Source organism: Phalacrocorax aristotelis, chromosome 8 (genome assembly GCF_949628215.1).
Source record: "Phalacrocorax aristotelis chromosome 8, bGulAri2.1, whole genome shotgun sequence".
Classification (NCBI taxonomy): domain Eukaryota; kingdom Metazoa; phylum Chordata; class Aves; order Suliformes; family Phalacrocoracidae; genus Phalacrocorax; species Phalacrocorax aristotelis.
The window spans coordinates 43,413,933-43,946,941 of record NC_134283.1 but is presented as its reverse complement, the minus strand read 5'-3'; the positions used below and the strand labels follow the sequence as shown (position 1 = coordinate 43,946,941).

Genomic DNA, 533,009 nt, shown 5'->3' with positions numbered 1-533,009 from the left:
TGGACTCACCAACCACTGGGGAATGGACGTGGGAGGTGGGACCAGTTTCCACCGTGGTGCCATACCCAGTCACCGTGCCTGTCCGCAGTCCTGCCTCAAACAGCAGGAGGAAGGGTGCAAAGCCATTTCTAACAAAATTAGGGGGATTCTGATCTTCCTTCTTTTTTTGGCATCAGTTTGCATCTTCTTGAAACAAAGCAGCCTCTCCTGGATGCTGTGCGGGGAGCTTTGCTCCAGATACATTCCATGTTAAGCAAGAGCGAGTAAGGTGCAGATATGTCAAGGTTTCCCTGATTTAGCTCTGCTTTGGGAGGGACAGGGAGGGACAGCTGAATTGCACCGGTTTCTTGCGAGACAGTAACATGCTTAGTTAAGTTGTCAAGGAGAATTAGTGCAATTTGGCATCACGGAGCACTAGCCTTAAATCCTGTTTCTGCTTCTCACAAAAATCAAATGTTTCAACGATGAAGTGAAATCTGTCTTGACGCGCTTCAGAGTTAGGGGTTGTGTCCAACCCCCCCCCGTTTGATTTCGTTGTCTCAATTTCACGCATCAGCCACGGAGGGTGGTAAGACATCAAGCGGCACAACAAAAGGAGAAAGCCCTTCCCGGTGCTTGTGCTGTGCTGTGGTTTGGGGGGGATTTTGGAACCAGGAGCAGTAACACTAAACCGACGTTGCCTTGGTGTCGGAGCTGGCCAGCCTCCTGGGAGGCACGAGGCTGATCGTTAAGGCTCGGGTGTTGGAGGATTTCCCCAAGGCACCAACTAACTTGGGTTTCTCCATGGTGTTTGAGTCAATGTAGGTTCCCAAAGTCCCCGGAGTCAAATCAAGGCAAACGCCTGCCAGGTCTTTTGGGGCACGCGGTGGATTTCCAAAATGTACTTGCTCTTGGTAGGTGCCAGTGTTAGATTTCGGTCAGAGGATGGTGGTTTCTGCATCCCTATTGTTGCTTATCTGCATCCAAAGGCACTTCTGGTCTGGAAGACTAAGTCACGTCTGAAGATGGGAACTGAGGTTCCTAAAGCCACTTTGCGATGTGATCCTATTCTTAAAATTTCTATTTATAAGCAGGACTTTTTGAAAAGACAACCAGAGCATAACGCAAGAGCCTGATTGCTCGGCAGCTCAGCAACGAGGGTGTGTGCAGCAGCTCCTGCTGCCTGCAAGGAGGCTTCCTGCGCTGAAGAGCCGGAGAGCCACAGCGAACCGGTGCTGGGCTAGAACGACGTGACTGCTCGTTCCCTGCTGCTAGTTTTCAGTGGTCGTGTGGGTCAGAGCTGTGAATGCGAGATTGAAAGTGGCGGAGGACCTCAGCAGCTGTGAAGAGTTTCTTTTCTATTCCTAGAGAAATAAGCCCTGGATAGAGAAGGCAATCCTTTTACATTGCAAAATCTTCTGTGAGCTGCAGGGAATTTGCTTGCCTTATGGACAGGATCCACAGTAAGCTCCTTTTCCACTTAGGCTGATGATATTTGCCATGCATCAGAACAATATTTGATCTCTATCTGGGGTTTTTTCACCCCCCAGAAGACACACCTCTTGCATTCTTGTTCATGAAATTCGAATGAGCAGGTAGTCGTGCAAAAAGATCCTATGGCACAAAGTTTGCGTAGAGCTTACAAGGGAGTTTATGATTCTATTCCAGATCGTGCATTTAAGCCATAAAGCCATCAGTGTAGCTGGTTTTTAAATGCTGCCTCTTTTAAAGGTATTTAAAAAAAAACCATCACGGACTCGTTCTAGCCAAAGAACAAATAAAAAGTGCAATACCTGAAAAGGTTAAATGATTGATGCAACTTGGGCTTCCTCTTGCTCTTTATTTTTCCTGATTTCTGTTCTTTTAAAAGCTACCGGCATTTTTGAAACTCCAAATTGTTGTCTTTGGGAAGTAAATGCCTGGGGAGGAATTTTAATATTGCTTTTTTCTAATTGCTGGGAAGTGAAGGTTAAGCAAGGTAACCAGGCTGGGTAGCGCTAGCAGATGACGGTCATTACAGATATAAAAGGCTGGTGTCAGTTGTGATACGGTTTAGCGTTGTAGAAGTAGTAAAATGGGCACAATGTCATTAGAGTCTTTATAGGACAAACATTTCAGAAGCCGGCTCTATACCGCAGCGATGTCTGCGCAAACACTCCTGCTCACTTTTTAAAGCTTGAATAAAATCCGGGATGATTGCTAAGCTAGTTGTAATGTCTCCAAGGTCAGAGGAAACTCGCCGTAAGAGCTTATCTGTGTAAAAGGAAAAAGAAAACACTCCACCAAAAAGCCAAACTAACCCTGATGCTTAAAGAAACAACGTAATAAAAGCCTGCATAAAAAGGGAAGGTTTGGATAGCTAAACCGTGAAGGGATGTGTCTTCCCCCGCCGGCCCCCCCCATGGAGTATGAACACCTCTACCAAGCTCAGCAGTTGAAATGACTCTATTAAATACGTGTTGACTTTTGTCCTGCAATTGTTTTGTCTTTAAGCTATATCTATATGTACATCTATATCTATATAATTCAATACATATTTATTCGTTTGGGTTCTTGCGGCCTTTTAATAGATGTCGGCTGCCTTTGAACAGCAATTTTCCTTGGTGATGACTCTCCATCACCGCCCTTAGCAGCTTTTGCTGACTGATCAAGACGTAGCTTTGTCCCGTTCTTGTAGCTGGAGGGTATTTTCGCAGCTCTGTAGGGTTTCGTCATTCATTTGGATGCTTTGCCAGTATGTTGTGCACCTGTACAATGTCAAATACATATTGCCCTCAGCAGCATTTAATAGACTTCCTGATGTCAGTGTAAAGTCAATAACTCAAGATCTTAATTGCAGGACGTGGCTGGATGCTGGCTCACCTACGATTTTTTCTGTGTCAAATAACTCCCGATCTTTGGAACCAAAACTAGAGTATTGTTTTCTCTATGACCCTAGGAAACAAAAATAACATTGTGAAATGCATTGCTGTAGAGTAATGTTCATTGGTCTGGAGAAAGAGCTCCAAAATGTGTCCCTTTCTTGGTCCAATAAACATTTATCAAGTTGTTCCAATAAGTCAGCTTTATAGAATAAAAAGGAAAGTGTTTGAAGATTCTCATTTGTGAGACCAGAAAGGAAAAAGGTGATGTGTAGTCAAAAACGCTGATTAAAAGCTGCACTTATCCTTATGAGAGGAATGCAAAATACCTCGCTATCGCGTGCTGCGCTTTCGGAGTGTAACCTTTTTATGTAGTTGATTATCGAAATACCACGACCCAGTCGGCAACTGAATGTAGAGCTGAGGCTCAAACTCTCTCCCCTGATTTTCAGAGTCCTGCACTGGCATTAATCCTGGAAGTTTGTCAAACTGGACTTGAAAATCAGCAGTTTTAAATCCCCCGAAGCTGGTTTCTTGGTGCGGAGGGAGCGACTCGGCAGGGGGCTGCACAGCTAAATGTCCTCTGCTGGCAAAATACTCAGTTGCTGCTGCTGTTGAAAAGATGTCAGAGCACCTGGCTGGACTGATGGAGATATAGATGATAAATAGAGTGAAGGAGAGGAAAAAAACCTTCGGACCGTATTTAATATAAGTGGGTTTTGCTGAAAACACTTGCAAAATAGGTGCTAATCTTTCCGTGCTGCTCAGGAACTCGTGGTATTTGCCTTTTTGGTTTACAGCTGGAATCTCAGGTGAGTGGGATCCCAAGGAAACGGTTTGATACCCTGTTGTTGCAGTGCTTTTCAAGCACACAAACACGTACATGTATAAGGTGTAAGTCTGGCTGCAGCTGGGCAAGGCACGGATAGTGAAGAGCAGGGCCCTGACCTCCAGGATGAATGTTCTTTCCTTTGCATAGATACTGAATCCTGAAGTTATTGTGGTTTTAGGAAAAAGAAGACCTTTTGAGACAGCGATAAGGCAGACCTAAATCTGGCAGTTGAGGTGGCAAGCGGTTCTGGGCACCTCGACGCTGAGCCAGGGTGCTGGCAGAGCTGCATAGTCCAAAAGATGGCACTATTTTTCTATCTCACTGTAAAGCAAATTCCCTCTCCAAACTAGATTCATTCACTATTGAGCCGCTCTCAAAAACATTATTTTTCCAAGGCTTTACATACAGTAAAGTCCATTATTGTGAAGGCCAAATTGCTGCCAAAAAAGCCTTCAGCTAAAAAATATATATCTATAAACTAATAACACATCATTCTGATGAAAAATAACGTGCAGGGAAGGAGTTTTTCTCAATTATTAATGGCCAATGTTTGCTATATTGTTGTGTTTAGTCCAAGAAGCCTTGATGGAGAGAGGCAGCTTTTCAACATGAATGGCACTTCAACTGGCATTTTATAAATTTTACAAAGAAAAGCCCTGGAATATTTAAACCCCCTGCTAATATTAAAGAAAGGAAGCTGCACGCCATGAGAGTGGGAGCAGACGCAGGTGCTGCCATCCCAGGGGAGGTAAGAGGGCAAAGCACGGGGTGTATTTGGGGTCCTCCCTGGGCAGGAGCATCCCCAGCATAGCCCTGTGAGCCCTTCCCTGAAGAAATTCAGATATTGGCTAGGGTAGGCACCAGGTCGTGCTGCAGGCAGAAGGCTACCGACCCTCCGGTCGCTGTAAAAGGTTTCTTCCTTTCTGCAAAGGGCAAATGTCTTCCCGGAGCTGGGGACTGGTCCCGCAGCGCCTCACCTCTGGTTATCCAGCTCCGAGCCTGATGAATTACTTAGGGTCAGAACATGATCTAGACGCTTGATCACAGCGTGTCACAGGTGTTGTCGATGCTACGCTGCGGCTGCCCTTTTCCTTCCCACGGAAACAGCCAAGATGCGGTGTCTGCGCACAGCGGGACCCCTGTGGGCGTCTGTGTGGGGTGAATCCCCAGAACGGAGATCCCTTTTGAAGGTCATTTTAAAAATTAGTTGTAAAATGCCTTTCTTTTCTCTTTTTTTTTTCTTTTTTTTTTTTTTTGTGTAAGTCCCCCAGACTGCCGTTCACTGGAATCTTGCGTTTTCTGCCTGCTTGTTCCCAGCTCTGACCCTGAAGCCCTCTCCCACTACAGAGGGGTCAGCAGTTGCCCTGTCTGGTGGCTGGAGACCTTTGGAGACCAACAATGGTTTTCTAAAAGCTTTGCGTTTCCCCATCACAGTGCATCCCATCCTGCTGCTCCTGCTTGGCTTAACGTTTCACTCCAAGCTCAGTGCCGTGCATACAAAACTCTGCAGCTTCGGGTATTCATGCATCGGGGGAGGACTGGGAGAGCCTGGCTGTGTGGGGTTTTTTGGAGCAGAAGCTGGGACACACCGTGGGTTTCCTCCACACTAGCTGGGCTGGCCTTGCAGGGCTGTGAAATCCCCCTGCCCTGGCAGCTGGCTGGGAGAACCGGCGGCAGTATTTCTGTCCAGTCTAATTTCCCTATAACTGCCTGTGGCAACTCAAGAAATGAAAATTTAAAGCCGAGGGGAGCAGAGACACCGGCTTGAGCGATCTAAAGACACTCCTATTCCCTGGTGAGCTCGCTTAGCCTGATTGCTTAATTGGAGGCGATAATGCAGCATTTTTTGATCTGGCAACATCTATATTGCAGCTTATGAAATGGGCTGAAAAGCTCAAGAATAGCTGAACAGCAGATGAAAGACCCCAGCAAAGACGGCAGGATGAGAACAAACTTTCTTTCATTAGGAAAATGCAGGAATAAAGGAATAGAGCTTTTCAGACCGGCCTTGTTAGAAACCTAGGCAAATTAGTGACATTATGGTTTATTAAATATCATTATGCCAAGGAGAAAAACCCTTCCTGCAGAATGCTTACAATAATGGCAAAAAGTAAATGCTAAGAGAAAGTGTTTTCTCTCCTAAATCTTACCCTTTAATGTAACTCTGAGATCTCTTGGTTTAGCTTTTAAAAAAATTTATTTAAACCTAAATCTGGAATTGAACTGTCCATGTTTAGCACCCAAATTCGAACATTTCAGCCAAAGGTCTTGGGTGGTCTCAAAGCTTCAGAAAAATGCAACCAGTGAAAATATTTTCCAAGAGTCCATTTGAGGGGAAGAGACTCAGACAGAGACTTTTTTTTTTTTCTTCTTTTTAAAGCTAACTTGCGGTGGTACGTGTGCAAGCGCGTACATATAGATTTTATTAATGAAAATTAAGCATGTACAAATTTGCCTCGGTGGAGGCTGCAGGGTAGGGAAAGGAAGGTTAATCACACTTAGCATTTCTATAGTTTTCATGTTCGGGATTCTCCACACATAGCTGCTGCGTGCCAGACCCCTGATTGGGATGCAGGGCTCCTCGCTGCCCGTCTCCTGCCTCTGGACTCTGGCACACATCGTGAAGAAGATAAAACAGAAATAAAGATTTCTCGGCCAGCTGATTGTAATGCAAACTCAGAGCCATTTGGCACAGGCCCTGGACGTAGGCACAGACCTGTTGTCAACAATCAGAAAAGGGAGAAGGGATTTAGGCTGCGGGTGCGGATGTTTTCTAAGAGCGAACCAGATAATGCAAGGCTGTTCTTGGGCACGGAGAGCAGGGGACAAACCCGGTGTGAAATAAATGAGGCGCCGCTTGGTCTGTTCTCAGTGCCTGGGCTGAGCAGAAAGTGAGCCGGCATCCTCGAGGGTGAAATGTAAATTAGACTGGGGGGGGGGAAAGGGCCAGTTTTCTTAGGATGAGCCTGCACTGAGTGCCAAATGGGTGTCCCGAACTAACAGGGAACGTGCCCCCTGGCTGGGGTAGCACAGCACCGACCGGTGCCCGTGCGCTATCCCTGACCCATGCCTCGCCTTTTCCTAAGCTGAATTTGCATTCCTAATGCAAGTGAAGCGTTTCATTATTTTAAGCTTATTTGGATTGACAAAGCCCCCCTGATGTGCTGGAGTAGAAAGGCAGCGGAGGCCTTACAGCTCGTTTCTACATAAACTCCAACCGAAGCCTCTAATGGGACCCTGAGTCAGCAGTGAGCATCTTTAGGATTACCAAATGCATAATTCCCGCCAAAGGCTTGGACAGCCTTTCCTCAGCGCTGACTCGTGCGCTAAGCTGCAGTGGGATTTTCAGGTCTTGTGCCCCACTGAAGTCACCTTCTGTATTAGCTGATGCGCGAGAGGGAGCCCGTGCTGGCAGGAGTGCTTTGAAGGTGGGGTGAGTTAGCAGGCCAAGGATGATGGGAAACAAAGCCAATGTCCTGGTCCATCTTGACTTGTTAAAATCTACCTACATGTCTGTGGATGAAGCAAAATGAGTCCCAGTCATCAATCGTAACATGCTATCAGCCCACAGAACCCATTAACGAAGTACCCACTGAAGATGATGACCCACGTATGCAACGCGCATCTTCAAGGGTTTCCATTTTGCCATGGCAGTGGCCTCTCAGGGCATCTCCTGTAGGGAAGCAGGAGCTCCAGGACTCTACTGGATATATGCTACGCTCGTGTTTTTCCTTTGTCCCCAAGCCACAGCGCCGAAGGACCAGCTCTGAGGCATCGACCGTGCTGAACACGAGGTGCGCAGCCACGAGCGGGTGTTGGACTCTCAGTGCTGGAACGTGATGGAAATGTCAGTTGTGCTGCTGGCTGTTACAGAGCCCAAATGAATTCTTACAGAGGCTGACAAAAATAGCCTAGTTCCCGTTCAGTTCAAATCCCATGAGGTGCCTATCTTCATTTTTTGGCACTTAAATACTTCTGCAAATCTCCCACTTAGTGCTTCGTGAGCTGGGGCCAGATCTGGCACATCAAACTTCAGATAAAACAGATGTTTCTAGATCTGAGCAGTTTCTAAAATGGGAACCAGAACTTCTCACGCCTGTGATGAGGTCAAAATTGCTCATGCCAGCGAGAAAGTAATTTCTGGAGATTTGCAGATTTATTTTTTTTTTTAATGTATTTTGAAGAGCTTTTGTTGTAGTTGTTTTTTCATTTATGCTAAAGTGAGAGGCAGGAGAGATTTCTAGCAAAAGTAACGCATAAAGCTTATTGGGAATTGTTTGGGTCAAACAATTTTGCCCTTTTGTAAAATGATGCTTTAGGAATATTATCACATATATTGGTTACATTAGCAATCTGTTTATCCAGGTAACTGAGAGGCGAATGTAGCCTGCCGATTTCTCAGGAAGACAAAGACAAAGTGGAGAGTGTTTATACGATCCTGCATATAAATGACCTATTTATTTTGATGAGATTTTACTGAAATCCAAAAGAGAGATTGGACATATAGCTGTAAAGTACTTATCAGCATGAAATAATTCCCGCTTTTTGTGCCTTATGTGCTGCACAGTTGGTGATACCTGTCTAGACGGGTGGCTTTGGTAGATAGATAACCTATATCGTAGCTGCACTGCGGCCAAATCCTGAGACCCTCCAACTCTGGATGTGGGGTCGTGGGGATGCCTGGGGGGAGGTGGGCTCTCGGGTGCTACAGCCTTGGTCCGGCATTGGTGGCAACAGTAATTTGGGCCTTGATTTTCACCAGCAGTGACGAGGGGGGTGCTTCTGCGCCGTGCCCCCCCCCAGTTTCTGGGGCTCTGTACTCCATGGGAATCAGCAAAGCAGCACAGGCAGGTCTGCATCCAAGGGCTTTCTGCAAGAGAGGGCTTGGACAGATCACAGATATGACAGATGAGCGTGCCAGCGTGCAGAAGGGGAGAAAAGGTGTCAGGAGAGAGGGCTGCAGTGTCGAGCTGCGGTGGCCTTGGCCGGCAGGCTCCCGGGGCGGCGCTGCCCCCGCAGCCTGGCAGCCCTGGCTTTGGGGGGCAAGGATGCCTCGCGGTGCTTGGCCACCTCCTTATTTCTGGGTGTTTGCTTTTGCCTTGGTCAGCGCTGCCGTTGCTTTGCCCTTGAGGTGAAGTGTGCTGGGCTGCAGGGCTGGCTGTCGCTAAGCCGGGTCGATCCTGCGCCGGCGGCAGCGCTCGGCTTCGCTCAGTGCCGCAGCGATGCGGGGAGAGCGCGTCCCTTTCACTGTGGCTGAGTGTTTTGAATGTTGCTAGAAGCAATGCATAACGAGTTATTAGGTTTGTCTTACTTTATTAAAAAAAAAAAAGAAAAAAGAGAAAGAAAAAAGATCTCCCTGAGAATGAAAAATCACTTAGAATATGCTGTCAAAACAGCAATGCTACCGTGCCACTTCTGCAATTACAGGATCGTGCATGCGTGAGTGATGAGACTTTTACATATAGGAGAAATGAGAGAAAGGTCTTTTAAAATACACTTTAGTTTTACTTCATAATCATGTGGATCCAGGATGATGCATCACAGAGATATCACTATGCTGAAGTATGAAATTGTTTGAACATTTATTTTCATCCAGAAGTGGTGCCATGAGCAAGGTTTCAGAATATTCTGAATTGACTAGAGTTATATTAGTCATATCTTTATTATAAAGGCAGTAATTTATTCAGTAGATTTAGAAGGTTTTGATTTTCACCTCTGAAGAGCTGAGGGGTCAAAACATAAATTAGAGTAGAACATAGCAGTACTGAAAATCCAGGCTCTGCAAGTACTGAAGGTGCTAATATGTTTTAGTGTACTTTTAAAAGGTCTTGTATGAAATGGAGAATTTGTACACCTGGAAAAAGTGATCATGAAATAAATGAGTAGCGTGGAGGAATTAAGTAATGGAATGATAGTGATAAGTGAACGATATGCATTATTTTAGAAGTAGGCCTGGGAGCTCGAGCCGTGATTTGACTTCTCATCACAGCAGAGGCACCATCACAGCCTCAGCTTTTGCCTCACTTATCCGTAAAGAGAAGGTAAAATGTCCCACACGAGGGATTTTTAAGAGTTACTGTTTGCATAGAACTTCACATTCTTCATGTGAAAGGTACTGAATAGCGTAAACAGTATCATTATTCTGCATACCACTCTGTAAGAGCTGCAGATTGCCTTTTGTCTGGAGTGTAACAGGCTGTACTTACCATTCACACCCGCTGACTGCTGAGAGTGAACTTGGAGATCACTGTCCATAATAAAAATAATTAATCCCAGGGAAGAGGTATTCCAGGTAAGCCTGGATTTCTTTCATTGTATGCATAAAGACTTGAGAGCCTTTAGTGCTATTTTTCTGTAGCTACAGAAAGGAGCCAGCTTGAAGATCTCAGATGTTTGACGCTGAATGTTTGGGCTCTTTAAAGCAGCCAAGGCAGTCGGTCCTGGGCTGCGTAATCAGCAGCCGATGCACCATGTGCAGAATAGCAATGCCACACAGGCGCAATAAATCGCTTCTTTTCTTTTCAGGGACCGTGTTTTGGCGGTTCAGTGTGCTTGGGGTAAGCACGGCGCGTTTGGGCTCTCGCTAAAAGGTACCAGTTTGTTGTTATTTTTAGCTTGTGCAACCGCTATAAAATGTTAAAACAAAAAATTTCAGGCTAACAAGAGGTAGGTGGCGTGCAGAGGAGAATCACAGCACTGCTTTTTCAGTTATTACCAGGGAATCTGGTATTTTGAGAAGTATGTATGTACACTGGAAGCTTTCCAGGTTGTTTTGGAAAATTCAGCTCTTGCTCATGCCGAAGGATGCGAAGCACGTCTCTCCAGGTACCACCTCTTCCCATTCTCCTCCTCGTTGGCCTTCCTGGAGATGCCCTCTTGCAAATGCCCATTTTAGACCTGCTTCCCAAGGGCACAGTCTTTACCCTCTTGCCCACGGACTTCACAGCTCTTGTCCACAGGTTTGTTCGCTTGTCCGAAGGCACCAGGTGCCGGTTTGGGGCTGGAGGACAACCCAGCACCTCCTGGCAGGCAGCATGGGGCGATGGCGCCTCTGCCTCCTCCATGGCCCCGGCAGCGCCCAGCACAGAGCACGGCGGAGCTGGGCAGCCCCATCCCTCACCCCAGCCCTCCTGCCCCCATTTCCTCCGGTGCCACCTATGCCAAAAGATGTAGGCATTGGTGTAAATCCTCCTGGTAATTGCCTCCATGGAGCGTGAGAGCAGTGCGGTAGCTGCTCATATTGGCTGTCCTCTGCTGGGCTCCGCTGACACAAACATGTGAAGACAAGGGCATCTCAAAAGCACAAATTGCTTACTGACAGTATTGGATTGCTTGGTAACCATTTGCTTAGGGCAATTACCACTAATTATTTAACAGAATTGGAAATGCAGAAAAATAATCTATAAAGGGTACTAGGGACACATTACTGTGTGATAATGGGATTTTAGAAGATAGACAAAAACTACCCAGCTCTAAACGTGTCTGTGTAGAGGTGCAAAAAGAAATATGCTTTTTTGCTACTTGTGATATTTCATGAGAAAATCTAAATACTGAAACGCGTTGTACAGAGCATAAAATTAGGTTTTGGCTGATATTTATTTATGGAGTAAGTTCTTGATAATTTAGAAAGTACATAAAGTGCATGTCATCTTATTCCCCCAGATACAAACATGAGGTTCTGCCTAAGCTAAAATTAGCTGTGTTTTTTTTTTTTTGTCTAGACCATCTGTAGATGTAATTTTATCTAGCAGAGTACATGCACACCCAGTTGTAGCGCGGAATGACTTGAGTCTCCCGTCCCCTCCGAGGGGGCAGGAAGATGAAATGCTCCCATCTCTGAGCTGTGGATCGGATTTTTTTCTCCCCCTCAGGGTTTCTGCTTTCTACCCCGGCTACCCTTCTGCCGAACGACCTCACCCGGAGTCAGGCTTTGGGGGATTGTGTCTTTATTTTATTGTCCCTGCACTTTCATCTGTAAAAGGAGTGTATGAAACCCATTTAGATCTCACGGCTGTTGTGAAGGTTACTAAATTAAAAGTGTTTCTGGATTGTCTGTTGAAAGAACATCCAAGTATTGACTAGTATTAGTTCTGGGCTTTACTCAATTTCTGTAATTAATTAAGATGGCGACTTTATCCGGGACAGTGTTTGATTATGTGAAGCTGCAAGAACAAAAATGGATGCGTTGGCCGGAACAGAGGTATCGCATACCGTGTGGCCCTGCACTGCCCCTGCGGGCCAGCACGAGCGGCTGCATGGTGGGCGAGACGTGTTTCCCCCACGAAGCAGAGCCCCTTCGAGTCCCTGCTTGGGCTTTGGCCGGGGCTTTCTCCGGGGAGGGCTGCCGGAGCCGTAGGGTCGCTGCTGGGCTGGGATGTTCCCCGTCCCTGCTCCCGGAGGGGAGGTCCGATCTCCCTCTGCTGCCCTCCTCTCACCCACGGATATGGTGAGACCCACTTTGTGCTTTTTGACAGCTTTTCTCTGCCCGGGCGATGCAGTTGCAGTGCCAGGCAAAGTGGTAACGTGGTATTTTGCCATTAGAGCAAACCATAGCTTAGTCATCGACACGCATTGTTTTCCTGGGTGTCGTCCTAGATAGGAGGAACTAAAAAAAGACTACTGTAAAAGGATTGATTTTGCTTCTTTTATTTTCAAAGAATGCCGTATTCTAGCTTCTGCCAGCATGCTATTAGCACCAAACCACTATCTATGCATTTGAATAAACAATTACTTGGATTTGATTTAGACTTGATTAATTCCTGCATCTTCTTTTGTGTGTTGTTACTTTGATTTCTTTAGTTGCTGGTGTTAAAATAGCAATCCCTGGGCTGTAATGTGGCCTTGGAAGTACCGTGTGTGTTTACTAAAAATCTGGCCCATTGGATATTCTTCTGTGCGGCAGGACCCAGAGAAGCAGGAGGGTCTAGAGATGATCACATTTAATAATAACGGCAACAACAACAGATCAAGATGTAAAGTTTTCTGCTGCGAGGGAGTCTAATTACTTCCACAAGTTTGCTAACAAGCATTAATTACAGCTTTTCTCTTATTTGTTATAATTAGAATTCTCATTCCAACAATTCACATTTGTTGGAGTCCATTAGGAGAGCAAGTAAAATCTGGTTTAGTCCTGTTGACAGTGAATGGAATGAGGCCAGTGGGTTGTAAAGCGTGATGGAAACAGATCCTTCATGGGGCTGTTTGATTTTTGCCAAGGTAGAAAGTCCTTTCAGCCGAGGGGTCTGTGGGCAACGCTCCCATTTACAGCAGTCGTTTCGCATGATGCTGGCCAAGCTTTGTTTACTGAGTGCTGCTTTTAATGCAGTTATAGATCACGACTGCAGTGCCATCAGTGCTGGAAAAAACCCTCTAACAATGACGATGCCCTCGTATTTACTTACCTACAAGTCTACCATTCAAGTGGATCCCCATTGCATTGGTTCAACGTATCAACTCTTCCGTACGGTTTAATCTAAGGAATCGCTCACAGATAACAAGATCTTGTGTAGTTGCATTTAAGTCATAGTCTTGTCCCGTTAATCACCTTTGCTTGTTGCGCTTTGGATGCTAGGGCGGGCTGTGTGCCCCGTGCAGGAGCACAGCTTAAGCTGGAGGGCAGAGCTGGTGAAGGCACGCGGCTTGGCTGGAGCAGGACAGCGGCACTGCTTCTGGTTTGATGGAGAAGCCCTTTGTAGAGGGATTGAACAAGGTGAATTTGATTTCTTGGTTTGAAAAATCCTGTAATTGAAGATTTAATTCCATCAGTTGGTGATATCAGATAGTGCTGTCAGATGCTATCGCCAGCCAGCATGTTGTCAGAAGGCTGCTACTTCCTTCAGAAAGTTATGCAAAACAACTGCATTACCAAAAATAAGAAAACTGAAATGTTAAAATACTGGGATTGGTCTCAGCTTCCTGAGAATGAGACTCTGAAATGATTTTTATAACCTCCTGCTTCACTGTCTTCGTATTGACTCACATCATTATACAAATGCCATAAATCGCAGTAAAATCAATTAAAGTGCTATCAAGTCTCATAAAAATATGTACCCATTAGTCTGCTGCTGAGACAGTATTTCTGCTCTACTTGCTTATGGCCCAGGCAGAGGGGGAACGTGCAGCACGGGGGCCGCTCACCTCCTGGAGTAGCAGGGTACCTTCTTCCCGTAGTGCAAGAGCCCAGGTGGCCGATGTCCTTCTCACATCCTTCGAGCTGGGCACCGATCAGCCGAGCCGGGGTTTTGTGCCAGATGCCAGGGAGTCCAAGGACAGGAGGGCAACGGTGATTTCCAACGGTGCTCCAAAATCCAACCATGCAATCTAGCCTCTTCTAACCATGCAACTGTGCCCCACAGAAAGGATCCCAAACACCTGCCTGCAGCGCTGCGAGACAAGCCGTTACCAGCTGAAATTGGATAGAAATGTAGGCTAAGAAGTAAGTCTTTAATATTAGTGTTTCCTGGAGAATTGTAGCCTGACTGTGCTTAAGGGTTTGTTCTGATTCCTTTTCTGTAGTACCTTTGTCATAGAGACCCCCCATTAATTTGCCAGGCTATTAGGTTTTGCTTTTTCTTCCGGCCTGGCTAAAGCAAACTCTCCCCACAAAAAAAAGAGGTCTCCGCTGGGTGCTGAGAGGTGTCTGGGTTCTGCATCAGTTAGGGGAGATATCTCCTACCTGAAAAACATCATGGCCTGCCTAGGAAGGCTAATGCCTTTTCCTGCAGACCATAAGGTCTACATTCAACAGCATACAAGCGATGCAGCAAATCACTGCAGTGCTCTGCAGTGCAGAACTGGTGCCATTTTTCTGTGCAAATTAGATTTTCATGGACCTGGCTGGTACCTGAGCTCAAAGAGGTCCCTTGGCTAACCCTTATATTCAATGTTGCTGGGGAAAGAAAGGGGGTCTGGTTTCGTCCCAACATTTTGAGAACATAGCTATCATGGTGCATTAGGAGATCCCACCCTAAAAAGGGGAAATAATTAGATGAAGGGAGGTTTATGTAAAAACCTGTGTCCGCCCCTAACCCAAGAGCTGAGTAATGTCATTCTCAGAGTGCTACTTTGAACGAATTTTACTTGAATACAATTTAGTGTAAAACTGGGGTATCTGCATTGCTGGATACAGCCTTGGCTTCTTTGGCTTTAACAAGATCTTAATGTGAATGTCCGAGGCCTGACCCATCTGAAGGGTAGTTCAGGAGAAAGTGCAATTGCACTATAAATAATTCACTTCGGTGCCTTGGCTACCATTCGCTGTAGCCCTTTTAATACCCCATAAACTCAAATGTAGCATGCTATTTCTTTCCGTTTCAAACTGCTCTCCCAGGGACAGCAAATGGAATAGCACTATCAGACCATATGCTGTGGAGACCAGAGAGCGGATGAAATTGCAGCGGTACCGACACGTGCTTGATTTTTCTGGTTGTAAAGTTCACGTGATGAAATACAGCTCATTCCTTTGTCTCTATGTAATATGCACTGAGAAAGTTTTAATGTCAGAACTCCTACGTGGGGTGCAATGTCATCTGCGCTGAGCAAGGAGAGCTTTCCCCGGGTGCTTTGGTGAGCAAAGAGCGTGCTAGAGCTTATCCGCCCTCAGCAGCTGCTGAAATGGGGAGAAAAGGAGCCACTTCCCCCATGATGGGCATCTGTCCTTGGCTGAATAACTTATGCACGATTATTTCTGAAGTGCTGGTGTCACAGATCTGGCGGAAGTTTGTGGGAACGGTGAGTGCCGAGTGATTCAGACAAAGGTGCAGCCCTGGTTAACATATTTCCAGTGTCCTCACCCACCCCAAGTAGTCCTGTGGGGTGACAAAATTCTGGGGATGTTAATTAAACCCAGCTCAGCAAGTGTATGGAAAGGGAAGGCAGAGCTCAAGCTTGAGCTGGTGTTTCCATAAACATCCTTTGCCCATCTACATTTGTGCTTGGTTAAAAAACAAAGTGGGGTTCACCCCAGCTCCTCTCTGCAGACCCCCACAGTTCTCACTGTGACCTTGTCTCTCCTCACTTCTCCTTTCCCTCCCTCCACATGGGTTAGTGAACGTATTTTGGGCTTATGCCAGTAGAAGTGAGAGGACTATCTGGCTCATGGGCACCTTGAATTTACTGATAAGGAATCCCAAATGAGTTTTTCCCAAGTTAGGAAATGCACGGTGCCTCTAAGGCTTTTGTCCCAGCTGGCAGGAGACCTGGAATCCCCACTCTGCCTTGTACAAGCCTCCATTAAGCAGTGCAAAACTGGTCCATTTATAATTCATTTTAGGGTCTAAATCTCAGGATGATGTTGAAATGACTGGAGCTTCCTGGAAGGCAGCCAGGATTTGTCCTGCCCTTTCTTGTTCCTCCGGAAGAAATGTATTTTCAGCACAAAAACTCAATTAGGACAGCAAAAGTAAGCTAGAGCCAGGGGGAAGGAACACTGCTCCTGGGCCATGACCTCTTTACAAGAGCTTTGCAGACAAGAGGTTGGCCTTCGGGGTTTGGCATAGAGGGAATGTCTTGAAGGATGAATTTGTTAATGAGTCCCAACTCCTTTCTAGTCTGGCCTGGTATTCCTACTCCAATTGTACAGTGGCCTCTCTTCTCTTACTGTTTAATTTGTTCTTGTTTTCCCAATTTTTCAAGTTATTTATTATTGCTAAAATGGGGTGTGAGAGCATAGCTCCACACGTGTTGTCTAATGGCAAATTCCAGGTTAAGCTGAAGAGCAGTTTCCCATCCCAAGGAGTTTCCAAGTACACCAGTGACTCAGTTTCTTGAGTTTGGAATAATTTCAGTTTAAAGCTTCCCACTGCAGACTCTCTTCCTCAGCCGATTTTCTAACCAGCCTGCAGGCTCTGCCCCCCAAACCCTGAAAATCACATATTACACCCCCGGGTCCCCTCCTCCCTCCATTGCAGAACTTGCATTTAGCACAATTCTCTCTGGAGTTATTCATTTGCCTTGGTTATTACTGAATAAAACCCTCTTCTCTTCACCACCAGCTCCTTCTGCTTCGTTCTGCCAATAACGGCAATCCAATGTTTGTAACGTAATTGAAACTTCTGTGACCTGTGATGTGAAAAAGGCGAGACGGCAGCACTATTGAATGAAACTAAGAGGATGAATTGGGCACTTAGAAGGGAAAATGCATCTGTTTACAGACAGCCAGGTAATCAGAAAAGATGGTAATGAAAAAGTTGGGATTTTAATAGTCTTGCAGTGGGGGAGGATGGAAAAGTAAGTCTCTGGGCTCGGCTCCTGGGCTGTGCTGCAGGTTGAGGCTCGGTTCCACCCGTTGAGCTGGTGCCTGGCAGACCTCTGGCCGGTGCTGTGTCCAGGGCCATTGCGGACAAGACTGTCACCTCCAAGCAGTTGACTGCATTGGTGTCTCCACCAGATTTGTTAACTAATCTCTGGAGACTGATGCTTTTTAAAGGAAAGCAAATCCTGGGATGGCTGGCATCCCTATAAGGGACATCTGAATTTTGCAAAACGCTGTCCTGCTTCTGACAGCAGTATCACTTTTTATCACTTCGCTTGCTTTACTGTAGCTTTCCTTTGTGTTTTGGGGTCAAACAGGCCCCAGATGTCCCCTAACCCAGTGTGCTTTCCTTCACTTCTGTGTCAGAAGCCGTGAATGTCACATCCTTTTGCTGCAAAGTGATAAATCACCGCTGCCTTCTGACTGTGGGGATGGTGGAAGGCACGATTAATATCCTGTTGTTGCTGGCTGGCAGCAGGTTTTTGGCATGTTGAAGGAAGGGAGCTTTGTAATGGCTTAATGCCCCCTTGCTCATAAGTTTAACATTAACCACATGCTTAATAAATTTGCTTTCTCTAAGCGGGGCCTGGAGCGAGTGACTGAGAGCTGGACTTTTCTAGGCTCTGTGCCTTCACCGACTCATTTTGTAATGCTGTGGAAAGTCATTTAAATGTCTCCAGTATGTAAGTTTACCCAACTGTAAAATTGGGTATAATAAGCCTTTCTTACTTTACAGCTAAGGTTTAATTCAGTAATGTTTGTTGTGCGGTGTCAGACATTGTCTAGCAGGTATAATAGGAAAGGTGTTATAAATGGGTAGCACGGAGGACTGTCCATTGGCGAAGACGTTGTTATAAGAAAAATCTCACTGGAATGGAATACAGAAACCAAACGGCAGTTGACAGAATCAGATGATTATCTTTCCTGTAAAAAGTAACCTTCCAGGTAATGAGCTGAAGGTGTTAGGAACGGAGTCTGCGGAACAGAAGGACAAGTGTCGCTAACCGCCTGGAATAAGGTTTGCGGAGCCCGCTTGGGCGGCGAGCTTGCGTGCCGAGCAGAGCAGCCCCGTCCCGCCGCCCGTCGCCCTGCGCAGAGCACCTGCCTGCCCGCTGGGTCTCCGCATTTATTCAGGCCAGCGTGGTGGGGAGATCTTGCAGGGTAAAGCAGAAACCGAGCAGTGGGTTGGGAAACCCTGCTGCTGTGCACTCATCTAGACCACAAAAAAAATGCCAATAAGAGCAATACACTTATTTTAGCTTAGCTGCCCTCAGGCAGCTTTGTTATGCTGAACAGCCCCGTTGAGCAGAGCATGTATTTTGTTTTAAGTGCACACATTTATCACCTTCATGGGTGATTTATAATACGAAGCAGATTCAAAGAATATGGGACATGGTTTATCCTGCCATAAAGCTTTCTGTTTGTGTTTCTGTTTTGACTGCTTGTACGCCGAGGTGCGAGTCACTGGGGTATTTGTGGGCAACGGTGTTTCACTGAAGGTTGTTGATTTTTATTAAACTCCCCTGTAGTAGGTTAAAGGCCGAAGGGACAGCCAAGTTGGGCCCCATCCTGGTCGGTGCATGGAAAAAGTCATTGCTTCAAGGTGCCAGGAGCCCAAAAAGTGGTAGCAATGGGGTGACAAAGGTTATATTGCTACAAATATAGGTGAGAAGAGAGAAACACTAGATGTGGACAGTGTGCACCGGCTGAAATTTGGCTGTGCCGTTCCCAAACAGAATAACCTTATACTCTCATTTCTGGCTTCCAGCACAGACAAGCAAATGCACTGGGAGAGGTTGGGGTAGCTAGTGACCAGCCATCCTTTGTTTTCTGCATCACTGAGGTGGAATCATTCATCTGACTGATGAGGAAGCTGATATGAAAACCCAGTTTTGATTGCACCTGGAATGGCATGGAGCAAACGCTGCGCAAGCCACAGTGTCCCCCCATGACTGCTGCCTGCAAAAGAAACAGTGTTGTCGAAGTGTTTTAACCATCTCTGATCGGGCCAACAATTACTTTGTGATATGGAAGCCCTGAGGTCAGGTAGATCTTTCTTATCCCTGTACAATTCTGTGGTTTTCCTGCCCTAAGCATTTTATTTGTTTGCCTGGCTTCCCAAACAAAAATGCCTTGGTCCAACTGAATATTTTATATTTGTTTGTGAACAATGTGGTGTTTGAATCGCTTGGTGTGAGACGTAGTAACATCCAGAAACTGCAGCTGTTTAAATCACAAGTATCAGATCAATCAGGCAGTCTGGAGGAGGCGCTCACAGAGGAGCACCAGCATCCTGGTTTGGCTTTTCCAAGGAATTAAATAGCTGCTTGCACTTACTGTATATTATAGTCCTTCTTTTGAGTGTTAAATTTCATGCTTCCACTACATAGATCTTGTTTGCAGTGTTAGGAAAATGTGGGCCCACTTCTCCAAAATGAAGAGCTTCCAAGGGTTTCAATTAGATCTGACTTTTTAAAGAGTCTCCTCTGCTAAGGGTCACGTCCTACGCTTTGCTTCCTCAGCCTTCATCAGTGGAGAGTTTTGCTGTGTAAGAACTGCAACGCTGACCGTGATAGCTCTTATTTTACCCCTAAAAGTGCCTCCTCCATATATTAATCTTCCCATTGCACGTCGATATAAGCCGACGACTGACCGCTGGGGTTGGAAGGGGAAGAGCCCCCAGCACCCAGTTTTGCACAGCGCTGTGGTGGGGACCTTGCAGAGTCTCCTGAAAGCTGCTGTGGGGCTGGGTTTGGACAAGCTCAACAGCTCTTGTGTAAATGACCTTCAGTCAAACCTCCCTCTCACATGCACGGCCGGTTAGGAAAAAAGATGGTAAATGGATAGGAAAATGACAGACTAAATAAGCAGACTAAAACAACAAGTTTAAATTCAGCCAGGGCTCAGATCTCAATCTGTGAGCACAATGCATTTCACTGAATAGAGAAAGGGCAAGGAAAAGAACAGGTCTCCCTTTTCACAAGCGTAGCGTGCTGGATGCTGAAATTAGTCAGCAGCCCCTCCGAGCACGAGAGCAGGGCTGGGCGAGCAGAGACGCTCCCTTCGATAAAACAGAGCAAGACCTCTTTGCTCATGAAACCCACTCTGTGCCAGCTGCCCCGTGGGGATCCTGCTGGCGGTGCAGTGCACGAGGAGCTCCAGCCGTGCCCACAGGCAGGGCTGCCCAGCTGTGCCAATGCAGGTCCGAGGAGATGGCTTAAAATCGAAGATAATTCAAAGGTTACGGGCCTTGGGAATAGGCTTGAATACTATTACTGCCAAAGGGAACAACCACAGAGCTCTGACCGATGCTTCCTTGCACCGTTTCTCCCAACACATTATTTCTACCATGGCAATCTGTTTAAAGGCGCTGCTGCTTCCCATGGTTTCTCCCTCCTTATTTATTTCGTACACTGCTTAATGTTTCCCTTACTGTCCCGCTGGCCTTCTGCTTTTACTCTTCCTCTTAATACAGTCTCTGAACTTTGTCCTTCACGAGTGGTGTTCAAAAGCCCACACGTGCATCCCGGTCTGTCCGTGCTGCTCCTCACGTGTCCCGGGAGCACCGCGGAGCCTTCAGCCGGACTCGCCAGCGTGCCGCAGCCCGGCTGTTCCCTCCTCCCAGCCCGGCGGGGACCGGCAATGCCCCTGAACAGGTTGTCAGAGGTGAAACCCAAACTTTTATGCACACTCTGTAAGTGTTAATGAACCTTGTAAAGCAAATGCTCACCGAAGTATATCGAGTCCCAGCTGTTCTCCCCAGGGAAGAGAACCTGGCAGAAATTGCACAGTATTTGCTGAAAGATCCTTTAGTTTCTGGAGCCGGTGCAGATGTACAGGCGATGGTTGCAGAGGGAGATGCTTGCAAGGGGGTTGCTGCCCCTGGAGAACTAGGCTTCTTCCACTGCAGTGGCGTTTCCTTCTGAAAATTATTTGGGTTCCCCCCCCACCCCCCCTTTTTCTTTTGCACCACCATGCCTGGTCACTGTCCCTGGTCCCCCTGTAGTATTCTTTTTGATTTTCAGAAGGGGAGCACAGTTTCACCCAGAGCATCCGCTGAGGATGTGTTCTCCCCATAGTCAGGTCTGTGAACCGGTTGGTGAGTCGTTACCGAGGCAGGATCAGGTTTCCAGTAGTGAGTCTCGGGTGCACTTCTGGAGAAATTCAGAATTTTTTTTCTCTCCCTTGATTCACTAGTGCTGACATAAACACCATAGCTGACATTTTTGAAGTGATCATAGAGGGCACTTGGAGCTGAGCTGAAGGACAAGGATAATATCTATTGCAGCAGAAGGTGCATTCACCCGCTGCCAGGTGCAGATGGCAAGTCCTAGGACAAAGGCAAAACCAAAGATAGGGAAACGGGTGAAACCAAAAGGAAAAAGGCTCAGCAGCTCCTCTGTGTCAGTTATTAATGATCTACAAATGACATTAAAATCCACATTTCTAGCCTGACTGCTTGCAGCTGTCTTGGTGAGTGTCTGTTGTGTACGTTAAGACGGACGTCTTTATTTGGGGTTGTGTGGGAAAGAGGTAGGGCTCTGCTCTTACAAGGCACCCATTAGTTTCACCCTTCAAACAAATAATTTTCATGATTCACTGCAATACTTAAGACAACAGGAAGCCCTTTAGTGCTCAGAGGAAAAAAATGTTACAGCTTTATATAACAATTTTTTGGCATTACAAAAGATCTACTATCGTCAGTTACTTATTACTAGTTATGAATTGCCATTGTTGTCATTTTTACATTGGATATTGCTGTAAAATGAGAAGATGCAGCATGTCTTTCAGTTTTTGTTTTGTTTTAGTAAATTGCAAGTCCTGATTTGAGTTTCTGCATTCAGGTGTATTTCTGTCTCCCGGTGGGATAATATTATCAATAATAGTTACTACCACTTTCATTCTTAAGAGAGGATGGATGAACCAGCTCTCCTGTATGTCCCGTATGAAGTTAAACTAAATACATGTTTTGATAATTCCTCTTTTTTTTTCTTTAGCAGCAAATGGATATTATTTAGTAGCAGAATCAAAAAGATAAGAAATCCCAAAGGCGAGTTAGTTACTGTTCACGTTCCCAGACAATAAATTAATGAATACCCTTTAAATGAGGTGAATTCTAATCTTTCTCCTGTGGATGCAGTGCCCCTGGACTATTTGTGAGACTGAAAAGGGCACCCAGCTCCTTAGTCTTATGAAATCTTATGTAATAACTGACTGGGGATCACCGAATGGGCTTTAACACATCTTGAATGCGTTTGATAGCCCATATGTTTAAAATTTGCTCATGTAGCCATATGTTGAAAACTTCCCCAAATGCTACTTTTTCTTATTTTTGGGCTGTTTTGAAATTCTAAGAAAATGACAGCCTAATGGTGTGACCCCAGCTACTCCAGACTGTGCCAGATGTATTGTAGCCAGTTACTCCGTGGTGACTCTAAACACATGGGAAGTGTGGGAGTGAACTTTAATAGCAGAGAGAAGCTTTGCAAGTGACTGCAGGGAGAAAAATGATGAAAAGTGTTTGGGAGATGCTGTGACTATTACCTTTTAAGTGAATCAAAGCTTCCTGCTTCTTTTCCTGTTTCCTCGCGTTTTCTGAGCTGCTCCCTTTGCTGGGTGTTCGGAGAGGATAAGCTTAGCCTAGTGAGCCTGGTTTTGCCTGCCCGCCTCTATGGTCAGTGGGGACAGAGAGGCTCTTGATGTGGATGCTGCATTGAGTATGGAGGTTGGCTGAAAAGCTTGGGTTACGGGGCTAACACTGGCCTGAATGACTACCTGCCTTAATCGTCTTGCCCTTCAGCTTGCTCGTGTGTTTGGTTGTATCAACGGCCTTGCAAGAAAGCAGAGATATTAAGGTGTGAGAGTAGCCTGCAAACGTAGCCGTGTTTTTCTTTCCGCTGTCTCAAGGATGCGAGGAGAGTGGCAGTGCAATTTGGTATGAAACAGCGAGCCCACAAACGGGCTTTTATGTCCTTTTATGGCGACAGTTCCATATCAAGCCACAGCTCTGTAAAAAAGCCTTACATGGTTGATAAAGATGCTGATGCAATGTAGCTCCAACTCCCAGTACCGTCAGCTCCTGGCAATGGGAATGTCTTCAAATAGTGGCTTGGGCGGTCCCTGTCATGCCCGGGCTGTTGTCACCTCAAGGTCTTCTTGCTTGTGTGTTGGCTTATCTGCTTCCCACCGTGGGGCTTATCAGTGGAGAGATGCACTGCTGTTTCAGCTAACTTCTCATCAATCATGGCTCAGCACCAGAAGAAACAGAGTGGAGAGAAGGACTCTCGACTTCCCTTTGGTTTCTGGGTTAGCAGAACAGTGAAAATGTTCCCATAGCCGGAGCAGAACTGTGTGTCAGCTCTATGTGTTCCAATTAATTTGGTTTGTTCATTTTTTTCAAACTTCTATTTCTTGATAATGGCTTTTAACAAATCCTCCTTTAAATTTGCTCTCAACTCAAAAAGCAGGAAGGGTTTTTTTTTGCAGGATGTAGTTACTTTTCTCCAGAAAAATCAGGTCCTTTTAACTTTAAAATCACAAAATTTGAGGAGCTTAATGATTAAATGAAGGAAAATGAAAAGTTGTGTTTAGATTTGAGTCCCTAAAGCACGCACATATTTTGTATCAGCCTATTCTGAAGTCAGGATGGCCCCTTGTAGGAGGATTCATGGTTTTCATTTTCACATTATGAAACCACTCAACCCTACCCGGAGCAGGCTGGGGCCTGACTCTGCACCACCAGCAGACTCCATAGGGCAGACCTGGGACCAGCTTTGTGGTTATTCACTTTCCCACAGAGAAGTTAATGCTCATATTTTGCATTCTCTATCACTGACGTGCTTGGAACAACCTCAAAACTTGCTGAGCATGCTGAGCTCACGTCCCTCAAATGTTGGAAAGGTTCCCTTCCCCATCCATTTGAAGACACGAAACCAAGATAGTTTCCCCTTATTCCTAGTTTTTTGTTTGTTTTAGTTTTTTGGGGTTTTTTTGTTTCTCCAAACAGTCTCATGCCACAAAAGAAATGTGTTTGTGCTCTCAGTGTCGTGCCAACACTGCGTTGGGTATTAGACTTTGTTTGCAAATGTCCTGAAAAGGCTTTTTACCCAAAATAAAATCATTAAAGTGAAACAGGTTACAACGCAGTACTGTAGCCCCTCCAACCAAAGAGGTTCCTTTCTCTTCTCTTGGTAATAATTTTAATTCAGAAAAAAACCTATATTGCCAGAGGGATATTATAATTGGTAACCAAACTGTAATCTCGCTGGGCAAAATGTTGCAGATCATCACCATACAACCCTTTTCACAGGCACACCACTATAATTTTATATTTTCTTCTTTAGGGCTCACTCATGCCCTTGCATGTATCAAGTCTCTTTCTGTAGAAATGATTAGATTATGGACTTCTTTTAAGGTTATCACCTTCCTTCCGAACAAAGGAAATTTGATGTGAAGCTCATGAATTATCAGTGGTCGCTTCCGAAGTGGTGTTCACTGCTGAGCTGTGCTGGGCCAACTGTGGCACAATCAGATAAATAAGCAGTAGGAGCTCCCTCCCGCACCTGCACGTGTTCACCGTGGGTATCAAGAGCTGAATGAATAATGGAAAATGGAAAGCATGTGTTTTCTTCTCCATTTTCTGCTCAAGAGTAAATTATATGCTCACATCGGCCGGGAAATGCCATTTTCCTGATCTCTTTGTGCACGTACTAAGCAACTTTCACTGAAACTGAAAGGCAGCAATCCAAAAGTGCGCAGAGGAAATCGTTTTCCGACCTCAAATATATTAGAATATGGAACGCGGCAATATAAAACATCTAATCCCCCTATCAGCGCTGAGCCCTCAGTCTAAATGCTAAGTGGGAACGCCATGGCGTAGCATTTAGACGGAGGGCTCGACCCTGATAGAGGGATTAACCATCTGATATGACAACGAGAAATAACCGGTGTTGTTAGAGTTAACAGTAACAAAAACTTTCCGGAGGGAGATGGAAAGCTCGTGCGTCTCAATTTAAACCAGCATTTCCCCAGGTCTGGGGCAAGCAGGGAGGTGTCCCGGCAGGGCCGTCCTGGCCGCTGGCACGGCTGCCCCGGGGATCGCTGTGGGGGGATGAGCTGCGTTTGGGCTGTGATGCACACGAGGAGCCGCGGGAAGTGGTACTGAACCAGCCTCCTGCTGCTGGAGATTGGAGGAAGGTTTTCTAGGGGAGAAAAGTATCTTGTATTTATCTTCCGATGTCTTGCTCTGAAATGGATGGTAGTGGCTGCTCTAGGTGCTTCCAATAAACGCCTGGCCTGCTTTGGTGTTGCTCTGGTTTTCCCGGCTGCGTTGGTTTGGATGGGAATCCAGAGCCCACACAAATGACATCTCTGTCGTCTCACTCCCAGTCCTTCCCACAACCTCATGGGCTGGGCTGACACACGGTGAGTGGACCCTGCTCGCCGTCTCTTCCCCGGCTACCTGAATCGCTCAGCGTGGGCTGCGATGCTGTGTGGTGGGAAAGGAGGGGCTCCCTGACGCTGGCTGTGAATTCCAGGTGTGTTTCCATCCACACTCGCACGCGAGTGCAAGGGAGGATCCTGAGGCTCATAGGAAATGAGCGTAACGGGGTCATGAACAGAGACAAAGCTCCTTCATTCAAAAATTAAAATATCATTATTTTGTCTAGCTCTAAAGTATGTAAAGCAGGATAAAAATAAAACAAGACTTCAACATCAGACATATTCCAAATCACGTAACAAGATCTTTATTTCTTTAATATAGTTAAAGACGTAGTACGTAGCAGGCGAACGGCTTTGACTTAAGCAGGGCATCACCTGCAGGTTTAACACAGCGGTCAGGAAACGCTGGAGCGTGCTGTGCTCCGCGTGCCCTCTGCACTGATGCTGGCGGCAAACCCTCTGCTTGTTTTCGCACCTTCAGGCGGGCCGAAGGTAATTTTTTAGGAGTGATTTAGAGCTAGCACAGCATAGTTATCACACTGACTTGACACGTCAAGGCCTCCAATGTGTTGAATGTTTTGCGTTTTTTTCTGCCAGAAACAAAGTTAATGTCAAAATACATTTTCTGATGCTTAGGCACGTTCCAAACACTCACCAGCAGCTGACTGATACATCTGAACAAACAGAGAAAATTCATTTATAGAGCCATTAGCAGAAATGTTTGGAAAACATGTTTTATCTGCTATTTCCTATGGCAGAGAGAAGCTTTGCATGCTCTCCGCTGCACTGCTCTGTCCCAGCTGCCCCCGTGGCACCCCGGGGCCAGCTGCCCAGGACCCGACTGCCCAATTCTGACAAAATTGAAAAGAAATTTACTTTTTAATTCAAATCTTTATTTATAATACCCTTCTAGGAGGCTTTGGGGGCTCTTCTGGGGTTGGAGGCTTCAAAGATCCCAGCATCAACCTCCATTTAGCTCCATTAACATTAGTCAAACTACATGAAGGACAGGTTTTATTGTCAGTTTGGACTTTTATGCTGTAAAGATGCAACCCAGAAGTCTCTAGGGAAGAAAAAGTTGTTTCACCCCTGCTGCAGGGCTGCCAGGTGAAGGCCTGTCGTTTGAAGGTCCGCCCCGTGCTGAAGCTCTGCCCGGCGACGGAGGAGGTCCCACTCGCTGAAGGGTCGCTGCTCAACACGTCCCACAGCCTAAATATCCTGCACCTAAAATCGGTGCTGTTCACCTTCCTAAGAGCCGGCTATAGGTTTGCGTATGCCTTTGGAAATCAGAGCCCTGACCATAAGGGAAGAGCAAAACCAGCAGGGACTTGGATGGGCCGAGAGGGGAAGGCGAGGCAGGAAGCCGGGCCCGGGAGACACTCTGCAGCGTGTGCCCACCGTGGGGGTACCTCGCGCGGGCGACAGCTCTGCAGGTACCCTCCGCCGATGTGCTGGGAGGTTTATTTGGGCATCTGGGAGCCCCCCCGTTATGCACAACCCTGCTTCATCCCTGGAAAGCCTGGAGTAAAGTCCTTTAATGCCTCAGGCTCCGTTTACTCAGCCACAGGAGGTATCTAATACAACTTTGAGGAGGTTAACACGCAGCATCAGGAGTAACTTCTGCAGCGCTCTGTGATGAGAGGTGCCATGCAAGTGCCAAGTATTTTTATTATAAAGCACTTAGCAATAAAGTGTGCCTCTCAGAGGGGAGAATCCACGAATAACTCTTTGCAGTAGAGAGGGCACTCGGTTTTGTATTGCAATCACCGCTCAGTGAATACCCTGGAGAAATGTTTGAAATGAGTGTGATATCTTCCAGGGAGATCAGTGTACTTCCAGAGGGATTTTGCTCAGAAACCTATGAAGCTTCTGTTCCTGTATCTTTTAACGGCTTATAGCCTTCTCTATTTCTGTCATAATCCTTCATTAGTTTTGCCGAACTGTTCCAATTGCTATAGCAACTCTAATGAAATCTTGCTCCCTAAATAGCCACGCCAATTTTATCAGGTCAAAATCTGCCCTTTACAGCTAATTCCCTACCTTTTGACTGTACTTTTTTTTCCCTCTGAGTAGAGAGTTTGCTTGAGAAGGAGCCCAAAATTATTAACCCACATATATTTTTTTTTTTTCCTTTTCAGCTTAAACCAAAGGGTTTCCTTTAAAATCACGTGTGTATTCAACTAATGTGTGCATGAAAGACAAGCCCTCTGGAGATGCAAGCTGCCTGCCTCTTGTTCCCTCGGACGCTCTTGCCTGCTGACCTGTGTATTTAGAGCAAGATAATGAAAGTTCATCATCGTTACAAAACAGCATGCGTGAGGTTTCTAACAAATCCCCTATAAATCCGAGGAGAGGGTGCGGTGAGTATTTTATGATAAATTTTCTGCTATTTCACTGCAGTGAGATCTGCTCTGGCTTGAATTCAAGCCCCTGACAAAGCATCCCATGTTATATTTGCAGTACATCGAAGCACCCAGTCTCTCCTTTTACATGGAAATCCAAGACTGCATTTTGCAGTACCTTTCTTGGCATGGGAGCAGGGCTGTAATTGAATAGTAAATGTCTCTTTTGCCACTTCCCTTCCGGAATAATATCTGCCGTGCAAGCAGGAAATTTTCTTCCACCTGCTGCCAGTGAATGAGCTCTTTAGGCCGGTTATTTTAAAATAATTTGTTTAACTTTCTGAGTTGGGAAGAATAAGATGAAAATCAAAGATGGGGTGGCACGCTCTGCCCCGAGTTTTGGCTGCGGCCAAACAGCACCATTAGATATTCCCCAACTGGACAGTGATGAAATTATTCTTTTTGGCTGGACAATGATTTTTTTGCTGAATGCATGACCGAAGTCAAACCTATAAATGACAGTGCTCTAATCACAAAACCACCATATTTCACAAGTTTCGAACAGAAAGTAGGGAAATGTTGAATGAATTCAGCAGCTGAAATAGCCTGCTTAATGTGTATTAAGGTATTTTGAAAGGGTATTGTGAAACTTCCATTATATCTTCCTACATTTTACATGAACTGAGGCCTTCCTCTTGCCTAACTTGTATATATTTCTCCACAAAAGGAAATGAAAAAACTTTTTTCTCGCTATTGGAGAAAAATAGTTAAAATAACCCCTGAGGTAGTGCATATTTCCCCAAATCAGAGAATTGCCTAATAAGCACAATGCAATGGAGTCTGGGCAAAATTGATCTTTTCCTTTTGCTTGCAGACCTTCGTCAATTCCAGCACCTGAATTTCATTAGGGATGGGATTTTTAAAGCCATTCGAGGAGGGGAAAGGAGGTGGTTTCCCAGCATTTGCTAAAACTCAGTGCAAGAGGCGCGGTTGATGCTCCTGTCTGTTGGTTCACGTGCCATGCCGTACCTCCTGTAAGTCTTGCGCCAACACCTTTGGTGGTACGTTGTGTTCATCGTGGCTCCTCTGACCCCTAGGCCGGGAGACGACTCTCAGCGTGATGGTTTGGAGAGTATCAGTAAGCGCAGCGCTTGCAAGTAGGATCCAAGTCTCTTGGGATGATGCTGCCTGAGTTAACTGCTAAAAGGGAGCCGAGCTCTTGCAACCCTCATTTGCACCACCATTTACAGTATCTTTTGCTCCTTCACCTACTAGGCGATGGCATAACCCAAAGGTTACTGCCATCCGCTGTAGAGGCTCGCCCTGTGCTCCCAGATAACTATGAGGAGTCGGGGAGGTAGGAGGAACACACGCTTTGTCATTGTAAAGCACAATCACAGAGCGGCAGGGACATTTCTGGGCTGGACTCGATAGCAGAAGTACTGTGGGGTTTGAGAAGCAAAGGGGTGTTGGTAACCTGATGGAAATGGGGTCTCTTGCCTGACTGCAAGAAACCCCCCCCAAACTGACAACCTTGATAAAGCTGCTCTTGGCAGTGCTCTCACTCGCCTACAGCTGTTTCCCATTTCTTACATTTTCTGATGAGATTCACATCACCTGCCCACATATCCAGTACTTGAACAGCACACTGGAACCCCACTTTCTGGAGATCAGGATTTGCGTCTCTTTGGGGACATACCGTGTAAATACCATACGAACAAAGCCTAACTTCACTGGAAGCAGTGCGTTTGTAGGAAGGTGATGCAGGTAAGCTGTGTGTGTTTTGCATAAATCAACAGTTTAAGAATTGCTGAAAACATTATGCAACCACATCAAATGGAACGGGAAGGCTGGAGGCAGGCGTGCTGCGATCTCTTTGAGAGGCAGCAGCTGCAGAGAGAAAGGTCTGCAAGGCAAAGTCAGGAGGATAGTGTCTGAAATCAAAGCAGGGTCTGATTAAAGTGGGAATGTTATGATGCCGGGGGAATTTAAATATAGTAGATGACAGAAAGCCAAAAAAGACCTCCAGAAGCAATGTACAGATTCAAGCGCTGATACTTCTGTGGCTGGAAATAATGGTTTGTGATGAGAGAAGAGAGGCTGGTTCCTACCTCAGCAGCATTGCGGTGCAACAGTTATTGGCTTGGTTAAACTAAACTTGCAAATTCTTCACAGAAAACCACCCTGCCCTAAATTCCTGTTCCTATGCTCATGTGTTCAATTAAATGACTGTTCACTAAATACTTTATAATAATCTCACGTCACCTCAGAGTCTTACAGGAATATGCTGGTACTTAGGAACTTTGCTTCCCTGTGTTACAGAAGTTTCATTCCTTTTATAAGTTGCCTGAGCTCATTATACATTTAATAAGTCGCTGCAGCCAGCCACGTCGTGTCAATTCTCTGCAGTTAGCAAATGCCGCTTTGCTTTAGCTTCTGCTAATCATGACAACCAACCTACTCACATTACTTAAATCACTAATCCCATGAAATAACTTAGTGTCACTCTCCACAGCAGATAAAAAAACCAAAACAAAACTCTCATCTGAAATGTAGTGTCGATCACAGAGAACAGATATTCATTAAATGTTAGCTACAGGGAAAGAAAAAGCCCAAACCCCGCAATTCCTCTCATAAAATCTCTTCAGATGTGAGTTTTCGCAAAATACTGTTTAATTCAATACATTCACTAGGTTAAATTACCATTTACTCTAACTATTCTATCACCCCCAGTAATTAAAGCTTCCTCATCCTATGCCCACCTCAGCTGGAAAGAGGGAGATAGCATTTCTTGATCTCTGAGCCAGAAAACAGTAAATTCTTCCTCCTAGTATTTTTTCCGAGGAAGGTACTATAGAGCAATCAAGACATCTCCAGTATTGAAGATTACTTAAAAATAACGTGTTGCCAGCTAAAAGAATTCCCTTGATATTTTCCCTTTGCCAAATCCCATTTGCATTTCTAGTCTTATTTACCTAGAAGTTTTCCTACTGTTCTGGGAGATCAGAGGTTCATATTCTGGAAACTGTGTTTCTGGAAATAACTTCTGAAACTAGGAAAATCCCGCCAGCCGAGAGGGTTCTCCCCTGTGCACCCTCTTCCTCTCCTTCACTCCTTTGGGATGTAAAAGATGTTTGGGGACAAGTTTCTCATCGGCAACACTTCAAGGAACTTGTGTTTAGCTGCTTCTTACTTCTTCAGTGGCAGCGGCTGAGCACAGATGTCTGGACTGGCAACGATTATGAACCCAATTAACCCAGTTAATGGCACCACAGCCCTTTGCGAAGTGACAGATTATTGCAAGCAGACATGGTACGGCCACTCACCCCTGTCGCGTGCCCTCGTGTCACTGAGAAAATGAGTGGAGGTAGGAACCACCAAGCGATTAGCCGTTATAATGGTGTTAATTAAGCACTGGTAGGAAGTTTGCCATAAAAATAGAACTGCTCTTCTTCAGCTATTTTGTCTAACCCACTGTGTTATTAGATCAGATAAAATAATCTTAGTCCGGTATCTGGGTAGCAACTTTAGAAGATGTGAACGTGAGGCAAGGTGAGAGATTCAGAAGGAGTAATCCTCCCACGGGGTATTCACCGAAGGGAACAAGTGAAGCAAATTCAGATCAAACAACTCCTGAATTTCCCCGGGGTCGCCCATTCGTGCAGCCCTGCGTCGGCGGGTAGCGCGCATCTTTGACCGGGGCAGCAAGCTGGGGCAGGCAGGAGCTGTGACCCACCTGGACTGCGCAACTTGAGGTAGGCTAATTTGCGAGATTGCAAATACAACCTGTTATTGCAAAACAGTGAGTGGTTTCTCAGCTTTACAGGCTGCACAAAGTAGGTGAATGCCAATAGCTGAATTTTTGGGTAGGTCTTCCTGCAATCCCTTCTACCTCTTCTTCTCTGGTTAACAACAGCAGCTTACGTTTGTTACTGGGGGACCCCATGCTGTTTAACACAAGTGGTTCATATAATTTTCCCCAGATTAACCAGCTCGGGACTCCTGCCACCCTATTCCCTGGTCAGTTTCTCCCTTGAATTAAACTACTTTTCTCTGTGCTGTCGCAAGGCCCATTTTGCAGAGGGCTAGAGTGAACAGTGATGGTAAATGGCACAGGGGGGAGCAAAGCTACTGTTGCAGAAGAAAATGCTAAAGCCATGTTTCAGAGGAGATTTTAACAAAACTACAGATAATATCCTGGGCTGTGTTATCCGTTCAGATTAAATAGGGTGTAATCCCTACCCCTATCGCTACACCACTAAATGCATTTAAAAGAAGAGATTTATTTCCCCTCCTATTATCCTTCCTTTCTCCTTTCCTCTTGCACTCCATGGTACTTGGGAGTTCAGAAATAAATAGTTTAGCATGAAACTTCTGCAGTCTCCGTTGTCTCTGGGAAATTTCTGGACTAGTGTTCATTTATTTCAAGGCTCTCTTCCTCCCCTCTGCTGTTATGGTTCAGGACTTCAGGGATCCATTTCGTAGGCAGGCTTTAAAGGTTACTCCCTTTAGTACCTTCATACCTCTTACTCTAAGGTTATTCTGCCATTTTTTCCCTTAGAAGCCTTCATTTTTTGTTTTAAATGACAAATGTCTCTTCCAACCCTTTTGAAGAGAGCTCCTCATTTTGCACTGCTTTTCCAGCTCTTTGTCTTAGCACATCCCATTTTTGATTGCAAGTAACTGCAGCAATTCTTACAAATTCTTTAGGCGCTCTGGTCGTTTACAGCCAGCAATGAAGTGGTGGCCACGGACAGGTAGGTCTTTCTGCATCATCATCTGAATTAAAGAACAAATCTCGGCTTGACCCCATTCTTGGTATTTTGAATTAATTTTGGGGAATAACTGGGAAATTGAGCCTTGCCAAGACAATAAAGCTCATTATGTGAATTCTAACCCAGAATAGGCAGCATCATTTGGATCTCGAGATGACATTTTCCTCTGATTCCTCACTTTAGGACAGCACGACCCACCTCCTGCTGAGATGAGATCTCTATATCACTTATCACTGCGAAAAGGGCAGAATGTAATAAATTTAATATTTAAATTCGTGATTTGTTGCTTAGTTACATATGTCATGAAGGAAAAGCAATAATGCTACATGATTTATGTAACTAACTGACAGTCCAAATTTTAAGTCCTGAACATTGAATATTCATACCATGTTTATGCAAGCTCCTATCTACAGGGAGGAAATGTCAAGAATAAATTCAACATCTTCTGCTGAACATTTTTAAGACAAATAAATGAAACTTGACAAATAAATTACTGGTTAGTCTGAATACTTGGCTGAATTTTACAATTATATCTGTAAGTATGGTTGTGCACAGGGTAACTTTTCTTTTTGCATGAAATTTTATCGCCACAATGAGGAGGACCAGATTCTGCTCTCTAAATTCAGCTATAATGCACCGCGATTTTGAGTGAAGGTCTGTACAGGCACAAGGTGTGCTTCAGGAAGGGAAGGAATTAACTGTTGAAGCATAATGTCTTCAGTTCCTCAGGGAACAGTGAAAATGCATTTCCCCTTGTCTGTACCCTGCACAAAATATCCCTAGGACAATAGGAGAGCCTTTTTTCCCAAAGAGCGTTTACTTGGGAATCTGAAAAAGAAATTACTTTGCCGTGACAAATGTAGTGCAGCATTTAAAAAGTGCTGTCTACTGAAATAAGCAGATTTGTGGAGCAAAGAGTAAGTGCATTTCCTCATTACTTCGGATGAAAAGGTACTAAGATTTTCATTTTCAATTGAATGTGATAAATTCCTCTTTTTAAGAAATAATCTATAAATTTAAGAGATTTATAAATTCCTCTAAAATGCACACTTTCCCATAATACGCCAGGCTCTCTGTTCTGAGTAGTGATCAGAGATAGAAGGCGAGCTGCCCTTTTGTGTTCATTTCTGTACACATGCGCTTGCAGTAGTCCCAGAGTACGATTCAGCATCTAATGAAGTTAATAGGAACATTCCAGTAGAGTCTGTATCGGGCCTTTAAGCACCAAATTTAGTCTATATAACTTTGGGCAATCTCCCATTTCTTTTTATTCATTTTAAGCTTGTTCTGTCGTGCATGTTAGGAAGGGATCTACGCTAATCTGACAAGTACTGAATGATCTGGTTTAAATTGCTGGCTACTGCTGTAACGTCTGGAAGGAAGGCAAGCCGTGTCAGCTTTGTTATGTGATGGAATTAAAAGACTGGAATTTAAGTGAAGTCCCAAGGCTTTTGTTTTGATTCTTCTAAGTTTACAAAGAAAACTACCCAATTGTCCGTCTGCATATGTATGTGGAAATGGTGCAAAAGCCTTCCTTTCTCAGGTCTGCCTTTCTGAGCGGGTCATTGTTAAGAACTACTTTGTTCAGATTATTGCAGGATGCTGCCTTGAGCATTTTTGTGCATGAGCTGGAATATATTTTTTCAGCCAAATTTCATTCAAACTAAGAGTCCTGCAACACAAGCCAGACCAGGGATAGATAAAGCTATGGCATTTAGGGAATCGTACATGGGCCTGAACAGGCACAGCCTACAAGCCCCATGGGAGCAGCTCTGGTCATTCATCTTGAGTTCACGTAGAGGCCTGAAGTCACGTAGCATCAGGGTTTTTCAGAGATCAATGGCTGACTTGCCTGGAAAGTTAAGAGCCATTTGACCATAATAATCGGACCTCATATTGACTTCATGATGAACAGGACACTGTCACGGGAGTGTAAACAATTTGCGAGCTGATTTGAACAAATGAGCTCCACCACGGCTCAGCAACAAGAAAATACACTTCACCTGACAAAATGTGCCTTTGTACAACTTACGAGCTGAAAGCGTTCAGTACGATGGAAGATAAACTTGTAACGGGAGCAATGATCTGCCCTCTGTGAACAAAAGGACCTGGGGCTCATCTGCACCGCTCAGTCAAGTGGACCTTGAGCATGATCCACAGCTGGGTTGGAAGGGAACTGGGGAAAGGAGATGGACTCCTCCGATTGGCCTTGTGGGACAGGGAGAGAAGGAGAAGAGGGGTTGCCTTTCAGCAGCAGGAGGTAGGGAGGGCAAGCACCTTTTGGGCACTATAACCTATGGTAGAGAGATATGTTTGGCAAAGAGAGTCTGTCCCAAGAGACCCATTGACTCCCTGTCCATCTAAAGGATATCGCTTAAGCTTTGAATGAACAGAGTCTCCTCTGAAGTTTCATTACACGCAACAGATTGGAGCCAGCCAGCCTTGAGCTTAGAGTGAAGACATGAAGAAAATGCAAGTTTACCCCATATTTCCAGCCCATCCCTAAACCAGCTGAAGTGACTCTCATGCAGCAGAGTGTTCTGGGCACTGTTTTTCAAATTTTTTTAGCCTTTCCAGAGCACCCTTTTCTGTCCTCTTCCCAAAATGTTTGCTCGTAATGTGGAAAAAAACTCATGAATTCTTCCTGTTGTGTGGCTGCCTGTGTACTCTGGACACAACAGGCTGCTTGGTGCCGCTGTGCTGGTGGGGGAAGGATATCACTGTCTTAGTCATAATGCATCCTGTTGAATATTTCTTCTTCATTTGGATGTGGAAGACCAGACTGCCTTTGCTATACATTTATTAGATGTTGTTTTCTATTTGTTATAGGAAAGTTCACTGTCAGTCATGGGAGGTGGAAATTGGCCTTTCTCTGTGGGGAATTCCTCAGGCACCTCAGTAAGTGTTTTAATTCTGTGAACGCAAAAGCCGAGGCCCAGCTCCACAAAGGAGGTTCTCCATCACAAGGGGCCAAGAATGCTCCTTCACCCCCTGAGCTAAAGGTAATGATGAGCTCTGTCTTCTCAATATTCAATTCCATCTAGTCAGAGCTATCTCAGGGCCACTGTAAACTTATGGGAAAGAAATCATGTGTCTGCCTGTAGAAATGATGTAATCTGGATCCCAAGAATCTTGGGCTAAGTCTATGTGTTAGTTGCAGTGCGTGCTTGTTGAAGCAACAGAAATCCCTTTAAAGGCAGAATATTTGGAGCAGAAGCAAAGCAGAAATTCTTCAGGAGGGAAAATCAGAGAAAAGGTCCTTGATTTCAGCTGTGTCCTGCCATACCAAAGGTGCACCTGAAGAGGAATTGATATTTAAACCACAGTTCTGTATTGCCAATACAGCCTCTCCACCTTGGGAAGAAGTCTAACCATCTGCCTCCCCAGTACACAACAAGAAAACAGAAGACAAAGCGTTTTAGTGTGTAAGTTCTGGAAGACAGATTGTCAATAGTCATTGATGCATCCAAAATGAGAAGTTCAGATGGGAGCTGGTAATGGATTTAGTACGTACTTAAAAGGTTTCTTCTGTGGCCCATTGACATTCCAGGAGAGAACTGTTCATTTTCACACGTTAGATGGCTAAAATGGCTCTTGCTCCACTCTTCCATAAACCATAGACATATTCAAAACACTAATTTCATTAGGCTTTTCTCAGAAATATCTCACCCATCACAAGAGTCTCTGTGATCAAGGTAGTTAAATGTCTCAATTCAGACCATTAATCTCAAGTCCTTTTAAGGTGACTTGGATTCTCTACAATGAGTGTCTCCAAAAAAAGTACCTATTATTCTATATTTATATTGTGGCTATAGCAGGGCAAGGTGGACTAATGGGCTGAACAGACAGTTATAATAAACGGTGAATTTTCAAAGCCAGTTTGTATGTTGTCTTTTCTTGGCCCGTGTGTTTTCGCTTGGGTGTTTGCAGTCTAGGAATGCAGTGCAGCATCATGGTTTTTGGAGAAACGGTGCAGCTATTTTTGCAGCATAACCTATGGAATCCATTTGTGAGCGACTTTGGCTTGTAGCTTCGGTGTCCTCAGAAGCTGTGAATTATGACCATTTTTATTGTGCTTGCAGGGTCGGTACTCTTCGTGTTAGTCTCTGTCTTCTTGTTAAGAAAAAAACGAACCTTTCCTACATCTCAGCAGCTATGTTTTCCATTCCTGATGCTGTATTTCTTCATTCTTTTTGGGCTTGTAATGAATGTCCGTTCTTTTGTCTCATTTTCCCCTCCTTGCTGCTCTCCCTGTTCCAGTGCTTGTTTACCAGGGACTAAATTTGTGAAGTATATTTAAATGCTTAAACCTTCTTTCAGCACCTGACTGACTTTTTTTTTTTCCCTACTGTGATTAGGATATAGGCCTAAGTGATTAATCTGTCTTCTTGAATAATGACAGAAATGTTGCATCAGCATGAGAGGATCTAACCTTTGAAAAATTCCCCTGGGAGCATCCGTTTCTGCTGGGGATTTCACTGCCAGTCAGAGAAGTTAATAAAAAAGGGAAAGCCAATAACACTGCCAGAAGTTTTTGCCATATAAAAGTCAGAGAATCAGTTAGAGGCTGTCAAATGTAATGTATGGCATTATTAATATGAAGAATTTCAGATCAAAACGGGGCTTACTGTCCCAACGACTGGGTCATGTGGAAGTGGCTGAGGAAACAGGGAGTCTTCAAGTGGAACATCCAGAGGAGAGCGCTTGGGCAGACTTTGCAAAGTCATTAATCTTAGCATTCCAGGAGGATGAGAAAATGAAAGAAAACAGAGGAGAGATTCCAGCTGTAGTGTTGGGCACCCCTGGGGAATGTTTCAGCCTTTGGTCTTTGAGGTCTTCAAGGTGTGGGAAGCCTTTCCTTCCTCGTGGGCAGCATGGGCTGTGGATGCCCAGACAATGCCGAGGAATGGGGTAGGAGCCCACCCAATTGCCCACCAAGTCTTTCTTGGCTGGTGGCAGTGCTGAGGCACCAGCACCACAAAAGGCAATCTTCTCAGACTTGCCCCAGTGCTTTTTCTCCTCTTTTTTAAAATGTCAGACGCTGAAAACACTGGTTCAAACCATGCAGGAATTTGCAGTGCCTGGGAAGAATTAATTATGCAGTCATCGTGTTTTCATAAAACCATAGACTGTTTATTTGTTTAAATATTTGTCTTGTTTGTTTCATGTAGATGATCATAACTCTGATTATCTGAACATGCTGTGTAAATTCAACTCGTATCTAGTGGGATGATGTGCCGGTACAGCTGGTTGGAAACCAGGCAGCTTAGAGAAATATTCATAAGGCATCCTGAGCCTAAAAATGGCTCGGTAACCCACAGAAGCTTTTTAGCAGCTTCTGTCGAGTGCACAATTTGTTTGACAAATCCCATTTTCCTTATTGCGTGTGAATTATCCACACACACAAAAAAGTGCTGTTTTTAAGCATCAGTTGGTTTTAAATAATTCCTCAAAGCTGCATAGACTTCCTCATGGGTGTCTCATTACAAGGTATTTCTTTGAGTGCCGAATGGATATGCTGGGCTCCTGGTAAACCCCCGTTCCTCGACTAAGCATAACCCTTGGAAATGAACTTCTGCTGCTCGTATTTGGCTTCAGAAAATCCTTTGCATGAATGTTTTTGGGTTTCTTGGGGAGGTCTGTGGGGGTACCTGGTACCCTGGGCACCCCAGGCAGCCCGTGGCCCTGGCACCATCGCCCTGGCCCGACGGCAAGACTGAGGCCGGGTGGGGAGTTTCTGCACGGAGCCACAAGACCTCACAGGGAGTGAAGGCAGTCGAGGAAAAGTGCAAAACCTGGAAATATTTTTGCTTATATAAGCTCGGCACCAGGTATGAGTAATCATTTTAAAGCAAAATTGATCCTCGTCCTGCTGCGTTAGTGGTTTGTGTTTATTTTTATTTAATTTAATTTTCTTACACTAAAGGCAGCTAAAACACAGAGAAGGCTGGTTCAGGCGAAGTTTGCCGCTTTGTTGTGTCTCCTGCAAGGAGCGGTATTGCTGCACCACTGCAGAGGAAGGAAAGGCAGTAACGAAAGACATCGCCAACAGAAGCCTCCATTCCTTATTACCCCTAATAGCCATTTTGGGCAGCAATAGCAGTAGGTTTTAGGTTATATGTGGCCATCGGTTCTTTCGGTGGACTGGATTTTATCCCTGTGATCGTCTCATACAGCATGCCCTGGTGAATGCTGACTTTAGTCTCCCTCATTATGGGTAGGCAGGAATGTCTTGTGACAAAATACCCGACTGGAAAACCCCTTTGGTACTAAGGCATGGATTCATCCCATGGACACGGCGCTCTTTTCTCCACTCCTCACTTGTGCGGTTCTCCCCCCGGCAGATCTCCCGCTCTCCTTCTCACCTGTCTGTCTCTGACCACTCTCTGCGACTGAGCTATGAAATAAGGGAAGATGTATCTTTCCAAAGAAACCGAGACGAAGGCTTCCCCTCTAGAGCCCAGGGAACAGTTACTTTAATACTTGGCATTTTATACAGATAATCTATTGGCAACAGAAGGGTATTGCTATGGCTGCAGGTGTGTCTTGGGCCGTTTTTCTTAACCCCCTCATTGCAAGGGATCTTTCATGATATAAACGGGAAAACTCCCTTCTCCTGTCGGAAGGTTTCCCAGCTCTCTAATTGACAAAGTTTTTCCCTCATTACCCATCAGGAGCTGTTCATCAGCTCCTGCCTGAACTGCAAAGTGATCTTGAAATGTCTCAGTGCCTCGCAGGCAGCATGCCCTTGTACCAGGGGAAATCACGGAGTATTTACTTGCTCAGATACTTTCCTTCATAATGTAATTGTGGAGCTTTTTCAACGAGGATTTAAAATACTTGTTGTCATGACTGGGAAGGGCTACTCCGCTCCCCATCCTGGTGGTGCTTGGTGTCTTTAGGGACTGCTGCATTCCTCAAGAAGCTGAACTTTCAAGTAGTGTGATTTTTAAAGCTCTTTGCATTAATATTTGTCTTATAACGCTGTGTTAAAAAAGGTAAGGGTGAAACGTCGTGCAGCTGGGAAAGGTTGTACCTGGAAGATTGGCTCTGCTCTGCAGCCAAACTGCCTACTGCTCTTCCTGGTGTAAGGACAGATAACCGAAAATCGAAGCGGCGTATTGCATTAAAATTCCTTGAGATAAAAATCGTACTGTCCTCTTTTTGTAACATCTTTATTTCAGTAGCATTAGAGCACCAAAATATGACCACATGCTGATAAACTGATAGGCAATATCCAACTTGCCTTAAGTGCATAAAAATGTTCCTATTTCCAGCAAACCATGCCAATGATGGAAACACCGATTTGGTTACTTTAACTTGCCTTGCACTTTTTGATTACAGAAAGGTTTTGACAGAAGATCTGCCAAGGACTAATGCAATACCTGCTCACAGTATTTTTAATTAAAAACCGGTGGGATCAAGACGCTGCTTCAGAGCGTGCCGCACCATATAATATCTGTATTATCTTCTCCAATGAAAACATGTGATAAGTATGATCCATATTTCAGACAGCCTCATTCTGGGGAAAAATTTAAAACCTAATTACTGATAGCATTAAAAAAATATTTAACTTTTTCAGCTTGCCCAGTTTAAAAGCACTTTTTTTTTTTTCCTTTAGTTTCTGCTGTTTTGTGTTGTGTTTTGCGCATCGCTGTTGGCCTCAGCTCCACCCGAAGTACGATTGCCCTCTGCAAGAGGCGATTCTCACGGTGTGAGTCCGGGCTCTCCGAGATCTCCATCTCAGCCTCTGGCCCCGGTGTGGGACTCAACAACGTCTGGGTGATCCTGGTCTGCAGTGGGATGAAGTCCTATTCGGTGAGGTGCACTGAGCTCTTCTAGAACTGAAAGGAAGGGATGAGAAGAGAGGGAAAAAGTAGTATTAAAACCTAAAAATGTTAACTTTGTCAGTATAGGAGTTCCTAAAGTCCTGCTTCAGTATGGGGTGGGACAGAAAGAAAATCATGGAATCACAGAATCATTAAGGGATGGTGCACAAACACATTGGGGCAGCTCAGAGCTCCACGTCAGCCCTGGTCGGGGAGAAATGAGCCTGCCCCAGAACCTCAGCACCGTGCCAAGAACCACAGCTACATGTTTTCTGAGAATAAAGGATTGCCTGGAGTACATGGACTGGGGTCAAGATAAAATATGTGTATTTTCTCAGCTTATAGGCCGCAAAATGTGGCTAAAGAGCCGAGGAGATCCCTGTCTGAAATTTGTGTCCCCCGTCACTGCTCTGGAGGGTTTATAATGAAGCATTTGCCCGGTAACAACCAAGCAGCAATGAGACATCCAGCCACTGCGAGAATCCCAGATGGAGAGCGCTGCCCTGTCTGATCACATCTTCCCGCAGTGATGCACAGTGTGAGATGTCAGGCCATATACATTCGCCCTGTGACTGGTAAGAGCTGCGTTTGAAAAAGCGGGGTTAAAACAGGGATTGTGTGAACATTAAGTAAATATTGGAGACGTGGCTGGAGCCATGTCTGAAAATAACTATAGTATATCTTCATGTAGGTAGAGGATAATGCTCAGAAAGAACAGGAATGCATTTGTTTTTTCATTAATTGCTATTCTTCAAGGTATTCCGGAAATCAGAACCAAGCAGCCCAATGTGCAGCATTTAAGGCTTTTTCCCAATTGTGCTCTACAGCAAGGAATGGAGATGAGGTGTTTTCTCTCCAAAGGTAAAATACCTCACTGGGGTAAATGTGCCCTCTGAGCCCGGTGCTGACGTCTGGATCCATGCTGTTATAGTCACAGCACTACCCGCCGCTGGGAGCGGTCATGAGCATCCTGTGTTTGTCAGAAGAAGAGAGAAATTGCACGATTTTTTTCAAATCCTTACAATATGTCTGTGAGCGTGAATGACACTGCCTTTATCTTGCTGGTGTTAAAAGCACTACCTTTTTTGTATCTTTATGTTTTCAGCTGTAGCTCTTCATGTGAGCAGAGAAATATTTGCAATACACAGTTATGCAGAGATAAACCCTCTGTTTCTCAGGTGTGCGTGGGTCTTGGAGGTGCTGGTGTTGCTGGGAGTCTTCCCTTGCAATATGCAATCTCTATTTTTCTCTGAAGGGATGCCTATTTTAAAACTTGAATTAGCACATGCCGTGCAGGCAATGAGAGGAGGAGAGAATAGACTGGAAGCTCCTGCTTGGAGGCAATGCTTCAAGTTTTGGGAAGGAGAAGACATTACACCTGTAGCAGTGGGATCCCCAACTCAGCGTGGCTTGGGGAAGGGGAGAGATGCTGGGGCTGACACGAGTGGGCAGGGGACTGGGCAACCTCCACCGTGGGCAGCTCCAATGCACAGGCTTGCTTATAAGCTGGCCCGGTGCTAACCCCCCGATGACAAAATGGTAGGATTAAAAGAGGGAGCAGACTTAACACCAGATCAAAATATCAGGCAGAAAATTAATCAAGGAAGGAAACTATCTGGATTGATTACACTGAACATAAATTCCACCTGGCTGGCATTACTGAAACCAGATGAGGAGACGGGTATGACTGGAATGTTAAAGTCATTTTTTATGATTTATTTAGCAAGTTCTGAATGGGCGCGACACTGTCAAAGATATCATTGCATGTTGGAGTTAGCGACAGCTTGGAAGCAAGTGACCTTCTGGGATTAGGGGTTAAAATATGAGCAGATAAAGTACAGCATCTGGTACTTGTTATAGCTGCTGCTGGCCTCAGAGCGTACTCTCGGAACAACCATAAGCACTCAGCTTCCCAGCCTCCTGTAGCACAACCTCACCCCATGCTGAGAATCATATACAGAACTGTAAAAATTAGGTGAGAGTCTTCTAGTTCCGTATTGAATCGTAAGCAAATGACATGTTTAGATGTCGTTTTAACAGACCTGGAGCATTTGATCGCCAAACTGAAATGTAGCACTGGCTCCTTTATTGGTTTCATCAAACGTTATCGTGGTTTTGCCATTTCAAAGCTGGGTTTCGTGTATTGCACGAGCACAATACCAGCAGCACACGCACGTGTGCATGTATCTTCAGAGCACACACACCTGCACACATGCAAGCACACACAGACATGCACTGACACACGCATGAAGTCTCACACACGCACACAGAGCGCATTGGCAGAGCCAGAGTCAAGGAGCTGGAAACTACTGAACCAAATCAATAAGAAGGAATTTAAACAGTTCTGATTATCATTCGCTTTCCTCTGATTTCAAATCTATTAGCAGATACCAGGGAAGTAACAATTAGGTGTAAAGAGACTGAAGGCCAGGTTAATTTAAGAAGAAACAGGTTGATTTTCCAGGAAAAGATATCAACAGAATCTCATTTAATTCAATTCAGACATTTCACTTTATTAGAGGTATATTTGCTATGGTACATATCTTCAATTATCCCTATAAAAGCGACATTAGGGGCATTTTGCTGTTAAGTCTGTAAGGGAGGATGAAATTGAAAATTCAACGCAGGAATGCCCTCCTGGCATTTTCTTATAAATCTGAAATGTTAGATTTACAGATTCCAGGAAGATTAGCTATTCATATGTCTGCGAGGGATGCCCACAATTACACCTGATGGAGACAAACACTTGGGAAAGCTTTCAAGCCGGGTGGTTTGGTTTTAAGTTAAATACTGGGAGATCAAGTGGGGAGAATACAGGGCGATACCCGGGGCTGTGTGTCCTCCCGTGAGACACGTAGGTGTCACTATGGCACGCTCAGATACTGTATAGAGAAGAGCGATCTTGGATGTGGCCTGATATAAACGTTTCTCAGTGCCACGGCCAGTGGCAGTGGGTGTGCAAGTGCTGCTGGAAGCAGTAGTGAGGTAGGTGTTGAAGTTGTTTCACAGGAGAGAGGAACACTTAGCAAAGGGTGCAAAATCAGTCTTTCCGTGATGCTGGAGGAGAGCCCCAGCCTCGATGCACGTTGCCCACACCCAGGACAGAGCAAACCCGGCTGCTCCGATATATTGCTGGGTCTCGGGCAGGGTCTGGGCTTTGGGGCTGGTTGCTGGAAGGGGCTGCAGGTCCTGGCAGTACCACCGGGCCGCAGTTTGACTGGAGGCACCGTGCAAAGCAGATGGAAAAGGGAAAGAGGCCGGTTCGTTTGACTGCAGCCGGTGTCAGTTCTGGGTTCTTTCTGCACAGCCAGGACTAGATCTGGAGGGGGAAAGAAGCCACAGGGCAAATGGCAAAGGATGGTGTTGAGCCTTAGAGTTTCCTATAGGTTTTGGGTTTTTTTTTCTTCTCAATTAAAATATTTTCATCTCCTGTGGCCGTCACCGCTCGGGCAGCGTTACCTTCGCGTTGCTGTTTTGGCCTGAACGGGTTTGTGTCGATTCTGCCTGCCTGGCCTGACGGCTGAATTGAATTTCTTACGTCTGTATCCACTGCCAATACGCGGATGAAGATCACTTATTCCTCAAAGTGGGATGTTGTGAGGGAAAACTAAGCGCAGCAGCCACAGCCTGCGGAAAGTGCTATGGGAAGGGAGAAGGAGGAAGAGGCTGAAGATGAGGAGGGTTGAGATTCTTCTGGTAAAGCGTTCCTGCTAATATCAGTTCGCTGGCAATGAGTCTGTAAAAGCGGTGTGGCCGGAGCCGGTGAGGAGCGAGGTTCCCAGCTGCTCTGGCCCTTCGCCTGGGCTGGGTAAAACTTGGTTTCTCAGCATCTTTTCTGACTCTGGCAGCTCTTGTGTCCAAGAAAAGTGTTCTAAGAGCTCTCCTTCCCTCCCATCGCTGTCGCTGGAGTCCTCTTTACTAGAGACTTCCAGCAGACAGACCCCTCTGCATCTCTCTGCAGGGAAGGAGCCTCTGGGGTGAGCAGGAGGTGCAGGATCAGACCTTGCCCAAATCAGTCAGTGCAAGGGCTTGACGCTGGCTCTTCCCCTTCCAGAAGAAAGGCTGACAGTATCAGTTATTTCAAGGGTAGTTTCATCCAGGAAAAAGTTAGTGAGTTGTCAAATCGGAATGGAACCGAAGTTGGTGAGTTCATAATTTGTTGCAATACATATATATATATATAAAGTTATATAGATAAACTTAATATATAAAAAGTATATCTAGATGTCTATATAAAATATATGTAAATACACATACAAATACATATATGTATATAATTATGTTTATATATGTGTGTGTATGTATATATGTTTATATATTTTTAATCTATATCTATTTTTTATATATATATATTTTATATATATTAAAAAGGTTTGGTGGTGGTGTGGTTTTCTGGCCAGTGCCACTCCCCCAGCTCCCAGCAGTCCCCAGGCAAGCAGGGGGGTCACCGCAGTCCTCGCGGTCAGCTCAGCCCTTCTTGCCGCTCGCAGCCCTCCCAGGGCTCAGCAACGGGGAATGTTCTCGTTCACTAAAAATTGCATTATCAAGTGACATTTATTTCAGTTGTTTGTTCTTGTTGTCCTTATTTTCATTAATGAGAATACGCATACGGGCCCGTGCACAATTACTTAGCGTGCTGAATCAAATGTGAAACGGTAACTTGGAAAGATAAAAAGCTTTATCAATTTCTTGAGCTAGCTATTCCTGTTTCTATCTTAAGCTTTACATATTTGGATTAAGATCCCGACTGCAAGTAACCGGTCTCAGAATAGCATATGAAACAGGAATTTTAAATGGAAACGTGGAATGGAAAATGTGGCATTCTGGAGCCGGGCTTATCAGAGTGTGCAGCAAAAATGCGGCAGCCTGCTAAAGCAGCTCCTACTGCTCAAAAGGACATTCAGCAGGGCAAACCGAGCACTTTTTTTTTCCTGTCTTGAAAATGCAGGCTGCCTTCCTGACATCTTTCTTTCATAATGCATTTTAATCAAGTCACAGGATGGAGAATTTGCAGTCAATCCAAGCCGGGAATCTATAATCTCATCCAGAATTACTTTATAAATAGAAACAATTTAATACTTTTGTATAAATTTCTGTCCACTGTGCGGTTTGGATTTAACATGAAATGTGTTTTCCATGTACCTGGATGGAAAGTGTGTAAATGGAAGCTGTGGGAGTGATTCAATTTGTGTTTTCCTGGTCGTGTGGGGTGTGTTAGTCCCGTCGATTGCTGTTCGCAGCCAAGCCACTTAATGAAGCGCTTTTTCTCACATTCTCCATAGCAAATCACGTCAGTTAAAACAGCTCGCACACAAGTGGTGTAGTATCATAAATAATGAGGAAATAATTAAAGAACCAGCCATTCTGATTGAAATACGTCGCTGTGAAAGAGGAGGCAAAGCTGTCGCGGTCTCTGCCCTTCGTTTCCATCGCTGGGTGCGTTCAGGAAGGGGCGAGCACTGGCATTTCTGGGTGCCAAGCAGGTCCCCAAACCCGGGTACATTGGGGCTAACGGTGTGTCACCTCATAACCATGAAGTACTGACGGCATCACGGAGCACAGGCAAGATGGGAACTGACACTCTGTGTGTTCGATAAACTCATGAAAATAGCAACGTCAAGATGTGGGTTGACTTGCAGCGAACGTGGCGTTGCCAGATGTGCCCGGTTGCCCAGCAGCCCCTTACACCCACCGAGAGAGGATGCCCTGGGGGACAAGGACTGGACCAAGCTGCTGAGCTCCCTGGCTTGTGTTTGCCATCGTAAAGACTTTAATTTTGCCAGTGTGATGTGCATGTTTATGAGACAAGCTGTGAAGTTTTGTGCGTGTCCGTATTTCCAGTCCCTCCTGTGTGCCTTGGGGGTATTTTTCTGCAGCCCTGCCAGGGATGATCGGTTGCTCCTGTGTATCAGCGCTTCTGATGGCTGCAGACATGCGAAAACCAGACCTGTTATAAAGCACCTCTGCCCAGGAGCTGGGGGGTGAGAGGAGTGGTACCTGCTGTCCCACAGCATCTTCCACTGCTGCACCTCGGAGTAAAAGAAATTTATGGTGGCTGCGGAAAGTGTAACACATAACTGAAGAGTTAAAGGTCAAAATTAGAGCTGGGGATAAAGGACAGAAAAATCATGGTAAATAAAAAGACTGCTGACAAGCAATGGGCAATGAATAATTTCATACAGCAGCTATTGCTTAAAGCTCTGCAAAGGACTCGAGGAATTACTCACTTCATGCTAATTCAAAGTTACCGTCCCAGGCCCTGGCAACTGCTGATAAGAGTAAGATCAACACAACTCACTTCTACATGAATGCGTTCAAAAGAGGCACAGAATAGCAGAGAGACGTAGGGCGCTGGCTGGGGCGACCGCTGTCCTCCGCGCCGACGGCGGCACGGGGATGAGGGTCGGCGGTTTGGTTTTACGGCGCGATCCAGGCTGAGGGGAGACGGGGCGCGGGGGAACGCACAGCCTTCGCTGGCAGCCGGCGGGGAGTTTTGCTAAGGAAATTTTCAGAAAAACCAATTTATGGACAATAGTGACAAAACAGCCTTTTTTATTTCCACCCACTAAGTGTTTTCCTTCTTTAAAGGAGCTGCTAATTGCTGCTGTGATTAGTTCATGCTCTATGCTTTTGAAAGCACACAGTAAATCTGAGGGAATGAGGGGTGACTTTGTTTTGGCAGATATTTACAATCATGCATTTCTGTGAAATGCCAGCGAAACAAATTTACTCATAATGCATTTTCTGCAGGTCCCTTGGTTAGTGCTTCAGTGCATTAAGTCGCCGGGCTGGGAACTTTTGTGCTGGTTTTGGTAGCGCAGTTCTCCGGAGGAAACCACCAGTGTGTCATTAGAAACGGCTCCGTGGTATCACGGGAGGTAATATCTCGAGGTTTAATTTAACTGCTTTGCTTATTACATTTTGGAAAGTCTTCCACTAAAGGGTTCATAGTTGGGATACACTATTCTTTATGGATAGATGGGTAAACTTGTTATATGTACGTAGGCATATATGTGGTGTGCGCACACACTTACACACACACATATGGGAGTTGTACTGAAGGTAGTACAAAATGCGTATGTTTTTCTAGTATGCATTTTTTTAACAACACAGCTCAGATTAGTGCTTGCATTAAGGGGCTTCATCCTACACTCTGGTTCACACTATGAATTACTACATATTTTAGTCAATTGGGTTTGTGCTTGCAAAGACTGAGGCTACCAGAACATTTTCAAGTTAAACATCCAGGAAGCCCGGTATAAAAAGGCAGGGCTGTGTGCAGAGCTGCTCCTTCCCTTTCTTTTTGTGCATACATACAGATTTATATAATACAGTTAAAGAATGAAAAATACCGTAGTATGTAGGCAAAGATGTATTTTTTCTTTGAAGCAAATACAGTAAGAAAAAGAGCTGTATTCAGATGAAAAGGAAAGGGAGAAGGGACACTGCTTTTCATCGGAAATACTATAGAAGTCTGAGGAAATTTTTCTGAGGTTATGTCACCCTCTCCACATTTAATCAAGGATTTATGAAACGGAGCAGGATTGGGGGCAGAGCTTTTGTTGCATGTCGTCTTCTTGGCTCTCTTCATCCTTGTTCATGCTTCAGCAACCTATTTTTTGTTTAGTATTCCCAGAGCAATCAAAGACAGAACACAGATTAGAGCCCTGAGAGCGACTTTAAATGCAGCTGAAACCTGCACTGGGGTACCTGCACTGAGAGTAAAAGTATCCTAATTGAGGAGATTACCTGAAGTTTAACTAGACACCTGTGAAAAATATACCTCTAGAGGTGATAAATCAATATTATTACCGCTGGTTATTTTTAATTTAGGTTGTTGACCTTTGAAGAGGACTTTGCTACCTGAAGTTGGAAGTTAGAAGGTTGTGCTAAACTGAGGTGGTGTGATTTTTTGAATGGTGTTTTATCACATGTGAGTTGTTATACGGGAAATTTTCAAAAACGTATATGAGGTACACTGATTTTTCTTCTTCTAACCAAAAATCTATATGCTTGGCTAGACCCTTTCATTACTAGACTGATCTACATTTCCCTCCACTTGCTGTGACCTTGTTAAGGGTTTTGCAATGATAACAAAATTGTAGATACTTTCAGAGATAGCATTAATTCCCTGCTCAGTTAAAAAACAGAAAGGCAAATAAAGCAGAGGCGCAGCTCTCCGTAGCGTGGTGCAGTCCTGGCTGGGGGCTTTGGTTTTTACTGCGGAGACACTGCGTGGCCTCTCCAGACCCTGCCCAAATTGCATGTGCCCGGGGCCGATACTGAGCTTTCTTGTTTAGAAAATCAGTATTGCAAGTTCATAACCTTTGTTTATTTAAGTCATTTCCGTGTATTGAGTACGGAGCCATCAGACCAACCACATTTGCATTTTGACCTAGGAATAAAAACTCTACAGTTATTTTCATTCAGAGGGTTATATTGTTCTTGTCTGAAACCATGTGGCAAAGCATCGCAGTTACTCCAAGCAATCATTGCGAGTGTAGCCAATAATTAGTGACTGATTTGGGGGATAAAAAAAATCCCACTTGGGAAGCATGATAATTACCCACATATTTCTTTGGGTCAGGCAGCCATGTTACATCAAACGCTAGATTTATTATTCCATTTAAATAATTTTTGAAATAATTAAGAATTGTGTTGTGCGTCTGACTGAGCAGATCCAAAGTACCAAATCATACATCTAAATTATGAACTGAATGGAGCGTCGCCAGCAAATACGAGAAGCGAAATACTTTTCTCACTTCTGAGGCAAAATGGAGGGAATATGTATTTTCTACATCGCCGTATTTCAAAAGAATTACCATTTTGTTTCCATTTGCTTTCCTGTGTTTGAAGATGTGCTAAAAGTAATAAAAAAATTGCTAAAATACAGGTCCAAAATATATTGGGAAAATTTCAGCGTCTCTGCAGTGTTGGCTAGCTGCACCTACGCGCAGAGGTAATAACCGTGCCGTATCGGCCTCGACTGACTGCAGCACTGCATGAGGTTTTCTTTATTAATATCAATATATATTACTTGGTATTAATATCAAAGCAAGGCTGGGTAACTATTGAGAGCTACGGAATTTGTTCAGTCTCATACAGGTATCACGTTGTACCAGAGAGCATCCAGCCCCTCCTGTGTCACCTCCACGAGCACTAATTCTTAGGAATAACATGCTATGTGATCTTATTTCTGTATTTCCAAGGGAAGAGCAAAAGATGCCGGGGTAAAACTCAACAGAAAAAAAACCATTTTGGCTCACTTCACCATTTGGCTCACTGCTTTAATTTCACATCAGTATAATCACAATAATTTGGAATCTGTCCCATATTTTCTTCTGTACTTTTCCCTTCCTCCTCAATATACAGTGAATCATCAGATGTTTCTATAAAATACGTGTATTTTTTTCTGGGTTAAGTCCAATGAGCTGGAAGCAGTGATTTTTATTCCTGCATTAGCTTCAGTGGAATTGGTATCAGTAAGGTTTGCAGCAGGGAGAATGTATAGGGCTTAGGATGTTTTATTATTTAATTGCTGTTTAATGATGGTTAAAATAATTGCAGTCGAAGAATTAGGGATTTGCAAGTAAAAATATTACTTCTGGAATAAAAGAAATGTTGAGAGGAATGTGGTTACTTAAAAACTGGTAGTTTTGCAGGGAATTTGGTAATTTCTTTAAGTTTTTTTCCTTTAAATGAAAACCTTAATGATTTCATAAGATGCCTTGATAACGATAGGAGTCTCAAAAGGTGGTTTAGGAACTGGAGTGCTTTACAAAGGAGGACGCTGAGACCCAAGCTGGGAGGAACGGGGATGGCAGTGTGATTTATTGTTATTTATTGTCATGGAGGCGGTACCCTTTCCCTTGGGCCAGGCACGGTGCCACCCCCAGGGGGCTGATCCCTGCTCCAAGCACCTTGCAGAACAGCTCTGGCTGACTGCTAACAGCCCGAAGTGCTGATTTCCCAGCTGTGTGCTGGAGGCACCCTTAGCTTCGTGCTCATTCACCGATCTGAAGGCCAAATTTCTTCCCGCTTCTGTTGCTGGCTGTAACGGGGCTTCCACCGTAGCATCAAATACTGAAATCCCACATGGGGAATTTTTTGCAGCCTCTTCTTGCAAAGTCTGGGGACTCGTGCTGCGAGGACTACATGAAAAAGGAGTATAATGTTCCCTATTCCAACAAGGTCAGCGGTGCTGCGCAGAGTATATAGCCTTTTAAAGGGTATTGCATTTAGCAGCAACATTAAACGTCCCTATTTGGTAGGCTTGGAGTAAACAGTGCGCTTCAGAAAAACAAGAAGTAAATCTTTTTCTTGGTGAAGTTCAACTGTATTAGGATGGCCAACTTCCATTTATTTTTCGCACTGCTTGCCCTTATCAGATGCTCATAAAAGGATTCATGTACTGCTGGGATATGACATGATGTGGGCGCAAAGAGCAGCATCTCCTGGATAAATGCACAAACCTCTGCCCCGGGATCCCCGCTCCCCCAGGCAGAGAATGTTTATTCCCCAAATAACAGAAACGTTTAATGGTCGAGTCAATGGAGCAAAGTGCCGAGACAGGGCTGCTTTCCCCGGTGTTGCAAATGAGCGCTGGCTCTGCTGGAGTCATCGTGTGAAGGGCTGTCAGGAATCAGGAACAAAGCGTTCTAGGATGGAGCTGTAATGTGGCATGCATGATGGCTTTTGAAACCACTTTTATCCAGCTGCAGGCTTCAGGGGCTCGTTTCTAACGGCAAACAGACGTTTTTGACGGACAGCCTGCCCCCAAACATCGTGCAAGGAGTTTCCATTTCTGAAAGGTTCAGTAACCGCCATAATCCCCATCGAGTGCCAAGGTCAAATATCAATATCAGAGCAGAAATGAAAGGGAGGGTTTGTTCCAAGTGGTTTGGGCAGCGGCGGATGCCCCCGTCGCTCTGTCGCCCTGAAACGTCACGCGGCGCGTTGGACTCGAGGAGCTGCCGGCCCTGACGGGGCGAGCGGCTTGTGAGCGTGCCCGGCAGCCTCTCCTGGCGGTGTGCGATGCCATCATAAATCCTCCCCAGTAAGGGATTCGGGAAGGAATATACCCATAAAATGAATCAAGCTGCATGTGTCAAAGAGTGGTGCTGCTGTTTGCCAGGCCAGGTAGCGGGGTAAGCCTCTGCAGGGGGTAAATCCGCTGGGTCAGGCTGTGCTAATGCTACCTGCAATGATATAGAACAGGAGAGAAAAATGTGCTTGCTTTATGTTAGGCTAAAAAGCACATCCCTGTCTGATCTGTCTGTGTTCTTGGTCCAGGCTTTCCCAGAGACCTGTTGGCATCCAGTCCCGTGTTCTCCAGAAACACCTGGGGTGAGAATGCCTCCAGCCCTGTGAAGTCTTCAACGTGAAAGCTTGTAACGCTCAGAAGGACAGAACTTCTTCTGACGACAGTTCTTTGCTCGAGTTTTGATTTCTGAAAAACCCAAGGGGCATGACGTGCTTAGTCACACTGGAAACCGACCAGATGCAATGATTTTTTTTTTTTTTTAAAAGTTTGCATAATGTGTATCTAGTCATAGGTTTTAAAACATGGTGATTTTTTTTTGTTTGCTTGTGGCCCTGGCAGAAGGACAATGTCTCCCTTGGGAAGATGCAGAGTGACTGGAGCAGCAGCCGGGAGGTCTCCAGGGATAACAAGTACCAAGGACATGTGGGACTGAGCTGAGCAGCCCCAGCAGCCCCCACCTGGGGAGCCTCTGCAGGACTTTGCTTTGTGATATCTAAGCTCTCTATTTCTGCTTTCCCAGCCTGCGTGGCAGAGGCACCTCTTTTCTGCAGGGCATCAGGTCTGTTTGTATGCAAAACGCTGGGGGGGACTTGCTCTGTAACAGACAAACCTTCCTGCTGTTTTATTACAGATTTTCCTTTTGTTCTTGAGCGGACTGCATTAACTGCTTGCAGAGAAGACACTGGTTCAAGTCACAAAACCTCAGCATCTAGGGAAATGCATAATATTTGCGGAGGAGGCGATGGGAGGGGGCTGTGTCGGCCAAAGCCATCGGAGCAGCGGGCCGCTTGCAGCTGTTGTACCCACCCTGCCTTCGGTGGCACCAAAATCAAACCTGCTTTCAGAATACAAGCAAGAATATGGGCAGAGGGGAGGCGCGATGAGATGCAAAAGCCAACACAACATCCCACGAGCCAGCTAGCGCGTGTCCCCCCAGCAATGACTCCCTGCGCTCCCCGGGTCTACCCAGGGAAAGCCACAGCAGCATCATCCTGCTTCAAGTTTCAGTATTCTGAATATTTTTTCCCCAATTTCTATCAATTCCACTTTTCTGCCACCCTGCCTCTCCAGAGTTTTTGCTGACAGGACAGAGCTGCCGGTAGCAAACACATTAGTCATTGTGATTGAGTACCTAGTAATTACTTTATATATTTTTTCAATTCTCAAATTAAAACCATTTACTAGTAGGAACAGATGTTAAATTCAGGACTCTTGTTGATTGTTAGTGTGACACACACATGAAATGTTTTAAACAAGAAGGCTGATTGAATTTTAAATATGCTGATCACACTGGTGGAATTGAAAATAATTGAAACTGGGAATAACTATAATGTTTCCAAGAAGAGAAGACAGAGGTGGGGTTTGTTTTCAAACTCCCGATTGCATTAATCATGTTAAATTCTGCCAACTAAATAGAATAACTTACTGTATGTTAGAGTAACAAACGTGAGACTTGCATGGCTGTTGCTTCAAAATGGCAGGAGAAAAGAATTTTTAAAATCAGGCAAAATCTGTTTTCAAATTAATACTTCAGATATTATCCACCTGCTTGTAGGAGCTTGATTTTTTTTTCTTTGCTTATTCAGTAAAATTACATTTTCCAGGAAATATGACATAATGGTGTACCAAGGGATAAATGCCCTTCGCAAAGGGTGAGCAGATCTCTTGCAGTCCCTTTGCCTGTAGACAGCCCCAGCTCACTTTCCCAAACTGGAGAAGGCGATGGTTTCACGCTGCAAAGGCTGTTAGTGAAAAGAAGTGAGCAAAGTATTCCAAAGCACCCACCAGAGGATGCAAATCTCTAGGCTGGAGGTTCAGCCCATACGGGCAACTTACCACTGTTAAAATAAGAAATTTTTTTCACTTCTGTGGACAATATGAGCCAGCAGTGCCCAGGTGGCCAAGGAGGCCACCAGCCCCCGGGCTTGTGTCAGCCCTGGTGTGGCCAGCAGGAGCCGGGCAGGGATGGGGCCCCTGTGCTCGGCCCTGGGGAGGCCCCACCTCGAATGCTGGGCTCAGGTTTGGGCCCCTCGGGACAAGAAGGGCCTGGAGGGGCTGGAGCGTGTCCAGAGAAGGGCAGCGGGGCTGGGGCAGGGTCTGGAGCACAAGTGTGCTGGGGGGCGGCTGAGGGGGCTGGGGGGGTTTAGCCTGGAGAAGAGGGGGCTGAGGGGAGCCCTTCTCGCTCTCTGCAGCTGCCTGAGAGGGGCTGGAGTGAGGGGGGGTCGGTCTCTGCTCCCAAGTCACCAGTGACAGGACGAGAGGGAACGGCCTCAAGCTGTGTCAGGGGAGGTTTAGGTTGGGTGTGAGGGAAACGTCTTCCCTGCCAGAGCGGTCAGGCCCTGGCACAGGCTGCCCAGAGAGGTGGGGGAGTCACCGTCCCTGGGGGGGGTTCAACCACCGTGTAGACGTGGCCCTTGGGGCCATGGTTTAGGAGGCCTGGGGGTGTTGGGTTGGGGGTTGGACTTGATGATCCCAGAGGTCTTTTCCAACCTTAATGATTCTGTGATTCTATGACAAATTTGTCTGTGCAGCCATTTTGCAGAAGAAAATAAAACCCCTGTCAACATATTTATGAGAAAAATATCTATTTTAATCACAAAGGAAGATTTTGCAGCGTTACATTTTCTAGTGACCCTATTGCTTTGAAGCCCCTCTGCTGGACAGGTGGCATCTCTGGGACGCTCTCAGGAGCGAGATGTGTGTTCTGCTCCTGCATTTGCCCTGACGCCACCAGGGTCTGGCATGAAGTCTGCAGTGTCAGTGCCACCAACCTATGAAGTGGGTTATTTTCCAGCTGTGCAAAGGTATTGAAAGGCTTAATTACTGTCTGCAGAACACTTTCCTATATTTGAATTAGAGATGATGCACGTCTTATATGTAGAACTTTTTTTTTTTCCCCTGTAACTTGCCTTTGCAGTATTTATTGCATACAAGGAATGAAAATTTGAGTTTGGAAAGTAATACAGTACCAATTGCAATTAACCTCCACACCCCCCACGTAACCCCTGGGTGTCGGGTTTAAATCACATTGCTTTTAATTAAGTTTAGTGGCTGAGTACTGCTTGTCCTAAAACATTTTACTGGCCCTTTTCTTCTGCAACAAAATGCTTTGAAGCCTGAGGCTGTGCCAGCTTGACCCCGTGTGAACCGATGCCAAAAAAGTAACCATGTAAGGAGAGGTAATACGGTCTGAAAAAGCAGTTTCTGAGCAGGTACAACTCTTATTTGTTACAAAACACTTTGGTATATATCTATTTTCCTCTTATGTCTGATATAATTTGCAGACTTATAACACTTGCTGAACTTCTCAAGATGAGAACGCTCCCACTGAGACAGTAAATTGTTGTTGCATTGAATGATCCTTGACGATCTATTGTCACAATACGTGCCGCATTAAAGCAGCCTGGCACTGATACTGGAGCAAGTCTTCTGACACGCGGCGTCTTCTGGGGCTGTCATGCTTTATTATGCTCATGATCCATGGAGGAAAGGTTGCTAATAGCAGACATTGACTCACTGGTGGTAATTGCTGTGAAAACATTATTCAAGCTTATTATGTTAATGACAGAAGGATGAGGCGCTTCCTAAAAAGTTAGTACGACATCACCAGAGATGCTTTATTTATTTAACTGATTGATCATTTAAAGGTTTATAAAATGCCTTCTCTGTATAATAACACTGCATAATCATGTACATACAAATTAAACAATCCACAAAGCTAAAGGCAGAATTTTCATGTAAAAACTCAAGACTTTTATGGGCTTATTTACATAACAAGTCATGGTCTAGTCTCCTTTACCATCATCAGCCCGCCACGGAGTCGGCTTCAGCTGTAAATTTTTACGGTTTGGACCTAGTGGAATATGAGAGAATGGTTCGCATATTTTAGTGATTTGAAATACTTTTTTTATTGAAGAAAACAGTGTAATTTTCTTCCAGCAGAATGATCTCTTCCCTAAACATGTGATGTTTGCATTCTTTCCCAGGGCAAACTTATGACTTTTCTCTTTCCAGTTAATGCCTGCAGACTGCCTCCTCCGTATGTACTCTCCTCCCTACCAGAAACAAATCTAGTGCAAGCTCTGGGTCTGAGCATCCCTGATCCCCTGGAGCTGGGGGGAAGTACAGCTCACACTGCTTTCTGACTGGTTGAACCAGAGTAGATAAAAGGTTCTTTACATAGACAAGACATAGGATATGTGTGTCCTCCAGCTGGAAAAGTGCGGCAGAAATAGGCAAAGTATTTCTCAGTATAAATGGGCTGGCCAAGAGATCTTGAGGATCGCTACCAAAATTGATGACACTGGTTTCTAACGCAGACATTTCTGAGCCAGGGAGGAAATTGCTGAGTGAAAGCTATGAGCAAAGCCAGGAGACTGATGCAGTTGTGTCGGCAGAGCAGGAGAGGTGACTCAGAGCAAAACCATGGCCAAGGCTACTCTGCTTCTGGATTAGCTCTCCATATTTCCTCTAGGCTCAGCCTTCAGGCTCTCAGCGCTCCTCGTTTCACAATGGCTGGACTTGCAATCAAAGGACAGTTATAGCAATCTCACTTGCATCATCTTAACCTCATTCAACTATGACCAGGGAGCTCTAGAAATGGATTAATAGATTTTTCATGTTCAGAAGAGGACATTCCCCATTTAACCTACCTGTTGCTACCAAATTTCACATTTTTTGAACCCATTAATGTGTTTGATGTGACAAATGTGACAAAATGGCTAAAGCCAACCAGACCTGAACCATTTCTCTTTCCTACCCTCCTGCCCCATCTAGTGCAGAAGCACGCCACCTCCTTTTGCTTTGCAATTTAAGGCAGTTTTTGCATTTGTAATCTATAGCGAGCTGCACCATTTGACAAGTTTTTGAATAGGGTGGCCAAAACTTACATTTATGTCAGCCTGATTTAAATCAGTCCTGCACCTTTTGTAACAGTTATGACTGAACTACATGGAACAGAAACACTGACCCTTTAAAGATAAAGCACATAAATAAACCTCTGCTTAAACAGCCTTTAGAAAAATCAGTGCTTTATTGCAAAAGTCCCTAGTCACAATCTTCTCTCCTATATTAGAAAAGAGACAAAACCAGATGTTTGCTGTATATTCAGTGGCTGGAAGAGAAAGGAGGTTTACTATGTTACTTTCCATCTTATTTTTTACTGGGTAATTCAAATCAGAATGAAAAAACAAACCAGAAGTTAATGTTTTGACATACCTCAGTTCTCGCCACCTTTACAGCATCTGTGTTACTTAATAAAAAAGCAGTCAGGTGGCTGGATGAGTTTTCATGGCTCTTTTTGTTCTACAGACCACAGGGGGCAACATCTGCTTCTCCTCAGCCTTTTCCCCCCTTGAACAGGAAATTAAATACAAATTACTAAATTAGAGTAACATAAGGAATTAACATAATTAAAAATAAGAAAGTTTAGGTTTGAGCCTCTTTGCTTCTGTCCTTTCGAAGGTTATGCCGCTGGAGCTGAGCCGGCAGGAGCGCGGTCGGTCCCCTTTGCGACCGTGCTGGGATCCCCCACGCTGACTGGGCGTGTGGTTGGGTGCGCGGCTGCAGCTCCAAAGCCATTCCAGCGCTGCCGGCTGCTATTGATTAAAGTGTATTTGATATTGCTATTGGTGGCTGATCGGTGCCAATCAACTTCCTTCCCAGCTTTGAAAAGTCAGCGGCGTGGTTGCAGCTTCCCCGACCGGTCCATTGCATGAATACTGATAAAGTACCCTCAGCTTAGGCAAGAGTCATTAAAAGACATGCTGAAATGTTGGTAATTCAAGTATTCCTGGGGAGAGTTCACTGTCCTGGACATCCCTGTGTGAACATCAGATTCTGATATTCTGAGCACAGAAATAATCTTTCCAGATAGAAATTCAATAGCTCTCCCCAGAACTACCTGTTAAAACTCAGTAGATTAAATATTTACTTGTTCCTTCTCAGGTACCTCTGGTTTGCCAGGAGAATTTAAAGTGGTACTAAGCACTGAAGAGCAGCTGGGCTGCAGCAGGAGAGCGCCCGCGGCCGGGGCGATGGGCACAGCCGGGGTGATGGTCCTCAGCTGAGCCCCGTGGGATCCAGGCACCCAAGCCCAGGAAGCCGCCGGGGCATCGCCTCGTGCGCTCTTTGCACTTAGAAATTGTAGCTATTCCATAAACCCTTTCCTGGGGTTTGACGCTACAGACTGTGCAAGTCTGGAAGATCTGCTAAGAGCTGATTCAGCAAAGTGATGAAGCCTGTGCCTAAGTTCCCCTCAAATCACTGCAACGTGAACAAGTGCTTCGTGTTTAGGAGCTTATGTGGTTTGGGGCATGTGTGAGTTTAGGTTTGAGCCTGGAGTTATACCTTGGGCTGAAGTGCTTTGAATCAGAGCCTATCTAAGGTCTCCTACAGTTTAATTTTGTAGACATGAGATATGAGCAGCGTGCTGACAACTGAACTAGTAATTTTGCTATTTAAAAATCACGTGAACTAGGATTCCAGTCCTTCATGCTCCCCCCCCCCCATTCTGAAGTAATATCTGGGCAACCATTGAATATATTTTTCTATTTCATTATAAACTGATGTTTCTGTTTTTACTCTTAGTGCCCAGCTAATGTTTCCTTTTAGTTCATTATTCATCTCAGTCACTTGGCCTGAAATTGATGCTTGATTATCATGTAAACTACTTCTCAAATGCACTTCTGAACTGCAAAAATATAGTAGCGGTCGGTAGAATATATTCCAGTAACGTTAGCCCAACTGACAAGATACAGTGGATATTAATAAGGTCACATTTGCAATGGTAACGCACCCGAGTGATGCTTCTTTGTGTGAGTTGTAAAGGTGGATTATAAACACATCCAGCAAGAGTTAAAAAAGGAATTTAGACACAATGATCTTATTTCACTCAACCATATGGACTTTATATCTCTCACATCTTTATTCCATGTACAGATTTTTCCTCTCTAGAATAGCTGCTTGCTCTAACAGCTGTGCAGTGTACAGAAATGCCTGAAATCTGAGCTAGACAGCTCACTGATCTTGTATTTGCAAATAGATATGAATTTATTGCAGGAGCTGGGCAGAACTGTTGCGAGTTTTGCAGGCTTCTCTCTGCTTTGGAAATGACTGGCAGAAGGTCAGTGAATATGTGGAGAGGAAATACAAGTATTTTGGCAGAGTTGCTTTGCAACTCATACTTTTTATGTATTCTATTTCATAAAAGACAGAAAAAGCAACTGCAGTGCAATTTACTTTGGAAGTTAATTGGAGCAGACATTCAAGTCTTAAGTAAATCAGCTCTATATCATTTGACACACAACATTACTTCAATTAGTATGACTTTCACCATTATCGAGACAGAGGAAAAGATGTACCATGCTAATCAGAATATTAAAGCGACACTAGCATTTATATATTATGAATATTTACTTAACAAATGAATGCATGATAAATGAGATTGTTCTAGAAATCTTTCTCAGTAGAGAAAATGTGGATTCCTACACACACACGCCCCCCCGCCCCGTTTCCTCAAGAAAGGAAATTCTTTCTTGTGCCTAATCCAGGTATCAAATTTTCAGTGTATCTTAAGCTGATACCGCCTCCTCCCCTCAGAGCAGCTCGTGGCACAGCTCGTACCAGGTTTTCTGCACACCAAGGAATCGTAGGGAGTGTGCCATTTTCTGCATGGCCCACAAGGCTGAAAGCTATTTTGAGGCAGCTCTTATACACGTGTTTCCATGCCAGTTGACCCAACCACAGATAATGGGTCAAAATCTGGAGCGTGAAGCCCCATATTCATCCCAATTTTCACAGTCAGTAGACTGTGATCAAAGGGTCCTTAGGTTAATGTGTGGACTACCTAAAGCTGAACGAGCTCCGGGTCCAATGCCAGGAGAGATGTGCCTGTGCTTAGGGCTGTGGACATAGATCTCTAACATTCTCCCAGTAAAAGTCATGTATCTTTCTGCCTGGTTATTTCTGCATCATGCAGGCAAAGCACAGCTTGACATCCATACGTAAGCCTCAGTACTCAGCAACAGAGGTATCCGCCACCCTCCGGAGTGTGTGCAGTGGTAGGCTTGTCTGTGAATTTTGTTTGCTTGAGTTTTTTTTGGGAAGAGGCAAATTTTCAGGACCAGAAGAACAATGAGATCAAAAATAGCCTGTTTCCTATATAAAGCACGTTGAGAAACGCTGACCTCGCGCTCCATGTTGAGACGAGCATTGAACCCACTGAAATCCATGGTCGGAGTCAAAATGAAGTTTGCCCATTTCCTCCATCTGCTTCCATGGGTAACTGCCTGAAGAAGGACACAGGACACACAGGCTCTTCCCATGCACTGGGCAAAGGGGAGGGAATATGCAAGGATTGGCTCCTCAGTGCTGAAACCTCTAGGAATTTTTAATAACTTCTAGTCTAGGATGGGATAATCTTCAGGAGGTAAAAGAAGCGTCTTTTTAGCAGCTCGTTGCTGAGTATAGCAAAGTATAAGCAGGGGCTCCTGTCCATAACGGTACATCAGGGCTACAACTTCCAAGCTTTCGGCTCTTTGTTTCCTGCGCTCTTGGACATTGCAGGGCCTTGTGCTCCATGTTAGCTCCAACGGCGGTGTACAGCAATTCATGCAGTAACCTCGTACTAGCGTTGTCATGACCATTTCTTGGCCATCCATCATGCCGGTAGCTCTACGGCCTTACGTAGAGCAAGTGACACCTTCCAGCAGCAAAGGAACTTTGACTGCATCTTATCCAGTCCTCAGCACGACGGGCGGCTCTCCAATAGCTCTGGCTGGAAGGGTGAATCAGCTGTCTTTGCTGGATTTTTCCACCACATACAAAATCTTGGGAGGGGATTTTGTTGCATAGGTGCCTGTGATGTGGCTCCTGTGTTGATTTATTTTGTTTTATTTCATGCTGTTCAAGTTCAGTCTCCCCAAAGCCGTTAATCTTCCCGGAAGGAAGATATTGACACAGAGTTGAAAGTGTTGACACAAACCATCCATACACCCTCACCAGGACGTGCTCCAGACTCTACAAAGAAGAAGAGAGGGATTATAAGAGCCCATGATTGTTAGTGAAAGCACAGATACAACAGTCTCTCTCCCCAGCTAACCTGCCATGGCTCTCCCAGCAGCTTCACCCACAGCAAGCTCATGGGCGACGCGGCGCCACGCTTGTGCCGGGGGCTGGCTCTCCTTCCTACCAAGACAGATAAACTGTGCTTATCCTTAGACTCCTGCCCACTAATACCACCTTGTTGACTTCGCCTTAAACAGAGGAAGTCAGCAGCTGCAAGGCTCGTTTTCGTGGAGCGTGTGGTGACCACTGACAGGGTTTGTATGTGTGACTGACACGGTAGAGTAATTTACAGTCAAAATGCAACGTTCACATAAATGACATCAGAAGATGTCTTTAGTGCTAGGCTCAGCTGCCTGAAGGGACGCTGTGGTTTTCTATTTCTGCTAAGATGCACAATAGCATTGCTCGGCTGATTTGGTTTTATTTTTATAGTGTGCTGCCAGTTCAATTACAAATATAGACACACTGCACCAATGGCAATAAAGCATCCACCCTCTGAAAAACAGGATCCTCTACCATTCAAACAGCGAGGGCACCAAAGAAATCACTGGTCACTTTTGAAAATGCAGTATCATTGTAACTTTGAAAAAGGTCGGTGTTTAGATTGACATGGTCTCTTATATACATTGTTTTGCCTAAGCGAAAATGTATTTGTTGCTCTTTTATAGCACCCTTCAGGTCTGGAATAGGCGTGTCGTGTCCATCGCAAGAGTAAATATCCCTTTCTGTCATTGTGTTTGCCTAATTTGTTGATTTAAAAAACCTTTGGGAAAAAAATGCATTTTGCACGTGCTCAGCTAAGATATTTAAGAATTTTTTGGAAGTAATTTAATCCAGGGTTTTGCCCACACTGGGCGGGCTGTGGCCTGGGACACGCCCTGCAACTGCACCTCTGACAGCCATGTCCATGCAAGGAAGGCTGTGTGATGAAGATGCTTGATTTTACTTTTTTTTTAGGGCTTGATATTTTGACCTTAACGATGCCCTTTTAGCACAGCTTCTGCCATGCCTTTGGCAGGGTGGGGGGCACAGAAAATTGTATTTCCTTTGCCATGCCTAGAAATGCCCTAACTCCTACTCTCTATCTTACCCTTTTTATTAACGTTATCTTGCGTGGGACAGGGAGGGAATGCAAGAAGAGTTGAGCGCGAGTTGATTCTCCTGCTATCTTATTGTCTGCAGTACATAAATCTTGAAAAGTGTGCTTTGAATGGGAAAGGATACCAACTTAATGATACATTTACTCTAACTATGGCCGGGTGTGCACGGAATCCTAATGTGTGCTGCAGACTCTTGGCTGTAACAGATGTTGCTCTCTGCTTATAAAGTAAGTTTATTGCATTAGCTGCCTGTAAGCAGTTTACTCTCTAGAAGATTCATAAAGTAAATTTAAATTATCTAATTATTTGTTATCTAATTTAATAGAGAGATGATCTTGATCTTCAGATATTACACATATATTATTATATTACGAGCCAATATGGCAGAGGTCCCTGTCTGAGCTCTGAACAGCTACTGAACGTGAAGAGAAACCTCTACTTATACAGACACGTCTAGAGACAGGCTGCAACAGCCTTACCAGGGAGAACTCGCTGGACTATAACTTTTATTTATAGATATTTTTCTGTGGATGCCCGTCCCTCTGCCTGCCCACCTGTCACCTACCAGACCCTGCTGCTCCTGGCAGCTCGCTCTGCAGCCGCGAGCCCAGCTCCGCGGCGGCGTCTCTGATCCGCCCCTCTCACAAGGGTCACCTTCCGCCCGGTCCCTGCAGAGACCTCGTGGCACAGAGCGAACAGGAGCTCCAAGCAGACCACAGCGGTTTGCAGGCTTACCTGAAGGCCAAAACAGTGTTCATTTACTTATCCTTAATTAATTCTCATCTCCACACCTAACTGACCGTTCTGCTGCCGCCGAACCTGATAAAGTGCCACCTCCCCTCCTGCTCCCTGAGCTCACGGCTTTTTTGCTTACATCTTTGACCTCGGTCTCACAGGCTCTTGAGTTGGGGTGGAAGAGGCTGTGTCCAACATCTGGGAGTGCTCTGCAAACCGTGGCGTGGCCCGTTGCCTTCTGCTGCACGGTCAGCACGGGGTGAGAGGGGTCTTGCTTTGGAGCAGAGAGTCCCACGCACTTGGGGAGAAGAAGCGAGCCCTCCTTTTATTGTAATGCTGATATGTATGTTTTATCCTGTAATTTTCTGAGTCATTATAACAAATTGCTCATGCTGGTGTCACTCATTTCCCCACAGATCTCTTAACTCCCAAGTCAGCATGTAGCAAGCTGCAAATAGTATTTCAAAATGAAAAATCACAGGTGTTTTCTGGATCGCATCCAAAGACAGGAGCGCAGATTTCAGGCAGAAAACAAATCAGACCACATGGAAAGATCCCCCTGAACATCTCAGACAGACAACAGATGGTAGTTGTGACATTAAGCATCAACCTTCTCACCTGGGAGACTCGTGGCCATGAGCAGCAAAAGTGTACCTGTAAATTAAGTCTTCTGTAAAAAGCCTTTAATAAGGAAGGGCTGAACCAGCAGTAATGCCACATCACAGACTTGGGTGCTGTGGGAGAAATAGGGGAAAGAACATCCTTTGCTGCACGCCGTGTGCTGTCTGCTAAATGCAGTGAAAATCCACATCATCTCCAGAGAACCACTTGATTTTATATATATCTCTATATACACACACACAGACACAGAGAAATATATAAAAAAACACATTTTTTTCATCTTTGCACGTGTTCTTTGTGCCGTTTTCCAGTGCAGGGCGCACGTGTATGTGTAATAGAGGACAATCCTGGAAAGGATCTTTTGAGACCATGTTAGTGCAGCCCAGATTAGCTATTTACGGAGGAAATTGCTTGGTGATAATGTTAGTTTTTGTTGCAGTTTAGAGTTTTTTGGCTCTGTCTTCTGCAGGAAGCTCTGTATTAAGGCAGTAACATCACCTTCATGTGGTTAATATTTGTATTGTCTTTATTAGTTTATTCCATTCTGTCCCTGATTCGCTCAAGATATTGGGGAAGCCCTCTATCTTTTCCTTATCCCTCTCCCCACCTGACAACCACATTAGTATGTGTAATTTAAAAAGAAGATACCAAACCCTTAGCAGGATTCCGTATGTCTTTGCTTAAGCCCGCTGAATAAATATAATGTACATAGCCATCACCGACACCATCAATTTCTGACGATGGAGACGTGAATAACACAGTTACGAGAGCACCTTACTTTTGTGTTACCTGTAACTCTTAATTAAGAGTTATATTAATTCAATTAAAACCTGTAACTCCCTCAACACCGGAGTGCATAAATGTTACTCTGCGTTGGCCCTGTCAGAGCTTGCCCGGGGCTGACGTAAATACAAATTCATTTCTGAAATTGAAGATATGCACGTTTTGGGTAGATGCTTGTGGATTATCCAGCTTCTCCTTTCTGACGATATTCGAATGTACAAAATTGTAAATAGCGCTTATCATCACCACGGGGTAGCTACGCGCAAAAGCACACAAAATTCCAAAATTTATACAAAATGGCAGAGACGGTAGGTTTTCATTTATTAGAAAAAAATTTAAAATATTTGAATAAGGATTAGTTATGTCGAGGTGCAGGATTTCCCCGTTTCTTGTTCTTTTTCTCTGCAGTGACTACTCTTGAATTCCTGAGATACATGTGTTAGTTGTGAAACCGCTGTCACAAGGTGTCTCGGCTTCAGTACAGCAAGAAATACAGGTCCTACATCTGTAGGAGAATGCTTCGTGTTTGGCTTGGCAAAAACAGCTGTAGGGAAGCTATGGTGCTGGGTTTTAATGTACCATGTTGTTAACGATAACTACTTAATATTTTACTCGTATATTCCTTTGGGTTCATTTAAACAGCAGCTCTCCTAAGCACTGCAGAAAGACATAAAATGATAAATTAAGCTAGGTCAAAGAGGAGAAATTATTTTAAATGAATACAAACATCTAATTTGTCTGGACTTTTAATGAATTGAACCGCCAAAGTTGCGGGAGATGACAGCACCGTAAATCCTATTTATCTCTACTAAAATTTCCTTATTTTTTCCCACTCCTTCGTGCACTCATCCATCAAGTCAATGTAGTGAGACTTGCTCTACTAAAGTGGAAACAGAAGTCAAGGTTTCCAGTGCCGGGGTACCCATGAGGCCACCCTTGGGTAACAACGCCTGCCTGGTCCACACTGGGACTGTGCGGACCAAACCTGCCAGGGCGCGGGCGGGTGCGATGTAATCGGCACACGTGTCACTTCCAGTTGCCATAGGAATTGCTGGATTTATTTGTATTTATATATGGCTGTTTTTAACTAGAGATCTGCCCCTCAAAGGTTATGGCTACATAACCTTTGGGCTACATGTAACCCCAAGCTACGCCACGCAATCACAATCCAGCCTTTGCCTCTGGAGTAAAGGTACAAGAAGAATAATTTCTTGATGTTTTTGTCATCGCAGGATGTTTTTCACACAGTCCTAATAGGAAAAATTGATGAATATGACATATATGACTTCTGTGGTCTACTGCTATGGTAGAGGCTGCTGCCTTGCCCTGTCATTAAACAATTAAACCATGTGATGGCACAACCAAAAATGTAGTAAATAAAATGGGAGAAATTATTAAATAACTTAAAATTCTCCTGCTAAGACATTAAAAATATTATTAGTTTGTGACTATTTATTATGGGAAAGATGAGTTTAATGGATATTTAAGCATCATCTTCAGTGAACTGATGCTACTTGGCTTAAGGCTCAGCAGCACAGGCCATGAGCCGAGTCACCCTGGGCCAGCTCCGGAGGCACAGGGCACACTGACGCCGTCCCGGAGCAGGACGTTTGCTTCACATCTGAGCAGGGATTTACCCACCCGGCAGTACCTTACCTCTTCAAAGGGAATTAAGGACCGAAATCCCTGCGTGCTGGACTGAAGCCATTAGAGATCAGGTTATTAATACTGCTAACAGCCATCTTAAGGATTGCGGGTAGAAATGGTTCTTCTTTTTAGTTTCTTTTTGAAAATGGTTTTACCTTTGCCAATACCTGAAATATTGGCAAATCCAGTACTCCTATCGATTGCTCCGTATTCAGAAGACCGTTGCGCCTTCAATTTATTTTCTATGCCAGTACCCAGTCAGGGCTCTGATCCTTGTTGTTCTGGACACTGCACAGAGAAGGCAGAGCAGCTGGCTGCCAGAGAGGCAGAAGGTGGAAGGACGTCTCCGCCTCGCACACGGAGCAGTCGGCATGGCAGATGCAAACCCTGCTATGAGCGCCATGGCCGGTGCTTGTTTTCCACTTCAGTTTTTCATGTGCCTGTAGGAGGGATTAACATCTCCCAGGCAGCTCCCACGCACGTTTTGCAGCAGGGGTGGGTCCCTGTCCCTCCTCCCACCCCACCAAAGTCACTCCACGAGGCGGTATTACTCACATCACCCCACCATCCATCTCATTATGGGATCCGGTCCTGAAGCCAAGCAGCGACGGGCTGTCGCAGACGTTCCTCATGTCTAGTGGTGGTGGGGGGACACCTGCAGTGCTTTGGCACCTGTGGGAACTTCTCTGCTGCAAGGTTGAAACCTCCTGCATCTGCTGAGTTTCATCCTGCAAAGCTTTGGTATCTTCCACGAACTACCTGACGGTTTGACTGAATCTCACCTCAAGAGCAAAAGTAAGTAAATAAGAAAAAAAAATTAAAAGGTTTGTTGCTTTAGAAGCTTGCTGGGAACCATGAAGTATGTCCTGATTTGTTAAAGGATTATAGTAAAGTCGTATTAGATCTCTTACAGTTCTTGGCTTTCTTCTTTTGTTCAGCACAGCCCTAGTAATCAGCTGGTGTCCTGTCCCTCTGTCCCTGTCACCTGGGAACGTCCCCCCCCCCCGAGGTGAGCGGCGCTGAGGCTCCTGTGCACCCGCAGCCTCCAACACCAGACACAGCAGACAGCTCGCTACGGCCAGTCATAAAGTTTGTCTAATGACTATTTTCCTTCTGACAGGGGGAGAGGACAGCAAAGCCTTGAAGAGGCCATACTCACTTCATTGAAGGGCTGGAAACCGGCAGCCTGCACCCGGGGCTGGGTGACCCGGCACGTTTTTTGGCACTGAGTTTTCAGCCATCTCATGGCACGCTCCGGACCGTCCCAGCTTGCCCAAGGAGGCGTGAAAGGGAGCGTAAATCTTCCCAGCTATCACTTGCCCATCGATCGCGAGGCGCTTGGCAGCAGTCTGAACGGTTTAGTGAACAATGTCTGCTACACAACCGGGATCCATTAGCTGCCTCGCTCGTCTCTCCTGCAACACCGCAAATACATTATTTGCCCCTAGTGAGCATCTCCTTCCAGGCTTGCATTAACACCGTTGCCACCACAGCCCCTAATTTATTGGTCAGGGTGTGCTTTTCAACGCTATTTACAGCCCAGCTTAATAGCGTGTCTGCATTTTGTTTGCTGCAGATGATAATTCAGGGTTTTTTTTGGCTGCCTTAAAGAAACACTTTGAAACAACTGCCAGTGGGTTTGATTTTACTGCTGGAAGGATTTAAATAAACACAAATTTAACATATTCTGTATCATCTCTATCATGTTTTGTGAAGCTTCTATCAGCCTCCATCGTGCTTTGGTGATGTTTTGAAGGGATGTTTCACACAAACCTGATTACAGCTCATCAAGCCTGTGCTTTATCCAGAGTCCATTTTACGTGAGACCGTGGCCATCGGCCTCTGCGGCGGCAGAGCCGCTGCTCGTGTGCTCACTCATAAGGCGTCAGTAGAAGTTGCTCATCAGTGCAAGCCTGGTTCCAAAGTCTGGCTCGCAGCAGCCAGGAGCCTCTTGGCTTATCGGCGGGACAGAGGCCAGTTTTGCTTCGACGCGTGCTGCATTCTTACTTTCAATAGGATGCCAGGTAAGTGCATCTGCTAATTCTCCTTTTCTCCCCCCTGTAATGCGAACACGGACCAGCGCATTTTCCTGGTCTTGCCCGGGCGAGGCAGGCCCTGCAAAGCGGCTGGCCTCCCGCTGCTGCCATCCCATCCAGGGAAACCGCGAGGGACCAGCAAGAGCTGGGAGTCGGCCTGTAGTCGAAATCGCAGTAATGAAAAATAGCACCTTCTCTGCTGCCCTTATTCCGCCCACTCTTGCCAAAACCATCCTGCCCGACTGAAATGCCCCCTCGTGGGTCGGGAAAACTAGCGGCTGACCCGCTCGTGGCTGAAGCGTTGCGCCGCACGTGTGATGGCTATCACCGCACAGCTTTTTTCTCTGCTAACTTCCAAGTGTTGTCACAGACCGATGCGAAGGTGGTAGCTTTAGGGTGTTTATTAGAGCATCCCGAGTATCCCAGGCCCCTGAGCCCCCAGGCCTCTAACAGGGGAAAACAAATGAAGCTGCGGTCATTGACCGTAACACAAATTGACTGCTACTTGTGCTGATGTTTTCAGCATAATTCATTTCGCCTTGAACATGTTGACTATCTGCATAATTTCTCCTTGAATAGTTTTACTGCCATATGGGATCCTGCGGACCCGGAGCTGCCGGCTCCGCGCATAACCCCTGCGAGCGTTAGCGCGTCTCACTCGCCGAGCGATGCGCAGCAACCTCCGCGTCCCTGGGACGCCCACGGTTTCTGCTGAGGCGCGGGTGCAATGTTGTCCTGCCGATGCGGTGGCACGAGGGGTGGTTTGCCGACACACATCCTGGTACGAGCAGCGCTCGTGGATGGTGACGGCCCTGCAGAGGCAGCCCCTGAGCTCCGGGATGCACTCGGGGATGTCAGGGCTCTGCAGAGGCTGGGGAAGGGCATGAGTTTTTAGGGTACGAAGAGGATTTTAGCCTCCAAAACTGTCAAACTGGGTGTTTTCATCAGCACTGTTTTGAGCTTCTGAAGTAAAACAGCGTTCAAGAAAAATGACCAGCTTAGCCTTGCTTCAAAGGAAAACTTAAGAAATTCTTCAAAAAGCTCCTGTCCTTTACCATTTAGCCTTAATGCAAAGCATAACCTCTAGCAGTATATGCTGCAGTTAATATTGTTGACAAGTTAGGATGTCTTTCAGCGCAGGCTTCATGTCTTAATTAAATGGAATTTGTTTCAGCAAATAATGCTTGTCAAAAGTGGGTTTTCTGTGCCTTAGGACTAGTACAAAGATGCTATTAGACATTTCGATAATCAGCCATCTGTGTCTCAGCGTTACAAAAGCTCCATGTGAAGACAGCCTAATTTTTCCCAGGCCAAAATTACAATTATAAATTAAATACACAGACGTGGCAGGCTAATCTTAAATATAAAAACACAGAGCTGTAGCACACGGTGCATGAGAAACCCGGGAGCTCACCTATTCCAACCTTATCGCTTTTAGGACAAGGTCTGCCGCCAGATCAAGCCGCGGCGGGGCCGGGGCCGGTGTTGGCTGCTCATCGCATCGCCGAGGGCAAAGGCTCCCGGAGAAGTCTGTGGTAAGTGGCACAGCTAACCCAGGAAGGCTGATTGACGTCTCTGTCTCAGTCAGCGAGGGCCAAAGGTTGCCCTGGTTTACACCCTGCACAATCCCATAAGCTGCCGTAGGACTGCAGAGGGCTGGGGCTGAGTCTTGCAGTGTGACGACACGAGAAGAAGGTGCGCTGGGTTGCAGCCCTGCCTGCGCTGGGCTGGGGAACCTGCCCGCAGGAGGAAGGTCATCCCTGCCAGTGACAGGTGACGATCCCCTGCGTGCCTCGAGCCCTTCCTCCTCCTTCCCTTGCGTTGGTTGTCCAGTCTGGATCTGCAGGCTCCCAGCCGCAAATATGCCGTTATAAACTTGTGCATATAAACAACACGTGCCTACACATGGAAATTGCACTCAGCTGCTTTTTTTAGGGCCCTGCTCGTCGCTTCGACTGTATTTCAGCTGAATGAACACACCCACGGTTTAAAAATGCCATTGACTGCAGACTTATATCCAGGGCGAAAGGGAGCCAGTGTCCTGTCATCAATAATCCTACCACCCAAAGGATAAAACAGACACTGTCAGCATCAGCTTTTGTCAAGTTTTATTGTAAAATTTGAAGAAAAAGAGTTTTTACAGTATGTATAGAGAGCACTTTGTGTGATTCCCTTTTGCCCCTCCCCTTCTATCCCAGGTTACCGCAAACAGACTGCGAGCGGTGCTGTGTAACACATCAAAGCAAATACAAATGCATTTCAGATGTTGCACGCTAATACTGCCTTGGTGCAAATCTCAACTAAAGTTGATGTATTAAAAATAGTTTAATATATTTTATAAATTGGGGGGGGGGGGGGGAATCACATGTACTACTGTTACAAGAAGAGACTTTTTCAGGCAAAGCTGATTTTTTTACTTTTCCAGTGCACGGTCTCCAGTGGATGTGTTCGGTGCTGAAACATATTAGTCTGTCTTGAGACAAATGAACCTGACTTTTAGCAAGTCTTAAAGGGCAGAGATATGCTGTTGACACGCTGTAGCTCTGTACATACAGGACGGTGCCCCACTGACGCCAGTGTCTGAATTAGCCCATCTATGGAGAGGCTCTTCTGTCAAGGGGACAAGGAAAAAACCAGCCCAAGGCCACCTACTAAGGTTCCCGAGGCTTTTTGAGCAGGTCTTGTGGGGTTGTTTTGCTTCACCTGCTGACTAAGCTTTGGTCTGCGGGCTGAGTGCAGGATCCTGGTTTTGGTGAGAGCTGGGCACACACAGAGATTGATGAAGTCAGTGGTGGGGGAACAAGCGGCTGCAAACGCAGGTCAGAGACAAGGGGAGACAGAAAAAAGGTGAAAAACCCCTCAGTTTGGGAAAACAGCCCCCGATCAATGAGCAGCAGGCCACTTCACACATTTAACTTAAGGCTTTGCTGTATTATTTTGCTGGCGCTGCGCTACATCTGCTCTTGGGCTGCCCTGCCAGGCTCCCCGAGCTGCCCCACACAGAGCGGTGGGCGGGAGGAAGGCTTCCCGGCACCTTCACCTCGGCGGCAGCGGCTCGGTGCCGTGGTGGGGAGGGAGGTTCCCGGTGCTATTCCTAGACCTGTGCTTCACGGCACACTCAGACACATTGAAGTCCAGGATGAATAAGGAACCCACACAGGCAAATCACAGCCCTGTGTGTCCAAAATAGCACGCTGTAGCAACAGCAGCAGATATTTGTCTATTAAAATGCAAATGAATATTAAAATGTTGCTCTCTGCTCTTCATGATTTTGGTATTGATGGAAGTGGTTGAATTTTGTTTTTTTCAGCCATCGCTTTCACATTTAACCAGGAATTTTCGTTAGTTTTCAGCATCCTCAATGAAGTTTGGGGAAAGAAATGAAAAAAGCTCGTGGCATGCAGTCCCCTCACCTTTTATTTGGAGAAAAACCGTAATTTGTTGGGTTGTTATTTTTACCCTTATATTTGCCCATGAAGAAGGACGTTTGGGCCACCCCGCGCTTGGGAAAGCTTTGTGCCTTCAGAAGCGAGAACCTCATGGAGTTAGTCCCCTTTAGGGATGCTATTGATTTTCCCACGCGCGCGCAGAGCTGCCAGCAGTCTGTTTTAAACCACACAAATATAAAGTGTTCAGCGAAGTGATGCCATCAGGGCCCTGTTTCAGCGGCCTCACCGGGGCGGCCGCTGGTGCCCGGCTCGGTGCTCCGGCACGTGGGGCTGAACGAAGCCTGCATGTTTAACACAGCAACCGCTGCTTTCCATCCTAAACCTAGAGAAATTTCCCAAACCTTTCTATTTATGTCAATTCTCTTATTCCCCCCTTTCCCATATAGTATTCTGCTATACATTAAGTATCTGATGGAGTCGGTTTTTAGCTTAATGCGGGACACGTTAGCTAACTCGGCAGTGGGCTCTGGCACGCTTTCCGGTCTCACTGAACTACACAAGTGTGTATTTCTTTGGGGGTGTAGCAATGCAGGGCACTACTCTGCTACTATGCTTTCTGCTCCAGCATTTTTTCTGCCCTATTGGCTTTAGAAATCATCAGTACCCACCGTGATTCGTGCTGATGTGGTCCACATGTGGAGGGAGAAAGGGCAATGCCACACCAGGATGTCGTCTACAAGCATGCCCCCTTCCGCCATTAAAAAATAAAGGCTATTGAAGGTATGAAAATTAAAAAGAAAAAAAATCACATAAAGAGTTTTCAGGCTTGAGAAAATGCCTTGCCTTGAGAGAAGAAAAATCTGCTTAAGAAATCATAAAGAAGCTGATGTAGCTACCAGAGTGAAATAATTTTACAGAGAGAAAACACTGAGTCGTTTTGGCTATGGGATAAAGATGGCATCCTGCGTGCCAACGGCTGGATGCCAAAGCCAGTCAGCTTCAGAGCTGGAGTTGTGTTTAATACAGCGCCGACTTCGTGCTGAGCAAGCTCGGGGAGTGGAAACCTGCCGGGAGAGCGGGGCTCGCTGGCGCTCGCTGGCTGTGTCGGTGTGGGGTATCTTCCTGGAGGAGTGCAGCTGCGCCCGACGCAGCAGGGCGTTTTATTTGCACGAGGACTAGATGTGCTGATGAGCTGGATGAAGAGAACAACCTGAAGCCTAGCTACGAGGTGGGATACAGCCCATTTCAGATCAGCTGCTTGAAAGAAAGCGATGCTAGAGAGGGAAATTAATAAGCCAGTGGTTAGCCTCTCTTTGTGGTCCACCAATATTTTTGCCACTGTATTTTAAAGTAATTGTCTTAGATTCCATGTAAAAATAAGACTGAAGCCCAATGTGACGCTCCAAATACAGATTAATATAAAATAGCTGCTCATATTGAATTGTCTGCACAACAGGGTGTTCAGGGCTGATGTCAGGAAAATTCTGCATTCTTAATGCTCAGAAACAGCGTACGGTAGGTACAGAGGTACCGACCTGCGGGTGCTGCCGCGCAGAAACAGCTGAGGGTTGACAGTAGAAAATAATGCAGTTGTTTGAAAAAATAAGAACGAGTAGCAGATGCCTTATTACTCTTTTCTAGCTTGCTCGGACCCGCCTGAAGAAAATAGAGGTGGGAGTCCAAGATGCCAGCCCGGTCTCCCTGCCTGACCCCACTGAGAGCAGGCTCTGCAAACCCCCGAAGCAAAGTCTCTGCAGAGATTATGCGCTTTCCTATGGAGAAACTTCTCTACACTTTCTGGAAGTCAATTAACATGGAGTTTATTGCGGCTTTAAACAGAACATTAAAAACTCTCCCTCTGCAATACTCCCTGCAGTAAAAAAAGAGAAACCTCCCCGTCAGGTAGCGCCGCGCTCCCTGCATACAGGGCGGCTGGAGCGCCAGCCGTCGGCGCACCCCCTTGCTGTAAGCTAGGGAGCCACTGGCAAGCACACGGCTCTTGGGCTGGGCGTCCGATGGCGCGGAGCGCGCTGTGCCCATCGAGCCGTGCATGGCATCACGCGCCTGCAGCTGCGGGGAGAGCCCTTTGCTAACCCGGGAATTTGAGTTTTACTTCTGGAAATGCCAGTGCTCTGACCTTTGCAAATTGGGATGGGCTTCTTGTTTGATTTAGTGCTTGTCTTGTTTACTAGACGCAGCTGGCTTGCTGCGCTTACTGCCTTTATCTGATGGCTTTGGACAAGTGTCAAAGACACTACAGACTGCCAAGGGTTAGATGCTGAAGTGCTTAATTAAACAAGCCTCTAGGCAGTGGCAATTTGCATGGTGGAAGCACCACAGCAGGGCTCGCCCTTTTTCTCTGTTTTGTGGGTGTTTTTTGTGTTGTTGGTTTAAGTTAGTATTGGGAACCGGTTAAAAAAATAAAAAAACCCATTTCTTTTAGGTCTTGCTTTTATCTTGCAGCCGCAAGCATTTCGAAATTATGACCCACAAGGTTTCCCAAACTTAAGCTGAGGCACGCAAAAGCCTCGCTTGAATTTTGCGCCACCAGCATCGGTTTTCATCCCTCTTTCAGGCATTTTCTCTTTTTCTTACAATGATGGACAAATAAAATTACAAGAAGGAAAAGAAAACCAAGGGAAAACAGAGCTCCTTTAGTAGCCAGCCCTGTCTGTGAGGACTGTAAGTCACCCAAGCACCCTGTGGCGAGGCGCCGAGGGTCATTAACAGCACTGCATGAAGGCACCCGTAAATCTTCCCACCGGGCTCGGCGGGGCCACCCTTTCGTGCTGTACACACCACGGGACTGAGTTATGGGCATCAATTTGGCTGGTGCAGAGAGTAGATTGGGCCAAGAACATAACAACTCGCACTGGTCATGCTCAAACCATCCTGCTCCGCCTGGACGGGCTGTAAATCCCACCTCACCACCCTGGGCAGCCGTAGGATTTCAGCATCTAGGGTGTTTTGGCAAATATATGAGGTTGGGCTGTAACAGCCAGCTCCTATTGCATGCAATAATAATAATAATATAAAGAATAGTGGCAGCTCTGTATTTCAGCCCCCGTCATCCCACAGGCCCAGCCTGGGCTCAGTCCCGCCGCTCGGGCACGAGCCCTGAATCAGCACCTTTGCATTTTGGGGGCATCCTGATTTTTACCAGATGTGAGCAGAGCTTGAAGCCTGCCCATCTCTTTTTTCTCTGTTTTTAGGGTCATTTAAAAAATCCTCACAGCCTTGCTATTTCATTCTTTATTTTTAGAGCTCAATGCTAAAAAAGAAGCGACCCTCTTGCTGGAGGCAGGCTAAAAAGAACGGGTGACATTTCAGGTGTCTTTTTTCTTCCTCCAGCAGATCGGGGCACTGCATTCCCGGGCTCGCTGTGCTTGGCTGGGAATTGGTCCCATCCTCAACACCTAATATCACTGAACCATCTCTTTTTTAAAAGAAACACCCAGGTTTTCCTGGCCTCAAGATGGAGAGAGCTCCCTGTGTTTTATTTCAGACTGCTTCAAAAAGCAACGAGGGAATAAACCAGATAAAACTCTCTTGCTCCGGGGGGACTGGGCGAAGCCGGCGGCGGCTGGCCGGGAGCGCGGCACGGCGACGCGGCAGGAGCTGTGCCCGCGCTGCGGCGCCTCGTGCCCCAGCACCAGGGTAGAGATGCACGAAGGGGGAAGGAGGGGTGAAAGCCAGAAAGGATTTCAAAGCGTTTGAGGAACGGCAGCTGGTGGTACCTGCCGCGAGAGCGCACAGCTGGCAGCCGAGATGCACGCGAGGGAGGGCGGGGGGGAGGCTTGCCGGGACGGGCTGCCAGCAGCAGCACTAGAAAAGCTCAATATAACCTTGAGCACGGCTTGCTTTGCCATAACCTAACCGTACTGGAGGGTTTTTTGGGGTTATTTTTGGTTAGTCCAAGAGAAAACGTGCAAAGCAGTGAGCCAAGCAACAAATGCGGGTTTCAGCTGGGAGGCAGAGCCGGGGTTGTAATCCGGCATGGAAGCGGGGCGCCGGCTGCTCGCCTTGCGGGATGCAACTCGCTAAAACAAGCAGGATTTACCCCGAGGTTTTCTAAGGGAGAAATTACCCGAGGATGAGGTGGCGAGTCATAGGATATGCAGCAGGCAGGGAAATCCCTGAAGTTAAGTGGCCTAGTCCCAGTCCCAGGGGTTTGAGGAAGAAAGGCATCAGCTGTGCATGCAACCCTAGGGATGTTCACTTAGAATAAAGCCCTGAATGGGGTCTTAGGGAAAAAAAAAATATACAGGCCTTATGGCATGCCCGTATCTTTGATGAATAACCAGGTTATTGCACTTAGGTCAGCTCTTGCGTCTCCCCCAGCCTCAGTTCCCGCTTTCCTGTTAATTCTGTTGACCGGCTGTAGGGTCATACAGGGAATTAGCTCTTACCTCCTTACAGGACTGAGACCTCGGCCTTTTTATCTGTTTTACTCGGTACCTAGCATGCTAGCGGGCGCTCTATTAATTAAGACCTAATCATGGTATAAATCAAGCAGATAAGCACTTGTCGACAGGTCATCAGGACTCGTGTGTCTCTCGGGCAAAGCCATGTTCACGGAGGTCAACCCAGCCCGACGGCCAAACTCCTTCGGCGGGTGTTTGTCGATAGCCCCCCCCTTGCCAAGCCCCTTTTTGGGGGTGTCCGAGCAGCCCTGCGAGTTTCCCGTCTCCCACCCCTCCTGCGGGCGTGCCCACCGCCGCCCACTGAAACCTTTTGGGACTTCTGCTGATTTTTTTTTTGTAGCGGTAAAAAAAATAAGCAAAGTATTAAATGATAAGAACAGTTTAATTATTGTCACAGATGCCAAACTAAGGCACTCGTGACTTTTCGCTCCGATTTAAAAGAGAAGTGGGTGGTTTCTAAATAGTCACTGAACTGCACAGTTAAAGGTGGTCAGTAAAAACTCTCGCCCACTCAGAAAGTGAAAATATTGAGGGAGATAATTGACAAAACAGTATTTCCATTATACTGCCGTTCAACCTCAACAGCGAATGGAAAACAGGAAAATACAGCTCATCTGGGGACCAGAAGTCAACCAGGAACTGTCTTTTTCCCCGTGATTCTAGTGTCAGAATACCCACCTGATATATGAGTGCCATACGATGCCTAAATGGTCATTAATTCCATTTAAATTTATTTCAATTAATCACTGTGATTAATTTATTAGTTAGGAATTAATAGTGAATTGGTGGAGAACACGAAGAGGGTGGGAAAGAAAGTGCAAACAAGGAAACGTAGTCTCTTTTTGACAGAGTTGAAAGGCAAAAATGAGTTGAAACATTTTTTGGGTATATATAAAATTTCTGTGTCATAAAAAAAATAAAATCAGAGTAAGAAATGTGCAGCACTTTAATGGCAGGTTTGACTGTCATTGGAACTGTTCACAAGTAGTGTGGACAATCTAAGTTGTACTTCATTTTCTAAGTATGATATATAACCATTAGGATAATTTAGAAAACACATCACCAGGACTTGGGCTGAGGAGGGAAGAAAGGGAACATCTTTGGAAGGTCCAAGTGGGATTTTTCAAGTGAACGCTATTCCAACATTTTGCGACAAACAGGAAGAAGTGAGGTCTGTTACACATCTTTCACAGCCTATATATAAACCAGCCTCAAGAATATTTACCTGAACAGATATATACAGGTTTTTAATATTCTTAAAAAAGTACTATTTGCTTGATCTATGACACAATGAACGTCTCTACGGGGAAACTTACCATAGGCATCGTAAAATATTCAAGAAGTCATAAAAGAGAACACGAGAGCAGTGTTTGGCCTCGGTAAAACACATTTAGGATGACTGCAATGTATGGGTACAGCTTCGTTCAAGAAAGGAGTTGTGCATATTTAAAGGTACTTACAAAGCTGGTCGTCTCCTTTCCTTGACATGGGTGTGTTTCCTAACCAGATGAGTAGAAAATCATGGACACCATGCATTGCTAAAGGAAGGCTACGCCAATCTGTTTGCTATGTCTGCGTCGCAATGATGGGACAGTCTCTTCTAACCCCTATGGCTCGTAAGTGAAGAGATGTAGGTTTCAGCCTATGGGTGTTGAAGGGCGATTTCAAGGACTCCATGTTTAGTGAATTCATAGGATTCAGCTCCCCTTCTTTGTCTGTCTGAACAGATTTTTATATGTTCTCTATAGAACCGAAATGGTTTAAATTACTTCAGGTCTACAGCCATGCTAAAATGCTACTCTTTTGGTAAAGTTTAACATTTAAAGCAAATATTACCAGTGTTTGTTAGCCTGCAACCTTCTCCTTTAAAAATCCCTCTGCGTGCATTGTGAAATGGGTGCCTTCAAGCATCTGCGTCGGAAAATAATCACTGCGCCACTACCTATCGCCGGATGCGTTCAGCAGCTGCTTTCGTACAAACCCTGGGCAACAAGGTCGCTCGCAAAACGAAAGGCCGGCGGGTGGCTCCGCTGCAACAGATGGTTACTGCCAGAGAGGGTTTTCACCCCCGCGTTTTCAAGCCAGCTCGCGGGGTACAAGCGCTCGGGTGCGCCCGTTCGTGGCGGCAGCGGCGCTCGCCTGGTCTGCAGCCCTTTGCGAGCCACAGCTGCTCTTGCCCTGATTAACTTCACGGTGACGGATACAGAAAGTTAGAAAAACGCAGCTAGAAAAGTTGTTACACCTTCCAAACGTGCACATGGATCTAGATTTTTTTATGGGAACTCTACTGAAATTTCTCAATGCCAGCTGTTGCATTCTGGGGTGATTCAGCCGGTTTTACATGAATCTTTTTGCTCGTGCCTAAAAGATAATTGACTATAAACAAGCGTACTATAAATGGGAAGGGAAAAAAAACCACAAAGAAAAATTGTTTCCCAGAATGTCTGAAAAGAAATAGGCAAATTGAGGCTATGACTGGAAAATGAGTGAGTTTTCTATTAAAAATACCCTCTGTCACTGGAGCTATTATTTTACAAAGAACCAAGTGACTTCAGTACTACTAAATATTTAATGAGAGAAACCAACAATTTCTGGAAGTGTTGCCGCCTCCTACGGGAATAACCATAACTAATTCTCTCCCCCTGAAGAGCAGATTTTGCATATTGTGCCCAAGCTGACGGCGCTCACAAGCTGCTGAAAGACTAATGCCCCCTTCTGAACACGATTTCTTACAAACTCTGACCGCCCCCCTCAGTGTTTCCTGGCTTTTACCCGCTCTAATGGCCCGGATATTTCATGCCGAATGTCTCAAATACGATCACACAAATACGCCCTAGGAGAGGTGGGGGGGACGACTCATAACATTGCCTTCAGTAGTACCAAGGGCAAAATTAAGCGCAGAAGAAAGTGAGCTGACAGTTACTATTTCTGTTGTGCCTCCTCCTGAAATCACGTCCGTGAATCCTCCCAAAGCCACCCTGCAGAGAAAACTGATCAGTTTTCATTAAATCGCTCTCCTATGTTTCTGTGGGTTGAAAACTGCTCTCTGATGCTTAGTTTCCCTCATCATCCAAAGGTGAATTTTAACTGCAGTCATTGCTTCTGTAGTCTCTCGGGGTTGGGGTGGGGGGGTCAGCACAGCTAACGGGCGAGGTATACAGGAAAGAAAACCGATGGCTTGAACGTAACATAAAAGCTCCTCAGTATGGAAACTCAAGATCTGTTTTGTTCTACAGAATCACTAGGTTTCGTGGCTTATACAATATCTCAGTGGAGATACTAGTCGCTTCCCAGCATTTTTCTCATAACCGCAAATCATACCCCCAAATAAAAAATATCCCTTCAAAACCACTTCCTATTAGCAGAGCATACCTTATATCATAAAACTTGCAAGTAGACCAGTGTTGTACCATGAAGCCTATACAGGGTTTTTTTTTCTTTTTTTTTTTTTCTTTTTTTTTTTTTTCCCCAGTGTAAAAATATACAATGCTACTGCTCATTTGTTGCAGCGTAAAGGTCCAACCGGTACTTGCCTGCCGAAGGCTCTACTGCTATTGCCCCTTCATACCTCTCCCACCCAGACCACTGTGTTACCCCTCCTTATACCTGAAACCTCACAGCGTAACGTATTTTGCCTCCCATTTATAACAAACAATGAATCTTTAGCTGGTGTAATGAGATACTGTCCAAATAATCCACTGTCTTTCATAATTCTGTTGTACTTGCTCCAGGGCCAGTCTTTGGATGTGATAGGGTCCTTTAAATTCTTCAGTACATTCATTTTCCCCGTTGACAGCTCTACAAAAAGCACATCTGTTTGCAAATGTGAAGTAGCATATACATAGTACTGATTGCCTTCAGTGAAAGAGGGTTGAAATGTCAGATCAGATACGTGTATGTTTGTTTGTAAGTCGTAAATCAACTTGATTTCCCCTTGGACAGTTAGAGCCTGGACTTTGATCCTGCCACTGTCTTCATCCGCACTGACCAAATAGCGCCCGTCCGGTGAGATATAAGGTGTGCCCGACACGTCGCTGTTGGGGCCGATGACGGCATCGGTAACACTGTCAATAACGAGCTGCGGCGACGCGGCCACCGACCTATTCCTCCTACACTGGACAAAGAAGTAACCGCCCAGGTGGGTGTAAGCCATGGTCTGCGGTACGCAGCTATAGTTTTGGAAGTTGATGGTCTTGATGTGGGTCACAGTTTCCAGGTCAATTTTATGAACTGCGGATTTCGATTTGTTAAAGATGAAGCCGAACCTGAAATAGAAAACACGACACTGACGTCACCTCTGGAGACGCGGTGATATGCTTGAGAAATGACGCAAGTCAGCGCAACTGGGAAACTCTGTCCCGTTGGCTTCGGAAGCGTGTGCGATAATGCTGTCTCTTTTCTGTAAGAAATCGCTCTCGCTTTAGTGCTTCTGAAATATGCTAAAAGGAGGTATATATTTCGGTTAAAATTAGCAACCTGAGTCAGGAAGCCTGAGCATGTGCTTGGGTATTTGAATAACACCTTCAAGAGCTGAAGCCTTTTATTGGGAAGGGCAGTTTACAATAGGACTGATATCAAGGCTTGGGTGTTCTGTAGGCTAGTGTTGACCAGTTTTGTATTTAATCTGTTTCAGGTCTAGAGAGATGTAATTCAATTTATACTCAAGGCTTCAATCTCAAAATAGAAAACTCTTCAAAATAAAGCATATCCCTGCCAGGCTGGGGCCAGAGCGCAGCTTCGAGCTACATGTATAACCATGGAGCGAAGACCGCGTCCAACCCCATCTCTGCAATTAGAGCATCAGAGGGGAGCTACGACGTGTGTTTGCTACCCGTGGTGCCTGGGGACGACTGCGGGAGCTGGCAAGGCTGAGGTGTAGAGCAGACTTTGTTAAGCGCCGTCCCGCCAGCCCAGGGAAGGTGTAAAACGGTTCTCGAGGAACGTAACCAGCCAGGGTGTGCTGAAGAAAAGGGGTCTTTGTCTTCTGTCTCAAGAGAGAGCAGACAACAGTGAGCAGAGAATAGATGTTCTGTAAAAGATATATGTTGCAGCACATCTGACCTTTGCTTGAAGACAAGAAAAGGTCAAGAATAGCCAAGAAAGGTTTCTGCTTAATTTGAGAGGGAACCCGTAGAAATAGCCTGTTTGTGTTCCCCTGGATTCAGAGGTCACTGATACTGACTTCTGAAAACTAATTTTACATCGAGTATCTTTTTATCCATTCAGGGCAGACAGAAGGAAATGAAGTGAGTGCTTAGTTTTGTATCTCTTCCTCAAAAGATGTAGAATTGCTTTGTGAAATGTGGACAAGGTGCTTGCATGCAGATAACATATATTTTGCTTAAAACACTGGTTTTATTTCTTTATTCTTAATCCATCTGTCAATGAGACACTCGGCAATGATTTCACTTCCGAAGAATCAGCCAATGTAGTGTATGATTCCATGAAAACCACTGGGCTAAGCCTTTCATTTTCCCATTATACTCACATCCATTAGAGACTTCAGAAAATATCTGCAGTGGAGCTTCGTAGCGCACTGTGTGTGGGGAAATTGGATATGACACTTGCATTTCTCCTGGATGAATGCATTTTAAGTACACTTTTAAAAAAATGCTTTCCCTTACAGCATTTTTTTTTTCCCCAAGACTTCCTTAATACTTGGCCGAATGCCCAAAGAAGTTAAAAAATGGTTCTTATCATAAGCTTTAATTTAAAAAAGTGGGTCAGAATGCGTTTCGTGTGCACACAGCTGCAGAAGAGAGGCAGCGCTCGCATGACACCTGTGATCTGAGATCTCAAAGAAAACCTTGCACTTAGAGAGTTTTTAATAGACAACAATCTACCCTGGGAACTAATAAAAATGGATACATTCCTAGATATCCATCTGAAATAACAGGCAGTTGAAATACATATGCAGGAACATTTGCATACAAATATTTTCTTGGCTCGCGGAAGAGATTGCTTAAATATTCACCTTCCCGGGAAATGCTGGTGTTGGCTTTTATTGTTTCTGAGTGGAGGATTTAGAACATGATCTCAGTAAGTCTCATTAGACTGTGAGCAATTATTTTTCTGTGCTGAGGGTGAGAGAGAACGGACAAAGATCTGGCCCTGAACAAATGAAATAGGAAATTAGGCACGGCGTTCTCTGCTTTGCACATGGAAAACTACAGACAATTATCTACATTTACTATTTCTTATGGAAGATCATCTGTACCCAGCCGGTTAACCACACTGAAGCCAAAAGACAATAAAACAACAACAAAAAAAGTGTTTTTTTGGAACAAAATCGTTCCACCTTCCTGTCTTTGAAACCTGACCATACCTTCTCATCTCAGGCTTTAACATTCAGCAGAGCCACCTACCTCCTGGCACTACTATTAGTCACAACGGTATTTTGAAAGCAAACTGGAAAAATGAGGTAGGGAAGAATTAAGAATGACAGCCATGAAGTATGTCTCATTATTTTGTGTTTCAGAAAGCAAAGTTATTTATTTTGGATCAGATTCAACACGTAATCATTTAAGTGCAACCCCCCACCCCCCCCGTCCTCAGAGTTCACTGCAGGGAACCTAAGATTAATGTAAGGAGTTACAATATGATTTTTTGAGTGCTTAACTATACTGAGGACAGAAGATGGTTAAACAGTTATGTAAGAACATGGTAAGAACACTATAAATTGCTGTGCAGTTATCATCAGTTTTGATAACGTTAATGGGAGGCTTCCTGTTCCTGCTGGGAAGCAGCCAGTGTCACTCCAAGTTATTAGTATGTTAGTTATACAATCTCATTAACCACTACATCACATTAACATTCAAAACTGCTGGTTCAGAGAGGTGTTTTTTTTTTTTAATATGCAGTGCATAACATTTGTCTGTTCAAACCATACACCTCACATAGAGATCCAATATTTGAACAAGCAAATAGCTGGAAGCACGTGGAAGAACTACGCTTTGTGCTTCAGGCAGAATCAACTTTTAACACTTCAGGCAATAAATCCGTGACATAGGTTTCCGCCCAGATCCATAGAGCGGTTTTGAGGAGGGAAGGCAGCTTTCTGGCCATGAAACTCCCGGCACAAGCAAGCCAGGGCAGTGTGTCCTGCTTTGCTGCAAGGAGGCACCCCCGACCAAGCTGAGGTTAGGACACCGGTGTGTGCTCCAAGGGAAGCCCGGGGTTTGTTCTTGCCATTTCATTGATTCACTGAATAACTATAGGTTATTTGCTCAACTATTTCTCCATTTCACATGTGAAACTGGGGGTAAGAGATGACAAAATCATTCACTAACATTCATAAAGCGCTGTAAGGTTATCAGAAGGATGCCCGCTAGAAGAGAGCAGTGCGGTCACTGTTGCTCTTCATTAAGATCATTTCTTACCTAACGTGATTAATAATAAGATTTGTAGGCGGTATAAAAAAATCATCCACTCCTTCAAATGGCGTGCGGATGACATGCTGATCCTCCCCGGCACTCGCCTCTGGTATTACCTACAATAAATACACACAAGGTTGAGTACAGGAAGAGCAGCAAGTAAGGCAGAAAGGTAAATACAGATTACATCGCCATACACAGTACCGAGCGGCTCTTCCCAGGGATGTAGTAGACTTAAATTGATGAATGACTTCAAAATATTGTTTGGTGTAGCTGTCTGGAAAGAGGTGTGCTAATAAATAGTATCTGAAGCTTGACATTTGTAAGGTAAGTACGCAACTCTGCTTTCATAGGATGTTTATATCTCGAGCAAGAGCAGTCATGCAGGAGCTGAAGTAGCATGACAACACTCAGACCATAATAATTTATTTCTCCCTGTCTAAAATAAACATGCATTTCATGGTCATATTTATTAATCTCACTTAAATGCACAGCGATAATTTACCAGCTTGAAGGATCAAACACTAATGCACAGTGGTTAATTATCCCTCTGAAGGAGAACTGTTCGTCCATCCACCGCACCATATAAAATTCAGGGCAGAGCAGAGGACGGCCCTTTGGCTGCCCTCCCTCCTTGTGCTGCCCTCCAGCACAGCGCACACCTCCACGGCCACGGGAACTCAGCGCCTCCACCGCTCCGGCAAAGGAGAGGTAGCAGTTTTCAATAATTAAAATGTTAAATACTCAAATTGTTTGCTCAGTTCCAGATTACTTTAGTCCATCCATTAGGAACTTCTGCTGCTCAGACGTGCAACAGTAGTTGCTTTGAATTTATAGCTACATAATTCATTAAGGAAATTCTAAAACCCTACAAGGTTTAGTTCAGGCAGCTGTTCCGGTCATGCCATTTAGATGTCTTCCAATTAGATTGCTCAAGAAAGATGCCCACTCTCACACAGGGCTTCCACGAGGCCAGACGTTTGCTTCCCACAAGCCGGTAATGGCTAAACAACAGCATCCCATCAGCCGGCTGCACGGGCTGTTTGATAAATCCCCGACTTCCAAAGAACAAGAAGAAATTTAGATCAACCTCTGCCGCAGCAGCTTTGTTAAAAAGATGTTGTACTGCACGTCTGCAACTAACCACTGCAGGTTTTAAGAATGAACTTCGCCAAATTAGTCACTGCCCACCTTTCAGGAAAGAAGGTCGGAAAAAAAGAAGAGATTTGGTGATGCTGATGCTTATCTCATTCTCCACGTGTGTAAGTGCACTTCATAAAGATAACAGAAAGGACTAACTGAGAGCTGGAGCCTTATAACAAGTTTCCAACTGTGCAGACGGTGTGTTCTTCTTAATAATCACATGCTTGTGCCATCTCTCCTTTAATTACAGAAACCTCTCACAGCTGGATGGAAGAAATTAAGTCAGAAAGGGTAAAGAGAGCCCATTTTGTCTCCTCACACCCTGCACAGGAAACTGCTCACCCCCAGGTGAGACAAGCTGGTGGCATTGCCTCAGAAACCTTCATTTATTTGTCTTTTCCTGAAAATGCCCATGTTGAGTTGCTGGTCCATTCTTTACTGCTGGAAGTCTGCAGGCTGCGGCCGTTATCTTGCATGTGGCTGGTGGGGATGGCCCGTCCCACCTTCATGGGGCAGCATCTCCAGCGAAGCCTCGGGCAGCCCCACAACTAACGTAGAGTCCAGATTTGTACATTTTTGGGTTAGGAAGCACAGCCACCCTTCTTCTCTGCCTGTTGGGGAATGCTTTAACGTAGCCTTAGAAGCATACCTTGCTGGAAGAAGCAGTATGCACGTGACACCTATGTTTCCAGAAAGGTTAGGCAGCAAGTGCCAGAAAAGAACTACTAGAGAAGGGTATATCTGGATGGATCAAATCAGCTCTGGTGTCAGCTCTGTCGTATGACATACAGCAGCAGCAAAACGCCCAATTAGGTGCCTGCACTTAGTGTTCCTGTACCGCCAACAGAAGGACGAATCCTCCAGGGCAATCCAGAAACGGAAGCTAATTTAGTCATCCAAGCCTACGTGCACTGCTGGGCCCCAATATCAGTGTGGGTCTGACAGTGCTGAGCGCGGAGGGGCTCCAGGGACCTCACTGGCACCCCTCCAGTGGAGTCACTGACACCCAGTAACAGAACATGTCCCTGAGGTTTTACATTTGCTGTTTATGGGTTTCTTTCTCATGCCCTGGAGAGCTGCTTTTTGCATTTTATTGTGAGAGGAACAATTCTGCCACATTGTGCTCCATCATCATCCGAAAGGAGGCTGAGAGACAAATGACAAAATGAGTACAAAGGAAATGAGTAGTGATTTAGTGCACTGGCAGAAAACCTGGCCTTCTCCTATGTGGAAGATAAGAAGAGGTAAATGCTTTTACCAAACTGGAGAATAGGGTGGTTTTAACCAATCCATAACGAGGGTGATAGGCTAGTAATCCTGAGAGAGGTATGAATTTTGAGGCACTGTACAATGCATTCACCTTTTAATGCTTCTTTTTACATGGCATGCCCCCAAACACTGCAGACAGAAAGACTGGCAGGTCATCATAATGTCTGAGAAGGGCGTGCTGCAGCTCTGCACTGAACACACACTTAGCCCCTGCCTTATGCTTATCCTTGAATGTGCTGCTCAGCCTGACTCACTACCAACAGCCTAAAGAGTAACAGATTTCTATGCAGAAAGTACGTTCTTTGTGGCTTCTTGGTACCCACTGCTTTTAGACCCCAATCGAGTTAAAAAGAAGCTGCCCTCACGCAGGCTGCACAAATGACTTGGAGCGTCGCAGGCTCATACTGCTCGCAGTCAGCTGCCAGCCCTTGCTGGATGACTTTATGGCACTTGGCTCTGTCATCAGCCTTAAAACAAAACAGACCTTGGCAACAAAGCAGCCCTGCTGCCAGCCTACGGCACAGTCATTGCTCAAAAACAAATTAAACAGCAGGAAAAATATGTGAGGATGGACGGAGGAGAGATGAATAAAACACACTAGATATGCAAATTAAAGAGCGGCTTTATATCCAGACCATTAAATGCTGTTAATTACCTGCAACCAACCAGTCACCACCTTCCTACCGACGATGCCAAGGGCAAAGGCTCAGACGCGTAAGGACTTACCTGCAGCGTTGGTGAGGACTTCCGCATGTCGCCCCAGCTAAGCACCCACACTTGGTCGTGGGACTTGTCATAATGTAATTTGGTTGGTAAGGGGTCAACATCCAAGGACTTAAAAGAAACCAGAGATAGGATTTTACACAGTGACCCCAATGCACGTGACAAGTATTATATTCTCTACTGCAGACATTCCCACGCACCGCTGTTACACTCGTTCGTGCAGCTTTGCCTTCAGATCAATTGGGGGATCAGCAGCAGCACCAGCCGTAGAAAAACTGGGCTGCTCGGTGCCGCTTTCCAGCTGGGCATCGCTCCATCTTATGCTGTGACTTACGGCCAGTAAATCAGGGGCCAATTTCTGCTTGAATTATACCCACAGCAGTTCATTCTTCCCAACCTGCTTATAACCGAGGTCAGGCAGTGGCTCAGTAAGCACAAGCCAGAAATTCATCCTAGCATTATTTTCCCACACTAGCTGCAAGCCTGGCTGCAGATGCAGCCCTGAGACTGTGATATCCAACCCGTAAAGGAGTTTTTTTTTCCTGCTAGCGAGGTTACAGAACAGCGAACGACACAGGGTGACCCCTTGGGTGAAAGCAACACAGGCCCAACTTCTCAGTGATGTCAGCAGATCTAATGGGTAAAGATCTACCTTTTTTGTCCCATATCAAGTTTTTTTGCCATCGGTGAATAAATAATTCCCCTTGCAAGTACCTGTATGGCTTTCTGACTCTGGATATCAATTATCACGACTCTGTTCTGCTTAGGCTGTGTCACATAAATGTACTTGTCTCTGACATTGACCGCTGAAGCCCAGAGGCAGGACTGAGTGCCTTCACCTTCCACTCCAGGGCAGATCTCTTCCTGAAGGGGAAAAAGGAAAAAAGAAGAGGAGAAAAGGTTTAATTCCTACAGCTTCAGGGGCTGGAGCAGCAAGAAGCTTAGCCTTAAAAACCATAGGTAAAAAATTCCTGGGGGATTCCATTAGGATGATATTTTTCTCCTTTCTCTTCTGGAAAACACGAAATAATTATTTTATCAGGGACCACACTGCAGCCTGGCTCTACCCAGTGACATTAAACAGCTGGGCCTCCTGCAAACTCACATTGAATTTAAATAACCGCACAGCCTATGGATCTATCTTTTGAAGTACGCCGTGGTTCATCAAGACTGTCAGCATTTATTAGCAACAGAAATATCAGTCTGTGCTTTGAAAAAACAGTGATTTACATTCGTTGAATCATAGCTTTATATTTTTCATAAAGTCTTCATTTTCGGTTCAGGAGCGCGTGCGCTACGACGCTTGTGCTCAGGCAAACGGTAGCAGAACAAGAAGGGTCCTACGGTTTATTGCTCCAATACAGAAACTCCCCCTGTGGAAAAGGAAGCAAATCCAGTTCACAGCTGCCTGGTGCCATATTTTGTCTCTTATCCTCCACTCACTGACTCCTGGGCAAAACTGGTATTAGCTTTAGTGGGAGCTCACTGGTACTCTGAGTTTGAAGTGTCTCACCAACAAGCTTCTGCACGTTGGCTACTCTTCATCGCTCTTCCGTCTGTTGAGTTGTTTTACTTGAAAGGGTGTTTGTGTGGGACCAGGCTGTGGTGTGGAAACAAGGGTGAAACTAAATGAACACATATATATTTCAGTGAGCACAACTGTTGGTTTTAAATCTTGTCAATAAAACAGCTGGGTCACTTTAAATAATGGCACAGCCTCCCTAAGGGGAAAGCGATTAGAGCAGCAGAGCTTTTCAGGGAAAGAGGAGGTGCAAGAAAAAACAATGCTGAGATGGGGTCTGTACCAGAGCGATGGTTATGGATAAAAAGATTTCACCTCTAAGCACACAGCTCTGTTGGCTAGGTACCTTGGTGGAGATCACGTGTAAGGGTTGAAGATACAGGACTCAACAGTCTGGCTGCATTTTCCTTTCTGGCCCTCCAGCCAGGCTGGGGATCTACTCTACTACAAGGTAAAAGATGCTATAAAACCCGAGCCTTGGCCTTCCAGCAGCGGTTCACACAGCCAAGCACCTGACAGCTTCCAAACTGCCCTCCTCATCCTCGGCTGTGTACTGGGCTTGGGCTCTCACAACACAGCATCCACCCCAACCAACGAGAGCAGGGAAAGGTCACCGGCCTTTCTGCTCCAGTGCTCAAGCTGCAGCTGCTCTATCTGCTTCTATGCCCTCTCACGGCAAACGAAGAAACCTTTGTTGTAGAAACCCTCCTAAAGTTGCAGGCTGGTGTCAGTGACTATGCAGCAAACACTCAAGATACTAAAAGGGAAAAGGGAGGAGAAAAAAAGTCAATCCTCCCTATACCAAGGCAAAAGGCCCCATGATGTCTGTAGGAAACCCTTAGAGGTCTCTCTGAAAGGCAGCCAAATAATGACGTTAAAGATCCCTTTCGTGCCCACCACTGTGCTGACATTATTTTGTTAAGTGCCCTCTCTCCTTTGTTCTTTTCAAGCTGTTTCTCCAGAACCACCTCTTCAATATTTACAGCTCTTTGGAAAAGAAACACAAGATTTCTGACTTTGAGTAGCAACAGCTCAAGTGTGGCTTAGTAATTTCAAGCCCATGCTAAGGACCAGCCTTGGGATGAGCATCAGTCTGGATTCCTATTAAGGTATATTAAAACCCAGTGGGAAAAAAAAAAACCCAATATCAATGGCAAATTTATGGAAATTTAAAAAATACCGAATACAGACTCACAAGAAGATCTTGACAAGAAGATCTCGCAGCAGAGCCCGACCCAGCCTGCAGGGCTCGCGGTAGTGATTCTCCCCTTTTACTCCTCCCAGAATTGAAAGCAAGGCTGAGTCCTTTTCTTCAGAAGGGAGTCACATTCTCAGCTTCCCCTATAAATTGAGCCTTTAAGAAAAACCTAAATAAAGGAGTGACTTACAAACCATTTCTAGACGTATTTCAGCACCTGTATTTTATGAGATTTGATAGCTTTATGAGCATATATATGTGTGTTATCACACAAGAGTACACAACACAGGTTGCTGAAAACATTGGCCTCGCAGGGCCTCCAGGCATGCGTTATCCCACGTGCCACGTTGAGCTCCACAGTGTGGGAGCCAGTGCTTGACATTCACTGACAGTCCAACAAATTTACCTTGTGATTTCCTAAAGCAAGGCTCAGGTAAACTCAGCGCTGGCAGAAAATGCCAGGCAGCAAACAAGGATGGCGCCGGTCCCCGGTTCAGCGGCAGAAGATGCAGAGGACCAGCATGGTCCGACCATCCTCCGTGCACCCTTATCCACCTCCCTGCTCTGGTTTAACCTGGGAAACTAGTCATAAAGAGCTGAAAGTGGCCCACTCCTTTGCCTACGGAGCCACCAGTAAAAGGGGCCAGCTAGCACCAGTCAGCGATGCCTGCATCTCTCCGCTATTTACTTTTGTACTTTCCCTACAGTCCCGTTACAACTTTTGGGTGTAGATATGTAAAGAGGTCAAACAGGACAAGTGAAAATCTTTTCCTACATTTTGACAAGATAACTGTAGTCCAATTCTCTGCGGCATGTCAGTAATCCTCCACGTCAGTCTCAGAGCATACATGGTTCCCTTAATTTTCAAGGGGAGAAGATGATACACCGCAGGGATGCCACATGAAGCCCACCAAACTCCAACATCACTGTGTCAAATGCATCCTTTAGCAATAACAACCTTTGAAGAGATTAAAGGAAAGTTTCCCAGCTGTCGGCTGCAGCTACCGGGTTTAGGACTTACATAACTTGTGAAAATCCTCTCTTCGGGCCTGATGTGTCTCCGGATTTCACATTCGTTTGGCTGAAGGACTGTGATCCCATCATCAGAAAAGACATAGAACATATTCCCAACACTCAGGCCTTGAAGGGGGATAAAGCAAAAGGAGTAGGATTGGGGTTTTTTGTATGTATCATTGCTGTTAGGGCTTTTTTTAAGAACTCTCCCTCCTCCCCCAACACACAGAATCTGCCTTACATAAAAGTTGGTCATTTGGATGCAGTCGGTGCATTCACAAAATCAAATTTCATGTCACAACGAGGGCTTCAAGGAGTGAAGAGGAACAGACACATTCAAAAATGCATTGCCTTGGTGGCCGCGGCCATACGCAAATGCCTACGTTCAGGTCTTGTGCCTATGTACCACATCGGCATGTGATTCCAAGCAGCCCCTGTATCGCACTGATAACCCCCCCAGATTCTGACTTTTTCTATGATTTCATTAAAAATAGCTTGCTAGTAATTTGAGAACTGAGAGAGAAGCTGTAGTTAAAATGAATCCGAAGGCTGTCCCATTACAGGTAGTTTGACTTCTTGTAACTGTGATGCAAAACCAAAGTGCTTAACATCTGGTCCATGAATGAAAAAATATATATTTCCCTATTTTCTTAAACCATCTGGAAGAACTAACTACAGCCACCAAAACAAATACATTTTTGAAATCTTGCAAACTGTATTTCACAAATGTGGAGTAGTTCGGCATCGCAATAGCGCTCATTTATCCAACTGGGGCATTCCAGCAGATTTGGAAAACTGGCTGGCTGTCATTGCTTTGCTGCTAGGAGATCGTGTTTTATCATTTCTGCCACGCAGAAATGCCTTAAACCACTGATAATTTAGTTGTTCCTCAGCTACATAAAATTGCAGTAACGAGCATCTTTAAGAAATGGTCAGGATCTTTCCAAACACTCCAGTTGGAAAGATCCAAGCATCATTTCTTCTTTTTCATACCACCACCAATAAGTGTTTGCAATGACCACTGTCACCCCCGGTAATGCTGATAGTGTACTTATCTGCCAAGGATACGGTGATGTGATAATTTGTAATTTCTAATTAATTACATTTTACCCATGGAGAAATACAGTCCTGGTTCTACAGATCTGAACAACGTTCAGCGTTACAGTTCCCTCGGCTGCCCCTGTGGTGGCAGCTCTGAACACTGCTCACGTCTACGGAGTTTCTCACAGCTCTTAAGTGTTTGCAGGATTGCGGTCTAGATCATCGCAGGAAAACTTCACAAGAAAAACATGTATAATTTGGATAAATGCATTTTTGGAAAATTTTGTAATAAGGTTAGAAGGGGGTTTTTTTGGTGCTAAAACCCCCTCTTTTTGTGCCAAATAAGTGGCTTCAGAGTACAACGTCTCAGCATGTGCTGCTTGCTGTATTGGCAATGTTCAAGGTGAGCCTCTCTAAACCCTACCACAGAAATACCCCAGTTAGGGCATCAGGCGGGTACAGGAGCCGTGATCCTTAAATGTGATGCCACAGTGAGGGATCATGCACGTAGGGAAAAAAAGCTACCGAACCTCCATCGAGAACTAAGTGATCTTTATGGACTAAGGGCTAATTTTTTCCTAGTATATTGTTAAAACATTTCATTCGGGCACTTTGGACCAAAATCCGCGCTCACAGCACGCACACAACTCCCACCTGCTTCGGTGGGATTTGAGTGAATACGTCAGAGGGCAGAATTTGACCCTGGCTGGAATGAGTGCACATATTTTCATGAGCAAAGGATTTTAATCCTAAGAAGTGGAAACAGGCAGGCAACAAATTATGACCATTGTGAAGATGCTTATTATTATTTTCATGCACGATAGTAGTGTGATTTAGTCTGATGAGCCTATTATAATGAGGGTGTATTTCAGAACTAAGGCCTTAATTAGTCACGAAAATACTTGAACAATAATTTCACTCCAGTAGGTTTAGAGTTAGTGACTTGGCAAGTCCCACCACTTAATTTACAGTAAAACAAGTGCAAGTTTTTCTGCTGACTGGTTAAAATATGATACAAACTGCTAACAGCATTCAGGTACTCTCTTTTTAAAAAAGTTTACCAATTTAAATTAAAATATGTTACTTCAGAGAGTGATCTTCACACTGAGTTTTAGACAAAGCAGGTTTTTTTACTAGACAAGCTACGTGTTTTATTGTGACCTACAAAGTATTTGCCGAGTCTTGACCTGGGTACACCTGTAAACAATCTCATGGGCATCGGTAAGGCAGACTCCACGCCCGATTATACCGCTGCGACGCCCTGGCCTGGGGAATGACTTCATTACCGAGGTGGGCAACGGAGAATTCTGCTCAGTTGTGTTAGTTATACTAGCGAGGCAGGTGCTAGATTGGGAACTGGGGGACTAACGAGGAGGGCTTCTCTTTCTTCCCCTTTTTAATTCAAGACATTTCAGGCTGGATTGCACAACTAGTTAAAAAACTAAAGGCTTTATAAAAGGCAACATACCTCATCTCTATAACAAAAAACTTAACAAAAACCCCATGAAGAATGGGAAGGGCCTCCTAAACATAACTTCTTATTTGAACCATTCCAGATGAAGTTGACTCTAACACCTTTATTTTTAAAAAACTTCAGGAGGACACCTGATGACCACAGGTTTTCTTTATTTGAGGCTTACAGTCTCCATCTGAGCGTACAGCTGTACTTCCCTCCTTTGAGATCAAAGGGCAAATTTGTCACTGTGGAACACTGATCTGATACTTGAATAAATTTCCTCCATTTAATCTAAATGCCTGGAAGTATTTTAGAACTTAAATTTGGTACAAAAAGGCTTTCAGCTTTTTAAGTACATACATTCATATAGCTGATGATTGCCTGCTGGCACGATATGCTCCCTTTATCCGGGTAGAAAGAAAGTGACACTCACTGCCAAAATGAACGCTGGCATGAAAACAAGTCTCTACCTTACATTTGGGCTACTCATAGTTTTCTCTACTTAAAAACTAGTTTGTACATAGAGGAAACATTGTGCGTGCTTCCAGTTCCACGCCTAACTGGCTGGCCATGCTACGTGCACTCATTTCTTGAGGTTTTACTTGTGAAAGGTTTTGAGAACAGACCGATAGACTGACTTTTAAAATGACCAAGTACTTGTGTTAAAACTTTGATTCGCAGCAAAAGCTTGTTCTACACAATGTTCTGTCTGGGCATTTTCCCAATAGCTTGTTACCAGAGACCTTGTGGGCGTGGGGATGTGATCATTTTAAAGGAGCTCAAGTCTACCAATCCGTTTGTTAATATTGCTGCTTGCACATAAGTTTTCATTTTAATGGAATCGAAAGGATACATTAAAGCATAAAAACAAAAATACCATGCCTATCTTCCAGCTTTCTCTGTGCCAAGATTTCACATGCTAAAGTATGTTCGATGGATTCTTTGTCTAGAATGAATGTGCCAATCAAATACTATAGAACAAACAGGTGGGGGAATAAACCTGCTTGAAAGATACTGAATTGTTCAGGAACATCAATAGTAAATCTGCTTCTACTGCCCATGTTTTCCCTGTACATTGCTCATAGTTTTATTTAAAATGTGCACGGTTGATAAGCAGCAAGTCCATATAGTTTAGCAGAATTATAATAAGACTTTCTGCAACCAACTTCTTATTTGTTCTTTAGGTATTACGATACTTCTACATCTGGTAGGGTTATCCAGCTACTTCCTTTAAAAAGGAGCATAAGGGATGCAGTATGTAAACAGCCACGTAGCATCAAGCAGATGATGCCGGACTGATTAGATGCACTAGAGATCTCACTTCCAAGGAGAAGGGAAATGGCAATTCTTAGTGCCTGTAATGCCATTTACAGGGACATCTGCAGTAAATAGACACTCCTCATTGTCGTGCGCCAGGCACCTGCAGGTGGCATATTTGGCAATCAGTGCTGGAGACCTGTCTCAGGTGGCTGTGCCACATCTCATGACCTCCAGTCGGCTGCGTTTGCTACGTGTACACGCCTGCAGCCAACAGCGGGACGGCAGGTATGCATCGGGCGCTTGCTTACCTGCCCGAGGTAGCACTAAGGGCTGGCACTTTCCTTCTGCCCCTAAAACCCTTTGGGCCAAGCCACAGCACACCAGAAAGCTCCAGGTCAAGGGCATGAAGCACAACTGTCATTTTGGGCACCTGGAGGCGCTACTTATGAAAGGGTCTTTGCACCCTGCAAAGGCAGGGTGAGCGTGCGGCCCTCCCTGGAGGAACAGCAGGGGGCAGGGGGACGCGGTCAGGAGCAGTTTGGATGCACACAGAGACCTTCCCCACGAGGCTGGAAGGACACCAGGGTCCCGGCTTCCTCATACGCAACTGGCAGATGTATGAACTGGCTTAAGCCTGGACTTTGATCCAAGAACCTGCTCGCACGCCCAGGAGGCGGAAGCCGGGAGGCTCCTCATCCACGCACCTGGGCACCGTACCTAGAGAGGCAGGTGGGCGAGCTGCTTGAGAGCTCCTTGCCTCTTTGCATGATGCATCTTACTGGGCGTTTTGGAAATTATGACAGCACAAAATCAAATAAATTTTCCTTTCAAGTGCCTCTGTAATATTTTTGAGTCAATTAGCAGTTTAGGATGGGCTTTTTTCTAATTTGGCTTCCAAGATACACAGGTGTTGACCTTGTGCAGGGCACGCTATAAATTTGATCAGACTAGAGATCTTAACTGCCAATTAAAACAAGGAGAAATGGGGCAACCTTTACCCTGCATCGATTTAAAGGATAGAGGGAAGCAAAACCTGTTGTGGGTTTTTTTTCCCCTAACAGTCAAGAACACAATTTTTGTTGCTTACCTAGTAAACATCAATATGTGCTACTGAGGAGGAAGAGCTTGAATTACTTGCTTAAAAATGCAGTGTATTGAATTTATGTCTTACTTGTTCAATTATGGTAATTTGGGAGCACTTCTGACACTCGTGCAATTGTTAATGTGGCTTGAGAATCCCAGGCTCCTCACGCTGGTGGCGGTTTATATAAAATTCACATTTTAATATATTTTATGGTCATCTATTATTTCATAGTGGGAAAATGTAATAAGTTACAGGTATGATTTATATTACAAGGGTGACATCTCTTATTTGAATAGTTTAGGTTTTAAATGTCTGGTCTGTACTTAGTCTGGTAACTGTGAAAGTTGATAGAGTTAGTGGCAAGTCAGTGGAGAATGGCCCATCATGGAATTATTAAAGCAGACAAGCACATTATCACTACGACAAAAGAACTTTACTGCAGTACCTTCCTCTCGCCACAGTATGTTTGCAACTGCAGCATCAGAAAATTGGGAAAGCCAGAAAATAATCAGGAGAAGAAAAAAAACAACAAAGCAATGTCAAAATTTTCATTGTAGCAAGTAACTGAATTAATACTTATGGTTACATGAACTGTTTAATTGGTGAAAACTCTGTAACATTCGTTCAAATAAAATATCAGGAAAGATAGATATTTCTAAATACATTTGCTCCTTCTAGAGACAATTCTGAAACTCTGACATGAGAAAAATCCTCACTGAACTGAAGCCGACTTTAGCCTGTGCAAAGATCAAAGTCTTACTAAAGAGAAGATGTTACCTTCAAATGTAATTGGAGGTAGGGTGCAGGCTGTGATTTTCTGTACAGGCTCAAGAAGCAAACACGACATCTTTCAGAAGCCTGAGACTGGCAGTTACAGCAGCTACACACTTTGCTGCATTTCTTCTTGGAATTTCATGAAACTACATTCTCTTTTAGGATTCAAATACTCTTTGAAAGTACATCTGCATTTGAATTTCTGTTTAAGATACATGCAATTATTTCTCAACATAGTGTAATTTCCCTTGCTCGAGTATTCAAGGGAAAACGACCCATATTAACAAGAGTACATAAATCTATTTAATGAGGAATAGAATATATTTTCCAAAGAATCACCATGAGAGTGCGTATTTATGGCTAAATTCGTTTCCAATTCTTGCTCTGTATTAACAGCCAGGAAAGCAGCAAAAACCCCGTTTGCACCTAGCCTTTTAGTATCGCCAGGAACCCAGGCGATCTCCCAAGTAGTTAAGACAGCAGAATTAGGAAGGATCAGGCCTCTGGGAGCTTTTCCATGGGAGCAACTAATCACCTCCTTCATTAATTGTGTTTCGGGGACAGTGCGGTCAAGATAACACTGCCGCATCCCTACGGGAGACATGCAGCTAAGAGTGGCTGGGAGATATTTGTCTTTGAAGGGGAAGACAATTTCACGTGAAGGGAAACCTATTTTGCCAGTTAGCGATGTAAACACAGGTAAAATAAATAATTCAATCAGAACATTTTTCAAGCATCTAAATATTTGAGAAGTTCGACCTGTAACTGGGTTTAAAAGAAGCCTTGTACAGAAATCGGTAAAAGCTGTTTTCTGAAGACGCGTATAATTCAACAAACCATTAGCTTTTGGATTCTTTCATACCTAAAACTATCGCCAATTTGTTACGTCAGTAAAGACGTTACCCATACCACACCCAGTACACTTCTGGGACATGAAAGGCATCACCATTCTGGACGAGGCGATTTTACCTTCCTCGTGCGGCTCCTTCCCAAAACAGTATCCAATCCTCTGATGAAAGCGCAGACAAAACTGTCATTACCTTACGAGTAAGAGTCCAACATACCGCATGCAATGGACTGAACTATTAAGCTGCATGTATATCACCACATTTAAATACGCTTTAAAGAAATAAATACATGGAAAATTAAGCTTACGGGTCTTTCTTGCTGAATCTTCTATGAAAAGTGAAGATATGTCCTCGTCCACTCCCACCTCATTTTTAGCAATGCAGGTATAGGCACCAGTGTCTTCGTATCGAACGCTACTGATGTGAAGTTCACTTCCGTTTGCTGTAAGAAAGACACCCGCAAACATTTTTCACAGTGAGGACGGTCACCACTTGAATAATCTCCCCAGGGAAGGGGTTGGCTCGGCCACATTGGACACCTTCAGGAGTCGGCTGGACAGGGTGCTGGGCCATCTTGTCCAGACTGGGCTCTTCCCAGAAAGGTTGGACCAGATGGTCCCTGAGGTCCCTTCCAACCTGGGATCCTGGGATTCCATGTGATTCTGTGAAACAGTGTTCCTCACTGCTGCTAATTGCTTTTCCTGCCCTTAATTGCCTTCCATTGCCGCGGCCGCCCGCCAACGGCTCCACAGGGCGGCTTCACCGCTCAACGCTTCCCCATATGTAAGTAGAGGCATACGGGGGATTCTCATCAGAGCTGATGCTTTGCTTCTTTCCATTAGCACGTACACACTCTGTGCCAGAAACAAAGAACGATCCCAAGAGCAAACATAAACTAATTTCATTTATTTCTTCTTGTTAAAAAAAATAAAAAGCACTTTGGGTTTAGTGGAGAAAAGATCACTTCAATTTTGCAATCTGTTTTTCATCAGATCACCAAAAACTTGGGTTTGGGAGGATCTTTCTACAGTTCCTCTTACAGTTTTGCTTTCTGGAGTGGGACTGTTGCCTAAATCCTTTGGAAGACCCTGAGATATCACACCCAGCCATGCAGGGATATCTGTGTGGCCAACGCTGGTTGAGGGCTGCAATACCCCACAGCCAGACCCGTGTGGGAAGGTTTTTAACATTTCCACACAGAAAATCAAAAAAATAAATATTTTTGCCTTTCATTGTGTCTGTTGCACCCTCATTTGAACAAGGACCAACAGGAGTCAAGAGCCTGACGCCCTCTGCAGAGGTGGGTGTGAGAAGATAGGTGACCCGCAGCCAGATTCTCAGCAGACCTGCATCCGATGTAGTCCTTATACCTGAACACATAATTTAATGCATTTCTCTTCTGATTTGCACAGCTGTTCGCAAGAGGCGAGGCAGTGGAGAACCAGGCACACTGTCTTTTAACAGAATGCCGTTACCACTTATATCAATCAATACTGTATTTCCTGTGAAATCCGCAGGAGAAAAAGATAAACAGAAAGAACAGGGGTTTTGTAACACGATTTCCAACAACCGTGGCTTAGCAAAAGTACAAGAACTTCTAGTTTAAAGTGTAAAGTAATCCTCCTTAATCCCCAACTACAATACTTTAATTAATCAAAATTCTGTTCTTACCTAGGAGCGTTAGTTGTTTGGATAGTTTTGGCATGATATCAATGCCGTTCTTTAGCCAGGTAATTCGGGGATTAGGGATGCCTTCAGCGTGACATCTGAGGCTCGCCGACACGCCAGGCTCCTGCGCCTGCGTTTCAGGGTAGACGCGAATCACTGGCGGCACTGCGGGAAACAAGGAGTCGGTGACTTTCAACTCCCCCCCCCCACCAAGGTGCCACCCCTTGTCGGTGGCTTCAGAGCCGCTGCCTTCAAACGGTGCTGCAGAAGAGGTCTGATCCGAGAACCGGGGAAATAAGCACCGTCCTGGCTTTCGGGGCAAGGTACAGTAATGATTTTTCTACAGCTCAAGTTTGGGGTCGGAAAGTAGAAAATAACGATAGAAAAGAGTAAACTAACAAGGCAACACCAGGGAGCAACCTCGATGCCTGATTTCGTATTCAGACCATTCTTGCTTGTTCTTGCTTTCTTTCATCAGGTGTCTGACTGAACTTAAGCAAATTTGGATTAACACCTAAGGCGGGTACTCACGTTTAAAAATTCAAGTATAAACTCAAACCTTCTCTGAATCTAGTAAGGAAGGAATTGGAGTTCTTGCCCATTAGAAGTACCATATTATTCAACGTTTTAATTAAACATCCATCAGGCAATAGCCTGTACATTCACTACCTGTTATTCTGAACAAATAAAGTGTCTATAAATTACTTCTTTTTTTTCTGAGAGGCTTTCAAAACATGACTTACCTTGTTTCAGGAGGGCCTCTCTGAACTATTTAATATACTCAACTGGCAGAACTACTAATTATATTACAATTTCAGACAAGTTCATTGATTTTCAATCATGTTGCCTTCATTGCTCAAATCAACAAGGCTTAATGTCACCCATTAACTGTTTCTTAACAGTTTACTCATACTTTAAAGAGGATTTGCAATATTGCAATATCAGTGAAAAATACCAGTGAGACTCTCCTTCCCTTCACCTCACGGGACATAATAAAAGGAAACGTGAGGATGTGCCGTATCACGGCTGATGGTATTTGAAGTGTGGTCGGGGACTGCTGTCTTTCATAACCAAGAGGTCAACTTTTCTACCAGATTAGGAGATTTTGGGACTCAGGATGTACAGCTGTGTAAAACCGCGGTCAGAGGCAAACGTGGACGCGATACGTGGGGGCCCAGCTTCTTCCTCAAGGAAAATGGGTAACCTCTGCTAGACTGATGGGGGACTGAGGAAAATTTGTGCGGTGGTTTGGTTTATTCTTGAAACCTGAATGACTCAATAACAAATTTCCACTGGAAATCACTGGCTTAAGGTACCTAACTCACTGCTGTGCTTTTATATAGGCCATCATTAGGCTCCAGGACTGGCAAAATTAAACTGACTTAACAGTTGCTTTAGAATAAAATGAAACCTGTGTTTGCAGCTTGCCATGTGTCTGTATATCCATATGGGGATAGTTTAAATAATTACATTCACTAGCATATACTTTCCATCTTTCTATTTTTATGGGCCTTACCAGAGAGACATATTTTACTTCTGTCTTACCAACCAGCTGCCAAGTGTTAACCAGCGCTGAGTCATCAGCTCGGAAGGAAATCAGGCACGACAGAAAGCCCTCAAGTCTGCTTGTTTTTTATAGCTTTAAAAGCGAGAGATTGTTCAAGTGTAATCTGAGAGGAAATGCCATGGGGCAACTGGAGAGACAAAAAATGGGGACTTCTAGCAAAGGACTGGCTTTAAGCTTCACCTCTGCACAGGACGCGTGGATTTACTGCCTCATCTTCTATTTCCTTTACTTGAGAAGAAAAGAGAATGTATTGTATGGTGCAGGGCAGTGAGTAAAACACCACGTAAGAGCTTTTTAATCACGAGGTTACCAAAAAGACAAGGTTTGCTTTATTAAATTGAATTACTAAATTATAAATAAAAGAATTTCCTAGCATTTTATCTTCTCTCCCTCCCATCGCTGCCAGGGTTACAGCTCCCCTGACTTCAGGAGGTGCCAGATGAACAGAAGGAGAGCAAAGGAAGCGATCTGCCACTGGAAATGGCTGGGGGCTGTCAGAGCCATCCCTGCGTTTATTTAAGGGACAGTGCCCAAGCAATTCAGGGGAATAATAGTGAGAGTTGGGAGCTTCTGATTCTGTCTGTACCTTGGAAAATTAAATTAAATTTCTCTGAGTCAGTGTCTCCAGGCATGACAGGATAAAGATAGTAATTTTTGTCCACTTTGACAGAATTTTATGAAGGTCCTGCACTCAATGCTTGTCTCACCTATGATTTGCTTGCTACTAGTAACATTTTTAGAACAAAATGGTTTAGGAACTGAGGTCCGTTGAAAGCCTACATCCACTGAAATTCAGACTCATAGGTGAGAGGTGGTTTGTATCCTACAAACGCAAAGGGAAAAATTTACAATACCCAAGCCGGTTAGATGCCCAAATCCCGGTGGAGTCAACGGGCAGTTAGTACCTAATGTCCCCAGGTACCTTCCTAATTCTCCAGATGGCACAAACTTGCCTCTTCTCGTCCACGAGCAATGCTGACCCTCTCTGCCTGGGGGTTTGCCTGCCCCAGCCTCTTGCAGGCAGACGTGTGTGCCCATGCCTGCAGCTAGCTACACGAGAACCAGCTCTGGAGCAAAGCCACCGAGGCCCCATGCCCTGTGCCGGGCCTGCCTACACCCGCCCGGCTCCCGGCGAGATGGAGATCCCCCAGCTGGGCTCAAGCCCTTCTCTGACATATCCCAAATGGCCAGAGGCACCAGAGCAATTTCACTCCAAGCTTAGTGGTGTTTTCTCACCCGCCAGCCCTTAACAGAGACAGAGCCCGTCCCAGACACCACCTATTTAATGCTCTCAAACCCAGCGTGGCTTGACCAGGTTCTCTTATAATGGTTTGCTTTAGGCTTCCCTCGTCATCTGGCCGCTCACGTCAGCACTCCCAACGACTGCCGCAAGGATCACGCTCCCTAGAAACAGGGCACTCCTTCCCAAAGCAGTTTACTTGCGTCTCAGTTTTTTGCCTCGTACCATGTTAGTCTGCATGTGAGCAATCCACACATTTTACCTGCGGAGCTGAGAACACAACAGGTTTATGTTGCAGAAAGAAGCTCAGGGGTCCTAGACACTGAATCAATGTTCTGCATGAAAATTAGCTTAACTTGAAATTATAGCATGGTGTCTTTTCAAGACTCATTAATAAGGAAACTGCTCATTTTCACCTACAAAAATATGTGTTGCACCTCCATTCCTGCTCTCTTACCATTTTCCTGCTCCTTCCACTTTTAAACTTTTTATTTCTTCTCCCTTGCCTTACATAATTCATTGCACAGGTAAGTTATTGCATGCAACAGCCTTGTGATAACAGCAAACTGCAGAATGCATTTTTATTGTCCTTGCTACAAATTAATACATTGCAAGTAAGCACATTTTACTTTAAACTTGCAAAGATTTCAGCTCCGGACTTTGGAATATATGGATTATCTTTTGCTATTTCCCTCGGCGAATATATATCATTGCTAACCATTACTGTGCCTGCAGCCAAAGGCAATGTAAAAATGCTATTATCTTAAGCAAAGTAGGAAAAAAGCGGTATTCAAACAAGTAAGAGATCGGGTAGATTGCCTACTACTGCATACTGAGCAGTACCTTACCTGTGAGCAGACTAATACATTACAATAAAGCAGCCCAGGTGATAAAGCACATGATGAGCACAGATGGTGGTATCAAGCCCCAAAGACATACATTGCTGCTATAGGACCTGCATACCCCAAGGCTTAATAATAATAATTAATATATTAATCATTTACTTGAGATGTTTTAATCTTTCCACTCAGGATTTGAAAGGAGCTTGCAGCATTATGTGTTTTCTCTTGAAAAGCCACATGTACAAAACATCTGTGTTTAAAACATCTCTGTCACTAGAAATTTTGTCCTATTGGACCCTTATAATTGGGCTGAGGATCAAGTAGCTTTTTAAAACTGTTTTCAAGGAATACAATATTCTGATTTATGCTGATGTTTTCCAGAGTGTAAGGACCAAGGAAAATGATGCCCTACACTCAGCAGTCTCTTGATTTGCAAACTATCAATTTTCATAGTTGATTACAATTTTATGAGATTCTTTATCCTCAGCAACTCTTTTTCTTCTTGAAAGTGACAAATTGCTTTTCCTCCCTACAGTCAGTGTACGCTGTACACGTCTCCCAAGCAATATCCATACAGAGGAGAGAACATCGTCTCCCTGCTGTTCTTGGCTTCTCCTGATCAAAGACACCAGCACGCAAAATGAATTTTTTTCATTCTTAAACCCTGCGCTGCCTTTCAGCGCGTTTTCTTCCAAAGACATTAAGGGCCAGGTGTATAAATACACTGGCTTAAATTTTACCACCGCTGTGAATCCTAAGATTGATGAGTTCAACCCAAACCTACCCCATCAGCTGCGTTTCACACGCGTGCTTTACGCTTCTTGCCCAGATGTGAGCCAGAGGTGTGGGGCGCTCGTCTGGTGGCCTTCCCATTTTCTGCCCAACAGGCTTCTCATCCCTGCTTGTCAAAATGAGCACCTGCATCTGCCCGTGTTAGTTCTGATATCATGAACCGGCTGATACAAAGGGAAGCACTGCACGGCATCCAGCAGTCGAGCAAAACAAACCTTTTCCCCTGCAGAAAGGCCGCTTCGGAGGTGATCTTTAGGCAAGTCTAGACCGTGCGATGCCTGACGTCGAGTCAGGCAACGTGGAGCTGCTTTTGGCACTGCCTTGTAGCCTGGTTGAACCGCCCAAGCGCAGCGCTGGGCGCACGTGGCTGGGTTGCGCGGCACGGGCACGGCAGCAAGAGCCAGTAAGGACACGGCTTGCCTGCCGCCGCCATGCACGGGCCCGTCCTCCAGCAGGATTTGACTGTGATGAAGTGAATTTACTTTCCTTGGGCAAGAAAAGAAAAAACTGTGACAATAGACTGGGACGAAAGCAAGGCTTTCTATGGGTAAACTTTTGATACATATGATTAGTTTGTAATACATTCAGCCAGAGCTCTGAATGCCAGAAACTTTTATTTTTTGTCAAAATTGGGCTCTAAGCTTTCGATTTAAGCTTGTATTTCCTAATTTCCTGCATCGCCTAATCAATGAGCTGTTACAAGGCTGTGTTATGCTCTACAAACAGACAAAGGACGAAGTAAGATGAAAGAGAATATGCTGGATAAAAGCATATGAAGAGGGTGCATACAACTGGGATCAGATTCTTTTAAGGAGAAAAAGGCAGTAAAAAGAAAATATTTTGAAAGCTGGACTGATGGGCCTCAGTGGGAACAGTAAACCAGGGCTCAGGTGGTACAAAAAGGATCAAGGGGCACTGGAAGGGTTACTGCAGCTTCGAAAAACACTGAATTAACTGAAATGCACTCTAAAAGTTGGGGCCTGCCTGCGCAGACACAGCGAGCTTGGGAAGGGTTGGGGATAAACCCTTTTACTTCCAGTTGGTTCTTCTTTCTCTACTCTTTCCTCATAGAGGAACTTGGAATTTTCTCTATTAAAAAAGAGAGAGAAAAAATCTGATCGTTTTCACAGAATAGAAACCCCCTGTGTTTTTGATGTTAGAAGTGTATCAGTCCCTCCCTGGAGGAGACAGGCGAGCAGATACACCCGAGTTCTGGCTGACTTGGTTCTGTCACATTCTTTTACAGTTTTAGTCCAATACAGAAAAGCAACAAAAAACCTCCCGTGTTGAAGATGGAGTTTTTAGTTTGATACAGACAGACAGAGACAATCCCCAGCGCTGAACAGAGCCCATCAACTATACTTAGATTCTCGGCATCTTCACTCAATTCAGCTCGGCTCAGTTTCTTCCCTCTACTCCTGTCAGGAGAAATTCCTCAATTTTTCCTTTAAGTTACTAAAAACCGAGCAGGGTTTCCTGAGCAGGGCTCTGCCTTGGGAACCCCACCATGCATCTGAAGGTAAGTAACGCTGCCCTGTCATCGGTGCTGTTGCCCCAGCATCAGTTGCTGGAGGAATTGGCAGAAAAGGAGAGCATTTAGTGATGTGGGCAGCCAGCCAGCCACATCAAAACCTGCAAAAACCTGGCTTTGCAAAGCCTAATGGTTCACATGGAATTATCAGATGCTGTAAGACAAAGATTTCTAGATCCTGCAGTGTTTTCTAGCAAGCCTGGGTTGATGCCAGAATGCACGGCATTTTTTTTGCAGTATTTAGTGACTATATAGCTACATCAAAAAGCCAACATGGATAGTGGGGTTTTTTGCATAACAGTGTCCTTGTATTAATAGGAAACACCACATGCAGCTGTGGTGTGAAACTTCCATTTAAAAAGAAAATGTGGTTTTCAACAACAAGTTAAATCTAAGTGGCAGGCATGAGTATGAAACGAATCAACCCCTCCCCACGCTCCATCTAGCTTTGTTCTCATTCTGGTTCTAGTTTCAAAGCCTTTGGGCCTCATATTCTCAGTAATGATAAAGTCTATGCTGCTGTCTGCCAACTAAACTCCATTCAGGCCTCATAATATATCACATAATATACACGGGATTAAGTTGTTAGCGCGTGTTTCTTTCAACTGCCATTCATCAAACAAATAGCACTTTGAGGAAGGAAACCTGTTTTCCCAGCTGCAGCATGCACGATCTAGTTATCCACATTGCTGAGACTTTACAGTTTACTATCTCAAAAGATGACAAATTATTATGTAGAAACATCGCGTCGGTTTTCATTCAAATCAACTGGATGCTTTGCGCTCTCCTCCAGGTCCTTGCTGTGGGCGGGGAGCACTTACACACATCCAGAGGACCTGAGCTGCAGTCAAACCTAAACCCCACGTCCACCATGGTGCTTTTTAAAGCGCATAAATGCCCCTTTTTACTGTTTCTCTTTGTGTCAGCCTCTCTCTGTTAACCTGTTTGTAGCTATCTGCCCTTACCAATCGACAGCCCTCCTTTGTAGAGGTCTGCACGTGTCTAGATAAAGAATTAAGTATTAAGTTTCTTTATAATATAGCTGCTGTAATAAAGTTACTGAATTTTCCTGTCAAACGAAATACCTTCATACCAGAGTACATCAAAATCTACCCATAGTGAGCCACGGATTACCCTGTCTCCTATTCTGGAGATACTGCTGGGCATATCAGCACATGTAAATATGGGATCGAAGTTGGATAACAATTTTGCTGCTGGGGAGGTGGATATTCCACAGGCTGGTCCCTCGATGAGATGCCGGTTTAAGCTAATGTAATTTTAAACTAAATCCGACTGACTGAGTCTGAGGTCAGAAGGAAGACAGCAAACGCCTCAATATAAGTTCCACCAGGCGCAAATGTGGTCCGGGGGACGGAGGTGAATGAGAACGCTGGAACACGGCCCCTGTGACTCCCTCACCTGTAAAATGGTTTGCCCTCATTTTGCAACCCAGTGGGCCATATCTGTAGCCAATGTAAATAGCCCTCAGTGAACCAAGCTGACTACAACCAGGTAATAATCTGATATATAGCTGTGAGTTAGAGAGCTAGTTCTGGAAACACTGTGCTGCGTTTATTTAAATATCCTGGGCTGTTTCACGAAACAGAAATGATTTTCTGGAAGAAGAAATTATTGAAGCTACGCTTCTGTTGATGAAAGTAGTCATTAGTGTAAGACATGCTTTGAAACACGGCTCTTAACTCTATGGAAATGTTATCGACAGCTTGTTTTACAGTTAGGATCCCTGATGAAGCCAGGTAATTATACACGTCCCCCCTTGGTACCTTTCTTTTTGATTGCCCGTGTGATAGCACGAGTGAGCAAACCCGCAGCTGCGTTCGCTCTCGCACAAAGACGATTTGGTGCGTGGCTTTTCACATCTCTGTTGCAAACGAGATTAACACGCAACTTTGCTTACAGGACTGTTTTCATGGATTGTCATGTATGCCATTTACTAACCATTCACCTGAAGGACGTGGGTCTGATACAGCTCTTCATAGCCGTAGGCATGACAGGTGAAATTGCCCATGTGAATAGTTGTTACCTTGGTGATGTAGAGGGAATCATCTTCTCCAAAATCCTGTATGTAACAAAAGACAGGAAAGGTGCCTCGTTATTTAGTAAAAATATTTTAAACACCACATGAAGGAAGACTACCTGTTCAGCGGTTTTGAGAGCATCGCAACGTGGGAACACAGCTTGAATTTTGAACAGTAAGTTTTAAAGTTCATAAATCAACACGCAGGGAGAAAATGAGCAGCAATTTAAGAGTAAGGCAGAGTAACTCATCTGAGAACATGAACTTTTGTGCTGGTTGCTAACAAGGTGCTCTTTGCACATAAAAAAAGACGGCAATCTCCAGCTGTTTAATTTATGGGGGAATTTAATATCTACCTGTTAACCTCAGATGCATAAAATGCTAACTTCTGGGTGGGTGAAGGTTTCCGTTATCTCTGCCAGGTCTTAGAAAATGCATTGTAACCTTGAGACTTGATGAGAAAGAACAGAAACTGTTTGTCACTTATCTCAGACAATATCCTAGGCAGGAGACAACGAAGATGACAAAAAGTATTTCCTCAAAGAAACTTGTTTTGATCTGTAACTGCTTGACAAGTATCATTCCCCTTCATCTTCCTAGATCTGCTCTCGCATTACTTCAATTTTTGATTGTAGATGGGCAAAATACGAATTAGGAGAAAGGATTTGGCCCTTGAATATGTTGAAAAAGTATGGTAGAATTCACCTTGGATTCAGGGTGGCACAAACCTGGTACAATAGGGTGAGTGTTGAAAAGTGGTTTTGCTCATGAAAACCAAAGGACTTCTTTTCAAATTTCCATTGTGTAGGTAGGAAGCCAGCCTGCAGCCAAGGGGTGTACCGGGAAGGCCCCTGCACAAAGTCGTGCCTGCTGCCACCCTTGTCCAGCATGGCCACGAGGAGTGAAATGGAAGCGCAGCACTGCAGTGCAGTGAGGAGATGAAAACTCACAGCCAGCGTCTTCCAGTACAACTTCACTGAACCTGCCAGGGTGGATGGCATAAAACAGGAATGCAAATTTGCTCTGCTGGTTGGGAGTCAAGAACTTGGGGCTTTGTGATGGAGAAAGTGAATCCATGCATAGAGGTGCTGATGCCGCTCCCTTTCCCTGCTGCGCCCATGGCAGGTCCAATGCTACAAGGAATCATCCTCATCCGTGCTGTTACCGCCAAACCCCCTGCCAGGTGCTCAGAAATTACAGAATCACAGAATCATTAAGGTTGGAAAAGACCTCTAGGATCATCAAGTCCAACCCCCAACCCAACACCCCCAGGCCTCCTAAACCGTGCCCTGAAGTGCCACATCTACATGTTGTTTGAACCCGCCCCAGGGACGGTGACTCCCCCACCTCTCTGGGCAGCCTGTGCCAGGGCCTGACCGCTCTGGAAATGAAGACATTTTCCCTCATCTCCAACCTAAACCTCCCCTGACGCAGCTCGAGGCCGGTTCCTCTCGTCCTGTCCCTGGTGACTTGGGAGAAGAGACGACCCCCCCTCACTCCAGCCCCTCTCAGGCAGCTGCAGAGAGCGAGAAGGGCTCCCCTCAGCCCCCTCTTCTCCAGGCTAAACCCCCCCAGCCCCCTCAGCCGCCCCCCAGCACACTTGTGCTCCAGACCCTGCCCCAGCCCCGTTGCCCTTCTCTGGACACGCTCCAGCCCCTCAAGGCCCTTCTTGTCCCGAGGGGCCCAAACCTGAGCCCGGCATTCGAGGTGGGGCCTCACCAGTGCTGAGTTATAAGCAAGAGTTGTTTGATCATCAACGGGCTACTCTCTAAACCAAAACCATTTGGGGCTCCTTATATCCTACGTTTCCTGCCTCTTCAGGGTGCATCTGCTCTACAGTTTGAAGCTTTCCTTTCCAGCCAGGTTACTATGAACATTTTTCAAAGGAAGCTGTGATTCTGAGGCACGCTTCCAATGCCAGCTGGCACCCTTAAAGAAAAGTACGAAGTAGCCCATCTCTTACAGTATGGGATCAATCTGGCACTACTGCTGGCTCTTGAACCTTCTCCAGTAACTTCTGTCTGGTAGCAGAGCAATGTCTTCGTGCCTCTCCTCTCAGGGGCAGGCCAGCGTTGGCAGGGGGGAAGGGAAGTTTGGGAACTTGCCTAGTTTTTAGCCATGTTACAAGGCAGACTGCGAGCGAGCACCGAGAAGTACAGAGATCACAGGCAGGACAACAACCCTTCCCAAGCACGGGCCTTGACCTGAGGGGCACAGACGAAACCACCCTGGTTCTGCTATCCACTACCCTAAGGCATGCGCTGCCCCAGCGTGCAAATGCATGAACAGCTATAAAGAATAAGAGTCAATCCAAGATGATCCTGCAATTCATTATCTAGCATCAAAAGCTTCTCAGATATTACTGCCACCTTGGGTGTCAGGCAGATTTGCCATCTACACTACGGGATAAGCTGGTTAATTTACCCAGCACTACGTTATTACAAATATCTACTCAAAAATGCCCATTTCAAGCATTTGCCTGTTTTCTGGTCAGCTGGATCCTTCCTGCCAGAAAGCAAAGATGCATGAGGAACTGCAAATAGAAAAGATATCAACCCTGTTTAAATAATATTTGCATGAGATAGAGAAAATGCTTGCAGTGGAGAGGACTTAATAACAGTTTTTAAAGTTAATCCCAAAGCAACTCAAATTGAGTTTAGATCAATAAAAGCAGGATGGCTACTTTTATGGAATGATTTATAAGGAGTTGTGGAAATACAGGACAATAAAATCTCCTCTGTTTTAAGTATGTTGCTTCTTTTAAGACAGCTCAGAAAAATATTATGAATGCTTGGTTTGTGCCCTGTAATTGTCTTTTTATGGACGATCTGTTTTTTTCCAATGCATACGAATGTTTTAATATAAGTAAAGACCCCTGCAAAAACAAACTGATGCAAGATTATAGTATTACTCTCTTCCTCTCCAAATGCGTTTCTCCTGTAAAGAGAAGCGTATATTAGTAAAAGCATGGTTTATGACTCTTAAAAACTATTTTCTGACTTCCAGCACTTAAAGAAGGTTATCAAACACAATTCAGGTGAACACCGCGTCATTTATGTCAGGCACAGAAGGAAATTACCCGCCCTCTATTAGAAATTGCACACACAGAGTAAATTCATGTAAAAGTACAACTTCAGTTAGAATGACCAGTATTAGATGTGGGAAGATAAAAAGTGATTATGGAATTTCGATTCCATACTGAACCTTTTGTTGCTACAGAAAGAATAGCGAATCCTCTACAAACTAATGACCCTTTCAGTGGGTTTATTTATTGCAGCTCACGGTTTCTCCTTATGTTTCCCTGTAGATATAATCAGCACGTTAGGATTTCACAGGTACATTTTGTCTATATGCATGCATCCTTACGCACAAGCGCTTTCTGTGTAGATTTTATAGAGGTGCATTTGGAAGTGCTGTAAAAACCCAAGCCCTAGAGCGTTAGGAAACGGTGAGTCTTTGATTCCTTAAGAGCCTCTAACTCTACCTCTTACACCCATCTCAGGAGCCCTGCAGCGCAGCGGGAACCGTCCCAGGCAGGCGGTGGGCAGCCCCGGCATCCCGGCTATTTCCCACACCCCTCCATGCTGCGCTGCCTCTGGGAGCTCTCGGGAGCGGCTCCGGTGCCTCTCTCGCCACTGCCGCTGTATTAACCAGGGTGTAAGTTAGCGCTGGCAGTGCCTGGCTGCTCTTTGGGTTTGCAGGGAAGCAGTCCTTGAGAGGGTTTAACACCGTTTTATCAAGCCGAGAATGGAGGCACTCAGTAAGGAATCTTTTTTTGCCTCTCAAAAACGTGTATCAGGCAAGTGGGAGCTCTTTGAACTAAACTTCTCAGAAACTGTTTAGCACCACACATTTTCAAAGACTCCTGTTCTGAGCTCCATCCCTCCATCCAAACACACACACGTCAGCTTGCCGGGAGAACTGGCAGGGGAGAGGGTGGGGTGGGCAGAGGCAATGGGAAGAATTCACGCTGGGAGAAAGCAGAGGAAACATTTCATGTGTTTCGACTCTTTTTCGGAGAGCTTTTGCTTGCAAAGCCAGGTTTCCAAGTCACCACGAGCCTGAAAGCAGCCACAAGGAACCATAAACAAGTATAAAACCAATGCGGTGTAATTTTTCTCTCCCTAAAAGTACCCCAGCTCTAAAGCAGAGCATCTCGGGGCTGTCCAGGAGTCCCAGCGAGCGCTGCACACCCCCGGGAGCGGGGCTGCCCCGCTCCCACCCCCAGCGATGCCCAACGGTCAACTGAAAAGACATTTTTATGTAACATCCCGTGAAAAAGGACAGGCAGCCGGGAGAAAGGCAAAAAAGGAACTTCTGAGACATGGTTTTCCTCATTTACCACTGAAGGTGAATTTTCTTGTGAAGAGGTAGAAACAGAAGTGATGAAAATGGAGGCAGAAGCCACCCTAAACTGATGCGCCTTGCATCAAAGCGGCCAGATAAGGACAGACTGTGCATCGCCTCCACTTCATGGATTTCATTACAAAATAATGTTACGTGTTCTGGTAAAGAAAAAAATCAGCAAGCCAGGCCTATAATTTCTCATAATTGATAAGGTCGACTCATGGCAGATGATAAATTGACTTCTCCAGCCGCTTGTCTCATGTTTCCTCTCCCTTTTTCGGATAAAAATTTGTCTGCCCTTCACGAGCTTCCTTTATGTCTTGTGGTTACTCTTCAAATAAAGGGCTGACTAAGTGACCTCAGAATATGTTTTAACTTTTCATGATTAAAAATATGCACCACCCTGCATTTTAAATTGAGAACAGCTCGGTAATCTAAAGAAGTGATTAAAAAAAAAGTTGCTACTGCACGCAGCCAGTTTGAAAAATAACAAAGCAGGTCCCAGAAAATGGATATGTACTTTTTTTTGTATTGGATTTCCTTTCCATCAGTACTGATTATGCAAGGCATCAGTCTCTCCAAACAGAAAATTTTTCTTATTTATTTATCCCATTTCTCCCTTCTAATGCGTTCCCTGGTCATGCAATCTGCGGCAGCTCGGAGACACCGCGCTTAGAAATGTGTAAAACATCGCATATTGCCTGTAAATCTCGTTCCCATTCTGTCTCAAGTGAAATCCAATACGTGATTGTAACGCCACAAATCTCCTGCTCTGACACGCAGGAACGCGGCCGGCAGAGGGGGAGCCCCCGTTAGCTCGGGGCAGCCGAGCCGGGGCGATGCCGGAGGGTGCCGGGCATCAGCCGCCCGCCCTTTTTGCCCATTTCAGGTGCTTTTTCATGAAGCTTTCTAACACGCTTTGGGGTGGTTCCAAAAAGGAAACATATTTAAAATCCTTTAAATTTTTGGCGAAGAGGATCACTTGTTTTCTAGGAAGTCTTAGAGGAATTAGCATAGAGTAGATTCAGGCTTATTATTTTTTAGGATAACTTCCAGTTATTTGAGAAAAAAAGACTTGCTGTATAGCTATAAATGGGAAGAAGGAACAGAAAAACAAGTCCCAGCGGCACAAAACCAGACGGGCTCTCCACCTCCCCGGTTCTGGGCACCCGTCGCACACTCCATACGTGCAGGAGTGCTCCAAACACGCCTTGGGGGCGAGTCCCAGAGACGGCCGATACCCCCTCACCGCGCTGACTTAAACGTGTCCGTAGCCGAAATAACGACAGAGGGAATGGAGCTCCCCGAGAGGTTTCTTCTCTTAGGAGAAACCCACTGGTTGCTGGGATTTCTTCCTTAATAATAATAATGATAACAACACTGATAATAATACTACTACTAACAACAACAATAATATTAATAATAACAATGATGACGATAATTCGCTTCACGTTTAGCCCCTTCCCTTTCAGCCCCTCCGGCCAAGCCCAGGGAAGCTGGGAGCCTTCCCCATGTGGTTTCAGCGCCTACCGACAAAACCAGTCCCAGCACCGGGGCTGGCTGGTGTCACTGGTTTTCCGCAAGGCGAAGAGAAACGCCATCACGATTTCATAGCAACCGGCACAGCAACGGAAATGTATTAACTAGTTCATGTTAAAAAAGCTTGCGTGATCCTCAGAGTCCTAGAAGTCTCTCTCTGATAATGTTTACAGGATTTTAAAACAAAATGTACCCAAGCGTTTAATGAGATTATTATTATGCAAAATCTACAACAACGGCTATCACTTTGAAAATGATTTCTCCTCACTAATCAAATGTCTCTGATCTTTTTTACAATAGATTCGTGAGTGATTCATATAAAAATAATAAAACCTAAATTAGTCATGGGCTCTTAAATCACTTTCTTTGGTGCTTTTAATAATTCATTTCCAGAGACAAGCTGAGAACTTACGCTTCATTAATATTATTTGTTCTTGGTTTTACACATGCTATCACTTTAGTAATTTACATGGAGAAAAATTCAGCCTTAAGCAAATGCCAGAAGACTACTGCAAACACAGCCTGATGGGGTATTAATTTATCTTTTCTTGTTTTTCTGCTCAAAGAATTTTGCACAACGTAAGACTTCGCCGGTGAGCCCAAAATAGTTTTTGGCTGGAGCATGTGGAAAAAAACTTTTTAGATAGCTGTGCAATTATAATAGAGATCAAAATGGATGGCTTTTGCATCCTGTGAAGCTCAGAGACACTACAACGAGGAAAATCGATGGTAGGTCATCCTGCCAGAGCTGCTGGAAGGGAGGAATTAGCATACCAGGGATTTAGGGAAATGTTCCTATTAATTGGCTCTACTGGACATTTCGGAGAAATGCAAAGATCATGGCTGAACAGGTACGTACCAATCTTGGGAGGAAATTATATTCACAAACGGCAACTTTCTCGCTACAGTACAGAGGTAGGTAACTGGGATTCATGGATTTTGGCCTGTAATTCGATTATCAGTTCCATCAGCCAGAGCAGGAACGGGACAGCACAACTCATTTCAGAGAGGCCTAATTCACCTCATTCTCAATTTTTTTTCTAATGCATTTTTTTACGCGAGCCAGTCTAGTTACCTTAACAATTCACAGCAGACGGGCTCACTCCTTTCTTCTTGCTCATTTTTGGAAGAGTCACACTATATTCTTCATTCTGCTTCTCTGTTACAACACTCAGACAGAGTGTGTGCAACTCACCTCTAGAGGGTTGCAGCTAACATCTCAGGTTTCTCAAAAATTTCACCAGGTACGTGCCCTATACCTCTCTCAAAAACACAAGCAAAACCAAACCACCCCCGGCTGCTACGAGTAACGTCTTCCTCCACAAAAACGGGATGTTTAGGAAGGTGAAGCCTTGAACTCCACTGGTTATTTAGGACCAGGTGAACAATTCTATCGTCTCCATGAAGGTATTTCTGCACTTGCAATAATCACCTACAAACTTTGGTCTGTGACTCAAAAATGAGCCGTTCCACTGAAGGCACAAGTGGATACAAGTTCTGTGATCTTTGTTACAGCAAAGTGAGAGATTATATATTCTAAGAATATTATAAGTATTAATTTTCCACTTAACCTCTACTTTAGAGCCTGCAAAGACCTAAGATACTGTAAGCACTGTGCAATTTCTTAAACTTTGATTTGAAAGAGAAAAAACTTGGCTTTAAACACGCAACTTCCTGTAATTTACTCCCATCACTATATTACTGCAGCACCTCGGATGACACAGGGTTTGATCATTTTAATGGCCCGATTTCTATTAGCAGGGTATTAAGTCGGGTTATTCACACATGATCTTTTTATTATTTAACAGTGAAACTACATTAAAAACACCAACAGGAATATATCACCTTCATACTGCCTGTTTTAATGAGAAATCTAATCCAAGTGACTTGCACTTTAAAGGTTGGCCATTTGCTTTGGGTTCCAAATATTATGGAAAAATGGACACTTAAATGAACACGCATGGAAGGTGTATCAAGGCAGGCAGGCACAGATCTCGTTACAGCCATGAGATACCCAGGTAGATGTGGAATGTGAGCAATCAACGATTCAGGAGGTGGTCTGTGGTCCCCCCAGCTTCATTTCTGCCACCTCCCCTTGTGCCGTGGACCTGGCAGAGGTTTGGTGGGCAGAGATGGAGGCAGGCTGGGGTTCAGCCAGAGTAAGGCACACAGATTTGTACGGGGAGGAGGAAAACCTATTTGGAAATGAGCATCACTTCTCCTCCTCCAAGCAGGGACTTACATCTCCAAGCTCAGCCTATGTATCTCAGGTGCCTCCAGGGACCTGGGTGATGACAGGAAACCCAGCAGCAAAACCCAGACTTTCTTCATATGGCCTTAACAAAGGCAAGAATGGCTGAAGGCAGGAGCAGAGACCTCCCCAGCCGAGCCTCCTTCCCCGGAGAGGAGGCAATAGAAGAGGAGATGCATGGGAACTGGGCGAGCCTTAGCAGGGCACGCTGCTGCGCTCCCATCAGCTGCTGCTCAGCCGTTTCCCAAAGCGGGGACTTTGTCCTTGCGATGAACAACTTCTCCTCCTGACCCTGGACTTAGAACCATAAGAATCGTTAAGGTTGGAAAAGACCCTTAAGATCATCGAGTCCAACCGCTAACCTATCACTGCCAAGTCCTCAACCATATCCTCAAGCACCACATCTGCCCTTCTTTTAAACACCCCCAGGGATGGTGACTCCCCCACCTCTCTGGGCAGCCTGTGCCAGTGCCTGACCACCCTTGTGGTGAAGAAGTTTTTCCTAATATCCAACCTAAACTTCCCCTGGCGCAGCTTGAGGCCATTTCATCTCATCCTGTCGCTTGTTACTAGGGAGAAGAGGCCGACCCCCGCCTCGCTACAGCCTCCTTTCAGGCAGCTGCAGAGAGCGAGAAGGGCTCCCCTCAGCCCCCTCTTCTCCAGGCCAAACCCCCCCCAGCCCCCTCAGCTGCTGCTCATAAGACTTGTTCTCCAGACCCTTCACTTGTTTCATCACAGCTTCAACCCACCTGCCCCTCAGCCTGTGTGACGTCCCGACACTATGATACCAAACTGAATCTGCAGGAAATCGCTGCGGGGGGGTCTTTCGGACAGGAAGGCCCAAGATTTCTTTGAGAATTTGGCACATGGACTTCTCACTGGACGTTCCTCCATGTACTTTGTGCAAGACGAGCTGACTGAGACACACGACAGCAATACACAAATGATGCGCTGCATTTTGTTACCTCGTTGGAGCTTGCTTTTTAAGGGCAATTTTTGACCTTTCATCAAACAAGGAGAAGGCTGTAAGGACATAACGGAGCTGCAAAGCACTCGCACAGCCCTGCCTTTAACCCCCTTGGGCATCAGCAGAAATGAAGAAACCTGTATTTCAATGATCTGTCACAAAAAGCTTATTTTTGAACTAACGATCTAATGCAGATTTGCGTTCAAGTGTAGGGATCAATATGAAATGAGTAACGGAAGATACTCATGAATTTATGTTATAGCTTCCTGCATTACACTTGGTAATTCACCAAACTCTTATCTACCTGTATTCCGCAACATTTGTTTTCTTATGGTAATATTCTCTTCTCCGTTGTTTGCATATGCTTCTGGAGGATAAACTTCTGTTTATAAATTTTGTTTATAAATGTACGTACATTTCTCTGGAGATAACGTCAAATCATGTGAAACAATATCCTATAAATACTGTATAAACACATTTGACTCCATGAGGAGTTTATTATATTTTCAAATTGAGGAATGCTTTCATAATCACATATTTGGGAGAACAGACTGCTTGTCTAGGGGACAAAAGTACATTATTTTGAAAGATGACACATTTTAACCACTTCACAATTTGTAGTCAGAAATCAATTTATAGCCATCACGATCTTATCAGTTTCAGCTACATTATAGTTATTTTCTGCATGAGAAAAGCTGATGTGACTTTTTTGAAGTATAGCTGCAAAGGCACTTCTAATGGATAAATAATATGGATGGGTGATTTATGGATAAATAGTATTTTTATGCTAAAAGCAACCTTAAATGTTTGCAAGAAAAATAGTTTAAGTACACGTACCATTAAGATGGCTCTTTTGCAGTAGCTATGTGACAACTCATTAACGGAGCTCTTCACAGACAGGACAAGACAAATTATTAATGTGATGCTTATGAAAGCTTCTGATTAAGAGAGCAATGAAAAGTTATTAATATTTTGTTGCCAATCAAGATATCATATAAAAATGATTTAAGTAACGCACTTAAACAGGCTTTATAATAATCTTCAACCTTTCAGTTCTGCGTAGATTTAGGGTAATCTAGGTTTTTGCTGACCATCTTTGTCGCTTCCAGTATTAATCCGGAACACAGTCAACCTTCTCGTATCACATTTGTCAAGAACCTGGCGAGAATAAAGCCATGAAGGACTTCTCAGCTGTGCCTCTCCTGTGCTGCTCTCACAGCTTGTTGGAAGGATTCTGGTTTCTTTTCCAGAACAGGGCTTCTATTTTCATCTGATTTCCTGAATTAGCATTTAGAAGAGAAAGGATTTAATTGAAATATAATACGAGGATTTTTCCAAGTGTGCGAATATCCTGTAGGTTTGTATGTGATTACCACTGCGCCAGGAGCAGGGAGGATTTTCTTGAAGTTAAAAAGGTACAATTAATCTCCTGTTGCACTTCCAATTAGCCAAATTGCTAACCTTATTGTGAAAAGCAGAAATGCAATCGAGTTTCTGCTTCGGGCACACTAAAAGAAAACTGAAGTAATTTAATTAACTGACTTCGAGTATATTAAGGAGCACAGTGCCTTTACTTTCCTGCTGTCAATGCCTTTAAATAGATCATTGGTTAACGTGAGTTTCCGTACCCACGAGGGGCTGAAGCTTCGAGCCACCTGCTGCCACCCACCCCGACCCACGCCGTCGAGAGCGCGTGGCTGCACGGATTTTCACGCGGCGAACCTCCAAGAGAACGCTGACGCTGCTCCCACCCTACAGGCAAGTATCAACCCCAAACACAAGTGTGTTCACGCTGCAGATGAACGTGGCTTGTGCCCCACGACTACCGGACTTTCTAAACTTGCGATCAATCTAGATAAAAAGACTGGATTTACCAGCTGAAGGATCAACTCTCCCTCCCCGCTACGAACAAGTGCTTCAGACACGCAGGTGCCCGTCCTCGGTAGCCAGAGAAGGGACAGGCCCGAGCTCAGGAGTCCCACAGACTGCCCGCAGTGGGAGGGGGGAACTAGACGGTGGTAAACTCGAAATTGTGTCACCTCAAGTAACCAGACCAGAATACAGAAGGCACTGATATATGCAGAGCATCAAAAACTTTACAGTTTAATAAAAGATGGAAAAGGTGCGGAGGTGTTTATTAGACAAAAAAAATGGCTGGTGCCCACTTGATGCAGGTGTTACGTGACAAGGCGATCGAGGTCATAAACTGACACGTGAAACTTTAAAATTGAGGCCTAAATCCTGTTTTTCCTCCTTTGAGGAAATTTTCCTCCTTGGGAAATCTTTTTTTTCCCTCCTCGTGAGAATCTCAGGGTGCTCCTTTGATATAGTTTCTTGGTGATACACAAGTTCAAACAGATCAAAAAATGACTTTTTTATTTTTCTGCTGTATTGCATGGTACTGTCCTAGGGCGTGTTGAATCATTCAGGAACCAGTCAGTTTACGTGCAAGGCCATAACTCTTCCTCTTAATATTTAATATCCAGTGAGAAAGAGAATTACGTATAAGTAAACCAGAAATCCACTTGGGCCAGCGCTAAACTGGGGAAGAATTGGCATTACAGCCTGAAAATTTACTCTTCAAAATTCTATTGAAAATAGTAGGAGCTGCAAACAAAGCCTCAGAGCTGTGTCATCTATCATTCGTGGATGTGCTTGCACCCCAGTTCCTGGACTATCACTTTGTGTGCAGTTTACACATAAACTTCTAACCTTTTTCAGATCGATGTGATCATAACCAAAATTTCATAAAGGTAAGACAAATAACTGGAATTTTCATTATATTTGGCCAAAAAAATTCTAAGGCGGCTCTTGAGCCTCCAGAGTGCGTGGAAAGAAGTTTCCAGAACAGCTGAACCTCACTTTAACCCAGCAACAAAAGCGAGTCTAGAAGCACAGTGTCTCAGATCTATCTAGTGAATAGAACTGCCAAAAGAAAAGGCTCTTTCTAGACTCCGATTACACGAAGCTGGGGAATTTACTCACTCCGGATTAAATCAGTGCGTTGGCAGCGCATGTAATCTTTACAAAGCTTAATCTGTGTCAAGGAATGGACCTGTTTCGAGGCATACCTGCGCAAGGCGGTACAGGCAATAACCTGCCAGGTCAAGCACCTGTTGCTTCACTACGCCACGCTCCGACTACGGCAGCGGACGCCTGACTTTGCACTTGGCAGGTTTCCACACATTTTTAGTGCCAGTGACCCAAAGGTCGCTATTTTAACCCTGGCGCTGACGGGTGTTTGTAAGAAACCTGGTCGGGTGCGCCAGCTTTGGGCTGGCTGCGCAATCGCGCGCGTCCTCGTGACGGCTCCGGGGGAGCCCTGGGCCAGTCCTGCGGCGGGGCGTTTGCTGGTTTCGTGTTGCCTTTCGACGGCATGCTCCAAACGGCAACGAGAAATGCATTTTAAAAGGGTAATTCTTGCTTTGATGAAAAGAAAAGGATGTTTAGATGGTTATAATTACTGAGTTTGTGCACACAGTAATCACCTATACCTAGTGCACACAATTTTCCTGCTAAAGTAGGGTCAACAAGTAATGCACCGAGCTGCAGTGCGTTTTTCTGTCCTGTATGGTGTCATTTTTTTGTATTAATGCAGAAGAGTAAAACAAAGATTTTCACATTTCAGCAATCCTGGATACACAACAATTTAGGGAGCTGCAGTATTGACTGTAACAACTCCGAACTGAGCGGTTATCAAATTAACAAGAGCTGAACAAAAATATAAATCAACTCTTGCTGTAGTGTAATTAAAATAAAACCTGATTTATCGTGTACTTTAATGCAAAGAGAAATGAAATACAGACCATATTTTTTGCACGCTACTTCCCACTCTCTCCATAATTAAATGTTATTAAATAAACGAGTAAGTTTATACCATTATTCAGGTGTTGTCTTTACTACAAACTGTGACTCACCCATCAGACCTGTGCTGTGAACTAAAAGACTCATCTTCTTTCCTGCGGGGGTATTGCCACACCCTGCCGAATAACCCCGTATTTTAAAATGCTTATCAGAAACAGCAGCAGAGGGATGAGATACGAGAATTGGCTGAAAGGCAAGTGAAACAGGAGGAACGGAGGATATTATTTGGTTGAGATAGAGGAGAGATTTCATTGCCAACCATAAATGTGTTGCTTCATGCTCTCGATGAACCTGTTTCTTTGTACTGGGAGAGAGAACCTGCGGAGTTAATGGTCTGTAGAGCTACCTTCCCCCTGGGCTTCCAGGGCTGCTGCCTGTGGACCACAGGCTGCACCAAACTGAATGAGCAACAAGGGATGAAGTACCAGTGCTAACTAAGTGCTGAATTATCACAGTACTGAGTTTTAGCTTCATCATAACATATTCCAAGTACCCCTGCTCTCAGCTGCTCTCAGTTGTTTCACTTTTATACCTGAGACATATTCACATAAAACCAAAACATCGCGCCAGCTTCCAGTTTTCCGTAATAATAACAAGATAAAACTTGTTTCCTTAAAACTATCGCCTGTTGAATGAAGTCATATTCAATGCCCTAAAAAGAAAACAACAAGAGTAATTCAGGACTTACATTGATGTCCTCTAAGTCGAGGAAGTTGAGGATGACGCCGTTGCGCTTCCAGATGATGGGGGGCCGCAGCGCCCCGCGGATGCTGCACGTCAGAACCGTGCTCAGGCCAACCGTGATAGTGGTAACGCTGATCTTCTGGTCCTCTGGCAGGCTCAGCTGGACCACCTCTGCAAAAGGCACCAGAGCAGGAATAATATTGCATACTACAGAGGGATGCTGTTCCCCTTCTCCCCACTCTGCCCTTCTCCCTCGTTCCAGGAATAACTTTGAAGGATTCCGGCAAGGAGGTGGATAGCTATGTTGTAAAAAAAAACCCGAAACAGCAAAGACAAGCAAGAGACAAAAATTGCATCTGCAACAACCAAACTCCCCACACCATTCTCCTGAGACGACTAGCAGCGGTTGTGGCGTTAGGGCACTAAGAGGGGTCCTCCGGCAAACCTGGCTGCAATATTTAATCGACAAAGCAGTCGGCAACAGGAGGACAAGCAAAGGCTCTCCTGCTTGAGACCATCTGGGTTTGTTTCTCTAGAGGACTCCTGCCAAGAGCCTTTGAAAAGGCACAAGAATGAATCAGGTTCTTTCCTTGAAGAAGCAGATTGGACGACTGCTGTCACCAAAATAGAAATAAACGCAGTTTTAAATTGCCCAAATACTGGGAAGTCTCCACGCAGGAAAACTCCTTTACCAAATGCAGCAACCTACGGCACCTGAGATACAGGTGACCTTCTAACTGAGGAGGTCGTCCTCCATTTTCTCATGTTTTATATAAATTTCAAAAATCAGTTATTTTGACCTACATGTACCACACAAAAGAAACACCCGAGGCAGCAGGCCTTACTGAAAACCACTCCAGCATCTCTCTAAAACCGCACCAACAACCCATCATTTCCTTCTGGCCAACGCTCACAGGCTGCGGCTGCGCATTTTGCCACGCGTGGCCACGCAGGCAGGTACGACGTTTGGTACCAGAACTACCGTGGGCGCAGATTGCCATTATTAAGCAATTCGGCAGCAGTGAGGCAGCAACGGGGCAATCAGGGCACATTGTCAAAGCTGCTGCATTCACAGTTTTATCATTCACATGACGGTTTTTGCTTACTCTCATTCACAGGCTTGCCGATAAGAAAGCCTTCAAACTGTATTGCATATAAATGCTGAAAACCAGTCTTTCAAGGTAATGAGTGGGGAATGTTCACAGCCCTTTGGGGTTATGTTGTTTCAGTCAACTCAGAAACTTGGAGTGGGGGATGGAACACCCTCTCCTGGACCCAAGGCATCTCCTTCCTCACGTCCGCTGGCATTTACTGCAGCAAACCAGGGATCACACAGACCCGTGCTGCCTCACCCGAGGCCATGCACTTTGGGAAAACCTGCTTCAAGCAGTGACGACATGGTAAAAATGGCATACGGGGTCAGGCTACGCCCTCCCATCAGCTGGCAAAATTGCTCTTCATCCTGCTTGGTTGCTTCTCCCCTCTCGTTACGACCCGCACAAGACCCGCGTATCACTTACAGAGTATTTGCGTTGGTGAGGGCTAAATGCTTCGTGCACTTCCTTCCAGCCCTCTGAAGAAGCGCTGACTTTCAGTGGATCCAAACACTCATTTTTATCATGTCAGTTCACAGCTTAAGGTGCAGTTTTGCCTTAAAAGTTAACAGCTTTGGTGGGAAATTCTTGCGCTCTTTTATGGGGCTTTACGCTACGGAAAGGCGTGGAATAAAAATAAAAACCTCCAGCACCTACTCTCACAAGCCTCGTTTTCCATCTCTTCATAACCTCTAATGGAAAAATTGTTCTATCATCTCTAGAGTAGTAAATCTGTTAAATCTGTTCACTAAAATATTCAGTCCATATCAGCAGCCTTGGGAAGCCTGGAAGGACTCACTTCCGAGCACTGGTCTACCAACGGACTGCGAACCCTTAGTGCAAAACCTGCTCGTGCAGCAGGACCCTGACAGCTCTGCATCCCTTCCCTTCCTGCTTCTTCCACACTTAATTAAATGTGCCACAAATCGTATTCACCACCGTAGATCCGAGGCCGACTCAGGGCTGCGGGGATCAATACTGCATTGCGCGTCAGCCGTTCTCCCACCTAATATTCCTAGCGCTACGTTAGGACGAGCACCAGCTGTTGAAAAGAACCGGTAGCTATAATTCTGAGATATGGTTGATCAAAAATAGGAACGTTTGACCAATGCACTGCTATTATTTGGCTCGTGGTGGCTCCCACAGGCATTGTGTGAGAAGAGGGCCTGACACAGTCGGACCATCAAGCAGTTTCTATGCCTGAAACTTTAAAATCCAAATGGGGAGACGGAGGAGGAGTGGGGAAGGAAGGAAAACGTTACGCACCCAAGGCCACAGAGCAGGTTAGTGCCAAAGGCAGGGACAGATAAAAACTCATCAAATCACGTCACCCTCGGTACCTGCTGGAGGAGATCAGAGACGCGGCCACGCGGGCCCACAGGAGCGGTGACGTCCCACCCCACCGCCCTCAGGCAGCTGCACGAAGCATGGAAACGGGGGCTAATAATGTAGTTATCTGCCTAAAAGAGAGCTCCTTTTTCTGAATAAAATATTTGGAGTGCACTTGACAGGATAAAGAACTGATAATTACAATAATTTGTAGCATGGAGTAGGGCTAATGAGGACATCTTTTCTTGAGGAGAAATGAAATAGAGGGTCATTCATTTATGAGAGAATTGGTTTTTTCATCTTACTGCTGTTTTCCTTAATTCCCTCTGCTGTTTCTCACACTGCCTTGAGTTCCCCGGCTCACGCTGGGCTCCCATCAGCTCCCTCTTCAACAGGAGAATTTAAGACTCCCCGCCCATCTTCCAAATGATAGCTAAAGAGGCTTTGGTTTTAGAAGCACACTAATGAAAAAGACATTAACTTTTAATTAGGAAGACACCTTGCATAGCCGCCATTCTTGGATGAACCGTATCAGGCCGAGAGACGAGCACGTAATTAGTACAGACAATACAAACACGCTCCTTTTCTGAGTAGTTCTATGGAGTATGTTTGAGGGCATATTATCACCAGTACCTCTGAGGGCACCTTATTAACATCTAAAAGCCTTTCAGGCTTATTTTGTGTGGCTGTAGTCATTGCTTTATTGTTATCTGTAGAAAAGATTTCCTCACATAATCGGGTGTATTGGGGAGGAGACAGAGATTCCCTAAGAGGATGCGAGGGCTGGACTTCTAAAAAATCTTTTAAAAAACTCAGAATCTTGTCCTTAAGTTACAGAGCTTAGACACACTTGATGCTAGTTGGATTATGTGTATAAACTGTTCAAGTCACCATAACGATTCTTGTGTAGAACCTCTAGATTAAGTAGGGAACACTGTTTATTTTTAAAAACCTTCAGGAGATCAGAGGATTTTTACCACACGTATAAAACTCACCAGAAAAAATGGGTACTATACAAAGTGAGCTCACTTGCAGAACACGGGCTGGAATGGAATTTGGTCCTAAAATCCAGCAATTTTATGTTCATTTGGGGATTCTGCAGGATGATGCATGCAAAACAGCTTTCTATATTCAACAGATTCAAGCACTATCGGTCCCAGCTGATCGTATATATCAAGTCATGTCAAACCTGGTACTCTTGTCTGGGATTTCAGCTGAAGCAACTCCCCAGCCTACTCCAGCTGGAAATAAGAAGAAGGTTCCTGCCAAGTACTCTGCCGTCGGGGAGAGATGCTATCATCGGGGAATGGGATGCTATCATTTTTGACTCAGCTGTTAAAAGTTGAGTCAGGGGTAAAGCCCTCATAATAACCACCTTTAAGAAGGAATGGGGGGTAGCCACGTCTCTGTGGATCAGAGGTCTGGGGGTGATCTTTCATCAGGTACTGCACCAAGTGGAGAACAAAACCAAGGTCAGTAGAAGGCAGCCAGAACGCCGCAACCTCTCTGTGCTGATGGCAGCAGCTCGGCACCTGAAAACTGTGCAGCTCCAGGAATTAGGGCAGTGCCGTCTTCGAACCTTTCTGCCCCTTTCAGGAGGGCGAGGGATCACTCCCTGCGTGCCAGCGGTCGGCACCAAGAGGTTATCGAGGGGAGGGATCGCTCTGTCCTGTCTCTCGCTCCTTTGCTCTCCGCTATTATATTCGATCCGAGAGAAGCTGCGACGCACCGTGGACCTTTGGTGACCCAGGTGCAGCCAGTCTGATGTCCTTCCGTGAAATTTCTTGCAACGCCGGGTCCCACGGCGACCCATTTGAGAACGCGAAGTCTTACTAATTCCTTTTCTTGTTAAAAACGTCAAGATACTGTCGAACATTTTCCTCGGCCCCTCCTCCGCTCCAATTTTATTTCTTAAGGTGCTAAGCTGGAGTTGCATGGCACCTTCGCAAGCTCTGCATACTAATGTAGGCAGGTATTACTTGTGGTGCTGTTTTATCACGGAAACCTTTTTCTTTACTGTCATTTGCAGCCCGCCAAAGGCAATCATAATTTCACAACGAAGACATGTATAATTGAGGTCATTACAGGGAGCAACCTGGAATGAGCATCTACGGAGAAAAACTCATTGATTTAGCATTGCGTGGAGATAATTTACATAGTAAATGTGGGTTGCCTGCCTGCCTCTGCTCATGCTACACTACATGCAGAAACAGATTTCACACTTTAAAAAGTGCTTAATATCATTAATTAGATCTTTTCCCTTAAATCTGAAGAAAATATACTTTTTAATACATTGTTGCCACCTTTAATCATTGTTACATTTGTTCACGGATATCTTGCCTTGCTCAAACAGAATACGGAGCAACCGACCCTGTTGCTTAGATCCTGTTTAGGGGACAAGGCACTACTTTTTTAATCCTGTAACGTGCTCTCAGTGGGGAGACAATGCACCAAAATGTAGCCCTGCTTGAAGCCATGGGAGGATGACTTTCAAAGAAAGCCTCAGGCACAGAATCTTGCCCCCAAATTAATGCTCCTGAGCAAAGAGACCGTTTGTTTGTGAACTGAAGCACAGATAACGCAGCCCTAAATACACCATGTTTCTCCAGCGACGGTTCAAGTCAGGATTGATTTAACGGGATGAGCCTCCACTCAATTCCCCGAGTCCTGCAGCTCTGTTTAGGCACCGCGTTGCATTAGTAAGATCTGTTTATTGCCTTGTGGCCCAATACTGGAGCACAAAGGTCAATGGTGATTTCAGCATTTGTTTCAACTGATAAAAGAGTCTTCTCTAGCCGAATACGTTCTCAGGTGAGGAGCTAACTGAATCAAGAAAATCAAAACAATTAACGGATCAGAGGAAAAAAAAAGGATATAACTTTTGTAATTATCTTTTCCCCCAATAATTTTGATGAGATGTATTTGGCTTTGCGTAGAGAGGGGGCAGCAATTTTAGACCCCCTTAAATCTGAGCCGACTGCAGCTAACAGATTTTAAAATGACCGTGTTACATGTGAGATGTATTTATAAACACTCAATTGAACATGAGATTTGAGCCAAAGAGTGACTCCAGCAATACTGGTTGGGAGACCCTGGGATGAGATGTGGTCACCTAATTAGTCACCGCAGAGAGAGACTAAAAGAAACGAAGGGCAGTTCACAGTGGGTCCGGATCTGTACGGCACTGTATAATGTGCTTATAAATTACTTGTATTAGCATGTGATTTAGTTTCTACCCTGCTCTATAGACCAAATAAATGAATTAATAAAAACCTTAGTACACAGATCACCCTGGGTTTGCATGCCTTTGCAAACCTGTCACACCGGCTGTTTTTAGGACTATCTCCAGAAGAAATGCTGCCATGCTATCACATTTTGCTGGTTATTACAGTTCAACGAGTCCCTCTTACCTGGAGATATTTGCTGTCTTCTCACCTGTCCGGAGCCAGGTGACAGGACTATCCATCACCAGCCCCAAAAGAAAACTCCATTTTCTGAACACCAGCTTAGAATTACAGGAGAGCCAGTCATGCTCCTAAAAATGTTTATGTTATTAATTAACACCATTAGAGTTGTTAATGAACATGATTAAAGCTGTTCACAATTAATTAACCCAGAGAATTCCTACAGCTCCTGCATCAGTTCAGAGCAGGTGATCGGGACGAGTCTTCTGGCTTTATATCCCGTGAAAAACACCATCAAGAGCTGCCTCGGCCTCTGGCCACCCCTGGTGTCACTCCCCACTGCCCAGCTGGTCTCTGTGGGATGTTTTAGGAGTTTGGTTTCTCTCAAAAAGAGGTACCACAATGCAGCATTCCTCTAAGGCCTGTAAGCTTAATTAATGTGAATAATAAAACGCTTTCTAAAGCTAAGTAGAAATATTCACATCTCAGCTTTATTTTGTAACCGCAATAATTCAGGTCCTGAATGTAATTTATAAATCCTCAGGACCTTAGGCGTGCTACTTCAGAAAGTATTTTATTGTAAATTCTCTATTAAATTCGTAATGCTGTTTTCTAAGTCATGAAAAGGCATAATCATATTTCTAGCATTATGAAAGAATTTAGTAGCTCGAGCCCTCTCCTGTCATTACTCTTGAAGGCCACAGGCTATGACTCCCTGAGGTAGGTCCCAACCTTGCACCGAAAACTAAAACCTGTCTTGTGAAATGCAGAATAATGTGTGCAAATCACCAGCGACATTCAGCTCTGGTGTGGTGCTAGAGGACAAGACCCCGTCTTCTCATCCCTGTCAAGTCTCTTCTCGTCTGTGTGACCATGACCTCTAGATCAAATGTAAGAGAAAAGCAGCTACTAAAACACTTAAATATTACAATGCCTTTTACTTCTTTTCAGCAACTGAGACATTTTGTGTGTCCATAACGCACTATCACCCGCATATCACAGAATGGTTTGGGTTGGAAGGCACCTTCAAAGATGATCTGGTCCAAGCCCCAGGCATGGGCAGGGGTGTCTTTCACTAGATCAGGTTGCTCGAAGTAGTTGGTCATTTAGATAATGAGAATATGCAGAATAAAACAAAGCTTAACTTGAAGAGGGGACAACAAAAAACGTCTCATCTCAGCCTGGTCCAGCTTCTACGAGGGATCGGGACTTCGCATGCAGACCAAGCTGCCCTTGCTCCTGTGCAATACGTGCATTCTCCTGAACCCTCTGGAAGGTGAAGAAATGCCCCCAGGGGAGGATGAGCGCCATTTCCAGCTGTGGACTTGAGAGCAGCCGAGGATGTTTCTTGCACAGCCCTGCAAGGATGGATTCAGATATCTTGAACTTCAGGGATCTGGAGGCTGGTATCAGCTCCAAGCCGGCATCTCAATCCCCTCCAGAGCCCACGCGGGGCCCTGGGTCACCGCGCCTGGCTTGGACATGTCGCAGGATGATGTGATTTGCACCCAAGGAAAGCCAATTTCTCACATTGACTATAGAGAAACTTCAGGGGAGTAACTCCAATAGAGCCACCTGCACTGGAAACGTCTACATCTGGAGAGGGAAACTCTGCTCAAACAGCTGCTTAGAAATGTCTCTAAATTATACACAAATTCCTTCCAAAAAAACATATTTTCAAGAAAAGAAGCACAGCTTTCCCATATAAATTTGTATCAAGAACATGCACATAGCTAATAAATTTGATAAAAATCGCTTATATTGACTTTTAACCAAACACAACTTCTTTATGGACTGGATTCTAACGACCAATTTCTTTTTCTTTTTTTTAAAGAAAACAAGCAACACACTTTCCGTCATAAAATCCCATCACTGCCTGCCTGTTAATAATCAGAAGGGGAACATTTAGTTTGTGCAGAAAGGGATAATTCATTCATTCTTGAAAGTACATGAATAAATATAAGTTGTTCAGTGCTTAATTATCTAATCTCCTGAGGGTGATAAGTGATGGATTCATTATGTAAATAGGCGTAAGTAGTCTATTTTAGACAATAGTTTACATAAATGCATTTGTTTTTTACTTTAAATTCCTATTTCCCACAGATTGAGAGCAACACTGATATGATTAATTTTTGATAAAATATTCCCATGTTGCGTCAACAGTGTGCTGCCTAGGCTGGAACAGCCACGCACTTCCCCAGTCGATTTATTAATTTGAAAAGTAAAATTGCTAATGGTCCGGCAGGCTCTCCTAATCGCTTCTGGCAGTCAAGCCAGTTAAACGCTCGACTCAAAACATTTGTCTTTTTTTCCTCAGAAGAGTCAAAACTGTACTATAATATACTGCATATCTACTATGCGCTATAGCATACATACTCTGCGAATAGCTATGGGAGAGCGATTTTAAAATCTGTCACTGAACCCACAGAAAAAAAGACTATTATGGATTTTTGGGACAGATGAGCGGTGTTACAGCTGCTCTCTCTGTTTCGCACTCTCTACTCGAACCTATTGAATTGACAGAAATAATTAGCATCAGTTTTTACTCTGCCACAAAAGCAACAGTTGTCTCTTGAAAAAGGTTTATTTCAGCATTTCTAGGACTTCCCAGTCCTTCAGAAATACCTTAGCTTTGAAATGGAGAACTCTTCAGCATGGGTAGGTTCTTTTCAAAGCAATGAAACTTTTCAGAACAGCCACTATCTGTATTTAAACTACGGAATTTCAGAGTTTCAGAGGACCAAAGACCGTATGAAACCACTAAACCCACTAAACACTTTTTGTTTGTAACTTCTCCAAGTTACAGCAGCTGAACTGATTTATACCTGATTTAAGGCAGAAAAAGATAGCTTCTGGTGGAGGATGTGGCATGCCAAGTTTCTCCCTGGAGTGAATTTTTATGGCTGCTCTATAAACCCCTGGGGTTTATCATGGAAATACTGTCAGACCATTAAGTCCAGCCTGACTTGTGAGAACCGCTGTAACGTGTACGTAAATTACTTCGAAAATAGAGACAAGTCAGGCCACAGGGTATTTGGGGTTCAAGAAGCATTCACATATAGTTTAAAACCACTGAGACATCAAAAATGGCTGCACTGAACTGCTCCAATCCCTCACTCTCTGTTCATTTTACTCCCAGTTCTTGGCCAGCATTATACAATGAATGCGATACACTGAAAAATGCATGAACCAGGAAACCAGGAGCCTAGAAAATAGCCTCACGCTGCTTCTAAACCCTACATCAAGGGTTTCTAAAAAAAAAAATCCCAAGCATTCAAAATCAGGTGTATTTATTTCTTTCATATTCCCACATTTACTGCGTTCATAAACAACCGTATCAGCGATGGCATACCTTTCCAGTTGTAAATAAGCATTAGTAATATTTTTCACGGCGCTTTCATTGCTCTCTCTGTGGATGACTGAAAATTTAGCTGTGGTGATTATACGGATTTTGCATCTTTTCTGACTCTGATACTTGACAAACGCAAGGACTCTGCTTTCCTGCGCTCACGCCGTCCCGAGCCAGAACCGCAGCGATTTCATCCCCCGCCTTCGCCTTCCACTCCAACCATCGCCCGTTCGGGTTTTGCCTCATTAAAGTGAGAGTTCAGCCTCTCTCCGAGGCTTTTGGTGATTTTCCTTACAGCTGCCCTGGTCCCAGGCCGGCAGCATAAAATCAGAGCACATTTCATTTGTAAATTATAGTTACATAAGCAGGGGAAAAAAAACAAGGCAATAAAAAGCGAGTGGCTATAGGGCATACCCGGATATTTATGTCATGCACCCCTGGCTGGATGTGGGACTTGCATAATATCGTTCCGAAATGCTGCCTCCCGGGCCGCAAAGCGGGATTACGGACATAAAGACTCCAGCTACGCCGGGGCTCAGCTGAACGCGCATCTTGAGGATGCATTTCTCCTCGTCCCCATGGTGCTGCCGGTCCTGCCTTGGAGGGTGAGGCTTTGGACCGATTTAATGCGTGCTGCAGTGATATACGGCTCTGGAGCTGGCCCAAACAGTGCCGATTCGGCTGCGGGGACCGTGCAAGGTTACAGCAAGGTTGCTCGGCAGCAACATTTATCCAGATAACATCTTGTATTTTAAAAATACATCAGTTGATAAAAACGTCTGCCTCAGCACTCTCGCCTGTGTCCTTCCCATACTCAAAACCCCCTAGCTGAGGTTGAGGAGCAAGTCAGAAATGTGCAGATGAACAGCAGCGATTTGCAAAGGAACAGGTAATTAAATAACATTTCCTTCTGGAGAGGAGGGTGAAGGGAGACCAAAGAGCAAAGAACAGTACCTAAAGAAAATCCCCTGGTTCGTGCTATCAGCACATCTATTGTTGTGGGCAGGTTTTCTCCCGGATAAAGCTTTCCAAGCCCAATCCCCTGCAGTTAAGAGCCTTTTAACAACCGCACAGAAAGGGCCGGGTAATTCATCAGCGCTCCTGCACGATGCCTGGCAGGCGGCTGGGACTTTTTAACAAAATTTTGAATCAGCATTTCAAAGCCGGCACAGCTCGGCCTTTCGCTGGGTTTAGTCTCCAGGGGGAATTGCAGGATGGACAACAAAAGGTTTGGAAGGGACCAGCAGGGAAGGGGTAAGTACAGGTTTCACGCCGCCGCCGCAACGGCTTCTCCCGTGGAGTGGAAACCTCTGCAGAGAGCTCCAGAGCTGGGGATGAGGGGTGGTGATGGCAGGAGAAGCAGATTTAAGTCCTCGCCTGGAGGGACAGTGAGCCCCACTCTGCCTCGGTTTCCCCCTTGGGAAAGACCTCTCTGGGCCATTCTAGGAATAACACGTTTGAAAAAACTGCTCAGCAACCACGGCAAGAGGAGCCACACAAATACCCACAGGCGTGTCCTGTCCATGGATTTCTCATTAAAAGATCCTTAGAGGTTCACAGATAAAATCCACATATAAAACTGAAATTTAATTACACCAAAAGACTTTGAAGCAGAGATTTGCGGCTACTGCTGTGAAAAACTTAAATTCCAGTAATACAAGAATGATAAATGCTGCATCCTTGAAAGTAACAGGAAAAACAAATCATCCAGACTATCATATTAAAAGGCATATTGAAAAACAAGATATGCTGGCAAAATCAAATGCGGCCAGTCATACTTTGTGTACCAACTGACACTAGCTTCGTGAAACTTGGAGATCTGCAGAGCAAAATGATTTATAGATGCTGTTCTTTATCGTTCAGGCTTATAAGTCTTGTGTCACATAAACCCCCCTGGCATCAGAAGAACGTTCAGGTTGCAAAGGGAAGCAGCCGCAGGAAAGGAGAGCGGAGACAGCCCGCATCACTTGGGTCGCACGCACGCTCTTCTGAATTCCGCCAGCGTACGCTACTTTTGCACAGAACAGACAGGGCTTATTTGGACAGCACCTACTCAATATTTTGTTTTTCTTATCTTATATCCCCAACCTTACTTCCAACTATTCAAATGTAGCCCTGAAGGCAGAAATGATTCACTTCTCCCTGGCTTTTTCTGTAACGCCCTCCACCGTTAAATCCACTTCAGAAACGCTCGTGAGGGGCTTTGACGTGTTTGCTTTAAGTGAGTTGTGCGGCCTCAGAGAGGGATTATTTAGCACAAAGTACTTTTTAGCCCCTCTGCCTCATTCCTGCTCAGCTCCAGCCTGCTCCCACCCCGACCTGGCCGAGACCTCCCGTCCCAGTCTCCCCTCCCCGTTATCACAGGCAGAGCTCTTCCCGCCGCCTCTAGAGTTGACATTTGTCCTCTTCACACATCCCAGGTCTGGCGAAGGCTGATGGGGACAAAACGTGGCGTGGACGGCCTCCACCGCTTCTCACCCGAGGCATTTCTCTGCCAAAACCCTAGAAGTGCTTCACCTGCGTGGGTCTGTGCAAACCACGCCTAAGTTTGCCCCTTAAAGCTCGGCCCCGCTTGGGCCGCCTCTCCCCCCGCAGCCCACCTCTGCTCTCCTGCCACACCATCCTGCAGCAACACGTTTGTCGCCATCCCTTCCAACTGAAGGTATTTAAAATAATGAGCACATTTCCATTCCTTCTCTTTGTGAAAATGGTCTCCCCCGCCGCCCCGTATTTTAGCATTCCCTTCCCAATTTCCACTAACTGTGTCTCATTATCTCTTTGTATGCGACACTAAATGGCACGGCGCTAGCCACCACCTCCTCCCTATACAGGTGATTATAGACCACAACACGGAGATTTCTCCTGTACTAACAGAATACAATCTTAGATAGCACCATTTTGGTAATGGCTGTTAAACATCGACTTTTTAGGCTGACTGCAGTAGGTACATGCCTTGTTTACATTTAATGATCACAAATTAAAACCCGCTCAATAAACTGAACATTTGAGGAATGCACATTGCGCTGTATATAACGAACTATTGCTGGTTAAGTCTATAACTTAAATACAAACACAATCTTTCAATATATATTTAATTTACACCAGCCCAGAAATCGAGTGGGCCAAGTGAAAGCTTGTTTAATGCTAAATTATTTGCCAGCACCGCCACCATACGCCAAGTGCCACAAGTAACAATAGTCATCACATCAAGAGTCAGGGGATAGTTTCTTTTTAAGATCTTTAGCACGGTGCTCATGGCAAATATTATCAACCAGATGCTCTGTTTTTCCATGAAACAATTCACTCTTAATGTGAAGAAAAAACCAGAAATTCTCTCAGGCTACAGGTCCACGTGCACATCACAACAGCGCCGCAATCAAGAAGTGATTGAAGCGGTGTCCCTCCTCATAGCCGGTGCCTCCCTGACAAGAGCCTTCCTCGCCTGTTCCAGCCAGACCTTCCTCCCCCTGTATTTCATGTAGCTATGCAGAGACACAGAAACAACATCCAGAATATATTCATTTACTCACTGAAGGTCAGATACAAATTAGTACATCATAAAAAGCCACTGTCTGGCGCAGAACATCAGCACTGATGGCTCAATTGCTTTTGCAAATATCTTCCCTAAATAGCATCTCTGTGATGGGAAAACTGCAGAAAACAGTACTAAAGTGTAGCTACTGCTCATGATGGTAACGTCAAAGCTAAAAATTTCCAAGATAAAACCTGCAGCCAATCCAAGTATTAATAAGATCAGTGCTTGGTTTGTACACGCCAGTATATATTATCCATTGTGTAAATCATGGCTTTGATAATGAAATGATTTTCACAAACGTAACATGACATCCATTCACTGAGATATAACGCAACCTGCAGGGCATTCAGTGAAAAGCCTCCTGCAGTACTTTAATTGATGTATAGTCCTTTGTGGCTTATATCCATTCAAAGCAATCTCAAATCGTACATTTTTAATTGGCTCAACTGTATTGTTATTAATTTGGGTAAACAATTAATGGTAATTTATGGAGCTACTATTTAGTTAGTCCCAACTCTGTTGCAGTGCCAGACGTGATGCCTGACAAGGTTTGGTTTGGATGTGATGCATGGCTAGTGAGAGACAGCACGCCAAAAGGGCCCAACCACCACCAGGGATTCACGGGGCAAAGGTTTGTTCAAACATATACTACAAAAATCAGTTCACGCCCTAGAGAGCTGCAAAAGAAACATGCAATAATGCCAGAAGACGGCAATAGGAAACCAAGGCACGGTGAGATAAAATGACTTGTGTTGAGCAGAGGAAACCTTGCGTCCCCGCTCATGAGCGGTGCTGCCAAATCCCCCAAAAATGTCATAAATTATGGTGGGAAGAATCCCTGAATTCTGCTTTCAGATGTTTTTACTATGGTGGCCAACTCAGCCACAAGTATTTGGGATTTCTCTGTCTCTGGCAAGACCCCAGGTGCCTGAGTAAGTGTTTCTGGCAGTGGTCAACCTAGTGGAAGGGATTTAATAAGCATTAGCTAACTTATGCGATTCGAACAGGCACCATGAATACTCTTTCATTTCTTTTACAGTTAATCTTTTGCCAAACCTCTAATTTCTCTATCTTTTCTACTACTTTCTCCCATCCTTTTACTAAGGCTACACTGAGCAAGACAGAAAAATGCCGACGTGTGGAATTGAGAAGATTGCCTCTTATCCTATAAAAGGGCATCCCACAAAAGAAAACGCCTCCAACTAGCGCCAGAAGCTGAGAGACACCTCCCTTTCAGCCCTGGCCAGATCAAGGACTGTAATTTTCCACCCCCGCTTCATTAAGAGCAGAGGACTGCAGTGCTCAGCGCTGCCATGAGCAAAGCAAACCTCACCTCCAACCTCGGGCAACATGAACTTTTCAGGAAAGTTCCTTCAGACCCTCTGCGAAGCGGTCGTCGGTTGGCTCACTGCACCGGCTCACAGCACAGCAAGGGCTGTGGGCAATGCTTGATAAACCTCGCCAAATAAGTCGAGCAGAACTATAGGATCAGGTCCTGTAGCTATCAAAGCACGCTCCAAAATGATCCCTGCTCCTCTGCGCTGTGGCTGTCCCCCTGCAGCAAGCCGCTGACTGCACCTGGAAACGAAGAACATCAGTGGCGTCTCAAGGCGTGCACCGAGCACTGACTTGCACAGGCACTCCTGTTCTTTGCCCCAAGTTAAAGCTATGCCTGTAATTTTAAACCCCCTCTCCGAAGCCATGGCTATCTCATTATACTTCCTGCACTGCAAATCATTAACTCTCGGTATAAATCAAGAGCGATGCTTATATAGGAAACATCAAGGATGAAGTACTGAAGTCAGGGTCAGGGACGTATTGTGAAAAAAGGCTCTTAATGATCCAGAGTAACATATTTCAGCTGTTTGAGCAAACAAAGCATTCATAAACCACGGCAGAACTGCTCCTTTCAGACCGAGAGGAGCCTTTATTCCCAAGTCACCGATAATAGTGATTGAAGGAAGAAGAAAAGCCTAGGACACTAAAGCAAGTAAAGCAGTGCTCCCCAGTATTTTCAAGCAGGGAGGCATAGAAATATTTCACAATGATCTTCTGTAATGCTGCCTACTGCGGCGTGGAAACTTGCTTAAACTATTTTCTCCCAGCTTCTTCACTTAACAATACCCGAGGGTATTAACTGGTCATCAAAATTTATGCTCCATATTTAAGGTAAAAGCATGCTTATCTCCTGAAGGGTTACACAGGTTGGAAGGTAAAAGCCAGGAAAACCCTCCTTCCTAGTCTTCCGTCAATATATGGCACCGGGGTCTGCGTGCGACCTTGAGCACCACCCCGAGGAGAAGCCGGGCTGTCGCGCCTGGCAGAGCACTGCTGGTGCACTAGAGGGCAAATCCGCATGGAATGGTCTCCTGGGAACAGGGTCTGGGGAAGACTTGAGATGTGAAGTGGCCTCGCTCCAGGACTATGCGGGCCGTATCACCGACGCTTACGGTTTGCTGCAATGGCAGTGGGAGACGCAAACCTGCGCTTGCTCCTCAGGCGTGAAATGCAGCAAAAGTCCAAGAACTCAAAAGGGTATTTTATGACAGAAGAGGATGTGACTAGTTTATGTTCGATGACTAATATACAGTGGGAGACGTTGGCGTTTGTCCAGGATGTCAAGGTTAACAACAACCCCTCTATTACAAAAAATGTTATGGGTGAATCTTAAATGACTACAGATGGTCAGGTGTTGATTTTGCATGTCCTTTGAAAGACAGTACTGTCAGCAAAACAGTGCCTTCTAACCAAATTTTGAAGTTCAATACTCTGTCAGCAGGAAGAGTGTTGGCTCTCCAACTGACTCATCAAAATACTGTTCTTTTAGTTTCCTCTAGTGACTTTCCACTCGAGTACTGCTCTGTTGCTGGTTCTCCAGAACGAGAATATCTGCACAACTCACAGTTGGGTTTTTTTTTCTCTCCCCAGTAATATTCCTTTATGGAAAGAACGTAAAAATCCTTGCTTTACAGATGGTGAACTGAAGCAGAGACAGACGTTATTTAGCTGCACTACACAGTGTATCTGAACCAGAACCAGACACATGCCTTATTTCTCAAGGTTACTCTTCCAGCCTCTCCAAGTTTACTTTATAATCCCATTATGGGTGCAATAGCTACGTACACACAGCTGCCTTCTTGGACCGCTCGTCTTAAAATGTGAGCAAGGTTTGAGTTTTCAGCGGTTGCCATGCCTTGTTTTGACCTTGGCTTCAGCAAGGGCTTGCAGAAGGGCAGAGTGGAGACAGTTACCATCGAACCTGAAAAACCAGTCGGAGAGGAGACCGGGGGCTGGGTTAAAATACACGACCACCGAACTAACAGCCTAACACCACAAGAAATGTCATCACAAGACTTTGTGCACTGTCATGCTGTTACATTACTCTATAAGTCATCTGAGACGGTATTGCTGGAGTCTCTCGATCCTTGCTTGGCTTTCGCATGGGCTCTGGAGACCTGCACCAGCTACCCCTCCCAAGAGCAAGACAGGGTGTGCTTCCCCGTGGCAATGGGGCTGATGGGAGCAGGACAACAAGGCGCCTCCTTGGCTGTGCTGGCACCTTCCTTGCCTCTTTTCTACTTCAGCTAGATGCTCTTCTTCATCCCCTATTTCTGATGGAGAAGACGGCCCCGTGTCCTAGGCCGGGTGCCCCCCATGCATCTCAGGGCTGGCGTCCCGGCAGCACTGCTGCAGGGTGCTCCGCTCCTCCCGGGCGCCCTCCCAGCCTCATCACCCTGACATCGTTGTCACATTCATCATCGGGCGATGCACGCAAACAGAAAATACAATAGGCTAACTCATTTATTTCCACTTGTTATTGATGACCTTTCATGACTTTCATAACTCCGCCTCGCTCTACCACTCATGAGTTATGAGGTCATCCGTAACTCAGGGAAATAAATGAAGGTTCCCATCAGCCTATTGTATATCCCCATTTATTACCTTTTTATTACCAACCTTTAAAGTTTTATCCCCTAGTATCTTGTTTTACAGTGGCATAACATTCAGATGCGGGCATGTATATGAATCATGCCAAAATGGGTCAGTTCAGTTGGGTTTCACTGGAGGAGGAGCAGCTGTGCTGATCCGCAGACACCAGTGCCATTTTTTCCAAGCCATCAGACCACGCCAGAGCCTCGACAACCAAATTATGACAGTGCTCAGGATCTTGTGTTTGACTAAACGAGGTACAACGTATTCTTCTGACTAATTCATGCTAAGATCATTTGTGGAACAAGGTTTGCTGTAGAAATGACAAAACATATCACTGGTTCAAAGGTTTAAAGATGTTTGAGGGCTAGCTGCTAGAGGGTGTGATGGCTATACAGTGTTGCATACAACATGTTGAATAATGATCCTTTAAAAAGCTTCAGCTGCAGCATTTCTGATCAAGTGCAGCGTCTCTTAACAGAATCACTTTTGTCTTTGACCTGTCAGTAAAATGCCAGAAGAATTAAATCAGACAGTACGGCAATCCTCAAGGTAATACTTAAATTCTTGGGCTGTATTTATCGCGGGAGCGCCTGTGCTCCAGACGCTTTAACGACCGCTTTTGCAGGACACGGTAGCCTGTGCGTACGCCTTCGTGGCCGCGCTGCTTCCCCCAGAGGTGCTGCAGTTCCCTCAGGGTCCTCGGCTTCACGAACCATAAAACGATCCATGGCCAGTGCTGGCCTGGGGAGAGCCCTCCCTGGGGGGAGAAGGGAGGGAGGAGGGAATGAATTTGCCAGCTAAGGGCAAACTCCTTTGAAAATTTAGGGCTACATACTCCACGCTGGAGTTGGGCAAGCGTGGTCCCTTCTCCGTGCAACAGAAAACCACGAAGGTCAAGAGGCTTCCTGAAGTCTAGAAGCAGACTGAACCACGTGGAAGGCTAGAGCTGTCTTCCAGAAGTTTTGCATGACACGAGGAACTGCAGCTGCAGAAATCAGCTGCTGATCAGCATAGACAAATGTGAAATAATTAGCCCACGAGCAGAGAACCTATCGAGGGAGCTGCTGCTAATTGCTGCAGTCATGTGCAACACTCAACAGGACTTGAGCATTAATTTATTTATTTTTAACAGAAACCTTTGAGACCATCATTTAGTGTTCAGTAAGAAACTCAAAACAAAGCTATTAAGGCACGAGCAAACAAACAACACATTATGACTTCGTTTCTTGCTTTCTGTACCTAGGTGGCCACGGCGAGGAGCGTCACTGCCCTGTGAAACCGATACTGCGGCCCCAGACAAAGTCCAAGACCTGAAAGGTTGAGCGTAGGGCATAAATAAAGTCCTCACTACTTTAAGAGGAAATGTTGGGATTACCCACTGAAGCTTTCAAAATGTGAAAGGATTGAAGACCTGATAATACTGATATATTGCCGCACTTGCAAAGAGTAAGAGAGTGCTATAACAAGGAAATATGGGCAGAGTGGAGAACTCTGAGCAGCTTCATAAAATAAACCAAATAGATCTTCAAAAATATTTTTTTGCAGGCAATTAAGTGAAGTCAAGAACATGGAGGGAGCGCTGGCTTGTTTCCAAAGGGAAGGCTAGAAAATAAATTGAAAGGACAAGAAAATTGTCTCTGAATCAGGACCAAAGTCCATAGCTCGTGGGACCATTTCTACTGACTTTGTAGAAAGTCAGTTTGCTCTAAAAATACAAACGTCAGTGTCCTTCCCTGGACCCAAATGAAGGTTCCCCTTACGTGGAGCGCAGGGAGCTCCCCAACCCCAGTTCATGCTGAAGGATTTATTCCCTACAGCTTGGGGCTGGGGGGAGAGGGGAGAAGGGGACTTGTGCCAACCTCAAACCACATCTGGGAGCTGATCCTAGAAAAAGAACAGCAGACCCATGGTCCCCTTCTGGAAAGGATGCTGAAACCCATGGAAATCTGTCCTGGAGAAGGAACATCATGTGCTTAAACACCCGCTGCTCCTGGGAACAGAAATAAGGAATATGACCCTCTGCTTTCCACGTAACAGTTTCCCACTGCAGATCACACTTGTTTGGTTTGTAATGGGAAAAAAACTTCACTTAGGTATCCTTTCTTTCCCTAACTCTTCCTTGTTTTGTGAGCAAGCACCTTTGCAAATAACATTTCCCTGCAAGCCTTGGTAAGAAGGTGGGTCTAGAGGAGCTGAGCAACAGATTATATGGCCTGCAGAAGACTTTATTGGCAGTAGGGTAGAAGTCTTTTACAATCCTTTACAGGTGAACGGGGAAAACTCAATAATGTTCACTATCATTATTGAGTATAGTTATTAGCTTTGAACGTTTTCTAAAATAAGCCTGTCATTAAGACAAACGTCTTGTTAATGGTAGGAATTTCCCAACTGAAGCATTAAAAAACCTGCAGTGCCTGCATCATTAGCTGCCTTGGAAAGTTCCCCTGCTCTCCCCAGCTCCATGTCAAAACAGCCACTGCCACCTTCTGCTCCACTCGTCTGCACCACTTCCACCCCGGAGCCTCTCCCATAGTGATTCCTACTCCTTGCAAAGCCTCTCATGGCTCTGTCATGTGCTGATCCTTTCTGCCTGCATTGTGGACAAAGAGGACATCTCCACTAACTTGGAGTGGAGGACAACAACATTAGAAGACTAGAAGAAAGGCCACCATGTCATGGCCCGCAGCACATTCAGCTGCTTGATGTGTGCGATGAAAATGATAAGATCGTGGCAACTGCAGCTCTCTGTAAGGACAAACCAACAGGAGAAAACTGGGCAAACTACAAATTTTTCTCCTGAAAGCATGGCTTGATTATATGCCAGATCTTGTCCCAGTCCCGCTCCCATCCTCTGGGACAGCCTTCCCTTAGGCCCTCCCCCAGCACCCTCTTCTCAGCTCTCTCCTCTTCTCCAGCCCTGCCCCATAACAACATCCTCCAAACTCTCTATTTCCACACCACAGCTCCTTCTGCCTTCACGTGCTATCGCTTAGAACACGCCACAATGACACTACCCAAACCAACGGAGTAGGTGACTCCTGACACATGCGGTCTACAAGTCTGGGCTTTGAAACTGGAGATATCCCCTCCATCCTTAACAGAGAGAAAGCCAGAGGTAGCTGCCTCTGACTAGTGAAGGGAGTGAAAACCCAAAGTAACCGAGGCATTCGTTTAAGCCCCTCCGTTAGATGTCCTGGATCAGGTGGGATGAAGAACGGGTGCTTCGGGACATACTTGCATCGCCTTTCTGAAAAGGAAAGTCATCCGTTCCATTACAAAACGCAATAAAACACATAAATATTTTATAAGCCTGAGGGTACCTGACATTTTTTCCTCTCCCTTCCAGAGTGAAGGTAGCTTTAGCCAGCGTTGTGCTTCCCGTCTCAGTACAACAGAAGTTAATATTTTCAGGATTAGTATATGCTACCCATAGAGTCAGGTTCATCCCAAGTGGTTACCAGCACGTATTGTGGGAAGGGGCAGCTGAGGGATAGACTACAATGATCTATTTAAATATTTAACACCTTATGTTCGCAAGTCCTGATTCTTGTCTTCCAAAGTCTGATTTTCAACCTTACCCTGATAATCAAAATTTCAGTCGTGACAGGTGTCACGGAGCCTCTGCACTGCTAATAGCATCTGGAGCCAGCGAAAATCACCTTGCACTTGAAATGACCTTGGCAAAGTGACTTCTATTGAACTACCTGAGCTTCCCAGGTTCTTCTCAAAATCACAGAAATACATCTTCTGTAATGTAATTTAAGAACTAGGTACCAGGCTAAGGGCAGTTTTGATTTTATTGATATTAGTTTAGTGAACACTGTATATTGTAAAACTGATAGAGTGGGAAAATGACTTCACTAGATATCAAATTTGATGGAGCTGGTAGCTGACTGCAAATATAAGTACGGGAACTATCACCTAAGGAGGTACTCAGTATTTCATTGTGGATTTTTTAATGTTTCATATTCAGAATAACCTAAAACGGTGGCCCTGAAAACAATAAAATATGCTTGTGTAATACCACCATTTATGTGCAGTTACACTTCATTATCCCTGTAATCTAACATGGTGGCTCAAAAAGGAGAACATGAACATTTTCTGAGTGATTTAGCAAGATGCTTTAATGATGTATTGAAAATGAACATTGACCCTATGTAATAGGTGCTAAACTGACACTCTTAAAGCACTCCATCCGTTTCACTCAGACTGACTATCCTTCTTAAATCATCAATGTGTCATTTTTATGATGCAGATCCATCTATTGAGACTATGGGACTGTGAAATGTCATAAAAAAAAGGCAATAAGAAAAAAAATAAAATTAAGTTGCAGGTGGCAAGTATTAGCATTTCAAAACTGTTCTGTTGCATTACACTGTTATTCCGTCTCTGTCAAGGGGCAACAAGATGCAATTCTCACCTTAAAAAGCCTGTGCTGTTGAATGCAGTAGCTCAGGGCGCAACGAGCTCTTGTGCCAGCTGAAGGGCATTTTACAATAAAGGTAAAATATATTTAGGGCTAAATTTGATAGGACACAAGGGTCAGCCTCCCCCTCAGGTGAGAAAGCCACGCTTGCTTCTTTTCTTCCCCGCGGTGTTCCTTAGCTCCCAGACTTTTCACAAATTAAAGCGTTGAAACTTTTTGCCCACCGGAAAAGCTGGAATAAAAGGCAGGGTGGCAAGGGAGTTAACTGTAACCCTGAAAGGTCATGCTCTCTAGCTGGCAGCGCTCCTCCCAGTGTTTGTGCAATGCAGACCGAGGGCATTTTGTTATGGAAAACAGCACGAAAGTGGTTCCCTTCACCTTATTTCTAACTCTCGAGTTTTAAGCTGAAGTGAGATTATAAACTGCGTTAAATCCCCTGAAATCACCACCAGGCAGAGAAACATCCCGTGCAGGATGTCAAGGATCTTTAGTACCGTTTAAGGGCATATGTGAGGCTCTGAGTGGAGCTATAATTAAAAAGTGTAATTATTCATAATGATTTCCTAGAGGGGAGCGGGCTGGCGCTTCAGTGGTAGGATGCCATCAGCCGTCCCCGTTGGCGGCGACAGGATTCGTTCTGGCTCTCACAGAAACCTGCCACCACCAGCAGAGACACTTGGGAGACCAAAGACACTGACTCAAATATGTAGCGAAGTAATTCAGTAAATCTGACTATTTCTATATAGCAGTACCTAGAAAATTCCTTGTACTGTAATATGCGAGCACCTCAAGAACTGTAGCATCTATTTGTTATGCCCTGGGAGGAAGGAGAAAGGACATCTTAGCAGCAAGCCGGACCTGCTTGGCTTTGCAGAGGCACAGCAATTCCCACACAGTACCCCAAAACTCCAACACCCTTGTCTTAACAAGTGCCGTGACCCAAACGTTTTCAAAGATGTCCAACAGATTTTGATTCGCGACTCCTAGAAAAAATAAACGAAACCTTTTGAAGCCTTTGCAGGTGGTGTAGAAATAATCTGTATCATTCCTAGGCTGCAGTTTTAAACCCCAGCCTCTTGGTACAAACAGAGGTTGCAAGCATTGTATTTCTCCAAATTGAGATGATTATCTTCCGTGTTCATGGAAGTTACACCACGCTAATGAGTCATAAATTATTATACTTGGTGCCTGCTGCTCTGCCAGGTGGGAATTTACTATCAATGCAATTCTGGGTGGAAAATAAGAAAATTTGGGAGGGGAAGAAGGAAACATTACTGTTGAGTGACTGTTTAATAAAATTCAGCGACGTGAAGCTTCCCCAAAGCCTGTACGATTGTAGGAATTACGGGTTAATGGTTGGTCAGGACACATCCCCACCAGGTTCTCTCTACTGACCACCCTCCTCTGCACACACAAAGTACTGTTATCAAAGACTCATAATTTTCTCAAATTTCGGTTAATTTTTTATATGTATGGCAAATTCAGAAAAAAAAAATTCCCGACTCCAAGTGCAGCCCAACTGCCGGGTTTAAATCCAATACTGCAAAACATCCAATCTTAGAGCTTCCCACTGTAGTGGTAATAATAAGATTTTTTTTTTTTTCTGTAGCATGGACTAAACACTGGACGTTTCTCTAATCTTGTTAGTAAAAGCTGCTGAGCAATTCTCACTGCGGTTTCCAGCAAGCAAATAAAAAAGACAAATTCATTTTCAGCAGGTTCCTGGCATGGAGCATTTCAGCTCAAACAGATTCGGTTTGGCAAAGGCGTAAGAACGGGAAATAAAACCTCTCTCTGGGAAGCGTCGAGCAGAGGCTGCTCCCAGGCAGGCAGCCCCACACCACCGTGCTGCGTGGGGCACGCCGGCACCCGCAGCCCCGCCGAGGGTGGGCAGGAGTGGAAAGCTCCATCTTTTTTCCTAAACTCCCCTCTTTTCTTGCCTTGTTTACCCTTTCTTGGCTCCTTCTGAAACCATGCTTTTATTTCAAAGTCTTGCCACATAACCCTCCTCCTACGAAATCCTCTCCTCCATCTCCCGCCCGCATCCCTTCCCCTCTCCATGAGCAACCCTCTCTCCGTCCCACCAAACCCACCGAGGCGGCAGCCGGAACACGCGCCCCACCGCCCTCCCCACGGCACAACCAGCCTCCCGCTGCCCCCGCAGCTTCCAGTCATCGGCGACGAAACCGAGGGTTTAAAGCCCGCTGATGACCAGGGGTTTGGGGTTATTACCACCACCCACAATCCAATTTCTTTTAATTCTTCCTAACTGTAAATCTGGCATACGATGATTTTCAAGGTCTTGAATCGGCAGCCTCGGCGGCAGCCTTTCAGATGCAGTATGTGAACGCGTGAGCTCCTGTAGATACAGATGCACACGCAGTCACAGCCCCCCAAAGCACGCTTCAGTATATGCGCTTCCCCCTAAACCCATTTAATTCCAGAACGGAAATGCACAGGAAATACTTTGACAATCCTGATACTTGTGCAGTAAGTGAATTGGGAGTGACTCACCCCTACGGTAAGGAATTTGCAAAACATATTCTAACTGTTTACTATATCAAAGAGTTTAAATTATGACTGCATTTTATCTTTCCGTTCACAGAAGGTTGGCTTTTTCTTTACAGGCATTCATCTAATGGGATTCTGTCTCTGCTATTTTCCCCTGTGCCTGGTAGTGGGAGTCTTCAGTCAGCAGTTTCATTCCTGGAATAGGTTTTATTTCAATGGGTTCTGGAGTACGTGTTACTCAGTAATAAATAAGCGCTAACCAAGCCGGGGCGATTAAAGATCAATTAAGGCACAATAAATTTTATAATAGACTGTAGCAACAGAAGGTTGTTGTGCTTCTCAGCCCAAGAACTGAACCTCATGGCACTGGAAAAGCTCAACGATGGACATTTTTCCTGGATTACACAAAGGAGGATGGTCTGTTTGGATACAGAACGGAGGGGGGAAAGGAAAGGACAGTGGAGGGTGGGAAGAGGCTGGGATCCACCATGCCGTGCTACCAGCAGGACGCTGTATATTGTCCTTGAGTTTCCTAAGGGATGCAGTTAACAAAGTTGTGCCCTTTATTCCTATTCAAGCCAAGCAGGAAAGTCCAGTTCAGGACTTATATCAATATACAATATATTTATATATAATATTATACAATTTATATGCATTTGACTTTGCAGGCTGTTGCATTTCTGCTAACAGGGAGTAACCTGACAAGGTAACTAACACAAACTGGTGCTATTGGGCCACTGCGATATTTTTCCTACCTGCAGCTCTCACAGCAAATGCTTTACCTGCCAGTAATTAACGTGATGGGTGATGGAATTGCGTGAGTTCTACAGAAGCGTAGGATGGGTCTAAGCGATTCATCAAATCTCCAGGGCAAGCAAAAGACATTTCCATCACACTGGAATCAACTATGCATCCCATGCTGGCTTTGTGCTATTTAGGCAAGTCACCCAGGAAGAGTCACCAACCCGAAATGCACGTAAACAGGTTTGACTAATTCACCAACACCGGCAGAAGCCCTCTCACTCGCTCCAGAGGATTTTGGCTCTGGTGCAGAGTACCCAGCCCTCTCCCAGAGGAAACGGGGAAGGAGCTAAGGTTGTCCCATGCGATCAGTTTTCCACTAGACGTATGCAAAATATATTATAGCTTATGCTTGCACTCAGGGTAGCCCCCAGTACTGCTGTTGTTGGGAAGAAACGTTTAAAACTGACAACAAACAGACTTCAAGCGCACACCGGAGAGGAACTTTATGACATTGCAGAGCCAAACACCACCAAATTACCTGCCCATCTTTGAGCATCAGTGAGACATGTATATATACATATATCATGTGCCTTTTACCCAGCACCAGATCCTAGCGTTTCAGTTGGCTCAGGTTTTAAATATATTTTAATCATCCTAATATTCTTATTATTGTAATATATTACTGGGATATTAGATTGCAATTCAATTAAAAAATGTCATCTGCAGATAATTAATTAATGGAATAGTCTAGCCTTGTACTACTCCAGAAAAATATAAATTATATTTCACTCCTTAACAGCCATCAGAAGAGCTGCGTAGGTCTTGCTTTGCCTTTTCTCCACCATCTGCCCGGGGTACGTTTAAAAAAGGTTTTGCCCATTACTGTGAAACCCCTATCGCCCATCGGCATCGCCACGTTGGGTAATGGACCCGGGACCAGCTCCAGGGTGGAAGCAGAGTGGTTTGCTGTTGGGCCCTCCTCAGTCAAGCTGCATCCATAAAGATCCCAGGGAACTGCAGTATGTGTAGGCGACAATAAGAATATTAGGATTATTAAAAGGTCTTTAAATATTAAATGCTTAAAAGCAGTGCTGGATAAAAAGCCTTCAGCAAGTTATTCCAAGATTTTTGAGTCTTCTGGGTATACAGCGGGCTGAAGGACAAAGTCTAAATTGAAGATAGGTGCCTGCTAGGAAAAGTCTGCTGATAGTGGTCCAGCAACGATAAGCTACACCAGCAAATCTGCCTTGTCCACATGCCATTTATAGGGGCATAAAATGAGCTTTGCTGCTACAGCTTATACCAGCCCTCAATGAAATTCCTATTCCGGCAAAACACTAATGTGCTGAGTCTGACACATCCATGCTGGGGTTATTCCAGGTATAAAAATATTACAGAAAACCTTCCACCCCGGCCGGTATTATTCCACTAACAACCTTCTCCAGAGCAGCCCCGGTCTCGGCAGCGATCGCGTTCTGCTGCGCAGAGCTGCAAAACAATGTTCAGCGAACGTCCCAGCAGAGCAGACGCAGTTCCAGGGTGTTTTATAAAGATGAAGCAGAGCAAAGCAGTGGGGAGGCCATGGCTGGTGCTTCCCAGGCTCTGCTCCCTGCTCCTCCCTGCCGCTGCGGCTGCCTCCGTGGGGCGGCTCAGTGGGGCTGGCCATGCCCCCCATACGGCCATGCCCCTATGGTCATGTGCAGCCCACAGAGCTCATCTCCCAGCAGGACCTACCAGCTCAGGCTGCGCTTGCACTGATGCAACTCCCGACAGCCTGGAGCGAGAGCCCTCTGCAGAGAGATCTAGACAGATTAGAGAGCTGGGCAATCAGCAACCCTCTGAAGTTTAACAGGGGGCAAGTGCTGGATTTTGCACCTGGGGCACAACAACCCTGGGGCACAACAGACAGCCTGGGGAATGAGAGGCTGGAGAGCAGCCCCGTGGAGGTGGATCTGGGGGATCTGGTCGATGGCAAGCTGAATGTGAGCCCCCAGCGTGCCCTGGCAGCCACGAGGGCCAGCCGTGCCCTGGGGGGCATCGAGCCCCGCATTGCAGCCGGGTGAGGGAGCGGACTGTCCTGCTCTGCTCTGCGCTGGGGCGGCCTCACCTCGAGGGCTGCGGGCAGTGTTGGGCGGCACAGGACATTAGGGTATAAAGCTACTGGAGAGTGTCCAGAAAAGGACCACTAAGTTGGTGAAGGGTTTAGAGGGGAAACGGTACGAGTGGCGGCTGAAGTCCCTTGGTGTGTTCAGCCTGGAGGAGGCCGAGGGCAGCCCTCAGGGCGCTCTGCAGCTCCCTCCCAAGGGGAGGAGGGGGGGCAGGGCTGGTCTCTGCTTTCTGGTGACCAACGCCAGGGCCCGAGGGGATGGCAGGGAGATGTGCCAGGGGAGGGTTAGGCTGGGCGTTAGGAGAAGGCTCTTCCCCCAGAGGGTGGTGGAGCCCTGGCACAGGCTCCCCAGGGAGGCATCACGGCACCAGCCTGGCGATGTTCCAGAAGCACTTGGACAAGGCCCTCAGAGACCTGGTGTGAATTTGGGGTGTCCTGTGCAGGGACAGGAGCTGGGCTCGGTGAGCCTTGTGGGTCCCTTCCAGCTCAGGACATTTTATGATTCTATGAGAACTGAGCAAGCCAAAGCACCCCTTGGTATGACAGGTGGCTCTTGAAGGGGAGATGAAAGTGGTGTTTGCAAAGCCTGAAGTCCTCGCTGGCGTGCGTGAGGCTCTCTGTCCTCATCACGCACTGGGACAATGATGAGCAGCACCTTAGTGTGCAAGCAATCCTGGATCTTCCCCGCCCCACACCACTCCCAGGGTAGGACGCCTGCCAGAGCAATCTCCTGCCTCTCCTCAAACAGCGAGCAGTATCAAAACAAAGTGCGAGCCTGGCTCACTTCCCACCCCACCGATCGTTTCAGTGCAGTTGAGATTCAATTTGTTAAAGCACAGTCTTGGGTATTTTTTTTGCTTGTGGTTATGCAGACTGAAATAAATCAACAAACAAATCAAATCCTGTTCCATCAATCTCTGGAAATATTTAAAACCACACTAGTTCCTGTGCCTCTTTCCCATCTGAGCATCACTCAAGCCTGCTCTGCTCCCGCCTGCTCCTGCGCTCTCCCTCCAGACCCGGACAGACACAGGAGTGCCATTTCAGGAGCTTGGGTTTTGATCCCAGGTAAATGCTCAGCTGGCTGCTGAATATGGAAGGATTTAGGGCATGCATTTTAATGTCTCTCCAAATTGAAGCCAAAAGCTTTTTCCCTCTGTGGTCTCCAGAATAACATCTATTTTAAACAGCTGTTCAAACTCCTGCTTTGACATTATGCAAGACTCTCCAGCAGCATTGCTGCTTTTCTCTAAAGAGAAAGCTTCATGCTTCCCTCTATGCAGGGACACCACTGCTGCCATGGCTTCGACCAGCGAAACGAAAGGGTCTGGTAGTGAGCCAAACAACGCCGCGGAGAGCCTCCCTCTGCACACATGAGGCCATGGAAGCAAAGGGCATGCCTGCGTCGCAGGACGCCATGAGATGGTCCTGGGGTGAGACGCTGCATTAAGCCACAGGCCACGCTCGCAGCGAGGCACCTGCCCTTATTAGTATTCTCCCTCACTGCAACGAAAAATAATCAGAAATAGTTCCTGTGCCTAAATAACTGTACATAAATTACAGGTAGAAAGAAGCAAAGGGCTGTTTCTCATCCTACTTAGTAAATCAGTGGCATTACACTGCGTCGTTCGATGCTGGCTGGACCTCCACAGACACGCCGACGTTGGGCAGAGGGCGACAGCAATGTCTTTTGCCCCCGGAGGATTTTGAGAACGCAATCACCCAAAATTTCCACTTATGCACCAGCAACAAACGCCGCCTCCTCATCCTCAGGACAACCGTCTCGTGCAACGCGCCGGCATCAAACCCTCGGGAGGATCAGACAGCCCAGAGCGTCCCACAGCACGCGCGGGAGCGCACCTCGCTCTGCGGGGTGGGGATGGTTGCACAGCCTGAGCACCAAGATGCACGCATTTACCGTTTTGAACTGATGAAGCACACTTCACAGTAATTTGCATCAGAAATTTTAGGAATGCATTTTAATGATTGTCTGTTAGCTGGCATCTTGCAGGTGTCAGGAGAGAGCCACGTGGATTGAGCAGAAAAGGGTTCCTTCCACCGGTTGGGTGTAGATGTGAGGTTAACCAGCCCCCCCCGACCGCTGTGGTGACTGAGGGCTGATAGGTTCCTCTGCTCTTTCCTAATTAGAGGCAGATAATCACCGTGACAGTGATAAATGTTATTGCACACAGTAAATTTAATATTACAAATATTATAGTGTGTTTTTTTACTGCTGTGTCAAAGCTCTCTGAAGCAAATTCAACACTTAGATTATGAAGGAAGGTTTTAAAGATATTCCTTGTAAAAAACTACAAAAAACCCAGACAAGGTTACTTCAAGGCTCAGAGATCCAATTAGCAGACTGCTGCTTAAGCAGAGCATGCCTCTAACTTTCTGGTTATGAATCTTGCACAGTGTTTAAATTCCAGCGATATATGTAAAGCAGCAATTCAGCACTAATGACCTGCTGGATATTACAGCTTTATTTTCATTTAGTTTGCTTGAGTATGAAAAAGCCCCAAATCCAGGAATGAATATTGCACATTACTTGGTAGGTAAATTACAGATTTTGGACCCTTTTTTTTTTTTTCTAATTGCACAGCCCTGAATAAAATGCTTTTATAACAAAAAGCGATCCAAGATCCCATAGCATTTGAGAGCAATACCGATGTGGCCGACACGACGCACCGGTGTTTCACATCCCACGGGAAGGATGCAGATGCTTCCTATAGAGAGACTCAACCCACATCAGAGAAAGAAAAACCCTCTCCAGCTCCCAGGACACGAAAAAGCCAGGCATGGGCTTGCACACCCCAAGAAAAACACACTGGGGCAAAATGGGGCAAACCTCTGAATTAACAGCTGGAAAATACCAGCCAGGCGCGGCGCAGCGTGCGTGGGAAAGGTAAGTGCAGGCAACGGCCAAGCAAGGAAAACATCTCAAATTCCTCTCCGGCGTATGGAGAACAGGACAAAGCATGGCATTGCTTTTACAGCAGTATATCAAGACGCAAACTTATACACCAAGGATCAGTCATATTTTGTTAACTGCGTAGTGCTTGAACTCCAAAATTATTACAGTTAGGGTTTGCCTTTAAATCTGGGCAAGGTCATCCTGCAGGAGTACAATACCTCTCACCATTTGCTGTTCCCAAGTCAGACACTCACTCTTAATAGTCCTAAATGTCCACTTTTCCAGCAAAATCATTGACTCATACCTGAGTATCGGTTAAGGGACCGGTTCACCCCTTTCTCTACATCACAGTGCCATGTATTAGACCGCTGGGAACAGAGAGGTAAGTTTGCTCAGAACCTCTTTAGGCTTTGCTAATGCTAAATGCAATTCTGATTTCCCCGACCCTGAGCAGCTCATTTCCTCCGTCCGGGACTTCCACCTGGGTCAGCAGCAGACCCTTGAAAACGCCTAATGAGGGATCAATAGAAAAACCATATCAAATCTTAGTGATAATTTCCTTTCTCACTGTAGCTACATTATTAGCGTCACACTCCTTGGAAAGGGCCATACATGCTACTTGGATGGACAAGTAATAAGGTAATGAAATTAAATTAACAGCTCCGCGTGTGGCTCTAATAGTTTAGAATAGCCTAATTTTATATTATGATAATTTAATCTAGCTGTCAAGCAAGCAAGCAAACTTCACATTTTATAGGTGTCCCTTCACCTGAAATTACTGCAAGGTAACACCGGCAGATGTTACGTAGATGCTACGCAGAACACGACCTTTGGACAAAACCTCTTGTAGCAACTGTACGCGCCAGAAGTCGGGGCAACTGAGAAAATAAATCAACGGATTGATTCTGCGCTAGGCCGAGTCGATACCGGGTGTACCTTTCTCTATGGTTTTGTATTTCTAATTGTGGTACAGCATCATCCCCCCGTCACTGAACTTCCGCTTCTACGACAGCAGTCGAGGTGACCTTCCTAGTACATTCATTTTGAAGTCCTATTTGCTTATTTTCATAGGAAAATAGAAGTTTCCTGGCCGGTACAGCACTCCATGTGAAATCTGCAGCACAGCGTGAACTGAGCAATGCAATCAGCACCAGCGAAAGCAACCTCAACTCGGCGAAGAACACACATGGCTATTAGAATTATGGTTTGCATTTAAAGATCTAACAAATGCCCCAGTTAAGTTATGCACATATAAAACACACCAAAAAGTACTGTTACACTTTCGGAATGGAAGAAAGCAGTGCAAACAAATCTACGCATCTTTTACTAGGAATACATTTGCAGAGTAATTTTGTGGCAGGAAAGAAAATGTAATTAAAAATAATGCAATATAAATTGTCATGGAAATTCAATATTCTATGCATGCCTTATTTCTTACTCCACTGGAAGTGGTTTGTGGGGTTTTTTGGACTCAGATCCAGTTGGCAGGAGGTTTGCAAATAAGCCAAAACACCCAGCACTGCTATTTCATTAAATAGCGTGATACAAAAAATACTACCTTGGGACTATTAATAGCGTTGAAACAATCATGTTAGCATTAGTATTCCATTAAAATTCTCTAGAATGCATCAACAGTTTCAAGGTTGTCTGTGATTTTACCTGGGTTTTTTTTGCTAACCACAGCTCTGCCACAAGGCAGGTAACACGCGCGTGACTCTCCACCACCAGTGCCGGCAGAGCCACCGCCCAGCACAGAGAGATGCTGCAGAGTTCATTTAGGATTGAATTTTCCTTATGCTGTGAAAGCAGCAGGATGGCATAGGACCATCCTCAGACCAGCCTGGACTGCCTCAGTTCAGAGTGCAATTCTTTATCCCATCACCTACACTGGCAAAAGCTCTCTCAGGTTTATACCACCTATATTGGTATAAAGATGACTGATACTGTTCCAGCTTACTTTTTCTCCAATTTTGCAACTCACATCAATAATTCTTCTAAGCCAGTGTAACTACATCCTTTACTTCGAATACGCCCATATAAATAAAGCAGCAAAACCTTCTAGCAAAGCAAATGAGGTGCAAATGATACCGGTTCTGCCTGTAGGCAAAATTCAGAACCATATTCTGTGTTTGGGGTCAGAAGAGTAAGACAGAAGTCTTTGGTGCACATTCCCCTTCACTGACCTGTCGGAGGAGAACGGTTTTTCCCTCCTGGAGAAGCGCTGCCCTGGAGCACCCGCACAGACTGATGAGGAGAGCACTCGGCTTCACCACCCGCACCGTATTTTTGGCCCAGGCACCTCGTCCCACTATTTGCAAAAGCAGTCTTGCGGTAGTGGCCGCTCCTCTCCTCGGTGCAGTGAAGAAATGTTGGAAGGGCCACCTTGCCTGTCTCCGTAATAATCCTGCCATGTCCTCCAGATGTGTATGTCCCTCCCAGCCTGACCCCCTCTTGTCCTTCCCCCCGCAAGAGGCATACACCCATACGTTACCATACACCTATGTGCTAGAGTAAACCTCCAAGGCGAAATTTCAAAGCCAGGTGCCAACATGTCTATATTTAAATTGCACAAGGAACAGGAGCTTGCAGAGCCATGCTGAAATGAATACTATGCAACCATCCCCATTTCCAAAGATATTTATGCTTGCTTTCCTTTCTTTTGTATAATTCTCTGGCAATTAATGGCACATATTGGAGGAAAATCTGGATGTCAGCACTGAAGCTACGCCGGCGCAGGAACGGCGCTCAGCAGCAGCTGCAGGGCTGAGCTGCGCCTGCTCAGCCCTGGGGAGCTGCGCGGGGCCATGGCAGGCTGGCTTCGCTGCCCAGAAGCACACCGGGCGAAAGCACAACACGACAGGACAGGCTTGTGAACTACAGGAATGATTTTCATCCCAAAGATACATCAGGGCATGATAACGTAAATAGCAAGAGAAAAAATTAAAGTGTCATAATATAATTTGAAAAAGTTCAATTACTACAAGCCGGATTTTACCCAGTGATGCAAGGGATGGGGTTAGAAGAGATTTTATGAACTGTACAGCGGGACCTCGACCCACTGGAGAAACAGGCCAACAGGAACTCCATGAAGTTGGGCAAAGAGAAATGCCAAAGATGGGCAAATGGAAAGGTCTGACTTCCCCAAACCATGGACTATGCCCTCTTTAGATAGCTTCAGGAAGACACAGCTTAGGTATGGACTCATGGCAGCTGCTGACCAGCTCTGAGACCTTGTGTTCCACCTCTGCCCACGTACGACCCGTTGCTTCATCAAAAGAGAACAATGCTTTTGTCCAAGCTTCTAGCAAGCCGACCTGGTTAAAAAAAAAAAGAGGATGCATATCTGAATGTCTCCGCATGCGTTTCAGATATGCATTAAATTTCCCATCAGTGACTCCATCCATCTCTCACTTGCCACGGAGCTGTGTGGATTGTTTACAGATAACCAAGAATGAAATGTAAACTCCTTTCAGATAAGTAAGATATACAGGCCGTGTCACTGGGGCTCTGCAACACACATTTATATAAAACAATAGCCTACGTATGCATGGAAGAGCCGCTACTTCTATTTTGTGGTGACACTCATCCCTGTCTGATATAGAAGTATCATTACAGCAGGTCCCAGCTGGAATTGTTCATAAAGCGCAGGGTTTTATTTCAAGTGCTCCAGTCTAATTTCAGAGATGTACACACGACTATATGAATTTCTGCAGAGATACAATGTTAGTCTGATAATAGGGTATTTTATTAAAGAGAGGCTCTAAAATAGCAATTTCATTATTTCCATTTCTGCAGGAACGGTAACAAATTTTATTCACATGGCTTGAATCAGACAGGTGATCTGGAGCTTTTTGCCAACAGAAGAATTGCGGAAGAAAATGAAAATGTGCATCCTCACCTCATCTGCCGGGCACTGGGCCTTGGATGCTCAGCACCTACCACCGGCTGCACGGACCGGGATGTGGGTAGCTACCGACACTCCTGGTTTTGGGGAGGTAGCACTGGAAAGTCCTATGGTAGGAGAGCCGAGGCCGGGGAGGTCCCCATCAGAAACCTGCAAGCTGGGAGGGTGTCCAAAGAGAAGGAGATGGCAGGATGGCTCGAGGGTATTTCATGGTTGAGCTAAAGAGGATACTCCGAATTCACAGAGTATCCATCAGGGATGAAGACAAGACTGCTCCTGCGTTCCCACAATATTTAGTTAGTTCTATTGCATGCTAACTTTCCTGTACGGTGACTGCTGCAGAAGCAACCGCTGGCAGAGGGACTCTTCTGCCTTGGATGGGGAACATTGAGGATGTCAGAAAAATTTTCCTCTTACGCGTTCTGATCAAATTATTCAGTTCAGCAAAATAGGTGTGAGTGGCTCAAATAAGCAGAGCTTTCATGGCACGTTTTCTCTGGTCATGGGGGAAAAATAACAAAATCTAATGATGGGGCACTGCTTTACGGGACTACCCAATTCCTCCAAGCTCTCTCCTCTTCCATCCAAAGCTTCTGAAAGCTTTTGCCAGTGCTGACTCTCCATTCAGGTGACAGTTTTTTAGGCTTTCCAGTAGAGGTCAATACTCCTGAGCGCAACATAAATAATCCGCAGCCATGTTCTCCTCAGAACTTCAGAAGACGGACAGGCAGGGTGCTAAATAACCAAACCGCCATCTTCCCACTCTTACTGTTGCAAATTGAGAGCTTTCCAAGACAGCCTCATTATTAATGCTATAAATCTGTTACACATTTTATTCAAACATGCAGACAGGGATCCACAACCCTTGTGACAGGTAATTTACTTTAAGGGGCTTCCAGGAGAAACCTTGTAAATCAGTTTGGCGCTTTTTAAAAGGTAAAACTCTCAGCCTGAGATCAAATAAATTATCTATCTTTCTCTGGATCTTAGATTGGGGAAGAACCACGGGTTTAAGAATTGTGTTAAGATTTTTATTAGTGCCCGGAACAGCGAGATAGTTAGCTGCTGGGTCTCACATGGCTGCTTCCTACGCTTTGCGAAAAAGATATCCGAAATAATTTATCATCTCTAAGGTTTGCACCAAGCATTTGTTCTCATTGATCCTTTCCATGCACAAATGAAAAATAAAGATGTGAATGCATTTTTCTGACGTGCACATTTTTTTTTTTCTCATCACTGAACAAAGAACTCTAATTCCTCTTTTCAGTCTTCAGAATAAACTCCCCGAAGGCTGGGATTTCACAGTTGAAGATGGCACGGCTTTTTGTCGGGGCCAAACGCATCACCTCTGCCAGTCCCCAGGTTTGTACTCCCAGGACGCTCACTCCATTTGCAAATTTAATCAGCGAATGGCATTCACACAACTACACCTGCAGGTCTGTCTCCAAGTGTAACACAGCAGCAGATCTGTGTATTAAGGCCCTAAATAGGATTTTATGAACTTGCCACAATTCATCAACACCTAAAAAATGGGCAGGATTTTGTGGCTTCACTCAATGCAGAACTGTACATCAGGATGGTTTAATCTTTCTTTTGGTCTAGAGTTGTTTATTTATTCTCATTCGGTTATTTATTATAATTTATTTTCATTTTTTAACATCGTTTGGATTTTCAAAGGTTTGGACAAACACCTTCTATGAACTTCAGGGACGTCCAAGCAGATCCTCAGCTCCCACTGAGAAGCCACTGAAAATCTGCTCTCGTGCTTATGAACCCCCACCATGTATTTATGTCCCTTCTGGATGTTTAAATGCACTTGACAATGTGGCCCATATCACCTGGTGTTCTCCTCCAACGCTCCCTGGAGCAAAGAGCGAGGACCAGCAAGACGTTCTGTTTTTCAAAACTATATAAAAGATTAATTCAATAATTACACTACAGTAAGGACCAGCTTGGCAGGCAGAGCCAGGCACGTTACAAGAAAAAAATAGACATAAACCCATGAACTTGAGAGGGACACACAGAGAAAAGAGACCCCAAACCGAAACCCAGACATCCTGGAAAGTACGGGTAGAGGACAAAGTAGGTTAGAAAAACACAGCAGGTATTTTTGTACTGAGCACAAATCCACCCACTCTGCAATAACTCTCAGTAACCCTCCATAACCCTTTTTCTTTAACTGAATCGCATGGCACGAGCAGCAGCACCGCATCTAATATAAAAGTAACAACGTAAGCTAATTGGTGAAAAGCTTGTTTTAATGTCACAGGTTTAACATATGTATTACGGTATAAACTGTAGGAGTCTATAAACCGCCTCGGGCTTTGTTGAGCTCCATATGCTCCATCAGTAATTATTTCAGTCCTAAAACACTTATTGGGCCAAACTTACGCTGGCCGAACAGAAAGCACGGGTTAGCAAAGGCAGCTTCTCCTCCTCCGCTTTGCACGGGGTTATTCCTGACGGTGGCCATTATCACCGAAGCCACCTGCACACGGCAGCTGGCAGAGGCCGAGGCTGTGCCGCTCCCCTCCCGACGTACGAGGAGCATTTTAATAGCTTGTGGCAGTAAAACGGTGAGCTGCAGCGCACGACAGGTGCCATTTACAGAGAGGTTTATTGAATCACATTTTGCAAAAGGTGAGAGCATATTCAACTGCAGATGGGCAATCTTTGGTCTGCACCAAATGTGCAGGAGCAAGAGGAGAGGCGAGCTAAATTATGCCAAGGAAGGTCATAACGTATCAGACTGTCTTTTTAATCTGACTTATATGAAAACCATGCTGCAGATTGCGTTGTAGAGGAAGCCAAAGCCCTCAATAACTAGAAATGCACCATTTGCTTCTTCACCTCACCCTGCTTCAAGCCTCCAACCACCACGTAGCCTACAGGGAGTGGAGACTCCACCCCTGATTACCAGAGAGGCTCCAGATGGGTGCTTAATATTTAATGGCAGAGAGGAAGCAAGGGCTGGGGTGATCTCTCAGTGCTTCATTGACATTCAGAGCAATTGCTGAAGGCGGAAAGAAAAACCTCCCCGTGAACTACGAGAGGGGATGCTGAAGTACTAGGTACAGGAGAAAGGCAGCTCTCGCTGGACATCACGCAGATCCAGAGGTGCCGCGGGGAACGGCTCCCCACCCAGCACAGGGTGGCAGAGGGCCCACGCTGAGCGAGCGAGCCATCTGTGGTGCCTAAACAGTTTCTCAAAGGGGTTGCAATACTTGCAAGGCTTGTCCTTGGCTCTGCTTGCAATTAAAACACGGTCTTGTTCAACACTGGCGTGGTTGCACCAGCCAGAGACGTCGTCTGCTGGGAAGTTTGTGAGGGTGGAGCAGGCTGAGGGTGCCGCCAGAGTGCTTTCTGGGGCTTTCCAAGCACTATCTGTGGCTATTCCCATTAGCAAAAGCCATACCTAGCATGAGACAAATAACTAATAGAATGTACTTTGCTGTCACAGGTTGCTCATTGCAAAGTATTCCTGTCCCCAGAGCAACTCCCAACCACACCACCAGCCATCACCTAAGGTCACAGAATCATAGAATCGTTGAGGTTGGAAGAGTCCCTTAAGATCATTGAGTCCAGCCGCTAACCCAGCACTGCCAAGCCCACCACTAAACCATATCCTCAAGCACCACATCTACCCTTCTTTTAAATACCCCCAGGGATGGAGACTCCCCCACCTCCCTGGGCAGCCTGTGCCAGTGCCTGACCACCCTTTTGGTGAAGAAGTTTTTCCTAATATCCAACGAAAACTTCCCCTGGCGCAGCTTGAGGCCGTTTCCTCTCGTCCTGTCGCTTGTTACTAGGGAGCAGAGACCAACACCCACCTCGCTACAGCCCCTCTCAGGCAGCTGCAGAGAGCGAGAAGGGCTCCCCTCAGCCCCCTCTTCTCCAGGCTAAACCCCCCCAGCCCCCTCAGCCACCCCCCAGCACACTTGTGCTCCAGACCCTGCCCCAGCCCCGCTGCCCTTCTCTGGACACGCTCCAGCCCCTCAAGGCCCTTCTTGTCCCGAGGGGCCCAAACCTGAGCCCAGCATTCGAGGTGGGGCCTCCCCAGGGCCGAGCACAGGGGCCACATCCCTGCCCGGCTCCTGCTGGCCACACCAGTGCTGACACAAGCCCGGGGGCTGGTGGCCTCCTTGGCCCCCTGGGCACTGCTGGCTCATGCCCAGCCGCTGTCAGCCAGCACCCCCAAAGGTTGGCTCAGCACATCTTAGATTAGGCCATAAGAGACCATCTTTTTTTTTTTCCCCTGCTACATGAAACACGAGGGGTAGGAACACATCAGGATCTTAGCCAGAGAAATGCAAGGCATCTCACAGTAAACGCAAGCAACTTTCATTTCATTAATTAATTTTGCATGTTTAAATACAAAATGCAGAAGCAAAACCTTTACTAACTCGGTGCGTTAACAGCTTTGCTCTCCGCAGCGCCATTTCACATTCATGAAATAAATGAAATACATAATTGGAAAACTTGAAATGACTTTTAAGCCCATTAGAAACAGCATAATATTTACCCCAAATGGCAATGTTTCTCATGAGATAAGGAAAATACACAGGGTGCTACGGCAGCTGTACTGTCCTAGAACGGAAGAGCAGTGAGAAAGTAGCGGTGGGTAATATTGCAGGCTCTCACCATCAGGGCTTGGGTGAGGAGGAGAAAACAGCTTGCAATCCACACCTGGCAAAGAATTCTTACCAAATAAACCAACAACTTTGGCTACAAGTTTTACAGCGCTTAATTTATGAAATGACAGTGCCGGAGAGTGCTTTGGGGCGGCTGCTTTACGTGCACAGCTCTTGCTTCTACAGCACCGCGGAGTTTTAATGGAGTTTTACATGTGACGTGGACACCTGCAAAATAACCACATCCACATTTGTGTAGAAGGTTTAAACAGAATGCCTTGGAAAAACATGGAAGAACGCTATATTAACATTATGAATTTTTAAAATCTCAAATATATATATATACACACACACATATATGAGGCTTAGCTAATTCTTTAGCAACAGCTGGCTATAGAGCATCCTAAGTGTTAATTCAGGCATCCGGGAACCCAGCACTTACCACCTCCATTATAGAGCACTCAACACAATGCAATCAATCAGTTTGCTGATTCAACAGAGAAGAGGCTTAAACTGAGGTTTTTTTTTCCATCACAGGAACTATTTTTGGTGTCCAGAGGAGGCTAGGAAGAAAAACAAGGTTGGGAGACAGAAAAAGAAATCTCAGAAGAGCTGAGCACTTACTGGTCACCTCAGAGTCGGAGTCTTTGGACTCCTGCCCTGGCAGGTTTTGGATATCTTCATGTCTCAGGTGTTATGGGCTTTTATGCCACTGATGGGACACAGGGGCTGCCTCCCGGCTGTCACACGCACGCACACCCGCTCTGCTGAAGCGCGTCCCTATCGCTTCGCACAAGCAGAAAGGTCAAACTGCACAAAGGCATTTTTAAACTCCACCACCAAGTCGGCCTTGCCAATATATGAGCCAGTTCCGCAGTCCTCAGCTGACTGTTTCTCTGTAGTCACAGGGACGTTACATTCATAAACAGACCCGATGAGGCCGATTGCTCGCACTAAGACTATTGCAGCCTGGGTGTTTTGCACCCGTGGATGGCCAAGGTCTCTGCTCCCGTGCTGCGGCACCTCCTCCCTCTGGACCAGCAGCACGGAGGGTTGCTGCTTATCCTGCCGGCACCAGGAGAGTTTCTATGCAATGCAAAGATGCTGAAACATCACTGAGAATTGGAGATTTATAAGCAGCAGGAAAACCTGTACATTTCTGAGAGCAAGCTGCGTTATTCACCTCTGGGCAAGGACCAGCTTTCCGTGGGAACACTCGCTGCGAAACGCGGGAGCCGGCAGCGTTGGCATCGGGCTTTGCCTCCAGCCGCTGCCCTGTGCCAGTGGGGAATACAGTGCAGTGCAATTCAGCTCACACCAATAAACCAAACAACATTATCTGAAAAAACCCAAGGGGAGCGTTAGTCTCCGAATACTCTGTCCAACACCTGCCACTACCATTTAACTTAATCTCTTTAGGATTATATTTTCTTTATCTCCTGCTCAGCATTGTATTAGATATTACTGCGTAACATGCACAAAACCCCAACACTGGCATTTATGTGAAGGTGTGAAATAGCTCCTGACTCCACTTGCGTGTGATTGCTCACCAGCTACAAGCTGCTTACAGCACCACGTACAAAATCTCATGATGCTTCTCTCCAAAGGAGAGGATCTCTGCTCGCTGCCTATTATAAGATGTCAGAAAACATCTTTTCTATAACCCCAATCCCGTGTTCAATCTCCTACTGAAACCACAGGCTGGAGGTCTCCAAAAGCACTGAAAGCATCACTGTATAAATATCCTCTTTTTCCAACAAAGAGTTCCTCTGCAGACGTCCCACGAGACACCCCCCGCTCCCTTCGCGGGCCCCAGCAACACACGCAGAGGTACTGCCGAGTCCTTCAGCTGATGCCCAGAGCATCCATCCTTGCTCCTTCCCCTCATCCTCGTAAATTCCTCTGCAATTTGTGAAGAATATGTTCCTGCTGGGACTTCCACTAACCGCTTTTTCTTATTCTTACAAGATTTCTCGCACTACGCAAGCTACTGCCAGAGCATTTATCTTCCACAATCATTAAAGAGTAAAAAAGGATTGTGTCGTGTTGAATGAGCTCGAATTTGAATCTTTATCTGGTTTTCAGGCCTGATGTATGGATCCTCCTAAGTTTCCCTTCCTGTAGCTTCACGGTCATATTCTTTCATGTAAAAATCTGCAAAAGAACCCCACATGCTGCTTACTAAATACTATCTTCCACTGAACCGAGGCATTACAATAAGCCTAGTGCTGTGTGTTGTACGGCGTGTGTCATCACCCAGCTCTGAAACGGTTTCCACCGATGTCATCCGCAGAAGGAACTAACAATCCCACCGCGAATCAGGTAATTTGTTTTAAAATACTCGCAGTTAAGCACTGTGGTGTTTTCCTTCGTTGTGCTGGAGGCTGACCTGAGCGGGAAAAAAAGAGCATCTTTGCACCTACTGCGAAAACTGGCATCACCTAACTGGTGCTGAGAACGACGCAGTGTCTGCCGCGTGATCTGCCCCTGAGAATATCCCATCGCACACCAGCTCACGCAGCGAAGGGGGCAGTCCTCACACAAGGCTCCAAGAGGTGTGTGAAAGGATGAGCCGGGATCCAGAGACGCCCAAGTACATGCGAATTATGCTGCACATCAGAAATAACCCCGCGCTGCCCCTTATAGCCCCCAGGCGTGGAGCTGAAGGAACCCCTAGCTCTGCCGAGGAGAAGTAAGCGGTGGACAGGTCTTTACGTGGGTATTAAGTCATGTAAAAATTGAATCTCTCGCTTCTGAAAAGATCGTTGGGGACTATGGTTGTCTGGAATGAACGTAGAAATTAGGAGACATGAACTGTATGTTCGGAGTAAGAGGTGCGGGCGTCAGGAGAGAAAAAGGCCAAGGTTAAGGCAAGCCATCTTCATAAACAGGAAGGGTTCTTTCCATTAAAAATGCATTTTCATCTTTTAAATCAAATCCGGTTTATGGGTGATGGGCAGTCAGTGCCGTACACATATTAAAACATTTTCTACGATGACGTTAAAAGGAAAGGAGGAATACGCGTGCTGTAGGGCTACATCTGGATATCTGAAATTTGAGACTAAATCAGTTATATGTTTACAGCAATCAGCTCTTTCCTGGAGAGACAGAAGTGTTCTGGCAAACTACAGCTGACACATAATAATGAACAATTCAATTTCTTGAAGATTCAATAAACGATAATCTGAAGGGTAAGGCTCCCTGTTGCTGACAGCTGCCAGGTGAGAAAGGGGATTTGGTTTTATTAAAGACAGAGAAAGAACCAATAGGTTTCTATTCGCTGGGATCTAAGTAAATCTATGCTGACAGGTTTAACATTTTGGGGTTTTATTTTTGTTAGTCTTTGAGTATTATCTTGTTTAATTTCTTTCTGCGTGGTTATAAAATGACTGTGCTGCTGAGGGTAACGAGTCGCTGTGCGCAACGGATCTCACGGCTTTGACTCCAGGCGCGTGACTTGCACCCGTCATATTTAATGTTGTCTTAAAATCAAACTATGGGCATTTCCGCACAGGTAATCCCATCCCAGGCCCACACGAAGGACCGCTTTCATACAGTCAGAAAACACGGGTAAAGCATTGGAGTTTTCAAGAATTTTCCTCTCTCCATTGCCACGATGGACCAGCCAATCCACAGCGAAGAAATAAAATACCATGACGATGGGCACCTTGGAGCTGTATTATGCTGTTATTAATGTTAAGTCCGTGATGAATCTATTAAGTCCTGTAAACACCCATAAATGTCTTGCCATGCTATAAGAGCAGACCATGCTGCAACTACCTTGTGCGCTAATTTATACTCCTTTATAATAGATTTGGTAGGTTTAAGAGTTAAGCCTGCAACTAGAACGATTTAAAACTACCTTTGAAAACACGCTACGTCCTTCGCAGTTCATAACTACTAAAAATCACGTTTATAAAGCTATTTATCTCTAAAAAAGACGGCTGTTGTCTCGAGAGTTCTCCAGCAAGGGCTGCTTTTGCACCAATGTAAGAAAAAACCCACAACCAACCAACCAAGACCAAAGTGCCACTTTGAAACTCAGAATATATAATGCTTAGAAACTGGCACTTCACCCTTTTACTTCAAATATTGCTGGGCACCTGGAAGTTATTAGGTACAGTAATTATTTTTACTTTGCCTCCAGTCTACATTTTTCCTCTGGGTCACTCACGAAACATTTTTAATCCTATAAAATAAAAACCTAATTCAAAAAGTATCGATTCCAGATATCTTTTTATCTTTCTGACTTCAAGCTCGCCCTCAGCTGGGCCGGCTGCCTGCGTAGCGCCGGCGCGCACGCAGGTGCGCAGCACCATCTCTCACGCGCAAAACATCGCCGTTACCTTTTTATCTTTACCACGCCAAAAAATTAGCTTGGCTGAAAAAAACCCTTAAACAAATACCGAGGTGATGTTTCACGGCCACAGGAATATTTGAAAGAAGGTAAACTTTAAAGGTAGGAGTCACAAAGAAGTCCCAAGTCTGTTCTACTGTATTAACTGTGAATGAAAGGCAAAATACTGTCTTCTGGATGAATGGAAAACTCAGGTAGTTCTCAATCAACTGTAAATATTAATATTCTCACATATCTCTTCACAGTCCAGGTATAAATTATGGCTACTTGGCCAAATTCCAGCTTAGTTAATTACAATCTCACATAAAATAATATCTTGTCTAATTTAATTGGAGTGTGACATAATAGGGGATTTCTATTAATCAGAAGTTTCCTGAATAAGAATTCATTTAAGGAGCAATTTTATTTTAGGCTTCTATCTATTAGTGGAAGTTTTCACTAAAAATGTAAGCTGTAACCACCACCTTATTATAGTTTTGCAGTGATCTGTCTCAGGGTTTTATATAATTCGCATCGCTGTAGTATCCAAGGATCTTCTATGTGGAATCAATAGCAATATCAAAGCCCATAACTGGATAATGAAGTTTCTGAAATGACAATAGACCTGAAATCCCCTTCTCTTACACCTTTATTCTCCTACGCTGTCATTTTAATTTCAGGTTTTGCTTGTATGGGGTTTTTGATGTTGGTTTTGGGTTTTTTCTTGTTTTGGGGTTTGTGTTTTTTTTTTTTTTTACAGCCACTCAAATACTTGTACGAGAACTTGCAGAATCTGACATCAGATCTGACGCCTGGAATGCGTTAGGATTTTTTGTCACGGAGCTTTTCACGAGTAGATCAAATCCTTAAACAGCGACTGAATCACTGCGGAAGCCACCGAGCCTGAGAACAGAAGCTGATGGAGAAAGAGTTTAATGGAAGGAGGAGAACAAATATTGATAACAAAATACCAGAAATTAGTTTCCCAACAGCAAAAACGATCGTGGAAGAGGCTACCTGGCATCGCTGCCCGTGCCGGCGGCTTGGCAGCCGTGGGTGCTTTCCCATCTATTCGCAAAGGCGAGCACAGCAGCCCTGAGTTTCGCTTTAGCCGTACGCTGGCTGTACATTAGAAAAGCTCCACTAACTCCGACAGCGTTACCAGCTCCACTGACGTTACACGTCCCTTTGCATTTAAACGCCTCAAAACAGTATCACCGCCATTAGCGGCAACTGATGCTCTTCGGGCTCGAAGCCACAGGGATGGATGCCAGCCTCGCCGCAGGGGCAGAGCCTGCCCAGAGCATGCGAGCCCCTGACGTCCACTCTGCGCATCTAACACACAAAAATGGGGCTCCAGGCTAAAATCCTCGCACGCATAAGGTTATTATAATTGAATATACCTGTTTAGGAGGCACCCAGCGCTCTTGGGCGGTTTGGCTCCCCGCTGTGCTCGGCCCTGCGCAGGGCATTCAGCCTGAACTGTGCCTAAGTCGCAAGCTGGGTAATCAAACCCCAGGATTTGCGTGGCTCATAAATAAATGCGACCCAGAAGTTGCTGCCCCAGACAGTCATGTAACTGCTAAGGCAAGTTTAGGGCTGAAACAAAAGCTCAGTGACAGCAGGTAGCAGCACCGAAGTGCTGGGAGCGGCACGTCTCCCGCCCGAGGCACACGTCCTCCCCTTTTATTTAATGCTGGGAAAATAAATTTTATTTTAGCAAAAAGCTTAGATAATTTCTTCACCGAGGTTAGATGCATCTTTGACTACGCCAACTGCTACCTCCAGCAATAATGCCTTAAATCTCCCTGGGCAGGGTTTGATGGCACAGTAATAAAAATGTCCGTGCCCTGTTTATACCTCAGCTTCTCCTCCTGCAACAGCGGTGACGAACAACGCTTTTGATTTCTCCTAGAACGGAAACACCCGTGCCTGTCAGCCCTGTTTGCTCTCGGTTTCTCTCCTGTTTATGGCCGGAAAAGGAGAGTCCAAGTTTTCCAGGTACGGCTGGCAGCTCCCAGAGGGTTTGCACCACCAGCTTCCAGCACTTCAGGTCACCGAGACACCTCTCAAATACTTTTTTTTGCGCTTTTGCCCACCCCGAGGGCGTGCAGAACACAGCTCTCCAGAGAAGAACCCTGAACGTCGTGTCTCCGTCTCGATTACGCGGCTCAAATGCCCATCTCATTTACATCAAGTGAGACAAGGGGATTCTGGCCCGCAGGAGCACAGAACCCTAATTTCATTTCATTTAGCCTGCAGTCACAAGACATCTTTTTCTGTTGAATTATTACTGGATAGCATTAAGATGTATGGCCTGCCAAATATGTTTAAATGACTTTTTGGTCCCCATCATCACCAGGAGAAAGCTAACGAGATCAGTCCAATCTATCTAAATAGAGATGGGAGGGAGCTGGGAGGAGACGGTAGTATTTAATGAAGCAGTAAAGAACGGAGGCTTTCAAAAGAGATGAGAGACCCTGAATAAGTAAATATAAAATGGGAACAATGGCATGATTACATAATTATATTTTCACTGTATGCCTGTTCAAAACAGCTGTATGTATTTATTGTCTCCGGTTTCTAGGCAGACACAAGCAAGCCCTAAGTGACGCAGTCCTCTGAAGCAACGGCAACGATTTTTAAAACTATAAAAATCCCCAACCAAAGGTGCGCAGGGCCACAGGCCGCGTGTTAGCTGCCGTCAGGGCAGAACGGTTCCTCTAGGACGTGCGACGGAGGATCTGGCAAAAGAAATCCCACCTCAGCCTTGGGACACGTCACGTCGCAACACAGCCTGCAGGTTTTCACCGACCCCTTAGCTCGGATGCCCAAGCACAACCAAGAAGTATTTATTTTATTTTTGGTAAAATATAAAACCTATGTAACAAGTAAGGGCCACAAAACCTAGTGGGAAAGCTGCTATGTTTTTTGAAGGGATAACGGACAAAGGGAAACAAAAGACAGGGGAAATGCTTCAAGTCTAATGTTGTTGGAATTCCTAGAAGTAATGTAACTAAGAAGGAATAGGAAAAACGTTCTTTTATTTCAGTATTAGACGTTGCTTCAGACAGTCTACACGCCCACTGTATATATTCTTTACCAAAACATGGGCAGAGACCCAACCTTCAGTAAAGGTAAGCACGCGTAAAATGGATACCTGAAAAGGGAAACCACCGAGAGGTATTTTATCTGAAATCACTCAAAATTACTGGTTTTAGGGGGGAAATAGCTCGACTTCAAGCTGCCGGAATATCCCACACTCTTATTCAAGTGTCATATTAACAAAAAAAACCCCAAACCCCAAAAAGGCCTCAAAAAAGAACTGTATTATAGTGATTTCAACTAGTTATGACAGCCAGACTAAACCGATCCGAAAAGTTCAGGGAACCACATTTGCGACTTTCAGTCTTTTCTTTCTTTTCTGCACGAGACGCCGCTGAAATTGTGACCGTATTGTCACAAAGCACAAGGAGTCAAGAAATTAAGATTACCGAAAAATTTCTGTTGACTTCTGAGAACACAGGACAGCAACTGATGGCGATGTACAGTTTATCTTAATACAGCAATACCCAAAGTCCACTGCTTTTCCCAAGCCCAAGTATTCTGTACCCTGTAAGAACATATCAGGACACAGCTCTTGCCCCCCGGATCCTACGGTGTGAAAGATCTTGCCGTGTTATGACACACACAGCAATTTAACATAACTCTGTTTGTTTTGATCTTTCTGCTGCTATCTTTGAGGAGAGAAAATTATGGAAAACAGCTCTGGAAAAAGAAAATAGTTAGAATTGTATTTTTATGCAAATGAAGTAAAGATAAACTCTACATCCTCTCTTAACATATTTCTGCAATAAAAAGCAGCCTACTGAAATCTTTTCACCCCTCCAAGAAAAGAATAGTCTAAAAGAAAAATGAGTACTCTAAACAATTCTAAGCAGTCAATTTGTTAAGCAACCATGCAAGTTACCTCTGCTTGGAGCAACAGAGCAACGCCAACACGAGCTGCAAACTGCCGCGTGAGCTGCATCGGGATTAATTATTTTATATTACCATCTCTGGGTGTAAGGATGAAAAGAATGAAATGGAATTTAATCTCGTTTTGGCCAGCAAGGAAGCTGTTTAGGCTACTGGCTTCTGTAAGCGAACAGACAGCTTAAAGGCAGATCAGTCAAGCCGCTTCCTCTCTTGCCATACGCTGATTTAACCCCAGAACCTGAATGCTCAGTGATGACCAAAGCAGAGGCGAATGGTTTGACACGCAGTTGTGGTGAGAGATGTTTAAACTGCGTTGCCTGAACTATTATTTTTGAAAGTCTTTCATGAAATAAGAACAGATATCTCATGATTAACCAGCACGTCCTACCACGGAAAGTAAAACATGGGTCATCGCTAAGTCACTCTGACGCTACTGCTATTATAAATGAATACAGTAAGAAGGTAACTTAACAACGAACATCTGACTATCTGCTTATGCTCACAAAGGAGCAGCTCCATCAGCACTGGAACTGAAGCAGCTTTGCTTTATCCAGCACCAGCCCAAGGTGGGCTGACTTGGGCTACGACTTGGCCTTGGGCTGCGTCAGGAGAGGTTTAGGTTGGATATCAGGGAAAATGTCTTCACTGCCCAGAGAGGTGGGGGAGTCACCATCCCTGGGGGTATTTAAAAGACATGTAGACGTGGCCCTTCAGGGCATGGTTTAGGAGGCCTGGGGGTGTTGGGCTGGGGGTTGGACTTGACGATCCTGGGGGTCTTTTCCAACCTTAATGATTCTGTGATTCTATGACTTTGGTACCTAAGATGACACGAGCTCCCTGGGATGCTCTCTGCCTGTGGGAGGTTTAGCAGGGCTTTTTCATTGCTCTGTTCCCCGGTGTGTCCCCAGGCAGTGAGCTCGTTCCCCAGAGTTTCCCTCAGTTGGGAAAAAAAGACAATTTCTGTTTCCTTTTCAGTTGTTTTTTTTCAATGAGATTTGGCATATTTAAAACTTTTGCCTCACATAAAACATGACTGAAACTAGCAGATAGGCCCAACAATTTTGGGGGAGGTGAGGAGGGGAGACAAAGCAGAGAGATACCTGCCAAATGCATGAAAACAATCATTATTGAAATACTGCCATCAGGTCCCAGACTGAGCCTTTCCAGACAGCCCAGCAAGTTTGAGACACGGGCTCCTCCCTGCCCTCCTGCAGGAGAGCTTGCTCAGAAAAAAAAAAGTAATCGTTTCATATGTTCATATTTGCTGTTTCTAGCCAGGTAATATGATGAAAAACAGACCCGTTGTTTGCACGGCCCTGACAAGGCCGGCGATGTAAAGGAACACTGCTGCTTTTTTAAAAAAAATCCGTCCAAGGGAACTGACAGGTGGGTCACGTCTATAAATTCAGGTTCATTGATTTAAGGACATAGCCTTGGAGCACACACAGTACCGCGTTCCCTTTCTTACTGTTTTCTACAAGAGATGTTATTTTTCCGGGAGGTCGTCAGGCTGGACGGTCCCATGTTCTCCAGGGCAGAGTTACTCAGTTCAGCCTTGGAGGCTTTTTTCACGAATCCTTTCTTCATCTTCACCTGCCACTGTCAGAGCCCGTTTAGCTGCTTAAGAGGCTAACACAGCTGTTCCCAGACAGCCACAAATATCACCCTGCGACAGCCTGGGGGGAGCCTGTTAACCCTTTAGTGGCTGCAGTCAGCCGCCAGAAGCGCCCAGAGCAGGTCTCGCGCTCAGGTCTCACCGGTGCGGTGTAGCCCTGGTCCCACACAGTCTTGGTCAGTTGTGGCAACCGGGACCTGCCTCTCTGCCTTCCCCCACGTGGCCGCCCTCTCACCGCTCCCTCCCTGTCCTGCGCCGCCCCCCTGCCCGTGCCCGCGGTGGGTGTCCGGAGGCAGCAGCCCCCGTGTCCCCCTCACCTCCCCTAATCAGAGACGTGCCCTAACTCTTGGTGTCCACCAAACACTCCTCATCTTCCTGCACGCTCAGGAAGGGGGTAATAAACTTCTGCCTCCGCCAGCATCAGAGCTGCTGCGTACCCGATACACGGTGAACAGCTTATTCTTTTCTGTAAAAATGAACAATAACTCCTCTTGGAAAAACTTTCTTTCATGGTCCAGAGTTTTCTAACTTCTATGACCACAATTAGGCTCTGTTTATATATTGCAATGGCAATTAAATCATAGGAAAATCTGGCACCTCTGTCCTGTGGTTTCTTTCTTGGTCCAGCAAAAGGGGGGCTCGGAGAGAAACCACCTACAGCAAACGCATTGCTTTTAAAAACCCAGAGCATGATCCTTTACCCGCTTTGTAAATCACTCCGCAACATTACAGTCATCTCGGCTTTAAAGTTACTCCAGCCCTCGTGTGTGATCCGCGAGGGTGCCTGTTTCAGGCTGAGCTTGTTACACTTCAGAGAAAGATAAATAGCGGCTGGTGGCAGCGATTCCCCTGGACCCCCGGCTCACACAACGAGCTCATCGGGTGGTGACGAGCAACCCGCGACGGCAAGGTCACATTCCGGGGAAAAGTCACTCTGAGCCACGTTGAAAAGGAAGTAAAGTTTTCTTCAAAAGTTTCCATTTGAACTAGAAGGCAGCTGGGCTTTTTCCAAGAGGGGAAAAAAAATTGCAGTGCTCAGCATGAAAAGCCTTCGCGGCAGCGAGCAGCAATGTCACTGTAATGGGATTTGTGTTTGCCAGGGCCACGGCCGGCACCGAGGACGTCCCACTGCAAAAGGAGCACCCTGAGCGAGGCAGGCAAAGCTCTGCCACGCTTGGCATGAAGCCGCGGGCACCTTCAGGCGCTGGCCCTGCTGTCGCTCCAACAGGAGAGTCCCAACAGGCGTCCGTTTGGTGCGGGCTGCGGGAAAAGGGTGTTAAAAGCCACAAAGGATATAGAAAAGTGCAGCTCTGGACGGTGGAAAAAGCAAAAAGCTGAATGCTATTAAAAAAAGAGCCCACGCAACAAACACTCTTCCGAAAACTGACAGCTTCAGTGGGACCGACAGGGACCCAGCCCCTTCCCATCGGGCGGCGCCTGCTCTGCGTCCGGCGGCACGAACAGAAGCGCGGGGGGAAGCCTGAACCCCCCTCAGCTGAGACGACAGTTACTCGTGACTTTAGGCAAGGATTAGGCTCGCTTGAAACGCAAACCTCGCCTAAGTAGCTGTGACATGAGTGCCTTTGCTGCACGTAGTAAAAAGAAAAAAAAAAAAATTGAAAAATGTTCACAAAAAGAGGAAGGCCAACATATTTCTCGGGTAGTGTAATAAAAGATCCCCAGTTGTAATATGCAGGCAATTTTAAAAATTAAATCTTAATAATAGAAAGAAACTGCAGGCAAGTTACCTATGTAGGTCTTGCTATTTCCAGCAGTTCTTCAAACTCATTTTGATGTGTTTGCTCTACAAACTCAGGCTCTAACCAATTTCTTCAGATGATGGGCAAAACCCAAGGAAATTTCCTGTCATTTTTATTTAACTAAAACCCTGCGATCTGAGGAGATTGTGATGTTGACATTGCAACATTGTTCAAGCATACAAAATTGTGAACACTTTTTCTAATATATGGATGATTCTCTCCTCCTTGCAGAGGACACGCACTCTGCCAAGGAAACACCACTCCCGTAGCTACAGCTGATGCAAATTAATACCCTGATATAAAACCCACCACGTTACTGGCAGGGGTATTTCCACCAGCTACCACCCGTCTCCAGCCAGCACCGGGCCCACTACCGATGTCATGAGCAGTTATAAGAAGATTACATCACGTGAAATCTGGGTGTAGTTCTTGATTTACTGCCCGCCAAATTGAGAGAAATGAAACTCCTGCAGCGTTATCATGGCAGGGAGGTGTCGTCCATCCGCCGGAGCACGGACACCCCCCGGCAGCATCCCTTTTTAGAGACACCTAATTCACTCTCACAGAGCCGCACTGTTACTTCCACATATCCACCTGCTATAGCATAAGGAACTAATGCTGATGTGGACACCTCTAACAAGTCTGTAGCACAGGAATGAGTAAAAGTGCAACCTTTTTCACATACAGTACCAACGCTTTTCTTTCTGCTCTGGAGAGGACAGGGACGTTGGAGACTGCCCACGGCCAGAGGAGGACATGGCAAGACCTGCGATAGATTTGGTTAAGAAGGGTTTAAACGGTGAAGAAATGGTTTCCTTTTGACTCTGGTTAGAAAGAGATCTGTGAGATAAGAGACATAAATTACCCCTGAACATTCCAGATTTTCAGTGCCTGTGAGTTGAAGAAATGCTACAGCCCCTGACAGCTGAGATCCATCTGCTATTGACATAGATAAATAAGTTCTAAGCATCAAAAAAAGTCTTTGAAACACCTCTTAGACACCGATAGTCAAATTTTTCAGGAGGTGCGCAAGGAGGCTTAGAAATCTCTTAATTTGCCAAAATGGGAAGTGTTCGTGTTCCTCTCGTGCCTTCATTCGAAAACCTTTCCCTTCATTTCCACCAGAGTAGAAAGAGGCAGGTACGGGAAAAAAAAACTGAGTTAATTGAGAAGAGAAAGCCGGCCAAGCAAAGCGGTGGGGTGGAGCGGTGGGTCGCAGCCGCCCGCGTGGGCAGCCCCGGGCAGCGGCAAGCGGGGCGCCACGAAACGGCATGCGGCCTCCTCCTCACTGCACTTTGTTAGCCTGCTGAAGGCAGGGAGGGAATGAAAAAAGAAAATTAGCAGTTCCTCTTACTCCTGGCGCTGTTTTCCCTCCAGGGCTGTCACTGGTTTATTTATTTATTTAGAAGGCGGGCTGCCCCAACAGGAGATTTCTTGGCAATTTTATGGAGTGGGCAGAAGAAACGGATGGAAGAGAGGTTCCTCCTGAGATTGCAAATATTTATAGATAGGTGTGCTGTGACACAGGAGCAATTCCACCGAAAGTAAATGAGCTTTTCAAAAATCATTGAAGTTACAGGCGTATGCGAGGGGAATTAGATAGCCACAGGTCGCACCAGCGTAAACCCGGAAGAGGCAAATACCATCAGAGCGCGCAGAATTTGCATTTCGTATACAAACTTGATACAAAACATTACAGATTTACAGGAAATAACATACTTCGAAGTCAGCCACCGCTGGGTTTGCTGGAGGCAGAGCTACCTCGATACTGCTGCGCCGACACCTGTAATGTTTATTCGGCCACTTGCCGGGCCCAGCACCTGGTATTTCAAGGGACTTAAAATGGTTTTCATCGGACAGCTTTTGAAGCCAATTTCAAATTAGCTGGGCCTCTCAATCCAGCTCCTATGGGACATCGTCCACAAAAACTAATAAAGGCAGCAACGGCAATAATAACGAGAGGAAACCAAACACCCCCACAAAAAGTAGAACTGCTTCATCAGATATTTCAACCCCTTCTATGAACACCTTGTACCTGATCCTCCAAGTCAATTATCCAGCGCACTGACAACAGACGTGTGATGAAATTGCTTCGCCACTGGCCCTGTTGGCTTCTTCGAAGTTTCTTCTATTATAGGAAATGAGTGGATCAATTAACAGTTATTGAAGCTCTTCTTGTTTCACGGGCAGAAGAATGCTCGCAAAGCCTGATGGAAGATCTGCCACTTAGAGCCACCACATGGGAGGATTAAAGCGATGGCTCAGTGCAATGCGGTACCAAGTCCCCCGGCCTTCCTTTTCCCTTTGCTCTTGCTTTCTCCTTAAAGGGAATTACACCCGCCAAGTCTTCCCTTCCCTAATATTTAACAAAAGGAAAGCTGATCAATGACTGCTCGGAGCTGCTCTTCTTCTCCCCGAAGCCAGAAGAATAAAGCTAACCTGCTGCTCTTTTTTTTTTTTATTATTATTATTTTTTAAAACGTGGACACATGATGCCTATTGCAGGGAAAATCTTTTATTCCCCAACGTCCTCTGTTAACGAGCTCTTACAGAAAAGGAATCCAACAGTTCATTACTTCTATCTGCTCAACATTCTTTTGACATAATTGTGTTAGTGCCTCCTTGCAGGGCTTGAAAAGTGAAATCTGAAAAGCGGCTTTTTGCCATCGGTTTATTTATTTGCTGAAGCCCTGTTTATGCACTAGAATACAAACTGTATTACTTGCACTTCATATAATTTGTTTAATGCATTATGTTCAAGAGGCCACCTGTGCTAATGCATTGAAGGAGTAAGTGGGTTACTCTTGCTCTGTTTAAGAAAGGAGAAAATGCTTTTCTGAGCCAAATCCCTCCAGTCAATGCGCTTGCTTTCACCAAATTCAAGTCAGCGAGGGTGTAGGGTAAGGGATAGGTGGAAGGAGAGAGCAGAAGGAGACACCAGCGCCGCTCACCCGGACGGCAGCAGCCGGGTTTGTTCTTTTACATCCTAAGCATCCGCCGCCTCCGCAGGAGCCCAGTAACGCTGGAGGGATGCGCTGCTCTCCGGAGGAGCCTGTGCATTAGCAGCACCCCCAGCGCCCCCAGGTTTGTATTTCTGCCGTGTCAGAGCCGGTGCCACGCTATTTCGCTATTTCGCTACTGCCACAAAGCTCCTGTCTGGCAAAGAAAATGCATTTCCATTCTCTTTGAAAGCTATTTGACTTGGTGGGTGTCCATGTAGCACTGCAAGATGAATGCATGCTATGGCCACTATAAATTGCTTTCCTCTTCCATTCGGCTACAGTCGTTGGATGTCAATGTATTAATTACAATCCACGGTGCCTGTTCATCACATTACTCTGAAGTATTCGATAAACAGCAATTAACACACTGGAGTCTTTCCATGAATGTATCTTGCCTGACTTGGAGTGAACGAGTTCATAAAAATACATCTTAAAACAAAATAAGGAGGATAATAGCAATTCTGTAAGAAATTTAGACTCCTATACATCTCATATTTTAGCAGATGATTGCTTAGTAAATTGCATTAAAAGCAAACCCACTCTATTAGCCCTGCCAGAAGATGCATTACACCTCACAGAAGACTCCAAACCAGTCTACTTAGGAGAAACACGTATATTTTTCATGGTTTATATTGCACTGAATACAGACTAATGGTGAAAATAAACCAATAACAATTAGCGTTAAAATAAGCGGAGATGTGCTCTCTGAAACAGAACACACACGCATTTTATACCTCCGTAAGCCCATAAATTACCAAATGGGCTTGTCTCAGGGGCTGGAGATGACTTCGGTGGCTACCACAGTGTTACATGAACTGAAGACGGACAGTGCAGTTGTTTATGCTGTTCCCTGCAGGAAAATCTGGCACACGGTGCTCTGTTGTAAACTGCAGTCCCCTGAAGAGAAAAGATTGAAGCCAACAGCCCCTGATATCAGTAATGACCAAATGCAACCAGATGTTATCACTATTTCTGAAACAACTCTGCCTCCAGGTCCTAAAGGAATATAAACCCTATCTAGTGACGCTTGCATATCAGCTACAGATGCCAAGACCGCCATGCTCTCAGTTGGGGTTTTAGGACAGAAAAATGAGTTTCGGTTCCTTCTGGTTTGCTCTGCCCATGAATCTGGGTTGCCCTGCTGCAGAAGGTTGTGCAGGACGGGAAGGTCCACACCTCCCACCCCAGCCAAGGGGTCCCCAACAGGCAACCCCAGCCTCTTGCTGCCAGACTAGCATATTAAAGAAAAACACATTAGGATTCCTAAGAATAGAATCACAGAATCATTAAGGTTGGAAAAGACCTCTGGGGTCACCAAGTCCAGCCCCCAACCCAACACCCCCAGGCCTCCTAAACCATGCCCAAAAGTGCCACATCTACACATTTTTTTAACCCCTCCAGGGATGGTGAATACCTAAGAAACAAGATTTGCTATCTCTGACGCAGCTCCCAGTGTAATTTAGGAGGGGATGGAGAAGTCGGCAGGGGTCAGCCTGGCACTGCCCATCAGGCCCTGCTGGATGCTTCATTTTTAACGTCATTGCTGTGAACTGCAGGAAATTATAACTTTACATGTGCCTTATACCCACAAATGAATAAACATCCCCTAGAGGAACCCTCTCCCCGGCACGTAAGACACCAGGGTTTGGGGAAGGTGCTGAGTAGCAGGTGACACAGCAAGTCATTCTCCAGTTTCATCAAACAAGCCTTAGCAAATCTTTTTCCTCCAGCCCCCAATTTTATTAAGGGCATTCAAGCGGGCTGTGCTAATGGAGGTGGATTAGATACCCAGAGCAATATTAAGCCTGGACGGGCAGTAGCAGTGCTGCGTTTCCTCTCACCACATTGCTGGGGGCTCCGTACACAGCTCCTGAATTTTCATTTAAATCAGAAATGATTTCCGCCCCCCCCCCCCCCCCTCCAGGAATGGGTTCCTTTGATCAAGAGCCTTTCAGAGGCGAGCGGTATACAAGAGGGAGACATTTGTGCAGCAAAATTTTTAGGATTCCAACTGCAAGACCTATCAATTAATAGTTGTGAGGCTGTATATTAAAAATATGCACAAAGTGCCTTTGCTGTAAAAACAAACAGGGCAGCGGCGCTGCCTGAATTTGGCCGATACAGGGCCAGGACTGGCAACGGCTCTTGCGTTTTCAGAGACCGGGGGCAAACGAACATGGCTTTTTTCTTTTTTTTTTTTTTGGCTTCCACGCGTGAACAACAGGACGGCAAACCAGGCTGCAGGTACAACTCCACTTCGTGGTAGCACTGAACACTGGGCAACACTGTATTTTGTCCACAATTAAAATGAAGCGTGAATGACGTGGAGAATCAGGTCACAGAGCCAGACAGGAGAACAAAACCACAGGGCGAGGCGGTCTGGGCAGCATCTTTCAGGAAAACCTTCAAAATCGGTCTCTACCTGAAAGCAATTTTGGCAGCAGCTCCATCAGACCGGAGCCCTGCGCTGAAACTACATGAAATCAGGTGGTGGGAAAACCCTGTGAAACACAGTTCATGTCAAAATACAGCCTGAAAGTGTATTTTGAATGTTACCCTGGTCTTTCAAGCTCTTAACTCTCCCATTTAATTTCATATTTAAAAGGCGTGCATACCTTGTGAAATCATGAAATGATATTTTTATTCTCTCTTCTCACCCTGCTCTATTTTTTGGTGCTTTCCTTTGAAATTACTGTCATTCCCACTCCCTTTTCTGTCCCCCCCCTCTGCACTCCACCACCACCACTCCGGCGGTTTTGGGGGCTGCGATGCACAGCGCCGCAAACTGATGCCGGGTTTCAGCTGGCCACAGCGCAGGACACTGCTCCAAACGCCCTTCAGTGTCCGGGGGGCGCCCGTTACCTTTTTTAACACATTATTCGGGATTGCACGATGAACAGAACGACAAATAAAAAGAAAAAAGCCACATCCACTTAGCAGATTTCTTTTGGTAAATCACAGTCTCAAATTACTTCTCTAAGCAGCAAGTTTCTAATAATACTGCTGGGATGTCAGTGCATGGACCGTGGTGAAAGGTATAGGCTCTAAGCGTGGCTTAAAGCACGAGTTCAGTGGGACCAGTACTTATTGGTTTGCAGAAAGAGAAACAAAAATTCTGCAGATGTGTTTTATGTACTTCAGAGGGAAAATCCGATAGCAGAAGTGCTGCTTAGGAGGCACAGCAGGCCTGAGCTCCGAGTTATTTATTTCCATTGAATGGCCCTTGATGTTCTTTCTGAAGTTTTGATCATCAAGAAACTTGAGAATGAGCTTTTTATGACGGTGCTAAAGACAGACATTGGCGCAGCTGAGTTTCACCTCAAATCCTGATGCCGCTGAAGCACCTCCGAAGCTTTTTTACTTTTCTCTATAGGCTAGCACCTTTTTTTATTCTTTTTAGAAGTATTAAACCAGAACCAACCTTTGAGTTCAGCTTATTCAATTTCCTACTGCTATTTTTTTCAGTTTCTATCTGGACATCCTGGATTTGTCAAGGAGATTTTCTCCTGTGAAGAACATGAAATAAAAACATCTCAGCTGTGGCTCTATATAAATCGTATCATTGCATTGGGGATATGTGCTGTACTTGGTAATTTTCTGATGGCTGCTCTGGCATTTTGATTAAAAAATTAGCACTGCAGCTCTGTAGTGCTATACAATATCAATAAAGTATGTGCTAAATGAACTAAGAACTGGCTGATGGACAGATCTCAAAGCATTTCTCAGAGGCGACCACTCAAACGGGGCTGTTTCTAGCGGCGCCGCATGAAGAGTCATCGAAAGCCCAAATCTGTTCAACAACTCCATCGAGATCTGGAACGAGCACAGAAATCCCAGCTGACACTACGGACACCAGAGAGCGACGGAGTGGAAGGCAGGACTGAGGCACCGAGCTTTTTGGGTTGGCTAGCAACCCACGCCCACGCACAATAAAAATATTTTAATAGAACCATGTATGCGGTTACATACACCACATCGACCACGTGTCCAGGAATAAGAAATGCAGGACGGAACCATAAAATGAAAACCAGAGGAGGTAACTAATCCTGCCCCCCCTTTAGCAGGGTCAGTGAGTGACAAAACACACGACAGTGGCCAATACCAGTGCGATCCCTGCCTGGATGGTGGGAAGGGTAGCACAGGCACGTGGGAGATCCTACCCTCTGCACTGAGGCTGGTGGTACCGAGCCTAAAAAGCACCACGAGCTACGGAAGACAAACACAACGTGAATCACAAGCGGTGGTAGCAACAGACGCATCCGAGAGAGACTGTAGATTTCTTTTTTTTCCTGATACATTAAGGAACGTTTTTGGCCTTAAAAGCTATGAATCTGCTGAACTGGTGGCAGAAAAGACAAAGAGCACGTAGGTGGAGAAGCCGTTCAAAGCATCCATGAGATGCCTGAAAGGGCAAAGAGAGAACATCCACAGCAGCTCTCCTTAGATGAAGGCAGATTTCAAAAGAAAAATATAGCTCTAGCAATTACTCGCTAGGAAAAACAGGCAGAGGAAACAAGCAATAAGGAAAACAGCAGCTAAGATGTTCTAGTCCCTACCTAATAAAACGAGATCTAGGAAAGCCGGCCCAGGGTGCCATACCACACCTTTGACTTCACGTAAAGTCTTACGCATTTCAACTGTTATTTTCCTCATTTTTAGGGACAAGGCATTTTTGCTTCATCACTACTCTGCATTTGCCTCACGAATTCCTCAGAAAGACAGACTTTGACTGGAAAAAATAAAAGTACAGGCAACGCAGAAAGTTTGGATGCCATTTTCAGAAAGGGCGCCTGCTTTTGCAAGACCAGAACGAAGCCCGAGGAAAGCCTGCAATTCCACACTCCCAGCTCATTGAAAAGGCAAATTATACCTTTTATATCTCCACTTATGTGATCAGAAGGGGCACGCGTACGTCTAGGACCGTCAGCCATTTTATGACCTCGCCAAAATTTGTATTTGCTGTTCGCTGACGTCATTTTCTGTCTGCAAGCAACCAAAAACACTATTATTTGTGTCTGTGAAATTGCTTCAGTGAACATTGCCGGTATGGATCAAACAATTTTTTGAAAAATGGTATTTGCCTGGTTTTATGCACCAGTGAGTCACTCATAAGTACTTATAAATATTTAAATATTCTACTCCTGCAAGAGTGTGTAGACATTTGATAGGGTTTGTACGACATCACCTCTGAAGCACTACTCCACATGGCAAATTCTTGCATTTAAAACCAAGATTAACAAATCAATGCACCCTGAAAAACATTTTAAAATCACCAGTACATTGTATTCTAGTGAGTTTTCTTTGCAATTTGTAGACAATGGATTTCCAATAACAACTTGTAATTAGTTAATTTTCTCTTATTCAGGCATTCCGTATTAGGCCCCAACTTGACATTTTGCAGATGGTATCTTTTGCAACGAGGGGCATTTGAAATACAACTAGACTTTGGCAATTCACACTCGAGTGCGCTGGTTCCGGCAGGCAACTGATACATCCGCGCAAAAAGAAAAAGCAAAACCAGTGTCAGATACTCTGCCTTTTCCTGACAAACAATCTGGACAGCGATTCTTGACCAAAATGCACGAAATCACAATAATTTCAACCGTGTCTACATTTGCCATTAATTCTGCCAAAATTCTATTTCAGTAGACTCTGTTAATTCAAATCGTAACGCCAACAAGTATAAGCAGAGTACACTACTGAACAGCAAACCCGGTTAGATGACTTAATCTCTGATCTCAACATGGCAACATTCCCTTTTTGGCCTAAGGCAAACCCACGTCCCTCTTTCCACCGTTAAAGATGGATCCACACGCAACGTATTTATTCCTCATCTTAGTTTTTTCTCTGTAACCATATTTTAGCATTTCAAGCATTTTTGCTTAAAATAAATTTGTCTTTCTTGCTACAAATTAATTGGCTTTTTTTTTTCCTCTGAGAAAATGCCTTTTACTTTGCTGAAAAAGTAGCAAAACAACTGAGGATACACACCAAAACCTGACACTGGCAGCTGCTGTGTGGAACTGCACACAACACAGGGCACTTTGCTGGAGCCCAGAGATAGATTTTAGTCTTGAAGCTCAGAACTGAAGATTTGCACAATACGAAGAGCTTTAAGAGAGAGCGAAAAAGAAACCACCTTCTTTGCAGAATGTGTTTCTTTGATAGCAAGGGAGGGGGAAAAAAAAAAAGAAAATCAAAGCAAGAACATTTTCCACATTCAAATATTCCCTGCCCATTAAAATGGAGTAAGGACGGACTCACTCAGATATCCCCAGCTGAGGCTTCCTACCAGTCAACAATTACATTTCCAAGTGCAACAGGATCATTCCTAGTGCTCAAGCCAGGCGTCTTACACTCCATTTATGAGCGAGGCAAGGAGTTAGGTGCTTCTGAAGATCATCTAAGAAGTCAGGACTTGCTGAGCAAGGAGGCCACACCTGGAGTCCTGTGTGCAGTTCTGGTCCCCGCTGTACAAAAAGGATGTGGCCAGGCTGGAAGGGGTCCAGAGAAGGGCCACCAAGGTGATCCAAGGACTGGGAAGCTGCCATACGAGGATGGGCTGGGAGAACTGAGTGTGTTCAGCCTTGAGAAACGGAGGCTCAGAGGGGATCTCATCCCCACGTACCAGTACGTAAGGGGAGCTACAAGGAAGGTGGAGACTCCTTTTTTACACGGAGTCCCATGGAGTGGACAAGGGGGGATGGACACAAGTTGCTCTTGGGGAGATTCCGATGGGACACAAGAGGGAGATTTTTCACAGTGAGGACAGTCACTGTTGGAATAATCTCCCCAGGGAAGGGGTTGGCTCGGCCATGTTGGACACCTTCAAGAGTCGGCTGGACAGGGTGCTGGGCCATCTTGTCTAGGCTGTGCTCTTCCCAGAAAGGTTGGACCAGATGATCCCTGAGGTCCCTGAGATGATTCCAACCTGGGATTCTGTGATTCTGTGAGATCCCAAGAGATGATCGAAGGCAACCCTGACCTCAGGCGTGTGCCTGGCGCTCAGCCCTGCGCCGGAGCACGGGCATCAGCCCACACACGGAGAGCCCCTGAGCACTGCTTGCTGTATCTCCACTTTGCTAAGCCGCTGCGTCCACCTACGAGGCAACGCTGCCAGCTCGGTCCTAATAAAGCCTAAAAACCCAGTGCAGGATCATGGCTCAGCTGCGGAAACGCTGGTTACTAAATGGTGTTGCAGTGACTTGAATGCTTGTTGTTTCTCCTGTCAGCTCGGCTCAGCCGGTTTGCACCTGCTACAGAAATCAGCTGAATAGCTTTAAATTTCTGCTTTTTGCTGGATTTTTAACTTTTAGTTTTGTTTTTGCTATAAGATTGCACTGTTAAATTCATTATTCCAGAAAATGCCCAGTAACTTGCCTTTGTCCTCAGGAACACGGCTGTGCATCATTCCTCGAGGCAGGCAGGAATCAGTTGCTTTTGCCAACCAAAGGAAACCTCATTTTTTTTCCCCCGAGGAGTTCACATCACCTCTAACACTGCCTCAGACCGAAAGGAGAGGCCGGCGCTCCCCTGCTTGCTAAGACGTGTTTGAAGTGGAGGTATCACATAGCTCACAGGAGAAGCAAATCAATGTTGGTAAGCTAATGAATTATTTCCAAGTTTGTACCAATATCTCCAGCAACATGAAAGAAAAATCACATCCCAGGGAGATTACAGCTGAAGAGGCAGAGCATGGTGCACAAACTGTCAATATTTTAGGACTATGATTTGATCCCTTAGATAACTGTTGCTACAACATTGCTTAAGAGAACACCCCGAGCAAAACATTTTATCTCACAATATAGTTGTCCAATATAATTAACCGGGCTTGACCAATCTAGCTGGAAGGTAGCAGTAACAAATACCCAACCCTACGTGCCGTGCCATCGAGGAGAATGGCTTTGTAAAGATGCGAGTAAACACTTCATCTGAACTCGGAATTTACAGATGCAATTTCTGCTGGAGCAGCTGGCTCTCCAGGTGCACGTGAAGTACGTATATTACGGACATATTTTTCTAAATACAAGTATTCATTTTTGTCACACATAAGTCATTTATCACCTTCCTTAAGATGAGATGTCTTTCAAGAATCGTTACACTTCTGAAAGCTTCCCTCCTCGCTCAACAACTCCCTCTCCTATTTGACGCAACAGCCCCTTTTTAGGTTTTATTCCCTCTTCCTCAAGGTTGAGCTTGGCTTTTCCCTGGCAAGTATCAATCTCCACACCTTTGGGGCAATTACAAAGCCCTGCCCTAAAGTAGTTTCCAGTGAATCTGAAATACGCACACCTCGCAGATAAATCCATTTTATACCCCGCACTTCTAAGGAGCCTCTGGAGGATGCTCGGAGGGGCCAGGGATGGACGGCTCGCTGCTCTACACCGCGCGGTTGCGTTGACCAGGGGCAGCACAGCTACCGGAGATTTTAGGAGCACTGGAGTAAATCTGGAGCCAGTCCAATGTTGCTTGTCTGCACTGGCAGTGATTTATCCGACACCCACGCCCAGCCCAGGCTCCCGATTCATTTTTTCATGCAGTTCATTCAAATTCATCCTTCTCTCTGGTTTCCCTGTCGCCAGCAGCAGCGCTGGGAAAGCCCCAGGACATGCATCCATGCCGTGGGCTGGTACCATCCGCCTTCCCCCGCTGTTATCCAGCATTTCCCTGACCTCCCACTGCAAGTGTATATAGTCCACTTTCATATTTCTCCATCGTGCTTTTTTCAGAAATATTCAGGACAGGTAAAAAAGGGAAATCTGAACTAAAACAGAATCAGGGAAGAAAGCAAACTCCTTATAAAGAGTATAAAGAGCCTTGTAAAAGGAAGTTTAACAGAAGAACACACTGATCCTGCAGCCTCTTTCTGCATTAATTCCTGCACAAAATACACTCCTCCTAAACAATATTTGTGCTCTTTAGATAATAACATATCCATAGATGATAATGCATCTTTCATCCTAGAGAACAGCAATTTTCTGTCTACGTGTAACGTATATGCATAAAAACATGGGAAATAACAAGTTGACTGAAAAGTAACAATTCAATATTTTTCTTTCAAATGGGCTTTGTGGGTTTCTTTTGCTCCAGGTACGACATCAAGGACTTCAAAATGTCACTGCAGACCCACTAGAAACCTTGTGATAGCGCAGCCTTCAAGACCTGCGCTGGGAAGCGCAAGGTGACCTCGGTGAGCCATGGCGGCGGCGAGGTGGGGAAATTATCTTGGGGGTAATTTCTAACCTGACCTGGTGAAATAATCCGGGTCTTTTAGGCAACCTCAGTTGTTTTCTAAACCCAGCATGACCTACTGGGAAGAGCTGCTGCGGGGTAGCAAAGATGCTTGCAAAAGGCCTTTCATGTGCTTACAAAAAGGTAAAGAAATGCAAAGGCAAGCTGTGAGAGGTGGAGGTTGGTTAGGAGAGCGCTCTAATTGGCAACGAGCTAGAATTTAAGGGGATTTAATCGTAGGGCTAATAACTTATTAGCTAAACAATGTTGACAAGATAAAGCCATTTTGATGGAATGCATGTTTTCCCTCCCTTCGACATATTTGTATTACAAATTGACCTGTCCACATTGATGATGATAGCGATCTAGAAGATTACACTGATTTTTTGCTTCAGCCAGGCTTTCACATCTGCCAACCTGCTACTTTCCCATTAGAGAAGACAACGGGAATGCAAAAAGTGACATGCCTAATTCTAACGTCCTCCAGTCAGATACGGTTCCAGAAGTTATATCCAAAAAATCACTCGTCTGAGCATATTTAGAGTATGACTCAGCTGGACGATGCGCTTGCCAATTCACCAGACTATCTTGATGCTGATTAATTAGACGCATGCTCTGCTTTAGCTCTTATGACAACTAAGCCTTTCATCTATTACTCATTTATTGAACCTTTGTGACAACATAAAGAAAAGACAACAGACAAATATACTTGCTAGTACTTCCTCTATTTTTGGAATGTGAAAATCTCAAGATCACCATATTAAAAATGATTTTTTTAACTATAGTCCTGAGCCTGCTTATCTAATAAAATTTATTAATGAGAAATTGAAAGATTCCTACAAGTTGTTCTTGCCAGAGCTGCCAGGAGAGCATTTAATCCGTCTCATACATTACTTACGTATGATTAAGGTGATTTGAAAAGTGATACTTTAATCCTGTGTTAGCAGAGCTTTCTAATCATCCCCATACACAGAAGCAAAGTCCTAGAAGGTATATTCTTGGGATTCAGGAACAAAAGAACTTTCAGAACATCAGAAGACAGATGCTGCATTAGATGGGGTTAGTAGGAGGGCCACGATTTCTGCTCATAATCCAAAATTGTGCATTAGATCTACATGCAAATGATTAGCATGATCAGAAATGATTATTAAAACCAGCACTTATTAGATGTGGCACTTGCAATGGTGAAACCACGTTTCAAAAAAGGTAGGAGATTGGATTCTTCTCATCCATTCACTTCTCGTTCATTTACAGCTGATCAACATGGACGGGGATCAAAAATGCCTTTTGAATCTCTGTGGGTCTTGAAGACAGACGATGGATCAAGGGAAAGCAAGACACACGTACATGGAGTGAAAGAAAGAGAGCATTTTGTGGGTCCGTAAGTTACAGAAAGGCCATGAGACTCTTTAAAATGAAACGCAACTTCTAAAGCAGCACAAGAATAACAAATTGGAAAGCTCTTCACATTATCAAGGTCATCTTCAAATCTTTCCAACACTGCGACACTATACGAGAGCACGGTGCACCGAAACAGATGTAACAGAGTTTTTGAGAGGATAAATTAGATTCAGACTTTCTGATGTCACTGAACTCTGGTAATTATCTTCCCCGGCTTGCTGAGCAGCCGTCCCCGCAACCTGCTGCCAGCATGCAGAAATGAGTGGCTTGGGTGAATTTCAAGCAACAAAAGGATCACCCTAATGGGCCACAAATATGAAAAATGTCCGGGATGTTGTACCTTTAAAGTCCTGTTGCGAGCCAAATTCTGGCTCATAACGAAGCACAAATTTCATAAACACTTAAAGGACTGTGAACCAAAGTGTGTGCTTAAGACAAGTACTTGGAGTATTTTTCAGCTGTTTTTCCTACATTGCGTTAGAAAGTAAAGGAAAAAGATATACTTTCCCCAAGCACTAAAGTTCACTTACAGAGTCCCCAAAACCTCTAAAGTCGCAAGCAATAAACTTTGGTTTTAAATTAAAAACTGATGAACCGTTATAAGTGGAGATTCTGGGAAAATTGAAAATGGAGAATAGGTCCGATTTTCAGCTTCAGATGGAGAACAATTCTCTTCAGATCCAAAATCCTTCTGACAGACACTCATTGTTATGCCTTGGGTTTTGTTACAATATTTTTGCAGTTTATCGATCACTATCTCTGTTCATTGGCTAATATTTTGTACTTGTCTTATTTTCATTGCCTACTCAAAATTCACTGAACCAAAAACTCATACAAATGACTCTCTGAATTTAGCTTTGAGTTGCTGTGACTTTGAGAACCCATTGATCCAAATACTCTCCCAAATAACTGTGTGTCAAGCCTTTATAGCTGGGTTAATTCACTTTATGGCCTTCTTAATGTATGAGGTTTTATGCTTTACTGTATATCTGCTGGTTTGAGTGTGCTCTGTTGAATTAAATGCATATGTGGTTCAAACAGGTCCAAGGTGACAACTGGGGCTAATTTTAAAGCACTTTAAACATTATTATGCAAAGTTGGTTTTTTTTTTTTTTTTTTAATGAAAAGCCAGAAGTCAAGAGAACAGAAACCACTCTCTTTAGAAAACAGGTTATTTGGAAAAAAATAGACGTTCTGCATTAGCATAGTGGCTCCTCCAAGAGCATCAACTAGGAATGTGCTGCTGCGGGGCACACGGTGCCTCTCATGCCCACCAAGCTTCTCCGGCTGACCAGGCACTGGAGCAGGGTGCCTTGATTTAGAAAGTGAAACCAAGAGGTACTGAAATTCCCTTGTCTTTAAAATGCCATATGCCAAGATTCGAGAAGCCAGCTTAAGCCGTAAGCAGCCTGTTATCAGCCTTTTGCCCGCACTCAACAGTTCAATGGCTGAATCCTAGTTTTCTTTAAAGACCACCAACAAAGTCTTTAACGAACCCATACAAGTACCCTGTAGCTCGGATTGTTGCAACCCCTCCCTCCCCAATTTTCTGTCTGTCTGCCTTTTTTGCTATCCCAAAGGGACAGGCATCAATAAAACCTTTTATCATCCAGGTGAAGGAGACAATGTGGGCCTTTTCCAGGGAAGGACTTCGATGAATGCTTAACTTAAAGCATGAACATAAAGTTATGAAGATAAATGTGATAACACAAGTACTTATCTCTTCACACTGTTTAAGCAGCTCAGGGATCAAGAGATCCTTGCAAATGGTGCCAAGATATGTACTGAGATCGCACACCATAATCCACTTACTAACACGGAAACAAACTGCAAAAAACATCATTTCCAAGCAGAATATTCAGCAAAGGAACTTCCCCACGGCAAACTAACTCACATTACCGCAAGACGTTTGGACAGGTTTCAACCCTGTTTCCTCAGGGTTACTCAGAAACCACATACTCAGGCCTACAGACCTGGCCGGTTCACCAACATCTCTCCGTTGCCACCAACAAGAAGCACAAAATACACAAGAAAATAATAGACCCCGCCCACTTTTACCAACCTCCTAGTTCATGCTCATCCTTTGGAGCTCAGTAACCCTTAGAAACAAGCCTTCCATAGTATTTTCACGGCATTAAATACAAACAGGGATTATCTTCGCTGACCGTGTCTGGGAGGACAACGTTGCCATCACAGATATTCACATGCTTTTAACCCCCCAGGACAGACAAAAGCATCAGGACTCACGGAAGGCTGTATAGAGCTCCTGCAGGGTTAAGCGGCCGTCATTGTTGTAATCATCAAACCGGAGAAGGTCTTCCAGTGTACAATCCAATAAATCGTCTTCCAGGTCCTCCTTCTTCATTAGCTGTAGCAAAGAGAACAGGGAATCTTACATATAATGTAAAGCTACAGACTGTTGTCCTGGCTCACCCAGCAGATTTCCCACTAAATGACCTTTGGGGAGATATACATAGATATATCTTATCTGTCGTTACCTATTTGCTTTGTATCAAGATACAGCTGATATTCGTAGTCCTGCAGCAATTCACAGGCCGTGGACTGGCGAGGGTGAGGACCCCCTTCCTTCAGCAGCAGCACAGAAATGCATTTTCACTTTGCAAAGGTATTGAAAAATACGCACTCAACAGGGAAAAGGAAAGTCTGTTCTTCCTCTCTCCTCTGTAGGTAAGGACAAAATTGTATTCCTCGCTTTTAGGATGAGAATGCTCAAGAGTGGATGGTGTATTCAACACTAATATGTTTTTCCAGCCCCTGACAGTTTGTTTCTTATGTACTGTACACATTTCACACATTCTACATTAAAAATGAGGAGAGCTTTAGAAGTCGTACATCCAAGTACGCAAACAGCCACAATCAGATCTAAGCATAATGGAAACGTTAGGTTCCCTGAATTTATTGTAGAACATGAAGAAAACTGCTGAAATGTTGCATCTTCCACGCAGGAAGGCTTTTTGCTGTAGTCCAGGGACTCTTTTATTTACTATTCTAGTCTTGGCCCATTATACTGAGGCAATTTAAAGTAATAATGCTAAAAAAATGACCCTTCACCTGGCAAGAAAAAATGTTCAATAAAAGTGAGATCAACCATAACTTCCAAGATCAATCTTCTAAAGATGGAAATTTCCCTTTGTCTACCTTTGTATTGAAAATTGATTAACTTTTCATAAGACTGACAAGTTTTTACTAGTCCTTTTGATTTAACGTCAGGGATAAAAAAAAATCCAACACAAAACACTTCAGCGGCAACAAATTCAAGCAGACTTATGAATCTGACTTTAAAATACATTAATGTTTTAAATGGAAATAACATTCCAATTACCACCGTTGTTAATAGCCCTGCACACCCACGGCTGCAAAACTACACGGGCATTTCACACTGCTGGGTGCGGAGGGAAACTATTCAATAGGGTCTGCCAGGAGGCAAAGCAGCTCTAAACAGAGGGGGATGGGCCAGATGCTGCCATCTTTTTGCTCAAAGCAAGTCTGTTGTGGAGAACAAACAAGCGGGCAAAGAGCCGCGCCACCTCCCAGTGCTAGGGGCTGTCCTCTCTGGAGGGACTCTGCTTCCACTTTTCCTTTGGGGTGAACCCCTCTGCAATGAGCCTCCTAAAGATCCCCCTTCAGGTCTTACAAATGGCTTCTTTCTGCAGCAGTGCACATTACCTGCCTCGAATTTTTCCTTGCAGACAAGGTTATAGTGCTCGAGAGACTATTTTTCTTTTAAATAAAACAAAGAAAAAGCACAGCAGCAGCTCACCCAGCAGCCAGAGAGAAGGAGATCCCACTGCACCACGTTCAGTTTGGCTGCCTCTGCCCATGGGCAATGAAACCCCCGTCTTTGGGGGAATTTGAAAGTTGCAGAGAGCTTCAAATTAAAAAAGCCAGCATAAATCAATCACAAATCTACCTAACAAGGCAAGACAACTTCTGTTAAGACTGCAGCACAGAAAATTGCTCATTACCTAATAAAAAAAAAAAAACAAAACCTTGAAAACTGGGTGAATAAACCAGTCATGAAGGAGCACGTGAAAAATCACCTTCTTGTTAGAGCTAACAAGAACTGCCATACTACACGTAAAGCGTGCAGCCCCAGAGCCGCCCTGCAGTCGCGTCCTGAGCCCGGTCGGGACTCGAGCCACGCTCCCACCACGGGGCCCAAGATCAGTGTCACCCAGCTCAGGATTAAAAGCATCCATGGCTTCTCTATGTTCTGCATTAACTGGCGTTATTCTGCCTTTCGAGAGGTGAGCACGCTGTCAACTCAGCAATGCTGGTGACAGCCCTTGCAGCGGCTGTTTGGGTGGGAGGGCTCCTAGCTGAGGGCTGAACTTATCCTGGCCCATCAAACTGAAGCGGGCTCCAGGCGTGCGAGCACATTTACCGATTTTAACAATGAGAAGAATTAAAAGAGTAGCCAAGGTCTGTGCTTGCTCTCGTGAGAGAGACCTGGGCTCCGAGCACATCTGCAAATGAAGCCCGTAGTAACTTTGCGGCAGACCTTAAAGCGCTGAATCCTGCTCCTTTAAAATGCAGGTCATTGTTTCTTCCTAATGGTAATGGCTTGCAGGCTGCCAAAGCTTGATTTCCATGAGTTGGGTTTTAATATCCTGACAGAATAAATTTCATGTAAAAAGGGGAAAAAAATTGCAGAGCAGAACAGACGCTTAGGCGTCACTGTGCAAAAGCTGCCTTTGAATTCAGATAAAAGTGTTTTCTTATACCTACCATGTCTTTATAAAAAAAAATCATCACATTTAGATGAAGTATTGTATATATTCATAGCTCTGAGATCTAAGGGAATTTATGCCGATACTTTGCATTGTGCAGAAAGGATCGTGCATCGTGTCAACAGCCTGAGGATTAAAATTCAGTGCAAACTGTCCTACGCAGGAGCAAGCTTGGGGAGGAGCGAGCTCGCGTCTGTCCTCCTGCCTGCTCACAGCTTACGTTTACACGCTGGAACCGCAACACGCTTCATGTTCGCTGGGAAGTGTGAGCACAGATGAGACGCTCCTGCACAGCAAAGGGTGAAGGACCAGCTTTGGAAACTGGAACAGGTCCCAGGCAGGTACTGGCTTCCAGAATGCTCTTAAAAGGCGTTTGCTTCTAAGTCTTCTCATGGATGACACAACGAAATGGAAAAGCAAAGATCTTCCCACATCTGACATAACGCGTTTTCCCATATTTACAGGACTGTTTTCTCAGGTCTGTGCGTGCAAAGAGCAAATTCAGGGGACAGAGTAATCGGCTCGAGCGCCTGGGCTGCGAGTTCAGTTCATCTTACCAATTAGATGAATTCCAACAGCACAGCATGCCATAACTAGAAATAACAGGTTTTTTTTTCAAGCCCTCACCTTTTCTGTTGTTATTAGGCTCTGCTAATCATCAATTCAGCATCTGCCTAGGGATCTGGGGGAAATAAACCTGTTAAAAAATATTCCAACTTTGCTGTCATGTTACTACGTGCTAATGCACGGTCCAGAAGGCAGGGAAGAAGAATGAGGAGATTTCTGCCTAACTTACATGCAACTAAAAACTCCAAGTTAATTTTCCCCAAGCCGACCAGCTGGAAAAGCTTCAGAAGATGACGGTTAGCAGCGAAGATTAGTATCTATTTTCAGGAGCACGGAGGGGGCTGGAAAGCTGCCGTATTTTTTGTTTGTAGAGGAGCTTCAAATGTTTGAGACAACCCCGTCTCCCCAGAGATGCAGGGAGAGACTCGCACGCTGCAGTAGATTTTCCTCCTTTACCTGCTGCCGGCCGGACAGTTACAAACGACTGTTCTCACAAGAGTGCTGCTGCGTTACATTCAATTCACACTTTGAATGAAAAATGCAATCCACTTCATAATTCCATTTTCATTGCACAATAAACCCACCTGAGCCAGTTCAGAGCTGCTGAGATGCCCATCACTGTTTATATCCAAGTGCTTAAACATTTCTTCAACTAAGAAGCGCTTCTGGGATACTCTGTCCTCGGCCGGGCTGCGCCGCGGGCTCTGCCGATGAGCCTGCAGGTCCAGGAGGATGCTTTTGAGCCGGCTGTAGTCTGCCATTGTACAGGTGTCACCTAAAAGATAAGACCGCGTTACCAGACGACGTACGTTCGCCTTGATCTTTTTAAAGGACTGAGCTACTAAAGAGAAAAATAAGGCACGGTCGAAGACATGGCTCTCTGCAATACAGCACTGCTCAGCTCGGTGCTTGAGGAGCTCCTGCAGACATTAACTTTTGTAATACCCAGCAGTTTTTCTAAATCCTGCTTCTCAAGGATGCTCTCCAGCATGTTACTTTCCAGATTATAGGGCTTTGGTTACAGACTTCCACACTCAGCTTTGTAATCCCCACCCATGTTAAACTGGCTCTACATTTTTGTAAAGATAAAGTAAATTCAACTGTCCTATGATCATAAAGTAAAAAATAAACCTAGGGAAGCTGATGTTTAGAAAGTGCCACAAGCATAAATAAATGGCACCCCTAACTGTCACCCTGTGCTATCTATACAGACATGGGGCTATCTTAAGGAATCCTTAAAAGCAGCCCAAGGTACGCTGGTAAGAGGGCCAGAGGGAGGGCAGCAAGGGGCGTGGGGCTGCGGGGAGCCCCTGCGGCTGGGGTGCTGCTGGTGCCTGCGCACATCGCCCCGCTGCAGACTGACATAAACGCTCTCCTCAGCCCCTGATCAGGGAAAAAGGTTATCATCACGGAAAAGCCCTCAAGCCACTCGCTCTGAAGTGACACCGGCTTGGCTGGAGGAATCAGGTTGGACCTTCATGACCCTGAAACCCCCGCTGTGCTCGCAGCGGCCAGCTCTCCTGCGGTTCTTCTCCAGGGAACGCCTTGCTCTGATTTAAGGGCATCCTCTTAGAGGAGAAACATCTCCACACACCCATAGCGGTACAAGATGTTACGGCCCTTTTCTGCTCAACTGCTGTCTGGCAAAGCTCGGCAGAATGAAGAATGGCAACTGTCTTTTTTTGTGCAACTCTGTTTTTCTTCAGCGTAAACCACAGGGGCTGGTGCCTTGCAGGAACCTCGCTGACTGCCTTGGAGCAGACCCTGAGGCACCCTCATGCTCCGGCTCTCCCACACCATCACCCACCAACAGTACCGACACATTCAGCTCTTCCCGTTAGACGCCCTTTTCTCTATAATGTACTTTCTCCATAATGTTGATACCTTTAATCTCTATAATGATGGTTTTAAAACAACTTCTTTTTATTTTAAGTCCTATCACTGACCCTGCTGCGTTAAATCTGAGGGAACCTGGTCTTGCCTCAGTTTAAGGGACAATGCCCTTGTAGATCAGCTCCCCAGACTCCGAACATTATTCCTCTGAAAAACAGAAGCCTCTGGCATACTGACAACTAGTGCTCCTGTCCTTTTCTTGCTGAGCTGCACCATTTTTGGTCCTCTGGTCCCACTCCAACCGAAACCCAATTAAAATTCCAGGTGGGAGGCATTTCTCTGATAACAAACCCATCTACTGTCAAGATTTTTTTTTCACCTTTCATAGTTTGTGCTGAGCTTCAAAAGCACCACGACTTGAGAAGGTGAGAGAGGACACAGGGGCTGGACATGCATTCACCAGTCAGGTCAGTGCCCTACTGCTACGCGAGCAATAACTGCAAGACAAGGCTTATTTTCCACCCTGAACTCAGACCCTTCTAGTTTTGAGAGTTTCTCACTGCTCAGGGATACTAAGCAGCTGCAAATTTTTTCCTTTTCTCTAAACAACCTCCAAAGAGCTCTTGGTCCCGCATGGGATCAGTCTCATTTTATGGAAAAATGAGGTTACTCAGCTACTATTGGTCTTGTTTATTATCCCTGCTTTTTTTTTCTCCCCATGTCATTCAATGGCTGTTGTGAAGGCAGAGGGAAGAAATTTCTTTCTTCCAGTCATGTGCTTATTTAGAGAGAAACTGATTGCTGTATCCAGTGCAATCAAGCAATTTTACAATCCTGTTGTAAATACCATTTTAGCTATTGCAATAATAGGGTTTTTTTGAGCTGGAGTTTTCATTTCTCTTCAGTCAAATCTTAATCCCAGGGATGTATCTAAGGCTAATGAAGACGGGGAAATCTATTTAATTTGCTTCCATCTCTGTTTCTGCTTTGTGGTTTCCATTCGTGAGCGCAAGCATGGCTACAGGCAAGCCACATGGCGACACCAGGGTGGGCTGACACACCTACATGGTCCTCCCCGTGCTGGAGACCACTCCGTGCTCAGGTTCCCTGTGCATTGCAGCCACCAGATTTGCTCACCCTGACAGCTCCCTTTAAGCCCTTTTTATTTCTCACTTCTCCCTCCTATCAACTTTTGCCAGTAACATACCAAAGCTCTTCCTTTACATCCTCCAGACCTTTTATTTTCTGCAGTTGGGTCTATTTTTCAGACACTCCCTAGCTGCTGCCTGGGGCAGCGCTTTCCCAGCCTTCCTCCCTTGCTGGCCTTCTGGCTCACCTCCACATTAACCTTCTTTCTGACCACGAAAGGCGGGGTGGGACAAGGATCTAAGCACTTCTGAAGCCCCCTCGTCTCTTCTAACAGTCCTTCTCACTTTATTAAGCACACATTGACAACTCCTCTGGCTAACAGCTATTCCTGGCACCAGCCTGAGTCCACGCACCTGCCTGGCGAATTAACCAGGTGTGATAGTGCTTTGAACACTGGAGCCTCAGCCAAAACCCAGCACAACTGCAGTTTAAACAGAATTCCCGGTATGACTTGTGCGTTAATGTGATGGCAAAATATAAGCAATACGTGCAAGGAGCGGATATTTGAATCCAAACATTGCATCGCTATTCCTGCTCCTGCGGGACCTGACCAGGTCACCCACTGGAGACGCACCCAGGCTCTCGACTGCGTTGCGTGGTACGAGCCAGGAGACGGCGGATCTCCTTTCACCGCATTACAACCCTCCTCGATTTTTCCATGCTGTGAAAACAAAGCCACCACAAAACCGCTTGTCTTGAAAAAGTACATCTTGAAAAAGTACGTCCCCACTTATGTGGGTAAGTGTGTCCGTCCTGGGACTTCCAGAGGGTCACAGCCACGCTGCAGCCTCCAGGAAAATGTGATGGGCACAAAGAGTGAAATAAAGGAAACCACAGAAGGACAGAGCTGGTGAAAGCCTCTAGCAGCAAGTCCCAAATCCTGCTATAAACGCACTTACAATACTTCTCCCTCCCACCACGCTACTGCTGCGCCCAGGGTCGGGGACCACCCGCCCAGCCGAGCCCCATCCCGCGTGGCAGGACGGCGCCGTTCCACTGCAAAGAAAACTGACATTAAGACAATTATGTCTCCTCTTGAAAAATAAATAAGTGCAGTTTCACATGTTGTTAACACATGCCACAGTCAGAAGGTGCTCTTGGCCCCCTGTTAAAACTGCTCCAAAACCTCATTACCTTCACTTGTCTCTGGAGAAAACTACACTCTTCTGCTCTGCTGGAAGCGGATCCCTCGGCATCTCTCCGCGGTGTTAACATGACAGACTCCACGGGTCTCGCACCTTTGAACATTTTCCCCTGACATGAGACATCTGAGGCTTGCAGTGACGCACAAGCGGCCGCTTCAGAGCATGGCACTGCAAAACTGCTCAGCAGCGTTTGATGCGCAAAGTGATGAGTAAAAGCAATAAAGTTCTGTCCCAGGGGTGTGAGATTAATAATTTGTGCTTCTTTGGCTGAACTAAAAGATTGATAGGAAAATGCACTGAAACTGTAATACGTATATGCATACCTGCATATAAATATATATGTGTAATTTATATATTTAATCTCACTGTAGTGGAAAAACAGGGGAAAACCACTCCAGGCCAAAGGAAATACTCTGACCTGGAACTATGACTTTATAGTAAGCCTGGCCACAGTGTTAGGTCCAAAACCATCCCTGCTTGGGATGCTTGAGCTGATGTTTTGCTGCGTAACCTGGACCTAATGCTATTTCATACACAACTTAAAGGCACTGCTGCGTCCAGATGTGGATGCAGGAGCCACCCCATAAAAGACCCTGCCTGCTCCTCCACCGTGGAAGCGAGGAGACACATTCAGGCAACTTGAACCCTTTGGCAAGTCAACGCAAGGATGGCCAGGCTCTCCTGTAGCAAAGACCCTGCCCCTCCTTTACCAGGCATTATTCTTTTGTCTTTTAGCCTGTCTTCCCTACGGAGACTGCTCACAGTTGTTCTTTGTAGCTGTTGCACAGGTCTTGCAAAGGACAGCTCTGTATTTTCTCTCCTTCCCATCCCCTGCTGTCGATGATACTTGTAATCTTCTTACATTGCGCCTGGGATTCACCAGCTTTACCTACTAAATGCTGCCTCTGAGTTTCCAGCAGCAATGCTGCCTTTTGCATGTTCGCTGTTCTTCCAGGTATTACAACCATAGCTGTTAAACAAGAAGAATCACAGAGAAACCATCTGTAAGTCCTCTCGCTTATCCCCATTCTTGTCTCCGCTTCGCTAAATGGCCCCAGCAGTTTCCTTTGCAACACAAGCTCATCATTAGCAGTTTATCTCATCTCAGACGGCTCTCATTGGTAGGTCTCATTAACGGATGTGTCTCAGCTTGGGTTCCTTGTTAGTGCTTCCCGGGGACTTGGATTCTGTTCGCAGTTGCAACCAGCTCAGACAAGTTTTGAATTTCCAGAGGTGGTTTGCTTGGAGGTGGGTCTCCCAGCCTGTGCGCTGGGAGGTGACCACCACCGCTCTTCTGACATGGGTTTCAAAGGACTGCTTCTCTTCCCTTCCCTGTTTTTGAACACTAGAAATGCCACCATGCGTGCTTTAAGCACCTGTGTTGTACTACTGCCAGCTGAGCCCCTGCCCGTACCGCCTGCTGGTGGGCTCAGGGCACCATTCCCCCCACACGGCTGGAGAGCTGAAGACAGATTTGGGGTGAGCTAAAACCGCTATGCTGTCCTCCATGCCCTAAACTAGTTCTCCATTTATGTCATCATCATTCTCCACTACTTTATACGAGGGCTGGTTAGAAAAAATAAGTCACACATGTTACTTTTCCACCCTTAACCATGACCGCAGTGTGATTCATTACGCTGACTCCAAGAGAAGAGGAGACCTAAGGGCACACCAGAGGCATCTGATATCAAAACTAAAATAATCTGATCATCTAACTCATCAGATCATCAGCTGATCATCTAAGATGGGGTTTTTGTTTACAAGAACTTTAATAACCACACATAATATCACTCTTTGGATTCCAGCTTCAGACTTAAGGAAAAGAAATAATAAAAGGCCACCTTCACCGTTTCAAGCGACTGTGTCGCTTCTACTGATGGCCACTCTACTCTTTGAACACAGACCTAATTTGATAGCAATGCTTTGTACAACACACACAAGCCTTCCCCAGGAAAAGCTGCGTGGGTTTTGTTCTGCGGCGGGATGCTCTGGGCAGAGATGTCTTTGTTCCCATTTCACGGCTGGAGGTCGGCCTGTATCCCTCCTGTGAGCTCTACATCCCACTTTGTAGCCCTAAGAAGAAAACGCTGGCGACTTTCAAACAAACCTCACACAAGGCGCAGCTCCCTCCTGTGCTCTTTGGAAAAAAAACTTCAATATACTTGCCACGCTCAAAAGACAGGGATTCCTGGTGATGCTTTTTTGTAGAAACGGACCATTAAATACTGCCTCCAGCAGCAGCTCTCCATCCCCAAGCCCTGCTCCTGCAGCGGCCATGGGAGCGTGATGTAGGATGGAGCTGAAAGCAAGGACCCGCACTGCAACAGCCCCGGCCAGGGAAGCCCGTAATTCCCCCCCCCGTCAAGGGGAAACACGCCTTTTTTATCTGTTTAGAGCACTTTCAAAACCAGAGAGGCCTGGCACTGTTTGAATTGGGGGAAAAAAACCCAAAAGGACAGATGGGCAAAGAAAAACAGTAAGACAGAAGAAAAGGAAAAGAAAAATCCAGCATATTAAGGTCTCATTGCTAAAGTGTGGCCAATAACTGTCACATTTACATGCTCCGATCACTCTGAGCAATGCTGTTTCTTGCTCTGCTTTGCAGCGGCTACGTAATTCATCCTGTTTAGCACGTCTGCATGCTTTGGCAGATAAAATATTGATCAGCCTGCCAAGAAACACAGGGTGCCATTCTGTTTTCATGTCAGAACTTGGTAATGAACTACATTTATCAAGAGCATCTTCTCTGTGAAAGGTCAGTGGTGAATGTGGCTAAATTGTGATGACGGATCATTAATCCAGTTCCCTCAATAATTGCCCTCTTTAAGAATTTTACTCTTGGTTTCTATGAATTGCAGCAGGTGTTTCCAGTGGGTTCCCTGAGCAATCTTCAACCCACTTCTGAGTCAAAGCAGATAAGAGAGAAACCGCAAGTCTGGGGATTAAGTGTCCTTCAAAGGAGTGCGGTTAACACAAAATAAAAATAAAGCGAGGAAGCGCAGAGCTTGCTTTGATGGGTAAACTAATCTCCCTGTAAAATATTATCGTGCAAGGTGCCTCACAATGCAACGGCTTCTAGAAATGTCAGTACTTATCAGATCATTTTTGATAGTTAGAGAACACCTATAGAGCACCAACCTCCAAGTCCTCAGCGTACAGCTAACCTGACGGTAGGCGTGAACCTAAACATGTACATAAGTCTTTAAAGGATTGGAGCGCCGCTGGTTACTGAGCTGTTTTTCAGCACAACTACAGGGGCTGCACGAATGGCAGGTGGCACCAGCAGCTCCTCATAAAATCCGTGACAAAAGCTGTGCAGTCGTTGTCATTCAGGCTAAGTATAAAAGTATGTGATTATCTGCACAAGAACGTATATACAGAGACTTAAAACTTCTTGTGACCCTCCAAAAACTCTGCAGGAGGTTCCCCTGGGCACCGCTACCCGCAGCAGCCCACGTGCTCTCAGGTCGGGGCTCCAGCCCTTGAAAACTCTGCAGTCACGCTGCTAATCCCAGCAACCCCAACCCCGGATTAGACTCGGTGTGTTCGAGTTGGGACGTCACCACTGGGCACCCGCACGCAGCTGCCAGCCCCGTCTGCCTCCCCGGATCCCACAGCATCGCCTGCCAGAAAGCCGCCGGCGGGACGGCGCTCCTGCTCGCTGCCGCCGCGGGGGAGCGGAACACCCACCTGGGACAAATAAACCACCACCGACGGTGAACTCCAGTGGCGCCAGTTTTCAAGGCAACCCTTGACCACCACCAAATGTGGCAATAAAGAGCTGTTTGGAGCAGGCTGAAAGGTGTCATTTCTAAGTCGGGAGGCACCGGGGGTGTCATTTTATTTGACAGTTCCTCTCAGACCGTGCTGGCTATTTTTGGCTGTTCCTATGGCAGACTTCTAGCTCCAGGAAGAAATTCAGTGCAAGAGATGAGAGCACTAAGCTTTGTTTTCTCAACCGTACCCATGGGGCAAAAAACACATGGTTACTGAAAATAACATTTCTAGACAAAATTAAAGGGATTTGAGAAAGGTTTTGTTTTCAAACGGTCCATCCTTTCATATGCTTTACTCGAGCTTTATCTGGTACTGTTAAGAGTATCAGAAAAGGACTAAAGTGTTTTGGGATACAAATTTATTTAGGAGTGTAGCTCCTTAATTCTTGTGCCGTTCACGGCCAAATTACACACCAGCCACAGCCCATTTCCATGCATGTGGAGTGAAAGTGTTGGCGTGCCCGAACTGCGAAAATGGGGTCCTAAAACATCACACTCCTGAATCCAAGTGGGACGATTATGTGAACTCCTCACACCAATAATCCGCGGCCTGTTTGACTTGACAGAGCGGGTTTACAAAGGGACAGGAAAATTAAAGATGACTTGAGTTCTTCAGGGGTCTCTTTGCAAGTCCCCATTCCTCCACGCAAATTTTCTATCTGTCTCTTTCTATCTTCCTCTTTTTTGCACGTGCGTGGAGAGATTGGAAGGACTTTCCTCCTACTTTTCCTGGGTGGTTGGAGAGAAGAAGGAGGAAAAAACCCACTTTTCTCAATCAGCTGCATGAACAGACTCCTCTGAGTAAGCGTAGCAGCTCGCTGCAGTGAGAGAGAGGAGAATATCGAGAAAATTTGAGAAATTCAGAGATGTCTTGCAATGTGAGTTTTAAACCTTCCCCTCCTCTGATCTTTTAGGCTGTATGTACTAGTTCTGGACAAATCGATTTAGGATGAAGAAAACCTAACCCAAATCTTAATCTATAAGAAGTGAGGTTATCAACCGTTTGGTTTTTGATCGCTCAGAGAAAGCTCGCTATAAATACCAGGCAGCGCTTTGCAGCAATTGCGCTGCAACGTTTCTGTAAGGTCCGATGACAAAGCAAGGAGCGTCCTGCTGCCTCCAATGACCACCAAAGACCACGATCGTTGCCGTCACCGTGCACAGAGGACGCCACGCGCCGCAGACGCGCCATTTAGGCAAAGCTGGCTGATTGCATGGCGCTCCCGTTGCAGCGCTACCTGCCCGCCTACTTTACACAGGGCTAAACCCCTCAAAGGCCGAGTACCTATTTTATTCCGGATCTGAATTTACAAGTTAAGTGAAACTCTGCTAAAGCTCCCGCTAAGAGGAGCAGATGTTTAACATCATGCAAATTCACGAACATTAGCAATCCTTCAGCTGCTACTGCCGAAAAAATTCAATTAACAATAAAAGCCCAAACTAACTTGCTTATCTTAGGGATATGTTTCAGTTAATAAGATGTACATTTATCAGATATCCATATATAATTTAGCAGCAACTGGGAGCTCACCAAATACATCACAGAAATGGAATGGAATATATGCTATGAAGTAGATACTATTAAACAATAGACATTTACAACCTGGAAGAGTTAAAACTTGCCTCTGCATATTTATTTCAATATTTCATTTTATTACAAGAAAAAGCACCCACCTATTACTCTGCAAGCTTTTAAAATATATTAAAAACTTACAGCATCGGAATATAAATTCCCCATTCTACAAACACAAACTCTATTCCTACCTTACACAATTACCCTCCAAACTGCATAAACCTAAATGAATCGCACGCCTGAGCCTCAAATGCCCAGGCAAAGAGACAGATGGATTTGCAGCCCTTCTCGGGAAGCCCAAGAATTACAGCTTCGTTTACCAAGTCCAAAAGCAAGTTCTAGAATTGTGTCCTTCCCGGGAGGGAGCAGGCAGCGGTACAGGCAGGAGGCGTTAGCAGCAGCCCCAGGGGAGGGCGGCAGGAAGAAGCTTGCAGGTGGGAAAGCGTGCGATAAATGTAATTTATCAAGTGCCTATCAGCGCCTAGGCAGCGTGCCACGGATTTATAGTGTCTTTTGTTTGTTTTTTTTTAAAGCCAGAAGGGATCATGTGCACACTCTGACCTCCTCCATTACACAAGCACCAAATTCAATGAGGTTTTCCCTGCAGCAGCTCCATAATTTGTTTGCTCTATAGCACACCTCCTAGGATGGCTTCCAGCCCTGATTTAAGCACATAAGAGTAATTTTTCAAATGATTACTTAGTCTCAGCAGGCAAACATATTTTATTTTTAATTTGTTTGGCTTCAATTTCCATCTACTGAATTTTGTTACGCATTTATCTGGTACATCAAACCGTAAGTCTTCTATCCCATACATCATCTTCCTGGGTTTGCAGTGATGTTGGGCTTAGCTCACGCCTTACCTGCCCTCTCCGATGAGCTGTGGGATACAGGTGCCCTCCCTAAGGCTGCTCGTGTTCTCAACGACTGTTTTTTTTCCTCTTTTTGGGGAATTTGATCATCCCACGGTGGGCACCAAAATGACCATGGCCACGTTCGCAAGAACCTTCGGCTTCTAGTCAGCAACGGACGGCTCTACCACACCTCGGTGCCCACCACCGGTGCTGGCCCGTGCCCTTCGTGGTGCTCTGAGGTGATGCTCCACCACCTGCAGAGAGCCCAAGCCCCCTCCCAAGCCAGGGATTTCTAGAAGATGATGGTGAACAATTGCTCTCACCCCACAGGGATGTCACTCCCAAAGATGCACTCGGCCAACATTCCCAAACACTATTTAGCACAAAAAAGATGTAACTAACGGCAGTGTCTGGGCTGGGGAAGTTTTTTTATGTGATAGCATAAGCAAACAAGGCTATTCCTACTGCTGTTTTTATTATTCCCCGCCGAGTATTAGCTGTTATTTTCATGTTAAAAAATTAAAATTGTTTGTCAAACCAAAGAGGATAAACCATGCCGTGAAGAGCAAAGCACACGAAGAAGGCACGCCACGCAGCCAAGGCAAACAACTCATAAGTAACCCCTACACCGCTCATCCAAACTGCTCCGTGAGCGCAAATACAGTAATAGAAATCATGAGTGAATTATGCATGATTCATAAACAGAAAACGGGCTATGTCTAATGATTAATTTATTCACAAGGCAGCCCGCTCTGCTATAAATCTATCACTCTGTCCAGACACACGGTCTTACGCGCGCTCACACGCCCAAGTCTATGCGCCTGTTGCGTGCGCTCTCCAAATTGCATTTTGTCTTCAAATTGTATTGTTTGTCTTTGTAAAAAATGATTAAGCTAAATTAGTGATGCTGCATCCTACGTTGCAGACCGGGGGGCGGGGAGCGGCAGGGGAAAATACGCCGTACACAGCTGTTTTTAACAGCAACAGCAAAATGAGCTTAAAGAATGTCTAATTACTTAAGATCCCAACTCAAAACAAATTCACAGCGTAATGAATTGATTCAATTATCGAGAAACACTGCATTGAAACAGCCTGGGAAGACAGCAAGGCTTTTGTAAAGGTTAAGAAAAAGAAGAAAAGTCTAGAGGGGTGTCTGGGCAGGTGCCAGGTGGGTGCTGGGGATGGCACCCCCAGGAGGGACCTACACGCTCACGGGGAGGGAGCTGCACGTCAGGTCTGAGGGGCTGGATTTGGCACGGGAGCGGAGCCGGGAAGGCGAGGGCTGGCGTCGATGGGGAGCAGAGCAGTGAGCACTTCTGAGGATAATTAAGCAGGTATGTCGTACACGCCTTTGAAGAGTCCGGACGTAAGAGGACCAAACTGCGCATGGCTGCCAGCTGCCTTGGGGAATGTGAAATGCAGGGAGGTGACAACGGGAATCAAACAGCAAATTCCCTGAGATACTGCGGGCGGATCCGTCAGTGGCACTTTCAGAGGGAGTGCAGCAAGGGGCTTCGCTCGGCTCGCACAGGTCCAGACACAACGGCGGTGCCAACATGCTCCTTTTTCCTGCTCCTCTCTCGGGGCTGCTCGCCCCCCATGAAGGGGCTGAAGAGCAGGCAAATATCCAAGCAATGTGAAAAAAAGCAGCTCCACAAACTCGTCATGGGATATTGAGGTAGGTGTTTGCTTCCTGAACGTGAGTGATTTCTCAGAGAGGCACCATCATCTAGACCATGTCCTCAGGAAAGACACCACTGCTTTTTCTCCCACGGGAGCCTGCGACTTTGTTGTGCTCAGTCTGGCCCAGAAGGGATCTTTCATATTATTACACTTTCCAATATGAAAAAAACCACACGCAAAGAAACTGCAAAAAGGTAAAAAGACCTTTCTATGAGAAGCCATGCTCCTGGACGGGAAAGGTTGAGCAGAGCTCCTGAACACAGAGTGGGCTGTTCTGCATGAATCCAGACTGAGTTCTGTTTCATTGCTCCAACAAATCAAAGGTAATTCGTCTCAGACAATCCTACTGCACAGGACAGATACCACTTGTGTGATCTGTGCTGTCTGGGGTCGAATCGTCCATCCCAACGGCCCAACACTCCCCTGCGTGGTGCCTCTCCGAGCTGCACACAGGCACAGCGAGGCACGGCACTGCCGGGACCCGCACGGACAAGCTCCATATTCAGTTGTACAAGTAAAACCCCTGCTTTTAGAATCATAAAATTGAATCATAGAATCATAAAATTGAATAAACAGAATCATTAAGGATGGAAAAGACCCCCTGGATCATCAAGTCCAACCCCCAACCCAACACCACCAGGTCTCCTAAACCATGCCCTGAAGTGCCACGTCTACACGTTGTTTGAAACCCCCCCAGGGCTGGTGACTCCCCCACCTCTCTGGGCAGCCTGTGCCAGGGCCTGACCGCTCTTTCTTTTAGAAAGAATTATCTAGATGATACTTATTCTACACATTTCCTCATGCTTTTGCTGTAAGGATGGCTGGGTGAGAGTGGTTTCTTTCCATCAGGTGAATCCTTTGGACGACCAGCGATGTCAGGAAGGCTCTCACTGGCATGGTTTCGCTGTGATGGGCAAAAGGAGTACTTGGGGCGGGGGGGGGGGGGGGGGGGGAGCCACGGGACCGTGGGGGAATTTTAGTGGGGGTGGGGAGCTGTCTGCACTAATCCAGCCTTCTCCCTGTCCAGTGTCTGTCCAGTCCATTTAGAGGCTCTGAGATGAGGCTCTCGCCATGCGCTCAGAGAGCTCCTGGCACAGAGTTAGAGTCTCCAAGCGCTGCCAAAACACAAACAATAAGAATAAATATGGCTCAACAGATCTGTTGGGACCGTCTATCTGCAAACACAGTAGCATCAAATGTGGCTGTCAGCAAGGGATTACAGCTTCAAGTACAGAATCAGCAAACACATCAACAGGTAAACAAGAGGAAGATTTGTTTTAAAGCCAATAATATCCTTTGCAATGCATCTGCTGTAAACGTCAGTTTACGCCCGGTGCTGCGCTTTATTTTTCATTTTTGCACCTGAGATTGTTATTTTGAAGCGAAGGGAATAGACCTGGCAGACCGTTAATGTTTGGGGAGCGCTGCTTCATTAACGTTGAAGCCAAATCTTCATGAGCAATCTGCAGGACAAAAGAAAAAAAAAAATTCTCTCTGGCTATTTGAAGCACCTGAAGACATCTACGGCACATCCACTTGTCATCATGAACTGGAAGAGATAATTTTCATACAGCGATGATCAGCTTAGCTCACGCTTCACTTCAGTAGTTACGTGAGGAAGAGTCTTGGTCTATTGATCTGAGCGACCGGAAAGCCTTGGCTCCCTTTTCACCATAGCCAACCCATGATCCTCACCTCTATACGGAAAACCTCATCACGACTTTAACCCAGACATCCTGTAATTTAAATTAACCAAACCAAACAGGCTTTTGTTAGATAAATGGTATGTTTGCTCCTTATACCTGCTTCAGTTGATGATGCTATGCACTCTACTGTTTGACATTTTACAGTCCTCTACCTTATTCCTCTTAGAGGAAGCAAAATTATCTGGATTCCTCCACAAAGTAACCAATGCTCACTTTTTAATGGCTGACTGGCACATCTATCAAATACTTATAGATAGCAAATGTATTATTTGAAAGCTTTAATAACCGTTAAAGCCTGCTGGCACTAACGTAAATTTTACCAAAGCTGTTGTGCTCTGAAACACCTACTTTTCCAGACAACGCACTGGCTTCTGCTGTCAGAAGGAGCACTTCCCCATCACTCTCCGCTTGCAGTCCCATGAATCCGACTCCCTGGTAAAGGTTCTTCTCACTGGCTGGTTTCCTACCTGTAGCATGAAGTCCGCATGGGGAAAGTGACGAGCAATATGAATGATAAAGGCTAGCGCATGCCATCCTTGGTGATGGATGGAGTCGTAGAAGCATTAAGGTTGGAAGAGACCTCTAGGATCATCAAGTCCAACTGCCAACCCAACACCCCCAGGCCTCCTGAACCATGTCCCCAAATGCCGTGTCTACATGTTTTTTGAGCACTTCCAGGGCTGGTGAGTCCCCCACCTCTCTGGGCAGCCTCTGCCAATGCCTGACCGCTTTCAGTGAAGAAATTTTTCCTAATAACGAATCTAAACCTCCCCTGGTGCAGCTTGACGCTATTTTCTCCAGTCCTATCACTTGTTCCTTGGGAGAAGAGACCAACCCCCACCTCACTACAACCTCCTTTCAGGTAGTTGTAGAGAGTGAGTCAAGAACATTACATTTTTTTCCTGGGTATTTGCATAAACAGGTTTTCCCTGCTGCCTTCTTGGAGACACTCTTGCTTCTACGAGACAGAATGATCTGCCCTGGGACAGCTTCATCCTCTATCGCAGTAAGTTTTTAAGCAATTCTGAGCCAGCCATTGCCTACGGTTACCCTGCTTCTCTCAGTAATATCTCCACTCAGAAGGCGTGTGATGTTTACGACTGCCCCTGCAGACAAGGAGAGCAGAGGGTACGCGCACATGCTGACAGCAAGTTCTCGTGACATTTTCAATTGAACTGCAACAAGAAAACACCATAATTCTCCCCGGACTGTATGTCCTTCCACATCCTTGTAATCAAAGACATTCAGAGAAACCCGCCACAAGCCGACTACTGATTTTAGGCACTTCACCACCTCCACCTGAACCATGAAGTCTCCGAGATCCTCTTGCAAAGTACTAAAGGACAATACAGTAAGCAGGAGTCTATATTATTTTTAAGGATATGTGTAATGGTCTAATAACAATGTGCTGTGACTGCTGTTTGGATGGCATTAGGAGACTTCTCAGGCATCTCATTAGTAGATCACAATGTACACCCTTAAAGGGCATTACTGTACTTATAAAATGTTAGCTTCTAAAGAGGAAAACATGCACAAGGAGGGAGAAACTACTTCTAATGTAAAAAAAAAAAAGTAATTAAAAAGGAGTAAGAAACTTCACACAGAAAACTCTTAAATTGGTCCAGCAACAGCAGATTAAAGGGAGACATTTACAGTATGCACATATATGCACGAGAGTCCACTTCTCCAGAATTTCATGAGGTCAAAACTACTCCACTGTAGTAGTTTCAAGGGTTTCCAACACTTCTGTTGGATTTTTGTTATTATAACCATCCTGCACGATATATGCCACCCCAGAGATCAATAGAGCCTCCCATGACAGATAGTCAAAATTTGCCACTTCACGATAGAACATCCCGACTCCCTGAAGCGTTAAACCAGATCTTTCTGTGTGACGAATGGTGCAAACGAGGGCTCTGATTCCTACCCCACCAACTCGGCCGATCGACCACAACATTCAGCCCAGCTACGCCTTCAAATACGCCTTGACCTGCCCGTACCAAGGCAGCTGCAGCATCACAGCTCTCAGGGCTCCAACACAGAGAGAAAAATACAAATACATCTACTCTAACTTCCCATTTACAACACAAACCCGTGCCGCTCCTCCTTCCCTCTCCCATCAGAGCCCAGACAACAGAAACAATTAGATTTGTATTTCTACTTCAAAGCCACGCATGCGGAGCAAATGCAGCACATCAAGAAAGCGAATTAATAAATAAAAGCTCACCGATGCAACAGGCTGAATTTTAGGGATGAGTTCCTCTCCTATTTCTTCATGGGATTTTTTTTTTTGTTTTCTCTTAAGCGCTATAATGATAGATGATGAATGGGACACTCATCTAAGCACTGGAAGTGCTTTGCTGCTGACAACGCAAATAACCTTTCTGCGGTTCAGGGTACCAATTCTGGAGTAGATCTGCTGGAGGCCTGTCAAGATAACAATATCCCCACACCGAAGCATTGGCAGTGGGATTTTTCATTATATACATCAAAGTACAGAGGGAAGCTTCTTACTGCAGAAATAAGGGGATGAAAACATGTTTTTCCTGAAGATTTTCAGCAGCAAGAGTGACAGATATTCCAGGGTAAAGCACGAATGACAAATCACTACGTTTTGATCTGCGAGAGCACTACACTGAGCCTCCGTTGAGAGGGAATTAGCACAATTTAAAAGCTGGGACACAGGGAGCGATGGCCCCGAGGGAGCTGCCCGCCCAGGCACAGCACAGTTGGTGCCAGCACTTCTGTCCCCATCCTGACATGCTTCAGCTTATGCTGTGCCTAAACAGGCTCATTGTAGACCTCCGTAAAGCAAGGTGCTCCCCCAAATTTCCATCTCTCATTTGGACAAGGATTGCCTCTCCCATGGCAAACCCACACAGCCTTAGCTGCGGCTGAAGTCCCCAAATTACGGCCATGCTGAAGAGGATGGAAGCAGCACAGGGCATCGTCCTCGGTGCCCTGCTGCATCCTGACAGCCACCCCCAGCATCGCAGAGTGTTTTGGGTCTGGAAAGGAAAGAGGGAAGAAAAGGAAACCACATCCCTAGACTCTTTTAAAAGGAGTTTAAGCCATTTACAGGATAGCCTTCAAAACATACTATCTTAACACCTTCCTGCCCAACCGCACTACAACAGACACCCCAACTATGGTGGTGACTTTGTTTCACATATCAGGAAATCCTTTCATTTCATTCTCTGCTCCATATTCATAACGCTCAGTATTTATTTCAAGTGCATTAGCTATAATACAAGTGACAGATACAAGTGATGTACCCCTTGGCTCCCAGGGCTCTGCCGCCTGATGAACTGACATGACTCCGCGCCCTTATGCTCGCAGTAACTGTAAAGTGTCACAAGGGCTTGGGTTTATTCACGATTTACAGCCAGCCTTCATTCCCACTGAGATCACTGAAATCCCACCTAGCTGCGTCTAAACAGCACAGGACACAAATGAAACTCAAACCACTGAAGAGGATAAAACTCTGAGGGTTATTACAGCTGGGAGATTAAAATTCAATATTGCAGTAGAGAAGGATGTTAAAATGCTGCACAGATTTAGCTCCTCTTCGCTCAGAGAGGTGGTTTGATAATGGTAAGTCTGGTTTAACATACTTTTATTGACATAAATTCTATTTGTCGAGGGCTCTGAAGGAAGAAGCGATGCTCATGCCTTGCGCTCCCACCCACTGGGTACCCAAAGTGATTTTCTTTCTTTGTCAGGAGACAGATGCGGGTTCACCTGCAGCGCAAGGCATGCGTAACCCACCGCACTGCACCGCACGCGGTGGGCCTCGCAGCGCGGGTGTGCTGGCAGGGCGAGAGCAAAGGTCTGGATAGCGGGTGCTCCGAGGAAGCGCTGTAATTCAGTTTTACACAAGGAAGTCCTTCTAACACGGCAGGTTCTGTAAGATAATAAGGTGTGTTGATAACATGCCCGTTTCCCCAGTGAAAACCTTTTCTGATCGTCTCAGTATCTTGCTAAAGCCCCCTGCAAGCGTACAAAGACTCTACGTTAATGAGAGTCAGATCAGTTTATATGTGGTCTCGCACAAATGCTTTTCTCCTTGTCTTCAGCACCAGATAAAATACAACAGCCATGGAAAATGAGTGAAAGCTCCTGCTCCAGACGGTAACCCAAGGAATTTAATGCCATTTATTAGAAGCAGGGTCAGGCCCTCAGTCATGTCAGGTCTTTCTCATACGCTGGGTGGTTTTGTGACGTACTAACTAAAATGTATCGCTGCAGGTTTCTGTGAAACCGTTTGAAACGTGACGAAAAGTGAAAAGGGGTTTCAGTGTTCAAGCTTTAACTAAAAATTTAGCCAAACCACAACTTGTGCACCACAACCTCCCGCCATCCTCCTACAGCCACTACCTATCTTCCAAAGATCTCACAACCGCAGCCAGGCAAATTAAAACAGCACTGAAAGTCTGCCACGTCTTTGCTTTTACAGTAAATTAAAGGTAACTTATTAATGCTGCAATTACAGGTGACCGCGTTTTTCTCCCACGGACTGCCCTTTTTGCAGAGGATTGCTCCCACTCAGCTCACCCCAGTTTTACGATGGGGGAGTATTAGTGAGTTGGCAGGACCTAGCCTTCGTTTGCAGCACAGACGACTGGAATCAAGATCTGTGCTTATTTATTTCAGTACCTTTTCCCTGCAGTCAGTAAATAAATATATAAATGCATTTGCTGTGTTTAATTTTCCATCCGTGTAAGATACAAGTTTGGTAATTTCTTCAGCCTAGGCTGGAATGACCTCTCTAAGAAAAATATCAGAAGATTCGGAGCATCATTTGACAGCTTTGTCTGCATCCAAATCAACAGAATAAAAATAAACTAACCACTCCTTCTGTTGGCTGATGCACTCTGATAAGGAGTGGCCGGTCACGTTAATGGGACTAAGCTCCCAGCTCAAGCTTATCCAAACAAGTGAAGTCACCTCTTGAGTTTGGGTCTTTTTTTTTTTTTTTTTTAATATAGTAGCAGCCAAACATCTGAAAACTTTTAAAACTAATATGCTAAAATCTTATACTTTAGATGCTAAGATTTATAATATCACTAAATGTTTTGAGTTGCAGTCAGTCAAGCAGAAAATCTATCTATGGCTGTCAGATAAATTTATTCTGAGCTGTGGAAAAAAATTATACTGCTATCTAAGATAAGGTAGCATCTTGTCATCCCAAAGCCACCAGCCCCCGTCGGCCTAACTCGCATTTCGGAGGTACTGCCGAGTGACCCATCTACAGAACGCGACGGCCGTACTCGCGAGCGGATTTGTAGCAAGAATGTAACCCTGTCACGCTTTTTAAAAAAAGAAATCTAGAAAGATTGCCTATCTGGATCCCTGTTAAGGGGTGCAGCAGGTCAGCAGCGACTCAGCCTATGCAGCCCGAGAAGTCTGTATTACACAGACATATGGAGAGACTATGGAAATGCGTTTTACCGCAGCTGTTTCTTTGCAAGTCACGGTGCCCACCACTTCCTACCTCCTGTATCTGCATGGAAAACACCGCAGATGCCAAGGCCCTGAGCAAACCAGCAAACCTCAGCAGAGCAACATTTTTGATGATGCTCGTTACATTTCGATCATTGTTTCCTCTGACACGCGAAGAACCGAGACTCTTCTCTCCCCAACGGTGCCACTCCCGAGGTGAGCTTTTCGCCATGTTTTTTAAAATCTTATATAGTGTTTTTGGCTTCCAGTTCATTCAGTCCCTTCCAACAGACTCTCTTGCGGTTCCCTCCATACGTTCAGGCTCGAGGGAGCCATTGTAGGAAACCTCGAGCATTTAAAGCTCCCCGAGAAGCCAACCCCAGAGGTTTACAAACCACGCGCTCACCCAGGAAAGCCACGCGCGGGCTCATCCTGCTAATGGACAGCCTTGCTCCGCCACGCCTTGTCAGGATCTCTTGTCGTGGGAGCTTTGTGGCGTACTACGGCATAACTGCTTTCTTAGAGATATTCAAATGTCAAAACAGTTCTTTTGCTTCTAACTCATTAATTCTTACAGAAAAAAATCTAATTTTCACATCGTGTAGAAGATCTCCACAGTGGTTTAGGTTAAAAGACATTTTAAGAAAGGTAAATCTGATCTTTAAAAAAAAAAACATTCTTAGAAGCCAGAGAGACCCTGAAATCAATTTATTTTCCCAGTTTTAATCTATTAACTCCTCAAAAGACATTTAGAAAAGCTTTATCTGAGTAAGGGGTATGCTCCAAGAGCATGCTTTTTCCATGGGTACATATTTGTGAAGCAAGAGAGGCGAAGAAAGGAAAATGTTAATAGGCATTTGGCTAATGCCATGCTCCCTAGTACTTCACTTCCCACGTGCTCACTTAGATGCTACCCTGCGAGGGAGGGATGCAACGAAGACCAGAGAAGAACCTGAGATAAAACACGAATAGCGCAGTTCAAGACTGTGATAATGGCACATTTAAAACACCACCTGGCAGAAGAATCTGCAGATGGGACTTCTTCAAGTCATGAAAGGAAAGGCTGCAGCTACAGTACTTCCTTCGAGGAGCGAAATGCTGAACAACTACAATTGCAGAAGCCTTGGAGATAAGGAGGTTGACAGATTACAATCATTTCTAAAGAAGGATGCCACCAGCAACATCCTCCATCATTCCACCACGATGGTACTGCTGTAAGACAGCGTCAAACCTTGTAGAGGTTGCACTAGTGAATAAAAAATGGGAGCAGACCACAACATCGAGGCAAACTTCCTAACACCGCTATCCTTTTCATGTTTTTGTTACAATATCAGGAGACGTTATTAATGAAACTAATCGCTCGGCTTCAAAGTCAACAGCTATTGCTCATCTGCAGCTCCGCTTTTCTAATCCACTTTGAGCTTGAAAATATCTCAAATTCACATCAAGGGCTTGCGGGAGGGAAGGGGAGAGGAGGAGGAGGAGTCGAGGCCACCTTTTAACAGTACTTTTTACAAGCTGCTGCTAAAGGCTCTTCCTAATTTCACAATCACAGCCACGAGCATCACTGCTCACAAAGCTCCACCGCCTGCGTCTGTAGGAAAGGAAAGCTGCTCTTCCCCCCAGGGGAGCGACACTACCAGCACGGCCTCCTCTGCACACATAATCCTCCCAGCTCGCCTCAGACTACAGGGGTTGGAAAACACCATGAGAAGCGCCTTTACGAGGCTGCGGTTGAAGGTTTTGATGACTACTGAACTTAGGAAAATGAAATGATCAGCGGCATCTGTTGGACGGAACCTAGAAAACACACTGATCTGCATGGGTAGGATTATTTTTTACTTCTTAAGAGTTTAAATACAGAGCTTAATTAAAAGGCAGTCAAACACATATCGTGATTCAGACTATGAGGACATTAAATTACATAATTCCTCCTGTCCGTTACAGCCAGAAATGGGTTTGGGAAGCATCGTGACCTACAAACTCAGGAATTCTTTAATTTAAACTCTCCTGACCTTGGTGGCAGTGCATTGTCCAAGATTCAGCCAGCTCAGCAGGGCACGCATATCATGTTAATACCTTTATATACATTTAGGCACATGATTGCACACACAAAGATACGGTGCAGCAATAATATGGGCCAGACTCTCAGCGGGCATGAGATAGGACACCAAGGAGCTGCTTGCTGGCTGACTCAGTGCTGGCATCCTTATCACCATAAATTGTGCCCTAAACTGTATTAGCTGGCTGCCGCATCCCTAATAGGTGTGAAGCTTCAGATGTACATTTGCTTTCGCAGTGAACATCCCCTGCATGTGAAAGTTTAAACTCTCAGAAAAATACATTCTGAATTAAAACATAAAAATCCTACGAATGGAACTGTTCTGCGAGTTTATGAATTTCTCTCCCCTTAATGCTGGATGTCCGGCTGCGAAGGAAATATTGGTATTTTCTACAGCAAAAAAGGCATCTAATGAGTCAAAGCCAACAGCTTTCAAAGTATCCCCGGCACCTGTTTTGGACTTGCTTAACTGTTTTCTTTTCCTTTGCAATCTATATATGGTGTTCTTCAGCAGGGATCCATCTCTTTTCAGCTCATCCGAGCATGCTGCTGCGTTCACGTTACGGAGAGCTGGTCACACCGTCACCCTTCTAGCTTTAAAGTCGTCACAACCCGAGCGCTTGCATACCTGGCAATGAATGTATCTTGGCAGAAGAACCGTTTACGTTTGACACTCAGTATTTCAAGGCAGAGCCGAAAAAAGTTTCCTTTCATTAAAACAGGGGTTCTTTTTAAATATTCGGAAAAAAACCCCATCTTGTTTTAGATGAAGAGTTTTTGCTTCATTGACTTGAATAAAAAAGCATCTCTTTTGGCAATATCCCACCATACATACATCAGCTGTTAAAAACATCTTGAAAGGCACAAAATGAAATGAATGACACCTGGAGCCAATTTGGACACGTATTCGTTTTCTAAAGAGTATTAAATTCAAATCAGTATCTTGAAATGATAATATAAACACATTAAATCAGATAGAAATAATGAGACATGGCCTTATTCCTACCATGCTTACTGTCAATATATCCTTACCAAAATAACTGATCATAATTCCTAAATAACTTCACGGAGCTAATAGATCACAAAATCAGACCTAAATTCAAACTAGATATAAAGGCAAGTACTTCAGTGACTAGCTACCCAGCCTGCCAGACAACAATGCCTGTAAGAGGTACAATACTCGAACGTCCACCCAAGTCATGCTGCTTGGACCGGACCCGAAACACGCTGTATTACTGTAAAATCTATAGGTTATTGATTCCTCTTTAGTGCAATTATTCGGACACAGCAAACACAGTAGCCTGTAAAATCTACCCCGTGCATGCAGTTTGTAGAGCAGCGCTTGTTATCGCAGGCTATGCTCTATTCACACAGTCCTCAAACTTCACACATAAAATAGTTTATTTGATGCTGAGGGCAGCACAAAGGCAACGGCTCAGCGGGCGATGCCTGGCGGCGTTACCGTTCCCATCTCTGATGCTCAGGTAGGCAGGAACGTACATTGCTCCAGCACAACTCAGCTCACCACCACCACAGGCACAACAGGCTCCTGTGCTGAGGAGGAAGAGGAGGATGCCATCGGCGCCACGACATGGTACTGGGACCCACCACCATGTTCCTGCCTGCGTACACAGCCCACTGCCTCCCCCAGCTTCAGCCCTGGGGCACCTTCAAATCACCAGGATTTTCTCAGAGAGCTGCCTTTGGTGTGAGACGATCTAGATTTGATTTTTTGGGGTGGCAAAACCACCACTCGTCGGTTGAGCCAATCCTCCTGGTGGAAGGTGTTCTGATGTGAGGTGAATCTCTGGTGGTTCAGGAGAAAGGTGCAATGCTGTCAAATGTCCTTTCAAGGTGCTGGAGATGTGGGAAGCACAAAACAAGTCAAAACACCTCCCAGAAAAAAAAAAAACCCAACCCTCTCTGTGGTGATGGCTTGTGATGAGCTTCAGAGCCAACTCGGGTGCCAACCACCTTAGAGTCAAACCTTCTCCCTCACAGTCCCCCGACCACACTAGGCTGACTGAGAAGTAAACAGAGGTGACTCAAATTCACAATTTGGTCTGCAGAGAACAGGATAGCTAAAACAACCGTACCCTCAAGAAGGGTAAAACTGCAGGTAAGATAGCAAGGTTTTGGAAAAGATGGCTGAGATTATAGGAAGAAACACGACGGAAGCAGCCAATATCGCCAGCAGCACTCGCTGAGTCGGCTGGACATCGCCCTCGGTGCTTTTGCCCATGGCTCACAAATAAAACACTAAAATAACAAGAAAAAGACACAGCTCAATTACATAGCCATTCACATAAACCCAGGTAGTTATGACTTACATGGATTCAGACGATCTGCGTGGACCAAGCCCGACATTTCCCAGCACAGTAGCTGGAATAAAATTTACAGAGAAAATGCTCCAGTCTTTCAGGGTAACAAACTTCCGACAGCTTTCCTATACACACCTTTTCCCCCCAGTTATCCCCGGAGGCGTTAGGCCTTCCCTGGCACAACCAGCCACAGTCAGAAACCAGAGCATCCCCTGATCTGGCCCAGCATCTGCCCACCTCTGTTGGTGGCACGTTCCCACTAGAGCCGATGGTTTTACAGATGCCAGAAATAGCAGGAAGGTTTTACTGAAACAAAGCAAGATCAGGAGGATCCAGTCCACATACAAAAAAAAACATCTTCAGGAAATTCTGCTGTTCTTCCACCATTATTTCAAAATCAAGAGTATCCCTTTTATCTGGACAATGAATAAGGAGCTATATAGCAATTTACAGCTGCCCTTTCTGACCTCTGAAACAAATCTGCTATTAGAGGAAATCAGATGCTGCCTTCCAGGGCGCTCACTGGCAGGTGGAGCACAGAAAGCAAGACCCTGTTAGAGGATAAGTACAGAGGACCCAGAACCCGGCAAGATTTGAGACGATCCCGTCTCGCTGCGAGGAGGGTGGCGGCACAGGCAGCGAACACCACAGCAGGAGCAGCGCGAGGAGGAACATCTCTTCCCGGTACCCCCATGGCAGCCTTCGAGAAACACGCTCCGTGCAGTGCTCGGAGGACCTGGCTTCTCTTTCCTCCCTGGCCAGAAAAAGCATTAGAAGTATGGAAACTAAACAGATTTTTTTTCTATTTCTATTTTCTAAATAAATAACAAATACGTGATGAAAGGAACGTTTCTCTGGGGCCCACGTTTTTCAAACATGAATCAAGCAGATGATATCTCCCTTACAAGCAGATGATGTCCTCATCAAAAAAACCTCAAAGATGGTATCTTCATTTTCAGAGGACACAAAGCAACATCCTCAATGTCATGAAGAACCAGGAATTACAGCTCAGCTGAAGGGAAGGAAATATATATGCTACTTCTAATGCCTACTCATTCTGCAGAATAACTTTAAAAATCCCACTTTCATCCCTCTCTCCCTCCACGTTTCGGGAGGGGTCTCTTCACGCCCTAGTTCTCACTCCTCTTTTGCTCTTTTCCACGACCTAGAGGGTGTTGGTAGGATCGAGAACATCACGAGGGCAATTTTTTGAAATCCTGCTGGTGATCGTTACAGAAAAGTGCTCGAGTTCTCTGGCCCTGCAGAAATAAGTGAGGTGCCTATGACCGGGGAGTGGGCACCAGCTCCGGGACTCAGAGCAGGTCTTTGACTCCTGGCAGTGCTCGCTGTGGTAGGTAATAAATGCTCATAAACATAATCCACTAAAAAATGGAAAACAATTAAATGACAGAGGAAACTTCATAGCTGGAAGAGAGGCCATACGCAATTACCCATGTTAATAACTACTGACAATCTTTCCCAGGGCATTTCAGCAGTGCAACTATGTTTTCCACCCTTCAGAAAGAGCCACAGACTCTTCTTTCGGCAATGTGATTAATTGGAAAACAAATACTACTGTCAAACAGTAAAAGCCATTGGGTCTACCTTCCCAGTTGAAAGTGATGCCTTGTTCATGCATCGTGATACACGTTCCCGGGTGATGGGAGCCAAAGGTGGCAGCACATCAGCGCTATACGGCCAAGCAGCCCTCTCGCTACCTACAGTAAGACTTATATGTACAAACATGGAAGCACATTCAACATATAGCTGGATAACGCAGTAGGAGAGAAAAGACGCATATGAAGGGAGGTCAAACACAGCTTTCCATTTGACTTCAGATGGCAAGAACATCACAGCACTTCCGCAACCTTCCTTCAATTGCCCCAAGGTCCCACCTGGGCCAAGAGCTTCGCCTCCGCGGCACTCGGAGACGTGCCCTTGTCACAGGCTGACGAAGCTCTGTGCACCGAGGACGGAGGTCTTAAGAGTACAAAAAAATTACATAGCTGCTGGACAAAAGAAGGTGCTAAAAGGAACAATAAAATGCAGAAGGGAAACATGAAAGACATTCTCTAATATCTTAATTAATAGGAAAAGCTTAAGGACTGAGACACACCATAAATCCAAGCTGTATAGATCTCTGATTAAGGTTTGCCGCATCGTATCCTGCAGAAAAATGAAAATGGTTATAGCCTGCAAATACACTCAGAAGATAACAGTTTTGCTTTCAAAGATAAAGCAGAAAAGAATTCAATTTAACAATCAAATGGGAGGTGGGGGCCCATGCTGGGTGTGCTGCGGGGGATGGAGGCGCCTGGCTCAGGGTCCCCAGCAGTCGCTGCCTTCAGGTGTGCAACAGAAGGGCTGAACCCCTAAATGCTGGTCAAGCGGGGCCATCACCTGCCTTCTCCTTCTTTGTATTTATGAAATGATTTTTTTCCTTTAACAAGGGATGAGACAGCCCTGCAGGGACATTCTGTCGTCCCCTTCAGAGCCTTCCCATGGCAGAGAAAAGGTCAGAAAGGGCAAACCCCCAAACCAACTCCCCAGCCCTGAGAAAGCTTAGGAAGCTCAAGACAAGGGCAAGACTTGAATGGCCAGAAGGCAACATCCACTCGAGGACACCAAGCCTGCTCCAGGACTTTGGGCACTGATGTCTTGGAAAAGAGATAAAATAAAATAATCAAAAAGGAATATTCTGTCTAAAAACTGAGAATGATGTGCCCGTATTTCCTCAGCTATTGCTACTGATGTACCAAATCTCCTCTGCAAGGTGTGCCCATCAGATCCAGAGTAAAATTATATGGATCTGAGAGGGAATGAGCAGCAAAACATCCATACATAGGTCAGGAGCAGGAGGGGCTGGACTTGGCGTCCACCCATCCTTCAAACTTCTCCTGCCTCAACATCTATCACTCCTTGCTGTCCGCAGGGCTGGAAAACCAAACCTAACCCAACCAAGCAGCTGTGCAGTGGCAGCTACAGCAGAAACTGGATGCGGGGACAGCACACCCCAAGTGCTGCCTTTCCCTGGGGACTTTCAAGAGGAGCAGAGCCCCCTCCGTCCCTCTCCTTCCAAGCCCTGGCATGGAAGTGAGGTGGCTCCTCCTGCGCAATTGCACAGACAAGAAGTTGTTCCCAGAGCACTGAGCTAATTTCCAAGTATTTTAATACATAATGGCTCCCTCTTGTGTCAATTCTCGATGTCTCTCACCAAGTTCAGCTTCAGCCCCGGCCTCCTGTGGACAACTACCACGGGTTCTCAAATTTCATCAAACCCATCGTCTGGGTTTCTGTGCCTCTGCTGTTAAATTTGGTTGAAACTAGTCAGAAAGTTCAAAACACATTAGAGGGAACAGGTAACTAGCACAGAACATGCTACATTGGTGTCTAGTTTTTGCAAACCGTGTTTAAATGGCTCACAACATTAAGACGAGATTGAGGACTACCCTACATTGAGAAACTCCACCCCAAGGTCACGCCACTGAGTCCCACCTAAGTGCACAGAGCAGAGCAGGTGTTATTATGGGACTACTGCTTCAAAGGCATTGCTTGCGCTGATATCTCCCCCTGGCAAGCCAGCGAGATGAGAAACCCACAAGAATATGCTTATTGGTTTCCATATCAGCACATGCATTACCTCGTGTCTGCAAGGAGCCAGCTATTGCTTTGTTTTTCACTTAATCCAGAGATATCATCAATAGCTTAATCTATTTGCGGCACCAGAAAACAACAGAGGGTCACCCGGGGCTAACACCAAGTCTCTTCCTTCAATTATCTATTCATAGGATTGGAAAGAGAGAGTCATGCGGAAGAAAAAGCTCTTCTCTGGTTTTGATTAGAAAGATGCTGTTTTCAAAATGGCTATGAACCCGAACAGCAAGAGCAGACCTTGATCAAAGAAATAAAAGAAACGCTACCGTGGCCATTAGTTCTGTGTTTCAGACCTCATTTTATTCCCGAGAGCCCGTGGTTCCCCCAGGGATTATGTAAGGCAGGCTTCAGGCTGGCCCAATTCAGATAATTTGGAAAGATCTTTCTTAAAAATACATCTAACCAAAGCTTTTCCCAAAGTTTCACTGAAAGCAGCCACAGGTTGGCTCCATACGAAGCACCGAAAAAGCTGCCGTCTGTCCCACACCAGAAGCGCGCGCGCCGCCACAGGCAAAGTCGCGTTAAAAACTGTGTTTCTTGAAAGATGCATCGATGTACCCTTATTTTCGCCCAGCTTTAGCATTCACATTCAATGAACTGAAGCGCCCAAATCTCTTCAATAAAACTAGCTTTGTGCAAAACGGGTGGTATTTACCTGAGGGGTAGTTTTCCTTTTTCTGACTGCTAATTTTTGTTTCTTTAAAACAGTAAGACAGCTCTAAGGCAGAGCACAGCTAGAGACAAGGAGTCATTCAGAGCATGTGCTGAATTTTCAGTGAAGGACTTTAATTAATCCACAGGCAGTAATTCTCTTCCATTTTAAAGAAATAACGATAGCTTTTTATGAGCAAGGTTACTGTTTAAAAAACAAAAATATTATCAGACTTCTGACATACGTATGCATTTCACCAAATAAAAACATCTCCAAATTAAAAAAAATATAGTCAAATTCTCAAGCTATCACAAAACGTTGTACAAGGTCAAAGTAACTTCAAGAGCTCTGGCATGAAAACCCTTTCAAAACTTTACTTTGTTTCGCAAACAAAGGCAACGCGCTGAAACCATCTCTATTCAGGGGCAAAGTTCTACAATCAAGACAGCATTCTTTTCTCCTCTTAAAAGATATTAAACCCCCCCCCCCCCCCCCCGAGTTACCTTTACTGTCCAGATGCACATCACAAACCACAGCAATCCAAGCTTCCCCATGTTAAAAAGTACCAAAAAAATGTATTAACAGTTTGGATGGTCATTAAAAAAAAAATAAATGTGAGACAAACAATGCAGAGCATCCTGTTTACAGAAGTCCGTGTGTCTGCTGCCAGCACGCCCGCGTGCGCTACAGGTGCCTCGATGCCGGCTGGGAAGACCAGCACTACGTGTATACACGGACGGAGCGGGTGAGACACTTCCCTTCCTGATCAATTCCTGATCGAGCTTTCTAATTCTTTCACTTTTGGGTTATTATACTTCAAAGACAAATGACAAAACTCTGAAGTAAAACAGCCCGCACGCACTGCTCACAAATATAAATGCATTTAACTTAAAGACGTATCAGTATTGATCCTGCAAATAACTCCCCCTCTGACATTACCGGGAGCATCGTGCGCCCGCCTCGCAGGGACCAGAGCATCACCAATGCCCTTTTCATCTGGATAGGCCTTTATTCAATTAGACCTAAGAGCCAGGGAACAACCTTTTTTGCTTTGTAATATGCTGAAAAAAGAGAGTATTTGCTCTGACGCCGATTTTGAACGTTTCCCCAAGCGGAGCAGCGGGTAGGGATTACGTACTAATTGCAGCCGCTCTCCTAGACGCGCCGCGAGACGAATCTTTGTTACTAAAAGGTTTATTTTTGTCGGCAGTCTTGAGAGGGCTCATTATAAGTGATCACCAGATGTCACCAATTCTTCATAAAATACAACAGGAAGAATGTTTTTCCCAGCAAAAAAAAACACACAACTGTCAAAGTGTAACAAGAGCCATTAAATACACCATTCTGCAGTATTTTTAGGCACCTTATAGCTTCTCTTTCTCTATTATATATCCAGAATACCCTACTGAAATAGGAATGAGGCATTCTAATAACGTCAGCACTAACGCCAAGCTCTCATTAACAGACACCGTACTTCGCCCCAGCCTCCGAGACGATGATCAACAGACCTACAGCAGAAAACAGAGCCGGTTTTCAGCTCAAGCCCCCAGCACCCAAGAACAAACCCCCATCCATGCAAACAACATGACACTGCAACCCAGCAAAGCAGAACAGCAGCTGGGACCAGGCCCTGCACCTTCCTCTCTCTTTAAAGGAAACTTGTAAGACTAGGATCAAAAAAATAAAAGATGGAAACCAAGTATGTCACACAGAGCTGCGTGTTTTACCAGGGGAATTCCCCAAGGTAAGTCACAGCGGTGCAACTTAAAGGCTAACGCCCTGCAAATTCTCGTGTGCGCGCTCAGCTCGGCAGCCCCAGTGAAATCCCTGGATCTCTCGCACCAGGGGAGCTAAGCGGAAGGCTGGGGGGTTGTTTGCTATTGCTAACTTTCCCGTGGAAATCCAACCGAGGAGACTTCCGAAGGTAAATGACAGGCTTCAGCTGCCATATCACCTTCCCCGTTTTCAGATCTCAAATCAAATTTGGTCACTTTTTTTCATTATCAGCACACAGAAGCGTCTGAGCCACTGCCATCCAAAATGCATCAGGACACGTGTCACTCATCCTTTGCACACAGTGACACCGTGGGTACGCAGTCTGGGGCTCGGAGCATTTCGTCTATTCTTACCGCTGGGTTGCTTTGAATGCAAAATATTCTGTGCACAAACTGTGCGGTGCTGCTTGCAGATCTGTCAGTGATATTTATTTCACAAGCAGTTTAAGACATGATGCCAACTGAGCTGCCGGTAAGATTTTATGACAAGCTATCAAAGTCTTAAGCCGACACCATCTATAACTATTCACTTTCATCCTCACACCCACCGACTCTCGCTCCCAGTGCCAACGGTGAGCACAGCCACGGCTTCGAGACACCCTGACTGTCTGCAGAGTCGTGATCTGGGCACTGAGAGAAGCTCAAACTCATCAGGAGAAACTCATCATGTTCAATGGTCAAACCCAGACGGGACCCTCCGCTCTTGCTCCACCATGGGAGCGCACAGGGGACGCTCAGACCTAAACCGCTGCCCTTCCTCCACGTGGCAACCTGCCTCTTGGGCTTAACTACGCTTGGCTATTGGAAGGGTAAGGGATATGCCAGCCCGGGCTGAGAAAGCATTAACGCATCCACAAGAATTTGGGAATAGCTACTAGGACCCATAGGTGTATTTGAAAGCCGACAGCTCGCCGGACCGCCCCCATTCTTCCACTAAGCTCCCGCTGGGACAACTTACTCCTGCCAGCTGATTCCATTTTAAGAGGCTGATTTGGGATAAGGCTACAGAATTGGGGTGCAAAACACGGGGGCTCCCGTGAGCACCAGACCTGCCCCGCATGCAGCCTCAGCGTTAGCCCGCAGCCCCGGCGGGCAGCTTGTTTTGCTGCAAACCTCAGCGGCTGTAGTCCTACTCCAAACACGGGGAAAATGCTCGGCAAATTGTTTTAGCTTAGGCTACGACCCCCAGCCAATATTTTAGGGTAGCACCAAGGGCTCAGAAGAATGAGGAAAAACTGCTTTCAGCTGGTGGGATATGAGCAATTAAACCAGAATCCATTAAAATGACAAGGCATTAGATAGAGTGCACGACCCTGTGAAGTTACTTTGTATTAAGAATATATTTGGCTATTTCTACATTTGAATCTGGTCTGAAGATAAAGATTTATCTAGTTAATATTAAGGGATTTCTGCAGAAAGTGTTTAAAAGCAGCTACTTAAAAATGTAAATTTGACTACAAGAAACGTGCACGCGTCTTGCACGAATACACATATTTGCATTTCATTCTCTAAGCTATAGTTACATTCACTTTTTCAGATATTTATTGCAGTGCAATTGTTGAAAGCCTCAACAATTAAGGCTTAATCCAGCCATAATAAAATGCAAAAGCAAAAAATCAAAACCCGACTTCAGCAGAAGTTGTACGAGGCCCCAAAAGCCCAAGCCCAATGAAAAGCCCACAGCATTACAGTACATAAAAATACATTTCTTTATACTGCCTCACTCCCCTCTTACATGATGGTGTCTTTAAAACACATGCTCAAAAGCAGCACCTGAGAGTCCTACAAGGGAAATCTGTATGTGTATATATGTAAAATTTGGGGGCGCGATCAGTTTGTGTGTGCAACAGATGATGGGCGTAGAAAAAAAATACTTCTCCTGAAGAAGTATGAAAGCACCATCTTCTGTAACAGCCGGGTCTTGCCCTGCACATCTCCTCACCGAACAGCCGCTGGCTATGGGAAAATCCTCACCCGCTGCTCCCCTGGTACAGATCTGGCCAGCTCCCTGAGGCTTACCCAGCCAAGACGCTGCCCTTCAGCAGACAGCATCTCCCATAACGCTGAGATTAAAGAGACAAACATGGTGAGACGCAAGGCAGCAGCAGTCTCCCCTTCAGTATTTTGAAGCCCTGAGTCTAAGCAAAGCCACTGCGCTATCGCCAGCACCAGATTCACCCCTCCCGCAGCTCCTGTAGGAGAGCCAGGGCACGCACCAGCTTCCTCCCTCCCTGAACACATGCCTTTTGCAAGACAGAGCCAGACTTTGGTGTCTGAGCTCGAGAGCCAGCACACACGATTCCCCAGCACCCTGCAGATGAGCCCTGGGTTTTTCTCCGTACGCCGCTGCGGCTGCCACCGCCCGCCTCTCCCGAGGCTCCGCGCAGCCCTGCTCGGCTGCTTTCAACAGCAGTTGAACATCTTCTGTTGCTTGCTGAGCACTGACAAGTTTTGCTGTGGTGAGCCTGGCAAGGAGCTTTGCTTCCAGCTGAGAAGTCTTTAACTCTTCCTCACATCACAGATCAGATTTGCTGTTGCTCAAGAGTCAGCACAGCTCTATTGTTAAGCTTCCCTGGGAAAAAAACCAAGCAGCAACTTGAGTTTAAAAAAAAAAGGGGGGGGGTGGGACAGGACTTATTCTTAGACTTCCCCAAAGCATCCTGCTGGTTGCACGCTGTCCTCTCCAACCAGCAGTTGTACCGGAGAGCCTCTGCTTCTCCACTTCAGCCTCGGTGCAGTTTCTCATGGTTTTGTGATACAAAGTCGCCTGAATTCAGTGAGACTTCACACGCGCCCTCCTGTTTGCAGAGCTACGCACACAAATAGGTACAGCGAGGTACTCACGCTGCCCTCCCATCTCTGCGTGCCCTGACCACAAGGAAAACAAGTTCCCTCTTGCACTAATGAGAAAGAACTTGAGGCCACGTTAATTACACCAGGGTGGGACGACTGCTTTTTGGATAACAGCCTCACCAGCAAAAGCCTGGGCCAACACAAAAATGACGCTCCACGTTGGCTCCTCTTCCTTCTCTACTCCAAGTAGCTTGGATGCATCTTCTGGTAAATGAAGTGATTTCTATAAACTGTTTCTAAAAATCATCAGGACGTACCGGTAATCCCTGAAGGACCCAAAGTGGCCTGAGACACTTGGTACATGGTCCGGGGGGGCTCTGCCCAAACCAGGGGTGGGTTTGAACCAACTGGAAGTCGTCTCTTCCGAAAAAGTAGTTGCGTATTAGTGCAACAGGTATACGGCGTTACTCTGCACACCTTCTCTATATTACCATGATTTCCCACCTGGAAATTTTTCACAGAGTAGGTACACAAGTTTGTACGTTTTAAGGCTGTCCTCAACAGATGGCAGAAATTTGGGAAAACCACCAGGATTTTCAAAAGCTGGCTACTAAAGCTTTGGAAGATAGCTATTAGCGTCTTTGTTTGCAACCGTCGCATAAAGAAATCACACAAAAGGTACACAGAGGTGGTTATTCAAGTGTGCAAGCTTTCTAACTCATCAAGGAAAAAGTGCTTGCTTTCTACCACAACAAATAGGACACATTTTGAGCAGCAAAATTTACAGGGTTGCTTTGCAACACTCATCTGCAGCTTTTAGAAGTTTTTTTCCCTGGCATAAAAGGAGACTGTGGCTCCTTCCCCTCCCCGCCACCCCCCCACTCAAAAAACAATGACATTTCAATTTTTGCCCCAAAAGCAGCAATAATGCCTTGAAGCCCCCGCTGGGCTGGGGACACCGGAGCTCCTCCACCAAAGCACAGGGTGCTGGGAAATAAACAGTGGGGAAAAAGAGATGAAAAAATGTGGAGATAGGGGCAAGAGGTTGATGAGATGGCAGGAAAGTGCGGGTTTTGCCATCGTGAGCAGCACGCGCAGCATCCCACCTGCCCGCCAAGCTGCTGAATACTTGCCACCTGTCTGCTTATATAAAGCTTCTTCTAGTTTACAACTAACAGCTTGAAAACTGGTAGATAATATCAAACTCTAAATCAGCGCTTCACGCTGACATACCATATGCCGTCATGTACTTAGGTAGTCATCAAAAGTGTTAACAGCGATTATTTAAAAATTATTACAGTTTATTCATGCAGAGAATCCCTTCTTGCATCGACTCAAACCCTCCAAGACAAGAATTTTTAATAAACTGCGGGTTTTTTTCCACAATTTTTCAATCTTATTTTACGCTCTTTAACTATTTTATTCTGTTTTAAAATGACAGACTTGATTACTGAACTATTAATTTACAGTGGTGTTTTGAGGGGAAATAACTTCACAGAACTCAAATTTAAAGGTATGAGTTACTCTCCTTCATAAGCTTTTTTTTTTTTTTATGGCTTAAAAGGGATTTAATACTTGATTGAAATTCTGAATGTCAGTACCTCACCTGAACACAGTCTCCCAGCAGTAAATTCTCCTACATGTTCCCTGTTTAGTTAAGGATTAAACCCCTTGTCTAACAGTGACAGCTAACTACCACATGCCTACGACCACCCCGTACCAGTTAGTATTGAGCACTGCCAGGCTACTTCAATAATTTCTATGCTAATGCACAAAATTCAAAGAGTTTCGCCTTTTTGTTACAAAAAGTATTAAAATCGTGGAATATCATCTGAAAAGATGGACTGAACAGCTCCAAGGAAAACGGAAATGCGCTCTCCAGTAGTGCGTGGAAACAGAGGAGGTGTATGGAGGTGACTGAGGACCTGAAAGAGGGATGGGGAACATTGTCTAGACTGCCCTGGGATGCACAGAGAGACACGGGAGGAAATAAGAGAGATGAAGGTCTTGGGCACATTAACGGAGAAAACACGGCCTTCTCAGAGTGAATTTTGTCACACGACTGTGCAACAGACTGCAAATGAGCTGGCAGAGGGTTCCAGCAAGGGGGAGCATCCCCTGGGGTAAGGCACTGCCGCGGCAGGGATGAGGATGACCCCGCTGCACAAGACAGGAGCGCTGGCCACAGGGCACCCCGTGGTCTGGGACACAGCCCAGCCAACACTCCCTCACCTGGCTCACCCTTGTGCCCTGTAGGACGACAGCAATGCAGGGGACAGTGGGTGAAAAGTAAGTTTTAGAGGGAAGCTGAAGCTTGCTCGTTGTTATTGCAGATTTCATCACACACCGCTGAACTTTGCAATATATAAAACCATAAAACATACTGAAGAGAATTCAGCTGAAGGACTCTAAGTATCTAAATTAATTTTTCATACTCAAAAGATATCCAGACAAGCTTTATAAACCCAGCCTTTCCCACCTGAGAGCTCTCCACAGACTTTTTTCCTCCTCTGCATGGCAATACTAACAACTAGAGGTGAGGAGCTGAAGTGCTTTGCACTGCGGGAGCCTGCAGGTGCAACCAAAGCTTCTCCAAGATCGCGCCCGGTCAGGAACACCGCTTTCTCTTCCACGCCTGCCGTCTCCGCCCAGCATCATCCACTGGAGGATGGGACACGGCCTGTTTTGAGGAGGCTGCAGGAAAGGGTAGGGTGACACGGTGCTCCTGGGACCACAGGGTTCAGGGATGGTTTGCTGGAAGACCTTAGGCTCACAGATCACCTCTGCAGCATCCTTCGTCCCACTCCCCAAAACCAACCCCCATTTCACATGGGCTGATTTCTCCTGGATCAGCCATTCAATCTCCTCCTATAAGCAGCTCGAGGCCTTTTTAAAACCAAGAGTAACTGAAGATTTCTCTCTAAGGGGTGATTTTGTAGGAGCACAAGGTGCAGATCTTCAAATGCTATTCAAGCTGCTTCTCCTGCCCCAGCCTCCAACTGATTTTCCACCCAAGCACGGCATCTTCTCAGCATTTCCTTGGTCAGCAGAAGCAAGAGGACTCTGGCCTGTCTCCTGGCGACCATTTAAAGCATTTGACCACCACACCTGGGAACAGCACCCACAGAAAACCAGTCACAGTACACAAGTCCCCGGGTGCCCCCAGCCCTTTCGTCACGGGGCAAAGAAGAAAAAAACCTGCACAGAAGAGGTTTTTTTTTAGCTTGCTGGTAGGCTTAAACATGGCAGCGTGCAAAAGGCCAGCATCACTCACCTCTCGGAAACTTTTTTCAAGTTGATGCATAGAAGCAGATTCGCAAAGAAAAAAATTATAGTGCATAAACCCACAGCAAGAATTGAAAACAAAAATAAGGGAGAAGGGAGAGCCCATTCCCATGGATCTTCTCCAGAGACACAGGCAGACCCAGGAGGCAGCAATCAGCACTGACACAGGCTCTCCCTCGGATGAAGAAAGCAGAAATAAGAAGTAATTAGATTAATCAAGTAGGGAACTATTTAGCAGCTAATTAAAATGCCCAATTAATCATAACCTCTTCAAAACACTCTGTTAAAAATGGGTCAATAATGCCCAGGTAGAAAATAAACAGCCCATTTTGTTTCTATTTTGTGCTTTCCATTGCATGCCCGATGCCACCTGCCTGCCAGGCCGCCTGTCTCACAGCCCGATCCCTGGCGGGACCTGGATCCCTTGGACTGAAACCGCTGTGCTGACCCTTGTTGCATGAACAGGACGTACAGAAGAGTATAAATCAGCCTTAAAAAAAAGGGAATGTCAATTCCTCTCCCTGTTTTATGCTCACAAAAATCTGTTTTTCCATTCATCTGTACCTTTTGCTGTATCAATCAGCAGCACGAAGCGAAGACTGTGGCAAAGTGACTTTACAGAGTCAGCGCGAGCAGGGAGCTGCGACGCAAGTATCACCGGCTTGACAAAACCCTGCTCAGGTCGTCCGTCATCCTCACGGCTCCCCAATGCTATTAAAATCTGGGGACAATTCATGGTACTAAGACACAGAGGGAAAAATAAAAGCGTCCAGTTTCTACCTGTTACAGGTGCTAAATTCCTACTAACAGCCTTTACTGACAGTAGGTGATTTTCATCACTGAGCTCATGCTTTCCTCAAAGATAACTGTAAACTGCCAGTGGAAATATAGCAGCAATAAACTGATAGCTAATATTTTACTTATTCTGTGGGTTTTTTTGTTATGAAATGTGCAGGGGTCTGGTTTTCTCCTACTGTAACAAGTACCAAGCCAAATGCAATAGCAAAAGAAAAATTAAGGCCAACATCTTCCGAAGTGCTCAGGAGTCTCCTCACTCCACATTATTTGCCATTGATCTCAGTGCAGAAGACACTTATCAATGCTTAGTCTGGGGTTTGGGGTTTTTTTGTGGGTTTGGGTTTTTTGTTTGTTTTTTTTTTTGGGGGGTGTGGGTGGGGTGGGTTTAAACCTTAAAAAACGACTAGTTCAGGTGCTAACACGTACCTCAGAAACACACATAACTTCATACGGCATATAAAGGCAGGACTTACCATATAAACCATTTCGTAGATAAATCTCCTGCTTATTCAGTATTTGAAATGTCTCAATAGGGATAAACCTCAGTTGGCTCAGCTTTACACAACACCTACTCACTCAAAAGCTCATTCAGCCCAAGACTAAGTTAGAACATGATTTCTACAACAGTTTAAAGTATTTTCTTCAGCACAGTAAGCTTGGGGGGGGGGTGGGGTGGTTAACCTTCCTTAGAACAGGCGTTTTCAGGTTTTCCAACTCTTATCATTCAAAGGCCACAGCAGTCTACAAAGATTATCTCTTCTACTGCCAAAAGACAAGTTACAGCCATCTACAGGGTTTGAATATAATTTTCAATGCCCCACAAAATGCTCTTCCTGCATTTCAACTAAATATTGATACTCCTTTCTAAAAAACCAAACATCCACAATCCTATTCACATTTCCTTTTAACTTATCGATTGCAGATATACGTTGCCATCAGGTACGCTTCTGAACTTGGGTAAAACCACTGCGGGTGTTTTTTTACACTGCGGGATACAGCCGCGGAGAAGCCTGAGCATCCCGATGCTCTCCCCTTACCCTGCACTGACTGTTTTCTCCCGACTTACATTTGCGGTTTCTCATTCCTGCCCGGTAGCGACGGCTCCAGCAGCCATTCTGAGCTCTGTGGCCTGACCCACAAGACCCTCCACAAAGCCACACGTTTGCGATATGGCTCAAAAAACCTCCCAAGTCAGGATCTCTGCGGTTCTGATGGGCTGACTCCAGTCTATGCTTGGTTAAGAAAATCCTCTCAAAGAGCATGGCAGTCCGTGGCCCAGCACCAAGAGCACGTAAATGTTTGCTGGGTCACCAAAAGGATAAGAAAATTAGAAGTTTCAAATAAAAAATCCCTCAGAACCCAGATATGTGATACTCCATAGGAACATACAAAGATTTTGTGTTCCCAGATCAAAACACTTCACAAAGCATTTTGCAGACATGGCTCTAGGCTGTGTTCTCATCCAATGGATGTTACGAGAGGACGTGAACGAAATGACAGTAAACAGGCTAAAGATACCTAGAGATGCAGTAATTCTACCTGATTACTTCGAAATGTCAGAGTTCTCCAGTTCCTTGTTGGGGACGATGGCTTTTTCTGAAGCCTTTCTGAGGAGCAACGAGGCAAGATTTGGGGATTAAAGCCAGCTCCTTTCTTAAGTCAGGCTCTTTTCACAGAATCATGAAGGTTGGAAAAGACCTCTAGGACCATCAAGTCCAACATCCAACCCAACACCCCCAGGCCTCCTAAACCATGTCCCCAAGTGCCACGTCTACATGTCTTTTAAATACACCCAGGGATGGTGACGCCCCCACCTCTCTGGGTAAACTTTGGGATAACTATTAGTGTTTTATGGACATTAGAGTCAGGAAAAATGTTATATTCCTACATTCCCAGAGCTTAGGTTACCAAAGACTTTCAGTTGTGTAGATAAGACAGTACAGATCAGATGCCATTACAAACTAGATCCACTCTCATGGCCATAACAGTATCAAACAGGGTAATGATGCATTTCTTAAACCCTTCTCCAGTTCTTCATCTTTTTTTGAAGCCTCCAAAACTTTGCAAGCCTTAAAACAAAGGCGAGTGCAAGGAAGCGTTAAGCAGATCAATGTGGTGCCCTCTGCTCCAGAGCACCTGCTCTGCAACCAGCCTGAAAGAGATAAACAAAATAGCTGAGCCCAACGTCTGCTGATCATATAACACAGTGAAAAACACTTTAGCCCAACGCAGAAAAAAAGACAGCGGTATTACTGAAAACACAAAAAAAGCTCATGCTCAGCATACAGAGCTGGGGGAAGAAGAAGGAAGTGGGGGGGGGACGTTTGGAGGGATGGCATTTGCCTTCCCAACAACCGTTACATGTGATGGAGCCCTGCTCTCCTGGGGATGGCTGAGCACCCGCCTGCCCATAGGAAGGAGGGAAGGGATTCCTTGGTTTCCTTTGCTTGCACCGGTGGCTTTCGCTTTACCTGTTAAACTGTCTTTATCTCAACCCACGAGTTTTTTCCCTTTTCCTCTTCCCATTCTCTCCCCATCCCAGCGAGGGGGAGCGAGCGAGCAGCTGCGCAGTGCTTAGTTGTCAGCTGGGGTTAAACCACAACACAAGCCTTTTAAATAATTTCTACCCATTAGGAAATTGCCATCAATTTAAGAAAGCGGTGAAATCTAACTTAAAAAAAAAAATCTGCCAAAAATCCCACCAGGCCAGAAAGGGAATACATCTGGGAGGCGGCTGCTCGGGAGGAGCAGGGCTGCGACGGCTCCCCTGAGCTCGCTGCAGCAGGGGCAGCCCCACGCGCTGCCCGTGCCCACACCGCCTCTGGCAGAGGAAAATGAAGTTTTCAGTTTTAAGAGAGCCAAAGGAATTAGCTATAACTGATGAGCTCCAAACTGCAGCCTGCAACCTGTTCACGTTTTTAAAGTGAACCCAAAGTAACTGTACTCTGGTTTTCACCGACTCATTATGTAAAATAAAACCCAGCTGAAAGACAGTGTGGGACCACAAAATGCCTTCAATTATCTTTCAGTTCTGTTCCAGCAAAAACGCAGCCAAAATTCTCATGGGTTCAGAGGGGCTGAGGTTTTTGTCTTAACAGCCTTTTACTTCCCCGACACCGTACAGCTTCAGCAAGATTTTCTGCCAGTTTGTTTGGACCTAACAAGCTATTTTACCATTAAAACAAAACACAATGTGTCCAGGATTATTAAACGTTTTCCGCAAGGCCCTGTTTTACAGTGACTCCAAGAATGACAATGTCAAATTACGAGTGCAAGACAGATGTTTTCCAGATGTGCTGGGCATCTCACATACATGTTGGATACGAGCTCTTCCAAAATACTATCCAAGTCGTACCTGCTGTGTTTAGATACGTTGACCCCATAGTTTCTGCTTCTGGGAAATAATCCTTATGAATAATTTTCTCCAGAAAGTGGCCCCATATATTCTTCGCCCTGCTGTAGGCACTTAAGAAAGTCTGATGATAACCATTGTATGGAACAAATGGGAAAGCAATGGGAAGCCATGGATGGAGAGGTGCAGCACTGAGTACGACTTGTCCACTGCACACCCGTGCTCCAGGTCCCAGCCAGCTGACTAAACTGCACGAAAAGCATCCAGCATCAGAAACCTGCAGATGATCAAGGGTTTTGGCAGGCTGACTTTTTGTTAACGCAGATTGCTCTGTTCTTGGGACAGAAAGGACAAACTCAGGAGGCAGGAGGGCGACGCCAGCCCAGCAGAGCAGGAGCAGCCATGTGGTGCCGGCACAAACCTCCCTGCAAACAAGGGCTGTGTTTGTCAGAGGGCACAAACGGAGCAAAACCACTTGGCTCTAGCCAAGAGCACGGATTTTATGTTCTAAATACTAAGTGTTCCTTACTCCAACCTCTTTTCCCCCGTGCAGGCATCCCAAGTGCCGACTCACCAACAGCATCAAGCCCACGGGAAGAGCAGCTCCCTCGCCATGTGCGATGCCTCCGCACCGCTGCAACCACGGAGTCCTTTGGGATGGGGACGATCCTCCACGCTGAGTGAACAGAGATCTCTATCCCCCGTGCAGGAGCATGCCTGAAGCCCCTGTCCAGAAGGGTCTTGAGCAAAGGGCTGGGACACAAATCCCCCCACCACCACAGCACCCATCCCTACACAGACACTCCAACAGCTGCGCTTCTAATTAACTTTGTGTTTTATGATTTAAATTCCTGAGCGTGCGATGCCGGTCCCACAACTGCAACAAGCCTTTTGCACAGCTCACTGTGAGTTGCCAGCACTTGAAGTCCTTGAGCTGAGTAGGTATTCATGGCATTTGATTCCCAGGATCCCCCCATTATTCTAGAATTGAAGTATAAATACTTGAACATTGGCCATATGATAATAGCGCTAAGGCAATTTTCTTTCAGACTCTTTTACAACTCAAGCCAGAAGAACGCAGCAGAACCCAGAATCCAGTTACACTTCAGAAACCTTCACGTTACATGGGACACCCCAAACGAAAACATTTATTTCTAAATCTTTCCCTCAGAAGAGCCTGAGCAAGGCTCTGCTCCAAAAAAAAGACCAAATCTCAGAGGTTCCTGCAAGCCTGCAAGAGATTTTGCTATTGCTACCAGTTTACCTGCAAGGCACCCAGGTGCTGCACCGAGGGGTAGCTAGCACAGCTGGCCTGGCTGTCTGTCAGTCTTTGATTAAGTTTATTCATGGACAAGTTCCGAGAATCACATTTCCAAACAAGATTTGCTTTAATTGGCTATGCTGGTCCTCCCAGAGGAGCACTAAGATGGGGCTTCCACAGCAAGTAACTGCAAGTACAAAGTTAAATCTGGTTTTCTACAAATACTCAGGAACATTTGCTTCCTGGCAACATTCCTGTTAGTAAACCAATTTGCTAAAATATTCATGAACAGCAAACTAAAGGGCCATGGACACAGCCAAAGCGCTTACATACTAAAATACAACTAAATATTCACTGCAAATATTTTCACGCTACTTGGCTTGCTCTAGGTTTAATGGGGAAAAAAATCCTATAATAATGCCTGGCATTCGGCATCGTGGCTTCCATGATGGGAAGACCATGGCAGGGTCTTTGCACATGCCCTAATCCCATGGAGAGGAACCATGGCAGTGCTGGGGCACCAACACCTCCTCCAAACCCCATCACAAAACCTCCCTTGTGAGCTGCTGAGCCACAACAGGCAAAAGCCCCGTGTATTTTTTAGACGCACTCAAATTCTTTCAATTGAGCTTTTCTACAACTTGATCACAACCCTCTGAGCAGGATAAATAAAGCCCCACTAAAATTTCAGATAATACTCTGAAATAATTAAAAGAAGTAAAATTCCTTGCAATATTCCTGTTAGACATCTGTAGTCACTAAACTCTCAACTAAATTGCCAGTGGGGCAGAGAAAAAGAGACAAGCCCCACGCATTTTACATAGGAACCTCTTACAGGTGAACCTTTGTTTAGCCCATCAGGCTGTTTTCAGTGAAAACAACCCTCTCTCAAACGGAAAAGAAATGTCTTCCTTTGGACTTGTCACACCAATGGGCTTCATTACGAAGGTTACATTTAATTATAATTGTAAGCGAGCAAGTTTCTCACTCGCATCGTGCGGTTCTTTCCTCCTCTGAATTTTTAACTGGAAGAGCGGAAGAGGAATGAGCCGTGGTTTTCTCCATCACATGCTTTCATTACCATGGGGATTTTCTCGTTCAGCGAGATCATTACAAGATAAGGAGGCTGCAATTGCATTGGCAAAACTGCAATATTTCCTTTCCCTTCCAAAGCACCAAACACGGGGCAGCTCCTTACGCAAGTACAGCGGCTGGATGGGTTTCAAACCCTGCTGTCCCACGTGCCAGGGACAGCACAAGTCCACGCTTACAGGCGTTACACACCACAATCACACCTCTGCTGACCACCACTACCTGCTGCATCCCTGCTCGGGCATGGGGATTCTGTGTTCAGCAGCCCCAGCCCGTCTGCACCCCTCCTTCACCCTGAAAAACCTACTGGAAAACTGGCACGTCTGGGGATTTTACAGGGACAGGAAGCCTAGAACTGGGATGATTTAACAGCAGCTCTGAGAGTCATTTTTATGACCTTGAGAAAGCCACTGGCTCCCTTCCGGACTGCAATTCCTCCTCTGTAATGGGAGAATTACGGTTTTCCTGGCAGGCAGGGGTGTCGCAGGGTCTCATTCATTAATCTGTGTAAAGCATTCTAGGACACTTTGATGAAAAGTGCAAAATATTATCAGTAAAAGCTTCCCATTTAAATCTCACCTGGAAATCTTTCTCTTACTTCTTAATTTGCAATTGATCCCCACTCAATTAGGGATAATGGGATTTACACGTCCACTGCAGCAGTGGAGCAGACCCCACAGGAAGGGGCCGGCGGCGATGCTAATTCACATCAAGTAGCCAGGCGATCATGCCCTCAACTCGGTGAGCCACGGTTGGATGCTGCATCCCCGTACTGCCCAGTGACCTCCCTCAGCAGCGCAGGGCAAGGGGATGGGGCACGAATCCCCCCCGCCACCGCAGCACCCATCCCTGCACAGACCCTCCAACGGTTGCATTTCTAATTAACTATGTGTTTTATGACCAAAATTCTTCTCCATGACTCAGCTTTTTACCAAAAAACCCAAAAAGTTTCTACTCAAAAAGCCTTCGAGTCACTGGCAGACAGAGCAAATCTGCACACCACTCGTTAGTTCACTACGTCAAGTTTCAGCGTTCAGGGGAACAGTATCATTTCACGTGGGTGAGGGACGGCAGACCACCTCCCTGCCGGCACTTCGTGCGCCTCCAGTGAGAATATGGCTTCAATACAATACGCAGAAAAGCAACCGGGGAATTACACAGGGCTTTATCAGTACCTCGTGCTGTGAAGCTCTGGCTGAGTGCTTATTTTAAACAGTATTCCTCTGATTTCACGACATCTCTGGTAGGATTCAGCCCTCTCGAGTGTATTAGCAAAAAGTACCTGTTAACTCCTAGAGCGGAGGGGGAGGAAGGGAGCGAAGGCTGGTGGGAGCTGCACAGGCTTTTTGCCTCGCAGCCACTTCACTGAATCCACAGCATCCAGCTTGCTGGTATTCCCCGGCACCCAGCATTTCAGTTTGCTCCATGGATTTTTATACTGAGCACCCAGAAAAATTAGCATTTGTGCTGAATAGCTTTGAATCAACTATTCTCTGGTGTCAATCCTTTTTACCTTTAAAGCACTTTAAATCTCCTCACCCGAGTCTCCCTTAGCCCTAAAATTTATTCTATACATTTGTTTTCCCCCCATTTAGTTTCCAGCATCCTTTATCATGACCTAATCATCTTGATCTTTAATGCTTATCTCGACCTTTTAACCTTTTCAGTTTTATTTTTCAAAAAGCAATCTCCTGGTCTCGCTCAGGGTTTCTTGTTTGGTTGGGTTTGGGTTGGTGGTTTTTTTGAGGTTTTATTTGTTTATTTTTTTATTTTTGTCTTGCTTTGTGTAGTTTTTTTTTTGGTTGGTTGGGTTTTTTTGTGGGTTTTTGTTGTTTGGTTTTTTTTTTAAATTAAGGTTTTTCCTGGCCTCTGTCTCAGCACAGAGCTGGAGGTGCCCCACGGAGGGTCGCGTGGCACCAAACAGCAGATTACCTCTCAAAAGGTGACTTGTGAGGCACTTAATTAAATCCGTAATTTTTCTCTGAACACAATTTACGTAGTTTTAGAGAAATTAAGGCAACTTCACAAGTGTCACAAAAGCGCTGAAGAGCTCAGCTCCTGATTCCTGTGGTCACCCACAAGCCAACATACCTAATTCCGAAAGAACCCAAATGTTTAGGGAATATTCCCAGCATGTTTTACCAGGGGAAAAGAAAACATTCATGGTTTTACTTTTCAGCCTAACAATGGCTCACAGGAAACCTCTTCAAATTACTTGGCCTTTTTCGCAGTAGCCATTTCATGCCAAACCAGGACCTGGTTTCTCACAGAATTGCAGTGGCTGCCAGGAAGGGCAACCAGCCCCGGGGAGAAACCCCGACCGAGGAGAAAAGTCACAACACTGATATCCTTTAGGTGCAACTGAATGAACCGTGCTGCGCACCTGGAGTGACCTGCGCGCCATTTCCACGCGCGCCCCCGCGCTCTGAGGTCCGGACTTGGGCACCTGCTCCCAACCAAGCCAAATCCAGGCTCCCTCCTCCTCCCACGGAGAAATAATTTGCTCTTTGTGGCCACAAGGAAATGAAGCTTTAAGATACATTGTCTGTAGGCGACACTTTGCACGTACATAAATTCCCCCTCTCTTGAGCCAGCATCCTGAGTTTCTACCTGATGCTCTTCTAGGCGGAAGCACTTAAGGAGCACTCCAATAATGCTGAATTACTGCTGTTCAGCACTGAAATCTGAAGGTTTTCCAACACAGAAAACACTTGAATTAAACAGCAACAGCCATTCTTGATCTCTGCCAGTGAAGAAAGTATTAAAAAAAAAAAACCCTATTCCTTCTCTATTTTTATGCAGTATTTGTTCTACTTCACTTGAAATTACTTGGGTAACACATGGCATGTGCTACCCTTCCCTTCAACTGGGAAAAACCATGGATGTAGACACTTATAAAATCATTTCGGTTAGAAAAGACCTTTAAGATCATCAAGTCCAACTGTAAGATTGTTTGATTCCATTCATTTTTTGTACAATCCCAAGAAACTCAACGGAATCAAACTTTAATCTAAGCCCCCCTTCATTAGGAAACCGAGTGCGAGTCCATGTGCAGAGCTGGGTGCAGCCAGAGAGCATCCAGAATCACGTTCGATCCTTCCCAATACTCAGGTACACTCAGGTCACCCATTTTACCCTGAGCTCCAGCCAGAGCCAAGGGGAAGCAGCAGGCAGCAGAGAGTGCTTTGCCAGCAGCTTGGTTAGCCTGGCATTTTGCTATGCAAACACTGCCCATGCCTATACCCCGAGTGACACCCAGGTGAGAGACAGTCCTCCCCACGAGCACTCCTCGGGAAACCGCACTCTGAAATTATAGCTTGACACTATTGTATTTTCATAACATTTGACACATGAGAATTCCTCCAGATTACTCTGGAAGCAACAGGAGAGTCAAAAAAGAAATAAGACATAATGGGGTGGGGGGGAAGTAGTAGTTGTTGTAGTGTTGGTGCAACCACAAGGGTCTAAGAACTAAAACATGCACAGGGTTTACAGGGAAAGGCAGTATCTTTTATTAGACTAACACCACCTGGGGAAAAAAAAGCAAGTAACTTTTGAGCATCCAAGCTCTTTTTATGACTATAGGAGATTCAGCAATGGAGAGGCTCAGTAAATGTGTCAATTTTTAATCATGACTTTGTAATATCACGTCCCGCTTTGCTGGCATTTCTCCAGTGTATTCAACACCCACAAATGAGCAGTTTGGAAAACTGCTGATAAAACAGTGAGAGCTAATATTAAATTCAACAAAATAAAAAAAAAGCAAAAGTTTTCTTTAAAGTTTCCTACGTAGGGCTCTACGGTTTAAGCTCCCAAATTAATGTACAATAACTATTATTAACCCGATTTGCAAAGAAGAAAACTGAGGTGGACACAGTGAGTCCAGACCTCCATCAAATCACAAGTGTGTCAGATGCAAACAGTACACAAAAAGAGGTAAAAATGAAAGACAAACACCCCCTGACATACCCAAGTTTGCACAGGAACTCCAACTGGCAAACGCAAGCCATGTCCCTTGTCTCTTCCCACATCCCTTACTTTGATTCTCCATTCTCCTCCATCATCTTCCTCTGCTCTCATTCCCCATCGCAACTGCTAAGACTACGCATCAAAAGAAGCTTCATTATCACCTCTCAGCTTCCCCAAAACTGCTGCAGTGAAGGTTTGCCAGTGCCAGGCTTTGAGCCGGCTGAGCAGACTGAAGAATAACGAGCTGCACCTCTTTTCTCTGTCCTCAGCAATATCAAGCTGCAGCTCTGGATGCTTTAAACTGAGACCGTCTCAAGCTACCGTTGCCTTCCTCCATGCCATGGAGTTTTAGGCTGAGCTTTTCTATTTTCAATGTGTAAACAGTTCCTTAAGCCCCCTTCTTCATCACCTATCGTACCCTCCTTTATGTTCAGGCAGAGCAGGGATTCCCAAACAGTGCTTAATGCTGGCGTGGTCCTCCAGCAAGGCAGACAGGCTGCATGTTTCATTAATTGTGGGCTTCAGCGACTGCAGTTCAGTGAGTACACCCTAAATTATAAGGCGGGAAAAAATTACAAAGAAGAATTTTGACTTATTTTTTTATTTTAAAGATGTTAAAACTCCTGCTGAAATATCCTTTAATTCCATTCTGTACCAGTTGATATGAAGCTGTTTGGTTTTATGGGAGATATTATGGCCATACATGTCACAACTGGCACCTGGAGAAGATTAATAGACTGGTCCTTAAATAAGATGAAACAGATAACAGCCACGGAATAAAACTGTTCAAGGAGGCCCCAGTCATGACCACTGTAAAAACCAAACTTGACACAATTTCATATTAAAACCAAAGGGCCACGTTAAGTTCTTCCTGCACTCCCCGAATGGCCGTTGCCTCAAATTGGAGCTATAAAAACACTAGGAATGCTGGATAGGGATCACTTCAGATAACACCACTTTTTCCACTAGCTTCATCCATGGCATGTTTTCCCTCATGTCAGCTTTACCTACTGTATCCGAAATCTGCCACCAGCCCACGCAGGGTCCCAGCATCAGGGAAACAGATTGGTTTTGGCGAAGCAGACACAGGCAATGGCACCGCTGGGAGGAGTTACAGTGGACATAATTCACCTTTTGATTGACTATTTCAAATTTAGTGTCTGCCTCAGTCCTCCAGTCCCTCTGTCCATTGAACCTGTAGGGTTATCATTATGGCTATGAGGCTCTCAGCCAAGGCCTCCTGTTTCTAATATGCAGCTGGTCCCAAAGACTTTTTTTTTTTAATTCTTATATGCATTTCTTCTTTGGGGACTTTTTTTTGGGACTTGTTTTGGAACCTTTGCTAATTTTGATTCTTTTTCTCAATCTTCCCAAGCTCTCTTGTTATCAGTATTTAATTTCCAATGAAAGCCCAACAGGGAGAGTTTCACAACTGACTCTCAGAGGGCCAAGATTTCCCTTCCATGTATTTCGGTAATGTGAGCAAAGGTCTTTTAAAATGAAAATGGATGGAAAATACTCTTAAAGATCTTAGACATACTCCTACAAACTTCCTATTACCAAAGCTAGGGGCAGACTCTCTCGTCTTCACATCCTCACATAAATCAATGGAGCTGCCATAATGTACCCCAAAGAAGGATGCAACCTGTTTATTAGGACTTCAGCCGTCAATCACATTTAAGAGGATTCGGCCTGAAAAGCCAGGTAAAATTGATCACTGCCCAAAGACTCAGTGGAGGGAGCTGAAAAAGCAGCACAGGAATAGTAAAGAATCACTTTGGTATTCAGAGTCCTGGAGTATTCAGTATAGCAAGAACTGTATCATCTCTACCAAGAGCTAACACATGCCTAAATACCTCCATTATATCTCTCTCTATAACATTTCAAACTCCTAATATATTTACACTGGACACTGAAAAGATCATTATAGGCCAGACCTACACGTCAAAGACCCGAGACTCCTCCCCAGAGGGATTAATCACATGCCTCCCAACAGCTCTGAACCCATCTCGCTGCCCCCGAAGCAGCCTGTCAGCAGCACTGCAAAGTTAAATCAGCAATATTAATTGCCAGCTGGGAAATCTGCCATTAGTTCACACTCAGATTTTTTCCAGCTGGAAAGAGAGAGAGTGGTAAACGGAGCAGATTTCTTTGCAGTCTGCAAACCAGCCAACGGAGCAGGCTTGCCTGTTTTGCAAGCACTAAGTGAGCAAAACATTCAACACCTTCTTGGAGATGTTTTGAAATGCGGTTCTTTAGAACAAATTAGTTTGGTGCTTTGTTACTTCCAGAAGTAACACAGGGACAACAAATAAAGTACAGAGGAAATAAACTACCACCACCTGAGGCTGAATTCATATCTACTCGAGATTACTGCAGCGATACATTGCACGAGTTATTAGCCTGCTTGGAGTTTTTTTCCAAATTTGTAATTTATTTACATTCAAGCATAGAAAATTTCCTGTCAACATGCAGAAGATTATCGTTTTCCATAATTAGAAAGAAACTTCTTGAGGACTGGAAGAAAAATATACAAGAAGTTGAAAATGAAAGACGCCATTCTGGCCATGAAATCGTAAGATTTTCGGATAACAGAGGCTGAAAGAGGCCTTGGCATCTAGAAATTTAGAGCAGGGTCAGACTGGGTTTGCTCAGGGCTGTTCCCTGGCAGGTCGTGAAAGCCCCCAGAGGTGGAGGTGGCACCTGGGCAACCTGCCCCACCACTCAACCACCCTCATGGCCAAACTCTCTCTTCACACCCAGGCTGAACCCCTTGTTTCCCATTCTCCCACCACACATCCCTGTGCAGAGCTGGGCTTTGCCCTCTATACTACATGTAAATGTCCTGAGAAAACACGTTATTCTCGCTCTTTCAATGCGCATATGCACTTGCACACGTACGTGTACACACGTGTACACCCCAGCACATAGGCACTGCGGTGGGCTGACCCTGGCTGGACACCAGGAGCTCACCCACGCTGCTCTATCGCTCCCCTCCTCAGCCGCACGGGGAGAGAAAATACAATGCAAAGCTCACGAGTGGAGATAAGGGCAGGGAAGGATCACTCACCAGTTACTGTCATGGGCAAACCAGACTCAACTTGGGGAAAATTAGCTTAGTTTTTCACCAATCGCATCAGAATAGGGTAATAAGAAAACCTAAATCTTAAAACCCTTCCCCCCCTCCACTTCCCCTTCTTCCCAGGCTCAACTTCACCCCCGATTTCCTCCACCTCCTCCCCCTCAGCAGCGCAGGGGGACGGGGAATGGGGGTTGGGGTCAGTCCATCACACCTTGTCTCTGCTGCTCCTTCCCCCTCAGGGGGAGGGCTCCTCACACTCTTCCTCTGCCCCAGCGCGGGTCGCTCCCACAGGGGCAGCCCTTCAGGACAGACTGCTCCGGCGTGGGTCCCCCGCGGGGCCACGAGCCCTGCCAGCAATCCTGCTCCAGCGTGGGCTCGTCTCCACAGAGCCACAGGTCCTGCCAGGAGCCTGGTGGGGCTCACGGCCTCCTTCGGGCATCCACCTGCTCCAGCGGGGGGTCTTCCACAGGCTGCAGGGGGATCTGTGCTCCACCACTAACGCCCCTGGGCTGCAGGGGGATCTGTGCTCTACCACCCGGAGCACATCCTCCCCTCCTTCTTCCCTATCCTTGGTGCCTGCAGGGCTTTTCCTCTCTCATATTCTCAGTCTTCTCTGGCTACAATTGTTCTAGTGGTTTTTTTTGTTCCTCCTTCTTAAATACGTTATCCCAGAGGTGCCACCACCATGGCTGACAGGCTCGGCCTTGGCCAGCGGCGGGTCCGTCTTCGAGCCAGCGCCAGCCAGCTCCATCGGACATGGGGGCAGCTTCTGGCAGCTTCTCACAGAAGCCACCCCTGTTGCTCCCCCACTACCAAAACCTTGCCACACAAGCCCAATGCATTTTGGAAGATTATATATAGGTTTGTGGTATGAAATGTTGTTCTGAGCAGCAGTGAAAGGCTCAAGCCCAGCAGTACAACGGTGCGTAACGGAGAGGAGAAAGGCACGTGGTTTTCCACAGGGAATTCTTTCCCAATTCTGTACTAAAATATGATATATTACAGGGCAAAAGTTGATCTTGTGTGAGGAGGAAAATTACTGTCATGTATTTGCTTAAAAGAAAAAATATTTTAAGCAATGAAACCAAATTATTGAAAAAATTAGTACTGACATTTTAGGAGAGACTGGAGGAAGAAAGAGAACAGGACTGGAATACCAGACATGAATATGCTTTTATAGCACCCCATCTCTCCACATAAAATTGTCAGAGCTCATAAAATTAGAGCTTTCGTAGAAGTTGGACTGAATAAAAAAAAAATGGATCAAGTAATTGGCACAGGTACAGGGCATTTACATAATGGAAAGTTCAAGAATTTGGTCAGCTAAGTTGGATTGAATTCATGCCAGACCCCAAACTAAATCTGACCAGCCGCAGTACAAAGCCACTATACAGCCCAGCAAGAGAAGCTGAGCTTTTCATAAAAAAAACTCAATACACCTGGACAAAGGGAGGATGTCAGAACTGGAGAAAATAAGGAATGAGCTTGGGCAAGCAACGTGGCTGCCTTCCTCTAGCAGGAGCTTGGCTGACCCAGGACTGCTGATGTTGCAGAAAAGAGTGGGGAGGGAAAGAAGGAAGGGAAAAAATTACTCTTAAATCCTGAAAATGGAAAAGCGTAGCTCTAAACAGAAAGAATTTCTCTAATGTACATACACTGCTAGAAAAGTCCGTTGCTCTGAAGTTTCTGGAGAAAGGAAGGAGACAAGGGAAGAAAAACTGTATTGAGTGGTATACGTGCGGCTTTTGCTGGTGAAAAATAATGAGAGAAATGAGTGAAGAGACCCAGTGAGTGCAAGAAGTCAAAAGGAAAGAAAAATGAATAGAAGGGGAAAAATGGGGAGTACTGGTATGGGAAAGCAAAGCGCAGCCCAAATCACTGCACTAAAATGATATAGCTGCGTCATCCAAAGCGCTCATTCAAATCGGAACATTTCCAGGCCAACTGCTCATTTCGGACATCTGTGGGACAACTGTCATTATGAGCACAGATATCTCCTCTGTTTTTACGGGTATTGGGGAAGACAAACTTCTTTCATCTCCATTTTGGCAAAAAGCAAAAGCATTTTACCCTCATGTATTTTGTTACCCAGTCAAAAAATCACCAACCAACGCTCAAGACAAATGAGTACAGAAACTCACAAAACAGTGAAAATATATAAAACCAAAAACCCCACCACATGATGGGGAAGTCTTAAATAGAACATTTTCCTATAGGAAAACCAAACTATGTTTCATAGCAGTGAACACAAGCAGATCAAGCAGAATTTGAACAGCAATGAGTAAGAGTGACATTCCTCCAGAGACCTCTGGATGTAGGACTTCTGCTTTATGGTATTTCCCTTTGGGCTCCAAGCTCCGAAGTGACCTTTTCCACCTATTTATCATTTGCTGAGCAACAGGGATGGCATTTGTATTTTTGTGCATGGCAGCACTGGGGAACGACGCTGCGCCAGAGGGTGCAGGATGAAGCCTGGGGAGATCTCTCCTGTTGGGACCTCTCATTGCTTCACCCACATTTCACAGAGTCCCAGACTGGTGGGGGCTGGAAGGGACCTCTGGAGACCATCCTGTCCCACCCCTGCATGAGCAGGCACCCCCAGAGCAGGGGCACAGGGCCGCGTCCAGGCGGGGGGTGAATGTCTCCAGGGAAGGGACCCCACAGCCCCTCTGGGCAGCCTGTGCCCCTGCTCTGGCACCCGCGCAGGGAAGGGGTTTGTCCTCATGTTCAGGGGGAACTTCCCGTGTTCCAGCTTGTGCCCGTGGCCCCTTGGCCTGGCGTTGGGCACCACTGAAAAGAGTCCGGCCCATCCCCCTGACACCCGCCCTTCAGATATTTATAGGCATTGATGAGATCCCCCCTCAGCCTTCTCTTCTCCAGGCTGAACAAGCCCAGGTCTCTCAGCCTTTCCTCACACGGGAGATGCTCCAGCCCCTGATCCCCTTGGCAGCTCTGCGCTGGCCTTGCTCCAGCAGTTCCCTGCCCTTCTTGAACTGGGGGGCCCAGAACTGGCCGCAGCCCTGCAGGTGTGGCCTCACTGGGGCAGAGCAGAGGGGGAGGAGAACCTCCCTCGCCCTGCTGGCCACACTCCTTTCCATGCACCCCAGGACACCGCTGGCCCCCTTGGCCCCAAGGGCCCGGTGCTGGCTCAGGGTCACCTCGCTGCCCCCCAGCACCCCCAGGGCCTCTCAGCAGAGCCGCTCTCCAGCAGGTCCCCCCCAGCCTGTGCCGGTGCGGGGGGTTGTTCCTCCCCAGGGGCAGGACCTTGCACTGGCTCTTGTTGAACTCTATGAGGTTCCCCTGGGCCCAGCTCTCCAGCCTGGCCAGGTCTCGCTGGGTGGCAGCACGGCCTTCTGGTGTATCAGCTGCTCCTCCCAGCGTGGTGTCACCAGCGAACTGGCTGAGGGGATGCTCTGTCCCTTCGTCCATGTCATTGATGAATTTTTTTAATTTCTCGGACTCTCAAGGAGCCATGTCATTCTAGGCTGGGCAAAGGAGAAATCGGTCATTTGCGCAGAGCCAAATTCTCTTCTGCTCTTCCTAGCACTGTGCCAGTACAGAACGAAACGTTGCCTGCATTGCTTCTGCAATTCATGCAATGCAATGCTTCTAGTCACACCGAGTATTTGCCAGTATTTACACAGCACTTCATGTGTGATGAATATGTTGGAAGACCTAAAAACTCCTTTCCCATAATACACAAAAGAAAACAAGATCTTTGCTGTTTGCTCTGTTATCAGTTTACAGTGGATAGACCTAGCTCGGTCAAAGCGGAATCCGAGTACTTGATTTCTGTCACGCTTTAAGGCCGTCCAGTTTTCGGCAATAACTGGGTAAACTGGCAGAGCACACAGATGCAATCTGCAGCGTCCCTCGGCTCTACGTGGGGACTTAAGTCTTAATTAAAGAAGTCAACTGGGACAAAACCCCATGAAGCAGCCCACTCATCAGCCTAATTGTACTCAAATAATTAAACTATCTACTTGATAGAAAATAAACAGAAGCATGTGCCTACTGACAGATGTACACCTAATACGCAGCTGAAAACACATTTTGCACCTCAGATTTTTCTCCAGTCATGAAGTCTTACACTTCATGTTACATTTATAATGTTGCTTATAAACCTGTAACTAAATTGCTTACCACAAATTTCTATTTCAAGGAAAACACCGTCATTCTTGATTTACAAATAGGAGACTAAAGCACAAAGAAACTAAAAGATACACAGAAGGTTACTCGGGAACTGCACGGCAGAAACAGGGGCTGAAGCCAAACATTCCCACTGAGTCCCACTCTGCGGGATGAGTCCCTCCTTAAGGTAAACTTTTTTTCCTACGTTTTATCTCTGCAGACAGCGGCGTGAAGTACTTTTTTATTTATTCATTCCAGAAGTGAGTTTGTTTCTTTCTCCCCTTCCATAAAGCTGTTATTCTGCTGAAAAGCAGATTTATGCGGTGCTCCATGGCAAGAGTTTAAGGGTTACTTTAAACTGGGACACAAAACTACTACTTTCTGACATCATTTCATGGTGTGTTCAGGAAAGTATTCAAGCGTGACATTTTATCAGTAGGTATAATACAGACACTGCAGAAGCACTGATTACTGCAATGAGAACTCATTTTCTTTAACACTATATGCGATAAGGAATGAATAAAAACCCAGGCCAGAAGCACTGTTGTAAAAAGGAAGGCTACGTACAAGAATGAAAAAAAATGTCTGAAGACACCTTTTGGGGAGTCAGGGGAAGAAAACTCGCTGCACCAGGTGGGGTCAGGGGGCTGCTGAGCACCTCCGAAATTAAGATCTGTATTTCCCCTTTCTCTGGGAGGTTTCTCATGCTGCAGCCACACCTGCATCTTATTCAGGGATGGAGGCAGGTTCCAGCCAGATCCATGCCCTGATCTGCCTCGATACCCCGAGGCAGAAACACAGCCCTGGGAGCAAGGCGAAAGCATCTTTTTCAGATGCTCCTTTTTAAAGCAACAAGCAAAAACCCCTCTTCACCTTGACCTGCCCACACGCTGTCCCCTCCAAATACGCCTTTAGGTGACCCCTTTCCACGATTAACTTCATACAACTTCAGCTATTGATCCTAGATCTAATTACCTGCTTTGGTAAATTTAGAGCGTGCCTGTGACAAACCACCCCAGTTCAGCTGGCGTTCACCAAGTCAATCCTCTGTCCCATCCGCAGCCAGACCTTCAAAATAGATGAGACTTTGCAACGCTGTGCGGAGCAGTGCCTAGATAGCTCCGCAAGTTTTGGGATGGTCTCAGCCTCCAGGCCTCCTCTGAGGCACAAGAACGGTAATGCTTTTCTGTCTCCAAAGGGTACCATGAAGATATATTAGTAAGACTCTTCGAATGGGCTCCTGTTTCTTAAATAGGCTTTTCTAGCATCACGCATTTGCGTGCGTCAGTAAATGAGAACCTGTCATGGATAGCTCTGTGTACAGCCAAGCTCCTCAGGGGCTCAAGTGCCCAGTGAGCTGAAGATAAAGGAATTATTTTCCTATTTGATCGTGTAAATGTCACCGGATATATCTGCAAGAACCCACTCAAATCTTTCTGTAGCTATAGGGAGTCACATCAGACAATGAGTTTTCAAGACACACCCTAGGGAGGCCTTTGTGAGGCCTCTCATTAGAAGTAAAGTAATTTACGACTTCTCCACTCCCTGGCATTTTATCACACGCTCCCACTACTGCAGCCTCACTCGATTTGTGACAGGATGGTACATGGCATACGGAATAGTAATGGAAAAGACACAGGACTCCATCCCTTTGGTGATTTGGTGCAACAATAATGAAATTTGCTATTGAACCAGGATAACAGCTGAGGAGGTATGCGTCCTACCAGTAACCAGAAGTGGTCTGAAAATTATTTAAATCTGTTCTAGCAGTACACTTCCCACTCCTCTTACTTCATCTAAACAGCTCCTTTCCTTTGCCCGTGTCATTTGCTTAAGTAGGTTTTTGTTTCTCATTTTTACAACAGACTCTTTGTAATACCATTTACTTTTTAACGTTTGTCCTGTTCGAAGCATTACCAAATGAGCTTGTTTGTAAAAAATTATTACACTGGAAGTTGTAAGTGCTGAGCAGCACAACTAGAGTGCACACAACGCATACAGTGATGTTAATTATTTACCAGTTCCCAGTTTGATTACATTTTGGGTGATGATGACACTCAGGGGATTAAGAGCTGCATAAAACACTGTGTTATGTTCTACAGTGTCCTAGAATAAATCATCCTTGAAAAATTTATCTCTTAGAAATAAGACATACCATTTGGCCACTTATCAAGACTACGGTTAGATGAGCGATGAAAAAGTTCTACAGAAGTATTTATTTTTAATGATGCCCTACCTTTGAAGAAACAGTCCTTGCTGTGGATAATGTAGATTTTCTTCCTCTGCAGACAGGAGGCTCGATGCAGCTGACAGTGATTTTCATAAAATTTGCCATCAGATCCACACACAGGCATGTAGCTGGACTTGCAATCTTCTACGCATCTGCACTCGGGCTGGTTGGTGTCCTTGTTCACGACGCACTTGCTGCCCCGGCCGCAGTACTTCTTCTCACACGATGCATGCAGGCCGTCCTGCCCGTAAAGCACTGGGAAGAGCAGAAAACGTCAGCGTGAGCGATATTTGCCTGACAGACCATGCTCATCTGATGTAGCAGCACAACAATTACAGGAGCAGGAGCTGCGAGGCTTCCGAGGGAACAAGCACCCCCCCTTTGAACAGCAGCACGACTGCAGTTTGGAGCACGTCCTCACATCTGTGCTCTCGACTTCCAGCTCTCGCTCGTCACAACATTAAGCGTCTGCTGAAAGAGCTTTACCAAAAAGCGATGGACACGGTGCCATTTGTTCTTTTAGCCCTCTGTGAAATGATGCCCTAGAACAAAATCCCGAGAGATCGTTTCAGTGACCAAACATTGGCCACGAGTTACATTCAGAAAGAGCTTCTGAAAACCTATGCTCTTCCAGCCACAGCACCCACGAGGAGCCTCACTTCAGGTGACACAGCGCCCTAAGGGACAGCACTTCAGTTCTGTACCGGTGTCCGCACTCAAGTCTAAGCGCCACCCTGTGAGCCAGAAGCAGAAAATACCCAAGGCTAAAATTCACATGGGTTTCAATGAAAACTCAGATTGTTACTGAGAGCTTTTGAAAAAATAACCCCCCCAAAAAGACTTATCACTGAAGTCACGGGAATATTACGGGAAGATGCGCCTCGCTGTAAAAGTGACCATCAGCATCTACCCCTACCCTCTGAATAATGACATATAATGAGAAATAGCTTTCTACTGCTTTTAAGAATTCATCGGATATAATGTTCTGACATCACGGTACTATCTGCTGTTTGATACTATTAAAAGGCTAAGGAAGTTGCCCTTGTGCTATAACGTTTTCTGCTTATGAAGTTTCCTCGCTTAAAGGCTTACAACAGAACATTATTATAATTCATACAGGACAGGGTGCTTCCAAACAAGCTGATACTCAGAGCAATAATTAGCGTTATACTCAGTGAAGAGAGTTTCAGGAAATTAGATCATTCTATCCTAATTGGAGCACACAAAGTTGAGAATCACAAAGGGATGCTGCAAAAGGCGTAATTAAAGCAGACAAACATTTCGTAGCGCGCAGCCCGCTGCCAGCCCTGCGCAGCCTTCCAGCAGCAGCTGCCTCCGGCTGCACCCGCACCAGTGCCTCGGTCTGGACCGGCAAGGCAGTTTTGAGGCAAATCCCAGTGATCTACATTTACTACACGTAGGTCCGGCTCGCGGAGGTTTCGGTGCGCACTCGCTTTCAGAGGAAGCTCAAGTGGAAGCACCGCTCCAGATGTGCTCCAGCAGGATGAACCCTGACGTGACTGCAGCATCACAACATCCTCCAAAACGCACCCAAGGCTCTGCCCTTCAAAGATTTTTCAAGGAGCAGAACTGTTCAGCCTTGGAGAGCGCGCCAGGTCTCACCCAAAGACCCCCCCCGCCATCACATGTAATGGAGATGTGAGGAGCATCAGCACGAGCTACCTCAATCTATTGATCCCTTTTTATCATGCTAAATTCCTTGCTAAATTCGATATAGCCCTGCCTGCCCAGCATTTTATGCCAATATGAAATGCCCCAGTATTGAAGCTATATTTCAGCTACTAGTGATCAAGGGGTTAAAGCGTGTGCACAAAGAGAAGCAAAAGTTTCTACAAAACCCTATTCTTGGTCCCTCTTAAGCCTTCGTTTTTATCACTGTAAATCAGAAAGGTGAAAAAAAAATCTGTTATTGGAGGATTAACTATTTGACTCAATAACTCATTAAAATTCCTCCAACTTGGCAAGCTACGAAATATTGACTTTTCCTGACTTGTAATAAACTAGAAGGTCAAAGCATCTCTGAGCAGTGCAGAAAGTACAGTCCCTGGAAGGAGTAGCTGAACGTTCTTTATTTACTTTACTAATTATTCCAGAGTTTCTGCAAAATGTCCTCAGGAATGCAAATTTTGTGGCCTCTGGGAGACCTCACTGCCAAGGCCATCTGCATTTACAGTGTCTGCTGTAGATCAGAGCAGCACAAAGGATCAGGGCTCGAGGAAGCCCTTGTCAAGCATCCTCCTCCTCCTCCCAGTGGCAGGACCTGCACCTGTACCAGCACTTGGCTTATCTATCGCAATGTGCCTCAGAAGACATGTTTTGAAGACTGCTGTTGATGCTAAATATATTTTTTAAAATATATCAAGATTCAGGAGTTATTATTGTCTATATAAATGCAATTCAGATACAACTACAGCAAAGCCCTTCCTGTGCTTTCTTGATCACTAAAAATTACCTCTCAGAGCAAGCAGCAGCCGAGGGCTGCGCCATGCACCTCGCTGAAGGGTATTCCTGCCTCCTCATTCGCAGTGGGCTGCTCTGATTTAATGCATCAGGTCACACCTGGGCAGGCCACAGCTGCCCCCTGCCCCGACAGCTACTGCAGGCATGGGCAGCAAAAAAAACCCTCTTGGAGCCTCAATTATTGTTGGTATTTTGATCTTCACTATAAACTTAGCATTACTCAAGACAAACACTATTTCCTTTTGCAACACGAGTTTTAAGTTTAATGATACAAAGATTTGGTTAAACACTGGCTTATAAAAGAAAAAGAAAGACAAAATACTTCGGCTTTTCTACGTCCACGCCGGTTACTATGGAGAAACTGCAGAAAGCCTCTCTGCATTTATGCCTCATTCATTTTGTTCACAGTTTGGCTCATTCTATTTCCCAGACGAGAACTCCTTTTTAAACACACCTATATCAGGCAAGGGGGTAGGCAGGATACCCCGCAAACAGCCAGCAAGGAAAGATTCGTGTACTCGGGAATCCTGACGCGCTTCTACTAGTCCAAGTCCTCTGAAACCTGTGTCTGCAAGCAGAGTGGTAACATGGGATATCTTTGCCAGAATCTGATAATGTTGATAGCAGCTCTTTAATCCAATTACTATTTGCATAATCCTTAGAAGAACTGAAGCTCCCCACAAGCGCACTCAGCCATACAGAGGACCCTCTGCCCAGGAAGGACAGTAACAGGATGCAAACCAGAAGGGAGCCAGTGGAAATCGAGCAGAAAGAAGGTATTTGACTATAAAAGCACTATTGTCTTTATCCAGGTAACCAATTAATCCAGAGCAGCACCGCAGAAAGGGACTTCCCTCGATCGCATCGAGGCACCTGCTCGAGTTGATCCTACGGGCAGCGCGCGAGCTGGAAGGACAGCGGTGCGCGGCTCGGCAGCATGAGACGTGCCTGCCACCGTTATTTTTTTGTCACGTTATTAAAAGTGACGGAATTCCCCACTCTTACGAGGATTATTAAAATCAGACTGGGAAAGGTAATCAAGTGAAACTCCCAACGAACTGCTCACAGTATTTACGAGCCCCACCGTGCTGCACAGGAGAAGGCATCATTTATTTAATTTATTAGTCAAAGTCATTCACTTAAGTTAAAAATTTATGATCTTGCAAAACAAGCCACTTTTTGACACTAATTAAGTTTACCCAACATGGCTAGAGACTGAGTTGTTATACCGTATTAACGCCAGCAGGACAGCGAGAGGAAGCCCATTCGCATACACCCATGAAAACATTTGACTTCTCCAGTTGGTTTCTGCCTACGACTGAGAAATTTGGGATTCCAGTGGAAAACCAACAAAAGCTTGGTGCAGGCAGTAGAAAAAGAAAATGGAGTTCAGGAATGTCGTAAGGCTGTTTAGCCAGCTGCTTTCATCTCAAAGCAAGACTTTACTAAGAAAATGAAGATGTTATTGCCACTTTGGAGAATATGCACCCTCTGGCTGCTCATTAATTCATAAAGACACAGACCTCCTCTACCTTTTACACGCCACTAAATATGTTACAGATCAGACTAAGGCTCACAGACAATTTTTTTACTCCCAAATACAACCCTATTTCCTTACTTCAGCAAAAAGAGCTCAAGGGAAGGTTGGGTTCATGACAAGCGCTGGCTCCAATTAAGACCAAACAGACAAACCCATCACACATACAGCAAAACCAAACACCGAACAGCTCTAGCATATCACTTCTCATGAAAAGTTGCTTATACACTGCAGAAATGTAAATTACTACATTTACATGTAAAAAGACAGTTTGCCCTCAGGTAACAGCGAGCTCCTGCAGGCAGCTGGACATCCAGTTTTAGTGCTGAAGGAAGAAGTTTAGACGTTACATCAGGACCGGAGGCAAAACTGGAAGCTTTAATGATGGGGCACCAGAGACTGGTATAACCAAAATAGGAAGCTTCCACCCCAAATCCTTCAAAGGCAACGCTGCACCTCGCCAACGCTGTAACAAAATCAAAATAAAATCAAACCCTCTATAACACGATAAAAATATTGTCTCTAAACTTCGTTTGTTACTTCCATTAGGCAAACCGGCGAGGTAACAGGCCATAAGCTGTTCCTCCAGCATCTTGACATCAGTTTCCCGACATTTTTCCTTTCCTACATTAAATAATTTTCTGTGGTCTAAAACGTCACACCTGTAACCACTATTTACTGCTGAAAGATATGCACTGCCAGTACACAGAGATATATTTACAGGCAATACATACACACATAAGTGTATGTGTTCAAGCACATATTTCCATACATCTCTTCGCATACGCAGATGTTTACCCGTATAAGACCACCTAGACACTTCCCATACGCTGGGCTTACCACAACTTCACTTTTGCTGGTGATTCGAAGTCAGATGCTGCAGCACGGTGCCTTAAACCCTCCTTTCCCAGCACATACTCAATATGTGACTATCTTGAATATTCAATATGTGAATATCTTGAGTAACTCATGGTTGGAAGTAACAAAAGTTCAGACACATGACTACTGCACCTGGCTTCTGTTCAGTTAACAAATGCGCGTGCTACAGATGTTGTTACTGACACAATAAAATAAGAAAGGAAACAAAGCAGGAATTTCATAATAATCTACTCTATGTGTTTCTCGGCTTTTCATTGCATGCCTGTTATGAAAGTGGAGAGGCAGAAAAGCCACAGTAAATCACCTGGAATAGGGGCATGGCAACAGCGCATTCATTATCTCCGTTACTAGCCTTTGGTGCTATAATTTATTTATCTTTATCAAGCAAAAGCAGTGACTTATCCTGGAGAATAATACAGAAAATGAGATGTGCTTCAAGCATACATTTTGCTACAGATGCAAACTATTCTCTTCCAAGGTCCAAGGAGATAACTCTGTGTGTGTGTGTGCACATCTCTGAGCAGGATGGAGAGGGACACATCAGCCTCAGAAAGGAAGGACAACAAAAAAAATCAGTCACTTTGACTAATTTAGATGCTCTACATGAAACAAAAGACAGGATGACGTGGAAAGCCTCCTCGGAACAAAAGCTAGCAAACCTTCCCAGATGGCCACATTATTCCAGGAGGACTCTTGCAGAGTTTAAAAAACAAAACAGAAGCATCAACACAAAAGGAAAATCTACTCTGGAAAGGAACATTGTGACAAATAGTTACACCGATGACATCGGCGCCAAGGGAGCCGTTTAATCCGTGTCCGTGGTTTAACATCAATACAAACAAATTGGAATTGTTCAAGCAAAGTCCAATAACAACGTGCAGTTATTCTGCAAATAACACCATGGAAGCACTCCAAAGAAATCACAGGAAAATTTCCTATATCAATTTTTACATCTGAAAATGGGGATTAATGTTACTTTCTATATCTGTCAGGACTATGAAATCCATTAGAGGTGATACCATGAAAAGGCATTTGAAAATCTCAGGTAACTATGCTATTCCAAGGGTAATTGGCCTAATTTTTGTCCCATTTTAAATCCATTTAACTGTTATGAGATCTAAAGCTTAATTAAATATTATTTTTGGATGGTATCATGGCTTGAGGGTACCAACAGGAAAAAAAGAGGCAACAGACACGTACAAACCAGAAGATCCCAACTACGTAAAGCATATGCAGATTACTGAGAAAGAAATACCACCCGATATATGAGACCATATATATTTAGATCCTTGCCATGAAACTCTACCATGCACAGACTTGATTGTTCTCTTCTTGGAAGAGCTACTAAAGGGGCGATTCATAAAATTGCTCTTTATTAAATGTTTAGACAAAGTTATCTATGATAGGTACTGCGTATTGAAAGCAATTTTATTACATTACCGCTGTGCAGCAAGTACAGATGTAGACTCAAATCGGCCGGACTGCTGTGCTGCACAGCTCCTGTTGGCACATACCTCGCCCCGTGCTTGCAAGCTGTCTAGCAGGTCCCCACAACCAGCCAGGAAACACCGCAGCATTAGCATATAAGCAGTATATTGCCTGCATTGAGCAGAAGGGCTTAATTTAATGTTTCCTTGGGCACCTGTATTTACAGCATTGGGAGCAATGCATCGAAGATGGGTAGCAGGGTGTGTGCATGTGTGTGTGCATGTGTGCCCACACATGTGTGTATTTTACTTGATCGTGTACTTAATTATCTCAGCATTGCAGTCTGAAGAATGCAGAACCTTTCCAAGTATCAGATCTGGAGGAAACAGATCACATTAATACTTCGGCTTCTTTGGTAAAACTCCATATCAGAAGAATAGAGTCTTCTGAAGGCAGGCAATGAAATTCCCATAGGTCACTGCTCAAAATCAGTCTTGTTGCCTTTAATCTTGCTCATCAATCTTCCGCCTGCCCCATTCCTTCGCTCTTACTCTCAGGACCAGCCTTACTCCTCTCCTTGTTTTCAGTGGTCTTTTATCCTTTGACCAGCACAGCAAGCTCTAGCACTCTACGGGCTACCATAAAAGACATGAGAAATCAATAAGGTGGTGTCACGCATCTTTCTGCTGCTCCTTCAATGAAGCTCTGTGGCAGACTGTGAGGAGGTTAGAATCCAATAACAAAGTAAGCGTAGACAACTTGCCCATTTCCCTGGCGATTCCTCCAGTTACATTACCAGTGGAGTTGCTGGAGGCAAGCTGAACAGTCTACATCTTCCCAGTTAGCTGCATTATTAACCTTTAAATCTGTCCACGCATATCACCTTTTGCTCACTGCCCTTTCCCTGCGGACACCCCATGCGAGGGCTGCCGGCCCTGCATCTCACCTCCCCCGGCTCCTTCCCCTTCCGGAGCCACAACTCACCGCGAACCCAGAGCCCTCCACGCAGCGCTACCCCCAGACCTCCTCGGCACAAGGCAGCGGTCTCTCACTTCCACCTATTTTTCAACACCTGATTCCAGAACTTTAAGAATTTTACCCTCGCTTTGACCCTTTCTACTTGGAGGAGGGCGAAATCCATAAACCAAGCGCACTGGGCTGGGCTGCAGAGGCAGGGGGACACGCACGGTCATCACCTACCGCGCCTAGGTAAAAGCACAGGACATCTCGCAATATCAGCAATGGTTCAAGAACAAAAGACGCCAGGTTTCCACCTGGGGGGTATTCTACAGTTTCACAGAAATCTGTATTTTTTTACTCATTACTTTGCAGCACGACCATTTATCAGAAAATAATGGCATTTGTTTATTGTATGCCTGTTTTCCCCATATGTACAAACCAAATGTAATTTCAGATTGGTCAGAAAGAGGTTTTTGGTTTCCTATTTATCTTTGCATCCGGTGCATCCCTTTATAAGGCTCATTGAGGAAAAAGAACAGAAACAGAAAGCCAGCTCATCATCGCGCTTGTCTCAAAAAAAAAAAAAAAAAAGAACGTTATTCCGATTATTTATTTTTGGTTGGAAGAGGGATAGATAACAAGCTTTTATAATTAATACCCATTCAGCTTCCTTATTACATTATTCTTGAATTCTTGCTCTTAGTAAATAAAAAAATCATCCGACTTGCACCAAATTGCCCGAGTGCCACTGCACAAGGTCTCAGCGTGATTGATTACAGACCGCGGTTAGCGTCACCACAGCGATGCCTGTGTCAGCACTTCCATTAGCGGTTCCTTTCCTTTAAGAGGTACATGTTGCACGTTTGAACCTTACAAATGAAGTCGCGTTCTTGAAAAGCAGTTTTCAAGCCGTGTTAAAGCACAACCCAAAAACTTAAGAGGTAGAAACACCAGACTTTCACCTATTCCCCTCGCTGCTAGGAAAGGACGGAGGCTGGCACTGGGTACAACTGAAATGGATGGTGATTAAATACCAGGTCTTCCAGCAACTTCCATATTCCAGCTGGTTATTAGCGTTACTCGGAAACACTCTGTGACTTGGAGGACCAGACTTCATTCTGCCCCACCATCAGAGGGCTGTAACTGCATGAACAATAAGGGACAAATACTCAAGATGGGAATCCCTGGCAGAGCCACCTCTGAGCCCCTGCACCCACCACACCTCCTCCAGCAGCCAGAAATAAAATTCTCAAACCAGCCGCTTTCCTTTACCAAAGGAAAGCTCTTACCCTCAGAAGGATGCGAGAGGGACCCTGCAAATCCACCTCCAGGGCCACCTCCGTTTCGTCTGTTCAGACGATATACCTACAAGCTCTTTTACTGTCCCTCCCCCGCCCCTTTCTCCCAACTAGATTAATTTTCAAGGATAAAAGTTTCCGGAGAGAATGCATCAATAGTTGCATATAGGTACAACTTCCCACACTTCTGCCACTCGCTACCATACAAACAGAGGCAGCAGCTGCGTGAAGATCAGGGACTGAATTCATTTTGTGAGTCAATTTCTGAGCACTAACTTTTCTCTAAAAGTTGCCATTTGCTGGAAATCAATGGAGAGAAAAGGAGGAAAAAAAAAGTATTAAAGCTATTTAGTTGTAATGGGGTTTGTATTAGTGTAGATGTTTTGTATTTGGGCGTTTTTTTACTTCTGGGTGAAGTGTAATGCATGTTTGACTCATGGCTACTTTACTTGATTGAAGAGGCAGCCCCAGCAGCAGCCTTCGCGGCATTCCTGCATCACATCTAAATCAGCATAAACTTCCGCTGGAAACTGTTGAGGCTGCACAGTGTCTTTTCACTTTTTTTTTTTTTATCTAAGACATTTCATTTATGTTTTCCCGACTAGATGCCTTAAAGCCTCATAGATTACAAGCGTAGGAACGTTACCATATAACAGAAGTGTGAGGCAGGAGCCAAACAGGTCCATTACGGGGAGAATTACAATCACACAACTACTGAACGAGGATGTATTACATCTGCGTTGGGACTCAGAAGACAACGTGTTTATAAATCAGTTTTGAGCCATTCTAGAAAGGGAAATAACTGGTGAAGGGACCTTCTTACTGACTCCATGTGAGTTGTTTGCTCATCTGCCTGCAGCCCCTCTTTTCATTCTTAATGAATCATTTAATTTCAGTCTATGAGAAAACTGCAGCATGCAAGTGGTCTAAGGAGACAAAAGCCACGGCAGGAGCCTGCACCGATGGATCGATCAGCAGCAGCTTGGCTGCTGCCCTCATGCTTCCTCCAAAGCCACCTCTCTGTTGCTGGTTCAGCTTCGCTATCAAAAATAACAGAGGAAAAGGTGAAGCTCTGAGGAATATCAGTTTGAAGAGTCATTGGCCAGTAACAGAAAGGGTTCTGTTGTCTACAAGCCCCCTGTGGTCTCCAAGAGCATCACAGGTGACCTGCAGATCACCCACAGGACTCTGCAGAACATCCTGCATTTCATCCACATCCATGATGATACCTGCACTTAGGAAAACATTTCCTCCTGAGAAGTGTTCAGAGGGACTCCAGAGAAGGTCAGTCGGACAGTAAAGAGAAAGCAGTGAGCATTTTGCAATCACCAGCTGTGCTGGCACAAGGGACGGGGCTGGGACAGTATGTGGGACTCCAGCTGCAAACCCCACCAGATACCCCAGCCATGACTTGGCCAGTTTCTAACTCAAGCTTCTTGGAAGCTGCTGGAACAATCTCATGGAAGCATTTTTAATCTTCCATCTATGTGTGTGTGCTTGCATATACTTTTTTTTTTTTTTTAAAGACAACCACTGCAGGAAAAGACTCAACCATTTCTGACCATAACATGATTCAAACCCCTCTTTAAATACAAAAAGTGGTGCCTCATCAAATGGAGCAAAGCACTGCTCAAACCTGCCCCCACCAGGTCTGGCTCACCCACAGCTGAAACAACTCTTTTCAGCTGCTCAAAAACAAAAGAGAAACTTGAACTTCAAAGAGCAAAGACCCAGCCTGACCCACACAACCTCCAAGCTAGCAGTGATCAACGCTAGCAGAGTCTGGTTGGAGGCCTGTAACTCGCGGTGTTCCCCAGGGGTCTGTGCTGGGTCCAGTCCTGTTCAACATATTCATCAATGACCTGGATGATGGGACAGAGTGTCCCCTCAGCCCGTTCGCTGGTGACACCAAGCTGGGAGGAGCAGCTGATACACCAGAAGGCCGTGCTGCCACCCAGCGAGACCTGGCCAGGCTGGAGAGCTGGGCCCAGGGGAACCTCATGGATTTCAACAAGAACAAGTGCAGGGTCCTGCCCCTGGGGAGGAACAACCCCCCGCACCAGCACAGGCTGGGGGGGACCTGCTGGAGAGCGGCTCTGCTGAGAGGCCCTGGGGGTGCTGGGGGGCAGCGAGGTGACCCTGAGCCAGCACCGGGCCCTTGGGGCCAAGGGGGCCAGCGGTGTCCTGGGGTGCATGGAAAGGAGTGAGGCCAGCAGGGCGAGGGAGGTTCTCCTCCCCCTCTGCTCTGCCCCAGTGAGGCCACACCTGCAGGGCTGCGGCCAGTTCTGGGCTCCCCAGTTCAAGAAGGACAGGGAACTGCTGGAGCAAGGCCAGCGCAGAGCTGCCAAGGGGATCAGGGGCTGGAGCATCTCCCTTGTGAGGAAAGGTTGAGAGACCTGGGCTTGTTCAGCCTGGAGAAGAGAAGGCTGAGGGGGGATCTCATCAATGCCTATGAATATCTAAAGAGCGGGTGTCAGGAGGATGGGACTAGACTCTTTTCAGTGGTGCCCAACGCCAGGCCAAGGGGCCACGGGCACAAGCTGGAACACGGGAAGTTCCCCCTGAACATGAGGACAACCCCCTTCCCTGTGCGGGTGCCAGAGCAGGGGCACAGGCTGCCCAGAGGGGCTGTGGGGTCCCTTCCCTGGGGACATTCACCCCCCGCCTGGACGCGGCCCTGTGCCCCTGCTCTGGGGGTGCCTGCTCATGCAGGGGTGGGACGGGATGATCTCCAGAGGGCCCTTCCAACCCCTACCAGTCTGCAATTCTGTGAGATCTTTCCTCCTAACCCTCCGTGCTGGGAGCTCTGCTGCCCAAAAACACTGCACCAGAGAAATTAAAGTTTGCTGCATGAACAGGAGGGACGGGAGCGCTGCCTGCACCCAACAGGGATGTGCAGGAGGTCAGTGCAGTGCAGGTGTGTGGGGTACGTTGCTGGCAGCACGTCCAGGACTTTGTCCCACCTCAGGAGAGACAGCAGGGAGAAGGGGGTACAGGCAAAGAGCCAGTGCTTCATAGAGCCAGCAGCCACCACAGCTCATGCCAAACACTTCATTACTTGAACACCCGCCCAGGCTTTTGAGCCCCAAGGGAAGCTTTCAAAATTAGCTGGTTGGTAGAAAGATTGAAAAACTCAAAGAACCAGGACTGCCTTTAAAATTAGTAAGAACAGGATGTGTCTGTCTTTAAAATATTATTTTTATGCACGTTATGCAATGCTTCTCAAATAAGGTTCATAAAAACTCTGAAGAACAAAGTACGTTCAATTTAAAATGATAGCAAATCAACAAAACCAGCATCTGCCAGCAGGACGGTCACAAAAGGGAGACGTACACATTTCATGAGATGGCAAATAACTCTTAAATGAACACGTTACTGCCCAGCGATGGCAATTTGCTCAGCAACTCAAAGGCTGGACAAAGCCGTGCTGGCCATGAGCTGAGGATGTTTTCAGATTGTTGCTTAAGTGAACGTGTGGAGGGAAAACTGGATTCAGATGCATGCGCTGCCAGGCTGGGTGAGCCAATTTTAATTGGGATGTCACAAAAGCACACAAAAAAATACGACACATCCCCCAAAGTCACCCACTATAGTTGTGCCCTAGAAAATCTCCATCCTCTAGTATGAGACCACGGTGCCTTCAAGCTTTAATTCAGTGCTGGTCTGCGTGAGTGAGCAGTAAATGCTTTGTGAGCTTGAAGCCAGCCTGAAACATTGCCACAGCGCAACGCCAATCAATAACCATTTGCATTCCCCTTTCCCATCTCTGTTATCTTTAATGAAGTTCTTTTCCAAGACTAAGGAATAAGGAGAAACACTATTTTTTAAGCAATCACATCCCGTTCTTCTGTGCCTTATGCTAATTCTGCAATTCTCCTGCTAGCTTAATTTTCTATTTGTTGTCAAACTCCAGGACACCATTACACTCCAGCACTCCTGTACTTGGTGGACACACCATTTTGTTTCACTGCCTGCTCCGCCTGGAGCCAGTGTGAACGCACAGAAACTCTCATCCCATACAGAACACACCTTAGCCTTTTGGTCATGGTCAGCAAACGCACCCCAGACCTAAGAGCCTTTAGTTAATAACAAGCCTTTTGAGGCTCAGGCCTCAGGGCACATCTATTTCTCACAGCCTTCCTGAAGACTCTACTTTTTCATCAATAAAGGCAATTACCCCAACTGTGGTTGAAGATTTATCTCTTTAAGACATTTTCACTAACAATCCTGCTCCTGAATATCAGATTTCAAGATCTCTTCCTATTCCTGAAGTAAATACTGCCAGCACACAACCACTCTCCTCTGCCAGCCCTGCCACATCACCCTGACCTGCAGCAAGCGGTCCGAAGTATACGCATCAACATCTTAAGCTCTGAAATTTAACAAAAGACATCATTTTTTTATCCCCACTTACCCTCCAGCAGTTACTTCTCCCCGTGCTTCTTATACAAAGGGGGACAGAAGAATTAATGCCATTTCTACTGCATTACAAACCTTTTACTCCCTCCGTATTTGCTCTGTGCCAAAGGAAGCATTTTAACATGCATTTACCTGATGGAAGAGTTATAGGCTATTGAAAGGATAACGCAGGAAAATGAAAAACTTACTAAAAAGCTATTTTGAAAGTGAAAAGCCTTTAAACTTCGCATACTGTTAAAACTGGCTCAGAGGGTATCAGTGCAGAAATGGAACATTAGCACTGAAACACTAACATTAGCTGCTTTTTTTATTATTCTGAGGAGTAGGAATTTCACCATTTTCTCAGGCTGAGGCTCACAATGTAAAAAGAAATATCAGAAGAGGTGAGAATAGATAAAAATCAGTAACAAATGCAGGGTTTCTGCAGCTGGTGTATTTTTGTTTCAAACATTTTTACCTTAATCTGAATTTTCTTCGTTTGCACAGCTGGGCATCTGGTTCAGGAAACTACCCAGCGGGGCAGAGCCCTGCAGCCACCCACAGGGAGCTTTACCCCTCGCCTGGCATCGGTGCTGGTCCACAGCCACACAGAGTCTCCATCTAGGACTTACCTTGCTGCTAAACAAAGACAGCAGCCTGCACCTAGAGTGCAGGAGCACTCCTCATTCATTCATGCCAGGAAAGCGTGTGGAGAGCTGAATCTGAAAGGGTAGATATAAAAGAAGAGTACATGTATTCACTGCCTTCCCTTTGAAGTCAGTACAAGGAATAAAAACAAGCAATGACTGATAAAATCAACAGAACATTGTTTCCCTTCTAATACAAAGGTACCAAATGAAAACAAGAGGGTCATATTTAATAGTGGAGGAGGAAAAGCTTGGGATAAAAAGCAGGAATAAGCCGCAATCATCCGTCATCAACATCAGAGTATATTGGGCAAAAGCAGCATTATGGGGCTTTTTATTCTTTTACAGAAGGGAATGGAATAAAATGCCTCTCAGAGCAGGGCGTATATCATGTGTTAAGCTGATCCACATGGATACAGCACGTCTATACAAACAGAGGAGTACAAGGTGTGCACAGACACCCATGAGGCCAAGGCAGGGGTGACATCTGAACGAAAGTTAGATGAGTGCCATGAAAGCCCCAGAAAACCAGTGCCACCAGTTTAAAGCAGAGACGCTAGATGGCCAGCACGGAGCACAAGGTGCCAGCCAAGAACAGGTAGGCACTGTATTTATTGGAGGCTGGAACTGGGCTTTTCCACCAGCTTATAGTTCAAATTCATTCCCTGGTGCCTTAGAAAACCTAAGTAAATCTACTCATTCTAAAATTGAGACACAATGCAAGAAACTCCCCAGTCTGTCATCACAACTTGCCCATTTGGCTTAGCACATGAAGCCCTCGGGCAGCTTCAGGGGAAAGATGCGATGATAACTCCTATCAAAAGAAACACAAGAGGGGCCACGTTTTCCCCAGTTGCTTTGGGCCACTGACCCGAAAGGAAAAGAAAGAAGTGAGAGTCACTATATCAGGCTCTACAGGAGTAAAGCAAGGTAAACAGGAACATCCCATGCTACGGAGACAGCCCTTTTCCCTAAGCATACCAGGCTCAAGTGACAAATTCATCAAGCAAAGAAATTGGTGCTGCCCCTTGACACGGCACCCAGGCTCTCCCACCCTGCGGGGTCCATGCAGGACCCACCTGCCTGGCACACACACGCGCCTGCTGGAATGTTTTGCAGCTCAGGATTTTGATACAGGAGCCCACAGCTCGCAAGGAAACACATAAGCAGTGAAAGGAATGACTGGAACAGCCTGGGGAGAAGTCCACCTTTCAAAACCATTTGCTTTAGAGACAAAAAGCACGTTCGTTCACCCCCAGCGCAGCTCCTCACATCGCGCTGTGGCTCGGAAGGGGCTGGTTGTACCCGCAGCTGCCAACAGCCCCCCGCCGCGGCCGGACAACGCAGCCCTCACACCCTCGCCTTCCCCACGCATGGCTCCGTCAAATCAAATTCAGCACAAAATTACTTTGACCCATTCGTAACAGGAGAATATATCCAGCAGGCAAAATCCAGCTGGTATTTTGTGCTCATGGAAAATAGGATTACTGGCAGGAATGGAAAGTGAAGTCCTCTGCTGAACAACACACTGGGGATGGCAGCTGCTTTCCAGCCTTGGACTGCAAATACCATCTTGCCAAAGCTTTCTGTACTAATGGGGCCCATTTTCTCTATAGGGAAGGAAAAGGCAGGGAGAGAATTCAATTTTCATGCTTCCAAGTCTCCTATCGACACGCATGTGTTCAACTGCTCCCATTCCCATTAACGCTCAGCATGGGGAGATTCAAACAACTTCATAGCTGCTACAAGCTGGGACTGTCCAATGGATAGAGCAAATGGTTTAAGGAAAAAAAACAACCAGATTTTATTTTATTTGAAAATTTTCTGCATGAAATAACGTAGCACAACTTTGACTTAAAAAAAACCAACCCCATACCACTCAACAGAAGTATTTGTTCATGGCTAAAGTACAAGCCAGAGCTGCCAACTATTCCCGTTTGTGACCTTCACCAACGCCAACGGGAGTTGCATTTGCAGAACAGGTCTCCACAGGGATTCCGGAGGGTGATTTACTGACTCCAGTACGACTCACAGGCACTAAATAGCTGCCTCCAAGTTGCTCAGGTGGAAGAACACACAGAGTGCCCATTCTGGGGGAAGAAAGCTCTGAAACTGTCAATGAAAAGAAATCCCTCAGGTGTCACTGTGAAACGGAGTGAATGACCAGCGAGCAAAGAGCGGGGAGGGAAGAAAAAGGGAAAATGGGAAAAAAGCAAATTGCTATCAGCGTGCGATGGCAGGAGCGATCCTGATCTGAAATCAAGTTTCCCGTAAGTTCATATTCGAAGTCCCACCTGGCTCAACAGCGCCCACTTCAGTGGACAAAACACATGAAAAATTAAAAATTACAAGATCTCTTCCTGTGTAAATGCTTCTCCATTAAAAACAGGGCTCAAATTCCCAGCAGCGGAGTTGGGGGGAATATTTTTCTTGTTTTGCAAAGTGAAAACCCAAAGCACATCCCTGGTCAGCCATGAAAGGGCACCCACCTGGGTCACAGCCCCGCGTCCCCAGGCCAGCACAGGCAGCTCTGTGGGCTCAAACCCCATTACTGGGCCACCCCTGCCAGGGGCGCAACCGGGCTGCAAAACCTCTTTGAGACTTTCTCCCGCTGGATTTGTTACGCATGTTTGTGCTGGCAATTTAAATTGATTTTGTACTGAAATATTGCTGTGGAATTAGATACCATCGTGTGAGGTGCGGATGTATTTAACACAATTAGTAGCAAATACATAGTTATTGAACAGGGAGGGCGGGAGAATGAGGCACTCGTGATTCAATACTCTTAAAGCAAATTCTGCGTTTTGAAAGGAAAAGCAAGGATCTTGTTTCTTCCCTTCCTGTGGACCTTACCAGCACAGCTATTGCATGCGTGTAACAAGTGCCTGGATGTCTTTGAAGACATAAACTGGAATACAGCAAAGAAAGCTGCTAACACCGAGCTTTGTACTGCACGGTCCAAAGGGAGTCCATGGCAGGGACAAGGCAGAATGCATTAAATCTCAATTAGATCACAGTACACAACAAAGCACAGAACATTATCATCATATTTGCTCACCCAAGGATTAAGTGGTTTCCTTCGGAGAGGTCTGTGCTTGTGAAGCGTCTTGGGGACAGAGTGGCTCTTTGCAGTGAAAAGCAGCCACTGCTCTGTACTCTTTTAATGAATTGCACCCATTAAATGCATCTCATAACACAGTATTTTACATGTATGCGTGTAAGTGACAGATTGCAGGCTGTGAAGAGACACAGCTCAATATTTTGGAAGTGCTTCCAGAGTATTTTTAGCTAATATATCTTACTGGTGACTGTCTGGATATGCCTGAATGTCAAAAATAGCAGCGTAGAAAGAAAAATAAGAAAACAGAAAAATATAGAAAATAAAGCTTTGATGACATACTTTAAAAAAAAATCCACATTAATAAGGTAATGGTCTAGCCATTTTTAAAGCAATGATTTAGGCAACATTATTAAGCCATTATTTGCAAATGTGTTTGTTGTACAATGCTTAGTATTAATAAACCCTTATAATTACGCGTGCAAACTGTTTACCCTTGGCATTATAAACACAACCAGCTGAAGCACGCTCGGCAGCCAGGCGCGCAGCGATGTGCGGGCAGGGCTGGCCAGGGCAGCACCCAGCCTGGGACCCTGCTGGCTTCCCCCGGCCAGCCCCGACGCACGAGCTGCTACAGCAGCACCTCCTTCTGCAACAGGACCTACAGGAGGATTTAGTTGCCCACTGAAAGGCTTTTTCACTGCGTCCCCATCTCCTCTGAGCCAGACCAAGGTTCCCTTCCATACAACTTCACAGCTCTGAAAGACTATTAACTGCTGTGTTTTTTCCCCGTAGCAATACTTGCCACAACACCTGACCGCCCTCATTTCTTCCACCCAGTCATTTCCATAGCTCTAATCTCTGCTGCCTCCACTCCCAGCACAGCTTTTGTCTAAAATCTTCCAGCGCTGGGCGTTTCAAGTGCTACCAGCAACGACAGACTTCACCCAGGCAGCCCATTGCAAACAGTTTGCACTTTACTCCTAAAGATCAGTTAATGAAGTACAAAACTTCAGAGCTGTTTGATTAAAGAGCTAATGCTTGTGAAATCAATATGCTAGGGAGTGAAGCTTTCTTCATATTCAAGCATGGAAAAAGTCTTAAATTTTATGCAGCATCCAAATGCAACAAGAGGAGTGCAGACGCTTATGCCGTTTGTCTGCATCTGTAGCTGTCTTATATAATTTACAAACACCTGCTGTTAGTACACCCTAAAACCACACATTATTCAATAAATGCTGCGGAAATTATCTTAAAAGCAGCAGTGCCTTGACTTGCTTCTGCAAAAGCGCTATGATATCCACACACTGCATTCGTGCCTCTTAAAAGGTTTCCCTTTCTGAGGAGCAGTACGAGTAGTCAAAAAATCACAGCGACGCCAGCAGCTTCAGTGGGGGCCCCATCGGCTCTGGACCGTACGACTTTAATTTGCACAAATCAAACCTGTTCCCGGCCCACACAAGAGTATTCAGTCAAGTAAGTGCATGGCTTGATGAACACGCTCCACCACCACACACATCAGCTTGAAAACTTCAAAGCAAGCCAATCATAATATTTTCATTAAAGACACAAGCTATTATTTCTCCCCACAGTGAAGCCTAAGAGACAGTCTCTGATCTCCACAATGGAGGGCTCTCTTGAAAGGGGACATCACACTGGCTTTCAAAAACCCTTCTGGGACACAGAGTTCATGGCTACGAACCCTTCTGGCCTCAGCTGTTTTTCCTTGCACAAACCTGGCATCAAAGCACCCACCCTGCCTCAAAATAGCTCCGAGTTTCAGATGTTGTAACTCCCTTAATGGTTAGGATACAAGCTCGATGGTCACAACCCAAATTATATCATGCATCCCCTGACTGCACACACTGAGATTATGACTGCTCAGTGCACTCGGCATACACACGGTCACAAGGGAACACTAAAAGCAAATTCTGGCCCTGTCTATCATCCATAATTCAAGAGAAATCAGGGTTAAAAAAAGTGCATGAGCAATTGACATAATTTATATGCTGCAAGTGGGAGAGTTGGCAGTCTCTCGCATCATAAAGTTTAAATAACGGTAGTTTAACACCAGATGTACCCGCAGCTGTCCTGAGCGCAATGCCATTAGCTCCATTACGGCACGGAGCAAACCCTTCCTTAGCTCAGTACCCCCACCCTTGCCCCACCGGCAGGAGCTCGGTTAATGCAGGATTGCACCAGGAATGATCAGTAAAGCACAAACTACTCGGTTCTGCCAGCAGGAAAATAAAAGAAAAGCAAAAAAACCAACACACACAACAAAAAAAACCCACACCTTGAAAAGTTTTGTGACGCAATTCATTGTGAAAAGTTCTACCTGTAAAATTAACGGAGAAAGAAAGGAAAAAAGTATCGGCTTCTCTTCTGAAAAATACAGCCAACCTTCCAGCAACGGCACAAAGTTTTGGAGATGCTGTTGTGAATTTTGATCAATATGGTGACATTTACCGTTGCAGGATACACTTTCTTCCTGTTATAAACTAACAAAAAATATTCTTCTTTCCACTGACTTTACACAAGGGATTATCAAATTAATTCAGTGTGTGTGTGCGCTGAGGGGTATTAATTGATCATTCAATCTAAACCAGCTTTTAGTCAATATTTCTTACTGAAACAAGAGAAAGCTGGAACAGTGACTGCTTCCTCCCACCCTCCTCAGGTCCATCCACAGCATATATATTCAGGGAAAAACCTGAAGTCCCCAGAAATGAAGGATTCCGTGAACCCAAGAGCAGGGTCAGAGGCTGGGATCAGGGCTACCAGAAGTGCCACCTGTAAATTAGTTTTTTCAACCGATTTCTTCCATCTCATCGGTCCCTCTGCGATGAGTCACAGGATGACTCTGAAGAGGCAGAATATAACCGATACCATCCACAAACGCAGAACTAAATTTGGTGAATGCATAACCTAGGAAGGCTAAGCCAAGCCTACGGCCTGACCACAGCTCCTGCTCTTCAGCCCAAGTCTTTTCAACAGGGAAATTTTGCAGAAACCACAGAAGAACTTGAAGAACGAGATCCCTAAAGAGAGCGAGTTAATGAAAATCACTATCATCCTCTCGGTTTCACAGCACCCTGCACATACCAGGACTCCATCACATCATCATCAGTCTAAATACCACTTTTCTGCAGTTAATGCTGTAATACAAGATTAGGAGGGGTTTTTGCTTCCTTCGCGTTGTGCTCGGCCGGCAAGTGTAGCTAAGCTGTGTTTAAAAAAAAAGTCAGCATCAGCACAGAGCCTGAGTCTTTGGTCAAAAAGTCCTTTTCTACATCCCACGTGCAGATTCAGCACCTCCATCGTACAAAGATGATGAGACACTTCCTGATTTATTCTTGAAAGACAAAACTTGGTCAGCACATAAAAACAAGGAAGGGTATTCTTTTCCCCGCTCTGATTCTGCTAACAAGTGTCAGCAAAGTAGAGCAGGTACGATGGGACGTAGTTCCTCCTTCTCTTTCAGAGCAGAAAATGGAAGTTAAGCAGAGAAGTGAAGCCTCAGAAACCAGTCGCCTAAAAAACACCCCTCAATCTCTCTTTTTTACCCTTATTGCTCCGGAGGTGAGCAGCACCACTGTTTAACTTCCAGGGACATGGGTCTCCATCCCCAGGCATGCTGAGCAGCACCCCACATTATCTGAGGGACCACGAGCCCTTGTGTTATGGGTGTTTTTTTTCTCTCCCCCCCCCCTTTTTTTTTCTCTAGGTCATGATCTAATACTCTTATCTGAGCTTGCAGAGCAGACTGTCTAGACAAACCACTCACTCTCTCCCCCAGTTGCACCCGAGGGCACACTTGCACATGGAAAATAAAAGGCGCAAGTTTGAAATACAGCAGTGAGCATCCCTTTTAACACAGCCACATGAAGGGCCAGCATAAAGCGCTTCACGTGGGATTTACAACACACATTTTTCTACTACATGAGGTGGGGAAAGAAATCTGCAAAGAAGGCAGAACGTAATTTGGGTTTATTTATGATTTATCTCTTACTTCTAGTAGCTGGAGAAGAATCTAAATTAGGTATTTCCAGCGCTTCTCTGAACACCTCAACCTCCACGCACTCATGAAGTTCAGTGAAAGCTCTGGACTACCTTATGCCCTAACTAACAAAATGCAATATATGGCATCTCTGCTGCCACCTTATACTGACATAGCATTAAAATTAGCGGCACATCTGGAACAAGCAAATGTTTTGAGCAAATTAACAAGATGAGCAACTTGATAAAATATCTCTCTGAGCTAGGTAGCCTACAGCTGAGTAATGAAAACACCGGAAAAACCCACCAAAACTCCATACTCCAACCTGACCAACCAAACACAGGACTTCCACAGCCTCCTTTCTGCACCAAAGGGCATCTCTGCATGAAGGCTTTAAAGTATTCCTAAACTTACTCTCTGCTGAAGGGTCCCTTCAGTATTTCCCAAGTCATCTCACAGCCACATGGATGAGCAGAGCGATAGATGCCTCACTACAAACAGCACACCTAAGCAAAACTAGTCACCAGGGCAGATTTATATCAGGGCAGCAGAAGCAGCAGGGTCAGAAGCTCCAGCTTCTGAGGAGGTCAGCACCTCCAGCACAGGGCTGATACTGCTGCAATGATCCCCGGAAGCTCTTAGAGAGCTATGGATGGTAGAGAGTTACCCAAAAATCACATTCAGGAGAGGACAAAGCATCCCTACTGCAGCAGCACTTCTTTACTGACCTGGGGGGAAAGAAGTCCCACACTGAGAGTCAGAATTACTCATTGAAGTGCTTTGATCGCACTTGGATGTGCCCCCACCAAGCATGAGCTGGGCTCTGCCTCACCTAGCTGGTGAGAGCAGATGAGCACAGACCAGGGCACGCAACTGCTCCTCCAGCAGCTAGAAGCATCCATCACCCAACATGAACCTGCCCAAGGCTTATTTTGTTTTCTTATTTGAGGGGGAGCAAGAATAATGCCTTCCAGCACATGCATCCCACTTCTAGTTTCCTCTGCTGCTGGAAGGAGTCCAGCATTCAGTCTGTCCCCTGGGGCATGGCACCGATGCACACTCAACCCTCCCTGCCACATGCTCCAGGGGAGCACCAGCCCTCAGAGGGCATTAGGGCCCCCACTCAGACCACAGACCCAACAAGGTCCTTCAGACACTCTCTGGAGACAGCAGCCAGCACAGAAAGGATGTCGCAGCTCAGCAAGCATTAGCCAACTCACCCAACTCCTCTCCAAGCCTGGGAAGCTCAGCAGGGCCATCTCAGCACTCACACCTCGGCTGGCCAACCTCATCCCTCCCGAGAGCAGACCAGGCGGTGACCTCAGCAGCAGGAAGCAGCGCCAGCCCTTGGGTCGTGCCGGACAGCAGACCACATGAACCGTCTGGCCATTGCCACCACAATGCTCCAGAGCTTGCGCACCCGAGGTACCCACCTGGTACTTTGCATCCTGCTTGTTATTCCTAAGCCCCTTCCCTACCGACTCTGTGTGACCTCGCAGAGGAACAGCAAAGGAGCAACTGGAGGGAGCCTGGTTGTACCAGGCGTGAAGGTGCTCCCCACCCCTTCCCCAGTCAGCACCACCAGATGCAATGCATTAGCAAGGCTCAACCTTGCTCCTCCTGCTCCCACCCACACCTGAGCCCCATCACGTTCACACAACTGATCCACATCACTAGGAGTAAATGTGTAGCCAGGTTACATGGCAGAAATGGATCCCTCACTTCAAGTGAAGCACAAAAAAAGGAAACTTTGGAAGCGTCAAATTCACACATTTTAAATCCAAAACATTTTAGGTACAAAGCGATTCTACTCATGAGACTCTTTCCCCTAACACGGGCTGCCTGCAGAACCACCCAGTGAAGGTTTTCCCTTCCTGACCCTTGCAGTGACTTTTACATTTAAAACATTTGGGGATCACAGACCTTCAGTGCTGCTTCTCACGCCACGGCACAGCCTCCTGCCCCGCAGCGCCTGGGCGTTCCGGCTACGCACGGCGGAGCAGCGGCACTGCAGCACCGGCCGTGCCGTTGATGGGGCACGTGTGGCACGTTCTCCGTTACGTTTGGTGCAAACCTGTGCTTTCACCCTGCCCATTGAGTTGAGAAGTTGGACCATGCGCTCAGTCAGCATGAGAACGGTATTCTGAAAACACGTGAAAGATTAAAATATCGGGTGTTTGTTTCAGAGCTAGATAGGAGGTTCTGCACAGAAAAATCACATCTTCACTGACTTCTGCTGCTGGCGCTTTTTTGTATTCAATTTTTGAGACACAGAGAGTGAGGCCACTCTAGTTGCTCAGCTCTTTGCAACTCCTCAGGTAACACCCGTGTTGACTCTCCTCCTTCCTACTCATTTAAATGACAGGTGGGTTCAATCCCAAACCAGCAAACCCAGGGCCCCTTTCACTGGTGTGCACAACGTACTGTTCCACAAAGCACCCGCATCTGCAGGCAACTCAAACGCCTGTTCTCAGCGTACTTCAGAAACACATTTTAGATTATATGACGCATTGCAAACACGCAGTTTATGTTACACTGTGCTTTTCTGGTATCGCATATAGGACTCAGATACATCCCCCAATCAGCTGAGAAACCATATGGATCAGCACTTCGCTGAAGAACACATCCCTAAGGGATACAGAGGCCTGGAAACCTCCCAGAGATGTAACACGAAAGACTTAAAAAACTTTACAGATTTCAAGAAGGAAGTGAAGTCTCTCCTCATTCCTAAAGCATCACAGACAAACTACTCCTAATTAAAAGCGGTGCCAGACGAACTTGCAAACTCAATGTGAGTGTTTGGAGCCAGCAGCCCCCGCTGGCTTTTGCTTTGTAAACACCAGTTTGCAAAAACTCATTGAGCATTTGTGAATTTGATCCCGAGTAAAATTTCGTCCCTGTTTACAACTCGCATTGCAAAAACACAGCGGTGCTGGGGGAAAAAAAAAGAATCTAACTTACTTCAGCCATAAGCGTAGTGAAATATTCTCATTTTGGTTGGGGAAAATAGTAGTTTTGTCTGCATGGTGCTATTTTGATGGCTAAATTCCAGATTCCCACCCACCGAAAACACCATTTGCTTCCCCAAAATACTGGCATTGATACAAGGAGGGCTGTTTGTGCAGATCAGTGATGAGCAGCCGCTGCCACATCCCACGGTGCCACCAGCCGCATCCTCAGCCGAGCACCCCCACGCCTGGGACAAACGTGGGGTTTTCAAACCCGTTTGCTACGTATGTGAAATAGCAAAGTAAAGGGAATGGGGTCGGCATTAAACCACGGAGATCCTGCTGATGTTTTGGTGATGCGTGTTGCATTGGCCCTCCAGCTCCGCCGACACATTTCAGCTTGGGGACATCACTGGAGCAAAGGAAAGGAGCAAAGCTCTCGTGGGGAGAATTTCACGCTGTGACAACAAGTGCAGGAGAACCGCCCAGTCTCATCCAGAGGAAACGTTACACCCATTAACTATCATTCTGATTGCTTGCACAGGACTGCGCTTAACGCCGCTGCGCGTCTTCAGCTGCGTTTTGCCGCACGTACAGTATTGCCAAATTTCATGAAAGTGGAGTCGGTGTGAGTGCGGATGGCAGCGGCTGCACTTCACACCTACCACAATGAAGGAGGAACTAAAAATCCCTTTTTCCTGCAAGTAACACCAGGGTCCCATCCAGAGTCCCCTGAAAGCAGTGGGAGCTTCGCTATTCATACCAGTGGGAATGAGACCTCTCGGTTGTATGTATTCCCTCCAGCCTACCAAGCTATACTTAAATCCCTTTCCTCAATAGGAAGGAACTTAACCAACCTGGAAAACAACAAATCAATGCTACTTGCATTGTTTTTCATGTCTGACTACACATTAATGGCGTGTCAGACACCATCAGCGTCAAAAGAGTCATCAGCCTTTGCCAGAACTGTAGCATTTTCTGAATGAAAAAGGAAAAGGGATAGAACAAGAAAAATTATTAATTGCCCAGGATATTTTTTGTGCTGAACCTCCCCTGTGGTTCAGGCAGGGCTGCTGCCCCTGGAAACAAGAACTGGGAGGTTTTTCCACATTAAGAATAGGGGCTTCCTTACAGCGCAGCTGGTGGGTGGAGAATTGGTTTCCTCATCAGTTTTAAGATGATCCTGAAGGCCCAGCTGGGAGACTCCTCTCTGCACCAGACTGGGAATTTGCTAAGGAATAATATCGAGCCAGAACTCAACATTGTGCTGTCAGACAAAACTCTCACTCTTACAAGTGCAGCAGCCACCTTGCCACCATCTTCAAGAAACTGATACTCCGTGGTATCCGTTCGCCACACTTTCACCAGGTGTGGTTAATGGGTGAGAGTTGTTGGCAACGTTTGCATGTTCAGGTTAACTTATTTCAGAAGAATGCAGCTGCACTTACAAGCCAGCTTCAAAAACATACAGTAAAAACATACAGGTTTTATGCACATCTTTTCCTCATGTATTTTGTTGCATTTTAAACTGCTTTTAACTCCAGATGCTATACAGCTGTATGTGCTGGTCAGTGCTGGGCTCCCTGAGAATCCTGTAAGCCAAAGAGACAAGGCAAAGTGTCACAGTCAAGTATTTAGAGACAGCAACCAGAGACACCAGGTAAATCGAAAGAATTAATTCATTGCTGCTGAATACGAAACGGATACAGAAAAGGAGAAAATGTAAATAGCTGTATGCAAAGAGAGTTGAGTGCGGAAAGGCTCCAAAATCAGTGCTCTCAGTCAGCAAACGTTATCCCACTGAAATTCAGAGAACTCTGCAGAATTTTTTCATGCCTTCTCCCACAAAAATTTGGAAGGACTATCGTAGAATATAAGGAATAAAACTAATTCCTCACTTTATTCCTTTTTCCAGAGGGAATTTAAATATTTTTTAATACTAAAAATTTGTACAGCTAAGAACTCCTAACAAGCATTGACTGTTCACAAAGAACACTTAATGTTACCTAAGACAATAAAAAGTCAGTGGAGATTTGCAGACCAAGGCCGTCTGTTGCACTTCAAACATAAACCCACAGCAATGCAATCTCCCTGTTAGCTCTCCTAAAACACTAACCAGGGTCTCCTGCAATAGGCCTTGGAGAAAGAAAGAGCCGTATTTTTGAATACAAGAGATACATTTGCTCAAGGACAGGAGAGCTCATGGCTCATGCCTGCACATTATGGACCTTAAAGATGCTGATATTTAATAAGCCTTAAGGACCAACTAATAATGTGAAAAAATCCTTAAAAAACACCTAACGGGCCTTTAAGAAAGCAATAATAAGTAAAAAGTCCTTGAGATTTTCACAGGAGCAGTCCCGTGTCTGCAGCGCATCAGCTTGGCTGTGCAATAAAGGGGAACCCCTCCAGCCACAAGGCAGAGCCTCATCCCAGCAGGACAGCATCCAACTGATGCTCAGGAGCCCTGCTCCTGCTGAACCAACCCATGCTGGAGGCCCTGCAGGAGCTGAACACTGCAGCAGCGGGCTCATTCATGCCACGGCAGGGACACGTATATTATCCGGCTTGGAAATGCACCGCCAGGCTGCAAGTCCCCTGCAGGAGCACAGCCGTGCTGGCAGGGGCGCTGGCATTGGCACCACCTGTACGCTGCCAAAGCCCAACTAATTCGGACAACTGGGAATGCATTTCAGGCGGCTTAAGCTTTAATCAATTCCTCCTTCAAAGCTTTGCAGCCCAGTCGCATTACAATCAGTTTAAAGACTATCAAAGCTCTACATCTGAGCTGGAGTGTTAGAGGACTGAGAGCAGCCATTTTAATTAATTTATCTTTGGGTGGCAATGTTTACTTCTGCATATTTCAGCAATGCTATTTTTCCATCAGATATGGTTTTGTAGCTGGAAGAAAAAAGGCTCGAGTGCATTATAGCATCTTTCTTTGGTCACATGCAGCACCGAACTTCTTTGAAATATTCAAAGTTTAGCCAATTGATTTTGCTTCTGGCGAGTCCCACTTGCATGTAGCTTTGCTGAGTGTGTAGACCTGCACTCTGAAATAACTACTTACTATCTACCTGATCTATTTACAGAAGAGACAACAAACATCCATTAATACAGACCTAAAGTCTAGAAGACAGAGAGTGGTCAGTATGGAGTGAAAATATCAGAGTAAAGAGTAAGAAACTTTATTTGATGGAGAATCCCAACCTCCACTGCCTTTGTTTTGCAATATGGCAGGAGCAAGAGGATAAGAGAGATGACAGAAGGGCCAAGGATGCAAAATGCTGATACCCACCCACTTTGCCTTGTTTGTGGCTTGTTTCTGGTTTATTCATGGATTTAATATTATCTCTGGAAAATTATACAGGAGTTTATCGCCATAGTCCTTCAAAATGCCACGTAAATATTAACTACCCTTACTTAGCTTAATTGCTGTGCGGTAGGTGTTAATGAATCCTTGATGCAGAAGAGTTTCCATAAGCAGCCAAAGTGAACAAATACTGCTAAACCCTTCACGTTTTCCTGTCACATCATCAAAACTGTTGCATAGGATGGTGCCAGAAAAAGGGTGAGGCAGCAAGACGTAGACTACAGCAAGGAGTGCTGATTTTTTGAGATGATGGACTTACCTCCCAGCTTTGTGCATAAATGTTCCATCAAAATGCAGTGCTGAATAGCAAGTGGATTCCTAGCACAGTGATGAGGTTATAAACCACAATCCGAAGCGTTACAGGTGGATTGCTTCTCCTCATCCCAAACTATTCTAGCACCCAGACTTCTTATGGTTATTCCATGTTGAAGCAAGAGAAAAACGTTAATGACCGTCAGGAAACCGAAACACTCTGCTTGCCAGCTGGAAGAACGGCCATACCTCATTTTCTATTAATTTCATAGGACTCAGCTGTCTCAAAAGATGTGTTTTCCTGCTTTCCAACGCCCCTCTGCCCAGCAGGTGGCCGTTGTCACATAACTGACTTGCTGACACTGCAAAGCAAGGTGGTCAAATAAGGCCTTCTGCAAAACGTACGCGCAGCTTCCCCGCTGGTCTCCTGGTGGGGATCGCGGAGGCAGAGCCTCACCCGCTGTCCGGAGCTCAGTGTGCAGCCAGACCTCTTGTAGCACAGGTGCCATCACCCAGATTGGTGCAAAATAAGCACGCCTGTCCACAGAGGGTAAGACCACATCACTGAGTGGGGAAACTTTCCGAATGGAACAGATCTAAAAAAATAAACTAACGTACTCATTCTTTTTAGTAAGGTCTTTAGGACAAAAATGATGGTTCTACTTTTTTTTTTGCTCAGTAAAAATAGAGTTGCACGAAGCCAAGCCAAGACAAGACAGACAAGACAAGACTGAGTGGGGAAACTTTCCGAATGGAACAGATCTAAAAAAATAAACTAACGTACTCATTCTTTTTAGTAAGGTCTTTAGGACAAAAATGATGGTTCTACTTTTTTTTTGCTCAGTAAAAATAGAGTTGCACGAAGACAAGACAGCAGTGTTCGTATTTATGACGCGTTAAACAGACCCTAAAGGTTTCCTGTCTTCAATTTAACACAGATTCTAATAACCTATTAGCATGAAAATGACAGTCAAGTCAAAGTAAGCTTAGATGCCTTTTCAAGATACAATTTCCTTTCACATTGCAGAGATACTCTTCACATCAAGCCAGGCTATGAAGAAATCCAAGCCACGCCTTGAAGTGCTCCAGAACTTATCAAAACATTTGAATGCTTTTCAAAATACATCTTGGCACTTTCCTCTGAACGCAACTAATACTTTTCTCCTTCAATTAGACACGTCAATGCATATATTGAAGTATAAAAAAAAATCCCTGGATGGGTTGTCCTTTCCAGAACTGTACGGTCCTTGCTCCGTTCCTCTGTTCTACCTTGTCACCTGAAGCTTGCATTTCTATCGGTGGGAGTTTTCTCTCTAGCTTCAGTGAAAGCAGTATTTATTTCAACATGGGCACCTCTGCCATCCCAGACTGGCTCCTGGGGGCTCCTGGTCACACCGTGCCTTGGGTCCGACTTCCAGCATGGCCGGGTACCACAGGTTCTCCCATCACAGCTTCATCCATTCATTCGATGATGCTGCTCTGCACGAGGCAGGAGGACGTGTGTGCCAGGAGCTGCCCGCGAGGCTTTCTGCTGTGCCAGCATGTCCACTTAATTCTCAGTATTCTGATGCAGCTCTTAGAGCTCAGAAAGAAGTTATTCACAGCTCTATTGCAAAGTTCACAGCAGCAATAATTTTTATATTTCTTGAAAGGTTTTTAAGTAAACATAGTCCTCAAATGCTGGTGGGTATGAATGTTCCTCATTTCTGGCAGACTTTGATTCTCCTTCAGTAGCTGAAACATTAACTTACAGCAGGAAAGTGATATAAACTTTTTCCACAGTCATCAGTCGGCACTATTGTGATCGACCGTCCTTTTTTTCCCTGAACAGATGCAGCAGATACATTCCTGAAGGAGTCATTTAAGCCCCACAAGACAGAGACGGGCTTTGCCTTCAGGCATTCTGGCAAACTGCAATCCCTTACCAAGACAAAATTGCTCTTGGGGAGATTCCGACTGGACACCAGCGGGACATTTTTCACAGTAAGGACAGTCACCTTGGAATAATCTCCCCAGGAAAGGGGTTGGCTCGGCCACGTTGGACACCTTCAAGAGTCGCCTGGACAGGGTGCTGGGCCATCTTGTCTAGGCTGTGCTCTTCCCAGAAAGGTTGGACTAGATGATCCCTGAGGTCCCTTCCGACCTGGGATTCTGTGAAGAAGGGAAAGGAGCTGGACTTGATGATCCTTGTGTGTGCCCCCCAACTCAGCACATTCTATGATTCTATCATTCTACACACCTGCTGAAGCTTCTCACAGGCTGCCTGAGCCTCAGCTCTGTGCCAGCACCGGGACCAACAGCTCTGCCAGACTTCTCCTTGCATCAAAACCCCACCTTTCCCTTTCAAGGGCATTACTTCTAATAGTAAACCAAAATGCAGGTTTAGCCTCCACCTCTTCACCTATCTCAGATACCCCGAGGACATCCCACACAAGCACAGCCCAGCAAGCTTTTCTTCTCACCAGATGAATCCATACAGTGGGCACATCTTACTCCTCAGCGGAATATCGCCACCGCTGCGTTTTCTACGATGCACACCCAGACATCCTCCTGCACACGTTGCAGTTTGCTCTATCAATATCTTGAATCTGTGCTTGAAACCCTTGGCTTTATTAATGAGCAAGAAAGCGTCTCTGTGCCAGCTTCTCTACTTATTTGGAGAGCTGCTGCCGTTTCTGACGGAGAGGGGAAAAAACTGTACGCGTTACCAAAGAGAATAAATGATACATTTTCAAGCATGACACCATCCCCTTTCAGCTCTCTGAATGCATTGCAAATTTAATTGCAATTTCTTCTGTGGCTTTCTATTTTGAGACCGTAGTTAGATCCTCTGGGCCTACAAGGAGCGATGCTGCGTATTTACCTACCAAAAACGTTGGAATTAACGTACTGACGTTGCTTCATTAGTTTACTTTACGCTTTCCAAATGATCAAAGCAGATCTTAATTTTTCACGAAGAGGAAAATTGCACCTTTTTGCATGGTAGAACAACTGGGTTAATTGTCAACATTAATGTTGCATTTGTTTCTCAAGAAGCCACCAAGCCTTTCTATCATAACTTAATACATAAGAATCAAGGCATAGTCACTTCAGCGAGCAGGGAAAGCTACACTGGGTCCTTCCTTCCAGCACGCACACACACCACACCAGTAGTTTGGACCTGGTATTTCAGTTTTACATTTTGTGATGATCAACCACCTACCTCCAACAGCTCATTTTTGCACAGGGTGGGAAGTCTTAGAGCACTGCAAATATGACAGTGTTTATTGGTGAGAGGCTTTCATCTAATTTTCCACGTTCAGCCTGAGTGTTGTATGTTTTACGGAAAAGCAACTACGTCTTCCTTTACAGCTAAAAACATACAGTGTATTGTGAATGTTTCTGAAGACTATAACGAAGCCTGAATGGCTTCCTAAGAGCTTCCTTAGTAGTTCAGCAGCCTATGGATCATCACACTGATGTCCACATTAGAAAAGACACCACAGGAATCAGGAATCATCAGGTGAAGTTTCACAGACTAGATATAAACAAAGAACATGACTCTAAACAAACCTACCACTGCAAATATCTACTGAACATGAAATCTGCCCTTGGTGAGGTGGGGTCCATGTCTGCTCTCTAGCAAGTCAAACGGAAGACGTGGGGAGGGAAGAGATGGATGTTTTGGCTCCACGAAACCCACTGTTTCAGGCTCCGCTGGCAGGTACCAGTGTCCTGGTTTTAGCTGGGATTCAGTCAGTTTTCTTCCTAGTAGCTGGTGTAGTGCTGTGTTTTGGATTTAGTATGAAAAGAATGTTGATAACCCACTGACGTTTTGGCTGTGTTAAGTAATCCTTACAGTAAAGCGAGGGCTTTTCAGCTTCCCATGCTCTTCTGGGTGCACAAGGTGCTGGGAGGGGGCACAGCCAGGACAGCTGACCACAGGGATATTCCACACCATACGCTGTCATGCTTAGTACATAAACTGGGGGGAGCTGGCTGGGGCAGTGACTGCTGCTCGGGGACGGGCTGGGCATCGGTCGGTGGGTAGCGGGCAGTTGCATCACTTGTTTTTCCTGGGTTTTGTTCCTCTCTGTCTTTTTCTGTTATTATTATCATCATTATTACTATTATTTTATTTCAATTATTTAACTGTTCTTATCTCAGCCCAAGAGCTTTCATACTTTTGCCCTTTTGATTCTCTCCCCCATCCCACCGGTGTGGCGAGGGTGAGTGAGCGGCTGTGCGGGGCTTAGTTGCTGGCTAGGGTTAAACCAGGACAACCAGCCAAAACTGCTGATGGGTCTTAACCTGTGGAGTTTTAATCTGGACATGAATCAACTCCAGCAGTGGGAGGGGAGTATCAGACAACGTGCTGATGCCACTCATTTCTTTGTGAATCTACGACAAGAACTAATGCAAGCACCCCATTCCTCCAGAAAGCCTCCTTCTCACTTGAACAGAAGTGACAAATTACGTCTAAAAAGGGAACTTTAATGAACAGAAGTGAACTTCTAACGAAGGCAGTATTGATAAAATGTCAAGTGTAGGGGCTTTGCTCCCAACTCATTTGAATACACACGGACAGAGAAACAAGTAGTTATGCTTCCCAGCTTCCCCAGGGGTGCGATCTGCACATCGCCCTCAGCCCAGGCCCGGGAGAACGGCAAGAAGGGAGAGCAGAAAAAGAAATTAATTGCCAGGCACAAGATCTGTGCTACAGAGTGTGCAAAGCCGCATGGGACAATTCAATGTGCCCACACAGGTACGGTGCAATGCTGCCATCTTCCTGGCAGGGATGCCCGCCTGGCAGCGTCCTACACGTTTTATGTCCAAAATATTAGAAGGAATAGAAAGGATGAGTCTGGTTCCCACAGAAGAAGTAGAAATAATGGGAAAAGCATGATAAAACCATGAGACTGCAGCAACGCTGCACTGTGTTATTCAAAGCTCCATTAACACCGTTACAGATGGGGACCTGCAGTGAGGGATTTTCATGTACTTCTATCACAAAGCACACTTGAAGAGACAGGGCTTTTAATGGCCTCTGGTTTCATCTGTCTGTGCAGTGCACTTGGTGTTCTAACCTCAACTCCCTTCCACCTCGTTTTATGGAGAAAGTCCTCCAAAAGCTCAAACTCAGTACTTACGAACTTAAGTTCATGGTTCTGACACCTCTCCTATGAATGCCAACTCCTACTATTTATTTTGGATGCAAGGAGAAACTTTGATTTTTTTGATGAACACAGCTCTGTAGACCGCACATGGTCTGGTTTGAAAAGCAGCAAAGAAAACTTAAAGATGCTGGGTTTTTTTTCACATCGCGAAAGGCAGATGCATTTGAGAGTCGACTCCGGGTACCCCGAGCAGCTCGCCAGCGGTGATACTGCAAGCGGCAGGACAACAGCTTGGCGAACGGGAAACTGGAATCTCAGCGTGACCGACTAGATCGCCCTTGAAAAACAAAAAAAGGATGCAAAAAGGGAGTGGGATCTAAATGGAGAACACAGACCAGTTTTGCACGAAATAAGTACAAGAAATAAACTCTACTCCAGTAAAGCAGAAGACTTTGGGCTGAGTTTCATCAGCTATTCAAAATAATACCTCCACCAGAATCCGCATCCCAGACAAGGTTTCCTCCCTGTGACACAGCAGGAATCCTCCACCATTTCTGGATTCAGCAATTTCAAAATAAAACAGGAGAACTGAGAAGAACCATACCAGCAAACCTCATATCAATTAAAATGTATTTTGGTATTTATACAGAAAATAATCAGAATGAGAAAAGAAACAATCCACAGCAAAAGTTTTACTACTACCAAGACCGGAGTAGTTTGACATCTGTGACAATACACTCCTCAATCCTTCCAATGCAAACTGTATTTTCATTTTAGAGAGTTGTGGGTATTAGCCAGTTTTTCTCCTTATGGAATACAGTCTTTACTTGCAATGTTTTCACTGGAAATAAGAAGCACAACAGCCCTGACAGAGGTTGGGCAAGATATTATGGCACTTGGATGTCCTTGAATCAATTTGAAAGCATTCACAGAGGTACTGAAACATTTATCAAAAGGACATACTTATAGATGCATTTTAGAGTCTTAACTACGTGGTCTGCCAACACATTAATTTTCTGTTTTCACTGGCAATGTTGTGATGTTTACAACACTCCTTCATTCAGTTTAATTAAACGTCTCCCATCATATTTACTCCAATCACACCTTATTTAGAGATCAGTAAATAAATAGCTGAATTTTGTTATTTATGACGATGTTTAGTTTTACTATAACCTCATCACAGGATGTATTTTACAGCCTTCTGTCTTACAAATGATTGAACCTAACTGCCGCAATATTACAGACCAAGTAAAATTAATATCCCCTTTTATGCCTGATCCGTTTTATTAATCATCACGTTTTAATGTTATAATCAAGCCACTGTACAAATGCAAAACTTAACCTGACTTTAATCACCTGTTTTGTGCTTATGGAAAAAAACCCTCACACTTATCTTTAGCAAGAGAAGTATAACTAGGTGTGCAATGTCACCAAGGGCACTGTCTTGCCAGGTGCATTTCAAAGCCTCCTTTTCCTTTGGTGCCGCACACGGGGACTGCAGTGACTGGCAGATGTACTCATTTCATGTTGCTACTGGTTTCCGAAGTCATTATTTAAATTTTCAGCAACATCCTCGCTCCTTCCATGAGACATTCAGATGCACAGAGGAGTTTAAGTCATTGATTTCAAATGCTCTTGATGAAAATGCTTAAAAGGGAAGAGAGAGGCATAACAGGAGTTTCTCTGTTTTAAATAGTGTTAAATCATTGAATCACTTCACATATTGTATGTGCTTCTAAATTTCTAACTTTGAAATGATTTGAAAGGGTTTCCAGAGGAGCGAATGGGCTCCATGTGGAGCCACAGAGCCAGGCTCTGTGCAATCAGGTGTGGCAACCATGCTAGCCCATTAAAAAAAATGCCTCTTAAACTCTTCTTTCTCTAGAACTTGGGCATCTCCAGGTAAAAGCGGAGATCTGGCGTTTGGAATCAGTGTTATGGTTAAGTTCTTACAAAAGCAATCTCCAGCTTCTCCAAGGCTGAACAACGTTAGGGATGCTTTAGCAGACTGCAAAATAGTATCAATTACTAATGGTTAAACATCTGAGGAAAGCCAATGTGTTAGCCAGTTCAACTGCCAGTGTCAATGAATTCCACTAATTAAGGTTACCCTTGTAAAATAATTAAGTTTTACAAGGCTACGAAAAGACTCTGTATTGCTCGTACCTTGTTTGTGAAAAGATCATTAAGACTTAAGACACCGAGAGCACAGGTTGGTTGAGACCTTGTTGTAAAGCCAGCAAGCCTTAACAGTATCCTTTCAACATGGGCAAAAAAACTCTGAGGTGTCACATGCTCATATCACTCAAATTATGGCAAGTTTCTCTTTCACTGTTTTTTCTTGTGGTGCTGTACTGTTTCTACCAAAAAAGGACAATAAATCCTAATGAAAATCCCCACTAGCATGGTCTTTTCAGAGGGCAAGAGGGGACTACTAAAAGACACTTAAAAATGGTTTCCATCAAGTTTGCACCAGTAGAAATGTTCTTCCATCTTCTTACAAAGTCCTTTGGCTCCCAGCGCTGTACAGAGGGGGACGCGGGTTTCCATCAACCTACTGTATGAAACCTTGAGCTTCCCCGATTGCCAGGCAAGCCACATTTCTGCCCTTGGCAGGCAGCTGCGATGCATCTTCCCTCCCTGGCAAGAACAAGGAGAAACTTCCCATTTAACTTGTATCTTTTAAGACTCTCTGGAGTATCCTTATTCCCAAACAAGCCTGCTCTGCCGACTCCTCCATCAGTATCTCCTCTCTTACCCTCTGGAAACAGGAAAGCAATATGACAGGAAAAACTTGTAATACCCTTAAAACATCCTATAAAAGAATGTGATTGAAGAGCCTTATGCACTGATCTAATTTAAACATGCTTGGCTGGCCAGAAGTGGATCACTTCTGGCAAAAAAACCCGGTAAACCTACCATGATCCTTCCTCAGTAGGAACTTGAGCACTTTTCATTACAAGGTGTTTCCACCACTTTCACACTTGCCTAGTCCCACTCCCAGAAAGCTCCTTCCTGGTCAACACATCAGCTCAAAACCCCAGCCAAGCGTAGGATTTGCACCTGTCTCCCAGCCTCCCCCTTCCCTTCCCATTCTCACACTATTCACCACCTCCTCTCCTCCCCTCTGCTTCTCCTTTCCAGTTAAGTTCCTGAAAGTCAGGAGTGACAACCAGGCAGCTAAATAGAGAATAAGACATCTGAAGTCCCCGCCAGTCCCACAGTTCCTGGGTGTACAGTGAAATCACAGAGCATGAAGTGGAGCAAGCCAGCATCTCTGGCAGGAGCCATCACTCAAATCCAAAATCCAACAGCACCTTTATAAATTTACTGACCCTAAAACCTAACAAAGATCAAGATCACCTTTAAAAACGAGTCATATTATTTACAAGAAAGAGGTGCCCTACAAGTGAATTCCCTGTCACAAACGTAGAATGGGGCAAATCCCACAAGTGCTATGGTAAAAACGGGCTCAGAGCACCAAAGATGTTCCAACAACCCATCTCTGCGCACCCTACTCAGAGTTAAACATGAGACAAAAATCCTTCAGTCTGCCTGAAGACTTCTATTGATATCATGCAAGAACTGCATTAAGAAGAACTAAGACATGAAGAGGCTGGATTCATTCTGGACTCTTAACATCCTTTGAGCTTTGTAAAGATCAAAATGTTGGGAGAACAACTCAAAGCAATAAATTTCCACCTTTCTCCTATCTCCTCCATTAAAGCTCCCTCACCAAGAGCCCCAGGGGCATCTTATCAAAAGGGTGCACCCCAACGGCTTCGCCACGTTCAGCTGCATGGGCTAAATCCTACCTGCAAAAGAAACATGCCTCCTCTTCTGCGTGCTGCTTTCCTTCCCAAGCCTTTCTTTCCCCTTCCCTGCCCTTCTGCCTTCTGCTAAGAGCCTGGCTTCACTCACCAGATCTTCTTGCTGCTACAGCACCAACAGTCCTTAAACAGAGAGCAAAAACCCTGCCTCGAAACCCCAGCGCTGGCATATGTTAGTCAGGTTGCGCATGGCAGATATACTCGTGTTTCTTAAGCAACATGCTTATAAGTAAGCACCACACAAACTACACCTTTCCCCCTTTTTTGTGTCTGTCTTTTTTATGTATATTTGCCTTGCTGCTTCTCCAGGAACTGGGCTTTTACCAATTGTGACAATATCCCTGAGCCACCACGACCAATTTCCCCCCAGAACTGGGAACCTTCCCTATAAAAGTTAGTATTAGAGGGAGAGGGAATTAAGGTCATTGATGAAATTAAGTCTTTACTAACTTAAAATCCAGATGCTTTGTGTTTACCTTTGCTAGGGTTTATTCTAATAGAAAAGCTTAAGATCAGTGGTTGTCACAACAGCAAATAGCCTTCTACTTTGGAAATCCAAACTGGGATAAGCTGCTGTTCTCAAGTAAAAACACACTTTCAGAGCAACTTTGACTGTCTGTACCATTTATCTTAAAATCCTACTGAGGAAGCACTTGCTTCATGAAGGAAAATTTTCAATCACCAGGACCAGAAACACCTCTCTTTACACTTCACCCCTGCAAACGAGTGGCCAGAGCTGCTGCCTGGACAGCATGACCTGCTGTCAGGGGCTTAGAAGGGAATTTAGACAATCCTTCGATGAAAGTATCAGTGTATGTTTACAACTGCATTTCATGCTGAAAATATCATTCATGCAAATCACTTTATCAGGTGATTTTCTGAGTCAGTATGGTTCTTCCTAAATTGATTGCACAAGCAAGCGCTTTGCTGCATCAGTAAACTCCTGCACACAGAGTCAGAGCATTTTTCAAACTGATTATGGGAAAAGCCTGTCCTTATTTTCCTTGCCATCTGAAGGGGACCATCCCTGCACATCACTGGGGAAGGCAACGCAAAACCCCGCAAAAGGATGCAGAATGATTTAGAGATGTGCATAATTATACGAACATCTGCAGGAATACGCAACAGCAAAAAGCAGGAACTAATCCCACAAAATCCTCCGAGAGAATAGGAAGATTTTTCACTCTGAAATGTGATAATGAAAAAACAATTCCCAGATGCTCCACCAGATGAAATCATCTTGTTTGAAAGTTTATAATTATATATGTTAAATGCATCCGTCCACTTTCAAGATTAGTGATAATGATCTTACATTTTTAATAGAGCCCTTCATCCCTGGGGATTTGACGTGAGCTTACATAGGCACTCCAAGATTGCTGCAGCTACCTCTGGCTTGAGACGTGCCAGCTGTTTAATATCACTGCATATGCTGTAAACAACACACTGTAGTATGGAATAAACAAAGCATATTTGTCAGAGGAAGGAGAAGATTACAGAAGAGCAACCTTCAACCTTTCACTTTTCCATAAAAGAGCTCAAGGACAGAAAAAAGGATGACCTGCACCTCTAGCGAGCAGGATAAACATGGGCACCTACAGCACTTTATATCCATTGGGAAGCATATGCTTCATCTGAGGCAAAGACATGAAATTGCAGCTGGCCAGACCCAACGCAAGGACCATGCAGTGAAGGAGACGCCTCGAGCTCCGCTAGGTGGGCAGCAGCGTCCTGACCGCCACGAAGGCTCAGCCCCAGGAGAGGTTTGGACTTGGCTCATGTTGAAATTGGCTGAACACAAACCCAGTGCCATGGCCATGATGACCACCTGACAAGAGGCCCCACCTTCTGAGTGTTGGCCTTCTTCACTTCCACAGAGAAGGACTGTGATCAGAGAAGTTACTGTAGACCAAAAGAGCTGGCACTAAAATCTTCAAGATGATTGTATGAATATCTGATCAACGTGGAGCAACCAGGGCAAAGACCAAAAGGCCCTGTCCATAAGACGTCGTAAGTTAGAAGTTTATGTGATCCCATAGCAACTTGAAAGGTGGAAAGACCACACAGCTGTGGGCTCTAGAACAGGTCAGTGCAGACCACATGCTGCCCACGAGCTACAAACTCTGTATAAACCCTCTTACTGATTCTGCCCCCCCTCCACTCCTCAGATCAGAGCTGCACCGTGGCAAATCCCCATGCCCTCGATGGCCTGTGCCTCTAGATATGGGCTTATTTCCTCATCTTTTGGGCACAGCCTTGCAGGGTCATGCAGGACAGCTCATCAAATCAAGAGTCATGCTGATGTCCGACACATGAAATGCAAGCTATGCCACTGTGGTATGAATGAAAAAGAAGGATCAGCCCCAGTCCCTTAAGAAACTCTCTTCAGACTGACCTTGAACTATAATTTACAAACAAGATCATCGTTTTCTGCTCTCAAATGTAGCCCTTGAGCTTTTCTCTCAGGTAACCGGAGATGTTGGAAGAAAAGCTATTTAACCTCTTGGTCTTTTAAATCATGAACAGTCAGCAGAAAGTAATGACACAGAGAAACGCTAGCAAGTCATTATTGGAGATACGGTATGAAATAAAGTACAAGCGAAAGAGGAAACCTTCTGATTGATTTTAATAGGTTTTGAATTAAGCTCTTCAAATTGGAGAGCAGACCTTAAGAGATACACAGGCTAGCAGACCATATTTCACCACTACAGATGTTATTACCAAATCACAACAAAAAACTTCGTAGTAAAGGCTGAATTCATGCCTGAACACTGTGATTGAGGTGCAAAAGTGGGAGGAGGTATTGCAGTATTTTAGTTCTGCATCCTTTCCTTTATTCTTTCCTATAAAGATAAACTCAAGCCACAGAAATTGTTGAGGGGCTTTGACCTTCCTTAGACACCTGCAAATCTTCATACGCTTTCCAAAGAACTACTCCCAGAAAAAATATGCTTTAACTTGCTGTTAACACTCTGGTCTGAAGGCTTAGCATGGCATACAGCCTCTCTTTCCTCATCACGCAGTTTGAGGCCAAACCAATCAATAACAGGCTGTTAATGCCAATGAATTCAAACCAGCAGTTTGTTTTTAAAATGAAAAGTTACTGAAACAGAACTAAATATTGCCTAAATCAAAGTAGCTGCAGTAGCAATAAATAATTAAAGCAATAAACTAGTTCATAAAGAGAGAACGTAATTTAATTAATTTTACCACCACGTATAGAAATATCCATACTGCAGTGAGAGATGAAGCATATGGGAAAGCAGGGAGCTAAGGTGCTTTTGCATCCATAGCCACACACAAGTGGCACAATAGCAAAATGATTGTCTATATATAAAAATCAAATCCTAGCAGTAATAGAGTACTTTGAAAGAATAAGTAGCTGTTGAGAGCCAGATAACTGGCTCAAGCAGGGAGACACTGTGTACGTGACATACATTTTGCAAAGCTGAGGGAGAGATAGGAAGGACAGAGCAGGATGAGTTATTTGAGGTAAAATCTTCACAGGCTGTAGATAAGGAGCTGTGCTCATGATCTATTCCTGCCCATGCTGCCACATGCCCTTTCCCGTGTTCCCCATGACCACTGAGAAATCTGTAAAGGCTTCAGTTTTCTCCCACCGCCTACAGGTAAGCAACCAGGAACAAAATCCTGCACAGTCGGTGCTGAAAATGTCACGAGCAGATGGGTTTCTGCCGTGTCTTCCCGGCTCAAGCACCTCTGCATTTACACTCAATGCAGACACACGTGCAAGCTCCCAATCCCTGGCACGCTGTGCACTGGCTCCTGCACACGCAGGATTTGGGTTCCCTTGGTTTAACTGAGTGGAAGAGCACAGACGGTCATGAAATGATAGCTTTTTTCTGTCTGGATGTCTTATAAGAAAAATGCAAGCATGCATACCCACGTTCTTCTTTCATGATGCCATATCACACTTACGCACGTCTGCTTTTTCTTCAGACTAAACCAAAACCTTTAGGGATGAGTAAAATGTGTTGAAATAACGAAATACAAAACTGAAGAGATTTTGCAGACGTCAGCTGTAGAGTATCGCCCCAGCACTGTGGTATTAACAAAGCCTCCCTCGTTTTAAAAAAGTCGCTACAAAATGCCAGGGTAACATTTAGTTACCTTGGGCTATTGAAATGGTTTTTATTTGCTTTTAAGGAAGGTAAGTGCAGACCTTGCAGTCTCGTCTCTTGCTCAATGTAAAACACTGCCTTCCCCAGAGAGTGCTGTAAGAAGCTATTTGACAGAGCTGTGTATCACAACAAGGTACAGAGGAAAGTCATGTGAGGCCGGTCCGTACCACAGAAACATCTATCAAAAATAATTCAGCACAGCTAAACCGAAAAGTCAGACCGACTTTGACACTGGAGTTCTCCTCTAAAGACACTCCACCTCCAGCATATTTGGTGCTATTCATTAAATATGGGGAGGGTTATTGGAAGGGCACACGATGACGTCTAACAGACAGAGGGTGCTGGTCCGGGAGGCGCTGGCTGAGATGCTGAGTTTTGCCACTTTTTCTCTTTAAGCTTGCCCTCGCTCCTACGCAGGCTCTGTAACATAAACACCACAAAGGTTGTCTCTTAAACCTGGCTCAAGCAACCACACAAACCAGGCGCTTTATAATTATTCATCGCACACAACCGCATCATTCGGTATGTCCTGCATGATCTCTCCAGCCGTCAACAAAACAGGAGACCAAGCAGCTAAAGGCCAAATTTGCAAACACAGCCAGGCACACAATTCCCACCGCTGCTTCCGGAGGGGCGAGACACGGCAGCGAGCAGCATGGGCTGCAGGGAGCAAAGGCACCTCCATGAGCAGGTCTGGCCCACAGCGATGCTGCGGGGTGATGGGAAGGAGGCCGTGTCTTCCAGGGGACTCTGAGGCAGAAGGACAGGTTTCCCACGCAGAAGTGAGGCTGGTAATACCCTACGGACCAGAGCATAGAGCAATCTTTCAGCATTGAAGGGACGCCAACACTTACCATGGCACGCCGACACTAAAATGCCCTGGGCTTCCCTGTAGATTTCCTCTGATGAGCGCACCTAAGGATGTCAAGCTTTCTTCTTTTACAATAGTCAAGAGTTCTTCAACAGGAAAACCACCTGCTCCAAATATGCACATAGGAGAAACAGTGGAAAGCACCAATAAGCACCAGCAGCTGCCCAGTAAATAACTTCTGCAGAGAACAAATCCATTTCCTAGGCTTCTGGCCTCCTGCAGTCGCTGCCTCACCTCCACGAATGACTAATTCAATCAAGATTTAGATCAGCAAACCAGACTAGACCTGGGGCTTTTTTCTTTCAAAGCACTTGGTTCTCTTTTGTTCCACTCAATCCCCCTCTGTCACCCTTTCTAATTGCCACAGGACAGAAATTGTATCTCCCTGACCCTCCTGCACCTCCTGTCAGGTCTCCCTCCCCAGCAGCTCGCAGGCTCCCTGGCAGCCTTTTCATTCTGCTGCTGCTGCTGCTCCTCTTTCACAAGTGATCCCATTCAACTTCCATTTAGCCAATAAATTTACTTCCAGAGAAGAAAGCCTTAAAGCTCGCTCTTAAGAGACCAGAAGAATCACTCACCCTGCTCATCCGCATGTGATGCAATATTGCAGTGCAAGCACAGCGCTTCCAAAGGGCCAGGCTCTGCAGAAGATGCAGTGCCGCTGAGACCTCCCTGCCCTAGCCAGGGCCAGACCCAACCTCCGCCAGCCCCAACGCCCTCCAGCATCATTGACAGCTACAACACAAGGCCAGAAACAGCCTAATTTTTTCATTTTAATTAGGTTCCAAAGACCTAACGTCTCCATATAATTTTACATTTAATATCTGAGAGTAGAGGGCACACTTCAGTCTGTAAATGGAGTAACTGTGCCAGGGAGAGGAGCTCTGCTGGGTGAAGGACCAGAAGAGCAGAGCAAATGATTGCCCTCACCTGCTCCCCCAAGCCCAGAGCTCCCCGCAGGGCAGGGAACCCCTCTAGGCAAGCCCCAGTCCTGCAACATGCATTTCCTTCTGCACTTCCATCAGTGGGGGACAACCGGCTTAGCAAGAGCCTGCCCAGCCCCTCCTGTTCCAGTAACTTCAGTGAGAGCCGTGTCCTGCAGATATTGCAAGTGATGTTGCTGAGGAACATTGAAACCCCACACATCAACGCCAAGCGAGTTCTGACGGTCCCCAACACATCAATGATTTTAGCAGCCTGGTGTAGCTGCCTCGACGCTGTCCCTGACCCACACGGTGTCACCCGGGTAGAGTGCTGCTGCTTCCAGAACAAAGTATATCCCTGGCGCGCACACACACACACAGAGTCTCTTTCACAGCTTTATTTTAAAGACAGCAAAATACTTCAACCACCCCACGCAATGTTTCTAAGTTTACTTAGTGTTATCCCCATTTCACACATGAGAAAGAGAAAGGTTACTTGCTGTGATTAAGATAATACAGTAGCTTTTAGGGTAAAAACCCAATAGTCAGTAAAATTCAATTTAAAACACTGAAATCCATCTGACAACTTATATATAATCAACATAAAGATCCATGAAATTCCTGTCATTTTCAAAATCATGTGAATAGGAGTTAAATTACTTCTGAATCCGAGGCACTCAGCTACATGTACTAAGCTCGTACCAGTCAGGATACTTTTTAGGGCCTCCAAACCCATTAGGACCAAATGATAGAGTTTGCCTATTGGTTACAGCCTGACTTGCCAAAGCAAAGCAACTTATTGACAAAAAAACTAACACAACTTCAGTAAATCCATACCTTCAGCACTCGTAGTGCTGATACAGGATGAAGCTGATAGTGTACCTAGAGTACTGTGTGCAGTTCTGGTCCCCACTACACGAAAAGCATGTGGACAGGCTGGAAGCGGCCCAGAGAAGGGCCACCAAGGTGATCCAAGGACTGGGAAGCTGCCACACGAGGATAGGCCGCGAGAGCTGGGTTTGTTCAGCCTTGAGAAAAGGAGGCTCAGCGGGGATCTCATCACCATGTACCAGTACTTAAGGGGCAGCTACAAAGAAGATGGAGGCTCCCTTTTTACAGAGTCCCATGGAAAGGACAAGGGGGGATGGACACAAGTTGCTCTTGGGGAGATTCCGATGGGACACAAGAGGGAAATTTTTCACAGTGAGGACAGCCACCATTGGAATAATCTCCCCAGGGAAGGGGTTGGCTCAGCCACGTTGGACACCTTCAAGAGTCGTCTGGACAGGGTGCTGGGCCATCTTGTCTAGACTGTGCTCTTCCCAGAAAGGTTGGACCAGATGATCCCTGAGGTCCCTTCCAACCTGGGATTCTGTGTGAAGCACCAGAGCACCAGCATCCTGGAGGACCCAGCATCTCCTTACTGCTGTTTGCAAAGCAGTGCCTTTTTTTCCCCGGTTACAACTTGTATTGGATCAATTGATATTACTTTCCTTTTAAACTTGCCTCACTGAAATCATGACAAAGGCACAAAATAGCAACCAAATGAGGTTTGCACACAAAGTGCACCAAATCACTCAAACTAATATAGCTCCAGGAATCAATAGGAGTATTTTTAACCAGCCTCATAAATTTCTTCTTTGCTTCTGCTACTGGAAGAACCAGAATAGATGGAGCCTCTCAGACACCAACACAGTCTAATTCATGGCGTTTTGGTTTGCTTCTGCAAAAGCTTTAGAAAGACATGACATGCCAGGGACAGGGTCACAGCTCACAGCCTTCAATGTATCGGCCACTTTGCTGTGTTCCTAATCTTAAAATACTATCAGAAGCAAGAAATGGTAGCAGAAGCTCCTTCCTGTGCATGTTCCTCCTTCAGGGGATGCACTAAAAGCATGCTACAGATTAGTCCCACCTGGAGGGAAGAGCTTTCTTCACACCATGTAAAAAAAACCCTTCCTTTTTTAGACAAGTAATTACAATTACGAAAATAATTGCGGGACTGTAACTCTCACTAATAACCAGCCTGTCTCCCTCAGAGGCTCACATCTTTCTTGCAAACTAAGTGACCCCAATTACAGGTGGAAATACTAGAAGCTATACTCCAGTTTTGGAGGATATTCTGCTACTTAAATGTCTTGCCTTTTTTCTTAGCATATGCACCAATTTTAATTAGTTGGAGCTCATCAAAGTCAATAGGGTTGGATGAGCAACGACAACAGACTGCCCCGGCAGGCAGCGAAAAGCTAAACCCTAACCAAGACCTAAAAGATTTGCTAACGCTCTGTAAGTGAAAGGCACATCATGACTATCAGACTACATGGGATTGACATTTTTGCTGGTATTATGTAATTAAATATTATGATAATTAGTTTTAAGTTGATTTTATCTCAGAAATGGTACCAGCTTTGGTGCTGTTCACACTCCAGTGAATCATGTTCTCATGTGTTTTTTCCTGTCAGAGGATGCAGAAGAAGAAAATCTTAGGGGAAAAAATACCCAAGAGCATGGCTCAAGAAGTCATTATTACTTTTTAACTTCTTCTATAAGAATTAATTCCTATTAAATCCTGAATGAGGTCTCAGGACAAGAAACAAGAATTGCAGCTAAAACACTTGCACTTGGTGCCAGCTGGCAGCGGGGGACAGCCTGGCTGCAGAAAAAAGCTGAGATCTGCAAATGCCGTGTCACCCCCTGGCAAATATATTCTGGTTTGACTATCTGCTCCATGAATTTCCATTTCTAACAGGTTAACTCTCAGATAAGATCTAACTCTGGGTGAAATAACACCCCAGGCAGCTAATGCAGAGGCTGTGCTACACACTGGCTGCTCGGCTGCAGCCCCCACGCATGGAGCAGTCCTGCTTCGTGCAACGGCGAGAAGTCAGCGGCACTTACTGCTCCGAACGCCACACATCACCCACGGACAGACGCAAGCCCTTGCCCCACGCTCTAGACAGCGGTACGCACTTACTGCTTGACCCTAAAGGACACTCACGGCAGAAAGAAAATTTCAAGATATCAAGTCTAAATTCTAAAATATAAAGAAAATAAAGTAGGAAGTAGAAATACGCCAGTCTCAGACTCCCCCAGTGTCCCACCACTACAGTGTACCCCCAAAGCCTTCACTACCAGATCACACTCTTACCTGAAGTCCTACAGTCAGTCGGCATCACATTAAACACTCTCCATCAAAAATATCAATATTTTTTCATGCAAACAGATTAAAAAAGAAAAAACAGATAAGGATGGGAGACCTGAAAGCCATTTCAATGGTAAAAGCTGGCAAACACACGTAATTAGATTTTGGTAACAAGTAAAACGACTGCGTTTAGTAACACAACTAGTGTCTGCACTGCAGACTAGTGTCTACGCTTAGTAAATTTAAAATCAGCTAATTCCGTTCAAGAATAACAGGAGGGAATCCAGTATCTGACAATTACCATGATGTTCTAGACCTGAGAAATGGCTCCTGTGCTTAAGAGCTTCCCTGCCTTCCTTCTATTTCAGTTGGCCTAATAAAAGATACCACTTCTCCCTACAAACCTTGACTTTCATAGTCTAGTGCCTGAAACCAGCCCAGAAAACACAGATTTATATCTGAATTTAAAAAAGAAAGTTTGTCTGTTCTCTCCAAGGACTAACTGGATCTTGTTAAACGAAACCCAGCACTTCGTCTTTAGAGAACTTTGCCAGTAGCTCATGGGTATATTCTTGGAAACCTCAGATCTTCTTTTTGCCATACGGCATGCCTGAAGGGAAAACAGTGGTGGCACCAGCAATCCTTCCAGTAGTTAAAAAGAAATACTAGCACAGGTGGTATTTGTGGAAAACAACACATCTGTTTTTACAGCAGCATGTGTAGCATCAAATAACGAAGAATTTGTTTCACTATGGATTTAGATCATACTGAGCATCTCTGTTCATGGAGCAGCAAAATCTGAACTCATCCCTTCCCACCAGAAATTAAGAATAATTAAAAAAATCCATTGCTGTATTTAATCCCAGAACAGTTTCAGTTGGAAAGGACCTGAAAGATCACCTAGTTCCAACCCCCTGCCATGGGCAGGGACACCTCCCACGAGACCACGCTGCTCGAAGCCCCATCTAGCCTGGCCTTGAACACTGCCAGGGATGGGGCATCCACAGCTGCTCGGGGCAGCCTGTTCCAGTGCCTCAACACCCTAAGAAAGAAGTCAGCACAAGTCCCAGTTTTAATAACTATTAGCTCTATTAGTTCACCTTATTCTTGCTTATATGGACTTCAGCTGCAATTAAAGCTGCTGGGTGCCTCTTTACACGCTGCAGATGGGATTTTGCACCAGTGAGCTAAAAACATCATCTGGGGTTGGGTTTTTGCCTTTTTTTTTTATTTAATTGCAAACTCAACAGAGCAGTTCTGACCAACTACCTCCAACTACTTAGTGGAGGTGGCCCTTAGAGCCACCAAGGACACACAGTCCCTTCCCCTCTCCCCAGCAGGGCTCAGCCAGCACAGGTCAGCAGGGCTTCAGGGGACCCATCGCCTCCTCCTCAAAGCCCTTCCCAAAAGAGCAGATGTGCAGACAAAAGCTCTGTCTCCAAAGCTGCGGAGGAGAATTTTAAGCTAGCAAAGGAGTGTGTGTTTGTGCTAAGAAGAAGATTTAATGTCTAAATTAAATAAGTGCACTATGCTTAGCTCCCACTGGCAGAGTGGCTGGGTATTAATGGCTCTCCCGCTAGAGCTGCCTCCCTCCGGAGAGCGCCATTAGTATCAGCCGCTTCCTGATCAGCACATCAGCAAAGGCGACACGCACGCACCGAGCCACGCTCCCCCCTCCGCTCTCTCTTCCCTGCTTCCAGTTAGCTCCTTAAAAGGAACTGTATTGCTGTTTTGACAGAAATCCTGTTGTCCCATGGGAATACACTGAAAGAATGAACAGGTTTGGTTCAAGGAAGGTCTGAAAATTATTGCTGCAAAACCACGAAAGTAAAATGGAAACTCCACCATTAGAGTACTGAGTCAATATTAGTTTCTCCATAGGAAAATAAATTGGATACTTTTAATGATTTAATCATGTTCCGATTGTGAAATGAATACAATAAAACATGTTTCGGTTATGTCATTCCCACTATTAATTGCTGTGATATCTGAAACTGAAAATAATCCTTCAGGTTTCCCAAACGGAAAAAAACCACAGCAAAAGTCCACGCTGGTGCACAGGTACTCGGCAAGGCCAGCAGCGCCGTTCTCATAACGAGCCCAGCCTCTCACCCTCCACTGAACAAACATCATCTTGTGAAATAATCACATTAGAGCTCCTGCCTGATGGAAAAGCAGAGAGGTGAAAGAAAAGACAGAGGGCTGCAATTATTATTTCTGTTTTAAAATACTAGAAGGTGCTCAGTTAAAGATGTCTGAAAGATGATGGGGTCATCTAATCAGAGGGAATACACCTCAGCTGTAATAATAAAGCCCTGATGAACACAATTCCTTTGAAGAGAGAATTGCAATGCCCAATACACAGATCAGCAAGGATTTGTTCCGGTGATGTTATTTACATTGGGTGAACATTAAGAGGTGGTAGAGTCATTTTCAGCATTGTCTCACATTCACATAGAAACCTTTCTGAAGTTCTGAAGCCTGATTACTTCACCAGCATCCCCACGCTTCCCAGAGATGCGTCAGGACATTCCAGCGGTAATTGCAAACTCTGTGACTTACCAAAAATGCTCACGTAGCGATACCTCTAATCCAGCTGACCTGTTCTGAACACATTTAGAGATGTCATCCAAATGTGAACCTCCAAATGTGGGAAGCATTTCTTATATTTCCAAAAGGAAGAAAGAGCTTTCTGCTGTCTCTGCTCCTTTACTGCTGCCTCCATGTGAGACTGCCCTCTAATTAGGGTATCTCATGGTATTGAGGAGCAGTCAGGGCTTCCAGGATAATTTCATGTACTTGTAAGGGCTTTGACTTATTCCCCACGCTGTGCCTTACGATAAGGAGTTACTGCTTACAGGTTTTGAGACCAACAGACCACTGTAATCTGTGACAGCCCTATATCCAGTACACATATTGCAGCCCAGGATAGACACTTTACCCTGTCATGATGGCAGAACAACCTTGTTTTTACCAGAATGGCATGAGCCTTCTCTCCAACTTTTCTGTGATTCTGGCTGCTGTGCATCGCTGCACCTCCCAGCATCAGGAACCCAGCACACTGGTCCAGCTGCGCTGAGGAGCACGTAACAGAGCAGAAGAGGCTGTGAGCTCTCCCATCGGACAGACCCGCTCACGGGCTCATCCGTTAACTGAGCTCCATTACTGGCTGCTGCAGAGGTTCACTGCTTAAAGCACAATTAAATAGTTAGAAGAATTGTACTCTCCTATTATTAGGGTTTTCTGTGGGTCACATAGTTATTTCGTTGCTGACCAGTGTCGAGACATAGCCCGGATCCTGACCCCTGCACACTAGGGAAGTCCCATCAGCATCTCGGGGTACAGAAACAGTCACCTCGCACACTCGGCGGTACATCTGCTCCGACTGCAACAACCCTCTTTTCACAAACTGTTGTTTCTCCATACAAACGTCTCTGGCAATGGATCATCCCTCATTGACACGGGTGCCAACAGAGTTGGACGTGTTGGTAACAGCCGAAAAGCTGCGTAGGGCTGCTTCCAATTTCTGGCTTCACTGACTCTATTCCCAGGGAATAAGGTTTCCCACAGTGTTGATTCTGCTAAAAGCGGTTGATGAACTTCCGTATTTAATGGGCACTAAGAGTTAAAACCTAAATATTACTATTACATAACTTGAGGAAAACTAATAATTTTGGAAAAAATTAGGAAATTTTGGGAAAAGAAGAAAAAATACTAAGGAAAACAAAACAGGAAACTTAGAAAGGATAAGAAAAAATCTAACTTAAGTAACTGAGAGAAAAGTTATTCTTTAAAACACTCAAATATGAAAAGTAATGAAAAAATCATAGGCAATTCACATCACAATTTCAATGGGAGAAGGAAAACAAATAGAAGAAGGGGCACTGGATGCCATTGGCACCTGCTTTGCAGTTGCAATGAGAAACTAAATTGAAATCTTGTAAGAAGTGACATTTTGAAAAACTTCCAATTCTGCAGATGGAAAACATGGCACTTTTTATTTTCCAGGCAGGAGCATAACTTTATGCTATTATCTGCTGGCTGCACAAGGTGGATTTCAGCCGTGGCCTTTCCACCAACTCTTGCACGCAACAAACCACAGGAACAGACACTTGTTGATAACCTTGACGGAGCTGGACCGATGTGCTGAACAAATTTAAAAGCCAGACTCCAACTTATGCCTCTGGAAGGAACAAGCTTTTAAGTCTATAGGTCCAAAATCACTTTTCACACATACTAATTTCATTCCGATAAAACACATTAGATGAGTTTTCTAATACGTGTCCAATAGTTTTACATTCAGTTAGAAAAAGCACCTAGGCTGAGATTCAGCCTTACTGAACGTCACATCTTTGGGGCCACTTTAGCAGAGAGAAATTAGAAGTGCAGCAGCAAGAAGGCATGTTTTAATCTTGCCAATGTGAAAGAGTAAAAGGAATGACAAAAAGACATACCACCTGTGAGGGAGAGGAAAGGACAGAGAGGAGGAGGAGATGGGGACAAGATATGAGGACCACTCTCGCGCTACTTCATCAACACACATAATGCCCAGGCTTGTGGTATAAGCAAAACAACAAACTTCTCTAATACTCTTCAAAAGATCTCATCAAACACAACAAACAAGCATCATGGCATGGATAGATAACTACTGCCTCGTGACAAACAAGGAAGTATTTATGGAAGGCTATTAAACTTGGATTACTTATCTCAGACAGCGGAGCAGTTGCAGAGTCACCAATCAGCTCTGGTGACTAAATACGTATTTATAAACGCTTTAGCTGTTTTATTTACCCAATGGGCCAAAATGGCTTATTCATTCTGTTCTGGTTTTATTTTGGTCTATCAAGTACAGTAAATGTGCAGTTAGGTGCATAATAAAACCTCCTTTAGAAAAGTAATTACATTACCTTACACACAGTAGATTTTTCTTTCCCAAACAACAAGAACAACCGGACCATTTCACAGGCTCATAAGTTCTTATTAAAAAATACACTGACACACACTAATTACTGAGATGAAATCTTGCTTGGAAACGTAAAGTCCAAAGGAAACATTTACAAACAAAGCAGAGCCCCCTGGAAAACCACTAATTTAAGCAGAGTATTTGCTGCGGCAGCCGCCAGAGATGTGGCTATGGCACCAACCACCTGAACGGCTCCTCCACATCCGGCAGGTTTTGGTGAGAATTGGATGTGGCAGAAGAAGATAACAGACCCACAGGTAAGTACTGTAAGGACCATCGCTGCTTGCCTCAGCCACCACCCCAGCAAAGCGAGGCACCTCCAGGAGAAGACACCAGGGCCTCCACCACCATAAACCACAGCCCTCCCACTGGGCTAATGCAGGCTGAAAGCTCAACGCGCTGCATCTGCCGCAGATAGGGGCCACAGCCACCTGGGTATAAGTGCCTGAACTAAGGGAGCACAGAGAGGGTAATTTCTGTCTTATTTTCTCTCTCATATTTGGGCAGTGAGTTGAAGCTGTGAAAATATTAACCTAATTGCGCTGCCTTATGGTTAAAGCTCACTTCAGGAAGAAATGGCATGTTGAAACCTAATAAGTCTGTAAATGAAAATATACCATGCCCTTACACATTAAGTAGACTAGCAGCATGTTCAAAAATCATGCCTCAAAGACCTGATCGAGCCCATAAGTGACCCTGGACTTGGGTTTTCCTGGCTCAAAGTCTGAGTTACTTATTTTGCTAATTCCTGAGACATGCTGGATAAACTGGCTTGTTGGAGAATATTTGCATATCGCATTATACTGCCACTATCAGAAACATCTGCTGCCAGTTTTTTATTCAGCCCTTACAAAGAAGTTTATTTTACGCCTGGTCTGAAAACTCAGGGTTTCCAGTGCATTTGCACCCTTCAATATTGTGTGCAAGCAGCGTATGCCCTCTCCATAGGAGAGAGGCTTCCACATCATGCAATGCTCTGCGTAACAACAGTATTTCAGCAGAATTACATGGCTGGACAGAAAAGTGACATTTCATACAAATAGCAATGCACCACCCAGAACAATGGCCAACATGACTTCAAATCTCACTTGGAATTTCAACCTGGCTGCTGCTAAAGTTGCCTAAGTCAATAAAAGCTCGTTTGTCTTAAAATCTCTCCTTCGCTTATTCTTAAAGACAGGTCTCAAAAGACCAGTGCAAAGCAGCCCTGCTTTACTGCTCTGGGTCACCTGGAGGTAAGTGCTGGGAAGGGTGAAGATGCAGCCAAGGCAAGGTTTGTGTGACAACGTGGTATCTTCCAAAAGACCACCCAGTTTAGCTGGAAAAAGTAGAGAAGCTTGTGGAGTTAACGGATGTTAGGGAAGGGAAAAATATTGAAGTGGTTATCTCTTGGGGAAAGACAGGTAATTTACAGGCTGTGGAGCACCGAGAGATTAGAGGGAGGGATTAAAAAAAGGGGGGGAGAGACTGCCCTGTGGAATAAAACTAATCTCTTCATGAAGTCTTCATCAAAATTTGGCATTCAAGCTGGCGAGGGGGTCATCCACCTCAGGCAAAGGCTGGCAGCACCACCAGCATCACACCATGACCTGTTGGGACTGATCTCTTCCCTGAGATCACAGAGCAGGCCCTCGACATGGGGGCACGGGCACAGGGCAGACACCGCCAGAAGTGCCCGGCATGTAGCAGGAAAAAAACTCCTCTAACTCCATTCTTGCACAGCCTGAAGCCAAAAGTCTGTTCAGGAAACTCTGCCTTGCTGTTAACTGTTCCGAGAAGCTGGCTTGATGAAGTTAGCTTCGTGGCATGTATTTTAGTCATAAGGTTTAAGTCAGCAATTAATGTGTGATATAATTGGTTGTGAAAAACCCTAAACAGCTCAAGTGATTCTAGTTTCTTAGACACAAAGTAGATCAAGGAGCCTTCTGGACCACGCCAGCGGATGAGGCTATTGTATCTCTGCAGGTGTGTGGGGGTTTGTGGCCCATGGAAATGAGCACCACTGAGGGACAACTCCAGCATCTTCCACGGTCCTGCAGTGGAGCTAGCTGCAGTGTGAGATCTCTACATCTGATACTGCTGTGCGCTATTCACCCATGGTTAACAAACAGAAGGAATGCAGGAGATGGTAGCGCCCTGCTTTTTTCTTTGTCTTTTTTATTAACTTCCCTCTTGTGCCAAGAGATCATAAAATTGACTGATCTCCAGCTGTTCCCCACATGCTCAGATTAGGAACTGGGACTTCTTTGCAGGTGGGGCAGGGCTTGGCAGGGCTGCAGTGGGCAGCACAGTGTGGCAGCCAGCCCCAGCAGCACAGCAGCTTATTCAGCTGCCAGACCAGCAGAGTTTATTCTGCTTTCAGATGGAGAGAGAGGTGCCTTCGGGCACATCCAGCCTCAGTACTCTGCATTGGGGATGCCTATTTATGAAGTATGGTAGTATGGAATACATATGTGTATTATTTTGCATCTCCCTGTAAATCCTCAAAGTCTTAGTTTTCTGGCTTACTTCCATCTTCTCCCTCTCTCCAACCCAGGAAACTGAACTCTGGCCACTCCCTAAGCTTGCCTACAAGCTCCTTCCTCCGGCCCGATGCTGGGAACAGCTGCCTGGTTTCTGCTGCTCAAGAAGTTTTTGCTTCAACTCCTTCAGGTCCATCAATCTGCTGCTCTAGCAAAGCCACATACTATATTTACTTACTAAACATTCATACCCATTCTGCCATGAGCAGAATTCATTCCCGCTCCCGCCCAGAAGTACTTAACTACAGAAACTGATGTATCAATTTACAAGAGCCTTAAGCCTGCAAAAACCCTTCTGCTTCCAGCACCGCGAGGGCTGGGCATGCAATGGGTTTCCTATGTCTGCTGGCAAAGCTGGGCTAAACCGTGGCTGCGTTCACATTTTCAGAAGTAATCCATCTGAACGAACAAACAGTCATTTGGAAGCCAAACATGACCACTAGAACCAGCACTGTTTGGTTTAGAAAACTGCTCAGAAACTCCCTGGCTGAGCTGCAATTCACTGCTCAGCGTCTGCAGCTACTCGTCCTTGCCCAGAGTCCCATACACGCGTGTGCAATACCAACAGCTACTGTTAAGACTATCTAAGGAGTATCCGTATGGCTGTTTAATTTACTACTGTGTGTAACACTGGCTAATGAGTTGATTATTTGGGGTTCTTCCCCCTCCACATGGTTTTACTCCATCTGTTGGCTCTTGTCACTTAGAACCACACAATATGTCAAGTTTTAATTAAACACCATTGCTGATCAGTATGTGGGAGTGAACAATTTTGCCCCTTCCCCCCCCAGTTTGGGTTAGCCTGACTCCTAAAATAAAATCCAAGCTAAAAAAATGCCTTGAGCAGCTCCCTGAAAATATTTTTACCTTCATTATTTCTACCTAATCCCCCTGCCAACACTGCAAAACTAGGCATCCCCACCGCATTGTGTGTTTGAAGAATAATGTTCAAGTGGGATGAGGTACAAAAAGTGCTGAGGGACTGCAGTTTCTCAAACTTAGAAAAACAGGAGCTAAACATCAGATTAATATTCTGATCCAGTCAAATATCTTTCCCCAGGTAACACACTGCCATTCGCTGACATACGCCCTGAAAAGCCAGAGATAATAAACATTTCTATGAAAACAAAAAGCAGCTGAGATGGACAGGGACATGAACCTTTGCTTTAAGTAAAGGCTGAGTAATTGTTAAAATCAGTGTAATGAACATGGAAATTATTCCTACCTGTGATCCTACAAAACAGGTACTTTTAATGCATAACCCGTCCTCTGAACTTGAGGCATATCCTGAAGGTAAAGTTGGTGTGTTTCTGAACATGCCGACTCTGTATACACATAGCATATACGTGCAGATATGTATATCTGGCATAGTATGACGTAATCTGGATGTCATGGGGATAGACAGGCAACCATGATGCTGGGAGCAGAGCTGCTTCTAAAGAGCAATACAGCCACAGCTACTGGTTTTGGTGAGCTTTGACCAGGCCACAGGGAACAAAACCAAATTTCTTGGACTCAAGCAATAGGAAAAGAACAACAGGATGGGAAATTAATAGGTGATTTACTACAAAAGTAATTACCACCGATCACTTCATTGTATTCGTGAAGGGTTTGAGGAGAGAAACTTGCCATTCCTGCCAAGTTTGGAGAGCCTTTCATCTTCCATGGTTAGGTGGAAATTTGAAATGTGCAAGAAGAAAGGACGAAGTGCATAGAATTTCTGAAGGGCATTACTGTTTTATAACCATGAGTCAGTTTTTCATCTAGGGCATAAGAATTGATGTCAAGTGGCAAGCAATAAAATATTTCTTAAGCTGTTGGCTAATTGATGCAGCCCCAGAGATTTTCAGTAAAACCATGGCAACTTGGGAAAGCTCAGGGAGTGCTCTATTCTATTGCACCTCTCTGTGATCAGGAAACATACTGTAACAATGAGGGTTGTGTACCCTTAATAAATAGCTACAAATACAAACAGGACATCCACAACACAGAGCTTGTGAACGCTTCAGAGAGGGTTCAGCCTTTCAGTTCCAAATAGGTAGTTAAGTTCATATCTTTATGGTAGTGTGATGTCATCTGTCTGAATAAATCTGGAGTTGCATCTTGTTTAATAAGATTATATGGACAAACAGAGTGGAAGCAATCTGCCTCAACATTTCTTGGCTGAATGGTTTCAAAAGCATGTTTTGACACAGATTAGTTGAATGGATGATTGCGAGCAACATAAAACAGAAGTTTTAAGTGCTTGGGCTGGATCCTCAGCTAGGAAAGAGCAAAGGTGGTCCATTAAATTGAGCATGGCTTTGCTCATTTGTATCTACTGAAGATCTGCCTCTTTATGCTTAATGTGACTATACATACGCTTGGGCGTAGAGTTACACTCAGTAGACAATTTATTCTAGTACTGAGCCGCCTTTAGCCCCACACTGCCAACAAGAGCAGGAGCATTTGTTACCTCCAGAAGTTGCAGAATTAGCTCTTGTGTTCTTGCAACTCAAGAAGTTGGGAAAACCACCGGAGGCCCTGTTCTGCTAGACATGGGGAATGCAATGGACATGGATGTATATGGCTTTTACATACCTAAATTGTGTCTAATTTACAGCAACAGAGAAGTATCACACATTCATCTACACTCATTACACAGAGAAAACTCGCCAACCTTTAAAATTAAGCCCTTCCACTGTCAAGCCAAATACTTACAGGTGCTGCCTTCAGACCTTGGTCCAGTGCTTCTTCCAGTTTACCATTAAACCCTTTAGTCTCCCAATTTTCTGTTGCATGCTATTCTCCATCCTGTTCACTAAAGGCCTGTCGCGTCCACCTAATCTGCACTAGCTGCTGCTCTTCCTGGCTCCCTACTCCTGTTTCGCTCTCCCCCATCTGCTCTCCTGCACTATTTCACTGTCCTGGGCAGCTGATGTAAGTGTGCAGCTTATTAACGTTTTTGTTCAGTTTCCCTGTGGACTAAGGGCAGGTAGTGCATAGGAACCGGCAACAATGCTAACACCTGAAATCATATATAAACATATGGAGTAAATAATGGAAAAGTATTTAGATAGACATGGGAAAAGAGAAGAGACTGGATAACTGAAAAAAGGTCTGCCTGCTCTAACTAGCCCCCTGATTTTAGTTTAAAAGAGCAATATAAAGAGATGGTATTCAAATCCTGTGCTTGCTGAGTCTTCTTGAGTTTGTGATGTGGTTTTGTTTTGTTGGTTTTGCTTTTTTAAGCTAGCAACACCAAATCTGGCACCTCACACCATATTCTGCTTTCCATTACATGAGCATAACGGAGATGGGAACTGCAGCAGGTTGTATACATGGCCCACTGGGAGCAAAACTGAATTTAGGAAGGTATTCTTGCAGCTTCTATTCAACTACCAGAATGAGTTTTCTTGGGTTAAAAGTTCATTTTTAGTCAAAAAGGGTAATACTTGAACACCAGTTAGGCATACCAGGAACAAAAATGGATCTGCAGCCATTTCTGTTTAAATTCAGAAGGAAATCAGTCTTCTTACATCACAGTGGAAGATGGCTGCCAGCTGCAGTCAGGGAAGCATCTCCCCTCTGTACCACAGCAATTAAAAGATCATGCAATTATAGTTGATCTGCCGCCCACAGAAGTCAAAGGAAAGCCATTCATCGACTGTAATGGGCTTTGGAGCAGCTTCAAAATTTCTCCAGCATACGCAGTCCTGACACTTCTGAAACCAAAAGCCTCCCAGTTTAACTACACTCATCCACAGCTAAAAAAGGAAGAAAGTGTTTTCACATCTTTTTCTTTCATCTCATATAAACACAACCCAGCACAACTGACCATCAACTGGCTATTACATGGACTATTTGTTGAATGAAGTATGGCGAGTTAGTATTTACCCGTGGCCCACTTGACGACAATCAAGGCTTTGTTTCCTTTGAAAGAAGAGGGTCTGCTTTCAATCTAAGGGACTCAAAGCTTTTGTCAAAAAAAAAAAAGAAAAAAGAAAAATTCTGAAAAGTGTAAGGCAGGATTTCCCCTCCTTTCACCAAAAGCTTTTTTAATTATCCCCGATTCGTCCATGGGCATGGGATAATAAAAGCAGGCACAAAGCAAGTTCACTGCAGCTCTCACCTTTGTGGTACTTTCTATTAGGTATTTTTAAGTTTCAAAGTTTTTCAGCTTTTCACAGAAAGCCAAATCTTCCACCAAGGGAAGGCAACAAGCATAACCCTCCACACCCTCAAATATTCTCCAATCATCTAATTTCCTCAGGTAAAAACCATTATCCACAAAAATTACCATTTTAGGGGAAAAAAGGCCTGAATCTTAAAATCAGACCATACCGTATCACAAAATTTATAATAAAAGCTTTCATGTGCATAACTAATATTTCAACCCTCCTGTTATTTTTTTCTAGCACTGAGTGGTATCTGCTCTGCACACATTTTAATACTGAACAGGTTTCTGAAGGCTTTTGCTGAATTATTTTATGGGCAGTATTGAGGACTAACTCCAGAGAGGAAGATACTTAACCACTGCAGAAAATCCCCAGGTAGCTCTGCAAATCCACAGGCTTTTGTGTCCAAGATGTATTTACTCTGTTTGTTAGCATTTTCTTCTTGACTTCGGAGAAGTTCACAGTTCTTCTGAATGCATACTTGAATAATCAAGTATGTCTGATTGCATTGCTGGGCATAAGCCCAATTTATCTATAGACCTCAACTCCCCAACTACCATTCCCTTCTCTCCACTCCATCTGTGGATCTAAGAAGCCTTCTGATGGAGAAGTTCATTATAGTCAATTCATTTCTGAAAAAAAGGTATGGTTTCACCCCTCCAAATGGAAGTCAGGTCTCAGCCACCCTGTGAAGGCACTGAGAAATCAGCATAACTCATAACTGAGGCTGGAAATTTGGTGTCTAGAGGCATTCATCTCAAAATCTAGTTATTGGTCTGAAGTAACGTTTCCCAAGTACCCACATGATCTATAAACTCAGTCGTGCTTTCAAAAAATTGCTGGATTTAAGTTCTTGTAGGTGTTTCATTGGGAAGTAAATTTTGGAGACCTAAATCATATCTGATCTAGGGATATTTCCACAGAATTTTATTCATTAAGTCCATTTTCACAAGCATGATTGATTCAGTCTCCATGTCTATGATGAACTGCACCACAAACTCTATAGCTAAAGCATGACTGAAATGTCTCCACATCCAGGATGCCAAGACGCTCTTCTGCATCTCAAAGGAACCCTGAACCATCCAAGAGCCCTCCTCAGTCTGACATCAAGGGAAGTCCACTAAAACTGGATTTCTGCATGAAAAGTGGCAGAAGTTTGACCACACACATATGTGATGGAAATCAGAGCTAAGCATATTTCACTTTTAGCAAAAGCCGTATCTTTAATTTATTCAAGACACTCTGCTGCCTCAGCCTCACAGGAAAAAAACCCACCCAAAAAACCACAAACACAACACAAATGAAAACAACCACAAAATACCCAGAGGAGACTATTTGCCCAGATGAAAAGTTACCCTTGAACGTGACCTTTTTCATTTATGCAGTAAAACAGTAGTAGTTACCCCCTCTTCCCAATATACAGGATGCCTGAAGCAATTAAAGAAGCTGCTGGAACAAAACAGGGGAATGCATTAATCTGTTGAAGGGAGAGTGCCACCCGCTTCACGTTATACTGAGACAGATGAGGCAAGCAACTGCCTGATCCGGAAAACATCTGCTAAACAAAATCAAAATTAATGATAACCAGAATGAGCTCTTTGACGGCTGATTCTCACCCAGCTGCCAGGAACCATCAAAGAACCTCTCACGGCAGCAGCCAATTAGTTACACTGCAAACGGGTTCACAGGAGCAGGATCTGAGCTCAGGGCACCAGCACGACTCACATTTAACACTGCTGCACCTTTGGGTCTATTTGCAGTGTGCTGATGCATGGAAAACCCTGTCTGGACCTTTTTTGCCCTGAAATGCTCCAGGGTCAGAGTTTTGATACTCCGCCAGCACCCAACAAACCTTGACTTGCATCCCCAATACCATCACGCAGTTCTGTGCTGAAAAAGCAACTTTTCATTGAAAAAGAAGAAAACACCACAATTTGCAACACTAAAAACTGTCAGGCAAGCGTTAGGAGGCAGTCTCTTTGAAACCCCACAGCAGTACGCTCTTTCAAGTGTGTAAACTCATGTTTGTTTTAGAAAGTTACTGCGAGAATACTCAACACCAACACATACATTGAAAGAAAACTGTATTTTTTCCTACCTTTTCTTCTTGTAACTTCAAACCTTCTGGAGTCCTAGAAGGAAAAAGAGAATTTTGTGGGTGGGGTCTTTTTTTTAAAATACCAAAATTGTTCAAAGGCAGCTTGAAAAGAAACCCCTAAAAACATTAATCATTGTCCCAGAGAAGCATCTGTGAAGCTCTACACCGTAACTAATTACAAGCGTACATTTCAGTTTGTCCACAGATATTTAATGGATCAATACATCATCTAAACTGATTCATCATTCAGTGATAAGTTACATGGTAGAACACAATATCTTTCTTTAAAATAGATTTTTTTTCCCCCCTATTGATGTTAAAAGGGAGCAGCTAGGAGGGTTATTACTACTATACCAAGGATTTAGGGTTAAGGAGGGAGGAGCCATTACAGACATTTTTAGCAGAGACTTGTTCAAATACCTGAATAATTTCAAAGCAATTGGTCTACTCATGCTTAGAGCTGAGGGCTCGCTTCCATCTTTGCCCACCGACATCATTTGCCCTATTTCTTGCTAAGCACCACCACCATCTCTAGTAAAGAGACTTCTTTTAAAAAGACACTGCATAAAGTCTCAAAGGGTATTGCATTCCCAGACAGCACTATCTACTTATACTCATGGTGAGACTCCAGAGGAATAAATATTTAATTCCAAGCAGTAACATTATTTATGTGTTAATTACAAATACTTATAATTCCCATCATTCGAGTTACTTCTTGCAACCGGTATTGAAAATAGTGGAATCCCGGAGGACCCTAAAGGACCATCTTGCCTGGAATCGTGGTGACCTGGTCACTGAAGGGCAATGCAGGATTAAAGCCACTGAGTGCAAACTTAAACCTGGAAGACCCCAAAGTGCCATCAGGCCCCAGCACCATCTCCACCATGGTGCCCGCCACCACCCAGACACAGGGGAGACGAGCAAACTCTCCAGACCCCTGCCAAAAGCTTGTAAGGCAGGTGTTTACTCTTGTGGATGTGCCTTGTTTAACCTCATTTCGTTCCCTTAGCACTCGCTGTTCTCAGATGTTTGTTTATCAGAGAATGAAGTAACAAAAAGGTTGGTTTCTCTGCTCCCTTTTGATAAGGAAATAACACATGGACTCCCCAGACATCTGAGCTTTCTAGACCACCTGAAGCTTATTATGATTTTATTGTACTTTTTCACCTTTTTTTTAAAAGCACCTCCCTGCAGACCACATTTAGACAAAGGGAAGTATAGTGCTAAGCATCTAATGAAATACCTCCACAGTCCCCTTCTGCGGTACGGAGCACCCTGCCACAGGGTAATTGAAAATAAAGCAAGCTGCCACTGGAGCACACGAAAAATACAGAGCTTTTCAAAGAAGATAGAAATTAAAAAAAAAATCAGCTTATGGAAGTAACAGCAGTTAGCTCGGCTAACTCCTGAAGGCCTTACCTCCCTCACTTGCGTACATCAGGCAGCACCAGGTCATTCTGAGTGGGGTGTTTTAGTCAAGGATGGAACATTACCCGCACCACATGCTGAGCTCTTCATTCACTGCCTACAGAACTGCCCCTTTCTGCCTCCTGCCCCTCTCCAGGACCCCAGCGAGGGCCCAGCTCTGGGCAGGGCCCTCCCCAAGCCAGACGTTCCTCCAACCCAGAGGACCACATCACATCACACATCTCCTGGCCCAGCTCTGCTCCGACATGGTGACAATTTATACCTTGCCCATTATCACCAGTTCTGTATGCAGGAGATGCTGCTTTTCTCCTACAAGTGACCAGCAAGCAGTTTTTCTCAAAAACAAAGCTTTCGCCAAACCCACAAAGGATCAGAACAGCAGAAATGGTCCCCTTGGCACCCTCCAAGTCAACTGAGGGGGATGCACAAAAAATGGGTATTTGCTTGTAGGAATACTAAGTCATTATTCCCCGTAGGATGCTACCTCAGTGATCTTGAGAAATATGTAAAATGGCATTCAGGATTAGTACAGACTTCAAAGCATTTATCCTCTTTAGGCAGCCAAGCTCTGAGCTGTGTAGACAGTTATACTCCAGGGACCTCTCAGAGCTTTTCAAAATATTAGTTTGAGAGGTGGGGCACAGGATAAAAAAAAAAACTTCAGATACAGCCTGCTATCATTAAGCACATGTTCGTGTAATATATGCAAAAGGGAAGAGTACTTTTAAAGTTCCCCTGGAGCCCCTCACTTCAACAAGCTGCTGGAATTCTCTGCAGTTCAAAAGCTTAGAAACACTAAAACTAATTACAAGTATTACATTGATCAAAAGACAATCATACTCTATAAAAAATTCAAGAGTCAGCTCACTTGTATTAAATACCCTTTTGGTATTTCCATGAAAGAAACTGCACAGACATCGTGAAAAACAAAGAATAGTCTTCAAAGTTTCCCGTCTTTTACTCTGTTCCCCTTTATAATTATAAGCTCTAATAAGTGTAAACTTCCCCACAAAACAGACGCAGGATTCAGAGGAAAAGCATCTTAGAAATGCAAAGGGAGAATGTGAGGTCAGGCTGCAAGTCAACACTTCTCATTACGTGGGAGAATACCAGTGCTTCCCCAAAACACCTCTTTCCATGAAGACCGACCAATGGCAATTGAGAACACTCAACGCTGCAGAAAAAATGAGAAATGGGAAAAATACCTGGCAACCACGGCAGGACTTAAAGAGCAGCCACAAAAAGGCATCAGCTTCAGGTAGAGACACAACCGTGGCTTCTGTTCTCCTAGTAAAGCGAGACTATGGCAAGGACTCATCCTTCTTAGTTTGCCTCAACCCAATCATTTCTCTCTTCTGTAGCACAGAAAAGAAGAAACGATGCTAATTTTTCTCCTTGAGGGCATGTTGAACATAAGACCTTTCTATTAGTGATCTAATATACCACTAAGAGACATTACCAGCGAGCCTGGCCGCAGGCACAGCACCGTGCTGCACGCTATGACTTGGGCAATCTCTCAAAAAAAAAAAAAAGGAGTAGTCACCCTTTCTTTGAAGTGGAAGACACTGCTCTCAAGTAAAAATCACACAGAAGTTTTAATCATGTTACTAGCAGAGAACCAAACTATTTTGGTAAAAATGACACTAAAGTTCTTGGATGCACTGCCCGAGGAGGAATGCTTTTCTGTGGCAGCCAGAAAGCAGATGGTTATAAATGAGACTTATTTCATGGGCACCATTTAATGACTGCAAATTCCTTTAACTAAAGAACTAATTTTATCAGAGCATAAATCATATGCTTTGAAGGGAAAAATTTGTTTCAGATTTCTCATTCCTTCTATCAAGGTCTTCACGAATACCATTTTAAATAGCATTTCATTAATGCAATACAACAGTTTTATTTGTCAAGGTTCGCTTTTAGCACTTATTTTCCTCCTTTTTAATGCTAGTTAATTGAACACAGAATAAAAGGCCCCTCTGTTCTGCATCTGAAGTGCCTAATCATTGTTACGGGGAAATCAATGTAGTACGTTTGCTCCAGTATTGCTTTTCACCAGATATGGAGCTACTGAAAAACCCCATCTCCAAAAAATTAACCAACCCAGCGTCAGAGCATGAGAGCAGATACAGTGTCATCAAATACGATTACTAATCCTACCTGGATTAGGAGGGACAAAAATAAAATAAAAATCAGAACTACAGTTCACTACCCGCTGTCACACAGCTTCGCTCCCCCGGAGCTGCCATGTGCTGCACATCAAACACCTGCATGAACCTTATGCAATTTAGCAACTGTTTTGCACAAAGTCCTTTCCTGCTCTTACAGACAGGGAATGTCAGTCTTTCAGAAGACAGCGTCTAGATGTCCTGCCAAGACATAATAGCTGGTTTGTGTTATACGCTCCTGATTAATGCTGAATCATGGGCCCAAAGACGAGCCGAGCGCTTCTGGAATGAAGAATCAGATTTCATTCAGAACAAACACGGGGCGGCAGGAGTCAGGGAGAACTTTGTTGTGCAGCATTAAAATACAACTACGCGGGGAGAATACACAATACAGTACAGTGCTTGAGAGCCAATGGGCTGCAAACTGATTTACTGACAATCATTAGTGATGGATCCGAGCAGCAAAACCACTTTCAGGTTGTTTGCTACCAGTGTAAATAAAACCTTTAAACACCTCGGCATAAAAACACATCTACATTTGTCTTATATAGCCACACAGAACTTATTGTGCACTACACAACACAGCAAAGCTCTCTTCTTCCTGTAAATCCCTGTTGCAGGGAGAGCAGGCTACGTGAGCATCTGCTTTGCTGTTGATGATGCAGGAGGCCCCTCATCTCAACTCCATGAGAACAGGGGGGGCATCACACCACGTGCAGAGAGCACACAGCACCTTCCTACCTCAAGCTCTAATCTCCACCAAAACACTTCACAGTCCAAGGTTTCCTTTCTCAAATCCCAGGATCCCAGGTTGGAAGGGACCTCAGGGATCATCTGGTCCAACCTTTCTGGGAAGAGCACAGTCTGGACAAGATGGCCCAGCACCCTGTCCAGCCGACTCCTGAAGGTGTCCAATGTGGCCGAGCCAACCCCTTCCCTGGGGAGATTATTCCAATGGTGACTGTCCTCACTGTGAAAAATTTCCCACTCGTGTCCAGTCGGAATCTCCCCAAGAGCGACTTGTGTCCATCCCCCCTTGTCCACTCCATGGGACGCCATGTAAAAAAGGAGTCTCCACCTTCTTTGTAGCTGCCTCTTAAGTACTGGTACGTGGTGATGAGATCCCCACTGAGCCTCCTTTTCTCAAGGCTGAACAAACTATTGTATTTTACTTCAGTCTACACTGTATTTGTGTTTTTTGCACTCTTGGATGACAGAAGATTTGGCTTCAGCTCTCCTATGGTTGAACAAACTCAAGTTCACTGGCCAGCCCTATTCACTGTCTTGGCTCTTAGGGGTACTGGTTTTGAATGGCTTCGACAAGTGAAGCCCAGGACATGTAAAAGAACCACTGCCACACTAAGAATGCCAATTACTCTGCGAAGATCCCTTTGGCTTAGCTCTATTATACCAATGCTAACCAGCAGTTGACCATTTTCACTTGTTAGAGCTGCACTCAAGTAAACAAGGTGGGGGAGTGGGCAAGGAAGGACCGCATGGATGTTCCTCTTAGATGTCTAACTACAGGCAAGACTAATGCACTGCAGGGCTAATTTCTGATTTGGAAAATAACGATATGTGAAGCCCAAGAAATTGCTGTACCAAACTGTGGTGACTTGTTTGTCATGTAGAAATCCGATTCCCACACCTCAAGGGCAATCCCTATTAACAACATCCACATATTCTCCCCAGCCAAGGAACGCGCAGGCAGAGCAGAACAGTCAGGCGGATGCTCTAACTGTACAAAATGATTATTGCAGCATGAGTAAGGGGAGGTCATTCAGAAACAGTGCAGGAAGCACAGTGTGATGCAGAGCTTCTCCAAAGCTCTAACACACCCATGGGACTGGGGACAAGATGCAGACACACAAACAAGCTGCTCTTGAAGTTCTCCTCAACTCTAGCAAAGTGACAAAGCCCAGCCTTTAGGCAAGTAATATTAACCATCTACAGGAGGTTAAAAAAGTGTCATTAGGTATCTAGAATTTATAACTCCTTGATGGAAGTATAACAGCACATCAGTCAAAGCTGCTCTGCGTGATTAAAAGCAATCTGTTAACCTGGATTCTACAACTATAGACCAGACATTAAGGTGTAGAATGTAATACACATCCTTAGCAGCCATTTAAATAGAAATATGCCAACCCACTAATAAAATTGCCAGTGGCTGGACAACAATCACAACAACACAAGCTTTTCATACACTTGGTTGACATATTTGAGCAGCATATTCCTGTCCACAAGGCGCTTGGACAGCCCCAGTGCTGCCCCATGGGGCTGTAGACCAGGCATAACAAGAAACAGCATGGGACAAGGCTCCCTGCCCTAAAATATTGCTCTGAAATGCATGCAGAGCCTAGCACTGTTACAAGTTACAGCAGCTACATAGGACTTTATGCTTGGTTTGTAAGGGATGTGCAATGCACATAGGTAATCTACTGACAGGGAGGGAAAAAGGACTGTTTCCTGATTTTTCTTTAACATTTGTTCTTCCTTTTGTCCCTGCGCACCCACATGTAGCCACATGCAATTTCCTGCATTCTAATTTGAAGAGTGAGCATGCTTTGCAAGGTTAGTAATTAAACAGTCACAATTAGGCTTGAAATCAGGAAAGACAGGTTCCTGCCTGCTATTTCTTCCTACTTTTCCTTTGACTAAAACCAGAAGATAAGTGCTTATAATCCAGTCATGCAGAGGCGCATCACCAGCAGGAATCACCAAGCAATAGCTTAATGTAGTATTTGAAGGTGCAAATCTTCACAGTACAGTGTCTCTTCATTTTTCTTTCCCAGCTTCCTCCATTTGCAGACCAGTATTTAGAGAGTTGTACGTGGCTGCAGATTTGCAGCCTCTGATCCCACAAGCATGATGCTTAACATGTACCAAAGAGGTGCTACCTGCCCCCAAGAAGCAATTCACAAGCAGCCTTGCAGTGTTTTCAGTCTCCTGCCCTCTAACACTGATGCAGATTTAGTCAAAAGAAGTCCCTTTCTTACGACCATAAGCTAAGGTTAACATAGGGGACTTTGCCAAAAACAATGTAGCAGACGGAAGAGGCGCAGAAGAACAGGTGCCACATTTCAGATCCACAAGTTGGCTGTTTTGGGGGACTGTAGCCTCCCTCTTACCAGATACTTTGTGGAAAACTCTGCAGTGCTTGTGCAGGGGGCTGAATCAAATTCAGCACATGCAGCTGGGCTCACGCTGGGTCTATCACTAAATTAGATATTACCTCTGCACACATCAAGTCTCCAGGGGCCTGCTCTCAGGATCAGCCTAACTGCTGTACAATTTCTAAATATACAGCTCTGAGTCATTTAGCAAATTAATGAAGAAGTGGCTGTTCCTATTAATAGATTATCATGCAAGGGATTTTTTTTTCTCCCTTCAAAGCATATTCTTCTTTATCTCAAGCGAGGGGTCAAGAAAATTACACTGACATGCAGTGCAGGGCTAGGTGAGGCACTCTGCATACGGATTGAAGCATTTGCAGTGGTTATGACTAATACGCAGCTTAGTCTGACAATCAGGATTTTCTGTTTACAACCACGAACACAGTATATTTTCAAAAAAGATGCTAATGAGGCAGAGAACATCCACTTTATTGTTTTGAGCCAGGCAGGAGGAAGAAAAATAAATCATGCGCTGCTGTTTAGAGAAAGCTTGCTATCAGTACAGACGCTGGCAATTTAGATTTGTCCTGTCTGGTATAAACATTGAGAGAAGCTCTGATGTCTCAGATCACACAGAATCATCTGCTCACCCATACGGTAGCTAATTGAGATAATTGCTGCATCTCTGATTTTACTCGCTACTATTTCTGGACTTCAGATGAGAAATACCAGGTATAGCTCCATAAATTTCCACATTGTCAGAGGGAAGCACATGGGATGCCTGTTTTAGAAACCTCAAATTTGCAGATGTGCCCTTCCTAATCAAAAAAACCTAAGCATTCCTCTGCTTGTTGGTAGGAAGGACTTAAAGTAGAACTGACTTCCTTTACAAGCTACCACTACAGGCTTTTTTTTGAAGGGAGGATATGCTACATTTGGAAAAAAATTACTCAATATTTAGTCTCTTAAGGTTAAGTAGCTTCTGAACAGAATATCAGAAAGCATAACCCTCTGCCACATCATAGCCAAGATAAATACACCTTCGATTTTTTTTATTTGCAAGATGTTTTAGTCATCTTATTCTCTGCTTCAGGAATATACAAGCATTTCCCCACCTAGCTATGATTTTTCACAGCTGCTCACCTGTGACATGAGAAAAACTTCCTGAAATTTGATTCCCGCAGTCAGTTTGTGCCACAGCTCAGTGCAGAGCTGGGCACCCCGAGCCCACAGCCCCTCTGCTCCCCAGGGGACAGCATCCAAGCACTACCTACCTCCAGCTACAGCACCAAAAGTCAAGGTCATTAGTATCCAAGGCGCCAATTAAACCACAGGGAGGGCACCCCTGCAGCAGCTGGTGGTCCCCGTTGCCATTAGCTGGAAGTTCATAGCCCCCAGCAGGTTGGGCACTGCAGCACCACCAAGAGGTACCGCTCACTGCATCCTCCCAGAAGTTTAAAAAAAGCAGGATTTGGTTCTATAAGGGACTGCATACAAGAGGGTTTAATCTTTAAGTTGTGCTGTAAATGCGTCCTGACAATCCCTGACACTCTCACTATTGAACCATGAGCATCTATAAAACTCTTCAAATGTTATGTGGTTACTCACATATGCAGTACCTGCCTTGTTCCAAGTAACCCATTCACATCTTCTAGTACTTCAAGCATAATCGCATCTCATAAGATACAGCATTTATTAAACTCTCTGGGTAGAAGGGAGGGGGTAGGTGGGTTTGGGGATGCAGAGGAAGGACCCCAACATGTGTATCCAAATACTAGGAAAACATTTCACAGCCCCTTGAACTGCAGATACTCTGATAACCAGCACCCTGGGCAAAAGCTTCTCATCTCCATAGGGAAAATATACTAGTTAAGATTTAGAACCATCTACAAACAGCAGTTCCAGCTTGTTAAAGATACCACATAAACAGAGGTAACAAAGAGTGAATTATCAGTACATACCAAAGCGATACAAAAATAAATTCAAGTCTTGTCTCCCTTTACCTTCATTAATGTTTAAAACGGGAGCAGGCTGTAACCCAGTATAGATTTTAATTCAAATCTGATTCTTTCCTTACTTTCTCCAAACTGACTTACAAGCAGGAAGAGTGCACACATGGCAGAGAATACATTACTAATAATAATACTTGAAATACCAGGATATTAGATCTTCAACTACATATAAAATTGGTACACTGTGCCTGTCTTATTCCAAGCTCATGCTCTGAAATTACACTTCTATTTGAATTATAAGCAAAAGCTTTTATCCAAAGCCTTTGCAGTTCTGTGCCTTACTTCCCAAAGCGCTCCTGTCAGATTAGGAAATGCGACTTTGCTGGGGGAAGGAGCACAAAATCATCCCCGTGACACTCCTGCTGCTTGGAATAATCAACTGTGGTCTTCAGCTGAGGCAGTAAGTGAAACAACATTAAAGAATCTGAAGGTAATTAGGAATTTTGGCGGTAACTGATACTCCTGGACAAGCGCAGTTGAGGCTGTGAGTGGACTCCAGAGGGATGCTTCATCCTGTGCAGGATGGCACTGAAGGGCTGGTATGATCCAGCTGGTTGCAGTCATTTATCACTTGGAGATTTTTAAGCCATTCAGGTGCCATGCAAGTACTAACTAATGAACAAGTCAGACAATGGAAAACCTATACAGCCAACACCTTCTAAATGCAATAAGGAAGTTATGGTACCTTAAAGAAATGAGCATGTTTGCCATATTCATCAGCATAAAAATAAGTGTTGGTGTAACTACACATGATACTGGGAGGTTGGCAATATAATTTAAGGCATAAACCACATAAAGTAGCAAACATAATGGGTAAAAATTATCAAGGAACTGAAATAATGCTGGCACAGCTGGTCCAGTTTACCCCTGAACCACGCCGTCACAGTCCTAATTCGATATACCACTGTACACTAACAGTGTCCTGCTCCTTACGGGGATCAGGCAGTTAAGGTGCATCAGTCAGGTATGAACATCTCGCAGCACGGGGAGGGGAAAAGCAAACGGGCCAGTGCTTGGACCCGCAAGAGCCACTGGTACTCATGTGAGCCCTCAGAGCACGACTTGTGAGCTCTGCGCTGGCAGAGCCTCCCCAGGGCCACGGCTCTTCTCCCACCCGAGCGTGGGGTGCTGTGCACGTTTCTGGTGTCTCATGAGACTTCTTAAATAGAAGGATGGGTGGCAAAAAGAGAGCACAGCATGAAAGTCAAGTACGAACAATGAAGTATTTCTACAGAACCACAAAGCAGTTCTGGTTCTGCAGCCCAGAGCTGACTGCAGGACACCTGCCAGTCTCTCCTGTACTGTTCAGGGGTTATCAGTGGCATCCAAATATTTCCTTTAACAATTCAGCACAAAATAACTATACATGTACCACAACACAGGCTTATTCTCCACTTTCACACTATCCAGCTAGGACAATATTGTTCAGGCTACCTGCCAGCAGTGCCCCAGAAAACATAATACAGAATTTAATTTCTGAGATGCAGCACTGTGCCAACTTTTGTTTGAGGAGCTCCCTGCAGCAGATGGGAGACACGCTCCTGGAAGAGCTGACGAAGACCTGCAGTGCTGCTCTGCTGCACCATGGGTCGGGGAGATGAGAAACTTGCCCCAAGAACCATGGCAAACCCAGCTTGACTTTGGCACATACAGAAAAGCAGCCTCTCATACAGAAAGTGGGGACAAGAGAAGGCCAGCGAGCTGTCAAATCTCAATATTTAATACCTTTTGTAAAATACCCCAGTAGGTTGAAATATCAGTTTGCGCTACTAGTATGGGTTACCTTGTAGAGACTGAGTGGAAAGCCAAGGTACTACTCCATCAGAATCTCCTGGCCAAGTTCTCCTTCAGACCCAAACTCCAACGTTATTTCAAATCCAGGTTGTTTGTCCCTTTTCTGCTATGCCCATGCCTGAAACTCCCTTCAGCCACCGCCAGTGGCAATGACTCACAGAATTACATTTGTGAATTCCTTTCAAGAAAGGAGAGGTGACCCCAGATTGCAGCACCTGCTGCTCCATGGGCAACTCAAAGCCCTCCAAAGCCAGCACAGAGCTGCCCATGAGATGTGGTCACCTCTAAACTGTCCACCTTTAGCACAGAATCAGTCTTGCTGAAGGCAGAACCTGTCCAAAAACATCACCCCAGAGCAGGTGAGCTCTATGTTTAGGTATTTTGGCACATATCCCACTCAGAAGGATTTAGTCCCATGATGGTTCAAGCCCTGGGAAGCTGCACCTCCTGCTCCACAGAACTCCATGGGCATCACCCAGAGGCTTCAAGAACTTTCCTGCACCCTCACAATGTAAAAGTGACAGCAATATTCTCCAAAAATTAATATGGACTAGGCAAGCAGCAGCTTTTCACTTAAATACAAACACTGCCCTTTTTTAAATTAGGTTTTCTATTGTAGTTCTTTCTCCACCCATGGATTGTCAGACTGCATACACGTTTATTAACTACTCTAATCAGGACTAAAAATAGTTCAGAAAACAAACCTCTTCCCAGGAACAGCCCATAAATTTGAGAGTTGGAAGGCTGAGCATCAGGAAAACATACACCACTGCTGTATTAGAGAGTTAATGTCTCACGCAGAAGGGCTGTATATTGCAGTCTATGGCCTCAAGACTTACTTTTCCTTTATAAATGCAAAGCACAACTGCAATAATTCTACCACAGACCATGAAGAAATCGATTTAGCAATCTGAACATAAATTAAGCAATGTTTTTGATTCCGTAAACTTGTTCCTGTGTAGATCAGGACAAGTATTAGCGAAGGTCAGTGACCCACACCCAAGTACTTGTTTTCATAAAGTTCATAGGAACTTGAGATCAGAGCACACTTCAAATTATTTGACCTGTAAATTAACCCTTTACACATTTTCAAAGCAATTTTAGTGAATTGCCATGAGCTTTTCTATTTGCGATCCAGTGATTGAAATGCATGTTAATGGCATTACATATTAATCAAACCATTAATTTGGTAGCTAACAAACGCTTCCCATGAGTAAGGAGCTCCAAACTGATTGAAGACGACCAGTATCACTAGCAAAGGCTTTCAGATTATTTTTATTATTAAAAACATATTACGGCTAAACTATTTGCTGAAAGATAAACTAAACACATGTTGAAAGAGAACAGCAGTTATCTCAATTTCACTGACCTACCTGAAAGGTACATTTGGGGCTTCCTGATTCATCTTGATGTTTGGTGCCACACCATATAAACACACTTTATTGTGGAACAAGCCTTCTATACAGTTACTTTTTTTAAAAATCTGCATTATAACCTACATCCCTTGAAGCTATTTTAACTGCCTCCTTTGTATATTAAAAATTTATATTCACACCTGCTATAAATTCTGTGCAAATCTGAACAAATGCATTTCCAGCTTAGATCCTTTGACCTCCAGCAAGATCAAGTAATTGGTACAATAACTTCATGGTTTTGAGAGGAAGATCAAATGAATTAATCTTTCAAGTAGTAGAACAGTTCTACAATTTATGTTAAAGTCAATAATTTGAGTAATTAATTTAATTCCTCAGAGTAACTTTTTCAAAAAATCAAAACTAATATGCATTAGTGAAGATTTTTTTTAATATTAAAAAGAATTAAATATTTTGCATGCTTTCGCATAAGAAAGCAAAAGCGATCTGAGACAGTACAAGAACGTGTTTAACAGAGCTCCAGGGTACTACCTGAGCCTACACAGCAACAAAATAACAGCGGTGGTGCAAAGGGGAACTGTTTTTCCTCACTTTCACAGAATGGAGGATGGCTACCTCAAGGAAAAAGTACACCTGAGACAGAGCTTGGAACTGCAGAATCTCCAACTCCATCAGGATGATTTTCAGTCCTGATGAGCAGTGAAAAGCACCTTTTTAATTGGTTTAAACTGCTTTAATGAAATAATGCACACAACTGTGGGCACTTGTGGATGGGATGTGACTGGGAGAAATGGGATTCTCCAAGTCAAACAAAATCCTGAAGCTTAAAGAGATCAAATTACAGCATGAATCCATCAAGGGCTCACCATTAGCCTGGCACTGACTAACGTGGCTGCTAGTATGCAAGTGTTCTAGGCAAAGGCAGTTAAAAATACCAAAGTCTCCTTTCCCTGACCTCCCCCACCATCTCCCACTTTCAGGCATCTGAGCAACCATTTAGCAAACCTATGATAATCAGTAACTAATTAAATGACTAAAATTGTTTCAGCGTTCATTTTCTTTTCATGAAAGTCCCATTTCTGGATTTTTATGGCCTTATTTGCATGCCTCAGACTCAGACACGGGAAAATGTGAGCCTACGCACATCTGTGCGGCAAACCCAGATGGCAAGCTCAGGTCCAGAAAGCCACCGTCCCTGCTGGGACAGCCTGCACCGGACACCCATCAGAACGGGGACCTGCTTAATCCACATCACTGAAATGAAAACCAATGCTGTCACCTTCAGGACTGAGAACAGGTTCAGTTGCTCCTCCACTCCCACAAGCCCAGGGACCAAAGGCTGAAGGGTGCATTATCATCCTGCAGCAACACATCAGGAGTCCCACCTCCCCGTCAAGCCAGGCATTAGGGGTCGTCTCCAGCTGGATCAAGATCACCGCCCCTCGCTACAGCCACCCTGCTCCCTTGGTCCCTTTCCAATTACTCTGCACTTCACAGGGGTTTGACATCAGAAAGTCCGGAGGGAAACACTCCGGGCAGTAACTTTGCTGGTTCTCTCAGAACCACTTATGGCTCAGTCTTCCTTTTTTATTTTAGGCAGTAAAAGTGACCCAAATGAAGAGCCAGGACAAAGTTTGCTTATTAAATTTAGTTTCTCTGATCCCAGCAGCCCCAGGACAGAGCATACCATGAAGTCTTCAGGGCAAAGATGGCATCTCCACAATGGCCAGATGCACAATTTCCCTCCCAGGACAATGGCAATATCAAGTGTGAAAGCTTCTGCTTCAAGTTTGTACCCAATCACTGTTTCTTCGCTGACCTCCTCAGCAGGTGTTTAGTACCAATATACGTGGATATGCCCTTGTTTTCTGTTTCCACAGTACAGAAAGCCTGAACACAGCACAAAAATAGAAACACAAGAGTTGTAGCTGCAGCAGCAGCTAATGTACAGTACCTCTTGATGCAGCCCCCCTGCGTCCAAATACAGCCTTCTGCTCCTGTCCATGTCCATCCATCCCCTCGTGACCAACGGGAAAACCCCAAACAATACGAGAGATAACCAAAAACTTCTTGATTTCATCATGTCACGCCTGTTGAAAACAAGAGAACAGTCATAAAACAGTCATCTCGCAACAAAACTCAGCTCAGATTCAAGAACACAGCAGACGGCACCCATCCGCACTCGGTCGGTGCTCATGGAGCTTTGCAGACTCCCACAGCACACCCAGCAAAACACCGATTTTCCTGGTTTGCACCCATCAGTGTATTGGCAATGAGTTCCCACAGTGTAGTAGATTGGTGAAACATTTACCCCAAAACACACTGTTCCCACATAGCACCTGTAGAACCAGAGCGCTGAGATTTCTAAATCTAACTCCTGCAGCCAAGAGCAAGGCACATCGAAACCCAAGCTTATGGCACTGCAGAAGCCAAAGGGTGACTTTATCCCATCTCCAGAACCCCTAGCAGCACAGGGCCGCTCCTAATCACGGACTCATACTTGTACCCTCTGCAGATCTTCAGGAAAGCCCCAAACACTCACATTCACTTCTTTGACCACTGGAGGCTTCCAGCAACTGACAGAAAATATCATTAGTCCCCTCAGATTCAGAGGATGATGTTACCTCAAGCAGATACAGCCACTGCCACCCCCTTAGGCTAAGATCAGTTTGCAGGGCCAGCCAGCGAGCCAAGGTCTGACAGCTGACACCCAAAACACAGGAACAGTCATTCCTCCCCTGGATGAGGGCTCCCGCCCAGACGGTCACCAAACCCACTAAGACTCGCAAGGCATGAAACAAACTCTGTGCTGAGGAGGGCTGATGTGTTTCTCCAACCACTACATAGGTGTGCCCCTCCTCAGGCTGTGATTTCTCCACTCATTTGCCCCTGTCCCAAACAGAGTCACTTCCAACCCCTCCCAAACTCACCCTACTCAGCAGCACCTCCCCAGCAGTGCAGCACCACAGCCCCCACTGGCTGCAAGGGAATGGGACAATGCAAGCAAGGATTTCCACCACAACAGCATCCACCCTAAGCAGTGGTTCTTGCCTTGTGTGTTTTTTTGAGTGAATGTGGAAGTCAAACCAGCATAGTTACTGAAAGTGTCATCAGATGGAACTACCACGTGTTGCATACGTGCGCACCCCCACGCTGGTGCGCCGGAAGCTCAGCTGGGAAAGCGCTGTCTGTACTTCATCAGAACTTTTTGGGGAACAGGACACCAGATTGTGCCGTTACTTTTCACATTAAAAATACGAAAGGAATCTTCAGGCCTGGTACCATTTCTACAGTAGCTGAGGGAAGTTTTGACCTTTCACAGCAGCTGCAGCAGATGCTAACACGGACCCGTAACGAAGCATAATGACCACTTAATGAAGCAAGCGATGACATTTCTATAGCATGCAAGTGACAGGCTGATGCTTGGTTTGAGCAATATACATTAACAAGGCGAGTTACCTGCTAATGGCAAAATTAAGCCTAGCTGAATTAAGTCACCATGACATACCTTGCCTTGACAGGACTCGTTTTACAGTGCTTTCATGCCATGCATTTGCTGCAGGGTGTATCCAAGCCTTGGTGCATCAGTATTAATTTTGGAGCCATGACCATTGCACCAGTGCTGGCTTGGTCTCCGCTATTTCATCTGCCCAAAGACACACCACCGACAGAACGGGCACAGCCTACAGCGGCCACGTACCATGCACCCGCGGTGTTCAGGCATCGCTTTCTCTCAGCACTAATGTAAACACCCTGAATTGAGAGCGCTCAGGTTAAAATCACAATTTATTAGGCTTTCTAAACTCCAATTAGAAACCTCAGATGTAATGTTACTACAAATAAATGCTTAATAAACCAAATTCACTATATCAATAAGGGACAAGTACATTGTTACACTACGAATTGCTCTTGCACAGCAATACTATTTCTCACGGTTTTTATAGAGGTGTTTTGTATGCTCAGTTGATACCGTCACAGCAAATACAACTAAAGCACTTTGCAGTTCTAGAGACCTCCGACTCATATGCTGCTTGAAATTACAATCCTAGAGCACAACGAGGACTAGCTAGTTTAATCTGTATTTAGTAAATAACTAACTGCTGGAAAGCTTGATGGTGTTTGGATTAGGATGCCTGTAACACTCATGAAACTGAAAGGGCAGCCTCCACCTGCTAGAAACTCCAGTTGTTTTAGAAATGGAATTTGTAGAACATCTTTCTCTAGTCAGTTTAGAAATTACTTACTTGTACCGCATCCTGACTGACAGTACACTAATTGCTCTCTCGTAATAAAAGGATATGCTAATATACATTATATACCCAAATAGCCTAAACCAAGCAACAAATACACACCATAAATATCCAGTTGAGGGTTAACTCTGAAATCATACAGCATTTTCACGTCACTTGGCATCCTAAACCGTCCCTCGGCATCACCTTACCCTGAGCTAAGCAGAAAGCTCCTTGCAGAATCTGGTCTGCAGTTGCATCAGCTACCGGATTGCTGTTCAGAGTTCCCCAAAGTCAACAGAAAAATGCAAATTGATTGAATAGATCCAGACCGCCACTGTAAACTCAGACAAGTTTTCCTACCGATTTCCTTTCCTCACTTGAACAAGGCACAGATTTGCAGGACGTGAGCCTGTACGGACCATCGCTGCCCAGATAAATCGAAACTTGCATATGGAGGTGCTTGCATAAAACAAGCTGTTGTACACAAGAGAAAAAAATAAATTAACAGTGTTTGTGGCTAAACATTAGAAGCCCAAGAGCTGGGGATGGAGGGGAGTGTGAGCAAACAGGCAGATTTTAATCTACTAATTGTAACGCAGACACTAGAATGAAACCAGACTATTTTAAAGTAAACAAGAAGTTGAGCATCACATCCCTTTGCTGCATTTCCTTTGTTTCCAGGGGAATTCCTTCCAAAGCAGTTTTAGCTCTTCTATTGAAGAGGATACTATGCAAAGCCCAGAAGTTCTCCTAAAAGGTTGCGGTTTCTTCCTCTGAGCTAGAACAGCGCTACAGCCTTCCTTGCAGCTGGCATTGCTGTACCAAGAAACGCTACCCCAAGCACAGCAGCACCGCGCTACACACCGTTATCTGAAGAAGCTCCAGCACGATGGCTCACTCGCGCACGCAGCGCCCAGCCCGCCAGGGCCGTGCCCCATGGCCAAGCCCAGCAGGTGCCGTTGCAGAACGCCCAGCCCCAGCTCGGGGGAGGTCTGTGCAGACCCCCGACAGACACAGAGAGTCTCAACTCACAAGGAAATCTGTGCAGTGCCTCTGAACGAACTGGAGCAACAGCAGGCGGATGCAAGCCAAGGAGACAGGCACAGGTTTTAGGGCACGGGTTGGAGAGCTGCTCGGGCAAAAAGGGTCACCTTGAAAACAGAAGGGGACTAATCGCATTAGCCCCTTGAGGGGAAAACAGCAAAATTTGTTTAAAGCCCTTCTGTGACATGCAATACGAGCTGTCAAACAGCTAGATTGCCACAGAGATACCACAACTTTTTCCTCCACAACGCGGTGGAGCTTTAAGAATTCAATTAATGACAACCGTAATAAAATTAAAGAATTTGCCAAAAGCAGTTATTGGGTTTGTTTTCAGGGATACTTAAATTGCAGCTTTTTTTTTAAGCATTAAGAAATTAATAGCTCACAATGGCTTTTAATAATTTCCAACAAGCCTCATAATGGAAAGGAAGAGATTGAACTTAATTACCTGAAGTTATGACTGTTGCTATAGCAAAAGGGAAGCGTTCGGACCAGCCCCTTACCTCTGTATAAATGGGCTCTATTAACACCAGATACGAATCTGGTCCTCAGCTCCTCTGCCATCAACTGTTCCAATTGCTTCAGCCTTATCTAAACAGCATTTCTACAGCCTGCAAAATAATTTTTGATGCCCATTATTTTTCTGCTGAGTGCTACAAGCGCTACAAAATTAAGGTGAAAATCCGTTCTACGATAACCCTTCAGTGAGACATAATGAAGCCAAACAACAATTTCAGTCAGCTATCTGCAGTATCTTCGACAAATACTTAAAGTTTTGACACGTTAAGAACTCATTGGACTCAGCTGTGAGGTTTAAGTACAAACCAGGCATTTCCTTTGAGTAAAAGCATGCTTAAAGATACTCCATTTAATCTTTAAATTCTCCGAGGCACTTCGATGTTCCCAGAAAAAATTTCGGGAGCATCAATCCAGCGGGGACGAAGGGCTGCCAACAAGCTCCTAAGCCTCCCAGGTATTTCACCTCTGTTTTCAAGGCTGCCTCTGTGACACTCCGGTATGTTGCAGTCGCAGGTTTGCTCGGCGGTTTCGCTCCGAGCGGTCCCGAACCATCCCTCCCACCACCAGAAAGCCATTTATTTCCACCGCGCAGAAGCATTTTAGACAAATTGGGAAAGGATGCCGGTATTTCTTCTGAAGAAGAGACGCCCCCGCTGCCGGCTGCGAACTCCACCCGAGGCAGGGGAGCGCGAAGGCGCCCGGGGCCCGCGGCGGCCCCCGACGGGGCGCTCGGCGCGGACGGCCGCCGGCCCCACGGCGCCACCCAGGGGCCGCAGAGGGGGAAGCGCCGGCGCCACTCGCGACCGCGGCGGGACGCGCCGCCCGGCCCCTCGCCCCGCGGACGGCGGCAGCCCCCCAGCTTCGGGACAGGGGACACACGCGCACACGGACCGCCACCCCGGCGCCGCCCTCCGAGGGGAGGCAGCCGCGTCCAGCCCACGGGCGGCATTCCCACCGCCTGCTCCCCACGCACCCGGAACGCGGGGTGGGGAAGGGGGGGGAAGCGACCCCCTCCAAGCCCGTCCCGCCGGCTCCCGGCCCCGCTGCGGGCACCCACCTGTTACCGCGCCCAGACCGGGGTTCCGCGGCGGGCGGCAGCGACGGCATCCGGACCCCCCCCCCCCCCAGCCCCGAGGGGACCCCCCTTCCCGCGCCGGGACACCCCGCGGAGCGCACCGGCGAGAAAAGCGCCGCAGCTCCCCCGGTCGCTCTCCGCTGAGCGCGGGGTGGGGATGGCAGCGCTCCGCCGCGACCGCGCAGAGACGCGGGGCAGCGCGGAGGGCAGCGGGAGCCCGCGGTGCGGGAGGGCGGTGCGGGGCGCTCCACCCGCGGCACTCACCCGGGGCGCTGAGGGGAGCGGCGGAGCGGCGCGGCGGAGGGGAGCGGCGAGAGCGGCTGAGGGGAGCGGGGCGGGGCGGGGCGCGAGCGGCGGCGGCCGAGTCGGCGGCGCGTGCCGGTCCGGCCCTATTTCTGCGCTCTGGGCCGGAGCCGCCTGACGTCACCGCTGCATTTGCATATTCCACCCAATCGCCGACACCTGTGAGGGGAGGGCGGGGCCGCCCCCTCGGGGCGCGCGGGGCGGGGGGGCGACACGCACGGACACACGGACACACTGGGGGGGGGCCTCGGGGAGTGAGAGGGGCACGGGGCCCTGGGTGGGTCAGAAACACGGGGCGACCCCGCGCGGCTCCCCCACGCACCCCACCGGGGGAGCCGCGTGGGGGATTGCCGGACCCCGGCTGCTGCGGAGCGGGGGGGGCGGGCGGGGGGACACGAGAGCACCCCCACTTTGTGACACGTCCCTAAAACGGGGGGGGGGGGGGGGCCTTGTGGGGCACCGGGTTTTCCCCCGTGGGTCCTGGTGACCCACCACCAGCACGAGCCAGAGGCAGGGTGGTTTGCAAAGTGCTGCTCTTTCCACACGTCCGTGGTCCCACAGGGAGGGAAACGTGGAATTTGTTCATTGTGCAGAAAAGCAAACACTGGAATTCCTTCATTCTCCCCTTCGCCATTGCATCTGGTTTAAAAAAAAATTCGATAAAATAATTTCCCATTTATTTTTTAAGAAGGGTTGGACGTTCGCAGGAGAGGAAGGCCCAAGGGGACCCCAGATCAAAGAGGATTCCGGGCGTTTGGTTTCCAAAGCTGCGAGGGGGGTCGGGCGCAAACTGGACGCAGCGCAAAGGCAGCGCGACGCCCGCGATCAGGAGATCGGCGCCTGAAAGGCCTGATAAAACATGCCAATTTTTGCGTTTCTTCCCTTAAAGCATCTTACAGCTGGATCCCGCCGAACTAAATTGGATTTGTCATCGGCTTCGGCGTGGAAAGGACAGGACCCGTCAGTTTGGATGTTTAAAAAGATGCAGGCGGCTCTCAGAAACCAGGTCTAGTCTGGAAGAAAATCTGCTTATTAAAAAATCATTCCACAAAATTAGGCAGGAGGTTGCAGAAGAGACTCTTTCATGACAGTAAGCTTTTTTCTCTTTTTTTTTCGTTCTTTTATTTTTTTTTAAGGAAATACCAACTGATCACACAGGTTGGTTTTCCAGGATTTTTCACACCTTTAGTTCTGGCCCAATAAATGCAGCACCTCTGAAATATTTTCACTGTTTACAAAAAAATAATTGGAGCTTATTCTACTCAAACTGTGCCCAAAGGCTTGGAGGGACTCTTGGTTTTGTGGTTTCCTTCTCCAGCAAGGAAACGATCTGAACTTGCTGATTTAAGGTTTGGATTAAAGAAGAAATCACACACGTAACAAACCGGGGAGTATCGGCTGTGAATTGTGCGTGGGCAATAAAAAAAAGGTCTTGGTAGGAGGTCCTGAAAGAAGAAATGAGGGCGTATTTCACAGCTGGCCTATAGGTTTAAAGTGTTTGAGGTTTTTTTAAAAAAATAAAGCTGAAATCTAATCAGAGACACATCTTCAGTGAGATCTTCTCTTTCCTGAGGGAAAAAAATCGGAAATAATATCAGTGGAGACAACCCTTCCCCATTTCCTGAAGGGAAGGAAGAAAAGTCTTACCGCTTACCAACATCATTTATTCTATGAAAATATCTGTCTGCGCTGCCAATGTGAAGTATTTAGTGACCTCTGTATCTCTTAAAGACGGCCGTGAACACGAGACGTGTTAGCAGACATCCGAGGTGTCCGCACAACCCCGATTTATTTATAGCCACACATGCTGGAGGGTCGAGAGCAGGGAGGCAATCGTGTTTCTTCACCACCAACAGCTTGCCTGGGCGATACTTGCCTCGACACATTTGTAGCGGTTAAGGCACATTTTGCTCATTTTTACATCACCTGATGCGGTTTTAAGTGCACAGGCGGGAGCTGCTGCATTTCTGCGTGACCCCGGTAGCCGAGACGAAGGGGAGAGCGCGGCGTGGCAGCGCCGTGAGCCCGCTGCGACCTCCCCGTGCCGTCAGCCGTGCACGCCGACCCCCAGACCCCCAGCGAGGGGTTCCTGGTCCCTGCGTCGAGCCCTCAGGGCTCAGCCACCGGTCCCCGCTGGTCTCACACTGAGCATCTCGCCCTCCACGGCTAAATACGGGGCGTATTCACCCTGTGCAGAGGATGCGTTGGGCAATTTGGCTCATGTGAAGTGCCCGTCTGCTCCTCCATCAGACATCGGGTGCCGGAGGTGACCTTGCTCCTAACGCAGGTGTCTCGGCATACCCAGGTTTGCCTTTCCCGCCGTTGGCACAGTTGGGTACCAACAGTCATTTTTAGCATCTTCTCTTGAGTACTACGCAATTCTCTGATATTTTGGTTCAAAATCTTTTGAAGTTTTCCAACCTTTTGAAAATACTCTTTATAAAAACCTCCCGGCAGGCACCCCGACTCACACCCTCATCCTCTGGCCACCTCCATCCCCTGCCTTTTCAAACACTTTCAATCTGTCCTCAGACCTTTTAAAAGCCCCGTGGGAGCCCGGCTGCATCTCAAGGGGTGTTTTTGAAAGGATGCTGTGGGAGCTTTGCTGGGGGGGGGGGTGCGCTGTCCCCCCACGCTGGTTCACCCGCCTGCAAAAGCTGGGCAAAGCAAACAGTTCTGTTATGGAACCGGAGGAATAAACCGCTGCTCGCTCCAGAGCAGGCTGGCAATGAAAAACTGATAAATTCCTCATCTTCAGGACTGGATGAGTTTGAAGCAAAATAATTGTTGCTTTCCTTTGAACTGGGAATTGAAGGGGCCCGAGAAACGGCGATTGGAGTTAGAAGGAAAAGAAAAATGGATGGTTTTAGAGGCAGAGTTGAGGAGGGGAAGATTCCTATGCAGAGAAAGGGGAAAAACAAGTTTGCAATTTTTATTTTTCTTAAGATACAGGATAACCAGTTCACTGAAATGAGAATTAAGCATCCTCCCCTTCCTTCAGATTAAAAAAAAATGTTAAAAACAGAAAACATGACAGTGAGTAAAAGCGCTGCGGAAGTTTAGAGGAGTCGAAGCTGCGAGTGACGATAGATTTAATAAGAAGTGGGCTGATACGAGGCCTGTGAAGAAGGAGAGACCTGGGCCAGTCCCGGTCTTGCGCACTTCGGTGAGAGGAGCTGGAAATGTGCAACGTGTTGTCAGCTTTGACTGATGCGACTTTGCGAATTTGATGAGAAATTCTAAACAACAGATTGGCAAGGCAGAGCTCCGTGTCACCGAAGATACGATAGCATTCAAGGGTGACCACAGCAGTTAGTTTAAGGGAAAGAGTTTAAAAGAACAGATGGTCTTCCCTTGTTGGGCTTTTTTAAAAAAAATTAAGAACAAAAACCAAAACCCCACCAAACAACAAAATAGAGCAATGTACATAGCCCAGACTCCCTGATTTCTACCAGCAAAGGAATTAACTAGCACTGAGCCATCTGAAGTACTTCCAAAATCTAGTAAGTAATGTTCAGAAGAGGAAGATAAGGTTTTGCCTTTGAAAATTCGAACTTCGAACAGCAGCGAATCACCCACCCACACACACCCCTCCCCTCCTTGTCCAGTCCTGCTATCTAAACGCAGTAATTAACCATGAGTTTTTAAAAGAACGTTGTATTCGCTGGAAGCAAGAAGCTGAGGAGGTAATAGGACAACAGGATTCATGCTCATTGCTTGTAGTTATTTGAACCAAGATCCTAAATCAGGCCTGATTAAAGTAGGAACTCAGAACCAGATTCAACAAAAACTAGAGGTATTAAACAAATACAAATGTGACAAGAGTCATGATTCAATTATTAGGAGTCCATCTTTTAATTGCTCATTAAGATGACAGTGTGTATCTTTGCCTACATACATTTAACAAAGCCTTTTCACTTTGACAGTGCATAAAATTACCCATGCCAACTGTATATCTCTTACTTTTTATGTCAACTTTAGAGTTGCCAGTTTTTCATTATCTTCTTGGCCACAAATTAATAAGGAGGAACAAATTTAATAGCAGCCTCAAACCTTTAGAGATTATGTCAGCCTTGTGTATCTGTGCCAGTTAAATTACCATATATTTCTGCTTAAATTTAATGTGGTCATCTTCATACAAACACACACATACTTAAAGCTTCCTACAACATTAGCACACCGAGGGGCTGCTCTGAAAAGCTGACATGGAACTCGGGCTTGAACTTTCCTAACCACATCACCCCACTTAAGATGCAACAAGTGGAGAGGACCAAGGTCAAGCAGCTGGAAACATGCAGATTTTTTCTGCGGGCGCTGTTCTCCCGTGTCATTACCAGCCAGGATGCCTATGGATGAACCTCCGCAGCAATGGAATGTCCTTTGGGTGGCCAAAGTGGGTCGAGGCTCAGATCTGGGTCGAGGTGCTGCCCTTGGTGACCCATCTTTGTCCTCATCATGTTTTAGTGAGTGATTGCTCTGTTTGGTAAGTGCCCACAAAGGCTGGATGCTGGATTGCAGCGCTTCGTCCCTGCCTTCATAGATGTAAGCCCAAAATAATAAAAAAATAAATTGTAAAAGATGTTTTATACCAAAGGAAATACTAAACGTAGAAACAGTGGTTTGATTCATTTCACAGCTGTAGTCTTTTTTGATTTGTTCGTAATTTTCTACACTACTGCTTCCAATTTGATACTGTCTGGGCCTCGGATGACAATGAGAATGGGATAACAGATGATGAGCTCCAAATACTGAACGCAATCATACTCGCCCTACGTGTACCCACAATCAATATGTCACTTTGAGGAAGGAACCATCAGCCACTAGGCAAAGTTTGGAATATAAAATGTCACAGGAACTCAAAGCACATTTCTTATTTTTTAGGAGTTGTCAGAGCAGCAGGCTTGTTGTTGTGTCGGGGACACAAGGAGGGTTCAAATAAATAGACCCGGATACCTGAATTAAAATCGATGTGGCGACTCTCAGCGGCTCCCTCCATCTCCGTGGCCCTGGGAAACCCAACGCGCGAGGCTGACTGTGGGGCTAACGGCGTGAGCAGGACCCGTGGCCATTGGCCGCACTCGCGGCTTAGTAATGGCACCTATTTTCCTCAATTTACCCATCTCTCAATATTTTGTCGGTCACTTCTCCCGGATGCACAGGGGAGATCATCAAAGACAGTGGGCAGGGTTTATCTGAAGACAAGAAGGCACTTTGACCCGTGGGCATGGTGAATAATAAGGTGTTTAGGTTTTTTTTTTCCCCTTGGCTATTCATACGTACAGTCGAGTCGTAAGAAAGTCTTGGTGCATGTTCTGGAACATATGGTGATCTTTCTTTCAAGCTTGGTTCAAGAGGAAGTTTAAAGTGAGGAGCTTTAGCAGAGCTGTTTTGACACAGGCTGTACAGCAGAGAAGGAGGCAGTCGGTCAGAGGTGCGGGACTCCTAATCCACGTCTTTAAAACTCCCCATGTCGGGGAAAGAGAGGCAGATGAATGAAACAGGTGAAGATGAAAGAATATGCACCAAAGCAGAAGCAAAACCAGCAAGAAATGCGAGCTTGCCTCATCTGAAACCTTTAGAAAAGTTTTCTGAAGCGTCTTCGCGTTTTATCTCTTCACTTAATAGGTTTTACTTTACGCCTGTGCATATCTAGGCTGTATATCAAGTTCAAGAAATACATTTGAGCAAGGGTGAATTGGCTACAGATTCCTTAAATTGCCTCTGCAGACAGATGGCCAGAAATCAGGCTGGGAGGGAGAGTACAGGCAAGGAGGACGTTGTTCTTCAAGAAAAATTAAGCAATGTAAATGGCACCATCACTGCTAAGAAAGACAAACCCCTGCGAAGCATTAGCCAGGCTCAGTTCAAACAGCAATTAAATGATTTAGGACAAGACCGCGATCATTTACAATTTTTAAAGGTGAAAGGTGTGATTTTGGTAATACCTTAAAATTAAAAGGCCAGCCACTCCATCTTTAAAATGATGGTTTCTCTCCTGGAAGACTTATCTCATTGTCAGTCCATTAGCAGCCAGCCAGAACCCATCCATACAAAAATAATTGGCTATTGATATACGGTAATGCTGAAAAGTTATTCTTATTTTTGTTCATTGCCACAGAAAGATGTCCTCTCTAGCCTACACTTTCAATCATTATAAATGCTACTGTGAAAAACTAAGAACACTTTTCTGAGATAGATTAAGATCTACTTCACAAATAAATATATTTTATCACTAAGAGAAGAGGCAAATGTCACTGGTAGTGAGTGTTTTATACACAGTAGAGACCACTTACGCTGGAATTTTCCCCTCATGGTAAATTAATGTCACTGGCTATGCACAGTCCCCTCTGCACAGGCAGGCTCCAGTGCAGGGTTTATACCTGCTGGACACACAGGAAGAATTGTCGCTGAACCACGACAGCAGCCCCTCCTTTCCCCTTGACTGCAGTGAGCTAGAACGGGGTGAAAAGGCTGGTTTACTGGAGAGGGACAGGAGCCACCGCTCACCGCAAGGACCGAGGTCCCGTCTTCCCCTTTGCTCGGGAAGAGGTCGCATCCTGCATGCTGCTGCAGTGGCCGGGTCCCAGAGGAACCAGCAGCCTGGGAGCAACAAAACCCACCACCACCACCAGCCGTCGGGCCCCGTAAAACGTTATTTGTGCACAGGCTGGGAAGTTTGCGCTCGGGCTGTTAAAGCTGCCGCGAGCCGGTGGCAGATGCTGCACTTGCCAGCTAAGCACCCCTCAAGAATAGCTAATAAAACCAGAGGACATTAGGCTTCGTAATGTTGTATTTTAAAGATAAAGAGTCTCTGGTTGGGATCGTACTAAGATTTTTACTTTCTTGCGGACAGCTCTTTGGCTGCCCTGTAACACAATCTCGAGCTGAACTGAAGCAATGATTTATAAAAACCCTGGTTGGGACGATACGCAGGGAGATGTAAACAGCAGAATGGAGAAAGTGGGGAAATAATTGAGCTTGACAGAGAATTTTTGGGACCGTAGTTTGAGCCAGTAGCTGAAATTTCTCATGCTTAAGACTCAAACGCACACCAGTGAGAAAGCAAGATATTGCATGTCTTCAACAGATCTGTCCTGGGACCTTGTGTAGACCATGATTTTTTGTTGTTTTACCTTATTTATGGCCATTCACTTGTAACAGTTGTTGATAAAATATTTTAAGGAGTAAAAAATTAATTTTACATTTGTTTCAGCTGCTTATGGAATTATCTTTCCTTTTATGTTTTTCTTCTTTGGCCAAATTTCTACTGTAACTCTTCCAACACAAACAGTTTTGTTTGCCTTTGTGCCGCTATTAGAAGCCTGTCACTCTCAGTAGTTACTATACTGAGTCTCTGTTATCCCTTTAGGAAGTCTCTCCCACAGTAAAAGAAAATACATTTTTTTTCTTGTCTCTTATTGTCTAGAATTACTCTTGGATATTACAGCCATCAATGTTTAGTATTAAATCATTTCCCTGCCAATTCGTTGTAATCAAATCTTCCACAAAGTCAATAGCAATAACATTTTTATAAGGCATTGTCTCTCTCAACCCATTAGGTGCTTTCAGATCTTTGAATCTTCCATTCTGAAAATAACAGATAGTGACCTGGAAGAAAGCATAAAGTCTGTGAAAGTCACACAAGCAACCATGTAATTGGTCGTACCGACAAAACCTTTGGGTCAGAGCTCTGACTAGTTCAGACAGGTTACTCAATCATATGAGTGACTTTTCTGTAGAGAAAAAAAAACAACCCACAAAATAAATAAATGAGCTACCAGGCCCACTGGAACGAATAACAATATTTCTATCGCATTTAATGGGACCAGATGTTGGCTTTGCAGAGTTATATGTGGTGTTACACCGGGTACATCTGTGCTGCAATGCAAATATGCCACTACAACTCACAGGGAGGTACTTAAGTTGGTTTAAAGGAAGCACTGACAGCTGCAGCACTGCAGAGCAGAGGGGTCCGAAAAGCACCCCAGCCCCAAGCGTGCATTTGCACCGTGAACTCGTGTGTCGCTGTGTGCCGTCACAGGCGCAGTGCCATCGGCACCCGCGGTGTCGGCACACCGCTGGTGTGGGGTGTGCGAGTGCAGCTGAGGGTGCTGCAGAGTCCCACGTGACTCCTGGGTGCGCCACCCAAAGCAGTGGGTGCTTCACAGCCCACGGTGAAACACTGAGATAGAGACCACTTCCTTCAGCACCCTTTCAATTGAAAGCAGCTCCCACCTGCCACTGAATCAGGGTCCTCAGGATAAACTTGGGTTTCATCTTCTTCTGACTTTAGGGGGACAGAGTCACGCTGCTGGCGTTACTCTGGGTTAGAAGGAATCAAAATGGGTCACAGACACAGCCAAAACATGACGGGCCACCTTAGCTGTGAGTGTACAGCTTGCACAGAAGCCAACAGAAGTTTTGTACGAAAGGAAGCGGCACAGCTACGGCTTCCTATTGTAGCTATTTGCAAACACAGATGAAGAAAATATTACAATGAATGAAAAAACCCGAAGTTCTCTATAGCTGTGCTGCGCTAATGACACTTGCTACGCTGTAACTCTATAAATGAAAGAATAAAGGCTTATCTAAATGAGTTTGTTCAGCCTTAAGAGGAAAAGGCTCAGGAGGGGACCTCACTGCACTTGCAGCTACAGAGAGATGGACCCAGATGCTCTTCAGGCACGCAGTGTACGCGCACGGCCAAAGGGTGCAACAGGATGCTCTGGTTAGATAGAAGGGGGGGGGGAACTCATCCTGAGGGCAGTTAAAGCCTGGAACAGGGACTCAGGGAGGTTGTGGGATCTTTCCTTTGAGATATTTAAAATGTGACTGGACAAGGCTCTGAGCAACCTGCTCTAGCAGACCCTGCCTTGAGCGGGAGAGTAGGCTCAGTGACCCCCCGAGGTCCCATCCGCCTCAGTCTAGTTCTGTGACTTATAAATAGGTTTTGACATCAGCCTCTAGAAAATGGAGCATCACTTAGTGAACGCAAACAACTAATCCCATGATCACTTTCAAGCAATCAGGCTGGTATATGTATATTTTAATGCTACTGGAAGTAACAAGTATCCAGCTGGCTTCTAACTAAAAGAGCAAAGCAGAGGCTCAGACTCCAAATCAATAGTGAAAACTGATCTAGAACGTCTTATCTTCTGTCTAGAATCAGAAGTTCTGTTGAAAAATACATATAGGAAATGATGAACATTTGCTGCTGTGACATTAAGTAAGATTAACACATGTTAAAAAGCTAACATGTCATTTCCACCCTCATGAAAACTCCTGAAGAGGTCTGCACTGGGATCTTTTACTTACCCTGATCTCTGCTCTGTTGTGGTTGTGCACGTTCTGGGTGATACTGCTCCATGTGGCCGCTGCTGCTTCAGTAGAGATTTCTAGTGTACCAACCAGCATCTTCCAGAGTTTTCTCCCTGGAACATGCACCTCTCTTCAGCCTGAGGCTACTTGACCTGGCTTTAAATATTACTAGTGCTGCTGTTGAATTCTTGAATCCGTCTCTTGCACAGCCTAATGGTGCACTCGCAGTATATACATCCCTCTTCTGTGGATTTTAGCGTTACCCGAAGATCCCTCAAAGTCACAAGGCAGTTGCCCGTTAGGCGACCTAGTTGTCCCACTCACAACACCCATCCTGCAGTGACCTATCTACATCTGGCAGCTTATAACTAATGGACTAAACTAACTGAAAGTCAAGTTGTACCAGGCACAACCCAGGCTGGGAAGTAGCTGTGCTTTCTCAGTTTGAGCTCTGGGGGAGCGCAATAACCTCGGTGTCGCCGAGGCATCAGCATCACGACCCTCAGTTAACGTATTATTTTGTTTCTATACCAAGGAGCAAAAGCAACGCTGATTCTGAAGATACTTTAAGTCGTCTAACCCAACGGCACTGCGGAGAAATAGCAATTATCCACAAGTGACCATACGCTGAGGGTTTCTCCGGAGGGTTGCACGTCCTTGCACGCTCAAAAGATGAGGTATGGAAGGGATCTGCAAGCACTTATTGCTTGCAAGTATGGGTGACAGAGCTACATCTGTGTAAACTATAGTCATGAGTTTCATTGATTCTGATGGGTAATTTATTTCTGACTCTGCAAGGCAAACCCACAGAGACCAGCAGTCGATACCGGTAGAAGTGGATTAGTGCAATAACACACATCTTTTGGGTCAGTGGGCAGGCAGAACAGTTATTACTCCTATTAGCTCCGATTCAAGTGGAAAAGAAAGGAAAAAGTTAGTGTCAACTGCAGGCTGTGTATACCTTGTCTCTCCTTTTTCTTTGATGGGGTTACAAAATCTGCCACTATTCTGGTTTTCTCTTTCTTTTTTTTTTTTTATAAATATTGATGCATTTTAAGCAGGAAGAAAGAGAGAATGGGGACATCTGTAGTCCCTATTCTCATCTCACCTTCTTCTTGTATCGTGTAATTCTTTAATATCTGGGAATTTGTTCAAAACTCCTCATAGTCAGCGTGTTCAGATCTCAAGGGACAAGACCCACAGCTAATATTCAAGACAATGTATTCCTGTCTATCAATAATATGAAGAGCTGAATCCTTTTTCCTTCAATCTTTTTTTTTTGTTTTTTTGCCTCTTACATGGCCTTAATGAAGATTTTGCAATCCTGTCTCCCTGGGGCACACGGGTACCATCTAATACCTGCATTTAAATATTCTCTCCCTGCCTCAAACCCCAAACTGAAATCTGAAAACCAGGAAATCGTTTGTTCCAGGCTTCCTGAGCAACATACAAACAAGCCTCTGCAAATAAGTAGCGCTTTAAACCTAAAAAGAGCCACAGCATGAAGAGGAAATACGGCCAAGCTTAGAGGTCTTTACCCTTCGATGGGTGCTGGAGTCAAGGCATGAACCTGATGAAACTCGAAATAGAAGACTTCTACAACCAGGGCAAAACCTATTTTTACAGCAGCATTCCCATGGGAAGTAGCTAAAATATCCTATTTTCCTCCTGCCCCACTCTCCACGCCCCCAGATTTCTTTTCACCTCACGTAAGAGATTATTTGCTCCGTACTGGAGATGCGTGAGCTCTACGGCGAGCTGCGTTAGCTCCATGTGGAGAGCTGCTCTCCTCGGAGGGGAGGAAGAGCTTTAGATTAACTCCCCCAGTTTGCTGTCATTGACTTAAAGAAGTGACAAGATTACCAAAAGCACAGCTGGCCTTGAAATATTTTGAAAATCTGGTGACTCCTGTGCTCTAAAGCCTACCTTGAAGCTAGTTTTGAAAATCCCGACGGAGAGTATGCGCAGCCCCTGCGGCAGCAGCGTTTGATCTCTACATCTCAGGTGGCCGTCCCTTCTCTCCAGGTTGTTTCTAGACTTCTGAATCACTCCTGCATCACCTAGAAAACAAAGAAACAGCCTGAGCAGGAGAGCTGGCATGGATGAGGCTTTATTTGGGGCAGCTGGTTTTATTGGTGCTGCTATGGGGCAGTTCTTCCAAACGCCTGCTGAGAGCAGGGGCGTGAGTGCTGCTCCTCACATAAGTAGAAACTTTGGAGTCATTGAGCCTTTTCTGGTGAAAATGACAACAACTTCTATTTCAAGCACATATTGAAGGTCGTTTTGATCTCTGACTGGCCTTTTTTCTTTGTTAGTTAATAGATTTGAGTCCTAAGTTCTTATTCAGATAAACCTCCCAGTTTTTGCTGGAGTGAAAACTAATAACTAGGCCAAGATTTGGCCCCCAGTTGGACTGGTCTAACTGGAGTTTTTACGTGATTCAATTCTAAGAAGTGAGTGAAGGCAGCTATAATAGAGCCGGTTTGGAGAAAGGGAAAGTGGGCAAGAATTGCAAAGGTATGCACAAATAAATCAAACCTTTTCTTCTGGTATTTGGAAGGTTACAAATATTTAGAGTGCCACAAATGTTAGTTCATCAAAAAGCTCAAACTGGAAAAGCTACAGGCATCCAGGTAGAAATGATGCTGTGCGACCTCGGAGAGTAGTCACTGATCCTGGTAGACAACCAGGAAGTAGTCAAAATGGGAAGACCATAAAAAACTAACCTGCTGGCTGAAAATTATTTACCCAGGCAACTTGGTGAAGACTTACAAATAAGAAATACAATAGCACCGACTGCAGTTGGCTCAAAAATTATCCACAATTAATAAATTGACCCATCCTACACACTGCGTTATTTTCCCTGACATTTTCACAAGCTACAAATCTGATAATACAATTAAATGACAAGTTCAATCACTTCTTTATTTCATGTATACGTATATTATAATATTTTATAGCTGTATTACAGAAAAGACTGTTTACTCACGTTATATCTTCCCTAGCATAATTCAGAGCTTTGCTTGCCTAAGAAATTACTTGTCTGCATTTTGATTAAAAAAGCAAAACCTCATTGTTCCCGTGGCAAATGAATTCAGTCTTTAAATGAAACTCATTGTCACATCCTTTTCTACGCAGCAAAGGCATTCAGCTCCCGGAATGGTTTTAACCTCTAACACAGCACTTTTGTGTCTGTATCTGATCCAGCCATGATTCATTTTTCTTCCAAAGCTTCGTCAGTGTTTGGGCTCTGTACTTAGTTCTCAATGAACTGGCTATAACGCAGTAGTTACAGCTCCCTGGAAAATGACACACAGTAACTCTGTCAAGTTTTTTATTAGCTTGGATAGGTCTTTTATTTTAGCAAGGTCTTTTATTACCTCGGATAGCTTTGAACTAGTTCTGCACTGGATGAGTGAAGACCTGGAGATCCAATTTTATATCGAGAGCCATTAATTTTTTTTAACCGCAACCCCTTGATTATTGATAGGCTTTTGTTCTTTCCTGTCGCTGCACAACACATTGTCTGAAGTGAATCGCACAAACTTTTGCAGTTACTTACCAGAGTTTGGATGGGTTGTGGCAACCAGCTGGCACAAGTCCTCTGGCTTTCAAGTTCCAAAAAGCATCTGCTCTAGATCAGAAGCTCATCTGATCTTTGTGTTCCGTAATATTTGTCAGAAAATGTCATAAGAATGTTATGGAGAAAGGAAGCATCTGTAAGTCTCCAGATGGTGGTTAGTCCATGAATCCACACGTACACGCAAAACCAACTAATCTGCAGGAGTTTAGCATTTCTTCTCCATAACTCCATCAATCACAATGGATTCCGTCAAAATAAATGAGCGTGAAGGAGGCGGTAAGACCAGGATCGGGCTGTAGAAGTGCAGAAATTTGAAAAAAAATAAACCACCCCAACAACCCCCAAATAAATAGAATTTCCTTGAAAATGTCAAAGTCTCAAAAATGGTGTAAATCTTTCCCAAAATAGCGTGCAGGTCACCCTGATCCCACTTCCCTTGAGCCTAGCAAACATTCTCCTCATTTACATGCTTTGAGTTACACTTTTATGGCTTTAACGTCTGTTAAATTTGAACTGACCTTATAATCTGGATTCCTTGTCCAGAGTAAAATAATAAAATGTGTATTTGAGGAGATTTTGGAAAATGATGAAGAAATTTATTTGCTCCCTTTTTATAACGTAGACTTCTTTATATTATCAAAGCACTTAAATAATGTAAAGCTTTAAAGTTAAAACACATTGCAAAAATTTTGATTGCTTTTTTTCTTTTCAAAAAAGTGCCGGGAATGCAAAATTTCCGTAATAAACCACAGTACAATTTCCTTACAAGTCAGTTGTTTCTTTTTAAATTCAAACTTAGAAGGCAACTGAAGTTAAAGCTTGAATAAGTTCAGACTTTCAGGTAACTGAAGTCAGCCTAAGACTATTACTTGATAAAGTTTAATCCTTTTATGAGAGTCAGTCTTTTTTACGAATCAAGTAAAACTTGTATCAATCAACGATTTCTTTCATATTTAGGCTCTTTTGCCTTACAGTTATTCTTGCACTGGGCTGCAGCTTTCAACATCTTACTGTGTTGTTCCTTGGACTGGTTATGCCATCGTGGCATCGGGAGACCCACGTCACAGGATAAACGCTCCTGGTAGCGCTAATGCAACAATCAGTTGCAACGATCCCCAGATGTCGTCAAGCGCTCGGGTAAATGGAAATCCGTGTTGCCGCCAGGCTCTGCTTGGCAAGGATCCAGCCGTAGACTTGGCTACAACCAAAGGGGGGAAAAAAAATAATCCCATTTTTCGTCCTTTAGTGTTCCAGACCCCCATGCTGTTTCTCAGCCCCCGTATCCGTATTGCAGCCGTGGCTGAGCAGTGGGGCCAGGGGCCGGACACAGCACCTGCAGAAGGTCTGCGAGGAGCTGGGTGGTGATGGTAAGTGTCCAGATGATACTAAGCGTTTTCCTTTCTTGGGAGCAACAGTCATGGGTGCTTGGAAGCATTTGGCACTCTCTGCACAGTACCTATGACCACGGCACATCCTCATGGGTTTGCATTTAAATCGCAAGTTTGAGAAGTTTCCATTTGCCTTGTGGACCCTGTTGTCAAGATCTCGCAGACAGATTACACTGTCCTGCTAAAAAATTCATTCTGTAGGGATCAGCTAAAGTTAAATCTAAGAGGAATAGTGCATTACCCTGGGATTAGACTCATATTTCAAACAGACCGTTCGCTGAATAAGATCTCACAGTGCGAGTAAGGAAAGCAGAATCGGGGCCAACGGCACCAGGCGTGCGATGGGCTGGAGAGGGGACGAGGAGCATCCCAGGGGCTGCCGCCGCTTTCGCAAGAGGGTCAGGATTTGCAGATGTCGCGTGGGATGGGGCCGGAGCGCTCCAGGGGTAGCTCCTCCTCTGCTCCACCTAAAGGGAGAGAGGGTAGAGTGCTTTGGAAATGTTATTGTTTTCCACAAAATATCCTTTAGAAAAAAACCTGGAAGCAAATTATAAAATATGGAAAAGGAGTCTGTAGGCTGGAAGGTTTCCCTAATTTTTTTTGTACAGCACATTATGTGAGTTGCAACGTGAAGGAAGAAACCAGCACCCTTGTGCAATCCTTGCTGAATCCGCGGTCGTTCCGCTGGGTTAGGAAGGGAAGGCCGCAGAGCATCGCCGATACGGCTCGTGAAGATCCCTCAATGCTACTTCTACCCCTGCCCACAAACCAGCACCTGTTCTTCACATTTTCACTGACACAGAGCCTGGAGGGGTTGAGAATCACCCTCCAACACGGCACAAAGGCAGGAGGGGTAAAACACAGCAGGCAGCTGGTGCTGAGCCGCGAGAATGCCCATCTCTGCTCCTGCCCCTCTTCCTCCCATGGCCCCTTCAGCTCCGCGTGGGAATCCCACGCCTTGTTCAGCCTCGTTACCGCGTCAGGGGAGAGCGCGTTTGTCGCATTATCAACATGGTGATAATCTGCCACCTGATAAGAAGTCAGAAATTTCTGGAAAATTTCACATTCATTTTTTTACACAGCTAGCCAGCCACAAAGGCCTTAATTTCAATGTTAAGATCCTATCTTTACAAATCGTAGCTAGTACCTGATGGATTAAGAATTTCTGCACACATTTGCCCTTTTTGTTTTTGATAAAAAATAGTCTTTCAATGTTGGTGTTAGTTTATTTTTTCCGGTCCCTCATGTATTTTCCATCTGCAAACACCTAAACGCCAGCAGGTTTTGGCCTCAGGTTAGAAAATGTTTGCAACTTATTTCTTAGAATTGCTAATAAGTTTCCCTGCCAAAAAAAAAAGGAACAAACAATGATTCAGCAAAGCCTTTGAAGATCAAAAAGAAATATAATTAATTTGTTAAAGTGGAAAAATACCCCAAATACCTGTTAACAAAATTGTGTTTGACCTTCTGCATTTTTCTGCTGAGAAGACAACCTTTTTACTTTACGCCAGCCGGATCCTCCCCGCTGAGAGAAGTGAAAACCCCACACCACGGGGTTTATGAGACCGTGTTTTGTGGCACTATATAGGATAACGCGCCCATACCTGCGCTTGCCCCTGCCACGTACTCACCAAATCTTGTTTAACAGCAAAGGTACTGATGACCACCATAAATCCATAAGGCAGAGGATCGTCTTGCTCAAGGTGCCAGGCACGCAAGGCTGTTCAGGGATGGGAATACTGGGAGAGCGAAGGTCCCGCCTGTCTGCAGGGCAAAGATACCCACCGGCTGCCCTCAACACCAGGAAAGAAAACAACAAAACCAATCTGAGCAAATTCCACTGCCAGAAGCTCTGAGGAAATCCAAACCAAAGAAATGGCTGATGGTGGCTGGTGCTAAGCAGTCACATCTTGACTAGGTTTAATTTAACAGGAAAAAAACACATTATCAGCAGCTTACGTGATCACAAAAAGCAGTTAGGGCAGGTTGAACCAAACTATAACGGCATCTCCTATGACAAACATCTTAAAAGTTCTGTGATTTCCCCTCCGCCCCACTGAAAATGCGTGACAAGCTGCCCTTGTATGGAAGATACTGATTAAATACTAACACGTTATGTCAATTAAAATTTCTAGTGGCTGTAATACCGTTTAACATGGGGTGTAATCTTTTACAAAGCATATAACAACATGAAAAAAACTGAGGTGATCTGAAATTTTGCAAGTAATGGAGACAACTGAAATATAGGTGGGTATAGCATGTTGGCAAGACTTACTTAGAATGAAAAAGTTGAAAGAGCTTATGTTAATGATAGGAGATAGAGGTAATATTTTAGATATGACCACTGGATGAATTCAATTTCATCAACAATTCTGTAAAAATAGCAGCTAAAAACGGATTATGTTTGTTTTCAGGGCATTGACTGTGCAAATAAACTCAATTTAATTCCCACATTACTGTGAGAACTTTAAAGTCAGACTCTCAGTTTTTCTGTAGCTCGGTAACAGTGCTATTAGCAAACAGATGCTCTGAGACTGGCTTGATATTGCTAAATTAATTATTTTTGTTGGTGTGCTTGTCTTAATCCAAAGAGAAATGAAAGCAAGGCAGAGTAAATCAAAAGTGAAATGCAATATTGTAGAAAGACCTGTGCGAAGACAACACGTGTTTCAAAGACCATCAGTCCACACAAGCTGAGCAGAGAGTTTTATGAAACCTGAAGCAAAGGGCAGAGCGATGGAGCAGGTTTTTCTGTCCCAGAATTCCAGCTGCTAATTTCATTTTCCCTGTGACCTTAATGAGCAAAAAGTCATTTTGAGCAGTATGGGGAATTCAGAGGGAGGGGTCGGACACTTGCACGCATCTGTCTGTAAAAATAATAATAACCCCCCCAGCAACTAAATGAAAACCAAAACCAACCACTTATTTAGTTTTCATATTTGCCAAGAAACTTTAATATTAGGTTAGAGCAGTTTTGCTTTCCTGAGCCCGCCAGAGCCTCTGAGACAGCGGGTCGTGGTTCATGGGGACCCAGCTCCTCAACCCTACCAGGAGTGAGCAGCACCACAATCTTGCATAATCCCGCATCATCCAGCCTGGCGAGAGGCTGCTGTGTGCAACAACTCGAGCCTGAGGATAATTTCTTAGCCTGCATCAAAATCCACAGTTCACTCCCAAGCAGCTGACTCCTCTCTTCCTACCAGCATTTCCTTCTTTTTCGTTCAAGACTTGCAACAGAATGAAAATAACAGGCCGGCGGGAGTTGCTAGTTTGAAAAATCCATCCAATAACCTGCAATGTCACCAACGTGAGCTGGAACTAAACACGTCTGGGAAGACAAATTCCTTAAATGCTCGATGCTGAAGGACAGGGTAGGTAACATTAACTTGGCTAATTGTTTACTTGCTTAGCTAATCTAACATAATCTGCATTGATTAGATTTTGATTTCATGCTAGGTGAGTATACTGCTTCTGTGCGCCTTGTGGTTAATTTGTGGACCGTACCAAAAAGTCATCTTTATAACACGTTTAACGCTCCAAAGCTGCGAGGGAACAGCAAAGAGCGAGAAGGTGCCCAACCCAATGGGTATTAAAAGGGTCATTAAACTCAGCATTAGGTAAAGGTCTTGTTTTGGGTTGCAGTCAACTCGCTTGATTAAAAATGAAGTGTAAGCAAAAGGCATTCAAGAGAAATACTTAAATGCAAAGTACAGCGTAGATTCTCCTGTATGTAACTAAATAGCGCTTACGGACACTCACTGTGTCTTATTCAAGCTCCTTCCACAAGAAGTCTTTAAAGATCATGAAGCCTCAATTCATGGGCTCCATACGCCAACGGTTTAAGAGTGAATAAGTTATAACGAGCGTAACAAGACTGCCATGTACTTGATAAATCCTAAATGTTTGCATGAGAAGAACAGTAATTTTAAGCCTAGTGAAATGTTATAAATACATTATTTTGGACCATTTTGGGGGGTTTTACTGCCATGGGGCCAGAACCTTCCCCCAGAGTTTATTTAAAGTATTAAAGTATTTATTGCTTTGAACAGGAGAAGGAGGGGAGAGCAGAATTCGGCCTGAAGAAATTAAATCTCAACTTTGATGAACGTATTTTCCTCGAATACAGGATTTGTTGCATTTAATGCTACGGAGTTTTGGCATATAAACAATACTTTCTGCAGCTCAGGAGTACAGAAATACTGTTCTAGATAAAAATGAAAAAGCTTGGGTGGCTTCATGGGCCTTTAACAGGTAACAAAGTTCACAGCCTTCACCTTGAAGTCTCCAGTTGAAATTTAGATTGATTGTGACTAAAAGTAATTTCTGTCTGACAGCTCATGTGAAGAGAGTTACTTCATTTCATAACAAATGTGTGGCCAACAGCCTAAAAATTATCACCACAATTTAACAAGTCCATTGGCAGCCCCAGAGGCACCGCAGACCGGTGGAAGTCAATCCTGCCTGTCTGGGTCTGAGAGAAGCCGAGGTGGGGTAGAAAAAAACCCCAGAAGCAAATCTATGAGCGTTATAACTCTTCGGTGGAAGAGCTAACAAATTTAATTGCTTGAGCCTTTCTGTAGGAGAAAAAGTTACCTACTTCTTCAGACAAGGCTGCTGGCTGGCTAACGTATGATTTTTGTTCCACAGAGCTGAGTTTTTCTGCTTTGTGGAAAAGGAAAATGGGCGTTTTAAGTCACAACCACTTGGGAAGGAGGCGATTTTCTTCAGACAATAGTATGCCCTTTCCTGTCCTGGGAGGAAGACACATGACATAGGGCAAGCCTGGCAAATGCCAAAAACAAGGCTCAGTTGCGTGCCTGAGTTAAATCCCAAAATTAGGTGGGATGAGCCAAGGCACATTGACTCAGCTTGCTCTTCTGCATCTGCTGCATGTCAAAGACTTTCCAATACAGCTCCTATTACCTAATTCAATATACATTTTTCTATTTCAAATAAAACTGAAGAAGCAACGAAGCAAAGAAATAAGCCTATATTCATCCAAATTTTAAATTATTTTTGCTCATATCTGAGAAAAGTTCACTGCCTTTCCCAGAGTAATTGACGTGTTTGTAGAAAAGGAATTTAAAGGACTCAGAAATCACGTTCATGAAATGTGGATTTCAACTCTTCCTAAATAAACGTGCCAGGCAAAATGTTGGCAAACATATCTATTCAGGAGCCTGAAATGCAAAGCGATTTCTCTGACCAACCGCAGCTAAAAGTATTCATATCATTAAGCAATAATAATCAGCTATTAAACTTAAATAATAATTAAGAAGTAGTCATTGCCTATTAGTGACAATCCTAGGAAGAGAAAGTGAGGGTGAATTAAGGCTACTGGCAAAGCACGCATGCAGCTTTATTGTTTTAGTTAAATCTCATGTTGGCACTGCTTCATGCATCTGTACTATACATTCGGAATATGGGAGTAAGTCCAATAAAGTCACAGTTGAAAACCCTTATTTTACTGCTCGGGTTATTGTAGATCATACAGTACAAAGAACCGAACAAGATAACCATTCATGGACAAATCGCAAATCTCGATAAATCAAAGTAAATTATCACCATGACACAAGATTTCTCATACATGTATTTATCTGTCTATATATACACACACGCGTATATGATAAGGGTCTATGGATTGTTTTTTACAAAAAATTGGGGAGATAGTTCTATGTTAAGGAGAAACTGCATGTAATTGAGGACTGAATTATTTATTATGACCTGGGGCAGCTTTAAATTATGAACTTTTTCACGTTTGATTTTTATGGCGCAAGATATCAGCCTCTTTCTCGCTGTGCAAGTCCCATCATTTCTTCGTCAGCTCGGTTCTTCCAGTTGGTGCGTGGGACAGACCCTCCTTAGGTGAGCAAACCAGCACTGATTTCAGTGACCGAGGGACGTACGTGTGCATCCAAGGACTATGTTTTGTTCTATATGGAACAACCGCTCTCACTGATTTATGCCCTATATTTTCAAAAGTGCAAAAGCCGCATTGCATCATTTAAATCAGAAACATGTAAATTACCCAAAACGCTGAGGTACGCAGTTCGTGCAGGAGAGCAGAACACCACCTCTGTTAGGTCAAGAAAAGTGATTATTTCCATGGCTACCGGCAACTCTTAATTGCCATAATAGGCTCTTACTCAGGGAGAAGTTGTTCGGTTTGCGAAGTACAGAGAATACGTGCTTTGTGACAAAGCCATTAACTAGAAAGAAAAGTTTTCAAAGGACAACAGAATCCTGGAAGAAATTATAGACAGCTCCTCGGCATCTCCAGGAACGGTACATACAATGGTCGTCATCCACCTCCTCCGCAGTAAAAGCAGGACAAACATCTCCTTACAATCTATTAATTCCCATCATCTTCCTGGTAACCAATGCTACATAAATAGAGTTATTAGATCTCCAATTCCCCTTCTTGTGGTTCCTAGTGACTTTTACTATTTTACTACAAAACTTCCAGACTATCAACATGATGTTACATAAAAACAAACCACCTTTGCCGGTGAGACTCTACTCGTTCTCAGTTTGTCACTACGGGAAAACCATTCCATTGAGGACGTTCAAAGCAGCGAATGCCTAAAACTGCGGCGCTGGACAGAAATGATAGGTGATCTTCATAATAAATAATGCAAAGCATGAGCTCACTTGGCCTACCTTAGATGATGATTAATTTTATATCTTCCCCCTGCCAAGGCTAAAAGTGTTCTAACTTTATAACTTTGGGTAACATGCTTTTTTTTTTAATGTTTTCTAGTATTGGTTGTACTTTCAGGTATTTAAATTTGTTACCTGAGCAAAGCATTTTGACAGATGCTTGGTTTTGCTGGTCCCGTTCTTGTTGTTGCTTGTAATGACCTAAACTTCCACAATTACGGTCAGTCTTCAGCTATTAAGGTGAGAAACACTCAGAAATTACTCAACCTGAAGAGCACTGCGCCAGCATCAAAGTCAAGTGTTTCTCTGAGATCCCTCTATGGCCAGTGCTAAGCCAAGTCCCTGCTGAAATCTTGGTCAAGTCAGATAACATCTAACAAATATTGCCATAAAAGCATACGCCTTCTGCAACTGTAAATATTGGGAACGTTTTGTGAAAGGGCCGGTCAGTTATGGTAGCGCTTTGTGGTGAGATTTAAGCCTGTGCTAGAAAGCCATAGTTTCTCACCGTAGGGGCAGCAGCTGTCTGAGGACTGATGGCTGTGGTGTTCAGGCTTGGAAGCTTAGGGGAGAAGTTGACTTGTTTTTTTCCTGGGTAGGCTACGCCTGTAGAAGCGCTCACTGCATCACTGATTTATTTTTGTGAAGAAAATAGAGTTTTGAAGACTAAGAAGATATTAAGTTGTACAGGGGATCATAACATTTGAAGACTGTGTTCCAGCATTCTTAAAAGAAATCCATAGGCTAATGTGAGATTACTGAAAACCACAGCTATACTTCTAACCCCAGCCCCAGGCTGTCTTGTCTTTTTAGACTGTGGGCTCATCAGAGCGTAAAGCACCTACTGTTCTGAGTTTACGTGGTTCCTGGTAAAACACAGCCCAGTTTTTGATAGTTACTCAAGTTTTACCATAATGACAATAATGAATAACTCTAGCAACACTGGGAGTTTTGTCTGTGAAGGTGGAGGTTACGGTGCATGTTCCTGAGCTATTTACTTGCTGGGAAGGTCAACTGCAGGTGACATCAGTGACCAACTCATACATAACTATAAGCTAAAACATTACACTTTCTCTATACCAAATTTCACACCACCAAGTGGCTTTCAAGCAAGGTTAAAAAAAAAAAAGGGTAATTTTCATCATTGTGGAACAAAAGCACTAAAGCACCTTGTGATTGTAATATAGAGAAGAGATGCTATTGAGTGATGCATCTGTCTCCCAGGCCTGGAAAGGAAACACAATGCGCTTTGACTTACCCAGTGCTCTCTTCAGGCATTCAATCTAAACAGTCATTTTAGAGTTTTACAGAAGACAATACAAAACACTGTGCAATCATGGACAACAGCTTTTGATGACAAAGATCAAATAGACAGGGAACCCTTTTGGTTTAACAATGTAGATAAAAGGACATTTTTGGATTTCCAAATGATACTCAAGGCTCAGGTGTTGCAGACAATACAAAAATAATGCAATATAGCTTCTCTCCAATGCACTTTTACTTCTAGAGTCGAGGTTAGTTCACCTGTATTGATTCACTGCTGGTGCTTATTCTCTATCAGCTTCACACACCCTTCTCTGTATGAGGTCAGTGGACAATATAAAAATAATACTAAACCCAGGAGGAAAAAAAGTAAGGGTATTTATGAGATTACAGTTGAAATTGTCTCCTTGCTCCATTTAGTCCTTTAAGAACAAGAAGGCAGAATTTTCTACTGCCTTGTTTCTGTCGCCTGTCATATTTGATGCCTCTTTTTTCTCCAAAGCAAATAAAGAAAACACACCTGTCACCTTGAAATTCTAATCAAGTATTCTGTATATTGGCTGGGGAAGAGGAGAAAATGGAGGGAAGAAGGAAAAAACATAGGTATACCTGGTCCTCCAATGTAATAGGCAACTATGGTTTCCAACATTTTTCTTTATATACTGTTTCCAGTGGCTTCAGTGCAAATACTCTTGAAGAATAAATACTGATATCTGAGGCTCAGAAAGCTTATACCAACAAAGGTGGCTCCTCCAGGCAAAACACTACCTCATATTAAGTTGTGCGCATTATGAAGGGCCCCAATGCTGTGAGTTAGAGCTGGTACAAAGAACGCTGGCATCAGTGGGACTCTTTCCATTGACTTCAGTGAGCCTTTGATCAGCCTTTAGTATGTGAGACAGCAGGCACAGACTGATATTCATTATTCAAATGCTATATGGGACACCGAACACATGACAAAAGCTGGCATATTAATTCTGATGCTATGCCAGAATTCGAAAAACACTAATTTGTAATCCTAAAAGTAGCTCCCTAGGGAGTTTCCTATCTACCTGCTTACCACATTGAGTCCTCCTTGAATAAATTATTGGTATCATTCTTTTAAAAATAGATTTTATTTACTTTCTTTATGAAGTCAGTTGGAACGGAAAGTGTCCGATAGCTCTTAGGTTGAACCCCGGAACTGGACGCCCGCTTGCAACTGGATCAACAGAATGAAATACAATAGTACCATCCAGTCCATCACAGAATAGATTGCTAAGTAAAGGCAGTTCAAAAAAAGAAGGGCTTGGTGTATTTTTTGGTAGTATATTCATTTTTCAGGTTGCACATTTGTAAAGGTGTCACTGGTCAATGACTGTTGACTGATCAAAGGCCATTAAAGTCAGCAGAAGTGATCTCCAAGGAGCCTCATTCGACCTCTGTTGCCAGATGCACATCGGCTGTTCCATTTCTTAGACTTCCTCAGTGGAAGAAACTGCTTAGACTGTGGTGAGTGTGAACAGCAGCTCACACGACCCATTACCCTTCCTTCAGCCCAGGCTCTCGAATGCAGGAGGGGGCATCTTTCAGGAGTGTGAAGCAAGAGAAGACAAGTATCAGAAAATGGATCAGGCTGGTAGAAAGACTAAGACGCCTTAGGGGCACGTGAGTAGGTAAAGACAAATATGCAGTCAAAGTGAAAATAAATATTTCCTTTTTTAACTAGAGGAAGGTGAACGGGCCACTGGAGCGCAAGGGGACTGCAGCTACCTGATTTACAGTGGCCTTTCACAGCACCAGCACTACCCTCCTGCTCGTAAAAAGCATTACGCTCCTGCTCCTTTGACCTGCAGTGGAAAACAGCAAAAACAGAGCTGAAATTTGCCTTGAGCTGGGCACAACATAACCCTGATACTAGCTGGGAGTTTGGGCCAAATATCTGCATATGTACGATAGACAGAAAGAATTGCAATGTTGTTCCTTCAGCTTTTCCTGCCTCTTTCTCTTCTAAATGCCAACATTTTACAGGTTCTTTCCCCTTTTTTATTCTTCACAAAAACACTTTCAGTCCAGCATAATTTTCCAGGCAAATTGCACACTTGTCAGATCACCTGATTAAGAGCCCCGTATTCATTACTATAAAAACCAACATGCTCGCTGAATCATTAAAAAGCAGATTGGTCAGTAATAATAATCAGTTTTCTGCTAATAAATACAGCTCGGCATGCCTAATTCTGTGTCCTACTCAAATACCAACGATGAAGAATTTAACTTCTAAAAAGTACATTACTGAACGTAGTATTAGCGCATTGGTCTTGGTAAGGAGCATTACTACTGTCTTTAAAGGGCAGCCAGTTCATGTATTAATTATTTCACTCAAAGAGTGCATTGATTTCTTGAAAATCTCTTCATGCATAAAAGCAATTTGAATATTGTATATGGTTAAACCCTCTCAATCAACTTGAATACAAAGAAAGACCAAAGACGTACTTGAATTCAAGAGCTAGCATCAGAAATGGAAGCACAGTTAAATGAGTTCGGTGCATTATCCATTAGCATATGCCCATGTGATAAACACCCGCAGGGACACACAGCAATCCTGACCACCTCTTTGCTGGCCACGAGGAAACAGCTACAATGGAGAAAGTGTGGGTCACAGAACAAGGCTGCAGAGGGATGTTATGTGGCAGCAGGATATATTTTGAGAAATTCATAGAAAAATGGTGGAGAGAGATTCATAGGAGAGGTAGGATAAGATCATACGCAGGGTTCAGCAGCCACAGTAGCCCCATATGGTTGGTGGTCTCAGCAGTGCAGGATTGTCTCTGTAACTTGCTGCTCCACTTGCACCAGTGTTCATAGGGAAACTGTTCTGTGTTCTCATTTCAGGGACCTGAGCACTGAAATGACCACAGTAGAGAAGTTCAGGACTCTGGGGAATTACGTCTACAACAGCAATACAACAACCGAAGAGACTCCACTCACAGGCATGGAACTGCCGCTGTCCCAGGACCACCGGGGCTCTGCCCCAGCGACCCCTTCCATGTTGGCAAAGCGTGGTGGTGAGTCCCTCATTCATGTCCATGGTCCAGAAAGCTCCTCATGGGAAGGAAGCACCCAGAGAGGCCTTCAGCTGCTCACTCACATCCCTTACAGGTGCCTGCTGCTTCCCAAAAGCCTCCCCTTAGGTTCATCTCCCTGTGCGGGTCTGCCCATCTCTGTTTTGGGTCTGTGGTGTGAAAGCCTTTAGAAGGTGTTCAAGCCCTTAGAGGTGGATCTCATGACCCCATGAGAGTTCTTTGCCGGTGCCATGTGGAGAGCTACTCACAGCATTGCCACAGAGCCAGAGATGGGAGCTCAAGCCTGAGCCTCGTTCTCCAACCTCTGCCTATTCTGTGTTTGCTTCTGAATCAGGCTGTTGTCCCAGTGCTGCAAGCTGAGACTAAATGCATGACAATAAGCAGCACAAGTAGCTTATCACAAGACTTGACTCTAGGCATTAGTAAGTAGGGGCAAAGACCTGTCAATGTGAACCGAGTAAACAAATATTTATAGCTAGGCTGGGTCTGCTGCTGATTTGCTTCCAACCCTCTTAATTTTACCGTCTTAAAAACATGGGAGTGCTGTGATTTATAATTTCAACAGTTTATAATAAGCCATTTTGAAAACCTGTATTTTTTGTAAGTCTTAAAATAGCAAAATCCAAAACAGATACTGAATTCATTAGTTACAGAATTTAATCAGGGAGCAGAAAGATTGACAAAAATTCTTCGGTCATTAACCAACACAGCACAGCTCTTTGTAGTTCTGGTGCTGAGTACTTTTAACAGACCTTCATAAACAAGTTAATATCAATGAATTGATTTCCAGTTAGATTAATATTATTGAGTAATGAATATGTTGGAATATTTGCATTGTACAACAAATCTCATGTTAAAATTCCATACATATTTAGACTGTTTTCAGCTTTTGGTTGCATCCTAAACAAAATCTAGATCTGATTTTGTGATTGAGTGGAACTATTGGATGTTAATTTTTCTTTCTACTGCTTTTAACCTCTGTGTTTTCTTAGAAGATAACTTTATCTTCCAGGCAAAATCCTCCCGCCCTTATGCAAGGAAACCTCTGAATCCCATAAAGATGTCTCCAAGGAAAGAGCTATATCATCCTCTCCCACCTTTCTGATAAACTTCTATTTATACAACAATATTTACAAAGAAATTCTCCTATAATAATTTCTGACGGCACTCAAGAAGGGTCAAGAGAATTTCACATTCTGGAAATAAAGAACTTCATACTGCTAGAGGTTCAGCTGAAAGTACCTGGAGTTCAGGAGTGCTTCCAACAATTATTCTGTAGAACAAGTGTGCTCAGTGAAAATCCTTTGAAGAGGAAAAAGGTCAGGAAATCTGTCATTTTACAAGGGTGATCTTAGCAGTATATAAAGGAGTCCTTGAAAATATGAACTAGCATCTATTGAACAACGCAATAGGAGTATGCTTATTGAAATGCTACCAACTTCTTACAATTGCTCATTATTGCCATAAAGCAGATTATTTCTTCAAAAGAAAAAAAAGTTCTCATTTTGGTTTGAAAGATTTAAAGTGATTTGCTCTCTCCACGCTATCATGAGTCCTTAACTCACAGGCTAAAGAAATCAAAGGGAGAAGGAAGAAACCAGAGTATATGGGCACGTAGGGAAGAGTATACTAAAGCATGGATTTGGTGTGATAGCCCTGAGAGATACAATTTGAAATAGCAATATGGAGTTGCGTATGGGCTTGTAAACTAAGTAAAAAAACACAGAAATGAAAAAAAAAACCACCCAACCACTTACTACTAAAACACATTGTTGACAACAAGTCCTTTGATAAGAAATGTAACATTTGAAACAGTGATTTGTTTGTCCCAGCCCAATTCATTAGACCTGAGCAAGTGCCAGAGTTCAGAATATAAATTTCAAGAGTGCTCTCGCTCGGCGATAGGTGCTGCCTAATGGCAGGAAGTCATTTCCCGGCCCAGAAGCAGCTCCTGGTTTCCGTGTGATTTAAAATGCCACCAGAAATAAAGGAATTATCAAGGCTTGGCCTTGATGTACGAGCCTATTTAAATCCCTGGGGTGAGACGCAGAGCTAAGGACTACTCTTCCAAAACAGCCTGAACGGGATCATTAAGCAGTGCAATAATAGCTTGGAATTGGTTCCTGCAGTATAAGGTTGAAGCTGTAGTGGGTGTGCTGGAAAGAACTGCTCAATTACAGACAGCTGAATAGAAAGGCTAAATAGGACACGGGATACGGCAAACATTTCAAGCTGCTGAAAGGCTGCAGGTGGAACTGAGTATGCACCAAACACTCCTCCTTACAGATTCAGGTCAGGAGGAAAGTTAGGAAACTTGGCACGTGTTGAAGGAATCTGGCTTCCCCAAGGCAGCCTTTGGGAAGCAGCAGTCCTTTCATGGCTGATAGTCCAAACTGGCATGTCCAGAGCTAGGGATCATGGTCCATGGCTCTTTTGTACCTCTGAAAATGAAATCACCTGCGTCTTTGGCAGTTCAGGAAACATCGTGGGGGGGTTTGTTTGGTTGGTTTTTTTTTTGTTCGGGTGTTTGTTCTTACCTACATGGAAATATAAAGGAGGAGAGTCTTGTTCAGTGGGGCTGGAAAGGTGAACACTGTACCATAAACTTGCTTTGTCCCCTGGAAAAGCCGCTGCTTACTGGGTGTGCAGAGAAGCTGAGCAGGAAAAGGCAGAGTGGTGACGCTGCTCTTCCAAATACACCAGGCACTAGTGCTGAGCTACTCCAGGGGACTTGAAGACTGAAGGAGAGAAAAAAGTTTCCAAGACTGTCTGGTCTCTCTTTTCATGCAACATTTTGCCATTTATTTTGTCCATTTCTTGAGATTTCTGCTAAAATTCCCAGCAAAAAGAACCCCCATGGTAAACTCGTCTCTGTCCTAAATCATCAGAACTGGTGATTTTCTTTCCAACAGCATCTCCTCGGACTTGGTCCTATGAGGCTGACAGGAATCGCTCATTTGTCATTAAGCAGTTTCACTGCACAAATACTGAAATCCAGGGCCCCCGTCGTACAGACATACACATGGACTTGTTATTTGATCATATACACCGTGATAATGTGACTCTCCAGGTAAGAAGAGGTGAGCAAGTCGATAAGGTATCGCAGAGCCTAGACTTGAATTTAAGCAAGCATATCTAATATTATGAGAGAAAAACCCAAAAGGAGGTGTAGGAGAACTGCAGCTGGCCACCTGAATGCAATACTTGTCAGTCAAATCGCTGCTCTCTCCATGTCTGGTCTCAGAGGTGTCCTCTGATTTGCTCTGCTCTCCCACTGGGTGGCTGAAGCCTTTTAATAAAAGCCTGATAAATAACCAATAGTAAATATTGTTGTTCTGCTTTGCGTTCTTGACTCGTTTGGGCTCCCGCTGGTAAAGCTCACGGGCAATTGTCCAAGGCCTTTTGCAAAACTCTCGGTCCAGCCCCACTAAAGACAGTGGGGAACTCAGGATAGTCTTCAACCATCTCCTCCATTTTGTCTCCTAATACGTAAAACCCACTGCATACTTTTTAAGAGATACCTCTTCTGATAGGTTTTTCTCTTCTTGAACAATTACTATGTAATAAACTCCTTTATCGGTTTTGCTTACATACTGTATTTCTGAAAACAAAACAATAAATGGCTGTAAAACCAATAAAATGTACTAGGCTAGTGTTTTATTACAAACAAGCCAATACCATACACTGCAGCATATTTTTCAGCTCAATGCACCAGGATTCTTATTGTCCAGGTGAATGTTCCTGGCTGTAAATCGCAGCACTATAGCTCTTTTCCAGCACACTCTAAAACTTCTTTAGGTTGATGTGCCTTAAAACACTCCTAGTCCTTGGACAAATTTATGGGGAGGATAAAGCTTGGCGGCTTTATGCCAAGGCGTTTTTAAGTTTGCTAGCCACCCTGCAAGAACTTTGAGGTGCTGCACCGGGAGCGCAGGCTGCAGAGTTCGGTTGTGAGAAGCCCTTCCGCACCCTGGGTAGACCTTGCAGACACAGCCCTGGGCTGCCTGCAGTAAGCTGGGGTGGGCAGCGACTGATCCAGACGATGCGCTATTTACTAACTTTGAGTGATGGTTCCCAAAGCAGGAACTCTGCATATCTTTCTGGCAATTATCGTACTTACAGCAGCTGTGAATAAGACTAATATTGACTAAAAGAATCTTCAGCAAGAGTCTTCAGTGCGGTTCCCCTAACTTTTCCTATTAATTTTCTTCTGTCCTTGCTCACTGTCTGCAAAACAAACCTCTTTGGCAAGGACCTCTCAGAGCAGCTATCCTGCCTACCTAGATGGAGCACTTCCAACACAGCACTATATCATACTGTAGGACCACAGTCCTCTACACCAGCCAATTTGTCAAAAACAACTTCTTCACAAGAAGGGAGGGTCACCTATGGCTCGTGGTCGAGGGCCTGAGACTCAGCCTTGTTCGCTTCTGTCCATGTGAGAGCCCACAGTGCAAACCAAAGTGTGAACATACAGCTGAAATTATGATCTCCTAAGATGCCTTTTTTTTGTGAACTCAATGTCTGCATCTGTGAAATGGGTAGAATAATAGTATGCACACATACAAAAAAATAGTACATCCATTAATTACAGCAGTTCACTTTTCTGACTGCTGAATAAAGCAAGTGGTTGATTTTTGATGATTTTACACAGTATTAATGCAGATGTAATTTTTTGCTGAAGCAATCTCCAGTTCTTTGCAGTACACATGAAGTGGCAGTAGATTACTGGAATACATTTCCTTAGCGACTGTCGGAATAATTTCATGCCCAGAAGAAAGCCGTTTTCCTAATACACCTTCAATCTTGTCAGCAGCACTTTGAGCCAGCAAGACTTGCCCGTCAGACTCTGACAAACGCAGTAGGGCAAGAAGTAGTTTAAAACAATCCTTTCCAGAACTCTGTGTCATGCTTTATCATGTTATGATAAAGACCACTCCTTTTCCTTGGCTGTTTGCTACAACAGCTTATCATCCCCAAATAAGGAATTCTACATATTTTTTCTGACAACTGTCACTCAAAATAAGCAGTGACTGAAACCAACGTTGAGCACGGGAGCCAAGAGTACTTCAGGGTTGGAGATGACCTCTGAGACCAGATACTTATATGATTTTAATCAATATCATAATCTCTGCAGGAGGCATATTTCTTCCTTTTGCACCCTGTCTCGAATAATTTCCCTGCATATAACTGCTGCTTTGCTTAGCACATGGACAACCCAACCCATGAAGTCCTTCGCACTCAGTTCCTGCTCCCACAACATGTTAGAAATGCACAGATGGACTCTAGAAAACGGGTTGCATGTTTACAGAAAGAACATTCCGTTAAGAGAAAATACTTTCGGTATTAAATTTAGGCAATAATTTTCATGATCTGTTCTGAATCTCACCTTTCGTTTCAGCTTCCTGTTGAAAAGCTTAAGATCAAATACAGCTTGATCCTATTATACGGAAATCCATCATAGGCTTGCAAGTGATCTCAGTGGAGTGCAATTAGGAAGACATAAATATGATAATAAAGCTGTTACATCACATCTTTCTGGTCCGATACCGTATGAACTTACTTTACTCATCTATTTATATGCTTTTGATGCATATGTCGATGTAGGAAAATGCATTTAATCCTTGCCTTGGCTGATGTAGCAAGGACAGCTGCCCTGCATTTTCTGCATGTTCCCACTAGCCACACTGTTGGTAACCTCTGCAAATGCCCCTCCAGCCAGCGTGTCCTGAAAGCCATTGCCTTAATCTGGGAAACCAGGCTGACTCCCTTTTGTCAAAACCTGCTGTTTCAGTGCAAGACGATCCCATGGACTCTCCATTAGGGCAACCCCAGGCCAGCTGAGGACTCTACAGCTTGACATCAGGATCTTAGCTTTGATCAAGTGGCCAGCAGAGAACTGGCTCAGGTCTTGGGACACTCATGACATTTGCTGTCACTGGAAATGCCCTGTTAGACTGACGCCTGTGATGCTGATGGAAATTCAGCCCCACAGTGGGAAGATCCTCCCCGCACGGCTTTTTACGAAACTTCAAGTAAAGTGCAAGCAGTTCTGCAGAGGAGGACAGAAATCCTCAAGGGCAAAAATGTCACTGAAGTCAACTTAAATCACATGAGTGATAACTCCACTGGGAGAACAGCAGACATCAGTCATCAGTGCACTTGCTTAATATCCCCTGTTTTGGAATATTTCTGCTGTCAGTCATTTTGTTCATCTGCTGGGCAGCCAGGAGGATAAACAGAATTACTCTTAGCAGACTAAAGCTACGGACCATTGGAAACAGTCTCTAACAAGAACACTTAACAAGCACCTGGGACTGATGATTCATCATTTTCTCCACTTTTTATAGATACCTGGTTAAAGGTGCCAGATTAACAGCCCTGGAAACTGGAATCCTCCATCCCTCTCAGAAGCACGCGTGCAGAAGGCAGATCTGCACAGCAGCCTTTCGGCTTGCCACTCGTCTCGCACTGACGAGGCAGATGCTTAGTGGCCAGCCTCCTTGGGTGATGGCCCTCTTTTCGCCATTGGTTTCAAGTACCAGAAAAGCTTCAGTGCAAAATTTTTATTACACACTTGCATGGAATACATAGCAAAGTATGCTATAAAGGGAGGTAGTACCATGAATGCCTATTTCAAGCGAGGGAAACTGAGGCTGACAGCAATAAAATGACTTGCTCAAGGTTAAAAAAAGGTTGCAAAGCCAGAAATAAACCACAAATCTCCCGAGCTCAAACCTCTGTTGACAAGGCTGACCATTTTGATTAGTGCTTGATAAAAGACAGGAAGGTTTTCCCCCGTCATCTGCCTTTTTTCCTTTTAGTCTCCTGAGATGTTGCCCCTAAAATCATCTTGGCTCATTGCTCTTTGCACAGCAAGTTCCTCTTGGAGTCCTTCCAGTGTTACCTGCTTCAAATCTACATTAAATACCATATTCTGGTCTTTAAATAGGAAACTGTTCATAACTTAGTCTTCAGCTTAGCCAACCGATACAGCATCCTGCAGTGACTCCAAAGCCAAGCCAATCCACAGGCTTCAGCTTTTCCCTCCCACGTCCTTGGGACTCCTTCCACTTAATCTCTTACACATGGGGAGAAACCACGATAAAAACCCAGCAACATCTGCTTGAGCTTCCTTTACAATTTGCTCTGCTATCTCTTCTACGATGTTTGGAAAGTCAAGTCCTGATGCTAGGTTCACAACTGACAAACACTGCTTTAGACCTATTTAAGACCAACAACAAACCCCTATATTTTTCTCTACCTTCACTTCCACCTAAAATGAAACAAAATAAAACCAGACCAGAGCCACGCTACTCAAACACTGACCAAACCAAGCGGTTGCTCAACGGATTTCTGTGGGAAACAGCTGTGAAGTTTAGACCGGTTTCTCTAAGTCTTGGAAATAACTGCAGTGACTGGTTTTGATAAAAAGCAAGAACACAAACCCGACATTTAATCTCAGTATGTAGTTGAACACACAGCACAACCATGGCCCAAAGGACACTGCCTGTGCTCATCCAGGAGCATCCCTCAGAGAGCCTCGGACTCCTGCATTTGGAAGCTCAACAGTTTCAGACTACCAGGTTGTAACACCCTGATAAGTAGCTGTTAAAAAAGGAGGGAAAAAACCTGACACACTCCTGAATATTGATTTCATGTCAATTGCTTTATATTCCCACTTGCACAGACTGCCAGTCACTGATGGAGAGGATCCTCAGAAAGCAAAATTAAAACGAGCGGGCATCCAGCAGCAGTGCAAACAAACGTTCTCCTAATAAGAAATAATGATTTAAAAGACTGCAGCATCTTTAGTTACTCTGTAGTGTGGTAGAAATACAACTCTGCTTCTCTTTCTTTTAGCAGCTCATAAATCTAGCAGCGGCTATGCTTAACTTGAAGATCAAACAATCAGCAGATACTGGTAAACACTGAAACATCTTCAAAGTTCATGGTAAAAAACTAACCTGGGGTAAGAGTGGCTTTTTTTCCGTAGCAAGATCTGATGTTTGAAGTATAATGATAGATCTCCAGATTAGGCGGCTCTCATAATCTTTTTAGCCCTATTTTTCTTATTTTCTTATATCCTGCTATTAGTTGACAATTGCTCCCAGAGCACAGCTTCTTCCCTCACGCACACCTGCATAAACCACATCAAAGGCAGGTGTAACCCAGCAGAGCATCAAACCCAACACGCCAAAAGTACATTCAGCAATGCTTTTGTGTATCCAAAGTACCTGCATTCATCTGGTGGAGCCGCTCCGCAATCTACACTGAACAAACTAATTTCACAACAGACTCAGTACTCTGAGGTCTTTTTCTTTTATAGATGCAATTTTCATTACGTTTGTGTTCTTCATCCTCTCTTTGTGTCCTCTGTTCTTCTCATCCTACATTCCTCTTCTATTTTTCATTTTTCCTACCCTTCTATTTTCTCTTGGCTTTATCCCTGATTACCTTTACACAGCAGAGAGCGAGACTGCCTGTCTTGCTGCAGCTCAGATGTGATCTCTCTGCCGTGGTTATAAATCAGATCAAAGTACAGTTTTACAGATCCCTTTGGCTTCCTGAGTTCCAAATCCTCCAAACAGATTTAACTGCATTTAACTTTCTCGTTCTTTTCTTTACGCCTGAATTCATTATTTTCTCCCTCACCATGGTCTCAGGTTAATAGCCAAATAACGAGAAGGCACTTTCAGCATTCAAGTTATACCTCAGAGTTTCCTGATGAGTGACCTCAAGGAAGCCCACGCCTAACCAAAACCAAAGCCGGCGCTCACCTGTCGAAGTCCTCTTGAGCAGCTGAGCTCAGTTGCTGCTCTCTGAGCCCTAGTCCGCACCGTTACAAATATGACCGCACTTCATGGGGAGCACAGAGAACACGAGTAAATGTCCAGCTAAATGAGGCACGGCATCTGAAAGGGATTAACACCTCCAACTTTGGTAAAATGATTGATGTTAAAATTCAGAGCACTAGTATTTGAGGAACCGTCCTGTGTATACCGAGGACAAAAGCACCTAAGGTCTCCTGGTCAATCCTTTCGAGCAGTAAGTCCCCTGACTTAGAAATCGAATCCAAATTTCAATGCAGCTGAAAGCCCAGACCACTGCATAACAGAGGCACGTCTTAATACCATATTAGAGCAGGAGGAAAGAGATGAGCTGGCCATCATGTTTGCAACTGTGTCCTTTGCCCCCATTAATGTTTTATTAATATTTCATATTACATGAAAGCAGATTTTCCTTTGTGTCTGGCATTAAATGCTGATCAATATTAATGTTTGATTCATATCTCTAAGAAAGGGACAGCAAGAATGAACAGGAGTGAGATTGCAGATATGATTTACATGAGCCTCAATAAGGCTGTTAGAACAGCAAGGCTAGTGAAATAATCAATTGGACAAGGAACTGGTAACAAATGAGGCCTGGGCTGTGACAGAAGCTGGTTAAAGCTCCATTAGGGCTGTGGAAGGAGGAACTGGGAGGTTGTGTGAATTTTTTCGTGATCTGAAAACAGCGAGGCAGGAAAACGTGCAGCTGAGAGAGAGGGCTACGGCTGCAGGTCGGGGCCAGGAGACCCTTCCCTGCTGCAGCAGAGAGGAGGCCAGTGGAGGAGGGACGAGGAAGAGACGTTGCAAGGCAAGGAAACAGCTTGATTGTACATGTCTGGAGAGGTGCGGGTTGTGACCACAGACCTAGAAAGAGACTTTTGAGTTGTGGGGCTGGAGAGGGCTTGGGCAGAAAGAGAAACCCCAGTTAGAGTGAATGAGCTTTTGAAGGAAGCAACAGTAGAGAGCTGGAGGAGGTAAAAGTGAAGCTTCTGGGCGGGGGGGGGACGCACAAGGCATGCCTTGAGCCGCTGGCATGTGTTGTGTTACGCCAGTGGCATAGCTGTAGTAATGTAGTGGGACGTCGGGATCAGAATCTGCTGCTGCCCTGTAAAAGTGAACCTCCTTCAACTTCCAATAGCGATAACCAAAGGAAAAGCTGTTCACACAACTGATATTTCTTGTAATTACCTATAGATGACTCTAACTGTTGCCAAAATCAGGGGTTACTCAATCCCTCATCCTTGAACAGATCAGCATATTCTGGGCAGCAAAGGGAAATGGGAGAACAAGAGTGGGGGGTCACAAATGCTCTGCAATGCATTATCGGTCAGATAATATATGCCTGCTTGGTTGCCTACACCATTTTATGGACCTGGTCTGGGTGATTCACTGGGTCAGGCTGATACCTTAATGCTGCTTCTGCTCTGGAACATCCACGCTCTGTTCCCGGGAGCCAGCTCCCAGATGCCCATTAAAGACAACAGGCACAGAAATATTAAAAGCTCTCTAAGTTGGTGGCTCTACCCTACTGACAACAGATTGGCAATATCTGACAAATGATTAGAGCTAAACTGTCATGCAAAATGCAAATATGCCTATGCAGAAATGGAAAATTACCATAAAATCTTTAGGACTGCAGGAAACTTCAAAGCTAATTTGTGCATTCAACTAAAACGTCAGTCCCCCTGTTAGCGGTGTCACACTGCTCTGTTAGTCATCCTTCTAATTAGAACAGCATGGACAGGGGCACACCACAGATAATAGCTCAGATAACAAAATTATACAGGTTAGAGAGCTGGTGTCTAGTCAATCCAGGGTAACTTTGATTTAGACTCTTCCTTTACTAGGCAAATCTTTCCTGTACCAGGAGAAGGCTTATCTCCTCTACATCAGGTTATTTTTGGGGCACTTAACAGTTAGAGCCAGGGTGGGTATCATCATTTCCGCCCTGTCACTACAACTGCAGCTGCACTGATTTCACTTTCAGGTACTAAAGTCCAAGTATAAACCACTCTATTCTCCACGTAGGCATTAACAAAGGGTACGCATGCATTAGCAGAACTTAAATCCTAAAATCAGTGGAAATGTTACAGCATTTCAGCTGCTTTCTTCGCAAGACTCTAATGTAGTGAACCACTTCGCTTTCGAGGTAAGATTCGTGCGTCATTTCAGAATAATTTAAAGCTGGGGCAAGTACAACCTTTCCTTTGCAGATGAAGAGAACTCTCTTGTCATGGAGTAGCATGCTTTTCTTTTTCTGGAAAAGGTTGAAGAAAAGATATGGAGAAAGAGGCTCTTAGGAGAGAAATTCAGGTATAGGACTTTGTATGCTGCGTATCAGCAATTAGACAAAAGTGTGACTGTAACATTTATTAGGTGCTAGCAAAAGTGATCCCTCACACGGCGTATTTCAGTGCACTACTCAGTCCTCAGCACTTCAGTAAACGTTGGTCTAGCCAAAGAATGAGTTTTCTTAAGTAAATGCTTCAGAAAATTTGCTCTTCAAAAACATGGATATTCAGGATTACTTCCTCAGTTACGGAAATTACTGCTCAGTTGACTGGAACGGCTCTAGTTCATGCAAGCTGAGATCAAGCCCCAAATCTCCAGATTAGTAAAATGGAGTCCCTCATGCTCATCATATTGGATCTTCCCTGACAAAAAATGGCTTTATTAATGGCCACAGAGGAATACCGTTTAAGTAAGATTCTCACTGTTCTTTAAAACCCAAACTCTCTCAGATGAAGCTGTTGGAACAGTTTCCTGAATCATTAGTTTAGGCAACTATCAATTCCCAGTAACACTCTTCCCGTTCTGCTGCAGGAAAAGCCACCGACATGCAGAGCAATCCCGGTCGCCCCCCGGCCAGGGCGGGAACCACCCCCGGGCAATCCCAGCCACCGGGGCGAGTAAGGCCAGTTTTGATAGGATGATTTTCAATTTCTAGACCAGCAATTTTATGTCCTTCTGAGCCCTCTCTGTGCTGCTCCAGAGTGTGGGACCTCTGAGCATCTCCGAACAGAAAAAGGGACACCACTCCCAAAAGCGAGCCCTCTGCTAGCAGGCTCAGAGCTGACCATCAAGAGTAAGAGTTGCAGAGGCTCCAAATCTGCATTTGCAATTCCTCATTTAGCTCAGTAATTTCAGCTCATCACATAATCCCTTCTGCTCATTATGTCTGCTGTGTGCGAGGAAAAAAACAAAATCGCACAAAATTGCTGCCTTATAATCATCTGAGAGAGCTGCTAACCTGACAAGCTGCAGTTGCGAGAGCATTGTCGGAGCTTTGTATTCAAACTAGGAAGTAGTAAAATATTACACAAGTTGTTTGCTTGCAGTTCATGTCAAAGCACGAGGGTCTGGGCTAACCCTTGGAGAGAAAAAAAGGGAGAATAAATAGATCATCAGCCCCTGCAGAAAATGTCCTGCCAGTGATCGTGGATTTATGAATTCATACGGAGGCACATGTCCACACAGAGCTGAATTGTCTAGTCATTTTAAAGATAAATATTGCAGATGGGTGAATAATTCACTCGTACAAATGTTCACTGAAAACAAATTAACTGGCTTGTGTGTACAGGTGATGTGAAATCGTAATAGTTATTTCACAGAATGTTTGAGAAGGCAGCTTCTAAAATTCATCCAGCCTATCTCAGTAAGTACCTAAGCTACCAAAATCTCCAAAAACTGTCTTTAGAGACCTGGCCAATGTTAACTTCCAGGCACCAAAGGGGATGTTAATTAGCTCATCACCGTGCACATACAGAAGGCTGCAGCTATGACAGCTGGCGGTGATCTTTGCAGAAGTAAACCTGCAGCTGTATTTCACAACAGAAATGTCAACACCAACACCTCTAAAGTCAGATCGGAATAGAAAGGATTTTAAAATACAGACAGGAGGGGTGTTTTCAGCTTGCCCAGGAATGGCTCACACCGTGCCCCCACCGCCAAGAGGAAGATGCTGTGCTGACTCTGTAGGTGTTTATCACCAACCAGATTAAGTCTATAAAAAGAGGATTATAGGCAGTCCATTTGCAGCACAACACAGACATAAAACTATAATAAGTTACCGACATAATGAGCCAGCAGGACATAAAAACTCCCGCATACAAAGAGAGCCCGTGTTTTCAGAACCAACAATTCACTGCGAAGCACACCTTTCCCTGCGAGCGCTGGGGAGCAGCTCTTCATAACTGCTCGTGCTCTTTCCTCCATCTCATTTAGGAGTATTCCCAGAGGTTGGAAGTGAAAAACACGATTATCCTCTGAGCTGTCTGGGTGTTTTTCCTCTACGGCAATCCGATTGCCTTCCGGTCCCTGCTCATCACGAGGGAACCAAACACAACTCCCCAAACACAACCTCAACATAGGCTCAAGCCTGTTGATTTTACTAATGACCTAAAGGGGGGACAGACCTCCATAAATCTACAAATAGTAAGTTGTTTCTCTTAACTCAGCTTGGAAAAGCAGCAAAACACATGAAGGAAGGAGAGCCTTGCCCAATGAACACTTGTTCCCAGTGTTTGATCCAACTAAAAATAACCCTTCAGGAAAACGTTATTTAAAATATTCCACATAAAGCAGCACAAATTTTATTGAAAGAAAATGGGTTGTGATGAACTCACACAAGGTGTCACTAAAAAATCCTGCCTCCCCAATGGAGGCACATCCGTCTGCTCCCGACCAGTATCCAGAGCTCCCCCTTAGCTGGGCTATAGTGGAAACTCCCTTTTTATTCTTCCAGCCTCTTTCTTTCCTCTTGCTCTTGGAATTTGTCTTTGCCTTGATCCAAGGAGGAAAGCTATTAATCAAACTTAGCCTTTGCTAAAGGAATATTTTGGAGACAGACCTGTGTAAATATACAGTATCTCAATTACCCTCCAATAGCTGTAACATTTTCCATTTGAAATGTTGTCCCCTGATGGCCTCCACCATCCTATTCATCACGGTGACCCTTCAAAGGCCCGCAACGTGCTAATAACAGGAAAGGCATTTCTGGAGCCCAGTGGAGTTGCCTGTGATATACACCAGCGCCGAACGGAAATACTTTATTTTCACACCAGCCAATATATGAGATGCAGCTACAGGGATTTAAATATGATACTCAGGCTCATTAGTAAAGCAAGCATAGATAACAAGGATTTACGGAATGTTACCGTCTGACTTGGCCAGCTTTCCCAAAGGGGCCATTAAGATACTAAGGAAGTTTTTTATCCGTAATTTTGGGGGAATTAAGTCTGCATTTAGCAGTTTCTGCAAGTTCAGCAAAAAACCTCCGACATTTAAGTTCTGCTTGTCCAAAACTCAGACAAGTAAAACTGTAGCAATGCTGTGTAAATGACTCTTTAGACAGCTGGCCTGTTAAGCGCTTTGCCCCTCGTGCTGAAGCCAGCCCGGTGCTGCCTGGCTCAGTCCGCAGCCAGGAGCGACCCACGAAGCTGCCCACGGCGCGGGGCCGGGACCGCCGGCGGCCAGCAAAGGGCGCGTTGCTCCCGCTAAATGCCGGGCGACAGCACGGCTCGCTCCAAAACCCGGCTGCGGTCAGGATACACGCGGCCAGCCACACCTCTCCTTACAGGCATAAACCCCCCGCGTTTCGGCGCACGCTGTCTGTGCTGACTGCCGCCGCGTTGCTTTGCCGCTGCGCGCCGGTTCTCAGCTTGGGTTATTTTAACACAAACATAATCCCTGAAGGTGACATCACCTGAATTTTGACAACTGACCAGCGAGATATGAGACAAGCGCAGGGCACAATTTTCTTTTTTTTCCAGCCCACGAGCGCAGACCTCCTCTATCACTGAAAACCCAAATTCACTGAGATATGCGAGGTCCTTTTGGACTGTATTTTTATCCTGACCCTTCTCCTTCCCCCATATCAGTATAATGTCCAAATGACAGGGCACATAAAAGCTGCTTGTGATACTTCATTAACGGGTCTGCAGCAGATGGAAGTCCCACCTCTTTTATTCCCCTCAAGCCCTGGGTGGGCAATGAGGGGTTTTCATGCACTTGAACTGCAACGTGCTCCTCATTGCCTTTAATCTGCCTTTGCACATCAGTCAGGAAAGGTTGATACTAGAGAAGTGTTTACTTCAGCTTAATTCATTAATGTTTATGAAGTGCTGTCAAAATACGAAGCGTTGTATGTTTAGTGAGGGTGACTTTAATATTATTGTGGCTTTGACTAATACATAAATAATAATGGGACAAAGTGCTGTCCAATAACTGTCATTGTGGCTCTATTGCATCTACTTACAGCTGATTTTTGGCCTTTGATTATATTACAAAGCTTGCTTTGCCCACGTACAAGTAAAAGATGATCCATCTGGTTCTAGACATCTTCTTCGGTCTGTCTAATACTAAGAAGTTTCCAAGGTTTTTAAAGTCAACATCAAGTCCTTTTGGATGTAGGAGTTTAATTCATGGTGTAGACAGCAAGGTTTGCATGGAGAGCTACGACCTTTTATTAGACCAGTGAATGCAGTTGGAGAACAGAAAAGCTTTTGGGCACATAAGTTGTTCTTTAGGTGAGAAGCTTTGCATTGTGAAGAGCCACACAGCACAGCTGCAGCTGCATCACTGGTGCATTTGTACTGGGTAAACCTTTAGCAGAAACCATTTTATTTCTGAAAAGCGGCATTTTCTCCCAGAATTGCATTAAAAAAAGAGCAGGTTTCTTTATTGTTCTGTCAGGTCAGCGAGAGCACATCTTCACGGTGCCATGGAAGACTGTACAGAGTCGTTGGAAATAGCATTGGCTCAAGGTGGCAAGGAGAGCTCGACACTGTGCAAATATCAGCCTGGGTCCTGAATGATACACCTGTATTGGGACACTGGTGTAATCAGCCTAGGTTTTTATGTGGTTGTTCTGCTCCCAGTTTTAAAATGATCTTGTCCTTTCGGAAGGACAGACGTGTCCTAAATTTGATAGCTGGTGAGGATAGCGCAGTGTCAGCAAGATTTGCTTTGGGTCAGCGCCGCAGCCCGGCGCTGGGACAGAGCACGGGGGTTGTACAGGGGCTGTCCAGCCAGGCTCTGTGCTGTGGTCCTCTCTACAGGACAAAAAAATGTTGCCCTCCTGTAACACACGTCCTTATTTTGGGGTTTCTTCCATCACTACAAACCTTTAAAGATGCACTTAACCATTTGTTCCTTCATTAAAGCGATCGTCAGAAATTTGCACTCCTTATAGCTCCCATTTAAAACTAAATGGATCTTCTATTGCCATCACTTGGGGAAAAATCAGTTTTCTGACTAACCAAGGCTTGACATGAATCAGGTTAATAGGAGCGTTAGCACATTTCCTAATTATAACCACAAACATTTGTAGGCTTCCTACTGATGAAAGCTCATCCCATCCCATCAGATCACCTCTGGGCTGTCTGATGAACGAAGCGCAGACCCAACGCGATGGCAGCAGCACTTCAGCCTGCCCTACGCAAGGTGCAACGTCGGCAGCGTCCGCAGGGCTCCCGGTCCTCAGGCTGGTAGCGTGTAGACATAACGCACGCAGGCAGAGAGGCGGTGCCCCCGGGCAGATTCGCAGAGGCGTCGTTCCCGTACAGAGCTCTTTCCTTGTTCCATTTAATAACCTGACACCAGTTCCAGGGCAGCCCCTTGTCAGGCTTTTCCAGCCTCAGGCTATGGCAATGAGCTTACAGCGAGAGCAGGGGAGACAGGTCAGGCTAGAAAAGAACAACTTCAAGGCCAGCAAGGAAATACTAAACAGCCCTAAGTCTCTACTTTATAAACAAAAAAAATCTGATACCAAAGGCACTTGAAAAGCAGTATGATTAATCTAAGTCATTCAGCTCCAAACAAACACTTAAGTGTATCAAAAAACCCATAACATGGTCATAAGCCCACATTCACGGTGAAAGCACAGGCAAATATACCCCAGCACACTCCCAATACGCACATATGAAGGTCTTCAGTGGGAAGAAATACAATTATTTCACTCCCCAGATTTATTTCAGAATTTGCTTAACCTAATAGAAAAGTGGCATTGCCGCTGTTATATATACTGCTGCATTGCCCTTTGTGTTGGCAGCGTCCATCTGATAAATTCAGCTGTCAGTGATTTTCAGTGCTCAGCAATAATTTTCTAACACAAAATGCATAATTGCCACATATGCCTTTAAGGTATATATTCTCATGTCTTTCTATAGGATTCGCCCACTTCTCTCTCATTAATACAAACCGAGCTAAGTGATTAAAATTAATGTATCAGTTCCAAACTGCCCCATATCCATTAATCTCATAATAGTCAAAAGTATCTTGAAGAATACCTATACTGCAGATCTTGAGTAGGGTTTCTTAAAGTGCTATTAATAGTATATACTTATCAAAAAGTAACTACCTGGCACATACACTTGCACCTTCTTAAAGTTTAATAACTTCAATAACTTTGTTTCAATTTAGCTTTCAAAGCATTAGAGGAACCTCTCTGGTTTGAGCCCTTGCCTAAGGCATTCCACTGGGAAGGGGTTGGCCGAGCAGGCGAACGCCATCAACAACATCAGAGGCATGCAAACAGCTTAACAGGGTGCTCTCTGCTTGGATGAAGTCCCCAAACAGGCTTGTTTGGGTTATTTTTTCCCTCAAAGCTACTGCAATTTCTCCACAAAGAGCATGTCTTGCTGTAGCGATGGGCTCACACTGGACTGCCTCGGTGGTGATCACGGTGCTCGTGCAGGTGGTGCTGCAGGACCCTCGATCTGGTCATAGCTTCTGGATGAAAGAGACCTCTTCCCTATGTTGGCCACGCACCGAGCCAGCCGGGCAAGCAAGCTGCTCTGCTGGCTACCAAAAAAGCAAGCAGGCAGGGCCAGTTATTTAGGCACGGGGGCTGCTTGGGTTCAGGTGCCGGAGGTCCTGGGTGACACGTTCACTAGCACCGAGAGGTGACTGGGCAAATAAGACGTGGTGATGGCGTTGCACGCGCTGCTGTGCTCTAAACACAGTTTGCAGGAAGGTGGAATTTAAGTAACTGCACTTCCGCAGGAGTCAATTCATTTTCATTACTGAGACCACTGACACCAACACTGAGTCCTTTAGAACAGCCCACTCCAGGTGTTCAGAGAAGCCAGAGCAGGCTTTAACGTGAGTATTTATACAGGTAATGGAAATTTTTTTTGCCAAACCTGACTCCCAGAATGTCTAAATATTACCATTGAGGTCTAATCGCTTGCAGCCTGCCTCTGTCCTCCGGCAGGTGATGGGAGGTTCAGCCAAGTTCCTTGCGTTTGCAAAGGATTTCACACAGACTAAGATGTAATTACCTGAGACAAAATTCACCAAATCTGTGCGTATATTCTTGAAAGAAATAATAGATCAGAAGACACAGGATGGCTTCTTGAGCTACTTCCAAATAGAAGGGAAAAGAGGCAGCATCCAAACCAAACCATCTGAAAGGCTCCATCTAGCCAAGTCCTTTTCTTCAGCTTCTCCCCAAATCAAAAGCATTTCCGTTTCCTACATTTACGTACTGGAGATTCTTGCATTGAAAGCGGGACCTTTAACTCCTGAGACCCCTTCTATTGCTTATTCCTCAATTAAAATCAGTCCAACTTGCCTCAGAGATTGTTCAGTTATATCAGAGGATGATGGTTTCAGGAGCAGATGGAGCAGGCAGTGGGAAGATCAGATGAACTCTTAAGAAACAAGGATTCTGTTTTCATGCAAATTCCCTTTAATAAGAAAGGTTGAGAAGAGATCTGAACAGAAGACACTAGGTGAAGAGCTGCTCAAAACACAACCGCTTCTAAATATAATAGTCCTGACTCTTCTCCAGCAACCATAAACATTTCCTTAAATATTGTCTTTCCCCCCTACTCTTGCGGTATTTCCCACTGACTTTCATAGAGAGCTGCATAAGCATCTGAGTTTGGGAAGCATTTGAACAACAAACAGAAGTTACTGGGAGAAAAAAAGGGGTTTTCATTGCTGGCAGGTGTTTCTAAGAGCTTTTACAAAGTTTAATTTGGTAGTTTTCCAAGCTGACTCATATTCGTGTGTAATATAGGTGTCTGTGATGCTGCTCTTGGTGTTTTACATGTACGAATGTGCATGTGCAAGGGGGAATGCATACCCATAAAACCGCATTTTGCTTCTCAGATGAGAAAAGCTTCTGAATTTGTGAAAGGAAATTGCATTAGTATTATCTTTAAACAACTGAGTCCTTCCCATTTTTCTGTTTCCTCAGACATACCAAAATAATAAACCGAGACATTAATTGGGAGGGTGCTGAAAATCATCATATACCTTTTGGTCTTTGGAAGCTAAGAACTAAATTACTGTAATTGGCAGTTTATTAACAGGAAAATTATGCTAAACAGCTTCATGTTGCTGTCAGGAATTATATTTGGTAAGCTATGAAGATGGGGCCCTTGGTGTAACATTTGCATTTTCTCATTTAGGAAGAACAATGATAGTAGATGAGTGAAGCATGTACAAATTATATACCAAAGAACATTTGCATGGCTGTAAAAAGGCTATCTTGATACCAGAGTGATTAAGCCTGTTATTCATTAAGATACAGTGCAGACTAAGGAGGAAGGGGGAAGTAGGGGACACATTAACTTTATTTAGAGGCATATACAAATGAATCATAGAATCGTTGAGGTTGGAAGAGTCCTTTAAGATCATCAAGTCCAACCACTAACCCAGCGATGCCAAGCCCATCAATAAACCATGTCCCCAAGCACCACATCTACACATCTTTTGAACACCCCCAGGGATGGTGACTCAACCACTTCCCCGGGCAGCCTGTTCCAGTGCTAGACAGCCCTTTAGGTGAAGAAACGGTTCCTAATATCCAATCTCAACCTCTCTTGGCACAACTTGAGGCCATTTCCCATCATCCTGTTGCTTGTAACTTGGGAGAAGAGAGCCCCACCTCATTACAACCTCCTTTCAGGTAGTTGCAGAGAGCGAGAAGGGCTCCCCTCAGCCCCCTCTTCTCCAGGCTAAACCCCCCCAGCCCCCTCAGCCGCCCCCCAGCACACTTGTGCTCCAGACCCTGCCCCAGCCCCACTGCCCTTCTCTGGACACGCTCCAGCCCCTCAAGGCCCTTCTTGTCCCGAGGGGCCCAAACCTGAGCCCGGCATTCGAGGTGGGGCCTCCCCAGGGCCGAGCACAGGGGCATGGTCACTTGAACTCAACTAGAACTCCAGTCCAAGCCACTAGAATTTCAAGCAGAACTAGATTATAGTAGGTCCTGATTATATTGCATTCATTATGCAGTGCTAGTACCAGGGTTTTTTCCTGTCTTGAATAAGGTCTGAAGATGCGATGACGACAACCTCTGTTGTTACCCACATCTTTATTTCAGCTGCCTCCTCCCCAAACCATTTACCTTTTCATGCACAGTTTCTGCCTGGAAAGCAGTGAGCCCAGTGCACGGGCGTGAGCAAAGCAGGCTACCCATGGAAACCTGCATCACTTCAGTCCAGAAACCTTTCTTTGGATGCTTTTCTCTATCAGCAATTTCCCCTCTCTGTCCTGATGTCTTAGCAGTTGACATTCTGCAAAGAAGGATGACTTTAAATATCACCAATACCTATAAGCAAGGGAGGATAATAGCAAAGCAGGAGAAAATTGGGTCATTTTAATGCCCTGATGAAAACCAACAGGGACAGCTCACTAAGTGACATGGGCTGCCTCTATGAAACCAGGACACAGTGTCCTGCTCTCCATTTGTACGTAGCTGTCTTGTCTACCAGGAATCTCTAAAGCACAGAGAGTTCAAGTAAGTTATTCAGTAACTCCAAAATTTGACTGGTTTGGGGAGAAATTTATTGGCTTAAATGTCATTAGGATTTGAAAAGTCCCTTGTAAAATGGCAGTTTTAGAAGTTACCATTCTGTACCGCAGCCCGCAGGCAAGACCCCTACAAACTGCCCTTCTTAAGTCATTGTTATTTATTTACGAAGATCATCGATGAGAAATTTGTTTAAGTACATGGGGCTTTTAAGGGTGGAGCAGGTAAAGCACAGAGCAGGAGGTGGAGTTGCAGTAGCAAGGCTGTTTCTGTGCCTGTCACCGATCTATAGCCCCAGACATTGGTCTAACCTAATTTTGAAGCCTTTTAAAATGTATCGCAAGGAGAGGGGGATGGCCAGTTTTAAAGACTGTTCCTACCTTTCCCTATCTTTAACATTTGAAAAGCTGTCCCCTAATGTCTAACCTGATTCTCCTTCAGTATAAGCCTGTTGCCTCTTGACATGAGGGAAAACACATTATTCCCATCACTTACGTAGCAGCCTTCTATATCCTTGAGGACACTTACGTCCATCCTGGCTTTCTGGCCTTTGGCTTAACCAATGCCAGTTGAGACCTACTCATCAATTCAGTGGAACTGGCCACCGGTGTCTGTGGGAACAAGAACAACTATTAAATGCTGCTTCTCAGAACATTTTCACTGTGGCTCAATGTCAGATATTTTGTGTGTTTGTACAACAGGAGCAGCATCTCCAAAACGTCAGTAGCTGTTGTGAGCTGGAGGAAGGGCTGTTAGAGGCTACCTTTCGAAGCATTTTGACAGTCTGCTGCGGTGTTGGTGGTGGGAGCAGTGCCGGTGCGATGCAGAAGCCGGCTGTGCTCTGAGGCTGCTCAGCAGAGCAGCTCCAGGGTGCCCTCGCCACACCACTACAGCGGAGTGAATTATTTACAACGGACGAGGCATCCGACGAATTTGGCCTCATTCTTCCCTTGTGGAATATCCTCCAGCAGACCACTGTTTCCTCAAAAGTAAGTCACTATTCAGTTAGCTTTTGCAGCTCTAAGTGACCGGGACTGCCCCAGCCTCTTTGCTCCTTGCTGCTCAGTTCAGGCTGGGTGGTTGGTCTGACCTCAGCAGAACGCCTGCACTGTGGATCACGTCCCCTTCCCCTGCACAAATCAGTGTGCATTACCTTTGTGTGCAACAACTTGCACATAATCATGTAGAGCTCGTTTTCCCTGCATAATTAGTTCAGAACCAGATACCAACATCTTAATTAGGCCTGACCCCTGGAGTATTTGACTTCACATCGTTCACCAGCCCCAAAACGTTGTTACATCCACACTGCAAATAAGTAACCTCCTAGAAGCTGTAGCCTCCGTATTGCTAATTTCAATGTCATTCTCCTCTTAAAATACAGCCCAGTGCAGAAACCCCTGGGATGCTGCTGCAGCCCCACACCCCTCACTGCCCTTCATGTGGCTGTGCTCTCACTGCATCCCTACGCCAGGGCCAAAGCTGCGGTTACACTTACTTAAGATAACCTAATTAGTTAAACTAGGCTGACTCTAGCAGCATGCAACTCACCCTGGGCTCGCCACCTAATTATATTCCCAGCAGATTTCCTGGGGGATATTTCTCAGTCTGCTCCGAGCATCCCGCAGCCACTACTAGCCAAGCTGAGCAACCTCACAGCTCACTGGGATCCATCTGCAAGGGCTTCAGTCATACCTTTATCTCTAGCAAAGACACCAAAAGAAGCAGCTGGGGAGCAGTTGAGATCATAGGCTGAGTGTGGACCACATAAAACATCACCACATTTATAGACATGAAACACTTCATCAGGGAGCGACAGATCAGGTTTGCGAGCAGGGCTGTATCGCTGAGCGGCAGGCAGAGGCTGTTCCCTGAAGCATAGCACAATTTTACTCCAAGGAAAGCATCCCATACATTATGCAAAGAATTTACTGTTGGTTTTTTGAAATACTGCACGATAGGAAGAATGAAACATGTGTCAGATGTTAGCCACGACACTTAAAGCGCTACTGGAAGAAATGCAGATAGTGCAGCAAGGAAACTGATATAAAAGAACAGTAGGCTGGTGACCGTATTTTTCCAGCTCAGAAAAAAAAAAAAAAAAAAAAAAAGCTTTTAAATGCACTTTGTTTCATTTTTAAGACCTGAATCCAACCTATAACTGCATAATATAGTACCCTCATTTTTGACGCCAGGGCACATAAAAACCAAAACCAAGCTCAGCATCCAAAAAACTCCCTAGATTGCTTTGGTAAAATTAGCATCCAACCCAGGGAGCAGATGCAAGCCTGCCTTGCTGGCAAGCTGCAGTACGGCTCCCCTGTGCTCTGGAGAGGCCGAGGAAGAAACTCGCCTCCACCTTGTTGCCAGAGTTAATTTGTTTTCCCCTCTCGGGCAGATCGCGGCAGTCGGGAATTGGGTCCCAGCCCTCGTGTTGCTCGTTCACTCCCCGGCCGAGGGAGAGGGTCTGACTTATTCTGCTCTTTCAACTCACCCTGAAACTCATCCTCTTCCCCTAAAGTCCTCCCTATTACTGTGTTTGTAATAAACTAACCCCACTAACCTTCTCTGAAACAGCAGCGGTAATTTAGCGGCGACTGAATTATGGCCAGACTTTCACACTGTTTGAGGCTGTGGGAGTCCTGCCATTATTTCAGCTGGTATTTAGTTGCCATTTCACTCCCATGGAAATTTCTCTATTTCCTTAATACACTGAATTACCTGGGAATGTAGGGGCTGCGATTCATTTTTTAAATCTGATCTCCCCTCTCTTGACCCCATAATGTAATGCTTTGTAGCTGGGCGAGGGGAGTTCAATAACCACCTTTAATGGGGAGGAGCATTTCCACGCTTGGAAGAGAAGAGTGCGCAGTCAAAATAGAGCCAAATAGCCACAAGTATCTTTTCCTAAGCCGAAAAGTATCCCCAATTTCAAGTGTGGCAGTCAAAGTTGAAACATTCCCAATTTACTAGACCAAAAATGAAAAGGAAGAACATGTGTTACTTACAGTATTGTAAAGACTTTTTGAAAGTCTTCCATTTGCCTAAGCATCTGATTTTCCTTTATTAATGAATATTTTGGTCATTACAAAGCTCCACATTAAAGCCTGAGCCACACACAGAACACAAATACATTAACGTACTTGCATACATAAGTACAATTTTAGTCACTACAGCATTATTTGAAAAAAAAAAAACCAACCCCAATCCTTTCTGCATTATAAAATCTGTGCTAAATCATATTTTAATTAACTTTTTATTAAAACTTGATGATACAAAGATCCTGGAATTTGTCTGTGAAGCCTCTTAACCCCCAGCATAGGACACCTGACGCCAGCACAATACTTGTCCTCTCCAGAAAAGAACGGACCTTGCCCCCAGCATGGTACTGGACTGACCCCCAACAGCACACGAGGACTCTGCCCAGCCCCATTCTGCCCCAGTTTACACCAGTCCCATCCTGAGCTCCACCAGCCAGAGAAAAGAGTAACCCCTGCTGCTTTTCCAGTGTTGCCCCTGCCCGGCCGACAGCTTTTGGCGCTGAGGCTGGGTTACGGCATAGCACAACAGGCGCAACCCACCGCACGGAAAGGCAAAACTCCCATTGACTTAAGGAAAAGGAGGGTCAGGACCTGTGGTTTTTCATTTTATGTTGAATGTTTGCAGATGTCTCTTGTTATAGTTCCACTATTTGTGCATGTATTAGCCCTGAGATTGGCTGTGTAAGCAGTTTCTGTCAATAAGGGTAGCTGATGAGCCTGCTCAAATCCACACTGCATTGGTCTTAATGTTTCATCTATACTCTGTCATCCAAGAGGAAAAAAACATTGGCTTACTCAGGGAAAAAAGAAATCTTCAAATATAGCCAGCCACACACCTCCACTGATTCCCAGCTTGGATTTACACAGACTTCTAAAGCAAAAGAAGAAACAATAAAACTAGATGAAAATACCCGTGCAGTGTTTCAGTCCTCCTCACTGAAGCTGAGCAGCGCGTTGCCTTTGCGCAGGGAAACCTCAAAAGCTCTGCAGGGACTTTGCCAGCAGATTGCAGCAGCTAGCCACGAGCTCGGACCCGGCTAGCCGCAGCATCTCGGGTTTGATTTGTGACACTAAGCATCCAAGGTTATGGAAATGCAAAATTTTAAAAACACTTTGAAACTATAAAGAATTTAACCACGGCCTTAATTTTACACAGTGTCAGTGCAGGAGATTTAAAAAGCAATAAACAAACTTGTTACTGCAATAGAATCGAAGAGGAATCATAAACTCACTGGAGTTACAGAGCTGAAATATGGTGTGGGGAATGGACAATGGCAACATTTATTCAATAAAACTCATTTATATGTAAAAGATTGAATAAAAATATATACTATTATGCAGGCACAACAAATTATGGAAGAGAAAAAATGGTCTACGGGCTAGATGTTTTATATTATGCGTGCAAACATCATAGCTGTACAGGCAAAGGTGTTAGCCACATCTGCAATCGAGCTCTAAACTGCCAGAGAGGTGATGGGAATTGTGCCACGAGCCATACAAAGGATGACATCTTAATAGTTTTCTGTAATAAGCCAACTGCTAGAGCTACTGCTATTTATTATTTGTCTCTTTCTCTTGAGATATAAACCCAGTCCGCTATCTGCTTATGAAATCTGAATATCCAAAGGCATTTTCTTCAAGAATTATGGCGTATTAATCCTGATGGCGGGGTCAGATTTCAGCCTGGGTAATTGCTTTCTGCTAAGACATAGTTAAACTTACAGATTTAACTTAAAGATGCTCCTCCACAGTCTGTTGCCTGTGCTGTACACAGTTACTGTGTACTTTCAAACACTCTCTACTATGGGAATCACTATTTTAACATGCTCCTCGTGGCCTGCTAAGGTTTATCTTAGCTACTAAAATTGCAAAGACTTTTTTTAATAGGAAAGGTCACCTTTATTTTTCCCTACCACAAATTTGTCCTTAATATTTGTGACATCTAAAAATCATTTGTGGACGTTATACTGACACGGACCAACAGGTAGAAAGACGCTACAGGCTTTTTCGATTCAAATATATCCCCGGTGTTAATATTGGGACTTGGCTCAGGGCAACAGAACTGCAATAAATGTTTGGGGAGCACCCAGACAGGTTTGCAATTGTGTTAACTAACTACCTTGTGGCAATCAATCAATTAACTCAAGGAGAAAAACTAGTGAAGACAAGTCCACAGATAAAAGTAAACAATCTGGGCTGGACTCGCAGAGAAGAAAGTGAAATCCCATTTCCAGGGCTGTCAGAGGGGTTTAAACGATCACTCAGGAGGAGAGTTTTCTTTTTTCCCTTTGTTTTTCTTTATTTTCTCCAGGCTGAGGGTTTCCATAGATCTTCTCATTGATCTGAAGTGGCCAGGGGCAGAAAAAGCCAATTTTGGCTGCATTATCCTGTCTCCCTTCCACTGAGCTGAACACAAAGAAATGCCACCCACACCCCAGAATGAATCCGTGCCAAAGACTTGCCTCAGAAAGCAGGATTCAAGCCAGGCACTTCAAAATCTGAAAGTCAAATGATCCTATGCTGCTGGGACTGACGTGGAGCTGCTTTTCGCCAGAAAGCTCCCAAAACCAGTGGCAGGAGAGGTACTGAACTGGTACCAGCCCATGCCCTCCTACAGGCAGAGGCTCCTGGTGATGCCCTTGTGCCAACAACTCATCCACGCAAAAAATGGACTTGAGGTCTGGATGGTTTTTTTCCCACCTCTATTTTTTTTTAATCTGCAAAGGTATTTCTTCTTGCCATCCAAACTTCTATTCCACTGTTTGATAAAGAACTTAAAAATAAAAATCCACATTATATAAGGCACCCTGGTAGGCTGGGACACACAGCCCCACAGGCGAGCCAGCAGCTATGTGGGGATATACAAGATAGGGGATCTTGCATAAAAGTGTTTAGTTTCCTGCTTGTAAAGTCTCCGGCAGCAGCCGCTGAGGGAGCTGCACTTGTCCAATTACATTTAGAAAATGCCTCAAAACCAGAACATATTTTTTTTAACATAGAAACTCTCCTCTCTCCCTCCAGCGAGCTAAAGAGCCCTTTTCCAGGACCATGGAAGTGAATTTGCCTTTATGAATTGAGTTCAGTCATTTTGTGGCCGAGGAGCGCTTGCCTGCTGCCTTCCAGCTCCCACGTAATTCCAGCAGCAGAGAAAATATTTTAGTGGGAGAGGATCCCAACCCCACACTGATGATAGGTGGCACCCAACCCCACTGGAAAGAGGGGCTCAGGACTGCTCCCTTCTGCACCTCAAATTCAGGGAAAGCTGGAACACAAAGTGCCATTTATAAATCTCTCCCTGCTTGTACCCTACTCAGAGGTTATCTGGTTTCCCTTTCTCTGGCTCCGCATACAAGTAGCACAAAGTACATCAGGGTAGCCATACAGTGTCATTTTTGTAATTAAAGCTCCTGACATAGACTTTCCTATTTAACCTGCTGTATTGGAGCCGCTCTCTGTTCTTCCTTTAATGTAGCTGCTGATCATTCAAAGATCTTGGTTGTGTCTCAAAAGCCAGCTGGAGGTGGACTCTTCAAATAGAGTCAAAGAAAAATCGACATGGGGAAAGTTAACTTTAACTCAAAGAAAAGTTTCCTCTTCAGTTTGGAACAAATATTGAGACCGGCTTTATTACAAAGCGAATCTGCCATATTGCCTAGGGCTTATTTCTGGCTTAACACATACACAGTTAATCTCTTGGCCAAAAAGTTGAAACCTGAGAAAAAGAGAAAAATGATCATCGTAAATGTCATATTAAATCGGAAGATCATAAGTTGCAAAGTAGAAGATTGGATTTTTCCTGTATCTTTATTTAATCACAGCAACCGCATTCATGCTGTAGACTGCAACACAATGGGGCCATCCACATTCAGAAAGGAATCGCTATAAAAATACCAGACCAACCAGATCAAGAGACACTCCAGTAGGAAAGTAAATTCAGGTGGAGTGAAATCTACAGCATGCTTTGCCCCCTGAGTATTCACACATACAAAAATTGATGTTCAGGCTCAACCATACATAAAAGTGTATTGGGTTTGCGTCGCAAGGTTTTGATAGGATGGGGCCATAGGGGTGGCTTCTGTGAGAAGCTGCCAGAAGCTCCCCCCCGTGTTTGATAGAGCCAGCGCTAGCCGGCTCTAAGACAGACCCGCCGCTGGCCAAGGCCAAGCCCATCAGCCATGGTGGCGGCACCTCTGGGATAATGTATTTAAGAGGGAGAACAAAACAAACGTGGGAAATGGCAGCCAGAGAGAGGAGTGAGAACATGAGAGAGGAACAGCCCTGCAGGCACCAAGATAGGGAAGAAGGGGGGGACAAGGTGCTCCAGGCACGGGGGACGAGGTGCTCCAGGCACTGGGGCAGAGATCCCCCTGCAGCCCAGGGGGGTTAGCGGTGGAGCAGAGATCCCCCTGCAGCCCAGGGGGGTTAGCGGTGGAGCACAGATCCCCCTGCAGCCCAGGGGGGTTAGTGGTGGAGCACGGATCCCCCTGCAGCCCAGGGGGGTTAGTGGTGGAGCACAGATCCCCCCTGCAGCCCAGGGGGGTTAGCGGTGGAGCACAGATCCCCCTGCAGCCCAGGGGGGTTAGTGGTGGAGCACAGATCCCCCTGCAGCCCAGGGGGGTTAGTGGTGGAGCACAGATCCCCCCTGCAGCCCAGGGGGGTTAGTGGTGGAGCACAGATCCCCCTGCAGCCCAGGGGCGTTAGTGGTGGAGCACAGATCCCCCTGCAGCCCAGGGGCGTTAGTGGTGGAGCAGAGATCCCCCTGCAGCCCAGGGGGGTTAGTGGTGGAGCACAGATCCCCCTGCAGCCCAGGGGCGTTAGTGGTGGAGCAGAGATCCCCCTGCAGCCCAGGGGCGTTAGTGGTGGAGCACAGATCCCCCTGCAGCCCAGGGGCGTTAGTGGTGGAGCACAGATCCCCCTGCAGCCCAGGGGGGTTAGTGGTGGAGCACAGATCCCCCTGCAGCCTGTGGGGGTTAGTGGTGGAGCAGAGATCCCCCTGCAGCCCAGGGGTGTTAGTGGTGGAGCACAGATCCCCCTGCAGCCCAGGGGGGTTAGTGGTGGAGCACAGATCCCCCTGCAGCCCAGGGGGGTTAGTGGTGGAGCACAGATCCCCCCTGCAGCCCAGGGGGGTTAGCAGTGGAGCAGAGATCCCCCTGCAGCCCAGGGGCGTTAGTGGTGGAGCAGAGATCCCCCTGCAGCCCAGGGGGGTTAGTGGTGGAGCACAGATCCCCCTGCAGCCCAGGGGCGTTAGTGGTGGAGCACAGATCCCCCTGCAGCCCAGGGGGGTTAGTGGTGGAGCACAGATCCCCCTGCAGCCCAGGGGGGTTAGTGGTGGAGCACAGATCCCCCCTGCAGCCCAGGGGGGTTAGTGGTGGAGCACAGATCCCCCCTGCAGCCCAGGGGGGTTAGCAGTGGAGCAGAGATCCCCCTGCAGCCCAGGGGCGTTAGTGGTGGAGCACAGATCCCCCTGCAGCCCAGGGGGGTTAGTGGTGGAGCACAGATCCCCCTGCAGCCCAGGGGGGTTAGTGGTGGAGCACAGATCCCCCCTGCAGCCCAGGGGGGTTAGCAGTGGAGCAGAGATCCCCCTGCAGCCCAGGGGCGTTAGTGGTGGAGCAGAGATCCCCCTGCAGCCCAGGGGGGTTAGTGGTGGAGCACAGATCCCCCTGCAGCCCAGGGGGGTTAGTGGTGGAGCACAGATCCCCCCTGCAGCCCAGGGGGGTTAGTGGTGGAGCACAGATCCCCCTGCAGCCCAGGGGGGTTAGTGGTGGAGCACAGATCCCCCCTGCAGCCCAGGGGGGTTAGCAGTGGAGCAGAGATCCCCCTGCAGCCCAGGGGCGTTAGTGGTGGAGCACAGATCCCCCTGCAGCCCAGGGGGGTTAGTGGTGGAGCACAGATCCCTCTGCAGCCCAGGGGGGTTAGTGGTGGAGCACAGATCCCCCCTGCAGCCCAGGGGGGTTAGTGGTGGAGCACAGATCCCCCCTGCAGCCCAGGGGGGTTAGCAGTGGAGCAGAGATCCCCCTGCAGCCCAGGGGCGTTAGTGGTGGAGCACAGATCCCCCTGCAGCCCAGGGGGGTTAGTGGTGGAGCACAGATCCCCCTGCAGCCCAGGGGGGTTAGTGGTGGAGCACAGATCCCCCTGCAGCCTGTGGGGGTTAGTGGTGGAGCAGAGATCCCCCTGCAGCCCAGGGGCGTTAGTGGTGGAGCAGAGATCCCCCTGCAGCCCAGGGGGGTTAGTGGTGGAGCACAGATCCCCCTGCAGCCCAGGGGCGTTAGTGGTGGAGCACAGATCCCCCTGCAGCCCAGGGGGGTTAGTGGTGGAGCACAGATCCCCCTGCAGCCCAGGGGGGTTAGTGGTGGAGCACAGATCCCCCTGCAGCCCAGGGGGGTTAGTGGTGGAGCACAGATCCCCCTGCAGCCCAGGGGGGTTAGCGGTGGAGCACAGATCCCCCTGCAGCCCAGGGGGGTTAGCAGTGGAGCAGAGATCCCCCTGCAGCCCAGGGGGGTTAGTGGTGGAGCACAGATCCCCCTGCAGCCTGTGGAAGACCCCCCGCTGGAGCAGGTGGATGCCCGAAGGAGGCCGTGAGCCCCACCAGGCTCCTGGCAGGACCTGTGGCTCTGTGGAGACGAGCCCACGCTGGAGCAGGATTGCTGGCAGGGCTCGTGGCCCCGCGGGGGACCCACGCCGGAGCAGTCTGTCCTGAAGGGCTGCCCCTGTGGGAGCGACCCGCGCTGGGGCAGAGGAAGAGTGTGAGGAGCCCTCCCCCTGAGGGGGAAGGAGCAGCAGAGACAAGGTGTGATGGACTGACCCCAACCCCCATTCCCCGTCCCCCTGCGCTGCTGAGGGGGAGGAGGTGGAGGAAATCGGGGGTGAAGTTGAGCCTGGGAAGAAGGGGAAGTGGAGGGGGGGAAGGGTTTTAAGATTTAGGTTTTCTTATTACCCTATTCTGATGCGATTGGTGAAAAACTAAGCTAATTTTCCCCAAGTTGAGTCTGGTTTGCCCATGACAGTAACTGGTGAGTGATCCTTCCCTGCCCTTATCTCCACTCGTGAGCTTTGCATTGTATTTTCTCTCCCCGTGCGGCTGAGGAGGGGAGCGATAGAGCAGCGTGGGTGAGCTCCTGGTGTCCAGCCAGGGTCAGCCCACCGCAGTGCCATTGCACAAACTACCCTGGCAATTTCTTACTGAGTTATGACAGAACCGTATTCTTTGGCTGACATGTCTGCAGACACTGGTGTAACAGGTCAGAGTTAAGTGGTCAGGGCAGGAATTTCCTGAGGAGTTTTGCAGCGTAGGAGACCATGAAGTGCTGCCATGGTAGCATCCTGTGGAAGGGTTTTGGGCAACATCCGAGAGAGTCTGTCCTCAGAGGGCAGCTCTCTGCTAGGAAAATAAATCAGGTCTGTCCCAGAGTCATATTTAATAGCATAAATCTCCAGGTTCCTGCTGAGCCTTGAGACAGAAGATGCCAGAAACAAGACTACCAAAAAAAAAAATCATTTCTGCAAATAAAAGAGGCATCTGATAGCTACACAGTAAGAAAAGCCTTTATCTTTGGTCTTGTTGACATAAATTATACATCTTTGGGCTTCATATATTCATGTAGCTTTAGACAAATAACAGGCACTATGGGTTGGTCGTCTTAGCTCTATTTGCTTTCAAATTTAGAGTAATGAATAAACTCTTGGGCACTAATTCTGGAAACAAGAGACTGCCTTATGAGATTATCTGCAGCTCAATAGTCAGGGGACTGAGGGAAATAAAAGGATTCACATTACGAATTTTATAATGACTTACTGCTCACTTATCTGAAGAATAGTTGGAGTCATAATTAGCCAGCCTTTTCAGTGCTTTAAGGTGCAGAGATTTCTATCTGCTGCACACCTTAAAATTTGCATTTTAATGGGCTAAAGATGTATATCAGTAATAGCAGCAACGGATGCTCTCTTATCACTGGTAATAATAAAATATATAGCTTAGGAGACTAACCTATCCACAGTACAGCAGGTTTGATCAATAAAGAGCAAACAGCGACCAAGTCAAATCTAAATGTCACTGTTCCGACGCGCCTCTAAATAACAAAACCAAGGCTGCGGGTTGAGGTCAAAACGTATTAGTGCCGCGAACACACGGACGGTTCAGCTAGTTGTGGTAGACATGGGGTTCATTTGCACTTGTGCAACTGTATGAGGAAAAGTTCAGTACAAATGTAGCTACTTATAGGTGAAGAGGAGATTACGCATGAGCAAATCCTACCAAAATCCTAAGAATTATATGATGGATTTTATTATATTTTTTTAAAAAAAGAAAAGGCTTGACTGTGAATAAAACAGCATATTATTCTGGTTCCTGTTTATTTTTAATTCTAGACCTATAATAGAACTCAAAACTGCTAAGGAGGTATTTTTTCCCCTTCAGCTTTTAGGAGAAAGCCTAACCTCTCATGACCAGAAGGCAGCGTTACTGATCTCAGTATAATTTGCACAACCACAACAACAAGGGAAAAAAAAAAAACCAAACAAAACCAAACTAAACAAAAAAATCCCCACAAAAAAGCCCAAACCCCCATGCACAAAAACCCCAAAAGACTAATTTGACAAAAGCAGCCGGTACTGGTGAACAACAAGCATCATTTCCACAGGTGCCTTCGCATGGCTTCCCTGGGAGCACTGACCACCACCCAGCTGTCGGCCTATTCAGCACGTAACAGCACACCATCAGCACTACTGTTTACTGTGGATTACCTATCGATATCTCCACGCTATATATTCAGATATTTCTGCTATGCCTTTGATCTGGGTAGGACAGCTAAAAATCCTGGTGAATGCACAAGCTGAGAACAGATCAGCAACTGCAATGTGCTGGAGAACTCTGAGGAAATATTTCACCTCCTCTTCCCATCCAACAGAGGTAAGGAAGGAAAGGCAAAGCAGAAAAGGACCACAGAGGGGAAAATAATACAACAACAACAAAAAAGAAACACAAGGAAAGGTAAACAAATGAAACAGTAAAACAAAGGTAGTTGAATAGTCTTTCCAAAAGGAAAAGATGGAAACTATCAGTATAAGCATGCATCATCATGGCTTCTGGCTCTAGGTAACACCCAGACCCAAGTTTCCAAAAAAGGTTCAATGGAAGCAGAAATAATTCTCCAGAGGTGAGCTACCTTCCTTCAACAGAGAAATTAATTGCCACTCATGACACTATAAACAGTTATAACCACTATTTCAGAGATATAATAATTTATAGAGCTTTGTATCTGCCATCCTGATGCCAGTTCACCACAGACCTGTTGAAGCAGCCTGACACAGGGAAAAAAGGTGAGAAAAGGTGGCCATAGAAGAAAGATGTGAAATGCTGCAATAATAAGCAGTGGAGGCCTTCTGACACGCAAAGGGCTTCATGTCCAGATGATATATTCTCTTGACAAAAAGAATTAGAGAAAGTGACATATTTTTTCTCTTTAAACATCAAAAGAAATATTTAGCTGGAGAAGATTGGATTAAACATGGATTAAGTTCACTGTTGAAACTGTCACTCTACAGCTGGAGGGAACCAGGGGGCTGAGCAACCTCCTTCTGCCATGTTTTCTAACATGCTTCTCAGAAATATCTTCCAGTTTTAGCTCTGCTTAATTGTGCATCAAAATGGTGGGACAGAAAAGGAGACCGAAGCCGCTTTCTGTCGTCTTAAACCTGGGAAAATCGTGGTGTCAGCAGCTGACTCAAACTTGAATAATGGCAAAACTGCAGATAAGGAGTAAACTTAAGGGAAGACAGAAGAGAAAATACAGAGCTATTTGCATGAAAACTCAAGTATTCCTAGTGACTGAAGTCCCTAGAGAAAAACCCAAGAAACATCTCATTTTTAGTGAGGGTCTAGGGTAAATGTTTGTAAATCAAGGGCCCATAACTCAACAGCAGAAGGATTGGATAAAAATGCTAAACCCTTTCAAATGCTCTGGTCTTTCAGCAAACATAAATGGTGTTTGAAACCCCCAGAACTTTGAGGGCTGTTTGCAATGGCAGCAAGTCGCCTTAGAGACAACTAAAACCAGCCCTAAAGAAAACAACAGAAACAGAGCCTGACTTGGGGCTTTAATTAAGACTGGCTGGAAAACAAAGATTCATTTCATAAAATTATTTCAAGGTCTTGGAAATGGTTTTTAATTTGCGTTATAATGAAAACAAGACACTTCAAGAGAAGCAGGAGAAGGAGGAATAGAGGCAGAAAAGGGGAAAATATCCACACTGTTGCTCAGTGATTACTGTGCTCGCTGCAAGACAGGAGGTCTTGGTTCAAGTGCTGCGATCCATAAAGCACCAACCCCCCTGTCAGCACAATAAATAATTGCCTTTACAGTAATCGCAGAAGTGGGACAAAGTCTGAAGGTCTCATATCAAATGGGCAATTTCTCGAACGGGAGATTACTTTAATCACTTTAATCAAAAGACCTACCCTTCTCCTCATCAACAATTAGTAACTTCTCAGAATATTCCCAAAAGGGAGCTCAGATGCCTCTTATTGACAAATCCAAGACCATATGTTACTTGATGTTAGTTGTTAAGACAGATTTTCTTGCAAATACAACTGCCTTGATTTAAACCCCATTGACGTTCTGCGGTAATCTTCCATCTTTTATAGTTAGGGCAGTCCTTCAAATCTGGATGTAACTCCTGTTGGCAGCAGTGCTGAGCTGTGTCAGTTGCGGAGGGAACAGCATCGTTATTCTTGAAAATGAAGTGCGGGTTTGGGGCTGCGCTGGCCAGGTGTCCTCCATCCCGTTGAACGTTTGCTAATCGCTCTTCTTTCAGAGTCGGGTTAGTACAGGGAAATCATCAAATCAAAGCCAAAACCACATGCTGCTTGTGAGCACTTCGAGGCAAAAACCTGCCTTTCAAGTGACTGTTGCGTCAGTCAACACACAGATTTTTGAGGATGACAACTGGTCATGAGTGTGGGGAAATTCAGATTTCTGTGGGGAAATGAGACACTCCAGAAGAGGTTTGTTGTTTGTTTTGGTCTGGTGCTTTGGTTTTGGGGTTTTGGGGTTTGGTTTTTTGTTTTTTTTTTTTTTTCTTTCTCCTTTCAATCTAGAAGTCTCCAAGTTTTAATAAAAATACACTAACATACTCTTCAGAAATAAGTCTGCCTTTTCTTTTATATTCTGAGGGTTTTATATAGAATCATAGAATCATTTAGGTTGGAAAAGACCCTTAAGACCATTGAGTCCCACCATGTGATAGAAGCAATGCAATTAGTTGATACGGAAAAATCCATGTCAAACATTACCATCCATATTCACTGTCTGACAGGAAAACCTACATATTTGCTAGATATTAATAATTACTTTGGGTCTGTTTTATAGTCTGTGGCTTGGAACTTTGCCTGTTTGAGGGCTGAAACCTCTTTGGTATGTTTTCATAACATAAAACTGTTGAATAAATTCATTGAAGTTTCTCTAGTGTTTCATCTTGGAAGGAAAAGGAAAAAATCTCTAAATATAGCAATTTCATTTCAATGGTTTTTAAATGCATATTTAATGATTTACATGGAATAAACTCATATACCCTGACTTTTACCAGTTAGGGTTTGTCCCCCAATAAACATCATCAGCCCTAAGTTTCCCGGAGCCATGCAGCAGTGTCCCAGGTGCAGGCTGGTCAGGGATGCTCCAGGGGTGTGTGTTGGGGGGTACTTGGATGCCACATGACCTGCTCAGTCCATGCACACCCTCATGAGTTGAGGATGCCAGAATTTCATTAATGGCAACGGGCTTTCAACTCAATCATCAAGAGGTGCTGATTTTAAGTCTTGAATACCCTGTGGCCTCATTTCAGAGTCATCTCCAGAAATGAAAGATGTTTCTTGCCCATCTTTACCTGGGTCTAAGCATAAAAGGAGACTAAAAAGCATCTCATGATCTACCAGGAGTGGGGAGATGGCACTGAAATTTAGGAAGGACATTGTCAAAGGCACAAATCTCAGTTTGGCACCTTTGAATACGTCCCTTTGTGCCTGAAGTTGGGCTCCAAAAAGAAATTCAGCTCCTACCCAGCTGATCTGGTCTCCTGAGGACCTGCCGGCTCCTGCTGCTGCTCCTGCCACCGGCCTGATTTGCAGCCACTGAGAAATCACCTCCATCTACTTCTCTTGCCTGAAGAGATTATACTTTAAAGCACCATTTTATGAACTTGTGAAGCCTGCAGTATGTTTCAGGAGATAGGAAAGCCAAGCAAAAAGTGTCTGTCCTGCTCCTTTCCTTTCCCCTTTCCTCACCTCTATTTTCATCATTTCTCCCTTCTATCTTCCTGGGTTTTCTCAGGAATCATATTATTAGATTATCTCATCTTTTATAGTTCTGGCTTTCCTGGCCAGAAGGGGAATGTAGCCCAGGCCAGGCACCCCATCCCAACCACCCGCAGCTGGGATGCCAGGTCAGGACCATTTGGAGCATCTAGAGTTCAAAAATTATGTGGCAGGTTGTAAAAAGGTACTTGCTAGAAGCAGAAGCGTGCAATCTACACGAAGCAGGAAAAAACCAAACACATAGTTACGCCCCTGTACAGGAAAAAGCAAAATAACTAAAGAAAGCGGGTATTTCAGCTAAACTGATGAGCTTACATGGAAAATGTAACTGTTTGGATAAGAAACACAACTGGCTACTCCATGCTGATGTTAAAACATTACCATAGAAACAGATAAAAGTAGGGAAGAGTGGGATTGTGCCTGTGACCGACCATCCTCCCACCTCTTTTGTGCCATTCCAAGTACCAGACACCCCACTTGCATTAAAACCTGCATCTTCTCATCATCTGCCATAGTCAAAAGCTTTGTATTCAAGGCAGATCATGAATTTTAAAACCAATTCCTCGTCTGTGATTAGTTTTTGGTTGCTTCAACTTTCTCCATTGAGGATGTACATTCAAGAACTAAAATAAGGTTTGTGGGTTGGGTTTTTTTGTTGTCTGGGAAAACTATAGACCACTTGGATTTAATTGCACCATTCTTAAGCGAAGCTTTGAGTTGTATATATCTTACTGAGAAAATTAAATGTTTTCATCATCCAGCCGTACTGAATAGTTAAGACTGCCAGTACTACTCATTAAATACACAGATGTTTTAAAGTTTGATTAGGGAACTGAAACAAACAGCCCAAATTTCATTACCATATGGAAAATAAGGTAGCGGAGTTGAGCATACAAGAAGAGTTACTTAAGGACTAAGAGTATCACTGAAAAATAAGAGCCTCATGGAAAAAACCTGAAATACTGAACAATATGGAGCCACTCAGGGAAGTGGGTTTCCCTTTCTTGGTATCAGTTTTCTCCCCAGTAGAAAGAGGAAAACAGCTGCCTCCTTCCCTCAACGCTGCCGCATGAGCGCGGTTCAACTAGGTGTGGAGCATCAGCTGACCCGGGCTGAGAAAGTGGTCTTTATGCCTTCAAAAAAACTGAAGTCTTTACACACACCTGCCAAACAAGATGTACTTTCCCCAAAAGTAGGCCAGCTTGTTTTTCCTGCACCGTGGGGATCTGCACGGATGTGGTTGTTGAGATCTCAGTGAGCACCCAGTACGTCGACAGCCTTTAGGGTATTAAATAAAGGATTTCTTACTTCCAGCTCCCAACGCGTGGACGTACCAAAGCCCACCGTATGCAATCCTGCCCCAGCACCGGGAAAGGGGCTTCCTGAACTGCTGCCTGCGAGAGGCTCAGCCTGATGCAGGCGGAGACCCTGAAGCTGAGCTCCCATCCATGACAAACGTTACTGCCCAGGAGAAAATATTGTCTCTGTCTGCCAATACTGACAGCATGAGGAGTGAAAGCATTCTGCGCCAGCTTCCCCCACCCCCTTTCCAAAATCACAACACTGCCTTATCATCAAAAATCATAAGACTGACTTAAAAATATTAAATCCTGAGTTATTTACTTTTGTGATTCAGAGACTTCAATACTTACTTGGTTTGGAGCTATTTCCAACAACAGAGATGGTTAAAAACTGTACTTTAAAATGAGCATGTCAATTCTTCCAAGTGTTAAATTCAGCAGCTTGGATGCAAGTAGATGTATAAAAATTGAGATAATCACTCAGTATGAGCCTGGATGCATCTGTGAAATTTTTCTTCCAGCATAGGTGAACATCACCACGATAGTAGCAAAGACCCTTCCTAAGTCAATGCTTTTCTTAAAAAGCTTCAACATTCCATAATTTCTACTTCTTTTTCTCCAACCTGTCGCATTCATTGTCTTGCACAAATGCTTACTAAAATTTGAACATACACACGGATAAACCACAAGCAAAGTGAAAGTAAAAAAAAAAAGTGAGAAGCAAAAAACCAAGCAATATATTTTTTCTCCTGTCCAGAATGTAATTCAAATCCTTCTTTTCTTTGCATATGATGAAGTTAAAGGAAAGGAAAAAACAAGCAGCAGAAGGTGACCACTTCTCTATTTGACTGGCTGTACAGAGCCATGAAACCCCCAGTGTGACGCACAGATAGCCGGGCAGTTTCTAACACCAGCATCTGAGACTCTCGCCATTATTGGATTTTGTTCTCTTAATACCACCCCTGACAAATGGAAACATCCATCCTATTTTAGCAAAAAGGGAACAGACTGACCAGACATGAGGTATGTGTCTGAGCTAAAAATTTAATCTACAAATCCTAATCCAAGACCTCTTCTATTAAATCATCCTTTCGTAGGCTCCAGTTGCTACATTTGGGTCTGTAGAATTTAATCCACACTGAAGCCATCCCATGAACTTCAGTGTTCCCTGGGTACTCCCAAATATCTTCAAAATTTGAAAAATAGTTTATTTGGAGATTCACACATGAAAAGCTTTGACCTAAACACACATCCAAAACCTGTATAGAAGACAGACAGAAAGCATTTTAATACTTATTAGAGCTGTGGTTCTCTGCTCATCTTTGAGACCGCGATTACAACCGTCCTTTCTATTTCTATCAGGTCTGTCCTTGGCCACAAGGACATCCTGTAAAATTCACAAAGATCCAACTGTCACATCCCTTCATCACTTGTTCCATCAGGCAACACCTGTGAACCCCCAGGTCAATTTACTGAGTCGCTACCAAAATGCCACAAAACTCATAGACAAGGTCCCAACATGCAAATTTAATAAGTCCTTTACTTAACATTTCAGTGTTAGGAATTCCAGTACAAAATTGGAGAAGGAGGCACAGCCTTCATAAGCTTTTACTTCTGGGAAAATGCCTAAAGTCTTGACTTCAGACTTTTCCAAAAGGCTGCAACAGAACTGGATCTAAAGGATTTCTCCTTTAACATTTAACCCAAGCCACTTTTCTTTCAAAACCCTGCAGTTCTTTTTCAGTATTTGTTAGGAAAATAAAGATAACTTCGCTTAACTTAGAGCTCTGTAAGTCTTCTATCGACAGGAAAAGTAGCAATGACATCCCACACACAGGGGTCCAGACCCTTATTAGGGCTGGCTGAAAAGCATCGCAGCCTGCTGCAAACAGCCATAGTCCGGGCAGCCTTTTGGCTCCTCACATGCTTGTATTTCCTACAGCAGCTGGGGGTACCCAGGCAGGTTACACGGGGTCAGGAGGAGTGGGCGCCTTTTCTTTCTCTAATATTTCTGTTACTGTGTGAGGGAAAGAAAGAAAAGGGAAAGAAGTATCAAGTGCAAGGAGGAGATGAAAATCCCATCTGGCTTTCAAATGTCCATTTATGCATGCCTCTAAAACAGACATCCTTCGCTATGCTTGGTCCACTGAGGTGACGACTTGGAAATACAGAGCCAGGTGGAAAGAAAGAGGAGATAAATAAGTGCGTGCCTGTATGTGTGATGGTGTTTTATAGACGAGCACTTCTTTAAGTGTGCTGTGCCTGAAGCAACCGTTTAAACAGTATTAGCCAGCTGAAGGGCGAGTCCTGCACTTCCCAGCCAACGCCAAAAGTACATGGCGGGGGGTAACTCAAAAGCTGCATCTTCCAGCACTGAAACCCCATCAGCCAGGCCAGTGATGGTGGAAAATAAGTTATTCTTATGAAATTGAAAATACCTACTCACCCACTTAATGCAACAGCTTTGGGGAACACAGAGCTCTGCAATTTGGGTTAACGGCCACTGGTCCTCCAGTGAAATAAGCACATTGTGCTACATCTGTAGCCCGTTTGGGCTTTCACCCCAAAGTATTTTTGTCTTAGCACGTCCTACTGGCATAAAGCAACTCTCTCCTCCACCGATTTTATGAGGGTCTTTAAGTACACATAATATTCAATGTAATTGCATAGGAAGATGTGCATATTAAATATTACATTTACTGATGTGTCTTAAGGTATGTGATTAACGGCTTCGTTTCACCTGCCCTAAAAAGAACAGAAATTCAATATAAAGAGCTGCACAATCCAAGTTCACATTCTACAGGGATTTTTGTGGGCTCAAATCCAAAATAAACTAATGAACAAATGAACTGGAGAAAATTCTAAAAACATACTCTGTGCTACTTTGGTTGAACCAGGAGAAATCCAGTGACCTGGGAATTAAATTGACGCAATTTGGTACTTCTTCACGACATCCGTTTCACTCAAAGTTAACTGCTTAAGTGCTCAAGGGACTTTTCAACCCCAGACTTCAGTGGAAGTAACGTTTCAGCTTTTAAATCATATTAAAAACATAAATTATACATTATAAATATAAAATTTCTAACAATTTAGAACAAGTCCCAAGCGAGGTGGAGATGACATTGCTCGGGCCAAGCAGAGAAGACTCCTGGGGTCTGCTCTGAATTGCCTCATCGACTTACAGATTGACTTTGGAGCAAGTTGCACAGGCCACCCTCATTAGACACCGACATCAAAACTTAACCTAAAGTACACAATTGTTGCTTATTTGAGTGCCTACATACCAACTGCTTTACTTTATTCTCCAAAACTTTAAAAACCCTCTGATTAGCATTATGTCAGTTTGAACACCTATCATTTAGCTGTAACAGTTAGCTCCTCCACGGGTGTAGTTAGAGTCTTACTAATAGCAATAAACTGTTTTTATAATAGAGAGCCTGCAATATTTATTGCCTACCCAAAATATTTACAGCTGAGAGTCTCCATCCTTATTCCATTACCTGTTCCAGCAAATCACTCATTATCTCAGTTCTCACCCGGCTCCAAGACCCTGTTGGCACACACGCGGCAGGAGGTCAGGGTCAGAACCGCTACGTTTCTGCAGAGTCGAGGGCTTGCAATAAGAGGTCTCTAACAAGCCAGAGGGAGCCGTTCTGCGAGTCAGTGCCCACGAGCCACCTTCAAAGCCTCAACCTACCTCACCCCAACCAAACAACACGTTACAGAACAAGACGAGTAAACTCAGCTCCTGTATGCAGAAGGAGCAGGGTTAAGCCAGTTCCTACTCAGCACTATCAAGTCTTTGCCAGGAGTTGCACGTACCTGGTGAAATCCTTCATTGGACAAGGATGCACAAGCTACAGCCATGAAGGAGGCCTCAGCCCACCACTCCTGCCACCACCACGGCAAGGCAGAGATTGAGTAGCACAGCATCATCTGCTCCACCCATAACCCACAAACGGAGCAGGCTGCTTTCCAGCTGTGACCCCAGCCTTTGGTTTTCTGCATCTCTGACTGCACACCTATTTTTTTGTTCAGAGTTAGCTGGTGTTTGGCAGCTCTCAGGGCTCTTTCAATTCATGCAGCCTCTCACTATATAAAAATCCCCAGAACTCACCTTAACAACTCTACCTCCAGCAATTTCTCCCTCTGTTCCCCTTCCGAGCATCCCAGCATGGCAAACTGTAGTTCTCTAAGAAATTGTTCTAGACTAAAGCACAGCTAACCCTCTTTTCCCTCACTTAAAAACTTTTACAAAGGATTTTAGTCCCAGTGTGAGCCCCTGAGGTCACTTGCACCCTCCCACCTTTGCAACTCCCCTTTTATCTGGGGCAATCCCTTCCCACTGCTCATACCCCTGATGACCTCCCCAGCAGCAGCTGCCCCCAGCCCCTCCGCCCAGGAGCTGCCCATTCAGCTGCGTGACCATCAAGCCGGAGCAACAGCAGTCAAAAGGACTCAGTTATTAGTTAGAAAAATCTGAAAAGAATAAATCCAACAAAGCACGTAAAAAAAAAAAAAGGAAAACTTATTAGAACTTTTCTAGATGTTTTAAGTAACCCTTGTGATGGGAAGGGCTTCAAGGGGTTTAAATGTATTTTCTGGGTGCAATAAGATTCCCTAGATCTCATAGAGTAAATATGTACACAGCAATTTCAAAGTTCAGAAGAGCTGGCTGATGTCAAGCCTCTGCTTAATGTATTTATTTATCAAAAAAATAAAATAAAGGAGGAAAACCCCCAAAATACCAACCAGAAACATTAATTCTACCTGAAACTATGTGTTTTGCAGCTGTTGGAAGTTATCTTGCCCTAATCATCAGTCTTACTGGTTAAGAAAGCCTTCAAGCAAGAGTATCTTTTTAAAGAAACCCCAACAGCATGTGTTTGCATTGGATTTATTTGTGGATGGTGCTGTGAAAACTTGGTTGAGTGCTCAAGATTTAACTAGAGGAGACTGGAAGAGTCTTTCAGAATCACTGTTTTATTAACACACGGGAATAAATCATTTAAAATTAACAACATAACGTCTGTGTTACTATATCAGGGAAATATGAGCTGTAGTGTACATCAGGACTTGAATTATTCAAGTATCTGAAATGCATCTCATGACTGATACATTCCACAAAAAAAATACAGTAGATTTTTATCTGAAGATAGGAGTTGGAGATAAAAACAAATCGTTGGTAGATTCTCTTGGTAAACATCCTAGATAAAAATGTTAGATGAGATGTTCCCATTTAACCTTACCTATCTCCTCACCCAACAGAGAAAACTAGTAACAGAGGAAATCTCAGAGGTCTCTGATGCAAACTATAAAAAGTAAAAAACGAAAAAATAAAACTAAGCATTCCTGAAATTATTCAGACCTCTGTCCTTCGGGAAGTACCAATGTAGAGTCTATGACCCAGCTGGAAACCCTTCAACCTCACTTTGTCGAGTGAACTTCACCATTGCAACAGAGGAAAAGAAACCAAAAAGCTGTGCATTTTACCAGCCTTAAATCCTCATCAATTTGTTTCCTTTAATTACTTTCTCTTAGCACTCCACTGGGTCAAGGACACCAGCATGCTGCAGCGTTCTAGGATTCACGCTGTGTTTTCAGAAGAGAAAGAGTAAACGGAAGTAGGTGTTGACATTGCATAAGAATCATGGTTTTTCTCAGCAGACCTAATGGGTTATTACACAGGAACAAATGAAAGGTAAACTTTGCTGTATGAGAGCCTTCTGTTAGCAATAAGGTACAGAAAAGGGAAATGATATGGCTTGATTTAAAAAAAAATACTGTCTTGATACAACTTATAAAATCAAATAATAGCCAAAATTGACTGAGGATGTAACTCGATATAATTCCAGCAGAGTCATGCAAATTTCTAGCAGAGGGGCATTTTCTCAAACACATTTGCTGTAAATCAAAAATTGCCCATTGAATTATTCCGTGAGACTTGTGAGCTGGCGAGGCTTTGCGTGTTGGACGGCCTCAATGAGCACCCCAGCGTCTCTGCCGTGAAGTCACCCCCAGATCCTTGAGAGGTGGCTCAGGACACTGACATCTGGTCCAAAATCAGTGACCCACCAGAAGCAGCTAAGCATCAGCTTCACGAGCTCTACGAATGACCATCAAGAGGTGACGATGATGCGATTCAGCCCTGGGTGACGACAGCATCCTCCAGCCAGGACAGAGCAGTGGTGGCAGTGGTCACAGGACAATGGCAACCTCTACTTTTCCACCCTTTGGAAAATTTTATGTATTAAAATATTGCCACCTTTTGGCAAATAAAGCCACAAACTGGTGTGCATTGATAACACCTGTTATTAAGGCTGGTTTTGGAAGAAGGTTGTTTTATTTTAATACTAAGGGCCTTGATGAAACACCCCATCAATCCCATCCATGGGCTTGGAGTATTACAATTTATTACCGACAGAAATGAGACCATTAAACAACCGGACGGGTAGCCTATTAAAACCAAAAGGACAACTGCACATTTCAGCCTTCCCCTTCTCCTCCTCCCAGTTGCCCCCTTATTTTTTTGGCGAGGTCCCCTTTATTCTTTCCCCAAAGGACCTTCCCCTCACCAAAAGCCATAGAGCAACTCAGTGAAGAAAAACTACCCCTGTCACAGTCCCCTGCACAGGGCCCTTCTCTAATACAGCTCAGAGGACATTCTGTCATTGACATATAGAAAGTCATTTTGTCTTCTGCTCTGGAAAGATGCCAGTGGGACAATAGTTAGGAGGGGGGATGTGTTTTTCATTTCCTTTGCAGCTGCCTTTGAGGAGCGGGGGCTCTGTCCCACACCTCCCCATTGCGAAGGGGCACGGGGTAAAATGAACACTTGGGTAAGAGAAGAGAAGAAATGCCAGTAAATCCAGTCCAGGCTTATTTCGGTACCCATGAAGGTTTATGTGTATTTTCTGGGATGTGCAGATCCCTCTTCCCTTCTTCCTTCCTACTTCCATTTGGAACAGAGGCGAAATGATAAAAATGCAACATTTCTCTTGTGCTGTTTCACGTGTGGAAGCACACATAACCCTGGGGGGAGTGCTTGACCTTGTCACATCTGCAGTCTAATCACCTGAGAAAACGTGTGATAAGCCTTGGAGCCCTTTGAGTGAAGCCCTGGCCCCTGCTCAAATCCAGCCGCAAAACAAGACCCCTTCCCCTTTCGGTCAGAGGAGGGTAACCCCATCCTCTTCAACCTGTGCTTTATTTCCAGACCACACCGACAGTCATTAGCAAACATAAAGAAACGTGGCACTGATTTTGCAATTGCAAGCATACTTAGCATTTTACCCTTGCTCTTTTTTATGCTGTCCCTTCCAATAGTCATTAAATTTATTAAGCGGCTTCTACAAGTGACTCCCCTCACTTCTAAAAACGACCAGATCATCAGCACAGAATATATATCTAGGTTCAGTCCCTCTTTTCTTATCTTTTCTGACAAACCACTCTCCTTCACAGTTTTATCTATATAATTGATGAACCACACATGACATAATTTACAGCCCTCTCTAGCAACCTTCTAAACTGCACACCAGTCATTCCAGGATCGCACTCGCTCGACTCTGCCGCTCTGGCCAGCCCCTATAAACTAATTTTATTTTTTTTTTCCCTTTGGTCTATACAAAACTGCAGCGAAATAACCAAGAAAAGAGGCTTAACTAAGATTTCAGACAAAATATGCCAAATGGCTAAATAAAAAGAAGGAAAAAAGCTACAGTTACCAGAAATACCGAAATATCCGCATTCGTTGTTTGTGCACACAAAGGCACACCTCAGCCCTTTGCCTTTGTGCAGGTGAAGGGGATTCAGACTAGCAGACACAGTAACAGATCGGGCACGGAGGGAAAGGATGCTGCTCCTGCTTTATCTTCCAGTTCTGTTAATGCATGGAAGAGCTTGCGTCTATTGCTTTCTTATTAAGAAAGCAGGGTCCATGTCTCGGAAAGGAAGCCCCTCCATCGCCTTTCCTAATAGCGGTGTGCAACAGACAAATGAACAATATCAATTCTTCCGCAAAGAGAAGAATACGGCAGCAGATAGAAAGTAGCTCCTGCATAACAGAAGCCATCATTACGGGGATGGCAAGCATGAAAGAGTGCCTTTATGCGGTCTGAGATAGATTGCAAGTTCTCTGTGAATTGAAGGAAAACAGTGAGAGAGAAAGCATCTCCCAACAATTATAAGAAAAATACAGAGGCACACATACATGCAGAGAGGGAAAAAACCACAGAGACACAGAGTGCCCTACGAGGTGGAAATGCTGGATCTGGCCCCTAATTCAGGTTGCTTTATGAATTCATTTTAATCCAGAGTTTCAGCCTGAGCTTCTGATGTTCTGAAGAGTGAAGCTCACTTTCACCCAGAAAAATGGCAATCTCTGTCTCTGTGGAGTAACACTGAGCCCATAAAGCTTTCCCCTTCCTTCCCATTTCGTTTAGATCATTTTATTAGGAATGTTTTTCTGCCATGGTAGGCAGGATCCTGGGAAGAGGAGATAAATTCTTTTAATTATTGCGTATCCTGTAGCTCAGCAGCGGGCTGTGGTGGGGCAGCGCTACAACCTGCCAACATGAAGGCGCCTGCTTGGCGCTGCCTGGAAACGCAGCAGAGATGCCCCCTGCCATTTCCCTAAGCTCTGAGAGACAAAGGCTCAGGAGCAGCCTCTGTGTTCTTCAACTTTTTCTTACAGGACTTGCAACACCCAGCTTCCCTTCAGGCTACCCCCAGCAACCTAAGGTATCACTGAAAAAAAAAAGCAACAGGCTGAGAACCAACTTTTGCCCTCCCTTTTCATAGGAACTACTTAGGAAATGTACCCTGCAGTCAAAGGTGCATGGAGACAGCTCAGAATAGCAGTGTCATCTGATTTATTTCTGACTTAAACTGGAGAATGCATTGTTCTTAGATAAAACGTCCTCTTATTTTTAGAAGTGATGTATCAAATATGCATGAATGGGCACATGTCTTTTCCATTGGGCGACTCTGTGTGCAGGGTTTGGCTCAGATACTGCCACCCTCCTCATTAGACCTTGAAAACAAGCTTTGAAACACGGGGAGAAGTTCCACAGAAGGAGTTAGAGAAAACTCAGGAGAAAAATCTGCTGTCAGTAGGAGAGTGTCATGCACTATAAATGGTCAGAAGGGGTAACGATCAGAGAGACAAATTAATTTTCATGAACTTCCTCTCCTCCTGCAGAAAAGTCCTAATTGAGGAGCTTTTTCCCTGACCACAACATGAAACCTCTGGTGAATGAGCTCATTATCCGAGTGCCACACTGGGACAACATTTGCCGCATATTACTCTTTAATAGGCAAGTGCTGACTATTTTCAAATAAGTAGTTATCTCAACGTGTGTGAATAAAGCTGGCTGGCCATATTTTTCTACTTTTAACTGAGGAGGGAAGACTGTGTCTGTTTCTTGCCTCTCCGCAGCATCCAGAATCACAAACTCTGTGCCTCTTCCTTGCTCACCTCTTGCTTAACGCCATCGCTTCAACCCAGGTCGTCTTAGTGCCCCTGACCTGCTACAATTAACCACCGCAAGCTTTGTCATTGCTTCCAGCAGGGAGGGAGAGAGGGAATAGCTCTGACTTCTGCTCAAACCTCTTGCAGTTACCCACCCACCATATTCCGTCACGTCTGGTCCAGTATAGATCGGAGGAAAATCCCTCACGGTCGCCTCCGGATATTAGCTGGACATTTTAGGAGGTGAAGATTCTTTTGCTGATTAATTTGATGGCATACATAGAGCAAGTGCATAACCACTTACCTGACAGTTTAAAAACAGGCATTTTGTTTCCTTGCCATTTTTTAATATATCTGCTTAACTACTTTATCATCTGATTTCCAAATTGCCCTTTCAAGCCTTGCAGCAAAATGTGCATAATTGTGATGGATTTTTTTTTCTTTCCCTTCCCTTTGTCAAAAAATGCATAATCAAGTCTAGTAAACTAAAAAAAAAAGGAACCCAAAACATCAGAAACGGGCTAACAAGTTCTTCCAGCGATTCATCTAATTTGTATTGACATGAAAACTCATTAATTCAATTTAAATGAATAAGAAAGAGTCAGGAGCAAAACATTTACGTTTATGTGTCCTTCTTGTTGAACATCAAAACAAGACCCCTGCGGTGCTGGTCACATGAAAAAGCCATTAAAGGATTTGGTACTGAAGTGGCAAATTTCAGCTCAGTCGTGATAAACTTGTTGAAGTTACTTTGAACAAGTCAAAGCAGAAGAGGCCAAATGATGTGGTAAGAGAGGCTTTCCTGATGGTTAAATGTTTATGTCGCTGGATGCTTGGGGTACTGATATTTATCTTGGGAGCTTAAATGTTATCCTGCACTCTTTAGCTCCTCTTTGAGGTACTCAGTTTAACAGTATGCTAACTTCAGCTATACATTTTGTAAATGCCCAGACTGGCAGAGGTGCTTCATTCACATCGACGCACAGGAAATGGATGAGTGCATGGGTATGAAAGCTACTCTGGTTTGATTTTTGCCACTTAGAGCTACAAATGAAGCCTGGAGGAGCCAGAGATGCTCAGCAGCACTGAAGATCACACCACTTTTTTAGCTGTGCTACTTCTGTCTGTGATGCTGAGCACACTGTCTGACTTTTCCATGCCCCAGTTTATCCATGTGTAAAATCTGCATGATAAAATGGAGGTGTTCGAAAATTAATTGATACCGATAGAGCCCTGAGAATCTTGAGTGAAAAGGGCTTCAGGAATGTGTAATAGGATCATTAAGTGAAATGCCAGCAGAGATATTAAAAGCAGGGTCAAATTTTTCAGGCTATGAGGAAAAGTGGAGGAGGTAGGGCACAGAGATGAAGACCCCAGAAGAGGATGAAAGCAGAGAAAAGGCAATGAAACAACCTGTCAGACATCAGGAACAGAGACAGAACAAAGGTCTGAATTATTAAAACCAGTTAGCAACTTAATAAGGAGACAAGTCTTTAAAAATGAAAGCATTAGACTACATTATGAAGGAACTTGAGAGATGTTGGTCACCGAAGGAGAAAACAAATTGTAAGAGAGCAACGGCGAGGCAGATTGCCACGGAGCTGGAGCTGGGGTTGGGGAGCGCAGGGGCAGCCAGGGAGCAGAGTGGGAGGATCCCTGCCAGCAGAATGAGGTTCACATTTCATTTACTTTCTCTTGAGGCCTTTTGCCTCCTGAACAAATCAAGATCACGTCCAAGAATTCCCATTGGTTTTAGGCTTATGTATATCCTAGCAGCTGGGTAATCAGAAGTTCAAGATCCTTTCCATCTCCATTGCTCTGAAAGAATGCAGAATAAGCAAGGCAGGAAGGAAATAATTTCTGTGCACCAACTCACTGTAACCATTTTCTCAGATTCTGTAGTCTTTGGAAACAGATCTGGAGAGCTTTCCGTAGAACTATGCTTAGAGCAGCCTCTGGGAGTTTCCTTTACATATTTCATTGAGTTGTGGCATTAGAGATGCTTGTTTTGGTTCCCACTGCTTGCTCGATACAAAACAAAAAAAGAAAAAAAGAAGTCATATTAAATCTTTATCGAGCCTATTTCAGTGTTTAAAAGACAAAAGTAGCGGTACAGGAGATCATCAACTTCTTCAAAATGAAAGAAAAATGAAAGAATACAAAATATACTGCAAAGACAATCCTAAACTGAGCTTCAGTGTTAATCTATGGAAGAGAAGAGATGGAAGAGAAAAACAAGAACAGACTCCACTGTGGCATTGCCAAATGAAAAGCAGAAACCAAAGATGACATCTTGTCCTGCTCGGCGGGGTGTTCTTGAAAGTCCTCTTCTTTCTCTTTTGTAAACAGCGAGGGTATACATATGTATGTACACAGACCCGCTTGCAAGTGCATGGGTGAAGGAGGATGCTTTGTTGCACGCCTATGAGTAGGGGTTTTCACAGTGACAGGCCTGAATCAGGCACTCGGACATCAAAGAGAGACGATGGACCCCAGCACCAGCCCGCCGCTGATGAATCACTGCCGCGTAGCCCAAAGGAAGAGGTGCTCCTCATCGGCCATAGGACTGGCTCCCTCTCTTCTTTCCCTCGGCTCGTACAAATCTCCATGGGGTTTTCCTGGCCATGTAATTAATTCCACTGGTTTGAGAACTGCCCTTACAAGAGATCCACAGCAAAACTGCAACTGCTAAATAGGATAAATAGCATATTTGTAAAGCAAAAAAATCAATAGAGCTTTGCTTTCCTTCAGTAACCTTTTTGATGCCTAGTAATTTTTAATGGCCTTTTTGTCAATACCTGTACAGAGAGAAAATATTACCTCAGATAACATTAAGGGCATTTACCGCTAAGTCTTCTCCAGTGGGAGCTTGGCTGTCCTTACCCAGTTCCCTGAAAACCTCAACAGACAGGAAGCAGCATATACTGGTAACATTGCCTTTTAAAGCAACGTTAGCAAAACCATTGTTAAATATTGTGTCTAGTCTCTGGGTTCGCACTTCAGGAAGGACATGGAAGTACTAGGAAGAGACTACAAGAAGGATCCAGAATGCACCCGGTGGCTGAAAAATAAAACACACCTTATTTATCTGTAAGGCTCATTGAGATGAGCTCATTGAGCTGGCCTAAGGGCAACACACAGTAGGAGCAAACACACTGACACGCGGTACTGTTTGGTATTAGGCAACATTTGACATTAAGAAAAACGTATAATGACAATTTAGCGTTGGAAGTTGGACAAACTCAACCTCAAAAGAACATACGCAGCTTCCTAGCACTGACTAAAGTTTGTAACCCAAGGCAGGCGTTTCGCTTTTTGCCACTTAGGGTTTTTAAGCCGTGCTTCAGAGCTGCAGAAAAGAGTTTTCCCCTCCTCTCACTGCATGGCTTGACTCTGTGCTGTTTCTCTTCTGCTCAGCACAAGCCAAGGAGGGAGTTCTGCCCCCGGCAGACCAGTCTTTTGACATCATTCTGACAGTAGAGAGAATAAACGTACTTGGCTTTTTGTCCTTGGGAAGTTGGCGAGAGTTGAAGTTACTTGTTCGCTTTTTAGAGAACTAAAATAATTGAGTCACTAAAGTATTGAAACGGGTTATTCATGGAAATACACCAAGGTTGTACAGGCTTAGGTTTCACGTGGATGATCTAATGGCTCCCCCAGAAAACAATTAGAAGCAATTTCTGTCTTACTTCTATGCAGAAAATGATCTGTTCCCATGCAGCAGCCAAGCAAGCCGAGCCTGACTGGCAGGTAAGTAGGAAATGATTTACGATGGGAAAACATGACACTAATTCTAAGCAAAACCTTGTCTATCATGATTCAAAGATCATATAGCTACATCTGAACATGGTACCAATAGCTTTCTTGAGGAGTTCCCCTACCTCTACTCATGCCTCTGCTGAGCTGATATTGATGCTACATTGAGATGTTGACCTCGTCCTAATTCTAATGATAACACAAATCTCCCCCCTCTGTGAATATCAAAGAGCCACATGGTCAATTAGCTATGCCCAAAGCTTGCCCAGCATTATGAGAACGTACAACACAGAAATATGTATTTTTAAATTCTTGCTTGCATTTAGGTTAAAAGTTGTTAACATTTTAAAAAAATAAAATTTATGGTGAAATTATAGCTTTCCTTAAGAAATCCTGGGGGAGAAGGGGCATTCAAAGACACAAAAAAGAAAATTCACTACAAATTTGAGAATAAGGGAACAAACCCCATGAAGAAGGAAGTTTATGTTCGCTAGGATGTATAGGAATATAAATAATTTACTCGAAAAAGTACATGTTGTAGATTACCTGGCATACAAATGTCTTTGTTTAGGACTCATGACTTCTATTAGTATTAATTACTTATGCTGACAAATTTATATGTAGAGTGGCCTTAAAGCAAGGGCAATACCTATTAAGTTTAATTACTTTCTCCTTCAGCCTAAGCAATAAAGAAGTATGGCGGAGTTCTGGTTATTAACTGAGCGTGGCATCCAAATGAAGACACGGTACACAATAATTGTATTTGTTGGGCCACAAGCTGGTGTTTCTCATCGGTCTCTCCTGTTCCAGAGATGAGACAGGGTGTAGGCAGACAGTAAAGGTTTCCTTCCCTTGACCTATTTTGGACAAAATCTCATCCTCAGTCACGTTTAAGCCTTCATCGCTTTCAGCAGAAAGCCCATGCACTAGAGGACAAACAGCTCCCCTCCCTGCTTGCAGATCAACCGCCAGGACTTCAAATATTCCAAGGCCTTATCTTCTGTATTTTTTGGTTGCCTGGCTAATTTTAAACAAAAGAGGCATCTTCCTAGATACCAGCGTGTTCTGTGTTTTTTAGAATAGTGATGGTTTTTCTTGCTTTGAACAATATCTACCAGCATTTTTATAAAGCTACTGAAATTCACTCTGAGGATGTACTTTAGCAGTAGGAAAAGTGATGTTTATGTTTTTGTGTGTCTGTATCTACAGCTTTGAAACTACTTTAAGTTTACCATTAACTTTGGAATTCCTTGGGAGATAAGTCATCTTGCTAATACAAGATCAAAATATGACAGGAAAAGGAGCATTTTTAAAAATGAACAAAATAACAAGTGGCAAGGGCTAAAGATTGCCCAAAAGCACCCGACTTCCACAGGACCAGGATACCCTGCAAAGCCCTGCCACCACCCCCTTTTCTTATTTCTACGTCATTCCCATCATTACTGTTTCCAAAATGGCTCCCTTCACCATGCCAAGCAGTTTTCAGATGCTTTTCCTCTTTTCTCACTTTTCATCCCAGAATAAATGCATTCGGTGGATATTTTAGAACAGGATCCTATAGAGCTTCTGCATTCAAACCAGCTTGTATTTCTGCCTACCAGTGATCCCAGGTCGTCCCTGACATACTGTGAGCAACATACCAAAACTTTACTTCCCAAGTATTCAAAAAAAGATGAAAAAGGAATTCAAATAAGCAGTTCTCACACTAGGAATATTTGTTTTTTTAAAAATCAAGCACATAGCACAGCACATAAAAATGCATCTGCTACTATTTGTCTAATCCTCCCACGCAGGTTTAACAATTTGCATGAAATTAGTAGACCAGTGTATGCTAATAAGCATCAAAATGTCTAACTGCCCATTTGCTTTCACAGGTACCCAGAACAGCAATCAAGAAACTGTTAGTACAAGCTTAAAATAGGAAGGAAATTCCAACTTGATTTTTATGAGTGGCTTTTGACCATTTGAAGCATTAGGCATGTGCTGAATTCACAAAATGAGGTAAGAACCTGGCCTCCGTTTTATAGTCAGCGAAGAGATAAATGGAGGTCCTACTTATCAGTGTTTATTTACATCAATAAAAAAATCACACGTAAAGAATCTATACCATTGACCCTGGTGAGAAAGACTATAACAGCTTGTCTAAATCTCAGATTAACGGGAAAAGCAGCAGTGCTGCAGCATAGCCACCCAGAGGAGAGACTCCACCACTGCCACTCGCTGCGAGGGAGCAGAGGGAGGAGGAGGAAGCAAAAGTGCTTAGCAGCCTCCTGGGCAGCACGGGCGTTATTTGGGATGGAGAAAGTTTACCCACAGGATAGGAGTAAAACTCATCCTTGTGTGGATTCTGGGGGTGAAGCAAATGTTAATAAAGCAAAACACCCAGCAACAAAAGGGCAGAAGCGTTTCCTTGGGCTTTTGGATGGGGGACAAAAATACTGCACTGGAGCTATTTCTCTCTATACTCAGGAAACCTTTCCTCTATATGTGTATCTTCCTTTCATGATTTAATCAAATAAGAATTGATGAAAAAACAGTAAATTTCCTTCTTTTCCCTGCCCCCAAATTATTGCCTCTTCTGGCTTAGTGCAGCAGAATAAAGTTCATTTTGTCTAGGAAGAAGCTGTGGCAGTGGACGTCCTGCTGGGACTGGTGTCCTCCCATGCCGAGCTGAGAAGGCAGGCCACTGCCTCTCTGCCACCGCAACATGGAGATGAGAGAGATCTCTGAGCTGCAAGTAATAAAACAAAGAAAATAAACTGAGTAAAAAAAAAAAAAGAAAAAAAGGAAAAAAAAGAAAAAAAGAAAATTAATAGATAGAAGATGGTATAAAAAAAACAATACTAAAAAAATGATGTTACGAATGGGGGGGAAGCTACCAGTGAAGCATTTGCGGTTCTACATGCCAGCACTGTGGATAAAGAACTAGCAAAATGGAAAATGGGGAGAGTATTTTCACGGGTGCCTTCACGGACCAAAACAAGGACTATGGGTGCAGACAATGGTACGCCCACAGGAATCCCCTCAGCCCTAACATCAGCGCCGGTGGCTCCGGAGGACACTTCTCCAGGAAGGCAGAGGCTGCAGCAGAAACCATTTGGGGCTGTCAAAGTAGTGCTTTGGGGGAGGGTGTAAGAAAACAACTGTGCAGCTGTTAAACAAGCGCGAGTGAACCTGGAGAGGCAAGAAAGCAACCAGCAACTGGAAAAAGGCTTTAATTGCCAAACTGCCAAATTACTGTGATCTGACAGATTGTACCAATCGGTGCGGCATAGACTTACTGTCAGCATCAGGCAAAACTTCGTAAGAGGATAATTTTATCGCAGATGAAATCAGAGACACACAAGCAGCTAAAAGAAAAACAAGAAGGGTTTGGAGGAGAATTGTGCACCCATCATCATTAACTTTATTGACTTTGAAAAAGCCTTTGATAGTCTCAACAAAAACACTTCCAGAAGATAAAGGCTAAATGTGGATTATCTCTGGAGATAGCGAGAATAGCAAACCTTTATGGAGATCCTGACTGGTGTAAGAGACTCACAATAGCAAATGGAGTCAAGTAAAGCTTTTCCAGCGCCTGTGCATCTGTTCATTAGAAAATCACTGGAAGAAGGAAGCCAAAAACCCACAATTTTGCAGACAGCAAGGCAGACTTCTCATTTTCTGCATACAAGAAGCAGGTGGACACCAGATATTGGGTGATAAAGGGAAGGACTGAAAAGAGGTGGAAAGAAAAATTTTCCATAAAAACAGTACAAGATACGTACAACTGTAAGAATGACAAAGAAACCCAGCGTAAGTGTTATTCGAAATTCAATGGAGAATGCTGAAATGTTTAACTCCCCTTCTAGTCTAGTAGCAGGAGAAATAAAAACAAGAATAGCAGGAGCAGGTGGAGATATGAACCAGTTAGGCGGGCAGCGGAATTACAGACCACTGTTGTCATTAACAATAGGCTGTTGGGCCCTTCTTTTTCATACCATACCCATAAACTGTAGATATTTTTGCAGACTAAAAAAGATTAATAACGTTAGAAACCCAGAGTGAAGCACACATCAGACACAACTGGGACGAAGACTCTCAGTTTTTCTCACTTAGGACAGAAGAACATCTTTAGATTTGGACATGAGAATCACTGAAATAATCACTGGTGGAAGAAATTAAGTCATGCAGGAAGCCAACGCATGGGAGAAAGCACGGGTAATCAGTGGGGGATGAGAACAAACTTGTGCTTGTTATTTTCCTCTCTGCTTTGTCTGTATGTGTTGCATCCCCCTTCCTTGGAAAATGTAGATGATTTTATAAGTTGTTTTCCTAGCTTTCACATTGCTAATTCACATGCAGTATATAATTTGCTTTTCTTCAGTTTTCCTCCTACCATCATTTTCCCAGGCCTCTTTCCCAGCAGTGAGTAACAAACGATGTTGCTCACTTCCTGCTATTTGTAAATCTCTACCTGAGAATATCTCAAATTACCACGATAATTTACTATTCCCAATTAAAATTAAAGTACATTGAGACTGAGAAAGAAATTAAATGCTGCAGTAGCCCATCAGGATACCAAAAAAACAACCTAGAAGGAAGAGTTATACGTGCAAGTGAATAGCTCATATAGTAATAGTTTTTGCACGGCTCTGAAGATGCTTCTTGGGAGTACTGGCCTAAATGTGACATTATAAAATAACATATTATTCTGTAAAAATTATTTACGCACTTAAATAAAGTGTGTGGCAAAAATCATTAATACGTCATAAAAAGTCCTTTTGAAGAACTAAATATTTTTAAAATATAATTTAAAAAATACGTATTTCTGAGAAGCATAGCACAGCCCGCCATTTCCAAGCACAACAGGAGGTTGTAAATGCTCATATTAATTTTCCAGTTCATAGACCAAAAAAAGCATGATGTGAGCTCCTGTTCAGAAAAGGTGAGCCTTCCCGGTTTACCTTGGCTTGTCATCATCAACAGCGTCATTAATTTAAGCGACACTGGGGCTAATTTTTTTATATCAGGCTTTGTTCATCCAACGCATCACTTGTAGCTTCGCAGCCTATCATCCTCACTTCAGCCGCGTGGAGGAAGCGGTAGAGGAGAGAGCACGCCGCGGCGAGGGCCGCCGGAGATGATGGACAGGCGGGGAGGGGAGTGATGCAGGGCAGCAGAAACAGGCAGCGACGCTGACGTGAGTGCACGTCACAGGCAGGGCTGAGGCACATTTGTTAGAGAAGTTTGTGCTAAGCTGCTTGATAAGCTGTACCTCTGCAGACTTCGGTCTCCGTTTTCATCTGCTCATACCCTGCGCTGATATAAATTCCTTTTAAAAAAAAAACAAAACCCCCTTCCCTTTCTCTCTCACTCTGTTGTTCTGTAACAGCTATCAGAAAATCTGTTAGATTTTTACCTTACGTCTTCACCAAGTATTATGGGTTTTATCATGGAATGTCTTGAGTTGGAAGACCCCTGCAAGGCTCACCGAGCCCAGCTCCTGTCCCTGCCCAGGACACCCCAAATTCACACCAGGTCTCTGAGGGCCTTGTCCAAGTGCTTCTGGAATATCGCCAGCCTTAGTGCCGTGATGCCTCCCTGGGGAGCCTGTGCCAGGGCTCCACCACCCTCTGGGGGAAGAGCCTTCTCCTAACGCCCAGCCTCACCCTCCCCTGGCACATCTCCCTGCCATTCCCTCGGGGCCTGGCGTTGGTCACCAGAGAGAAGAGACCTGCCCCCCTGTCGCCCTGCCCCCCCTCCTCCCCTTGGGAGGGAGCTGCAGAGCCCATGGGGGCTGCCCTCAGTCACACGAGAAGAAGGGAATGTGCCAGTAGAGGCTGTCCTTTTGCTGGGCCATAATGGCTGCACCACAGGCCTCAACATTCAACTCTCTGAGAAAAAATAAAGCTGCCTTAATTTTCATGCTGCACGCCTGTTCTTTCACAGAAGTGATGAAGACGGCGCAAAGGCAATCCACGATACAAAACCTGAACGCAAAGTGGCTTAGATACCAATGCCCATGCTGAATACCAGCGCAAGTATTCAGGTTGGCTAGGAAAGTAACAGCGTAGTGTTGCTCACAAGGGTATAATTTTCCAGAGTAACTTCTAAAAAAGCTTTTTTTCAGAGGCTGGCTACAACAGAATACATGAGTGACTACGTGAGCTCTGCTGGGTGACAGTCACGGACAGGCATTTTGCTGTAGCTTGCCCCTTCTGCATCACACCGCAACGGTCCCCAGGCGGCACGGGATGCAGGTTGCCTTCCCTGGTCAGATACTGGGCTCCTTTAAATCCAGCCATTTCTGCTCCTTCTTTTGTTGTAGCTATTGTAAGAGAAATAATGCACAATTCTTTTAAGATATTTACTTATCTTTCTGGCATGAAAGTGTTTCAAAAGCAATACCAGCATCTATGTTACTGAATGGCTGCTTGTTTTCTTAAATCAAAGCCATACAATGTGATACAATGCCCAATTACAATAGTTAGTCATTCCGTTATAATAATGTGTTGCTGGCTTAGCTCTTGATGAAAAATGTATTTTTTTAAACACATTTTTCTGACTCTGCTTGTAATTCTAACCAGATGCGACCCCAAATATTGATTAAAAAGCGTACAGCTTTTGGGATGCTCATTTCCATTTATTGCTATAATGATGGTGTGGCTATTTGGGAAAGAAGGAAACTACCAGGATATTAAAAAAAAAAAATAAAAAGAAAAGAAAAAAAAAACACCACCAAACAAACCAAGAACTAAATCAGCCAAGGAATGAACTCCTTCAGGAGACAGCAGGAGAGCTTCCACATTCTTTTACGGTCCATGGTGTCTATATAAGCTATGCGTTTCTCTGGCACGATGTTCTGGTGTGGCTACAAATCTGGTGGCTGATTTTACTGCAAAGACTGAGCCAACTCCTGCTACTCACTCTCCACCCTACCCGCCCCACGGCTTTCAGCTCCCACGAAAGGAGCGTGTAGCAGCTCTCAGGAGACCACAGTTCACAAATTGGCATATGAAAATTAATGGCTCGATCTATTATGTGGGTGGGGACGGGAGGGAGAGCTGCGTTGCTTGTCAATGTATCAGTATAATTCACTCCAGCACTTGAGCATTTTCCAAACCGATGCTAGGGCAGACCTTTACAAGCATTTATGTGCCAGATTTGCACTGACTTCATACCTCTAAAACAATGACCCTCGAGAATTATGGGGGCTATATCCAAGTGACTTGTCAGGGCACAGGCTCAAGAGCCTGACTTGATTTTGAAAATTTTAGTCCATGGGTCAGTAATAAAAAGCCATTACAAATGATGACTATTTGATGACCATTAAGAGAAGTTTATGGGCTCTGTCCAGCTCCCTGTGGTCATGTCCTCAGCAGAAAAGGACTGCCAGTGCACCGTCAGCTTAAGACCCATTGGCACCGTCTCACGCAAACCATGATGCCCTTTGGGGTCAGAGCTGCTCCATGCTTCCTAAAGCACGACCTGTGATCAATAAAGGAACTATGTTGTTTTAAGTATCAATAAAAACACTAAGCTATGACATAGCAAGTGCGTTTTTACAAATTTTAAAATATCCAGGAAATACATGCCTCTCTCAAATAACAAACTTTACTTTGCACTTACATCAGCAAATAAAAGGCTAAAGTATTTAAAAGACAATAAAAATAAAATTCTTAACATTTACCTAATAAATTACATCTGAGCAAATCTTCGTAGTGAACCACTTTTCTTAAATATAATGATATCCCTTAGTCAAAATCTCTGCAAGATTAAGGTAAGTGGTTTTCTTGTTTCCACTTTTTTAAAACAAATGTGAATATTTTATCATCAGAACAAGTAACAGCCATTTTCAGAAAAATGCCGACATTTCTGAGACGTTTTGACAATTATAGTGACATATCTGTCCAGTTATGTCAACGGATGTTGTCTTGACATTAATGGAAGTAAGTGATCAACATTAGTGAATCTGACAAGTCAGGGAACAAAGATGCACAGTCAGAAGGAATGAATTTTGAACAGATGCACCCGGGAAGATAAGTGGAACACTGAAGAGATCAACTACACCCTGCACGACTCCTGACAGTCCCACGGCATCGACGCCTGAGCTTTCCTATAATTTACAATGGAGCATTTTAAATCTTCTCACTTCCACAGATGATAGGCCATGCAAATTGTCCTTGCAGGGAAATACTGTGCTTGCTGCTCTCTGTACAACAGGAGGAAAAGCTTGTGGGTGGCTCAGTATAGCCCATCGTGTTGGTTGACGTACTAAAACTCTGCCCAATTCTTTAACCGTAGGCATGGAGATGCGCATGTAAAACAAGAGGTACCCAGCGGTTGTGCACGCTAGCGGCCAGTCGAACAGCTCACGACTGGCATATGTAAGGAGTGACGGCTCTGAAAACACAGTAACCACATGCAAAGTGTATGAGAATAACGCACACTCTCCGAGTGGTCGGCATTTCAGTGTGCTCTTCGTTAGCACCTCGCAGAGTGCTTTCCTAGGATCGCTAAAACTCACAACCTGTTCTTTTGAAACTCACACAGGCTGAGAAGACAAAGCAACCCCTTGACAACACCTGCTTGCTAGAAATTAGCCTGGCCTTCTGCTTCATGGGGCCAAATTCCCAAATGTTGCTACTACTAAAAACCGGAGCTTTTCCATGAGGGAGACCAAGAAAAGCGCGTGTAACCACCAGCTGCTTCAAGAACAAGGTTCTTTGTATTCCAACACGCATGTCACCGAGTGTCCTGCAGGCATCATCTGGGGCTCTGCACTCAGGATAAATGACATTTGAGACAAGGATATTAAGACTGACCACATATTTAGGGGATGCTGCTGTATCAAAAGCCCTGGAGAGCCTGGTTTCACATAGAGATTGCCTCAGGTATTTTAATGCACAATATATATATATATATACTAGAATTGGGACAAATACTTGCACCAAATACCATGTTCCTGTGCTAGAGGAGAGTTTCACAGACAGAAATGGGACTTCATTAACAGCACCTGATTCCTTCTGAGTGTGAAATGAGACGTTAATTGCCTTTATGCCTTCAAAATATCAAACTGATCATTTTGTTCTGACTGTTGTAAATAGTGATTGCCAGACAACAAGGACAGGATTTTTAAATAAACCCAAATGAAGAAGCTCAGATCCCAAGAACTTTCACTGGAACTTATGCTCCAGAGTAATTTGGGCGGCTTTGCAAAACCTTATTTCAAAATACATATTGCAGGCAGCAACTTGGGAAAAAAAAATGGCCAGTAGCACAAGCACTGTTCATGTTTCTGCCACTTATTTATTAACATTTTAGAGGCTGAGTGGGAGAACTAAACTGCGAACACATAACAACAGACTTTGTACAAACAAGAATTCAAATAAAATAGGTTTTATTCACTATAGAAGGTCATGGTCTTCCTCGGTAGGCAAAAAAAAAAAAGGCCCTCAAAGATGTCACGGGTTGGACAGCTGAAGTAATTATTCACCTGGGAAACTTTAGGCTATCATCTCCAATCATACCTTCAAGGATTGCATGCTGATAATTCACAGTCATGGAAATGAAATGCTCCGGTATGAGACACGAGTGAGGGAGATGAATTACAGACTTCCCTGATAATGGAAAAATGAGCGGCGTGTTGATCATATACACTAAAATTACAAAATTGGTCAGCCTCACTGCAATGTAGAACACGTAGCAGGGCATAGTAAATTACGGTACAGCTAAATTATGCTGTCACATCCCCATAGAAAGTAGGGCTGTTGAACTGAACACTGCCCTTGCACTCAGAAGACCTGATTTTGGCTCCTGGTGCTGGGTAACTCTGGACAAGTGGCTTCTGTGCTTTGCTTTGCCTGTCAGGAAGCGTGGGCAAAGGAAAAATGATGACTGGTGTGTATCCTACTCTTATACATGGCCAGCACCAGGCTTTCTTGTGAAATTACTTGCCTTTCTGTAAAATCCAATGTATATCCCTTTTAAGGAAGTCACCGGGCTGAGACAGCTCCTCTTTGCATCCATAGGATCTGTTTTGGACAAGCAGAGACCACATTCCCTATACATTTAAAAACACGCCCTACCAGCCCTCATTGGCCAGGACCTGCTACGTACCCTTTGGTTCCTTATAAAACATGAAGGTTTGGTCAAAGCAATACATGTTCATTAAAGACTCACATGTGAAGAACATGCTCTTTGAGCAGTGCTGTCTGCGCAGGGATTTACAAGTGTGCTTCTGTGCACATCTGTATCATCAATAATAAATATGGAAAATACATATTTCCACGTGGGCTCTGAGACCTCCCCGACGCAATTCCATCAGCAGCAATAGCCACAGCAGATCTCATATCTTTTTAATTTTGTTCTACTTTATACCAAATATCTCCGTTGTGGTTTGTCTAAATCCTGATGATCTGAGCTCGGAGGCAACAGCCAGCGAGTGTGGAAACAGCAGACGCGGCGCAGGGCGGGAGAAGATGGGCAATGCTGGCAGCTATGCAGAGGCAGAGGAGGCAGCCGTGAGCAGAAATAAGCCTGGGCAGCAATCAGGGGGAGATTGCCTGGAGCAGGGGTGAACCTGCCCATTAATGATAAAGACATGGAAACTGGAAGATTAAGCCAAAACAAAATGATCTCATAAAATATAAAATACTGTACGGTGGTCTGAGACAAACAGTCAAAAAGGAGAACAAAGCTCAGGCAAAGCAGACATCTAAATAAAGCTGGTTAAACTGTTACCTAACTGAAAGCAATTAGGAAGCTCTTTGAAGTCCTCAGAGGACTCAAAAGTTCAGAAGAGTTCTGACGTAGGGAGCCTGGATTTGGGACCTTTGCTGGAAAAACGAAAATTAACAGCCTTTTCCTCTCCTAAGAAATTATCTCCTGTAAAATCCGATTGAAAGAAATAAAGCAAATTGTATCTCTTGACAGCCAGGTACTTTATGCAGTGTATGCACAGTTCAGCAAAACCAGGTCACATTTAAATTCACACTGCAGGACAATTGATTTTTATTTTTTTTTTTTTTAGATTTACTCTTTCATTGATTTTTCAGATATGTCCAGATACCATTTTGGTCACTTCATCAATAATATTAAAACAGAAAAGGGAAAGGAATACAGGAAGGAAGGGCAATTGATTTACTCGATTTCAAAGCCTTCTACTCCAACATCTTTGCTGCACAGTGGGCCAAAACCTCCCCTGGGACAAATCCAGCAATTGAAATTACAAGAGCTATTTCTGTTTATGCTTGGCCTGATCATGATCCTTTACATTCAAAAACAGAAAGCAAGCCATGGAAATCATACCAGTGCTAATTCCAAAAATACCCAACTCAACAATTGCTAATCAGTTCATTGATTCACCCTCATGCTATAAGACAAATTCAGCCTGACAGGCCACGATGGGAGAAAACCTTTTAGTTAACCAGCTTTGACAACGGGATGGGAAGCCTTGTAGCGGTGTTGGCCAACCACCGAGTCATTGCCACCTTAAAGCGTTCCCTCTGGGAAATCTCAATTACCCCTTTCCTCAATGATTTACTTTTCAAAGTAATCTTTAAGAATTTAGAAACCACTGTAAACAGGGAAAAGTCTAAGAGGCAGAGTGTTCTAGAAACAAAGCAACAGAGGCAGAGTCCCCCTCCAAATCCTTTCTAACAAGCTGCTTTTAGAAGCTCCTACTTTAGGAGCTGGAAGACGTACAGTGAGGCAAGCAGCCCCCATCTCACATGGTAACCTTATTTTCTTTATCGTAACCATTTTGATTGCTCAGAAGGAAGCAGGTAGCAAAGTGAGGGCAGAAGCGGAGAAGTTTTTAGAAGATCTCCAATTCACTGGAAGTTCTGCTCAAGTCCAGTTCCTGCGTGTGGAAATGAAACACCCAAAAGCCTCAGTCCATTTAACGAGCTCCCCAAAGCCATCTGACAGTCTGGAGCTGCCCCTTGTCTAGGGTACCTGGGTCGGAAGGTCCCATGGGTGTTTGTCATAAAAAGTGTGCGATGTGTTCACTCAGCGACAGGGTTGCTTCAGTGAAGGCCTAACAGACACACCAAAACCACCATTCCCTCACCAAACCTGCAAATGGCTCCATTCATTCTTCTATCACAGTACCCATTTGTGCTCCCTGGGTTGTAAAAAACTGGCTAGGGCCCTAGTGATGCTAAGTCAAGGGCTGCCAAACTCTTGTAGGTGTAGGTGACCTTTCTCCTGCCCTCCCATGCAATTCAAGCTGCTCCCTCTCCCTTGCTAGAGGACATCAAGGGAGGCTGAGTTACACCTTCCGGGATACAACTCTGACTTCTCCTGCAGATGTGTCAGACTACCTCTCTGCTCTGGTATTTTACCTCAGGCCTTTTCCCACATGATTATTTTAAGGTGGGTGAAAAGCAATCTTGATGTGATGGTTGAGCTGCTGCCTCCCTCAGAGCTCAGAAATCAGATAATTCATTTTCCCTCCAGATATGTGACCTACACCACAGATACTGGATGACCAGTTGGAGGAAATTAGATTTGACAAGTGTCAGGAGTGGCTCATGTCTTACTCCCCAACTCCAGCCTTCCTCAGCCACCACCACCAGCACTGGAAAGAGCAACTGTGATTTCCCTGGAATTACTGGACAGGTAAGTTCATAAAGGTGTGTTGCAGTCTGCTTGGTCCTGGATTACTTAGTCAGGTGCTAAAGTTAGGTAAGGGGCCCACCAGTTTCTTTGCACTGGTTGCATTAGGGAAATTAGGGATTTCAAAGCCTGTTCTGATATCTACAGAAAGTTCTGGAGTAGGGTTAGATATGGCGCTAGGGTAGGGTCTCAGGAGCTAGGTGGGCTCACTGGTTTGACATGTGCTGAGCTAGAGTTATCTTGGTTACCAGTTAACCCTACAGTGACATGCCTGTCCCTGAGCTTCTAAACAAAGATATAGTCACCACCTGGAGAAAGCAAAAAAATAATAAAACACCCCCATGAACGTGCAATCTGGTCATACACGGCCAGATCGCACATCACCGGATTACCAGGGCTTCAAAGAAATGAGTATCACGGTGTTCAGAGGACATGGCAAGGCGGAGGCAGTGACGAAGGCTGCTGAAAAACTGATGGCGATGATGCTCCATTCTGGGGAGCGGGAAGCCGGGGGCTGGACTGGCTTCAACCTTCCACGTTGCTGTTGGGAGGGAGATGCGAGCAAAATGGCAGTTCTGATAGGAAGAGCAAGGAGTGTCTGGACTCAGTCTACAGCTCTGATTAGCTGATGTATACTTACGAATATACTAAGGGTTCATACATACATAATTAATGTTAAATTATGCAGATATTTGTCCGTATGCAGGAAGCAGGGATAAAGACTCATAATACACATAATTGCTATGTAAGAAGAATGACTAAATGCACATAGTATTTGGGTTGTTCATAATTAATTAAATCACCACTAAAACTAGCTGGAGGCTTTTCTCCTGCTTAATGGTATATTTATAAGTATTTTTCTTCTTACGGCATTGCCCTATGTAAGACTGGATCGTAAACGTCCAAAGAGTAAAGAAGAAATACATGACATTCAATATACACATTAGGAAGAATTGGCTCCTCTGAGGCATTTGAGCTCATTTTCTAGTCATGTGGATAGGCTAAAACAAATTACCCACAAAAAGAACATGTTTTCCAGCTCAAATAGGATAAGTATCAAATAATCAATCTGAAAGCACAAGAGGGCTCTCTGGTTGAAGCAAAGAGTTAAATCTACCCAAGGGTAAAGCTTAAAAACTTCCAGGAAATATTTCTGGATAATGAGGATTGAGGATGACAGGCACACACACAAAAAAAAAAAAAAAAAAAAGAAAAAGAGGATTTTTTCCTTATTTTGTTTAGACATTTTCATACAACTCACAAAACAGAATCACTGAAAGCCTTAATCTCTTTCGCTGCCTTACATCATTACCATTTATGATTATCCAGCAGCTTCCACAAGCTTCAAGACTTCAAGACACCTTGCAGATTTACAAAACCAAGGGCTAAGTCATCTCCAGGGCTGATGCAGAACCTCTCCCTTACCCCATCCACCAGATAATGTACTGCATCACCACAGCCAAGACAGCTGGGCACAAATTACGTAGACAAAAGAGCCTAATTCTGCAAAACCTGGTTACAACTTCTAGGAAGGAATTCACCAGCCTTTTTCCACATTTTAAGGAACTTCATTTAGTGATGACGAATGGCAAAACCAGCACTTTGCAGCGTTGAAAACAGACAACACTGAATCGTTTTCTCATCCCTGTCTCGTAGGTCCCTCTGCGCTGGTGAGGTTGTGGGTTGTGTTTGTATGGCTGGCACTGACGCTACACCCACTTTATTGCTACAGGAACATTTCCGGCCTTTCCAAGTCCCTGATGGACACCTTATATGTACTAAGTTTGTTTCTGGAGTGAAATATAGACTCCAGACTCTGCGTGCTGCATGGTGGCACTGCAAAACAGCCAACAGACGCTAGAGAAGGGCTTGTAGAAACCATGGCGTGCCATCAGCACAAGGCAAAACACCCAGAAACTGTAAAGGATTTATGTTAGTGCCAACTTGAGAAAAATGAGAAAGCAAACAAATATACTGAGCCCAAATTCTGCCTGCATAAATTCCTTTAACATTAGAGATGAAAAGGTCAATGCCCGAAGGCCACTGGCTTAATGGGTTGCTGTAATGTAATTGATACTGTCAGGCCCAGACACACAAAAATCACAGGTCAGATCCCCAAAACATAAAAAAGGATTTAGTATCACAAGATTAGGCTTTAATACAATTGAAGGTTTAATTTTAGCCCTCCAGCTTTTAATCTTTTAATCTTTTGAAAATAACATTTTCAAGCTCTTTTCCCCTGTACCACGAAGGTTAGAACTTTACCTCCCTTTAAAAATGGAGATGCATTTCTATCAGCTATAATTACAGGCAAATTATAGCCATCCTATAAAAGTACGGTTAACTATTAGTATAATTATTATCAAGTAGCATCAAACTAGGCTGAACTGGCAAAAGCCACATAGCACTGTTGTCAGAAGAAATTTAAAAAAAAATAAAACCCAAACCCAAAAAGACCTGTCAGGAGACTAATGACAAAATCCCTAGAGCTGGCAACGCTGTCACACAGCACAGACAACAAAAATGCACCCAAATGCAAGTTTGCGCAGACTGTCACAGGGTATATAATATGCAGAAAACATTTTTTTATAAGGGCACAGGACTGCTTTCTCGTTGACGCTAATGCATCAAGAACAGCTGCAGATGGGCAGTAGCATTAATTTTTGATCATTCTCCACATAGACTTCTGAGGGCTGAGGGTCAAGGGAAGACAGATAAGTACGGTGGCCACCTATAGAGGCAGGTTGCTCCTCAATTCCTATTTTGTAGCAAAATAAATAATGTCATTGAAATTAATGGGATTTTACTACACGTATCTAGGAGGGAGAAAAAAAAACAAGGAAATATAATAACAGAAATAAACAGAAGTGTTTCCCTCATTGAGATGATAGAGCTGTTGTGTCTAAAATGGCACAGCCCTGCAGTTCAATGCGGGCACACTGGCGAGAAGCCGCTTCCAAAGGTACCATTTTTAGCCCCCTGCAGCGCGTACAGTGGTACCCAACACGTCTCACGGGGACGTGAGAGTTAAGCTGCTTGAAGGCAGGGTCTGCAGGCATGTTCTGGAGTCACCAAGTGCCATTTGAGGTGCTCAGAGTCCTCGGCCACACTCGGTCTCTCAGCAGGATGCCCAAAATGATGACACTCTCTGGATGCTGGTGAGAACATGCCCCTGGTGAGCCAAGCTGGCTGCTTGATCTCTGCCTTGCAAAGCCCGCTCATCTGTGATCCATTTCTGCACTAATTCAGCCATACTGAAATTACACACATCTTTAAAAAAATAACATTATCTACTGCTGTGATGATGATCAAGAAGCAACATTAAAACTACTGTACGTTGACAAAAAGCCACATAGTGTAGTTAAAAAGTGGCAAATTTTAGTGACTAATGGAAACTTATAGGGACTTAAAGATTCAACTTTTCAGAGACACCCAGGGAGCCTGACCCACCTGGAGGGAGGGTGACTGCTGATCCCAGGTTGGGGAAGAGGGATGAGAGAATTTGGGAATCTCAGAGAGGTCTGGTCTGTGGGGAGAAGCACAGCTCCTCCAGGCATTTCTGCAGGGTTTCTCCTTCCCTAAAATAGCACAGAAATTAATGACCTGGTTAATGCCTAATCATTATATAATTTCATTTCTTTCAAAGATACTTCATTTTGTCCCTTCCTCTGCTTTTTCACAAGCAGCGCTTCTTCGCTGTGCTATCCAGAGAAGTTACTCCAAATTCCAGCCCGGGTGGCTAGAGCACTAACATGGACATGATCACTACATTCTCCTGAAGCAGCAAAGGGTTTTTCAGGTCATTAAAAAAAGCCATGATTCAAAACTTCTACAGCTCACAAATTAAATAAATGCAGTTTCTTCTTCAGATTTCCTGATGGGTGCTTTCCATGACAGAGATAATTGATTATAATCTGTGATCTCATCTCTCATCAGCATGAAAATTAAGTGAGTTTGTAATATCCCAGACCACACCATGATGAGCCTTCCAAATCCCTCTTGGATGGCCCCAACTGACTTACTGGGGACTTAGACCTCTTGGTAGGGCTTGGGAGACTGACCTGCTGCCCCATTCCAGCAGGGAGGAGGGCATGAAAGCGCTGCTAGTTCTCCAAGAATTTCATTTAAAGACTATTCCTGTCCTGCTGCTGTGACACGGCACCTAACTGAGAAGTTTTCAGGGATGCCCACCAGTGGATGCTGAAGAAAATTCTCCTGAGAGAAGGGTTTGGCTGCGTAAGCTTGAAGAAGGCCAAAAGACAAAAAATGTGATGTTGTAAAGAAAGAATAGGTAAATCATGGGGGAAAAAAAAAGATAGAGAAAGATTAAGAGATGCCTAGTTTAGACAGGAGATAAACTGAAGGGGTTTTTTGCAATAGCCAAGGAAGAGCTTCAACGGCAGCGATGGTTTCACTTACACTGCTCCATCTCACGGTACTTCAGTGTGTCACCCCCAAGCATCTTTCACAAGCCAAATCAGACATTAAAGTTTTTCCTGTCTAAAAATTCTAGGCACCTCTTAAGGGAAAAATGTTTTGAATATCAAGAGAGAGCGCTATAAAAACTCCAGTTTCAGCTAACACCATTTCCCATTTAATATCACTCATCAAAAACATCTGCATCGAGAATTAGGGGTGACCATTATTTCCATGCAGTATGCAGTTCTGAAGTTTCAGGTGACCATTCCATGGGATGTAATAAATCATCTGTGGCTGTGAGCAGTTGATATGGTTTATTTTAATGGCCACAGTTAAAGGTTTCATGGGATCAGGCCACAACCAAATCTCTTTATAATAATTCTTCAGGCTACTGCATAATTTATAGCCCTTATGCACTTTTCATGATCTAATTTACCTTCCTCTTAAAATATTTTGTAAAACCAGTGTTCCATTTATAATGATATATATCCCATTATAAAACATACTCACTACTTTGTTACCAGAATAGCATTTTATGTGTGTAAACCAAGGGGCATTAGCATATGCCAGAATTACTCTCCCAACTCGGTGATATACAGAGCATAATGGAATTATGAGCAATTTGGTGCACACTGTCAAAAATATAAATGCAGTGAGAGTTTAATAGCAGGCCTGCAAATAATGTTTCATAAGAAAAGCATATTTTTGCAAATGAGATTCCCCAAAAAGAGTAAAATCTAGAAGTGAGGTGAAGGAGAGCATGGAGTCAGCTACAGGGACTGCAATCTTACGTTCATCGTACATAACCACCCTGAAGGGAGAGGGGAAAAAGGAAAACTCCATGGATTCACCATCAACATTGCCCCAGGATGTGAGGGAATGAAAAGGCCAAAAATTTGAGCGGAAAAGGTTGCAAATTTTTTGAAGGAAATTCACGAAGAGCAATCATACTCACAAAGACAAGTGTTTTGACTCCTTTTAACTAGAACGTCCGAAAGCCTGTCTCTCTAAAGCTGGCAGCAAGTGATCTCTACGGGCTCCTTCAATTCAAGTTCTTTCTACCCGTTTCAGTACTTAAACAGGATTTTCTTGACCTTGACACTAGAAAAATTTCTCTGCCTAAACCTTACTCTGCTCTAAAGGCATATAATGATAGTTCAACAGATGCTCCAGCGTGGATGATCTACCCCAAATCTGGCCTTCCCTAAAGAAAACCTCTCACTTACTCAAGCACGTAACACACTCTCCTGGTAGCAAAAGTAGTGAAACATGATTTTCTCATGTTACTGCAATATATAAAGTATTACACCACCTGCCATGTCAAAATTCATTAAAATAATGAGGGGTTGATTGTTATTTCCTTTTGCAAGATCATGTATGTATGCACTTAGACATGGTGGTTGCCTTGCTGGAGAAATATTTGTGATACAGTAGTTTCCATTTTTATCAGGATATTTTCAAAATCTTGTTTGTTTCCCAAAAATGCCCACACAGATCAGGCGCTGCGGAGCTAGGCTATATTTACTTGCAGAAATCCAAACTCTGAGCTGTATTACCCAAAATATCTATGGGAAGCAAATATCAGCAACAGCTTACAAAGCCGTTATTTCCCTTTATTTATTTCTTCATTTATTTATGCTTTACAACATCAGCATTACCTAGCAAAAACACAGCTACATATTCAAAGATTTCCACATGCTTCACAAATATCAATGACTAACTACGATAATGTTGTCACTTAATATTTGACATAGTATCAAAGAACCTGTGCACTTATTCCCGTTTTATATATCACGAAACTGAAATAAAGGAAATTTTACTTGGTTTCCAATAACTTTTCTATAATTGAATGTTTGGGCCAGAGTCAAGAACAGAATCCAAATTGCTTCATTTCCAACGCTAGGTTTCAAAAACAATCACGTTTTGTTTCAGAGCAGTTCTCTTGGCAATAGCTAACGTCTCTGTCTCAGGAGCACGCCGTCCCTTTACCTATTTCAAAGCTGGCAAGAGGAAGATTTTAGTTTTAAGGGAACCGGATGGGAACATGTTCATTTTCTCCCAAAAGTTACATGCACGCGTTCTTACAGTGAGAAGATTCAGCGCAGCTATTCCCTTCCCTCTTTGGATCTCTGAAAAGCCGTGCTCACTTCAATTTGCAGTCGCTTGCACCAATTCAATAACCCCATTCAAACCCATGGCAGGGACTATTATCTCTATGCCAGCTGTTTTGATATAACCAGAAGGCTGTACAACAGTAATCCAAGGATACATGCTCCTCTAAGTTAGATTTTAGCTACCGTAGCCCACTGACTAGAAGCCACGATGCCGCATCTCCCGAAGTCATACACAGAGTGAAACACAAATCCCACCTGCAACTGCACCACCAGGTAATGACCAAGTTCTGTGAGAGGCAGAGCATTTGCCAGGCTCTTTGCTGCTTTTTATGGGGGTGGGGAAAAGAAAAAAAATCCTTTACACCTGTATTTAAAATGCATCTCGATTTCTGGAGGGCTGCGGAACACAAGGCTGCATATTGCATCTGGCAGTGATAAAATCAAACTGTCATTGCTACTGGTGACTGAGCGCGGCTCATATATATCTTACCTTTTAAGCCCATTCTATCGAAGCTGTAGCACAAATAAAGATGAATACTATCTCTTTCTAAGCCAGCACAAAACCACCCCTCAATCTAGCAGGAACTGCACAATACTTATCACCTTTTCACAGGATCCTGTTTAAGCTTATAAATACTTTTTGATTATTTCCAGATTCCATTCAAGATTTTTGTTAAATCCTTTCTACAAAATTTGCTAGTTTTACCTCTCCCTATCAGTTTAGGAAGTGTATCAGTTCCTAACAGAGAAGCTACCTGTAGCAGACAGGTCTGCTGTCAATGTGTACAGGCCCGAGAGCAGCTGTCAAATTTTATATATAGCCAAAAGCTTTGCTTTGCTGTGTAGTGAGGAAAAGATTTAACCCACTGCAAATTACTAAGGGCTTAAGTCCACCATCCCACTAAACATTAAAAAACTAAAATCAGTTTGGTATATACTTTTTTTTTTTCCCATTTCAATCTCCTTAGATAAATAATTCTCACTGTGACAACTCGTATCAATACTGTAAGAGTGCGGAAGGGATAACTGATCTACCTCTTCAGTCACGTGGCTCAATTCTGGTCCTCGGCATAGACAAACTGCTGATGTTTCTTTTACATGCAAGGTCTAGAAGGGGGAAAATAGGTCTTATATCCGTTACTGTGATTTTTTGATGATTCTGTACCCCGTTAGATTTTTTTTAAAAAAAATTATTTCTTTGGCTTTTCACCAATGCTATTAAGCAGAATAAAAGCTAAAGGCCCAGCCAGAAAGATAGGGAGATTTGAATGCTACTGGTGTGACATTCCCCATCGGGCCAACATCCATGAACTATTTAAGTTCTACTTACGCCCTATTTTGAAGGCTTAAAGTGTACATAAGCTTTGCAAGGGCCTTCCAAACAAGACAGTCAGTGGGCTTTTTCCAAGATGAGATGAGTGGGAGAAAATCATAGTGGAACAAGCTGAATGACTTCCTTCATCCACTCTGACCTCCTAGGTCACACTTCCATTTGGTGTAATGGTAAGAGATACTTAAACCTTCAGAAAATTTTTAGATGCCCACATTCCCCTCAAAATTACAGAGTTAATCATTCATTCTGCAGACCTCACATACACGCAATAGTCCAGGCTCTCCCATGTAGCAGAACCCTTCAAGAGATAACGAAGACCTGAACAGAGTGGAGACAGAAACAACATCGGCATCCATCTCTGCCGGGGTTAGGAAAGCTGTTGAGACCTGCACCCACAGGACCGCATCGTATCTTCAGTCCCCGCAAAATCAGGAGAGCTGCAGCTTTGATCTCGCACAGATACTGCTGACCTCTTCAGAGGTGCTGCTGGTGCCCCTTGTCTAGCTGCCAGCAGAGCCCTGCTACCGGCTGAGAGGCAGCTTTCTTCTCCCCTGGCCACCTCCAGACCACTCTTCAGCTTTTCAGAAATACAGCTGAAATCTTTTGGAAATGTTGTATTTACCCATAGCAGCACAAACTGTTTATCCAAATTTAATCTGAGTGATAGCCTTCAGCAACTCTATTTTGAGTCTCATTAACAGCAAACTCTTGGTCTACTTGTTTTCCACGGCAGCTCAATGCCAACAGGAGAGCACCCATTGCACCCACCTGCTACATTTGCGCAGTGGGAAGGAAGCTGCGGGCACAAACCAGGTAAGTCTATAAACAATTACTCATTTGCATGGGCATTTATTAGATTTGTAAATGTAAACTTCGCCTGGCGGGCTTGGGAGAAGGGGTGGCATGATTCTAAAACAATAGTGAGATTACATTATGTTTTACAGATTTTTTTTAAAGATCTCTTTTGTTACATTTTATGCACGTACATCTTCGAGTTTCTATATGTATTTCCAGTCTCTCTGCATTGTTATTTATGTTTATAGGTTGTTTGAGGGAGACATTTCTTTCCAATAGAAACTGGAGATATTAAAGCAGGAAATTTAATCTCTTTAGAAACGAAACAGATGAGAAAAAAAATAACGTGTAAGAATGGTTTTCTTACCCGCCAACCCAGAAGGCTGTAGAACATTTAATTGGCATGGTGGTACAGTGGGTGATAAGGTCAGTTAGTGCAAGGAACAGACCATCTCAGTAATCCCTGGACCTAGGAAACACGGGCCAGCTGAGCTTTCTTTTTTGCAAGTTCATTTCCAGCGTGAGAAGGGTTCAGGCTGAATATTATTCTGTTCAGAGTCCAAACAAGCACTATTAACCATGGCACAGCCAGCTAGAAAGCAAGCATGGGTTTTCATAAATGTGATTCAACAGAAAAAAAAAGAATATCCTACTACTTGCCTACTCTGAATAAGAGAAGTATGTCTAATCACAGCAAGGCAGGTATGGGTTAGAAAAGCATTTGGATTTCAAGACCACAAAGAGGTGCACAGAACTAGACCTAGACTTTGCCACTTCCAAATACGTTCAGCTTGTATGTTGGCACAACCCACAGTGCGCAGAAACAGCTAGAATGAATTTTTATTTTAACGTTGATATTCGAGCTGGTATTTCTCCCAGAGATTTGGGGTTTGCTTGGCTACTAGTATTCATTTCTATTTGCACCCACAGCCAGAATCAGAACCATGTTCTAGTCTAAGCAGGACACAACCTCAGCACAAACTGAAGCAGAAATCTGTGTAAAACACCATTTCTACTCCTTTTTCCTAAGGGTGAAGGAGAAGTGGAGAGGGAAGGGGGGTGAAAGAGAAGGAACAGAGAGCAGGGAAGTTATGGGTGATGGTGGTGGATGTGCAATCTGTTTATCCCAAAGGTCTACTGTCAGAAAATGAAAGCTACCAGTTATGAGGGAAACAACAAAAATAGGGTGGGTGGAAAATCCCACTTGGTGGTGCCATCCCTCCCATTATTTTCTCGTCGAGTCACTCCATCGGGTATCTGCTTTACTGCTGCAAGTTTTATTGCAAATTTTTCACAGTTGTGTGTACCTACTAAAAAAAGGAAAAAAAAAAAAAAACAAACCCAAGACTTCCATCTCTCTCTTGTTTTTGGTAAGTCTGAAAGGGCTTCATACAGAGAAAACAGTAAGTCCGTGGCAGACCCAGCAGCACTGCATGCATGTAATCCATGCTGCCAGATGTTTGTTCTGTCCGGGTAAGAAATTGCTTCTCATTTCATTTCTGCTTGCATACCAGGAGCTGGATGCGTTAAAGGCAAAAATACCTTTATTACCTGCTCATCTCTCATTCCCATGTGGATTCGCTTCTCACACAAGAGAAGATTACCTCTTTCAAGCTGTTCTTTCCTACTTTTGTTCTCTGCTGAGCTACTGCTTGTCAACACATTTATCCGTTTGCTGCTTTCAGCCAAAGAAGTAAAAAAAAAAAAAACCACCAGGTTAAAAAAGGAGCAGGAGGAGGAGAAGCTTCGCTTTTGGCACTGTCTCTGCGCAGCTGAAGAGAGAAACATTATCAACTGCCAAGTGATCTGATTCTCCAAATAAAGGGATAAATAAAATAAGAGCTTTTGCATGGATCAGCTCTTCACACTGGGGCGAGGTGAAGCCAAGAAGCAGGTTTGGCCCATCTCCCACGTGCGCTGGCTCCAGCTGGGGATGGCCGCGCACCCTTTTATAAAGGTAGGGGCTGTTCTGCAGGGCAGAAGTCTCCATAAGGTCTAGGTCAGGGTCTGAGAAACCACCAAGGTGTTGCACGGCTCAGAGAGAACAGCTTCCAGCCTCAGGAATACTCTTCTTCGTGCTCGTTACAGATTAAACCTCTCGTATATGTGTGAGGCATCGCCAAGACTATGGGAAAAATTTGGAATTCGATTTAAATCCCAAATTGCTTTTATTGGTAGGCAGTTTTGAAGCATCAGCCTTTGCCTTGAGGTTGTCCAACAGACAGAGATTTTTTTCTTGTTTTCAAAAACCTTTGGAAGCGTTGCTGAGTCAGGGTAAGAAACTTCGGCAAAACCAAACACTCATGTTTCCTATTCACTAATTAACACTAACGATAATTTAGCAGTCCTTTGGCACAACACGCTTCCCTCAGAATCTGCAGTCTACACCCGCAGCTCTCCTCTCACCCTCTCCCCGTCTTTGCTCTCTTCCCACCCGACTCAGTGTTTTTGGTTCTTTTTCCCATTGCTGCGTGGTACTGACAGCCGCTATGGATACGCTGAATACGTTACATTTTAGACAACCTTGTTAAATCAAAACAAATCACTTCCTACATTCAGCGACCCACTTCACTGATATAAACAGTGAAGTATTTTCCCGGTATGAATACTGCTAGCCACAGCACTCTCGATACTGTTATTTGCATCAGAAGAAACACAGAGGAGCGGCCTCTCTCACAGCACTGATGATTTTCTCTCTCTGCAGGGCACCATGAAGATAAGATGAGGAACAACTGTTTTGTAAGTGGCCAAAAAAACCCTGCCAACACCCAAATAATTTTTCCGAGCTTGCATTAGTGTTTCTATGAGTTCATATTTTCACTTTGGCTCAGTTGCTCTTATTCAATTCCAGCTGATTAGTTAATCTTTAATTAAGACCTCTTGGGCAAAAGGAAGAGTCAAAGCAAGCTTGTTGAAATAGATAAGAGAAACTAATACAAGGGCTAGAATATTGATCACCGAGGTTTTAATTAGTTTAGTATTGATGGAAATAATGCTTGCAGAATTGGCAAGAAAGCGCTCTTTTCTAGAAGGCTGTTCTGGGCTCCTTTCGGGATGAGAACCATAGAGGCGGAGGTGGCATAAAGCAAAGGGTGCTTCAACCGCTGTAATAACAAAGCGGTGACTTCAGCAGGAGACAGACTGAGCCCGAACTGATGCAAGACAAGCAGAGAGCGCAGCACATAATTTCAGTGCTGTCTTGCCAGGCTACCCAACAGACACGGAGCAGGCACCAGCATCATCTTATTTAATGCAATATTTATCAAGAAGTTATATTTTTCAAAGCAGAGTAATTATTGATATCTTGTGCCTGGCTGAACTTCAGCACACAGATGTTGTATATATTTCAAGGAGAATGTCAGCATTATGAAATAGTGCAGAATGTTAACTCTCTGTTTTTAATTAATCTTTGGTTGTTTGCAGTACGCACCGTTCATCATTTTCAACTGTCACCTCTGAAACTCTTAACGTGAGAAAGAGAGCTTCTTTCTCAGGGCTGGATACATTCACTTTCTACTCTGCTTACTTAGAGTAACTCTGAGCATGTAGGTCAAAATTCATCCTGAGCAGCAGGCCAGCAAAATGCCTACGCACCACTTACCTCCTCCAAATACAGCATTTTGAGACATAGATGATGAATAGGGCTTGTAGTGACACTCAGTACCGGGGTGAAATTCACCCATTATGATGAATTGGCTACCAGGAGCTCCTGGAGAATTTTCTGTGATGGTTATCATCAGCTGTGCTTCTCGTTCTTGTACTTGCTGCATCCCAGCGTGAATCCTGGCACAGTTAAGGGATGAGGTCAAGCAGATTTGAATACCCTCTGGACCTTGATCTCTTTGTTCCTTATTTACGTGAAAAGTATGGTTACGTATGGTATAAAACTTTTACAACCCTGATTATTGGCAAACAAATTAGGCAGAACAAGCTATATTATGAATTTTCTCTCTTTCTTTTGGTTTAAATATATCCAGCTGTTTATCTTTCACAGTGCAGAGCTTCAGGGAAGGTCAGGGAGCCCAAGGCAAGTCAGTAACAACATTCAGGTGTGGGGCTACTGTGCTAAAGGCATGATCCTGTGCTTGATACAGACACAGACTTGTTATTGACTCTACCAGGAGTTTTGGTTTCATAGCTGGTATGAGATTTGACCAAGCGCTAAGTAAAAAATGTAATAACTCAAGCTTAGGATTTTCACAGTAGTCCTTTATAACCTAGATTCTTTGCCTGCAATAATTAACAAATTTTTAATGTGCCAACGTCTATCCTTCCAAGTATGTACTCAAAATGCTAATAATTCACTTAGATGTCTGTGGTTTTAACTCGATCGATTCCCAAGGGTTTCCTTCCACCTATTGTCTATCTGCTGAAAGAAAGCTCTTCTCCTTGGTATTTATGAAATAATACATAGCAGACAAGGGAAGCCAAAAGGGACCAGTGAGAAGTTAAATCAGAATGGGTGGAGGGTGTAGGAGCTGTCAGCAGCAAAGTAAAACAATAATTGAATCTTAAAAGCTCAGTACTACAGTAATAACTGATAATAAAATGTTCTTTTAGTTGTCTCAGTAGTCTAAATTTTAGCAAATCCACTTTGATTTCAATACCCTTAAAAATAGAAACTCATAATAGAGTTCAGAATAAGCAACTTATTAAACAGTAACACTCATGCGTTTGCAAGGATCTGCAGAGGACGATACAGACTGACATTTAGTCAGTCGTTTTCAGCCAGAGATCACAGAGGACAAACTGATTACGTTGGGAACCTCTGAACTTGTCACTGAAATGTAACTGGGTTTCCTCGGCTTATGCACCCCTCATTTTACCCTCAAACTGAGGACACCAAAAAACCAACGACCCACTTAACAGCATTCATTGACCACAGGGTTTTAGGGAGGATGAAGGCAACTGCACCTTAGGACCGCCATGGGGACATCTCAGGCGACACGGGCTGCAACACCCATCACCTATCCCTCAAGCCCTGGTTAGTCCAGAAGATAGGACCCCGCTTCTGCAAATGGGTTGAAGCCTGGCACTACATGGAGAGACTGGTGGAATCTAATTGAACTGCTTGGGTACACACGAGCAGTTTTGCGGGATCGATGCCCATGTGCCAAGGTACGAATGCATTTCTGGATGTTGCTTAGCAACCCTGTCCGTTTGCAGTGTGGGCATGCCGACCCTGCTAATGGCCACGGTATCTCCTGGCTCCATCACATAAGGCTGCTTTGCAGAAGAATAAATACCATTTTCATCTCTGACTGTATTTTCACAAATCCATAAAAATTCATGAAACCACACATTTTTATGTGTTGGATTTCACACAGTTGGGGAATCTTACGATTTCTTACTGGCTCCAGTGTGACAAAAAGGAAGATGCGAAACGCCATCTCTAAAAGGGTAGTGCAAGTCTGAGGCACTGCTCTAAAGATAACGCTGCACACTGTCGCATATTTACTGCCTTTCAGGAATTTCATGGCAAGTCCTTATGAAAAACCTGCAACCGGAGCAGCCCGTAACCTCCACCTGGAATTCAAAATACAGCTCACTCATTCTTAGCATTCAGCTCATTCCCAGTGAGAGAGATGCTGCAGGTGAACTCCTACCCTCACTGACACCAACAGGGCACTAATGGGGTTACACAGGTAACACAGACCAAAATCTGCCCCTGCAATTGCAGCATAAGAAAATTTGGCTGTCATCTGTATCCACTCAGTTGGAGTTCATCCATATCCGTCGCAGAAACAGGTCAGAAAATGCTATTTATATGATGTGCTCTTTCTAAAGTTGTATTTTAAAGTTCATCAAAACAAACAAACAAACAAACAGCTTGTCAAGTTGCCTTTGGTGAAGATTTTAGGCACCGCATCATCACAGCACCTTCTCCAGCTCCACTGACGTCTGCCATTCCCAGGGACTATCTCAGAAGTCTCCTCCTCAAAGGCATCTTTTCCCAGAGGGAGACAAGGCAAGGACTGTGCCTCACAGCCAGTCTTTGCCAGGCAGTAGCCACCAGGAGGCAAGTTCCCTCACATTCCCACTCAAAGTTGGATGTCTACCACTGAAGCAAAAACCTGGTATTAAAGGCTAAAACAACCCACATGCCAATCAGGAAAGCTTGGCCCCCTCGAGAGGGAAATGTGTCTGCTTGAAGTAAGGCTCACTTCACAGCCAAGTCCTGTTTCGTTTTGTTACAAAGGCTTGAAACGAGGCACAGAATAAAATATTTCGGTAAGCACACTTTCTGTCCTCAGAGCTCTAAGATGTTTCTAGTATTTTACAGAGTATAATGTTGTGCATCAAATAAAAAGTAGCAGCAATTAATTCAAGGGATTATTTAAGTATTATTGGGGGGGGAGTTATATTTTGGTTTAATGACTTGAGCTAGGTAACAAAGAAGTGAATAAACTGCACCCTGTGCAACGTTTTGGTAGAGACTACAGATTTCTAGGTGTCATTTGAAGCACGGTCCCTCTTCTAATATCATTCTTTGAGAACAAATGTGGAGTAGAAAAGAAGAAATGAAGTTAAAATAAATGAAAAACAGAGCCTGGGACTTTGTTTCTGCTCTCCTCGCTCGTTGATTGCAACAGCTAAAAAGGAACAAAACCTGAAACCACAGTCCTTTTCCAACCCTAGCAGAATTAGGTATCAGTTAAAGGGTGCTTTGAATACCAACCACACAGGAAAACCCAGCACCAAATGCTGATCCAGTTAAAATACCGATGAGAAAAGCAATTAATTAGAAAACCAAATAAAAACTATGAAACAAGTTATTATTAGATTACCAATTCCAAGCAAACCACCATTTAAAATGTGTGTCTCAGAGCACTAACCTGGAATTCCAGGTAAAACAAAAATAGGTATTATTAAAACACCAAAATAAAAATGAAACATTTTAACTTTGTTTTGGTTGCCTGGAATTATTTTTGCCATTATATTTGCAATTTCTAATTTTCCACTGAATTTTGAATTTTCAGTCTTCCACAGAAGAGAAATGCTAAATTTCAGGTAGTTCTAATAATGAAGAACACACTGTAGGTAGACATTCTAGTATTAAGACTGACAGTTGGTTTTTACTGGAAGGTTCGCATCCTGCATCTCTGCAGCATTGAAAATACAGATAATGCTGGACCAGCAAACAATTCTTCATAGCCAAGCCCCTGGATCCCAAAGGTCACCTTTCCAGGCACAAGCTGAAACCTCTGGTAGCAGAAGAACGTATTTAGTTCACGTCCCCTGTCCCTTACAGAAGACATGAATAGAAATGCTCAATGAGCCAGATCATGACATTAGTGTACACGACCCGCGCTTTCGCTCCTCCACCGTTTTGGCAGGCACAGGAATAATTTTCCTCCCGTTCCAGGCTACCGGCCAGCTCAGAGGCACCTGCAGTAGGACAGTGGTGAATTTCCATCTTCATAACACACCCAAGAAAATTCTGCTCCATCGCCTCTCTGTTTCCGTAAGTCCGTGAATACCAGCAAGCCCATTTTTGAGGCCTGATCACAATATACACTCACAGGCAAAGATTGCCAAGGCCTCCTAAATGCCCCACTGTTAGTCCTAGCAATTAGATATGGTCTTAATAGTTCATTCTACCTTTGCCAAGAGAGCCTCTGACCTCCTTATCCCTGTTATACCTCTTTTCTCAGCCCTTCTGAATTCTCAGCCATGCAGCTGCCCACCAGACACCCCAGAGCTTCTCACCTTGAGCGGTCCGCACAGCCCCAGATAGCTGGCGTTAAGACATTTCACAAATGCAATAAATCAGTAATGCTCTAAGGATGAAAAAACTGAATTAATATTTTATCTTCATGTATGGGCAAACATGCGACTCCAGATACATGCAGGGAAGGCAAACAGAGGCTTTGGCAAACACAGGAGTAAAACCTTCTGCAATGGGGAAACCTCCGCACCCGCCTGACCCTTCCTCCCTGCTAAGACCCAGGGTAAGGCGAACGTCACGAGCGCCGTGGTACGTCAGGTCCCAGCTTGCAACAGCTGAGTTTAAATCAGTTTAGATGGAGAAAAATCCCTGGCAGGGTCATTTAACAATCCAGTAGTTTGATAGGAGGAAAACAGTGAAACTAAGTGTATCCTGGAAAACAACCACCTCTTTCCCCTCATGCAATGTGCCATAGCTATAGAAGCATAGTAAGCATATGGAAATGCTTGTGCCTGCTTACACACGCTGGTTTAACATAACGTTCACTCTCTCAGAGTGGGACACGCTTTCACTGGACTGTCCGTGGTTAAATAACCAAGTCTTTCTTCTGTTTTGCTATGTTATTTAAAACAAAACAAAAAAATCAGTAAAATAAAAGAAGATCTAAATTCACTGCGTATAACAGGAAGCGGCATATGAAGGCAAAATAGTTGTCTTTCATAAGTTGAAAATTGTATTGATCTCTATCGACAGGTTTTGACCATTATGCGCTTGGGAATATTCTCTGCTGATCCCAATGCAGACTTAAATCCATGAATTTAAGCAGACTCTATAATACTGACAGAAAAATCACATCCCTAACCTTAGATCCCCAGAGGTACAATTATTAACCTCCGTGACAACTTTTAAAGAGCAGTTCAGTGGATAGAAAATAGCAGCTTTTGGCCTATAATATAGAGCTGAGCAGAAAATTATATCCTTGTGTCAGAATCGGATGGGATGGGCTGAGCCCCCACTCTGGCAAACGGATCAGCTTCTGCACGGAGTTCTGCGAGGGGCTTAAAAGAAATTTCTGTGATGCCCTATTGAATTTCTATGGGCCCCACTGAGACCTTTTTAGACAATAAGCCATTTCCATTAGGCTAACAAAGCCCTTCGTAGCACACGTGCAAGATCTGCACTTACCCAAATGCGCCAGAGATGGAGATTTTTAAAGCAAAATGATAGTTCCGTATTAGATTTGCATCTTCTGCTTTATTTCCCGTGGACGTTAAACTGTAATGCCTTCTTCCCTTTTAATAAAGGGAAGAAATAAAGTTTACCCAGGATGTGAGTTAGACTGCAGCACTTCTGCCATACAGCTGTTGTAGGAGGAGAAAAGGAGACCTAAACCCCTACATCCCTCTCCCTCAAGCCTGGGAGAGCCAAAGGACTAGAGGAAAAGCTGCCCATATTCCCCAAGTTAGAGTGATCCGGACTAAGAATTGGTTTCATAACAGGAATCTTGGTTTGTTTGGTTTTTTTTTTAAAGCCTTTTACGTGAAACGATTCAAGGAGACCTTCCCCTGGCTGCGCAGGGGGCAGTGGGAGGGATTTCTCCTCACCTGGCAGCCTGTGCTATGTGATGGGGGAAAACTGCATGTAGTGGAAAAGGTTCCTTCCTTATTATTTTTGCCTTTTGCTGATTTCATAGCTCTGGAGGTTGAGAGCTACGCAAACCCCCCTTTTCTCAGGAACATGCTGGGTTTGGAGGGGAAGGAATGGATTTATTTTCCTCCTGAATTGATTAAAATTCCTAATTAAGATATTAATTCTTTAAGATTTCCCTTAACGTGCTGACTAGGGACTGATGGAAGGCGACTTGCCCGGAGCTGATCCTGCGCACGAGAACCACGGAGATGCGCAAGCGTGGCTCGCCGAGGCCAGGGGAAATGCCGTATCCCAGCTGTAATACATACAGCTGCAGCTGGCTGCAGCACCACAGCCAGAGCTCCCAAAGATACTTGCCCTTATCACCACTGAATACGTCACGTGTAGCGAATTATCACCAGCCCAAGGAAATGAATACAGCTATATTAAAGTGACACAAATTTCCACTTCTTCTAGCCCAGTATTCTCAGCCCAATTCCTTACTGAGTGCAGCTCTGACGCTGTGCACAGCATCCTCCATTGCCTCGTGGGTTTTCCCCCTCTCTTCTTTTATTATTTTCTTTTTATTTTTCTCTACCTGCCTTCCTTCTCTCGTTTTCCCCAGTGCTAATTCCAGGACAGGCTTGGCTGGCACCCGTGAAATCAATTAAGTCTCTCCCAGCTTCCCTGCTCAGAGTGCCTCAGTGCCCTGTTGCTGCCTTAACTTCTCTCCACACTGGGTATTATTATTAAAACCTGTTTTTTCTATATTATTCCCTATGCCTCCAGTTTTATCATCATGCAACGTGCAACACGGAAACATGGCTCATCCCCCTCAAACCACCACAGGTCGTCTCTGCTTACCAGAGGGAGAGGGAAGTTGGACTCGTTTTGGTTGCTAAGCCATCAAAAAAAATAAATTCAAATATAATTTAAACACATTTTTAGATTATTATTCATCTCTTTAAACATAAACCTAGTTCAACAATAAATATGCTAACATATGCATTAAAATTGCACTGTGCAATTTACTCATTATGCGCGGCAAACATAATTCATACAATGATTGGAGACTACCTATTAAAGCAAATTCTTTATTTAATTCTAAATAGCAGAGCTGTAAGTAAAAGGAGACCCCACTCTCTAACTAACGTGGGAACATAATTACTTGAAACGCATCCCATAGGACCTATTTCATCATCTTTTCCGTGACCTCAGAGGAAATAATGCAAAGAAAATGGACCATGTGTTTTCCCAAAGAAATACAGCCCTCCAATTCCTTTCCACTTTCCTTCACCTAATTCCACTGAGAAAAGTACTCCAGCTGCTCAAGATACTGAATATTAACCCAACAAAATGCCATTTTATCCTGCCTTATTTCTTCCTGGAGCTGATGGATAAAGTCATTTGAATCCTTAAGGATGAACCTTGGTTGGGAGGTAGCGAACACGTTAACGTAGTGGGAGTAGCTTGGCCAAAACAGCCACCAGCGTGCGGGACAGTGAAGGGTTAGTAACCAGCGTGCCCACGCACACGGTGTAAAATACAACAATAACGGCTGCGTATACGAGGTACGGGTGTGTGTTTACACCTGTGCAGACAGGAAAACCAGCGATCTGGATCAGGTCAGCAGCCAAGCACGCAAAGGGGAAACGCGCACATCAGAAAGAACGATGAGTTTGAAAGTGGGTGCGATAGTCTGGACAGCGAGCCTTTTCTTTATGGGGTAGTGACAATAATTCCCTTCCCTGAGATTTCCAAATCTGACCTCAGGGTGCGGGGCGGGGGGGGACGAAAAAAGCTTGTACGATGACTTCAGGTTTGAACAGTGGTATCCGTATGTGCAAAAGTAATAATGTAGGGAATTATGCAGTCTCACGTCAGCAGCGGCTTGGCCTTTCTCACTGGAAATCCCCTTTGCCCCAAGACTACCCTGAAGGTAAGAAGTCAGCGCCACTCCTCACCGGCCTGCAGATAACACTAAAGTCTGCGTTAGTGCTCCGGCTCCCCGCTTTGGAGCACCCCATTGCTGTGCTGGGGTGCATAAGAATAGCTGACAGAAGCACCTGTTGGTCTCCCACCTGGAAATCATGTTCTTCTGACGGTATCTGAACAAGAATAATCACCACCATGATGGACCTGGGAGGAAGGCAAGAGCCACCCAGCATTTGCCAAGGCCATATAAAGTATACTAGATCAGCACGCAGGTGCTCAGCGCCTCACTAACACATCCACGCCGGCGTGAACATCCACGCCGCACACGTTAACATGAGAAACTATGGATTTTTGTTACATCTGCCAGTAAACTTCCAAAGAAAACTTCTGCTTCAAGGATTTATGTACTCGGTGCCACCGTGCTCTGCAGCATTGGCTGGCTCTGACAACTCAGGAAATCTCCAGGTTTGATCCTGCAAGGCTCGGCGATATTTTTAGCTCCTTCAGAGGGGAGAACCTGCGAAGCAGCTCACCACCTGGCAAGCGACGCAGCAGCTGTACTTGTACAGGAGAAGAGACAAAGGGAACTAAGCAGATTTTAAGCCTCAAATTCTGGCAAGCAGCCCCTCGCATTGGCGTTAGCACGGTGGTGCTTCACCTCGCAGTGCCGGTGCTGCTGGGGTCGTGGTTCCTTTGATCAGGCCAAAGGCACAGAACTGTAGGAGCACAGCACTTGTGCCGCTTGATGTCATGCGGCAATCTGGTTCCCCTTCATCAACGCAGTTGTTTCCCATTTATCAGATTAATTAAAGACTAAAATCTGATTTTAATTTCAATTTCATGTTTTAATTTTCAAGAACTATCAGATTTCCCTTATGTTCAGAATATAAAATATGACTCTTTATTCATGCATTCCTGTTTTAACCACAGACGAATAAGGAATATCCAGGAATCTGTTCTTAGTCTTAAATTTAAGAGACTGTAAAAACATTAAGCATGTGGGCAAAGGAAAAGCTCGAGTAAAGGAGGAAGATTAGAAGGAATATGCATCTATATTCCCTAATCTAGTGACTAGCTGAGGAGATTTTCAATACAAGGACACACAAAGGGGAGTTACATGCTAAATATCTTGTCAAAAAGAAATCCTACACTTGTGCTCTAAGTAGAAAAGCTAGCTACAAGGAAACTGAACATTATTGCACATTTTAAGAGACACAAAGGGGCATTTCCAGTTGGAAAACCTAAACCTTTGGTCTGTGTCTTGGTAGTCAGAACAAATTAACTGCAAACGGACAACGCTGTCGTCATCTCATCATAAAAACAATTCTGGTTCAGCAGCGAGTGTGGGAGAGGGGGAGCGAGGTGAAAGTCTTACAGCTGGAAGCCCAGATGTTAAGGGACCTCTGTGCGAGATGCTCAGCGTAAAATCAGAGAGAAAAGTTAAACTACACTGCACCAAACTGAGTACTTCAGGATGACTTTGCAGTTGTCAGCGGTGAGGCTACGGAAAGCAACCCCGACACCCCAAGAGAGGCAGGAGGAAACACAGACGTACAGTTAAGATTTATGTATTGCTTTTGAATTATCAAGCGAGGTCCCATTTCAGCTCTACTCTAGACTACTACTATATTTTCAGATAAGGCATTGGCTCACTCTGTGCCCCAGTTTTTCCTCTGTAAAATGGAGTCAACAGCATTTTCTTCTCCCAGGTGGTGCCTGTCTTACCTGGACGTCAGCGCAAGCTTGTGCCGGACTATCCACCTGCACAGTGGAAAGCCTGCTTTCTGAGCGACAGATACGTGAAATAAGGTACCCGCTAAAGAGGTATAACTTCAGATAATAAAATTGGAATAAATTTGTAGCACAGACAGAGCCTGGCTGTCAGCAATGTCCCCACTGGGGCCAGCTGGAACAGCCATTTATTTGTGCCTGGAAAATGTCCATCAGAAAACATGGCCTGGAAAATGTGATGGTTTATATGTTTAAGTAGATGGAGTCTCAGTTCCTGAAGATGTAACTGAGGAAAACAGAATGAAAGTATAACCTTTAAAATTCTCTACCTTGGAGCATGATGTTTCCAAAGGGGCTTCAAAGCACCTCCTTCGCGTGTGTGTACAAAACCGCTCACTTGCAGTATATGCTATTTGCACGACAGGATTTTGAGTTTACTTTGGAAGATTTCAGTCAAAAAAAGAAGATAAGCAGAAAAGAAGTCAGGGAATAGGGTTTTTTCAATGCATTAATGCCTGCAGCAGTTTTTGTTTCCATATTAAAAAAAAAGCAAACTAGCACAGCTCATTGATGCAGAAGTGTGTAAGTAAATGTCAGTGCAAATACAACACAACTCTCTCCTAATATCTTTCGATGTGGAAAAAAAAAAAATACTGATTTTTCTGGCTTTTAACTTCATACAGGTCTGTGATTTTGTGCTGATATTTGACTCAGGAAATTGAGACAATAGCTGCATTTAGAGAGGGTTAATAGACTCACCACAGATAACGCAGAGATGCTGCCAAATTCGTAATAGATGCAGATCATTTAAAATTTGATAGGATCGCTTAAGACCAAAGATGATACATGTGAGAGACAGCTCATTGTTTGTCGAGTAAACAAAATAATGATAGATGGGACATGTCAGCATAACCCAGGTGAAAACGTGGTTTAAGGGACGCGATGACAGCTCTCTCTCTCCAGAGAAGCAACTGTTTTCTTTAGAGGTTTGGTTTTGTTACGGGCAGTTTTAGAAACGCACTGAGCAGGTAAAGGCAAACGGCCACAGAAAAGGGAACGAAGCAGCTGCGAGTGGGAGGTTCAGGATGAGCTCACAGAGGTGCGCTGGCTAATAACGTGATAGAGGGTCTTCCAGGTACCACCAGGAAGACCATGCTTGCAACATGAAGGTGCTCCTGCCTTCCAAGAAATGGCTTCTTTCCAAAGTTACAGATCCTATCAAAATCGCCTACAAAACAAGGAGAAAAACTGCGATAACCATCAGGTCCTTCAGGTAACATCACTAGAGTAATAAACCACAAAAAAGCATTGGGTTTCCAGTGAGCTACAGTGCCAGGCTGCTCTTTGACTGTCCCTGTGTATGAGACACAACAAAAATGCTATTTGGTGAATTTGTGTCTTGACTTACATTTGGGGCAAGTCACTTCTTACTGCTCGATCATCATCGAGTTCCAAGGAAGACCAGCCCAGTCCCCAGGCACGCCCCGGTAAGCCAGGTCTGCGGTGCAAAGCTTGCAGAGCACTTTGATAACAGGCCTTGCTCCAGAGGTCAGGAAACTCTCCCAGTGTTTACTTTCCTTCTTTACACCTTTTCACTCGTGGAAGAGTTCCCTCACCACACCGATGGGCATGTCCTAATAGGATTTGTCTCTACTCAAATTACTCCAGCAATTAATTTCACACCTAAGCAGCTTGGCTAAGAACAAGTCGTTCCTAGCCCCGCTGAGACTCATCTCTGGGTTTATGTCCTTCACTGCGCCACGTGCAGATGTCCTGAGGGTCACAGCCATCACAAGTTGGACTGAAGCTAGGAGGGCACAGGTCAGGAGGAAGCAGTGAACATGCCTGCCTAGCCCTGGGCAGCCCACATTGGGGCAAAGCCAGTAATATTCCCCATACAGCCTTTTTATCCCTTTCCTAAATGAAGGTGAGTGAAAAAAAGCACCTTCCATGAGCACGACTTAGTACAACTTCTCTCTTCAAAACCTTTCAATCCAGAATGAGCTTCTCAAGGAAGATCCTCCGAGTTAACTAAAGGACAATATAAGAATGGGTAAATTAAACAGCATTACAACTCTAGATGGACAGTTTCCTTCAGAATTAAGTCAGTCTATTTAATTAAGCTTAATTCACCTCCAAGGACAATATTTTTTCAGGGAGCAATGACTGATATAAAATGCAATTCTCCAAAGAGCAAATATAATTTTTCAATAGGAGGAGAGAAGAAAGAAGCAATACAACCAGATTTTGATGGCAGCTGTAACTGAATCAAACCTGAAAGTCTGACAAACTTTAGAAAAAATATAGCTGTATAATAATAAATACTTAAATTGTATTATCTGTCGAGAATCAGACTCTCAGGTACTGTGTTTATTTCATTTGCTTTGTCACATCTATATGATTGTTGTTTTACATAAACATTTCCAAATGAGAATCTACCATTTCATTTCTCTGCCTGCCCCTCATGCAGCTGAGGCTTCCCTTCCAGGTGGCGAGGCAGGCAGAAGGGAAGCCATTTTCACCACTCTTCAGGTGTACAAATCACTGAAATTCTCATTTATTACTCTGCTCCCAACTCAATACTCTAATGAGAAGAAAAACTGAATTTGCCATGGAAAATGACCCTGTGCTCTCACAGCATCTTCCCTCGGGGTGAAATTCTGTCCACGCTGAAGGTAACGGCAAAGCTGTCTTTAACTTCAGCACAGACAGAATTTCAGCCTCTATATCCAAACCTGAAGCTCTAAACTACATAGAATGACCTGGGCTTACAAAACTTGAATTATTGTTATTTATTTTTAATGCTTATAACTTCAGTAATTTCTTCAATGTATGTTGATCCAAAACCTGAAATTTCTAACTGATGGCCTACTTACCCTCTATGTTTATTTATGTAAACATAAATCCTCTATTTTTACATTCAAAGACTGCACTTATTTTTTCAGTAACAGCTTCTCCTATATCTTCTTGTGAAAATAACAATCCAGTAAAGAGAAAACAGAAAAATATTATTCTGAACATAACTTCCATCTCACCACAGAAAATTTAAATCAATTTGATGCTTCACCCGGAGTAAAGTTAGAAATCTCATTCTGTGACATATGGCAAAGCATCTCCCACGCAGCTGGGAACACCCGTTCTCACATGACAAATCTGCATAACAGGCTTTGAAAGAGAGCAAACACATGTCTAAGTCAGGGAAATCACAGCTCCTGACCCCAAGGAAGGCGCCCAGCTCCAGGAACTCAATAACCCCTACAGATAACCTCTGCTTTCAGGGGAAGGCCTGGGCCCATCGGAGACAGCCGTGGGCTTCAGGGACAACCCTTCAAGTCCAAGAGCAGAGCAAGTCCCATGCAAGAAAAGCAACCCGATCTGCATGAAGCCGAGGGCACAGCGTGGCCAAGGAAAGAGCACGGTCTTTGCGCGGCCAAGAGGAAAATTGTTCCTTCAGTGGATAATCAGACATAACCACCAATTGTCTCCACATTTGGTAATAAATAACATCCGCCACACCTTTTGCATTCACACCATACACCATTCCTCTTCTAAAGACTTCACAGCAAGATATGAGCATCAATTAGACCTTTTGGTGTAAAGTCGTGTTATTTTCGATTTATAGACAAACCGAGGCACAGCGGTACGTGTCACGGCTTGCCAAGGCATCGCTGTTTTCAAAGGCATTACGCACCCCATGATTTAATCACAATAGTCAGGTTTCCTCTCCTCCCGTCACAAGTTGCAGCTCTGCACCGTGGTGCTTTGCCAAAAGGAGACATCCCCGTCCAGCCTCGGGGGACAATGCCCACGGGGCTGGGGTCGCTGTGGACACTGTCCCCCTGCACGGAGATACCTGTTCGCTGGGTTGGACCACGCAGCCTTTATGGCACTTTCCTGTGACTACATCATTTTATATTTTAAGGGCATAATTGTTTGTTCTGGGGGGAAAAAAAGAATCCCATGTCTTTCTCTGCTGTGAGAGCCACAGGGGCAAGGCAAGGTGCACGGTTAAGATTTCCTTTAATTCTTATAAACTGAATCCACATAAAGCCAAATCTAATAACCTTGCAATCAAAAGTTGATCTTTGCCATTTCAGCTCAAGTAGGAATCTTGAACATAAAAAGGCTAGCATTTTCTAATTTCCTTGTAAATAAAAAAATGTGGTAAATAGAAGCTTTGGCTTGAAGGGATTTTCTGTTTGGTTCCCGCCCTCCCCCTTTTTTTTTTTTTAATCTATCTGATATATAAACTGCTATGAATAGATAAACATAGAACAAATCTTTCAAACATCACACTGAAATCGTGAACATTTTCATGCTCCAATTCTGTTTGTGTTAAACTAGCGCAGTCCTAATTTTCCTTTCAAAGTATACCAGTAAAGCAACAGCCAGGGCCAAACCCAGAAAAACAAATAATCGTCTTTCTGAGCAAGATAATTCCCATACTCGTGTCAGCTTAAACACAGGGAAAGTCCTATCAGATAATACTTGTCTCAAATTCCACCCTTACTTATAAATACAGAAAACATCCCCCTGCCCCCAAAATCCAAATGCAATCGGAACTTGCCTAAAGCAGCCAAAGTAAAAACTGAGCAAAGACCTCGGGGTTTGAACTGCTGGCAGGCACTTTAATTTGAAGACAGTGTAGAACATGTAAAGGATCCAGGATTTCACCCACAGGAGAATATTAAAAAGTTTCCCTTTTATTATTATGCCTGTCTGTATTGTGGTTTAAAAACCACATAGGGATTGCCAGAGCTTGTTAGCTGGCTTTAATAGTGGCATTAATAAATCCTATAAACTAATTGTGTAGTGACTAAGTTAATTACATTCAAATGAGATAGTATATTTCTCTACAAATACGATAAAGAATTTATAAAGAGATACGCTCCTTTCTGAGAGCCCAAAAATAATATCCAGCCAGCATTCAAATCCAGCTGTAATACGTGATTAAATTGATGGTTGTGGGGATAAGCAAACTGCAGCAAAGGCAGGAGATCACGAGGAAATATTAAACTGAATTATTTACACAACAAAATAATGAATGAAAGCAGGGCAAGAGCTTCCCACATGGCCGGCAGTTTAACTTCTAGCCAAAGGTGGGAATCTAATCCTAAACCTCCATTATTTTTTTTTAACGGGCAAGGACAAGTGTATGACCCTCTGTAATAAGAACCATTTTTTCCATTGGTCTTATAAGCAGACCATGAACTTTAGATCCCATCAGAGAGAGGTGATGGTTTGTGTGCCAAGCAAAGAAAGCCACTTTGGAGATGAAGGTAACTTATGGGTCCTATCCTGCCCTGCAGGCGCCTGCTGGTCCCAGAATCACCCTCCCGGGCCACCTTCTCTGCTAGAACATATTATTTCTGCCAGACAGCAAGTCCCAAGCACTCCTCTTCTCCTAGATGAAAGTTTGGGGTTACTTTGGGCCAGCAGTCATATTAAAAGACCTCAGCTAACCAGCCAGCAGCAAGCAAAGGCACAAAGTAGTTCCATGGCATGAGGGTGTTTTGTCTCCTTTTTATTGAATCCGATCATCTTGCCCTAAATTTAATGGAGAAGCTAGTCCTGGCAGAGCTGTTGTCATCACCAAAGTCTCACTCCGGTCCCTACTTAAAAGGCGATAGAAAAATTCACCGCTGCTTTGGTAAGCTGAGGTGAGGCTCAGGCTATTTTGGGCAGGAGGATGAAACAACAGCCCCTTGATCAGCTCTTAAATTCATAATTCAGCTCATAAATAAGTTGATTTCAAGACTGATGAGTATCCAATTAATAGGAACTAGCTGGGGCTTAGCATTGAAGAAATCAGGTCTTCTATTTAAAAGCCTAGCTACAGATTTAGGACACTAGTTTTGGCTTCTATTTTTGAAGAATATTGGCTGAGAAGACTTTCATGTCATGCTCTACTTGCACAAAAATGGCAAAATTCAAGGTTTTAAACTCTGTCCTCCAATACTGATGTAAGCACACCTATGGATATGAGACACAGATGGAGCAGCAACTGAGGTGGTTGCAATTTTGAGGAATATGGGCCACCTTGCCCTGAGTACTGATACTGACGACGCAGTTGTGGCCCTCAGGCAGTGTCATCCCCTTTGCAACTCTCCCCCAAAACTGTGTTGTCTAAGGAAATTGCTCATTAGCCTTCCCTCTTTGGATAATAAATGTCAATAAAAATAAATTTCAATAAAAAGTGATTTTAAGAAGATCACTCAGTTATTTGGGACGCGAGCAAAGCCTGCTTCCAAGCACGCATCTGTTAAATGGGGTTTGAGTTCGGACATCTGAGTGGATAAAAACCCAGAAAAATGCATGAAATGAAAATGCTGACAAACCTCTTACTCCAGCAGTATGAATGGGGTTGCCATAATGATAGAAAACTATCGATTGTCAACCACTGCCTCGTTCAATTGATCAGGTCCTGCAAATCTCAGATAACACTCGTGTCATTAGAAGCCAGTATTGTGCTCTCGGTGGCTATGACCGATTGCCGTGCTATCAGAGCTTTGATTGTCTGATAGTACAAGTGTTGGGGAGCTTTGCTATTGATTTGTAGATAAAAATGTTCTGGTACCTTGAGACCTGTCAGTAAAATTCTTTGGATGGAAAATAGCATTGTACTTTAATGGTAGATCACATTTGCTAATTAAGTTAATTTACAAAGAACTTTTTGGAGGAAGAGCTGTTATGGGCACCTACTGATTTGCCACTAGGCCAGTGGCAAAACCTTCTACAGGACAAGGTCAACATGCTCTACCTGAGCTAACATTTCCTTGGACAGACCTACGTATTTCTAACTTCAAGGTTGAATTTACTCTCAGCCAACCAGCGTGTGAAAATCATTATCAAATTTGGACTAATGACACAGGTGCTTCTCAAGAAAAGACCTACAACTGTAAGGGCAGATCGCTACAGCTTCTATAAAGAAGCTGTATGGTGCTGTACATTGCTGTGCACCTTCCTTTCAAGCCCTTCCTATGCCTGACCCCTTGTGGGACTTCACTGTTTATACACTAGCCATTTCATCATAAAGTGCTATCAAATCCACATCCCAAAGCCCATAAATCCAATTATTTTCTTATTCAGGTTCTGTTGGCTTTGCTTAAAAACAATTCTCCTCTGAAGGCCGCCGACAGTGTTAGTCTAATTTTGCTGCTTATTCATCTCTAGCACTTAAGCATGATGAAATTAGGCCTTATTAGTTGGTAACATTTTCATTTAGTTTTTCATAAGGTGATTGGCACATTGAAATTACAGCACTACCCGGGATACTTTCAGTCCAGCTGTAGCTCTACGTGGAAGTAACACACAAGGTCAGCTGCTGGGTGCGAAGCCTCCCGACAGAAGCTTTGATTAACAATCGCAAAGTTGAGTGTCCGTTCAAGATGCAACCTTTTCATTACATTGCACTTATAACACAAACCGGAATTATTTTCATCTTCTTATGATAAACTTTGGACAATAGCTGTGGATTATAACCTTCTTTAGAAAAAGCTCCTTGTTTTCTTCCTTTTAATTTAACCCATTTGTGGATTATTCCATCACCATTAAGATTTTTAGAATTCACATTCACAGACTAAGAGCTCAAAAATTCCCAAACTTACCACATTAACAAGCCTGCACGTCCAAGGAAACTTTATCTAAGGCTTTACAACCAATCTGAAGACAATCTTTTTCATTCTGTAGCAGCCAAGCTAAGAAACCTAATAAACAAGTTTCTAAAGCATAAAAACATATTTCAGTATCATTATTGTACTGGAGAACTTGAGGTTTTAAAAGAATAGCTGGCACGTGTAGATGACCTTTGTCACGCTGCCAAAAATGTCTTTTTGGAAAAATCTTATGTTACAATATGGGGTTCTTTATGTGAAAACCACACTTTATATACAATGAGATGTAAGACCAGAGCATACAGAGGAGGTCAAAGCAAAGGACTCCTGGTGACCTGAGAAAGGGCTCTCTCCAGAAGAGATGTTCGGGGGTACTCCGAGTCCCTGGGTTTGGATGCCCCTCCTCCAATGCAGATCAAATGAACTATTCTTAAATTCTGCATGCCAACGCATGTGTCTTTTGCCTGAACTGAAAGCAAAGACCTGAAGAGCTGTGATGCAGCGTGGCTGCATTAACGGCTGAGAGCATCTCTCCCTGGCCCGCCTAGAGCTATTTTCTCCATAGAGAAGAACCATCTCCAGTCGTCCCACTTCCACCAGAGAAAATTTGGGTCATGTGGAGCGGCTCTTGTTATTCCATTTAAATTACAAGAATAAAGACAGCAAATTTTACTTTCCTGTAGACACGTTGCTTTTAGCTTTACCAGGTTATGGCAGCTCTTGAGCACAGGTTTGTTTAGAGAAAACACTATATGGCCAGGGTGTGGGGAAAATCCAGTAGCATACATTAGTTCCTGAATTCTTTGATTATAACTCATGAAAACATATATTTAAGCAAATATGCCACATTAGGGAAGGCAAAAATATTTCTCCATGACATTTTATTCATGAAAAAGATGAGTGCTAGCACCACATTTAGTAAGGTTAGTAGATCCACCTAGTTTCTAAGCCAATACAATACAGCTTCTCCTAAAAAAAAGACGACTGAACTTTGAAAAGAAACTTAACGTTCTTTGCTTTCTATATTAATGCTGTTAAAAGGCTTGGCAGAGGTTTATATCGTAATGACCAGGTGATCCTGTCAGCTTTGTCTGACGTTTTGTTCTGGATTCGGGTCAATTACAACCAGCCAGATCCTCGTTGCAACAACGACGTCTCTCATGTTCGTGATCTTTAATGTCACCTCGGGGCAGGACCTCTGCTGACGGGAGGAAGAGAGGGCCCATCCTGCACAGCTGACACTGCTTGCCCTTAAAATGAGCAATATCAATAAATGGAGGATCACCCCCAGGATGAGATCCTGCTCTTTAACGATCCCCATTCTCTTCATCATCCTCTGCTCTCCTCCTCTCCAATCTGGCAACACTTAATCTTTTATTTAAGCTTCATAATATTTGTGTCTCTTTTTATCTTTATTTGAGGTGAATCACTTCAGTTTCACTTATTCCCCTCCTCTGGAGAGGAGTTTGCCATAAACAGGTGACTTTTGGACTCACGCTTTGTAAAAGTGTTTTCGGGATCCCAGAGGATGTTCCGGATGATAAAACAAAAGCGATGCTTCACAAAAAGCAAAGCCCTCATATATAGGAGGCATCATCATCCGTTATTTCAGTGTCCTGAACCTCTTAAAGAAAAAGGAACATTTAATTCAAAGACCCTGTGGGGTGTTTGGTTTTTTTTTTCACTATTGTTAAAGTGGTCTGTTACCTTTAGCAATAACAAAAAAAAAAAAAAAAAAAAGAAAAATCCAGGATATAAAGGCAGTAAACCCCCCCCATTCTGTTCGCAAAATTTACAAAAATAGCCTTATCTATAGGTTCCTGCTTTTTTTGTAATAAAAAGGGACATTTCTCTGCAGGTACCCCCCACCCCTTCCCTTACATGATGTTTGCATAAGTTTAAAACATATTACAAGGCATTACAAGGATAGCTCTTTTCCTTCTCTGACATTAGGAATACTGACTAAAACTGAAGGGTATTGTTTTTCTCCCATCCTTTCAGAGAAGTTAGGGAAAAAAAAATATTTCGCTATTGTGCTTCTGACAAACGTTTGTGCCAAATTTAGTCCTAGGGTAAGTGGGGAAGGAATTTTACACAGTGCACAGCAACCTATAGCAAAGATGTCAAATTTAGCTTAATTTAGGCATTTACTGCATTTTCTTGGTCTTTGGTAGAGAAGTGCATGAGTCCAGGAGGTGGATTAAACACACATTGCCGGGTGACCAAAGCCACATCTTCACGGCTCAGGAAGATTATCTCTTAATTCACGTTAGCTACAGCATCTACCGACTAGTAAGGGGTAAGAAATCCTTGTGAGAGACGGACAGCCACAGGCTGCGGTATGGTCTGCCTTCCGACTGCATTCTCTTCCGAGAGCTAGAGCCGTATCTGCTCTCTGACCCTAGTGCAAAACCCTGGACTTTCTTCCTAAGGAAAGAAAAGGCTCACATCCCAGGACTGCTGCAAGGAGATTGCAGACAGCGAAAGCATTTCTGGCAAAATTGTCTGCACTTACATCATGTAGACATAAGGGAAAATATATAGAAAGAAAGAGAAGAGCTTTGCTATTTGTTTGCAGTTAGTTGGGATTCGGGCACATTCCTTGTTAGAAGTCCTTTTCCATAAAGCCCTTCAGAGTTTAACCTGGTATGCTCTGTGATATTCCAGCTGTCAAACCAGATCTCCATCAACTTTTTCTTCTTTACTCTTGACCTGAGTTTCGCCAAGAACACTGTTTTAAATTAGATCCCATGAGAAACATGACAGTAAATTCTTAGTTTCATGACGGTTATCGAAGTTGCCATTGTTTTTCCATCATTATAGCGATGTTTGAGGCATTGAAGGAGAGGAACCATTTGTTAGTTCTCCTGTCTGCTTTCTGTTCACAAAGGAAACATAGGCAAAAATTTATTGACAACCTTGACAAACAGCGTACCGCTTTCTTTTGCAAGATTTAATTTATCCTATTACGCTAAGACATCATCACACATTTGGAATATGGCTTTATGCCCAGCTGCACTGATTTTGTGCCATGGAGATATCCTTTCCCCGTGTCACAGAAGAAATAAGTGATGCTCAGGATTTCTTTCATAGATTATATTCTTCTATATAATAATTCTAAGGACAGGTCATCAGCTCATGTCATGTAGAAAGAAAATGAGGGAGGAGGAAGCTTTTGTTCCATAACGCTGTATTTCAGTCATTTATAGTCTTATTGGGTTCGTGCAGCTAGGAGTGAAAGATGTAACTCCAGGCTTGCTGTTGCTCAGGATAGATACGCACCAAAGAAGAAATGAGAGCAGAAAAACCACAGATCTGCAGTAGTGGGAGCAGAACTTAGGATCTACCTAGTTAAGGCTCCTAAATATGCAGACAAGTACTCAGAGTGATCCAGGAATAATTCCAAATTTTTGTTTGTCCCTTTGAGCCAGACAGAACTTGATTACCTGGAAATCTCTCCCGCCGCCTCCCCCCCCCATTATTCTCAACTGTAGGATTTTCCATGCAAATAATTGTATGTCCTTAAATATCCTCTTTTACCATTCTTCTCCACTCTGCCTACGGTTTACAATAGTCACTTGCTGAGTTTTGTGCTAACATATAGAAGTGGTTTTATCTGTTTTATGGATTCTGGCACACAGAGGAGGAAAGCATTCAGCAGCAGGAATCCAGCCCAGATGCAGGATGGTGGGGAGCAACCTTTGCTGAAGTAATTTTGCCCATTTCTTCATTGCCCATCACCCACCCTCCTGTCAACCCACCACTCACGGTAATTTCATCCAGTCTGCAGACCCCTCACTCTTACTGGGACACTGAACTCCTGGCTAGCTAACTGTTCCAGACAAGCATAAAATTATAAGTATGGTATTTTGAAGCAACAAAAAGCCCACTGAAGATCCAGTTATCCCAGCAAGAAACTGTTTACAGAACTGATATAAATAATAACGGTGCCCAAAGCACTCTTTGGTTGACATTAACTGTGACTACAGCAGGGGCTTGTCATGACTGAACAAAAAGTATGCGGTTTTTTAGCCTAGAAATACTCAGCACACAAGCTCCAGCAAAAGCAAACCACTTCAGTTTTACCACAAATAAACTTGCCGTAGTCAATGCACTGCAATCAATGCATCCAACCTTCGGGGTGATTTTTGTGTTGGCATCATTTATACATATTACTTTGTATTAAACGTTCATTTGTAAGATGAAAAATGTACCTTTTTCAGCAGCGAAGATTAACTCTTGTTTATTCCAGCTACTCTGGCAAAGCTCTCCAGCATGCCCAGAAAAATCCTACAGCCAGCGCTTTGGATTTCCACATATCGCAGGGTTTTGTACCTGCAGAGGAATCTCTTAAAAGACTTTGGATGCTAAAGCAAGATTCAGAACAATGCAGCCAGCAGGCATCGTAATATTTTGTCAGTAATAAAGCATACAATACTGCTTTTGATACAAAACCCTTCCCTGTGGTTTTCTCCACTAGTATTTTGGCCACTAGGGATTGCCTTCTGCAAGGATATCATCCTAGATATAGCCAAATAAAATACATTCCTTATTTTTGAGGAGAAAAAGTGGCTTTGATCCCTTAAGCTAGCCAATCCCACTAGCATAATAAAACTACCAGCGTAAATAAGGCTTCACATTAAACCCATGCAAGATACACTCTCTGCAGCCAAGGATTGAGGTGTGAGTAAACTGAAGGTATGCTGCCTCTAATAATCTGGAAACCGTTTAAATTCTGAGGGTCAGTTGTACTTTAAATTAGTTTTCCACTTCGTTTTTTGAGATCACAATTTCGATGCAGTGTTGACCATTGACTAAAAACAATTTGAACAACACAGGAGTGGGAGTGCTCCATACAAGTGAATGTAATAGCTGTGCCTCATCATCATGCAAGAACATTTCTAGTCAAAGACAACGGCACTAATAGATTCATTCATTCATTCAGAAACAACCCGAGACCTTTCAAGTATGCAATTAAAATCTCTGTCACTTTATATGGAGCAAAGAACTAGTGCTTTACTGTCTAGTCACCAAGGTGTAATACATCTTATTTGACTGATTATGGCACTGAAATCCACAAAACAATCTGGATTCATGAATATTTTTGTGGCTATTGAACAGATATCTGAATTGAATTACTTTGCAAGCAGTGACAAAGTCATCCAGTTGATAAGTGAAGGTACTTACTACTTGATCAAGCATAAGAGAAGAAAAAAAGGTCAGAACCATGAGGTTGGAAGGGCTCTCCTGGGTCACTTTGTCCCTTGAGAGGCCGTTAACCGCATCACTTGGGTCAAGCACCACCTTAAATGACGTCAGCTCCTACAAGGGCTTCCCAAAGCCATGCTGCCCCTGGCTCTCATTAATTTATGGCTCGTCTGTACTCATTTGCTGTCATGACAGTATCATCTTTTAGGTTAAGAAGTTCTTCCCTTACTCTTGCTCTCTATCTATATAGAGCAACCATCAAAGGTTTCATTTTTCCGGGCCAACTAAGCTATGGGCTTGGCTTTTTTCATTTCATCCTCTATGATACTTTCTCCCACATTATTATCCAACTCTCTACGCTTTGCTCTGTATTTTTCCAGCTTGAATCTGTGTATTTTGACTATAAGGGATCAGTGCTGTATTCAGGACCCCACCTGATAAGTTTCACAAGGACATTAATGCCTCTGTATAAATGGATGAAACACTTCAGCTGTTTAATCTTACAGTGTATTTGGTTCTATACAGCCATACTGTTTTAGTGGTTCATAATCACCCTGTGACCAAACACCACACCAGAATCTTTCTCCTCGTTAGACATTTCTGGCTGATAAGTTTCCACCTTATAGTGCCAATCCTTGCTGCAAGCCTCTAAGCCCATAATCAATCTCATTTTTCCTTCCCTTTTGAGTTTCCTACATATCCACAGAAAAGGTGAGCACACCTGGAGGCCTTACGTACGATTGTTTTTCATGCAAGGGAGGGATGCTACTAGCAGGCAGCTGCAGGTTTTCTACCACTGGCACAGACATGCTCGAACCCTCTCTCATGAGCTACTCATTCCAACAGATTACCTTCTCTGGTTTGCCTTTCTGAAGAAAAATATTAGTTAGATTTTTCACCCTTCTTATTATTCCATTTAATTTAAATGGAGTTATTCATGTCACTTGGTGAAAGATTATTTTCTCCAAGAAGTCTACCAAGCCAGGTGTAGGAAAGACCTTCTTCCTATGGGTTCAAGCAATGTTGGATAAGAAATCCATGAGCTATTACATCAAGGAATAATAAGGCTCCACTATCTATTACCACTGTATGTTCCTCTGACACCATCTACATGGTTAAGTCTCCCCATCATAGCATCATTCCTAACACCAATCATTATTAACAGCCATATTTCCAAGATATTTTTAGGAAATGCCTGCAAAGTCATTTTTTCCCCATGCCAATAGCTACAACCAGTTATCAATATAGCTCTGCAAATGACTATTTTCCCTCCGAAGGAACAAATTTCTTCCAGTGACATTAAGGTGCTCAACAATGCAAATACTAATTTTTTTTTAAAACCCACACAAATATAAACTGATTAGGTCTTTGAATATTACTAAAACTAATAGTAATTAAAGCCTAACCAACCCACTTGTGTGCTTTTGGAAGACTCATAATGAATCAACCTAAAAAGAAGTCTTTGAAAGTCTGGTCTGAAATACAGTTCAGTACATTAAAATCTGGGGGAGATGGGGAAGGGGAGAAGAGATTTTAAAGGGTTTTCATTGTGACTGTCATTGATGCAGCTCCAAATTGTCATGGATTTATTCACTTCTCATAGCCTTGACTTCTGTCCTCCCAAAAGAGTGTTTTGTCATCCTTGCGAAGGACTCACAGTACTGCCACTGATGAAGGGTCACCGGCTGCAGGACTTTGATTTCACTAAATCCGCAACTCTAGTCATCCAAAAGCCACACAAATCAACCAAATCCCCATGTACTCTCCTATTTTATGTTCCCATTACTTCTTCCCTGCATTCCTTCTTTACGGGACAGCGTGTTGGAACTGGAGCCATTGTAAAGCGCACTTCAGACCATGGAGGAACCTCTAGGGTCTATCACCATCAGCCACAGCTGGCAACACCTTCCAGCAGCTCATCCCTCTGCCCTGCTCATAATCCAGTGCCAAGCATAAAGCAGGCACTCAGAGCCCTTGCATCGAGTCCAACTCTGATGAATATAGCACGACAAAGGAATTTCGGTCGCAGGCCAGATCACGTTAATGTCCAGGCTATTGAAGAGTAGTCAGAAAAACAGAAGATAGATAGCCAGATGCATGCCCACAGGCACACAAAGACATCTCACGTTGAGTTCTGTACTTCAGAACATATGTGATCGTTATTGGATTAAACACAAGGAACGCAGTACCGCTGACAGCTTTTCTTAAACATTGTGAGTGAATTTACTGGGTTCAATTCAGGCAAATGCTTTTAAACACAGGCATTCGCTCAAGCGGCAGAAAGGGAACAGAAGAACAAACCGTGCCTTGATCTGCTCTTGGAGTAGTGTAGCAAAGCAACAATCTAGCCTGAAAATATATCTTTTTGTCAATAGAAAAACATACAAAATAGAAGACTCCAGGTTAGCAGGTGGGGACTTTTTTCAAGGTAGAAAGGGAAGGCTCAGAGGGGAGATAATTTTGGTGGCAAAAAGTGAGGAAGGGCAGATTTTGTGCTTATCTTTGTATGACAGCGATGGTTAGTGGGGGTGTGAATCACTGGATACACAAGCTGAACGTACACACAAGGACACCAGTTCCCCTGCACTTCCAGTACAGTTAGTGGGTGCAAGGACTCTCTTGCTCTCCATCTTCTGCATAGCTGTCTCCTACTGACCGCGTGGAAAGCTGGACTCACAAGCCTTGACTTGGGTCAGGATTAACATCTGGGCTGGTCATGGCAGTTTTAGTGGAGTCTTGTTTTTGCCAAGACTGTTAAGGAAATTTCTTTGTGTCAAGGAAAGAAAACAAAAGGAATTTCAGGAAAAGATAGGCTTCTGCATATTGAATGGATGCATGTTAAATAAACCCAGTTCAAATATTGTTTTTAATTAACTCCTTTTTTTCTTAACAGAAAAACAAACAATAGTACATGGTACAAAGGAGGAGCAAGAGCCTAGCTTGGGCAGCAAACAATGAAACTTGCTTGAGACGCTGACAAGTTCATAAAATATAACGTTTCTGGAAAACCTTAATTTTCCAAAACAGAAGCACCCCCCCAGCTCCTCTGGCAACCAGCCTGACCACGCCACCGAGCACTTCACAAGTCTAATAAGGAGGGATGGCAATTTTGGTTTCTCCATATGAAGAAGCCTGTCCAATACATCTTCTATAACATGTTTTAGAGCTACGTACGGGTCTCAGAAAACATGAGTGAATCTTGGGTCCCAGCCCAAAGTCTCCGGGACCTTGGCCCAACTCTTCCCTTACACCCCACCACCTGAATCGGGGTGCCACATCCTCTGACGTGTGAGCATCCCTATCAAAGGGCCTGCCTTCCACCCACCCAACACCAAGAAGCATTGCCAGTAAGACATAGACTGCAGCTCATTCAAGACAAAACAGGCCCAGTCTCTTCCCACACTCAGTACTATTGCCTTTTTCTTCCACGACACAGCAAAGCACAGCTCACCTAACAACAGAGGTATAGAAGAATGGAAAGGGCAACAACATGTTAACAACCATACCTGCTCCCTGACACGAGCAGGAAACCTTCCCTGTTCCTGCAGCATTTATGAGTGCACTTAAACATATGGATCAGGGACCTTTGGTAGCAGCTGAAAAGCCTGTTAGGATCACTGCATCATTTATGAGTGCAACTGAGAATATTAGCTTATTAGCACAGGGCCTTTCTCATCAAACGAGGCAGAGGCTGCACTGTCTGTCAAAGCCAATCAGCCTGTACACATCTGTAGGGGGAAAAGTCTCTGGGTAAATAGATCTAAATGGTTTCCTTCTGGTGTGGACTTCTAACCTTCCAGCTCTAGGGAACAGAGGGAGAGAGAGAATACCCCAAAACAGTACTTCTCCCTCAGTAATATCCCAGAAGTCTCACAGGATACTTGCAAGGTGACTTACCTAATATCAAATTGTTATTTGCACTGGATAAGGCCAACTTAAAAGCCAAACCATAAACACTGTTTCAATGGCTTTGTCTCATTTACCTGAGCAGCCCCAAGCCTGAATGCCTGAGGTGATTTTTAGCTGTGGAAGGAAGATGGAGCTTTCTGTATAGTAAAATCTCAGTCCATTGGCAGCCGTATAACTGAAAATACCTCAGTGCTGCAACACAGATGTATCCGGTTTCTGTGAAGACATGCTGATACATTCATGGATGGATTTACTTATAAATGAAAGCTGTCAGGGGTAGGAACATTATTTTACAGTCTGTTTTGCACTGACCATAAAGGCTTCCTAATAGATGTCTGAAGCTGCTGGGTGTTACTGCAATATAAATAATAAATAATAATATAACATTTTAAATGTAAACAGAGACATTCCACATTGACGTACCTTTTCAAGTCTGTTTGAGATGCAGCTCTATTACAGTTCACACTTGAGTAGCCTATCCTTGAGGTAACAGAGACATAGATATGAGCTGTGACATTTAAATTAGCAAGAAACATCAAACATAAATAAAAAAGTCATCTTGGGTTGTTTCTGGAAGCTGATCACCCAGCAGCGCTTGAGCACTAGGCTTTATGCTCTGAGTAAACTTATGCGATTTAGTGCAGAAACACTGTAATAATTAACATGTTAATGCATGTTCTTAAAATTGCCTGCCTTAGACTATTTCCTGTACTGCTGAACTGTCAGCATAGAGAAAAAATTGCTCAAAAGTGGGGTAAGTTCCTCCTTTTAGGAGCTGCTGTATTCAGCAAAAGCACATCCTTTCACACAAATCTAGAAAACACAATTTTTTTACTTATGCTTGAAAGCTCAGGTTTTTACTTTGGGAAGACAAGGGCAAACAGGGCTGAAGGGAAACTCGTTACCTGGGAGTTTGACGGAGAGAGGTTGCGACCACTGAACAATTAAGAGACATTTTCACTTTTAAAGTTTCATTTGATTTTCTCTGAGTATTTCCTCTTGTGCTGAGTGCCATTACAGAAATACTGGCTCCATTCCCAGGCATTTACACGGTCATTAGGTTGCATCTCTAAGCATCATCTCACCGGCTGGACCTAACCCGAACATAGCCAGGGCAATTCCCTCGCCTCCTGCCTACCGCGCTGCCGCTCGCAGGTCAAGCTGCTCAGTTACTCTGGGACCTTGGTGGCCTTGTCTAGCGGAAGGGAGCGATAAGGGGAGAAAAAAAACAGAGCAAGACCCCAGCCCCTCGATGGGCGACAGCATTGTGTTTCCCTATAGAGAGAAAAGAGCAAGAGTGGTCCTTCACTTGTCCCCAGCGACAGTCCCCACCTTCCTGGGCAAACCCCTCTGATGCCCAACAGCTTTTGCTCTTCTGGTTTGTTGTTTGAGGTTTTTTTTCTTACTTATCAAGCCTGATTTGTCCTTATTTCAATTTAAGCCTGTTCTTTCTACTCCTATCCACATGAAGACTTTTCAGTTGGAAGATCGCTTCCAACTGAAATATTCTATTCTAAGACGATATTGTTCAGTTTTTGTTCATAACCTCATAACAGGTTTTTGCACTCAAAACCCAATCCTGTTGGCTGTCCACTCCTCCACTCCCCTCTGTGCAGAGCAGGCTACACTGACAGGGTATATTCTACTGCTGGAGTACAATTTTCCAGTCAGTTTTGTACTTACCCTATAAATGTTTTCTTATGGTCATATTACGTGAAACTGGCTCGCTACCCACAAGGTTTGTTGCTGCTATAAATGAAAACTGAAGAGGTTTGACATGAATTCTTGTTAATTATTTTTTTCTTCTTGTTATCTTCTATATGCTTACAAAGACACTGTTCAATTGTTGCTCTGCAGGCAGCGAGAGTCAACACACCGGGTTAAATAAAATTTAACAGCAAGGATGACTGAACAACATAGACATATTACACATATAAATACATAAAAACTATGTCACATCCATGGATGTACACTCATATGCGTGCAGTACTTGCCTAAGAGGTCTAATAGAGGTGCCTCTAGCTGTCCTGTCAGGTATTTTTGGTATTGAATTCAATATACAGATCACGTCAGCCTAGGCCAGCTGGAAACATCTTGTCTCCAGAACTGTGTGGTCCAGCCGTATTCTGTCAGCTCAGCGTACTTAACCTGCTAGAAGTCCTGTAACTCAGGTAGGAGATACAACCTACGGAGCAAAGAGCAGATTCCTCCTGATCTCCTCTTCACTGCAAAATACAGATCTAAGCTGAAATGCTCAGCCGAGGCCTCTGTCAGTGCCAAAACTAAAATTCTGTTAGTGCCAAAACAATGCTGTGAACTGTGCATTTAAGACCAGAAAAAAAGTCACAGAAATATTTCTGGGAAGCCAGTGGACTTGGCAGTCCAGCCTTAGCCCCGGAAGCCATGGCAGTGCCTTGCTAGCAAACCCCATCTCAGCTCAGGAGACGTGGCTGGATGGGGAAGAAACCGGACAGGTTGTCCTGGTCTTTCTATAGCAACATGAATTCATTTATCAGGGATCCAAGAACACTGCTCTGGAGACCAGTCACACACAATTAAATGTGAAATAGGTGAAAGAGGTGAACTAGGAGACATTAAGATACACTCACTTACCAGGTCAGCATTGTACCTCTTTCTCAGTGTGCTTTTGGTAGCGCTCTCCCAGGCTGCCTGGGAAGCCTCAGAGGGCTTGCCGTGAATGGTGACGGTCACGATCAATCCCTACCTCCCAGCCAAGCCTACGTGTCCCGCTGCCATAAAAACGATAAACATGAGGAAGTTTCAACTTTTTTTACACTGCATTAACCAGGAACATTTTTCTTGCTCGTAACAGTTTGCAAGTTTTCCTTCAACTGCTGTCCCTATGCATCATTTTAAAACTCCTGGTTAGAGATACATGCAACTTATCATTGTCAGCTGTGCACGCTTATAGCAGCTCTGACATTTCCACAGATTTTAAAAAATTTGAGTCAGGACAAAATTTGGCAGTTCCACTAATAAGTAATATTGTTTTCCTTTGAAAAGGCCCAATTCTAATCAACCCACGGCAACGTAGTGATTTTTACATTCATTTGTCCTTGGCAAAAGCTGTCTTTATCTAGGAAGTAAATTTCATCAGCTTCACCGAGAGAATGAAGTTGCTTTTCAACATCCTTTCATTCAACATCCATTTTCAAATCCTTCCTTTCTGACCGCTTGCATTTTAGCCTTACAGTCTTAATGGGGAGCAAAAAAAGGGAATATTAATTAATGGGAAGCAAGGGTGAGGGCTTTGCTGATGGTTAACTGTTTAGGAAAGGTCATCTTCTGACCCAAAAGAGTCTCTGCTCTTCTCTGCTGTGTTCCACTTAAACCTGGCCCAGAGGTGATGGTGTCTACTTCTTGCATGGCAGGGTTTTGTTCCTGTTGTCTGCGGGATCTGGAGCAGACACAAGAAATTTGTATCAGATGATCATCAGATAAAAGAAGTCATGTGAGACTCGCTAAAAAAAGCAGAGGGAAGGAAAGATATGTCAGCAGGACACAGTGCTTCATCAGAGCCTGGACTTATCTTTATAGTGAATGTTATCTGTAAGATTGATAAACGTGCGACAGGCTGGAAGGGGGAGAGAGGACAAAGTCATTGTACTGAAGAACTAGGCCTGGCAACAATAAAAAAAAGCCTATAAAATAGTTAAAAACCTAATAGCTCACTAGAGCTTTTTGCCAGAGCAAGTCCTCTATGTCCAATAGCTCTCTAAAGGCATTAGAAAATGAAAGGAGTTTTAATGCACCCCTACATTTCTTTTCTTTCTAGTTTTACAAGGGGTGATGTGGCAATCTAATTATATTGTGTTGTGAACTGGTATTATGTCCTGCAAGCGAAGGTAAGGAGCCTTTTTTATCATTCCATTATGCAGTCGTTGCTACTTTTTACACTTGTTTCAGCTTCAGCAATAACTCTGGATTGTAGCCTACATTAAGTTTGTTCTTTTTTTTTTTTTTTTTCTTTTAACCATTCATTGTTTCACTACAATAAAATAGGCTGGGCAAACAAAAGCACGTTACCCAGACAGCGTATGAGCAAAGCCATTCCTTCATGTCTTGCTTCCCCAAACAGCACGCAAGCCCCAGAGGAATCTCTAGGAAGGTGGTAGGGACATTTTCTCCCCATCTTAATGTTAAGAAAAACAAAAGGTTATGTAACTGATAACAGTAGTCTCCCACCCGAGCTAAGCATATGGAAAGCCCTAGGAAGTGCCCAGGCAAATACTGAGAGATGAAGCAAGCCACCACTCAAATCCTATTGTTTTTAAGTAAAACCCTCACCTTTTGTCCTTTTCAATTATGTATGGCCATGTTCTTACAATAGCTTCTGCTGTCACTATGATTTAAAGATAAGGTTTGTTTTAAAAGATCATTTGTTTCCAGTGCCAACATAGCTAGTCTAACCAGCTAAATACACGCAGTTTTGAGACACCACCCCTCCACCCCCCCAGATTTCTTTCCTCCTTCCACAGAGCTTGCCACCTGAATTTCTTGGTAATCATTTCAAGGCTATGCAGAAGGTAGTTCTTGCATAATTTTTCGCTTAGCATAAAAAACTGCCTAATTGTTATTCATTTAGTTTGGCAGCTATTACGCACCAAAATGACCTCAGCTTCTCCGTTAATTATAAATAGTTTTGTCTATTGGACAAATTGAAGTGAATTAGCTCAGTTTTAAGATCCTACCAATAATTTAAATAGCCATTTCAAACAAATAAAATAGAAAACAAACAAACAAAAATAAAACCCAACGCAAATCCCACACAACACAACCTAAGGCAGAAAAAGCCAACTTCCAAGTGTAAAACATCAACAATTTGTAGATTTAGTAGCGAGGGCAGAATTTAATCATAATGTTAAACATAGAACTGGTTTTATTCTTCCATGCACTCAGGCCCATGTATTTGCTGTGGAGCAGAAAGTGTTTCGAGGTCTGGTCCCTGCCCAGCACGGCAGCCCATTAGCCGCAGCTGTCGGAGACATCTGCCTGAGCCGATTACCATCAACACCAAGCGGAAGCAGCAACACTGTCACCCCCGTCGCAATTCCCCTTCCCTTCATGCTCAACTGCTGCCAAGCCATTTGGCTTCTGCTAGGCCACGCTTAAAACAGCTCAGAAATAGCTGTACTCTTAAGCAAAGTCATGATTGGGTGGAACATATATACAAGGTTGATGGTATCATCAAGCCTTGAAGAAACATCATCTCTTTCTTTCTGCTAAGAAACATCAGCCAGAATTTCTTTCCGGTGCAAGGTAGGCAACCGTGGCTGATAAGATAAGCTCTAGTCATAAAAAATACATACAGCATAAGGTCAGGTTTCATTTTGTTCTGTGATTCATTTTAAGCCTCTAGAGAGGCCGTCCAATGTGAAGACTTCACAGAGAAAATTGCAGGAGGCTTGTCCTGGTTTTGGCTGGGATAGAGTTAATTCTCTTCCCAGCCGAAACCAGGACACGGCTACAGCAAAGGGAAGAAGCTGAGCGCTGATTTATCTATGTACTTCTATTATAGGCGAAAAGAAAGCTCTTTTATTTACAAATAACTTGTAAAGGTGAGCTTTGACAAGAGAAGAGTTGCTGGAACGGATAACACCGCTCGCCTTACGAAGCCGTGGTAAAAGCTCCACCAATTTTGTGTCCAACAGCAGATGTTAGATGAAATGATGGGTGGGAGCACCACTGGCTTTCAATCTTTGCCTTCAGCTCTTCCCTACGGCACAGGGAGGCCTCCTCTCCCCCACTCCCTCTGACCCATCCTGGTTTTAACTCTTGTCTTTAGGGTTTTTTTTGTTTTTAATTGCTAACACAGGTCAGTGAAAGCACAAGCCAGCGATGCACAGACTCACCCACCTGCCTCGGGCGAGGGTGTGCACCAAATGTCACGGGAACGTGTCCAAGGTCAGTCCTGCCTCAGAGAGATGCTATTGATTCACCACAGCCAACATCACCGACTCTAAGGTCAAAATGTATCGAAAGCATTAATACTTATCGCTGTCGCGCATCCTCTCCTCCCTCTCCGATAACCTCCGACGCTGCTCAATGCTGGCAGAAGCACGCTACATTCCCAAATCCCCCATAGTGTCATTCCTCAACAATTCTTCAGGGTTTCCTAAAAATCTAGAATATCTACTTGCAGCTACGGCACTTCCTTTATCTCACTGACCAAACAGTTGGACACAAAATGCCAAGAAAAGCTGTGAAAGACAGACAAGACCTAACAGAAATACGTAATGGCTGGTGGTAATACCGCTGATTGCGTCCAAAGCAATTTATAAGCAGGAGAAAGCTATTTCTGGCCAGAAAATAACAGATTTGCAGAACCTTGTGCAAGCATTACGTTTCTTTTCATATATACTTAATACATCTTTCATTCACAAAAATACCTTTTTCCTCCTAACATTTATCATCCCCAAAGAATACAAAATTAATCTAAAATGCAGTAAAGCGGAGCTGTTATAGATGCCCGTTTACTATTTTGGGGAGAACTTCACATAATACTATACTGCACATAAAGCAAACCTTGACTTCCAAAGCGTAAAGGAGTCGTCTTTTCTGCTATATCAGGAAGGACAGAGCAATGACGGATGGAGCCTTAATAATCATAATTCACTGCCTTTTAAAAAGTAAACTAAAAGCAGCAATTTAAAGGTCTTAATACAAGTGTGAGACAATGAAGAAGCAAGAAATATCTAAAATATTAGAAAAGCAACAAAAAAAAAAGCAATACTGAGACAAGGTTTAAGTTTTACTTAATCACGATGAGGCTTTGGAAAACAAGGAGACCCCACGTGTCCCCAGGGAGCCATCACAAGCCCCAGCCTCAGCACCTCAAACAAACGAGCCTATCAGAAGATAAAGATCTTCCAGATATATTTGTTCATCACATTTAATATTAATCAAAGAGCATTATATATTTCGTACAACATTTGATTGTCCTAGCTGTAGGGGAAGACACGGTGGCTTGACAGAAGTAATGCAAAACAACATACATAAACGTGTAATCCAATAATAAAATGAAAAAGAGGAATCAGTTGATTAAACAAAGGGACTTTCGAAGCTGCGACTCAGTTGCATCAGCACAGGAAGGCTATTGGAAAACCCCACAAATATCAAGAGAAAGGGTCTGATCCCATGTGGTAACCCTTGCACTCCTCTTCACTATTTATTTTGGTCCCAGAGTTCGGTAGCAGCTTCCCAAACCACTGATCACAGCAAAGGCTGCCAGCCCATGGGCTGGGCTCGGGGCTTTCGGGAGCTCCGTAACCGGCTCCCAGCTTTGCCCCCAAGTCGCCTGGTGATTCACCCCACAGAAGTGACCTCAGGTGTAATTCGTGGTATGCAGAGCATTGAGAGCGCTACAGAAAAAAAGCTTAATGTTAGGGCAATGTGTTCATAAGAACGCTATTAATAAAAAAAACCAACCAACCAAACAAATAAATGACTCGGAGCGCTTCAGCCTGGGCTTGCGCAACCTTACATCAACTTTCTACAGGGGCCAAACACAGCGGGAGATGCGAAACCAGAAGCCCTGGTCCATCAGAAAAGCCCCAGAACAGCTTCCTGCTCTTTCTTCAGCTCAAGAAGCAACAAGGCAGCCCCAAGCCTGGGGCACCTGCCCCTCGCTGGTGTGGGGAGGTGGGACGCAGCGTCCCTCTGCAAGGACAGGGAGAAAAAACAAGTGGGTATGTGCAAGCACAGATGTTAGAAATGGTAGTGATGCTGGATGCGTGACCTGCACACGGAGAGCACCGAGCCACCCCAGCTGGCTGGGGCTCAGAGCCCACCCTTGTCCCTCTCACTGTCACCAGCATTTGGGGTTTGTGAGGAATGGGCTCGGGATTACCAAGCCTGCTTCGGACACCCGGCACCCATCAGGTAGCGGCAGCCGCCTCTCACTGTCACGGTGGTACGTTCAGAGCAGACGCCCCAAAGGCGAAAGGGGTGGTGGCCCCACAGCTCCAGCACCCCATTTCTCACTCCCTGCCAGCAGGGCTTCCCTGCTGTTGAGGATGTTCAATTTTTGTTTTATTCGTTTAAAAATGTTGCTGTTTTCAGCTGTTTTCTCTTGTTTCGTAGCATGACAAGGAAAATGGAATGCATCTAGTGCTGAAAGCATTTCTCTATCGCAATGACTGGGGGTAAATTGTGCTACTTCTGGGTATCGAGATGATTCATCTCAGCTGTACACATATCCTTGTGTGCTGGGTTTCAAAAACCTTTGGTAATGCTAAACCTAAAAGAAAATAAAAGAGCTTCTAATTCTATCACCATAAATGTTTTTCAGGACTGAGATCCAGCTGAAGGAGGATCACTTTATTTCTTTCTAATCTTTTATTAATATTGTACATGTTTTGTTTATCAGAGCTTTAGAATTTAATTTGAGATTGACCAAATCCAGAGTTTTCTGGGGCTTACACTGTAACACGAGGTATTAAACAGCATCAACATTGGGAAAACACTTGGCTTGCCAAACTAAACACTTCTTGTATGATTTTCGTAAATGGCTTTCCTAGATAAGACCTTATGGCGGTTATTTTTAGATTATACACCAAGCGAGTACACAAAGTGTACTGTATTAAGCTACCTCCACTCAATTTGCCTAAGTGTCCTGAAGCACTTTGGAGACTGTTAGCATGGGGGGTTTTGCTTCCCTTTTTTTGGTTTTTATTTTGTTTGTTTTTTTTTTTCCAGCTCTGCTCATCTAGCGGCCTCGCGTCCTTTTATGCTACAAAGACACAGCATCTGATTTCTCTTACCTAGAGGATTGAGACTGCCCCAGAACACCGTGCTGGCGTAATTGCACTCCACCTGGCACTTGTTTATAGCAGGGTTTATGCTCACATATATACCATGCACGCTGAGAGGAACCTTTTGGACAAGGACAGTGTAATTCATTTTGAGAAACATCTTCCTCCTGCTTAAGAGTTAGTATAAATTGAAATTCCTCACGGGAACCAGGCATTATATTTATCACTTTCTCAGAATCCATAAGGTTTATTGTTAGATTTATTCCTTTATTATTATTGATTATATAAGGGCTGAAGACGGGGCTGAGCTAGAATCTAAACTTTTCTTTTTTAAGAGCAGGCTACATGCCAGTGCTATTGATTTTCAAAACAGAAGGGATGCTGAAACCTGAATTTTGCAAACAAATTTTGGAGTCAAGAACGTGGTGCTCATTCACCTGGGTAACACCTGAACCATAATTCTCTTTTATTCAACTCCACTGCCTCTCTGTCTGGGACTCCAGTTTATCTCCCCACTCCTACTTGGTTAAACACCATCTAGTGCCACAGCCAAGAATCGCATCTCGTATTAACCAAAAAAAACCCCACCCCAAACCAACCAAACAAACCATCAAAAGAACCCCAACGTTTCTTATATCAAGGGTACCTGAGAATTTCTGAAAAATCCTTAAATTTAACCCTCACAGTATCACTGAGGCTGAGAACTGGCACACAAGGTACTACATGAATTGGTGAAAAAATTTAAAAATAATCACAGAACAAAAGGAAACTGAATTAATTTATGTGGAAACTGGGGTCTTCAGCCAAAACCATCCTCCAGCTCCTGTTTCTCATCACCTTCAGCCAGTGTGACCAGATGGGAGTATTTATAATTACCCAATAATATTCTCATCCACATAAGCAGCATTTGATAGGGAGTAACACACATATCCCATATGCAATGTACATCCATACATTGAGTAGAAATACCCAGCACCAGCATAACACTGCCCTTCCTGCAGCCCCCGTGTCCGTGGCGATGCTTATCTCCCAGAGGCTGGCAGAGAGAGCCCGACCTGTACCGCCATTACCCTCATTTTCAGAATTATTTTTAAAAAATAAACTAGCACCTCTCGCTTCTGGCTTTTTTTCCCCTTCATTTTTTTTTTAAATCAGTCTTATCTAATAATGTTGCAGGATGTAATAATGACACCACGCTGGGAGGAGCAGCTGATACACCAGAAGGCCGTGCTGCCACCCAGCGAGCCCTGGCCAGGCTGGAGAGCTGGGCCCAGGGGAACCTCATAGAGTTCAACAAGAGCCAGTGCAAGGTCCTGCCCCTGGGGAGGAACAACCCCCCGCACCAGCACAGGCTGGGGGGGACCTGCTGGAGAGCAGCTCTGCTGAGAGGCCCTGGGGGTGCTGGGGGGCAGCGAGGTGACCCTGAGCCAGCACCGGGCCCTTGGGGCCAAGGGGGCCAGCGGTGTCCTGGGGTGCATGGAAAGGAGTGTGGCCAGCAGGGCGAGGGGGGTTCTCCTCCCCCTCTGCTCTGCCCCAGTGAGGCCACATCTGGAGTGCTGTGTCCAGGTCTGGGCTCCCCAGTTCAAGAAGGGCAGGGAACTGCTCGAGCAAGTCCAGCAGAGAGCTGCCAAGGTGGTGAGGGGCTGGAGCATCTCCCGTGTGAGGAAAGGCTGAGAGACCTGGGCTTGTTCAGCCTGGAGAAGAGAAGGCTGAGGGGGGATCTCATTGATGCCTATAAATATCTGAAGGGTGGGTGTCAGGGGGATGGGCCGGACTCTTTTCAGCGGTGCCCAACGCCAGGCCAAGGGGCAACGGGCACAAGCTGGAACACGGGAAGTTCCCCCTGAACATGAGGACAAACCCCTTCCCTGCGCGGGTGCCAGAGCAGGGGCACAGGCTGCCCAGAGGGGCTGTGGGGTCCCTTCCCTGGAGACATTCACCCCCCGCCTGGACGCAGCCCTGTGCCCCTGCTCTGGGGGTGCCTGCTCCAGCAGGGGTGGGACGGGATGATCTCCAGAGGGCCCTTCCAACCCCCACCAGTCTGGGATTCTGGGATGTTGCTTTTGGACAGATTATAGCATGACACAAATGCAGGAGACTCAGAAAGAAGGAAGTTCTCTTCCTCTCCTCATTAGAGGGGAATAAGATGCAGCATGTTTAAAACAAAGTTTGTTCTCCAACAATTACAACCTTTTAATATTCCTCCAGCTTAACTCTAGGGATAAATCATCATTATCGACATTCAATACTTGGCACTATAAAAGAACAGGGACATTTTTCTTTCTTAGGATGAACACTCGGGAGTTGCGATGCGATCCCTGGCACGCAGCCGTGCAGCATTACGGTTTTACACCTCACCCAACACGTGTGTGCGGAGTCCCACTCATTTTTTTGAAGGAGCAGGAGCTGTGAGACAGCCGCGGCGCAGCTTTTGCCATGCTGTGATTGAATGAATCACGTCACCCTTCTGACTGATCTCTTCATCAACGTGCTAAGAGCGGTGAAGTCACAGGCTTTGCATTTCACTTGTCACCTGAAGAGTTCAGTTTTTCTCCTGTTAGTAGTATTTTAGCTATTTCAACCCTGAACAGTAACAGAAAGCTCCCATGCGCTGGCGCCGCACCTGCTGGGTTAGATCTTAGGACTGAGCATCTTCTAACATGTGCCGATTGCCACTGGATGTTAATCGGCACGGCTCTCCTGATTTCACTTTAAACTACTTAACATCAGATGAGAATGTGGCCATCATGTTTATTAGATGAAAGTATTTGGGAAACCTTCTCCATAAAGCACGCTGGAGCAGCAGAGCTTCGTCTGAGGTCAGCCAGATGCTGCAGCAGCAGTAATAGCATTCATTAAGTCACTGAATATTAATGACAAATTAACACAAAATATAAATGAGAAGCAAATTTTCACCTTCAGACTTCTTTAACGAATTCCGTTGTATATATTTGCAAGCCAGCAGTAATCTGACAGACAATATTTTTCAAATATTTCATTTACTCCATTTCTAGCTATTTTTTCCTTCCCAGCAGCTAAGAACACATTGATTCCACCTTTAATTACTGTTCACAGCCACATCTGTTCCTGATACTCAAACAGGAAAAAAAAAATCAGTTAAACACTACAAAGTAATTTCTCATTTACTTTTTAAATCATTAAGCAACCATCTTTTCTTATGTACCAGTTTTACATAGTCCTGCAACCTAGGAGGGGAAGAAAACAAAACAAAAACTGATACTGCTTCTGTTTTTGGAAAGTAAGGAATCAAATCCAATCCAAATTCCTGTTCCTGCTTCTGCTCCTCCTGACTCCCATCAATCACTTTAAAATAATTGTCCTGGGTTTCTAACCTGGAGTTACGTTGCTCAATAAAGCACAGAGAGCCGGTGGAGAGAGGGGACATTTTAATATCTGGCATGCACACGTGTATGCCTCCGTGTTCCTGTTTTCCTTGGAACAAATGCTGTTATAATTTCTTCAAGGAATCAATAACGTCCATTGCCAGAGCACTGCACTGTTTGAGATGCAGATTGCATAGAGAGACTGAAAATTTATTGCATTGTAAACGTAGGCAGAAGGTGGTAGGTAAGCTGTAATTAAAGTTTTGCTGATAATAAAAAATGGGGGAAATAAGCAGACTCCATAGTCAGTAAATGTTAGCACTGCTGCACAATCGCACCATTTTGCAGAGAAAACTGTAACACTAGGCTTTTTTTCTGCACAATTAGCCTGAGGAAGCGTGGCTTATGCTTCAAACCCCCCAAAACACTGGCGTCCCATGTGCCCTTTGCCAATGCTTAACACCTCCAGAACCTTTCAAATCTTCCAACTCCCAGCTTTTAAATTTTATTCTAATTCTTTAAAAAAAAAAATCATGTCTTACATTTATTATTCTTGGTACGCGCTTTTAGCTGGGAAGCTAAGATTAAGTAAAACCTTTACCGTTATACGACTGATGGATTTTTTTTTATTCCTCCTTGTAACAGACCTGGCAGCGCACAAGCTGGGGGGTTGCAAGGTGTTTAATGAAAAGGCAGCAAACCCTTCCACAAGGGTTTATTTCACGGACAGACAGAGCACCGGGCTGTGAAGGGGCAGCCACATCCTTCCTCCTGCGTGTCTCTGGAGCAAGGAGCTGCCCCACCACCTGCTCCAGCAAAGATTTACATTGTCGGTGGCTATGTCAAAGATATAAAGGAAAAAACCAAACCTGCTACCTATTTCCTTTTTTCTTTTCATGACATCCTTGATTTTCAAATTTCTGTCCTTGTCCCAGGGTTGGGATTGCTCACTACTAATTATCCAATAAAAATAGAGTTGAAGTATTAAATCTATCCCAAGTTAACCCAATGTCTTTAATAATAAAAGAGATTTTGCACAAGGGATAAATACCGTATCTCATTTTCCCACTCTTACAAGCCTCCTGTCACTCCACACTTATTAATACTGCTACTAATATACTGTTCCCAGTTAGCCACTAAAATAGTTTGGTTTTCCCTATTAATTCACCAATAAAATGTGGCCTCACAATGCAATTAAAAAAAGGCTTTGTTGCTTCTATTTGTCCAATTTGTCAAGAGGTTTTCCCCAGTTTTCTGATACTACAGCCAAAACCCCTCGGCTATGGAAATGCAATACTAAAAGCGGTATATGATACCACCCCAGATGTCACCGGCTTCTCCCCGGTACCTGGCAGTCAGGTGTCCATCCCTCCAAGGTCAGGGGTGAGTGGATGCTGCAAGAACCTCTTCCCAGAAGAAAAACCAGCTGCTTTCTAGTTACAATTCAGATCACCTCGCTTCCCAAGAGACGAGAGCAGCCTCCCAACAGCAGGATTAACCGAGGCTCCTAAAAGCTGGGAAACCCCAGCGCTAGGGACAGAGGCTGCTGTTCAAGCCAGAGTCAAACACACAATTTAGTTCCTAAATTAGCAACGTAGTGCTTATTTATGAACTCAGGCCTTTCTATGGAAGCAAGAACTAGAGAAGACCATTCCCTTACAAAGACCATTCCTGGCAATCACTCACAGCCTTGCGATGGGCGCTTGAATCAGAAAAACCCACTGGAAGTGTACAGCATAACTCCCTGGACAAAGATGCAAACCACTTCCCCACAGTCTACAACAGACTGAAGACTTTAATGAAGGGCCCAGTCAAAATGCCCCAGAAGAGGAGAAAAAAAAAAAAAAAGAGGATGTGAGTGCTCAAGGTCTTTCAACAGCAAAGAACTTGTTTGGCAAAGTACTCGGACGGTCCAAAGGAGTGGACCGTGATCTCTGCTAGCAGGGAACACGATGACTTCAGCCCAGGTAACCTCAAGGAACTTAATGATCATTTAACTTGAGTTTCTCACCAGGCTTTGCTGTCCCTGAACCTTGCCTAACGCCCTGCCTGCAGGTACAGGCAGGCAGGTAATGCCTGCCGGCCCCGTCAACTCACAGCACTTTGGGCAGCATCACCTCCTCTGATGCTCTTTTCCTTTCCATTTGGTCTTACTCCTTGTCAGACTGTGAGATTTGATGGGACGCAGCAAAAGAGGCAAAGAACCAGCAGTGGGCAGAATGCCCAACACAGCATGATTCCTGCCGCGGGGAAGGTTTGGGGTCAAACACTGCAACATCAACAATTTAAAACATAAAAAACAACCACAAAAAAGCAGGAGAGCTAAGCCCATTAAGGAATTGAACCAGGATTTTAAAACTAGGTAATTTTATAACTTTAGATTCTGAATTAATAAGCAGCCAGTGTGACTGTGCAACACTGTCCTCTATTGGAAACAGCATACCAGGCCACCTGAAGCACCGCTAGACATCCTCTGCCTTGGTTCATAGGAAAAAACCCAGCCATTTGTTAGGGCATAACATTTCATGTGATTTGGCTCTGATGTTGTCTGTGTGGGCTTCCTCAGCACTATGCATCACCCACAACTTGTTCCAAAATATCATTGTGCTTTGACTTTGCTTTCTGTTTATTCTGTACTGGTAGCAGTAAAAACAATTTGCACAAGAGAGCCATTGAATTAATACAGGCAGATTTATTGTGCAGGCTTTATAATCTTTCTTGCACACCAAGCTCAAAATCGCTAACGCATATATTAGGAGAAAAGATCCTGACAGAAATGCTGCCAGGCGCCCCATAAATATCCCGGTACCTCTGTAGGTGGAGAACTCGGTGACCTTCTGGAAGGGGTGCAATTCGTAACTCCACCTACTTGCAGGGACAGGACCCAGGATAAGGCACCATTTTTAGAGCTACCATCTCTAAGAGATTTCTGGGAATAAAAAGCTGATTCACAGGTGCTACGGAAGAAGGACGACAACTGGTGGCTTGCTGGGAGGGGGATAACAGCACGGTGCAGTGGCTGGCAGCCACATAGCTCTTGCACCATCTCTCCTCTCTCTCCGAAGAGCTGGGCAATAAATGGGTGGTTGCTGCAGCAGGGAGGAGCAAAGCTCCACGTTAAAGCAAACAAGATTCAGTAGCACAAATGCTGTTTATCTACTGCCATCTCCTCCAGAGCTGCTCACACTTCCCTCCCTCTTCTCCTCCCTCGAGGAAAGACTGTGTTTCCTGACTTTGCCATATGGTTTGCCATCCTTCCTCCCACGTATTGCTTTTATGAAATGGTATTTTCCTATTTTCAGTGTCTAATTCCTTCTCTACTTCAAGGACATCACTCTATCATAACAGGAGGAGATGGGGAATACTTCCCTCGAACCCAGGCTGGTTCACCTTCCTAATGGATGTGGCCTGGGGAGGCTGAAGTCATGCACCCATCTACTGGATGAGCCACAGCCCCTTTTCCAAATGGCAGCTGGCCCAGTGACACCACACTGGGCTGTGAGATGGAGGAAAACATTACTTCTTTCAGGATCTCATCTTAAGTAAAGAGACATCTCCCTGCTAATGTATGACCTGGGTTCAGATGAGTTCCGTTTGAAAAGGGCAGATGCTGTATGTCACCAGTGCTCTGGCATCTCTGGCTACTCGATCCCAGCGCTGGTGACACCGTCCTCAACAAGACTAGCTGTAACAGGGAGAGTTCACACCTGCTATTGTGAGGGGCCTTGCAGTCATTAGTCTCTGAAATTGCTTTCCATAGTGTACAAGAGACATAACAAATGGCTAATTTAATAAAATTGTGTCGGTTCATTCAGCCAGAGAAGCGAGGATAATAGCAGCTGAAGCTGGGAAAAAATGGAAGTTGCTCAGATGTCGTGGGTTCAAACTTCTTGCAATGGGAGCAGCAATGCCCAGGTTTCAGCTGGTCCCTGCTTACTCCTCTCCACCCACTGCATCGATGCACCATGGCAGAGGGAGAGAAAAAAAACACAGCACACGGCCCCACGGTGGCAGGGAGGCAGTGCAGCTAAGCAGCAGACTGCAGTAGGGATGTTAAACTCTTCACAAGCCCCAGTTATCAGGAATTCCCCTGTCCTAATCCCATTAAGTTAAGAGCACCCACATCTTGGAATCCATGCCAGCAATCACCAGTTCAGGCACCCAATGTCCAACCGCTGCTTTCTCTGCCCTCCCTGCCATAGAGGTGCCGGTCCTAAAGTGAAATGGGACAACCTCTCCCTCTCCGGTCCAGCCCCAGCTCTTCATTCCACCAGTGAAAGCTTTGCTGTCAGTTTTAATGAACACAAGAAGGGGTCCAGATTCAGCATGGAGGAAACGACCAGATATGGGACTCCAATAGCAAAGACCTGACACGACTCTGGCTGCAGGAGCGAGCCCAGGTTAGAGGCGGCGCAGATCTGGCAGCAGAAATCATAAGAATCCCCTGCGCAGGTCTGCCGTGCTTCAGATAGGACACAAGTACACAAATATTTTGAAGCAAGAAACACGTTACACAGAGCACCATCGGCAGCAGGTTTCTTATATATCCATAACATCCATTAAGAAAAATTCAGTGTCACCATTACGATAGCAATCAAGGTTGAATTATCAGCATCCCCATTACCTTAAAGGGGAAATAAAATGTTAAAATAAAAGCAATTGAAAAGGCCCCTTCAGCCTCCTTTTACCCAAGTATAAATCTGCATAGCTCAGAGGAGTCTGCTACTGAATGAGCAAACAATTTGAGCACGTTGCCTTGTGGATGCAAGATCTTTAACAGGTTTTTTAAACAGTCCTCACCCAGTGACCTTTAAACAAGTTGTAGTTATCATATGTAAATTCATTATTTCCTAAAATGTTTTAATTTTATAATTGAATGCACTACTTGCATTCAATCTACATTCAGAACGAACCTGAGTGGTGGTTTTGCCGGTACTGAAGGAAATCCTGTGGATGGACAACGGCGTTTTCCTCGCTTTATTATTTTGGCTGTATGAGACAGGTTTTCTCCAGGTGCCTGCAGCTGCCAAAAGCTTCCCACTGCCTGCAGCCCTTCTGCCTCTGCAGTGCCAGAGCACGGCCCGACCTGGCTTAACAGCACTTCCCTCCATCACAACATGCTCCCAGTAGCGCTCAAGGCACGACCTCTGGGCAAAACATCTGCACGAATTTTCACCTCCTGGTTCCAGCAAAGAAAGTGTGTTCCAGGAAAAAAAACAACAGTTTATGATGCCTGCTTGCCTGTGGCATTTTTCTGTATGGTTTTTTTGGTGTCTGTTAGGTCTCCTTCTTCCAGCCAACTGCTTTTTCTGACAAATTTTCCTGGGAATTTTAATTGCTTCATGTCCCTGTCAAGATGTACTTGAAAAAGTGCTCAAAAGTCACTGGGGAAGTGGAGGCAGACCGGCAGGCAGGAGTTTCAATGTGCTTTTCTTAGTCCTCCCTTTCCTGGGGGCTTTTTTGTGGGTCCACCGAAGGCCATTGGGACTCCCAGGAGAGCGAGCTGAAAGTCCCATTTCAACAGCCCAGGGCACCATTCCCATTCATAACCCGCTCCCATGCCCAGACACGTCCCTAGGGTTCGCGTTCAAGTTACAATCAAGCGTACGGGATGTCACAAAACCCTGCTGCTCCTCCTGCACGGATCCCTTCCCGCTCTCCTCGGCCGACTCCCTGCATCATACTGGGGCTCTCTGCTCCTCCTTGAAACCCTCTCCCTTCCCTGCCACCTTCTTCACCATGTCTGGGACTTTGCTAAGTTTCTGAGGATCAGCTGAGCGGAAGTCTGTCCTTCCTTCCTGAATAATGCATGTTTTTAAGCCCAAATCAAGAGCAAAGAAACCAGACAGGCACCATCCATTGCTATCAACAGCAGTGAAATTTGGAGCTGTGGGAAGCACCCACTGACCCCAGCAGCTCCTTTTTGTCACCTGGTGGCTTTGCAAGAAGGGGCTCTCATGCATCTCATGTACCTACGGCACACATAGAACACAGCTTCCAAATAACGAAATAAAAAGCAAACTTAAAACCTGCCCTGTCTGAATGCTTCCAACTTCTTAGTAAAACAGTCTCAAGTCTTCCCAACTCCCTGCCAAGCCCTCGGCAGCTGAACACCTGCACACTCCATCTGTCCCTACCTTCGCAGATCACCTCCTACTTCAATCACTTGCCACCAGCCTGTCCCTCGCTGCTTCCTCCAGATTACTTCTCTCTCCAGACCTGAAGGGACCAAAGCACCCCAGTCCGCACCGTTTGATATCCACTGGAATCTGCTGCGGAGTGTAACCTTGGAAAAAACAAGCACTCACCAGCAAACTGCTTGTCCATGTTCTTCGTAGGTTTGCTGAATTCCAAAAGCTTGTGCTGCTGCTGGCTTGGCATTTGGGAGGCCTGGATAAAAATTAAAAGCTCCAGCACTGGCAGCAGTTAGAGAGGGGAAGAGGCACCACCACTGTGCCCCTGTAATTCAGTGCTTATTAAAAAATACAAGCGTCTGGGAGCTCTAGACAGGGACAAGCAGAATTGGGCATAGATGGAAAATGTAACCTTTGATGAGTGACAAGTGAGGTTATATGGATGAATACTAATGAGAAAGCTTTGAATAATTCATACTCAGGGTTCAAGGTAAAATGGTTTAACCTAATACCTTAGTAGTTGCGCTATCTTGCTGGCCTCGGTTATCTCAAAGAACAAGATCTGAACATAACCCAGGTTTTGGATGTTGATTAGTCCAGAGGTATTAAAAAAAATTTTTTAAATAACAAAGCTCACTCACAGTTGTCTCAAAATCCCAGCGCAAGCATTGTAGCTTTGCAATGAAGGAAAACTGGATGGCCTTCCTTCAGCCGGTCCCTCCCCCCTAGCCCTGTGCCCGTCAGCGCCTGCACCAGCGTAACTTTTTAGCATTATGTTCGGAGAAAACCTGGACCACAAATTCTCACAAAGGTGAAAAAACAAATTGGAGGAGTTTTGATCACAATTCTCCAAATCTTAACGGAAAATGCATTTCCTAGGGGAAGGTTATTTATCTTGCCAACCTCTTCCCAGGAAGAGCCCAGTTTAGAAACTGGGAGAAGTTTCAAAATTTAGGATTACGTTTTATCCTGTTTCACCTTCTGCTTTTACCAAGTCCTTCAGAGCACTCATTTTAAATCTTGAAATAAACTTATACCTTTAGACAGAGTCCCAATTAACCAGTCCTCCGAGAGAAAGCCCTCTGTTCCTCCAGCAAACAGGAGGAAACCTGGACAACCACCAAAGTTATTTTTAACCGTCCTGTAACATGTTAGTACAAACCCCACTTTCACACATAGCCTTTCAAGTGATATAAAAAATGACAACAAGTGATATAAACTGGGAAGCAGCAGCCATTGAGGGCATCAGAAAAAACTCACTCTCTCCCCCACGGGGCAGGAGATAAATCCAACGTTATAAATTAGCACCATAAATATTACACGCATTTGCAGTGATTTATATACTTATTTTAGTTAAGCCAGGCATTTCTTGCTTTCTAATGAGGGAGAAGGAGAATGAGAGGATACCCATCAATCCCAGCTCCTGCTGCCTGGATCCGGAACTTTCTGCTTGCCTGTTACAATAAGCCACACAACTCTCCAGGGGGTTTTTATCTGTAGATCACCACACGCTTATACAAATGTAAATAAATCGGAGGTTTATCCTAAGGGCAAATTTGTCTCATTCAGTCTGGTGTTTCAGTGCTTCTGCTGTGCTTGTATATCAGAATTGCAATGCAGCTGCTACATCAAGAAGCTGTAAAACCCAGACACATTTGCCTATGGTTTCTTTTTTTTTTTTCCCCTTCCTTCCTTTCTTGTGAACTTCACATCACCTTTCATACTTTATCGTTGTGCTGCATAATCTCTATCTCCACAGAATTGCTGGGCTCACTACAGCGCCTAATACAAAATATAAAATATTGCACTGTGCGCCCATGCAAAAGGCCAATTTTCATTAATCAAATATTCAGAAGAGTCAGTGCTCTATTATAATAAAAGCTCAGAAACCAGAGTGCGAGGAAAAACACTAAGATGGAGCTTCACCACATGACCTGCTGAAAGAAGTTCCCACTGGGATAATCTCAGTGCTTCATTGCAGAACAGCCATCAACCAGCTCCTGTTGCTGGCGGATACTCTGCACCTTTATCAGGAATAAAGTGCAATAGCAATGAATGTGTGTCTAGTAAAAAGCATCCTCCCTTACTCGCTGGTGGCAGGAACTCTGTTGCACAGGAGGCGTTTCAGTACACTTAGCAGTGGGCGATGCAACGCCAGTCCACTGAGGGAATGAGCTGTTGCAGTCACCCACTGCAGAAAAGTAGCTGCGAGACGTAGCAAATGATGATTTTGGTTTTGTAAACATGGTTTTATCCCACCCTGAAACAGCCCAGAGTGTAAGAAGTAGCTATAAACGCTTCCAGGCCTCTGAAGGGACCAGGCCCCATCAGGGAAGGGCCTCCTGCCAGCCTGGAGGAACCAGGTTGCACCAACATCTGCTCTTGCGTTAACGACTGGGTATTTATTTAATATGCCAACAGCACTTGATATGTGCCTTTTCATTTCTGAAGCTTCCAGTTTGGCAGCAGAGGATAGTCAGGACATAAGGACAGAGAAATCACAAGCTCACATTTAGCAGGCGCAGGGCAGGATGACCCAAGAGGTTTCCTTGAATTGTTCATATTTTAAAGGTGGGCTTTTCCCCTCTGCCACATCCCCAAGTTTCTGCTTAAAATATTATACGCCAGACTTCAGCTGGATAATCCTGACAGCCTAGGATTACACCAGCACCCTTCCCCGAAAAACCTTCCTGCAAAAAAAGCTGCTCCACTCACACCTAAACCTCAAGGGTCTCCTCTTCCCAGACCCTCTGCAATGCTCTGGGCAGTTTTAAGTCTAATCACGCAGCACATGTCCCCACTTCAGCAGCCCCCCGTGATGTCCGAGCCCCCGCACGAGCTGGAGGCTGAGGGAACGGCACCCAAAAACCCAAGAGACCCACCACCCACAGCAGGGGCCACGTGCTCCAGAGCACGCTGCTAGCCGAGGGCTACCACCCCTCCACACCCTTGGTGCCCGCTTCCCAAAAAGAAGTCATTTCCCAAAATGAGTCGTTTCCCAAAGCGAAGGCTTTAACCGAATTCTAAATTTTAATTCTATTTTACACAGTACTGCAGAAAAGTGGACACTGAAAAATTATCTGACTGGGAACTTAGCAATAGAAAACCATAAATCATCCTGGCAGTTATATAGTTTTCTTGTGAGGTAGCGCTTATGGGAGTAGCTGTTAACTAACGGAGGCAAGCTTTTTAGAGTCTCCAGTCAGTAGGTGCAGTGACCATCGATTCTACTGCAGTGTCCCAGTGCTGTATTTACAGCCTTTTCCCAAGGGACAGGGAAGCAGACGTGAAGGCCTGTCACTCCCAAAGGTCGTTTTGGGACCCAGCAAAGGATTTAGGGGGTGGATCCTTTGTGAGGAAAATAATAACGATTAAAAAAAACAAAACCCAGAAGTAACAGGCAGTGAGAATACAGAGATTACTTATTGTTAATTAACTCTGCAGTGAGCACAATGACAGGAAAAAAATAGGAAATTAATTCATTGTCTGTATAGCAAATGAAACTAATGGATGTTTGGGGAGTTTTTGATATCAAAGAAAAAAATAAAACCAGAAAAACTGTGTGAAGCAGCAAATTAGACCACTTTTCCAGACTCTACAAGGCCCCATTAGGCAGAACAATTAGAAACTCTTTCAACAGATAAAAATAGGAAAGCTTGTGGTCACACTGCTGGATTTTACCTCAAAACACACTCATGTGCGTTAATTGAGTCTTACGTAGGATTTTGCCAAATGCGTCAGCTATGTATTCCTGACTGGAATAAGTTGGTGGAGCTCAATGGAACTGGGATAATTTATCCCAGCTCATCTTCAATACTAAAACCAGTATGTGTTTATGAATAGCTTCCTTGTGCTAAAAGCTAAACTGCTTTCAAACTTTTAAAAGATTTTAAGTCTCCTTCAGCTGTGAATCAGGAGACTTTTACCGCAAAGCTACCAAAGCCTTATTTAAAACAAGAGGACACCTAACTCTCGATTTAAGGAGTTACTACCTGAAATATTTATTTTCCCAACAAATCAAATCCAAATGGGAAAAACTATACAGGAGGATGTAGTTTGCTTTAGAGCCACTAAAATACTTGAGTTGCGCAGCTTAGATTTAATCCAAAAAACAGTAAATGCAAGCAGAAATATATCAATACTGAAATATCTAACAGCTACCATCATAGAAAAGAGCGTTTGTCAAGTTAACTTGCTTGCAAATTACCTAATATATAAAAAAACTAAGCACACGTAGGTGTGGAAAGGTTTCAAGAGGGAGTTGGAAAAAAAGAAGTTATTTGAGCATTTTGCATATTAATACTGCTCTTACTGTTCTGACTGCTCTTACATTTAATTGCAGTGGTTTCAACCACATCAGGATAATCAATCATCACTTTAAAATGTAATTAACTCCTGCAAGAAACTATTCATGAAGGGAATTAAGAAATTTACTGTCTGAAGCTAAATTTGGGTTTACTTACAGATTTCTGCTACTCATAGAAATATTCTAGCACCAGCACATTACCTTCTAGCTCTGCAAGTGTTGTTCGGGTTATGTTTGTGCTGAGGATGGAGAGAACTGGACTTAGCAGGAAACACAGGACAGAGGGAAGGACATTTTGTGGGTTTTTGGGGGTTGGGTAGGGTTTTCTTGGGTGCAGGGGGTGAAGGCGGGTTGTCTTTATTCTCTGGAGCTTTTAATGAACTTTACATTATATATTCTGCAAAGAACCTCTAAAAGGAGGTGGATAAATTTAACTCGGTAATGAAGCTGGTCGTGAAGAGGCAGATTTCATCTTTGCTTAACGCAGCAGCATGTTCCCTTACTTGCACATACTCCCCACCAAGCCCTGACACAGCCTTTACCTGGGTCACCTGCTTGATGCACGGCAGCTTCCAGTGGGAGAACTTGGAGTCATTTCCCACCCACAAGGATAAAGCACCAAACCAGCTAATCTATTTGCAATAAATACCATCTTTTCACCTGTGGATGGACTATAAACTTCATACTTTATCAAAATCAAAACACAGACTCCTAAACCCAACTTGGAAGCTCAGTTCAATCTTTTTTTCCAGAAAAATAAAGCCCATAACAAATAAGGTATATAAATCATAACAAGAAGCGATTCTCCACCAGGCAGTGTCCTCGTCAGCTCCCATTATGCTCTGACATATGACTTAAATGGGAGTTAAAAGATAAATATTCACCAGTTATTTGATTTTTATTAAAGGAGTCTTAAAACCACCCTCGACGTACACTTTGAACGAGGCAGTTGCTTTGCAGCGCCTGCACTGTGGCATTTACCATGCAAATAAAAATAAAAGGAAAGGAAAGAAGCAGCAAAGGGATGGTGAATAAACACTACTGCCTTTCAGCTTTCTCTAAACCAGATGCAGACTAGTAAAGAAAAAAAAAAATTAAAGATGTCTTTGCCTTAAAGGGTTTCTGTGAAAGCAGCAGCTCACCGAAAGCTTTTCTTGCTCTCATTTGCACGCCCAGCCGTGCCACGCTACGGTTGGCCCCAACGAGGCCAATGCCCACGAGAAGGCGTTTCAGGCAAAAAGCAGCAGCTCCGGTTTCAGCCACATGCAATGGCCAAAGGAGGGCTGCAAAAACCTCCCAACAGGAGGGTGTCAACACCCACCCCCTTCTGCAAAAACCCCATCCTCACTGTTGTCCATATTAGCTTACAGTCACACTAGTTAAAACCTCTTTTTCTAACAGATGGAGCAGCCAGCTGGAAGTTAGATACTACTTTCCCTATAGCCGGACACACACAGAGCACTATTAAATTTTAAATTTTAATCAGAGAATGTCAAGTTCAAAATTAGACTTAAGCTTCTGATTTTAAGGTTTGGGGAATGAAATATATTATCAGCCATAAATTCCCTTTGTTTGAAGGAAAGGGAGCATCATTCCTGTTTTAAAAAGCAGCACATAGGCAAGTCTTCTCTCCCCTATCCCTCAAGAAACACAGGAGTTTCATGCAAAAAACTCGTAGCAGGATATCACACAGCCAGGCCAACTCTATGAGGCTTTCAAAATAAAATAAAATATAAAATAAAAAGCCACCATACCTAACACTTGTTTTTATGCAAAACCTTAACAAACTTAAGGGGGGGGGGGGTTGCCGTTCGGGTGATGGGCAGGTTGGCATGAGGCTAATGTCTCTTCTGACACCATTCCCATGCTTTGTGAAGATGAGGATGGAGACTTCAAACCTGCTGTGCCCTCCTCTGGTCATGAGGCCTGCATGGGTTTATAGTTTGTTTTATAAGTATCATTAACCATTGCTGCCCTAGGTAGGATTTCTTCATCAGTTTTTACTACATATGATAATGGGATTTTAAGAATTCCTTCTCAGACATTAATTTTCATGTTTGTGAAAAAAAATGTATGACTGTAATTGAACATATAAACAGAGCACGGCTATTTAAATTGGAGTAACCTTCACTTCAGAAAGTGCCAATTTTTGGAAGACCCAGGAAAAGAAAGTACCTTCCCAGGAGCGCTGGGGCGGTGCAAGCTTCCCCAGCCAAACTCAGCTCTGCTCAGAGGGGCTGCCCACCGTGAGCATTAAGGGATTCAGAACTACAGCACAAGTAGTCCTCAAACATTTACTTCTGTTATACTGATTTTTTCCACTTAGCAACGCTAAGATCCAGCCTGATATAAGAGAGCCCTGATTCCACTGGAAAATCTAGGATAGTTTTTTTTTTAAAGAATGGAATCTACCAAAGAGAAGAGACCAGACTGACGTTTGCAGAATACAGTCACTTCTGCTTTAATCTTTGCTTCTTTCCTGCCGTAAGTAGAGAAGGACCCAAAATACAGAGGTTGCATTTGCATTATCATGCCGTGCATTTCAGCAGAGAGGGATTCAGCCTCCTGGCTCAGACCTGTTGCAGACGGAGCCCAAGTCACAGAGCACGAACACACACCTGGGCATCAAAGCACGGGGCTGAGGAAAAGGGAATATCTGTATCAGCTGTCCCTGTGCAGACCCAGCTTTTCCAACACAGCGAGGAAACAAAGGGCAAAGAATCTGTAGAATTAATAAATACAACTTCCCACCTTCCCCAAGAGGAGGAACCCAGGGCTGATCTTTGGGACCCATCGCGATGCAGAGCAGGTACAGCCCCAGGGCCGCACTTCTGTCTCGGTGCTAGTCTGAGGTGAGGACTATCCTAAATGAGTAATTATGGCCCGCAGTTCCCCGCCTGCTAACGGAGCACAATCCAGCAAACCGGTGGGCTGGATCAATAACAGTCTGCGCTCTTGTGAGAGGACACCTAGAGTCAGTTATTTTGGCACGCTCAGTGTAAATAAAGAGAAACACCTTTGACTTTCTAATTCCTAGCTTAAATAATGCTGACAGCCTAAGCAAAAAGAGGAATAAATGGTGAGTATCTGGACAAAGACAAGCACGTGGCTATTACTGGCAAGGAGTCATCATCTCGGATCCTGAGTAAACCTTCCCAACGGCTGCGAGGGACCAGCATGGGATGCTGCTCCAGACTATCTTGTCCTCACTAAAACCAGAAGAGTTATAGTCTGAGTGAGGTTTTTTGGTAGGTTTGTCAAGTCTTAGCTCGGCCTACCACATACAAAAGCTGTGTGGGATGCACAGGTGGCATTAGGCGCATCATTGTGGTCATTACACAGACAGACATAGCTTTTATGATGAAATAATTGCAGCTCTCCACACAACCGTGGTATCTGCTAGGCAGGACCAGGAAACCCTGTGGAGTCTGAAGAAACTCAGAAACCCCACAGTGAGCCCTGACACAGCCCTACCACACCCTGCCAAGCCCCTCCAGTCTGTTTTCTTCAGGATTTGACAAAAGGATAAATTAGGTGGGTCCTTCCAACAGGCCACGTCCTCCGATAATAAACTCATCGGCCGTGAAACAATTAAAGGATGTTTTGTACAATGCAAATGCAGTTCTGGTTTTATTACATGGGTAACTAGATTGAGATAGGATCCATCTCAACACTTATTTATAGTTTTACCATAAAAGTTAACAATTAATACTGTTCTGCATTTACATGGTCTGTCTTTCCATTTATCAGTGAAGGGCAGGGATGCAATTTATAATTACACGTATATTACATTTATTGCCAATAGATTTTTTTTTCACATGGCACTTAGCGAACGGTTTGATGATTGAAAGAATAATTTATAACAAAAACCTGCCCTTTAAGCCTCAAAATACACACCCCTGATACCTTGAAAATCCTTTAAAAAAAAATAAAACCACAAACTAAGGAATGAGGTTAAGCTGTCATCTCTCCTACCCTTCACACCATTAAACAAGCAGACAGACTTAGGTCATTCCACCTCTTGGCAGATCTTTTCTCTCCACTATTTGGTCAGCAATAGTCCTCCTCCAGCACTCAAGCCTAGCGGGGCGAGGTTGATTTGAGCACAGCACGCGTGCCAGTCGGCTTTCCTATTCATCACGCTCTGGCATGAAGTCTCCTGATAGTTTTTGTTCATTTGTCCATAGACTCAAAAAACGTGGAAAGCCTGAAAGGGAGATCGGGAAAGGTTAATTGGTTTCGTTGACCATCTGTTTGTGCTGTGAATAAACGCTGAGAATAATGTGTAACAAATGGCATCTACAAGGATTAAATAAATCAATTCTGGGGATTAGAAATAACCTATGGACTGTGTTAATGGAGCAGGAGTCCGTGTAATAAAATCAGCCTTACTGAGCTGCAGAGTTTGTGACCTTTAGGGAGTAGAGCACCAAGGTCTCCCAGGAAGCCTGAGGTGAAATAGGAAAATAAAACAATTAGAAGGCCAAGTAAAACTTGAGCAAGTGTCCAGGAGTACAAATGGAGGACAGAGACCAGTCCCACCTGATTCCAAAAAGTAGCGAGAAGCCTGCAATCTCTTCTGTCTTTTTAACAGCTTCAAACTGCGTTAGGGGAGGTTTAGGTTGGAGATTAGGAAAAATGTCTTCGCTGCAAGAGCAGTCAGGCCCTGGCACAGGCTGCCCAGAGAGGTGGGGGAGTCACCAGCCCTGGGGGGGGTTCAAAAGACATGTAGACGTGGCACTTCAGGGCACGATTTAGGAGGCCTGGGGGTGTTGGGTTGGGGGTTGGACTTGATGATCCTAGAGGTCTTTTCCAACCTTAATGATTCTGTGATTCTATGATTTTTTTTCTCTGTCCCACCCCATATTGAAGCAGGACTTTAGGAACTCCTATACTGATAAAGTTAACATTTTTAGGTTTTAGTACTACTTTTCTCCTCTCTTCTTATCCCTTTCAGTTCTGGAAGAGCTCAGCGCACCTCACCAAATAGGACCTCATCCCACTGCAGACCAGGATCACCCAGATGTTTCTTGAAACTAAATTTTGACTTGATAACCCGTGATGTATTTTAACTACTGGACAACAGGAATAACTCAACCTGGTAAGTGCTCCCCTTCAAACACATCAAATCGTTTAGGGACAGTCATAAAGACCTTTGGGGAGTTGTGGCTATCTGTTGATATCCACCCAGCAGTGGTAGAAAATGCACATTTGAAAAAAAAAATATCTGAAAATGTACCTAAAAGTCATATTTTAAATTCCATTGAAAAGTATGCATCTCAGTGCCAGGGAGAGAGGAATGCTGGATGAACAGGAGCTCATGAAAGCTGCAGAATTCTCCAAAACGTGGAGAACCAAGATGGCTCTTTGACCGAAAGGCCATTTTTACACATCTCTGAGATGCCTTATATGTTTAAGACAATTTTGCACAATCAATACATTATATAGTCCCTATAGCACTAGTGAGAAGTGTCCCAAACCCAGAAAACTACAGAAAAATTAACTGAAGTAATTTAACTTTCTTCCAGTGAAATTGCCAGACTGCTGGTTGTTAACAGAAACAACAACACACCGCTTTACGTATAGGTATTCTTTGCCATGAGCAAGACCAACCCTTCCCTACTCACAGCATCCTGCAGGTGTTACTTTAACAATACCATAAAGACATGCTTGAATTCATGTTTAATTAGCAGAACAGGGACATGCACCATCAGCCCTGTAGACACATGGGCATGAAAACTGCTCAAGAGTAGGTCCCCTGTAGATGATCCTCTGCAGTGAGTATTTCGTTTTAAATTTTGCCTTAAAAGCCTATTGAAGCTAAGTCAAATTTCACACCAAAACGAGTGGAAAGAAGGCCTAGGCTCCGGTAGCTGTGTTCCAGGTTAAATTTCCTGTGTGCTAGTGAGTACTATAAAAATCTCTTAGTAACAGCAGTATTAAAAAACCTCCTATTCTAACTACACAACAATACCACCTAGACAGCTGTAATCAGCCCCACTAGACATGACACAAGCCTAACAGGAGAAAATTAAGTAAAGTGGAATGTATCTTCAGAGGACATTTCTCTTGAGCTTCTTCACGTTTTACATCAGTATGAATGGCTGCAGTCTTAGAGTTTAAATTTATTCATGTAGAAGGAATCTTATAAAATCAAGAGGAGGAAATAATTCAAATATATTAGAAAAATTTCAGGGAAAATCAACAACCAAAAATCCTAAGGGGAGAGAGAAGTATTTTTACGCTGACAGGATGCATATTAGAGAGCTTTCAAGCCTATTATTTTAGCTGAACTCCCATTGCTAATGCAGATAGAGAAGAAAGCTCAGCAGAGATGGATGTTCTGCCAGAACCACAGATGAGTTACAACAGGTCTTAAAATACATCCTGTTTCCTTGTAATAGAGTGGTTTTGGGTACAGGAACAGACAGTCTGAGTCACAGCACTGGGGGGGAGCGGGAGAGCCCTGACTGCTCCCCTCTGAATTTCATTTTCAGAATCATAAATATCACTCAAAAGGAATAATATTGTTGTATAAAACAGACAGATGAGTCACATAAGTTTAAATTCTTCCATCAGAAGGCTTCATCAAGCCAGTTCAAGCACAGCTGGAACTAGGCATAACATCTTACTAAAAGACCGCACACAGTCGCATGCGTACAAGAAGCTGTACATCCTAAATGTCCTGGAGAGGTAAAAGATAATCCTTAACAGGGAGGAATGGGCCATTTCTCTCAAATGAAAGAAACGCTGGATTTCAGACCTTTACCCATTTTTTATTATTTTTTTTTTTTTACGGGATTCAAAAAAACAGAATGCTAATCTCCAAAAGGTTTTGGTAGCTGCGGCCTTCAGCACGTATGTGTAGACAGCAAAGTTAAAAAAAGTATTTTATTCTGAGGATACTCCCTCAGAACGGACTAAACCTCGTACAAAGTGATGGTACCAGTTTTGGCAGGGCTGTGAGACACTGCGGGGTGGGTTTGCTCTCCAAAGACAGAAAAGCATTTGAAAAAACATCCGTATGAGAACCCGGTGAGATGGCCTGGTACACTGTCAGACGGTTGATTCAGTTCAGCAGGTTTTGTTTAAAAAAGTTTTGCTCAATATTTTTATAGAAAATACTAGACCAGTCCTTGAAAACACTAACATGAAACGATGAATTTAATAAAAAGCACTTTACAAGTTTAAGTGACCTGCTTAGGTCTCCAATACCATAGTAACAAAAGCCATATAGCTTCGAAATATATACAAATACACAGTGAACATGTTCTGAACATAGACAAGGATTGATGATTAATGATCCGTTTATTAGATGTGACAGCAGCTAATGTAGTGTCTCTAGCTCACACATTGCTCAAAACATCATAACTCCACTGTAAGCATGAGGAAAAAGTAACCGCACGTTGACTGGTTTCATGTCTTTGGCCCTTGGGAGCACTCCTCGTGCAGGGCATCTCTACAGTCTCACAGCACCCATTGGGGACCAGCGGCTCCAAGCTTTGCTCTACCCAGGTCACTTCCATCATCCTGCCTACAAAATTTCCTACCCACGACACAATGGCAGCTCCTCTGGCAAACAGTCCATAAGCGCACACTACGCGTAGCTGAGCGCCCTTATTCACCCACAAGCAACAAAATGAACCTCCCCCGTGTTACTTGGGGCTCATAATTAAGCAAAACACACACAGCAGTAGCTTCAGGGTAGCCTTGGTATGAGCCCACCACCTTCTGCAAACCCAAAGATCAGTTGCATCCTGCTCATCCACAGAAACCTCTGCTCTGACATGTCAGAAAGCAGAGATTTACTTATTCCTTGCTCACAGTTGTGCCAGAATTACTGATCCCAGGAGTGGCTGTAACCTTTGGAAACTGTATTCCTCAATAGTGCTCAGCAAAGACAACAAATAGGATCTCAAAGAACCACAAGCCTGAGAAACTCAGTGTGAATATAGAGTCCATTTTTAAAGTGTATGGAAAGATGCATTGCCTTTTAAACTAGTGACACCCTTTTGTCCCAGCCCTCCCAGTGAATCAATGGAAGCTTTACCTCTGGAAACAGACCTTGGCCCTGACTTTCGGGTGTTTCAAGAGTTTCTCCAACCACCTACCTGCAGACGAATCTTCCATTTTTAACAAACCATAAGAATAGAAGATGTATTTTAAACCAGAAAGTTTAATTAGACAGTTCCACCAGATACACTGGGAAAACCTCTAGTTGTGCATGACACTACACGTAGCCTGCTGAAAACACACTGTCAGTGCAGATCCATGTTCAAGCTGCAATAAGATGATGAAATAAAACTACATAAGTAAAAGTGATGGGATTTTTCTTAGCAGTGAATTGAAAGAAATAAACTCAGATAGAAAATGTAGTCTCTTAGATCCCTTTAAAAGAGATTCCCTAGGATTTATTATTTGTGTTAAGAATGGAACAACTTAGAATTATCACGTTCAATTTCAGTAAGCTTTAACTTGCTAAGAAAGACCATGCCTGATTATCCCTTTTCAGATAAACTGTTGGTGTGAATTATGAGAGGGGTCGAATCTTTTGCGCTTGTCTGGAGAACTTGATCGTCAGACGTTAACCACGCTAACGGTGGCTGGGGCCTCGCAAAGCACCACACATCTGCCTGGATTCCGCACTCCAGTTAACTCATTAATTGCCATCCCATTAACCAGCCTCCCCCTGCTTCTGCAGCTGCGGAATAACACTTGCCAGAATACGTAAATTATTCAGTGGCCTCTTAATGCAAAGATAAACTGACAGCCTTAATATTTGCACCAGATCATACACCTTGGTTCTAATACAGCAAAACTTCCAAGGATCCCCGTTTTCATACATTTCCTGTCTGATTTTATCATCTTTACCCACTAGCTTAAACCCCTCCGCCCTCATCAAACTGGTTTTGCTGATACTTAAAGATGTCCTGCAGGAAGCCTCAAGGCACACAAACATCTCTTAAAGTAAAGACTTATGTTTGATCTGGTTAGTTATACTCTTAGGGTTTGAATAATCACCACGCTGGTGTTTATCCTAACCAGAATCAGCAGCATTACACACCACGAACACACTATCACCCACCTACGCCATCTGCTTACCTACTTCTGCAACCTCCTTGGCGTACCCAGATCACGTAGAACTAGCACATGTTAACACCTCCCACCCTCATCCTCTGTCAATACAAAGGCTGGGACCACTGCAGCCATGCAGGATTAGACCAAATTTCTAATTCCCCCGTATATCAATGGAAGTCAAAGGCCTTCTTTCCATCTATGTTTTTGAATTCTTCCCCCCCGCCCCCGTCCTTTACCCTGTGGAAACACAGCTACTCAACCAGAAAATTGCATAGAAATTATCCACGAGGCTTGAATTAACAAACTGCTGTTCCTGTGGTTCAGTCATGGACTCCCAAATACCAGACCTTCAGATTTTGTAGCAAGAGGAAATAAACTGCTTCTGGATCATGGCAATCACCAGCCCAGCCCTTCCCAGGAAGACTTATTCCAAAAGTTCCCTTCAGAAAGTCATTTTTCCATCTTGGCAATTACACAGTTCCTCTATATTTCACCTACAATTTATCAAAGTTAAATAAAGACATATTTTGCATCTGTTGCCTATATGCAGAACTAGTTACATGTCACTGTCATGCCATTTGAGCGATTTCAAAACCGAGCTTATACCACTAAACCATTCCCTGGTGGCACCACAAGCCAAAACAAGCCTTTCTTCCCTGCCAAATCCTAGCAAAATAAGTTCAGAGCACAAAGGGAGCTTCCCAAGTTCCTCGTATTCTTGAACAGAGGAATGCGTCTCATTCAGCAGACTTCAAATCTGCCAGGGTAAATTTTCCTTTCTAAAAACAATGACGAACAGTCCCTTTTAGAAACCCCTTTCATAGAAACGCCTGGTTTTCAGTCTGCTTCTACACTGGCCTCTGGGATTTGAGGCGCGCTGTACGCAAGAGCAGGCCAGCATTTTATTTAGAGAAAGAGAACCTGATTTAGTCAGAGGACCGGTCCCCTCTGAACCACCAGAGCCACAGATGCGAGGTGCAACCTGCCACCCATGTTTGGTGTCAGGTTTGTGACTTTTGCTGTAGAATCCACTTCTTTATTTTTTTTTTTTTTAATTCTTCCAAGCCCAGGGAGCAGCACTTTGTGTGGCAGCATCGGCAGTGAGCCCGCAACAGCCAGATCTGTTGGGTTTCTCCATTTCCTGGACGTGATTTTTCTTTACTCCTTTCCCCTAGATGATTCTTTGTTTGCACCTCACCTTGTTCCTGAACCCAACGCGCCTTTGGTCAGGCTCAACGAGCAGCCTGCCTTTGGTCACTTGGAAAAGCCACTTGTCAATGGTTTTGCAAATTTTTGAAGGACACTAAAGAACAAAAGTTTAATTCCTCAGGGTTGCTTCTTAAGGTGCACCAAACCCATCAACAGATTATCTGAGAGAGGAGCAAAAAAGGAAGGTACAAAACAAGAGGCTGAAACAGCCCACAGCGTGCCAGAGCGGCAGGTAGACACCCACAGAGACTCGTCTGCCCTCTGGGACACCCAAACGCAGGACCTGTGTTTGAGTTTGCAAAAGAAACGCTGTCTTCTGGAGTGGAGCACAAGGTGCAGGGGAGGGGAATGGGAGATGGCATTGCAGGGGGGTAAATGGGTCCAAAACTCACATTACGTAGCCTGGGAATAACACTAACCCATGTTCCTTAAACAATCCCAACTGAGGCAGCTGGCACCCAGAGAGGGATGGAGAGGAGTGGGAGGGATTAGAAAACCGGCTCCTTCCAATCTTCAGGCTTCCATAAAACTTCTATGCAAAGCACATCTAAACGGCATCTCCTGAAGAGGCATCTCTTCAGGGTAGCATTCGCAGGATTAAACTGAGTCGTGTTTAGGTAGCAGTATTTGCTTAAACCTGAGTTTCCAAAGTAATTTCTTCTAATGAAACTTCAATCCATGTAAAACAAAGATTTAAATACTCTGCCTGCAGATCACATTGTGCAACAACAACACATTTATCTTGCATAATGAAGTTTTTTTTAAAAAAATAAAATAAAAAAATCTATTCCTATCTCCCACTGAGAGGAGATTTCATACATCCTTTCCACATATGTCAAAAATTGTGAAAGGAGGGGGATTTTTTTTATCCTGTGTATTATTAAACATAATAGTCAGCCACCTCTAGAACCCATCACTGATTGAGATAAATGAAGCTATTCCAGGAAAAAAAAAAAAAAAGCCTAATGAAGTCTCTTTACTGCCGAGTTTCAGAGGCACCAAAGATAAATGAGAAACAATTTCTTGATATCCATTATTTTAAATTACAGATATCGGCCCTGATGCCGTTCTCAAGGTTTATTGAATTTTCATAGAATATCATCAACTTCTACATTCCACACGTGTAATTGAAACCCCAGACCAACGTGGTTTTCTCTGGTGTCAAGTTTAAAATTCAGAGATGGCCTCTGCCACGCCTGGACCAGGAGCTGCCACCGCGGCTGAGCCGCGCGCTCCGCATCGGCGGGGACGCAAAACGGGGGAACGTCACCTCTGCTCTCGCTGCCTAATTGCCAGCCCAAGTATCTGGCAAGTCTCATCGCAGATTTAGCTTTGCCAAAATCTGTCTCCGGAGGGTTAGTTTCTATTTAGCCCAGCGTTGGTTTACATAGCGGGCGTTGCTGATGATTTTGGATTAATGGGGAGGGAAAAAAAAATAAAAAAAATAAAGAAAAAAGAATACAAGTCAGGGCCTCAAAACTGTGTTACTGGATTAAAATTCAAGTTATTTTTCTTTTGCTTGCTCTGCAATTTACCTGGTGCTCTTTCTGCTCTCCTTAAAAGACTATAAACATGAACAAACCACAAGATCCTGTCCTCAAACCTGGGATCTACACATCAAGCCGAAGCCAAAGCACCCAATATTCCCAGCCAGCCAGGCTCTGCCCATGAAGGCCATTGATTCTGAGCACATCCCAACGATGGGCTTACCGCTCGCTGGCCCCCCACGAGATGGGCACTGCCACCCTACGCCTCTTCCCGCTGCCCAAAGCTCCCACTCAGGCACAGAAGTATAATCAAGTATATAATTCAAACCAGAGATCCTAATGTAATGCAGACATAATCCACTGAGTCACTCCAGGCCCCCTTTCCCTTGTAACTGCCAAGGACTGTGTTAAAGAGCCGGTAAACAGCGTGGAGGACGGGGGTCTCTGCCTCGCACCCGCCGGGTTCTGGTTTGGGGACAACACAAACACAGTTAAATCCTTACCTTGCGACTTCCCTGCTTCTCCTCCGGAGGGGCAACCCACAACATCTCCTGCTGCTGCCCTCAGCCTAAAAGCATCCTCGTTTTGCCACTTCTGCATTGTAGACACGGAGCAAGACTTACAAATATCTCAGCAACTGGGAGAAAGCTAATGACACAGCAGGAGGATGCTGTTGGATTTGTCTCATACGGTTTTAGTATTTGCTTTATTACATTGGTATGGGGGTAGCAGAGCTGCTACTGGGTAATTTAAATTTAATAATTTATTTTGACACTTTTAACTACAATGCCAAAAATACCTGCAACTGAGGAGCAGCACTTTACCACACGCTGCCATAAAGCTACGCTACAAAAAATACTCTTTAGTGTACTTTGATTTATCTTTGAGTGACAGCTATCCAGAATTGCATAACAAAACATAACACTGCTTACATTTAATCTGGCATTTTATCTATAAACTCGAAAAGGATCCAAAACTCATTATTATAATCTCTAAAAAATGTTAAATTTTAACTTCACAATATTTTATAAGAACTTAATAGGCAAGGCTAAAATTCAGGACTCTATCATAAGGAGTCTTGGATCTAAAAGCCTTCTGCATGGTAGAAAATAAAGTTATTTCTATTAAATGTAACCTACTCCTTAATATTGCCCATTATTTCGCCAGGCCTGTCTGAAATCCTTAAAGGGATAGTTGCAATGGCCTTTCTTCTTTCTTTTTTTAATCCTTGCACACAAGCCAAGTGTCTCCTTCTTACATAACCTTCCCAAAGCTCCTCTCATTTGGGAAGTTAAAACCTGGACTGAGGTTTCTTTAATTCCTTAAGCTCACACCGCTTTGCAAGAGGCTGGTGCTCTGAACTGCTGACGGCTGCTTCATCTTCTGCCTCTCAATTGCACAGGCTCCTTGCAGGTCTCAAATGAGCTAAAGCAAAGTAGCACCTTCTGGAGCAAGTCATACTACAATAGCTAACAAAAGCAGGCCACCGCGACCACCATGGCAATGTCTACAGTTCCCAGAGGCTCCGCCACACGTAGACCCGATACCCAGGAGCACTGGGTACATGCTATCATAGCTCTATCGACTTCTAGTGCTGCAAGCAGAGACAGGCAGGACAGAAAAGTCTGGCATTCAGCACATCCAGCCCAGATACACTCAAGGGTTTGGAATAAGTTGGGGTTGTAATAGCAGAGTCCATTTGGGGAGGGACAGTGAGAGAACGAACAATATTGGCAGTTCACTTCGCATATTTGCTCAAGGTCCGTTGCTAGAAGGAACCCTGACATGGAATTAGCCACTGATGTCTTTTACAATAAGCTGATACCTTCAGCACGGATCTTCAGCCTTCCTTTTTAGCAGGTAGCAGGTGTTACTCTTCCATTTCTGCGCTGCTCTGGGCTGAAAGCACTTGCAGGGTGTGTGCACTCAGACGCGGTGCATCACGCCCAGCTTCTCCCCACGTCTGCATCTCAGGAAGGCTTCGTACTGTCACCCACCCTACAGCACACAGCTCTTCAAGACTCAGTGCCTTTAGACCAGTCTATTCTCCAGTAGCTTAATCCCAAAGCACCTAAAGTGATCTTGAAAAGCAGTGCATTTATATACACTAGGTGGCTTCTGAATGCTTCATGAGTAAAAACAAAACAAAACACCCCAAAAATCTGCAGTCTGCAAGGCTACTTTCATAAAAATTGTCACAGCACGGTGGCTTTCTGTACTACAAAGATTTTTTTGTAAGGAAGAAACAGGATTTGTATTAATCTGGCAGTTTTATGGTCACAGAAGAAAGCTAAATTGCCTGTGTTTCAGTGATAATCTTCTGTCACTGAACTGATTAATGTATTTAAAAAAAAAAAAATCAGTAAATGGGGGTTTGTAACCTCCTGCCTGCTCGGGAGCTGGCTATTAAAGATGTGCACCTCCAGCAGACGCAAGGGGGGAAGCACTGACCCAGCTCAACATTTAAGCAGAGGAGCTCTCATCCTGCCACAGGATATTCAAGTGCTTCCAGCACTGGAGGGACCCATTGACTTCACTCTGTGGGTTGCCTGTACTTGTAAGCACTTTATCAAGAGACTTGTTTTATTACACACACACACACCCCTTTCTAGCTGTTAGTTATTAAAGAGTCGTGTGATTTTTCTGAGTCCAGCGACGTAATCAGGAAAAATCAGCACTGAACAGAGGCGATGAGCCTACAGTATACATCACCCAGGAGCGCTTCAGCACATGCTCAACTTGAGATGAGGCAGGAGCACCTGGAAAGCCATAGGTGTAAGAGACAAACCCCAGGAGGCTGAAATTCCCTCCTAATTCAGAGGGGTCTTGGGGGTGACCCCCTGCAAACCCCCCTGCCACAGGGAACAAGGACACTCAGTGTTTCTCACCTGTCCCCTGCCACCCCAGGATAATTCCCACCTTACAGATGAAGCAGCTCAGTGTAAAATGGAAAGACCATTAACACACGCTGGGGGAAGGGGGGGACAACCCTGTATTTTTTACTGCAGTTTGCACATTTGACACCCCCCAAGCTCCCCGGATTGCGGGTCAGCGCAGTTCACCAGCGGGGCACCTGTGCTCAGGCTCTGCTTTCAGGTGCCCAGCAGCTCCTGGGCATCACGGTGAGCAGCAAACGTGCTACTGAGACATCCAACATCTATTAAAAGCTTCCTATCGACTTCAGTGAGCTTTGGTACATGCTACTATTAGAAAATACAAAAAACCAGCCCCAAGGATCTTGAGGCTTTACTAGATTTAAAAATAAAATAAGACAAAGCTGTATTTTAAGGAAGAACAGAAAGAGGAAGCAACAAATTAACAAGTAATGATTGGTCTATTAAATATTGTTATCAGATTATGAATTGTTAATCCACGTTACAGTATCACCAGAATCCCAGCTGTATGAAACCGTCATGAACAGAAACTAATATAAATACATCTGAACCCAGCAATCAACAGCTGAATTTTCTTCCTGGACTATTTAGAACTAAGTAATTAGGAGAGCGACACATCTTCGAGCAAATGGAGAAGGATCTCAAAATATCTGCCCCCATTAAGAGACTTTGTATTTGCATCCCAGGAACAAAATAAATCAGGCCATGTCCTTAGCTGGTATAATGTGATGCTGTCTCATGGATTTCAATAAAGTACAGAAGCTTAAAGACTGGCTCCTTTGGCATAATCCTTTCATTTAAACTCAGTAAATCAAAATAAACTCCACTGATTTCTGTAGAGTCGCTGATCTGCCTTTGGGTAAACTAGAGGAAAGCTGGGAACTCTCTTCCAGAGGGATCATCACTGCTTCATAATAAATTATCCCCAGGACAGAGACTTCAGCATGATCTGCAGAGAATGGGACACACTTCCCTTCTCCAATTCCCTCTCTTCCAGGAGCACAGTGGCCCCACAGCCACGTGCTGCTCACCCTGGCATCCAGCAAGCGCTTCACTTGCTTTCTACGAAGCTCCATCTCCCCTACCTTCACTGCCGGTTTCTTCCCCAGAACTTGACCTCATGAGGGAGCCAAATTTTGGCATTTTTTCGTGGATCTGTGTTTCTCTAAATCCATACCCATGATATATCACTGCTAATCAAGCTGCTGCCTCCCTCCTATGGCTCTTCTGAGAAGTTATTACCCTTCCCATTCATCACCGAGTCAAGTTAATACAGGCAATCTCCCTGATCCATGGCCTTGCACACTCAATTGCGATATTTCATGTGATATGATATTTCTCTATAATAATAGTTTCACCCTTTGAAGATTCGGATAAAGGACACCAAGACATTTTCAGTAATTAGTGTTGCAGTAAGATTCGACGTCCCTTCTTAGTAGCTGGGAAGAGAAGAGCTACTCCAGCAACACCGTCTTTGACACACGGTGATTGAAGGGGCATGTGGAGGGGAAACAAATCAGAACTTCTATTTGGGTCCTCTTTTTGCAAGTGTTTTGAACCTGAGCTATAAACATGTTGACTCTTTTGTTTTCCAGAAGTATTGTTTGTGATGAAGGGAGACCTGGGAAGCCTCTGCAGGAATCTCATCCAGGTTTCTGTGCCAGCTGGGGAAGGTCAGCTCACCCCATGTGTCCTTTGAGTTCTCCGTGGGTAGGGTGGGGAACAATTTCTCCACCACCACCCCACTATAATTAAAAAAAAAAAAAAACAAAAACCACCCACACTAAACAACCCCCCCAAAAAAAACCCAACACACCCAACAACAGCAAAAAACCAACCAACAACAACAAAAAAAACCACCAACAAAAACCCCCAGAAAAGCAGAACTTTAGCACTGCTGGTGCTCAAATCTTTCTTAAAGCAACCCAAAAGTTTTATTTTTCAGATGTTATGTACTATGCTGTAAGATTTGTATTAAAATGCATTTAGGATGAAAAATAGCTAATATTCAAATGCATTATAAGGAAGTTAATGGGAGGAAATGTCGGTTCCTCAGTCAGCCTAGGAAAGGGGACAGACTCCAAATCCATTTACAGTCACAAAACATTTTCACCACTATTAGAACACCAAAGTGTTAAGTCTTATGGAAATCGGAACACGCTACCAAACTGTAGTCTGGAAAAAACTACAGAGACATTTCAAGAGCAGGCAAGTGACTTGAGCGGATGAGTCGCAGTCTTCTGATAAGCATGTACTCTCTTGAATTAAAAAAAAAAAAAAACAAAAAACAAAAACACAGATGCTTTAGCAAAAGTCAAGAAACATCTGAGTTTCTGAAAAATCATACATCAAAATGAAAGGCTGCTGTTGGGATGCCTTCAGGAAACACCGTGATGCTCACCATTCTGCCCTGAAGCCTTTGAGCTTAAACACACGTCGGAGACTATAAGGAACAAAGTTACACAGTCATTCTGAAAATTATGCATGTGGGAATTAGAAGGAGAGGTCATATTTGGGCAAAAACTCCATTAACCACAGCAACAGGTACAAGGAGAATAATCGGGAAGAAACAGAGATAAATTACGTGACCATTTATCCAGTTTCCTGCCCTCTGCCCACCCCCAGCATTTCCTCCTTCCTCAAGTATCATCAGTTTGCCTCTGCAGGGCTGGAGAAAGAGAGAGAAGCCACTGAAAACAGATTTATATTTGAGCCACCAAATAAAAGAGACTCTCTGGCATGCGCTGGAACTGCAAGAACTCGCCCCAGCTCGACTATTTGCAGACACTGGCTCTGTTAAAAGAGCGATGCTGGTGGAGGCAATGCAGGAAATCACCTCCCAGATCCCAGCGCAGAGCATTACTTTTGTAAATTACAAAAAGACACACTGGCTAATAGGATCAGGACCTGGAGTGCAATAGAAGAAGAGAAAGGACGAGTGAGTGATGTCTAATATAAAGTGCAGTTTTGTTTGCTCTTCACCACCTGAAGGCAGCTAGCGGCTTCACAATATTGCCTGCATTTATAAGGTCACAGGGTTCTCTCTCCTAACACGGTTACAAGTGTGCAATCGCCATTAATTTCAATAGAAGTTTCAAACATGCAGCAGCAGCAAAATAAGGTCTTAAAATTCCACCTGTCCTGCAAGATATTTATTGTTCTAGAGGGTGAAATTCACTGCAACACAGAGTTATTGTTAAAAGCCAAGAGAGAGATTCTGCTTTATCTAGGCTTTGCTGTAGTACTGAATATGGTGTTTCAAGAAGGCGAGTATTGCACAGTGTTGAAATGAACTCACTTGACCCAAAAATCCTATTTTCTTTAGACTACATTTGTCATCACTCCCCCTGAATGGCTTATCCAGGACAGCTTCCCTCCCAGCATCGTCGTCCAGATATAGGCTCGGCTTGGCATTCCCCTACTGAAGCCAGACTACTCCATTAAAAAGATGTAGGATTAACCAGTCTATGGCTCATACGCAATGCCATGTTATCTGGAAACTATGGCATCAGGAAGCTTTAATGCAACAGTTTTTTTCCTAATAACAAGCACTACTTCTGACAAGCCAGAAGCTCCAGAGCAGCGGCCGTAGCCGCCCCCTCCATTTGCAGGGCAAAATACAAAATAAATGTTTTAGTCTAACTTTGTGACCCTAAGTACTGTGGTCTTAACACTGGACTGGGAAATATGGTTTAAAAGCAAACTAGGTTGTAGCACACCAATTCTTAAATATGTTATTGGGACCTATTAATATATTTTACAGCTTTTAGTTACTGTTTCAGAAAGAGCAAGTTTGTTACTGTAAACTCCATGATCTGTTACTTTCCATCTCACACCAGCACCAATTTGCATTTTTAGGTAGTTTGCATAAAACCCCAAAGCATCAAGCTTGGGATCAATTGCTAGGGAGAGCAGGCAGGTACTGACGCAACAGTTACCTCCAGATAGACACCTTTTTACTGGGGTACTCACAAGTTTGCTGTGCCCTTCCTACAGCTATCAACACCCAGCCACAAGAAATGAAAAATGTCCTCACGCTTTAAGTCAAAAAGCGTGCGTAACCAGCCAAGGGTCTAGAGAGCGGCTGAGGGGGCTGGGGGGGTTTAGCCTGAGAAGAGGGGGCTGAGGGGAGCCCTTCTCACTCTCTGCAGCTGCCTGAGAGGGGGTGTAGCGAGGTGGGGGTTCATCTCTTCTTGCAAGCTACTAGTGATAGAACAAGAAGAAACAGCTTCAAGCGGCGTCAGGGGAGGTTTAGGTTGGATATTGGGAAAAACGTCTTCCCTGCCAGAGCGGTCAGGCCCTGGCACAGGCTGCCCAGAGAGGTGGGGGAGTCACCGTCCCTGGGGGGGTTCAAACAACGTGTAGACGTGGCCCTTCAGGGCATGGTTTAGGAGGCCTGGGGGTATTGGGTTGGGGGTTGGACTTGATGATCCTAGAGGTCTTTTCCAACCTTAATGATTCTATGATAAAAAAAAGCATCTGATGTTTTATTGTAATAAGCAATTTCTGTGTTTGAAGACTTTGTGCATGTTCCAGGGTTATAATTTAATAAAACCAGTTCTAAAGGAAATGAAGGCATTGTAACAGGTCCTGCTGTACAAAGCACTACAGATGAACAGGCAGGGAAGAAGGAAAGGGGAAGCCAAGAGTGTTGCGATTTTGCCTCAGAGCTCGGTGATACCCCACGGATGAAAGGGTGCCTGCTTTCCAGTCACCCAGCCTCAAAGGGACGTGGCAGCACGAACGGGAGCATGAGCGCAGCACCGATGGCGCTGGCACGCACACAAGGAGAGTCTGTCAACATCGTTCTCATTTTCCTGCTCTGAGACACCCTAAAAGCACCGTAACCCCGCAGTAGATATATGGGGGACACTGGATGGAGCAGAGAGATACATTTGAAGGTGCTGGTAAATAAAGGCAATTGCAAAAGGCCTTTATGTCCTGCTTAGGGCGGTCTGTGGACCACCTGACTCCAACTTCTCGTGTGCTCAGCAACCCTTAAAAACCAGACATAGGTACATACGATCTCACGTTGCAGCTGTGTCAAACAAAAATTAAAAAATAAAGTAGATTGAATGCATCTACCACTACTAAAAAGCTAGCTAAACCACAGCTACATACAGTGGAATACCAAGATACCACCTGCAGCAATGAAACCGGAGCTGCTGCCAGTGGTGACACCCCAGCAAGCTGGATCTGGGGACCCCCACTTCAGAGGGGGAGAGAAAGGCAGCTGCTATGTGCTGACTGCACAGCCACAACCCAGAACAACTGCCACGTTTAATCTTCTCCACGTACAGCTACTACTAGCACTACTCAGATATTTAAGATTAAGGTAACATTCAAAAACACCACTCACCCAGCAGTTCTCAGGAAATTCACTTGCTTTCTTTCACTATTTTCTTTCTTTTCCCCATGAAACATCATTGCAGTGAAACACACAAGTATCTTAGCCGCAAGAAATACAACAGTGCGTTTAATCGGCGACAAAAGGAGAGAAACGAGTTTATTTCCTGCCACATCTCCAAACGTGTTTGCACTCAGATACTGCAGTGAGCAATAATAGTAATGGAATAAACTACCTCTGTGGCAGGTTAACTTTATCTGTATTAAGGGTTTCATCTACCAACTGTAGCTTTATTGGTACAACATCCAAGTACAGCCCAAGCCCACCTACACACCTACGCTGCCAAAGGAGGAGGACGGCAGCTTTGGGCATATCAGGTCTTGCTTTAACCTACCAGCCCGGGTACCGATTACAGCGACGATGAGGCTGCACAGACCTTAGCGTGGATAAACGAGTACATGTGCACTGGGGAGCACTGGGAGGACTCACGGTACCGAGCCCCGGGCTCCTGCAGCTGCAGCATCTTTGGCACTCAGGACGTGGCTGTGGAGCTCCAGCTTAACTCGAGGCAATCGCACCCTCAGCAGAGGCGTCGCACTGTGTTGTTCAGCAGTGGCAGTAGGTAAATGCATCGACGCCACCCAAATCAATGGGATTTACGACTGCCAGTTATGACTAACCCAGCTGAATCCATCTGACATACTGAATTTGGGAATCAGATGGGATATCTCCATGCAGAAGGGCATACAAATAGCAGACGAGCTGTTATTTATTCCCAGCTTACTCCCTGCAAAAATCAGCGGGGAAGTTTCCAGCCGTCAATACCAAAGTTTAAAACAGGGCCAGCTAGAACCAGGACGATGCAGTGCACTGGGAAAACCCAGCCTAGCCAAACCAAACCCCAGACAAAGTGTCTGTTATTGCCAGTAGGGCACTACAGAGACTGTCAAAGACAATGAAAATACAAAATTCAAATAGACTGCCTGTTTCCCTATACACATGAAAATCACTCCAGCTCCATTATTAATGCACTTGGGCTCATTTGTCAAGACTTTCACAAAAGTGAGTTGAAAACCAAGAAAACCTCCAGCATTTTTATGATAATGTTGGTAAGTCTGTGGGATGGAAGATTAGGCTGCACACTGTGCTTCTTCCCAGCAAATCCCTCCCCACCATTTTAGATTATTTTAAATCAAAATGAGGAAAAGAATGAGCTGTTTAAAGCATCAGTAAACAAAGGCTTTTTACTAGTAGGCCTTTATCCTCAATTTATGCTGCTTTTATATTTTGTTTTATATGAAAATGTAGTGCCTTTAGCCCTCCAACTCTGCTACTGCTGCTTTTAACACTTTTACCCATTCAGACAATCATTTATTTACCATTTCCATTTTTGTTTTCAATTCGAGATGAATTTATTCTTTTATCAGTTATTTATTTAGGATTTCAGTAAATTGATTTCTCCCTTATATGTGCGCACTTCACAGCTAAAACATTAAAATAGATTAATCCCATTCTGCTCATTTATTTGATTTTCTCTCCCCACTCATCTGAGTTTCCAAGTTCTCCCTCTGCACCTGGCAGCTCTTCTGCAGCACCTCTCGATGGACCAGGGCGCGCACAGTGCCCAGTGCTGTGCAACGCCAATCCAACCTTTTAGGTGCTATTTCAATAGCAGTAGAGTTGTAGCAACAGAGAAGGTGGATAAACTTAAGCCTGCACATAACAGCGCCAGTAGTATGACTCTGTCAGCCCGAAGGGTGCCCGGAACGTTCAAACAGCCCCACACAGACCTGTGTCCCAGCAGCTTGCCCAATCTAGGTCTTTCAGCTTTTTGACATTTTGGCTTTTGGGGCAGGTTCAAACCAAAGTGGAAGAGATTCTCCCCAAAACCCACAAAATTTGCTCTTTATCAGCCTGCAGGAAAATAACTAAGTACTGTTTTGCAGCCTTTTCATCCACCCATTACAAATGCAACACATACGTGCTCATCTCTCTACTTTCATCTCCCCGAGCCCGGCACGTACCCGGGAGAAGAGAAACTTGCATGGCACGCTACAGGGGAAAAAAATAAGTGCATTAAGGAAATGGTGTAATAAATCCACACCTGTCAGGGAAAGGTGCCCACAGAAACAAGCCGCACCTGAGCAGACTGTTTCAGTCAGTCTCTCAAAACTCACACAAAAGTGATAGAAAATGAGACAGAGACGGGCAAATTACAAAGCAAACACTGGAATGCAAATGTCCCGACACAGTCCTTTGCCCAGATTCTCCTATATATTTTCTCTACAGCTTCAGAAGAGCTCGAGGAAAGGGCTGATGCTTTCTCTTCCTTTTATTAGCTCCCGCATAGGATCAAGCAGGGAAGTTTCCGTAACTCACAGGCCGTGCGGACTCGCTGAACGCAGCAGAGACCCGACAGAAGCTGACGGAAGTCCAAACCGCTCATCACTTAAAGCTCGTATCACAATCAAGTCAAAAACCAAAACCAAACCTGCGTGCTGCTGCCAGCGCGCGCACCCCGCGCCGAGCAGAGGTGGCCTTCGCGTCGCTCGCCTCCGCCACGGCACAGCGTTCGGATGGATGCCCACCCCTCGGCCCGAACCCCACGTCCCCTTCAGCACTCGGCGCCCAGGAAGCCAAGCGTGTGGCAAAACTGTTAACTCACTGTAAAAATCCCCTTTATAATTTTCCCTGTTGAAGAGCTTAAGTCTCTTCGTTCTGTTTTAATGGAGTAATTTATCACCCGATTCCTTTTAAAAGTAACTAATATAGATAGATTAGATAGTAAGACGTGATACATAAAGAATAATAGTCCATTATTAATAATAAGTTTCCAATATATTATAATTCTGTGTGATTGATTAGAAAGTCCGTTGTTTTACTCTAACATCTTTTTAAAGACTTCTCAATATCAGTCCAAGATTAAAAAGTTAAAAGGAAGCTTAATCATCAGTTCTAAATGTAACTTGGAAGAGTATTGGTTTCGGAAGCACTTGAAATTGTCATCTGGCTTCTTGAACATCGAAGGGGGAAGCGTTTTATTCACCACCCTGTTTCAGTATCACTGTGTCCCAACTGCTCAGTCAATAGAAAAGTCTTTCCCAAAGAACAGAAGGAAAAAAAAAAAAATCAGTTTGAATTAAACAGGTGGGACTGATCCAGCCACTGCAGAATTACAATTTCTTCATTACTCTTTAGCGAGCATCTCTCCTATATCCATGAATGTCAATGGAGACGAGCTCTTACAGGTGGCCAAGGATTTAGTTTATAGATATTTCTAATGTACACGTTCAATCAGGGTCCAAGTAGCATCCCAGCATAGAATCACCTGTGCGACAATGCACCACAGTAAGGAAACATGAAGAAAATGGCAGGTGAGTCCAGGGAAAAAAAAAAAGGGGGGGGGGGGGAAGGATCTATTCATAGATTCATTTGTACCAAAAAATACAGTCACCTTGTCCACAAGGCAGCTACAGACCAGAGCCAGTTTTCCAGGACCTTACAGAAAGTTACTTCTTTATTATACTGCAGTAAATCAGTTCACCTCTGACACCTCAGCCCAGCTATTCAGCACATGCTGCACATCTGCGTGAAGAACCCTGCAGCAACTTCTGCTTCCAGACACAGAAATTATGAATACATTCAGCTCCAGTGTAGTTCTAATGACCTTGATTAAACCTGAAGGAAATTGGCTCTCCAGTGAAACTAAACATGTACTACAAGAAATACTTTTTAACCTCTATTCTAATTCAGGCACTTTTAAATTTCAGCCTGAAAACCATCTCCAATCTCTTTCGTGAATGATAATTCAGTGGGATAATGCTATAAAAACAATCCTGCACCTGGGTATGAATATCTCCCTGAAAAGGACATTTGCAGCCAACAACCTGCAATAAAAATCTAAGCTGTCAATCGTAGAGTAGTCGGTAGCTTAAGGTCAGAAACTTTGGATAAATGGTTTATATGATAAGTAGCAGTAGTCTGAGTGCAGGCACCTCCTGCCCTCTCCGACGAAGGACCCTGTTGCAGGGGACTGCATGCCTCACAGGCTGCGGAGCGGCCAAGGAAGGTCTCCAGCCAAAATGCCATCAAACAAATCACTTGTCTTCCCTCCTCTGCAGGGGAAGCGGCTGCGGTACGTCTGCAGACGGCGAGGAACTGATCTTCCCGAGCAGCGGGTACCTGCGCACACGCTCAGACACACCACCCAGGGCAACGGCAGAAAATGAGTTCATGCTTCAAACGACGAAATTAATACACGGGCAATAGAATATGCAATTTCCTTGTTTGTTGCCTTTGTCAACGCCATCGCCAGAGGTTGTCGTTTTGACAACAGGGAAAAAAATTAATTTGACAGAATATTAAAGCGGTCCTGTTAAGTCACAGGGACCTCTCTGCTCCGCTGCTGTACCCCAGAAAATGATGAGCCCTTTCCATCTTCATCCTTTCCGTCCTCCCTCTGGCTGCAGCGCCTTTCCCTGGACACTCAGGAAACAGGGACTAAGTGAAGCTGTGGCAAAAGTAGGCTTTTTGGCACAAAAACCCAGAAGTGTTTGAAAAAAATAGATTTTTCATTATAAGCTACCAGATTTCTCTTCTGTCAAAGAACAAAAACATTGTTTACAGTCAGAATGTCTCTTTTAGTTCCTCTGATTTGAAAGAAAAGTCTATATACTGACTAACTTTACTCTGAAATCATACTTTTGGAGCCAAAGAGAGAAACACTGTTTTGGAAATGTCAAAATGAGATGTATATTATTATAATGAGACATATATTATAAATTATATATTAAATATTTCAATACTCCCCACTTTGGCATTAATTCATAATTTCATCCAAGACTAACTTCACTCTGGAACAGCACAGCAGCGATCTATACAACCTGTCTGCACACATAGATCAGCATCGCAGCGCCTCTTTCAATATTCACACCCCTTTCAATCAACTCCAAGTTGTGCTCAGTAGCAATAAACAAATCCAAATCGTTGCTCAGCTGCTGAGAGGCTCCGTGCCTGCCTGCGGTGCCCGTCCCGGGCACCCACCAGCAGCTGTCAGAAGCAGGGCGCAGCTGGACAAGAGCACTGTGTCTCGAATCGATGGCTAGATAAAGAATTGCCCTTTCTTTTCTCATAAGGGCACAGATTACATTTCCTCCATTATAATCAGGAAAGGGAAAAGAAAAGGAGCATTTGGCCAACAAACGCCTGCTGAGGAACAGGATGGGCTTAATCAATAGCCAAGCACAAAATTATCTCAGCAGATTTCAGCTCATTTCCATAGAAAATGCAGATTCTGCAAAAAAAACACACAAATCAGGCAAGCTTCTCTTCTCCAGCCCGGCAGGGAGGGAGCTCCGGGCCACCCAGTCCACTGCTCCAGCACAGGCAGGCTCTGCTCAGGCTCGTAATCTAACATCAAAGATGCTGTGGAAAAGGGAATGAGAAAATAAATACCAAAACAATCCAAACAAGAAAAAAACAACAATACCAGAGATGAAAGCTTCATGCAGAAGAAAACATCCTGCAACCTTTCTGGCCTGAATTGAGTATATCGCATCTGGGCTTTAATCTGCTCTCAGGCACGCGCGTGGCAATTCAGCGTAATTTGGCCAAGTCATTAGCCGTATGCTTGCAGGGCTTCTCCTCCTGCCACCTTCTTTCAAGTTGTCTTGATGGACACTGGTTCAGTCCTGTCTGTGACTTTCTTCCCTTTTTCTAAACCACTCTATTTTATGTTTTAACATCATTTCCCCTTCCATGCAACACAACCCTCTTCGACATCTAACGTTACCTCCCTATACCTCAAATAGAAAATACAAATGTTTCACAAACTCTGTGTAATCATTGTCGATAAAGAAGAGGAGGGCAGTTTTCTAGAAGCAGTCAGTGAGTGGAAATCCATCATTAGGAATGATGAATTTCCTGACCTGACTCCATTCTCAATACACAAAGCAGGGGTAGCAACCCCGAACGGCAGCGATGCCCATCCTTTGCTTGCTGCGGTCACAGACACCACCCCAGCCCAGCCGCAAATATTTGGTCCTGGATCTACATCCAGTCAGACCTCAGGCTTCTCTTCCTTCCTATTTGGGTCCTATCCAGGAACCAAAACCTCAGTGCATCCATGTTCAGACCAGAAAACTCCATCCTGGACAAAAACTTGAGATACAAGGCAACATTTTTCCTGCTGGTGATCGTGTTCAATATGCATTTGTGTCAACCTATTTCTCTTCATTACAAAAACAATAAAACCCACCCTCTGACAGCCAAGAGCAGGAGGCTGCAGTTGCTTATCCAAGTTGATCTTGGCCATAGTGCTATTCATATGAAATCCGATATGAAACCTCCTGGGTGTAATGATGCTCTTGTATTACAGTAAGTTTAATACATTAAGGGCACAGAAAAATCTCGCTTGGGACTGCAAAGTGGCCAAGAGTCCTTGCAGATTCCCCAGGAGCCAGGAGAAGAGCAAATCACAGCAGCTCTCCCAAGCAGTGCAGAAGTAAAATAACCCCACGTACCAGCACTAACACCTATCTGAAGCAGCACAAAGTGCTTTACACACTTTAATAAATGTAAACCTTACAAATCTCTCTTGTTTTACAGACGGTTTATCGTTACCGTTCCTCTCAGAGGAAGAGCAAGGCACAGAGGTCTGCAGCACCGCACAGCTAGACGTAGCATCGCCCCGCCACCCTCCGCGGGGACCCGGGAGCGCAGCCAGCATGAGCGGGTGCAGATATCCTGCAGCACCTGCACCAGCTCCACAAATTGTTAGACATAGTCTGCTCTGCAAAGAGATTTTCAGACTAAGACCACAGCAACAGTCCCACCCTGGGATCCTCTTGACTGACACCAGCACAGCAAGTATGAGGACATGCAGCCTCTCTTACCAAAGACCTAAACAAAGAAATGTGCAGACCTCCACGTGCAGCTTATTAATATTTCATTATTTGTACACAACAGGTTTGTAAATAACTTTCTGCAGTGCACAGGAGCCTGGGCTGACTCCTTGCTGCCAACCAGGAGCATCTGCCCTTGCCCCCTGCACCCATATCCCAGCAGAAGCAGGGTAAGGATCCCATGGCCCTGCTATTAGTGCCACAGAGATGCTCAACAGCACTACACTCAATAGCTCTGCTGTTCTGGATTCGTCCTTCTTAACAAGGCTTAGGGAGTCCAGGTGAGAGGTTTCACCAACAGAACAACAAACCCAGGACTGGCTGGGCCAAGCACCTGCCACAAGATTCCTTAAATCATTTGGCTTTTCTGAGGCTTTTCATGCCAGTCAAATGCCACCCATCTCCCCTTCTCATTTCATCCCAAAGCAGAGAAGCTACACTTGCCTCCCGCTGGGTCTTCGCTATATCAGTGAGCGCCAGCACTTGACCTCTGCCGCCGGTGGGAAGGAGGTCTTCCCACCAGGGACTCCTGGCAGCTGCTGGGGCCACACGTGGCTGCCATAGATGGCTTCAGCTACAAGCAGCACATCCTTCATATACTGTATTATTTTGCAAATAGACAATACCTCTGGGCAGGAGCCCCAGGAAAGGGGCTCACCCAGGGAAGAGCCCCAGTGCACCCCAGCAGGAAGGGATCACCCCTTAATGGGCTCAGCACGCAGTGTCGGCACATAGAATGGTTTAGGTTGGAAGGAACCTTTAGAGGTCATCTAGTCCAGCCCCTCTGCGGTGAACAGGGCACAGACCCCAGCATCTTCCTCTGCTGCAGGTACCAGCCTGCCAAGCCAGATAACAGGCCTGTTTTCAACTTGGCACAAAGAAGGTAGAACACCTCTCTGAAGAGAGGTCACAAAATCCCTGGATGCTGTTATCATTTTGTTTTAGGGTACCAGGGCAAGATTTATTTCTTATTCCACCCCAGCAGCAAAGGCAGCGCACGTGTCTTCCACATGTTCGTCTGGCACAAGCCCGTCACACCAGTTATACCCCACTAGGAACACGCACTCTATTGGGAAGTTTGCGTGGTATCAACATCATCGCTTCAGATGCCATGCGACACATCACATTTGGTACATGGGGGGCAGGGAGGAAGGGGAATACCATCAGTCCAGAAGATTCTCGCCTCAAATGGAAATTCTGTATATTTTTCACTGTTTCCATCCTCAGACAGAGCCCAGAATAAACGGGTAAGGCACGCACCAAAGGGCGCAAAGGCCAATGAAACCTGGTGCTCTCAGGCAGTGGGTGCCACCACCAACAGTTCTCCATTAAGAATGCAAAGCCTCCATTTGCCAGACATTCAAAGGCAAGGAGAGCTGTCAAAAGCATCCCAGCTGAGCACAACTGCCATCGTTATCTGCAAGGAGGCACAGAGGGCGAAAGCTTCTATGGTTTCTTTGAGGCTTATTTATTCTAATGGAAATGTTATCAGAAAGACAAGTTTTCAAGCCACCAAGAACAGCTCCTTCCCTCCACACTGAGCTCTTCTCTGGACTATAAAATACTAAGATTCAGAGCAAGATCTTAAACCCCAGCATGCCACAGCCCAAGTGACAGGCAGTTCCTGCCTCAAACTCAGGCTGCTCCATTTTTGTGTGCTCCAAAGAGAAAGCAACTTTAACACCCCAGTGCTCAGGGCTGCCAGGACAGGGAAGTCACGCTGTGAGCACAGGGCAGGTTCCTATTATTTCATGTTCCCAAAGTTTTTGTTCCTCTCAGCACAGGCTAAAAACCAGACTGAGAAGCTGAAGCTTTTCCATTTGTTCTGGCATTGCTCTAAACAGGCACTGAATATTTAGGAGGCAGCCTCAGGGCAGCCCCCGCTTCAAAGGAGGGGAGCTGCATTTGGGACCCAGCCTAGGGAGGAGTACAGGTACACCCCAATGGGCCAGGGTGAATCAGGGTGGGTTCAGTGCATTTAACACATCAGGACCAAGCTACAAAGATGCTCAGGGGACTGGAGCATCTCCCTTATGAGGAAAGGCTGGGAGACCTGGGCTTGTTCAGCCTGGAGAAGAGAAGGCTGAGGGGGGATCTCATCGATGCTTATAAATATCTGAAGGGTGGGTGTCAGGGGGATGGGGCTGGGCTCTTTTCAGCGGTGCCCAACGCCAGGCCAAGGGGCAACGGGCACAAGCTGGAACACGGGAAGTTCCCCTTGAACATGAGGACAAACCCCTTCCCTGCGCGGGTGCCAGAGCAGGGGCACAGGCTGCCCAGAGAGGCTGTGGGGTCCCTTCCCTGGGGACATTCACACCCCGCCTGGACGCAGCCCTGTGCCCCTGCTCTGGGGGTGCCTGCTCCAGCAGGGGGTGGGACGGGGTGAGCTCCAGAGGGCCCTTCCAACCCCACCAGTCTGGGATTCAGTGACCAAAAGAACAACCACCAACAAGGGATACAGCTGCACATCACCTGACTTCTGGTCATTGCACCAATTGCAGTGCATGAACTGCAGAAGAAACTGAGATAAGCAGAGAGTCGTGCTGCACACAAGTCCTTCCCACCTCAGCCAGGCCCAAATCAGTCCCCCAGGGCCCCTCCAGCATAGCATGACCTGACCGCCCATCATCTACTGCAGGACACACAACATGTCCTCTCTACAGGATTCCCATCACTCCTGCTTCCTTTCAATCTGACCCCAAAGTCATTTTCTCAAACTGCTGTGGTTTACAGCAGCCACTTCCAAAGGTGCTGGTTGGGTCTTTCCTTCTCTGTGCTTTGCCGTGAGATGCTTCATCGCAAGCAGGCACGGAACAGGGTGCAGAGGGGAATTAGGTGGGGGACAACAGTGGCTGTGAGGGCTGGGACAGCAGCAGGCAAGGGTGCCGAGACCAGGGTCTGCCTTCACCAGCTCCCACCCTTCAGAGACAGGGGACAAGCAGCAGCAGACAAACAAAAGAAAACAAAGAGGCTCTTTACTCTACAAGTGTGCAACAGTAATAACACTGACAGACATGCTTTGCCCAGGAGTTAGTCACCAGAGATATTATGTGTAATCAATGAGGCACTTTTCTAACCCAAATAACTCCATTTGTGAATTACGCCACATTTCAACCACATCAGGTTGTATTCTGGGAAGGGTGAAAGCGTTTGCAGTTGCACAACCTGCTGATGCGCTGTACGGGTGACAGTCACTGCAGGGCAGCCACGCGGACTGCAGGTCCGTGGCTCCCCGTTGTCTCCCCTGCACAAGGCTCCCTCCTTCCAGAGGAGCTCAGTTTGCATCCCCCAAGTGCTAAGGGCATTTGCACAGCGTATTGTCAGGTGCTGCCAGAGCAGCATCTCTGCTCTCAGATGTTTGTTTACAGCTCAAGGTGAGCTGCTCACCAAGGCATCCCCATCACGCCTCTTAATCTGAGGAAGCAAGAGAAGAGGAGGATCAACTGCAGATGCAACACACCCAGAGAATCCCTGCCAGAGCCCAGAAAAACGCTCCCGCGCCAGAAAAACGCTCCCGCGCCAGAAGGGAGAGACTTTTCTCATGCAATTCCAAAGTGGAAAGGGGGGAAATAAAGGCAGAGAGTTTTGTTACCCCCCCACTACCCTGCTCCAGGTGGGACCGCTCAGAGCTGGGTCTCACCGCATTTCGCGGTGTGTCTCTGTGTACCGAGATGCATTCGCAGTGCTGAAGGAACAGAGGGGCACATGTTGAATGGGTAAAAGCTTCAAGGTAAGTGACGCGCGCTAAAAAGAAGGAAGGGATGTACCGGCTGCGATACCCACATAGCTGCACATCCCCTGCCTTCCCATCCTCTCTCCCCACTACCCAGTTAGTCACTGAACTTGTGTGGGCTGAATGTCTATCTCTGCCAAATCAAGCCAAGCACGGTCAGCAGATTGAAGGGTTATCAGAGATAAGGGAAGAAACAAGAGAAACTTTGTAAACCTCAGTTGTTTCAGAAAGCAGTTTAAAAAAAAATTGTAGTACCAGGTACAACACTGCATCTCTGCCAACATCGCAGCCATAGGTGCCCTGAACACTGTGAATTACTATTAAATACTGCAGAAACCACTGCTGGGATGCTGTGGAGCTGCAACAGAGCTCAGCACAGGCCTGGAATCCACTTACAAAATTCCTACAAGCTGTTAACTGAATGCATATAAGAACATCCCGGCTATTCTTGAACTGCACATTACTTATAACCCTGAATATATCAGATATAATACACCAGCTAGTCAAATTGGCTATGGGAATGGACACCTCTCTAGATACTGGGTTCCAGCCCCATTTTGGACAGGTCACGGAAGGTGCTGTTGCACCCCGCCAGGGCTGCTGACCACCCTTTGACGGAGATGTTTTCCTGGAGAAGACCCACACCTGTAAAACTGACACTATCTGTAGCAATACCTCCATCCCAGACAAACAGAAAAAAGTCAAAGAGAAACACGGGCAACTCTCACTGCGTTCTGAAATGCAAAAACTTCTATTTTACCTGTTATTTTAATTAATTTCATTTCAAATTTTATATCATGCTGAAATATTAACTTTGTTCCACTTATATATGTTTAATGTACCATAATACATTTTCAAGTAATTGAAATAAAATATTTTATCATATTAAAACTTCAGAATTATAGGAAGGCAATAATTTGGTCTTACTGAAATAATAAAAAAGTTGTGAATAATTCACATGCTTTTCTTTAGTAATTTTCTTTCTTCACATAATTTTATGTTTTTATTCCAATTCTAGGTGAAAAAAACACCTTGAAATGACAGAATTTCCCACCAAAAGACAATTTCAGCTTCTGACTGACTCCAGTCCTTGACAGAAACTTCATCTTGTGCTAATTTATTAGGAAAAAAATAGAAACCAGGTGCAGAAGGTATTTAAAAGACAGGTAGACATGACTTTTAGGGACATGGTTTAGTGGGGGACTTGGCAGCGTTAGGTTTTAGAGTTGGACTTGATGATCTTAAAGGTCTTTTCCAACCTAAATGGTTTTATAATGTACATTTACAAGGCTTTTTGGGTGCTCAATTCAATTTCAAAGCACTCATTTGTTCAGTGATTTAACACCACTATGGAGCACAGGGGTGTTGGCAGACTCCCACCGCAGGAGGGGGCAGAAAAAGCCTTCCTTTTTGCCACTGAAACAGCCTCTATCAGATCATCTGCTGCTTCCACAGACTGAGCCATGCCTTTAGCAAATGCAGAAAACCTGTGACAGGCCAGGAGCAGCGATCAGAGCTAAAGCACAGAACCCCACCCCTGAGTCAGGAACTCATCAGAAATTAATTGGACCATACGAAGACTACCCCAATGACACAAACAGAGCCCCAGCTCTGCCTTGCACCCACTGGCAGTGGGTCCACCATCGGCAGCCCGGGTGGGGAAGGGAGATGCACCCCTTGTTTAAACCCAGCCCCCCAAATAGGCAGGACCCTGCACCCACAAAACCAAGTCCTGGTGTTCAACACCTGAACATCACTTGGGGTTCTTGTCCGGAATTGAATTGCCTCAGTCCTTTAATGTGCGTGTTTTATGAGTCAGCTTGGAGAAATGCTACACATTTTCCCTTATGTACCTTCTCCCTTGGCACAAAAAGCACCACTTTCCACTCACTCAACCTTGTCTGCCCTGCTAAAACATTTTACAGCTGAAATACCTTTTAGTCAAGCTTTTGCATTAGTCATTAATGAGGACCTTCTCACATCAGGTAGGTTTGTTTATTTTGGTGTTAAAAAAACCAATTTGCAGTGGGGGAACAATTTCTGCAGCACAAGTCAAAGCAGGAGCCTCTGAATTGTACCTTTCTAACAAAAAAAAAGAAATTTAGACTTAATTATAAAACATAACTCAGTTTTTCTACGTTCATTAACAAGACAAGACCCAAACCAGTGGCAGAAGATAGCAAAGGGAAATGCATGGGAACGGTGGCAGAGAACAGAGCTGAGAAAAAAAGAAGTGGTTCCAACACAGGGAGGATGCAAAGGAAGGCTCAATATTCTTTCTGCATCCTCTTTCTGAAGCACACCCTTTATCTCATGGCTACAGGGTTCCCAGCCACAGACACCGCCCCCATTGAGATTTCATGGGTGATGATCCACATTGCAAAGCCCAGCTATGGAAAGCAGCGCTGCCTTTCCCCCATTCTCAGAATTATAGTAAATGTCCAGGAGGGGGGAAAAAAACACCCGCATAAAGAGGCTATAAAGCTTCATACAAAATAAATCACCTTCACTGGGGGATTTTACATTACATGATCTAGGAATTAGAGGTAAAACTGAGGAATTCCTTTTGTCTGGTCCTGTTACACATTGCAAGAGAATTGATCCTCTCAAGGAACAAGTCAATAAAGCCCCAACTTTGCCAGGTCTGGGACAAATGAGATCCCATCTTAGCGAGTCCCAGGGAAAGAACTTCATCAGGCAGCTGCCACCCCCTCGCTTACTGAGCCATTTTAGATTTCTCATTTTATTACCTTTTTTTTTTTGCCTTTATCAATAAAGGAGACTCATCTAGAAGCAAGGCACATATCCAGGAAAACCCACAACGGGTTACCTCAGCAGCTAAACCAACAAGCTGTAAAGCGAATGCATTAATGACCTAATGCATTACAAAGCTTGCTGTGTAATAATGCCATATATAAATAACGGACTGCAAAGATCATTAAAGCCAATCAAAAGTATAGATTAGCCCATAAAATCTCTTTAATGTCTCCAATATTCAGATACAGCATCTAATTCAGCAAGCGGATGCAGGCACTCGGCAGCAACACTGGGCTTTCAGCACCTCCATCTTAGAGGTTTGCTTCCACCGTGACATTGTCACTGCAGTTTTTCACATGGCGGTCCTCCACAAGGAGAGGTGTGGCTGCCCATCACGGCCATATTTCTGCCGTAGGCTCCCAAAAAGGCCAGATCCAGCACAGCTGCTCTGCCATTCTCAGTCCCATTTTGTGACCCTGCCTGGCACCACCATCGAGACATCGCCCACCCTGGCCGGGGTGTTCATGGGCAGGCAATGGTTATGGAGGCACGGCTCTCTCCAGCATACAGTAGCAAAGTTTTCATCATAAAACATCCATTTAGCAAAAGCCTTGATCAGCTGGGGGGGAAAAGCAGCTGCTTCTCATGTTCTCCACAACAGACTGCCAAGGGACTCCATGTTGCTAAATGGCTGTTCCTACTTCACCAACAAAAATCACATATGCTCATCTTCTGTTCTCAAAGAAGCCCTTCACGATTGTGTACCATGTCTGATCTTTCTATTTACAATATTTCCTAATTAAATTTTATTTACTTAAGTTTACCTACAAAAAAATATAATTACATTTTTGCTTTAACTAGATGCATTTACCATGCCAACATGGCATTACGCATGCAAGAAAGATAGGTGGGAGAACAAGTGAGGAATAACTCACGTATATCAGTATTTTACAAATCATCTTCTACATCCACAAAGCCTGCTAATATTAACATATAGTTCCCACTGAGAGACAGACACCAAATCCCAACCCAAAGGGCATATTTGTGGTCTGTCTTCCCATTTTACAACAGAGCAATCTTTAGAGCCCAGTACTATATTCCGTGCTCATATATTCTCCAGATGAGGAACAGGGACACCTTTCTACCACCTTTTAGAACAGATGCACTAGCAAGGAGGCCAAAATGAGAATCTTCCAGGAAAGCCTTCACGTTTTACCTTGGAGAAGATCAGAAATTTTAAGTCATATTGTACGTGTTAATAAAAGCAATTCCTCAAGTTGCTGTTTAGTATAAGAAGTGACTGCAGTAAGCTTCCACTTACTTCTTACAGCAAGTAAATTCAGCAATTAATATTAGCCATAACCTTACTGCAACAATTTTTCTTAAAGATTTTTTTTTAAGAACCACAACTTGTGCTGAAAGCACATTTACATTTTATTACCCCTAAATGCTTAACTACCATAACTAATGCTTGATTAATAAATAGCTATCTACTGCTGCTACTTTAAACTTCACAATTTATAAGCAATTCTCTTTTGCCATTGAGTATTGCTTCTTCTTAAGCAGAAACATAAGAAGAGGATCAAAATAAGGAAAACAGGTTTAATTCATTGTGTCTCATAAGCCACAGTTTATTGTTCTAGCCAAGCTCATTAACTGCTGGGTAAAGCTGTAAAGTTTATAGATCTTATTTAAAAGTTAAATTGGGGGACAAAAACCTTGGAATGTTCCTGTGGCCAGTCTTGTGAACTGCAAATCTCTGCTGGACACATCTGTTTCAGAGACTTCAAGGCAGCAGAAAATTCTTAATGCTGTTGGGGTATCCTGATCCCAGCCCACCTTTAGCACCTAGAATCAACCTTCAGTTGTCACGGGGTTTTTTAGGGGTGGTTTTTGTGGTGGTGTTGGGCTTTGTGTTTTTGTTTGGTTTTGGATTTTAGGGGGAAGTCGGGGGATTGTGGGGTTTGGTGGGGTTTGTTGTTGTTGTTCTGGGCTTGTTGGGATTTTTTAAAACACTCTACATCGTTTTTCCCCTTTTTTATTAGACATGCCAGAAACCCACCGAGGTTGTAGCTACTGAAGCATGAAGGTTTTTGGACTAATTTGAATTAAAATGAAACATTGTGGATAATATTTGTTTGCTTCCAGGCCTTCACAATGGGGCCTTCAGGAAAAGAAAAAAAAAATTAAAAATTGCAGAAGAAAATATGAATTGGACTTCAAAGCTGTTAAAAACAGACTCTGGCTGGAGGCCTTACCTGGGGTGGCTGCTTTTTCAAATGCAAATCTCCAAGACATTTAACTATGGATGAAGCAGACCTCAAGTGCTTTTCTATTGCTTCAAACAGTTCTCCCCCCCCAAATCCCATTTCCTAAATGCTTGTGCCTTTCAGGTGGCAGCTGATTTAGCAGCTCCAGCTTGCTTTTCTTGGAGATAAGTGATGCTTGGGCTGGGAGCTGCAGCACCACTCCTGAGAGCCAGCCCTGTTTGCTCTTCACCTTCACATTTGGGGTGGTCCATGAAGCCCAAGAAGGTAAATCTTATTCCCCAGCCCTCATCCTGCATGCTGTACCAGACATCAAGTTCATAAATATGACTTCCAATTAAAATCATGTCAACAGAGCTACATTGCTGGGACTGATAATGCAATAATAGAAACCCAGTAAGAAGCAGAATAAGAAATCTTCCATTTTGGCTGCTTTTAAAGGAATAGAGTGCAGTCCATGGAAATCTCAAAGTGCAGCCAAAAGGAGAAAAGCGGAACTGACAGCTAAGAATCAACTCTTGGTCTGTTTTTTTTTTTCAAGACATCAGCAAAGGTTACAACCTGCTGCATGACAGCTGTGGACACAGCTGTCATTTCAGATTTGATTTTGTAATATCTGCTTTTGAATTAGGCAGACTTCAAAACTGATTAGGAACAGGCTTTTCTTCAGCAAATGCTTATAACAAGAAATGCATTCTCACGAGTCATACAGCCTTATAACCTCTTGGCTAGTTCTGGAGATACATCAAAAAAAATCCACCCCCATAATCACAGCCTTTTTATCTTGGCAGGTCCTACCCAAGTGCTCAGTAGTCTGAATTTTCCACTGCTATCAATAGCGTTAACAACTAATATTCGGTAATTTTTCAGAACTCTTCTCAAGCCTTTCAGAAACTCACTTGTATGAAATATTAACAGGAAAAATGTTGTGAAGTACTAATAAATTTGTCATTCTCCAGCCTCTAACAGAGATGAAGAGCTGTACAGCAAATTTTCAAGTTCTCTTCTGGTCTCTACGGGTCTTTGGGACGTCGGCTGGTAACAGCATCCTGCAAACCAGCAGCCCAGCCCCACAGACCTGCTGCAAGCAATAGGATCGTCAGCCTGGTCCTTCAGCCATCGCAACTCGCGGACATTCTCAATCCCAATATCCAGGGATATCCTAGCTCTGCGTTTAAGCAGTCAGTCACTTCTCAAAGGCAAGCAGTCAGGTTGATAAATGTATTTAGCTGCCTAAAGGTGCAGAAAAGCACCCAGGAAGAGCTGCTGCAATCCTTTAAATGAGTAACTCCAATTTACTCTCATCTGCATGCATAAACCCCCCGCAAATCCTGCGTGTCTGCAGCAGAACCTGTCTGAAACCAAGCAAACCCGAACATCTCTGCTTGTGCAAAGTGTTACCTTTGTACTGCAGGGCATCTATTTTCAAGGTTAAAAAAAAAGCAGCCGGCAGCTCCATATGCAGGCAGCGCACCTTCAGTCATCAGCGTGCAATAATAGACACCATCCATTTTCCATAGACAAGAGCACAAAGCTAAGGTGTCTGCACATTTAATTGAGATTATGGTGGGAATTAATTATAAGATTAACAATCCCCTAAAGTGATATGACAGAGCAATACCCATAACTGCAGTACGGGTTTGATAGGACTATAAGGTCATAAAAGAGTGCTATTGAAGCGCAGGTGAATGAAAAGAAAATGACACATGGCGCTCCTGGAACAAGACGGTCATCAAGTATGTTTGTGTGGCCAAAAAAGTTCTTTTAAGTTCTAAAATGTAAGAGATATTGCAAAATGTGTACAAAAAAGGCAGAGTGAGATTCATCCCAGGCAGCAGAACCAAGAAAAGGGAAGGACGCATCAGGTGGGTGAAGAGCTTATCCTACAGGAGCAGTGACAGAAAGATGTAAAATTAACAAGCCAAGTTGCTCATTGTTTGTGAAGGTTGCCTGTTGTAATTCAGTATGAGTTATTATATCGCAAAATTTGAGGGGCTAAAATCCATTACAGTTCTTCCCTATACCCTGCTCCGAGGACCCTTTGTCTAGAAGGCCCACACTTCAATCTATTTGCCAAATGTTTTCAATACAGCCCTTTAATACAACACTGTGTTGAGAATTTCAGACTGAAAGGAAATTTTGGTGTATTATTTCTATTGTTCAGTTCCTCAGCTCTTACACCTACACAGAAGAAACAAACACAGCAAGGGGAGATAGCCCTTCCATATGAAGTGTTAATAAACTTTTAATAATAAAACATTTCTCCAGGCATCAAATCCTGGCCCCACTGAGGACACTGGAGTTTTACCATTAACTTCAGTGGAAGTGAGACACAGCCCCCAGCTATATATTTCGTATAAATTACATTGCTATTAGACTTGACTCCCAACAGAAATTACATGCATACAAACTCCAATCCAACACTCATGATCTGCAAAATACTTCCAAATATTTTCTTCTTGCTTCCACTCACATGCAGAGCTTTTTTTTTCCCCCCCCTTTAAGTACTATAGCAATTAAGGCAAATTATTGAGATTAATTTTTCTCCTTTCAGGCTTACATCACAAGTTGCATGCAGCCAGGTCTATTTTAAAAACAAATGTTTGATCCTTCCAAACTTGGCACCTCCAGACACAAGCCCTGGTGCGGAAAGGTGCACGGAAACATGAGCCTGGCAGTCCTGTAGCTGCACCGGAGAGGCCAGATTCAGCCCAGAGCCTCCCTTCTTGGAAGAGGCTGAGCACGTCATCAACTGGCTTGATTTCAAGTGGAGTTAGCTCCTGCTCCAAGAGGACCACTAAGCAGCATGCTTTGTGCACAGAACTGAAGTGCACAATAAAAACCTTACTTCGGTTCTGCCTACACACCAGGAAGACTGGGTTTCCCCTCCCCAACCCAGTGCCTTGGCAGTGCTGCATTCAGAGGCGGTGTGGGGAAGCCAGAGCTCCAGCAAACATCATTTTTAAGGTCACCTATAAATCACTGCAAACTTCTGCATCATACAAACGCACAAGTTCCGCCATGTTGAATGAAGCAGCCAGGACTTGTCTGAGGCAACGGCCATCTACGCTGCTTTCTATGCTACCGTCCAACACTCCAACTTCAGCACAAGAATCCTTAGACTTCTGGCAATGCTGTTGAAACCGATCAAGCACAGGGTTTGGAAGACTAAGGAGCACGTCTAGCCTCTCCTGACCAAGCTTCAAAGCTGAAGGATACTTTAAAGTGTTTTTAATTGGTTGGAATTATAGGTCTATCCAACAGAGGAAGCCAGGAATCATGACCAAGATACGCCAGGATTGTCTATGACAACCTCTCTGATGGTGGCTGGTGAAGTACCAACCATCCATCTCATGGTAGGGAGCAAGCAATTTGGGGCAAGGTATTTTTTAAAATTAAATGTTTTCCTCAAGAGTTGTTACTTGTAGGTGAATCCTAGCCCCCTGGAAAGCATCAGGATCTTCTTTTACCATAAAAGAAAACCTCTGGTCTGTTATGCTGAGTTTATAACCAACTTATACTAAGAAAATCAGATCTGAAAAAGAATGAAAATCAACTACCCAGCAAGGTAGAATTCAGCTCTTTGGGACAGCGGAAGCTGAGGAAAGTGGGGCTTAGAAATGCAAAATAAACTTTCCTCAGCTTCCGCTGTCCCAAAGTCAGCCGGGACCACGCTCCAGACACCCACAACGTTGAATGGCTATTCATCAAGTAACCCAGGGAAAGGAGGGAGTCAGGCGGCGTATCTGTATTGCACGATGCTGTGGTTACCCAAAGCAGCGTTAAACAAGATTCCAAGTGCTAAAAATGGTGACTTAATCTACGTTTGTTAGTCTCCCTGCTTTACCAGCTAGACAGGTCATTTAAAACCATTGCAAGTGTCTTCACACTACGCTGCAGACGCTAGAAGAGACATTTTCACAGTTCATCCTGTAAAGCAATATGTTCTAATTATTATTTGCTTTGTCTACTGTTTAGGGCTTTACCCATTAAGTGGTGGAAAATCAAAAGGATATATACAATAGTTATCCTTTTGTCTTCATTGTTATTAAATGGCTTCTCTAGTTCTGTCAATGTGTAAGTAATTGTGCCAACACGCGAGTATGGGCTTAACTAAAAAGAACATTAAAAGAAGAAACAACACTAGTTGTTTAGATGCTAACTAGAGACACTGTGGTCTGCAGACGTTTTCCTGTTATTTACAAGCAAATGAGCATCTCATTATTTCTGCTTTTTAGATAACCCGCCCTTCTCACTAATTCCCTGCATTCCCACAGCTGACTGTCCCTTAACACTATGACTTCTGGCACCTTGGGGCTTTTCCATCACTCAACAAATTCGCCTTTATTCTGTGTCACAGGCCTGGTTATGCTCACGTGCTTGCAGTCAGGCTGCAGGTGGATCTAGATTATCAGAACAGCCTTTTCCTCCTTCCACTCTCCCTCTGCCTCTTGATTTTTGCAGTTGCAACGTTGGCATTCAAGCACTCGGTGGGACCCACAGACAAGCGGGACGGCTCCTTTGCTGTCAAAATGCCTGGGGTATGCACAGAGCAAACAGCGAAAGAAATTTGCTTGGGAAGGTTCTTGCCTACACAGCTCAAAGACACCAGCTGGGGCAACCTGCAGACTCAAACGAAAGCCGAATCCTTGTTTCCCCCTCCTAAGGCCGCTTTGCTCTCTCATGCGGGACACACCTTTTTGTGCAATGTGCCCCTGGGGGCTGCGATGATGGGTTAGCCAATTATACAGAGAGAAGAGGAATTTGATGAATGGATCATTTTTGGTGCACTCTGCACTTTTGACTCATAAATTCCACAGAAAACAACGTAAATGGAGCATAACTTATTAATGAACAGAGCCCTAAATATCAAATGATCTGCTGTGAATCATCAGCTGCAATTGCGGAGTCTTCATATCACTCTAGTTACAGCACACCGCAGCAGTTCAGCAACGGACAAGCTCCACAGCCCGGTGGTAACTCTTACAAGGTAATCTAGCAAATAACATCCTGCTTTATTTAAAGCATGGTACAGCAAGGAGCTCACCAGACCTTCAAACTGTGACCTCTGGAGAGGTGATCTTGCAAACCTCACCTTGCATTGCAAGCCTGAAAGCCCCATTAAGCCCGAGATGAATCACGAGCCTTGCGAGAGGCGCACACTCGCTAAATCTCACCAGGAAGCCAGAGGAAATTCAGACAGCTCCAAAGAGGGACACCAGTGAAGCCTCCACACAACTTGGGAGGAAGACTTTTTCATACTGCATCACTTCTACCCCATCACTGATGAGTAAAAATGGACAATCCTAACAGGTTTGTGAGTCTACTAAGATCCAGGTTAAGCCTGAAGCACCACATTGATTATTCTGATAGAACATCTCAAGGCAAGGTAAAGAACATGAAGGACCTCCATTTTCCACCTTTCTGAAAGCTAAATTTTCTTTAAGAGTTGATAAAGCATGAAACAACAACAAAGAACCATGCGGCCACGTACTTCTGCTCAAATTATCCCTACCAGCACAAGGATCACACACACACACAGATGAGCGTGAGCACACGCACGCCCACACACCGACTGCTTACTAGTCACAATGAAATACCTGGTCTGGGCTTTTGTCTCCTAGCTGGTCTGGTCTGAAGTAACTAGCTCGTTTCTATGCTGCTTCTTTCACAAAGGCAATGTATTGGCATCTCCAGAACTTCTGGAGCTCTCTTTTCTGCCATTTCCCAGTTGTCTTTCCTGCCTGAGTGTTCTCAAGCATTTGGCTACAATTCTGCCTCCTGGTACTGAGCTCCAGTTACTTGTGTGCTGTGGAAATATCTTCAAAGAAAGTTTTTCTTTCACCTGTACTGACAGAAGTAATAATAATAAAGAGTGCCCACTTACCTTCTAAACGCCATTTCTTCCTGTATGTGTATGCGTATTTCATCTTTAAACTGTCATCCCTCTAAATAGGCTTGAAGTGAATCTCTCCTGCAAATGCATCTCTTCTTGCAGCAATTCCCTGTCGGTATTCTCCTCTCTTTCCTATCCTTGTGCACATCATCTTGTTCAAATAAACCGTCTGCCAAAATTTCAGCTAGCAGATAGCAATTAGAACAGAAAAGCAAAATAAACTACCGCTTCTTGATGATGTGCCACAGGCAGGCAAGTCAACAGAAAGCTACTTTAGCTGAAATTGATATTTAAAATGTATTTCTATAGGACCATTTTTGTTGAAGGCTGTGAGACCACCCTCCTATCAGCCACCCATAAGGCTTCAGATGCACCTGCCAGGTAGAGTAAGTTTCTAGAGACTATTAAGCAAAACAGAAATAACCAGATTACTGCAATCTGACTGAGAAAACAACAAATTGGGAAAAAATTACCACTGAAGTCAACCATAAAAATAACTTTCTACCAGCAAGATGTGAACCCCTATCAAAGGGAGCTGGGAAGCATCTTGCTAAATCAAACGGCAAACCTGTATTTCCCCCTTACTGACATGAAGTCATATTAGCAACTAATAATTAAAAATGCAAAAGACAGACCAGCACAAGGAATTCAGAGCTCAGCAGAATTAAGTCCATCTAAAGGAGGCCCTTTAGTGCCCGACTTAGCTCTTTATACAACACTTAGTGTAGTGTATCCTGGAAATACTGTCACCACTAAAAGGTAAAGGGTCCTACTCACTTTGTCACCTTCAAGTGACTTTTTCGTAGGTGGCCTGACATAATACACAGTGTTTACTTAGCTAACATATGACAGATAAGCAAGATTTGCTGCTAATTCCCAATATTGATGTGCTGAAAGCGTTTTCTGCTGGAAACGTAAGGGAGCAGCGTAAGGCTAAAGTTACCCATCTACTTGAATAATGTGCACTGTTTACTTTGGTATCCCTTTCCACAACTGCCCCGCCTTCGGCGGCATCACCCTGACAGAAAGGAAAATAGTGTTAATGCATTAAATCGAACAGCGAGATTACATGGGCTGCCTCTCAGAGACAAAGTGTATTAACTACTGATAAATTCCACTTCTCTTCAAAATTAGAATTAAGAAGTCACTATCCAATACCTGCAGAAAACAAATTACACCCCTCGAGCTATCCAGTACCCACGTTTTGTCCACAGATGCCGTTGAGAGCCAAAGTGACAAGCATGAAACTAGATGTCATGAGCAGCGCTTTGGCTTACAGAGGGGAAGCGGAGACTCAGGGAGACAAAGTACCACCAACCCCAGCCAAGAAAACTCTTTTCACATCACCTGTTTCCCTCAGATCCATCCCTTTTCTCACACCTAAAGGAGAAATATACTCCTTTAGTGTAAAGAGGGAGACAGAATATCAAAGAGAAAAAAAAACAACCCCCCAAAATATAATTGTTCTTATCACAAGCAATGAATCATCTTAAAGATCTCTTTGAAGGTGCTAAATTATCAGAGATGGCACCAGGGACAATTTACCATCTCTCCTCATGTATATTTTGGTGATTTCAGGAGTGGTCAGGTATGCCAAGATACATCTTTCTGATCAGCTCCAAGGACTGCCTTCACTCGTCATTTGCTAGCTCATGTCTAAAACGGGAGAATGCAGATTTCCATGGCAGCAGCAGGTGCTACCTGGATAGATCCAGGCTGGGAAGAGCACTCCTAATGTGGGAACACAGAGATCCTCTCTGCTTCCCTCCAGTATCATCAAAGGCTTCACACAGCACCACTCGACTCCTCTGTGCTGGTACAGAGGCAAGAAATAAACTTTGAAAAAACTGAAAAGTTATTTTGCTTCCCCTTTTTTGTATTTAGAATAATGGCTTTTTGACAAACCAAATGGGAAACCATGTTAATGTGTTTCCATGGGCAAAGATTGAGAACACTGTAAATTGCCTTGCTTAATGGACTCGGGAATTCAGTTATCCATTCAGAAATTTCAGGCCTTTAAGCAAGACCGAATCAAATGGTTTAGTCCTCAGGAAGCGCGCAGACACACGGTTTCGCAGCTCTGTGGGTATCATTATTTATGTCTGTGCGGTTTGATGGAGCAAACGCCTTTTGGAGCGGAGAAGCACCCCCCATCCACCATCCCTCCGGCCGAAAGGCACCGACAGCCCTCCTCATCCCAAGGGACTCTGCAGACTTCAGGACTCCACATAATTTCAATCAGGACAGGAACAACTAGTAATCAAAAGGACCAGCGGGCATCCGCATCTGGCTTTAAATGTACTGTAATGATCAACAGCTTGAGTGTGTTTTTAAGATATTCAAATCAACTCATTAGACTGTTTTCCCTGCCACGGGCAGCATGTGCCCAGGAGGCGGTAGAGGAGGGACAGAGCTGTCCACACCACCCCACCACCTCCCATGCCTGCAGAGCCACTGCCGAGCCAAGGAGCCTGACGACAGCAGTGTTTGTGCCGAGTTTGGAGGATGCAACCTTTGCAAAAGAGCCATCACTCACATTTAACACCTCTCGCCATGCCATGAGCTGTGTTTGCCCAGAAGGGGGAAGCCCAAGCAAGAGCCTGGACCCCAGCCCAGGCTGGCAGAGGGGCACAGCCCCGGCCATCCTCATCCCCTGCTCTGGGCAGCGTCCATCACTCCTGTGTAATGATGCTGGTACGCACGCATGGGCTGGGGGTGAAAAACTCAGTCTGCTGTGTCTGCTCTGGGGTTCAGAGCAAAACAGGATCCAAATGCGATGCTCATCTTTCTATTGCATTTTTTAATATATTAAAAAAAAGCAAACATGATTTAAAACGAGAGCACAGGCATGGTCGTTCTAGCTGGGACCAGCTGCCGGCTCAGGTTAGGATTTTTCTCAGCTCTGGGCACACTAGAAGATGGGAGTATGAACTGGTGTCTGGGGGAGGAGGCTGCTTCCCAGCCCCCTTGACTTGTTGCTTTAAATGCAGAGGCATAGGAGATATAATATCACGTACTACCTCCAGCACACTGCGAGGCAGCCAGGCACGCACCAAGCCCAACTCTTAGCCCATCACATCCTGACCGTGACCATGCAAATAAACACATGCGAGACGCACACAGCCAGCCTGCGCCGACAGGTACCAAACACCGCCCGAGCCCTGCTCTCACCGAGACTTCGGGAACACAAAAACAGCGCAGGAAAATCAAGGACGTTTTGTTCCGCACATGTGAATCTTATGAAGGAATTTAAAAAATATATAAAGGCAGACTAATGTCCTTTGCAATTTATGTAAAGTAGAAAATACACCAGAGCGCACAGGCTCCAGGTCTGATTACTGCTAATTTACAGAAATGTGCAAACACAAGTACACACACCCTTATGCCAATAATAAAACATACATATCCTCAGCTGGGACCTCAAACAGAACTAAACCATATTGAAAATACTGAATTCTTTTCCCTCCTGTGTAACTTAACTGCTCAGAGGGATTTTTTTTTTCCCCCACACAAAATTGAAATGAGGAAAAAAGAAAAAATCACTTCTAGGATTAGATCCTGAAAGCCAGATTCCAGCTGGGAGCTCAGGCACCTGCAGAGCAGTATTTATAAATGAAAACACTGACATGACTTTAAATACAGTGTCGTCAGAAACTTAATTATGCAGCAGCAAGTCTCTAATTAGAAATCACAGAGCAATATATTGGCTTTGTCATGTGATTTGACACTCTCCAAACTGTTTTCGCAGGGTTGTTTGTGTTATCTGTCTGGGGTTTGAACAGTGGTGTTTGTTTGCAGGCTGTGGTGGGATTAGCCCTATTTATCTTCATGGGCTTTGTTTCCTTGAACACAGACTCAATTCGCACAGATTTGTTTCAGTGCGCCAGGAACAGCCTCGGCTTTGCTTCACCCAGCCCAGAAGCACATTTGCGCTGGCCCAAGCAGGGTATTTTGGGCACCCAGAAAAATAATCCCACCATGTCCTAGCTGGCACGTGCACGTCCCACCAGCAAGGTGATCTTGGAAACACCAGCTTTGCCCCAAAGCCCATCAGTGATCCAACCCTTCCAAGGTTCATGGCATGGGGTTCCTCTTACCTCTGCAGGCACGGGCTGGATAAGCCATTGCAGAGATTGGCAAGATGGAGAAAAAACAAACCAAACCCAGGCTGATGCAAAAGGAGCTGTTTAATATCTGCATTACAGGGCCTGGGGAGCTCATTCCCCCCCCCAGTTACATTTTTGTGTGCCCACACCCCATATTGCCTGTTTTCATTCTACTTTTTTAAACATGCTTATCGGTAGCTTCTCCACTTTGCCTACCTTGGGGCTGCCGGATCCTGACAGAGAGATCCCGTGGCACCTCTGCAAATCTGAGGCTGAAAATCGACCTTTGCTTTGTTAAGATTCAACATCCAGCTCCTGACTGCCTAAATAACACTTGGGTGCTCAGTCTGTCATCTTCAGCGTGGTACCTTCCTTCACATTTTAGTCTGGAGGAAGCCTCCCAGTTGCACCACAGAGCAGCCCTTGTCGTCCCTTTGTGCCCTTTAAGTTTGGACTTTTAAAAAAGACATTTCATAGCTATATGTTGTGGCAGGCTGCGTCTAAAGAAAGCTGGTCTGAAATTATTTGGACACCTTTTAAAAAGATCAGGAATTAAACAGCGGGAATACCAGCTGGGCACGTGTGGGGCCGTCACATAACAGTGCTGTAACAAAAATGGTCCTGTTCGGGTGAAACTTCTCGTCTGCGGGAACCTGCGGAGCGAGCAGCAGGGAGGAGATGCACGGCTGTGTGTGTGTGAAAGAAATGCTTAGAGAGAAGGGAGCCTGCATTTAAAGAAAATGTACCTATGATAAACCAATTTGAAAGTTGTAAAAGCAGCGTAGCTTCACACCAAGATATTAAACTATTTCCTGTAATTAAAATAAAATAGTCTGTAGAAATGTAATGTTATTATTTCAAACTTTAAAAAGTGTTTCTAGATAAAAGCTCTGAAGAAATTACTTAAAGGACTAAAGGTACATCCTCAACATCCTTTGATTTCCACATAGTCATCTTTTCTTTTGGCTGCACTTCTGTAGATACAGTAATGAAACCTCTCTCTCCTCCTCGGGACGCTCTCTTGGCTGCTGAACTGCTCTGTCTTAAAATACAGAGACCAGCTTAGGAGCAGGTATTTTTCTTTCCAAATCTGATCCTTTCTCTAAGCTGAATGCTTACGATTTGAATATCAGTGGTGTTCCTCTGACTTACGTTTTCTTAAGCCAGGTATCCTTTGTGTCACTGAAAATAGGTACAAATATTCCAGGTTTGATCTCCCACATTTGAAAATAATTCAGTGCATCCCCCGTCTCCGCCTCAGTCACACCACACATTCCCAGGGCTTCCCAATTAACTGAAGGTAAGTCAAAATAACGCTAATCACTGCCGTGTTACCCTTGCATCTCATCCTCTAGGTACTTAAATTGACACACCTCCTGCCTGGGACATCCTCCCCGTGTTTCCCCCGCTCCATTTGCCCTTCCCCTGCCCTCCATCCCGCTCCCCACGCTGCAGAGGTGCCATAGGCTCTCTCCAGTCGGGATCCAGCTGTGCTAGCTTAGCTCCCGCTGCTCCCATAACGCCTGGAGGCTGGTATCTGCAACACCAAATTCTGAAGCAGGAGATTACAGAACTGTAATTACTGGAGCTGGAAGCTTCCAGCCCAACTGATTTGTCCTGTCATTTAAAAATCTACTTGTTTCCAAACAGTTGGGAGAGATATAAACACACAGCCCTTTGGCACAGGTCCACGCGGCGGCGGCGCTGTGCCACACGCAGCATCGCCAGAGAGATTTTCCACAGCTTTAAAAAAAAAAAAGAGATAACGCAATTGATGTGTCTTAAACCGGGGGTTATGAAAAGCCAAGATAATAAATCCACTCAACTTCAGGTAGCCTGAAGAAACATGACCTTTTCCCTATCTTTTACAACCCAGAAGCGAACACCCAATCCAATTACATTATGTTTTTATTTACCTAATCTACCAGCAGATGGCCTTTCAATTTTTCTAATTTTGGAGATCTGCTCAGGCAGAACAGGTAGCATGACTGACATCCCGTCCCCCTCCCCCTAGGGAATGGTTTGACAACAGCCCTGCACGAGCTGTCGCTTGGTTATTGCCTTCCCAGGCCTCCGCTCATCAGACCCTTCCCTTGTAATTAGATACATATATTTTCTTTGTCTTCCTATTGGATTATGAGGAATTTAAGGCAGGTATCATCTTTTTGAGCTATGATTGTACAGTATCTAACACAACCAGAGTCTAACCCTTGGCTGGAGTCCCTAATCATCACAGTAATAGAAATATTTCATTTTCAGTTGTAAATTGAAGAGTCAGTTCTCGATTAACTGGGCTAACCAAAGTATAAATACCTAAAGTAGAGCAAAATATGGTTAAAAGGGCACGTAATTTAAACTGAACACAATATGTTTTTATAGCTTACATATAAAATTAAATTATTGAATGAAACCACACTCCCTTCATTGTGTCAGCTCTATTGATCGCATGCCTAGGGAAAGGCTCAAGCTCACCGATCCAACTGGAAACATTTGCTTTTGTTTCCCTTCTTCCAATTCTTTAGGAGCAGTTTTGGGTGGGATCCCCTGTCTCGCTCCAAGAGGAGGCTCTCACTACAGCCAAGGGTAGGTCAGGAACACCCCTGCTGTCAGCTGCAACATCTTGAGCAGCTTAAACCACGGATAACATTGCAGCCTGCACTAACAACCCACTTAATACTGGCCAGAAAATATGAAGCACCCATAAGGAAACAAGGGATCAAAATTTGCTCACAATTCACTGAAGTTTTCTTAACCGAGCGTAGAGCAGAAGTGCCTCTGGAGGCCAAGGGTGCCCATTTTCTCTTTTTAATGGTGGTTACAGCTGAACAAGTCACAAACTCCCTGTGGGCTTGAATCCCACTGATCTGGTTGTACCTGAACATCATAACCCAGCACGGAATTATTCCCAATCCGTATCAGTGCATAAAGCAGAATCTGTCTCCTTTTCCTTCCAAGTTATTCTCCTTAGCAATCACTCTCACGAAGTACATTTGAAAGAGGGAAAACAACCCAATTCACAGACAGATGGTGGCATAGACGTATTGCATCTTCCCCCTCGGTGCACCGATTCCCTTCGCCAGTCTTTGCTGTGCAGAAGATGACAAAGCACTGATAAAACCAGGGGCCAGCAGACAGCCCGAGGGACTGGGAATGAGCGATGCAACTGGAAAAGCAACATGGTCCAGAAAAACATGCGGAGAGACGGACAAGGCTCCAAAACCTGTTGGCGTGGGGGTTGGGTTTTTCTCTCCCTGACTAGTTGGTATCAGACAGAAACAGATGGAATTTAAGAAAAGTTTATCCAAAACTAACCCCTGTGCACATTTTCTCTTGCACAGCAGCAAACACCAGCCATTCCAGCACTGCTCAGATGGGAGGCGCATGGGGACGGAGCCCAAGGCTTTCACTGCCCTGCTCACCTGCTCAAGTCCGAGCCTTCCCCATGGCCCGTCTTGCCCACCGGCTGTGTCACACTGCCCTTTTGCAGGGGCCACACTTCCAGTTTCTAAGTTATTTCATCTTTACTATTCACATCAATTTATTTATATTGCTGTAGCAGCTACAGAAAGTGTCACAAAGCAAGAAAGCTGGTGTCTATAGAAATGTAACGCCCACCCTGGCATGACCGAGGCGTGCAGCTGAATGGCAGCGGGGGGCCAGGCTACACCACTAACCATGTGAAATTACCCAGTGACCCTTGTACAGCATCCTGTTGTCATAGCTGAGGGGTGACCTCCTGGGTATCAGCTTCCAGAGGCAGTGGGGTAAAGCAGCGCCCTCTGCACCTTTAAGTCTTTAAGTCTCTTTCCATCTTCAGCAACAAACCTCAGAAGCCTTTAAGCAGCATTAGGAGCTCACTTATTCCAAGAAAATCTGATCTGCAGCAGAGCCATGAGGTACCAAAGGAGTTAGCTATCTTCATCTTTCAGTGTTTTCACAAGCTTCATCTCATCCCCACATAAAAGGATTCTCTACATATCCAAGTGTACATATCCTTGTTCCAGACAGCTTTCCCCTCCCTGAGGCAACCCAAAGCAGGGGTTTAATCTTCTCTTACATCTTGACAGGCTGGATCGAAACAGGTAATCCCCTGGATGTCAGGCAACCTCCTTACAGGTGTGCTGAGACCTTTCTCATCCCATGAGAGGTTCAGGTACCCATTAACTGCCTGGGACCGCTGCAAGCGCCTGTTGTGAGTGCAGCCTGGCTGTAACAGATGCTGACGGGGGGACACGTTCACCCTCCGGCCTGGTTTGCAGAGCCCAGGCACCTCCAGGGGTTGCTCAGCCGCACTGCTGAAGATGAGCAAGTTTACCATTTTTCCCCTCTCCCCTGCCCAACAGAGCCCACCTGAAATAAAGCACCCTTACGAGTAAAATACACAGACTTCAGCAAATCCGTATTTGCATAAACCTGTGTTTTTGCTAACTACAAAGTGTAATATAAATTACTTGGAGACACTTTCCCCTTTTCCTTGCCTTTTAGCAGAGCAAAATATGATTTACATTCTGTTTGCAGGCGACTCAAGTGAAATGCTTAATTATAAATAGCACTTGTAAATATAATCCTTTCAGCTGGAATATTTGTATAGTGGAAATGAGAGGGACCTTAATAATGATTTCAGTTACAAACTTAATTAGACCTGTTTCTCATTCTGGCTCAGGCCCTCTGCAATGCTCTGGTGTAAATTTGCACTTACTCAACGGGGCCATGAAACACCCAGGAACAAACCCTGGGTAGGTGCGAGGCATCCAAACTCCACCAGCTGCAGCGATGCTATGACAGTTCACACTAGCTAAGGATCTATCCCGAAATAGATACAAGTGGTCCCTAGCAAAAATGAAAATTAGGCCCATTATTTTTATTTATAGAGAGCTGAAATACACACTTTCTAAAGCCAAGTCTGCATTCAGCAGATTAAATATTTGTATAGCTTGCCACCAAGGTTATGAAAAGGTGGAGGAGAATGTATATCAATGTTGATAGGATTTTTTTCCCCCAGATATATTTATTGGGATAGATCATCTTCTACAGGTAATACGGCACAAGGTATTATTTTTATGCTTAGTCTAATTGCTCAGACATCATGAGGTGCTACCAAGATGAAAAGCACTAACTCTGACCAACCAAGCCAACTCCATGATAAAAAAATGAAAACATTGCAGTTAGGAGAGGGTTGGTTTTTTTACACTATACCTACTGTGCCAGAGCTTGGCCATCCAAGAGAATTTGAAATGCAGGTGACAAAAGAGAATAGAAAAAACTTTATTGGTTTGTACAGTTCACTCTTTTTTAAAATTAGCTTTTGAGGTTTGATCTGTTTTTGAGAGTTTGTTCCTCCTCTTTGCTCTTTGGGTGAAGCCCTCTGTTTGCCATCACAACCCAATGTATAATAATGAACGCAATATCGTACACAGAATTATTCTGACATCAGGCTGAGGATACATAGAAATGGTGTTTGCATGAACTCTTATTTTTTAAGAGGCTTTTATTTTTAATTACACTGTCCCTTGTCACCAAGAACAAAGATGCTAAAAAAAATTAATCTGAGGAAAAGCCAAACCGAATCTTTACAGACCTTTACAGGCTCCAGACACAAGCTGTGGGGAAGCCTGACTGCCTTGACTCACGCATGCAAACAAGATTCACCTGGGCAAGTAGCTAGTGTGAGGTCCCACCTCGGCCTTCAAAGTGTGCCATGGAAATTCACAAAAGATAGTCAAATAGAAATTGCAAAAGGATTCTTTTTTTCAAAACCTGGCAATTCAACCAGGCTCAATGTTAATTTCAGCTGATTTCCAGGGAGGCTCAAGCACTTCTGAAAATCCAGCTGGGCAAGCGTCTCCACCTGGGAGCACCCAGCTATTTCAGAAGTCCAAACCTTAATCCTTTTGCCTAATAAAGCCATTAGTGATAAAAGGCAGACCAAGAGGCAAAGCATCTCAGGCTATAACTGGGTAATCCAAACAGCCCAGGGTTACAAAGAGGTTTATATATTCCTGGGCAGCAAGTGCTATCCTAATCTCACCAAGTCCATGTGTCAGGGAACAGCAGCCCCCTGAAAGCTCCTTTCCATCTCTGAAATACCAGAGCTATACAAGGCTTAACCACAGTCCCAAGCCTGACAACATTCATAGTTTAAAGGAACATTCATAGTCTAAAGGATAAAACCCACCACGAGCAGTACCTTGGGAACCTCTTCCTTAATTTTAAAGGGAGATATATTAGATATACGTAAAGACTTGAGGTGTACAGATGTTTGTATCGTGCTAAAGCTGTACCATATAAAGAGCATGTGAAAGAATATTAAAGATGCACATAATCAGATATACCTCATGGTTTCACAAGACCTAAGGCAACTTAAACCAACGAAGCCAAAACACTGCCAACAGATTTGCAGCAATGCAAATTAACTCAGGGTCAGCCCCAGGTTCAGACGCACCAACGTAGCTACCTAGTCAATAAGCGTTTTGCCCTGAAGGCAGCCAGCACCACCTAAGCACAGTTTTTGCCCCCTACCCTTGGTTAAACCAGCGTCTGATGTACTGTCTTAAAGCCAACTGCCAAAGCGAGTCTCACAAAGGACAAAATATGTCAGGGCTTGGGAGCTTTGTTGAAGAAGGGACTAATACCTGATAGCTTCAACTGGCCTTAAACACCTAATAAAAACACCGAGCAGCTTCATTTATGCACGTCTGCTTTAGAAAACAGGAAGCACAGGAAACAAATACTATAAAAATAGAAAAACAACACTGTTTCTGTCCATTTACCCAATACATTTGTTAAGTAGCCAAACAAAGACAGTAAAGGTAAACAAACAGATGTTTTGATGTGCTGATTTGTAAGTTAGGAAAAAAAAAACCTACCATGCAGCAACTGCACAGTTGGTTAACTTTGGGGAGAAGCTTCATCTTTTTATTATGGAAAAAGAATGCAATTGTAACTTTGGCATGAAACAATTTAAGCCCTACTTGGTATTGCTTTCTCTTCGTCAGTTTAATGACTCAAAATTATTTATCTTATTATTTATCTCTACGTTTGTTTTTGAAGGACATCTTTTTGTGCCTTCGAGCCACTTTATTCATTAGTTCTCTAGAGTTCCTGTCCTATTTCATTATGCTTTAATCTTTACAGTTGTCAATTTGCATTTCATTTCCTGTTATTATAGCAAAAAATTACTAACAAAACAGTTATTCTAAATATTAATACAAGTCAACTGATAATCTTCCACGAAAGCATTCTGCAACAATAACAATTACCTATGTCTAAGGCAGAAAATGGCAATTCGAGCAGTTACAGAGACTAAACACTTCAAGCTGAGGCAACAGCACCTTCTTAGAAGTGCAGGCTGGGCCATCACAAAACAGCACTTATAATTAACAACAACTCGCTTAAAAAAGAAACTGCCTGGAGAAAGACCAAGACCTGTTTGCCAACCAATCTAAAGCCCATCGGAAGTTGGGCTACTTTATCCTCTCCACAGCACCTCTTAAATACAAGCAACTACTAAACTAACCCCGTAGCCATGACACTGACCTATAGAAACTTGGAAAACAGTAAACTGAACCAAAACAAGAAAAATCCTACACCAGAAAAGCCAACAAACCAGGCAGGTCAGGCTCCCCCCTCCACACCCCACCTTTACCACAGGCTCCCTGGCTCCTGGCATTGCACCACAGCAAGCTCAGTTTTCACTTTAGAAGAGACATACTCGACTCAGCATAAAGAAAGAAAAACCTTTCAACTTACTCAGATCTGGACCATCACCCTGCAGGCTCTGAGCTTTGGTTTTTGGTGCCCCAGGGCAGTTCACCACCAGGCTGCTCTGCAGGAACAGGTCAAAAGAAACCAGCAGCAAAACATCTTTCCCATCTCCAGAAGAGCTCAAATGGATTATCTCATCCTGGAGGTGGATAATTATCCTCGTTAGATAAATACAAGGCAGGCTTGTAAATGCATGTTAGTTTTAATAGAAGAAAGCACTTAGTGGCTCCAAATGTGTGAGTAGAGAGCCCCAGCTTTGCCTGGCTCCCTAGTTAACCTCCTGCAGGTGCACAATGTGCTGTGGAGGAGCAATAAGGGCAGAGGACTGCAGGAGCCGCTCGTTAAAATACCTCCACAAAAGAGAAAAGGGAAGGTTGGGGCCTGGTGTTTGAACTTGCCCCTTTGTAATTCTGCTTGTTGGCCTCAGACAAAGTCCCCGTTTTGTCCCACAGAGAACCCCATAAACCATATTTCCTGGCTTGGTTATTATTACGTGTCCCCAGTGCGTGGCTGTGGTATCGGTAAGGAAGCAGTCGCCATGGAGCAGCGATAGCTGAGTTTTCAGCAGAGCCTATAAAAGCCTGGTCCAGACATTCAGCTCCCTGGTGCTTGCAAGAGGATTGCCTCTAATTCCTCACACTTGTTGTGCCTTTGTAAAAGCTCCAGCAACTTGTACCAAAATGTCCATCTAAAGCCACTTCTCAGAGCAATTACAGCTCCTGTCCATCTATCACAGCAGCCTGCTCTCCTAGACAGGCTGCCTGCAGGTGAAGGAAGACAGCTGTATGGGTTTAACGCTCGTGAAAAAATAAATTAGGTTCTTTACTGTTTTCCTCTCCAGTTCTTCAGCTCTTCTGTGTTTCCACAATTGTCTTAGTAGGGACCAGCCCTCCACCACCCACACAGGCCTGGGGGGCTCTTTGCAGCTGCTTCCATTTGCAGCAGCTGACCGAAGGAGCTGTCATCAGGGCAAAATGCCCTTACTAAACTTCTGAGGATCTTACAGGATTGATCCTTGCAATGAAAAATGAAGAGCTTCAACCTGGAAAAGTAGAGCCTTCCTTCATGAGAGACCTGAGATAATTTCCTTTGATGATTAATTTAGAAAAGCCTTGGAGCTGACCTTTTAGATAAGCACAGTCTTCCTGGAGTTCCCTCTTGCAGGAGCAGGAGTCCATTTCACAGGGTTTTCAGTGTTAAAGTCAGTCCATGAATTTTTCCCCCCTCCCCCGTGTCTGGGAGGGAGACAGGGTGGAGGTGGGCAAGGAAGAAGCCCTGCTGCCCTGCGAACCCATGGAGAACAGACCTGCGCTGCTCTGCCAATGGCACCACTTCCCAAAGAATTGGGGAAAAAAGTGCTGACCCAAGAGGGACAAGAGCAACCTGCTATCGGAAGAGCACTTTATAACTTTAAAGGAGGAATGTCTGACAACCACACCGGAAAAACTGGTGCTAATGAATTCAAATAATGAAGCACCCAGGAATTAGCTGGAATTTTGGAGCTGGAGATTTCCTGCTGAACAAAGTCAGCCTCTCATCTGCCACCTCTCCACAGATAATATTCCCTTCCCAGGAAAAGGACCTATACCCAGCACACCTCCTAGGTGTGCTGGCTTCCCCCAGCATCTGTTGTTTAGTGCTACAGCCTGCGCCGAGGGTAGTCACCCAGCTTCATTTCCATCAGCCTTGTCCTGGGGGAGCCCACGTGTTGGAGGAGGCTCAGCATCTTTAGTGAATTTTCATATGCCCTAAAACAAATCCTCTCCTCCTCTCCTTCCCAGAGGAACAGGCCAAATTTTGCTCTTGCTAGTTAAACTCTACAGCATCCTCTTTACAGTCAGTTGAGTTTTGCTGGGTTTTGGAGTGATGTAGCTGGAAGCAGGGAGGCTTTAGCTGACAGATAAACAAAGTTTGGCAGAGCCAGCCAGAGTCTGCAGCAGCTGCTTTGATTCACAGGTGAGAAAAACACACAAGAAAAGTTGAATCAAAAAGATAAATGTATCAACCAAGATGAAGCAAGAACTAAAATAACAGAAGCACATACCCAAGGGTTAGGCAGCAGACAACAGCCTCATCCCTGGTTTATGATCTCTAATCCAAGACGAGTTAATTCCTCTTCTCCCTCTTCCCAAGCTCATTCAAGAAAATCTGGCACAAGATTTTCATGCACAGGCACAGCACCAAGCGGGAAGCCAAGGCCCCCGCTCCGACCAGCTTAAATATTAAGCGGACGCACAATACCCACCTCTATCACCTTCGTTTCTGCTTTCTTCCTGCCTTCCTCTCTTTTTTTTTTAATCCCCATCAAATCTGTTTCCATGGATCCTGAAAAGCTTGGAAACAGCTTAGGTTTTTAAGCTGTTGAGACCACTCCCTATCCTTCTTACCCCCATCCTCCCTTTCTTTCCTGCTAGACCCAAATCCATCCCTGCCTGGCAGCTGCCTCGTCTTGTTAACTGCAGGCTCTCCAAAGCGACTTCCCTGGGCTTGTACTGGATTTAAGACCTGGATCATGACCACAGTTCCAGAGCACTACGGGAATCTCAGCTAGAACGGATTTCTGCAATCAGTCGTAACTTTGGTGACAAAAAGCACCTATTTTACAACCATCATGAAATACTCCTTTTTCACTCTTCACTGCGATGACATTCTCACAGTGCAGAATTATATCTAATCAGTAGTCTTCTCTGCTCGGGCTAAACTCTAAGTGGTGCAGAAAGATGAATTCCCTTTGAACCGTCTCCCTTTAAGCTGGGGGAACGTTATCCATGATCTTGAGCAGACGACGTGGTCACCGAGGTGGCAGGAAACAGCTGCAGTTCCCTCCCCATCAATAACAGTCTAGCACATGGCTTGACTTTGGCTCCTGAAGTGATCATTATTAATGATGCATCGAAAAGTTTTTGACGAGTGAATGATAAAAGTAAACAGGACACAGTAATAATCAGGCTTTATTTATAGCTAGGTAAAACACCACTGTTGTCAATTTTACAAAGTGACTTTGAAGGAACTTTTTAAAGGGGATATTGAGAACATTTCCCCCCTCCCACTTGCAAACAACCATAACCATTATTGATAGCATTTCTAAAATGGCAGGTACAGAGAAACACAGACTGTTATTTTGTGTCAAAATTGTTTTATGGCACCATATTTTTCCCTTGTTTAAGGCAGCACCACTCATTTACAACATTAAACGGCATGATTTATGTACTTTAGCACAGCTTACTACATTTAAATGTTTTAGGCATTTCATTTTTACAACATACCTTGTTCCAATATAATCAATGGGCTTTTTTCTTGGGCTGTGATAGGAATGCAGTTTGTGTTTTATAGCAAAATCAATATAAGAATTAATGGGTGACGAACAAAGTAAATTGTAGAAAGTACAGAGGGGTTGTGAGATCTCTTTTGCTATATCGATTCCATTAGCATTAGGTTGCCCAGTTGTACACAGTTTCATATTTGATAAGCAAGCAGCAGACTTCATATTCTGCTGAAGACAAAATGGGCGAACTTCAGCACAAAAAAATAACTATGCCAAAGTCATTGAGGTTAAAGCAAGAATGGAGGCGAGCCAAGGTGGACGCAGAAACACAATGCACTTTAGAAGCAGCAGCTGTAAACATCAGATGGTCACGAACGGTGCCCCTCTGACTTTTATTAAAGGCTGTGATACTTGAGGGGTGACATTCTCGACTCTTTTATACTCCTGGGTTGTATGTTTTCTAATTAATTCTAAAAAAATGATGAGAAGAGAACACTACTCCCAAGTTTTCTTGTTAGTAGATGAAAAGCAACATTTCTTTTAAAATGCATGCAACCTAGATTTCTTGTTAGGGACATAAACAGGGAGGAGCTCTAGCAAGCTACAAGCAATGTAATCTGGAAAACATTTTTTCTTTCCTTTGCTGTTTTTTTCTTTCCCAAATTTTACTCTTGCTTTTGACAAGGGTACATGTGCGAGGGCCTAGAAAGGCCCCCCTCAAAATATTTCTAAAGTCTGTTTCCCCAGTTGAGACTCCTGGCAAAGCTAATGTAATGTTGTCCCGTGAGCAGACAGCGAGGTCCCAGGCTGTAAGCCAGCACGCCGCGCACGCAGCACCCACTGCACAAGCGATGCCAAGCAAGGGATGGGTTTGCGGCTCCTGTGCTCCTCTTGGGCCCCCTTCTGCCTTTGCATCGCTATTCATGGCCAGCGGCACGGGCACGCTCCTACCGCCTCGTCCGCGGCTTCCGAATCTGCAAGATTCAAGCTGCTCCCTGCAATTCTCACATACTCCATAGATTTATGGAAAACTAACAGATTTGCAGAAAACTAACAGATTTAGATCAAACATGTTTGCAGACGCCTTTCCAAGTGTCCAGTTAACTCTAATTATTACTTAGCACACTGACTCATATTTCTTTCACAGCCTGTATCAACAAATTGCAGGGATGACCTTCCACACTTAGAAGCATCTATGATCATTCTTATTCTGAATAACAGATTAGATGCATCTGTTCATTTTGCTACATTACTTTTCAAAGCTATGACCCAATAAAGCAATTACTGTTCAAATCAGGCTCTAGGTATCTTCCACAGCCAACAGTAAAGCATTCTGGGGTGCTGTAGCATCTGTTACTATTCTCATCTTCTCCCTTTTCTTTGGGAACATCCTTTTCATTTCCATAACCATCAACAGGTTTTATTAGATCCCAGCAAACAGGTCCAGGAATGGTAGTCATGACATGCATTTTCTGCAAGAATATTATCCTACAAATGTTCAAAATCGTTTTTACACAGCACCTTTTGTTCACTCTTAGTTATTTGAAGCCTGAAAGTTTACTGCTCTTTGGGATGTACTTGGAGCAAAATGATTTAATTGTATTCTATTTCAAAACAAATTGTTGATACAGACTCGAAGTGTCAGTAATTAGATAATTTCACAGAGCACATTCCATTATCACTGTCATACTTAATGACTGTTTATTTGAAGAGTCCTTCCAGCATCGCAGCTACCCCAGTACTAATTATAATAATAGATGGTGTGATTGGTAAGGTTCACCCATTGCTCTCATGTTTAAAGTAAAAAACTCTAGAGAAATTTCTCCTCGAATGTGGAGATTTAGATGGCAAGGATTAAAACGCTGGCCTCAGTGAGATCAGTAATAAAATACTCATTGACTTCCTAGGGCATAAATATAATCACTTCCTTGCAAGTAAAAATGATTAGTGACACAAACTAAGTATTAAATAAACAATTATTCTGAGCTCTAGCCTGACTTAGAGTGCCAAAAGGGCTAATGTAGAAAGACCCTGTTTATTTCACCTGATGGAAAGTGCGTGCTACATACGCTTAAATCTGCATAAGAGCACTCAGCAGAAAGCTCACAAACAGCAACCCCTGATCCCTGCCAGTCCTGCCCGTCTCCATACGCCTGGAGAAGAGGACGGGGTCCCCTGGCCATACGTACTGCGGGAGGACGGGGAGTGGGAGCAGAAATCTTCCACCACATCTTCCACCAGTTCCAGCGCTGGCAGGGAAAGGGCAAACCCTGCCACCTCCGTGGGAAGGGTGCCGATACCCCAACGTGAGCAAGGGGCCCCATTCCCCCTCCTTGCGCCTGAGAGTCCCACCTGCTGCAGTCCTAAAGCACTGGGATTTGGGGTCATTATGCCATGAACTTCCAGTGGGTCACTTCTGGCGCAAAGCACAAAAAAATTCTGCAGCACTTTCTAATTTAACAGAGGTAGGATTTTAGAAGGTTTTCGTTTTCTGCCTTTTTTTTCCTTAAGAGCAAGATATGTAGATAATATAATGAATTTTTTATTATTCTATTACAATACTGCATAATTATCCATCTATATTTTCGTCGTAACTGATTTTGATTCCTTTTTAAGTTGTTGACAATTTTAGATACACAAACTACTGTTTAAACCACACACCACCAAGCACAGCGACTGCCAATCTCATAGCGCAGGACTTTCTGATTCTAGTGTTGTTCAGTAAGGCAGGGACTAACTTTAAGCTTGCTTAGTGAGGTGGTTGGCTGAAGCCAAGGTCTTTATCCTAAATAGACTGATCGAAGGAATGCGTTGCTATTTATTAATGGTGAGATGCCCTCAACGACCATCAAGAAACACAAACAAGGAAAACACCCTCTACATTTTCAGACATAGCTCTTCAAAATGCGTTAGGAGGCGGGTTTGCCCTACATGCCAAGAATTACCCTTTTTGTTTTAAATTAGATATTAGTTGGAACAAAAAAAAGCTAATTTGGCTGTATTTCTGGTCAGTGGAAAATATAATGCCAGATTGTATTGACATGGGTGATAGAGACTAAACTCCTTAATACAGAGACAAGCGTTCTCCCAACGTGACTTTAGCACCATAACATGTTCAGAAGCGCCCTTGCATTTTCAGTGCCTTTTGGCTTTGCTTTGGCTTGCCGCATGGACGAAAGCATGCGCTGCAGCCGGTCCATCTCTGGTGCCAGCTAATAACACACACATTATCAGCAAAAATGCATAACAACCAACTTCTCCCCGGTTTTACCTGAGCAACATCTTTGCCTCACCACTGGCTGGTGCAGCACTTTCAGAGATTTAATATGTTTGAGGCTTCACCTCGTGATCAGATTCAGGTGAGGCTGGTCAAGGGATTCAAAAGTGGCTGGGCAGGAGGTGAGGAAGGAAGGCAAAAAGCATACTCTCATAACCATAATTTCCTTAAAAAAACAGGCCTGCAAGTAAAAAAAAAAAATATTAAAACATAAAATACATAAAGGAAAATTACAATAATAGCTATCTCAATATGCAGAATGTCATCTGCAGCCTCCTTTCCCCTTAAGTAAAGAAACTGTCAGATAATGGCCAGATAAATCAGTCAGTGTTATCAGCCACGGCTGCTGCCCGTGCCTGTGAAGTGCAGCATAAGCTCTGCTCCAAGACTTATGAAGCACTCCAAAATTCAGATTGTTCTCCACAAGGCATGCTGAGATCCGGATATCGTATTTCACTTTTTAATTAAAATATATTTTTCACTCCCAATCTACAGAAGGAAAAACAACATAAAAGTAATTGAGACTTCACGTTTCACATGTCAAATCATGATGGCTTTTCTTATTCACTGGCATGCCAAATAAGTACTTTTAACAAGATTCACCATCAAAGGCAAGCTGCCTCCTTTCCAAGGATGACGGAATCAGGCTTAGATAAAATAGGAACCAGCTCATGCTCAAAATGAATCCCAGTGTCAGGCTGCTGCACCTTTGCAGAGTCCTTCATCTCTCTAAAACCTGCCATACTTCATTATAGTATATGGTGAAATGCACCAGCCTCTCCAGGCATTTCACAAAAATTACCTACTAAAGCAGACAGTATTCAGAAATTAATGCCTTTAGTCCCCACAAGCAGGACTGAGTCATATATTGCAGGCTGTAATTTCAAGGTCTCGTTCAGCCCTCCCCAGTATCAAGTATTTTGTTGTAGCCTTTTTACAGAGAGCTTTTATTTCCGCAGGCTTCTCCGCCGCTAATACACCATTAAAAGAAAAAAAAAAAAAAAACATAAAAAAACAAGCAAAAAGAAGAAAAGAAAGTATTTCATGCAGGTGGAAGGCACTGCAGGTTGGAAGGGGTATGAAACCACGGGACACGTCCCCTGCGATGGGGAGCTGCAAGTGCCTGACGGTGGAGGGACCGCTCCTGCAGCCCGGCGGGGTTGTGGTCCTCGGAGGGATGGGCTTCATGGGGACCTGGCCAGAAAACAAGGTTTAACTTTCCCTTTTATACGCACACATAAACATTAAAAATGAAGCTTCAACACATGTTGTTATTCTTACGGGGATTTTTAACAACCGTTCTAGTGCTGGGAGGGTGGGAAATCCGCCGCCCTGGGATGATCTTCTCTTTTAATACAGAGAGTGCAAAACTTTGGGTAATTTAAAATGCGCTTGCCTCTGCCATGATGCCTCGTCAAGTGCAAAGGTAATTTGGCAATATATGCTATGCAAACTTAGAAAATACAGGACTGAATGGTGCAGAAATAATGATTAGTGTAGTAAGATTCGGAAGAAACCTGAGATCACTGTTGAGGAATGCTGAATTTGTCCATTACCTCAGCTTAATGAAGCCCTTTCAAGTCTAAACAATTAATTTCTGGAGATTTTCTATAGGTTCCTGAAGACCAGAGCACAAGCACAAACTCCCAACACCAAGACGATTTCCTTTTCATGATAGCTTTTCAATTAGTCTAGGTAGAGTAGGTACAGAAAATACAAAAGTTATATCAATTTATATACCTTTGCAAAACTTTTAAGAAGCAAATTGCTGGTCTCGAGGCTGGAAAAATAGTAAAGGAGTGTTATTGTACTGCATCTAAGACATTAGAAACCTTTAAAATTACTGTCATTTAATTTCATGTTATTTTCATTTGTGAGTTCCACCTCGGTTTGGATCCATTCTTTTATACCTACATTAAATCTGACGAGTTCAGAGCCACGATCTGATCATGCCTAAAGCCCCTGGATAGCTGGGACATCAGACACAGAAGAAAAGTGATTAGAAACCCCACGCTTAGCACGCTCTGTCTCATATCTACCGAAAGGTTGTTACAGTAAATGCAAAACCAATGTGGCCTGACACTGGTGAAAGTTAGAAGACTAGGAGACATAAAACGCATGAGTTATTTTTCACATTAGGTAGCAAACTGAGTTCTCCTTTAACCACT

At 44.6% G+C, this 533,009-nt stretch overlaps 1 protein-coding gene and 1 long non-coding RNA gene across 3 annotated transcripts; one reads left to right on the top strand and one right to left on the bottom strand.

The window, feature by feature from the left end:
- The first annotated feature begins 38,422 nt into the window (after positions 1-38,422).
- LOC142061616 (uncharacterized) lies at positions 38,423-53,648 on the top strand. The gene is made up of 3 exons (XR_012662163.1): positions 38,423-40,301; positions 40,651-40,887; positions 51,605-53,648. It is a non-coding gene; the product is annotated as an uncharacterized LOC142061616 (long non-coding RNA).
- A 22,161-nt stretch (positions 53,649-75,809) lies between these two features.
- On the bottom strand, positions 75,810-321,711 carry FSTL4 (follistatin like 4). 2 transcript variants are annotated; one of them, XM_075102934.1, is made up of 16 exons: positions 321,571-321,711; positions 316,391-316,526; positions 302,552-302,585; positions 243,558-243,806; positions 188,518-188,708; positions 184,863-184,983; positions 119,416-119,582; positions 105,681-105,801; positions 97,753-97,914; positions 96,389-96,523; positions 94,905-94,931; positions 89,626-89,744; positions 86,599-86,748; positions 85,888-85,995; positions 82,756-82,865; positions 75,810-79,641 (listed from the first exon to the last, which is right to left on the bottom strand). In XM_075102934.1, exons 2-16 carry the CDS (start codon positions 316,517-316,519, stop codon positions 78,939-78,941), a joined length of 2,526 nt encoding a protein of 841 aa, XP_074959035.1. In that variant the 5' UTR covers positions 316,520-316,526; positions 321,571-321,711; the 3' UTR covers positions 75,810-78,938. The 2 variants fall into 2 exon arrangements, with proteins under 2 accessions (XP_074959035.1, XP_074959036.1); XM_075102935.1 differs by lacking the exon at positions 94,905-94,931.
- Between the last annotated feature and the right edge of the window lie 211,298 nt (positions 321,712-533,009).

What these genes read in the sequence shown, in the direction of transcription:
- FSTL4 (XM_075102934.1), bottom strand. Translation starts at nt 316,519, where the DNA reads ATGATGAAATCAAGAAGTTTTTGGTTATCTCTCGTATTGTTTGGGGTT. An exon ending in CAGGGGGGCTGCATCAAGAG is followed by an intron (nt 302,586 to 316,390) that starts GTACTGTACATT and finishes TTTTCCTTCTAG; the next exon opens with GACTCCAGAAGGTTTGAAGT. An exon ending in AGAGGATTTTCACAAGTTAT is followed by an intron (nt 86,749 to 89,625) that starts GTAAGTCCTAAA and finishes TTTCCCCTTCAG; the next exon opens with GAAGAGATCTGCCCTGGAGT.